This window comes from Molothrus ater, chromosome 14 (assembly GCF_012460135.2).
Source record: "Molothrus ater isolate BHLD 08-10-18 breed brown headed cowbird chromosome 14, BPBGC_Mater_1.1, whole genome shotgun sequence".
NCBI lineage: Eukaryota > Metazoa > Chordata > Aves > Passeriformes > Icteridae > Molothrus > Molothrus ater.
The window spans coordinates 4833405-5410120 of record NC_050491.2 but is presented as its reverse complement, the minus strand read 5'-3'; the positions used below and the strand labels follow the sequence as shown (position 1 = coordinate 5410120).

Sequence of the window (576716 nt, the reverse complement as noted above, 5' to 3'; positions counted from 1 at the left end):
CAGTACCTGCCCAGTGCCAACTGCCAGGATTGTTGTGCTCCAAACAAACAGGAGCAGTACCTGCCCAGTGCCAACTGCCAGGATTGTTGTGCCCCAAACAAACAGGAGCAGTACCTGCCCAGTGCCAACTGCCAGGATTGTTGTGCCCCAAACAGGAGCAGTACCTGCCCAGTGCCAACTGCCAGGATTGTTGTGCTCCAAACTGCCTGGGCTCACACACAAGCTGAGATCATGAAGTTTGAGGTAATTAAAAGACAAATATTTGCAAAAAGTTTAAAAGAATATTTTCAGGCAATTTTGTTTGTTTGTTTTTCTGCAACAGATTTTTAGCATGGCAGTGCTGTCCTTCACCTCAGCCTCCTTTCCTGCACCATTCCCTGGAACCTTTACTACTCCCTCAGGATGGCATGGCAGGTCCTCAAATCCCACAAATGTTGTTTGTGACTGCCAAATGGGACTTGCTCTGTCACAAACTAAGTCTCTGAGGCTCCTTTTGAAGTCTGCAATTCTTTGAGTTCATTTTTAAATGCAGCCATCCCAGAGGAAAATCTTCAAATTGTTGTCAGGACAGTGATGGTCCTTTGTGATGCTACAAAGCCCAAAACTCTGCCTAGCAGGGATAAGATGCTTCATATGTGTATGTACTGTATCTGCCATCCCAGTCTCATTCTGCATCAATGGAGAGTGAATACACAGCTAACAGTAAGAAAATATTATTTTTTCTTCTCCTTCTTTCATCATTTTTCAAGCAAAAGTTAAGCCCAGTGCTTCTTTTCTAAGTAAGGGTGGTTTTAAAAGTTAATAACAATAAATTACTGAAGGAAATGCATAACATGCCCAAGGAAAAAAGCAAGTTACCACTGATACATATGCCTAATTCAGTAACAACACAGGTTTTACAAAATGCTTCAGGAAACAACAAGAGCCTTTCACCTTCCTTGTAGCCTGAAACAGTTTACTGCAGATATAGTGTAGGAATATGCTAAATATAGGAAGAGAAGATATCATCATATGGTTGTCTTAATTAGGACCTTGAAAGCCCAAGCAGTGGAATTTTAAGACTATATACTGACATTTTAAGCCTATGCATAATGAATATTTAAACAATCCTGTGAATTACCTGCCTAGAATTAGAATTACAGCCTTTATTATGACCAGTGATGCTCCTATTAGCATGGGTTTAGACAGTGCAATTTTCATCAGCTTTGTGCTATAAAAGGCTGCTCTGTCAGGTGTAAGTGAGCCTCAATTTCACATGAAGAATCACAGACATTTAAGAAATTATCTCATAGCAGTTATCACCTCATGTGAGAGTGCAACAACACATTTCCTCTGCACTCCTAAAGACACCAGAGCGGCAAAATTTGCTTGAAAATCACACCTTAAGGATAGATAGATGCAGAGAGAAAATACACACACTAAAAGGGGATTACTGTACATACAATATTCAAATGGCCCCTTGACAACAGCCAGGGCAAATAAATACCTGTAATGAATCATGCACAGCCCACATCCCTCTCCCTGTGTGAGGCCAGGGCAAGTGAGGCCCTGAAGAAGGAAAGTAAACAGGGTGCTCTTACTGCACTAATTAATATTTAGTCAGCTATATTCTGCTATCCATCTTTCAGCCTGTGAAGTTCCTGTCCTTGTTCCCCAGGACATCCTGGACTACAGGGATGGATTAATACCCTGGGAAATGTTTGCTAGTGTTAATTGTAGTATTCAGTAACAATTTGGAGCCCAGCCCTGATTGCTGGTAGTGTTTCTGCTGGGTACAGAGGTTCAAATTCTCTGGAAAGTTGGTTTATAGCCTCTAAAGTCCACTAAAAAGATAGAATTCAGAAGAAGTTCCAAGACAAGAGATAGTAGTTGTTATGCAGATTTACACTGTAAGAGAAATTAATGTTGCAGATAAATATATCAGTAAAAGAAGAATAATTTTTACTCCCAGCATTCTCTAGGAATACTGCTGTCTTTTCCTTTCTCCTCTTTAATGAATCTATTGAAGCTGAGATTTACTGCTTTAGACCCAGAAAATGCAAAGGCAGAAGAATTCTTTTTACTTCTGTGTCTTAAATTCAAGTTTAATGTATAATTCTGGGCAGCAACTCTTGAGCTTTAGCCTTAAGATTTTGGCAGTTCTTTTATTAGTAAAATTGCTGCTTCCTCTTCTGAATATAGACTTCTGCTAGTGTAGTTTCTTACTAGTAAAGCAGTAACTTTTCTCTAAGTACATATTTACCAAGCTGTGGCTAAGTTTGTCCAAGTCTATCCATCTACACCACAGTGTCCACAGCACAGTCGCTCACCTCAGTCTTAGGGATTTTAAAATATGTTTAATATCACTTTTTATCACCTCATTCTGCAAGCTTTAACACAATGACTGAGGAAGGGCAATTCTCAGAACAAAATGAACCTGAATCATCCATTTATGAAAAGGAAAATGATGCCAGCCATACTTCATCACTGGCAATTAAGCATAATTTCTGGTGCCAGAAATAGGAGCAAAGAGATTTAAAGACAGACAAAAGAACTGGCTTCATCTCCCAGGCACTTTGAAAAATTTACTTTTAAAATTACAAGCTCTTGCCTGGATAGTTACCTGAGTCCAGAAACACAAAGCCAGTCAGGCTTTCAAAATACTGTCCTTAAGCTCTCCTTTCCTGTAAAGGTTGTGGCTTCTATCCAACACACGTAAAATCGAGTAGGTATCTTGTGGAGGGAAAAAAGTTACTTTTTCCCCTAATTTACTCTAAAATCCTTTTTCCTGTTACTGAATCTTGCTTGTCATCTATTCTTATCCATTAAACACACTCCAACACTGCTGCAGGAAGGCACACTCCTCTCTGTGGACTGCCTAAGAGCAGTAGCTCAGACTGCTCTGAAACACCCCAGTCCTAATGGCTAAGCACCTTTTAGCACCAAAACTAAAACAAAATAAAATAAATGCAGGCTTAGCATATTTCCTATCTCTTGCAATCAAGCAGCTCAAGTAATGTTCTCTGTGCTGGAGAGCACAGAGAGTTTAAATGAAATCTTCCTTAGCAGATACTCTCATCTCCATCAGCGCCCAAGCAGCACTGGGGGCACTCTGAGGGAGCTCCTAATGCTAAAACCCTGAGGCATGAAATGGAAGTCACAGGCTGTGGCTGTCCTGTAAGTGTGTTTCACATGCCCACTGGAATCTGATCCTTTGGCAAAGTGGCAGCAACTTTGGGAGCTGCTGAAGCAGAGAATCTCAAAGGCTGCAACCTCGTTCCAGCTGAAAAATCTGTTAATTCCAGCTGCACTCTAAGGGCAGAGTGGGAGTTACCACATGAAATCCATTACTTATCTTAACACCTTCTCAATATGCCCCTAAATTCAACATATTTATGCTTTAAAGTCTTTGATGGGCATTGATAAGCATAAAGCTAATGAAGCTAAAGGTGCCAAAGAGAAAGGAACAAATGGCAGGAAGAAGGAAGAGAATATTCCTATTCCTACTCATTGCATTTCAGTGATGCCAGTCACTCAGAAGTTTGGAAATGGCATCTAAGAAATAATCACATTCTTGGCCATGCTGTGCCACCAACAATACATTTTGAAAGATTAGGGAAGGTCAATTTGCAATAAATTCCAGGGTATGTAATTATGTGCCAAGAAGAGTTGCTAGTTTTAACCTTCATACTTGTAGCTTTAACCCTCTGGTAAAGCCAGAGATGGTAGAAGGATGGGAAATATCACTCCAAAATCACATGAGCTCTACTTGGCCTTGAGAAATTACAATAATTAGTGTTCATACACATACACATATGTCAGCGTAAGCTTTGCATGTCTAACTGTTTGAAATATAAATAGCAATAGTGAAAAATTAACATACCAGTCTCAGGAGCCCGTGTGTGCCTTCTGCTTAACTGTGACAACATGGAACATAAAGATCCACAAATTTAGAGCACCATCTGGAAAAGTCCCATTAAAAATATTCTTAGATGTTAAGTCCCTAGCAAGCAATGAAAGTACTAATAAAAAGTACCAAATTATTATTGTGTATAAGAAAACAGAGCATATTCAGAAAGACTTGTGAAAGGACCTTGACAGGGACAGAATAATTAATATGAATTACTAGTTTGTAATCTATTAGTGTCATAGTCATGGTTCCAACTTACAGCATTTCTGCTTCTTTAGGCAGCCCATAACTTATGATCTGATTTATTCCCAATTCTTTGTCTCTTGCTCTTTTCCTGACATCTTCTGGACTTCGGGTATTTATTAATTAATTGAGTTCTTTCATTTAATAATATCTTTACAGTTGTCCATATCCTGTTCCAGGACTGAAATACATTCCTCATGGATAAGAAGCCTGCAAAACAAAAGAACATACTGTGGCTATGTATCTTTTTGAAATCTGTGGTGAAATAACACCTTTATGGTTGGCTATCAGGGACACATACAACCACTTCTAAAAGAAATAAAGATAGATTTTTTTTTCCTGAAAATGGAATTTCATTGTCAAGGGCATACAATGACTCCTGACTCCATAGGAAATATTAATACATTTGATACATCCAGGGCTTGTTTTCAAGGACACTTGTTTTGGGTTCCTGAGGATTTCTTATTTGAATTTTTAATATGGTTGGGGTTTGGTGGTTTGGTTTTTTTTTATGATATGCTTTTACATTTGATGCTTAATATTCTCCATTTGGTGAATGATTTTTAAAAGGCTTTCTGTTAAAAACAGGGTCATCCAAGGTAAAGGACTGGTAAGGTTGTTTTGTAACTTAGATGACAATCATAAACCTTTAACAGAATATATTAAAAAACAAAGTAGGTGAAATGAAAGGTGTTTAACCAGCCCAAGCAGTGAGATTTCTTTAAAATACTTGGCATAAATCTATAAAAAATGAGTACAGCACCAGAAATTAATATCAACTAAAAACAGACAAACGGGATCCATTCATCAACTAATCCAGCCTCCAAGATTAATCTAGCTACCTCTCATCTCCTCTGACTTCAATTAAATCCTGCTGTCTAGTTTCTTGAGTTGGTAAATCTTTTAAAATTAATTCCACACTCCTGTTTGCAAGACTGTTTTACTTCTAAGCCTGGCTAGAATGGCTGAGAGCCTGCACCTAGTATATCTCCTCATTTGCTTCCATATTTAAACAGGCTGTTAAAAATGTTCTCCATGGCCAAGAACAGAGTTTAAATATATTTCTCAATCCAGTAATAGAGGACTGCAGTCAGGCCAGTCACTCTGAAAAGACCATGTCCTGTAAGCTGTTTAATTATCCTATAAGAACACAAATTATTTATAACGTTCCCACCCCAAAACAATCCCGTAAATCATTTCACAGTGCTTTAGCACATTTAAGTACTCTCCAATTTCCCTCCAAGCATGTAAACCTTTTCCATCCATTATTCTTCTGCTTTATGGGACTCTGTAATTTCTTTTAAAGTTGGTTGAATTTCAAATTGGAGCCAACATAAATCTATCAGGTGTTTATATTAGTGAGGAAAGCATAGGAAATTCCCAATGCAGTGGTTCTCCTCTGGCCATAGCAAATGTCAGCTCTGCCTCTACACTTTGGTTTATTCCTCCTTTCCTGTGTTTCCTTCTGTAAACACAAGAGGGAAGCTCTTATAAGCTAGGCTGCCCTTGGCACTTTTTTCCTGACATGGAGCAGAGCTGCTTATCACCAGCTGGGGGCTGTGTACAAACCCCAGTGGGATGGGACTGCTGGGAACGTGCCTTGAGCTGGTTTATTTTCCAGCATCATCCTCATTCCATGGTTATGACAATGGGAAGATGCCAGCAGTTCACATTCCAGGCACCAGACAAAGAACTTAAAGTTCCAACTTACTTAAAAAGTTTATTGACCAATCACACAAAGCAAAAGCACATTGACAGTGGTTCTATCCAATCACTATAAGCACACATACCTTTGGTTAAAGCAATGCTTGCTTATTTCAAATACAATACCTGCTTGTAAGCCTTAAAACACAATGCACAGAGCTCCATTATTAAGTTTAAAACTTCCTAATATCTCACTAGATATACTTTCCTGTAGCTTAGGGAGTTATTCTAGACCAGCATTAATACACAGACCATTGTTCTATTTGTCCTTACTTTTCTACTTCTTACATACTTTCTCTGCTGACCAATCTCATGGCTACTGCTTAGCTCTAATCACAGTTCTGCTGTCTCTGAGGCCTGCCTTTTGCAGCTTTCCCAAAACCCTCTGATTTTATGAATTCCCACACTGCTGACCTCATGTCAAAATCACCAGGTGCAGACAGGTATGGCTGAATGTGTCTCCACAGGCCTGACCATCACACCTGCACAAGCAGTGGGAACAACCAGCAGCTTTGCAGGCAGCAGCAGCCCCACTGCAGCTGCACTGCACCCCCACTGCCAGGTGCAGGCAATGCCAACCTGCCTCTGCCACCAGAGCCTGCAGACACTCCACAGACATCTGAAGTGCTGTGATCAACCTCCCAGCAGCTCCTTCTAGCACTGAGCAGAAGGCAGAAGTGCAAACATGGTTAGGAGATTGCCCTGCTTGCACAACAGAATCACCTCTCACTGTGTGCCCTGCTCCTGCTCAGCCTGAGAACAGAATCACCTCTCACTGAGTGCCCTGCTCACCCTACAGAACAGAATCACCTCTCACTGTGAGTGCCCTGCTCCTGCTCACCCTGCACAACAGAATCACCTCTCACTGTGAGTGCCCTGCTCCTGCTCACCCTACAGAACAGAATCACCTCTCACTGAGTGCCCTGCTCCTGCTCACCCATCAGAACAGAATCACCTCTCACTGAGTGCCCTGCTCCTGCTCACCCTGAGAACAGAATCACCTCTCACTGTGAGTGTCCTGCTCCTGCTCACCCATCAGAACAGAATCACCTCTCACTGTGAGTGTCCTGCTCCTGTTCACCCTACAGAACAGAATCACCTCTCACTGAGTGCCCTGCTCACCCATCAGAGCAGAATCACCTCTCACTGAGTGCCCTGCTCCTGCTCACCCTGAGAACAGAATCACCTCTCACTGAGTTCCCTGCTCCTGCTCACCCTCCTCTGCCTCCCTCGATGTGTCAGGAGCAGGCACGGACTGTGAGCTCTCCAAGGCTATTGATTCTGACATGCCTGCCATTTCCTTAGCAAAATAACTCCCCTCTCTGCTACATAGAACCCTGGCAAGGCAACATTTACCATCTGGCTCTTAAACAAGGGGCAAGGAGCAGTGCCAAGACATATTGTTCTGCTCAGATATGTCAGTGATCCTTTTATCTGCGGATGGCATTTGGGAAGTTGCCTTGACTGGCAGAACAGCATCTCTGCTGTTTTGCTCTCTGCCTTTAAAACAGCAAAACTGAAAGCCCTGTGTCCTATATTGCACCCTCTTAAGTCAGTCAAGGTAAATAAATATCCTGCCATCTGCACCTTCAACAGCAAAATAAAAAATTAAAAAAAAAAATAAGCTAACACAGCCTGGCATATTTCCAGGCAGATAAAACATTGACGGCCTTGGTGAAAGGGGAGAGGATACAGATTTAGTGGGCAAGGTTGCAAGATTAACCAACAGTGAATGAGCAGTTTTTGAGTATCTTCTGTCAAGTTCAAGGAAAAGCATCATGCTCCAGCTCTGGACAGGGTGGCATCCTTGGTGGCATGGAATGAGTTTGCATTGCTTTCTGCTAAGGAGCTAATGGTCCAAAGCAATTCTCCCTTGAGGGAAGAGTCGAACAGGAGCCACCCCTGGGGTGTCTCAGGAGCTGCAGGACAGCCCCACACCCTGCTCAAAGCATGCTGCCCCTCACATCCACTTCTGTGGAAATGGAAACCTCCCAAATGTTCCAGTTCTGTCCCACCTGTGGCACTGTCCCACAGAAATGTAGGATCTCCACAAACAGCAGGTGGTGCTTGCCACAAGCACTCACACATTTACCTGGCACAGCCATGCTGGCACACGTCAGTTCCTGGGTTAATCACCCAGAAATGGCAGCTTCTGATGGAACCAAAAATGGATCAACAAAAAGGAGGGGGGGGACTATCCAAAGCCCTTCCCATGGAGACAAAAATCAGCCTGACCACACCTGCTCCACCTGCTGATGATCACAGCTGAATTCACATCTCACCAGCAGCTATGTTGTGTCAGTGTCATGTTGATGTCAGAAAAGAACCCATTAGTAAAAGAGGAGGTGTTGGAATTACTTAAAAGGGTTGGCATATGGCTTAACATGGTAGAAATTAAAAGGTCAAATGAGGTGATGCTTGAAAAGGGACATGAGAAATTGTGTGGTTATGATAATTAAAGCTAAGTTAATTATTGAGATACACTAAATATTTGTTTATTAATTTACTTTTAAGATGGATGCCTCAGGCAAAGAAGAGTGTGTATCTTCTGAAAGAATCCCTGCTGAATACATTGCAAGATGTGAAGTGAGGATGCTCTTTCATACTACTTCTTCAAAATTATAGGAACTATCCCCTGCTATGAAGAACAAATTATATGAGCTGAATTAAAACCAGCAAAATCACTTCCTCACAGGTTGTACAATAAAGAGTTCCACAGGGAAAACATCTTAAATGAAAGGCTACCAGAAATGTCAGTTTCTTGCAGAACTGTATTAATAGAAGAATAAAGTTTAAATTATTTAAGCAGTAACTCCTCATTTTCTACACTTCCATCAAACTTTAAAATTCTGAAGGAAGATTTGCTCAGTTTGACTTTCCAGTTGGCTGGAGGACAGTAGAGGCACTTCTATCAGGAAACAACACGTTTACACATTGAGACTGAAAAGAGTCATTCAGCAAATCTAAGTTAGAAATATCAGAGCCAGAAGTACCTGAAGGTCTAAATAAGACACAAATACTCAGTACTGAGACTTTGGTACCATTTAGCTTCACCAGGACAGGTAAGTGTACACACACACTTTTGTTTTCCAAATTTTCAGTGATGTATCGAAGTGGGGGAAGATGAAAGGCTTAGGACTCAACTGATACCATGAAAAAAAAACCCAAACTTTAAATTGTGCCTCAGACTGAGAATGGTGTGCTAGTTCTGAAGATGGGAAATGTGGAAACCATTTGAGTGAGAGCATACTCTTAAAATGCAATTCTCTCTGTTTTGTTAGGGAGCTGGAGGAACCAAGTGGAACAAGTCTGATCACATCCTCTAAGCCAGGAAATGGTTAGAATAGAGAAATCATTTTATCTCAGGTACAGGATTGGGACATGCTCCTCTACTTGGAGCCCATCCTGAAAAAAGGCCAATTTGGAGTATTCCTCAGTCAGAATTTGACTCCCATTTGTTTCCTGCACACATCCTTTGAGACCACCTGGTACCACAGGGAACACTGTGTGCATTTGTTCCAAGAGGTGAACAAACTCAGCATTGACCCATCAGCTCTGCAGCACAACAGGAATTTCTAAAAGAGGAGGAAGTGTTCAAGTCTCATGCTGAGAATAAAACAACCACATCTTTTTCCCAAGGAGAGGAATCAGCTCTAATGGCAGAGAACTTAGTTAAAGCAAGAAGGAAAAAAGATTTTAAAAAAAGGAACACAGACGTTCCATCTGGTTTCCCAGCTGCTTCTGTAAAGAAAAATCTCTCCCTGCTGAAAATTCCAAAATTGTTGTTATAGTGCAGCTCTTTCAGAAAAAAAAGCACAAGAATTCTTGACTGACAAGGCCTTTCAATAATAGCAGAAGTCAAGTTTTGTCTTGCACTTGTTACCTTATTTGCATATGAGAGATTTTCCTAAATTACACATGAGAGATTAAATAAAACTGAAGGAATTGTAGGAATATGCTATAAGCAAAATCATAACCTAAAGTCAAGTAAAAGAATAAAGGAAACACAGGCAAAAGAGCTGTTTATCTAAAGAAAATAATTCTTTTATTTCCTTGAGTTTAAAATCTATGAAGAAATTTCAGCTTCCCACAAGCCTGAAGCAGAGAAAGATCAGGGCACATAACAATTTCGACTGGTCAAAAACCAAATTTTTTGGAAGATCTTGTCTTAATAAAGATATTGAATATTGTGGGTTTATTCAGCAGTCAGAGGAAAGCTGAGGAAAGTCTCTTTCCTCCGTACTCCTCCTCACTGAGAGGGGACAAAGCAGAGTGTGAGGGTGCTTCCCACAGGCTGCTCCTTCCAAACCTTCCAAGCCCTGCCTGGGTCACTCTAGGACAAGAAATAAAATGACATGGACAGTGGAATTTCCAAGGTAAAAAGAAGGGTTGTTTAATTTTTGACTTCAACATTTCTAGATTTTCAAAACTGACAGTGGATTGGAGGATGACAGTGTCAGCTCTTCAATGATACTGGACAAACCAACAATCTATCAAATTTCTCCTCTTCTAGAAAAGAATGTAAAACAATATTTACATAAAACTGTGTGAGAAAGTTCATTACAAGAATGTAGACATCAGAGGGCTTAGAAGAGCTTAGAAGAACAGGGGGGACACAGCTGCCCTGGACCCTCGTGTCCCAGGCTCCCGACCCCAGGAGTTTGCAGAGGTTCTCTTTGCTCGCTGCGCGCCCGTCCCAGCACAGGCAGAGCCTGCCTTGCCTGGGAAGCTGAGCACACCCCACAGTTCACCCCAGCCCCACAGATCCCTCCTGTCCAGGCTCCCTTAGTGCCAAAGTGCCTCTGGAAATGCCCTGTGACAGGCTGCTCCTACCTTTGCAGACAGGGCTCTCTGTCCTGACTGGCGAATGCTGGGATTAGTTAATCTGTGCATTCCACAGTACATCCCTTATTTCCAAAGCTCATTCCTATCTAAGTGGAAGCTGCTTTGACTATTTTTTTGTTTCCCTTTTCTCCTCTCAGGCCTTTGGGAGCTGCTTGTTGCACCACAGCTCTGGGGAGGTGGCTCCTGAGGGCAAAGTTCAATTGTTTGAAGCTGGGCAAAAGAAATACCAATAGAACCCCAGACATCCATAAAACCAAAGGATAGAAACTCTCCACAGGGTATTCTGAGTATTTGCACTTCTCAAATTCTTTGCTGTGACAATAGTCTCAAGGCTGATGACTTTTCACAAAGAACTGAAATTAATGAAGTACTGCTAATAGTCCCTCAACTTCATAAGAAATGTAAAGTAGTTCCTCCTAATTCTACTCAGTCAACTCCTTGAATTTCAAATGTAATTTGGAATTGTTTTGATTAAAGAAGCAAGCTCTGTCAGAGCAAATCAAACTAAGTCAGTCCTGAAGATGAAACCTCGCTAAAACAGTATCTTCTACCTGATATTTTACTGCCTTGGATATTTTTTACAATGTAATAAAAATTTTTTGCAATATTATGTCTTGTTAATAAAATATTTTTATGTTAACGAGTAGGAGAAGTGGAGAAAAACAGTCAAGGAATCATAAAATAGAAACACAAAATACAAAATATACAAAAAGAGAAGACAGAAAAATGGAAATTATAGCAAAAAATAAAATTGATATGTTTGCTTTTATGCTTTGTGAAAATGTGTGAGACTAATGCTGACTAGCAAAATGCCACTGAGCAACACTGGCATCAAAGGTTCTACAAAGAATTTATGTTAACTAACCCCATGTAAATGCATTTTAAACACATTGTAACAGCTCTTGATGTGCCAGAAATGACAGGTAAAATGAAATTTCTCTTTTCTCTGTAGAAGTCTGATTGCAAATGCTGCTCTTCTGTAGAGCATAAGAATACTTTAACTTTTTGGTTTGGCAATTTCAGAAAGCACATGAAAAACAGGTTCCTGAATTAATAAACTCTCATTTTATGTATTGAAAAAGATAAATAAATAAACAAGGGCCACTAAAATCCCCCAGACTAAACCCTGCAAACTTTGAAAGAGATGAAACTTGCTAGAGTCTATAGGAAGCTTCATATAAGATTCTCTAAAGGGAGCAATATGTCCTTCCTATAGGTCTTTAGGATCATTATGTTAGACTCTAAGTGCAGGACTGTAATTTTCTATTAACTTTTATGGGATGTTGAAAAAAAATCCAGGGAAAATTAATTTCTTATTAAGTTCCATGATTATTTCTTGAGGCATATTGTAGTAGTATTATAAATAATGTATCATTTGTATAGCACATTTACCCTTCAAAGAACTTTACAACTATTGGGGAATATTTAATCTTCTCTGACTGAGTAGAAACATCAGTGCTTTCCAGAGAAACAATATGAGCTCTATCATCACCTCAGAAGTGCATTTAGGATAATGTCTGGCCTTTCTGAATTTCAGCATTTCAGTTTCCTGGGGCTAAAAAGATGTCAGGAATCTAAACTTTGTCCAACATTCAGAACTTTCAGACATGGACCATTAAAGGCATCCAACTACATATGAGCTACTGAGCATAGATGATGGAGAGAGGCAGAAAAGGTACAGGGCTTGCTCAAAGCCCTTGATCCAAGTGCTGGAAGCTCAGAGTTGTTAGCATGAAGCAAGGAAACGTGAAAAAATGTTGACTAAAGTTGTCCATGTCCCATAGAGTTCTCATTTAAATCAAAGGCAAAACTGATGTCAAAGGAAGGGGGAGCACACAAACAGTGTAGGTGGAAAACAAGAAACATTTCTCTCATGAAGACTGCTGATGCTTTATAACTGTGACTGTTGTGCCTGAAGCTTATTTCTCCCTGCAGAAATAATGTATTCCCCAATATTTACATCCATTTATGTTTACAAGGATTAAGAACAGTGGAGCTGCCTCAACCAGCTGGTGAAATCTCCCATGCAAAAGCTGTAATCCTGAACATTACTGAATTGCAGACCTCAACCCCCAAAATGTGCAGAGAGCAGCTCTCCCAAAGGCACCCCCACACAGCCAGCCTGGAGCAAGTCAGCTCCAAAGGGAAACCACTTCCAAATAAAAATACAAAACATGATGGTCCAAATTGTAGTAGTATTATAAATAATGTATCATTTGTATAGCACATTTACCCTTCAAAGAACTTTACAAATATCAGGGAATATTTTTCAAGGCAATATTTTTCCAAAGGGAAACCACTTCCAAATAAAAATACAAAACATGATGGTCCAAATCAGTGACTGGCTTACTGCCACCAATGTACCTCAGGGATAAATTATTCCATTTTGTCTAAATTAATTTGCTCTTATGTCTTGAGGTTACATGTTTTTATGTATGCTTTTATGGAACTCCACATATAACCTTCACTAATCAAAAAACCTTAAAATACAGCATACTGAGAGGAGTCCAAGTTCAAAATTCTTTCTGGTTTTTAAATAACCTCAAATCATAAGCGAAGTATCTAAATAACAAGACTTAGAGCATATTTTACATTTACTTCTATATAGATCAACACCTGTTTTGCTAATAGTTTACTGCTCAGTTATACTAATTCCTGGAAGATAATGTCATGAAAAATTGTCAGGCTACATAACAGACATGAGTTAAAACCAACTGTGACATGAGCACACGGAAAATGAAGTTCCATTAATCTTAATGAAATTTGATTAGAAATTTTGAGATAAAAATACCAGACTCTCATTTTTAGCATTATTATATAATGTCATGGGTTTGGTATTTGTGCTTACACATTTGTAAATGTGTTAGTAAGTTCAGGGTACTGCCATAGCTGGTTGATCTGAGCCTAGGTAGAGGATTTTCCTTTTGAAATCAGTAGGAGTTTTGCTATAGACTTCTTTGGAAACAGGTATCCTTCCTATATTATTCATAACAATTGATAGACTAATGCCCAGAAAAAGCAAGAGGGATCTGACATGATGTGCAAGTATTACCTTTGTACTCCAGAAGGTGATACAAGGCTTTGAAAGGAAAATATATCTTTGTTGCTTCAAAACCTATTTGAAGCCTTTTTAGTGTTCAACCATAAATCTGAGCAAAATTTCTCTGTGTCAGTTGCAGAACAATTTGGCACCACTAAATCTGCTGAACTGTCAGAGTGGTCAATTGGGCCCCTACTTTCAGCATAATGTTGTGAGGAAAGGAAATTTTTGTGATTCTATTGTGTTCATTTGTCAGACAGTGAGTGCTTAAGAGCCCATTACTAAGATGTTAGAAAATCCAAGCAAGCACTATATCAGATAGGAAAGCAGGTTCCAGTTTTCTGCTGTTTTGAAACTACCTGGTTCTGCTGGACAAGGCTCTACCACTGCTGGGTGACAGGGCAGAATTGTCAGGAACTGGCCATTCATGGCTGGTTACCTTTTAAGCACTACAGCCTGCTGATGGCAGGAGAAAACTGGGTCAATCTGTTACTGTTCTCAGCTTGATGAATACCAGGTTCTTACTTGTAGCCACAATTCAAAGGAAAAGCAGAAGAAAATAAAATTTCTGGTACCAAGATGTTTTCAAAGAAATTTTCTAAGTGACCTTCGTCATCAAAAACACTCTTGAGAAATGCCATGGGGGTGCCACTCAAAGGCCTCTTCACCTTTCCAGGAGAGCCTTGGTGAAAGCAGTCCCAGCAAGGCAGCATTTCAGAGCACTCCCGTACACTGAGAAGCAGAGCTTTTGTGAAAACCCTTTTCACAGGAAAGGAAATATTTCACAGAACAGGAGAGAGATTGGCGATGTTTACCTTCCTTCAGGGGGGCAATTAAATCACCAGAATGTCTCTGCTCTGCATTCACACCAGTTAATTATTTCTCTTGAATTACCACCACGTGCACATGATGCCGGGCAATCCTGTATTTCCAGTGTGTGCATTTCCCATGGCTGCTCACCAGAGCTGCCCAATGACATGTTGGAAATATGCAAGAGACAAATGGGCTCTGGTGCTGGCCTTTTTCCTGGGGTGAGCTTCCCTCTGCAGGCAGTGGGGTCAGCAAAGACGTCAGGATGAGCTCTGTGATTGAGCTGAGCTAAAACACAGGCTCCCCAGGCAGTGCCACAGCACCAAGCCTGGCACAGCTCAAGCAGCATTTGGACAATACCCTGAGGCACAGGGTGTGAGTCTTGGGGCTGTCCTGTGCAGGGCCAGGGGCTGGATTCAATGATCCTTGTGGGTCCCTTCCAACTCAGCTGATTCTGTGGTTCTGTGACCTATCTCTGCCACATTACCTGCATTGTAATGCTGCAAATTAAAGCAGTGCACAGGATTGCAGTAGAGCTATGACCGTGGTAAAGCATGGACATGAAGAATCAGGGGATCAAAGAGCAGAAAAATCTGTGTTCTCTTCTCTTTGTGGCAAGTGAATGCAGCCTACGCAAAGCGCTGCTGAAGGCTCCAAGTGTTCTGGAACTGTGTCTGCTGACAAGAGTCAGAAAGTGTTTAATGCAGACATCCTTCTCTAGTGAAAGATAAAGGCCAAGTTAGGAGTTCATGTTCATAAAGGACATTAATATCACAGGCCTTTATTGCATTATGAACTAATTCAGTTTCACACTGAGGCTATTTGAGTAAATCTGGCTTTCTATTTTCATCAACTGCTGTTTAATAAGAGTTTGAAGCAGAAAATGATGGCAAATCATTTTCTAATTTTTTAATTTAACTCTAAGATTGTTCTGATAAGCATATTGGCTTGGACACAAGCAACAATAAATGCAGATTGGCATTCATAAAAAGGATAGACAGTTCTCTAACCACTGTAATTAATATTGCTAGGCTGCATTCTTTAAGGTTCCTGTGTTTTTCAGAGTTGTGGTGTGCTAGCTAAAATCTGTTCAGTCAGGCTGATTTTGGCTTTCATCCATATATATTAATTTTGCCCAGAAGCTTTCCAGAAACTTAATTAAGCTGGCAGGTTGCATTCTCTTATGGTCCATCTTGAGCACAGTCTCATTTTTAAGACTTGAATTAGAGAACATATTCATTTGGGCTGCCTACTTAAAACTCTTAAAGAAAAAAAAATGGGGAAAAAATTAAAGAAGCCATCTTCCCTTAAAGCATGATTATTTAATTTTCCATGAAAAAGCTGGGCTGTTTGTACTGGAGTGTTTTAAATGCACTCTTTTTTCTGGAAGTGAAGGTGCAGGCTTTGCAGTAAATAACTGGGCAGCTCCTCAGAGAGCACACGCACTCTGCTGCTGGTTCCATCCTTCAGAAATACAGTTAATTTTCTGACATTTGGTGATATACTCAGACCTTGGCTGTTTAAATACAGGCTCAGGCCTCCTAACTGTTCCAATAAGTCATGAAAACTTTTTTTATTTGCTTCTAAGCGCAGTGAGAGGATGGACCTGAACCAAGATTTCAGGTTCAGACACTGCACAGTGAGGACTCCAAGCTGACTTGTAATGCCATGCAGGAAAAGAAGGAAATTCTAAAACATCAGAACATCTGTTTAATTCCATCTCCAAACCTGTGTCCATGCTTTAATTCAGTGACTAGGGACTTTCAATTATGTAAGTTCCTAAGCTTCTACTCTGGGTTTCCTGAATAAAGTTCTCTTTTACCCTAAAAGATGGTAAATACAGAGCTGGTTAATTTTCATAACCATTTAAGACAATCACACAACCAGTGCAAAGATCCAGGGGTCTGTGTGACCTGCTGGGCTGTGGGCTGTGGCAAAACGGGTCCTCTAAGGAACTGTAATGAAACTTCTGCAAAAGAAAATTGATGTCCTGAGAAGGCCTACTAGCCAACAGGAAAAAGTCAGACCTAAGCAAGGTAGAAATAATTTACTTTTTACCCAGGAAAATCAACAAAAATATTGGGAATCTTTGAATTTGTTTAGTCTCACCTTGAATTCTCCCAAAAAGAGGGTGAACAAGGGCTAGAAATGGCCAAAGCACAAAGGCTACATAAATAACCAAGTGGCCACTGAGTTCCACGTCAGTTTGCCTCAGTAAGAGTCAATTGATCAGCCTCTGCAAATACTTAGCTCATGCTTGAATGCCCATATGTGCAGAATTGTCTGCAGGAGCATGTCCTTGCATGACTGTGGTAAATGGAAACTCCTGTTGTGAAACTGAGCACAAACATTGTTTCACCTACAAGTCTACTGTTAACAGCTGCAGAATAAATTACTGGAAAAGATTTCAAACAAGCTAATTCAGTGAGTAGTTGATGGCAATTATGCAGCTTCCCCATGCTGAACACAAGCCATCAAACAGAGAATAGATCAAAACAGGGAAGTTCTTTGGTTTTCTTTCCCATGAAGTCCCAAGCCACCTATGTGCAAATGACATATTCTCTATTCTGCCTACAGAGGGCTTAACTGAAAGAAACTTATTCCCTACCCCAAGATCAAATTAAGTCTATTCAGGAAACAAAGTTAGAAACTGAATTTCAAATCATTTAATTACACTATGTAATTACTTTACAGAATCCATAAAGTATTCATTAAACAATAGTAATTCCTACCTGATTCCCGCCATGACACACATCATGCCTCTGAAACATAAAAATCCTTAAATTCTTTCTTTTACTGAGCTAATGAAAATGTTAAATTACACTAGCAAGAGCCAACTGAGCAATTGAAACAACCATATCAAACAGATGATTTGGGATGATACAGTAAGTTTCAAGGTGGGAAAACATTATTAAATAAATTCCTAGGGCATGAATGCAACACCCAGTGGTTAAACTCAGTGGGTCATAAAGGATTCTAACCACGATTTCAGTGTTATTAATGTGTTCATCTAGCTCTCCAAAACAATCAGTGAAATCATGAGTGAATTTCTGTAGATAACTGTTCTGCAACAGAAGGAATTCTCATGTTGTCATTCAGTTATCACATGGCCTTAGAGAATTGCAGCTCCTATCTGTCATTAAGATAGCTAAACAAAAAAAAAAAAAGAAAAGAGAATAAATCTGCATCATCTTCAGCTGCTATTTTGTTGTTCCAGTTCACTGGGCATTTAATTAATAATTGGAAACCCAGGCTGCATTCTGCCATCCCACAAGACACACAGCTTGGACATCAAGGGCTGTCCCTTTAGGCCACCAAAGGGGGGCTGATGGCCACGGGGATCTGCGGCAGGGATGGTGCAGATGGATTTCTTCACTGAGAGGGCTTAAATATTGAACTCCATGGACTTTCAGAACACTTCTCACCTCCTATTGGGCAGGATAATATTCAAAATCAGGCCCTTGTGAAATCCTAAAGCATTTCACATTTATGCTGCTTGAACTTCACCCTCAGGTGACAATGTCATCCCCTCCTGGGGTTCCAAGTCCCCCTTCTCTTGTGATTGATATTGAAAATGGGCTTGATGGGTAAGAAAGATGGGTAACCCCAGCTGGCTTTGGAGAACCCTTCCCTCTGCTGTGCATGCAAGAGAAGGTGCCATTTTTAACTAGCTTAATTGAAATGTAAATGTATCTCCACCATGCCCGAGCACTGCGTGGCACAGTGTGCCCTGTCAGATTGTGACACTCTGGGCACTGCTGCAGACCAAATTGGAAAAGCTATTATCAGTACAACAGACAAGCTCTCCAGTAAAAACCCCTGGTAGCCACAGGAGCTGCACACAGCCCCAGGGAGCCCCCAAGCCAAATGGATGCCATGCATGAGAGCTCACCAGTGCATCTCCTCTGGTGTCTTTGGGACAACAGCACAGACTTAAAGCAGGTGGCAAAATTCCTCCTGTGGCCTGAGAAATTCATGCCAGAAGGGTTAGTACCCAGAGTGTGGCTGTTTCAGAGACTCCACAGCATTTTCCCAAGCATTTTAGGCATCCTCTCAGACAGGACACTGTGACTGAGAAAGGATAGAGGGAAAAGACCTCTTCTGAGAGCCACATGAGAGATGAATCACAGAATCACAGAATGAGCTAGGTTGGAAAAGACCTCTAATATTATCTAGTCCAACCTATGACCTAACACCTCCTTATCAACTAAACCATGACACTGAGTGCCACATCCAGTCTTTTTTAAACATCCAGGGACAGTGATTCCACCACCTCTCTGAGCAGACCATTCCAGTGCCCAATCACGCTTTCTGTGAAGAATTTCTTCTGACATCTCACCTAAACTTCCCTGTGTGCAGCTTAAGGCTGTGTCCTCTGGTTGTGTCAGTGCTGCTGGAGAAAGAGCCCAGCCCCACCTGAGCACAGGCACCTTTCAGGGAGTTGTAGAGAGTGACAAGGTCACCCCCGAGTCTCCTTTTCTCCAGGCTGAGCACCCCCAGCTCCCTCAGTGGTTCCTCACAGGCTTTGTGATGCCAGCCCCTCTCCAGCCTCGTTGTCCTCCTTGGGACATGCTCAAGAGTCCCAGTGTCCTTCCCAAGCTGAGGGGCCAGAGCTGGACGCAGCACTCCAGGTGTGCCCTCACCAGTGCAGGGATCAGGGGCAGAATGACCTCCCTGTGCCTGCTGGCCACACCATTCCTGGCACAGGCAGAATGACACTGGCCTCCTTGGCCACCAGGACACTCTGCTGGCTCATGTCCAGCCTGCTGTCCAGCAGTGCCCCAGGTCCCTTTCTGCCTGGGCACTGCCCAGCCACACCACCCCAGCCTGCAGCACTGCAGGGGCTGCTGTGGCCAAAGTGCAGGACTGGGCACTTGGACTTATTAAACTTCATCTTCAACTGCTCTTTGTACATAGCCTGGACAGCAGGAATGACTGACTCAAGGACACGCATATAAATCTGTGGAGTCCAAGCCCAGAAAAAACAACAAAAAATAATTGAACAAACATTCAAACTCAACCAAACCAGACATGTCTCACTGTGGGGTAAACCAAGACTGCTACTGATTATCAAGGATGTTGAGCCAGCCCAAGGACAAGGTTTTGGAGGCAGCCTGCCTCAACAGAGGCTAGTCTGCATCTTTCCTGCAAGCTGCAAACCATATGGTTTGTTTTCCAAAGAAAGGGGGCAGGTGATAAGCAAAAATAAATGATTGCAAAATCTCATTTGTCACAAAACACCTGAATTTTCATAAAATTCTATTTGGATTCTACATTTTTGTTAGAGGGTAAACTTGAAACGTTCCCTGCATCTGTATCAGAGGGCAGGCAATAGAGGTTACTGCAATATAAATGATAAATAACAGTAACAGGAAAGATGTCAGGGCTGCAGCCTATTCTTAAATATTTCTGTATACTGCAGGACAGGAATACACAAACATTTAGCAAATCCCAGAAGAAAAAACATTCTAGTACATAAGAAATCAGTATAATATGTTCACCATGTAATTTGCCTCAGTAAATTAGCCAAACTATGGGAAAAAATTATTATCTAAATCAAGACTATTGCTTTTCCATTTGTGTCTCTTCACCTGATTTATTTTGGTTATTTCATATCTTTGCAAATCTCTTCCTAATTATGCAGACTCACAATCTGATGAAAATCACAAAACACAGAAAGTGTCTATTACTAATGATGTGAAAGATTGAATTCTGTCTATATTTGTTGTCCAATTCCCTATGCAAATTCCCTTCAGCATGCTTGGGAAGATGCATTTGTCCAAGTGGTTGTGCCATTACTTGTTTTGCAGACAGATTTGTATTGCAGCAGCAAAGTGCTGCAATCTACAGACATGATCTGTTCTGTTTTGCAGGATCAGTTTGGAAAATACAGTTTATGGACTGCTTAACTCTAAGATCTTTTGAATTAAATAATTCACCAGGAATTCAATTACAAGCAGAGCACAACCTTCTCTTGGCATAAAACTTTCATAGGGACTTCAGAAAAGGGGAAAACACAACAATTTCCAAATTAATGAAGCCAGCATTGATTTCTTACATATGAGACCAGGAGGTCAGCAGCAACACTTTATGGGTGTGAAGCTGAAATATATTTTACTTTCTGGTTTGTGTCAGGACTAACAATGAACTTCTCACAAGTAAGTGGGCACTTGCTACTGATCACAGAATGAATTTACTGAGGCCAGCATTGCTGGGACAGAGTGATCTGTGGCCCAACAGCCCAGAGCCCATGCAAGGGAAGGAGATGTGGCTGAATCTTCCTAGAGAAAGGTGAGGCAAAAGCACAGTTACTGCAATTCCTGCAGACTGATAGCAAGCTCAAGGTTAATTAAGGTGGCTGACATTGCAGGTTTTTTAATCAGTATATCTTGTTGCATGTAAAAGCCTAAGGAAAATTTTCACCCTGTGCTGCCCCATGTCAGCGACAACAAAAACTTATTGGATTGTTTCAAAACTCCCAGAAGGACAAGAAAACTATCAAGAGTTTGGCCCTGAAATTCAGCAGTTGTTGCATTTTGCTGCCATCTACCATTACAATACAAATGGAACAGTTTATCTGTACAAACTGCTAAAATGTGCTTTTACACACTGTATCAAAAACCTCAGCTTTCCACAGCACTGCCTCGGCCAAAAACTTCTGCAGCCTCCTTCACTTCCCTCACCACTCTCCCAAATGCCTCCTCAGTAACTCAAGACACCAGGCACAAAAGGATTTCTGCAGGCCTCCATTTCCCTTTTTTGAGTGGGGGAGAACAACTTCCAGCAGCACCTCAAAAGCTGCTGCAGAGCAGCAGGCAAAGCTGACGTGGCCGATCCCGCGCTCCCTGATGTGCAGGGATTCAAGCAGCTCGTTGGGCAGCAGATCCCACAGAGAGGGAATAGAACCATCCATCACCATTGGCTGATTCCTACAGACATGACTGAGATCTCCAGCAGGCGTGCAATCATGAGCTGATTGCCTGTTCCAGGATTTATTTTAGCTGCTGTGCCTCTGGATCAAAAATCCATGGTCTGAGTAAAGGAATATTCAGCTGTAGCTCTCAGGCTTTAACTCCTGCCACCAGCTGAGGTTCAGAAGCTTTCAGTCTCCCTGCCCCAGCCGTGTTCAGGCCGTCTCTGTTTATTGAGGGTTCTTAGTTCAGAGACTTCCTCCTGCCACCAGCAGCCAATAATCTGCCTGCCAGAGTTTTAGTCATGCTCTGCTTCCTCTGGACCGTGTTCCCAGGCTGCAAGCTCTGCTGTGACAAGTAATCCTTAATTCGAGCATTGGATGGCTAAACACAGCTACAAAACACTAATGAATGCAGAGAAGTTTGTGACTTCAGTTTGGGTGAAAAACTCTCGAGGTTAGATGTTTATTTAAACTTTAGAAACCTCCCCTAGCATTGTGTTGTTTCACAAAGGTATCTGCTGTCCCTGAGACCTCTTTCAAAAAATCTCAAGGCCATCTTCTACCCAGCTGGAAATCTTTAAACATTCACATCAACTGCATGCCATCTTCTAAATTAAAGAGCGTGAACAAATTGAGCAATTCAAAATTATTAATGATGGGTTTGCTCCCCATCATTCAGTAGAGGAACCTGGTCAAGGTGCCTGACTTACAGACAGCAATTTGCATGTGCATCCTCCTCAGACTGACTGATTTTCTCTGTTGCTCTCCCCTATTTGAACATACTCATGGTCATAACACCTCTACAAGGCTGGGAGCAGAACTATTTCTAGGATAGCCTTCTGTTACTCTGATTTACTGAACAACAAAATCATTAAAAAAAAAAAAGAGAAAAAAATTAAAAAGAGAGAAAAAAAAATTAAAAAAAATGTTTCCAAGAATCTGCATCTTGCATGCATAAACTCCAGTGTTAGCAAAAAATGGACTCACATATATTTAATGGTCTGACCCAAAGGCATTTTGAAAGGAGCCCAGAGCTGACCAGAAAAACTCAGCTTTCCTAATCCTAATGCAGTGCACTAACCACAAGATTTTATCTTTTGAATTCACCTTGCACAGTCAAGGATTTGATTTTCAGAAGGGAGCCTTTCCTAGCTGTACTTTTCCACTGGAAATTTGGTTCCACCTGGTTAGATCAGTGACTTAGAGGTTTAACAGAGCAAGAAAGACAATATCTCAGGGAAAACTTAAAGGGATCTGCCTGACAAGAGCAAGGAGAATAAACCCTTTCCCCATCCCATTACACAGAGCCTGGCAAGGAGATGTTGAGATAGCAATACAGGGGAAAGAGCAACGAAGTCTGATTCCTCCCTAAACCTTTTGTGATTTCCTTCTGCAGAAATCATTGATCAAGGTCCCTGAGATAAGCAAGAGGAGCATTCACAGGAATGGGGCTGTCTGTCCACATCAGGGCAGATGACCCTCAAGAAATGAATTTAAATGGGAGTAACTGTGAGATTGCACTGTCACATTTTACTAATACCTATAAACTTCAATCATCCAGAAAAAACACAAGTTTACAGAAACCACTGTAGAAGTAGCACTTCTCTGAAGCATTTTAAACATCAGGATTTAGGCAGGTTTGCTTATGGAGACCTTAAATTAGGGGGTTTACTGACCCTGAAACTGCACATGAAAGATCAATACTGATCACACAGGGCAGAATTCAAAGTGATAAGGGGCTGACATGCCCTCCATTCAACAGTAAGGATGTCCAAGAAGCCTAACTCCTCAAAAATGCAGACAAACAGATATCTTTTACAGCAGCATTTATATTGATATATGTGTGTGTAATAGTTATATTATATATCTTATGCTCCTAAATTAGAATAATAATGCCAAAAGAAAACAGAAAAATCCTACCCAAATAAACAAAAGGGAGCTTTTCACAATAAATTGAATTCTTCCAGCGCTTGACCTTGAGGTAGAGTGGTTGCTTAACAGTGAAATCTTCAAGTATAATAGATTTTAAATTAATGTTTTTCTGTGGTAACAATACTGTGCAGCAAATGGCACAGGTACATTACATAGGTTTACTCATTTTCACCACTGCTGTTTGCAGGAGATTTAGATCCAGCAGCTGTGGGATATACTGGGTATTAGAATGACTGCCAGCCTATATAAATTACCTCAGGAAGTAGATGGCACCTCTAATTAACAAGTGAGCTGTGTGAAACTGTTGCTCAGACTTCAGGGAGAGAGGTGGAAAATTCTCAGGGTCTAAAATTTGGCTATTACAGAACAAATAAATCACTCTGCATACAAACTTCCAATGCTGCTAATTATACACTGAGAAATTTAATGTGTACATACAATATGTGCAATATGTGCATAAATACCTAATTGAATATACAAAAACATATGTTCTAAGTAACACACACATATACATGTGTTTATGTATGTGTGTGTATATATATAAATAAAAAATGTAATGAACATTCTGAGAAAATTAGGGACACTGGTAGGTTAAAGCAAAAGTTCAGTAAAGGTGAACACTTTGATGATCAACTTAAAATGGGCATTCTGGATTTTTTTACTACGATATGCCAACCATCAAATATTTCCTTTCTTTCACAACCAACACATGAACCTGCTGAAGATCACGATTCATAAATTCTGCTTCAAATGACCCTGCATTCCAGGAAATATTTTCCTTTACACTTTTCCTGTACTTGGCACAATGTGTTTTTAAACACAAGATTCAGGGATGATTGCTTCCAAATTCAGAAACTCAAGGAGCTCATTATGCAAATGAAGAATCATCTGATAACTAATCCTGCTGTACCTTATTATAAAATACAATCAAAATAGAGTATAATATTAAATAGAAATCACTGTTAGAATAGTATGAATGCTAAGAAATAACTTCCATATAGATTTAAAGTTGTATAATAGTAGAGGAGCCGTTATCAAGCTTCACAAATACTCAATTATAGATATTTTGCAGAATTTTCATTATATTATCAGCACATTATAACGTGGCAATGGGGATCCAACATTTACAGGTGTATTATAAAAGGGGTTCCTCCTACCTGGTAGTGGAAAGAAGAACTGAGTAAGAACACCGTGGCAAAGTTTAATTGAAATCTTGTTAAAACTTAAATGCATCATGGTTTGATTCATTCAATTTTAAGTAGATAAAATTTAAGACATTATAATTTTTAAATTAACAATATAATCTTCAATCTCCACTGCAAGCTGCCTCTTTATCTGCCACTTTTCATTTTATAAAGCTGTAGTCTCCATGGGTATGGAGATGCTGTAGAAAAGTTAACAATCAGGACTCATCTCTCTCTAGAGATACTTATCTGGTCTGTCTTGTGGAGTTTTTTACAATTTTTTAGCTATGTATAGATAAAGTTGGCTCACAGCAAAATCATCATAATCACAGCACCCTTTTGAAAAGTTCTCTGACTTGTTTATTGACAAGGAGCTGGTTGGCCTAATTATAAATGATTATCCCCAGGGTGGGAGGTTAGCAGCAGGCATATGTACAAATGGCCACTTTCCTGCTGCATCAATTAACACAAAAAACCCAGAATTTCATTATCTCTGAGGGCCAGCCTTCCTGCAGCTTTTCATATCATGTTCACATCCGGATTTAAAAGGTTTTGCCTTTGGGAGACATAGTTGTTGAAATATATATATATATATATATATATATATATATATATATGATTCCTTTTAATTCTATAAAGAAAGAGCTAAAACTCTGTGTAGGGCTGGACTTTGACTATTGCCTGGTCTGAGGTGTCAGAGGAGCTCCACAGAGGGTGGGGGCAGACTGGGCTCTGAGCTGGGCCAGCCCAGGGAGGGAGGTGCAGCACAGGAGCCCATTGGGTCCATGCTGGCTCAGCTGCTGGCACAGGTCTGGGTCCATGGTCTGTGCTCCAACCCAAAACTCAGGGCAGCAGAAACATGTGGCATTCACATTCTCTGAAAAAAATCCCTTCGCCCAGGATTTTTCTCCTGGGAAGCTGAGGAGCCTCAGAGAAAAGGAAAACAATCTTATCTCATTTGCTTCTCCTGTGTTTTGCTCATGTGGAATGTGTTTGGAGATTGTTTACCCACGGGTGATTGTTCCATTGGATTCTGCTGTGAGTTGTTTTCACTCTTTGGCCAATCAGGGCCAAGCTGTGTCAGGGCTCTGGAAAAGAGTCACAAGTTCTCATTATCTTTTTAGCCTTCTGTAAGTATCCTTTCTGTATTCTTTAGTATAGTTTAGTATAGCATCCTTTAATATATTGTAGTATCTTAATAAATTAGCCTTCTGAGAACATGGAGTCAGATTCATCATCCCTGCCTTTGTCTGGGGGCAATGCAAATACAATAGAAACACACCCTGGAATAGTGGAGAGAGCTCTCTGCCCCAGCAGCTCCTCTCAGGGATCTCAAGAACTTTGCCAGCATGATCCTAATAGACAGTGATGAAAGCCAGAGGATAACAAGTGACTGAAGGAGGTTAAAGGCAAATCCAAATTAACATCTGCCCCTCTCTATGCCAGCAGTTTTACATGTATTTTCAACACTCAGTCAGAATCACAGTGCAGCAGAGAATTCCTCATCCCACTTAAACTTACAACCTTTCTACCCTACCAGCCTGTAACCCGAAGCCATCAGTAATTCTGAAGCTGAAATTTGAAAATCTGACTTTTGAAAGATTTGATATCTTCCTGGCTTTCAAATGAAATTCTTTGGATGACTTTTATACTGCAGTAAAGAGCAGCCACCCCAGCAGGAAAGCAGAAAGAACTGGAAAGCTTTCTAGTGGTAACTCTCTGTACTCTTTCAAATGGGAGTGAAGCGTCAACAAGGAAAGACAAAGCCAGAGCAGTAGGAATTGTATATCACAGTGGGACACACATTGCTCCCTGATCCTGCACAGTTCAAGGTCATCATTTAAACCATCTCACCCAGCAGTGTTAATTAAACAACCAGACTCTGAAGTGTGAACAGGACCCATCCAACCATTCCATGGTTGTACACCAGTTCTGCAGAGACAGGAGCTGCTGACAGAAGGGTGGAGGATGTAAAATCTGCTTCAGCCATTGGCAATGAGCAAGAGGAATGTCTGGCCCCCAAATGTCTACTGAAAATTCAACCTAGCTTCAAAAGTTTAAAAAAATAAATAAAGCACTTTGGAAAATTTCACGTGAAGCTTGGGCAGCAGTGAAAACCCCTAAATATAACAGCTTTAACTATCAAATATACATGAAACTGAAGAACCTTGAAAAATGAGTTCATTCCACTTTTTTTTACTCTGAATCTGTCATGTCAGGGCCTAAAAAGGTTTTATTAGGGTATCCTTCACCTGGTAACTCATCATGGGAGCCTCAGCCCACTGAGGATCCACTAGACTGTGGTCCAGAGTGTCAATGCCCATGGAGAGAATGGATTTCACAGCCCATTGAGTCAATGGATGGAGCAGTTTCAGTCTGCTGGGTTAATGTGGGTCCTGCTGACACACAGTGAGTGCTTTTACAGCATTAAAGAGCCTTACAAAACTTTTTGTGAAAAAAGCCCTTTATATTCAGGATAATATGCTTTCCAATTATGACAATTAAGTTTTGTTTTTCAGAAAAGGAAAAGCAATTCATTCATATTGTAAATAATTTGCTAGATTTACCACCTAAATTAAAAGGGAAAACATTTATTTTCTTCAGTTATGATAGCCAAGAGAACCTGTTTTAAAGGTCAGTCTTGCATATTTCTACTCATATGAGCTATAATTACACACACAAACAGCCTTACTTTGACACTGTGTCAGTAAAGTTTTGCAAGGCCAAGTTTTTGGTTGAGACTGACTAAATATCAAAAGAAGCAAGCAGATTCTGCAACCAAAAGGGAAGTCAGAGCTATCCCTGTGCAACAGCAGTCACATCATTAAATGAGATTTGGGAATGAGACTGGCACACTCACTTCCAGTGCTGGTGGCACAAATGTGCAGCTCTAATGTCAGCCCTCCTTCGAGCCCTGGAAACTCAATGTTCACCCACTGACTTCAGGGGCAGCTGAAAGCCAAGGAGGGCTGGCAGCCCCCCAGGAGACCCTTCATTAACATCTGTTATCTGCTCTTTCACTGACTCTCCCTTCAGAAAGCTTCAGAGCAATGCACTGGCAGAAGTTTCACTGACTTTCCCTGTGGCAGATGGAAAGCCAAGGAGCAGCTCTCTAGGACTGCATCAAGAAAAGGAATATGCCCTTATGAAGGAATATTTACACTTTGCATGAGGTTAAGGAACAAACTAGGAGAAATATCTACTTGTGAAAGCCTCACATGGTGGTTATTGATAATTTAAGCATAATAAATTGGAAATACACTTAAACTTTGTCCAATGATGGCATTATTTCTGTGTGCCATTGCTCAAAGCAAGACTCAATCATCTGGGAATAAAAAGGAAAATCTTCACATTTAGGGTAACTTTCATTTCAATAATCAATCTTTTCATTCTCACACTTAGGGAAAGGTTTACAATAAAATAAATCTTTCTAAGAAACATATTAAAAATCCTGTAGTATTTCTACTGTTTATTAATATTTTTGATCCAAGTACACACCTAATGGTTAATTAAGAATGCAAAACATATCTCTTGCTGCATAATCAAGGTTAATATCCCAAAAGAGTCAAAGCTTGCTTTGCAAAAGAGCAAAAAGAAATGCAGATAAGAAAGATGAACAAGGGTAATGAAATAAGCCCCCTTTAATTTCACAATCCTATTAAAAGTTGAAAAGGAGAGTTGACCTGTTTCCTGATGAGGCACTGCTCTTCCCCAAGATTAAAATATTTTTCTTGAATATTGATTTTCTTTAATGTACTCCTGGTTTCAAAAATACTTAGAAAATAGCATGGCCATATTTTATTTTCCATTTTCAAGTTGCAACAAGATATTTTACTGTTTACAAATTTATAAATCTGTTATGATTAGTATTATAGAAATACCTGGGGCACAAGAACATGGAACTGAACCTTAACTGTGCCTCAAACACAGAGCTTAAGCTTTTCACCCTCTCAGCCTCTGCTACACAATTCTTTCCGAAATTATGAGTTTTAAGCATTGAATCAAAAATACATAAACACTATTTGAAACAAAAATACTTAGGTCAGTTGTGGTTGTAGCCCACCACCTGTTGTGACTCAGAAATTTTATGATTCGGCATTTATAGAAAGAAGCATAAGTTATGAATTTTGTGCTTGCAACAGGAACAATGGCAATGGATACACCCCATTTCTGTATATTAATTGATTTATTCCATCCCTTAGCAGTACTTCAGAACGATTTTATTTGTGCTACTGTCTTTTTGCTATTGGCGGATGAGAAGGGAGACCAATAGTCAAGTGGAAGTTAGAATGTAAAAGCAATTCAGGACCTAAAATAAGAAAACAACTGCAGAAGCCTTGGCTGTCCCATTTCAGAACATGAAAATGTCCTAATGTGAAATTTAAAGCCAATCTTCAGGCTAAAAATATTCAGAACAAAATGTAGCTGTGTTCAAAATGTGCAAATTTCTTTTTATTCACTTAAACTGGTTTAATTCTATAATAATGCAGTGACTAATTGTGCCCTGAGTAGGCACAAGTGTGCCTGACTGAAAAGATTGAAAATGGCAGTTAAATAATTAATGTAAAAATGTGTTGATGAGCCTAACTAAGAAAATGTGAGATCTTGGAAATTAAATAGCTGGCATTAGGTAATCTACTTACTGCATAAAAGGCATTAGAAATATCCATTAACTGCATGTGCCATAAATAAACAAACCTAGGAAGGAGACCAAAAGATAATATTTTTCCACTTTTGCTTAAGAGGAATATATTCAATTAATTTTTCAACAATTAAATAAAGAACCCCATACTAAATTAATCTAGAAACCTCACAGTTTACTTGGGAGTAAAATTAAAATATAATGTACTAATTTGGTTTTGGGGACATGGGAACGAGGGTGCTGAAGAACCACATTATACACTCTAATTTGATAGAAATTATTGGTATTAATTATATATGTGCATATTAAGTTAAATTAGGAGTTATATTCAAAGAGGAAGTCAAAACAGGAAGAGTAAATTCCAGCCTGGAGCTGCAAGGTTGCTGTAGGTGTCTTGTGAAGGTCTTTGAGATCAGGATAAACAAGCACCTGCCTGATGCAGAGAAAAATGACTGCCCTGAAGCACAGGGTGGGGGGAGAGTAAAATAAAAATAAAATAAAAAATTAAAAAAAAAATTAAATTAAAATAAAATAAAATATTTGAAGTCTTTTCAAGGCTGATCTTCATAGCAGTGTGGAGCTGTGGTTCCTCAGGGGTAGAGCAGCAGCATTGCTCAGAACAGTCAGAGGACCAGAGCTAAGAGACACCTGAGCCAAACAACACAACTGGGCAACTTCACCAGAGTCAGCAATGAGCCTGAGAAACAGCCTGTGCAGCTGGGAGAGCCCTGCCTTGCAGAGCTAATGAGGCATTGAAGTAAGTAACACTTTCCCAATCACTAAAAAAAGAAATCATTCAGCTTCCTCTGCCTGAATATTCTCCACTCTCTATTTCTTTTTTAGCAAATAGAGTAGAGCTGAGGCTTTTATTATTGTTGCTCCTGAATTTTATTGTTGATTCCAGCAATATATTTATAATTTTGGATATATTCCTGAAAGCCAGCCTCCTTTTGCAGTGCAACTTAGGCCAGCAAAACTTCTGCTCATGCTTCAATGTGAACTCTTGGGCTGAGCTTGCAGCAGCCTGTCAGAGTGGTGAGAGCTCTAAATGATGCCATTCATCTCCTGGCCATGCACTTTGCAGATGAAAAGAAGGATAAATGATTTTAGCCTAATGCAGTACCTGCCTAGTTAGGCTTTAACATTACTCTTATCACCATGGTAACCCTGAAGGAGAAACACACAACTAACAAAGTGTTAGGAATAAGGAAAAGTGTTTTCGTCTTTTCCTTGTTCTCCTCACCCCCTAAAAGGTAAATAATGCAAAAGGTTCAACAACAAATACTCCTAATTTACTGTCCAGACTCTGAGAAGTGAATCTGTGCACTCCTCTTGCTTTTTTAAATTTACAGCAGAGCAATTGTCTTGACTAAATTACAAATCAGAATAACTAGAAATGTTGCCTGATGTAAAACTCACATAAGTAGCTGTATAATCCAGTTTGTGTGACTTTGGCACCATCTTGGTGAATAATACAGTTTTTTACTGTGTGCAGTTTAGCACTCAGAATGAAAACTATGCTAAGGACCCTAATTAGAAAATTATGTGCATACAGCCAAATATAAAATGAAAAAACCCTGGCCATCCTAAAATAAACCCTATAAGACTAAAATAAGAAAATACCTGTCTTGAAAAACCATCTCATTCCAGCTGATGGAAACATCAGCTTTGACACAGATTATGTGAAAACCCTCAGGTCAGGGGCCTTCAGAGAAAGCTTTTTACTCAACTCTTGCTGTCAGAAGAAAGGAACTGTGCTTTCCCCAGAAGTGAGCAGAATTCCACATCCACAGTGGGACAGCTGCCAGGAAACTGCCAGCCCTCAGTCCCAGTCAGCACAGCCCATCCAGGCTGGGAATGCTGGGCAGCACCCAAGCCCTTCCTCAGCCTGCTGGGGGTGTCCAGGGCTGCAGAGTCCCTGTGCAAGGCAGCTGAGACACCTGTGACACTCAGCAGGGGCTCCAAGGAGGCTCTGCCAGGAATTCCAGCCCACACAAGCTCTGACCTTGCAGGAGGGTGCCCTGAGCACACTGCATGGCTGTACAGACTCTGTTCTGATTTGGTTTTCAGCTGTACAGATGTTTTCTGCCCATGAACTGGAGCAGCCCACAGAGCTCACAGGACTCCACAGCTCCAGGCAGAGCTGCCCTCCTGTTTGTTCATCCTCTGACAAACTCTGAGCCCAGGCACAGTCACAGCCTTTGTGAAAAGTGGCTTGCAACACCACCAGAGAGCCTATGATCATAATTCCCTTCTCTGTAGCATCTAATGTTTCTAACAGCAAATCAAACAACAGATGTATGGCATCTAGACTCAAACAACGTGTTGTGTTCCAAACAGATTTGCTCTGCAAATATTGGAAGATGTCCTCAATAGCTAATATTATCAGTTCTCCATTTTTCTTATGAAGCAACAAGGAAATACAGGAAAATCACTATATATTTTATAAAAATAGATATCTGTTTAGAAAAAAAACCCAAAAACAATGTATGCCACAGAGTCATGCATCTCTTCTGCTCTGTTTTATATCTGAACAATCAAGATTGCTTCTTCTGCATTTATTTGCAAATGCAGGCATTTTTTCTAACACATATTCATTTAGGAGGAGAGATTTTACTCACATTTACATAGACTTAAGGTGATGGCAATACATGCTGACAGTGTCTAAAATTATTATTTTCCCTTGTGAATTTCCTTTTATGTTAAATTTTCAATTTTCTAATTTCAGGTTTGTCTACTAGTCCTACAGGAATACTTTAATGCTTTTAAATTCTTTTATGCTGTAGAATTGGTTAAAAGAAGTGCTAGAATAGAAACTACCTATTAAGCTTACTCACCACAATTTGAAAAGAAAAAATCCCATTTAAATTATTGGCTCTCCTAATATGTAACACAAAAGAGAAAAATCTAGAGAAAGTAAGGACCAGAAGTCTGATTTTATTACCAAAGTACCACCACTCACAAATGAAGGTATTGTCACACTCAGTCACTCGACTTCACAATAAATGATTTATGCCAGGCAAATACTTCACATTTTGAAAAACAGAACAGATATCAGTCAAATTTTAGCCCAAACCAGTTGTGGCATGTGGATTGTTCCTGGTGGTTGATAAATGTTTAACAAACACTCATTAAATGGTTTAACACAGAAGTTTCAAATGCACTTTAAAACTTGTACTCTGCTAGGTCAAGGGTTTAACAAAAGCACAAACATAACCTCTCCTTCCAGCCTGCTGTTTGGTGGTTTCATTAGGAAATGCAATTTAGCTAATGATTCAGTTAATCTTTTTATAACCACTCACATAAATCTTGAATAAATGTTATGCAAGCTCCAACACTAATTTAAATTACTCCTATTAAGAGTCATGTCCAAATAAAAACATGACTGTTGGCAATAAGAGCCTTACAAGGGTATATCCATATGGTACAAGACTCAAAAATGCAGAATTCCTCACATCCCTATCCTTCCTCTGCTGTCATTTTAAAGCTGTTGCATTTCTTATTTCCCTTTCCCCTTACTTTTCTACCTTTTCTTCTGCAGAAGTGATCTCCAAAAGATAAAAATTAGCAGTAAACCTTCAGATGTTTTGTAGTTAAACTCCATCTATTTGTGTTTTATGGTAAGCAATGCAAATTTTGGCTTGTAGAAATAACCTTATTAGGTATGCAGGCATTTCTCTGGAAACACTATCATAAAAACCACAGCTAAGTCATTAATCTTTTCAAAAAGCTTGTTGAGATCCCCATAGGCATTTAAATGGATCATAACAGCCTCACATATGAAATATAGAGCTGCAGCCAAGAGTCTGACAGAAGTGCAAATTTGGACAAATAAGACCATCAAAGCTTCAGCTGAAGAGATTTCTCTTCTCTCCACAGGACAGGGGGTTGATAAGACCAATCATGGAGGATGAAACTATAAATGAAATAGAAATGCCAAACTCATGCCAGCCACCCGTGGACTGCTAAAAGCCTACCTGCCTGAAGAGAGCAGGTATGAAATGATTATATCACTGCAGAGACTGGCACCATGGGATACATGATGGAGCATTTGCCCAGAGGTGAACATCCCTGTTTGTCCTGCTGGATTGTTATATCACACTCAGGGCAGTGAGCTGAACACTTGGTGTATCAAATCAATAAAATTATTACCTCCTCTTGCACAAAGAGAGGAGGAAAAACCCACCAAACCACCCATTTTCTGGGGTAAACCCCACGAATTGGTGGCTATCATAGCCATGGACATTCAAAACTCCACCAATGATCTTACAAACAGAGCAGTCCTCAGAAAGAACAGACCCAGATTTCACTGTTTGCCTCTGGACTAACTCCCAGCTGCTTTCCAAGTTGGGTGTGTTTGCTGCAGGTTATTTTACAGTACCAGGATAAAGTACGGCACCCAAATCTACTCTAAAACGGAAATGATCCAACTCCCTTAGAAAATTTATTCAGAGAGGACTATGGGCTCAATCAGAGATGCTGAGACCTCCATTACAGAAGCTTTTAAGGAGACAAAAAGTTTTGCCAGATCATGGGGAAAATATGGATTTGGCCAGAAACAAACACTTTGAAGTTGTTTTTTGGGGTGAAGTGGGGTAATGGGGTTTTTTATGGGAAGTACAGAGTAAAACTAATTGTTGTCTGTGTCAAAGGGACAGCAGGTATGAGAAAAGTTAAAATAAAGTTTGCAAAATGAACCTACAACAAAAGCAGTGACTGAAATTTCATCATCTCCAGGAAGGACTTTAAAAACACCCACACTATCACTATTTGTTTCCATAAACCATTTCAAATTTGTCATCTTGGTATCAGCCAGGTAAATATTCAGGACTTTTAAAATTTAGTGCTAAATTAATCTACAAAGTAGCACTTTTTTTCCTGCTTTCCCAGCTCTAATGGAAATACTTAATGCTATGTTGGAAAAGAAACAAGACATTATCTGGCATTTTAAAACTTATACAGTAATGACACAGAACAACATGAATGTATGTTTGTATTCAAGGAGAAGAAATATGCAGCCTTTGTGATAAGTTACACTTTCTCACACAGGCATCTTTTCTGAGATTTCTGCAATTTCAGTAGTCAATAATCTTCTTTGTCTTTTTTTGAACGGGCTGTAAAACAACTTGGGATTGTTGAGCCAGCCACATGGAGAATTATTTCCATTTTCAGTTAGCTTAGCATGTAAATGAGGCACCGTGGTATAAAAGGTCTGAGACCTCATCTGCTTTAAGCACATGCAGTATTTTGGAGAAATACTTTAGGATATGCACAGAAGTTTAAGTAAGCTTATAAGTACCCAGGATTAATAGACAAAAACCAGCAGTAGAACAACAGTTCTGCTGCAGATCAGCTAAGAAATCTCATGACAGTGAAATGGCCCAGGCTCCTCATTCCCACAGCAAGTTCAGCTCTGCCTTGATGTCTCCTCCCTGCCAGTTTGGTACTACAGAGGTTGGACTTGAAAGTGCTGCCTCCATCCCCACTGCTGTGTCTGGCCAGGCAAGAGGGAAAGGAGAGCCTGCCCCAGCCCCTTCCAACCTCAAACACTCCAGCAAGGCTGCAGATCTGTGCTTGGGATCCCAAAACACTCTCTAAGAACTTCAAATGGACAATTGGTTCAAAGTTGCAGAGATGAAGCCTGGACTATTCCCACAGCTGAATTAATCAGCAAATAAGGAGCTCTCACTCTCCTGAAATAAGCTGAAAATTATTAGAAAGTTTTAAGTTTCTGGGAAACTTTGGAAAGTTTTAAGTTTCTTGTCCCCCTCACCCCCCTCATCTAAGAGGGGAGAGAAAACATTAAATATTAAAAATATTTCACAGCTGAAATTAGGAAAATAAAAATCTGTGATAACTCATGTGGATGGTTTGGTTTCAATACTTTGTGGTCATTTAATTATATCCCTTTATAATTTTTAAGTAAGAATTACCTTGCCTTCCTAGGTGAAAACCAATTTCAAGCAAAACCTCTTCAATTTTCAAGATATCAACCGAAGAGAGCAACAGCTCTAAAATGACTTGCAAATCGGAAAATTAATCAGACTTACTTTACCCCACAATAAATGGGTGTTTTTCAAGGAGTAAATGGCAGAATATCCCCAAAGATCCCTCTATGGCAGCTGAGTCAGGATGCTCTGGGAGCTCTCAGCACCCTCCTGCTCAGAAATGGAGCCTGGGCTGGGATCTCTGGATTTCCCTCTCTAGACAAAACCTCCTGCTCCCTGCAAAGCCTGGCACTGCAGAACAGCTGGCCTTTTTTGGAACACAACTAGAAAATAATAAAGCAAAAATCCAAGAAAAAGGCATCAAAACAGATTAGTTTGATTAATTTGTTTTAAAGCAAATACTTCCTGCTGCCTTTTTTCTAGAAGTCTGTTTTACCCTTTCTTCAAGCTGCCAGCTACCAAAAGCAGACAACAGAATTTGCTTAAAGACCAAACAAGGGCTACAAATTATTCCTCCAATATTGGTCCTCAGCTGCCTCCCTTCTCAGTGGGTTTTCATGTATTTTGCTGCTCCTCAAACTGCCTCTCCTTGACTTTGTAAATTTACATCAGGACTGCAGAACCCTGAAAACAAAGTTAGAGATACTTTGCAGTTGATCAGAAGTGAACTACAAATACTCTTTTACTCTTGTTTTATTAGTTCCTGGGTTTGTTTTTTTTTTTTTTTTGAGACTTCATGTAGGTTTTAATTTATATTTAGGTGATCAGGCAGCTTTTTAATTCAACAGAAACCTTCCTACTTGGAACACATTTTCTAGGCAAGAAAATGTGGGTTTATTCACACCAAACTGCTTGGCTGTGGCTGCCTGCCTCAACTCTAATTAATATTTAATTATTTATTTGAATTAGAGCAGCTTCTGTGAGTGTGTGCCTGACCAGAATAGCCAAGGAGCTGCAGAACAAAATCAGCATTTGCAGGAGCCCAAAGTTCAAATCCCTATCCTGATTAATTTTTGGCTTTGGGAGGCAGGATAGCAGCTGCCTCCCCTTTGGTGGGAAGCATCACTCAGGATCTGCCTTCAATTCCTGCTGAGCAGCTCAGAGTCATGATCTGAGCAGGGTCTGTTGCCTCTGCTGTAAATTGGGATCGGTGCTAAACTGCTTCCCAGAGATGTGCTGAATAATTAGCAGTTGCAGAGGGCTTTGAGAGGGAATATTCCTTAACTGCAAGGGGGAATGAAACAATACTCTTGTGCTCAGAACTCTGTAACCACTGTTCCTAAGAGCTACTCATGGCAAATCTTAAATCAGAATTTGGATGAGGAAGAAGCAGAGTAGGTTTCCAGTTTTATAAAGCTGCAACTAATGAAAAACATCACACTGCCACATTATTGATCAATGTGATGGGTGACACCCAAGTCTGATTTTAACAAATGCACATGAAGCTACAGAGAAATGATCCATTTGTACCTGTCTCCACTTATTTATGTTTTTCTATTGTTCTTATATTCAGGATTTGCTCTCCTTTACATGCAATTAAATCAATGTTCAGTAAAACTGTCTTTTGAACAAGGGTAGGAATTACAAATACAAAATTTCACGGTTTTTTTCATATAAATACTTTATATAATGTCCACTTTATGTACTGTCCATAGAAATCTATATTCGTGAATTTATTTATTCTAGACAACCCCAGAACAAAATCTTCCTTGGCTGCCTCTAGAATTACCACACCACTCACCCAAGTAATGTCCTAAACAACAAAACTTTGTTAGCTGCTCTATGATTACTAAGGCAGGCTGAAAAGAAAAAAGGCACATCAAGTGCCACATCTGTAGGAGAACCAGGAGATGACATGACCTTTTTTCCCCAGAAGTCATTTCCTAATCAAAGCCCAGAAGCTGCTGAGCTCAGGAAATGTCACCTGCAATCAGCTGGAGATGCTTTTAATTGCCTGTGTGCCACTGTGCATGCTGCAGGGTTTGCTCAACTGCTGCAGGAAATCTGATTTTGCTCCCAAGTTCAGGACCATGGATAACCTGGGATAACCAGGGATAACCTAAGGAAGGATGAGAGGAGCAGGAGCTCTAAAGTTGTGGGGAGCTGCCCCTGCCCAGCCCCTGCAGCACACCCGGGCTCCAGCACAACAAATAAAAGCTGCTTAAATGGCTCTCCTGTGCCAAAGGAGTTAATTAATTGCTAATTATTCACTTGGAGGTGTAACACCATTGACAGAAATGGGCCTGATGCACCAAGTGAGTTAGGGAGGGACCCATCCTAGGACTGAACAGGGATTCCTCTCTCTTGCACTCAGGGAAATGCATTTTTGGCAATATTAACATCTTTCAGGCATTCCAGTCAAATTCACAAAGTTTAGAAACAAAAGGAACATTTTCCCATACTTCAAAAATAAAATATTTGTTTAATGAATGAAGCAAGACTTTCATATCTGAATTTCCTTCAAGTGTTCTTGTAGAATAAATAAACCTTAAAATACTCAGAATAGAAAGGAAATATTTCTATTTTACTCAACAGAGCAAAGCCAGATATTTACTTCTTTTAAATACTCAAATTATTGCAACTACTTTTTAAGAATACAAAATAACCAAAAAAAAAAAGCTGTTGTTGGAGTAGTCGTATGTTAGATGGACATGGTTCACTCTTATGCAGCTTTTCAGGATTTGAAGGTACCACTTGCATTTTGATGAGTACTCTCAAGCCCAGTTCATATCCCCATGCTTGAATTTATTGAAGCACCAACTAATAGAAAATACTTAGCTTGCCCAATTAATTCCAATTCACTATGAGCTGAGCATCTCTTTCATATTTTATTTATTTACATGCCTTTCCCAAACCAAATTATAAAGCTTATTAGGGATTTATGAGAGTGATCAGAGTAGTTCAGTATTTATTCCACTGAAAAAATGATATTTCAGGAAAAAGGTGTGTCAGCCCCATTCCAACAGGGTTGGAAGTAGATGATAATTTATGGTCCTTTATTATCATAGAATGGTTTGGGTTGAAAGGTTTATTTACCCAGCAATTGAAATGTCTGTCTCAAGGTGACAATAAGACTTGAAACTCCATTTCCTAAATCCTATGCTGCTGACCTAGGAATGTAAGAAAAAATTTTAACTGCATTTTTAAAAATTAGTACTAAATATTTACTAGTATTATAGAGAAAGGAATTTGCAGATGAATAGCATGACATTTATCAATACAAGTTGCTCACAAGATGATCCTACAAGTAACTCCCTTTCATTTTGTCAATAATAAATGAAACAGAAGGTGTGAATTTTGCTCTTATGAAGGTTAAAAAAAATAGAAATGACCCAATGAGCTACAACTCTGTTGAAGATCACAAAAGGTTTAACCCAACATTAGCACTAATGGATTATCAGGGCACCTCACAAGCCCTTCAGAAGGGCTGGATGCAGAAATAATTATTTATTAGGACAATACCTGACAAGATTGTTGTTTTGATGAATTGGCACATATGGAACTCAGAGCTGATGAATTGCACCGATGTCAATGCTATTAAAAGTTGTTCAACATGCACATGATTTGATTTATGATTTTTTCAAAATAGAAGAGCACTCTCATCTCATATGAATTAAAACACATTGCTAAAACATAGGAGGAACACAGGTAATGGGTATTGAATAAATTCTTCCACCCTAGCTCTTTCCCTTCTCGGCAGGTTTAATTGTGGAATATGACAATCAATGCATGAATCTACATTCTTGGAAAGTCACATCTGACTTTATCATTGGAGGGAGAATGGTGAAAACCCCTGGTAGTTCTACACAGTCATCAATACCTGGCTTAATTTTGTATCTGCTAAGTAGAAATGTCCATGAGGGGTTTCTATTTTCATACATGGTGACACACCACTTTTAGGTACTTTAAGGACCACTTCTGTGGTTCTCTCACCTGTAATATTCCTAACAAAACTAAGCACAATGGAATAGAATAATGCATAAAAACTAAAATGCTGCAGGTTTATACATATTTTATTTCCATCCCTCTTCAGTGCCTTGTACTAGCACAGTAGACATACCAGATCACATAAATGTCTCTTCCTACAAATCTAGCTCTAAAGACTTATACAATAACAGTTTTACTACTGAAAAATGAAGAGGGAAAAAAAATACTCCTCATAAAGAGAAAAATATGGGGTTTCCCCTTTTTCAAGGATAGCCCTGGCCATGAATGTGTGGCTAACACCAGAACAAGTTGAAAATCACCTGGGGAAACAAAGAACTCCCAAAGATGTGCTAAATATCACAGATGTCAGACTATTTGCTCTTGAGGACTCATCAGGAACTAGAGCAAAATGCTTTAAAATGCAGACAAAGTACACAGCAGAAGTAGTTTTGTTCCAGCCAAAACCACTAACAAACCAGAGCTCAAGCAGAAAACACTCTGCTGAGTGTGTGTATGCACTAATTCTCCCTGCCCTGTGCAGGTTCAGAAGACCAAATATTTATCTTCTAAGAATGTTGAGAATCCCATGGAATTGACCGAAATCCAGACAAGCTTTGAGTAAATTTGTGGCACTATAAAAACTGGCCTATATTTAGGCAACATTTTGGAGCATGTTCTTTTGACTCCTTTATTCTCCTTTATAACTGTGAAGGGGATAGGGGACAACAGGGGAGAGAGCACACTAGAAACCAACTCCTGACTAGAGAAATTTCCCATAAAAAGCTGGTGGGCAGGGTACATCAAGCCTTCCTGCCAGTTGTCCAGAGCCACATCTCTCCATAAGAACAGCTCAGGAGGTTTCCCTTGCCAGCAGTGAGGATTCAGCAGAACCTCAAACACAGCCCAAAGTGACATTACCAGAGGTCACTGGTGTGCTCAAGCAAAAGGATGGCTCAATCTCAAGTTCAGAGAAAAGTAACATAAACAATTCTTAGAAGATTATTTTTATTTACTTTCAAAGGTCAAGAAGGATTTATGTAGTGGAAAAAGAGCTGCCTGGCCTGTTTGTCCATGTGTAGGTGTTTAAATGTTCTTCAGTTTCTATCCAAACTCCAAAAATTATGCAGAAAATTCACTATTCTTTTCCTCCCTAACAATCCATCAACCTTAATTATAATGGTGCTGGAAAAACATAGCACTCTTTATGGAACCTTTTAAAGCCTGAGTTGTTCTGCTGCCATTATAAAAAAGCTAAATCACTGAGCAATTTAATTTAATTTCTCCAATACTGCCTCATGTTTTCTAAACAAGAACCATCACTCCCCTAAGTTTGAAACATCTGAAATATTGATTACAGTACACTTTCTTTTGAGAGTAAAACATATTAAATGAGTTATCTTTGCATTCAACAAAACACATAATAAAGTAGAAGTGCTTAGAATGTGCTGTCTATATATTTTTTCTGTTATATTAAAACTGAAGTAAAACAGATTTTGGGCTAAGTGTGGGGTTATATGTTACTACTGGCAAAAAGAAACTTTTTTTCCCCTCAGAAAAGCTGTGCTTGTGGCTGCACACTCCCTCAATACTGTGACTGGTAGGAGGGGTTTGATGAAGAGGAGATGGTTCTGTGAGCTGCAGTGGAGTTCTCAGTTTCAAGGTGGCTTTTCTAGATGCCTGAGGATTTTTCTTTGTCTTTTTGTCTGATCAAAGCCTTTTTTTTTTTTTTTGCATATAGTCAATGGGATTTTTTTTTTCTCCCATGTAGACTAAAAGGGAGTTTTCAGCCCTTTCCACACTGGAATATTCAATTATCTCTTTTTTCCTTATCTCAGCACAGGAAAATTAGAGAAAAAAGGAGATAGCCAAACAGGCAGCAAGAGTAAAAGCTCTGTCTTGGTTTCATTCTGTTAGGGCAGTACATTAGAAGCAGTTAAGAGAGAAAGGAATTCCATCATGGCCCTGTCTGTCAGCAGTCTGCAGCTCCTGCGCCCTTTGGGGACTGGAGTGGGGCTGGATTTCAGCTCCAGTGTCAGAGGGATTGGCCTGGAGCAGACCAGACAAGGGTGGCACATCTTTGGGGCATTGGGGCCCCTTCACCTCCCAGCTCTATCCCCTCTGCCCAGGTCAGCTTCTATCCAGCTTTATGGGCACACCATCAAACATCTCAGCCAGAAAAGAAGAAACGCTGAGCATGAAAGAGCAGCTCATGCAGTAAATTATAGCAAACTTGCTCAGAAGGTTGCACTTCCAGAGAGCAATCAAAGGGAGGCAACCACGAGGGTCAAGACTCTCAAACCAGGAGAACAAGAACAGAAAAAAGGGGAGATGCTTGATTAAAAGTCTTCTGATGAGGATGAGCAGACACACAAAGAAAGGAGCAGCTGGCCACACACAGTCCTGAGAAGCCCCTTCATCTTGAATAAAGCAGTAAAACTGCTGAGGGTGTTTTCCTCAAAGAATTTTCTTGTCAACAGACAACTTTGGCAATCATTGGACCAAGAAGATAAGACAATGTGTCCTTATTGTTCCCTCTATGGCTCTCAAGGGGATCATAACAAACCTTAAGAGCACTGTGAGGTCAAAAGACATCACTGGGTCTGTGTAACTTGGTCATTCATGCCATCAGTCCTGCCTGTATCAATCTCTTTTCTTGTTTACTGACATTTATCTGTATTTGCCAACTAGAAAAATGTCTGCATTTCATGGTATGAACAACTTTTGCACCTTAAGCATTCTTATTTTGGCATTTGTCAATATGAAGGATTATTTTCACTAATAAAATAGCTCATTTTAATTAATAGTAAAAACTGCAATGGATTTTAGCATGCAACTGAAACTTTGGGGCTTTGTATTTGTTCTTTCAAAATTTTACAAGTAGACAAACTACTCTTTCAATTAACATTCTGAAGAGCATGTTCATTTATATTAACATATAAATGAATATATAGCCCCATTTTTTGTCATTTTTTCCAATATTAATTGTATTCCACTGGAGAAGCCTACTTAGAAATATAGAAATCTATCATATTTACCTATGAAATGTACAAATAATGATAAAATCCCCTGCAATGCACCAACATGTCTGAAGAATTACAGAAACAGCTACAATAAATGACAGATCAAAGACACTTTCTCATATGATCTGAGCAGAAATCAAGCAAACAAGTGAGTTTGAAATATCAGTGATTTAATAAACAAACTAAAACAATCAGAAAGAACCCACCATCCAACTTTTTTGAAATATTAATGACAAAGAATTTTCACCTTGGTCATTCTGCAGGGGAACACCACGTGAAAAGCCCTGGACAGGGCTACCCTTGTTAACAGTGCCAGTCCTCATGATCTCAATTTTCTCAAGGCTTCTTCATTTTCAGGTCTGAATTAATTCTGGATGTGGTTGGGCAACAGATGGGATGTTACTGAAATGCTCCAACATATCTCATAATTAACTGCCCAAATTTCATCAACTACTTTATTGTTCTTTCCCATCTCCTCCAGAGATAAGTGCATGTATAAACTTGATACAATTTATGCCATCAGATTTTACAGACAGGAAAGGTCTGACAGCCTAGAGAAGGCTGACAAGGCATATTTTCTTCCTCTTAAGAAAAAGATCTATATTTATATATGCACACACATAGAGAGAGACTTCTCAATTGTTGCAGCAAATTATAAATGATGCATGAAATGAAAAATTCCTGTTGGGTGCCCTAAGAAGTGTACAGACAGTGCCACCATGGAATCAGCATTTGCCATGTCATTCACTTACTGAGAGACACTGACTCAAAAGCTGACAGAAAAAACATCAGCAGTTACACATTTCAACCTGCACAGTATTTGTACATTTCCCATTTGTTTTCCAAGTCTATTCAAAATTATCCTATTGCTAACATTCAACCACATCAGGCCAGGTTTCTGTGTTAGAAATAGGCAGAGATGGTCAGTAAATCCAGATTTTTATAAAGGAACCTCAAGGATCAGTGGATTGCTAAATTGAGGTTTTCTTCTGCAATTAAAAAAAAAAAATCTAACTAACTCTGAGTTATTATTTGCAATCTAGTTAGCCATATTGGCTTGATTTTTGTCATCATATTTATTCAAGACAAACTTTGAAGGAATCTATAATTGTATAAGGATTTAATTTGTGACCATCAAAGCCACTCAGGCAGTCAAGAATTTTCATTCTAGTGTCCATGGAAGAATTGTTTCTCACTTTACTGCTCACATCACAGCTTGAGCATACTCTGTGTAAAAGACTTGGGAAGGTCCTGCAATGTAACATAACATGAAAATAATATACCACGATTTAAAATAAAGGTAAAACAGTGACAGAAAAGCTAAAGGACAGACCCATAATATTAATGAAAAAGGAGAGCTTTTGGACCATGAGACCACACAGGAGCATTCATGGGCTGACCTGATCTTGTGTAAATCATCTGGAGTCTGTGCTTGTGCAGGCTGAACATGTGCAAAGGGGGACATAGCAGCAGCTGGAGACAAGGCACTGCTGCATATCCTGCTCTACACAAAAAAGAAGTGTAAGTGTTGCTCAAATTTTCTAAAGGACAAGTATCCATTCAGGATCTTAATCCGGTTTGAAGAACACAAAGCTCATAAATGTAAAATATTTTGCTTTGAGAACTGGGAAGAGCAATCCAAACATCCTCCAGATATCATCGCTATCTATGCCTCAGAGCTCAAATGCTGTAATTTCACCAGTTTTTGAAATTTTGCCTCCTCTTCTGCAGGCAAACACGTATCTGCATCTGTAATTCACACACAGGTGCAGTTCCAGACACTCATGCCTCTAATTAAACAGCATTGAGCTGCAGGTGTAAATCAGTCACAAGTTGAGTCACATTTTAGTTGGGCTTCATTACTGGGTGCAATTTTAATCTTGGTAAAATGTCAGTCTTAAATTTGTTCTCTTGCTGCAAAAGTCCAGAAACCAAAGCCTCCATTCCATTATTTGCAATAAAAGAACAATCCTGAGAGACTAAGTAGAAAAACAAGAGATAAATTACTGTTGAAAGATGTAACAATGCTATGAAGAGCGATCAAGGAAATGATAAAACAATCATCTGACCACAATCAGCTCCTTTCAGCATTTCACTTGATTTGCTTTTAAGGGAATGTTTCAATAACTATGGTGGAAAATGATGTTGAAGACTTTGCATGAGAGATCAGAGAGGGAGCTGTGTGCCACAATACACATTCAGAATGCATCTCAGGATATCTCATGTTTTTGCCTCCTCAAGCACGTGGTATTTACTCAGACCTTTTGTCTTTGTAAATAATAGAGAATCTAAAACCCCTCAACACTCAAAGTCAAGCTGGATCTTGAGCCAGTGGGTTTCCAGTCACAACACACTATTTGCAAAATCCCTGAAGCATATTTAATCACCCTATCCAGGTGGAAAACAATTTCCAAAAGGAAAAGAGTCTGGAGAAGCCCCATTTTAAGTTCTCTTCCATATTGCTTACCCATTTTCAGGATGACTCAAAAAGAGGGAGAGGCCTACTCTCTATTCACAGTGGTGTTACAATCCTAACTGTTGATTTTCATACTTAAAATATTTAGAGGCAGAGGATAAATTCAATTTGATAATATCCCTCTAAAAAGGAGACTTTCCTTTTCTCACTGGGAAAAATTAATCTCATAGGCACTATTTATACTACTTAGCAAATATTATTCCCAGGGAAAAAAAATAAGTAGAAGCCAAATTTATTTTGACTACTTAAGAAAAAAACAAAAGTGGGAGTTCAGATGCTCTTGATAGCTGGAAGATTCACATAGCTTTTATTAAGTAATTTGAAATACGATATGACTTCTGCCTTTGTTCCTTAGTTTGCATTGATTAAAGCACAGCAAAACCAACTCAGGTAGCAAAAGTGAAACCCCTCTTAGAGGCAGCATCATTACAAATCACACTGGTAAAGGAAACAAGTGAAATCCTCTTCAATAATTCATACACACAGCTCATTCACATCAAAAGCCTCCTCTCAAACAGCTCCACAGCAAAGTATAACTGCTTGATTAATCTAGAAAAACACTAATTATACACTGAGAAAACAGTTCTAGGGAAGAGAAGGCAGCAGAGGAGACAAAATAATGGCTAATATTATAGGAAGTGCAGTTTAGTTTAGTCAACTTGATTGGTAACAGGAGAACAGGCACCCTGCTTCACAGGAAGGAAAAATACACTTACAAAGGACAACAGACAAACAGAAATGGATGTGCCATGGAAATAAAAGACTGGCACATTCTGTAAGTGCTTGTTATCAAATATACCAACATGCACAGCAAGGGTTTGCATCAATCTTTGTGCTGTAGATTGAGGTCTGAACAGGACACGAGGCTGATCAGGAGGGTTTCTGGTTTCTGGCTGGTTTCCCTTGTCAGGCAGAACCTGCAGTTCTTACACAGCTCAGCAGGACTTTAACCCATGCAGTTTTGCTTTCTCAGCCAGCTAAAATAGTGAGACCTCTGAAATTTTGTGTTTCTTGTCAGATGTCTGTGAAGTTAAACCAATCTCCCTGTTAGGCTTCCCTAACAGTTTCACAAAGGGTGTAATTCACTGGGCCCTTACTCTTCATATTACACATATTAACCTTTCTACAGGCTGGGAGGAGCAGGCACTGACATGCAAAGGTGTCCTGGAGCTGTTGAACAGTTACTGCTGTGTAGACATGTCCCTGCTGAGCCTTGACCAAGTACTGCACAGAGCTCTACTACTGGATTCTACCAAAGAATTGCAAGGTACACATCAGAACACTGATAACAGCATAAGAAAACCAGATCTGGCTCATGATAAGAGGAACAGAACATCCAGAATCATCCAGCCCTTCTAATCTAGTTTTAAAATTCTGCTTCTTGAAATATCCTTATATTAGTTTTACTTTGAATAATACCCTACTACAAAAGATCACACACTAGGTGGTAAAAATAACCACTGAATTAATCCATTTTCCTTCACAAAGTTCAAAAGCTTATCAGATATGGCAATGATATGGAAACAAAAACACCAACAGCTCTCCCTCTCTTCTCATTTTCTGTGTTTAGGACATCAGTTCAAATCCACACATAGGGACCACTGCACCAAAACACATATTAGATAAAAGTAATCTCCACCAATTGTCACAAAATTAATCTCATAAGATGAATTACCAATTTTACAGCATCTTTACAACCACTGTTGGAAGAGCCTATAGTAATCTAAGATATCACTGTTTACCAAATACAAAAATGAGCCACGACCACACACTGATCATCCCATCTTGTTTAATGAAACTCAGAGTGAGCTGTGACCTGTACTGTGACAGGGATGCAGGAATTCCTACAAATTCTGTGGAATCTTGTGTCCAATGTGCAATTTTTCAAGGAGGAGCCAAAAGGAAATATTATGGTAGAATCACATGGTCATATATAGACCTTAGAGCAAATATATGTAAAAACTCATCTTTAAGCCCAAGTAAAATTCATATTTGAGACTATGAGAAGATTATGAAACAAAGCTGATTTGAGGGAATTCAAGAGTGGAATGATCTTCCACAAAATTTGTCCCTGCACCCAACATCCATCTTTTTGAAGGCTGTAGAATTATACTGAGTAAAAAATAGATTTATGAAAGCTGAGTAGCTTTGGAGGTCACTTACTGCCAGTGCAGATTTTGTTTGGAATATATGGGAATACCATGCTGACAGGATGAAGCCTAAAACTTTAATGCAGACAAGAGGAGGTTTGATTCAAATCCACTGCTCACTGTAAAGGTGTTTCTAGGGACCTCAATGGGATTTGGACCAAGTCCTTTACTTAATCCTTATCTTATTTTTTTTTTTCAAAGCAGATAAAACTGAAAGTTCATGAGTTTTTACAGGCTTGGAACACTGATGTTTTCTCTCTTTTTGCCAAGGGCTTCTTGTTTAAAATATTGTTAAGGAGAAGAAAGGATAAAAGAAAACTTTAATTGTTAATTATCTGAATATGTATTTCAGAAATTTTCACTTACAACTATGAATGCAAAAGGATTTATTTATGAAGCAAAACAACATGCAATATGCAGTAGTAGTTCATCAAAGCTGGCTAACGTTTCACTTTCATTAAAGTTGAATAATTTCTTACTAAGTAGTCACTGTATATCTCATTTTCCTGTGACTGTGGTGAATTCTCAGTATAAAAAATAAGTAGATCATGCAATCAGATAACTACTAAGATCAAAGTAACTCCTAGTAGCTATTACACTGTTAAAAAGAGGTAACATTGTGAATAAATAAACAAATAAGCTCATAATTTATTTAAAAAAGCAGAAGAGTTGGTTTTCCAAGACAAGCTTTCAGTCAGTCTCTAAGATCTGAGCAATTCTAGTACTTCCTGGCATTAGGCTGGCTGGACCTTACATAGCCACAGAATGAATGTCAAGCAAGAAAAGTGCTGCTTTTCTGAGTCTTTCCAAAGCTAAAGTACCTTGCACCATCTTCTATATCCAAGGAAACGTTTTGAGGAGCAAGGGACTGTGGTGCCTCCCAAACTGGCTGATTTTGTACCTTTACAATAATGAAAAGAGGGGCATAACTTTCTTCATGTGAAAGAGAAGCAACCTCTTCGTTATAAATTGCTTCTAAGGCACCTTTTTCAAGGCCTCCTTCCTATCCCAAAATGATATTTTTACATATTTAAATGCACACAGTTGCATTCTCAAAATATGGGATATTTCCAAATTCCACTCAGGTCTCAGGGATGAAACATTTCATGACACCAGAACAACTGAATTTTCTCCATTAATTCTCCAATATTAATTTACTTCACAACTTCAGGCACACAGTGTTTAACTTACTGATCCAGCAGGATTTGTGCCAGCTCAGCAATTTGCAATCTGCAGCATTTTTTGTTTATTTAGTGTGAAACGTTCCTGAGTTTATTTATTCCCTAGGAGAAGGAAGGATCCACAAGGATTATATTATAATCCCCCTGGATCTGGTAAATTTGCATGTATTAGTGGCTAAATACAAGAGACAGCTTTGGGATCCACAGCACCAGTAAAACCAAGGACCAGTTTCCCATTTACAGCATAAAACAAGCCTGGAGACAAAAATATCCAAAAATGCATATTAATATTACAACCTGTCTGATTAGAGCCCTGCAGGGGTAGCTGTGCTGAGAGCAAACAGAAAGAGGCTGATTGTTACATCTGCTCTCCAAAAATATTTGACCAGGGAAACAAAAAACTCCAGCTGCAACAGCAACAATCCCAGAGCTGTCAAATTGTTTGCACAAGAGGCTGCTCTGTTCAACATCAGGCATCACAGCGAGGAAAGAAAGGCAGCACTGCCTTCAGATGAGAAAAAGCAATAAGAGATGATTTTAGAAAATCTGAAAGAATACTGTGCATTAACATAAAATGAACTCAACGAGGCACCAAACTCATGTTCAAATGATCACCATGCAGCAAGTTTCCTAAATATAAGAGTTGGATGTGAAATATCAGTGCTTTGAACAGAATGCTATTGCCCATCTAAACCAACTTCATTACCTTTATTAGGTGTGAGCTGATGGAAAGGCACTTAAAGAGAATGAATAAATACACCAAAAAAATTTAATATTCATTTTTCTGACTTTATGCTTACACAAGCCAAGGTGCACTTAGTGGAAAGCAAAGCACTCAATAGAAACCAAATGGAAACAAAATTAAGCAACTTCCATCACAGGATTACATAACTGACACTGCAGTCAAGGTAGTAAGGACACCTTCCCATAGCAACCACCCTGCAAAATTCCTTGTAAGGCTAATGTAAAGGTAAATGTTTGGTTGTTAGCAATAAATGTTCATGTAAAAGCGAATCAGAAAAACACATACATCCTCAGGTCACAATTCTCAGAACCTTTGCAATTTTATTTCAGTTGTCTAATTTGCTGCTGGTGTTTTGAATATCCAATCCCATTTCTTAGCATACAAAATGGAATTAACCTATTAAATCATGAGTAAATACAGCTTGGACACTTTTATACTTTGCCCACATATTAGAGGGCATTTGGAACTGCCTTTCACTAAAACTTTTTGTGTTACTATTTTCTCCAGTGTCTCATGCATTTGCCCACAACTCCTCTCAGTTATGTTCTGTGCTATAACACATTGCTGAAGGAACAATGCCCAGGGATTACAGACATTATTGCTTAGTTACCATATTATAAAAACAGTTAAAACCCAAAGGAGAAATCTTCAGATATGTTAGAATGCTTTGCTAGAGCCATTACCACACAAACATCAGATGTGCAGTGCTGCAAGTTTCAGGAGCCTAAAATAGACTTTATGGACCTTTTACCAACCACTCAGTGCTAAAAATATCAGAGATGGCTGGGAAACCATAAGGAAATGGGTTTTGTTAATGAAAGCCTTTGTAGATGCAACACATATGAAAGAAAATTGCCTATTGAGAGAACTGTTCTTAGTGTCTCCTCCCTGGGCTGTTGCAGCCCATGGCTTGTTCTTTAGCAAATGTGGGATCTGATTTCCCAGTGTTGTGATGTGCAAGCAATAAGCTGAATTTAATGACAGAACAGAAAAACTGCAGGGGCAGCATGTTTCCTTTCAGCAATTTTGTGCAATTTTGAGAAGGAATATTTCACTTTTCCCCAGCTATTCCCTTCTCTTTTTAAGGAATCTCACAAAACAACGTTGGAATTTGGCACAGCAGCATCTGTAGTGCCCATGGCACTGCTTGAGCCCACCTGGGGCCAGATTCAGGCATCATTCTGCTCTTTCCCTGGTGCCACAGGTCCAGGAGCAGATCCAGGGCAGCTGAAACACCCTGGCAAGGTTTTGGAGGTAATGATTCCTATTCTACACCTATGTGCCTCCTCAGCTGTGTGCACAGGCAGCACACAGGGCTCTGAGAGCCTCTCGGCCACCTGCAGGGACCCCTTTGCTCTCCTTGCAATGTCTGAGGTGGCATTCTGCACTGCTGCAGCCTCAGCAGGTCTCACAAGCACCACCAGCTCTGCTACAGCCTCCAGAAAAAGCCAAATGGTTCAAACTCTGCATTTCTGCCTCCTGAGCAGCAGGGATGGGGCACAAGGAGCAGCCAGCGCACTCCCAGCCCCAGAGCTCTGTTTGGCATTAATAAACACACATCTCCTCCTTACAGCACAGAGAGCAGAGTCCTTTAATCTTTTCTAAGACTCTGAAGCAGAATCTCTTGAAACCACATTTCTCTTGAACGTTCTTTTACTGCACTTCATTTTTTATAAAACAATTTACTCTTGACTGGGAACTTGAAGCACAATGGTTTATTACACTAACCCAGCTCCTCCACATCCTCAGTCCTCTGGCCAAAAAATATGCAAGTGGTTCTGAAGTGTTGAGGATGTCTGTACAGCTAAAATTCTTTTGCTGAAGCCATGAAAACAGTGCAGTCATTTTGGTCTTGCCTTTAATTCATCTGAAACATCACATCTGGTGTCAAGAACAAGCAGCCACCAGGCTTTCAGTTTTGAAAATTGCTCACTATAACATCATAAAATGTGTTTGAGCAAGAAGGGAATGAGCAGTTCATGCATTGTCAGAAACACAAATACTACCTGAGGACCAATGTTTCCAAATTGTTTTCCATTTTAAAAAATGTTGAAAACATCACACTTCTAATAGAAATACCAAGGGATGCAGCTTGAAATATCTGTTAGGTTTTGATGGAGTTTTTAAGCAAATCTTGCTCTTACATTCCTTAGATGTAGAAATATAGTCCTCTTTAGAAAAAGAGTAAGAATTTACTTTTAGAAACCATTATTTTAAGCAGTGTGATGTAAAACAAGTAAGTAAAGCATTTGAACGCATGCCAAGTTGGGGAAATTATTTTTAAAGTACATTCTACAGTGAAGCTACATTCAGAGAAATGTGTAGCTCACTTTTACAATTCTAATCTCCCTGAAATGGATCCTGAGGTGCAAAGAAAGACTCTGTTGAAAATATACTGAGGCGGCACCGCCCTGCAAAACACAGGGATGATTTACTGATTAAAGATAATAATCTGTTAAATAACTGGGGCTTTTAACACATGTACATCTAGACACATACATATAGATACAAAATTGTCTTCAATGACATAAAGAACATGGTTAATTCGAGATTTCTGTGGTACTTAGGAGCAAAACAGGATGTGGGGAAAAACATTTGTGGCGATCAAAACCAGTGAAAACTGTCACTTTCCTATTGTATAAATTATTTGCAAAGCACCCATTCCATCTTTAGCTGATATATTTTTTCTTACTCTGCATTGGCTTTGTAATAACAATAACTGTCACCATAAATTACTAAGAACATTATTCACTTTCAAGCAGCCCCATTTGTTTTCATGTTTCCAGCAAAACTATGACAATAGAAATAGATTATTGTAATTGCTTCTTCAAGCAAGGACTACAGGTGGTTTTATTTTTCCATGACTAATAACTCCCATTTTCCTATTCATTCAGCCACTGAGATGTTCAGACCGTGGGCAGGAGGAAGTGAAATGGACCTTATTGTGGCAAGAAAAAAATAGAAAAAATGATAGAGCCTTAAAAAGATCATTACATTATACACTGTGGTGATGGTGATGAGAGACAGAGATCACTAAAGCTACTGCAATTTACATCAAGAGCACCTTCCATAAATAAAATTTAAAAAAATATATGCACAGCTTTTTTTCCCTTTCCTTATTTCAAAACAAGGCAGAGTGAAAAATCTTATCACCAATCTACACTGACATTATTACAAACAAGAATATACACCCAGCTGTGCTCTGATTTTGTGTCTTTTTCAACTTTATTCACAAAGTTGTTATTCTAAACTGACCAATGCAATTGTCCCACAGAAAGCCTGTACAGGCTCTGCCTGTTTTGCTGGTCCCACTTTGCTCCATATTTTCCCTAGCCCAAAGTTACACACTTTAGAGCCAACTTTAATACTTGAGAGCCATATCAGCTACAAACACAAGATGTCTGCACACAAACACTTAGCTGAACTAAAGCCACTTGGTAGCTGAAAGATGGCCTGCAAAGGGAGTTCCAATATTTTAGGAGAGGTTGGTGAATTCTGGTGGGATTTATCCAAAACTCACATGGAAATGCCAAGTCAGGGGGTAAAGAAATCATCAGAACAAATTAACAAGACAGAAACCAGGGCCAGTGCTGGAATTCCCCAATCACACGTTAAAGAACAGCAAACTCTGTTGCTGTGCCCAGAACCCCCTTCTGCCCTTGAATCCTTCCCCATAATAAAACCAGATAATTTCCGCCTGTTGCATTTCTGAACTTTTACTACATACAGGTGAAATAAATTAGTGTTTAGCAAAGGCACTAGCAAAGGAAGGTCAGCCACCAGGACACAAAGTACAATTGCCATGCTCTTGAATTTTTCATAAGGTGCCCAAATTTGACGTGATCAGAATTTTTAACAACTACAGGACTAGCTAATTTTAAATTATTAAAACATTTCTGGGTTTTGCAAGAGACTTCATTTGAACAAGAGCCCAAACACATATTGTACCAGAGGTTTAAAACAAGGATTATAAGTGACTGCAAATTCACATCTTTAATAGAATACAGTATGAACTTAGAGGACAAAGCTAAGGAATAGATTGACCTCATGGTAAACCATAAATAGGAAGAAGTAAAATTATTAATCACTCTCCTAGCAAAATCAAATTCACTCTACTAAGGCTAGCAACATAAGCCAGTTTATGATGAATTATGGCTTCAGAAACTTATATTAAAAGCAGACAGGTTACTGCAGAAAATTAGAAAGAATGAGTAATATGTTTTCCTTTAAGTTCTGTAAGCATTTTCCCTCACTTAGTTCATTTTCACCTTAAAGGAAATTTCTCTTCATCAACTATCAGGAGAGATTCTCCTCCAGGGGAAGAAAACTTGCACAATTCGCCCATTTCTTACAATTTTGAGAAAATCTTCCATAACCAAGGTGCTGGTTTGGGTTAGACCACCCTGTAGAAGCCTCTGTTTCTTAAGTTACTAGAGAAGAAACTGCAGTTAAGCACAATGTCAGGAGGGTGACCAAACTACTGCTTGGGTGCCCACATTTCTTCAGGGCTTTAGGGGTGAAGTTGCTGACAGGCCATCCATGGAGCAGCCTTTAGGGCACAAATCCATTCCTGGCCCAGGAAGAGAGGAATGCAAAGGTGTTTAAAGCTGTTCCATAGACAGAGGGCATGTGAACACCCTCAGCAGGAGCTGGGAATGACACATGCAGTGCTTGGCACAGGAGCTGCTTCTAATGCAGCCTCCCCCCAACAGAGTTCCTCACACTGAGGAATGATTACCTGGGAGCTCCTCCTTTCATAGAAAGGGTCACAGGCGCCCTGCATCTCCCTAAGAGGCAGAAAGTTAAATCTCCAGCTCTCTGCACGAGTATTTTTTTTTTTTGAAGTCTGATCCCAGCCCTGCTGATTGAAAGAGATGCTGCAGTGCAGGCAGCACAGCCAATGCATTGCAGTGCATTTGAAATCCTCTGCAGCAGCAGGGCTCCTCATCTGTGCATCCTGTCCTGCAAATCTGCTGCCTTCCCCGGGCTAATCAGAATAAATGAATGCACTGGAGAATGACTGAAGGCATCATACATTGGCATCTCTTTCTTGTCTCTGCAGTAAAAGTTATTCATGTACCAAACAGTTTCACAACTTATGCCTTTATTTCAAGCCCAAGGCTTGTAGCATTCTAGAGACTTCTTAGGGTCCCTTATATTCCTAATGTAATATTTACAGCACCCTATACCAGACTAAAGGCTATATTTTCTGAGGAAGCCTCAAGTTTCTTTTTCTCTTCTGTCTCCTCCCAGCAAGAGGCACTCAGGGAGAAGCCAAATGGCATGCTAATAATATTTTTTGTTAAGCTTTTAAATTCACAAGCATTTGGTATGTCAGTTTACCTAGAGTGGCTATAATTTGGAATAAAAATCAAGTTTTGATTCCATTTTAATAAGAAATTCTGTGTGGTTTCACAAAAAGGCTGGAACAAATTAGAGGCCTCGTCGATGCCAGTTCAGAAGTTTTATATATATAAAAGTAAAATCTATAAAAATTTTAAGTGGATATTCCATTTCCTGGGATTTCTGAAATTCATTTCATCTCAGAACTCTATTGAAAGAGAAGGCACATCTCTCCAGCCTGTTTGCTATGATCACCACAGAAATTCTTGCTTCTGAGAAATTACAATTTGTTTAGCAACATCTGTGCAGGAGTCAGATAAAAAGTTACCAAAATGCTGCAATTTCCAAGATCAGGACCATACCCTCTGTAGGAGGGGATTTCCATCACAGAGGGTGTCTGATCTAAAGTAGTCCCTGTGGCCTTCATTAGGATTAATATCTCCATACAATGAGCCATCAGGGAACCACAGATCTGAGAGGGAATGTCATCCTTTGTGCATGTTCCCACAAAACTAATTTACATCTAGAACACTCTGGGTGTAATTTGTATTTAATGAAAAACACTTCTTTTAAATAGAAGGCAAAATATTATCTACACTTATTTTCAGATACATATAATTATACCAAGCATGACACTGAAATCATGGCTGATGTAATAGTTGGCCCTTTGATAAAAAGGATTCCTTCACATCAGCAACACTGACTACTGACCTTGAAGCCACAGCTCTTCACGCCTGCTGGACAAGTAACAGAAACCAGAAATAATATAAACAGTGCTATTTTTAGCTTAGACTCCCTTAATGATTGATTGGGTGAAATGTGTATATATTGCAAAGTGTACATTAAGCAAATAGTGTCTTTTCCAACCTGGATCCAATGAACCTAGAGTTAAGGATGCTCAGGCCAGCACTGCAGCACGGTACTAAAAGTCTCAGAAATAACTGAGATCAGTGTGGATGCTCTCAGTTTTCCTTACCTGCTCAACCTCAGACTTTCCACAGCTGAGAGCCAGACCTTGGCATCCTTAAAGCAATTTACTCACAGAGCAGTAATGCAAAACCATCTCAAGCTGGTGCCTCCAGGAAGGGTCACTGGATCCTTGGGTTCTTACACCCCCAGAATCCATTTCCCAGAGAGTCTGGGCTCTTCTGCTGAGCCCTCTGCTCCTGCCCTGTTAATGCAGCTCACCTGGCCAGCACCACAGGTGTCCCTTGCTATGCAAAGTGTCAGCAGTTCCCAGTCCCCACCTGGGGCTCCTTTCCCCCACCCCAGAGCTCAATCAGGAGCTCTCCCTGCAGCTCTCACCTGCGCCAGGTGTGTTCCTCAATAGAGCTACCAAGAGAGAGATTCTCTTTTTTCCATTTCCACTGTGACTATCAGTTGAGTTACCAGCTTTAAGCAACTGCAAAATGTGGGGGTTTTACTTTGATTTACAGCAAATCTTTCATCTGATATATTTGTGGCTGTTGGGTCAACTGCCTGTGAGATTTACTGTCAGTCCTCAAACAGACACAGTGATCTGTAAATCTACCACATTTATCCATAGGTGTGTAGGATTTTATCATGGCAGCTCAGCCCCACACAGCCATTCTCTAACACCCTCAGCAGCAAGATGGGGGAGAGACCTGAAAGGGTAAAAGTAGGAAAACTTGAGATAAAGACACTTTAATAGGTAAAACAAGCAATTAATTCATTACTTCCCATGGGCAGGCAGGGGTTCAGCAGGGCTCCTGAGTCCACCTCTAAGAGCGACTCAGGAAGGCAAATGCCATCACTCCAATCCTCCCCCAGCCCACCTTCCTGCTATTTCTCCCACCTTTATATGCTGAGCATGAGGCCATGTGGTCAGGGGTGTCCCTCTGGTCAGCTGTTCTGGCTATTTTCATCTCTGAACCTTTTGTGTCCCCAGCCTCTTCCTTGGAAGTGCACTGTGAGAGGCAGGGAGGCTTTTTCTCTGCTCAGCAGTGAATAAATCATCCCTCTATCATAAACACAAACCCAAAACAGCCCCATACCAAAAGTTAACTCCACGCCAGCCAAAACCAGCACAGCCTTTTGTACTTCTGTCTACCCCCAGCAACATCTAATTAATGTACGTAATCAATGCCATTGGAAAAATGGGCTTGCATGTATTTGCAGGTTTTGGGCTGGATTATTACATCATTATTACATCATGTACCAAGTGATAAAACCCCACAGAAGCTCCAGCTGGAGAATGCTCAGCAGCCCCTGTGCTTTGCAACACACATCTGTGGTTCTGTGCTCTTCTGGCTTTTGCAGCAGGTCCCATGGAAACAGGTTTTTCTCAGGACCTAGCCCTGGAACTTATAAAACCCTTTTCCAGGGGCAAACACATGCCCTGCCACAAATGACTTCCAGCAGCTCCACTTGAGCAGAGCCAGACTCATCCAAACCAGGCTCAACACGGGCACCTGGGCTCTGACCTTAATCTCAGGAAAATAAACACACTCAAAAAGAGCATCCAAAACAGGAGTGATGGTAATAAAGAGGGACCACTATGTGGGAAAGGTAGGCACTTCTCAAATCTCTGCAGATTTACTATAGGATATTGCATAATTAATTTAGCTTCAGCAATGGAGAGAAGCCCTAAAGAGAAGCAAGAGAGCCCTACAACAGGTCAATAAGGAAAAAATAAGCTAAGTAACATTATTTAGGTCTCTCTGACTCAACAAGTTTCTGCAGTAATTGAAGATCAAGGCCATCAGCATTTATTTTCAGAGACAGGGTAGAATTTACACATTAATTACCATGAGATATACTTCATAAAGCATTCAAGCATCCTTGGACAAAGGCAATTCTGGTCCTACAGAAACACTAGTGAAGATCACATTGTGTTTTCTGGGAAATGAGAGGAGGCTATTTATGTAGCCTTTTCAGATCTACTTGAAAAACTCAGTGTCTACTTGCAACCTTTGCTTCCCAAAAGCCTTTGAAAAACAACTCTCATGCCTAGATCTCCTCCCCTTTCATCATGCAGACAGTCCTTACACACAGGTGGTGAAATCATGGGTTTTTATACTCCTGTCAAGACCCTGCATGAGTTATGTGCCACAGGTGAGCACAGATGAATGCAATACTCATTTTGGAGCTGGTTTATGCCAGTCTGATGTATACACCTTCTGCTGTTGCAATGTACCACAAGGATAATCTATTACAAATAAAAGCTAATGAAGATTATATATTCAGCCTGAATCTGTTGTCCACACATTTTGTCTCTGGACAAAAATGACTCACATAAAACGTGGTGCTGCCCACTCACTGCCATAACTCCACAGCAGCATATTCTTTTTATAATGCAGTACAGAAAACAAACACTTGCACAGTAAAACTCCAGCTGGGAGGAATAATGAAGCATTTAGCAAACCAGACAAAGACCACACGGCTGCATCTCCCTCAACACAGCAGAGCCTGTTACTGGATATCATAATTAATAAGCTAATGATGGACTCTTAACCATCCAACAAGTTTTTAGGAAAGATATAAATTGCTTTTAATTTTCTTTTCAGGGATTAAATCAGTCAAATATCTAAGAACTGTAAATACTTTTGGTGTATGCCAAATTCACTGCAGCCCTGAAGCAGCAGAACTTGTGCACAGCCCCAGTACTGCTTGTACAGGTACTTGGAGGAACATGAGAGCTTACCTAACTTCAGACACCTCACTGATGCTGACTAAAACAGGACACTGGAACTCCTACACGTGGTCATCAGACAGGAATACAAGGTAACTGAAAAAGAAAAAAGAATTAAACCAGGATTTCCTTTCTCTTATAGCAGCACCCCAGTTTCTCCCACCACAGTGCCTGAGGCATGACAAAGATAGGAGAAAACAAAATAGATTAACTGTGGGCAGACCTTCAGGATTTTCTACAGGACTTCTGGAATCCCTTCTCCTTCCCAAGTCCTGTCCTTCACATGCCTGCACTGCTATTTGTGGGCCAGAGGATGAGTTCCTGCAAAGGAATTTGGTGGCAAGCACTGCAAGAACTTGGGTTTTCAGTCCTGTGTGAAGGGGCCCACAGGTTGCAAACACAAAGCCAAGCCATCTTTATAAACTAATGGTGGTTTCTTAATGCTGAGAAGGGACTTTCAGCATTAAAAGGAAAAAAAACCAAGTTCAGCCATTAGCCCACTAGTTAATTTTTCCCTTAGATCTCCTCTCTGACCGCTGCAAAATGCTGGCAGGAAAGAAAGCCACAAGTGTTTGGGAGCTTGGTACTGAAGGAATTAAATAATCCTTCATGGACTGAAAGTAAAAATATACACTCTGTAAAAAGCCATGACAAGCAACTTGCTGGTTTGTGATGAACCTTGAGAGAAGCTGTGATCACCCACTGAAGTGTGAGTGGCAGGAAAGGGAGTCAGGAGAAAAAGGTCTGTTCAAGCTTAAGGGCAATCTTTGCACCAGAACAAAAGGCAAATGAACTCACCACAAGTAACTGTGTGCTGGAAAGCAGTTTCTAACAGAAATGAGGTCTGAAAGTGTCTTCAGACATGACAGTGGAGAAAAACTAAACTGCTTTTAAATTCTGAAAGGACTTACATAAAGTAGATGTCTGTGAGACCAGACCTTTGGATTTTGCTTCCATTTTTCTACAACTCTCCGAGGCAGAGCTACACAAATAAATGGTTATTTTAAAAGAAAGTCTTAAAATACAAACCAGAGCATGAGGCAGAATGTGCAGATACATAATTGCAAGAAAAGACAGGCTTCTTCTCCCCACTCTGCCATTGGGCCACCTTCAAAATTCTCTTGAGTAGTTTTCCATCTGTGAAGAAAACAACATTGTGAAGGATCCAATTCAGAGTGGGATTGTGTATCATTAATGTGCTCTGAGAGTGCAAAGCACATAGTCCTATCAGTCTACTCCTAAGTTTTAGTAGATAATGCTCAGTGATAAAGAACACATGAAAAATTACTCTGTTTTCCACTGAGAGACAGTACATAGCAGCTCAGATTTTTACACTTCATTACATTATTATCTATTAATAACCTATGAATACCCTAAAGCATGACAACAAGTCACTGCAAAAACACCAGATGAAATAAAAAATAATCTCAAATGTCTTGGGCATCCAAAGCCAAATTCTGTAACAGATTTTGATACATTTTCCCAGCCAACTGGTACTCTCCTACTGTAACTTGTCAGGTCTCCCAACTTTGTCTTACTCTGGCCCAGTTATTCCAATAACAATGTTCTTTGCCACACCTTATTTAAATGCTGTAAATGCTTTCCTTGACCTCACCTTCCTGTGAACACACAGGAAATATTAACTGGGACTCTCCTGCTTGCACAGACAGGGAACACTTCTGGCTGGGCACGTTTTTCTTATCCTCACACTGTGGGGAGTTGACCCTGGCTGGACTGCAGGTGCCCACCAAGCCATTCTATCACTCCTCTTCTGGACAGGCAAGAGAAAATTGTGAGGAAAGGCTCAAGGGTTGAGATAAGGTCAGGGAGAGCAATCACCATAATACTGTCATGAGAATAAACTTGGGGGAAAATTAATTTAATTTATTACCAATGTAATCACAGAAGCATAATAAGAAACAAAAACAAATCTTAATTCACCTCCCCCTCACCCCTCCCTTCTTCCTAGGTTCCCAGTTTTCCCTCACTCCTTTCCCTCAGTGGGACAGGGAATGGGGATGTGATCAGCTTGTCACACATTGCGTGACATCGGCTGCTCCTTCCTCTGCGCTGGGGACTCCTCACACTCCTCCTGTGGCCCAGCATGGAGTCACTCTGATGGGAGACAGCCTTCCATGAGCTTCTCCAGAGCCCTTCCCACAGGCTAAAGCTCTTCACAAGACTTCATTCACCAAGGGTTGCAAACTTTTGGGCACAGGTCACAAGTCCTGCCAGCAAAGCTGCTCCAGACTGGGGTCCTCTCTGCACAGCCCTGCCAGGACCCTCCCTGCTCCAGACTGGGCTCCTCTCTGTTGTCATCTTATTGTAAAAGTTCCATACCTTCTTGGTGATTTCTCATGGGCATCTCCTCACAGCACAGCCAACAAACTCCAACTCTCTCCTCGCCCAGCCACCCCCACTCTTTTATAGCACTCATCCTCATTGGACACAGCTGTGCCCTGTTAAGGGCAGGCCTGTTCCTAACCTTTGGGGATTAGCCCAGCTGCAGCTCCTCAGGGTCAGATTGCCTTCTGCACTGTTCTCTTACATTCTATCCCCCCACACCTCTCTGCAAGGCCCTGCCAGGACCCTGCTCCAGAGTGGGCTCCCATGGGCTCAGAGCCCCCCTGGACACATCCCTGCCCCTCCCTAGGCTGGATCCCTGCTGCCAGGACCCCCCTGTGCTGCAGGGCACAGCTGCCTCTCCATGGCAGCACCAGGGGCTGCAGGGGAACCTCAGCTCCGGCACCCTGAGCACCTCCTGCCCCTCCTTCTGCACTGCCCTGCCTGTCTGCCCGGCTGCTCCTCTCACACATTCTCACTCCCCTTGTGCTGCAGTTGTTTTTGTGCAGTGGCTGCTCCTCCTCCCTAATCACTGTCTCTCAGTGCTGCCAGCACTGCCTGGCTCAGCCTTGGCCAGGGCAGGTCCATCCTGGAGCTCTGTTGGATATCTGGGATCATCTCTGGCACCTTCTCACAGAAACCACCCCAAGGAGCTTCCCTAGGTAACCAAAATCTGACCCCACAAACCCAATAAAACACACATCAAGTTTCAGTGCTGTGATGTATTAAATTATCACAATTACTGCTACACTGATGCAGCAATTGCAATAATTGCTGCAGTGGTTCTCCAGGTCAGCAGAAATTGAGTCTGGCTTTTGACGTATGAAGTGTTTGATACTGCAACATCTGCCTGATCAGCATACATTGTTTTTCAACAGGGAGCCCTCACAGAAGAGTTTGTAAACAACATTTATAAAATACAGATGCTCTTGGTTGCAGATGCATTGAAGGAAGCTTAATAGCAGTTTGGATAAGTAGTTGTGAACATCCAAGATGATTTATCACCAGTAAAAAACAACCCATTTTGTAAAACTTATATCCTATTAAAGAAGCATTAAATGAAAAGCAGAGCTGGAGAAATTGTCTTCTCTAGAGTTCTGTGGGGATTCTTTCTTTCTTTCTTTGTCATTATCAGCAACACAAACTTGGACAACAAAATAGCTTTTTTCGATGATGAATTTCGTGTTTATTTTGAAAAGCAGCATGGATGGGTAAATAAATTCTTCAAAAAAAACTCAAGACTGGAATTCATAGCTATGCAGAGTTAAAAAAAAATGAAGCAGAAGAATATTCTTTTAAGTCAGGATGAATGCATACATTTGTATTCCCTTCTGCACAATTGACTGAACTTCACTTTTAAAATGTCAAGGATAAATATCCTTGAAATGGTTCTATTAAAACTGTGATAACCATAGTAACTGTATGCCGTTTGCTTATACTTTTTTTTCTTCTTTTTTTCCCCTTTTTGGTGCTTATTCTTTGCAACAATGCTGCTAAGAGAGGTAAAGAAAAGTAAGCCCTACCTAATTAATGATTTGAATGTGGGTGTTGATAGCCTTCCTATGTTGTGAAATGTTGTTTGGTAATTTAAAGATCTGGTTTTGGATATGAAACCTGAACAGGCCATTATGAAAATACAGTACCACCTGCTGCACTCATCAGTTTAGAGAGGCTGTTATCTACTGTTTATTACTTCTTTTCCCCAAGTAATTATTTGCATCAGAAGAGGGGAGAGTAAGGTCCCCTCCAGCTCTGGATATTCTATGATTCTATGCTTAAATTAAGTCAAAGATAATTAAGAGATCCGGCTACACAGCCTCCAATTACTATCAATACTAATGGATTTTATACAGCTAAATCCCACAGACATTTGGCAAAAGAAAGAAAAATCTCAGTGCTTAAACACAAAGTGTTGTGGTAATATTGTTAAGTGCTAAGCAGGGAACATAGATTTAGGTCTTTTTCAATATCAAGTACAATCCAAGGGAAAAGTCAGCTTTTCTAGGGAGTGCTGAGGCCAGGACAGAACCATGCTGTCATCATCCCATTGGCAAAATTCAGGGCCTGGACACAACCTCACCCCTAAAAGGGCTCTGACTTTAACACAGTCTGATAATCCCACCTCTGTATGTCTTTAGTTACAATTATACCTATTCTGATACTTCATTCAGCTCCAAGTTAACTATAAATTCCTAATTGGGATAATCTGGTAAAGCATAACCCCATTTCCCACCTCTCTTCTCATAAGAGAGAGCTCGTGGTGCTCAGTGAACAGGCCAGCTGCAGAAGAAAGTTCAGTGGCCTTCACTTGGTGAAAGTTAAAAAGTTCTTACTGAAAGTTAAAAAGCTCATGATGAATTTGAGATCAAGTTCTAAAGTTGTTCTTAGAGAGATATTTCAATACAATGTAATTCACACCTTTCAACTCCTTCACTCTGTGTGGGTAGAAATGAGGCAATAGTTCAGTGGTACTTTTGGATTTGGCACGGGTTTCAGTCCAAGATGTCTCTGCCCTTCAGTGCCTGAAGTTCTAGAAACAGAACTTTCCATGTGTGCAACCATGAGAAAATCATTTGGATTAAATAGAATAAAAAGCACCTTACATAAACAATAGGGGGGTTTGCCCTATATTTGGGGCTAAATTTACTCACATCCTATGCCTTCTGTAAACCTATTTATTGTGAATGCAAATGGGCAATATGGAATCTTTGGCAATGCATTCCTGCTTCATTCACTTGCAGCATTTCCATCCACAGGAAAAACAAATGAATTTTAAAAAAAACTCTCAGTGAAGAAAATCAGCCTGGATCCAAATGATCTTCCTGAGCCTGTGTCAAGATGGTGAGCTTATATATTTTTCTACATGTTCTATTTTAAGGCACCATATAGGATGTTATAGAGAGTTAATGATTTCAAGGAAGGATTAAGGGAATGGTCAGGGAAATTCATAAGCAGCTTTGGTACTGTCAAAAGGAAAAATGGCAATATTATCTGCTCAAGGGCTTTCCTGATTCATGTGACAGATTATCCTTAAAGGCTGAACAATGCTTTGCTGACTACCTTCTGGAGTTTGGAATGTAAAATCTCCCAATTTGCAAGCTTTGGGAAACATAGTCACTTAAATCAACTAAATGCTTTTTTACATATAAATATAAAATCCTTCCATTCTACTGCAGAGCACTTGTAAATGGTGCACCATCCTTCCCACACTTATCTTTTAGTACCACATTCTCCATCCTATCAAAAATAAAGATGTTATGGATATTTTAATCCTTTAAACATTATTCCTGTGGCTAATAATGCACTTCTCTCATTTACTTGTCCTCAGAAAATAAAGAAGAAAGAATGATTCAACATCTCCACTTTTTGACAGTGTTATGTGAACAAATTTTCATTGATTTCTGAGAAAGGACAATATTTTGCAGTAAACTCTCATGAAATCTTATCCGCTTAGAAGACAGATTTGGGGTTATGTTATCTGTCATTAAAAAAAAAAAACTGCTTTTATTTTCAGTATTGAAGTGGAAAGGTTCTCCCATAAAAATATTTTTTGGTAAATATTTACACATTGGTCTCACCATGTTTCTGATTTTTTTCAGCACATAAATTTTAGATTGTAATGAATCTGAATTTATAGGGAGTTTATTCACATCTTAAAGGCTCTAAATTAAAGAGATTTTATTATGTCACTGGATTAAATATTCCAGTGACTATGAACAATTTCTATTCACTTAAATAAGTGATTTGTTGGCTGTGGGGGTTTTTTTACTGATTTTAATTTCTCTGAGTGTCCCTTGATGTCAGGTGTTCTTTGTTGCACTTCTGGTTTCAAAGGGTAAGTTTCACTATCAAGTTGGTGTTTTTTCAGTTTTGCCATCTTCACTCTTCACATGCAGGTCAGAAAACCTGACTATAATAAATTTCTCAAGCATTTGAATTGAACTCTTCTTTCAATAAAGTTTGTTTAGTGAGGGTTTGTTTTTTTATGCTTCCTTCCCCTCTGATTTTATTTTACATAATGTATAAAGGCCAATCAATGCTCTGTGAACTTTTCAAGGAATCTTCTACCACTCATGCTCTAATAGCATATTTGCAGGCATAAAAATTAATCAAATTTCCCTGTAATTAATTCAAGCAAAAAAACCTTCATTTTTTCCTATTACCAAACTCTCTACCTAAATAAAGGTTCCAGGGTAGACTGGCTCTTAAACACTCACCACCTTTAAATAAGTACCTGGCCATTTTTTCCTGAGCTTAACTGCAAGAGAGGCAGGAGGGCCTCCATGTCAGGTGCAAAACAGTAATTTAATTCCATGTGCTTTTTTGAAGAGTTTAAGGGGATGAGCTCCTTATCTGAAGAAAAAAAATGAGACTTGTTTAGTGGTTGCTGCACTCTGTGTGCCTTTCAGCAGATTCCTGCAGAGGCTGCACAGCAAGAGGCCCTGGATCCTTATTTCATGATGGTTAGCACACAGTGTTGAGAATTTTTATTTAGTTTAATGCTTTACCTAATTTTAAGTTCCTGAATGATCCCAAGAGTCTCTCTTTATGCATACAGATCCTCTGTAGGCAAATCAGCTTTATTCCACCTTCTATTTGTGACTTGGACTGACAATTCTGAGCCTAATCCTCAAAGAAAACTGTCAGAGGCATTACAAATTAACAAGTACATAGTCCTTCCACTTCCAAGCACATCATCCTAAAGGAAGGCTCTTGAATTTTCAAATCAATATGCACCTTTAGTTACCAAAAAGCTCCATTTTCCTAACAATTCTGTAAATATATCAGGCCTTGGTGAGTGCAATTACAAAAATTTTTGTTGTGTACACACATCCATTCAGAGGTGGGAGTTGAAGCCTGGCTCTCTGACAAGGGGAAAGGTTGTGCTAAGGATACATGAAATATCCTCTGTTTAATTGAAAATAGAGAGAATGAAGACCTGGGAAAGCAGAGTTTCCTCCTTATTAAATACAAAGCTCTGTTACCACAGCAATGTTAATTAGTGGAAATAAGAGAGATCCTTTGATGTGAGCTTTTTAGCTCAAATTACTTCAGTACGTTCCAAAATCAGCTTTAAGAGATGTTGGGAAAATATAAAGGCAAGTGGGTAAAACAAACTGTGGCTGCAATTTGGTACTTAGTATTTTGATGTATCTGCATCTGGGTAGCTTTTGGCAGCCTATTTTATTTTGCAGACTTTCTGAGTCCATCTTTGTAGGAGTGGGTTCTAATGAGTCAAGCCATTAGCAGCAAATCTCAGGCAGCCACAACAAGGCAGCAGCAGCATTTGTACTCATTGCTCAAACCCTTCTGTACTCATTGCTCAAACCCTTCTGGGTGTTACACTGAGAAGGAACAAAGACAGACAAGGTCAGATCTAAACATAAACCCCTTTGTGAAACGTTATTTGTGCACAGTACGTTCCTCATTAATCTATTTCAAATGCCTACCATATTCACATATTAATGCATCATCTCATGTATGTTGTCCAACCATTTTCTCTTTTTTTTGCTGCTACAAAGCTAAAAAAGTAACAGCAGTGAGAAAAAGGTCAGATTCGTACATAAATTTTATCCCCCCAAAGGAAATCAAAATGTATTTTGTTGATACACTATTTATTAATATATCAGTAAACTTTACCAATATTTCATTAACTATTCAGTAGTGACTGAGAAGAGCAGCACAAGGTCTTCCTTTCCCCTCCTGTTCTTCATTTAATCTCACACAGAATGTTTTTGCAGCATAAATCTCACACTTTGGTTGAGCCTTTGTTGCCTTGTTTACATTTTCTAAAAACCTATCTTGAATTCTCCAAAACTGAAAGAATACTTTGATACAGGAATATTAATTTATTCCATTTCCATGAAAATCCAAAAACTTACCACAGGAAGGGATGAGTAGAAGATTACAGCTGTAAATTCCACATGATTCCACCCACAGATACTCTAAAGGAAAAAGCTTCTCCTGGGTAACACCACCTGTCAAACACCAAGATGTGAACTGCAGGCAACTTTTCCCCTATTACCAAAAGAGTTATTTTCAATTGCTGGTTTCTCCATTTAAATTCTCTACATGTTTTCACCGGCAATTCTTTAATATTTTACACCCCTTTCAAATTCACATCTATAGAGCTCAATGAAAAAAAAATCCAAACCACATAAAAAAACCCCATATATCCAAATCAAGACTTTGCCTTTGGTTTTCTGTTATAAATTATTTGGTTTCATCCTGCAATATGCTTCAGGATATCAGTAAATATCTGGACATCCATGTTTTGAAAGTATTTTCTCTTCTGGTCTTTTCAATTAATAGGAAAAGTTATGTAGTTACTAACATTTTCTATATTAGGAATGGGAAGTTGCAGACAAGACATTACCAACCAAGGTCTCTGGGTATCCTCCAACGCTCATTTCCACAAATCTCTCGGATGTCCAGGATTCTCCCCCACTTCCAAGATCTTTCCCCCAGTCCAGACCTTCACCTTCCTTCCCCAGCTCCCAGCCCCTGAATGTCCCAACCAGTCCCAAAGAAGAACACAAGTGATCAGCTTCTCACTGCCAGTTTTGTGGTTCACTTTTTGCTTACCTGGAGCTCTCAGGACATGGCATTTTGTTTAGCCCAGGTGTCATCCAGACCTACACGTGGCTTTCACCAACTACATCTTGCAAGTAGCACCTGTTTGAAATGTCAAAAGCTCAGTTTCAGACATTCACCCACATAACACAATTATGTGCCACACAGTTTAAGTTATTTCCACCTACACCAGCCCTGAGGGGAGGTTTCTACCTTGGCTCCTTCTATTCAGACTTTCAGCAGAATGAACTTCAATTAGTCAAAAAAGTGCATTTCAAGTTGTTTGGATTTGTGAGAACTTTGCTTCTAGTTCACAAACTTCAGGCAATATTTCAGAATTTATCCACTTCAGCCATGGTATTTTTGTATTCCTATTCCAGTGCTTGCTCTGGCACAGCCCATTTGGAAGACTCTTTCTAGCCTTGACAATCCCTTTATGGGTAGGTGTTTAAATCAGTGTTTAGAAGAGTAAAGCAAACCAATATAATTTATGTCTGCTTTATCTTCACCAGTTGTTTCACTGCTTATTTCTCAAAGAATAGGAAGTGTCCATCCTTCCTTAAGAGCCACACTCTCTTCTAAGAAATCTCAGTGTAAAGGCTCAGCTTACCCTGACTGCACTCACTGAGGATATTAGCTGTTATATCCATTAAATTTCTATTTATTGTATTAAACTTTAGACCCAAGCCATCCCTTCTCTATATAAGTCTGTGGGAAGCATCAGCACTGCCACCCATTCCTAACAAGCCTCTTGGCAAATTCCTCTCAGTCTCTGCTCCTCCAAGGACATTGCAATGACTGCTCAACTTCACATTCTGTAGAGCTGATGAGAAGTCTAATAAATTCTCATTTTCTCCTGAAGACTGTTTAGGAAAGCTGAACATTTAGCTAGTGTCTTTTTAATCTCATTTCATGAGTTGGACTCCTAAGTTAAAAAATCATATCCGATTTTATTTTTTTTTCATCCATTCCAAGTATTGTTTTAACTGAACTTCCACCTTGGAGTACCCAGGATATTGAAACATCAAGCTTCGTCCACTTCAAAATTAAATAATAAAAAAACTGTCCTTCCTGATATTCTGGAACAGGGAGCAGATTGAGCCTGCAAGTCATTCCTCTTTTGATGTCAGCTCAAGCTTCACCTTGAGTTTCCCAGGACCTCTCTCCTGCTGGCTATGTCACCTCCCCACTTTGCTGACAGATTAACACATGCTGCAAAAATCATGCTCCAGGTTTTAACAGTTTCTGCAATTAATCTTGAATGAATTCTCATGGGCTTCCCTTCTTCCTCTTTGCCAGTCTCAGTCACATTTGGGTTTGCTTCTTTTTTTTTATTTTCTCACTTTTCTTTCTCTTCTTTCACCGCATTTCATCTGAGCTGTTTTTCATCCTCCTTCATTTACATTTCTCAGTCTCATTCAGATCTCAAAAACTCTTCACATGGAGTTCTCACAGATGTCACTTTTATCGAGCTGAAAAGCAGTGAAGGTAGGTGAATTTCCACTTATATTCTCTCTGCAGTGAGGAATTTTGTTTTGAGTAAGTAAAAAATAAGCTGCTGCTATAAATCACTAAACCTAAGTGAATATTGTGACTTTATTGCTATAATGCAAACACCATACACATTAAGCATTTGCCAGAAGAAAAGTTAAGCTGAGAGGAAATTTACTTGGCTTAGCTTCCAGTCTAATAGTCCATTATGGGTAAGCAGTAGGAACTGCCAAAACTCAGAGCCTGCCCATGTATTTTGGAAATATTATGGTTTGGGAGGTGACCAGACAGTAACAGAATATTTATTTTAGCTACAAGAAATCACTCTTGTTAATAAACAGCTACTTTCAGCCTCATAAGAAAGAACCAAAAAGAACTTCCATGTTAAGGCAACATCTCTATCCAAAACCAGACAAGTTTTGCCTACTTGTGTCAACTTAATTCGTAAAAAATTAAATTTCCCTAAGAAAAAAAAGTAATTTATGCACAAAGGGAATTTAATTTTTTTTTAATTTCATGGGGAAATGGTAAAATAGATGCATAGAGAGAAGGTCTGAAAGGTACGGGCAAGACTTTGAGGCATTGGTAGAAAGGCAGAACAAGAGGTGGAAGGACTGGATTTTAGACAACCTGTGTAATTAGCTGTCTAGAAGGACAGCCTTATCTATAACACTGCATTTTTATTTCTCTGTTATTTATGATAAAACACATTTTTTAACAAGCTTAGGAATAGAACCTTAATATCAGCAAGAATGGGCATAATCAATGGAAGAGTTTCCACAGAGAAGAAGAAAAAGATAAAGGAATTGAGGGTCACCACAACTGCAGATAATGTAAATGAGCAGAAAGGAATCAATAACTACTCCTAATAGGGTAACTTGTAATATTGGACATGTGGTGAGAAAAGAGAAGGGGGCAATACTTCTGTATAAAATGTGGTGTACCCACATCTGCAAAGTTAGACTTGTCATGGCAGAAAGAAACCTGTTAAAAATGTGAGAGAGGAAGTCAGCAATAAGAATATGAGTGAAAAACAATATATTACAGAGAGAGCAATTAGTGTCTCAGTAAGCAAGCACCTGAGCTGTGGCCAAAGGCAGAGCTGCTGGGGAGCTCAAGGCAGATCAAACCTGGGACGTGGCAGAGATAGCAAAGTCTGCTGGAGAGGGAGAAAGGGTACAGAATGTTCTATGTTTTGTTTTTTATTATTTAACACCCAAACAGGGAGAAATTTCTGAGAGAAAGCTTTGCAACTTTGATTAATACTGTTGTTTAAAGTGAAGCTGTCGGTTGTTTCACAAACCATCTGCAAAACAGTGGAAACATGAACAGAATCCTTAAAGCAGATCTTCCAATATTAGTCACTTTATCTGCCATCTGTTGGGAACTGCAACTGCCAGTTCATTTAGTTTTTTTAAAAGCTGACCCTAAAATAACTCACTGTAAAATTGTAATATTTTTCTCACTTCCTGTAAGGAAAAGGAATCCTAACTTCTTTGAACTAAGATATGAAATGGCTTGTAAAACATCAAGATGGCCTTAATAAGTATGTACTAGCTCATCCAACTGATGTGCCATGAAGCTGGAGGAACCTTTAATATTCCATTAATTTCACTGCAAAAAGCAGTTCCATGAACAGAAATAATTTCCCAGACAATGAAGGAATCTCCATGCTCATTATTTTTTTTATTGAAGTAGTCAGAGGCTTGACAAAGAGCTGCACTACTTGCAGCTAGGAGGATAAATTCACTGGACATCCAATATAGCATCACACCAGGTACAAATGTATCTAGTAGCTGAGCTTTCAGTGGATTATATTACAGCAATAACCACATGTCAGAATAAATTAACATGCAACATCAGGATATTCATGTTGCTTGGACAAAAGTAAAAGGACAAAAGGAGTTACTAGGTACATTTTAAATGAAGAAAAGGACAATGGAAAAATAAATAAAATATCAAATTCCATAGGTATGCTTTGTATCTACAAAAGAGTGAAAAATCCTACTATCTTTTGTGTCTGCTGGAGAAGACATGCAAGGCTGTACTCATGTGCTCAAGCAATATGAATGAAAAAGAAAACAGAATGGTGAGGGAAGAGCTCAACAAGGGGTTTCCACTTCTATTTGCAGTGTACATAACTATTATTTGAGAAAAGTCCAGCCAACAGAAGCACATTTAGAGATTAGAGAAATGAGTGGCATCAGCAGAGTGCCCTGGTGCTGCAGAGGGGCACAGCTGGTAGAGGAATGAGGGCCCTGCTCCATAATAAAACTTTCATTTTATCCTAGAAGTAGGAATTTAAAAGGAATTACACATATTTAAGAAAAAGTTGAGCTTTATGAAAAGGCATTAAAAAATATCTCCATAAACAAGGTGAAGTATTAAATACATATACAGTAAATAAAGTAACTTGCCAATAAAAGCATGACTGGGAATCACCGGGAAGCCAAAGAGAAATGCACTTGAATTAAGATAATGTCTCTGGCTGCTAACAGCAAATATTTCAGTTCTGTCTGTGTCAGTATCCAGGGCAGCTCAGATACATTGCCACAACCATCAATTGTCCTTCAGGAACTGCAATAGTCCAGAAAACAGAAAATCCTTCTGTCTGTATAGACCCAGGCTGTCTGGACAGGTATAATTGTGCACAATTGTGCATTTTAGTTATGCACCTTTAGTGACCTGGAGACAAACCAAAAGTTTGGAAAATATGGCAGGCTGTCCATTTTGTGACACTGGTTTTGCAATAAGATGTTTGAGGCAGTTACATGGTACAAAGCTAGTGAGCTCAAGTCTGTGGCCCAGTACTTAAAAGCAAGAATAAGTTAATTTTTCACAGACTTAGACTTCCTTTCCATAAAATGATTTCAGTTTTAGAATCACAGAACAATTCTGGCTGGGAGACATCTCAGGAAATCAAGGAGGTCATTCTCCCACTAAAAAAAGCCAAGTGGGTTGGCCAAGACTGGATGCCAAGGCTGAGCCTCTCCTTCTCTCCTCAGGACAAACACAATTAAAGGTTTGTAGGTTGAGATAATGACAGGGAAAGATCCCTCAGCAATCACCACCATGGTAAAACTGGTTTCTTTGGGGAAAATTAGTTTATCACCAATCAAATCAGAGCAGGATAATAAATAAAACCAAATGTTAAAACACCTTCTCTCCATCTCTTCTTTCTTCCCAGGCTAAGAAAGTCAAAGAAAACTTAGAAGCAGCAAGCATTAATGGACGTCCTGGAAACAGCAGCACATTTTCCCTGTGTCTGTGAGCGTGTGGCCCTTGAGGGGTCTCTGCAATAGTCACCACTGCTCCCCTGCATCTGGAGGCTCTCAACAAAGTGCTCCTGCAGCAGCAGTAACACAAGCCCTTCTGCAGCCTGCTCTCCTCCTCCCACTTGGCACACTGATATAATTTTCTTTTCACATTCAAAAGGAAGAAAGCAACTTTGAACACTGTCTCTCTCTCTCTCTCTCTCTCTCTCCAGCTGTGACGTGGGGATAGAGCTCTTCCCAGCCACCAGAAACTCAAACATAAAGACAGCAGATGTGAAGGAAAATGCAGTTCTTAAAAACAGAGGCCACAGCCCCAGCTGAAACAGAAAGCAAGTCCCCAGCTCCCCAGTGACGTAAGGTGATCTCCCCTGTGTACAAAGATTTTGGGCAAAAATTCAAACAAACAAAAGTATAAATATTTGCCATTTGCTTCCACATTATGGTAACAACAAAGACATTACCCATAATAATACAGAATATCCAGTTTTGCATTTATTAGAGTGTCTGTTTTGTTCCTAGGCTGGATTCTCTACCACTGGGTTATTGCTCTGGTGCCTTGCAGCACAAAAGTTGAAATTGTCCCAGGATGAAAATCTGTCATAATGCTTCTATTTTTATTATCCTAGACAAATTTGCTTCTCTGTAAACCTATCCAGTCTTGTCAGTACCTATAAGAAGTATGTCAGTATTATTTATAAAACTGATTTAAGTCAAGGATGATTTTGTGATGCCCTCAGGCTGATTACTTTCCACCATGACAATACTCTCTTCCTATAGAGTTGCTTTAACTTTCAGAATTTGCATTTTGCCATTATTCCCTTCCTGGTTTATTATTTGTGATTGTGACAAGACAAATCCTACGCTTCTCCACTCAGTGTCTTCTCCCACTTGAGTTTTATTGTCAAGAATTTCCTTTGTTCCTGTTTCATGCATTATGTTGGTTACCTTTGTGTTTGTTTACCTGCACTAGCTTTGAAAAGAAAAATTACAGTGAAAATCCCTGCACCACTTCTTGTTTTTCTGGTTTTCTTTTCTTTATCTTAGCCTGGCTTATAGTATTCATTTTTGTCTTTTAGGGAGTGTTTGGATTATGTTTCAGTGGAAATGCTTTTCATGGGAAGTGTCTCCCTTTGAAAATGAATCAGCATGTACAAATTCATATGTTTTTACTCTTTAGGAACAGATGTTAAGGGAATGTAGGTTAAGCTTCAGATCCAAACTAGTCTCTGCAGGACTATAATTTGCTGAGATAAACAGAAAGAAGGAAAGGCAAACCAACAGGGGCATCCCAGATTTAACATCCCTTCTGTTCTGGCTGAGATACATTTGACTCTGTCACTTGCAGATACGCTTTGCTGCCACAGTAATCAAAACCAACACAGAAATCTCTCTTAATCACTACAACATTGTCAGTCTTTTCTAAAGCTATAAGCATGCAGTTCACCAGAGACTGAAATTTGTAAATATTCCAGACGAATGTGCATTGTCCAATATTGTAATCTGTCTTCTATGAAATATGTTTATGAAAGTACATGTTTATAAGAACATTTGAGGAACTCATAAATGTCACACAAAGACAAAAATGATGAAAATCTTGTATAAATGTTTCATGAAGACTAACAAAACCTTTAGTTACAAAGAGAATGCTAACAATTTTTTCATTGTCTTTGAAAATGGCCCCAAAAATAATGAATTTGTTCTTACCTGCAGTCACTACTCAGGTGAGTACTGCTTGGTACCTCCAGCAGATTTCTGGAGTATTTTGGACTGAGGCCACCAGCCAGCCTTGAAAAGCTCTCTCATTCACTTGCATTTGTTTTTAGACCAATAAGTTATGATTAGCTTTTCATCATCATAATTAATGTAGTATGGATTAATTAGTTGATTTAGGCACCTGAGAGGCAATGTTTCATTTGACTGTGGCAGGATATGCACAGAAAATCTCACCTCCAGGGACTTTTTGTATTTAATACTCATCTTGGTTTCTGTAAATTTTTTCAACATCTCTTTCAAGCAAATCTTACAGGAAAAAGTCATTTCAGTAGAGAGAAGAAAGAGCATGAGCCTCCTTCATTGCAAAAGCAACCTGAAGAGAAATATGCAGAAAAGGAGGGCACCATCCTGTGCATTCTGCACCAGCTTCCAGCAAGATTTGGCAACCCCAAAGCACAGTTTGGTATGAGGACAGAAACTGCAGCCTCTCCTGCCAACTCATTCCCGTGCTCGACTTCCCTCACAATAAAAGAATTCTTTTCTCAGATTCACAAAGAATTTAATGTGTTTCAGTCTGTGCCCATTGCCCCTTGTCCTGTCAGGGGGCACCTCTGAGAGGCACCTGAGCCCTTCTTCCCTACAGCCCCCATGAAATAAATATCAACATTGATAAGATCCACACTGAGACTTCTCCAGGCCAAACAACCCCAGGTCTCAGCCCTATGCTGAGATGCTCTATGGCCAAAACTATCTACAATTAATAAAATTAAAATGAATTATCAGTCTAATCGAGCCTACTTTTAAGTACATGTGAAATAAGGCAGCAGGACTCCCTAAATACAAACTGCTTTCAGAGAGCAGGGTGTTCCCAAAGAGAAAGCAAACTACCCAAAAAATGCCATTATCCCAAAGAAAATACAAATCACAATGATAAATAACCAAATCTATTTCAAAGAAATTCTGCTTCTAAGATTACTTTGTGATTGTTTCCCTCAGATTCAAAAGAAATATGTTTTCCTTTGGAATGCCCTCCAGAAAGGAATGAGATTTTAGGAAGCACCAGCATACAGTCTCACTCCAAACCTCACATCCAGAGAGGACAGGAGGTTCCACAGCAGAACTGGGAAAATTTGCTTCACAGGTGTACCCTGGATCCAAACTAAGTTAATGCAGATGAAGCCAGTGTTTATGAGGATTTTTTCTAACATGCAAAGTGGCACCGTGTGGTACAGACCTTCCTACTCTTTGCTTACTGTATTATCCTTGCTCAAAAGAAGAAATTTCAAAGCAAAGGAGTGCATCCTTGTGTATCTCCAGAATTAGGTGTAAAAAGGGGTTTCTCTAGCACTGACAGAAGAGCTTTATACATAAAAGAACATGGTAGCTTGCTTAAATAATTTATCACCCATTACCAAATACAAATGTTTCCATTTAACATGACTGCTTTTTTGGGTTTTTTTAAGAAATAATACAAAAGTAATGCCATTCTGAAAATACAATTGCATCGTGACAGAAATTTGTATAGTACTGTATTCAATCTCAGGCATATGCTACCTAGTAATTCCTTTGTAAATTTATGGCAATTGTTCCTTTGCAACTTCTTTAACATTTAGAGTTTTTCCTTGACACATGCAAAATAAATGCACTTTCTAAAAATGTACTTTCTGCACAGCATAAGCAGCCATGGAATTACTTTGCAAAAAGACTGCAATTATCATTTAATCATGCTTAATTATATGGGTAACGTACCTCGAGCAAGTGTTAGAGAAACTGAGAAGCAGATACTTGGTTACAGTTACAAGAGTGGGATTTAATCTAAGAGGATATTGTCTGTCAGGTAGCCCTGCACTGCCATCACACCCAGAGGCATCTGACTGATTTTACTAATCCTGCCTTTTTCCTCCTGACACTTCTAGCTGGGACAAGGCCTGTGGTTTACAGATCTACAAGAAAACAAAACTATGGAAGCTGTGTCATAAAAATGCAATTTGTATCTTCTGTTTCAAGAGTTCCAGTGTTGCTTATCTACATACAGGCTTTCTTTTTTTGGTTGGCTTTTTCTTTTTTGGTTGTTTATTTTTTTTAATTATGCACTAAATGAAAGAAAATCTTCATAAAAGCATGCCCATGACTCCCTTAGGACCTAACACCACCTTTTTATGATATCATCAGCTCCAAGCCTGCTGTATAACACACAGAGGGCTGATGATAGATCTGTTCTCTCCTGTGAGGGTTTTACAAACCAGATCTGTGCTGGTTTTTTGGAATATCTTCTCCACACTCAGCTTTCTTCCCTAGGGACAGGGATCTGGCAATCTGAGAACCAAGACCTGCATTTCACAGCAGTCAGGGTATGAACAGAGTTGATTTATGTCAGGCCAGGGCTCTGGGCAGGCCTGGCTGTGTTAAACAGGAGAGCAGATTCATTTTCAGAAGCTTGCTGAAAACAGTCTGCAGTGATTTATAGGGGCCTTACCAATCACTAAATCACTTCTTTGATTTTGTAGAATAAACATTAGTACATTTTCCTTTTATTTGCTTTTTTTCTTCTCATCTATAACATGCTAGCTAAGCCCTAGGGCTAAAACACTATCAATATTTGTAAAACATTTGCTACAGAAAAAGCAATTCCTGCACTTGTTACCTAAGAAATCATCTGAATGTCTTGATGATATAAATGAGCTGCATCCTGTAGGTAATATGAGGTGGACAGTCTTCTGTTTTAATGTGGGCAAACAATGACTTATGTAAAGATCTTGGGCCTACTTATTACTGCCCATTTCAGATGTAAGCTGAAGAACAAATGCAAAAAAATTACTCTAAATACTTCTATTTTTAAAAAAAATCACCACATATTGCTGAAAAGATCAAAAGCTCTTAAGCTGTTATTTATTCAGCTGTACACTAATAAGAGCCACTTTAAGTTTGCTCCTCATGAAGCCTGAGGAAAGGTGACCAGTGGCCAAGGTTTCCTTTAATTTTTTTGCACAGTCCTCTGGACTAGATCTGTCCACCCAAAGGCAGCCCTGCCTACAAAAGGGGTCAAGGATTCCCTCAGCAGGGCATTGGGCACAGCTCCAGTCCCTGTGTTTGCCAGCTACAACATTAAGTGAAAGAGAGAAAGTGAGATAAAACAGCAGGTGTCAAGGAAAAATTGCTTTCTAGGTCTAAGAATAGACAAGTTGATGGTTCCACTGAAGTAAATCAAAGTTTTTCACTAGCCTCAGCACAAGTTCTGTTATTTAAATCTTGTTCAGCCCAGGACACCAGCTCCTTTGGCCTCAATATCACCAAAATAAGTGGCAGAGTAATGCAAAACTAATCACATGAGAAGATCAAGAACACATTTTTAATTAAATGCTGTTTAGTGTCCTATGGTTCAAGAAATAGGTTTTTCTTTTAATGATTTATTTAAAGTCTGTTTGATACTGTGCTTCATCTGCTTTTGTTTCCTTTTTTTGATCTTAGGCTATTATTTACCTTACAAACATTTCATGCCTGTCTAGCATTCTCCAGAGCTGTGAATCACACTGCTTTATCTTCCTCAGAGGCACTCGTTCCTTCTTTTTTATTGATGTTCTACCTCCTCAGGGCACCTGATCTTTGTCCCTTTACTGATGCCTCATTGCGTGCCTTTTCCTCCATAGCCAAACAGGTTTCTTGAAGATGGTGCAACACAAAGTCAAAGCAAAACATCTGAAGAACATGGGGACAGACACAGGGCAAAGCTAAAAGGATGCTGGCCCTGCTGAGACTGAGTGGCCTGGCAGCCTGATTAGTGTGTCAAGGGGAAACAATGAAAAGTAAAGAAGAATCATGTGTTAGGATTGAGTAAAAATGTATAGGAAGAAGAAAGTAAACCCCTGGAATAGTGAAAGCTGAAGCAGAACCAAATATATTTAAAGGAGTATAGTAGAGGAAATGTATTGTACTTGAATATCTGTATAGAGGCTTTGCCCCAGAGGTCCAGGTTGCCCTTGATGGGCTGCAGCTGCCATGTCCTTAACTGGGCTGCAGCTGTGACCAATGGAGATAACTGGGATAAAAGGGGCTGGGTTAGCCAGTCAGGGAGAGCCCTGACCTGGGAGAGAACAGCATGCAGAAGAAGGAGTCAGTGAGGATCTGCAGCTATGAGAACACACAGAGAGGTATGGGACTTTAGAAATCTGATAACAACAGTATGGGACTCCAGAAATAGAACAACAACAAAGGAGATATTACTAAATGTCTGATACTTACATGCCAAAAAACATTGTTTAACATTTCTAATGGACCAAATTCTGTTTAGCTGAGGCTACTGAGTTATTTAATTTATAGCAATGCATTAAAATCCAACTACTTGAGTGAAGAGACACCAGTCCTTTGGCAGGAGAAGACCTTTTCATTGACAGCAGTTATTGTTCCACACTTTGGGGCATCACCATACCCCAGCCTGCTGCCACCTCTCTCCTGCGTGACTTTGTTAAGTCTGAGCTTTAATTGTCAAGGAGTCTCTTGTGGGAGTGTGGCAGCCAGGCCAAGCTGAGGGCACTGTGGTGCACTGTGAGCCACCAGGAGGGTGGCAGCAGCCTGCACTTGTCCCCTGGCCAGAGGGACTCTGGGAGGTGACCTTTGAGGGAAGCAGCCCCATGGCAAAACTTCACATTTCCACTGCAGAGCTGGAAGACTGGCTATTCTACTCTAGAGAGACAAATTCTGTCTGTAACAAATCATTATGGAACCAGAATCAGACCAAATTTATTGTTGAAAAGAAATGATACTCAGGAGAAACTATTTTCTCTGTAACTTTTTTTGGGAAGTGGTTGTATTTGGTTTTGTGTTTGGTTTTGTTGGAGTTTTTTGGGGGGTTTTTGGGTTTTTTTACCATTAAATATCCAGATTTTATGAACACTGAGAGAAATATTTCATAAATATTGTCTGCTTGTCCCATGCAAACAGCTATCACCACAAAAATAATAAATTTAAACATATTTTGTCATGTTTTAAAAGGCGTGAAAACATTTGCCTAGATTCTCAGTTTAACTAATCTTGGCAATTCTCCTAATAAAATGGCATTTTGGTTGTCTATAAATTTAGTATGTATCATATGAAATGCTATTTTTTTTTAAATCGCATGCATTAATAAATAGCATGGAGTAAATACAAATGACTGTAACACTATGTACTCAAAAATTGAACATGTTCTTTTCACAAACTTAAGAATATAAAGGACTTTGAAATGGCAGGTCAGTTTGCAGATCTCATTAGCAGCTCTGAATTTTAACTTCTGTTTTATAACAGCTGCTGTACATTGTGGCTGACGGTTCTTTCACAAAAATAACCTATCATTTTTACTTAATGTAGTATAATTAGGGATCAAAATCAGACCTATCACAGTTCCCTGAGATGATAACTGACAGATTAACCCTGCATAAATTAGTTCAGTGTCATTTCATGTCACCCATTGCAAGGTATACACAGAGACTTGAACTGGCAGATTGTTGAAAACAGACCTTTTTTCCCTGAATCAAATTTTACTTACAAATGTAAATGTAAAAAACTGTTATATGGTCACAGTCCTGGGGAAAAAAATTCCTGTAATTGGTAAATAGGCATGCTTGGAAAAAGTCATGGGGTATTACATTTCTCACACAAGGGACTAGAAGTAGATTAAGGATTATATTATTAGTGTTTTACTGATAGTGGGAAACCAGTTAACATAATTAGTTATATTTGAATATTGAATATTCACCAACTGGTCTTATTTTTCCACAACTGACTGAAAACTGGCAAAAAAACCCTAAATGACTTTTTAAATTCTAGATAATGCATGAATACATTTGACTGTCTTCATCTGGAATAACATTTAATGAAGGCAAGACAACAGAAATTGCATTACTGACATGCCCACCTTGAACTTCAGGTAGCCAGTCCAATGCTGGCCACACCAGGAGACCCCTGGGTCTCCCCTCTAAAACCTGTGGGCAGATTGGAGACTGGACTGAGGTCTAAGTGTGTCAGAAGAGCAGCAGTGAGATGAACAGACAGCATTCACCAACTCTAGAGACATGGAGAAGTTAAAAATTACCAGCTCAGGCTCATTCTGTAATACTTTGTTACACACAGTATGAATTCAGTGTTACATCTCCTTCCCACCCTCTCCACCTGACCTCTGTCCATGCATCTTGGTTTCAGCCCACTTGAGTCCTGATCACCTATTCTGGAAAATGCTCCTGAAATTAGGGGATTTCTGAAAGGATACACTGATTTTGTTGGAATAAATGATCTTAGGATGGTTAGAAGGCCTTAAGACAAAGAATGAGATTCATCTGACCCCACTGACAGCTCTAGAAGCTGTGTGCTCTGGCTCCCTGTCAGACCAGGTTTGTTTTTGGTTGGATTTGAAAATGTACAAGCTTTGGAAGCAGTGGCTGGATGAAGAGCCCCAGAATATGGAGCTGATCACATCACGTTTCTGTATGGATGTAAGAAATCCCAAACCAAGACTCCCAGAAGTTTCCAGATCTTCAGCAGAATCTAAATCATTGTGATCCCTGAATTATAGCCAGGTTCTGAGAGTTTTCAAGGTAAACAGCTGTAAAGCCAGGGTTTGTTAGAGAGCCCTCCTGTCCTTAGCTGGGAGGCATCATGCCCAGCAGGACTGAGTAAGTCCATCAGCTGCAGAAGTCAGGACTCTCAGTTGTGAGACAGAAAACAACCTGGCAAGCTTTTTAATCTTCATTTAACTTTGGGTTTGGAAGTTCACCAGAATAAAAGCACTTGGAGGAGGAAAAAGGAAAAAAAAGATCAATCAATTCTGGCACTTCTCTGCAGCAATTTCCACAGGTGACACCTGCAGATCAGCCTATTTCCACGTGCAAGGTCACAGCTTCCAGACATGAGGCAGAAGAGAAACAAGGACCCCAGGCAGTGAGTCAGAGCTCTTAAATCATGTCACTAACATCTCACTAAGTCTTTTCACTTTCTTTTCCCACCCTCCCCACCTCTGCCAAGGTTTTGAAAGGCACTTCTTCAGGGAGTACCAATGTGATGAGATCCCATTCAAATGGACATTGCAGGTTTTCAGAGAGATATTAAACATTCTCATAATGCTAATAATAACAAATAACAGGCCAATAATGATGGTTTTTTGACCTTTGATGTAATAGAAGTCAAAACCTGTTAGGGCACAATGTACATTTATTAGTAAATGAAACTGGATGACTTTAAAAGGGAAGCATCAATAAAACTGAGGGAAAAATGTCATGGCATAAGCCTCATGACAGTGCCATGGTAACACTTCTTGCTGCTCTGCAGCTGAGTGCTAAGATTAATTTGCAAGGGAAATAGCTTTCATATCCAGACCATTCAATCAAATATTAAGTTATATGGTCATTATAGGCAACAGGGGAATATAAATAATGGGAAATGCTTATTGTGCCTCTTCTGGTATCCTCAGTTATTAAGCTACTGCTTCAGCAGCAGCAATAAGCAATATGTATGTTTTGATTCCTGGGTAACTTGTTGGAAATTAGGTTTCACAGTAGTGTTTGTGTATTATTCTGATCAAATGCTGCATTATCTTCCACGCTTCTTGGTGGTATTTATGTGTTAAGCTTCTTTTTATTAAGTTTCTTGCTGAAGTATGATGTATTAAGTAAAGGCTCCCCATAGTAAATTATGTCAGATTCTTGGTATTATCACTGCATTACCCTGCTCTGAATGATCTTATGTGCCTCATTAGCATAACATGAATTGCAATAGTGAGTTTAATCTCCAGTCCTACACTTCTTTATGCACATCTTTTTCTCCCTATAACTTTTCATTACCACAGGCTGGGAGTTTAGGCTGATAACCAAACAGGAATGGGGAAAAATTCGTGTTCCGGGATGAATGAATGCAGCAGCCTAAGGGAACAGGGAGCAGCATCTGAGTGTTCTCTCAATGATGTCAGCAAACAGGGGAATGGAATGAAATTTCAAGGCATACATGTATCATATTTACTGACCCTGCATACCTAATGACAGGAGAAATGAGCCAACATTTTGCCACAGCGCCCTAAAAGAAAGGAGTGCAAAAACCCAAATTCTCCCTATGGGTTTTGTGCACCTCAGTAAGTCCTTGGAGTCAGGAAGATCCTTCTTCTGTGCCTCATGTGAGGGAAACAGGCATTTAGGGGAAGATATTCTAGATCCCATGCACAAATCATTGGAAGAGAGCCTTTCTCCCTGTGTTGCCCTCTACTAACACTTTTTAAAGATATTTTTTCCTATTCATTTCTTGATATGGTTATATTATCAAATTAATTGAGGCCCTGGGCACCTATGCACAAAGGTTTTCAAAAACTAAAAATTCTAATTTTCTTTTCCTAGGGACAGAAAAAAGTACATTGAAAGAGAATTTGTATAAATATATTCAGTTTTATATTGCTCTGCTTCAAGGAAAAATTTATTTTATGTTTCAGAGTCTCAAATGAATGGCTCAGCCCAAATTTGGAGGACTGAGCAGATAGGTTAAATAAATAATGACTTAATTATGGACAGCTTTCATCTCCAACCCTAAGCCCTAAGATCTCACAGACTTTTACACCCACACTTCATGAAGAGCAGCTCTAGAAAGTACTTTGGGAGATCACACATCTACCTGAACAAGAGGAGACAGGCTGCCATGTGCAACAAAAAAAAAGGCAAAAGCAAAAAAAACTAGACTGTTTTTATTCTAAGCATGAATATATTCTAAACATGAATATATGAACATGTTTAATATTAGTTACTTCATATAGCCATGTTTTGAAAATAAATTAGACTGAATTTATGCCATTTTGTTAGACACTTGAGTGATTAGAACTGAAGATTTCTCCATGGCTGAGCCTGAAGCACAGAGCACAGGAGAATATTGACAGTTCATCTGCTAGCTCTGTAACAGCACTGTGTTCTTGAATGCACATATTTCAGAAATGTTTGAATGTTAAATACAAAGATATTAGTATTTTGTTTCTAATCTTGTGAAGGGTTAATCTAAATAAGTGAAAAAATTCTGAGTGTTGATTTAAGGTATGATTTCCTTGAAATTCATATGTCAATCTTTAAATCAGAGTCTTCTGCATAAAGTGACTACAACTGGTATTTCACCAGAAAAGTGCAACTTCTGGCACTTTTTTATCATGTTATTGTGATTGCTGTAGTCACAGCATTTGACTGTTGGTCTCTTTAGGGTGATAATGTTTGTGGCTATAAATGTTTTTATTTATCTAAACACTAGGACTGGAAAGGGAGCTGAGCCAGCACAGAATCTTCTCTTACAGCCCCTCTGGGCACCAGCCTCTGCCTTCTGGCTGTCAGGCAACCTCTCTGAAAAAACTCCATAGATTTGTGTATTTAAATGCTAGGCTTTCTGGAGGAGCATATTCCAGAGAGTTTCAGATTCAACAGAATAAAATTTAAACAGGGACCTGTCCTCTCTTACCCTTTCTAACAAAAACAGGTTATTATTTGAGTTATACCACAAACCTGAAAGGTATAACCTGCTTCTACTGCAGATTTATTCATGTTTATCTATAGGTGTTTGCAGTTACCTACAATTACATTTCAGCAAGACCTCATATTCCACTTCAAAATTTACAGCTTTCTTGTCCTTTTCAAACAATCTCAAACATTGCTTTGGAAAATTGGAGTTTGCTCTTCTTCGCAGTCTACAGAGGTTCTGTTATTGTTTTATTAACACTTAGTGTCTCATCCATCTTCCAATCACATGACAAGAAATCAGCATTTTGGATGCAGCCCTGTCACAGCCGGAGGGATCTGTTCAGACCTGCTTCTGTCTTGTGTTTGCACCATCAGTGCCATTCATGTTTGGATTGGTATCACACCAAATTCAGGCTTCTGTCAGGAGCACGAGAAAAACCCCCAAAATTTAAATGTATTTTGTTAGAACAACAACCATTTTCAACAGAGCTGTGTTTAATTCAACACCTCAGAATCCATGGGTTAATTCTGATTTATGTAAAAAAAAAAAAAAAAAACCCTGATATTAAATCATTTGCTCATCAGCTGTACATTACAGAAAGTCAGAATGGAGAAAAATCACTGGAAAGGAGAAGAAAGTTTTCAGGGAAGTGGCAGAAACATTTATCAAGTCAGTGACACACAAACCCCTTGTTGGGTGACTTTGCAGCAGCAGTTGGACACTGTGCTAAGCAGACATTGCCTGGAATTCACCCACTGTGGGAACTTGCAAAGCATGATTGAAAAAGATCACTTGGAATGTCTGAATGGATTTGGAAAAACCTAAGCAGTATATCAGCTCAGTCTGAAGCAGAAATACAGAAGCAAAAACCCATGAAAATATCATAGGAGATGGAAGGGAAGAGAAGCAGAAATGTGTGTGCAATTTCACTGATTGCTTCCCCTGGGAATAAAGAGGTTCAGATAAGAGTCTACATGAGCCAAGGCAGATAAGCTGTTTGTCAGGACAGTGGGAGGCAGATACTGATGCAGGAAAGAGGAAAATCTATCATCATTCAGGAGCACTCAGCACCTCTTCATTTCTACATGTTAATACTTCTGCCACTGGCTTTTGTTCCTGTGAATTATTATTATTCATGACCCAAGACATCTCTCATATTTCATTTAAAACAAAAAAGATGGCATCTTCATATATACAAGTACTTTTGTGCAGGACTTGTCTTAGTCCTGGATAAAGTCTTTGATGCATCTGTTGGCTTTCTTTCAATAATATTAGCAATTAAAGTCAAGAAAAATACATCTTTTTGCCACTTATACTTAGCATTACACTGTACATCCTGCAATATTAAAAAACATTCTCTTCTCTGAGGAATTAATTCAAAATTCTATTATTAAGCTGCCTCATTCCCAACAAACTTTACACTCTTTTCTTAAACAGCTGTAGCAGTGCTATTAAGATGTCTAGCCAGAAAAAAGTCATAAACAAAAACATTTATGCTACAAACAATTCATGAGCAACACTAATGCACTGCTACAAGAAAATCTACAGCAGTGTCACTCCAGGGAACAGTAGATCTCCAGTGGAACCACAGAGGTAGAGAGGTTACAAACAAGACACAGGAAAGAAACTGGAACACCTGAAACTTCATGTCAGTCAGCCATAACTTAAGTCAGGCTTAAATAAATGACCACAGTTAAGGCTTGACAGCTGTTGTGCAGCATCCAGGAGAGAGATGTGCTCATCTCCTGTTTGCTCCTCAGCTCAGACATGCAGCCAGGTCCATTCCTACTTGGATCAGCCCCAGCTGGGTTTTGCCATGTGTCTGAAACAATACAAATTCCTGCTGTGGTATCATCCATGTCTTACTCTTGCTCTGATCAGCCATAACCAAAAGAAATCAACCCAACCTATGGTTTTTTGTTGACAGCAGGTTAAAAGCAGATGCAAATACTTCACTCTTCTGGTCTCAAAAAGTTACTCCACTGTCTGAGAAAATGCTAAATAGAATGATAAACCCATCATTAAAGGAAAGAGAAAGTTATAGGCTAATAAATTTAATTCTTTTTCATTTAAATGGAAAAATTGGCAGATTGAAAAATGCTTCTGCCAATTTGGGTCAACAGAACATTTGCTTTACAAATTATCCTTTTGATAGCAAACATAAACGAGATGAGAGACTATAAATTGAGAGGATCAAATGTCATTAAGTTGTGCACTCAACACAACAGCATCAGGAAAAGCAGCATGTATAGGTGCCATCATTCCAACACATAAATCACTCAAATTAAACAATGATGTGGTAACAGTTTCCCCCTTTTGGCACCTGCTCATTGTATGTACATTTATCTCGAAGCATGAACTGCTCTGCACCATTAGTTACCTCCTTTATGCATCCAAAATCCCCAAGTCTGGTAAAACCAAACCCATTACATTAAAGAAAAAGCATCTTAAAGATCAAAAGCAGTGTTTGGGGCAGGGATGTGGAGGACATTAGGATACACAACAAGGGTGATTATCTTCAGCCTTCATTAAATGTGCTGAATAGCCTCCAAATATTAATTGGCATATTGTGATAAATGCTTCCATTGTTTGTTACTGCAGCAATTATTTCAAATGTCAGTTCCTCCTGTGCTACTGCAAACAGGCTGAAATAATAAAGGAACAGGTCTTAAAAATGTAAATTTTCTTGAAAATTGTTACAGGCAAGAGCATTCATTCATTGCCAGAATGCTTTGACTGCATTATTATTATTATTATTATTATTATTATTATTATTATTATTATTATTATTATTATTATTATTATTATTATTATTATTACATCTTGCTGCTATTACACCTGTAATCCCATGTGCTACTGATGACAGTGTCTGACAAGTTTATTGCTTATTTTAATCTTAATATGACTGATATCAAGTTTATGTATATTAAAAGTTCTTCTGTATTTATTAACTTCTCCATTTGGTCAAGCTCAGTCAGTACCTCATTTTATCTAAAAATAGAATAAATAGAATACATCAAATAATTTATTTTTCTCAAAGCTACATCAGAGCAGTAAAGTCTACTGGTAATTCTGCAGGTCAAAAAAGGTACTTTAGCCTTTCATAGGAATTTTTTGTTCACTTTACAGCCCTGAGCAAGTTGCTTAATGTCTCTGTCCATCTCTGCACTCATCTTGTATAGGGGCATGATAACAACTTTACACTGAGTTACACTCAGCACTCTAAGAGGGCACAGATGGAAATCATCATTTAATGCAAATCCTCGTTGTTGTTTTTCCATAAAATCTACAAAACAAAGTGTGTTATGATATTAGGAATGCTCTAGAGAACTGAAACTGCCAGTCAAACCACCTCTGAAAGCTGAGTTCCTTCATGCAGTCCACAGCCCCACCCCAATCCTATTTTTGGGAAGTTCCCTGATCACTTTAACCCACTGTGCAAAATAGTTAACTCCAGCACAATGGCCACAGGGTATTTTTTAATAAAAGGTAAGACACCTGTAGGTTCTCAAAGGGCAGATCAGCCACTTGTGATCTGAGCCATTGTTTGAGGTGGGGTTGATGGATTTGAATGGACCATGCAACATGAATTACTAATAGGTGTTAATTTATAGTGCACAAACTGCTCAGGTACCACAGCCATTCAACTCCTAATTCTGTTCCAGCACAAATATTAATCAAGACATCTCAAGTGGAACTTGATGTAAAAAACGAAATGGTCTCATGTGTCTTTTCAACTATGAAGTCAGTATTAACAACCACTTCTGTGATTATATCATTGATTGGAGTTTAAAGCCTTTTATTCTTTTATTTACAATTTTGTCTCACATGTGAAGCCTTTGCAAATACAATCAACAAAGCAACCAAAACTGGATTCTCAGTGTTGTTATCCTAAATATCCTTGGTGGTTCAGTATGGCCCACAATAAAAACAAAAGAAACCAGCTATAAGCCTGCCCTGGCATAGTGATTCAGAGCAGGCTCATCTCCAGCAACTGCAGAGCCAAAAAAGGAACCAAATTTTAAGTATTTAACAACTCATTATTTTTGTCTTAAATCAGTAGAATTCAGTGTAGTACCACAGACTCAAGATATGTACATTTCTCTTTTTACACAAAAGGCACAGAATAATCTCAAAGTACACATTTGAGGAATATGTAAAATCAAGGCAACCTGTAAAAATGCACACAACCTGTCTCATCATGCCTTACTGATGAGAAACAGGACAGGAGGCACAGACCTCTCAAACTGACATGAAATTTGCACAAACTCTAAACAGCAGGGCCAAGTTAAATCAATGAATTCTAAAATTCTTCCTGTTGCAACACATCTTTGTCTTATACCACAGATGAGTATGTTCAGAGACACAGGAGCATAATAAAGGTAAACTACAAAATCTTAATACTCCACCACTGCATTAAGAATTCCTGCTAGAAATGTACAGGATCCGATTCTGAATTACCATCAATAATTCAGTGGAGCAGATGTGCCATTCTCCAGAGGCCACTGCACCAATCTTATCTTGCAGTGATTTTTACAGACACCAGCTCACTTCAGGCAGTGCAATCTCCTCTCTGCCAGCTGTGACAGCAGCAAGGCCTCAAGTTTATGGTTCCATGGCATGCAAGAAGGAATTTGAGATTTGTGCAGTTTCCGTGTGAATGGAAAGTGTGGGTTAAGTCAGTCCAATAAAATGAGAATCATCCTGTCTGAGCAAAAAAAAATTTAGAAACCCTGCCTTTTAAACCTCCATTTTATTAACCTTTATCAGCTGCTGTGAAACCAGCACATGACGAGATTTTTGAACTTTGCTGTCAGTAGCTAAAGGGTAATGCTTATAGTGATTGCTGTTTTGCAAAATTATAATTCTCATATCCCAAAGGTCTCCTAATGGATTTATTCTCCCACGATTACCAAGTGGCACTGGAGACAATGAGCATCATTTGGTGGCTGCATCTCAGGACAGTGTGGAGAGTCTGGCTGCAATTCCTGACTTCCAGCCCTGCCTTCAGCCCCTAAACCAGGGCAGCACAGAGCTGCAGGTGAGAGGGTTCCATTCTGAGCTGTGCCCCAGAGCACAGCTGGGACTGTGTGGTGACAACAGTCCTCTGAACAGGGAATAATTAGCATTGACTCCATGATTGCAGAAAGCTGATCCATTGCTTTATTATTACTACACTATACTATGCTATTAAAAAACCCATTGCCCTTGCCAGACAGTCTGATACAGCTTTGACCTAATTGGTCAATCAATCAAAACACCATCACCAGTGGCCAATTAAGAAACCACCCTTTGGTAAACAATCTCCAGAACATATTCCACATGTGCACAACAGGTGTAACAAATGGAGATAAGAATTGTTTCTCATTCCCTTCTCTGAGCTTTCTCACAGCTTCTCACAACTTCCCAGGAAAATCCTGGGAGAACTATGAGAGAGAGCTATGTCTCTCTCTGCTCAGAGGATATGTGATTAGCACAGGACTGTGCTCCTAGCCAAGGGAGCAGCCCAGCAAAGAGCTGAGTCCAAACAAAGCCTCTGTGAAATAATTAAATTTGCACTTACACAGAGAGAGCTGATCAGCACTGGGCTGAGCCAGACAAGGACCGACCTGCAGCTTAACCCTTCCATGTTCCTGCAAAGCTTTGTAAAATCTCTCCTTTGGGGTATAACATACTCCAGTAGTCCCAGAGAAGAATACTTCATCACAGTGTCCTTTCAGAGTGATGAGTTAGGAAACCTCAAACATTTCAGCAAGTGTAGACTGCAGGATGGGACAGACAAAATCCCTACCCCATAGACAGAATGATTAAGGCAAAATGAACTACCCATAACCTGTAACTCCAAGGGATTTGCCTGTATTGAGGCATTCCTCTAAAGACTTGAGATAAGAGAAGCTCCAAGGAAGGCATCCAAAAGAGAAAGTTATCCCAACTAGCTCTTCCCAGGAATCCTCAAAACAAGACTCACAAGATCCAAGGCTCTCTGAGGGAGCTGGGCTGATGTCTGGCAAATAAAGGCAAGAAGCAGAAAGGTCAGACAAAGTCAGGCTCACTGGTTGTTAATAAAAGATTAAAAAGGGAGAAACTGCCTGAACAGCTCCTTATGGCTGAGATCAGGCAACTAAATGCTATCACAGAGCAAAAAGGCCCCAGATGCAGGGTCAGAGATCCTTAAATAAACCTTGACCTTCAGCAAGAAAGAAGAACTGAGAGACAGCAGCTGAAAGAGAATTTTCACTGGCAGCTCACCACTGAGAGTTCCCTCCACTGCACTGAGCTGTTTGAGAGAGACAGGTGGAACAAAAGTCATTTCACAGAGCAGACTGGAAGTTTTCTAGCAGGCACAAAGCCCAGGACATTTCTTTTCATTTTTCCCCTAGGTAAAGTTTTCAATATACTCTTCTTCCTCAGAGAAATTCTTTCTGTGGTTCTCTGATGGGAGCAGCCCAGCAAAGGTGTGCTCACCCATCTGCATCATCTGCTGGTACCTGCAAGGACTTAAAATCAATTACCTTCCACAAAGCAATAACTGCTAACAAAATACTCCAAAGTAGAAGGTAAGCAACCAACTGGGTAAGTGTGAAAGCAGGAAGCAGACTGTGGCAGAGCAAAGACTCAACAAAAGGATTAGAGCAGCCATAACATAGTCCTGAATATTTTCAGTCTCCCCTCTTGTGAGCCTCAGCTCTACAAAGCAGAGATGGTGCCACATCCCAGGCTAAGTGTGACACAAAGAAGCAATAGCAATAATAGAACAAGCAGGAGAAGTGACAGCCTTTGCCATCTTCCAGCACAGCAATCCATAGAGAGAAGTCATTCATTAATATGGATTCTAGAAAACATTTAATCAGTCTCACAGGCACAGCATTAAAGGATGCTTTTTCCTGGATGTTTTACAAAGTGGAGATGTTTCCTTGCACTGTATATGTATATATGGCAAATATGTAAAACAGGCATTCTCTCTAAGAGGTGCTGAGAGTGGATGAGCTGCAACTCAGCCCATTACACCTATTCACAAGTTCCAAATGTGTGGATCTCCTATTTTCCCCCCAACAAACCAGCTTTCATAGTCAGACCTACATGTAGACACTTACATTGTCTATAGTCTACTTGATAGGAGAACACTGGAATTAAATTATGACTGTACAATGGCATCTACTGCAAAACAAAATCAAATACAGGTCCAGCATAGGACCTGTAAAATCAAATACAGGTCCACTCCATGTTGAAGCACACCTGGAGAGGAAAGTGGGATCTAAGAAACCTTGGACTTTGTTTCTTGGTTGATCCCTTAAACAAAAGTTTCAGGCCTAATAATTTTCTTCTTTTGGTTATTATAACTTAGCTTCCCACAAAAGGACAGTATCAAATATCAGAAGTCTGTACTTTTGTTAAAATTTTAAAAAGGAAGTAAAAAAACTTTGAGAGCCATTTTAAAGGCAGTTCTTTTACAGACGGGGTGTGAGAGGGCTGTGTTATAGTTAATATTGTAGTTAAATTACAGTGAACTGAAGCTTGCATCAATATTCTGGAGCTCAATATTATCTTTCCAGTCAGTAGAAATGGACACAGATGACTTCATCAGAGTTATAAAAATTTATATCATCCAGGCTCTTGAATGTTAACTCTTTTGGTTCTTTGAAATAGCAGATTCCTGTTGGCTCTTAGGCCATTCCTACAGTCTCTCCAATGCCTTGTTTTCTTATTAACAGAAAAGAAGTGATCATTTTAAAACACCCTCACGAAACGTTCTCAAATCTATGCCAGTGAAAATTATCTTTATTCAATTGCAATTCTTGTTCCCTTTAAAAAGGTAAATACCTGTGTAAAACTGCTCATGGCAAAATTTTCCACCACAGTACATAAAAAACAGAAATGTAATTCCTATAGAAGTTCCTGGATGACATTTGTGCACCTGTCTGGGAATTTTTCAGCACACAAACTGAATATAAAAAAGCACACTGCAGCAGCAAATAGTCATCACAAGCAAATGAAGCAGCATTGTGGATCAGTAACAGAGATCTAAGCAGAAAGGGGGAGAATGTTTGGCTACCTGCACGTGTGTAAGAGAAACTCAGTGTAGTCAAAGAGCAGCTCACTGTGTGCCCTCATCTCACAGCACAGTTCCAGGCAGGAAGGCAGCCCCAGCTGCTCCCCCAAAAGCACCAGCACAAGGCAAGGTTAGGGGGACAAGACATCTGTTTGGTAAATCTGAACAAGTTTAACAGCTGACCTCTTTGGTTTTCTGTCATAGGATTTTGTAGGCTCTTGTCTCTACTTGAGCTTCTATGACTCATTCACAGACCCCCATGCAGGGAGCAAATGCAGCCTGTCAATACCAAGTAAATGTGCTGGGTACAGAGGGGATCTCCCACCCCACTACCCTCAGTTTCTGTATAAAACAGGGCTCAACATGGTAGTCATTCACCTTCTCCAACCTAAATCATCACTGACACACAGTTGAATCAGTTGCCCCCTTAATTTCCTTTTCAGGAACACCATATCTAAAAATCACATATCTTGAAGGGTTTGAGGATTATTAGGAATAGTTCCCACACCAAATCATTCAACTCTCAGTTCCAAAAGCATGTTCCTGCATAAAATTCATTCACATCATTGATTTGCCTTTGGAAGTTTACCACTTTGTTCTTTCCCAGCCTACAGCAACACCTTCTTCTGTAGGTGTTGAGAGTCATGGGTCCATAAGAGAGTCATGGGTCCATCCAAAATAGCTAGAAGACTTAACAGAAGAAAAAAATATATATATTTTAAATCCTATACAATAGCAAGTGTTCTCAAATTTTTTCTTCAGTAAAAGCTCCTGAGACTTAAGAGAAGTCAAGGGAAAAAGCTGAATTCATTAAAATGGGCTTTGGATTTGATCCAGAGAGCCTTCCTTGGTATGCTACTTTATTACAGGTGACACAGCTGGTGGGGGCTTTGGTTTTGTTGTTGGGTCTTTCTCATATAATGAAATCTTGTGGGAAGCTCTTTAAATTATTTTTGTCAAAGTCACCAGAAAGAAAATGTATGTGTGTGAAACAGCAGTTGATCTCTTTAGAGATGAAAAGCAGCCACTCTGTTCAATTAGCACCCACTCTAACCACTTCCATTCCTCTGCCAAGACCTAACCAATATGAGATTCATTATCCAGGTTCTGAAAAGCCACCTCTCATTCTCCTCTCTGTCCAACACCACCCTGGGATTTAGCAGATCAGAGTTTTGCCAAAATGTGAGTTTTGCCATTTGTTACAGTGGGAGGATTCTGCTTTAGACAAGTAAAGCAGAGAGCAGATTCATTCCCAGTGATGTTCTGTCAAACTTGAATCTGCCTGCAGGGGCAAGTTACTATGATTTAAATAAAGGGAGAGAAAGGGGAACAACCACAGCACCATTTTTTACAGAGGAGTTGAGAGAAAGTTACTACCTATTGTAACTTGAACCTCTGTACCTGGTTGGAAATGGCATAAAGAGTCATCTCTTAAAAGCAACATTTTTTATCAAGTTCCCTTACTATTACAAAAAAAAAAAAAAAAAAAAAGATTTAATTTCCCTCCAGGAAAAGTCATCTGGGGACCTGAAACCATCTGTGGAGCAGAAGTGCAGTACCAGTGTCTACACAGTCAGACTTCAGATTGATAGGTGATCACTCATCTTCTCAAAAATACCTCTCTATTCCATGCAACCCTTGCTCATCAATGCTTTCCCATAGAAGAGGAATATCATGGATAGAATTTAAAATTTGCAGGACTAATGTACAATTGCTCTTTATGACCATCATACCACTGCATTCTGGGGGGTAGTGGCTGTTTGGACCTGCTGAAGATGGCTCAGATTACTTATCCTTGCTCTAAAGTAGACTTGGACCTCAGAATTTCAACCACTAAAGGTGAAAAAATGTTCCAAAAAATACATGCCAAAAAATACCTGCCAAAATAAACAACTGAAGTACAAGCAAGGCCCATGCTCTCAAACCCCAAATCTCTTTAGCAGTAGAATCAAGTAACAAAAATACTGGTTAACTGCAGTGCCATTTTCTAACTTGAAAATATAATGCATTCTCCTTCAAAATGCGTCATAAGAACTTGTTGATTTTTATGACAGCTTCTGTGGGAAAAGTCTACATGAAATCTTGGCCCTTGTTACATTTTGGAAATGTCAAAATGCATTGTTTCAAAAAGGTTAAAGCAATTTTTCAGTTCAGTTTTTTCAGGGTGATTCATCTCATTTAGGCATTTGTACTATGTTCTAGTACACTGGAAATATTGCATGAACACTAGGGTTGCACTTAGCTATAAATTACTTGGGTTTTCTAACTAGATATTTTACCATACTTGGATATTTTGACACTGTATGTAATTTTTGAACATAAAGAACATTTAACACTTGAAAAAAATTAAATTCAGATAAATTTACTGAATTTCTGTTTGAACTTTACACTCTCCACTTCAAAACAGTATTTTAATTGAATAACATTAAAAGAGAGCAAAACAACCCCAAGATGCACCCTCTGCATATAGAACAAGGAGCTTCAGAGTGAGCTTACTTTATCATCTTTCTTATTTCAACAAAAGAATGAAAAGCAGAAACAAGAATAAAATATATTTGCAGCATTTTCCTCAAATCTACTATTTAATTTCATTTTCACTGATTTCTTGTTCCATATTTTTATCCCCCATCTCTCATTGGAGTTAAGCAACCTCTGACCAGATCATTTACCTGAATTGTTTTCATTCCTTGTGAAGAGCATTGACAAGCAACATGCACAGAGGATGCAGGCAATGTCTGAATAATAAAACAATTGTTCATGTTTCCTCAGTGCTCCACACAATCTGCTCAGGTTTAGCCAGCTAATTACTTGGAGGCAGGGCAGAAGAAGCCACTGCTGAAAGATAAGTGGAAGCTGTGCTGAAACCTGAGGGGTCATGCATGAATTACCAAAGCAAATGGGAAAATTGTTGTAAGAAAAATGAGAAATTAAAAATTTTGTGTGGTGTGAGGGAATAGAAGGTATCAGTCAAAGTGGAAGAATCATAACTGCTTCTTAACAATCTGTCCCTGTTTATACTTGGTATTTGTGACACACATCTGCTTTTCCCGCATTTCTTTCTCACTTTTTCTGTCTGCCAGACTCTCTGGAATGACTGTGAGAAGCTGGATAAATCATATTCCCTGGGTGTTAGTTTATTTGGTTTGTGGGCTTTTCTTAGGAGATGTGCCCCAAACCACTCCCATTCCTATTTCAGGGTCAAATACCTGGTGGGACTCATCAGATCCTTTCTCTGCACCAGTTTTCAGCCTGGGCACTGCTTTTAATCCTTCCACACTGCCAGAGCCTGCACTGTCCCTGCACTGGCCATGGAAACTCTTCCCTGTGCCATGTGGAGAACAGAAGACTGATGCAGGTGCATTATGTGGCCATCATGTGCTCTGCCAGAGCTGCAAGGGCTCATTTCCTTGGGAATTGTGCTCTGTCACCTGGGGCTGATGAGCACTCGAGCCCCTGACATCAGCCAGGCTGCTCAGGTGAAGAAGGACTTAGCCCAGGAGAGAGGGTTTATAGGATGTGGGTTAATACTCTGAGCCTTCCTCTCTGTTTGAACTCAAACACTCAAAGTGCAATTTGATTAAATTTCAATCCAAAACAAAGTTCTTTAAAAATGAAGGATTTACAGCACTCTATTTTTGCATGTTGTAATTAGATCCTTCTTATATGTGCTTTCATTTCAATATTCTCTCAGGATGAAAATCATGGCTTTTAAGATGTGCTTTTATTTTAAGGCACAATAAAATAGTGGCTGAAAATGTAAAAAATATAAAAGGTTAAAAAGAACTAAACTATTAAGTAATATATCAGAGAATGTTTCCTGAAAACTCAGCTATTGTGAGAACTTCAGTAGTGGAATTAAGATGAATACAGTTAAGAAAGATTTAGTTTCATATTTGTAAGAGAAAAAAAAATTACCCAGAGTATCACAGCATAATAATGAAATATAAATTGAACTTCTGTCTGTTAAGTTGTGAATTTAACAGCAATTATAAAACTGGCAAGTTTGCTTGAAATGCTGTGTCTGTGTTTCCAGTTGAAGCACTTAGCGAGACAAGGTAATTTCCAGCTCCATATGGTATCCACTCCCAAAGGTGACATCCAGGGACAGACTCACGGACACCTGGGCAATGAGAGGCTGCAGAGCAGCTGCAGAAAGGGGCCTGGGGCTCCTGGTCAGTGCAGAGCTGGACACAAGTCACAGCAGAGCCCTGGCAGCCAGGAGGGACATCCCTGTCCTGGGGACACTGGGGACAGCACGGCCAAGGGAGGATTGTCTGGCTCTGCTCCCACTGGGGCAGCCTCACCTCGAGTCCTGGCGCCACAATGAAAGGATTTAAAGCTGTTAGAGAGCATCCAAAGGAGGCTGCAAAGGTTGTGAAGGGTCTAGAGGAGGCCATATGAGGAAAGGGTGAGGTGACCTGGCTCATTCAGCCTGGAGGAGACTGAGGACAGAGCTCACCAGTCTGCAGCTTCCCCGTGAGGGGGATCAGAGGAGCAGACACTGAACTCTCCCCTGTGGTGACAAGGACAGGACCCAAGGGAATGGCAGAAGTTGTGTCAAGGGAGGTTTACTTTGGACATTAAGAGGTTCTTCACACAGAAGGTGATTGGGCACTGAACAAGCACCTCAGGGAAGAGGTCAGAGCACACAGCCACTTCTACATAATTGTTTTATTTTTTTAAGTGGTAAATACCAAGAGCATTATGGTGCCAATAAGGTTTTATGTGAGTTTCAGGTAAATTGATCAGTTCATGAAAGTCAGTGAAACTTGCAGCCTTAATAAGAAGTCCTAGAAAATCTAACAGTTCCCATCAGCAGTTTGGAGAGGGGCAAAAAAATCAAACCTGCAACAGAGTCTGCCATGCCACTATATTAAAAACCCAGATCCCAAATACTCATAACAGCACACTCAAAGACCATACTTAAATTCAGTTCCTTAATCAAATTATTCATGGTCTTTCTGTACCTTCTGACATCACCCATCTTCCTTATGCAGGGAGTGGAAGGAAGCAGCAGAAATGCCTTTACTGATCCCCAGAACACTGCAGAAATACAGGATCAATGTTATTTTGGAACTCCTTATCCCAGTTAAAAGACTAAGCATGAATATATATATACACACATTAGGAGAGATAGAAGAATGGAATGTAGGAGGTGCTGATGTAAGTCTTGTTAGGCCATCATAATGTGCAAAGAAGTAATGGTAAGGTAGTCTGAAAATGAGATTCAGGGTAGCCTATTTTTATACTTAAACTTCACATTCTGCCCTGTATTAATTAAAAAAAAAAACCCACTTGGACTCCTCAAGATCATGCTCAGTCTATTAGAAAGTGTCTATTTTTTTGATTATCCTAGAAAAATCTTGTTACATTTCCTAAAAAGGAGAAGGGGACCTAGTACAGAAGCTTTTTTTTTCTCTTGAGGATCAAGCAAACTCTACAAAGCAACTGGGTGTAGAAATATTTTTGGCTGCTTTTATCTTATGTGCAGTGGGAACACATTAAAAGGTAAGAAAAAGAAACTTCAAAGTCCTTTCCTTTTTTTCTGCAATTTTACATTTTCCTATTTATTACATTATAATGATCAACGATCCAAGAGATGTGAAGTGAAATATACCAAAGTTGGCAGAATGTGAGAATACACAAAAAACGTCATGAGAAAAAGGGGAAAGAAAGGGAAAGGGAGGAGAGGGAGAGAAGGAAAGGAAAGGGAAAGGAAAAGGGAAGGGAAAGGAAAAGGAAAAGGAAAAGGAAAGGGAAGGGAAGGGAAGGGAAGGGAAGGGAAGGGAAGGGAAGGGAAGGGAAGGGAAGGGAAGGGAAGGGAAGGGAAGGGAAGGGAAAAGGGAAGGGAAAAGGGAAGGGAAAAGGGAAGGGAAAAGGGAAGGGAAAAGGGAAGGGAAAAGGGAAGGGAAAGGGAAGGGAAAAGGGAAGGGAAAAGGGAAGGGAAGGGAAGGGAAAGGGAAGGGAAAGGGAAGGGAAGGGAAAAGGGAAGGGAAGGGAAAAGGGAAGGGAAAGGGAAGGGAAGAGGAAAGGGAAAAGGAAAGGAGCTCAGGGGGTGCATTCACTGCTCTGTGTTTCACACCTGTTTGCACTGGTGCTCACCAGCACTGGCACTGCAATGGCTCTGAAATGCTTTTGCTGTTATTTACCAGCAAAGTGGGTATTTGGCTGTAATTGCCAAGTGGGAATTACAGCTTTTGCTCTCTGTTCCACAGATATTTGCTTTTGTAAACTGATATTTGTTTTTCTATAAAGTGCAGCAGCATAAGATGTGTAGGCACTGCCTCTATTTTGCTAACATTACATAATGCTCAGCACAGTGACAGGCTGGTTCTGCATAACAAAGTTACAGACAGACTTGGCTCTTTTTGCATCTCTGTTGAAACACTCAAAGCAAATTGTTTCAAAGCAAAGGATTTATAGTGCTGCTGGTTTTACTGACATAATTACATCCTGCTCAGAGAGGTAGAAGGTTCACAGGTAGAAAAAATTCCAAGTGATGATTAATAGCTTCTCTTAAATAGTTCTAGAGGCTCAAGTGTGTGTTAAGGCTGAGTATCATGTTTAGGGATGCAGTAGAGACAAAGTGTGTCCAGGTAGGAAGAGCACTAAACCATTCCACAGATAGGATAAGGTGTAATCAGAACAATAACCCAGAGCTTTGTCACCTATAATGCAAGGACTTCAGAGAAATTCTTCACATCAACTATATTCTTTACAGCAGCTGCTGAAACTAGATTGCTGCAGGCTTTATTTTTTTCCTAAGAGGAAAAGTCGTACTGCTTAAAAAATAAAAGGTCATGTTAAGGGAAAAAAAATCATCAAACTGCCTTCAAAAATGTTAAACCCACTGGTTATGCAGTGATTTTGATTAAAATCAGATCTTAGATTAGGCTTTCATTCTTCTATTTCCCTCCAAGACAAGTGTAATGGAACTCTTTAGGTCTGCATTGAACTTCTGACATAGTTTAGAGTAAGGTTTACATAATTTTGCTGTTTAACTTAGTGCCCAAACTCATAATCCATATATAGATTATGTTGCCTTATGAGCACTCAAACCTTTTTGTCCATCTCTGGAGTAAGAGATTTTTGACTCCAGATTGTTTTGTTCATACCATAGTTTCTTTTTTTCTGCTTATGGGTGTGCAAGCTCCCAAGAGACCTAAGGGTGTTGGCCTCCGGAGGAAATACCCTCATACATTTCTTACTTTTGCTGTGTTAAAAGTAATGTTCTTGCATTAAGCAATTCTGTAGTTTCCTTCTCTTCATTTCTTATTTCCTATCTGTTACTTCCAGCTCAAAGCAGAGGTGGGACAGCAGAGTTGCCTGACAAAGCATTACACATTTCTGCTTGGAGGTACTTGAAACCCATAGACTGAGGTTTAGCTCTTAGTGACACCAAACTGAAATAAATGTAATCAAACTCCCTGGAAAAAATTGCAGAAGACACTCTAAAAACTACCAGGTAACATCATGTCCAAACTTGTGGTACTTATTTTTGTTTTCCTACATTCAGAGTCTTTACATTTGTAGGCACAAGTAATTTTCTCACTGCTGCTGACAAGGATAGATGATAATGTAATGAGCATGATCATTTTTCTACCCATGTGTCTAGCAGCCATATTATTCTGTCCTTTCTCATCTTTTCTAGTTACTCACCACGTCAGATTCTCTCCCACACAGCCCTTCCTGCACACTAATAACAGCATTCTTACACTTTTAAAGACTCCTAATACTGCAATACAAGCAAATCTACATGATATATACATGATTTATTCATTTCTGATTACACCAGTCACCTGGGGATAAAATGCCCTGCAAGTAAGCTGTTATTTCAAAGGGATGCTTTGCTTTATTTGAGGTCAGCAAATAAGTGCTTACACAGGAAAAGCTCTAATGGGAAACAGCCTCAAAGACCAAATCTTCTGTTGATTAGTTCTGCACTCTGCATCAAGCCACCTGCTTGCACAAGGTCCAACTTCCAACAGACAAACACTTTTCTAACAAGTTTTGCTGTGTTACAACTCAATAGCCAGTTTGTTTGATTTTGGAGCTGCTGCTCCTGGATCCCTGTAAGTTGGAGTGAATTTCAACAAGTGATTCTTACCAACAGGTATCATCTGTAATGGGTTCTCTTTCAAACCCATACACAACTACTGCCCTAAGGCAGCATCAGACAGCACTGACAATTGTTTCTTTTTATTGTTGCTATTATTTGAAACATTAAAAATCATCTGAAATAAGGGTCTCATGAACAGAGACTTCCTAATATTCTGAGAGATCAGAGGAAATTCTTAAAGACAGTTTCATTCCCATTCTACTGACTCAGAATCACAGAATCATTGGCACATGAGACATTTGAGTCTATGCAGAGTCAAAATCTGCAGCTCTGCTGTCTCTATCAGATCCACAAGGAGCTACAGCCCTACAAATCTTGTTTGGACCAGTGTTTTGGGGACAGCCAGCATCCTGAAACACACACATCCTATGCAAAAATCAAAGCCTTTATCTACATGTGCTCAATTTAAAAATTCCCTTAGTTCATCCTTGTGCTTAGAACTGCAGAACTTTGTTTACTGAGTATCATCTGGCAATCCATTTTTCTCCCTTGCCACACTACATTGTCAAACAAAACTCCTTATAAAACATCATGCATACATTAGTAGCTCCTTCAATTAGTCTTCTTCTACAGGACAAAAACCATACATTTGTAATTAGCATGTATGCATGTCAGAGAAGAGAAAAATGTAGTGTTCTTAAATTATCATTATTGATTTCCTCTTGTGTAGGCTGTACCTTTAATATTATTGAGGTTATACTTTAAAGAACTGATGCATGTATAGATCTAACTTCTTTGAACTTTTAATCAGAAAGGAAAATCATTTGTACTTTTGATATTTGGAGTTTGAATCTGTCCAGAAAAATCCCCCCAAATCAACAAAAATAAAAGTCTAAATTAATCAAGAATCAGGTTCTCCTATAGAAATTCAAAAAAGAAATTACAATTTTTGTTAAGTTTGTTAAGTCATTCTATGTGCTTGTTCTGCAATCAGAGGCCAATTCCATGCAGCACCATTGTCAGTAGGGAGCAGAACTCCTTACAAGACCTGTTTTACTGCAGATCTGCCTATTGGTAAGAGGGAGAATGAAAATCTTTAGTCCCTGTGCCATTCTGGTGCACAAACCACCCTTTTTGGCTGTGGGAAGGTTCCCCCCTCTTGGACAGCCTGGGGAAATTTTTGGGTGCTGCAAGGTGCAACACCTAAAACAAGGAGAGTTTCAGTGCTTGTCTTGGCTTCTCATTGCCTTCTCTGATTAACTTTTTAATCAGAAGAACCTCAAGAAAACTTTGATAACCAGGATGCACACAACTTTGCCTCCCACAGGTCCAAAAGGATTTTGGCTCTTTCCATAGCTGGAATTAAATACAAAATACAGCACTGTCCAACACAAGTGAGAGGTTCAGTTTGTGCCCCTGTGTTGGATGCTCCAAGCCCACACAGCTGTGACCCCATCACTGCCCCTCTCCAAGGAGCTGGGATGCATTGCTGCTCCTGAACAGCCAATATCTCCCTCCCCAGAGCAGATCTCACAGGTGTGCAGGTCTATTGTACTTGTGGGGTCCCTCAGACGAAGGCAGGAATGATGAATTTGACTCCATGTTCTCAGAAGGCAAATTTATTATTTTATGATACTATATTATATTAAAGAGTACTAAACTAAACTATACTAAAGAATACAGAAAGGATACTTACAGAAGGCTAAAAAGATAATACTGAAAACTTGTGACTCTCTCCAGAGCCCCAACACAGCTTGGCACTGATTGGCCACTGAGTCAAAACAACTCACAGCAGAATCCAGTGGAACAACCACCTGTGGGTAAACCATCTCCAAACACATTCCAAAGGAGCAAAACATAGGAGAAGCAAATCAGATAATTATTTTTTTCCTTTTTCTCTGAGGCTTCTCAGCTTCCCAGGAGAAAAATCCCAGGCAAAGAGATTTTTCCAGAAAATATGAATGCCACACAAGTCCCCTTCCCTGCCTGACTTGGAGGAATCTTTGCAGTTTGTGGTGTTTATTTGGAGACCCAGACTGCAGTGGCTCTGCTCCATCTCTCTAAGGGCTCTTTATTCCTTCTCTTCCCCAGTTTGAAGTGGTTTGGCAGATTCCTCATGCAACAGTGACTCATCAAAAGCTCTCTGTTGGCACATCATTCATTCTCATTTTCATTAGACTCCCCTGATCGATTCTCACCCAAACTAAGAGGAGATTTCTTGTTGTTTCTACTGGCCCTGTTGGTACTTGGAGAGCACAGAGCCACTGCTGTGAAGAATATTTTACAGAAGCAGACAGGATTTCTGCCATAAGGAATTTCCAGTTGTACATTCCCTTATGTTAAATGTGCACAAAGCTTTCCAGTTTGTCTGCTGTTAGACAAGGTGAAGAACTGGAAGGAGATTCAAGCTGAAGCCTCTCCCAACATTGTACTGCACTTCCTCTTAGGAGTCATTATTTCTTTTCCATAAAGTAAATCAGCCAAACTTGTCTGGCCTCTCCAAAACTAAAAATCAAATTAAATATGCCATGAGAATAATTGTATTTGTAATTGTACACTGTTTAAAACACACATTTTGGCTCAGCTTTCACAAGGATTTCTTAGTCTTCCTTATGGATTTCTGCACATTCAGAAATCTTATTTTCAAACTATTTCTTGCAATCAAGGTGACATTGTTCCAGAAGCTACACTCTACTGAACAACACACATCATAGAGTAGATGATGTGCTTAATGCCCTTTAATTCCAGAATAGATCTCAAAACTACATAATTGCTACTAGTAATCAGGAAAAAGTGCATCCCTGCCAAGAAAAGTCTATCTTAAAGTTCAAGTTAAGCTAATCTTTGGGAGAGGGAAAAAAAAAAACCCATTCAACTAAAAAATCTCACAATGAGATGGTATTTTAAAAGGAAATCTTGCATATTCAAAGCCCCTTGAACATGATACTAATTTACCTATCAAAATCTATTGAAAAGATTTTTTCCTGAGTCAGAAAATATTTGGTTCCAGAAACAGAGGCTTACATTTGAGTATTTCAGTGTATGTGGGTATTTTATACACAATAAGTACAGTGATAGCAATGAAGTTCCCTTTCTGTTGTCTTTAGGGGAATAATAAGAAGCAACAGATTATGTTCTAAGAGAACTTAAGGGGTAAATAACCATATTTGATACTAACTTGTATTGAAAAAGTTTACCTAGATGAAAGCACACAGAAATTATTCACTCTTCCAAATAGTTTAAAGATATTACCTTTGTCACCTACAACAAAGATCAGAACAGCAGGGTGTCCCCAGCAACATTAAATTAACTCAGCATTAGCAGAGCTGAGACAGCTCAAGGGAATAAATGTGATGTTATTTAAACCAGTCTAAGGCTGACCATGTCCTTTTCTCCACTTACATCCACCAGTGCTCCCAGCAGCAGGGAAAGGCTGGGAGATAACACAAATAATCCAGACTCTGCTAGCATGAGCTCTGATTTGTTTGACCATTATTTATTCTGACTCTCCTGTAAGCTGTGGCAATTATTTCCCCACCTGTGTACAGCTACAGCACATGGTAGAAGGTCACCTGCCCAGCCCATGGGTTTCATTTCTCTGTTTAATTCTCTTTTCTTTCCTTTTCACATCTTTAACCCAATTTTGTTGGAGCTTCATCTCTCCACTCCTAGTGTTATTTGCTTTACTAATTATCAGCTAAAGCTGATTGTTTCTCAGAGCCCCAAAGCCAACAGACTGATCTCTGTGCAGTGATCACATCTGCACAGAGAAATGCATTACTTGTACCCCAAAAATTTGCAGTTTAAAGTCAAGTGAAAGCAGCAAGCAGAGAGAAACAGAAAGGAAAATATGTTTAAAGAAAAAGTGTAGCAGCCATTCTGGAAAACATTAAAGTATCTACAAGCCACAATATATCCACAGCTTGAATCCTCTTCAACAAGGTTTCAGATGAAAACATGAGATAACCATTACTCTTTCTTAGTTACATGAAAGAAATTGAAAATACTGCAACCCAAACACAAGATTCAGGGTTTAAGTGCAGGCATATAGGGTGAACACAGGGTTCACAAAGAAATCTCCCACCACCTTTCATCCCACCTCAACTCTTCCACCCAGACAAAGACAGAAGGAAAATCCTTTATCTCATTACTTCCACAATATACTGCAGTAGGAAAAAAAATCTAGTAGTATATTATATATCCCTTTCTACTCTTCCTTTAGCTATGCATATAGAGTTATTAAGTAAAAAGATTCTATGAACAAATGATGGGCACCAAACTCAAATATAACTTCAGAGAGAAGCCTACATCTGCTTTCCTGTTTGCTGTGTTGTCAGTGTGCTATGCAGAGACAGGTTTTCCTGGGAACAAAAGCAGAAATGCTGTTCTAATAAACAGCTCAGACTGATCATGGCAACTGGCTGTTAAATCTTGGTAGGCAGAGAAAGGCTGCAATCTTTGCTAAGAAAAGGGACTGAGCCGTGTAAGAGCCTTGTTAAAATTTGATTTAAGCCTACAGCATGATCCAGTTATTGGCCACAGCCTCATGTGACATTTGACAGTCATCTGTCATGAAAGCTGGAAACCAACACAACAACAGAAATCTAAAATTTCTGAAGTTATCTTTAAAATACAGTAGGGCTTCCTTTGGAAGGAGAAGGAAAACCATGTCATACTTTTATTTCCATCACTGTGCTACATCCCAGTTGCTAGCTCTATAAAGATTTGCTTTCTTGTGTGGGTTTTGCTGCTTTCAGTTAAAAAGGTCATGGTCTCACTTTACAAATTCATAACATAGAACAGATTTGAGCCTCGTGAATTTCTAACGCAGGAAGTTAAGAGAGGGATGTTAACACTGACGTGGCAGGATGTCTCTGGGAAGTTGATCTTCACAGAGCTGCTTCTGTTGCATCTCCTGTGTTGACTTATGAATCTCATTTGCATTTCACCAGGGAGGTTTCTGAGGCATTTCCCAATAAGTGCAGTGAATCTGGGCAAGTTTCTTTATGTTGTTCTCCCTGATGTAATTCTAAAAGGGGCTGAAACCCTTTCAAGCACTTCTGATTTGCATATGTATTGCATTTGAGAACCTACCAGATCATAGTATCCCAGTATAAAATACAGGTCTCCCTCCTGGTTTCCCTCCCCTACTTCAGTAAAACTGCTTGTAACTCCAAAGGAACAAAAAGCAAGCACCATGAAACACAACAGCTGACTTATCTACTTCCTAGGCCACCCAATTAATGGATTTGAAAGAAGAGGTAACAATATTTTGAGGGTAATTTGAGTTTGTGGTGCTTTATTTGCCTTTTTTACCCTCTAACAACATCCACCTAATGTTCAATGAATTAATATTGCACAATCTCACTAAAGTAAACATGCAATCTTTAAAATCTCATTTTCAGACTAGACATCTGACCTAGATACTAAAAAAAAAATTATGCCTCTGGTCAAATAGTTAACATATATTATTTTATGTTAAGAAAAAAGTGTCCATTTCTTTACTTTTGCTTAGGCATGCACTTCTCACCCCATCTTCTCAGTCTCATATGGGGTCAGACACTCTTTAAGCAGAGATCACCGCAGAGGTGCTGTAACCAGGCCCTAGGAGCTTCCCAGAAGGACCATATTGAAATTATACAGAATGATCTCCAAGGTAAAAACAGCATTCTCTAACTCACTTTCTTAATGTGTTCAGACCTGTAAGAACTCCTTCAGAGACTTTCAGTACATTTTGTGCACATCTCCATCAGGGAGGAATTAGGTTTTATTTGCAGTCTCACTGGCACACGAATAAATGAAGACACAGTTGTCCTATTCTACCATACTGCAATAAATGCTTGTTTATAATTAATTTCGCACCAGCATAAGCAGAAGTGACACACCAGTGAATATGGTCCAGAAGCTCCAAAGTGGGCTTATTTTAAAGGCAGGAGTTTGATATTCTGCTGTCACAGCAGTTTGATGCAGCACAGTTTTAGTCAGCGATTTAAGTCAACCAATACCAGATATAATTATTTTATTACTGTGGCCTCAGTTTGAAATACTTCTTACTTTAGCCAGTTCTCATACTTTCACAGCCCAGCCTGAGGCTTGCCTGCATAGAAGGTTACTTTAAAGAGAAAAATATATCTAAGGGTTGGGTTGCAGTGGCTCCCACATGGCCGCAGTTTAACAGCTGAGCCTGTCCAGCACAGGCAAGTGAAAAAACACAGGCAGTGCATGAACAAAGAGATTTCAGAAAGCACATTCAGTTGCCTCATGTACTTAATTAACAATAAAAACCTAATTTGCAGCAGATATTAAAAAATGTTGGCAGAGAAGAACACAATCATTAGTCACTGGTGAAGTCTTTCCAGACCTGTTAGGTTCATATTCCATGCCCAAGGCTGACAGACTGTGCTGAAGGTTTTCAGCTTTCTCTTTTCTCCCTTTCCAGTCTCATCTCCACAGCACTTTGCCTAAGGCTACCATCATTCTCTTTGCTGATTCTTCATCTTAAATCTGGGGAGAAGAAGCAGTGGGGCAAAATAAGGAAGAAAGCTTCAACTTTTATGAATTTATTTATATATATTTCTATTCATTTTTGATGAATAATTCCACAAAAGACAGCAGTGAAGCCTGATCAGATTCAGACCCAGACCTTACAGAGGGTCTGGAGACCTTAATGTTTCCCCACTTTTAATTTGGAAATCACACATGGGCACACTCATGCTCCCAGCACAACTCTTGGAAATGCTGAGGAGGAGGAAATACAAAGGAAGAGAGAGGGAACTGTGACAAGAGGGCTTCAGCTGTGGCAGGAGCAGCAAGGGATCAGGAGAACAATTGTGCTTGATGCTGTCTGAAGTCAGCCAGGAGCAGACCAGCTCCCCTTTCCCAGGCAGAGCCTCTCTCCCTCACAAGAGACAGAGGATGCTCCACAGAGTGGAGTTCTGTCCTCCCAGCACCTCAGCTCCTGCAGCCTGCCCAGCCCTGCCACAGGCCACTGCTAAATTTGGCCATTTTAAAGAAAAATACATTTTCTTGGAGCAGAAATTTTTAGGTTTTGTGGCCAGCTGTTTTAAAAGCAAGGAGCAAAATATGCCTGCAGTTCTTCCTCCATCGTGCCAAAGGCTCCTGCAGGTAAAACTGCCCATTTCCTACTACAAGAACAGAATTTCCAGTGAGAGCTGAGGACAAGCTCTGCTTCCTCAAGAGGAAGGTGTATATATAGCACAGGGCAGGATTTTGATTCCTCCTCTTTTAGCTATAATCCCAGAGCTGCATGTTTGTTTACCCAGTCAGTGTCAGAGAAAAGAGAGAATTTGTCCCTCCTGACAGCCCAAAGAACTGCTGGAGAGAGCAGACATCTCTGGGACAGCCTGCTCACACCTGGCACAGCAGCCTGCTCACACCCAGCACACCTGGCACAGGAGCTGCCGTGCTGCCTTTGGCACCCCAACCATCACTGAAGCAGCAGCCTGGACTTCCCCAATGGGCCTCTGTACTGAAGGAATCTTCAGAAAGCTAAGCAGGCATATGTTTGATCCATAGTTTTCATAAAGTCGGCAAAAAATTGCATTTTGATGTTGTGGAAGTTCTCTTCCTCTCTAATGAGCAATCCAGGATGCCAGTCAGCCCCAGGAGAGCTCCCTGTCCTGCAGGCTGTAGCAACACTAAACCAGAGATTTCACACAGGCTTCTTGCAAACGTTTTGCATCTGTTTCTAAGAATACCAAGGACCTATCTCTAAATGTACAGCTCAACCAGAACACACCCAAATATGGCTGAAGAAGAAAGCACACCATTTATTATTCAGCAATAAGTGATTTGGTTACTTGGTCTCCTTACTCTATAGATGAGGATATCCTCTTCTTTAAGTAGATCAGTAAGCTTCCTTGAAGGAGAAGGGATAGCAGAATAAAATACTTTATCTCTAATTCAGATTTTGATACAGTCAGCCTAAATTCTCCTTTATCTCTGCACCTCCTTTGTGAGAGGTGAAACAAGTCACTCAGGGAATAGCATTTGAGGAAAAGCTCATTTATTTGTTTGTTTTTCATTTTGTCAAGTCCCGTGAGTCATAACAAAATCCTGAATGAAACTACTGGGGGGATTTAGTTAGCTCAGCTCTTTAGCTCAGCAGAGTTTGATCTACGGGGAAAGCTCAGAGAAGAAAGCAGGCAGGCAAACCCAGGGAAGTAAAATTTGGCTAATTGAGTTAGGCTGGGTTCAGAGCCAAGACAAAGTAACCAGTCAATAGCAGTGTAATCCTGACAGGAGGATCACTGATCAAACAGGGGAGATAAACACTCAGCTCTGCTTTCAAAGGGTGACAAACTCCCCAGTTGTTCCCCTGCTCCAAAGGAACTCTCAGCCTTCAGCAGCTTTGAAGACTGGCTCACTTCCCTGCACTGTCTAGGAAGATAGCTGGGGGCAAAGTACAAATAAAATTCCCCCGAGAAATGCACTTAAAGCTAATTGGCATCATCTAGCCCAGTGGGAAGGGCCTAAAAAAACCCAAAAAACAACTCGGAACTGGGGGAGGGAAAGAACTTGAAGTGAAGGGGGATTGGGAGAGGGGATCAGTGAGTGCAATTCTTGCTAAATCTGTGTGTTAGAGAGGCACGAAACTCCCCTTCAAAACAAACATGTACCAGCTGCAGATTACTCTGCTGTTTGGGCAGTTAAAACACTGCAACTCTCTTGAAGCCTATGGGTGCCGCTGGGAGCTCAAGAGGAATTACATCAAAATCTTTTATCCTCTGTGTGCTGCAGGTTTTTCTCTGTTGTCCTAAAGCCTTCAAACTTCTCCTCCCAAGCCATGCACAGGTGCTGCAGCTTTTGGGAATGCAGAGAATTCAGACTGTCTGTTCTGGAATCAATTTGAGAGCTCAAAGGACAGTCTCAAAGTTCAGAATCATTTTTCAGACACCTTGAAACATTAAAAAAAAATCAGCAGAACTGAGCGAATAAACCATTCATTATATCAAGAAGATAGAAGAAAAAGAGCCAAGTATGTATGAATAAACACATCAACAGTATGAATAACGTTCAGTAGTAAGAATAAACACATCAACTGCAATATAAGTTCTGGTCTCTTCACAACTTTAATTTCAGTGAAAAAGAACAATGTGATATATGCAAATTAAGAAGTTTCAAGAAGAAAATGAATCATCAAGTGCCTCACTGAAATGCTAATGTGTTATTCTGTCACTTAACTACCAAAGAAAACTCATTTGAAGGCCCCTGGGCTGGGCATACCTGGGTTGTTTTTGCAGAAGCAGAACAAGCAGAGCAGAGAGCCATCACATTTTAGCCACAGCCTTGCTGTACCCATTTGGGAGAGCACCTCAAGCATGCCAGCTGCTGTCTGATGCAAGGGATAAAATGGCAAAAGCTTTTGAACCTTATAGAGGGTGAAGTGAAATGGATGGACCACTAGAAAACCAAGGGAAAAACTTGACATTTACATTAAAAAGGAAAAGGAAAGACTAGAGATCATTGTTCTCTCCTTCGTGAAATGGGTGCAACAGCACCAGCAGACATCAGCATCCTCTACACATGACATTGGCTAAAGCAAATATTTCACAGAAGGAAATGCATTAGCAGGAGATGTGTGGGTGGTCAATTTTTCAATAAAATGAAGTCTGAAAACATAAAATTTAAAAGTATTCTTTTAGAAAAAAGTTAGAACACATGTAAAGGCATTTTTCCCCACACTATCATAAATATTACAGTGCCTCTCGTGCCACACCTGTAACTGTGGGCTGTTATATGAATCACACTTCAATTGCACACAATGAGAGGAATTAGGAATAAACATAAATAGGTATTTTTTCCAAGATATAGTTCACATTCAAGTGCTGTTCTGTTTATCTGTTATGTGCAGATAGACTTGAAACCAGAAAGACAAAATGGAGAAAATAAGATGAACAAATTCTTTAAAAAATTACTAATGCATTAATTCTCTCTTATCTTTTGTGAATATGAGGTCATGGCCAAAATTAGCTCATTCTTCTTTGTAGCTCTAACTAATAATTTATTTCTGCCTTTTTACAGATAGGGAAGCATTAAAAGTGACTAGGACTGAATATTAGCATGCTGTTCACAGAGATTACCCACACTTAAAAAGACTTAATACCAAATTGTCAGTTCAACCTGTCTGGATGGAGTTTAAGGTACAATCCAAGTAGATACACTGTCAGAAAAATTTACTTTAGACAAGATTGAACCTAGGCTGGATTTTGCTGTTAGCTATCATCTTATTAGGAAGCAGCAAATCATTGAAATAATGGCTTAAGTCTAACTTGGGGACTACATCCATCCTTAGTGGGTGAAATACATATAATCCTCATAAAGCCATTTTCTCTCCTCTTGATTTCACTGAATCACTTGAACTTCATTAACAATTTGCCACTAAACCAACACATTCAAGTGGGGGAAAGCAGAAGCAGTTTAGCAGAGAAATAACTCAGATATATAGCAGAGAAATCAGATTGGAAAGAGATTTTTTAAAATGCCAACAGATACTTCTGTCACTATATTTCCAACAGTGCTAATATTCAGAGAAGCACTAGTAAAAAAAGCATACATGGAAACAGTCAGAAGAGCCAGATTCAATCTGGCTGTGAGAAAAAAGGATGGAGTACTCACCCCTGGGCAGTTTTTCTAATCTTAGCCTTTGAAAATGTATTTAAAACTGTGACTGGATGCTCGCATAGAACCATTGTTCTATGGCTAAAGATATGGAGGTACAACTGAAAACCTGCTTTTGCCATAACCCCCAGATCAGCTGAGCACCCTTTCTAAAATCTAGGCATTATTGAGTCCTTTGAGCAGTATCAATTCCATTTGACACCATGGATCTGTATTCTCATGGTGGTGGAGCTTTAATTGGTTTGACTGGCTGATTAAATAACTCTCATTTGAATATAGTATTTGTCTCAGTTTCATAATATTCTGCAAAAAGCAGATAACTAAAGCCACTACTAACTCTAGTTTTCTTTGTATCTCAGGCTTCTATTTCAGCTATTTCCTTCTCCCTTGAGCCCTGGATTGATTTTTCTGTATATTTTTATGTGAGCCAACATAAACCAGCAATTATTAGCTCATGGCTAAGTTTCTAAGTCAGAATGAAAAAGAACTTCAGAAGCATATAAAGTTTGATTTCATTCTCAAGAGTCACATTCATATGCTATTTGTTGGGCCTGTGAAATATGGAATTAGGTTTTTTGCATGTATGGCACCATGAATAACTACCTTATTTCAGATATCAGTATTGAAACAGTGCTTGCTACCAGGAAAAGCAGAACCCTCTTTCTACAATTATTGCAGAAGTGGGGACTCAGAAAACTCTAAACAGAAGAAAAAGCTCCTATTTTCTCACTTCTTATAAGCTTTAGCTTTCACAAGCCAAGGAACCTTAAGGTGAACAGGAAAAAAATTCCGTTTGAAAGGACCAAACAAATAAAGAAAAACTTTTTTAAAAATCACAGCACTGTTTTTACTAAGTTTTTTTATCTTTTCAGTATCAATAAGGAAGTTTGGCACAGTTTTGTTAGAGAAAATGACAAGTATGGAGACTACTCTACATTTGCCTGAAGAATGGGATCCAGAAAAGTCAAAATTTTTGTTAACTTGGTAAGTCAACTCAGTTTTAAGCAACTGATTGGCCTCCAGACATCCACCTGTAACAAATAATTCCTCAATTCTCTGACCAGAAAATGATGATAGCAAAACACAGGAATCAGATCAAATGCAGGCATCTAGCTACTCAAAGTAGGAAAAAGTATGGCCAAAACTCAAGATTGACCTAAAAATTCAATGTATTTTGAGTGCTTTGTGTCTTTTTAGCATGCTTTTATTCTCTAATATTTATTTGCTTCTTGATCTAATCCTTAAGCAGCCCCAGACAGACCAAATTTAATGGAGTGACAAAAAAAAAAAATCATCCTAAAATTGAAGATGTTTAAACGACCAGCTCATCACTGTCTGCTGCAGCACTGTAGGGACAGGGGTGCAGCTGTTTTCCCTGGATATCCTCACTCTTTGGCCAGCCTAAGGCATCCCACAACAGGAAAGATCTGCTTGAATTCCCCTTCTCACTAAAGGCAGGGAAAGAATCACATTCCATGGGCTTCTCCTTAACAGGGGTTATGGTGAACACTCACCCACAATCACCCAGCAACTCCTAAAATAAAGGCTATGACAATTCTATTACCTAGGACCTGTCACTGCTTGGTGAAGTGTGAACTATCAAAATGCAGAATTAAGGTGTGATGTACATGACTCATCTCCACTCTGCCTGTCTTCCCCATGGAAGAGCAAAATTCCTTGATAGTTTTCTAATTTGATATATCCTCTCTTGATGTGATAAATCACACCAGATCAAAGGCATGATGAGCATCACCTTGCTGCTGACTGAAGAACCTCTTTTATGCTACTTCACATTTGGTTATTTTTTGGGAGACAGCTGAATTTAAGAAACTATTTCTTTCTCAACCTGCAATACTTAGAGGCAGTTGAGCAAGACACTTGAATTGAAAGTCTCTGATGGCATCAAAAACTCAGAATATTTTCTGTTTAAGAGGCAAACCTGGCTAATCTGACAGGCACACAAATTTAATATACTCCCCTCCTACCCTGCTTTTTGAAAAGACACCCAGAGATATTGCACAGGGCATGTCCTGCTGTAGGCTGGTTTGAAAATAAAACCAGCTAGCCTTGCCACAGAAAGCCCATAGAAGAATGAATGTTTCTAGCTCCAGGTGAGAAATCCAGAAGTGCCACTGTCATACCTTCTGGAAAAATCCCTTCACCAGAATTTCTTCTCCTGGGAAGCTGAGAAGCCTTAGAGAAAAATGAAAATATTATCTCATTTGCCTCTCCTGTGTTTTGCTGCTTTGCAATGTGGTTTGGAGATTGTTTATCCAATATGTGAATTATTTTGACTTAATGACCAATCAGAGTCAGGCTGTGTTGGACTCTGAGGAGAGAGTCAGGAGTTTTTAATCAGTATTTTGTTAAGCCTTTTGTAAGTATCCTTTCTCTATTCTTTAGTATAGTTCTAGTATAGCATAATATAGCATAATATAATATAGCATGATATGATATAGCACAATATAGGATATAATATGATATAACATGATATATGATATGATATGGCATGATATAGGATTGATAGGATGTGATATGATTGATTATGAGAGATGAGATGATGTGAGATGAGATGATATATGAAATGATATATTATATATGATATATTATATGTATCATATCATATAATATAATAATAAATTAGCCTTCTAAGAACATGGAGTCAGATTCAATCATTTCCTTCCTTCCACAAAGGACCCCAAAAATGCTACACTGAAATCCCTCAGAAAACTTGGGGCTGAAAAAAATAATCCCAGAAAATGAACAAAAAAAATCACAGAAAATAAACATTAGGTATTCTCTACCTCAATCATTAATTATCCACCTGAAGTAGTGTGGGAACTCAGCACATCCCTCTGGATGTCCAGAGTTGCCGAAAACCCTCTCAGGGGGCTCGGAGACCCTGGCATGTTGCCTGGAACACCTGGTGGCTTGACTTTGATCCCTCCAGCGAATTGCCACCTGTGTATGAGGACATGAGAGCCACACAGGGCTTGAATGGTGCAAGAATGGTGTATTTACAGGGTGGAAATAGAGATTTTGGGGTTTTTTGGTATAGGGCTTACGGAGACAAGATGGAGGAATCAGGGCGTGTCTCGTCCTTCTTCTTTCTCCTTCTTGTTCTCCATTTTCTGCTGTGATGTTGGCACTTGGGGATTGGTTTAGAGTAGAAGTGCACTGTTTAACATAGGTGATGAGTATTGGGAATTAAAAGGAAATATGATATACGTAGTTTGTAGTATATAAAGATGACACCGCCCTGGGGGTGGTCAGAGTACCTGTGGCTGCCTTGCTGTGCAGACCTCGGCTGGGCAGAAAGAAAATTTTGTAGATAAGAAATAATAAACAACCTGAAGACCGAAAAGTGAAGAGTCCAGACTCACTCTTCGGAGCGCGGGCTGCCTCAGAACCATCCCACGCGTCTCGGGGCAGAGACAGACAGCCAACCCCAGAAAGTAGATAAAAGGGATTTATTTGAGTTTTCACATGAGGAGGACCCAGTGCAGCTTGTGCTGGTGGGTTGCACTCTCATCAAACCCTTCAGCAGAGTTTCCTGGCCAGGGCTGGGTGTGGGATGTATTCATGCAAACTCTGCTGCCCCCAGGGCCCCTGCCCTGCCAGCCAGGGCTGCAGCCTCAGGTCACCCATGGCACAGACACCTGCTCTGCAGGGTCACTCCAGAGGCATGGAGAGCTCATCACCAGCAAGCTGGGGGTGTAAAAAGCCTACTAACACCAGCAGGTACAGAAATGGGAAATAAATGGTGCAAATCAGCTGGTTCCACTAAACACACATGTGCAAACATCTGTGTCATGCAAATGTACATCACTGTAAATGTGCTCTCAGAAGAGAGCAGACTGTACTCTTATAGAGCTTTTGCAAGTGAAGCCCCTTGAAAAATTAGGTATTCCAAATTTAGAATTTGCTTAGAAGTCTGACTTAGAGGGGTTTTTTAATAAAAACAACCTTGTTGCATATTACTTGCCAGGTTTCTCAGCTTCAAAGAGACAGGTATGTGCCTACCTGTAACTTTCACAAGTATGGTCATGAGCACTTATTTTGTTTTTCTTCTTCAAACCCATTTTCAAACTTTACTAAATACACGTCCTATGGCATTAAAACATGCAAAAATTAAAATTAATTGGCACTTTTTTCCTTTTATAATCTGTGCAGAAAATGCTTGGCAATAACCTGGTGGCCAGTATAGAAGGCAGAACTCTGCATGCATGGTTTTTGTTTCTTCTTCTCCAATTTACTGTTGAAAGGTAATCATAGTAAAGGCAGTAAATCCTGACACTAAAAGTGTGCTATTCACTTATCTGTGCTTACTTTATTTTCCAGCAACTTAGAAACTTAATAATTATAACTTCAATGTTTCTTTACATTGAAACACATCCTCTGCTTCAAGTTCTTTAATGGTCCTCTTTTATTGTCCTTAGAAGGACAAATCAAGCCAGTTTGTCAAAATTAGAATTAAGAGCTGGTTGCACACAAAAATTTTGTCATGGAATACAAAGGCAGTTTCTCCAAACACATTTTTATGCTGAGACCTCAGTGGATTCCTTTCAAATTGTATGTATAGCCAGATTCCACAAAGCCACAAACAACTATAAATTCAAATTACTGTGCCTGAGACTAGTTAGATCTGAACCTTTCACTTTTAGGTGCTGAACAAAGACACCATGAAAGGCAGGCAGCACTGCTCTTATCTTCATAAAAGCTTTTAATTGATTGATTTGTCCTTGCACTTCAAAAGCTGCTCTTCAAATTTTTCCTACTGTAGAACACTTCTGCAGCACATATAAAAGTGAAAAGATGACAATTGCAGAGTGCCTGAAAAATGAGCTCTCCCTAGGAGTTCTCTTTCAGGCTGAGGACTTGCTGAGCTGGTTGAGAAGGAAAACAAGCACGTCCTGTTGGGAATATCTCTGTCTCTGTTAGCCCAGCATGGGTAACCTCAAGTTCATTCAGCCAGCAGCTGTTTTGTTCTGCCTGCATTGCATTTGGCATGTGAAAAGGCAAGGGTTTTTCAGGGGGCTGACCAATGCCAGTCCAGTGTGGCATTCCTTGTTTTCTGCCATTTTTAACAGAAAATTACTTATATTTTAAAATTTAGTAGGGAACAAATTTCCTGAGCACTGGAACTAAAGAAGCCTCATTTCCAGTAGATTCAAGTCTCTTGATTAATTGCCTTTCTAAACTGAATTATACTATTTTTTTTCTGACACTTTCTATAGCACTTTCATGGAGACATACAAGCTGCCAACCTCAGCTATATAAATAAGGTGACAGCATCAAAAATTATTAGGGGAAAAGCCTGAAAACATTCCTAGTGTGCCTCTCTGTCAAGGATGTTTGAAATAGATCATGGAATCAAGCAGTCCAGATAGCTGCTTCCATCCTGGAAGCAGCTGAATTTTTAAAGCATGCCTTTCATGACAGCAGTATAAGGAATATTCACATATTTTTTGCCAAGATACAGTACCCAGCTGCCAGCCAATCACCTCAGAGTAGTTCTGAGTCCTTGGAGAGGCTGAGGAAAGCAGCTACACCCTGGGGGGAGTGTTACCTTTCCTGTCTGCAGGAAAGCTCTTCCCTGCAGCCCTGGGGACATCATCAGCCTGCCTGCAATTCCAGAGGGATTCCTGCAAGTTTTGCAGCTTCTCTGAGGTGCAGAATGAGCTCTCAGCTGAGCTCCCCTGTGAGCCCTGCTCAGCAGCCTGAGCTGCCTCAGATTTCCCTTCAGGTGCTCTCTACCTGTGCAGGTTTGGCCAGCTCTGCTGGGGGGATCCACCACAGCTCCACATGAGCTGATTTCAGGGCAGGAGTCCCTGAGATTTCAGGAAGATTGTGTTCTCCTCCTCTCTCTGGTCCCTTGTACACTGTTCTATTTTTACTCTCCTTCCTCACATTCACTTTGTCAAACAACACTGCTTTAATAAACACCAAGATCAAATCACAGAAATGAAACCTTTTCTTCTGCCCTGCTGCACCAGGCACATTACACTCCATATTATCAGTTATCCACAAGGCCATGTCTCCTCCCAGCACTGAACTCTAATCTGCTTTTCCTGTCACTCATTTGTCAATTTTACTATATGCTCTTAATTCCTTTAACTTGCCTTAGATGTATCTAGTCTGGTTTCCAGCTTCAGTCCATCCATCCTCTCACTGCTCTTTGTGTTTTCCACCAACAGTTCTTTCCTACTGTATTTCTCTCTACTTCAGAGCACTTACCACAGGGGATTCATCAAAATAAAATTACAGGTGTCATCTCAAAACACTTCATATTGCTCTTCAAAAACATCTAGGGACAGGAGTATTCAAAAACAGTTTCTTTTTCATATTGATTCATAAAGTTTCAGTATAAAGCCTCATTTGCCTTTGAAAATTTCCTTAATCCTGTAAAAATTTCAAAGTACTCTCCAAATTCTCACAGCTAGTTCAGTCTCTGGCCCTTGCTCCTCCTGGTGGGTACAGAAATGTGTGAGATCCTTTAGGCACAGACACCTCAACTGCCCAGTAACCAAAAAGCATCCAAATCCTGCAACAAATAACTTTATGTACCCTTGTGGGTACATTTCGTGCTCTACTATATGGCTTCTGTCCCAGCCTGTCCATGGATAGCTGGTACTGGAAGGCGAATAGGTGGAACAAATTGAAAATATAATGAATTGTTTGTTTTGACATGGTTTTCTTTCTATGTAGAAGTTATTCTGGACTAAGCTTGGAAATATCCAGGTGAAAGGGTATCTTCCAGGTGTACAGAAAGTTCAACAACCATTTTAAAGAATTCTTAACATTCTTTAAGAATACCCCTTTTCTGGCTCACATTGCTTTTTCAGCGATTTGAAGTGAAAAGAGATATGAAATCTTATTTTCTCTGATGCTACACTGAGAGCAATCTTTGCCAACAGAGATTCATTTCCAGGCTGATCCACAAGCAGAGGGCTGCCTTTCCCCCACACGAGCTATGAACAAAAATCTCATTCACCTTTCCCTTTCCTACCCCCAGCAGCTGCACAATAACCTGCCCTGCATCTTGTGTCTTCAGGACACCCAGTTTTGAAAACCAAAAAGCAAATACACTTGTTTTGAAGCATTTTCTGGCAGTCTGGTTACTCTACTCACCTGTCAACTTCTCTGTTCCTCTAGAGCTATTTTAGCAATGTTTTGTCAAGCTTTTATTTCTTCCATATTGCCTCAAGCTGCTTAGCTTCTTGAATAAACCCAGAAAGAGACACACACTACCAATCCCACCCCCAGGATTTCTATTTCCCCACACACAATACCCTGTCTCTGCTCCTTCTGGAGACCCTGATTTCTCCTTTATTTTTAAGGCCAAAAAAAGTGCATCTGACATAAACCCATATGTCACATCTGACACCACCCTCACTGATTTACAACAGGAGAGAGCACTGCTTCCCGTGAACACCCTGCATGACCTTTTTGTATTTCATTTCTACCTGATGGATAAGACCTGCCATAGTGACCGTTTGCTTCATATTTGCTGTGCAGTTAATACATCCTACAGGAAAAAAGCACCATTTTATTAATGACTGATATCTGATTGTACTTAGGTTCAAATTCTTACTGGTAAGTTCATCTTCTCAAGTACACATTCCCTTTAAGAAACTGAGTCCTCTTTCTAAAATCAAGCAGCAAAAGTTCAAGACAAAAATCAATGGTTTAAAAAAATAAGTCAAGCATGTCTTATTTTCTAAACCAAACATTATCATGCTTCTCCAATATAAACACCTGTATTTCAATGCTATAAGCAAAGAAACTACTAAAAGCACCTCAATGCATTTAGAAGCAATTGTTCATGGAGCAGATTAAGTTGATCTTGTGCAGTGGCAAGAATTGGTGTGGGAGGAAAAAGGGCTCTTCTGTAGATATTCTGACAAATCTCCTTACAAAACAGAAAACTACAAGTGTAGATAAGATGAAATGATATTTTGGAAATTATAATAAGTGTTAGGGTACAAGTTCAGACCTCAATAAATAAGTACCTGCCAGGTGGTTAATTCCTGAGGCTAACAGAGAAAATAGACAAACCGCATTACAGACAAGTCTTAAATTTTCTTTAATGTTAACTTGTAATTTATTTACTTTGCTGTATGCTTCAACAGAATGACAGTACAACCTTAACCACATATTTGACATGCATACAATATTATTTTATTGAGTGTGCGATCCATTACCTATAGGAGGCAGATCAAAGAAAAAGCAAAATTCTCTTCTTTGGCTTTAACATGAAGGAGCTCCCTAGAAAAACATTAATTTTTACTTAATTTTAGCCATGCCCACTCAAGCATCCTAGAATGCCAGAGATGCTCTGCTGCTCTGACAGGCTCTGCTGGTGCTTAGCAAATGCAGCAGAGTAGATCCCTTTGAGCTACTGCTCTGAACAAAACAGGAAATCCTGAAATCCACATTCAGGAAAGAGAAATAAGGCACTCATTTCATGCCTAATCCCTACAATAAGGCAGAGCCATGGCCAATCATATGCAGAGAGAATGCTAAAACAACCCTGTAGCCCTGATTCTAAAACTTATCATGTAATACAGGAATTGCAAAAGATTGGAATCACAGGAAAAATGGAATTATAGTGACTTAGTTTTCCACCTTGCTCCTCAGGAGAGGAATTTTGGAAGAAAAATATAGGATTTCTCTGAATCTTTTCTATAATTTACCAAATTTTGGGCCCCTGCATTCTCACCAAGTTGTGTTTCAATAAGGAGAAGGAAACTGAGTAAAAAACATTTGTGCTTCTGAAGTTAACTATGGCTCTGAGATGCTGGTTAAAAAAATAGGGCAGATGGAGGAATGGATTTTATCACCTCCAACTATGAGTTCAGGAAAAATGACATTCTAGAGGTCTGGACTTTACTTCTTTCTCATTTCACCAGTAGGTGCCTCATTAAATGCTTCCAGAAATTGAAATGAATACATCAGCAGTTTCCCAGTGTGTGCTTTAGCTCCTCGTGGACACCACCACTCCACAGCTTGTGACTCTAAGGTATTCAAGCTGGAACAGGACTGGTTTACTTAATATCTTAGAAAAGTTTCCTCCAAAATATCACAGCACCTTGCAAGGAATTAAGCTTCAGATAGTTTTTAATAAGAAAGTGCTGTTATCCTATTTTCTGGGCAGGCAAAGTAAATCACCAGATTTAAGTACCTTTTTTCCCCAAGGCCAAGCAATAAAGAAAAACCAAGTTATTCTCATTTCCAGTTATACATCTCATCTACTGGCATCTCCCTGCTTTGTTGGAGGGTTTTACTGGTGCAGGAGAAGCAGATTAAAAAAGCATCACTCTCACAAGAGCGCAAAAACCACTTCTCATGTCACCCCTTCCACACTCCAACACAAACCAGACAAGGCACTGCCCTTCCTCCTGTGAGCCAGTTCTGAGCCAGAACTGATCTCCTGTGCAGGAGAGCAATGCCCTGCCTGCCCTGCCCTCGCTCCAGGCTGGCATCCCTCAGCATCCTCACTTCTTCTGGTCATTCAACCCCCATATAATATTTTTTTAATTAATTCTAGTGTGCCAGCCAAATCCCATTTGAGCTGATTACATTCAGTCTGCCTAACACTCCCCCTTGGTTTTCAGGTTGTTCTTCACTTTTCTGCCCAAATATTTATGCAGCTGCCTTGTCCAAAACAGTATTTAAGGTTTTTAAAAGTGGAAGTCATTGCAGGTCAGACACAGACTTACTTAGAAATTAAGACCCTACTGACATCATTATACTTTCTGTTTGCATCCTAAGCTTTTAACACTGTGCATCTTTCAAAAAGTCAGCATGGTAAGTGATGCAATCTCCTGATAAAGTAATGAAGAATCAGTACCAACACAAGACCTGAAAGGGACATAATTTTCTGCTGGAGCCTTCAGCTGCAACACCTCAGCAAAACCTCTGATCAGGAAGAAAAGTTTAACTGAATTTTGTTCATACACTGCTAATAGATTAGTATTGACCAAGATGTGGTCCTCCACTCAAAAAAGTGTCCTGAGGATGAACTGTGAGATATTTTACTAGAGCAGGCCCAGGCCAGAGCTATTACTAATTGAAACCTGAAAAATTGTACATAATTAAAATGTTTTCAAGGTTCATGTCCACTACTCAGTGGTGACATGGCTGCATCCCCTGCTGTCACACAGCCACAACAGCTGAGACCACAGGTTCTTAGTGACCAGCTGCTTGTGTACAACTTGGTCACTCATCTGAGAAGGAAATTGTTCAGTCCTTGCCACAAATTCCAACACTTCAGGAAGCTGCACACCTGGCTTTGCTCCTGCAACCTGTCTGCTTCTGCTGAAATCAGATAAAATTGGTAATGAACTTCTTCATCCCCCAGCTCTGCATCGGAGGGGATTTTGCTGCTACAGGCTGCCTCCAACCCCTTGGGTGCCTCTCTCTGTGCTCTCTCAGGCTTGGCTAGCTTAGTCCAGCACTGCTTTCTACTGCTGTCTGCACCCTGTGCACCATGTTTGCCTCCTTTGGATCAGCAGGCTGATCACAGATCAGGGCTTTGCCTAAGGTCATTGCTCAGTAAAACACTTCATGCTGCATCACATTCCCATCAAAATCAGAGATAAACACATACAAATGTGCTTGGGATAACACATAAAATGTGATAAAGAAAAAAATCACATTACATTTGAAACTATTTTCTTAAACTGAAGAGGACTATATGGAAAAGGGGGCAAGTATCTAACTCTGCACGAGGAATCTTTACACCTTTGGAAGACTCTCATGTCTGTCATCAGATTGGATACTTTCTTTTTCTTGTACCCACTGTTTAACAGAGATCTGTCTCTCTAGATTACCAAATGAGGGGTCTCTCCTCCTAAAGTACTGGAGTGTAAATGTGTGATTTGCTGCCTCATTCTTTTTCAGGAGAATTCAGGAATTTGGGGGCTGTTATGCTGATCACTGTAAAGTGCTGTATCCTCTTAGGATCAATAGGTTTCACTGCTGCAAAGGTGTGACACCTGAGCCCTGCCCTCACAGCAATCATCAGTCTAAGGATTCACTCTTATATCCTCTTTTTGCACATATTTTCCTCAACTCTTGGTACAAAACAATGCATAGAAAAATGCAGTGTTCCCAGGTAAGTTTATTACTTACTGGTAGTGACATGTTAACAGAAGTTAAATAAATTTATCTTCTAGTGGTCCTGTAATCAGCTTGTGAACTACACTGAGACATGTGTTCTGGCCATGACAAAAAATATCTCCATGTGCCTCTGTTCAGCATCCTCAGCACCACCTTCCTTGCAGTTTCTGCAGCCTTGCTCCTCTTCAGCCAGAGCAGACCTCAGAAACTCCTACTAAAATTCAATGTTGTGCTTGCAAGAATCTAGCTCAGCACCACAAAGCCAAATAGCCACAGCAGAAAACGAGCCCAGAGCACCAAGGTCACTTTGTCACACCAAGGAAGACTTTTTAAAAATCCGTGGTATCCTGACAGTCTGATTTGCAATATTCTGAGCAGTGGTAAGAAGGCAGACTCCTTACTAACACAGGCTGCCCTGTGGAACTGCACTCAAATCTGGAATGTGCAGGACAAGATTTGTTTCCTGCTGCTACCCCTAGGGAGGGCAAACAGGTTCTTTTGCAGATGCCTGTGAACAAAACTGCAGGATGAAGCACAGAGCTGTGAATCAGAGGGATGTGTTTCCAGTGAGCTGCTCAGCTTCTCACAGACAATGCTGGCTGGCACAGAAATTAGGCATGACAGGAGCATACTCTTAAACACAGCATGGATGTTTTTTTCTTTTTTCATTAGGCTTAAACAACCCATGACTGTTTAATCTATGGCTTAACTGCACTAAAACCACACTTCTGTCATATGAAGTGTTGCCTCATTTAAAAGCCAACAACTTTTTTTTATGTGATAAACACAAGTCATGAGGTTATTATATCAACACTCAGTTTACTTCATTTTCTTTGACTGCTTTTTAACTCTACTGCCAACTGGTCAACTACAGCATTGTTTGTTCCTTGACAAGTTGTGAGGTCCTTTCAAAGCTACACTTCACAAAAATCATTCCCAGCACAATTGCTTTCATGTCAATTACTCAACATTTATTTCCCTTCATGAGTATCCAAAGAAATGCCCTGGGTTTGGGCAAAAGATGCTGCATGTCAAGATCGATTTGCCATCTACAATGCTTCCATGTCTATTCTCCTGTGACTCTGCTTTAGTTTAAACACTGAATTTCTCTTGACTGCCTTAACCAATCCCCCAGGATGCTCATTTGCACAGGGGACTGCAAACTTTGCAGTCTTTTATTTAACACTCCTTACACTGCTATAGAAAACAGATGTAGCCCACTTCAGTCATGAGTAATTAAAAATCTTCATCTGGGCGTAATGTGTCTTTTTATTTCCCTCATGAAAACATTGAGTAAGAAGTTCTGCAGCTGCCCCATCATCTCTGGGGCACCTTCACAAGGATGTTTGTAGCTTGGCTTATTTTCAGAGGACTACTGCATTTAATAACAAGGTGTCAGCACACATGAACGTGGCTGCTCTGATCACTCTGCTCATAATCTGCTAGAGCTTTCTATGATAAACCCACTGAAGTGACTTTTTCTCATGCCAGTCAGCCTTTCACATCTGGTAATGGTCTTTTGCATGACCACAGAGCTGATTGCTTTGCTGCTGTGCAGAACATTTTTTCAAAGGAGTGTCTCTATTCCCCACCCCAGCAGACAAGTGGTCTGTGAACCAGGTTTGCAATCAAAGCACTTGAAGAAGCAAATGGAGGGAGCTCCCCTCCTTGATGTTCCTTGGAATTCCAATTAGGAGCTATTTCCCTCCTCTCCATGGGCAGTTCTATCCAGAAACTGCTCTCAGAGCTGTGGTGAGAAACCAGATATCATTTTTTACAGTAGTGGTTAGCAGGTACCATGCTGGGGTATTTTACTCAGGAAAATGCATCCTGATAATCTGTCTAGAATTACTTTTAGGAGCTGGACACACAATCGTAATTCTCCTGGATATACAAATATCCATTACTGGGGTACCCAACTGCCATGGTTTATGCTTCTTGTTATCCTCCCATCTGTTCCTCAAAGCAGAACAGCAAAGCAGTGCCAGCACCGTTGAGTCAGTGACTCTTCTGCAACCCTATTGTCACTTAACACCTCCTAGAGCAGGTCTATAATAAATATTACCTATAATAAATATCACCTGCTTAGAAAAATAAGAACCCACAAGCAGAATAATAATAATAATAATAATAATAATAATAATAATAATAATAATAATAATAATAATAATAATAATAATAATAATAATAATTCCAATTATTTCCAAAATCCATTCTTTCAATAATAAGAATAAACAATACCTCTTGATTTTTATTTTGAAATTTGAATGGTAGTCTTCAAATGGGCAGCTGGATAAAACAATACTAAAGAATATTTCTTCCTCTGGGGAAGTCCTAGCAATGTGCTAGATTCAGGAGTGACCCTGAGGGAAGCAAATAGGAGTGTGGTTAGGACATAAACCTGTTATCAGTCATGGGGAATCCCTGATGACTGTGTTTTTGTCTTTAGCCATAGTAGATAAATATGAGGTATAACTGAAAATTACAATACTCCACCTACAAGCACCTAGGGAATCCAAGATACCTACAGGACTAAACAAAATTTTAAAAATTAATTTAAAAAAGAAAATAAAAATAAAACAAGAACAATTACAGGGTGAAGGGGCAGCTTCCTCCAGTCCTTCAAAATAGAGAAAAGAGTGAGCTTAAATAAGGACCCTGGGAAAAAAGTGAGGGCAGGGTTAGAAGGGCTGGAGGGTCCTCAGGCTCCAGGTGTAGCTCATTAGACCCTCAGTAGATTGTTAGTGCAATCAGGGGTTGGAAATTAACATAAAATCTCTGCAAAATTGTAAGGTTGGTTCATTTATGGAAGTCTCCATTTGTGACACTTCCATAAATCTGGTTTGCTGCTGCCTGAGAGAATATTAGCTGGTTTTAAAGAGATTATATACTGGCAATAACTTCATTTTGTGCTAAATCTGGCCATTCATACCTTCCTGGTTTATAAGAACTGTATTCAGAGCAAACTGCACTGTTCAGTGCTTCAGTTTACTGCTACAGCATTTCAATGGTTCCTCAAAGCACTCACAGAATTCAAGCTGAGTTCCTCCAGATTGCCTGGGGGAAGTCTCAGGGGTGCCCTGCATTGACAGGAATTCTGCTACAAACTCTTGGTGCTGTGAAGTTTTGGTTACTGCAAGGAGCCTTGAGGTTGTTACTGATATCTCCTATTCACACTCACTACTTGTAAAGTCAAATGAAAAGCAGGAGCTACAGAACATTCAGTGGTTACCACTGAATGTGTTTGCCAAAAATTGCTGTTCCATCAGTCAGATTATGCCCCTCCACATAACAGTCCTGCCTCCCTCAGTGGATTTTCAAGTTCTTTTTGGAAGGCTTCCCTTTCTCAGCACTGAGTATTTCTAGATTAGTTTAAGGTCTTGGAAGAAAATGAAATTTAATCTGCTTAAAAGCTTCACACTTACATAGTTCCTCAAGAAAGTAAACTCAAATTTGTAAGCTCTTTAATGTGATTACTGCTTAGAACCTTTCCTTTATTTTTAAGTGTTGACATGATTCCCAAATAGTTCTAGGGAAAATTTTGTTAAAAAACTCTATTGTGTTGTATTTAAAATTCCTACCAAAATATTCCAAATTTCTGAGTTCAATTTTTCCTTATGTTTCAGTAGCTCATCAAGAAGCAATAAAAAATTTTACAGAAAAGTGAGCTGTGTTTTCATGTTTTGAAATATCTGTGGATATTTTCCAGCTAGCTGCTGCTGACAGCATCAGAGCTTCCTCTGTTCTCACTGTGTGTCAGAGCTCTCTGCTCTGGTTGAGAAATAAAGCAGTCAAAGCAGCTGAGGAAAACTTCAGTACAACCTGAGATGGCTTTGCAAATTTTAATAGGCTGCTAAAGGACTGTTATCCAGTGTGTGTCATACTGCAGAATATCTGATCCTGTCAATCACACTATATGAAAACAGGAGTACACATTACCTCTCTGAGCAGAGCTTCCAAATTCTTATAATTGAAATTTTCCAGCTGCTGATGGAGTATGCTTAGACTCTGTTATTTGAGGCAGCCTCCATACACACAGATTTTGATAGAGATTTCTGTGTTACAGAATTTAGTTCGATTTTTTTCCATGGCCTTTTACTCTTCATTGCCAATAACATTTTAGACAACTGCAGTATGAAATTTAATCATGTATCTATCCACCTTTGGTTTAACACATTGAGTGCTTAATAAGCTCATTGCTGTCAGGCTCTTATCACTCATGATGCATTCCAGCTGTCTGAACACACAAATTTCATATACAATAACTAGAGAAAATTCAGACCTTGATGAAACTATATTCTTTGCAGTTATAGTAACTTTAATAGCCAAAGACAACTGGTGATGCAGCTGAATGCATCATAAACCAAATAGCTCCTTTTTACAGTTAACCAAACAGCTCCTTCCTCCCCCTCCAGTAACTGAAGAACAAATTATCAATAATAGGCAGATGGCCATTAGCATAATCCATAAAGCCAGAAGACATTACAGTACTTTGTATCTATCAACACTGATTAGCAGCATAACGTTTAATTAGCCCCTCTGAAGAGAACAGTGAGTAACAGGGTAGGGGTATGACAAAGGAAATGGTTTTAATAATATACTGGATGTTTTTCAAAGTGAAATTATTTCCAGCTCATGGGTCCTTCAGCAAAGGGCACTTCAGCAAGGATGGGTTCAGAATGTGCACATTGATCAAAACATGGAAAATTACAAGTTTTCACAGACATAAATTTATCTAAAGTATTACAATCTGAGCAGAAATAATCTTGTATGAGCTGATCCTACTCTAGGTTGCTAATAAAGAAGAAAATAGATGAAGAGAGGGAAATTTTGTGACTGCAGGAAGAACAGGTTGTATATTAAAGCCTGGTAGCATTGAAAATGTTTCCTTGGATTATGTCCAACAAGCCTTTGACAAATCCACTTTCACTTCATTAGACCAAACATAAATCTATAACTATATAAATACCAACTCAAAATCTAAAGATGACAAAGAATAACAGCTTAAGACTCAAATGTTTATTAAGTAAAACACAAAAAACCCCAGCAGTTCAGCCTTAGCAGTGTCCTGTTTCAAGTCTCTTTTAGTGACAAAAAATAACAATAAATAAATAATATAGGTAAGTTGCTTTTCAGGTGAATGAATTGAATGACTATGTAAACTTTGAAGGATAGGTGTTAGACTGCAAAATACTTTCAAAATATCTTGTATGAGGGGAAATCTGAGCCCTTTAGCACAAAGCACACAAAGAAGACAATGACTATCATTACAGCTCCAAATTCAACAGGGAGGGTCTGTGAATGAGAGAAGATAGAAGAGCATCCTTTTCTTTTATATATACATATATATACAGACATTTGAGTATCTTATTTAATATTTCAGTGTATTACCACTCTTTCCATCACAACCTCTTCCCCTCTCAGGTTATCTGAATGAGCAAACAAGCACCAGCAAGGCTGCTGAGAGCAGAGGTGAAACTGTACCACAGACCCTGGGACGGGCTGGGGACAGGGAGTGGCACCAAGGACAAACTGCAAATTCCTGCAGTGCAGAGCAGTGCAGTGGTGTCAGCCTGCTGCCACTGGCTGTCCTGAGGACACAGCTGCAGAAAAACCTGCAGTAATGCCAATGGCTGGAGATCTGAGGAGTTTCTTTGCTCCTCTGTTGAAGATTGCAGTTAGCTGAGTGGAGAATGGGAGCAGCTGGAAGAGCTGGGGCAGAAATGTCACTCAGATTTGTGGGCAGAATAAGAGACTGGAGGAAGTTCCTAGAGCTGGCAGTAACACTGACAGGTATCTGAAAAGGAAAACCAGAGTGGAGTATTCCACCCTTTGATTCAGAACAGACAGCTCCTGGTGTAGGCAGCAGATCATGGGGGAACAAGAAAGTTTCCATGTGGAAATATCACCTCAAGGATCTGTTTTCTATTAAACATGCAAGTGAAGGAGAGAAGCATCTGTACAGAAAAGCAAAGACACAAACACAGACACATCAGGGGACTGGAGCAAGGCAGATCAAAGCAGAAGGGAGAGACATTGTGGGGGCAGTCTCTGTACCAGCAGATGCCTCCATGAATGCCATCACCTTCATCTGCTTAAACAGATCCTGTTACTGGAGCAAACAGCACCAAGGTGCATCAAATGGTGCAATCTGCTCCAACTAAAACATTTGGGAGGGAAATATTCCTGAAGCAGTTCAAAGAACAAATTGGATTTCATATCCCTACCTCTTTTTCACAACAAGGAGAGTCTTTGGACAAGTAGGTAATTTCAGTGTTCCAGATGAGAAGTGCAGGAGGACTTCCTTTTCTCCCTACTTAAAAAGAGCTTAGGAAAATTGCAAGTCATAGTGTTTTTCAGCTTCATAAAGCTGTTTCATTAACTGTGCCCATCTCAGATAAGTCTCAGCTAAGCCTAAATTAGCAGCCTTACCAGATTAAAAAATGTGCTTCACAAATGCACCTCCTACCTTTCTCCCCCTTGAGGCCTCAGTGCAAAAGGAAAGGAAATGTTGCCTAGACACAGTAAGAAGGTCTTCTCTACCTCTCAGGTTTTTTTATTAAAGCACTGTGGTTGTAGTGTCCCACTGCCTACCTATGTTGTACAGAAATCTAGGGATGGATGCCATTCAAACCCACCTTGTGGTGTAAAGATAACGGCCTTGAGGGGCTGGCTGCAAGGGTACTTCTTTATTGTTCATTTCTTTAGTGCTGAATTATTTGAATACAGAAATTGATAAGTTTTACAGATTTGCCTATTTTTGGCCATGTCTTTCCCTGTCTCAGTTCATCCTTTCATCTTGCATGCTGATAAATGTGGGATCTTTCATGCCTAATTCAACAACTTTCCTCAGTTTGATAGAACAAAGTATACAAAGTAATGCAGAGTTCAAGTATGCTACCTTATACATCCATCTTATACATGATTCCTGTGCTTGGCAAAACCACAGCTTGCACTTTCATTTTGCATATTAATATGCAAATATGTTTTCCAATTAGTCACAGCAAATTAACTGCCCTTGTCCTAGGCAAGGACAATTCCATTTGCCTTGCTGTAGCATTCCATCTTGTGAATCCTTAGCTGAGAGTTAAGGTCTAATTAAGAGAACCCCCTCCTGCAGGATGGAAAGGTGCTCACCTGCAGGGTGCTTAGAGAACTCCTACTTCAAAATATTCACTTCAGGGAAAGCACAAGTAAATATGGACATAAACTTCATCTACAAATCAAATCCTGCTTTAATCCAGATATCCCAGAACATTTTGCTGTTGCTGCACACAAGGCATTGATTTCATACAACATTCAATCCTGACTCCAAGATCAATATACAGCACAATAACTGCCATTCAAAGCTCAGCATGATTGCAGAGACTCTAGTGCTCTGATGGGTTTAGAAACATCACAAAATTTTACAATTACTCTGATCAGGAAGACAGCTCATTTATTGTCATTGGAAATCACTGAACCTCTTGGAATGGAACAGGCATTGTATTGTCAAGTGGTTTTAGTTACCAAAAAGCCTGGAATGAGAATGACTTTCAACCTTTTATATGGTCACCAAGACCTCCTGATGATCAAGTGAAGGAACTGTGCAGAACTGCTTGTCCTCTCAACCATCTATTCAATGGTCTGTGAAATTTGACTGTATGAATATGTCTTAGTCAAATTAAGTATTCGTACCAAACTCAACATGTTGTCATATGAATCAAATCACATCTTTTCCTTAAACCTGAGTTAAATTAATTCTGTTATTTCTTTTGCTTTAAATGTGCAATTAGCAGAGACATTTTTCTGTTGCTTAAATGACAACTTCAATCCTCACATTTGACACAAAAGTTGACATATTTTTATACAATAGAATTCACTAGAACATTTCAAGTGTTTTTGAGTGTGGTTATTGCAGATCTGATGGTGGTGCAAAATCAAATACAGGAATAGTAAATGTTGTACCTAAATAATCTGAGGGAAACAATGTCTCATGTCTTTCTGCCTATGTCAGTTTTGAACTAGTGCATGTCAGTACAACACCTGCCTTATTAAAATCTGTGCTTGGATACAGAGCCAGGCTGAGCTTTAAGTTTCCTGTGGAAATTATGCATGTGTATAAACACAACACAAGAGTTTCAATGCCCTAGAATGCCCTCTGCTCTTGGCATCTCAAGCAGTTATTTTTCTCAGGTAGATTACTTTAGATTTGCCTTACCAAGGCCAAAAGAGATAAAAGAACTGTAAGGAGTTGGAAAGCAACCTTAGCATATTTTGTATTCTCTGTGTCACCCCAAGCCTGTGTGGGTTTTTAAGCAGTGTGTAGCTCAGAGCAGATGAATCAGCCTGAAGATGGCAAGAGTTGTCTGAGAGCACAGCAAGAGCTGCCTGATGTGGCCTCTTTACCTCACCATAATGACTTTGTGGAGCTGCATCTTCAGGGGAGAGGGAGGAATAACTTGACAGTGACCATAATACAAATGTCAAAATCCTTCTACTACACACTCAGAATTATTTCAGGACTGCAGAAGAGGCAGGGAAAGAGCAAGAAGTAGTGCTTATCAGCATTCTTATCAGCTTATTGACATGTTCTCAGTTTACTGCCATTTGCTGTCCTTCAGCCATGCCAAGAACCACAGTGCTCTGACAGGTAAAATCCCATTTTGGGGGATGTGTTGATGCCTCTCTATTAACAACATCTAAACCAATATATATATATCTTTTTATATGAGCTATTTTTAACAAATGAGGCTGCCAATATTCTTGTGCTGCAAGTCCTTAAGTTACAGTTGTGTCAATCCCAGGAAGAGCTGAGAGTTTCCAGCTTTGCTAAAATACACAAACAAATGCACTCTCATCTCTCTTAACCCAGCTGTGAGAAAATTAAAGGGGAAAATGAAACCCTTTTCTCTGAGTAAAGATAAAAGACTTTACTGTTAACAAGAAGAGAATTAGAGCTGCTTCTCTCTTGATCTTGAGATGTCTCAGATACTGAAACAATTAATTGGGCAAAGAGTTCAGTAAAACTGAAGACTTGTCAAGGAACAACTTTCTGATACCCATGTTCAGTTTCTTTTGACAATTTTGTTTCATTTTTCACATTTGAATCTTAGCTGGCCAGCAAAGAAAAAATAAACTATGGATGAGGAACCTTTGGAAGAAAAAAACTATAAAGCTATTTACTGAAAAGTTATGCTAAACTGCAGTTACTTAAAAAAAATCAGATTAAAACCTAGGAACAATGAGATTAGAGGTTTAATATGGACTAGAAACATATATTTAAATTCATTGGAAGCAGTCAAAATGCACTGTTGTTACAAGTTCAGTAAGGCAATAATGTCTAAGCTTCATTCCAGGAATAATTAATTTCAGAGGAAGACAAGAACTGTATTACTTGATAACAAAGATCTTTAGCAGTGTGCATTTACTCTACAAAGACCAATTTACACAAAAATTTACAAGTGGCAAGCTGTTCAGTAGTGACTGAATAATTGGTTTGATTCAAACTTAGGATAGCACAAATATATCCTCTTAAATTCCATAACCTGTTTTAAGTGTACTCTTCCTGACCCAACAGAGGCTCTGAAAGAATATTCAGCATTAAAAGTGAATTTTAAAAAGCCCTATGTTTACAAAATAAAATTAGCATTTCAATGGAAGCAATGTGCACCCCTCAATTGCTGATGAAATGCTTGTTTACTCATTTGTGGTTGCTAACAAGCAGTGTAGCTTAACCAGCAGGATACATAGCTCAATCTGAAAAGTATTGCAGTGGACCAAAAAGGTATTTTTTCACAAATAAAATATGCAAAGCATAGAAAATTTTCTCTCTTGAGTGTAAAACTATGCATTCCATCAGCACAGAAGTGTGACAGAAAAAATTTGCAATAAAATCAAGGGCACATACAGCTTTATCAGCATATTATACATGATGATTGTGCAACAATATCATCACCCGATGATTGTACAATTAGCTACTGGCTGCCCTGGGCACAGCAAGACTGCAGTAAGTGTACAGGATGTTCATGCATGCACAGCAAAGGGCTGGGATCACTGCTTCCCTCTGTTCTCACCATGCTTCTGGTTTTGTTCACAACATCTGCAGGTGGACAGAGACCCCAGTCCATCAGAAACACCACTCTTGGTTAGACCAGTCTGGTCACTGTTTTCTCACAGCCCACATAGAAAACACTCTAATGGCTGGTTTGCAGACCTGTCAATGCACATCTTAATACACACACACACCAAAAAAAGCCACAGCTTTATGTGTTGTTGTGAGGTCCCCAGGATGAGGTAAGAGATGAGAATTTTACTCCAAGTTCACAGAAGGCTGATATAATAATATAATATAATTAATAATATAATATCATTAATATGATATAATATAAATTAATATAAATATATAATATATATTAATATATAATATATTATAATATAGTGTTATATTATATTATAATACAATATTATATTGTATTCTATTATATTGTATGAAATGATAAACTATACTATAGAAAGAGAAAGGATACCGACAGAAGGCTAAACAGGAATGATAATGAAAGCTCTTGACTGATCAGAGTCCCGACACAGCTGGACTGGGATTGGTCATTAAGATAAAACAATTCACATGCTGGGTAAGCAATTCTCCAACCACATTCCAAAGCAGCAAAACAGGGAGAAACCGAAGCTTCCCAGGAGAAGAAATCCTGGCAAACAGGTTTTTCATAAAATATCACAGTGACAGCTTTACTTAATATGTCCCCTGTATATAAATTATAGTAAGTTTTTTGTAAGCCAAGTGGGCTTTTCTTATTTCAAAGCACTAGGCAAACCTTCAAGTATTATTTATTTTTCAGATAATGATATTCCACACAAGTTTCTGCTCTTGGCACTGTATTCAGGTTTGATTTTTCAACACACCAAACAGTTGGAGATTGCTCTTTTGGCAGAATTCAGGAATAAAGTCTTAAAGATTTTCTTTTCCAACTTAACAGGAAAAAACATAGCAATGTGGTATTGTAGGCCACAAGGAAGAGTGATCCATGAGTCATCCACAGATTTTAATCCTGCATATTACTAGGTAAACTGTGGATTTCCTTGACAGGAACTGAGCCTTCCATTTTATACTAAGAGAAGAAACCTAACAGAAAAAAAAACCATACAAATAGACAATCCTGAAATATTCTAAAAATATCTCTATAATCTAAAAATGTAATTCTAAAGGTTTTTAATGAAATCATTGCTAAATATTTCTGTCATGGCTATACTATATCTTCTTCTAGTGTGGTTGAAGAAACCATTTTTCTGTGTTTTCTTCCATGTTCTAAAATAAACATGTTTGCACTGTGACGTGTCTTATTATGATAACTGGCCATAAGTGAGGATTTTGCAAGAACAAAAGAACAAAAACTGAATAAAACTTGATTGGCATTTTGTCTGAGTTTAACTTAAATAAGGGGTTCTCCATATAGTTCTGTTTAGCATAATTTAGCATCACAAGCAAAATTTGCTCTGCAGGGTAAACAAAGTTTATATTTAACATGGTGTTGCATGGCTCAATGAAAAGTACAATTCCAGTCAAAAAATTGTTTCACTAAGAGTTCATTTTATTCTCTACCACTACTTAGAGGCCACAGTTCTGAATGCTCAGTAAAGGTCTTCAGCTCAGAAGGTGCCTGAAATTAACTACCACTTCAAGTAGTACCTAATATCAAGAAAGTCTATTTTTCCAAAGGGGCAATTGCTAAAACACAGTCACCAAACCTGGCAGGTTGTCAAGTAGGAAGTGCAACCAGCAATGAAATGGGAAACCTTTCCACCTGACTTCCAAAACAGAGCTGATTAGGCACCAAGTAGGTAAAATTCCCACCAGCAAGGTGTGCATGTTTGTGGCCTATTAATAGTGAGCACCTGCAGGTATTATCATTGCCACAGGACACAGTTAATGAGACAAAGAAAGAAAACTAAATTTTCAACAATCCAACCTTTAGCACGATGGCAGACATGCTTTGTGGTACTGAAAAAAATGCCTCTGAAAAAGGTGGTGCCAAGAAAGAGGATAAGAGACAACAGGAAGAAAATGATGCACAGGAAATTGCACCTAAACATGAGAAAGAGTTGATTTACTGTGCAGTGAACTAGCACTGGAACAGATTGCCCAGAGAGGATGTGGAGAATCCTTCACTGGAGATATTCAAGAACTGTCTGGACACAATCCTGAGCCCTGTGCTCTGAGATGACCCTGCTAGAGCAGGGAGGTGGCACCAGGTGACACACAGTGGTCCCACTCACCCAGCCTGTCATTCCTCAGCACTTATAAATAGCCTGTGCAGGAGTAGATGGACATCCCAAATATATGCTTTCTCTTGCAAGAATTCAGACAGCTGATGTCTCTCCCATGGAGCCTGGCAAGGGACGAGAAAAATTTCCAATTGCATTTTGGCAGCTTGGCCCTTTGGTAACCTGAATGTCACTGTCACTGGCCCCCAGCCAGAGCTCATTGGAGTCAGTGGGAATCTTTCCATTTGCTTCACTGGCCTTTGGATCAGCTCCATATTAGCTTTCAGATTTGTTCATATGTTTCAGATATATCTGGCATTTCTTTTCAAGGGCATAGTGTGTGAACAATAGCCTGTTTGCTGACTGCAATTTCATATAATTTACTTTACCATGATAATAATTACAAAAATCTTTCCCTTCATGGTATATTGCTTATACTTGTATTAATCAAACAGTAAACTAATTTGGGTTACCCATGTAATAAATTACTTGCCAAAGAAAAAGTAGCTGAATTCTTCATACATTCCTTTACCAGAACATTTACCTGGGAATTGTTTGTTTTTTTAGACATGAAGATGTGAGCTGAAAAACTGGTTTTACACAACTGTAACATCCATTTACCCATGCAGAGACTATATTAAATTGCTGTAAAGAACACCTAATATTTACTGTAATAATTTATTGCAACTGACTGCAATACTTCAGGAATTATCTGTCTTCCCAATGTAGAGGGCAAGTGAATTTTTTTTCCTAGAACAGTGCTAATTTCTTAAAATATGCTGTCACTATTTCATCATTTTACCCATAAAATTCACCCATGAATTTGTTTGGTGCTATTACCATGTGTAAGCATTTCTTTAAATAACTGACTTGGTAACAACTGACAATATTGGATAGAAGAACATAAGCTGATTTCGCCATGTCAAATATTCCAGTGACCAAGAAATTAATGTACTAAAAGAAATTATTAATAAGTAAAACCAAAGCCACATTTAGTGAAAAGATACATCTGTGCAGGAGGAGAGGAAAGGCAGGAGGAGCCAATTCTGAGCACTCAGCCCCAGTCCCTACGTGGGCAGAGGATCCCAGAGCCTCTCTGAGCCCTGCCAGGAATTCTGGAGTCCTCACCAGGGAAGGGCAGATGGCAGATTCGTTCACTTGGACTGTGCCCCAGCCCTCCAGCTGAGCAGGCTCATTCTGCTTCATTTGGAAAAGGAAGGACTCCTAAAACAAGCTGTGAGGAGCTGAAAACCTTTAGCTGGAGAAGGGTGATAAGCCACAGAGAAGAGCTACTATGAATCAAAGAAAAATTATTTTAAAAAGGAGAAAAAAAAGCCTGACAAAAGAAAAAAAGCACACAACCCTAAACAAACCCAGAAGGGTCAAGCCTTTCCCACTTTAAATGCTTGATCCAGCTCTTAAACCACTCCTACCTGTAACATGGTGGAGATATTTATTTTAACTCAAATCAGCTCATTAGCCCTTTTTCAGGCAGACCATGCCCTACTTGATCATGTATGTCAAAAAACATTCCAGATTTAAGAGCATAATAAGATACAGCTGTTGTGCCAAGAGAGACAAAGGCTGAAGATCAGTGAAGAGGTAAAATTGCTTGTCCATAGTAACTGAGTGGCAGAGCTGACATAGGAAATGCTGTTTTTCTAAGTCCAGCTCTAGTGCCCTTCACAGACTGAATTCAGCAGCAACACTATTACTGCAGGCAGCTCAGGATACAATTTGGCTTGTAGAAAGCCAAGAATAATAAGAATGTATTACATTATAAGCCACAGTAGACAGGAGAGATACATTTATTTACCAGCTGTTTAATTATTTATACAAAGCATAAGAAGTGGGTCACAAAAAGCCTGATAGTTGCCAAATTGCAGTCCCTCTCCCTACTTGTAAGTGGGAGCAATGTTGGCACACTTTCATGTTAATCAAAGCATCTCTACTTCAGAAAAAACTGTATGGTAAAAAAAAAAAATATTCCAGAGGATACCAAAAATCTACTAGACACCTCTGCCTCTCTGATTCACTTTTAACCCAACTGCCGCTTCTCTCAGCACTATTAAATCATTATCAAGTTAATAAACTTTTGGAGATGTTTCTTAAACAGTTGTATGCAGTCATCACAAGAAATATGTCATGGACTGCATGCTGATACATCCAACCATTGTGAAGTACTGAGTTCCATGACTCCAACATAATCTGCTACATCTGAAAACATTTTCTATTTTGAAAGGAAATATGATGGCATTAATTTCCATTCAAGTCCAATTCAAGCTAAAATACTGCGAAGTAGGTTGTGCAGAACAAAAGAGCCATTTAGAAAACAGGTTTTGGATCCTTTCCCAATGAAAACAAATAACCTTTAGCACTAGGAACATAAACTTCCTAAGCAATAACTTGTGGTTTGAAGAAACCATTGAAATAACAATATTAAAATGGCATTGGCACATTTAGAAGCTACTATTCTCCTTCCTGCTCACATTTCACTGGAGACTTCACTTGACTAAAAATCTCCTTTGCTTTTTTTGATAGATACACCCAAGTTCTCTGCCTGCTATTGACATGTTTCTGAAAGCTCAATTTGGTGAAGCCAAACACTAAGGAAAGAACTTAGTAACATATACAAAGAAAGAATAACCCAAGAAGTACATCCTGACAACCATAAAACACCTCACAATACATGAAAAGAAAGGAGAAGTCCATTTTCTTTCACTGAAAGTTCTGTGATTCCATCTTTTACATCGATTTGTACCCAGTTGCACATCTGAGATATGAAATTAATTTCTGCCTTTCAGAAATTTAGCTGTTTCTCAAAAATTAATTAATTCAGTTGGAACAAAATAGAAATTTTTCAATAAAATTTAAAAATCACAAAATATGTAATATGGTAATAAGAGTTCTTCTTATGTAGGTCTCACTATTCCCAGTTCTTTCTGATAAAATTCTAACAACACAAAACTCAAAATTTGAGGCTGTTTAATAATCAGCTCTCAAAGATCTAAAGAATGTCATCCACATTATTGAAATGTCTCCCTGGGTATTTTCCTAAAGTTCACACTTCTGATGACTTTACACATAATCATATCCCTGTGGTAAAACAGAGACTCACAAAGACCTATCATTTCTTCAGTTAATAATGATTTCCAACCTTTATTTAAAATGAAAGGTCCTGTTTCATCAAGGCATGTTGCACACCCACGAGGCCCCTGCTCCTGCTCAGCCATCTGACATTGGAGAACAGCAAAGTCAAGAACTGTGACTGATCTTCATCAAGGAGTGCCCAGAACTGGCAGCAGTTCAGCACTCAGACCACAGTTCAATTTACAGTTCTGGCAACTATTTCCAGGACATTCTCCAAATTTTTGCTACTGTCTTTGAGACAAAGTGCCTCTTAGCAAAGAGTCAGTGAACCTGGACACTGAATTCCTTACTCCCTGAAGAAAAACAAATCACAAACCACTTTCAGTGCTCCACTAATGGTCACTGGAAAACAGTTTCTTCAAGGTAATGTTTTCACAAACTTCATTGACTGCACTAAAGGTGTCACTGCCTTGCATAATCCTTTTTGATGAACAGCACAGGGAACCATTGCTGTCAGTTAGCAGCCACTTTAATGCTCAGTATGGAACACAGCAACCTTACAGAAACTTGTAGCCACTTACTTGCTGACACCTTCAGAAATATGTGGGATACTGTCCTTGACATTAAATCATCTAAGGCTTTTTTTTTTCCTATGGTGTACAATTTTCTGGCTGTCAGGGATGTCTTTAAAAAAGTTGCTAAAAGTATTCAGCAATAACCTTGTTGATAAACTCACCACTCAAAAGAGAGTTACACAGTTTTATAGTGCAGCATGGAAACTGGAATTTTCTTCTGTCTCTTGGCTTCAGTCTGTGGACAACTTGCAGCCCAATAAAATAACAAAATGCACAAGTGTCTTTAGGAGGCTTCCTTTTGAGTATCAAGCATAATCTAATCTAATTTTCCAAATGGGAGAATTCCAGCAGCAAAATTCTTTAAATGACAAGTCTATGGTCACACATACTGCTCTGGAGTATAGAATTCCAAGCCCAGCCCATTCTTCAGTTATCTATAAAAATTTCCTCCATGAGGGGTCAATAATCCCCGAGTCTGCATAGCCAAGAGTGATCCCTCAAGCTATTCTTCCAAATATACCTGAATTACTAACAGAGCAACCAAACAATTTAAAGTGTTTAAGGTAATCTGGGTTATTTTCATAGAATCAGATTCAACTCTCAGTTATAAATTCACTTCTGCCTTCAGAGCTGAAGATGGGAGGCACAATAGCAAGCACTCCTCAGCATTGTTCCATGCTTTATCCAAGGCAGTATTTGGAACAGTCTCAGGCAACAGGGATGTAATTTTAGTTGCAAGTGCAAATTTTGCTGGACAGGAGCCTCAGATATCCACATAATAAGTAAATAACAGTGAGCAGCACAGGGAAAACATTAGAAGTTTCTGGGCAGCTCTAGTCCCTGTGAAGGCAAGGCAGTCAGGATTGAAAATCAATTTGACCTTCTTGTTTTCAGGTATTAGCAGGCATTTGAAAACTGCACATTTGAGAGTTCAAATGCATGTATATAAACTACTAAGGAAAACATTGAGGGGAAAAAATATGACACCATTAATCACAATGGTACATGAAATATTTCCAAATTAATAGAAACCCCATGAAAATCTGAAGAATTCTCCACATAAGAAAAAATTCTAGCAAGTTATATGTGATATCACAATAAAACAAATCGGCAATCTGGAGAAGGCATGAAAACTAAACATGAAACTTCTTTTAAGTACATTATTAGGTAACCTATGAGCAGCTATGCAGAAGGATCTGATGATCACAATATGAGACAAAAGTTCATGGAAGACACAGCCACGTTCACCATGGAGATCTGGGAGCTACTCATGCTGAGAAGGCTGTTTCCACACAACCCACTGAAGGATTTACCTCAAATAGAAATATTAATGTGAAGAGTTTTCAGAACAAGTGAACAGTAACAAATTGCCACAACCAGATGGTATTTACCCAGCAATCCAAACTAACTTAACAGAAAATAAATATTCTGTAACTACAGGGTGGAGTTACCACTTAACTCTGCCTCTGTAGCAGAGGGCTTGAGGATGGATAATGTGATGCAGCATCAAAAAGCAACTATATTAAAAAATTCTTCCAATCAAATACATTTAAGCCTGGAAATGCACAATGCTGAGGAAGCTAAATGTTCACTTGACTCCAAGAACCAACTGAGAAAATTCATAGAAGAAAAATCCACAGTTTCTAACCATACTGTTTCTGGGTCAGGCAGACCTGAGGCAAACACAGCAGCTGGAAAAGCAGTGTGGGAGAGCATCAGTCCATACTTGCACTTGTGCTTTTCCTGTGTATCACAGCCCTGACAGTGCCCAGGGTAATCCTGGGTTATTTGAACACTCGGCAGGATCTGTGAAATTCATCCTTATTTACTTACAGTCTCTATTTTTCTCTAAACAGACACCAATATGGCATTAAAAAATCCATAGGAATCTTTTTAAACAAAGCATTTTTCCCAAATTTCCTAATGAGGCTCCAAGCCACTTCACACATGCACAGAAAACATCCAGATACATCCAGAAGACTCCAAATTTATGGAAATTCACACTATGTGTCACAGACAAAGAATTTAACACTGTGAGCCCAAGATTGTTGTATCTTCACCTGCCTTCCAACCCTTTCCCTGGACCTGGAAAAAAGGGATTAAGGTGCTATTCCATCAGATACTTCATCCCCAGGGTCTCAGCTCATGCTCTTGTGTGGTGATTTAACCCATAACCTGTGACCAAAGAGCCCAGAGCTCTGCAGGGAGAGCAGCAGCCCCTCAGTGGGGCAGAGACAGTAATGAAAGTATTTTAAACCTCATCTAGGGATTCACCAGAAGCTGTCTGGCAGATGATTTCACTGTTATTGTTGATTGGCAACTTTCTCTATATTCTCTATATTTCAATTATACTGTGATAACTTCAATTATTCTGTAATATTTCTCTATACTTAATTTTCCTTTCACAGAAGTTTCCAACAAGTAAATATTTTCCTGTTGAATCACTTTTGTTCTTTGACAAAGCATATTAATAACATACTTTGACATCATAGGGAACTCTTTCAAATTTCTTTGTAGCGAGGGGAATTAAAAAAATTGAAGTGCTACCCAAAATTCGCATTTTGAATTCTTTGGTAGGTTTGCAGCTGTCATTCCTAGATAAGCCTTCAGCTAATCTGTTCCCTTAGATTCTTATATTTTTCTTTTTTTCATAACCATACACGACAAGGGAAAAAAAACAGCTTCTGCCCTGCTTTTCTTCCAACTGGGGGAAAAGGGATAAGAATTTCTAAAACTATTTTTGCAGTCTAAATCAATGTGGACACCTACTGAACCATAGTTATGGGGGATAAAAAGTGCTCTGGTAATGGGGATCCAAATTGTCCTCCTTTGACTCATTTGGAATGTGAAAAATAAACAACAGGCATGTTTGAGCAGAAAAACTCAGGATTTCTTAGAACTTCAGCTGCACAGTTTCTGTTGATTTTACCAAACTCATGAAAACTCTCTTGGCAGCACAGCAAGTTTTGTATCTGCAATGCTAATGGAATGGAGATGATGGGAATTGTATCATCCTGCATGTGGAATGAAAGGGTGTTTGCTGTATTTGCATACACCCATATGCTATTATTTATCATTACAGTTGGCAATTTTGCCTAACTACAAATTGCTAAGGATTTCTATATTAAGAACAAAAATGTGGAGTTTCAAAATGAGCCAGTATTCCAAACGTGGTGCAGAGCAGTGAGCAAACTCTGTATTTTTCTGCATGTTCTTAACCACTGCCACAGATCCTGCACTACATTTTTTAAACCTTTAGACCACCTGAAGTATCACTTTGAGGAACAGCAAATAACTTTTGAATAATTCCACTATCTGGCCTAAAACAAAACCAGTGGTTTGTTTTTTTACTATGTCCCTACGACTATTGGAAAAACAAAGAAGAAAGAGAGCAAGGATAGAGAGGCTTGTACTGGTGTACCACCATCCTTATATTTCATTGGTCTCATTAACTTGTGCTTTATTAATTTTCAGAAATACCTAGCAGGAGAGAAAAGTAAAAATATCACAGTCATACAAGGTTTCCAATTAAATACAACACAAAGATGCCACTGCATTGTTAAAATGACCCATTTCTGTTTTCTTTAAATTAAATTACCTTCATATTCTGGTGTCTAATGTGTATATAGCCCCAGGGAAGTTCCCTAGGTGCCAGGTACAGGTGTTATTGATCTATTGTTGAGGGTGAGTTAAAGCCAAGTTAATTACAAGTAGATTCTTGAAAAGGAGTTGAGCCTTTGTTTTAGTTCATAACCTCTGGGAAGAAAAAAAACAGTCATAGCCCACAGGATGATAAAAATGAGTAAAGTGAACAGCTTAAGGAGGAAAAGACATATGTACAGCTGAAAAACTCAAGAACACCTTCAATTAAATCAATAAGTCTCCCAACAGCATGGGAGAGAACAAAAGTGCTTTAGCGGTCAGGAGTTAATCTAGAAAATCTACCACCTAATCAATGTGAAGCTGCAGTCTGAGAAGCAAATGCTGGTTTAAGCTGCTAAAAAAAATCATTATGTGTTCTTTGCCATTTCCCAAACCTTCAAAAAGATCACGTTTTCACCAGAAGGTGCTGGGGAATGGGCAAGAATTAAAGCCCTCATTTTCATACCAAAGCTTCTGAGAAAACAAGGCATCATCCAGACAACTGATACTGCAGAGGGAAAAATAGACTCATGATTGGATGGGGAAAGCTGAGTAACACATAGTTTAGAATTTCAGAGAACCACAGTGATTTGATGGTATCTGCAAGGAGAGGAATGGATGCAGATAGAAGACATTTCAGGAGCAGACAATTCACATTTTTCACATGCAAGCAGCAAAATGAGTTTGCTTACATAGATGGATGCCAGCAGATGTCAAACTAGGCTGTCACTGGGCAGTTGCACAACCATATTAATATTAACAGTTTGGACAAAATGAGAAGCCTTGCTGGGAGCTTCAGAGCACAAGAACCAAAATAATGAATGGGGGAAATTTCCATTAAGAAATAAAGGGAAACTAGGCATTAGGACATACAAAGCACTTCAGTAAGGTCAACAGCTAATCCTCTATTACACTGTGCACTCTTCTAAGGTAGTCTGTGTGTTCTGCTCTGCTGTGTAAACATTATAATTTACCTTCTGGATGTAATTCTGGCAAAAAATGACACAATTGGTCGAGTACAAAACAATAATAATAGTGTTTGCTATGTGATCCTTCTTTTTCTCTTTTGACAGGAATTCTGGAGTTGGGAATATGTTCACCTGGGTTAGCAGATGTGTGCCATACTAAAAACTTTCTGTTGTTCAGATCATTTTTCTTTCTACCACCAACTTTACATTCCCACAGGCTCCTTTCTACAATATAAATTCCCTGCCTGATACTTTCAGATGTAGCCAGAAATGTCAAATCAAACTTTCCTCTTGTGGGCTTTCACTTCCAGCTGCAGAGCACATCCTGATCAGAGCCTGTCCCTGCAAGGGTTGCAAACTCACCTGGGTGGCTCAGACCTGCTGTGACAAACATGGCAAGCAGCTACCACAGCTCAGCTTGGCTGTCCCCTACACCTTCTTTCCAACAGATACAGAACAAAGGAGTAAAGCTGCAAATCTCATTGCAGATGCTTCTCAAGTTCTGGTAGAATTCCCACATATTGCAGTGGGGAAAAGGAAGTGCATTCCTTAAATTAGCAACATTTCTTAAAAATGTTCTAAAATCAAAATTATTGCCATTGAAACAGCTGACTGACTTTATTGGAGACTATTTTAATTTACTCTCACCTCAGATCCATTCAACAAACAAAATATTTTGGTGAAGGGAAAAGGCAACTTTTACTTTTACTACAAATTTTTTTTGTATGTATTTGTTAAAATTATAACAGTCAAGAGCACTGTCCCCTCAGGCATCATGTGACACTGTTACTGTTATTAGGAAAGGCTCCATTTTGTCTTTATGAAAGGATGAGATTTATCAATTATGGGGTGAATAACACAGAGGTTATCCTTGATAAGTGGACTTGTAATTGAAAGCAACGATGGGCAATCATCACAAAAATATCAAACATAACTTGAGAACATATAAGAAATATGGTTTGTAACATTTACATTTCAAAAAGGATTGTGAAATATACATGCTGTGCTATTTCAATTTTATCTGATAGCTTTGTCCTTTGTAATTTAGAGAAACACTGGATCAAACAAGAGCCAATTACAGCCATGCATTGTTAGTGAGCAAAAACAAGTCTTAATAAGGTTTGTACCCCATTTAATCACTGTATCATAGTAATAGAGAAACTATTTATTAATATTAAAAATGCTACCTTATTTTAATTACAACTAGATACAGCATTACTTCTCTAAGCCAATTATGCCACATAAGACTAAAAATAAATAATTCAGACAGTTTTACTTCAAAGAAATCCAATAGGGTCTTGTTTGGGAGTACTTTGATCCTGTCTGTTCTATATTTAACAAAATTTAGCTGTGGAGAAATATTCTCTCCCAGCTGCAGTAAATAAATGTGACCAGCTGCACACCCACCATCCTCACCCATAATTTTAATTTAAGCTCTGTCAGACTTGGTGCCTGGGCAGAGGGAACCATGAAGGAAGACTGAATGCAAGAGCCACTCAGATGCTACCTTTAGAAGAACTGAACCCTGAACAATTTCTTTCTTATTACTACTAAAATAATGTGAAAGAAGGAGGACCAAAAAAGTTGAACTAATAAAAAAAAGTGAAAAATATGTGTAGTGTAATTTGCCTCACACATGAAAGGACATGAGTAATAACAGTAATTTCTCATGCTGAATTACAGGAGGCACAAGATTGAAATCAATACCCAAGTAAAGCATGATTACATTGTTGGCTGCTCAGGAATGTGCATTTTGTCAGAACCTCATCAAATCCACTGGTCTTTGCATTCTAAACAAAGGCCACACGAACAGGAGCTCACTAATGCTAAGCACACTCTGGGAAGTGGAATTAGTTCAGCTGCAGAGAAGGGGATTCAGGACAGGAATCTGCTGCTGAACTTGCAGAGGAGTGCAGTGGAAATCCAGGGGGTGCTTCACTATCTCCTGTTCCACACACATGGATTACCAGACCTTTTTTGGAGTATCTCTGTTCAACAGCCCACCCCAGAATCATTTCTCCTAACCATCTGGTAAATGGGATTATTTTCTCATGTTATTGGCTCCTGCTCACACTTTTTTTTTTTTTATTTCTTGATTGCACTAAGCCTCTGTTTGAGATTTCAAAGCTATTTGAAATTTCTCTGGCAGCTCTTACAAATGTCTCATTAATTCTTTCTCTCCAGCTCTCTACCATGCACAATAACATTCTCATTTTGGTTTTATTCTATTTAAATCCATAATGAAAGTTAAGAAGAAAAAAATACTGAAATCTTTATCAACATACACCTCTATTTATGTATAGCAAGTGAACCCCTCCTAAAATTGCATCAAGACATTAAATTTCCCCATGCAAATAAAGAGGAAATCAGGAAGAGTCTCATGATAGAGCAGCTGCTGGCAGGATTTGCTAGAGAAAGCTGCAGTCATGTTCTTTTTGCAGATAATAAAAAGAGTCCATGCAACTGGAGAGGCAGGGCATGGATTAATAACACCTTCTGCAACAGTAATCATGTGTCTGTATTACTTGTTTTTCAGAAGAGCAATTTTCTTCACACTAATAAATCTAACTGCAGAAATATGGCTTATGTCACAAAAGTGCATTGCAGCAGTGTAGTCTTTATCACTGAGGTGAGAAATACCTTTTATGTTTATTAATACACTGTTTTTAAAACATATCTTCAAGATGTTAGCAGTGCCATTACACATATTCAATGAAGCCCAGATGCATTATTCATGATAGCTGTGATAAGCCACTTCTCCTTTAATGCTTTATCCACGCTCTGGCTCCTCAGGGTTGACTTTTAAAGGTGGGGAGAGAAGCACAGAGGCATTAACAGCTGTCATTTCCTACAAGTGGGATCCTTCAGAGCAGGATCTGCCCTGAAAATCCCCCCCTGCGACAGCCAGGAGTCTTTCCTGGGAGGGGCAATTGCTCCTCTGCATAGGGAAGGGGCCTTGAGTGCCAAAAAACAAAAATCACCCAGGCATCACACACTGCCCTTTCAAGGTTTTGGGTAGTGGGTACCAAATCTCCTACAGGTATTTCATGTATTTGAGAATGATGCCTGTATTTTGGAGTGGTAGGACTCGTAGAGAAGGCAAAAGAGCATGGCTTTTAGGATAATTTGTGCTGGGAAGCTTCCAACCACATTTCCCACTCAGAGGTGGAACCTGACAGGTTGGTGTGCTCTTGTTTCTGGTCCAGCAATGAACATAAATGAAAAGCCTCTGAGTAAGATCATTTGATCTCATAAGAATTAAATTATTACATAGGGCCTGTGGTGCATATCAGACACTCCACTGTGGCTACACATTTATTCCATGGAAATTATTTCTGAGGGCAGTGACAAGCAGCACTTAGCACCTACTGAGTTCAAAATTGAGGCACTCATTTGAGGGCACTTTGACCCAATTCATGCCTGTAAATGGAAATTTTATTAATTCCATTGAAATATCCTTTAATAGAACAGGAGAGATCCAAAATTACTCTTTCCCAATGGGCAGGGACATGAGAACTCTCTAATTGATTCTGGTCAAATTTCTATGAAGTCAAATTTATTTCATCCAAACAACTGCCATTATATTTTATTAGCTATGTGAAATGATCTTCTAAGTTGCCCCTTTTTTTTTTTTTAGTACTTTAGGTAAAGGGGAAAATATAAAATGTTTAGAAAGGCTATGGATTTTTGGTTTGTTTGGGGTGTTTGTTGTTGTTTGGTTGGGTTTTTTAAAGAAACTCATTCATAAAGGACTGTCAGTGAAGTTTCTTTGATTTTTCTCAACAATACATCTTAATCTAACTTTACCAATAGAAAAGATGTTGCCAGCACATATTTTATTTTTAGCTCAGATAATCTAGAGAACACTTTGCTCTTAGTTACTTCACCATCAAATTCAGCCAAAGGGTAAACTCCACAGAAAAGTGCAGATGCTATCAGAAAAATAGAGGGAACAAGATAAAAAGGAGAGAAATTTTAAAAGAAAGCAAAAATGCTGAAAGGTATAAAAATAAAAAAAAAAATATGGAAAACCATCCACATTCACAACTTAGCTAACTCACCATGAAAATATTTATCCAGATTCTGAATATCCAACTCCAGCAGTATCATGGTATCCGATCCTTTGTTCTCCACAAGAATCTGCCTTGATGTTCAAGAATCCTCCCTCACCAGCAAGTGCAGCACCACTGCCAGTCTTGGAAAGAGGAGCTGCTGTCCTGGGCCAGAGAAAAAGCCCAGGGATGCACAGACACCTTTAGAGAGCTGCAGATGCCATTTAGTTTCAGCCTCCATTCAGAAGTGGGCTGAGAAGGGCTCTCAAAAGGGAACCACAGAGACTCTATCCTGTTATTGCTGAAACAAAACATTTCCCCCCTGTTTTTCTCACTAAAACCTTCTGTATCAGCATATGCAAAAGCAAAAAACTTGCACTTTATCATTTTTCTCCAGCAAGGCAGGAAATGAGCAGTGCAACTTGATCATCCAGTGGTTGCATAGGCCTGGATGGATGAGCAGTAAAGTAGAAATTCTGCTGTTCCTTATTCAACCTAGAGACACAGGAACTGTGCTGCCATCACATCTGAAAGAGCTGGTCCCCAAAGGTGCACTCTGGCAAGATCACAAACTACTCATCCAGAGGAAAGCATTTCTTAGCCTGGAAGTATCTTTACAGATAAACTGTTCCTCAACTCAAGGGTAAGCAGGTATTCTGAGAGTAATGCGGATTTACCACCTGGCTTGTGCATGCAAAATTTGGACCATATTGGGTTTGCTTCCTCTGTTTCTCATCGAATGAAAAATAATTACATAAAAGAATATTTCTCTCTGAGCAGCTCCATAAATTAACAGGAAAAATTCTTGAAGTAATTGAGGTTGGAAGCCATAATTGAATTGAAAACATTTCTACCAATCTGTGATTCTTTATGAGACAAGTGATATTATCTCTTCAATGCTTACTGGATTCAGCACTCTGCCTCTCTAGTGCATTACTACATTCAGAAAAGCAGCTGGTGATAAACATGCAGCACTTCTTCAGTTTAATAATAAGTGTATAGAACCTAATGATTTTGGCAAGCTTTTAACGTTTTATTACTGGCAATGTGTTTGCAGTGCTCGTGTAACACAGCTATAACAAAGCAAACAAAACTGTCTGTTGCTCCAAATGTTTACAGAGTGCAGATGCACGAGCTCTTTGCATATCTGATAGAGGTAGGGCATAAATCAACCTCTTCCACTTACACTGCACAAGGTTTATCTTAAAAGCACAACTTCCTCCACTTACATTCCGTGAGTTTTATCTTAAAAGCAAGTAATTAACTGAATATACTGTGGGAAAGATCTTTTCCACCAGAAAAAAAAAAAAAAGTTTTACTGTCACACCAGACTCTTTTTCAAAGATGAGTTCTGCAAGCTGATGGCAAATAATCAGAGATCCTGGGAAAATGATGCCAACTGTGCTTTGAAGATTTACTGGTTTCTCACAGAAAACTTTGAAGCCTCACTCCAGCTGAAAGACTGGTGCTGTTCTGTACATGCACTCTGAGACTCAGATCTCAATGCCTCAACATCCTTCTCAGAACTGCACTTCATCTCCTTTCCTTATGATTTTTATGGTGATTTCTGCCTGAGTTCAGATGCTGAAGGCAGCACAGTGACAGGAGGGACAGCTGCTCAAAAGATCAGACTTGCAGTTATTCCTAAAGGTTCACTCTTTTTCTACTACACCATCAATGTGCAATAAAAATATTCACCAGGAACACAAAGCCACTGCTGGACATTAATAGCCTCACCACAAAAAGGTGTAAAGTTAGCAGAAATTACCAGAGTATTTAAAAGTTTCCTAACATGGATTTAAACTCTTTGAGGTGCGATATGTCCCTGTATTGTCAAGAGAGAGGTTTCTAATCATCAGTAAGTTCTCTGAAACATTCTAATGGATAGATTAGAACGTTAACCAGATCCAGATAGATTCTGGATGTTAACCAGAACTTCAGTCCATCTGACTGACCCCTGCCCTCCAAGAGGCAGGCCCAGAGGGATTCTGAACTCAAATCAGAGGCACTGGAGGAGCCAAAGGGCACAGGGTGTGTAACAGGCACATGTAGGTCCTGGGGTTCATATCTTTGTGATCAACTAAGTATTTAGTTCTCTTATCTACATTTTCTACACTTTTCTACAATCTTAGATCAGCAAGGACAGACACTAAAAAATCCACATTAAATTCAAACAAAATTTCTGTTAAATATCCTGGTAATAACTCTTTTCAGAAGAAGTAACTGCGTAGAAGTTCTCTGTAACTGTGGAGAGAATGGCAGTTGTATGAAATAATTCGAAAAGAGGATATTAAAGAACCATTCAAACATTTAATATTGTATTCATGGCAAAAGAATAGGGAAACAAACTAGTGGTTCAGTTCTATAGAACTTCTCACATTTAAAAAGTATATCATTCTGCTAAAGATAAGAAAAACAAAATATTCTATCAATATCTTTTTCTCCTAAGAAATTCACTTCAATCATTCACAGTTCTGTCATTTTTTGAATTTTTTTTCACTTTTACTGCATCCTTTCAAAACAGAAATAGAATGAGTATGAAACTTTTCTAGGTCATGATCATGCAGAAAGCATAAAGGAACTGGGATGTGGCTACAGAAACCTTGCAGAACCATGAAAATGTTGAGAGTTTCTATTTATTAATTTAAAAACTATACCAAAAAGAATTGTCTTCTGTTATAATATTATGATTCTGTTGCTCCTAGTAGTGTCTTTTCTTTCTCCTGGGTAAGTCACTCTGCTGTTACTGCTGGTGAGACACACAGAGAACGATGATAAAAGGAATAAAAGCATCTCCTTGCTTAAAGGGACACAGATGGCATCAGAAATGGGAGATTTCTGACATCCACACCCTACCTGATCTTAAGGAGTTTTTTACCACAGGTGGTGGTGTGGGATTTTTTTCAATATAAACCTCAACTTTCCTAAGCAGGCACTGGTTCCATAATTAGATAAACATGAGGAATTTCTCTTGGCAAACAAACTTAAGTGCTAAAATATGTGGTCTTAAGATCCTTTTTTCCTGAGCTCATTTAGTCTGGCAAAGGCCCAGTCAGTGCAAGAGAACTCAGGAAGTGACACAAAGACACCTGAAATAGGCACATTTAACATGCTCATGAATATTTATGGGAGTGTTTTGCACTATTGACTCTGCTCTTGTTACTAAACATAATCAATTTATGTTAATTAGTAATAGTATACTTTTGGGCTGTGGAAGGTCAAAATATTGTTTTCCTATTATTGCTAATTAATAGCTCTCTGTGGCTGTAAAGAGTAGCTAATTTGATTCTATTTTAAATATAAATTCTGACAAAACACAGGGAGAAAACTTTCCCATTCTTAAGTCAAATTAGGAAAATAAGATTATGGAAAAGTTACGTTGTTGAAAAGCATCCCATATATTTATACCATATTATGGTGTATATATATGAGATATACATTATGGTGTATGTATATATTTATACCATATTTATACCATTTATGGCATGCTTTTTCCCCTCAATTAACATGTAGGGATAAGAACAAAGAAGCAGGAAAGAAAAAAGTGCCATTTATTAAACCCAGAGTTTTCCAGTATATTTACATAAGGCATAAATATTTTTTATCCTCAGAATTTGAATTCTGTAACATCAGGGAATACAGATACTTCCTGTTTAAAAGAAAACAAAACCTCAAAGGGAATACAGACTGATTTTTGCCTTCAGTTAGAACATTCCTGCTGAACACTGGGCCAGGCCATTTTAAAATCCAACTCTTTCATTTTTTATTTGATATATGCACTAAGAAAACTGTACTTTAAATAGAGAATTATTTTAACTTCAGTTCAAATTTCATTGCCCATCCTAATATCCCTATAGTCAAATTTTCTCTAGGACATTTCAGATAGTGAGTGAATATGTAGTGAAAGCTCAGGATTAAAAATTGTTCCTTCACTTATGGTATAAAATGTCTAATAAAATATTATTGCAGACTGAGACCAAAATTGCAGAGGTTCATAACCATGTCTAGCCAACCCATATGTCAATAATGGACAACAAAGGATTCTTCCCAGTGTTTGCCAATCAATGCCCAGCAAAATGATTCAACAGCCATTTAAACATAAAAGCTTTTGTTAAAGCCCATGGAAAAGCAGCTTGTTTTGTTCCATTTTTCATCATGCCCCAAAATTACCCAGCTTTACTCATTATTTCTCTTTCAAATACAAGGAGGGAGGGTCTGAAGAAGCAAACAATGTTGGAAAGAGTAGTTAGAATGCCAGAGAGCTGCAAACTTCACTGCAGAACCTTGCCCCTTGCTTTGCCACTCCAAAAAAAATTATAATAAAACACTTCTGAGAGATTTTTCAGGTAAATAATTGCCCTGATATCAGTGAATGCTCCTTAATTGAAGTGCTCATGTGCTCCAGCACTTTACTGAAAGAAGCTTTGAATTACCATATGCAAAAATGTATAGATCAAACTCCTTAAACATGAATTGTAAGAAAACGCACATTTGTGAAAAGCAATTGACATTTTACACCATTAGCAACTTCAAATTAATTTTTAGAAATCTTTCAAGCATTAAATTATATGTTATCTAATTATTGTCCTTTATTATTTGCATAAATGAATTTTCATTTTCTTAAATACAATTGCTAAGATACTCAAGGTCAGTGATGTGTTTTGTGTTCCCTGATAGAATACTAAATAATTACTGCACAGCCTACAGTGTCTTGGTCTTCAGCAAAAATCTAATGTTCAGAAACACACACAAAATTATAATTGCTGTTAACCAGAAAGTCCCCAGCTTCTTCCCCTTTTCTTTTGTGTTCATAACTGCACACTGTGAAAGTGGAAATGTGTTTAGGAGATGATTGCACCAACTGCTTGCAACTCTCTTGTCCCTAAGGAGGGCAAAAACAATCACCTGCAATATTTAAGTGCAGGTATTGTTTCAACACATTTCTTGTAAACAAAAAGGTTTGTGGGAGTTCAAGATCTGGCTGAGAAACAGGAAGAAAATAGGACATAGAGGGGAAAAACCAAACCAAACCACACACTGGAGCTCAACAGACACGTTCCTGCAGCTCTGGGGGCAGCGGATGCTCCAGGGTGATTATTGGACACCATTTCACTGCCAGAAAATGTCAATAATTTTGGCAACTTTAGGCTGAGGATACATGATGGAGAAGCATTGACTTCTTGTTTTGCCTTTAACACCTACAAATCTGAAATTGTTTCAGTTAACGTCTCTAAAAGGTAGCAAATTCCCCTGAAAAGTGCTGTGAGGTTTGTATAAGTGTCTCTTGCAGGATTAGGCTTTAAATCTATGAGGAGAAATTGCAGAATAGTTTCCATTTCAGATTACATGGTCCTGCAAACACTGGACACCCTGCTTAGCTCCCCTTCCCTGCAGCATCCACCACGTGGAACACTCCTGTTATCCAAGTACTTAGAAGACACAGAACCTTAGCCTGCAAAGCAATTTAAAACTAAAGTAACGACATTTTCATTTTCTATTCATTTACCACTGTTCTTTGGTCCTTACAAAATTCTTCTGCTTCACCTTTGATAGTCATGGTCTTTTCTTCATGTAACCCTGCTGTTATACCTATTTAAATTCACTGAATTTCATGCTAAATGACTACTCTGCTTTCTTAACAGACATATATTTTACAGAATAAGTTAAACATTAATCATGGCCTAATCTTTTAATTAACTTCAAATTTAGTCTCCAAAATACAGTCATTTTATAGAACACCTACAAGTTCTGCATATCAACCACCAACATAAAGTGGGAATTTTTTGAATATATGCATTTTCCCTAGTGTAATTTTCAAATTACATTAGCACATTTTTTCTACTACCCAAGAAGAAATAGCAGTATTATACATATACATTCAGAAAAGAGGAAATGTAATCTAATGACTGTATTACTTCAGACCTCATTCATCAGCATTTCTGGCTATCAGCATTGAGATTATTACCTTGGCATTTTTTTGGCCAAGGACAAGAGTGCCAATTTTAAGTCCTTTGACAGGCAGTGTCTGAAAAATAGAAAGCAATAATATCTCCTGGTAGATTTGCTGATAAAATATCTGACATAATTACATTTTTAACTGGGGGGAATCAAAATGTCTGGCATTCTAGGTCAGGATGATAGAATTTCACAAATAAGAGGAGAAGAAATTTCCATCTTAAATCTGCCATAGATGATTACATTCCATGTAAATCTCACAAAGACATGAGAGCTGGGACTTTTTCCACCAAGGTGACCAAATCCTGAGCAGCTGCATCCCACAGCAAAGCAGGGGATTGCAGCACCAGGGGGGTTTCCTGAGCTGGGGAAAAACAGAGGAGCACTGGGGATCCACTCAGAGCCAGCCATAGCCAGGAGCATACACAGAAGGGAGGGGGCCATGCTGGGAGAAATGGGCTGAAAGCAGGAGGATTTTAAAGTGCTCAGGTGATTTGAAGCTAGGGATAACCCTTAATAAATATTTGAACAGTGATTCATGAGCATGGACCAGTCTCAATGGTGGCTTTGTCTCCACTCTGCTCCTCAGCCCAGGCATTCCTTCAGGAATCTACTGGTTAGTGAGGTAAAGGAAATAAATTACCAACATTCCAAGGATGTCTTATCTCTAACCTTCACAACAAAATACCATTCTACATCTATTTCTACTTAGAAATATGTGGGTAGAGAACAGAAATTTTTGGTAAACAAAGGTAGCTATGGGAAATATGACTGTGCCTTGTCACTGCCTGTGGCTTCCAGCTTTTGTGGATCGTGAGCTGCAATCACTGAAAGATTGCTGAGCTCTCCATACCAGAAGGATGCTGTTAGCTCCTGCTTCAGACATCTAACCTCTGGCTGCAGCAGCTTTGAGCCAGGACTTGGACATCAATGACACTGAGAAGGTCTGGGCTTTCTCTTTTTATGTCCATGTACATTAAAATGTCAATAGTGGAAACAAACTGCTCATTAAAAACCCAGACACACCCACCACAGTAAGGTCATTACAAAGGAGCAGTCAAATATATTGACCTCATATCTGAGCTCTCCAATATCCAACTTACAAAGTATGAACTTGGGAACAGAAATATGAATAGGACCACAGGACAGTTTGATCTGCATGGGTCAGGAGGAGGCTGTTCAGGGTTTGCATACTCATGAGCCTTCCTCCTCTGTGCACATGGAATATTTGACTTTGAGTTTGCCTACAGAGATACATCTGCAAGATTACAGCCTGAAATAACTTCTGGCAATGCTGTTCTTGCTCCAAGACCCAGAGCTGGAGCAGGAGCTCAGCAGACAGAGGTGTTTAGCAGCAGGGGCTGTGCAAAGGTGCTGTGAGCAATCCATAAACATGCTCTGCTGTCAGCCTCTCCTGTAAACACAAATGCCTTCTCATCCCTGTAAGATTTAACATTTCACAGCTTATTGGTCATAAAACTTTCTTTGGGTAGGTAATTTGTGCCCTACCAATACAGAAAAAGAATAGGACAACTTTTATAAATAAGCAGATGTTGTACATTTTTTATTTCTCTCCTGCCAAGAACTGATTTACTGTAAATTCCCTCCATCTGGCAGGAAGCTAATCTGAATATGAATCAATCTATTCAAAAATAACTTCAAAAATTTCATGCATTCATAACAGGGCTTTTCCTGCACAATACCCTTTTCCAGTCATTCTACTCAGACAAGCAAGACTTTCAAAGCAAATCAAGACAAAATACTTTCAGAGAATTTTTCATCTTGAATTTTTTATTAATTCTATTGCTATGTTATGAACCTATTTTGATTTTTCTGCTGTCCATAAACAAATATTTTCAAGGAAGTAGAGTATTCAAAAAAAATTGGGGCAGAAGGGAAGTAATAACTGTCTATATTCAGTGCATATAAAAATAATGTGCAATAAGATTGTCTTAAAATCTAATTTTAAACATTAATTTTACAGTTCTGGCCCTTATTTTTCAAATGCTCTCTTACATCACTGAAAGAGGTGAGTAAAAATATATATGTATATATACACACACCATTTCTTTACCAAGAGCAGTTCAGGAATAGCAGCCAACAACAAAATAATGCTATAGCTAAGGTTTAGCTGCCAGCTCTGTATAAGTTACACTTGTACAAAGTCAGCAGAAAAAACTTGTCTACAGAACCCAAGAATGATGAATAGATGCCTGTCTAATGAGAAAATAGAGTAGGAGCAAGCAAAACACCCTCCCCTCATTATCTGTAAAAGTACTATATCTTCTTTCCAGCCAGTAACTGCAGTTAATTAGAGAAACAAGAATGTTTCTTGTTGGGAAGAACTTCAAATCAGGGTAAAATGCCTATACACAGGAAAGCACTTAAATACATATACATTATAGGTATGTGCTCAATATTCACTTAAGATTTAATTCAACTTATATTCATATTGAGGCTTTTAGCCTCCCATTCTAAAGGGAGGCTAAAGGCACCATCCATTCTGAATTGGGAAAAGTATGTGTTAAAATTTTAATAGTTTTACTTCTTACACTTAAATCAGAGCAGCTGCTTAAGCACAATGAAGTACTAAGGTTAAAGCAATCAGCATCAAATTCTGAGCTTGGGGGGAATAATGGAGAATAGAGAAGAAATGTATTCCTCAGGACTGAGAAGTGCATCCCATTCTAAATAGAAAGAGCAACATAAAAGAGAACTGAAAAAAAAAAAAGGGATTTAGAGGCAAGAAGAGTTGCAGAACCCAAATGGGCAACAAAAAGGAAATGCTGATGAAATGAGCAGCACTCAGAGATAGCTTTGGTATTGTGTGGGAGGAATCTCCTCCCAGCAGGAATGAAGAGACAGCAGAATGAGAGTGGATTCACTGCAGGATGGGAGCATGGGAGGTGATTGCCCTTCCATCATCCCCAGCCTGTGACAGGAGCTCCCATCACAGGGCTGAGCAGAAAGCAGCACTGCTGCACCTCCCAGTGTGGGGAGCAGAGGGACCAGGAACAAGGTGACCACAGAACTGCAAAGCATCACACAGTGTTTTCACAGATTTAAAGTTTGGAAATAAATTATTCAGAGGCCTCAGAAAGGACAGGGGTTAAAAGAATTAGATATAGAAAATAACCTCCCTGTTATGCACACCAGAGCTGCAGCAGTGGGAACTGGGATGGTTTTGTACCTGCTTCTGTCCAGCAGAAGAAATCCTACAAGCAGCTGAGAGATTCTCCAGGTATTTAGGATGCCCCTGCTTTGAAAGGCACTTGAATTTTTTCTGCTCTAAGGACAGCAGTGGAGTAAAATATTTTGCTCAGCTGGTTTTTGGCTCCAAGTCAAAAAAAAGCCATTTTTACTGAGTTCAGAGAATATTTACTTAGTGCAACAAAAAAAAGCAAAAGAAAAAAGACTAGAGTGCTCAGAAGACATAAACCATTGAGTTTATAAAATGCATCCTGTGACAATCCCTCCATGGCTTTTGTTTCTCATACGCATTTTGTGACATGTCTCAAAGGCCTCCACATTCATTTCTCCCAGACCACACTCTCACTTGATGAGATAGTTTATCATCCTCAGCCTGAAGAGAGGCATTTCCACCCTCTAACAATCTCCCACTGTCCAAGAGATGCAGCAGGGCAGGGAGGTGAAGCCACACAGCTCAACTCTAGCAGCTCTCAGCATAACCAGCCCTGAATGTGGCTTTAAAGGTTTATGCTGAAATTTCCAGGCTAATGATTGGATTAAATATAGGAATATTTGCATTTTCCTTTTGTACAGGACAGTTGGCACCCTGAGCTCCTCCTGATTTCCATGAGAAACAGTTTGCACTTTCTCACTCCACAGTTTCATCAGCTGTTTGCCCCATCCCTGATTCACCTGTAGTTCTCAAATATTTTGTTCATTAAAGTCTAAGAAAAGCATGAAAAAAAAATCCACCCATAAAAAGTGGCAAAATGGAATGGCCTCTCCCATTAGTAACTGTATGCAGCAAAAATAAGTACACTACAAAATCTCTGATGAAATACATAATGGAGATATTTTCATTTAATTATTTCATTAGTGTAATAGAGGGTTTATTACAAGTACTTTACAAATTACTGCATTTCACCTAGAGGTTTTATGTGTGCAAAATGGAATAATTACTTATTGGCTTTTTGTGTAATTGAAGACATTATATAACTTTAGAGGAAAATTCAGGGATAAACTAATCTAAATTGCAAACCATATCATTAAAAAAGCTCCTTAAAATACAGCATAAATTCTGATTGTTCAAATGAAAGCACTGCATAAAAGTCATGACCTTTACAGCCAGATAGGCTGTTCCTTTCATCATTTCATTTGCCTTACATGATACCCTGAAAAAAATTTAAATCTCCTTGGATTATAATGAGAGTAGTCTAGATCAGGCAGCATTTTTCACTAAAAAAACAAAAATAAGTGTGAACAGAAACAGAAAATGCAACTAATGTAGCAGTGTCTAGTTACGCTAAGTTTCCAGAAGGAAAATACAAACTATATTTTAATATAAACTTTGTAGCAAAAGGATATTGTTATGTTTTATAAATCATAATAGTAATTTGGTAAAGTAATCCTAATACATATCCCTAAAATTTGAAGCTGAAGAACAATTTTCCTTTTAAAACAGCACAAGTACATTCAATCTGCTCATATACTTACCCAATTTAAAGATTGCTCTAGTCAGTTAAAAATAATATCAGAATTCTAAACATCTAGATGCAGCTGTGGCCACACTGAACTACAAACATCATGAAGCAGATGTGGGTTATTTATTCTGGAATGCAATTCAGCACAGTTATAGTTATGTGGTGTAGCCCCCATATGGCACCATTGTTTTCCCTGTACATTTCCTCTGCATTTTCAAGCAGACAGCCAAGCTCTCTTATCCTTGCTCTTGTCTTAGTCCTTGAACACCTTCAGTTTCCCCAGTTGCCCTGCAAGACCTCTGAATCCCTGCCAACAACTTATGGACCAGTGAAATGCTAAACCCTTGCTGATTTTCATTAAGTTCCTCACTAGCAAGAGCAGCACAGACATGGATTAAACACACTCAAATGTGCCATGTTTGAAAAACACTCATCGCTCCAGGGCAACACCCCTTCCCAAAACAACTGGAAAAGAGTTTGGCTGTGATAGTCAACACCTTCAAAAAGCAAAAACAGGATTTGGGAGAGGCAGCTTTGCTTCTATTCCAGTGGCTGCTGTGTAACCTGAATTTACACTTCCCACTCCAGCCAAGATCCCTCATCCCCTTCAGCTGGCAGAGCTGTTGATATTATCAGAGGCTCTCAAATTGTAACTCTTCTACAAGATACAAGCTACAATGTCAAGATAAGCATTTTTGGTTTTTAGTACATTCACACAAATTAAAAATAAAACCATAGAAAATATTGTAAAATAGGGAGCTTTAATTAGCACTCCAAAATTTTCCTTCCAGGCAGCAAATTATCCCAGCTCTTGCAGCAGCTCACATATCAATTGCCCCATTGCTTTGCTGAACAGGAAAACTTGCACAACTTACATCTTCAGTCATATCAGACGGTAACACTTTGAATCCAAAGAAATTTTATGGTGTTTAACACTCACAGGTCATTCCTTCCTATTTAAATCAAATATCTCCTGGTCATTCCTCCCTCATCATTTCACAGAGGGCACACACAGCCCTTACACATTTTACATTTACTGAATGGTGCTGAAAAATCCAAGCTCTGTTTCACTACCAGCCCTCAGGAGTTTGGGAGTTAATTTAAGGTGAGATATGCAAGGGGTAGAGTGATGAACAGAGGATTGAGAGGCAAAGCACATTACAGGAGCAGGTTGTTACACAGACCAGCTGTGCATACAATTGAATATCAGCATTTTTAAAGACAAATTTAAACTAGGAGCTTGTTGAAGTAATAAAATAAAAGCCTTAAGATCTGGTACTGTATAATCAATTTCAAAATGTTTAATCCCCTCCATTATTAATGTTAATTGCACAGTTCTGTGTGCTCTGGAAGAATCACTGTCCTTCAGACAATGCAATTGATTCTCCTTCCCCAGGAAATCATTTCTGTATTCCTCACAATGCACTATAGGAGCACCATATTTTTTTTCTGCCTCTCAGTCTCCATAACTAACTCTTCACCCAGCCCACTAAAATACAGGGCAGGAATTTGGGTCCCATCAATACCTAAATAATAGATAAAGCTGATTTTGAGTAATACTGTTCTGAGTATCTCAACAATCAGGATCACAAGTTTGCATCAGGAAGAGATTCACAAGTCCAGAAGCCTTTTCTGAAGTACTCCCTTATAAATTCTTCTGTGAACAAGAACATGTCTAAAGCTCTGGAGAAAAGTCTTTCTCCAAGGCAGGACTGAAGTGGCACAGGAAGGAGATCACACAGAATGGGGGTGTGACAGAAGGAAAACAGGATGCCACAACATTTTCTTCCTTAGTAAGATAGAGCTAGGGGAAACACAAAGGTGTTTTACTCTAAGAACACAGCATAAATTCTGATTGTTCAAATGAGAGCACTGCATAAAAGTCATGACCTTAACAGCCAAATAGGGTCTTCCTTTCATCACTTCATTTGCCTTACATGATACTCTGAAAAAAAAAATTAAAATCTACTTGGATTATATGGAGAGTAGTCTAGATTAGGCAGCATTTTTCACTAAAAAAATAAAAATAAGAAAAGTGTGAACAGAAACCAACTATTGTAGTGTTGTCTAGTTACACTGAGTTTCCAGAAGGAAAATACAAACTATATTTTAATAGAAACTTTATAGCAAAATGATATTGTTTTATAAATTATAATAGTCACTTGATAAAGTAATCCTAATGTATATTCCTAAAATTTAGGGATATTTCAACTATCCTCCAATAGCTGGAACTATGGTTTGTACATGTAGCAGCATGACTTGCAAGAGCTACTGTGATAAATCTATCAAATTTCTCATAGTTTTGCAAACAGACCTGTCATGCAAACATAACAGGTTTGCTTCAGCTTATTATAAATTTATCTTTTAATAAGACTGGAATTCTAGCGAAGTAGGCAGATGTATCTAGATTAGGAAAGTTAAAGATCAGTTCTTTAAATACTTGTAATCTTAATTTTGAATTTCATTAGCTAAGCAGGTCTTTTTATGAAAACATTAAAAACAATGCTGCACCACCAAAGAATGCAGCATATTGGCCTTTTACTTGGACAAATGGACAATTTCATGGTTAGGGAGATTTTAAACATTGTTTTATCCTCTTGCAGAACTGCCATTGAAAGGCCTAAAGGAACATTTTACATAACTGAGGGAAAAAAAAAGGCAAAGTGAAAATTGGATGCACATGGAAAAGTGAAAGAACCAAAATAAAAAGCACTTCTTATAGATCAAGACAAGCAAAGAAAAACTTTCCATTTCAGTAATCTTCTGTGTTATTTTCAATAACGTTTGGTAAGCATATATCAGACCCAAGCCTAATGTTCCTATTATCAGTATCATAAGTGACAAAATTTAGGAGGAAATGCTCTCTTACATTGTCCAGACACTACAAGTGGTGTGATTTCTCTCTAGCTGTTTGGTACCTGTTCTGGCTGGCTTTACAGAGGAAAGCTCAATGCATGTATAATGACACATTACCCATCACAGCATCTCACAGCCACACTTCACCATAGCTGTAGTGCCAGCACTGCAATTAAAAATAAGTGGAATATCTTACAATTAGACTGTGTTTTCTTTGCAATCACGCCAAACATGCTTTGCAATGCATTTAAACAGGCTGCATTGCAGGTGCTCTTGAAAATACTAATGCTTCCAAATACAAGCTGTTACTGAAAAACATGCAAATAGGGAAAAACATCATAGAAATAAAGACAGGGTTCAAAACCTAACAAAAAACCTAAGAATTTCTCTTGCAAATGCATGAAGAGGCAGGAAGTACAAGTATTTTTACACACAAGCAGGATAACTTTACCTTGTACTGACCTTAAAGGATACAAGCAGACCAGTGAAAGTATAAGGGGAAAAACATGCCTTAATTAAACTCAGCCTTCATGAAGGGTGACTGAATTTAGCCAAAGTCATGGAGAGCACTCCACACGAGCATTCTTTATCCAAAATTATCTTTTCTTTCCTCATATCCATCCATAACATAGATTAAATCCTCATAGGATAAAATACCCCTCAGGCCTAAAGAACCAAATGTTATCTCAAGTAATTTCCTTAACATGGGACAGTTTCAGATACTTCTCCTTAGACAGAACTCTGGCTGTGTTTCTCAAGTGCCACCCTTTCCTCAGAGAGGCCTACAGGGGTTCATTAACACTTTCAGACAGTGTGAACCATTCATATTCAGAAAACTCAAAATGTATTTTCTGTGTATCTACCTGTCATTTCTTCTATGCATTTGATGTGTGCATTCATTCCTATTATGATGTTAATCCACCAGCATACAGCCCAAGTGAAATCTTGAACAGAATTCCAACAAAAAAGTTAGCATTATTTCCCAAATAATACAGAATGTTACAGTTTCATAGCTCCAGGATTGCTCATACTTGTAAGAGTACATCTGTTTTGGGGGGGGGGGGGGGGGTGGAAATAAACAGAAAATGAATACTGAAATCTACAATTATTCACTATACACACGTATTTTAATTGGAAATATGTTTCTCTCATGAATAACAAGTGGTTTTCTTCCCCATCATAGTTTCTCCAAGCCTAGCACAGGAAGAGGGTTCACTTATAAGATCCTTAAATCTTCCAAATGAAGTAGTGTCCAAGAGCATGTTTCAGTATGTCTGAAACATGGGTTAGAATAAAGAAATGCATAATTTCCAGAGCTGCATTAAAACAGAATATCTAATGCTGAGTTTAGAGAGAAACTGCAGGCAGAAACCTCAGAGGAGAATGAAGAAAATGACTGGACTGTGGAAGAGCAAAACTAATAATATTGAGCAACTTTACATATGTCTAGAGTTAGCTGAAGAACTATTTTAAATTGTGTGGTGCCTTATTTCTCATGTGAGGCAGAATTATGAGCACTTTATTGTTTTGCTACATAAACCATCTCTGCAACTTGATATTCAATGCTGAAATGCAGCATCAGTGAAGTGGTCCCTGGAGATAAAGAAACATATATCTGCCCCTTTCCCACCAGAGAAAGGGCAGAACACACAGATAAATTGAATCACTGACAGGAACAGAGAAGGCTGTGAATCCTCACCCAGGTAAAGGCTTTCAGGAGAAAGACACAAGCTCAGAGATTATGGGTGAGCCAGGAAGGACCAGTCTCTCAACACTCTGTACACCAGTAGCCCTGGAACCAGTGCACGTGGGCATCAAGTGCCCAAGAGATGCTTTAAGCTGTTAAAACCCATGAAATTACATCTGCTAAAGAATGGATGAGCCTCTTTCTTCCATGCAGGTCCCACAGTGTGGGTACATGGCCCAGGTGTGTTCAGAGCAGCAGGCAAACCTGTTCCACACAGGGAGGAAAATCTGCTCTGATCTCCCTGTGCCAGGCACACTGGGTTTACTGCCAGACTCTGCTGGCAGGAGAGGAGCAGATATTCTGGTAGCATGGCAGGAACACAGAGCTCTGCCCATAGCACAGAAAATTGAGTAGCTTTGTAGGAAAGACACTGTTACATAGCAAATACCAGAAATGTGCTCCATGCAGACAGCTGGCATTGTTAATTTATACCCTTTTATGAGCTCTAGAAACACAGGATACCAGGGTGAATTCAGCAGTGAAATGGCTGCCATCCAGGTAATTTTCATGCCCACAATTCCATACAAACTCTTGTGCTTTGGCCACCTCTTTCTTTTTTAATCATTTTGATGTCATCTCTTCTAGAGCACCATGTTCCACACCAGCTCAGGTTTGTTCCCTTGCCTGATCAGGGTAGTCAAGATGCAGGGATCTCTCTGCACAGACCATGTTATGGATATTTCTGACTGTGTGAGGGTGCACCACGCTGGGACAGCTCAGCTAACTCCACCATAAGCCTCATTCCAGAGCTGGAGGCACAACTACCCTGGGGTAGCACACACTGGGTGTGCTGGATACACTGCACTGCTGCCAGGACCTGAGCCAGCACCTCTGCATGAACCTGGACATGACTCCCTGGACCTGGCAACTATCCCAGGGCTATTTTAGGGATGATTCTGAGCAGGCACACAACATAGAAATCCCCAAACTGATGGTGTGTCTGTCACCATCAAAAAGCTATGCTAAATCTTGGTGCTCTCTCCTACCAGCATTACCACAGGTGAATTCTGGGGCTGAAAAAACTCCACAAAGTCAGATAAACTCTCAGATAAAGTGGCAAATTCTGGCTAGCTGTTGTCATCTTATTGCAAAATTTCCATACCTTCCTGGTGATTTCTCATGGGCATCTCCTCAGAGCACTGACTCCTTCACAGCACAGCCAACAAACTCCAACTCTCTCCTCACCCAGCTACCCCACTCTTTTATAGCACTCATCCTCATTGGACACAGCTGTGGCCTGTTAAGGGCAGGCCTGTTGCTAATCTTTGGTAATTAGCCCAGCTGCAACTCCTCAGGGTCAGATTGCCTCCTGCACTATTCTCTTACATTCTATCCCCCCACAGCTAGCCAGGTGTGGTCAGTATACAATGTGTAATAAATGTATAAAGCTTCACGAACCTGGAAGTCACCCTGATTTCAGACCTGTTTTACTGAAATAAATTCTAGTTGTTGCAACACTTCTACACACAGAATAAGAGAACAGTGTTTTTCCTTAAAGACAGCACATGAAAGACTTGCAGATAAAAATCAAGGTTGTTTTTTTTTTTTCTGCATAGATCCTTGCTCATTTTAAAAGTGACTATCTTGTATCAAAAGATATTGCATGAATTAAGACTTTCCACTTCTTCACCATTCCTTTGCAAACTTTACAAAAAGTATTTTGCTGCAGCCCACCCTTTGGTGCTTTGTGTACTTGCTTCATGACCTTGGGCTGCACAGTTGTTATACATGAACACCACTTTAACATTTTTCTCAGCTAGTGCTGTTCCTTGTATTATTGCTGTGGGCTGCTTTTATGGATGGGGTTGGGGACAAATACAGTGATAGGTGAAGTGATTTTCCACATTGACTTTACCATGGAAAGGATTATCTGTAGCAATTAATGTTTTCTTCCAATAACGCATGGATGTCCCAATGAGACAGGAAAAGTAGGTCGACTCATTATCCCAGCTGCACTGACTCAGCAGCACTCCAACCATTTTCCTAGAACTAAACCAGGCAGTGCACAGAGAAACACATACAAATTAGGGTAGAAATATCAACATTGCATAGGTCAGCAAAACCATATGGTGTTTAGATTAAAGACATGCATATTCAGAAATACTGGGATCTGCGAGCTGCATGTAAAAACTCAGAGCACAGCATAGCTTTGAAGTCCTTGCTTCCCTTTCTATATCCTGATCTCAGAGTCCATGAGCAGTTCTGTACTGACAGCTCTGGGAACCAAAGGATTCCAGCTGCAGGCAGTGGCAGCTAGAGCTTCCCTGTGCTGTTCCTGCCAGCCCTGGCTGGTTTGGGAATACCACCTGTCTGCATCAGAAGGTATTTCAGTCTCCCTCATTAACCCACCAGTTCCTCAGCTGAAGCTGACAACAGAATGCTGCAGGGGAGGCCTTTGAGGTAACAGACAGTGGCAAATGTAATCATTCAAATTGCCTTCAGCTGGATTTCACACCAGATGTGAAAAATGGCCCAATGGAAAGCACTAAAGAGCAATGAAATTTGAAACCCCTAGAAACCCTTCTCTTATTTTCTTGATGATTTTCTAAATTATTTTCTATGAAGTGCTATATTGCCTCTTAAAGTCCTCAATTTAAAACAAATTTTATCATGGGGCTATCACTACTCACAACCTGAAAGGAAAGCTGGTACAAAGCCACAGAATTCTTAGGGTTGGAAAAGACCTCTCTGACTACCCAGTCCAACCATTAGCCCAGCAGCACCATGGTCACCATTAAACCACATCCCCCACTGCCACATCCATACAGATTTTGAGCACTTCCAGCCACAGTGAGTCCACCACTGCCCTGGGCAGCTTGCTCCACCACTGACCATCTTTTCAGAGAAGAAATATTTCTTAACTTCCAATCTAAACCTTCCCTGTAAGCGTATCCAGGAGTCATACCAGCACTTGCTGAGCTGTGACTGAGGCCACCCCAGGTTTCCTTACCAGCTCAAGTTCTGGGTTCCCACGGCAGAGTCTCAGCCATCCAGATCCTTAAAATTATTTACTCTTGGTAAAATAATAAAGTAACAGCTGAAGCTGGTGCTTCTAAGGAGGGATCCTGAATGAAACAGCCCCTAGGCTTTTATCTCCTCCCAGTCCTGCACGGGAGCCCAGCTCACACGAGCCACAGGTGTCCCTTGTTGGCCACAGGAGGCAATTCCCAGCCTCTCCCCGGGGCTCCACCCACAGTCACCTGCCCTGGGTGCATCCCTCAGCCCCTGGTGCACACTGAGCCAGGTGCCCCAGGAGAAGAGCTCAACTCCAACCTGCCTACAGCCTCCTCTGGGCATTGTACAAGTGAGAAGGTCCCCCCAACACTCCTTTTCAACCACCCCAGCTCCCTCAGCTGCTCCAGACCTTCCCCAGCTCTGTTCCCTTCCAAGGACAAGCTCCAGCCCCCTCAAGGTTTTCCCTGAAGTGAGGGGGCCAGAACTAAAGCCAGGAGAAAGTGCAGCCTTCCAGATGAGTTCCTGGTCAGTCAGAGGCAGGTTAGTTCTTATTACTCTGCAAATCTGAAATCCTCTTTACTGTTTTGTAGCACTCTAAGTTGTAGAAACATAAGAAAATTCCGAGTATTCCCTCAGGTTCCTTCATTTTTCCTGTTTTCTATCAAATAGAAAACAAGATCTTCTTCAGCCTTCCTAAAAGGTAAAAATGTAGTTCTGGAAGGAATTCAGCTTTTGAATTTGAACCACTGTGGCATGGGTACAAAGCTCTAGCATCATGTGTGTTGGAGCACTGGGATAGATTTTGGAAAATATATGACCCAGTTCTTAATGTTGAGCTCTAAGTTACCTAAGCTTTCCAAAGGAGCTCAGAGCATCAGTACCTAAATTCTTAAATTCCTCTGGAAGTTACACCTGAATTCCCAAAGAAATCTAATAATATGTTGTATAGACTACCAAATAACAGGAAAAGTAGCTACTGAGATGGAAGGTTTAATATGGTGTCTCTGAATTGTGGAGGGGCTCCACTCTTTGCTCCAAAATTCCAGATGCAATTTCACTGTCTCAAATAAAAAAGAATGAGAAGCTGTAACTTTTCATTACTACATAAGCACATCATCCCTCAGAGCTATTAAAAAGACATTCTACCACTTTTAATTTCCATTTGTTACTGTTTTACTTCTCCATCTCAGTATCTTTTAAGTACAGTGACTCACTTTGAGTTTTCAGTGTTGATGAGCACAGTACTGTAAAACTGTTTTGAAGACCAAGGAGCAGTTTTTCTTGTACAAATATCATTAACCACTGAATGCAAGAGATAAAGCTGTTATTAAAAGAGCCAAAGTGTAACTATATATATATATATATATATATATAACTATATATATATATAGTTATATATATATATATATATATATAACTATATATATATATATATATATATATACTATATATATATTATATATCCAGTAACTATATTTCTCACCTGAATTGTGCATGATGACTTTTCAATCACACAGTTCTGATTTTCTTTGTCACCTCTTTTTCAAGAGAAAATATTAGAGTGGGTAAACTGAGGAAAGCACTGATACCAGGAACTCCAGTATGGTTTATTCTTCCCTTTGATGTACATTGCCTGGCCCACAGCTGCTGATGATGTGTAGTCACACACAGCAATGTGGGTGACATCTGCTGAGCACACAGCATCACACTGGGCATGCAGGGCAGCTGCTCCCACTCTGTGGCTCCCAAGGAAAAGGAGCAGAGGCAAGGAAGCAGCTTAGAGGGTTTTCAGTAGGTAAGAACTGACTCACCCTAAGTAGCATAAAACCTCATAATCATCCCTGCATCTTTGAATCAGGCTGCCAGGGGAAAGAGAAGCATCCTGGCATCAGCAGAAGCAAGAAGAAATTGAACAAAGCAACTCAGGATTTTCTGAGTTTCTGCAGAGGAACGGCAACTCACAAAGGTTTGAACTATGAGCATTCATGGCAACTGAGAAAAAGAGCAGGGTCACAGCAGCTGGGATCTACAGCAATACACTGGACCTGTATTTCCCTGTGGGCTGAAGTCTGTCAGACCCTGAGATGTGGCTTACAGGAACAAACTGTGAGGAGTGCTTGATCAGCTGGTGACCTTGAGCAGCTGCAGCTACAGGCTGACAGGAATCTCATGCTGAAACAAAGACAAATGCAGTGTCCTATGCTGAGGATGGAAAATCCATCAGTACAGGCTGGGGGGCAAACAGCTGCTGAGCAATTATGCAAAATCACAGAAGGTTTGGGGTTGGAAGGAACAGCCTCCACATGTGGTTTAACCCCCCACCATGGGCAAGGACACTTTCCACTAGAGCAGGCTGTTCAAAGCCCCATTCAGCCTGGTCTTGAACACAGGAATGGGGACTCCACAACCCTTCTGGGTAACATCTTCCAGTGCCTCACCACCCTTAGAGAAAAAAATTTTGTCCTAATACTTAACCTAAATCCTCTCTCCTTCAGCTAAAGGCCACCCCCCCTTGTCCTTGTCAAAAGTCCAGCTCTGCTGTGGCCCCTTTAGGTACTGGAAGGTGCTCTAAGGTGTCCCCAGAGCCTTCTCCTCTCCTCCCTGACTCTCAGCCTGTCTTCACCACAGAGGTGCTTCAGCCCATCAGAGTGGCTCTTCTGGACTCAGGCTCATTTCCTGTATTGGATGCCCCAGACCTGGATATTTATCAACTTAAAGGGCTCTAAAAGTGATGCATGATCGCTAAGAGCTGAACATCCATAACATTCCACAAATAAACATATTTTAAGTGAAGCAAAACTGAACTTCTGAAGGGTCAAATCGTGGTACACTCATTGGTTTTAGCTACAGAAAATGGCTTGGCTTCAAACTTTTTGCTTCGAAAGCTGCTTCTGTAAAAATGGCAGAGGAAAAACCAATCAGTTCATACATTATAGATGGCCTGTCTGAGCAGTGGATGCACTACAAAGTAGGTTTGTTGCTTAAGAAAATTCTAATCCCACAAAGTATTTAGGAAAATGAAAGACTCTCTCTCTCTTTTTATGCTAGGGAAAATTAGGGCCAGCATCACAAAGTGCAGTGACTTTATCAGGTGCTTATTAGTGAAAATTCCCCACATCAAAAGAGAATTCCATGCTAAGTTTCAAGCAAATTTCAGGCATGCTTTAGCTAAGCACTCAGCCCACACAATCTCACCTTCTTACAGGTTTTTATAAAAGCTCATGGGAATTTCAGGAATAATCTTTAGCGGGTTTTTTATCATTTTTCCTCTAGAGATATGTCAGGATTAAAGCATGTTCAAAGTTGGGGTTTATATGCCACTATACAAGGCATCTGCAATTTTGAACTTTGGCAAAATCATCCTTAAAAACAACCACACAGAAACAAATACTTGATTTTCTTTATCAGTATCATACTTGAGTCGTTTGTGATACAGAGCTATTCAGCTGCCATCAGTGCTTGCTGTTACATAGGGAAAAAAAAAACAGTTGTGTTTCCTAGTCTACTTTTACAGGAAATTTAGTAAATAAAATTAATTTCCACTGGACTTTTTTTTTTTGTAAGATGATTAACCATGTATTAAGACCAACACAAAATTTCCAAGTTATTTATAGATTGACTCTACTCCCAGTAAAAAAGGGGATGCAAGAAGTGCAGTATTAGATTGGCACATTTGGCAGGCCCCCATTCCTGCTAAGAGCCAGGTGTTTGAAAGGAAAGTGCAAGAGGTGCTGCTGTGGCAGACAGAGGGCAAAGCTGCAAGTCAGGGCTGAGATGAGTGTGAGCAATGCTGGGGTGTAAAATCAACCAGCTTCTGTCCCAGTGAGCATTCCCCCAGCTTGCCTGTACTGTCTATGCACTGGGATTGTAGATGTTGACCTGAATCACAGCAAAAACACTTTAAAAAATCATTTTCCTGTATTCTATATGTATTTATGACATCTGAGTGTGTAGTTGTGATGAGGGGTTGAAAATTTACATTAAAAACCCTTTTCAGAGTCAAATGAAGTAGAAGAGAAAGTGATAATAAAATGAAAGTATGAAAAGAACACTCTTGTAGTTTGGAGGAGGGTTGATGTTTTGCTTTCCTTTTCTTTGTGTTCTAATTACATCCTTCTCTGCTCTTAACATTGGTTAGCTCTACAGGTTTTTTGAGAATTTAACTATTTGTAGAGGCCTAAAAAATGTACATCAAAATATCTTCTTCCTGAATTTAGTATTTTCCTAGAAATAAAAGCTAACATTTTGATATTGAGAGATTCCTAACATTTTCAAAAATAAGGCTACCACACTGGCCAATTCCCAAAAGCCACAAAGATGCCAAGTTTATGACTAAACTTTAAAAAATGGAAATATTTTCCAAAGAGCAGAACCTATCAGCTGAAGCAGCTATTTCAAATGCCAGTGGTGTACAAAGATTTATAATAAATATTAAATCCCTGAAACAGAAATTTATGGTGGTGGAGATGAAGAAACTCAGATCATTTTGTGACTGGTAAGAAAAATAAGAGTGAGAATAAATGTTCAGAAGTCTTAAAGCAGTTGCAGTGTGTGGTAATTTTGGGGTTCCCTGTCATGGGAAGGAAAGATGAATCTGATTCCATGTTCTCAGAAGGCTAATTTATTATTTTATGATATTATATTAAAGAATGCTATACTAAGCTATACTAAAGAATAGAGAAAGGATACAGACAGAAGGCTACAAAGAATGATCATGAAAACTCCTGGCTTTCTCCAGAGTCCCAACACAGCTGGACCATGACTGGTCATGAAGTAAAAACAATTCACATGTTGGATAAACAATCTCCAACAACATTCCAAAGCAGCAAATCACAGGAGAAGCAAATGAGATAATATTGTTTTCCTTTTTCTGTGAGGCTTCTCAGCTTCCCAGGAGAGAAATCCTGGGCAAAGAGGATTTTTCAGCAGCAGTGCCTTGTGTGAGCCAAGAACCCCAAAGAGAGCAGCACAACCCCAGCAGCAAAGGCAGCAAAAGGACCCAGCAGAGTGATTCTTCTCCTTGGCCCCAGCACACTGAACATGTGAGTAAATTAGTTAATTAGTGATGCAATCAGCTCCTAGAAAAACAAAAAGCCCAGCTCTGTGCAGTGTCTGTAGTGACCCTGTCCTTGGTACTTGCTAGGAGAGGAATTTCCCCTCTGTGAATTTTAAAGGATCAGCTCCACCTCTCTGAAGCTGTGCAGCACTGTAAAATTGCAAAAGAATTCATGGCTAGTCCCTCCCATTGATATGCCAGTCCTGCTGTGCCTTTCAGAAGTTTTATGTATCCTATTAACCAAGTCTTAGATGTTATTTATAAGGGATATGTGAGTATGAAATATTCATTTCTAACCTGAAAACATTTAAAATATGCAAGCATATATTCAATTTAGAATTTCAATTTTATGCTGATTTGCATAATTCATTGAAAGGGAAAGCTTAGTTTATTACAAAGCTTCAGGATAAATTTCTTGCCTTAGGGTTCCTGAGTATATCCAGAGCAGGTACATGACCATTCAGAGCAGGAAGTGAATGCTTGAGGTTATTTAATTTAAAATAAAGGACTAAATGCTATCTTCTGGCATCCTTCAATATTTAGACATGTGTCTTACCTGGCATTGCAATGCACCCATGTAAATTTATTTACCTCTTTTCATTTTAAAAACTGCTCGTATAAATTTCAAATCACAGCAATCCTAAATACCATTTTTCCCAACAAAACCTCTGCCTGCAAACCGTTCTCAGGCCAGGCCAGACATCAAGCCCATTTTCCCATGGCTGGGCTCTTTCTGAGCTCTCCCTTTGGGCATTGCTCAGGTTTGTGGAGAGTTCCACACAGCCACACTGCCAGGCAGCTGCAGCCCTGCCATCCCAGTGTCACAAGAACATTAATGGGCTTTAATGTGAACCATGACCCAAGGCACAGATGCTGAGTGCCAAACTCACAATCACACATAACATTTGCCCATTTGCAGATGATAATGCCTTCATTACTACAAGCATATCAGATCAGGAACAAAACTGCATTTCTGTGCAGGCAGTACATCACAAATACATTTGTAAAACTATTCCCAGCAGAACCTTATGTTTACCCACTTGCACACTTATATTGTCTAAATTTGAACTAATGCTTCAACAATTCATTTGTACCAAATCATATTGGCAAATAAATCCTCCAAGGTTATGTATCCATGTGCTCACTTTAGATTTCCCACACTTTTCACAGACATGGTGCAGCACTTCTGGAAGAAAGTAAAGACCAAAGAAAAAGATACAACATCTAAAAATCAAATAAATTATTTTCCCAGGAAGCATCCAGTCTTGTCTTCCAATAGTCAATATCCACATAGAAAAAACATTTTAGCTTTATTCCAGTGAATCAGAATAAAAACAAGTGGTAGTTTTTAAGCTTCATAAAGCTATAACTGAGAAAAAAAATTGTCACCAAAAAAAAGCCTGCCTTTGTATATGTACCAAGCAACAAAACACATTCTTACCTGGAAGTGCATGATTTTATCTCTTTGCAATTTGAAACTATTATGCTGACAAATACAACCCAGTAGGGATCAGGCACCACTTGGAGATTAACATTTTTGAAACATATATCCATCATAAAAAAATCCACACTACCAAATACAGTGGAACAGATGGATCCTGATCAGGGACCAGGAGAGGCTGAATGCAGCAAGTGCTGAAGATTGATACCTACTTACAAAGAAGCAATCTGGGCACAGTGAACAGCAGGTTGCTACAGACATTTGGCATATTTATTGAAGCATTAAGGGAGTTCCACAATTCCATTTACATATATACAGGACTATGTAAAAAACATAGTGTATTAGGCTTCCCACACACATAGAAATCTTGAATTATAATGACTAGGCTACACATAAAACTTAGTGAAACCTGCTTAATGTGGGATAATCCATTGTCAGCACTGCAATTTAACAGTACTTCCATTTTCAAAATGCCAATGATATTTACAGCTCAAAATGCCTGGCCCAGTTTTGTTCCCAATAGCAAAATCAATTACAATCTCCCATAAAGTTGGAGAGAAGCAAAATCAGGCACTGCTGTATCTATTAAAGCAAAGGTACAAAACTTCCCCATAAATATTCCCAGTTTAATTGCCCTTCTGCAACACCAATAGCTGAGAGGCAAAACATCTCTGCTGCTTCTTTAGAAACCCCAATGTGTGGCATGAAAACACATAACTGAAGAAAGTCTTGAGGTAAATTTGAAAAGTCAAGTAATAGTTGTGAGAAGCTTGTATTCATCATCAAGTGCATTGAAAAAACAGATTACATCCCTGCAGCCCACACCCGAGGTCATACATTTGTCCTTCTAATGCCAGTGGAGTTTAAAGAATTTATCTCACCAAACTGAGAAGCTGCTGTATCACTTTACTCATTGACTTTTAGCTCTGAACTAATGTTTTTGGTCACAACCTGACCTCAACTTGCCCTTTCTTCTTTATTCTAAGGATAATCTACTGCTCTAACTTAAAGCAGAAGAGAAGTTTGCTCAAGTCTCACTTCCTTTACTCTGTTTTAGTCTAATTTGCTGTTGTACACACTAGGCTAAAATACCTGTCATGAGTCTTGTTGTTTTCTTTCTGTGGGAGGAGAACATTATACAAATTTAAGGTTTGAGCTGTAAAGAAAACTAAAACAAATCTTGGAACAGTTATGAAAGTTTTGAGAATCATTTGGATTTACTGACGATTTCCTATGCTATAGCACTGCACTCTGTAACCAACCATTTCATCAGCAATGAAACACAAAAACTGATCCATTCAGCTGAAGTTCTAGCAGCTGAACGTGTGTCATCACCTAGGAAGCACGCAGAATCCACAGTCAATAAACCAGCTATCTCTAATCTGTGTTAGTCCTTCTGTGGCATCTTTGAGGTTGACTTTCTTCTTAAAAATGCAGATCACATTCCCCTGAGATACTCATCTTTTCCCGTGATGCAGCTGAGTGACAGAACAACAAGCTCAGTGCAAAGAAATGCCAGTGGGGTTGACAAGCACATTCCATCAGTATGCAGTGTTTGCACAGTACAGTTTAGTACCAGCAGTTCACACAGTCCTTTGCTTTGGAACAGAATTATAATTAAGCCTTAAATCTTCAGCTTTCTGATTAATTCTTATCACACAGGTCTTATACGTTTTCCTGTGTAAGTCTGAAAATATGCTTGTCACTAAAGAAAACGGCCTCTAATGGTTAACCAGCTTTGAGATGTCTGTAAGATGCCCAGGTACAATGTACCTAGGACATAAATATCTAGTAATTTCCTCATTAATTGTAAAGTTTAAAAGCCTTGTCAGAACATTAATGTTTTTCTGAAGTAACATTTCCCTCCTCTGACATGTGAAAACAATGTAAGTGTGGTAAGTAAAAGCTGTAAGAACTTGGGATATGTCAGATCGGTTTAGAAACATCCTCTGTGTTTTATGAAAAATTATTTTCTAAATATTTGCAAGTTCACAGCAAACATAATCCAAACCCAAGAGCTGTATAGACCTACAAGCTTCTGAGGAATGCCTCAGAAAAGAAAACAGAGAGGGAAAATGCCAGCAAGACCCCTTTGAGGCTGCCACATTCAAGAAGGACTGTGCCATTCTCACACAGGTCTAAAAGCCCATTGTAGCACCTTATCTAGCTCAGAACAACACCATGGTTTTGTCCTTTTCCCCTCTGTGGAGCCAAGCCAGAGAATCACTTGGAAGAATTTCTCCCAAGCAGTCCCAGGCAAGGGCAGATGTATGGGCTTAACATGGAGAAGGATTCGAATCTTTCTCCTCAGAATTCTTCCCTGTCTGTGGGGGAAACAACCTCCTGTCTCTCCTTCACATCAGCAAAATAATTAACATTGTTTAAAGACTGCACAGCAGGTTGGGGGGAAAAATCACCATATAAATCAGAACCCTTTACTGAACTCACTCTTTCTCCTACTCAAAACCATAAGCTCAGAAAAACAGTCTCATGTTACTTTACAACCCAAGATAGATTATAGCACTGCTCTCATCTGCAGCAATTACTTTCAGGGTTTTTTTCAGTGACATATGCAGATCTTCCAAATGCGTGTGCATATTTTCCATAAAACATGAATTACACTTACTGCATAGCAAGTAAATATATAAGACTTGATATTTGAAAAGAAATAAACATTTTGGTAACCCTCTCACTGATCTAACGCAGATTAATTTCTCATGGATGCTCCTCTCAACTGTTATATTAAGATGATATATTAACAATATCATATGATAGTTTGGGTTGGAAGGAATTTTTAAAGACCATAGTCCAAAACCTCTTCAGTCCAACCTCTCTGCCACAGACAGGAGCATCTTTCACCACCTCAGGTTGCTCAAAGCCCCTCTAACCTGGTCTTGAACACTTCCAATGATGGGGCTGTCACAGCTTCTCTGAGCCCATGTCTTCCCATCCTCATCATATGAAAATTCCATCCCTATATCCAAGTCAATCTACCCTCTTTCACCCCATTTTCCTGTCAGACCCTGGTAAAATGCCTTTCTTTGTTATAAGGCCGTTTTCTATGCTAAAAGGCCACAGTAAGGTCTCCCCAAAGCCTTCTCCTCTTCAGACTGAACAGAAAAAGCTGTGTGGCAAAGGGGGCTATGTTTACTCTGAGATCCAGTTTATTTATGACTAGGACCAGTTAATAATTACCAAGTAGGGAATAAAATAGGGAAAGGTCCCAGATACAACCAGTGGTGAGGGTATACAGCAGGTCCTACAATCAGAAAACCTGATTTAGCAGGGTCTGTAGGGGTAGCTCTTGGACAAGCAATTCAGCACTACTAATCTGCAGATTGTTGAATCCCACAGGTTCCTGGGGTTTTTGCTACAGATGGTGGTGAAAAGGGAAATCCTCTGGATGTCACACAAAGTGCAAGGAAAAGGCTAAGGGTGTCAAAGGGGATGGTAACCTGGATGGCAGGTACAAACTAATAATAAAACACTACTAAAACACTGTCAAAAAACAATACTGAAATAAAAACAATTTTCCTTTTGGGAAGACAGTTCTCAGTAAGTGAGAAACAAGCTGTCCCAGGATGCTGGCAGCTATTGAAAGAAACATTTTTAAAGGCCAAGTACAAAGAATTCAATCACAGAGTAAGAGATCATCTTGGCTATGTTGTAAGCTCTTCTCTGATCCTGATACAAGGAAGCATGCTGGAGATGAAAATAAGATCAGATTACTACAGAATTCAATGCTATTTTCTAGTTTCCCCATATGAACTTGTAGGGAGAAATCCAATCAGTAAAACAAAATAAAATTACAAGAACAAGTAATTCAAACACATTGTGCCCTATAAAAATGTAATGGTAACTTATTCAGTCCTGCACTCAAGAAGTGACCAAAGGGGATACAGGTCTGAATACTTTACTCATCAGCTTCTTAATGAAAACTGAGTCAAAATATTATTTTTGTCATTGTATTTTGAGCAGCATTTTTAAAAAGCAGTATTAAAAGAAAAAAAAAAGAGAGAGAGAAAAAGAAAACATAATAATGGTGAAATATAAGGTATTTCCCCTAATCATCAGTAGAGAAGGCATTACTACAGAGCAAATTCAGACAAGCCCAGCTCTCCCCTACAAGCTCAGACAAGCTCCAGACCCTCCCCACGTGCCCTCCCCCAGCCGAGGATGTGCTGGGACCTCTCTCAGGCCGTGTCACCGCTCAGTGCCAGCCCCCCTGGCTGTGCCAGCCGTGGCACAGCGCTGCTGTCCCCAGGGAGGGCACAGGGAGTTTCTCAGCTCCGTTCTGCACTGAGGATGCTCGGCAGTGCCAGCTCAGCCTCAGCCGAGCCATCAGTGCCACCGTGTGGTGCAGCTCCCTGCTCACCCTGCCCTGCCAGCCCTTGGCTTCAGAGCAGATTGACAACGAGGAAAAATATGTTCAAACCACTGTTTTCTTTTTAAATCGACTGGCTACAGCGCTGGCATTTCAAACTCAGCATTGCTCTGGGGCAGTGAGAATGAACTGACAGTGCAGTGATGCCTGAAAAAAGCAGGGGAAGGGTTAAAAACATCACTTCTCTCACTCCCTGAATCTACAGCTACAGCCCTGGGGCTTTCCATGATTATTTTTTTAGACAACCACTAAGGATAAAGTTCTCTTGGAGTTTTTCCTCTGTGGCATTCACATTCTGCGAACATGATCCCTTCACCCAGGGTTTTTCTCCTGGGAAGCTGAAAGGCAGCAAGAGGCCTCAGAGAAAAGAAAAAACAATTCTTATCTCATTTGCTTCTCCTGTGTTGTGCTCATCTGGAATGTGTTTGGAGATTGTTTACCCACAGGTGATTGTTTGATTGAACTCCAGTGTGAGTTGCTTTCACTTTGGCCAATCAGTGCCAAGCTGTGTCAGGACTCTGGAAAAAGTCACAAGTTTTCTTTAGCACCTTTTTAGCATTCTGTTAGTATCCTTTCTGTATTCTTTAGTATAGCATAGTAGTCTCTAATATAATATAGTCTAATAAAGTAATAAATTAGCCTTCTGATAAGATGGAGTCCTCCTCATTGTTCCTTCCTTCATCAGTGGCCCTGCAGTTACAATATTCCTCTTAAAGCAACTAAAATAAAAATGCCTTGTGACCATGAGTGCAGCCTGCCTGAGGCACAAGGAAGGTGTTTGCTGGCTGATCTCCTGTGCCACCTCACCTCTTGCAGCCCCAGGTACCCTGATGAATCAGTTTTAGCTTCCATGCAAACCCAGGGCACTGGGAATATTTCTCTGTCTGCTCTGGGGTGTCCTGACCCCCAGGGCAGCACTGACTTTGACCCTCATTCATGGAGAAAGTTTCCTAAACTTCAAGATAGACTGGAATCCACAAAAGTGTGAAATAGATTATAGAGAGTAGTGTAGGCGCATCACTTGGTGAAAAATTTAGGTTTTGGGATTTTTAGTATGTTGTGGATGGAAGCAAGATGGAGGGCACAGGGTGTCATCCTGGGTTTCTTCCTCATGCTTCTTCCTTCTTCTTCATGGGTTTGGGTGGCATTTTGTAATTGGGCAGAAAAGACCCCATTTTGCAGCTCTGTGGGATCAGTTATTGGGTTAAAAGGGAAAATAATCCAGGTGTCAGTTCTTAATTGGATGGTTTAGTCTTAAAAGACCTTGGAACAAGAGATTGTTGGCCATTTTGTGCCTTCTAATGAGAAGCTGTCGAACTCACAGTAGTGAGACTGTTTTACTGATAAGAAATAATTAACACCTGGGTGCAGCTTCCCCCAGATCTTTGCTTCCCCCTGATGCTGCAGGGGATTTCTGGCACCTTCCGTGCCTCTCTGGGAACTCCTGTAAATGGTTTTAACTCACTCTCACAGGCTCAGTGCAAGTTTTAGATGTTCTCCACTTTTTTTAAAGCATGGGAAATTAAGCTGTTACACAGTGGATTATTCAACCAACCCAAATCTAAATATGGCACTTTTGAAATTGTCCCTCTTTACTCTCTGCACAGCTCTTTACTCCTAGCTCTGAGTTTGGAGGTTTGATTTATATTTCAGCCATGTGTCACCATTGAGTGACCAGGTCACTGACAAGTTAAACAGCCTGGTTTGGCCCAGGCTGAACAGTTAGACAGGACAGCTCACATCTATATCCTCATTATGCAAATGACATACACAGATAATTACATGTTTCATCTTATTGTTTTGATGTCTTGGAGCAGATGGCAGAAAATGAACCACACTGGAAGCAACCAAGTGAAATTTCTGCAAACTATTGCTTTCAGTGACTTCTGCCATTGCTCACATGATGGTGCTGACATTCAGCCTGTCCTCCCTCTATCAGATGGAGCCTGCGCTGCCAGGCTCCTCTTATCACCAGCCAGCAGAAACTCCACTCTGGCCTCAATAACCTGCCAGTTCTATTTGCAGCCAGATTTTTAAAGAAGCAACTCAAAGCCCCATAATTCATGGGAACAGATGAGTTTCTGCTCCTAAATCAAGATGCACAAAACTGCTGTTCCTGTAGAATGCATTAAACTCACATCTCTTTGTTTGGCAGTGCTGTAATAAGCTCTGTCTGTAAAATTTACAACAGACAAATAATGATAGTAATCTTTAAATAAAGTACATGTGCAATAACATTTCTGTTGGTTCTTTCATTTTGAGGGATTTTCTGCTTAATCTGGTTTGCTATTATGATTGTTACTATTCAGTCAAATACTACATGCTGTATTTGTATATGACACAAACGTTTTCATGAGAATATCAAGTTTTCAACTTAAAGATTCTACCCAGCTTTCAGACCTACATTGTATCCTAAAGAGGAGTGCTTTGGTTTGGGGATGTGGTTTCTAAAACTGCTTTTAAAGAATATCCAACAAATCTGACCAGTTCACATACAGAGCTTTGTTTGCTTTCTTCCACAAGAAAATTTAATTGGAGAATAATTTGCACCATCCATAATCCACCAACACTTAGTAGGCCAATTCCCTTTTAACAGTCCCAGCTATGAACCAGCCACCTGAATATCAAGTGGCTCTCCAAAGGATGTTATTTTACATGCAGAAAACCAAAGTAATAACACCACCTTAGTATTGTTTGTGGACTTTGTGAAGTTGATACACTGCTAACAGGTTTCATTTGAATTTTCATTTATCTCCTTGACACCTAATGTCTTAGAATATGAAATATTTCCTTTGCTGTCTCTAGTTTCAATGCTTGGTTATCTCACCACTAGCAAAACCAGGCAACATTTCAGCTTAGATATCTGGAATAGGTTTCATTACTTTTTGTTCACCCAAGGGGTATATTTGTCAACTTCTTAAAAACACACAAATAAAATTTTACAATCACTATGTGGGTAAACCTGGAAACAAAGATTACTTTTCTCTTTCTTGAATGTTAATTTTCCTGCCTGTACCTTCACAAAGGCACATATACTCTTAAAGGTCATTACCTTAAAAGGCGTATTTGTAAACATAAAATATAAATCTTAAATTTTAAAAAAACTGTGCCCCAGCTGAAGGGTAGATCACAGTCCACTTTACCTCACTGGGGTCCAGGTGAAAACAAGGTTTAGGAGGTGCTGCACACTCTTTCTGTGGCCAGAGTTACTAATCAGGGAGCATGCAATGGCAATGAGTTGCTCTAAACTTAATATAATTTATTTCTTGAAAGCAAAAAAAGTATGAGATTAATTGCACAGGAATAGGATTCAGAGAATGCATCATAAATGACACCCTACAGAATCACAAAATTCAACTATTTTAAAAGCAGTTCTGGCTGCATCAGGTAAAACAGGTACTTATAAAACTCTCTGTAAGGTGCTCAGCATGTCACTGCATAAAGAAGAAGAAAAATGTACACAGTAAAATACTTCTAGGAAGATACAGACTTCTTCCTGAGCATGTCATGTGTTTGTAATAAAATGCCAAGTTTAATGCTAATGGCTGTTAATCAGAGCCTTCTTCAACATAATTTAAATATATTTCATTTCCTAATTTAAAGTTTGGTACTACACAATCTCTTAGACTCAGAACCCGTGTTCATCTTGGTATGAAATATTCATTTTGTTAACAGCAAATTTCGAGGCTCCCTTGAAATATTACTAAGCTTGGGAAAGAGGCAATTTCCCCTTGTAGCCTGAGAAGGTGAGTAAAAAACTACACTTAATAGTCTTGACAAAAACAGAAATCAAGAGACAGCACAGCTAAGATTCCCTAAAGTCTGGTTTAGGATCTCAAAAATGCATATGGAACAACAAGGAGGTGACAGGGAAGCCTCAGGGAACAAAAATTTTTCCAGACGGATAAAAAACCCCTGCCTTGCAATCAACTGAGTCAGAAATACTTGCTGAAATATCTGCCTAGATATATATATTAGCAAATTTCATCAAAAGACATCAAACCCATCCATAAAACCCAAAACCCCCATTCTGGAGTTCTCACAAGAACTTCAGCCCACTCCCTGCACATTACGGAGGAGCAAAACAAAAAGCAACAATGCTGCTGGAAAAAAACAGAGAGGGGATTTGTTGTTGTTTTGGTTTTTCTCACAATACCAATGCCAGACAAGCTCCCCTCCTAACCTGACACAGTAGGAGTAATTGAAGAAGATTATGGGATTCAAAAGGTGATGCTCAAGTCAGGTATCAGTCAAGTCTATTTCCTTTAGCAGTGCAAGAGGGTTACTTGAAATAACAGAGACACGGTATTGTCCAAAAAAAATCCTGAAACACTGAAATAAGCTGAAGAAGAGTCATGGCTCAAAATCCAAGTACCTGGTACCTGACCTGCTATCTTTTGAATTTTTCTATATTCTCACAGCTCATGAAACAGTTCTGTGGTTTGGTTTTTTTAATCATTGGATCCAACTTTTTAGCTTTCCAGTGAAATACCAACCTGTAGAGCTTTTAGTCAAATAAAAAAAAGTAGTGTATGACAAATGACAAGCAGGGGAAGTGTTTTGTGTGATGCATTTACAAATGTAGAGGGGTACCTGAGTACACAGGCAGGTGCTTCCTTTCCTAGAGGAATCCTTCAGTGGGTAAATGCATGCTGTTGTTCACACACACATAGTTTTTAAATCTGAAATTTGGTGCATTTAATATTTAAATTCATTTTTCAGCAAGTCCTATCCAAAAAAGCATGTTACCATTCCAAACACAACCCTGCAGTCTGAATACCATCTTCAGCCCTACCAACAAAGGACTCCTACCACGACCTGCAGGTGCACACACAAAGAGCACCACAGAGAGCACCTGAAAACATATTTACCTAAAATCTCAGGTTCTCCTTGTAGCACAGCTTTCATGTATGATGCCTGGCTGCTTCAATTAAAAGTTTTGTTTCTAATAGATATGTATTTAGGTTGTTTTTTTTTTTTTAATTTTCTCAGTCACAGGCAAAGAAGTTCCACAATTAAAGAAATGCACAATTTCTGCAGACTTAAACAGGACAACATGCCAAGTACCAGTACAAGTTCACTCTTAGAAAGTTCCTTCCTGACTTGTTAAAAAACCCAAACAAAACAGAACAAACAGCAAAATAAACAAGCCATGAGGAAGAAAATGCTCTTTTCTGTAATTAAAAGGCAGAAAACAAGGAGAATTCTGCAGGGAAAAGGTTTTCAATGCCATTTGATGTAGACATAGCACTTCCACCCCCAGCCTGTGACTCAGAAGTCCCACAGTGCATCAGCAGAATCAGTCTGGCTGCAAGGAAGCCCTGCCTCATAACCTGTTCTGTCAAAAATGTATGGAAAAGAATTTCTCCATTGTGCGTCCTTTCACAGATGTGATTACAAAATAATTAGCAGCAACAATTCTTAGACTAACAATATTTAGATGATGCTAAAACAAATACAGACATGCCTAATACTGTTGTTGGATTTATTTATCCACATAATTTCACTGGTAAATAAGATTAATTGGTTTCCATCACTTATACACTCCTATGAGACAGTTCTGGAAACAACTCAGAACAGCAGCAAATCCCAGGGTCTCCATCTCCTCAGAACCAGCCATCAGCCACATCAAAGGGCTTCAGCAGCCAGGCTTCTTCCCCAGCACTGTATCAGATAATTAATCATTTTACCAAGAGCCTCACCACCACTCTCACCCCCAGCTGCTCCCAGGCAGCTCTCAGCTCATTTTCTGGGACTGATCCTTCCCAGGCCTGGTCCCCTCCAGCCAGGGCAGCTGGGGGTTCCCTCTGCTCCCCACAGCTCCAGCTGCCTCCTCTCCTCCTCAGCTGCCCAGGCTCCTCACCTCTGACCCTCTGACTCCATCCCAGGAGCACAAAACTGACAGTAAAATACAATACAATAAAATGTATGGTATAATAATTATAGGAACAGTAAATAGCAAAGGAGTGTTATTATGGGACATGTGCCTTGGTTGGGGAGTGAGGAATAGGAGTATTCTAAGGTTTAATTGTGTTCTACTCAGGATTTTCTGAAATGCTAAATAAGATTAAGAAGCTGTTTCAGGACCAGTTCTGGTAGCACTGCTATTACCCCTGCATAACCTGTTGCATTCATTCACTTTTAACCGAGTATGAAATCTTCAAGTGAGGCCAAAATCAGATCATTAACTAATCTTCTGAAGGCCTTTAAATACTGAATTTTTGTATTTTGGAATATGTGTGCCTCTACATTTTCTGGAATCAGCGTATGCTCTTGAAACAGACAAGTTTAATATTGCAATAAATAGCATTCCTTAGGCTATTTCTTTTGTCATTCCTACTTAGACCTTAGAAAATACTGCACAAAATAATTTTATCTATAAAATGTACAGACACATATTGGTTGTGCTCAATTTCTATTTGCTTGCATTTGGTTGCTACTTGAAGTATTGAGCTTTATTAGTACAAATGCTTTGGAAAGTGAATTTTCAGCTTATAAAAGCAACCATTTGCAAAAGCAAAACTTAAATTTACAAATATAAACACTTGTCCGGGAAGCATTTCTCTGTATAATTGGCTGAAACCAACAATGTACATTGTCTGACTCATAAAAATGAGGCAAGAAACACACATTTTCAAAAGGTCCTTGGCAACAGATGGAGCTTCAAAATGATGTTTGTACAGGAAATGCAACTATTACAGACAGAAATAAACCTGCTTCTGCATTTGTGACAATTAAGATAGAAGCTACATTTCAAGTTATTCCTGGTGTGTGATTCACTCACATTCCTCTGTTATCTTAACCTTGAGGGGCTTTTATTGTGTTCTAGAGAAATTATTCCTGTGCTCTCTACAAACACATTAGGCCTTGGAAATGTTGCTACTCCTGCTTCCTCTCTGAACTCTTCACAAACATTTCCATTTAAAGAGAATCTGTAGCAGATATTCAGGAGCACATTTACACTTATTTTACACAAAGCCAAAATTGCACAGCATCCACATTAGTATGAGAACCACAGCCTTTGTACTTGCTGTGATCTTCTCTTTTTGAAGCCAGTAAAAATTGAAATTTAGAAAGCAGTCTCATGCACTGTGCCTTGAATAAAGTTAAACTGTATTTTTACACTGATTCATTAAAGTGTCTCTATTTTATGTTCTATTCACTTTGACCCTCCACCCACATTTTAATTCTAAGACAAGCCCTGCATGCATTGCATAATACATCACATAGGCAAGAGGTCTTCCATCTTAAACAGCTTCATGCAGTTATTGCTTTCACTTTTCAAACCAGGGCAAATATTCAGAAAAACGTTAAATTGCTCTTTTAATTCCTACTCAGCTAATATCAACTTTAGTTAAGGGGCAGCATTTTCTCATATGGATTAGATCCCCTTGTCAAGTCCCACTGCAGTCACTGCAGGAACCAGGGTAAATTTCAGTTTGGCAGGCTGCTAGCACATTCACTGCAATTTTTTTTTTTTTTTTTTGGTCAAAAAATGTTTCCAGTAACAGAACAGATACCACCTCTGAAATATTTTGGCATCAGATGAACCACATATTCCAACAGCCTTTCCCTTTTTTTTTTTTCATGTGTCCCAATCAGTTCTAGTCCGAAGCATTTATGAAATAATTGGTTTATTTAATTGTGCAACTAATTTAATGGATTACTTTAAATATGTTTAGTAAAAAACCTTTTCAGCACCATGCAGGAAAAACACAAGACAGGTTTATCTGGACAGATTCTGTTCTTGTCTTCTTCAGTAATTCCCACAGCTGTTACTGAGAACAAAATGTCCCCATCAGCTGGAAGTCTCATAACATCATTGATGCATAGGAATAATTCTGAAATGTATCTTCTTTGCATCAAACAGAAACAGAGTGTAGTGTTCTGCTATTATGATATTAGTAATTTACATTTTAAAAGTTATAATATAGGATGTGAGTGGTGAGTCTTAATTTATTCCTACCCAGCCTACAGCTGGAATGAACTCTGTGAAATATCCTGTATTAATTTATTGCTACTGTTTAAGCAGCAGGTGAGTTACAGCTGAACATTACGAGAAAATTACTGATCTAATCTGAGATACTGTGTAAATTCCAATCACTCATGCTGAGTAATGATGAATAAAGGATGAAACAGAGTTCGTGAGATTTTCAGGAGTAAGAAAACTGTCCTGATTTAAAAAGGAGAAAAAAAGAAGTTGGTTTGTTTTGGCAAAAGACATAGTCATTCCTTAAGGGTAGAGGGGAATTTAGAGAATTTAGAGAAAAATGTTGGCCCAAAATTTGACAAGTGTGACCTGGCTAGAAATTAGAAGCCTGCACATCAGAACTGAGATTCACTGCAGGGCAGTGTTCTACCTGGTCTAAAGAAGGCTTGCTGAAAGTGTTGCTGCCTGTGACTGGCTATGATACAGCAAAATATCATTTAACTCTAATACAGAACCACATTTGAAATCCTTAGCAATGTTTTGTAGCGAGTGTTAACACAATATTTATGAGTAGAGCATTTGGAGCAGACCGAGGCCAGTTCTGGCTCCTCAGCATGAATGCTGAGTTTCATTTTGTAGAGCTTAACACTACTTGACCCTCTTGTACCCCTGTTAACATACTGCTTGTTTCTTAAAGCATAGGGAAATGTTGGAAAAGCTGAAACTGGTACAACAAACTAATTAAAAGTAACAGCAGATGAGCTGAAATCTGTCCTGTTCCTGGACCATAATGTCACAGGTGGCTCGGTGCTGACAGTAACTGCAGCAGAAATGGTGTTTTTCCTCTCTGGGAAAAGGGCAGCATGACTGGGAGGAGTGTAACTCCAGTGGCTCAGGGTTACATTGTTAATTTAACCCCTGGATCCCTTTGCCTGTGATAACACAGCCCCTTTATGGAACCTGGCAGCTCCCTTGGAACTCAAAGGGTGTCAGTTCCCCACATTTCTAATTCAGCCACCTTATGATGAGCTTTGTGTTCTTCTAAGAGCAGTAACGTGATGTGCCTAAAGCTGCACTGTTTTATCTAATTTGATATTATGAGGTTTTAATAAAAAAAACTGGAGGCACTTTTTTCTAAATAGCTCTGCATTTGAAGGGAAACCCCTCCCTGACAGCCTAGTGCAGAGCAGCAGCAAGGTCACTTAGAACAACAAGTCCAGGTGGCCTTTTCTCTCTCACTGTTAAATCCTGGGTGAAATATATGCTGTCAGCCCCTGAGATTAATAGTTCTATTTGCTGTTCAGTATATTTGAAGAACCTCCTGTTATTAATGTAATTTGGGAAGGACTTAAAGTTCTCAAGGCGTTTCTGAGAGTCTGTACACATGCTGGTAAGGTTGTTTCTAACATCTTATAAAAGGCAACATAACATGGCAAATTTATCCCTGTATAATTGTGCTCAGAAATATATGACTGGCATATTTCTCATTCAATAATTATCCCTTATAGTTCTATTTGCTCCCACTTTACTTGCTTTAATTAAAAATAATTTTCTGAAGACCAGAGATGCATTAAGTCCTGCTTTGAAATTTGTAATATATTCCCATTATTCTGGATGAGTCATATATTATTTTGTTCATTAAGCAGAAACATGATCTTGTGTCACCAGTAGTTTTAAAGCAGTTTTTGCCTTACCTTTGGGTGCTCTGGTAGAGATTGTACAACTACAAGATACCAGCAAAGTTTCTCATGTCTTCATCTAATAGGACAATGTTTAGATCAGTTAGTGCAATTTTTTACTTCAAGCAGTAGGCATGGATACTGAAATTGAAACTGTTTACATCCTTTTGTTGTGCTGATGTAACAGGCAATTGCATTATATTCCAAAAACTGTACCTTGACTCCTGGTCACTGAACACGAGACAATATTTTAGCTGTCATTATAGTGAATTCCTTTTAGTTTGTAATACATGCATTATTACAAGGTAGGCTGCAACATTAAAATCCCATTAACAACTACATTTCCTTATACCCTTATGTTTTTCAGTACCCTGTATACAGCAGGTAACAAGGGCAGCTTGGATTTTCTTTATGTGTAAGCTGAATATATTCCTGCCTTCACCTTAACTCTGAGGCTTGGCAAGTTCTCTCATCAGCTGCCTCACCACTGTGGGGTGGATCCCATCAGAGCCCACAGAGCCATGAGCGTCCAACCGTGTCACCATCGTATTGCAAAAGCCCCCATACCTTCTTGGTGATTTCTCATGGGCAGCTCCTCACAGCACAGCCAACAAACTCCAACTCTCTCCCCACCCACCTACCCCACTCATTTATAGCACTCATCCTCATTGGACACAGCTGTGCCCTGTTAAGGGCAGGCCTGTTCCTAATCTTTGGGGATCAGCTGCAACTCCTCAGGGGTGAGATTGCCTTCTGCACTGTTCTCTTACATTCTATCCCTCCACACAACTGGCAGAGCACATCAACAACCACCCCTTGGTTACACGGGCTCCACTCAACTCCCCATCCCCACATTCCAGCTCTGGGGGCTGGGTATCCTGGCCCTGACATTAAAGACAGAAAGGAATGCATTAAGCACCTCTGGATTTTGTTCCACATCCCCTGTCACTACATCACTCTGCTTTCAACAAATGAAGGCCTTGCCTTTCTCAGCAAGCCCTTCCCTTTCCTAACCCTCCCTTGAACTGCCTTCCCTTGCCCAACCCTTCCTTGCATTTCCCAGCCTCCCTGTCCCTTCCTTGCCTTCCCCTCTCCTTCCTTTCCTGCACCTCCTGGCCTTGCCAAGCCCAACCTTCCCATGCCCTGCCTCACCAACACTTCCCCTGCCTTGTTTCCCCTTCCCTGCATACCTATCCCAGCTCCAGTCTTTATCCCAGCCCCACAGTGATTTCAGCTCCAGCCCCACAAGCTTTATTTCCCTGTAAGCTCCAGCTCTGCATTTTCCAACGCTGGCAGGTGAAGCTACTCCAGGTTCTCAGGGTAGGATCTTCAGTTTGGCTCCAGCAGCTCCACATTTCCATCCCATTGCTGCAGTTGCAATTTCAGCTCCATAGTCACTGTCCCAGTCCCACAGTGATTTCAGCTCCAGCCCCACAAGCTTTATTTCACTGCCAGTTCTGATGTTTCAGCTCCAGCTCTGGATGTTCCCATCACTGCCTGGCAAAGCTGTGCCTGGCTCTCAGGGCAGAATCTTCATTATGGCTCCAGCCCTACAGCTGCTCTCCCAACTCTACAGAAATTTCAGCTCCAGCCCCACAGGCCCTATCCCAGCCCTTCAGTGATTTCACAACCAGCACAAGTCCTTATCCCAGCCCTCCAGTGATTTCACAACCAGCACGAGTCCTTATCCCACCAGCCCTCCAGTGATTTCAGCTCCAGTCCCACAAGCTTTATTTCACTGCCAGTTCTGATGTTTCAGCTTCACATCTTCCCAGCACTGCCAGGTGAAAAGGTGCCTGGTTGTCAGTGAAGGCTCTTCTTTATGGCTCCAGCTCAACAACATTTCAGCTCCCATCCTACCATCTTTGTCCCAGCCCTACACTCTCTACCCCAGTCCTAAAACAGTTTTGACCCCAGCCCTACCGTCTTTGTGTCTGTCTGCCAGCTCTGCTACCTGAGCTCCAGCTCCTCATCTTCCCACTGCCTCCAGCCAAAAGCTGCTCCTGGCTCTCACTGCACCTCGGGGCTGTTGACAAGGCCATAAATCAGTCACTGTCATCACTTACACATCTCTATAAGCTGTTACACCCATCCCCAAGTTTGGCAGGAGCAGCCTGGCTCTCCTGGGGCTGGTTCTGAGCAGCCCTGTGAGCTGCACTTGTGCTTGGTATCACTCTGGGGTCTGGAGGCCCCAAAGCACCTCCTGCAGCCCCTTCCCCACGGGATTTATTTCAGCCCCATCACTTTGGGGCTGGCTCCTGCCCCAGAGGCTGCATGTTGGTGAACACACTTGGTTTTTCAGCCTTACATCTTTATTTAACAGGCATGATGGATCAAGTAACAGAAAAAAAAGTACTAAAAATACAGTATAATACATTAATAGAATAATAACTAGAACACTAAAAATAACATAAGGTGGTAGAAGGAGAAAATAAAAGTAGAACAAAGTAATAATAAAGTGAAACGGTTTATTGTCCCTATTTTTCATACTACTTTAACCTTCGTAACCCCGCGGGGCTACCTCCCAGCCCTCGCCCTCAGGGAGCCTCCTCCCCAGGGCAGCGGCCGCTTCCCCCGCCGCCCCTGAAGGCCCCGCACCAGCCGCCGCCGCTGCTGCTCTACTGCCCCGCAAGGCAGAGCGGGCGGGTCACGGCCGCTCCCCCGCTGGACACTTCGGAGACCGGGCCGAGTCAGCACCACGGCCCCGGGACAGCGCCGGTCCGAGCCCGCAGTCCCGGCTCACCAGCCCTCCCGGGTGCCAGAGCAGCAGCGGAGCGCTCCGCCACGGCCCCACAGCCGCACTGACAGCACCGCCCATCGGGGCACACTTATAGCCCACGGCACAGTCAGCCCCGCCCCGCCGGCCCAGCCAATCCCAGCCCGAGGCAGAGCCCGGCCCCCGGCCCCGCCAATCGCGGCCCGCCCACTCCCGTCTCTCCGAGTCCCGCTGTCCCCTCAGGCCTCGCTCCCGCCGCCGCCGCTCCGGGGAACTACCCCGCCCACTCCTCGCCGCTCGCTCCTACCCCCGGGAGAACTGTCGGCAGGGGCGTGAACGGGAGCCTCCGCCTGCCCTGCCCGGGCCCCAACAGCACCTGCCGGGGCCGCGCGGCCGCGCCTGCTCTAGAATCCGCGGCGGCAGGAGCGGGAGCTGCGCCTCAGGAGAGCCGGCTGAGGGGCGGGGCTGAGCGGGCAGGGCTTGGCGGGCCGGTTGAAAGGGCGGCTGTGATTGGGCGGGGCGGAGAAAGGCGGGCCGGGATTGGCGGAGCCGCGGGGCGGGGCGGGGCTTGGGGAATAGGCGCGGTGAGGGACAGAGGCTGTGCTGAGGGGGATGAGGAGCGGGCTCCGCACTGCTCTGCATTCCTGCAGGGAAAAACGGTTCCCATTTCTGTTCCCAAAGCTGTTATACCGCAACTTCTATTCCTCCCTTTTTACACACGACCCAACTCGCCCAGACAAAATTCCACACAAAAAGCAGAACATATTCTATGCGCACAAATTTGTAAATATATTATCTGCAGTTAGTTTTCTATATGATGGGTTGTGTAACTCCTGGACTTATTTTGCACCTTTGACACGACTTACTGAATAAACTGGTTTGGGGTTTGGGTTTTTTTTCAGAATGTATGGAAGAAATTATTCACGTGGTAGCAATTAAAATGCAATCTTTTACATAAGGAGCAAACAAAACGTGGCAGTCTTTCCTGAGAGAAGACTAGAGGTGTTGCCATGAAATTATTCCAATTTATGATCCACTACAAGAACAAATATTTAATTTGTCTTTTTTTTATTCTACCTCTAGATCTCACTGAAATCTTGCAAATATAGTCAGGAGTACTGCCTTATGATTTCATAGACTTAATAGATGTACTATTTTTATCACAGTTTTTAAAAATAGAATAGCTAAATTTAAATTTGAGCAGCTCTGAACTTTGAGGCAGTTCATGTCACATGCTGAACTTTTAGTTAAAATCCTTGTTTTATTAAAAGAGGGGATTGTGCAGTGGTGGAAAAAGCAATATAATTCCAGAAACGTGTAGCTAATTTTCTGCTTTGTTGCCCTACCATTTCATGCAATAGAAGAAATTTTGAGACGTATATTGACATTAAATAGCCAATCTTTGAACCTATGCTTAAAAGATTTGCCTATGCTTGAGACCTCAGATTGTAGCCTCAAGCCACATTTCCTGTGCAGCCTTTGCACGACCTTCCATAATTCTGCTTACAAAAAATTTACTCAAAAATGAAGTTTCATGGCAGCAGCAATATTGTAGATTATTTCCAATGAATTAATTGCAAATTTCTTTTGTTTATTCACTATACTGTGATAGCAATTATCATTCCCACTTCTGCAACTCAGGGCTTTCAAAAATGCCCATTTTTGAATGCCTGCTTTTCACATTCCAGTTGTGTTTTCTGCAGTAAGGTCAATTGAGAAGAAGAATTTTAGTTGACAGTTTGGGGTGGGGTTTTTTTTTAGTAAAATCTAAACTTCCATTACTGGTTAAATAGAAAGTTAATATTTCCAATAGAGAAGAAGAAATATTAGCAAGAAGGCATTCTGAGCATAGATTTTAATATAGATCAATTTCCCCCTCTGTTTGAGGCAATGAGAAGAATTGATTTTAAATAAGGATATTTAAGATGGGAAATTTTTCACCAGAAAACACAACATGTAGTTGGGACAATAATTGCAATATTTGCCTTAAAGTCCAATTATAAAGCTAATCCAAACATCAGCATTTCACTTTGTTATTTTCATTAGAAACTTACTTCATTTTACCAAAATATTTATTTTTTAAAAATCTATTATGAGTTGTTCATTTCCACATTGAGTTTTTATATTTATTTGCATAATATTACCTATAGCAGCAATATAGATAATACTCCAGTGTTATAAAATTGGATATTAAGGAAAAGTATGGGTATACAGCACTTTTATACAGCATTAATTCAGCTTTGCTGTGGGTGGACCTCATTAAAGTCTGTGATAGTGGCTTGCTAATGTTTGCAAAATAGCATAGATCAGCTGTAGGAATCTCTGGACCCTTGTTAATGTAAATAGTACTACTTTCCCCAAAAAACCTCTTTGAATTCGGTGAATTTTTTATTCTAATAAGTATTTCTGCATCAGATAAGTCATGTACAATGCTAGTAGTTTATTTATCTGTTCATTCTTTTCTTATATATATGCAGTCTAAAAAGACTCAAATCCCTGGATTATTTTTTTCGGTTCTATTGATGGTTTACATTTTGAAAACCAAAAATTGCATAGTAGTACATTTTTTAAAATCTACATTTTTAAAAAGACTTTTCTTTTGAATACAGTCTGCTGAAGTGCAATTTTTAAAACCTGTGCAGTTGGAATCTGCAATTTCAACAATAGCTGTTTAATTTTAATTGTAATTTGCAGACTGAGGTAAAAAAAGAGCTCTCACTCTTTAAAAGTCTAAGAGACTTCAAGAGGAAGAAAGCAGCTCAACTGCCAGAATATCATTGTAAAAATGAAGCTGGGGACACAAGAGTCTCCCCTCTGCAGCCCAGAGCCAAGGAGCATCCCACAGGTCTGGGCCAAGCAGTGCCAGTGGCTCTGCTGAGTGCCAGGGCTGCGTGCAGCACCAAAAAGCTGCAAGGGGAAGGCCAAGGGGTGCCCTTCAGAGTGATGCTGGGAGCAGAGGGCAGAGCTAAAACCACTCCAGGTATGGACTGTCTGGAATTAAAACCAGCACTATGAAGATTTTGGTTTCTAGTCCTAATTAGGAGTCCACCGCTCCTAATTTAAAAAACAACAACCAAAAAACCCCAACCAACTAAACAAAAAAATCCATGTAATTTCTTACCTTTTCTTTGTTGTTCAACTTTTGTCGTGAACTGGCTTTCTCAAATAGTTCGCTGGAGTTCTGGCACTTGGATATACCTGGGTACATCCCCTGGATAAGTGATGTACAGAAACAGAGTAAGCAACAGAATTAGCTGGGGAGCAGAACGGCCCAAATATTCTGCAATGCTGCAAATATTCAAAGTAAGATTATCATTTTTTTTCAATATATTAGTCAGACTAAAGACTAGTTTTCTTCATCCCATGCTAGGTGAGCTGCTTAAAAGTTCTTTAGCTGTGGAAGAGGTTTTGGGGAATTAGGAATGTGGCCATATCCAACTATGCCAGAAATAGAGTTCCACCCTTTGAGTTAGTAAAGTCTTGGAATATCCACTCCAAAAATCAAGAACCCATATTGCTTCACAGCAGACTTTGAGTTGGCTTTTATCATTGTTGAGTCAGATCAGAAGGCAAAGTAGCATAAGCCCTGTTTAGTCCATCCTCTCTTCTTTTATAGCATAGTTCGCTACAGCTGGATCTGATTGGTCATTTAATCAATATCATTTAATCACCTGACTGGCTAATTAACAAGACACCCATTTATCAACAATCTTATGAGAAGAACAGGAAAACAGATCTCAGAAAAACACTACCTGCAGGTTGTTTTTAATAATTGGCTCTCGTTGTTTATCTCCATCTCTCTAAATTTCCCAAGTCAGTTCTGGGAAAACTTATCTAGCTTTCTTTCTCTCTGACCAGGCTGTCACATCCACAGGCTTTGAGTCAGTAACTGGAATAATTTTGACTATTCTGGCCCTGGACATTCTCCTCTGCCCATGTGCTTTGATTGCTCAGTCCTAGTCAAGGCTTTGGGTATTTTAATGCTCTTGGTTTGCTCAGTACTCAGTGCTGAGCCAGTGAGGCCTCATGAGGCCTTCAAGTTACACTGTAAATGAAGAGTAAGAACAACAGGCACTCAGCTAAAAGTTTGTTTGGCTTCCTTCCCTCTCAGCTGGACAGGACAGAAAAGTTTACCAACCACTCAGGTTTTGATGTATTTACTGGCTTACACAAGATGGCCATTAGTGTTGATCAGAGGCACTTCTTTTTCTGGTTTTGTTCGATTTCTTTTTAAAATGTTGTCATTTACAAAGAGGTAAACGGTCTGTAAATGTAAATTCATACGCTTATTTACAGTTCTGACAACAACTATAAACAACTAAGGCTTCTCAAATCACTCATTAAAATTTAATGCTGTGTAAAGTTCAGTGATCAGTGCATCCATTTAGGAAACATACCTTTTTGTACAAGCTTTTAACCCTCATCTCATACTAGCATTCAGGTGGAATCATTACTGAAGTATTCTAAATAAATATTTTAAATGAAGCTTTTAAAAGCTTCTTCTGGCTTTTAAGTTTGTACCCTTCAAATTAATAAAAGGTCTTCCATTATGTGATGTCATGTTTTGCAATTATTGTTTTTAAAATGTTTTTCTTTCCTTGTATTTTTATCTTTTAATGCAGTTAAAAATAAGACTTGTAAAAGCTGCTTCCCAAATGGAAAGCTTTCTTTTGTTTGGCCACAATGTAAAGAGGACACTTAAGAAGAACAACTCAAATCCTTTTATTGCTTACATATTCTTAAAATTTCAGTCTAATAAAGCTGATTTTTTGCACAGCAGTATTTCCATTAGTTCTGTGTCTTGCTCCAGCAAGACCAATCTACCTTTATACCCTGCTGTGATACGCATGGCCTTGTTAAGCCTTGCTACATATACAGTCTTCAGCTTTCCTCATAAAGGGATTATCAGGGTTATTCCAGCCTGATGGATAGGTAGCCTGAGATAGGTAGATATTTTCTTCAACAGAGAATTGTAGCATGATATTGGAGGTGGAAATAATATGTAACTGTCCATTTAAGTGTATCTTATCTTTTTTTTTTTTTTAATTTAAACTGAAATAATATTTTTGCTCTAGGGTCAGCTTTTAAAAGGTATTTTATGAGCAGGTCATTCCACTTTGCTGGATTCTGCAGAGCTGAGGTATCTCTTCAGTGCAGATTTGTTACTAAGAATGCACTTGTTCCAGAATTTGCTTACCCATAGTTTTGTGACTACTAAAGCAAATGCTGTTCCAAGATCCTCCTGTCAAGTTAAAACAAGTATCCATTACCTAGACAATCTATGATTTCTTTTTCACCCTTGTCTGTGTATCTAAAAAATTAGTTTTACATGCAATGCTTGCAGCTCTCCCTTTATCGTAACCTGTCTTGATCTGGATGGTGATCTTGATTTGAACCTTAATAGGGAAGATTAAATAGAAGAAATGAAGCTCAAAAACAGCCTTGGCAGACACACAGCTGAACGTGCAAACAGAGAGATAATTGCTCTCATCTCTTCACCTCCTCATCTCTTCAGCATCCACTGATGTTCAGCTCAGGTCAGCTGATGTTCACAGCCCAGGGCTGCCTCTGAGAAGGGTGGGATTGGACTGAGAGCTGAGCCCAGAGCTCTGGTGTTTCATACAACATCTCTGAGTGACTTTGTGTGTCTGAATACCTTACATGTGGGCAGAGAGACACACATATGCAAATGTAAATACACATTTTCAGATTTTCTTTTCCAAAATTTATTAAATTTTATGTGTATTGACTGCACAAGAATGTATTTAGACATAATAAACATTCAGGGTTAAGTGCATCAGCTTCTCATCATGCCTCCAATTCTGACCATAAGAAATGGGTAGGATTTGGCAATTTGGGTTCACTGTATAATCACTCAACCATATTCACTATAATTGATAATGAATGTTGAACTGAAGGTGAAAATTAGGAGCAAATGTTCAACATTTGGTCTTGAATTACCGTGGTTTATCTCCTATTTTAAATTGATTTTTTTCCTTTTTAATTAAAAAATCAAACTAGCTGTCACCATTTGAGAAAGCCAGTAGGAATGTGGGGTTTAGCACTGAGATGAAATGATCCTTTTTCCTTCACTCAGCTGTGTTCCTCTGTCTGCAATGAGTAACAAACCTTTTTTTAGCCTGTCTCACAAACATACACTTGTAGATGCACTTGCAGTTCTAATCCCTTATGAGGAATAAGCTCCTCAATTCCATCTGAGTTCCAATAATAGATGTTTTCAGACAGCAGGCTTGGGAAGTCAATTTGGCTAATCATGGCTATCTAGCCTGTCTGCCAGGGAGGTTAATCAGTACTTCTTGCTACACCTGAATGCTGCATGGTCAAGATTGTTTCTCAGCCAAAAGAACATAAACAAACAGGGGTTTTGTCATCCTCTACATGAACTATGTACTGATGTCATGGAAAACAGCTTTACAGGTAACGAACTTGAACAAACTTGAATTTACAGCTAAATTCTGTGGCCAAAACTGACAAAAAAGATGCATCCATGGTGGTGCTCCAGTGAACTCCCAGGTTCCCAGTTGGCTGTGCCCAGGATCCAGTTTCTGCACAGGCAGGAACATGGCCCAAAGCTCCTCCCTCACACACACATGGACACCTCTCACTCAAGAGCAGCCAAAGAACCTCTCAGGGGGATCCAGCAGAAAAACAAAAATTCACCAGAGAGTGAGGAGTGAGGGCCTTCACTTCCAGGCAGTCCCTGTGGGCGCTGTCCCCTTCCCCAGGGGACCCTTCCCTTCACAGCCCTGTGCTCCAGGGATAGCTGCACTGCTGGTGCCCTGTAGGAATGTGCCCCCTGTTCACAGAGTGACAAAATTATCCTTTGTCTCCTAAAAAAGGAAAAAAGCCCTGAAGTTTCTCTCCTCAATTAGGTAAAAAAACACCTCATAGGACCTTGGGGACTTCACCTCAAACTTAAGGATAGCCAGTTGGACAGCAGCAAAAAAGTCCTGTAAGCAATTTACTAGAAAAAGAAAAGAACAAAAGGAAATAATCACTTTTTGTAAGGTGTTTTACCAGGAGCAAGAGCTTCTTGCACTGGCTCAGTTTTTCTCTGTAAGGAGCTTTGTTATTTTGCCTTTATTAAAACTTTTCTGTTTCAAACACTGCCACAGAAGCCATCCTGCTGATTTTATGCCATCTGAGGTGGCTGAGCTATCTCGAGTGTGATACAAATCTCCAAGAGCTTATAGGACCTGGCTGGAGAAGACCCTTGTATCAGTGCTCCTACACAGCTGCTCTGGGCAGTGTTCCCTTCCCCTGGGCAGGAGAGCCACCTCCTGCCTGGCTTCCAGCAGATCCTCTGCTTTGAAGGTTGAGCTCTGCCCAAGGTTAATGCATCTCAGCCCTGGTGATTGGATCAGGCTGTTATAAGCTCCACGATTCATCCCATCTTATGTTACTGCCATGCTCTGTGGAGAAAATGTGCCAAGAATTTGTGTGCTTTGCTGTTCATGCCCCGTGCACCGTGAGCTTTAGGGGTCCCTCTGCCATCTTGCTCCCTATGGGACCACGCACATGGACCATGTCCATGTAGGTCCTACAGGACCTACTCAGCAGTTGGGAATGAGCCTCCTCTGTGGAGAATGTCCTGCTAACAGCAGTCACTGCAGAATGATCTGTCATGTTGGGAACACTTCCTTTAGTTTGTGCCCAGACTGCTGCAGGCACTTGTTTATTTTTTCTTCTTCTCCCTCTGATTTTTGTTTTAGAGTTTGCTTCTACTGAGATCTCCTATTCTCTCAGCTGGGTTTTGTTTAGCAGCTCAAAATAGCAGGGCCAGCAATGCCTGGAGTTACCTGAGAGCAAGATTTCTCCTTCTAAGCTTTAGAAATAAGGAACACCTGCATTCTGTCCATTCACTTTCTTACATTGTTTTCTCGATCAAAATCTGTGAGTCTAAAGGTCAATGAAGTACTTGATATGTGAATGTGCAGTTGTTTCCTCTCTGCTGCTGTTCTTGCTAAATAGAGAACTCTTTCCTTGCTTGAATTTGGGAATCCACATTACAGCTTTTCAACACGACCAGAATTGGATTCCCTCAGATGCAGTTTCACAGGGATGGGGCTAGAATCCCCCAATTCACCCAGGGTATTCTGTCAGTGGGTGTGCCTGAGCAATCCCATTGCCCTGTCTGGTTTTGTTATTATTACCTGTCTCCCTGGGTCTTGCATCACATCCTTGCACTTGCAGAAAAAGCAGAATTTATCTTTTTCTAGAGTACCTGATGTACAGGCCCACACCTCACAGAGCCAGCTTTGTACAAGGGCTGAGAACTTCATTCTGAGGTGTTTCATGCCTGAGGCTGCTTTGTGCTTCTGTGTAAGTGCCTGAAGAGCTGATAAGCTGCACTTCTGGGGGAAGCAACAAGGAGAGGGAGAACTCAAGGGAGCTGTGAGATCTTGTCAATATTCTATTTTTACACATCATTCTCTGATCAGAACATTGTTGCACCATCAGAGCACACCTTCGTGTTCCAGTCAATACTGGTATGTGATAGGTGTCAACACCCTGAGACATATTTGTGAGTTTTCAGAAACCAATACTTTTTCTATTATTTTGTAAAATAACTCTGGATTTTGTTGGATATGCTATTGCTCTTGAAGTAGCCAAAGAGATTTTGTGGTAGAAATGTTTTCTTCCAAATCCTGTGTTGCTTTTAGGGCTGGTATGAAGATTGCCATTCATGATCTGTACAGTAACATTTACCATTAGCTTCAGATAAGTTTTGGCTTATTTTCTGGTTCATCTATCAAGAAAATATTAGTGTCATCAGTGTAGAGGGCTTAATATAGTAGATATTTTCCAAGATGGATATAAGGCTCTCTATAAAGTAAAAAATGTAAGCACAAATGAATAGAGGTGTCCAAAACTTGATGAATTTTACCAGTTCTGTTATATTCAGTATCCAGCTCTGCAGAAACTGTCCTGAAAATTGCAATTAGACACTGGGCCACGAGCTGTTTATACCAGGGTGGTTTTCAGCATTTTTCCTCAAAGTTTTTAATAGCATTTTACAGACTCAGGAACCTGTTAGTAGTTAGTTTGATTTGGGCTTACCTCTGTTTTCATTGAATTAATACCTAAAAAAGGTGAAGTTTCTATACACACTTCAAACAGCAACCCATAAAGGAAATGGAAGGAAAATTCAGTTTTATGCAGCTTATTATATCTGATAGTCCTTGGGAGAGGACTGAATAAATAATAGTAGAGTGAATCAGTTTGTAAACTACATTCAAGAAACTTTAAAATGATGAAATAAATCTCATTCTCTCTGAGTTGATGGTTTGTTTTCCCTTCTTGCCCTTGCAGAGGATGCAAGTCATTTGCTAAGTACAGCAATAGAGTTTTTCTGCAGATTACTTTACCCAAAACAAACAGGCTTTGTTCTTACCTTTCAAGTCTGCAGTCTGGTAGGGTAGGTGTGCATGACAGATTCTTGATAAATAAATGCATAATAAAATGTGGCTAGAGTTTCTTTTCCCCCAATGTATTGTAATATCAAAAAGAGCTTGGCAGATACTTTACCTTTCCTGTGGCAGGTATGCACATAATTATTCCTCATCCTTGCAAATATAAAAGCAAAAACAAAACCACTTTGTTTCTGGCTGGGATTAAAATTGAAGCTTGCCTTTTGGTGGTGACATGAAGAAAGGAATTAACTTTGGTGATATTGCAATTCCATTGCCTAGCCATTCTACAAATTTCAGTCACTCAAATTCTGTAACTATTTTGAAAATAAAATGCAGGGAGGCAGGATTTTTTTTTGAATCTTCCATAGCTCTAATTACTTTCTAGTGACCTTTTGCTCAAGAACTGTCTCCCACTCTTTTTCTTACTTCTGTAATGGGGACTGTCACACACACAGAAATAACCACATTTCTGTTTTCTTTACAATTGTGCATAACTAAAATTTAAAAACTTATTTCAAGGACTGAACAGATTGTTAAAAACAGGAGAGGGATAGATGGGAATTGCAAAGCCAATTCTGGAATTATCCAGAAGAGAGGCAAGAGGACAGAAAGGAGAAATGATGGTCAGGGAATGGAGGGGAAAAATCAGAGCAGAGCCTCTACTGACACAAGGGCTGCATGAATGGGGAAATCCTTAGTGAGCAGCAGCCTTCACCAGGGTTTAGAATCAGGTTTAAACTAGCAGGAAAATTTTTTGTGATCTGTATGACTTACTGCACTATTAGTTCAATTCAGGTTACTTTACTCTTCTTTGTCCTTCATTTTAATTCCCTATTTTACTCCCAGTTGCTCTCTAACCAGATGCTTTTGTTTCTGATCTTGCTTTATCCCAACACTTTCACTGACTCAGCTAGAATCCCCTTGTCTGTACTGTTTTGGTTTGGTTTTTAATTCTAAAAAAAGCCTGGTGCCATTTTCTTCATGATTTCACTTTGTAATTTTGGGGGCCTTTTCTTTCTTTCTACTACAGAAATAATTAGTTTTTATCCAGTAGTAATGAGAACAATTTGACTTTGTATATATCAAAGTAGGCTTGTGATATAATAGAGGAATACAGAAAATACTGTTAGTTAATATGAAAATTCAGAGTTTAAACTCTAAGTAGTTTTTTATTGTCAATAGTGAAACCCTTAACTTTTCATTAAATTAAAGCTATCCTCTCTAATACAAGTGTCCTTTTCATAAGCAAATTAGTACTGATTTGCAGTTAATCTATTAAATGGTTTGCTTTAGTTCAGAGACTTCATATTTTATGGCAAATTATTTTTCTAAGAGACCAAAGCTACTTCATTGCTTCCCAAAATATGAGGCAATTATTAATTAGATACATCTTTTTTCCATACCAAAAAATAATCTAATGCACGTTTGGTTGCAGCAAAGTCTCAGCTATGCAGTAAAATCTTCTAGCATTGATTTCAGAAATTAGTTTTCTGTACAGAAAAGCATTTCTGGGAACTGCTGAGCAATTGTGGCCTCTGCTGGAAGCCTTAAAATGGCTTCTGATAGATAGCAACCACTGGAAATCATCATTGCTGTTACTTTAGGCACTAATCTGCAGCATGCTGGGCACTGTACAGATGGATTAAGAGACTGCACCTAGTCTGAGGAGTTTACAGGAGAAATAGTAAAGGAACAACATAAACATAAATAGAAAATATAAATTAAATCAAAGAGGTCATCAGTGGCAGTGACTCTCAAACTGCATGTGCTACATTTGAAATAGTGTAAGATACTGATGAGTATTCACACTGCTTATGGACATGGTTATAAGTATCCTGATAAGCCAAATACTCCAAATTCTTAGTTTGAAACAATATTCCTTATTATTATTTCTAAATACAACAGTGAAACTGGGCTAAATTTTTTTTAGGAAGAAATTCAATATTGAGTTTCTGCTGGAAAAAAAAATATGACATCCCCACATGTATGACAGAGGGAGGCTTTATTGGAAGTACAAAGCACTGTATATTCATTGCAAAGAACTATATGTTCATTGATCTGGGATTTCCTCAAGCCACCATTCATGATTCCAGCCCAGAGTAAACCCCAAAGTGCTCACAACCCCAGTGCTTTAAGTGATACAAGGCTGTGCATCAGCATGAAGTGTACAATAAAACACAGATTTCACTCGTATTCTTGGAAAGAGATTTTACATTTGACAATTTATAGTGAAGAATGAACTGATTGTGGAGTTTTGAAAAATGCAAATGAATTTATGGCTTTTCTTAGAGTGGAGCATTTGCCATCCTGAACATATGGTTCATAAAGGCTTCAGCAACTGTTTGCTGTGGTTAAAAACAGGCTTTTGGGAATTCTAAAAAGCAATGCAGTAAAATCAGAGCTCTTTGATGTCAGAAGGCCCTGGAGCCAAGGCTGCCTTGCTCTCCCCATGCATCCCTGCCTTCTGTGATGATCTGTACAATATGACTGCTCTTTAAAAATATCTTTATATTGTGACTGTGTCAAAATACAGGCATGTCCATAGGAACCTCTTAGCTCCAAGTGTCATGTAATGAAAAATAGACCTGCATAAACTTGTTGGGAAATAGGATTAGTTTAGTGCAAAGAGTAGCCCATTTACTGGATGGTCAAACCTGATTGTCACACTTGAAGGAACCAGTTTGCCATCCCAGTTAAACCTTCAGGCATTCTTTGAATAAATGGGAGAACTTCCATTGCTTTTGGTCAAGTGACAAGTTTAGCCATAAACAGCTTAGGGTGTATAAATAGCTCTTGAAGAGAAGGGGAGGAGATGCAGGGCAGAGCTGAGATGGGATTTCTGCCTAGAGCAGGGAAAGAGCATTATGAGCCCTCTGCCTATTCCTTATCCTTCCAGCAAAGCAACTGGGGAGGGTGTTGTCATTTCTTGAAATTCCTGCAGAGGAAGAATATTCAGAGAAGACTTAAAAAACTATTTACTGAGGAGAGAAACAAACTTGGGATGTTTCTCTTTTCCTCAAGAGAATAAGTCTTCAGGCAGTCCTTTTGAGGAACTTAAATATAACTGAAACATAAATAAAATACCAAAATAACAACATTCTTTATTTCCTATGGATTTTAACTTCTTATACATCCCTATTTATTTCAATATGTCTGTTTAATCCTTCCTGGCTTTTGCAGGGACCTTCAAGGTGCTTTTTTGTCATAGCTTAGTTATCAGGCTTCAACAATATGCTTTGAATTATTCCAGATCCTTTTGGTGCAGGTGGAGAGCTAATATAAATCAGGAGATGAAACTATGAAGAGGAATGTTAGATGGTATTCTTGGCTTTTTCTTTGCAGACTCTAGAATATTATTTTGTTTTTAAAAGACTGTTAGATATTCCTGGAGGGGGGAAGTAATATCCTTGAAGTCCTGTTGGAACAGCTGCAGCAGAATTCAGAGGAAAATAAGATACTTTTTCTTTGCTTTTAAACCAAGGAAAGTGTTTCATGAGTTAGTGTCTTACAGGGATGAAGACAAGGAATTTTATACCTTTTGAGATTGCAATGAAGAACTAGCAAGTAATAAAAAACAGCATAGCAAAAAGAACAATGTCATTTCAAAGCACATGTTAAGGTAAAATACTGATCCTTTTGAAATTACATCAGCATTCTGCTAGGGAATGAATAGAGAGGATATCAGTCCTCATTTCCTCATTGCCAAACAGACAAGTGGAACAAGATTGGCCCAGTATGATGAGATACCTAAAATGGAAAACTAATCATGTCATTGGAATTAGTAGGGAGGAAAAAAAATTCTAACTCAGTGTGTGGAGGAGCTCCTCTGTCAGTGAGCCTGATGTGACTCCATGCCCACCCAGAGACCATTTAACAGATGTGCCTGAGTTAGAGGGAATTTGACTCAAAGATCACAGACAGAGGATATTCCTGGAGATTTCAAGGCAGGACAGTGCCTATATTTTATCTGGACTGTGAATAACTAAAATGCTTGAAAATATTCTGATAACTATAGGGTGCAGAGTCCAGAAGGGGTCATAGGTTAGGTTTTGCCACAAACTGTAAAAATAAGCTTGCAGATGAGCAACTGAAAATGTGATTATTCTCTAAAGATGCACTCTCAAATTGTGAACAGCTGTACTCATTTCAATGTGAGAAACTGCAAAGTCTGTATAAAGTCTTTGTGAAGACCTAAATATTCAAAGTATATATTACCTAAATATTCAAAGTATATATTGTGCACTATGGTAAGATTTTGAAATGGTGGGAGTGAAAAGTTCATAATTGAGAAAGTTTTGCCTAATATGAGAACGAGACAAATTATGACTGTCAATAACACAAGTGGTATTTAAATCCTAAGCAGGTGAGAATGCAAGGTAGAAGGAAATGCATTTCTCAGCTTGTGGGTTCCTTGCTTGAGTGTTGCAAGTAGCAAGTACAGACTTACCTAAGCAATATTTTATACATGATACTGCTGTCCCCAGTTCCTGTAGCCTCTTGATTACATTAGTATTCCAAGTCCTCTGCATTTCCCTTGTGGGGAAGTGCTAACTTTGGCAACTGCAGCTTCCCAGCTCTAACGCTAATGAAAAGGGAGTGCAAGTGAAAAAACCTCTCGTTTGTTGTGTTTCTGCTGCTGAAGAGCCAGCAGAGGGAGCTTAAGTAACAAACTCTCTTCCCAGGGCTTATTAATAATGCAAAGATACAAAAACAAATAAACAAAAGTCTGCCATGATAGCCTATTCCCTGTAGGAAATGGGAGGAAAAAGAAAATCTGTAGCTCTTGAATGGAAAATGGTAAACTCAGTAGGGAAAGGAAACTTTCCTAGTAAACAAGAATGCACTAAAATTAACATTTAAAAAATTAGTGGTTTAAAATCTGTAAATCTCTGTCAGATTTACAGAAAATATGTGGCATTGCTATGTTCTTAAACTTTTATCCATAATCAAGAAATTTATTGTTAGTCTTGTTTACTTTTACTTTTGTATAAATGTTAGAGTTTTAAAAAGCAATGTCTTGACTTTTTCCTTTACACATCACTTACAGTGGCTGTGACTTTAGGAATAATAGTTGGGATAGATTTGTAGTGCACTTTCTAACACAGAAGAATAATGTCCAAGAAATTCCTAAGTCCTTTTAGCTCTTTACCTGTCTCAGCAGGACAATCAGGTTGGTAGAAAGTAAGCAAAAAACAAACAGGAAAATAATGTTCATCTCCTCTTCAAGGAGGTACATGACCTCAGCTGGGTTCTTCAGCTTAGACAAGCTCCAGGATCACCTGACAGAGCAGTGACAGGGGAACTGCAGTTCCTGCTCAGCTGAGGAGCCTGGGGCACTTTGTTAGAATGTCATCAGCACCTTATTTCAAGTGTATAAATTTGGCCTATGCTGGCATCTTGGAGGAACATAATTTTGGGAAACTATATAGAGGTCTGGAAAAGACATGAAGAAGAATCACAAGTGTGTTTTCAGGTGGTTTTTCTTTCCTCGTTTTGAAATATGTATGTATTTGTGCTCAATATTTATATTGAGCTTAATATTTATATTATAACTATTAGTTATAGAAGGTTTGGGGTTTTAAGGAAATTATATCAAAGATTTCCTAAGAACTGGTGGCTAGAAAGATTGGTTAGTATTGAATAAGAGTTTTCTAATACCAACTTTGCTGTTAGAGCCCAATATTGATTGTGTAGCTTGTGGCAGAGCTGTCCACAGGGCACGTTGTACAGTGATATCCTCTCACTTAGTTTCTTTCACTTGAGCCATATTAGAGAACAGCTGCTGAAACAAGTGTCAGTGATCTATAGACTTCTGAATGTACAGTTGATTTCCAGCCACACACACATTTATTTCACGTTGCCACTTCGAAGTGCCAGGTTTGGGGGTGCTGTCCTTGAAAATGCTAGACTTTCAAGTTATGCACACTGTTCTGATTTGCTTTGCATGTCCATAAATAAAACTGGTTTATGGCTTTGACAACAGGAAAGCAGAGCCCTCAATAAAAAATTTCTGAGTTCCTTTCTTCTTCTTGTGGGTCAATACAGCACTTGGCTGCCTGCCTCTTTGCAGCCAAGCAATCAATCCCCTTCAGAAAAGACCTAGACCAATTTCACACTTGCTGTGTGCTTCATAATTGGCCCAGTTCATTCCAGTGTCAAAATTATTTATTTTGTCATGATGATAATCTCTTTCCAATAGTCCTAAAGTGTCACCTTGTGGCTTGTGCTGGTTATGATTTTATATCTTCAAGAGAAAACATCCCTAAGCATCGAATACAGAAAATCTGTAAGTTCCTCTCCGGGTATGCATAAAATTAATTTGGGGAGTCAAGATTATTTTATTTTAACTGAGATTGCATTATTGGGAGTTACTTTTGAAATAACTGGTGATAGGTAAGAGCAAAAACCTACTAAGTAGTTCATAATCTATTTGGAAGCTACTGATAGATTTTTCTGTGGTTAAATGCAGTCAAATGACTTTAGGATGTGTGAAAAAGCAAAATGTAACAAATCATGAGATCTTTAAAATGCTGACTGCTGAGTAATAAACCTAATTTTCACACTACAATGAAACAAACAAAAATGTTTATTTTAGGTGGAAAATGTATGTGTTCTCTGACTGTTTTGCTGGTGAGTAGGGTCAGAGACACAGACCCCAACTTAAGGAACAGTGGCATTTACTATGATGGAAAACTGCAAAGAATCACAAAAGGATAAGCTAAGCAAGGCACCTAACCATGAGCAAAGAGTTGCAAAGGGACAAGCTGAGCAATGCTAATCATTGCTAGGAAAGAATGCCTACAGTGATTATGGAAGAGCCATCACACATCATCCAAGCCCAAGAGACATCAGCTCTGGGGGGAAGCTGTCACAGCCAAGGGCTGGAGAACCACGCCAGGAGCTGGGAACTCCTGCAGTGCCTCCTCCTCTGCAGGCCACGAGGCTCCCCCACTTTGCTGTGACAGTGGTCCGGGGTTTACACGGCTAAACAAACCAGCTGACATCATTTCTAATTTCATTTTCCTGTCAGCTTCCTCCCAGAGCCTGGCCAGGGCTCAAGGAGGATCCAAGGGAGTTGTCTTTGATCCTATACCCCCTAGTTAGGCCAGATGTGGCCTTATGCTGTTTCTAGATACAGAAAGGTGAACATGTTTTGCCAATTAATGAACACATATAACAATACTTTGTTAATGAGCAACTATATTTAACATTTAGTTGGAAAGTTCATCTAGAGGTCAGCTTTGGCTTGGGCCTGTTGTTCAGGCCTTGGTACTTCACTGACCCAGAGCACACAGGATCTAAATTCATTTGTGCAAAGGGCAGTGGAATTAATGCATAGACAAGATGAGAGTTGCTAATGAAACATACTCCTGTTGTTTTGAGCTAATTTGTGTGTAATATTTTATACTGCATAACATGTCTTTAAAATAGATTTTTGAGTTATAAGTTGTGAATGAGCTAGCACAGATACCCAATTTAGTGATAACTTCCAATGCTTCTGAAGTACTTCTAAGGTAAATTAGATATTGATTTCTGAAAAAAATGGAAGATTTGTCTCATTGCTGAATTCTGAACCCTACATATTAAATAAGAATTTGATAGCTGATGCTAAAACTTACTGTTCTGTTTGATATATCCAGAGTCCTAAACTGAAAGATGCCACTGCACAAATGCTCAGTTTAAAAACAAACAAACAAAAACAACAGTAGCAAATTGTTTTCCCAGTCAGCTCTGCTCTGCTGGAGCCATGAGTGATGACTCTGAAGTGTTTCCTTTTTGCCAAATCATTTTCTTGGTGTGTCAGGTTATTTCTGCCACCAGCAGTAAATTGATGACAGCTGTGAGTGGCACTGTCTGTGTTCACACACACACAGGTGACTCCTCACTGGCTGAAATATGTAGCAAAAAAAATATTTTTTTCTTCATCCATTAGTATTTATTTAACTTCTCTTTAACATCAAAGTTATAAACCCTGTGTCAGAATATGTGATGAGATTCTGCTGAAAGTCATTAGCAATGGTAGAACAATACTAAAATTATTTATGTCGAGCAACATAAAGCTAAATGAGCTAGACCTTGGGTTCAAAGAGAAGATGAGTTTTTATGTAAATTAAACCAGATTTTTACTGGCCACTAATCAAGTGTTTACCTGTTTCCATTAACACTACATTGAGTTTAATCAGCATGCCTTTTAATGCATGCATTTCTCCCCAAACAAGGAGCATATTTGTCATGAATATTTAAATTGGATTTTAAGTCCATGAAATTTTAATATAAATAAAAAGTCAGGTGGTTTTCTCAGGGTTGAAAGTTAGCATCCTCAGATCCTATTCAAAAGTTGTAAACAAATTTTCGAATTAATGGTCTCCAAAGACATCTTAGCATTTGGGATTAAATGTCTTTAATTGCAAAAAGATTAAATGTAACTACAGTTAATGGAATGCTATCTGTACATGAATATAAAGATTGTGTTTCTTGTAACTAAAGAGAACTATTACTGAATAATTCAGAAATGGGCTGAATAGAGTATTTTAAATATAAAACATTTAGATATAACTGGACCTTATTCAAATCTCTGTGGAAAAAAGGCTGTGGATGTTGATTTCTATGAATATATATTGTATGTACACAAACTGAAGTGAAGCATTTCATGCTGTAAAGAGAAACCAAAATACAAGGAAGCAGGGAGTTGACAAGTGATGAACAAGTAAATAATTTTATTTTCTCTAGCAATTTAGAGCACAGCCTCCCAATTTGTCCTGTCTTTTCATAGGAAGTGAGACAGACCACCAACAACTCAGCTTCCTGTGAGGAGCTGATGCTTGATGATGTTTGAACTCAAGCCCTTAATAAAACCCTGGTTCTGTTGAAGTTGATTCGACACTCATCGTGGACTGGAATAAAGGCAGCCAGACACCCCTGCTATTCCAAAAACAGAGCTATGTTTTCTTTGACCTTCAGGGTTTATCTCAGCTCAGGCAGCAGCAGTGGAGCTGTGCTGGAGGTGCAGCATTGCCCATGATGCTCTTTAAACAGTGCATGTGAGACAGGCTGTCAGCAGGCTGGGTATCACTGCCCGTCACTGTCACAGGGGTTTGGCAGGGCTCTGCTCACTGAGCCACCTAAGTGTTGCTGGAAGATGAAGGGCTGGGTATAAATGATGTAAATGTTCATGAATGGATGCACTGCACTGTGATACTGGCTGTCACTCAGACTCAGAGAGTGTAGAGAATGTTATTCCTTGCTGGAGGAGCTGGGTCTCAGCAGTTTGAGGGGATTTCTGTTGTACAGAATGAATCCTAACAGACAAGACGAACTGCAAAGACGTTTCCTGAGGAGAAAGTAGCAAACATGGGCAGGGATAAATCTTGACAGGGGTCGTTCACACTACATGCAAGTGAAAGCCATGGAAATTGAAGGCAGAATTCCCTGAGGCTTTATTGTAACCAGAGTTTCTCTCTTGATTCCTAACCTGGACACTTGCTACTTCCAAGTTCTTACAGCTGCTCTCCCCTGCCTTGCCTTTCAGCAGTTTTGGTTTGATAAACAGCCTTGACATTGTTTGTTAAACTGGCTTCAAGTGTTTTGATCGAGACTTGGCTTAACAAGGTGTAGAATGTAGCCCCTTTTCTGTTGAAATGTTAGCTCTTTGTGTAATAATTGCCTTTATTCAATAATTATATTACCTCACATTTTGATAGGTAATTTCTCTCGAAAAGAATTTTACCTGTGAGTCATCATTGGCCAAAACTGGATTTCCTCCACAGGCAAGAATGATGTGTAAGAATCAGACAGGAATGGCAACAGAGAGGTAGGAATGTTCTTGTATTCCTACTCTTGAATACAATCACTGGTCTCCAGCTTTTTACTCGTGTATCTCCCACAAGAAGAAACAATAAACATAGGTTCATTACTTCTAACAAGTAGTTCCTCAAAATACCTAGCACATATTTAAGAAACAGAATCTCAGTTTTTGTCTCAGTTTTTATTTTTGCTTTTTAAAACAAACCAACGAGAAACTACTGTGAAAAATAACCCTCGTGTGTCAGAGAGCCCTAGCAAGTTAAAAAGCAGAAAATAGATTCAAAACTATTTTTAATCTTGAGAAAAGGAACATTGGATTAGTTTTGCGAACGTTCCTTCCCCATGCCAGTGATCGTAGTTTGGTTTTTCCCGGTGACTCCCTCGCTGGAGTTGTGAGTTTGAGGTGCCCAATGCAGTCACAACTTGCCATCTCGTGGCATGTTTGTGCACTACCACGGTTAACATTGTTAACATTCTTACAATCAGGTGAGGATTTTTAAATCCAAGGAAGTGTAGACCAGCGAGTGTAGGCCCCCATAAAGCATCTCGCCTCTCATGAGATAGTTAAAAACCCAAGGGGGGCGGGTATCAATCGTCGATTATCAATCACGGCGTCTTTAATTAGCCTCGAATGAAGCACGGACGAGCCTGGAGGGTCCCCCCCAGCTCAGCGGCCCCGCGTGGCCTGCGCGGGCCCCGGGGCTCGGCCGGTGGGGAACGGGCACACGGAGCAGCGGGCACACGGACACAGGGAGCAACGGGCACACGGACCAACGGACACACGGACTAACGGAGACTCGGACCAATGGACACACGGAGCAGCGGGCACACGGAGCAACGGGCACAGGGAGCAACGGGAACACGGACTAACGGAGACTCGGACCAATGGACACACGGAGCAGCGGGCACACGGAGCAACGGACACAGGGAGCAGCGGACACAGGGAGCAACGGGCACACGGACTAACGGAGACTCGGACCAATGGACACACGGAGCAGCGGGCACAGGGAGCAACGGACACACGGACCAACGGACACACGGACCAACGGACACACGGACCAACGGACACACGGACTAACGGACACACGGACTAACGGAGACTCGGACCAACGGACACACGGACTGACAAACGGCCAGCGGACACACGGACCAACGGACTAACGGGCACACAGTCCCGGCGCTCCGGCAGGGGCGGCTCTCCTGCCCCGCTCCCGCTGTTTCCTCGCCTCCCTCCTCCCGTCGCTCTGCCAGGGTCCCTGTCCCTCCCGCCGCTCCCTCCCGGCCCCGGTGCCGCCTCCGCCCGGCTCCGGCCGTTCCGGTGCGGCGCTGCCGGGCGGGCACCGGTGGAGCTGATGCCGTCCGGAGCTGTCCCACGTCTGGGCTCCGCCTGGCTCGCCGTGGCTCCAGGGGGACACACGCTCTGCGGGCCCTGGAGCTGGGCCGAGCGCTGCCAGAGGCGCCTGGCCCGCGGGGAAGGCGAAGGAGGCCCTGCAGGAGCAGTACGGGGTGCGTTCCCTACTGGGGAGCGGCGGCTTCTGCAGCACCTGCTCCGGCATCCCCGGTGAGCGCAGGACCGGCGGGAGGAGGAGGGCAGAGGAGGACGGGACGGACGGCGAGCTCAGCCCGATGCTTCTCTTGGCTCGCAGGTGCCACCAGATGTGTATCCCGGGATCGCATCGCCTGCAGCACCCAGCCTGTGCCGGGATGGGCCCGGGCTGCTGGCAGCCAGCACGACAGGAACACCCGTGCGGCCAGGAAAGCCCGGGGGGCTCAGAACCGCACAAAGGACGCTTTGGATTGCAGGGACGGAGCGGCCGGAGCTCCTCCCATGCCCTTTTTTCACTCGCCCTATGATTCAAGTTTTTGGCCGAAGTGGGAGGGGATAAAGGCACGGGTTGTGTCGGCCACTGGCCGCACTTTTCCCTTGCATGGAACAGTTGGGGCTGCCCCAAGTCCCTTCTGCCTTCCTCCAGCACCAGGGGCATTTTTCACCACCCAGAGTTTGTAAACAAGAAACAGATGCACTCGAGAAGGCGTCAAGGGCCTCCTTCCAGCCTGGCTCTGCAGATGCTGAGGCTGCTCTGGGCTCTGCCAGTGCTCAGCTCTGGGCATGGCTGAGCTCACTCTCCCCTCACATTGCTCAGCTCAGCTGAATTGCAGGGTGATAAGGAAGGGATACTTCAAGGGACTTAAGGTTTAACAGAGTTTTTATTCAAAAAACACGAGGGTAAAAATTCAACCTGAATATACAACAGAAGAAAGGACAGTTTAACCAAGTTGCCACCAGCAACTTTGCTTTGACCAGCAAGGAGTGCAGTGCAGACAAACTCCAGACAAAGCGTCCAAGGCAAAGTTGAGAACAGCAATCAAAATCAAAAGAGTATGAAAGAGTACTAGAAGAGAAAGAGCAGACAGGCAGTTCATTTAAGAGGCTGTCTCTTCTCCAAGGCATAAAAACAACACATCTAAGCACAAAGCCATTCCTGTTCTCACCATCTCTCTCGAAGGACCATCATGTCCAAGCCATGGGCAGCACAAGCAGAAGCCCTCACCTCACAGCTGACAGCTGCCATCCCTCCTTCAGCCAGACATGTCTGTCTAACAACATCCTGTGAAGTTCTCCATCCATGGACTCCATCACCAACCAGAGATCTTCATCAACAGGTAGCTGAAAGAAGAAGCCAATGGCATGGAGAAAAATGTGCACAGCTAAATTACCTTATGGAAAAGACTGCAGGGGAGTTTTGCTTCCAGGTCACTTGTAAATGAACACAGAGTAAAATGGAGAGACATTCCTGTAGCTACACTGTCCTTGGAATCTGCACAGTCTAAAGGAGAAGAAGATGTGAAAAAGGAGATGCCTTTCATGGCAAGCACATGAAAAATGTGGTTTAGGAGCAGCCAAGATCAGTCTGGAACCACAACACTTGCCACCAGCTGGTTCACCACCTTAACTCAGCAATTCCACCAGTAACTCAAGTTATCCATGGGAGGAGGCTGTGCAGCACTTAGCACAAAAGTGGTCAACTGTCAGGAAAACCTTGCTAAAAGAGCCTTCAGAAACAGGCAAGGCAGTTGAAAAATGGGCAAAATAGGTGTTTCTGGGAACAAGAATCTCATCTTCCTAGCATCCACAACAAAGGAAAAGAGGAGAAGAGGAGGGGGAGAAGGTAGGCTGGGGCCAGGGCTGAGGAGGGAGCAAGGGAACAGTGGCAGGCCCCAGCAGCAGCAGCCCAGCCATGATGCAGTTAGGTTTTATAGTTAGTTTTTATACACCCCTGGCTCCTCCCAAAGTCTGCCCATGGACAGGAGACCATTGGTCTGATCCAAACTTTTGTGGCCACCCATTGTGGAGACCATCACCATGCATTTCGCTGCTGCATTAACATTTTTAGAGATTAAGACCACACCAGCATATCCTGCTCTGAAAGGTATCACTGCCAAGAAGTCACTGACTTGAACTTACCCTTGGCCAATTGGCTCAACTTCAGTGTGTTTCTTGGCAGGCTCCCCCAGGCTCACAGTGTTTCCTGAAAAAAACAACAGGAAAGGTGGTCACTCCAAGATAGAGACCCCACCTTGCAGGAGAGCCAAAATGCAGCTCCATGCTCTGGGTGGGCAAGAGCAATAAAGGACTCTGTGACATTCAGCTGCAGAGGAACACTGAGCACAGCTGATGCTCAGACACACACACACCTCACACCCTGCTCTGGCAGACATGACAGAGAGCAGATGTGCTCAGCTGCACCAGGCACCTCTCTCCTCTCCCCTCTGGCTATGGGGCTGTGCTGCTGTCAGAACGCTCAGCCCATGATGCTCAACAGAGGGAGGGTCACTGTCCTCTTCCCAAAAAGGTGGTGCTTCACCATCCTCTTCACCATCCTCAAACAGTTCATGGTGCTCTTCCCACACAGGGAGATGCTGTCCCTCCCCTTCCCCCATGGTGTGATGTTCACTGTGCTCTTCCCACGCCACTGGATGTTTCCCATCCTGATCCCACGCCGCTGGCTGTCTGCCCTCCTCTTCCCACACTGTGAGATCTTTGTTCTCCTTCTTCCTGCAATAAGGATGTTCCCACTCCTCATCCCACTCTGCAAGACATTCCCTGTCCTCGATCCACACTGCTGGAGCTTTGCTGTCATCTTCCAGAATGGTGGGAAATTCACCAACATCTTCAAGAACCGTGGAAAGTTCACCATCATCTCTGAGAACAGAATGAAGTTCACTTTGTTCTTCCTCTCCAGACTTCTTGTCTTTCTGCTCTTTAACCTCCTCTTTGGAGACAGACAGAGCTAGAGGAGCCCCTGATGCAGCTTCTGTGCTTTGTGGACAGACAGTAGCGTGAGGGACAGGAAGTTGTATCACATTTATGGCCTTATTAATCCGCAGCTACACATCCAGCTGCACTAAGGAGAAATGGCATTCTGGGGTGTTCAAAATAACAGTGGGCTAAAGTAGACATTGCCACTTATGCTTGTGAATTAGATACTCCACCATGGCTAAAAGCAGCATGCAACTTTCTGTCTGCAAATTCCTTCCCGTAGCTGTTTAAAAGCTCTTCAACAAAAAAAGAAGAAAACAGCCGGGGATCCCTCAGCTTCAGCTGCTGCAAAGGCACTGACAGGAACTTTCGATCAGCCCACCAGACTAGCACTCGGCTGCAACACACCAAAGGTTCCTTTCCACTCACCAAAGGAGGAGCTTCTCCGTAGCCACGCCTGAGGTGCCCTGCAATGCGAGAGGGAAAATAAACCAGATGCTATCAGGAAAATAAAACTGTCAGTGCTGGAAAATCCCACGCAACAAGGCAGCCCCGAGAGAGCGTTCTGCTTTCACAATATCACTCCAGGAGTCCTTTCTGTGAAACCCCGGTGCCTGCACGGAGAGCCCCCCAAACACGGAGCCTCTCCGCTGTCCCCCACTGCCCTTAGCCAGCGGGATCCCCGCTCCTCACCCACAGCGGCCGCTCCCGTGTCACCCCCTCGGCTGCGTCCCCAGCCCTGCCCCGCCACCGCGGGGATCCCCCCGCTGCATCCCCGCACCCGGGCCCCGCACCCGCCACCGCCCGGCCCCAGCGGCCGCCACGGCGGCTCCGCGCCCCCCGCCCTCCGCGCCGGGCCCGCGCCGGCCCCGCTGGGCGCCCGCAGCCCCGGCCCGCCGCTGCCGGGGCCCCCTCACCTGCTTGCGTGGTGTCGCTCAGGTCGCAGCCGCTGCCGGGGAAGTCGCGCAGCTTCCTCCCGCTCAGGCACAGGATGCCCGAGCTGCCCGCCTCCTCCAGGGCCCGCTCCAGGCTGCGCACCGTGTGCGACTGCGGCAGAGCTGCCGCGCCCCAGTGCGGCCCGGACGAGAAGGAGAGAGTCAGGTGCGCGGGGATGCCGAGCCCCGCCGCTCCGCTCCCGGCCGCCGTCCCGCTGCCGCTGCCGCTGCCGTTGTTGCCGCCGCCGCCCCCCTGCCCGGCCGCCATCTTGACCGGCCCCTCCACAACAACGGCCGCGGCCGCTGCGCAGGCGCCGCGGGGCCCGCAGGGGGCGCCGCGGGACGGGGCGGGGCCTCGCGGCGGCCCTCGGCCGCGCCAACCAATCCGCGGCGGCGGCGGCATCGAGGGGCGGGGCTTCGTGAGGGGGCGGGCGGCTGTGAGCCCGAGGGCTCGTGTGCCGCTAGGGGGCGCTGCCGGGGCTGAGGGAGAGGGGTCGGAGCGGGATCGGGAGCGGGAGCGGGATCTTCCTGGCAACGGAGGCATCCCGGGAGCAGGACGAGATCAGGAGCCCGGTCCTTCCAAAAATGGCTCTGGAGCTGTGCTTACGAAATGCTAATGAAAGCTTCGTAGACCCACATTGTAAAGCAATTGTCATATGTTTGATGAGCAAAATCTGCTTTTAAGCCTTGAACCTCAGGAAGATCCTTGAATTCTTGAATTGGTTTGGGTTGTTTTTTTGTTTATTTTTGCATGCATATGTCATGCCTAATTGGGGGATCTAAGGGAAATTCCCTCTCCAGGGGGTATGGAAGAGACTGGCCTTCAGCCAGCAACGTCACTGACAGACAGCTGAGCCACTATTGATCACTAAGGGCCAGAGCTGAAATCCCATGTGGCTGATGTCTGGGTGACATTCAGCAGAACCCCTGAGCCAGGATCCCTGAGCAGGTCCTGAGCAGTGCAGGGTTCAGTGCAGAGCTCTGTGGCTTTGGGGATCTCCCTGTCCTGGCACACAGATTGCCCTTCCAGCCAGGAGCTCTGTGTGCAAAAGGCAGCTGTGGGGGGAAAGGGTCCCATTGTCACCTGCAAACAGTGTGGCTGTCTGCCTCCTCTGCCCTCAGCTCTGGGTGCTCATGGGGGCTGTGGCATTCAAGCTTTCAGATGAATATCTGCCAATCAGTCTGGCTGGGCCACAGCTTCTGCTCCTGCCCTGAAAAAAACAATCATTCCCTGGATTCCCTACAAGAAAATCAGGCCAACCTGTATAAACACTGCTGAGTGCTGCCCTTGGTTGAGGTTCCAGCCAGAGGGGGTGGAGGGTGAATAAACCCAGACTTGTTTGGGCCAAGTGTGTAGGATGATTTTGTCTGCAGACATGGAGCAGGAGGCACAGTGGCTCTGCAGCTGGCAAGAGTAAAATAGTGTATGGGCCCCTTGGAATAACAGATAAATAGAAAGCAAAAAACAATACTGGATGAATCCTCCACCAAGTTCTCTGAAACACAATGATACAAGTGGCTAAAGACACGGGTCAGTGGTGCTGCGGGTTCAGTGCAGTGACCAAGCAGGGCCACAGGCCTGTGCTGGTGTCCTCCCTGCCCTGGGATGCACGGTGGGGGCTCCCTTCTAACCCTGTGCAGGTGCTTCTTTTAAAGTTCTCAGTCACCACCGGAGATGTTTCTCTGGAGGTGGTGTTGCCTGGCTGACAGAGAGCAGAAGATTTCCAGGTAACAGAGCTGCCCTGGTCACAGAGCGGCCCTGGCCTGTGCACCTATCCTGGCTGGGAGCTCAGCCAAAAGCAGCTGCTGCCAGTCCCAGGTGGGGAACTGCTGGGCCACAGCACAGGACAGTGCACAGGAACTGAAATGTCAGATGAGCACAGGCCATGTGTGCCCCAGCCAGGGCTCAGGAAGCAGCTGAACTGTGTCACACAAATACTCCTGGGCACCAGCTCACCCTGTGCACAACAGCAGGGATAACTCTGTTAGGGACAGTCATTCTGTGGGTTTAGCACTGTGGCACAATGGGGTATTCTATGCCTGTTGGGCTGAGCTCACACTGTGCCCTCTCCCAGTATGTTTTTTGTGTGATGCTTATGCATTTTGGCTGCTTGTGAATGCAGTGCAAAGCCTGTTTTATCTCCTGCTACATAAAAAATCACACAGCACTGCAAGGGAATCAAGCTAGGAAAGCAGGTTTTATCACCTAAGCCCTCAATATAAATTTAAAGAGTGGTTAAAAGATTATAAGGTACAGATTGCTAAAAAACATTTCTTTGGAGAATAGAATCAGGGTGCAATCTGAACACCAAAACAGTTTCCCACTCAGCTTTGTTTTTTCAGGACTGAAAGGCTCCATCCCTTTCCAACCTGGCTGAAGTAGTGCTCAGGTTTTCCCACTGAATCTGCCACCTTCTGTCCATATTTATAGCCAGGAGGCAACTGGAATCAGAGATCCTGCCACTTGTGACTGTGTTTCTTGTTCAACTTTTTAATTTCCATGACATACAGATTATTTGCAGGAAGGGGTGATGTCTCCTCCAGAGTTCATTAACCTGGGTGTTGGGGTCCATTTGTTTAATTTTGAACACACAATTTTGAGTAGCCAGGACTGCTCGGATAATTTTGCCAGTAACATTCAAGGCATAAGAGACCACAGCAAAGATTTTACAAAATTACCTATTGAAAACCTCACACTGCTTTGGAGCCAGCTTTTAAAGCAGTAAAGTGCCTGCAGGTGGGCAGCAATGGGGACCAGTTTCCCCCAAAGCACCAGTGTCACACAGAAGCTGAACTTGCACCAAAGAGCTGGTGAAGGAAAGGAAATAACCAGAGGTGACATTGATAAGTTAAGTTTTTTATTCAGTGCACTGGACTCATACATCACTGCTTCATCAACTAAAACATTTCACACATTCCTATAAAACCAATGCCAAGTCCAGTCTCTTAAAGATGCTTGGTGTAAAACATAAAGCAGTCTATCAAATATTTCCTGTTATAAGTATAGCTCAGAGCCCAGTAACAGGCTGTGTCCAGCATGTTCAGTGCTGGGTTCCACAGTGGATGGAGGATGGAGGAGTTACTCAGGGTTGATGCAGGGCTTCATTGAGAAATGTCTAAACCCAGCTCATTAACATCTCACCCAATGTTTATCAGAGTGCTGCTGCTGGTTTGATTATGCTGCTGCTTTGAGTATGGGTGGAGCTGCAACTACAAAAACCCTAATGCAGAACTACTCAGCACTGGAAAAAAAACGTGATCTGGGCTGGGGCAGCCTGTCTTGCTCCGTGCTGAGGACAGTGACTCCAGCAGCACGGCATGGCACGTCTCACCCCGTCCCTGCAGCAGCAGTCAGAACAGCACAGCAACCCACAGAGAAATGCAAGGTGCTCAGGCCTGACTGGCAGGGCAAAGCAACAGGTTTTCAGGGTGGAGGGGTCTTACACTGCAAACCTCTGGGCAGGGATGCCTGCAAGCACAAGTTGGGCAGCTGGGTGGATGCTGGTGATTGTGGGCAGCTGCAGCATCCCCACTTTGCTCTGTCTCCCATGTGGGCAGGCACATGATGCTCAAAGCCTCCCACCCCCAGACAATGTAGGGAAGGCTCTGTGGTCTACCCTGGTCAGCACAGGGTGCCCTGGCAGGGGGACAGGGCTGGTGCCAGCCCTACAGCTTCCCAGCAGAGCTCTCCCAGCAAATCCATCTCCGCTCATCCCCCTCCCTGCCCATGTCCCACCTGCCCTGTGCTCTGACCCAAACGCTCATCCTGCCTGATCCCTGCCCTCAATCACTCATTCACTCTGTGTGGAAGGAAGGAGACAGCACATTGCCAAACCAGCTATCTCAAAGGGAATCTAAGGACTTTTATTGAGGAGGGAGCCTGGAGTGTCCCAGGCAGCCCCTGTGCCGAGCACGTGTCCTAAGGCATGGTGACCGTCCGCCGGGCGCTCCTGGCCGCTGTAAAGCGCCTCTTATTCCTCAGACCAGAGAACCTCTCATCCAGCGTCAGGCTGGTCTGCAGGGGAAAGCGAGAGCGAGTCAGTCCCCTGTCCTGTGGCAAAGCACAGCCAAACTCGTAGCAGGGGTATTGATTAGAGCCCATCAGTCAGGCTGGTGATTCACAGCTGGTTAGTCAATTAAACCACTCAGCACACAGAGACAGGGAGCTCGACAGACTGTGTGCGGCTGGAAAACCTCCAAGCAGCTCCCAGCCCCAGGACACAGGGCATCCTCGGCAAGAACAGGAGCAAGCAGATGGCATTTGAGCACACGGCATCGGGTAAAACCAAACCGTCCACACAAGAAACGCCGGCAATGAAGAAGGTGGAGCAGGATTTCTCAGCTGCCCCAGGGCTCTTGGACCATACTTCAGTGTAAAATGTGACACCAAGAAGGGCACCAAAGCAAAGAGCGAGCAAAGCCCAGAAGTGCCATGTGTCTCTGAGGAATGGGAAGCACTGACAGTGAAACAGTCCCCTCTGGCCAGGACTACTCATCAGCAGGACCTCCCTGCTCCAAGCAAGCACATGGACAGGCCAAGACAGGCCATCAGAGTGGGGAAAACTGGGCTGAGTCTGTAGTTGCTGAACAGTCTTCTCAAGTGCCTTCAGTTTTGTGAGCAACCTGGCCAACACAGCTACGGGACTTTCCTCCCAGGTTGTGTTAGATAAACCCAGCTGGCAGCCCCAGAAACCTGAGTGTGACGTTAAGAGCTCAGTGGCAGGGCTGCTGCAGGGAGCCAGGTGCCTCCTGTGCCGTCGACAATCCTCTACCTGGTTGGCCATGGCGCGGAAGTTGAACCTCAGCAGCACCCCCCTGGGCTGGGGCTTGGCCACCCGTGCTGGGGCCCTCTGGCTTCGCAGGAATGGGCGCTTGGATCCAGGCCTGGGGAAAGCACAGAGCTGCAGTCACTCAGGATGCTGAGGCAGCACTTCCCATCCTCTCAAACCAGCACGGAGTAAAGGACACACCCACACACTGCACCCGTCCCATGGCGTGTGTGGCCCCTGGCAGAGCCAGGAGAGCAGCCGTGCAGGCAGAGTTCAGCACTGGGGACTGTCACATCCAGGCCATTGAGGGGTGCTCTCTGCACCCAGGACATGCACAGTGCCCTCACCCACCCTTCTCTCTGCCCCCAGCTGGGTGCCAGGTCCTGCAGCTGCCCCTTTCCAGCCTCTGAGCTCCTCTTACACAGCGAGCACAGGGTGTCCCTTTGGGGCACACAGCGCCAATACCCCACAGCCTCCCAATACCCTACAGCCAGCACAACCAGCCTGCCACCTCTTCCCACAAGGGTGCTTCCATTTCTCCTCATTCTGCATAACAAATGAGGGCTCGGTAATTACAGATTACCATGTAATTACAGGTAAATACACGAGATTTCGATCTCCTTCTGATATGCTGGGAAAGGACTCAGACATTTGCTAACCATTTTGGGTCTGAACCATTCACTGCACACTCATTACAGAAGTGAAGCTGCAATAATGCTAAAGGGATTTGCAATGGCTTTTGTAGGGCTCCCACCCTAACAAATCACCTCATTTACTTACAGGCTGGGCTGGCCCGCCTGGGGATTAAGCACAGAAACCGTCAGAATTGCTCCCGGGCTGGGTTTCACTTGCCACCTGCCGAGACAGGGAGATTTATCCAGCTTCAAGCCTGAAAGAGCACTGTCTATTTGCATTGAGCCTTTGTTCACCAATTACCTTCTCATCCTTGGCGGTTTCCCCTCTCCTTGAGAATCCATCTGCTGTAAAATATATTTTAAAACAATTACTTCAAAGAATTAGCTCTCAGAAACAGTGACTCCTTTTCCAGGATTTTGTTTGGTGTATCTGAAGAGCTCCTTCCTTGTGAGTTGTCAAGAAACGTGCTAATCTGGGGTTTCCCACTGGCACAGTGATGTGTATGGGGTGGCTTTACCTTGCCCTGCTTCTGCTGCTCTATAAACTGCAAGGTTTATTTTTATCACCCTCCCAGGATTTATTTCCCAGCTGCCAGAATACCAAGCTGCATTAAAAACTGCCTGCAAATACCTTCCTACCAATGCATGCAGTGTTCAGGTTTTCCCCCTCTCTCCCCCCCATTACTTTAGGAAGCACAGCTACAACTGGGCTGGTAAAATGGGAAGGTTTGTCACTAGCAGGCTGCAGAGGAAATGTCTCAAGCACTGACCCATCTCTGGAAGCGAGCTTTGGAGAACCACTGCTGCATCCGCTTCTGCTGGAACGCTGCTCCTCTGTTCAGCAGGAAAGGCCTGCTAAAGGACAGAGACAAGAGGTGAGGATCATCCCAGGTACCTCTAACACTTAATGCCAAAATACCTAACCCAAGCTGGTCTAAAAAAGCAGTGTAAGAAGCAAATGAGGCTGTGTGTTACCAAGCCCAACAGGTTTTTCTGCCAGCAAAGGATTTCAGAGGAACTTGATTTTCTGCTCAAATGAGGCAACAGTTTGTGTGTTCTGAGCTTTGCTCATTAAAAGCAAAAAACATGGGAAGAAAATCATAGAAAAAATCAGGTCAGAAAGGACCTCTCAATGTTATTCAGTCCCTGTTCTGCTCAGAGCAGATGAAGGATTGCAAGGAGCTTCCTTTTGAGCTCAGAGAACATAATGATCTCGATGAGACAGTGCCCAGCACCTGGCACACTGCCTTCCTCACAGCTCCTGGGGCACAGTCTGCTCCTGCAGCCCCTCACTGGGACACACTCCCTGTCTGCCCATCCCTTATGGCTGGAATCTGTATTTCCTGCCTGTACGAAAATAAATGCTATTTCACCCTTCAAAAGTTTCCCAAAGCGATGAAGTTTATTAAAAATACAAAGGTCACATTTTCTGTGCTTCCTGAAATAAAATCACAGATTAATATAGGCATTATTAACTATGAGCACGAGGTTGTTTTCTTTCCAGGTGCCTTCCTAAGATACCCAGGGGTATTTTTCTGGTGCTGCACATGCACATGGCTGTAGCCACACCCAGCTGGCACATACAGAGAGAGAAATCCCATGCACAGGTAAAAAAAATCCCATGATTTGTAAAAAAAAAAAAAAAATCCCACAAGTTGCACAGGTAAAAACCACTGAAAACCAAAATAACCCAGAGTTCCCAAAGATTTTACCTCCTCCCTGGGGCACGGATGCTGGCAGCATCTGCTCTGAATCTCTTGGGGCTTGGAGATGGCTGTGGCTGTTCCTCCTGCTGCCCACCACTGCTTTTGGCAAAAGCATTGCTCTTCTTGGTGCCCTGAAAGAGCAGGGAGACCTCAGCAGTTGTCACCTGCAGCACAATCTTGGTACAAGAACAGGGGGTGAGGGCAGGGACAGCACACAAGGGGCTGCTCTCTGCTGATAACAATCAGTGAGGGGGGTGCCTCGCTTCCTGCACATGGAACTACAGGTGCCAGGGAGAATGTTTCATTCTAATTGTAATTCTAATTCATTTCATTCTAATGCTGCAGAAACCAAAGAAGAAAACAAAGATCAGTCCATGCAGAGCAAGTCTCACAGAAGCTGTGCATTACAGCCCTGCTCACGTTTCCTTTTGGTCATCAGCTCTTTCTTGTCTGGAAGGTGCATTGCCTGGACCATGCCCTGATGCATGGAGCACACCAGAAGAGCCTCAGCAGGGTCTGTCCTGCAGTTCCAACACACACTGCCCCAGGCTCCAGCCTGGTGACTTCTGTGGGACAACCACCATCATGTTAGTACCAACTAACTGAGGTCTATTTCCATAGTCTTCCCCCTTGATTTATTCCTGCAAAGTGGAAACTACTGTAGAATTCTGCCTCCTAGCAACTGCTTATTACTCTCTGTAAATACCAGCCACACTCAATATCTGAGTCATCCTGGTCTTTCTTTTCAGGAATAACCTCACTCCTTGCACATGCATGCTCAGTTTAGGGCTTTCTTATTTATACCCTACAACACATTCAGTAAATGTGCCATCCTGTTCAGCACTTGGATTTTTTTAAAAAGCTCACTGAACATCTATGACCTCCTAACTGAGTGGATTTTCATCAGTGCAGGAAAACCCAGCTGCCTCTCACACTATCTGTCACAGTACTGGGAATCAGCATCTCTGGTGGAAAGTGGATCTCTGAACCAGTCACCTGACAAGTCACCAAGTCCTTTGACTTCACAGGAACTTGGAAAATGCTCTGGGTGGAGAACAAATAACAAAGAATCTCAACACACCTCCTCTAAATGATAATAGTAAGATGAGATGCCATGGAATTAATTTTAATGGAAATATTTTTAAACCTTTTCATATCAATTTTAAAAAATCTTTTTTAGCAAAACCCATGGGAACTGATCAGTAAAATTATGCTAAGTCAGAAGCTTTATAAAACTAACTGTAAAATTGCTATTCCATATTCATGTATGTCTGTACTCACCTATGCATACAAATGCTGTGCACAGGCATTAAAAGATGGTGGTTTTTATGCAGATTGTTCTTTGGGGTGTTCCAGGATCACAAAATTGAGCAGATTTCTACATGACATTGGGGAAAAGCCAGACCTTCCTCATTGCCCTACCTCCTGAGCTGAGTCCTGGCGGTTCAGAGGGCTCACTCCTTGGAATGCAGCAGCTGCTCTTCTCTTGCCCCCAGGCACAGCATTCCTGAACTGTCTCCGACTGAACTGCTGCTGTCCAAAGCCTCTTCTGAAACGCTGAGGTCCTAAAAACAAAGCCCTCTTACTTTAGCATCATTCAAAATTCAGTTTATGACTACAGTTTTGTGAATAGATTACAAGGTTAACTTAATGTGAAACAGGAATATCTACACAAATAGTGGTGCAAAAGCCACGCTGATTCATATTAAATAATTAATTTTTCCAATGTCTCTCTAGCACTCTTTTTGTATATAGGACTGCCATACACATTACTTGATGTGAAAGAACACAGAAGAGAAAAGCCTTTCACAATTCTGATTCCTCATAAAGACAGGAACACCCACATCAGGAGACCTGTCAATCTGTTGTCAGAGCTCACACTGCTATGAATTAACTATGAAACAGAAAAAGCATTTAGATACAGATATACACAACTTGAGCATCCCAAAGCCAACCCCACAGCAGCTCTGAGGGCCCACATCATAGTATAATTTTTATTGTTGTGTGTGTGTATACATATATATATATATATGTTTGTTTGTTTGTTTTCTTTTAGCTTGACACACCATAGTTTCTCCTATTGAAGTGGAAGTGTCCTGCTGCTCTTCCATGATCCACACACACCCACTGTACGTTCTGCATTTAACTTCTCCCCTAAGCCTGCTGATGATTTTGAAGAGTGCTGAAGTGCTGAGCGACAGGAAAGCCCTGTCAGACTGAGGCACAGTGCTTCCAAACCTAATTACTCCACATAATAAAATTCTGTAGTCATAATGAGACAGCAAGTCTCTGAGTCACTGTGTGAGCTGCCACAGGCACAACAACAACAATCACAAAGCCTCAGCTGGAATGCCAGGATGGAATTTATTTCTGTTACCTCACAAACCAGCAGATCCCTGAAGCAACACCTAAGCAGAGCCACTTGGGCACAGGCAGCAGCACCATTCAGCCTGGCCCAGTGCTGGACACTCACCAGGCTGCCCTTCACACCAGTTTATCAAGGGTTTGCCTGCACAGGGTCACCACCATGCTGTGCTCTGATCTCTGTATCAAGGCAGGGAGCTCAAGCATGTCCAGAAAGGTGCCCCAAGTCTACCAAACACCTCCATTACCTATAACCAGATGTTCTACTTCTCAGTGCACACAGAGGGTAAACAGCAGATGTGTGTTTTCCTTCACTGCTGCTTCACACTTTGCTATCCCCAGCTGCAAGGTCACTGAAGCTCCTCTGTCTTCAGCCCATTCCCCCCAACAGCTGCTGTACCAGTGAGGTGTGCCCACACCTTGGGGTGAATAAATCAGGCACAAAGTTGTGTGGAGTGCACTCCAACCCTGGATCTCACTGACACAAACCACAGAGCAGTGAGGTGCACATATTGATCTTACATCAACTGCTACAGTGACAGCAATTTATACTGCCTTGGAGCAACTGCAAATGAAGTGTTCTGAGGCAGCAGTGGCATGGCTGTGAGGGGCCACCAGTGCCACCATGAATGAGGGCTGCAGCCTCAGGGTGTAACACCAGCCAGCACCAGCCTGAGCTGCTTACACTGGAACGTGCTTCAAGATGATTTGAGCTGCTCTGGCTCTAAACAGAAGGGCACCAGGACAGGCCCTTGGGAAGCAGACCCCAAACACCATGCTGGGGTGCTTTGTGCCCCACGGCCAAGGTGCTGGCTGGGAACATGCACAAAAGCACAACACAGTTCACGAGCTCTGGGGCCAGCTGTTATTTCCTTTGCAGACAATGCCCTCTCATTGCAGGAGTGCAGGTGTGTAAATGTTCCTCTCGTGACAAACATTCAATTTTGGCCAACTGTTTCTTTTTGACCACGTGCAGATTTGATGTAGTCAATGTCCCTTTGATTTTTTCTCCTTCTTCTATTCTCCCAGTCTGTTTTTGCCCTGCCTTGTTTCTCTTCAGTCCCCACCCTGGGCCTGTCCCTGTCTCTTGCCTGTTGGCTGGGCTGCTCTCCACCCAGCCTCGCTGCACAGCTCTCCTACACCCTGGAGAGGACAAGAGGCTGAGCTCAGCTGCCTTTCCTGGATCCTCATCAGGGCAATGGCAGGGACTGCTGCAGAAGGCAGCCCTGACTAGAAAATCGTGTCCCTGTCAGTCTGCTCCTATTAGAGAGCCTGTGCTCAGCAGTGCACTCAGTAACACATGACAGAGCCATCAGCCTCCAAGGGGGACCCCATCACACCAGCTGGGGACCAAGGCCTCGCTCTGTCATCTGTGTCCTGAAGTGTGACACATGGGAGGCTTCATGTCTGCAAAAGGTCTGGCAGATATTTAATAATGTAAGAACATTTCAATAAAACCCCACAGTGTCAGCAGCTGGGGAACAACCCCCCACACACACCTCCCATGTTTGGGTGTGTGCTCAGAGCCTAGCTCTGAGCACACCTGGGATGGCCAAAAGGCACCTCTGCTCAGCCAGTCCAGTCTGGGCACAAGTTCCCATGTCTGACAGACTCTTTTTTCCAAGGAGATTTGAAATTCAAATTTCTTGTCATTAAAAATCATCTTTCTCCCACTAGGGAGAAGGTTTAAGCCATATTCCAAGAGGGATTAACAGCACTTTGCTTGCTGGTTTAATCAGCATAATACCCTTCCCCCTCCTCTGTCATTACAGTGCTGGGCTCCTCAGATCATCATTTTGATAATGGTTATCACATCTCAGCCCAGAAAGGACTGCATTTCAGCAGGGACCAAAGTGAATCGAGCCCCTGATGAATTATGGGCTAAATTCCCAGTCATGCTGAGCTTCCCCAAATTGCTACTGACAATCAGCACCACACAGCATGGCAGGTCTCTGCACTTGGCAGGGCTGAATTCAGACTCCCTGAAAACCTATGAAATACTAAAACTAGCATAAATAATTATATAAATTAACAGAAAAGCTCTCCCTTCTAAGAAATAGGGAAAAAATATTTTATTGGATTTGCCTCTGGGTGCAGTAATTGCTGGAGTGCGGGAGAATATCAAAGCCTGTGGGTTCTGATAGAAAAATCAATTTGCTAAGGGCATTTATCACCATTATGATTTGAACTAGAACAATCCTCAGTAAGGCACTGTGTGGTGGTCACCAAGAACACAAAGGTGGGAGGCAGAGCAGAGACAAGTAGGACTGCCCCCAGTGATCCCACTGTCCTGATGTGTGATTGGCACTCCAATATCAGACTGAAAAGGTATTTCTGAAAAATATCACTAAAATCTTCAGAGAGTGACTTAGCACTAATTAAAAAAAAAAAGTTCGTAGAGATGTCATTTCATGAAGCAGACAACTTTGGTTTATAGGTAAAAGCCAGTGGAACAAAACAAAGGCATGATCACTCAGTATTATAAAAAAAACCTCACCATAAAAATAGCATGCTTGGCAAAAGTGACAATTTAGCCTCAATAACTGAGCTATCAAATACAGTTACTGAGGGGGTAATTTTGATAATTTAAGTCTGCTCTGGGAAAATGAGGATTAGGAAGAGGCATAATTAAAATATGCAAAGCCAAGGGGAATAGAGAATAGATATTAAGTCACTTTAAATTAGTAATTCATGAGAGTAGAAGGGAGAGAAATGGATGAATTATGCTCTGAAAGGGCCCTGATATTCCATTGTTATGGGGAGAAAAGCTAATCAGGGCCTGAGCACATCTTATGCGCACACAGAAATTGGATAGGAGAAGGATTTAAGAGCTGGATTTTGCTAAAAATGCCTTTCCCAGCCTGGCCAGCCTCTGCTGCCTCAAGTGCCCATCTACCTTGCAAATTCCTCTGCTTCCAGGCTCGGTATCGGGGCCGCCCATAGCCGGAGGCTGAGCTCCTGTTCTTGACCTGCTGCCTTCTGCTGTCGCCCACGGCGCTGGCATCTGGCTGCTCTTTCCTGTGCCGCTTTATGATGTCATCTGGAATGAAATGAGGAGAAATCCATGGAAACTGCACTTTCCACCAACAGCCATTCCCTCTTTGGGTGCTCGGAATTGTCCGCGGTAAACACGGAGCTCGCTGCTCTGTGAGCTCCGCTGGGCAGACAATGAAAGATTAAGCTTAGCTTAGAAAGTATAGGATCAATTTACTGGGCTCCTGCAGGCTGGAGATTAGAGTGCAGCAAATGATTTACAAATGTGCCACCATCCAGCACGTCCCCACCATGGCAGGACAGAGATTTCAGACCCCATCCACCGAGGGATCTGATCCTGCAGGCTTCCCAAAAGCCTAAAGGAAGAGGTTTCTGCAGGGGCACCAGGAGCTCAGTGCTGGGCAGAGAACTTTTCTGAGAAGGTTTGACTTGAATTGCTGTAGGAAAGGTGGCCAAAGGGGGGAGGATGTGACAGATGTTGAGCTACTTGGATCATGCACAAAGTAGTGCCAGGTGCAGAGCTCTATCAAGAAACACCTCAGGCCCCTCCATTCTCAATCAGCTGGTCTGCAATCAACGGGATCTTCTTAACTCAAGCTCTTCTGATGAAGAGGAATGGCAAGGCAAAGGGATGCCTCTTCAATAATTCATATTTTCCAACATTTTTTTCTTTTAACCTCAAATCTTCCAGAAAATACTTTGCAAATAATAAAGGCACATCTGTGAAGCTGCAGGCAGAATGTTTTAACTTGAATGAATTAGCAAGAAATGAAGTGTCCAAAACACGCCCTTTCCCAGGCAGTGGCTACTCCAGCTCCTTAATGTATCACTGGAGTCAAAGGACAGAAGTACCATCAGCTTTTAGTGGGTGCTTACCATGAATTATCAGACCTCCAGCACTGCTCCTTTGTCATCTCCTATCAAGAAACTCCTGTGTCCAAACGAATACAAAGCCCAAGGAAAAGAAACTAGAGCAGATTTAAGAATAGGCTGCTTTTGTGATTTCTCTTTCAAGTCTGCCAGGAAAAGAATAGGCTGGGGAGATGCTGGGCCATGTTCTTGGGATGAATTTGCTAATGGTCTCAGCTAAATGTGCCTTTGGGGCACGTGCGATTTGGAGCACAGGATGCTTTGAAGCGTTTTGAAAGCATCCCTGCACACTCTGCAGGGAGGTGACCACACTCATCCAAGGGTGGGCTGTCCACAGTATGAGGAAATGAGAGGGGCTGAATGCTCAGGTGCCTGATCTGTCACCTTTCAGTGTCTTTTCTGTTTGGGTATGAGTTGTTACCCTGCCTTTTGTGCCCAAAAACATGATGGGGTTAACAGAGCGAGGTAATGGACTACTACACAAGGCTGCAAGGGGATCCTGAGAGCTCATTTCTGGTACATCTATGCCCTCGAGGCAGAATTAGATCTATCAGGACAGCTTTAAAGCAACTCCTGCAGTTTTTTTTTGACTGCTAACTCATGTAAGGCACAAATGGATCTGAAAGCATAGAAAAACCACCTGATGGAAAAAGTTCTTCACCAGGGGCCTCTTGTTTTCCAATTTTCTCTTCTACCCTGAGTAAGTATTCTGGATGGAATATGGAGTTGGACCACAGGAGGTCTGACTCAGAAAAGCACTAAGGGAGAGCAAAAGCAAAGGGAGCATCACACATCAGCAAAGAGAAAGAGTGTGCAACACTATGTGAGAAAAATAAATCAAAAATGAGGGATCCACTGTGGCTATAGCTCCTCATAGAAACATTGAAATAAGGGTGCATAAGCCAAGGGATCAGTTTGAGTTTGCAGTGGAAAATGTTCGTCGTTCCTAACAAATGACTCTTCGCTGGGAAGAAATGACACAAGGTTTCAATTAGGAAGCTGACCCAGTAACAAAAGGTGCTGGTGGACTTTCCTTTCCCAGCAGAAACACCAACACGATAATCCACCAAGATCTCTCATCCATGCGTCAGAATCCAGGCCTGGGGAGTTCATGGCAGGGCGGCTGTCGGTTGTTTATGCTCAGTCCACATTCCCCGTGCCAGAGGAATGGCGAGCATGGCAGCAAGCTGCTATAAATAGCACAGCAAGGCCATGGCCCCCCTTCCCTGTCAGCGGAGCTGCTCTGCCCGAGCCCCCCGTGCCGCTGTCCCGTGAGCCCCGGGCTGCTGCCAGCCCAGCCCAGCTCCGAGCCCGGGCCCGCACACGGCCCCTCCGCCCGAGCCGCCACCGGGACAGGGACACCCGCACGGCGGGGCCACCTGCGGCCCGAGCCCGGCCCGAGCCCCCGCACACAGCCACCCCGGCTCCCCGCCCGCACGGAGGGCCCCGCACCTACCCAGGGACATGTCGATCTCCTCGGCGCCCGGCTGCGGCCCCGCCGCGGGGCCCGGTGCGGGCTGCGGCCCCGCCGCCTCCATGGGCCCGGAGCGCTGTGCGCTCACTGCGCCTGCCCGGAATGTGCCGGCCCCGGCCCGCCCCGGGCCTTGCCCCGGCCCCGCCGGCCCCCGCTCGGCTGTCCCTGCCCTCGCCCCACTGCCCTGTCCCCGCCCGGCTGTCCCGGCCCCCGTGCCCCGCTGCCCTGTCCCCGCTCGGCTGTCCCTGCCCTCGCCCCACTGCCCTGTCCCCGCCCGGCTGTCCCGGCCCCCGTGCCCCGCTGCCCTGTCCCCGCCCGGCTGTCCCGGCCCCCGCCCGGCTGTCCCGGCCCCCGTGCCCCACTGCCCCGTCCCCGCCCGGCTGTCCCGGCCCCCGTGCGCCGCCTGCGGCCAGCGCTGCTCCCCGCCCGCGCTCAGCCCTGCCCTGGCTGCCTGCCCTCCGCACCCTCCCCGGCGATCCCTTCCATCAGCACCTCCCCTCCATCTCTCTGCCTCAAGCACCGTGCCCCAGCCGCTGGGCTGACACTTCTCCGCTTTTCCCCACGAATCCTCCTCCCCCGGGGTTTATGCCGGCAGCAGATGCATCTTAACAACCCGGCAGTCAGTTCTGAGCCATGTGAACTATGGAATGACCTTGCTTCCTTCTGAAGACCAGAAAAACAAGCAATTCTACGAACAGAGATACTCATATTCGTACATGAAGTCTGTTCTCATTTGTGAGTGCCCGGAGGAGGAAGCACCCATTTGGGACTGGTCTCGGGGCAGCATCTCCATCAAACACAGAACTCAGATTCTTCAGGGATCTTTCAGTCTCTGTAACATTGGTTATGGCACCAAAGCTATTCTACAGTTTGCATACAAAATGCGAGCTAAACAATCTTCCTCTACTTTAAAAGACAGGTGAAGAAATAAAAAAGAGATAGGAGAACAATATCTCCCAAACGACTGCCATGCATCAAGTGAGGAGCATGCTTTTCCCTGAAGTTTCCATGAGATAAATGCTGTGAAATAAACTCTCTCACCATGTACATAATAGGGGCCACATAAACAGTGAATAGCATCTGCATGTTCTGTGTTTTCAATACAGTGGTTTTTTCCACCTTGCACTTCAAATGGAAGAGAAATTTCTAGAAGCAGATCAATCAGGGCAAGAATTGCCTCCTGGTATGTGTACAGCTCTTGGAAAGATCAAGTGCTTCTAAAAGTATTGGTTTAGGGAGTTCTTTCATGAAAGAAAACAATGGAACAGTGCTGAGGGAGCAGCAAACAACCTTTGCTTTATTTTGCAGTGACGCTGCAGAACGACCATGGAAGCAGACTGGTGTGAGATGTGAGGAACTGGGGTTGATACCATGTTTGCAATGTTCTGTGGTACACAAGGTGTGCTGGGGGTTCTGCTGTTCTCTGGGGAACCTGGCTCTAATGCTGCTCTAGTCCAAGAGAATTCCTCCAAAGAGAACCCTTGAGATTTCCAGCAATTTAGCCAGAGTATCCAGAGAAGCTGTGGCTGCTGGGAAAGGACTGGAAGTATCCATATAAGCCCCAGCTTTTAGTGATGTACTGGGAGAGGAGGTTTACAGCTCTATCATTTCCTAGCACCCAAGGAGGGTGCAGGACAGGGCTCTGGGCAGTGTCCTGCAAAGCAGCAGCTGTCCAGAGACACGAGGGAAGGGCTGCAGCAGGGCTCTGCAGTCTCCTCAGGTACAGGCTGAATGACTCAGGTTTTCACACAGGGCAGCAGCTGGAGTTGGTCATTCTGTGATGTCAGTGTCATGAAAGCTTTCCTGGCTTTCTTGGACACTTGTATCTTCAGAAACTCTGGAAGCAACAGCTGAGAGATTTCCAGCAGCGTTTCTATTTGATCACATTTAGTGAAACAAACATTTGGGACCAAAGAAGACAAAGGCAGAGTTTAGAAATGGCAATTCTAAAATATTCAAAGGACATTTTTTCATGAAACTACAACACAGCTTTTGCAGCAAATTCCACTTCACCAGCTGAGAGGTTTAATTAACTGCTTTCCTTCAAGTGCGTAGCATTAAAGGCAGAGATAAAACCTTTCCAAGCCATATTTCTTCATCTGGGAAGTATGAGCTGATATGTACTCTTATCTCTCAACTGCCAGTCTGTGACCTCTTAACATCTTGGCAAGTGTCCCATTTGCTTAGTATGTCTGAGCACTGCCATCACCTCAGTCCTGAGCAATTTCTCACGTCAACAGTGGAGGTGACCCGTGCTGGAGCTGGTGAAAAGGCCTCAAGAGCCAGAGCCTCCTCTGAAGCACAATCCCCCTGCCCTGGAGAGGACTGCAGGTGTCTGGCAGACAGACTTCACTCTGCATCCTCAAAAAGGAATGTCAGGAATGTGACTTTCACAACTAAAAAGGGAGATAAATAAATGAACAATGAAAAAAGAAACTAAGGGGGGGGGGAGTATTTATGTCATGCTTTCTTCTAGAAGTGTTTTGTGTGTGTTGACTCACTGATACTGGGTCACCAAACCATCAAGCTGAGCCCTCAAAGAGCACTGGGGCACCTCTGCCAAGGGCACCAGGTATTCCTTCCCCGTGACAGGCACAGGCAGGACTAACTTGTTCCAAAAGAGCAAGTGTTACTTTGGGGCACTGGGCCTTTCAATTTATCAGATGCTCTGCTTGTCATACAATGAAACCCCAAGGAGCCCTAGAAGGCTTTTAGTTAAAACTAAACAAAAAAAAAACTCAGTGGGAGAAAGGAACACATGCCAGGAGTCAAACACTTGTATTATCTGAAATGTGTTCTTGGTCTCTAAGTAGATTTAGGAATCTTCTGCATGTTAAATTACTTATCATGATTTATTGTTGTAACAAATCTTACACTGTGATCTCAAAATTAACACTGGCCACTTTGTCTTTTACTCCCAGGGGCACCTCATATCACAGTTATTTAATACAAAATTGCAAAATATGTGACTGTTCACTTTCATTAAATGGACCTAAAACTACATGACTCAATTGTTGATAAATGTTTAAGTTTTTTTCTTGGGAACTAAGCCCAGCTGGCTGTAGGAATACATGTCAAGGTAAGGCTTGGAATCTGCATGCACACATTTTTTATCTGAGGGTGTGGAAACTTTCCAGCCTCTCCCAGAATTTCTCAAAGCATAAACAATCACTTAATTCAATGGACCAAAACTCTGATCACTTTTGTGACACTGTATTTTGCCCACAAGGGGGATGTTTAGGCCTTTTAATTTATGAGAACCCCAGGACCATCATTCTCAGCTCTTCACGAGGAACACTGGTAGGAGTAGAGCTACAATAGCTTGCTCCAAAACTGGTGAACCACCATTAGAAAGAGCTTATGTTCTATTGTTAGATGCTGAACATGGCCTTTCAACCATATGTTACCACTTGAAAATCATCTTCTTGAGAAGATGGAAGAAAACAAAACACTTCTTCAGACTCTTGGAAGAAAATTCTAGTTATACCACTATTTCTTTATTTTGGCCATACCCAGAAAGAACTACATTGATGATGATAATTCAGTTTTTATGCAGAATGTATGCACTGTAAGACACAAAGTGGCTGAGGTACACACATCACTGAGCTATGCTCAGGGAAAACAAGATCAATCACATATAATGACAAAATCCTTGCTTTGCTTCTTACAAATTTAGCAGATGCAGCCTGCATAGAGCAAAACTGAGTTTTTTAGAGAGGGGTTGTTGGCTTTTTCTCCCCCTCTCTCTCTGTATATGTATTGAAATTGTCATCTCAGTCTGGCACATGCAAAACCACTGCTACAACACCCATAAGCTGTACCTCTGGACTATGCAGAGGTATATCACCCCACAGTGATCCCATAAAAAAGCTCATGAACAGGATGACAGGGAGCTGGAAGCTTCAGTGCAATCTGTGACCAGCCAGCAACATTCCAGTAAATGGAGATCCACAGCTACACCACCCTTGGCTGTGCTGCTTGTTGTCATGTAGGAGAAGTTTCAGTTTATGCTGCTTTTAAGGATCTCTCAATGTTAAAGTAAACCTTCACTGAGAGGGCTACGTTTCTAATCTCTCCAAGAAACAAGCAAGACAAGTGTGCTACTGCAGAGCAAACAAGTTATTCAAAATAGAATAAAAGGACAAATCCTGCTTGAAATCACACCAAAATGCTCAGTGAAGGACAAAGGCCTCCGCAGCACTACAAAAAGATATTTGCAGTGCATGTAGCTGGAATAGGTGAGGATTGAAATGATGCCTTTAAGGAGAGATGCTGCCCTCCCCACTGCCTTCAGAACTGTTTCCTCGTGCTCAATGAAGCATTGCTAGCTGTGCAATGAATCAGATGCTCCCAATGGGAAAGGTATCAGGAATATTCTCATTAATGGATCTGCTCTCTCATTGTGGTCTGTACAAAAAGACTTAAGGAACAGATATTGCTTGCCAAGGCAGCTAGACAGAATCCTGCCTGCTTCTTTTCTATTCAAGCATCAGATGCTGGAGTATTGTGAGCTATTTCTAGCTCTTTAAAATGGTGTTTCAGATAAATGACTGCCCTTTAGCAGAGATAGAGTGGCATTTGCCTTTTGATCTAAGAAGGAATATATGTACAATTTGCTTGCTTCACTTTCAAAATGGGCCAGATGGTGCCATTTTAGTGTGAATCTTGAATCCAGGTATTTGGAGATTATTTTAACTGCCTGTGGGAAGCTGTGCACACCTGCAGGTCTTGAAGTAGAAAAGCAATATCCATGACACATAGAGCATGTGCTGATAAGATAAGTAAACACAAAGGATTTGAAGAGACATCAAGGAGATGTCACCAGGATCATGGAGTGTTGAAGGAACAGTGACTGTTACCTCAGTGTCTCACCCATGGAAGAGTACTGAGTGTACTTATAAAGAAGCACAGCAAAAACAGTAGGAAAGCTCTTGTTTAATTACTTAAAGCAAAAGGAAGTCACTAAAGGATGCAAAAAAGGTCTGTGCTGACATTTCAGGAGGATTTAATTTCTCTAAGCAAATGGCAATCCAGACTGACAAAGCCCTGCTCTTTGTCCACCTCAAGGACTTAACTCAGGAGCGCTGCAAGCTTCAGGGGTGTCCCTGCTGTTGACAATCCCTGTTCTTGGCCAGAGGTGGCAGAGCTTGTGTGGCCTGGCAGAGGCCTGCCAGCCCTGTGGAGGTGTGGAGGGAGCATCACTCTGCACAATGCCCTGGGCAGCACCTCGGCCTGTCACTGTGCTTTGATGTCCTCCCCACAGGCCTGGCCTGCCCCGGGACGAGCCTGCAGCACACGCTGCAGGGTGACAAAGGTGAGCCAGGACTCCACTCCTGCTGTCCCTGCTGTCACAATCAATTTCACACCAATGCTACAGATAATCCTGTCTGGCTCTCTGCAGAAGGCAGTGCCCTGGGGAGCTCTGGGTCTGTGAGCCATGATGCTGAGCAGGACTGAGAGGAGGAGCAGCAGCAGGCAGAGCAGCAGGACGGGCACACAGCTCTCACTCCCTGGTTCTGAGCTGTGCCAAGGGCTGCCTCACTGCAAGAGTTGTGAGGAACCACATCTTGCATTCCATGTTGAAAGTTAGGTAGATCAAAGCCTGATCTAGATCTCATTCCTTGAGGCATTAACATTACATTTGTTGAAGTCATATCTTAATGAGTTTTCATCTCATCTGGAGCAGATGTGGGTAACCACAAAGACTTTCAGAGTGGAAGCTCTTCATGGCAGTGTGGGATTTTCAGAAATTTTCAAACTCCTGAAACTTCGATTCTGTCTGGCATGGCTGCAAGAAAATATGTTTGTCTTGTGAAGTCTCATGGCAACATCTGAGCATTTCTACTTCTTCCTCTACTCAGCTTCCATAATAAATAAGAAAATACAACAATCTCTGTTCTACAAGAGAAACTGAGGGATGGCACAGCTATGACTTACTGCTCGTTGTGCCAGGAAGGTTGCTTTGGGAAGCCTTCTGCCACTAGACTACTAACTCTGGTTTTGCTTGTGAAATGACAAAAAAAAGGAGGGCATAGGAAAAAAAGAACTGTTGAAAGGCTGTGAAATTATAAATAAAAGTAATTAGACATTAGCATTCCAGACATATGTTTTGGTTCTGCAGCTACTGGAGGTGATAAATGACCCCCACAGGTAAATCTGCTCTACCACAGGAATGTGCTGTCAGCTTTCAAGCTTTTGCCTGAGTCAGCAGCAATTTGCTCAAGACAGTTTGCAGATTGGGAATTTTTGGTGAACAGTTAGGAAAAGCCTCAGACATTGCTTCCAGCCTACAGCATAGGAAACTTCAGTTCCTTTGAAGATGTGAGATGTGAGACTGAGCAAGCTTGGCTTGCTTTTTGTATGAGCACCTGCAGGTACAGTGAGTATTCGGTTAAAGATAAAAAGGCCCCTAATATGTGAGAACTCTGGTGACAAAAAATTGCTTTAACTCTTTGGTAATTTGTCAGACCTATTTCATACAAAGAGAGCTTAGCCTCTTTCTTTATCTAAGCTGGGCTCTAAAGAGGAAGAGGCTGAATGATGTGGCTGAGAGAGAGGACAACCAAACTGCACCTCTGAGCTGGCCCTGTGCCGTGCCACACGCTTTGGAAACTCAGAGCAACTATCTCTAACGTTTAGTAGAATTTATGTGCTGGAGCTGGTCCTGGCTCCTGCTCTGATTCACTCTAGCCAGCTGCAGAGCCACTGTGCCTCCTGCTCCATGTCTGCAGACAAAATCATCCTACACACTTGGCCCAACACCAGTCTGGGTTTATTCACCCTCCACCCCCTCTGGCTGGAACCTCAACCAAGGGCAGCACTCAGCAGTGTTTATACAGGTTGGCCTGATTTTCATGTAGGGAATCCAGGGAATGATTGTTTTTTTCAGGGCAAGAGCAGAAGCTGTGGCCCAGCCAGACTGACTGGCAGATATTCATCTGAAAGCTTGAATGCCACAGCCCCCATGAGCACCCAGAGCTGAGGGCAGAGGAGGCAGACAGCCACACTGTTTGCAGGTGACAATGGGACCCTTTCCCCCCACAGCTGCCTTTTGCACACAGAGCTCCTGGCTGGAAGGGCAATCTGTGTGCCAGGACAGGGAGATCCCCAAAGCCACAGAGCTCTGCACTGAACCCTGCACTGCTCAGGACCTGCTCAGGGATCCTGGCTCAGGGGTTCTGCTGAATGTCACCCAGACATCAGCCACATGGGATTTCAGCTCTGGCCCTTAGTGATCAATAGTGGCTCAGCTGTCTGTCAGTGACATTGCTGGCTGAAGGCCAGTCTCTTCCATACCCCCTGGAGAGGGAATTTCCCTTAGATCCCCCAATTAGGCATGACATATGCATGCAAAAATAAACAAAAACCAACCCAAACCAACTCAACCCAAACCTTCTTGAGGTTCAAGGCTTAAAAGCAGATTTTGCTCATCAAACATATGACAATTGCTTTACAATGTGGGTCTATGAGGCTTTCATTAGCATTTCCTCATCACAGATCCAGAGCCATTTTTGGAAGTCAAATATGCAGCACCTAGCAAGGACTGATTACATGGTAGGAGAGGTAATTATCCATGCATCCAGTATGCCAGCAGCTCTGTAGCACTTTATTCAGGTAACTGGGCCCTGGACCTTGCAAGGGGCTTCTGATTTATGTCTCCCCACTGCCCTTTCACATTCTGAGCTCGGTGCATTCGTGTCTGTGGGGCTTTTGTGAGCGTTCCTTCACCCATTTCAGGTGACGCTCGCTCGTTTTGCCTTTGTTCTGCCACAGACAATTCGTGGGTGATTTCTGCAGTCCGCGCCCGGCTCTGCCGGTGCCCGGCTTTGCGAGGCAGAGCCCACAGAGGCTCCGATGCTCCCGGCACAGGAGAGCTGCGGGCCTGAAGAGCGGCCGATGCTGTGCGGGGCCGGGGCAGCGGGACGGCCCCGGCGAGCGGTGCCGGAGGGCAGTGGACAGAGCCGAGCGGGGCGTGAGGGCATCGGCAGAGCCGAGGCTAGCGAGCCGATGTTCCCCGTGTTCCTTCGGCTCCGAAGCTTCCCGCATCCGCGCCCTCTGGAACGGCGCCCACTGCGCCGGCTCCCGTCCCGGTTGCGGGATCCTCCCTGCCCATCTCGCCCTGCTCCCGGCATGCTTCAGTTGCCAAGAGGATCCCGGTCCCGCTCCCGGTCCCGCTCCCGGTCCCGCTCCCGGTCCGCTCCCGGTCCCGCTCCCGCTCCGACCCCTCTCCCTCAGCCCCGGCAGCGCCCCCTAGCGGCACACGAGCCCTCGGGCTCACAGCCGCCCGCCCCCTCACGAAGCCCCGCCCCTCGGTGCCGCCGCCGCCGCGGATTGGTTGGCGCGGTCGAGGGCCGCCGCGAGGCCCCGCCCCGTCCCGCGGCGCCCCCTGCGGGCCCCGCGGCGCCTGCGCAGCGGCCGCGGCCGTTGTTGTGGAGGGGCCGGTCAAGATGGCGGCCGGGCAGGGGGGCGGCGGCGGCGGCAACAACGGCAGCGGCAGCGGCAGCGGGACGGCGGCCGGGAGCGGAGCGGCGGGGCTCGGCATCCCCGCGCACCTGACTCTCTCCTTCTCGTCCGGGCCGCACTGGGGCGCGGCAGCTCTGCCGCAGTCGCACACGGTGCGCAGCCTGGAGCGGGCCCTGGAGGAGGCGGGCAGCTCGGGCATCCTGTGCCTGAGCGGGAGGAAGCTGCGCGACTTCCCCGGCAGCGGCTGCGACCTGAGCGACACCACGCAAGCAGGTGAGGGAGCCCCGGCAGCGGCGGGCCGGGGCTGCGGGCGCCCAGCGGGGCCGGCGCGGGCCCGGCGCGGAGGGCGGGGGGCGCGGAGCCGCCGTGGCGGCCGCTGGGGCCGGGCGGTGGCGGGTGCGGGGCCCGGGTGCGGGGATGCAGCGGGGGGATCCCCGCGGTGGCGGGGCAGGGCTGGGGACGCAGCCGAGGGGGTGACACGGGAGCGGCCGCTGTGGGTGAGGAGCGGGCATCCCGCTGGCTAAGGGCAGTGGGGGACAGCGGAGAGGCTCCGTGTTTGGGGGGCTCTCCGTGCAGGCACCGGCCGGGTTGTGGATGATGTGGGGCTGCAGTGTCCGGGCCCCACTGGGCGCACTGGGGCCGGGTTTGCTGCGTGAGTGTGGGGCGAGCGTCCGTGCAGGTGTGGGCTGTGAGCGGGGCACGCTGAGCCCGCGGTGTGCGAGCGGAGCGGGGCACCCGGCGGTGCCTGGGGAGGCGGGGGGAGAACGGCTCTGTGTGAGCGTGTGCGAGAGCCCAGGGGCGTGTGTGAGTGTGGAAGGGCACAGCGCTCTGTGCGTGTGTTGTGTGTGCGGGGGCAAAGGGGCTCCCGGCACAGCCCGGCCTGCGTGTCCGAGCTCACGGTGCTCGGTGTTCGGGGGTGGAAGTCGCTGTCCCCTGGGTGCTGGGAGCGGAGCCGGCGCTGTCGCTGTGCCCGGGCTCCGGGGCTGTGCGGGGCAGGGGGAAGGTGCTGCGGTCTGTGTGCCTGCAGGGAAGAGGGGCGGTCTGAGGGAATCGGGCATTTGTTCCCTGTTCGGTCCATACGTGCCTTAAGGTGGGGAATTGCAGTTGGTGTGTCCGGAGCAGGGTGTGCAGGGTGAGGGGAGCGCTTGAGTTCGCGCTCGGGTGAATGGGAGCTCCGTGTTGTGGTTGGGCTGTACCTTCAAGGGTGTCTGATTCCTTGCAGTAAAAGCTGTATAAAACCTGGGGTATCGCCCTCCCTGCTCAGCAGAAAGGTGGTTCCAAGTGCTGGTGCGAGGGATGTGTGAGCATCCAGCAGTGAGTGTGGACAGCTTGGTGCGTTCACTGTGTTGGATATCGTGAGTGTGGGCCTGGATTTACCCAGGCTTTTAGGTGAAGTAAATATGGAGGCATTTTTCTGTACGGTTCCTGGAAAACAAAGCTACCTTTTCCACGGAGGTTCTCTCATATTGTGGCTCATCTCCATTTGCTTGTGGGGTTTTTTGCTGCTGAGGTAGTTGCTGAAAATAGATAATTTTAAACAATGTGCTAGACGAAAATATTACTAAGAGGCCCGGGATCTTTTGTTCACACATAGTAGTGGCTTTTGAAAATGTTGTTTGAGTGAATTGATGCTGTGGGAGGGTTTGTTCTGGGGCTTTTCTTTGCCCGTGGGTTATGAATAGCTGGCATATTGTTTGGAATAGGAAACTGTCCATGGTGGCACCTGCAAATAAAGAGGTTCTATGAAATAATGGGAGCTGGAGTTTTCCTTGTAGTAGCATAAAAATGTATTTAGCAATATTGTTGGTCACTGCTTTGTGTAGATATTGAATAACCAAAGCATTAGGCATGTAGGCAATCTGTTATTAAAAACACTTTCTGTATCCTGAAGCTGGAGCATCAAGGGTCTGTACTTTTTGTTTGCTTCTAATTATTGCTGTGTGCATTTTGGTTGGGGTTTTTTGTCCATTTCTTTTGAATCTCAATGTTTGAGTCAGAGCTGTCTACAGTGATCTTGTCCCTGTATTCTAGGATGTAGTAGAGCTCAGTCATTCTCATCAGGATTAAATTGTTATTGTGAATGGTGGTGTGAAAATGTTTTAAGGGCTGTCTCTGGTAGAAATAGCTTTATTGCTTGCTGCTCTAAAATCCTGTACTGAAATAGTTAAACTGCATCTATGTATGTACCATCTTAGGAGAGTCCTGATTTAGTGTAGTTCTGGTTTATGAATGAATCCTGGGAGAATACGAATTTTAGATGTCTTGCAAAAGATGCTTGTAAAAAAGACATGTAGTCTGTAGTTTGACTTGATCTGTAGAAATTTTTGTCAAGTGGGTAAACGGTGTTCTGCTGGTGAATCATGGACATCCTTGAGAGTGTCAGTGTGGCCTGGAGCTCCATGGGGAATTAGCAGCTGCCTCAGAGGCAGCAGTCAGGCAGTAACTGGTATTTCTGTAGCAGTTCTCCCTGCTTCGCATGCAAATATCCCCACGAACAAGGTTCTGGACTGAGGAGATGGGCCTTGGGTCACAAATCTTTCCAGGGTTTCACTTTCTGTTTTATGTCAGTGACTCTGAAATTCAATTCTGTGGTACTTGAAACAAATATTTTTAAAAAACAGTCTCTGGCCAGTGTGGATGTAAACAATTTCTTTTCCATATCACCAGCCCTTAGGCTGTAGGATCTGCAGTGTTACTGTAAACCCAGAATATTCTATCTTTATATCAGTAAAGTCAGCAAGAGCTATGTTGAAGCACAACTTCTGTTGATTTATCAAAAATAGCTTGGGATTTTATTTTGCATCTAACTTACATAATGGCTTGCCAATACTTAATTTGCAAATACTGAGGCATAGTTTTTGTATTTTAAATTATGTGTCTAAAACATAGTGACCATATCTGGCTGTTTAGCTCTTTTTGCTTGTTTGTTTTTTCTAACTGTGAATTGTCCTTGCCACACTTTGGCCAGGAAATCCTTATTTTATTATTTATCTGAATTTTTCTTCTGGCTGCCCAAACAGATCTTGTGTTGCTTTTAATGAACTTCTGAAAAGAAAAGAAAACCATAGTTCTTGAGATATCAGGAGATATCTTGAATATTCCAGTAATTTTATGTGTATCTTTGCTTCTGTCTGCATGAACAGCATTAGGCCCCCTGGCAGTTAAGTAATTGAGTCTATCACATCAGTGTAATCACAGTCTGCTTAGCTGAAGAGTTCTGTTTGCTGTTTTGATTTTTTAAGGATTGTTCAGTCTGACAGTATGGCACAGGAACCTAAATCAACCTGTGCCTTTAGTGATTTCCCCCCTTTTTAGTGAGCACCTTTAAGAAATGAATTTAGTAAATAGGAAAAGTGTGTGATTGACAGCTCCAGAAAATGCAGTGGTGCCATCAGGCTTATTTGTTTATGGCTTTGTCACAACAGCTTCAATTCCCACCTCTTAATTCTGAGGGAACTCCCAGGCAATTATAAGTAGGTGAATGTAAATAGACAAATGTTGACATTTCTCCTTTCTCACTTGTGCTTTGTCCTCATCGCACGGAGGAGTAGCACCAGTGGATTCCATGTAGTCTGACTGGGGAATGAGCCCTCCTGTCCTGGCCAGTGCCAGGCCTGTCATGGCATTGTTACAGAGACCATTGTCACCGTTACTTGCATGTCTTTGACTTTTTTTACATCCTATTTCTGGCCCTTCTAAGGTATATTGTCATTCATGTGATTACAGATGAAACCCCCAAGGCTTAATATTGAGTGTGAAATGCATAAGAATGTTAATTTATAATGCAGTTCTGCCTCTACAGTATGCACTTCTAACCAATTATATTTTCCTTTCTGAATAAAATTATTTCTGTTGGTGGAGCCAATGTTGATTAAATTGAGGACAGTGGTAACTGAACAGCAACAAAAAATTCAATATTCAGCTAAAAAAAAAAAAGCATTCATATAGGATGTATATCCTAAATCTCGATTGCATTCTGGAAGTCAAAAACATTGCAAAATGTGGTTCTTCAGCAGCTTTTCCTTCAGATTTGAACAAAAACAGGAACTCTCATTCCATGCCTTTTGGGGGAGAGGACTCAGTGTTTATGCTCTGAAATGCATCGGATGCAAAATCTGGAAGTGACGCAGTTTATAAACAATTCTGGAAGTTTTCCACAGTGTTCTCCCAGCCTGTCCTGTGTTTGGGCATGGCAGGAATGAGCTCTGTGTGCTTGAGGCTTTCTTGCTGAGGGCCACTCTTAAGGATCCTGGTTAAAGACACTTGGTGTGATGGGCAAGTTCACATCAGTGACTTGAAGTTAAAGGAGCTGATTATTACTATTTGCCTCCTTTTAGGCTTATATCTTATATCTTATAAGATATAACCTAAAAGCCACTTATATCTTAATGTTAAAAAAACCCAATAAATTTAGTGTTACAGCCTTATCTGAAATACTGACCTACAAAAAACATGCAATGTGTAATTTTTTGAGTTTTTACCATCTCCATCCGTCAAAATTAAATTTGCCATTGCGTTGACTATTTTTGTGTTTTGTAATGTCCAATATCTAAGGTCTGTAATATTTCTGTGTTGCATCAACTAAGGAACTTCTTTGGATACATGTTTCTACTTGTTACTGATTATTTGCAGAAGTGGTAAATAATTTAGATTGTGAATTGTATTGCAAAACCTTTTGTGATAACGAATAATGGAGTAGCCTTTGCTTTTTAAGATATTCTTTCTGGTGGAGTGTGTTTTCCCATTTAAGTTGTGCTACTTGGTTGGAGCTGGTTCAAAAGTACAGACTCATATTCCCAGCAAGGCTGGCATTTACTGCTGAAATCTGTCCTTAGCAAAAAGGTAACTAATTCAGGGCTGAAGGCTGGAGTTCCACAGAAAATGTGAAGTTATTTGATACTTTTTGTGTGTGTGATAAAATAGTGGAATGGCTGTGGGAAGAGAGTTCTGAGTTCTGTGCTTTTCTGTGGCTGCCCAACAGTCCGATGTTCATCGTTCTTCCAGCCTGGGATTGTTTGCCCCTTGCTCACAGGTCTAGAGGAGGTTGCACACTTCAGATGAAAATAAAAAATAAAGTCTTTACTCTGGTATAGAACCAAAATAGTTTAGTGCTTGGGAGACGTGATTATCACAAATGTGTTTCCAAGTGTCAGTGAATGCCTTCTGAAAAAGGGTGTGTGTAGTTCAAAGGCTGAAGGAGCCCTGAGCTCAGTGGCAGCTAGCAGCAGGTGTAACTGCACAGGAGCAAATCCCCGACCATCTGGGTGTTAAACCAAGCACTCCTGCCTTTGTCACCTCAGCACCGTTGCCAGAAGTGGAAGCAGGATGTAGTGACCAGAACTTCTTCTGTTGTAGACTGACCTAGAACTGAAAGGTTTCTGAGAGTGTTTACTCCAGGTTGTTGCATGCACTAATGAGAGGTGCTGTAGAATGATTTCTGAGCTAATAGAAGAGGCTGTGGCCATTCTCCAATGCTGCCATGAGGTCTGGCATGAGCAGGACAGAGCCAGTGGGAGGCATCAGCCAGTCAGAGCAGATGCTGAAGTTGCTGCAGCAGGGTCTCAGGTCTCAGGAGAACATGCTGGAATGGTTACTAGACCCTGTTCTCTCAGTGCTCAGGGACTGCTGGTTTACCCAGCTTCTTCAGGTTTCCTTCTGCTCTCATCTCAGTGCAGCTGCCTTGTTCTCCAATGTTCTTTGTCTTCCAGCAGTTTAGCTTACTTCAAAAATGTTTCTGCTCAGTTTATCCAGCCACAAGGCATTTTATCTGCACAAAAGATAAGTCATGTAGCAAACACTGATTACTGCAGGTTGGCTGTAGCTTGTCTCATGTCTATTTAGATTGTAAGCTTGTCAGGACAAAGGGTTGGATGTGTGTTACTGAACATAGAGAGGCTGGTGTAAGTCTTGGGAATTTTGTGTATATTTGAGATATTCCTTAATATACCCAGGCTTTGCTTCATTGCCAGATGAGGATTACTTTCCCTTATATTACTTGTCTGTGAGACAGAAATTTGGAATTAAAAAAAAATCGAAGCCAGAAAAGAAATTGTCAGCATTAAACTGACAAATGATGGTGAGTTTAAGTGGGAGGAAGATGCCCTGTGCTGTAGTATGGCAGCTTAAGAAGTCTTGCTGACTTGTCAAGAAAATACCCTTTCCGGTAGTAAAGCATTTTAGCAGCTATACTCTAGACTAAATACTCAAGTGCCAAAACAAAAAAGCTTCCAGTGGGATTTTCTGCTTACCAGTTCAAACTCCGAAAGATGTTTGGAGCCAAGACACCTTCAGTAATGGAGAGGAAGATAATCCTTGATATGAAGTAATGGATTATGTCCTTTTGACATGGTGTGTGAATTTACACCTTCACATGCCAGACTGAGAAGTGATCCTGGTTATGTGTTCTTTATTTTCCATTTAAATCATGCTGTGCCAAAATAGCTGAACACACTCCAGAGTTGGAGCACTGTGTTATCTTGTTTTGGAAATGTCCAGACCTTTCTAATGTTGCAGTGTGGTGAAGAATTCATCTGTTCATCTGTTGAGTTCATCCTTATGTTGCAAAATGTGGAATATATATAATTTTCTTGAGAAAGGATGGTCCTTGATCTTTGTGTACTTTGAAGCCTGCTCAGCAAGGAGGGAAATTTAATCTGTGAAGCAAATAGTGACTAACAGGTAAGAACTAAGTGATGTCCAGGTTTTAAAAAACCAATTAGTGGTTTATGAATTGCTTTGTTAAGATTTAGGGCTTGACAGGCTTCAGTGATCTCAGATGTGGGGGCAACTAACAAGGCTTGGGAAGAAGAATGTGACACTGATAGTGGGCACAGGGAGTGCAGAGCTTGCAGGCCATGAGGACAGTTGGCAGAACCCCCAAGAAAAGGATGAAGCCTATAAAGCCAACTCAGCATCTCTGCTGAATTAGTTCTGAGTGGATCAAAGGTAATTCTGGCAGGGGGAGATCACAGCAGTGACTGATGGACCACGAAGCCAAGAAACCCACTGAGCCAGAGGAAGAGAGGCTGGACATATGGAGTAATTAGCATGAGAAACAAGGGAGGTCCTTAGCCCTTGGAAGATAGATAGAATACTGATTGTAAAGAGAACTATGTAACTTGTACCAGTGGACACTAATTCCTTTCTTTGCTAAAATGTATAAAGTGTAAGAAGTTCTGATAGTTTGAATGCTTGACTTGTGAAATACCCCTGAGCACCCAGGCTTGCACAACTCTGAAATTAATAATCAGTGCCTCTCTCAAGGGTGCTTGTTGCACCTCAAGTAACAAATCTGATTTGTGTGGGCAGTGCTGTGCAGCAGATCAGCACCAGCATGACCCCCCCTTGTTCCAGCCTTTAGATCAGAGCTTCTGGTTTAGTTTTCTACTGGTAGAGATTTCAGGAAAAACCTCACATACCTGAACCAACATGTGAGCAGAGGCAGCTTACATGAAAAACAAGAATTGCTTGTACCAAACTGCCAATTTAGACATGTTCAATGTGGGTGCACCCAGTGTAGACTGGGCTTAGTGAGGGTGGGCTGGAATAGTGGGTTCCTTAAGGCTGCTTTGATTGCAGAGCCAGTGTGCTGGATGGATCTCAGATCTTCCTCCCTGGGAGCAGAAGTGTGAGACACAGCCATTGATTGGTCTGGCCAGTTACAGAAACAATTCTGTCTGTGGAACAACTGCTCAGTCTGACAGGCTGTTTTATTCTTTATTGATGTCTCAAAAGTAGTAAAAGTGTATTTTTAAAAAGCATTTTGTTTTTTGTTCAGAAGTGCTGATTGGCATGAAAAGCCAAGAACTCAGGTACTGTCAAAAGGAATTTCTGGTTGCCTGTACAACCCTTCCTCTGTACTTGATGAGAAAACTCAATTATGTGGTTGTGTACGGTTTCTTTGTCATTTTAATTGCACAGATCAAGTCTGTAACTAAACTTAGAGGTGGGGATAACCATAAAGCAGGTATTTCCTAGCTCTTCAGTTGTTGGATTTAGAATCCAAATACCATTATGATATCTATTTTATCTTTTCACAAAACCAGAAGCTATTCCATGCTGTCAAACACCTGGTTGAAAAAAAGTAAAAGCTGCTTGTAGCCACCTCTAGTCCTGGGAGTGTTTTTTCTTTCTTTTAAACAGAAGACAGACTGCTTCTACTTGACTTGAGTATACACACCAGATAAAAATCAAGTTAAATATTGCTACATAAGCTCTTAAGAGTAGACTTCAAACGTACATAGCTTTCCTTGACAATTTGTGGTCACTTTAGTTTCCTGAGCTAAGGGTTTTGGCAGGTATCCTCAGCTTCCTTACTGTGCATGAGCTGATGGGTGCTCAGATTGTTCTGTGTTGTCCTTCACCATTGCTCTTGATGTTGGAGAGCAAATGTTGATTTCTATGTGAAATTCACAGTTATGTACATTGTAGGTGCTGTAATTCTTGAACTTTCTTTGCCAGTAAGTTCAGAATTTTTGCTCTCCTTTGCAACTGAAATGTTTGCTGTTTATGCCAGTATGGAAAATCATTCTACATCTGGATGTATTTTAATTGTTCAGTACTTCATTTTGCAATATAAGTAAGTCTGAAGAATTCTGTTTTATATTACTTAATTATCCGGGTTTGTTTTTTCTTCGAAGGGAAATTTTTGAAACATTTCTGTCACTCGTCATGCATTAAGACTGGAACTGTGAAATTCCAAGTAGATGTGTAGAGTTTGAGGGAAGTGCTAGAGGGACATCGGATTTGAGGTGAGCTTGGGAAGCTGAAAGGTTCCTTTCTCCTGAGGCTCCTTCTCCAGTTTGCTGAGAAATTACCAAGGCAGGAAGAGATCTGTGCTGTGCCTAACCGCAGAAATGGCACTTAGCATGAGCAAACCCATTTCATTGTTCATGTAACAAAGCTTTCTTCAGTCAGTGGTTTGTGGACATGGACAGCTGGTGCCTCCTGCAGAGACCACATGCAGGTGTTTCTGTAGTGTTTGAGGCTACGTTTTCCTTCTCCAGAACATCTTGCATCTGACAGACAAATGAGCTTTACCCATGTTCTGTGTGGCAATCTCAGATTCATGGTTAGATTGACTAAAAGAGTATCTTTGGGATCAGCTCTGAACACTTGTTTTTAAGCATCTGTTGTCTTCTGTAGGATTCATTTTACAGTTACACCTGTTCTTAGATTTTGGTTGGCTTCAGCTAAAGCATTGCTAGAAAAGCTGCCTAGGAAAATCTGTCTGTGATAAATTAGATGAGCAGTTCTGGGTTTTGTGGGGTGAGGAGTGTGGGGGTTTATGATCTTGTTTCTTAATCCAGTTTTGGAGCAAAAGCCTAACACCAATATCCTGGATCAGCAAGGTATTTTTATGAAAAATATTATGAAATATCAAGATGAGGTTCAGTGTAGATTTCCTAGCTGAACCTGTTGTTTCAAATTCAACATGTAGTGTATGTAATATGTGAATATAAAAGGAACTTTTCTGGTTTAAATAAAAGGCCAGTCTGTCATATCAGCATGTTCCTGATGGGAAGCAGTACTGCATCCTTAGGGAAAAGTGCAAAACCAAGGCAAATGTGATGGTAATACTACTTAAATACCTGGCTGCACACTGCTGTAACTTGACAGCTTGAGCTTTTTGTTTTCCCTCTTGCTCATGGCTCAAATTGATAGAAGGTAACTTCTCACCTCTTATAGCTTCCCTTCCAGACTGATTTCCTAGAATTCTTTCCTTTTGATCTTTCTATATATTGTTTTTTAATCACCATCTTATAGTAACTAAAGGCTTTACTTTTTCTGTCAAAAGAAAACTAAAGGGCAACCAACTTCTTCATATTTTTCTAGTTCCTCTTTCAAATGTAACCTTAGCAATGGTGCACTTCTCACTTTCATTGTTCCTGCAGGGATAATGTATTGAAATACCCTGTGATTCATGAGCAGGCATGGGTAGTGTCTTCTGGTCAGTCCTCACATAACACTCCCATTGGGAGTTTTCCAGTCTAAACTGGTTAAGCAAAGGATTCCTATAATCTCACTTCTAGAGGAGTTGCCAACCTAAATCATCTGTGGTTCTGCATTTAGCAGCTTCCCTTACTCCTCCAGTCTATTAACCCTTACAAAGCCATTCTCAATGCTAGCAGCCTGCTTTCAGGTGAGATGGAAGCTGTCTTGTTTATAGAGGAGCACTCTATTCCTAAATTGCTTCCTTTTTTCAGACTGGATTTTCTTGGTCATCTGTTGTATTATTAGTCTTCAAAAAGTACCTAAATTGCATACGTTTCACATCCACATTTTATTGACCATAATAGGCAATACTGTCTCATAAACTTCTTGCTTGTTATGAAAACGTTTTTGGAGTAGAAATCATCCTTTAGTTTGGATAAAAATAGCTTTACTTGATTTTAAAAAGCTGCAAGTGCATTCAATATGAGAATATTGTGGAAAACTGTAGATAGTCAAATCTTTCTCTTCATAAAAATCTGGACCAACCCCTGGGGCTATTCTAATGCTGTTTTGTAATGATGGAATGCAAAATTGCTTGGAATAAAAGTCATGCTATCTCCCAGCTCTTTATTTATCTTTTTTATTTTATTGTTGAGAGATAGTGGGTGTCATTTCCTATTCTAATAGGATTTCTGGGTTTCATAATAAGAAAGTGCAATCCTTGCCCCACAGTCTCTTCAAAGGCATTGTTTCCAGAGAAGCACTTTCTACAGTAATACACAAATACAGTGCCCTTGGTATGTATTTTGATGTGCAGCTGTGTAAGTTCTGTGCACACTGAGGGGCTCCAGTGCTGCTGTGATTTCTGTCAGCCAGGCTGGAAACCACAGCTGGTTTGTGTCTCCTGTGGGGTGTGACACCCCTGCTCCACTCATCCAGAGCAGAGACTTGGTGCATCCTCTGCTTCTTGTCTGCCCTTGCTTCTAGATTTTATTTCTGCAGAAGAAAGAGCAAAGCTGTTTTGACCTGGGACTTTCCAAGATGTGTGGTTGAGGTGTGGCTGGAAGCAAATACAGCAGCAAAATTTTTGTGGTGCCCTTGAGCCTTCTTGTTCAGGCCTACAGCGCTGCTCCTGGGACAGTGGCAGTAGGGTGGGATTCTGTCTCTTGTTTTGTGGACTGATCTTTGTACCAGCCTTCAGTCACCTTTCCAGCTGCTGATAAAGCCAGATCAGGAAGAGGCTTAAAGCTGGTTTTTGGGGTTTTTTTTTTCACAATGGGGTTATATTAAAGACTTCAGCATGTGCTGGAGGTTGTAGAACTGGGCCAGCAATAAATCTGTGGGCATCCCTTGTGCATTCAGGTGTTGCACTCTGCTGAATATTAGAACAGGAGAGCATTTGTTTAAGCATGGTTTTGCAGAAAACTTTTGTGTGAAAGCTGTCATTTTTCTGTAACATTTTGAAAACTGATGTAGTGGAAAAGAGAAAATGAACTTCACTGGTTGTGAAAACTTTCTCAAGCATGCTAATTTTTTTAATAAGCTTTTTAGGTTTTGTTGAGATGTTCAGTTGTAGTTAACTTCATTCCATTTTTCTCACAGTTCAGTAGGATTGCCACTCCTTCAACCTAGGAACATATTTTTCTGCCTCTTGCAGATAGAGTTGGCAGAATTCTGCATCAGCAGTGGATACTATAATTTTTAGGAAGACTTTGTGATGCTTAAGACTGTTTTTTAGAAATAATGGAATGACAGCCAGTTAGCACACAAAATTTCACATATTCTAGACTTAAGGGGTAAAGTTAAAGCTACTGCCAAAAATCACTCCCCAGGAGGATGGTGTTTCATGGTACCTGTCCATTTTCTTTGCTGGTCACCTGCAGCACACTGTGGGGGCCATTCCCTCTGCACACCCTGGTGTCCTGCATTCTGTCCACAGCCTCTGTTTGCCAGGCTGCTGAGGAAGAAGCTAGGCAATACTGATTCCAGTGCTGGCCCTGAGAAATGCTGCTCATAGCTGGTTTGCCAGTTAAACTTCAGGTTGTTGGGCTCTCTTTGACCCTGACAATGACTTGGAGCCAATTTTCCAACCCTTTTCTAGCCTTTTTGCAGAACTGTTCGTTCCAGTGATAATGTGATGGGAGCTAAGCAGAAACAGTTATTCCATGTGAGTGTTCAAAACTGAGAACTAAAGCCTGAAATAGCAAGGGATGTGTATTACTTCTCTGTTAAAAGAGTTTGTTCAGCATTTCTGAGAAACCACATCCTTTTGAAATGTCTTGGGTTGGCAGCCAGAGTTCCTTTCAGAAGACCAGGCAGTTGTTCTCAAGTCAATATCTCTTTCTTCCAAGGTAGTTTGGTGGAGTTTTGATTGCACAGGTTTTGTAGCTTAGCTGATAATTTCCAGGATTCTTGGGTCACATTTCATTTGTATTTTCTGGTTCTTTCCAAGGTTTCAAATAGTCAGAGGTGCTGTGCATTTTGGTAATGCTCTGTTTTGTCATAACTCCTGCATGCAGATTTGCATAATGCTGTCATGCATTGTCAGAATAACTATAGCTCAAGAATTGTGTTTCCATGATCAAAGATCTCTCCTCTTTCTGCTTTTAGGCCAGGTTAAATTGCATCTTGACTTTTATATATTAATACCTGTGGCACTGGTTTATGCAACTTTATCCTCTTTTCAGTGAAGTTACAAATGTGTAGCTGGAGAATGTCAGTTACTGTGTAAGGATGCTTGGGGAACTTGGTGTTAGCATTGCAGATACATTGTACAGTGACATTGGATTCTAATGTAGCTGTCAAACAGGAGAAATAACTTTGAATTTTTGCCTTGATTTACTGTTGTGCCTAGAGTTGGAGGGGAAGAAACCCAAGAATTGCACAGAACAAAGACTTGATAGAAGAGGGACAATCATAATTGATATTCAGTGGCATTGTAACTGTAAATGTGTAGTAGGAAATGTATTTTTGAATTCCTGTCACTCTTCTACTTTCTGTTGTAATTGCATATTGAGCAATAATCTTTCAGTATTTTAAGGCTCTTTTGTGTATTAATTATATGCGGTAGCATCTGGTAAAACTGAATTATTTTACACTTCTTGCAACACCTTAATTTTTAGGAGCATGACAAGAATAACAGTGGGTACTTTTATCTCCTCTTAGTGCAGGGAAAGTCTTGACTAAAAAAGGAATTTTTTTTTCTGTTTGCTTCTAGATCTTTCAAAGAACAGATTTACTGAAATTCCTCCTGATGTCTGGCTGTTTGCACCACTGGAAACTTTAAATTTGTATCACAACTGCATCAAATCCATTCCAGAATCTATTAAAAACCTGCAAATGCTTACCTACCTTAACATTAGGTGAGTAATGGTGGTTGGTTTTGGTCTTTATTTAACATATCTCCTCAGAGACTTGGCATTTTGCTTCATCAGGTCATTGTTTTTGCAGAGTTTTCTTTGTTTCTGATGCTATGTAGACAGACAGTGTTCAGGAATCACAGCTGTAGAAATTTGCTGCTATCAAGAGGCTAAATTGCTCTGGCCAGAAAGTCCTGCTCATTTTGCACATTATTTACATCCACTGCTGTACTGCTCTTTTTAAACTTGGAAAACATATGGTTGGATTTTCTCACTAGAACAGAAGATGGATATGAGCTCTGGAAGGTGAGGGAATCTAGAAAACTCTCCTGACCCTGTTTTCCACTATACTCCTTGTTTCTGATATTAGCTGCATCAAATCCAAACCAGTTTTCTCAGTTAAGAGCTATTTAAATCCCCAGAACCTACTGTGTCTCAAAATCTGCAAATATCAGTTCTTACAGTATGAATTCATAAGAAAGTCACAACTTTCAAGAGGATTAATATGATACAAAACCACACTATGTTCTGAAAGAAATAGGCCTAACTTTCTTCAGCAGCAAGCCATTTCTCTTTTGATGGTGTTGGAGGTTCTGAATACACTTCTTTACACAGAAATGCTGTGTATTCTAACTCTTCTTTCAAGAGTCAGCTCTCCTGATGATCCTTTGCCAAACTGTGCTTTGTTCTCATCTCTGTGCTCCTGTCCAAGGGCTGATTTGCAGTGCAGGAACCTGTGGGATGTAGTATTGGAGAACAGGCTAAAATCCTGCCTTCCTAGCTCAGGGGCTTTGTTACAGCAGAAAACCACATTCTAATTGTGGAAGCCCATTCTAATTTGGGCTTCAGATGGTGGAAGAAATGTATTGTGCATTTCATAGTAAAGCAGGCAGCTCCTAAAAACCCAAAAACCTGAAAAAACCAGAGGAAATCTGTGTAAGTGACATGAATGATTGCTTCATTGCCACATCTTTATAGTCAGTTCAAAAAAAGTTTACTTGCATATTTTTGCTTCTCATGCCTTCAACCAAAAAAGCCTGGTATATCTGCCCAAAATGCAACATAAAAAGAGACTTAATGCATATCTACATAAATAACTTCTCTGTATTGTTCACTTATAATTCAGCCTTTCTTGTCCCTTTTTCTTGCTTTCAAGTCGAAATCTTTTGTCAACATTGCCAAAATACCTGTTTGATCTTCCACTGAAAGTTCTGGTTGTCAGTAATAACAAGCTGGTCTCCATTCCAGAAGAAATTGGAAAGTTGAGAGATCTAATGGAGTTGGTAAGTACAACTGTGAATCTTTGTAGTCAGTACACTTAAAAGCACTATATATATATATTTATATATTCAGTGCAATAAATTATTAATATATTTTAAATACAGAATTGCAACATTTCATTTACTGTGTTTTATTGATATTTTTGGTTTATTTTTCAAGGCTGTGAAATCCAGAATGCATGCTTGATGGTGATTAAGGACATAGTAGAGAGTTTCATTCCAGGACCTGTGATATACCTATTTAGAGCATAAGAAGGCTGGAAAGACTCTGTGATTGTTCAATCACTCTGGTCTACATAAATTAATACTAAATTAGTGTCAGAAATAGCTGTAGTCTATGTTCACTTGATGCAGCTTTGTCACCCTCTAGTGCTTGTATCCAAAAAGCTGGTGAGCCTGCTATTGCTATTGCCTGCTCTTTTTAGTTTCATGGGTTGGTTCAAGATTTATTAAGGAAAAAGAATTTTTAGAGGAGGAGCAGAATGCCAGTCAATTGCCAGCAATAGCACAAGTTTTTGACAGATCTGGGAACTGCACCAGGAACTCCTAATTCCTAGGCTACAGTATTCATTTCAAAGCCAGTATTTCATCATTCATTGATTTAACTTCTTGAATTGAATTTCTGGAATCACTCAGCATTTTAAAATCCAGCAAGATCTGTTTGGTACGTCTTCTCCATCAAAAATCCAAGATAGCTTGTTGGATTTCTTTTCTTTTAATAGTATGCTTGCTAATACTTTTGATCACAGTATTCCTCTGTGTAATTTCATTTAAGATGTTCAGTTGATTTATTAATTATATCTTTCTTAGGATATTAGCTGTAATGAACTTCAAGTTCTTCCCCAGCAAATAGGAAAATTGCAGTCACTTAGAGAATTGAACATAAGAAGAAATAATCTCCATATGTTGCCAGATGGTGAGCTACTCATCTTCTTTCCATTGATGTAGGCAAATTAGGCAAAGTGTTAAGAAGATAACTGATTCTTTTTTTTGTTTGCTTTTTTTCCCTGAATGCAGAATTAGGAGACCTTCCCTTGGTAAAGCTGGATTTTTCTTGTAATAAAATTACAGAAATTCCCATTTGTTACAGAAAGTTACGTCACTTACAAGTGATAGTTTTGGATAACAATCCAATGCAGATACCACCAGCACAGGTTAGTATTAAAGCACACAAGTACAGAAATTTTCATTAGGATTTTAGAGGAAGCTGTTCTAAGTTATACCAATCAACTTTTCTCTTTTTTAGCTGTATTTCTTGTGTTTCTCCTTTTGGGGTGTTGTGGCTGTAAATGCAGTGCTGCAGATACTTTTTGGGGTGTATTCTCAGCACACATGCTGTGTAATTAAGACTTCTTTTTGTTCCTGTGTTTCCCACCAGATATGTTTAAAGGGCAAAGTGCATATATTTAAATTCCTCAGTATCCAGGCGTGCCTCAGAATAGATAAAAAACCAGATTCCTTGGATCTTCCATCATTAGGCAAACGAATCCCCTCCCAGCCACTCACAGACAGGTGAGTAATGGGGTTTTTGAGTATAGAGAACATATTTTGAAGATGTTTATTTTCTTATGGAAAGTAAAACTACTGTTTCTTTCATTCTTGTGTGGGTATTTTGTGTGTTATTTTTCTTAATGTAGCATGGAAGACTTTTATCCCAATAAAAACCATGGACCAGACTCTGGCATTGGAAGTGATAATGGGGATAAAAGATTGTCCACTACAGAAGTGAGTATTTTTCACTGTTGAATTTGTAATTTCTGATTTTTCTAGAACTTTTCCTTTGTATTTTATATCATTTGAGAAGTACCTCAGTAAGTTGCATTTAATATTCTTCAGTATGTGTACAGTTGAGTTTAAACCCTTAGACTGCCATATCAGACACAAATTATTTGTATATTTCTTTAACTTTTCTGGTTGAGGTTGATTCTAATTAATATGATATGATGGGAATGTAGGAAATCATATAATAATACCATTTCCATGTCAGTTCTGCACTAAATATGAGTGTCCTTGCAGCCATCTGATGATGATACAATCAGCCTTCACTCCCAGGTGTCAGAATCAACAAGGGAACAGACATTAAGGAATGACAATCATGTAATGGGAAATAAACTGGATCCACAGAAAGGTAATACCACTTGTGCATTTGTTGTTTTGGGTAGCAGAGATACTTTGCTTAGGTAATCTAATGTAAGAAATTGTCACAAAATGACAGGATCATGTGTTGATATTGTATTTTCAGTGGTTCAGAAAACAGTGATAAATAATCACAAGCAGAAAAGGCTTTAGAGAAAGGAAAAAATATTTCTAGCTTAGGAAGGCACAAATTCTATGTTTTATCTTTATCTGACATTTTTCATAAGTACTTATTTCTCTCAGGAATAACATTTGATCAAGAGAACTGTTTTGATGTCTTTCCTATTCTTCATAAATCCTCCCTAGACCAAGAGGCGTTTGACTACATTGATCCCAACGCAGAGGAGGGAGCTCTTCCTGAGCAGGGAGATGCACAGATTGGCACCCTGCTCTCCTATGTCAAGGTACCAGAGTCTGACAAAAGAAAAGCTGTTCAGTAGCCTTGATTTTTTTTCTTTTTTTTCTGCCATAATTCAGTTCTGACGTTTTTTTCAATTTTGTTGAAGGAACGGGGAAAACATCCTGAGAAATCCCAGAAAATAGAACAAAATGAGGACTGGGGAGATGAAAAAAGGTAAATCTTCATCTTTTTTCAGTTGGTTTTACTAGTAGTGGCAAGGGTGATCGTGGGGTTTTTTAAGCTCCTTGCATATGGAGGACAGAATTCTCATACTGAACAGAGTGTTCCTCTTGGACACAGAGTAAGCTTACAGGAAGCACTGCTTAGTTACTGCCATAATGAGCCATTTCTGTGTCTTGCTTTCCTGAAGCCAGGCAAGTCACTGATGTTTAATTTTTCAGACTTCAGAAAGAACAGCTGCTGGCTGAAGATGATGATGAACTCAAAGAAGTGACTGACCTGAGAAAAATTGCAGCTCAGTTGTTGCAGCAAGAACAAAAACACAGGTATAACCATATCAGTTAAAATAACTTCTGTTACAATTAATTTATTCTTTAACCTCTCTTATACCCAAACACTTTTGACACCTTATTTTGAGAACAATTTTGTCCAGCTGCTAAAGAGTGAAGTGACAGAGTCTGTCAAGATACCTGTCCTGTGTTTCTTGTCTGAATTACACAACCTCCCTACAGTTTGTTTGTGACTGGTTATTTTTATTCAGATACAAGCTAATTTAGGTTGCACTTCCTTCAGTCAATATCCTGTGGACTGAAGGGGAAATTTGTTTTAATATTATTCTGTCAAATGACAATATCTATATATAAAAATAAATCATTTCAACTGCCTGCCTTTCTCTACTTCCTTATGGGCATCTCAGCAGAACAATTCTTGAAAAGGAGCCATGGAACAAGTAGCAAATTAAAGGAATATAATAGAACAAGTTAGCAACTATGTAAAATGAAGAAGAGGAAGGAATAGCTGGAGTCACATAGAAATGGCCAGGCTGGTGTAGGAACAGTTTCTGTTCTGTTCCTTTAACAAGCAGGCAAATGCTCTAAGGTACTTCTAGAGTAAACTCCTCTGAGAGGTGAAAGTTGTATTTAATAGTAGTTCATTAACTAAAACAGTTCATAACACTCACTCAGTATCCCACAGTAATAGATGCAAGTTCATACCTACTTAAATACTATGTTCCTTTCTTTCAAATTGCTGTGTAATTATGAGACTCTGCTGCTTTGCTTTTAAGATGGTTGAAATACACGTGAAGCCCTCAGAGAAACTGAGATCCTATGATCTCAGTTATATATATCTCAGAATACTATGAATTGCAGGGTCTTAAAAATTCACCAGCATTTTATATTAGGTAAATATAGTAACAGTAGTGTGCATGTGTGAAAGATAAAATGGGTTTTACTTACAACTCCAAGCCCTGCATTCAAGAATTGTTTGTTGTTCACAGGGAGGGGAAAAATAGGAATGAAATCTTAATGCCAGTGTATTCTCAGTACCTGAAGTATTGCAAATAAGGCCAAGAATGCATCATTTTCTCCTATGAAGGAAGAGAGAATGAGTGTGTTTGATGGTTTTTATGTTGCATGAGGCTCTTGTTTGATTACATGTTTCCTGGTTATCTAATCATTTGAAATGCCAAGCCACTCCTCTTCTGAAGTAACTGCAGCTTGAATTTTATTCATCATATGTTGTTGTGTCTTAATGCAGTGGTCTTGCTAATTGTTCTGCTTTGTCTTGAATGATGCAGATGTGCAATCTTAGTAGTTCTTAAGTTTTATTTCTTAGTTTAGCATTTATATTTTAAAGTTGGCTAATGTATCTTTAGGTACATGAGCTCAAAATCTCCTCTAATAGAAAATTTAGCCTTGATTTTGAATCCATGAAGTTTTTTAACTGGAAATAAGAATATTTTTTAGCATTTAGTGAAGATACTTCTATGCCTATTTGTGGAAAATATGGTCAGTCAGTGAACAGAATCCTCAGGGAAGTTAAGCATCACAAAATAACTCCTTACTAATCACGTTTCTGTTTGTTCAGTGTATGTTTTTGTAATATTATGCAGTCTCCTCTCCTTTTGCTTGCTATGCTAATGACTTCCCTGTGCTCTCCCATCAACCTATCCTGCTTCCTCCTTCCGTCTTTGGCTTTGGTGTGCATGAAATGTGAATTCAGACGAAGGCCACTGAGCTATAGAACTTCATTCAGTGAAAAGCTCTTCCAGAGGACCAGGGCGGCAGGACGTGCATCAAGGTATAAAGAGTTAAAGTGTGGCCAAAAGAAATGCTCTTGGCCATTTCCTGAACAAACACAGACTTAAAGGGATTGGCTGAGTTAGCCTAAGAGGTTTTGTTATCAAAACCAGTTTGCAATACGTTCTTTGTTCTGTAGGATGAAATATTAATTAAGAAAAATATTTAATTAGGCAATTCTCCAAAGAGAACTTTGAGTCCAAACCTAAAAGCTTTTCTTTAAGTATACAACCTCAGATACAGTACCTCATGCAATGTGGTGCTTTCAGTTCTTTGGGGTTTTGTTTAGTTGGTGTTTTTGTATTGTTTGTTTGATACTTTGGTTTCAAAGTCATGATTTTCAGAGATAATTTGTTTTGCATTTGACCCATGGTGGAAGTATTTGCAATATACAAACCTCACCAGTAACATAAAATTGACTATACTCAAACACGTAGGTGTTGGGTGAAGTGATTTCAGACTTGATTGCCTTATAAATTGAAGCTCTGTAACTTAGTCTGGATGCTCCTTGTCTTTTTCAAAGACAGTAGGGTAATTTAGATTAAATAATTTTCATTGGTTCTGAATGAGCCTGTTTGAATTTGCATCACAATAAAGTCTGGGTTCTTACCTGGCAGCAGTGATTTCCTAAAACTGTCTAAATCCAGAAGAGCACAGCTTCAGTCACAAAGCAGAGCCAGATGTGAAGTCAGTGGACTGCTCTGGAATGAGTTGAAAATAAATCATCTTTGTCTCACTGCACAGGATTTCCTGTGTCTTTTTACACTTTAGAGATTCAAGGTAGTACTTGCTTGTCTGCACTTGAAGATAGCTAACCTTAAAATAACACTTCCATTTTCACTTCATTTGTGTCTGTTAATCATTGTTATGTTTGCACAAAATCTGACAGTATAAGTGGCTGAGAAGAGATTCCACTCTTTAAATCCTGAAACTTGATAAAATATTTTCCAATATCTTTGTTGGTCTTGCCATTGCCTTTCTCTCTTATCTGGTCAAGCACTTTGGAGTAGATGCTGTCCTTGCATACTACAGAAGTAGAATATATAAATGTGTGATGCTGAGTAATTTAGATTTAAAAATTGTGTGAGTTTTAGAACCTTTTCAGAGGATTAGTTTGAGTGCTACCTCTGTAACAACAGAATTGGTTGATTTGTAGGATGATAAGTAGGAAATTAATTGCAGTTCTAGCTCAGTTATCCAAAGCAAGTTCTTAGTTCATGAATCAGTCAGGACATCAGTATTTGGCCTGATAATTGACCTGTACAATAAAGATTTGGGTTTAATGAGTGATGGCATGAGTGACAACAGTTGCTGAAATTTTGGACCATCAACACCACACTTGAGTGTAACTTCTGAACTCAAACTACTTCTACTTTCATGTTACATACTCTGCTTTGCATTGTATTTCCTGGAAGACAGTAATGAATGTGCCTGCAGTGATTCCCCCTGACCCCCTTTCAGCTCAACAAATTATTTTACCAATTGTCTGCAATTTGGCAAATTCAGATTAATTTTCTTCACTATTTTCTTTTGTTAAAAGCTTTCAAGTTCATTATTCCACAGGAAATTGAGATTTCTATAGCTGGGCTTGCAACACGTCAGATACTGAACTTGCTGTTACTTCCCATCTATATTACTCAGTTTTTCAACAGGAGCTTTCAAAAAATTACTGGCTTTGTTTTAGAAAGTATAGGAATATACTTTGTTTAAATAATTATAGTTCATGATGAACTCAATCATTAATTTTATACATGTTGCACAGAAGTGGTGAAAAGTAGCTGAAAAGTATATGTATATATATGTTAGAATTAGCTTGAATAGTTGTGTTTAGTATAATAAGTATAAAAAAGAAATAGCCTGTATTATATACAATCATTGCATTTACATTAGAATGTCAGTTTTGGTGCAAGTGTTGCATCAAACTGAGTCTATTTTTTTCTTTACTTGTAATTGTTGTTTGCTGCAAAGTCTCACTGAATTTCTTATTGCTTTCAGTTGGAAGACAAAGTTTTAGTTTCTATGGGGGTTCTCTGTAAAAACAATGACTTTTAAAAAGCATGTTTATATTCTGGATTGATAACCCATGCTCTGAATATTTTTTGGTTACAATTTTTTTCAGGCTGTAGTATAAATTAATCCTGGAATGCCCTCTCAAAACTTCTTTCTGAACACAAAATAGAGGAGGCAGATGCTACAGACTGAGTGCAGCAGACATTTACAGGCTTAAATTTTACAGGCTTTAACTTTTACAGACATTTACAGGTTTACAGGCTTAACTTCTCATAATCCCATTAAAGTGAGGGTCACACAATGAGAGGTTTATACTGCAAATGCGATTACTGAGCTCAAAGTTATCACAGTAATCAGGGAAGTTTGATTGAAAAATCATCAGTCATTTAAAGCAAATAGCTGTGCTGCTCTATGCAATGGTAAAGGAATATAAAAAGGGGCCTACTGTTTGACTTTCTTCCATGGAATAGATGGTTGTGATCTGATTCTTAATACATTCTAGTTCTCAATATAATTCTGTATAAATACACTTCCATCACACTTCTGCACATGAAGTCAGTGTCAAAGTGTAATATTGCTACCTGCAAGAGTTCAGAATTTTTCACTTAAGTTCAAGGTAATGCTTACTTGAAAACATTTAAAGTGTTACTGATAATTTTATTTTTAACACTTAAAGCATCCATAATAGCTCATATCATTTTTCTGTGCACACACAAACGTGTGGTATGTGTTTGCTCCAGATGAAAACACCTTTCTGAATCTCTGGAAGTTCAGGCTTTTTTGGCTGTTTACCATGTAGAAGAATGGAATTTCCATTAAATTCTGCATTAAAATTTTCATTTAGTTCTTAGCCTGTGTTTCTCAATTTTCCACCTCACCTTTTAACCTTCATTTCCTTTGCACTTGTGATGTTTCTTTCTCAGCCACCTTCTCATCTGCCCCTCCTGACTGACTTTCTGTGCTCAGTCTGTCTCTATCCTTGCTGGTCTGCTTTAGGTTGACTATCTGTCTTCTAATTTTAGGGAACAGTGGGGTCTTTTGTGTTTAGAGCAGCATCACTTTACACAGGTGTGAGATCAGTTGTAATAGTATCTATTTAGGGAGAAAAATAAGAGGAGACTTCATTTTGGTTTGAGTTATCACCAAGTTTTGCTTCCTTAAAATACAGAACTTGAAATACTTCAAGAGCTGGAAATTATACTCTTAATTCAAATGGAAGCAGGAATGGGCTTGGATTTCATATGTATACACACACATTTTAGTTTTATGGAAGGTGCCACTTAATGTTCAAAACTTTTTATTTACAGGAAATGTGATGCAGTGAAAGTAACATATTCTAAGAAAATTGTTTCAAATACCTTTTTTTTTTTCCCTAGGCTTCTTAATCATTCAGTTTCAGTAAACACAAGGAACAGGCCAAAGCAGGCAATGGAATCTGAAAAATGGTATTGATATACTTAAATATATCACAGCTTTCAATCTTTTATTGCTTTCATTTTTGTTCATTGTGTTACTACTGCCATCTTCTGTCATAATGCCTTTAAAAGCTCATGATGAAATTGAAGCTACAAGAGTAAGATATTCTTGAGCTTCTTTCTTTCAGATCAAAAAAAAAAAAAAATCTGTTCTTCTGAGCATTTAGGAAAGTAGATCTCATAGAGGAACAAATTTGTAGTCTGATTATGGCAGCAATTCATTTATGTTTCAGAGCTCCAGTTCCAGTGTGAAGGTTGTAGCTCCTCCTGCAGGTGATGGTGCTGTGCAGATGTCTTGTCCTGTGTTACACAGGGTGGCAATGGAGCTGTGCTTGGGCATCTGCATTTTCCAGTTTTCCTCCTTGGCAATCCTTTTGTGCTCTTAAGAGCTGTTGGAATAGCATTGCTGGGAGCTCAGCCCACAGCACCTTTATTGTTTGTGGAGGGTGTGTTACTGAGGAATGCACTGTCTGCAGGAGCTGTGCTTAGGCTTTCTCTTTGAATCTAAATAAAGAAAAAAGGCACAGCACCCACACACAAAACAAGCAAAAAATAACCAAAAAACAAACCAAACAACAACAAACCCAGAAATCATCAGTAATCAGAAATACCCAAAGCCTTGTTTTCAGGGAATTGGGAAATGTCCAGACCCATGTGGGGAGGAAGAAGCTGGTGGTGCTGGGTGGCAGTGGGGTGGGAATGGCTCTGTGCAGTTCAGCTGCACCTCAGGGGAGCATCTTGACCCAGTGCAGCTCCTTCAGTGTGACACATCCTACTTTGCTGTCTCCCCTCTCAGTGGCACCTGTGCTTTGCAGAGCTGCCTGCATCATGTCCTGTGCTTGTGTGACTCCTCCTGCAGCTGTTACCTGGAACCTTCCAGGCCTTGCTTACTTACCACAGCTTCTCTGTGAGCTGCTGTCACCTCTTCAAGTGTACGCCTCTGTTAGGCTTCTTTATTAGAGAGTAATCTAGGAAGAATTAAATTTGCCTTTTCCTTTTTTGCTAATGAAACAGGCAGTTCTGAGACTTAAAACCAAAACAAACTAAAAAATTCAAAAGAAGTTTTATCTGAATAAAGTACTGTAGTGTGGAAGACCCATTGTCAAATTATCTCAAAGGAGAGTGAAATATGATTTCAGATTTTAGTTAAGTGGTCATACTTTGAAGCCACATTGTGACATCTTATACAGATGGCAAAAAAATACTGTAGTGCTGTGGAGAAGCCACTTTTTAAGGGTTCACTTTTTGTTATTTTCAAGTAACTTGTTTTAAAGTACACAAAAAAGTAGCGTGCTTCATAATGCCTTTCATCTTACCTTTTAGTGTTTCAACAAATGAAGTGAATTCCTCAGTGTCCCCATACAGCTGGCAGGTAAATATTCAAATGTAAATGTGGGGGCTTTATATCTGAGTGATTTTGTTGTTGTTGTTTCCTTGATTTTTGTCTCTGTGGCAGAAAACTTTGTGCATTTGTATGGTTGCTTATACAGATAATTCTTGAAGGTGTCTTAATTGTGGTGGAAAATGTAAACCCTTTGGAGATCTTATGCCTCAATTTGACTTGTTTGTAACAGAGGCCTTTTGTTTTAAAAGCATGTGGTACCAGCTTTAAGGTCTTGAAACTAATGAGGCATAAATTTTACTTTCTTGGGTTTAGTATGTCTTTCCATATAAAGGTATTGCCTCACCACAATGTTCAGTTTGGTTTTTAGATGCAGCTTCTAGATGGGTTGAAGTATGAGTATTTCATTTCCCATACCTCAGTGAGAAGCTTGCATGATATCGCAAAATTCCAGTTAAACTGTGGAGAGTACCTTATTCTTTTAATCTGTTAGTTATCTACAATTGCTTTAAATGCCCTCATATTGTTGTAAGAAGAAACAGAAATGTTGTGGTACCCTTTAGAAACAGTCCATCCAGATTGTCTACTTTCAATTCTCATGAAGTAAGCAGTCATGTATATTTATTGCTTAAGAATCAATCTACTTTAGCTGTCTCCTCAGTATGTATTGCATAATACAAGGCTTTGCAAGAGGGATTTCCAGCTTGTTGGGGTGTATAATCTTTTAGATAGAAACAGCCAACAAATACTCCAACTGTCTTGTTGTAGCCATCCTTTCTCTGTGTGATGAGAATTCACAGTGAGAAATTAGATGTGCTAGTGGCTAACCACACTTGAAACTGGTGTATTTCTGGCAGCCTTTGGTGGTTTCCCAACCTACCTACAAAATTAGTCTCAATGTTGAAAAGTGTTACTTTGTGAAGAATTATTTCATAGGTTCTTTTTCTTCTGTGAAATATATTTTAGAATTTGGAAAAAATAAGTGGTTTCTACCAGAATCACCATTAAGACTGTTAAACTTTCAAGTCATAAAGCTAGATTGAGGCAGGCAAGCAATTAGCAATTGCAGTTCATAATAATTTGTGCTAATACACAAGAGGGATGTTTGCATTTTACATAAAAGTATTTCTGACTATTACAGCCACTGGAAAACCAGAAGGATTCAGTGGATGAGCAGCACTGGCCAGAAACACAGCCAGTAATCTGGCAGAATGAAGAAAGAAGGAGAAGTAAACAAATTAGAAAAGAGTATTTCAAGGTAATGGGGGGAGTGAGGGTGGGTGACAGGTTTTTTTTAATAAGGGTAGAAGAAACTATAAAGCTAAGTAAAGGTAGATCCTCAAAGGTTGTGATGCTTTTAAATTTGCATGTAACATGCAACTTTTTATTTCACTCTTTTGATAAATATATATATGTATGTATTTAGGATAATTTGAGAGTGCAGGAAAATCAAGAGGAAAAAAATTGATCAAAGATTTTGTTTATCCTTCAAATAAAAGAAAGTAATTAATTGTTTTCTGGCAAAACCAAAAACTAATCTTGTCATATGTCCTTTACCATCTTTTCTTTACCAAAGAAAAGATACATTGCCTTTTTTTGCAGCATGATTCTAGGAATGATTTATGCCTTTTGGGTCTCATGGCATTAGTTTTCATTTCAGAAGGAATATTTTCAGTGTTCCCTTGCTGCTGTAGTGTGCACCCTCAGTCAGTAGGTGCCAGTGTCTGCTTTCTGCAGAGCAGAGGGGAAGTTCCAGCAGCATTGGGAAACGTTTGTTTTGGGCTAAGTAGAGAAATAGGAGAGCTCTGAGCAGTGCTAGGTTGAATTAGAATTAACTTTGTCACTTATGAAATTAGTTTCTTGGGCCTTCGCCATCAAACATCTTTGTGAAATGCCAGGGAACTTCAAAGAAATTAAATTCTTTATGAGAACAGAGCATGCCATCCATCTCAGATATATTGTTGTGATTACAGAAGCTTTTTTTTTTTCCTGAAGAGATTATGGAGTTGTATCCTCTTTCCAGGGTTTTCATCCTGAAATTAATTTTTTATGTGGCATTGGAGGAAAAAGAGAGAGAATCTTCTCAGTAAAACAGAATTCAGTTGTTTGCCTGGTTAAAGAGCTGTGCTACCACTACAGAAGTGGTTGCTCATAACTCAGCAGTCAGTTGTGAGCTCTGTGATGGGAGCAGATGCCTGAAATCACATTACACACAACTCTAGATGGAATTAAACAGCCTGTAGCAGTAACAAACAACACTGTTTCATTTGCAAAACCAAGGCAATAAGCCTCTGAAACAGAGCCTGTCTGCCATGGCAAACTGGGAAAAAAATAGACCCCAGTGCTGTTGTGAGAACCCCATGACAATGCAGTTGTCTCTTGCTTAGCCTGCATTTGTGTCACATCATGAGGAGGAGTAGCCTGGCCACGTACACCCCACAGACTTGGACTTTTGTGGTGATGGTCTCTTTAATTCAATCTGCATGGGGCTTCTCTACTTTTACTACATTTGAGCTGTAAACAATGAAATACATTTATTTTTTTAAATACCACTTTTGTAAATTTTTTCCTTTGATTCCTCCTTCATTTTCTCCACTTTCTGCATAATCAGGGAAGTGGGGCAGTGCTGAAGGCAACACACAACAAATCAGACAGACCTGTGGGTAAAGCATTGTCTTAAATGCATAAAAGGATGTGATCAGGCTTTGAAGTTTTAAAGGCAACCTTAATCTTTTTTAATTTAATTTTTTGCAATGTCAAGTTAATCTCCTGAAGTGTAAGCAATCTTAGTCACATAAAACATATTACAAAAGCAGCTTTCACAGGTTGCATAATTTTTTCTAAGAAATAATGCTGCATGTTAGCAGTTGTTAAGATCTTTTCACTTGGATCAGCTGTCACATGCAGAGTTCACATTATGAAAGTGTTTAGTTTTAAAATGCACTTATCTCTTCAACTAATGAAGATCTTGTCTCGCCTAGGAATGTCATGTTCCTTTCTGGTTTGTGTCGTTTTGTTCCTTTGTTTCTGTAACATGGCCTTTTTTCTCAGCAGCTTCATTAGTAATAAGTAACATCTGAGTGAAAGCAAACCTTTTAGTTCAAATGAAAACCATGCTTTCATTTTGAAGTAATTATTGTGTGTGTTTTGCAGTATAAGTCTTCCAGAAAGAGTTCAAGTGGAAATGAAAATGATGAGGTGAGATGTAGTAATTGTTGGAAATATTAAGTAATACATTTATTCTCTTGTCTTTTTTGAACAAATAAACTTTGCATTCCAAAGCCATTGCAGAAATAACTATGATACTCCTTTATTTGAAAAAATGATCATGATGCCCTGCTGGGGAACAGTAGAATGTTTGCTTGCTTTGGTAATAGCAAAATTAATTCATCTATCAAGCAGAGGTGATGTAAAACTAGTACTTGATATAAACAGCCAGCAGTGGTTCCTTGCCTTACATATTTTAAATTTAGTTGCTGCCAATTTGTAGCATACTTGATAAATGTTACATGTCTCATGGATTTCATAATTTCATGTTTCTTGTTAAATCATCATTTTCATTTTTATAATTTCATCTTTTTGATTTCTTTTTAGCAAGACAGTGATAATACTAATGTGTCCCCACAGTCTCCTGTGTCGTCTGAGGTACAAGTTTGTGGGTTTGTTTTTCATTCAACAAACATTTCTTTGTGTTCATTGCTGTCACCAGGTTTTCATGCAGATACAAAGCTGTTAGTTTCCTTTGAAATTACAATTAGAAGTATTTCATCATAATAAAAATTGAAAAAGAGACAGAAACTTGAGACAGATATTACAACTTGTTTTACCTTTGCAACTCTGGTCTCCGCTAGAGTTCTTCTTTTTGACTGGTGTGAGGAAATGTGCATTGCTTTGTCTCCATTATCTTTCCTGATGAAAATACTAATAAAACAAAAACCAAATTTGCCATATTTGATACGCCTTCCTAGGGAATACTGCTCCTCAGGGCACATAGTCACTGAGAGGATTTGAAGTTTATGGTTTAGTACTTTATACATCACCAGGAACCCAAGGGTGGTGACGCTTCTTGAGGAGTTTGATCCTTCTCAGTCCTGGGTGTCACCTTTGTGGTGCAACAAAGGGGTGGCTGTGCATGGAGTCTCACTGGGAGAGCACTGCACTGCTTAGCTCAGAGTAAAGCAAATATTATTAACATTTCTACCTCATGTCACTGAGGAGCCTGAAAGAGCAGAATTAAAACCTCTCCCAGAATACACTGGAATGAAACAAGGGTATCTCTTGTACATAGCAAGATACTGAGTGCATTCCCTTTTCAGATGGTGAAATGGTAAAATCCTGGTCTTCAGAGTTGGAAGTAGATATTTCTTAAGAAATGTTTTTATACTAAATATGGGAGAATATTTGCATCTGCTTACAGCTGGCTTAAACTCTGTTCACAGAATGATTTGCAGTAGTTTGAAATATTTTGAAATATGTTTTAGATAATCTAGTGCTGTTTTCCTTTCTCATTATGCCAGTTTTATCTATGTGTGGTAAGGTTACATTCATTCAATTTATTTTATCTTGTCCTCTTCAAAAGACTTACAGTTAAGCAGAAGGACTGTCCTTAGGCAAGAATAATTTAAACAGTATCTTGATGGGAACAAAAGTTCTTTCTTTTAATGAGTGGAAGAAAACTGACTTCATCTCTTTTAACAGGATTATGAAAGGACAGATAGTAACACTCATGGTCCATTTGGTCTCAAACCAAGGTCAGGTAAGCTGCTGTTCTCTAGCACAGTGTATTTATTTCCCAGGCTGCAAGAGGCAGTAAGCATAGCAGATGTCACAGTACAGCAGTTCACTCAATTTACTTATCACTGCAGAGTACTGGGCAAGCACAGACAGCTGCTTTGGCAAACAAATAATTGGAAGCTCCTCAAGCTGCACAGTGATTTGTTTGGGATTTTTGGGGGGATTGTTTTTTTTTAAAGTTTTTTTTCCCCACTTCTTTATTTTTTGCATACTTAGTCACTGTCAAAGAACAGGGAAACAATACACAATTGTTCTTGAGGTTTGATGGCTTAAAGGCTTTATACTTGATTAAAAGTAAAACACAATGCAAATACTTCCAAAGCTAGATTGAGATTCTTAAAGAAGTGCAGATGGAGTTGTATGTCCCATACTGATACTTCAATATTGAAGTCACTTCAGTCTCTATATTTTCTAATTATCCACTTACACTTAAGTCAGATGATCTCTGCATTTTATTTGAAAGCTGTTTCATAGGCAGCATCTTTTCTAGCAGGATGCTTAAATATATTTGTTCTTTAAAGTTCTGCATTTTTTTCCCAGTTTTTATCCTCGGTTATAGATCTTTAGTGTTTGAATGTTTTCAATCTGAATTCTGACTGACTCCCCTCCTGTTTGACAGCTTTCAGCCGTGCCTCACGCCAGGACTACGGTGCAGTGGACCCTGGCTTTACCATGAGGAGGAAAATGGAACATTTAAGGGAAGAGAGGGAACAAATCAGGCAGCTTCGCAGTGTAGGTACCATCATTCACTCTGTGGGTGCAGTGCATTTGGTTTGCTCTGGTCCACAATTTAAATCCTCATTTTAAAGGCCCCCAAGTTGTTGCAGTTGTAAAAGGGCATCCCTCTAGTGGTATTTCTTCCTAAGGAATTTCATGTAACAGGCTACACTGGTACTTGTTTGGGTGCAACCAAAATACCAACTGGGAATTAATTGGGGTTGTTTTCTTTCTAAAAAACAAAGTGAAATGAATTTTTTTCTGAGGTTTTAAATTTTCTAGGGACACAATAAATCTGCTTGTGTTTGCTGTTGTTCGACCTGAGATCTGAAGAAAAATTATTATTGTTTTCTAAATGGCCAAATGCTTTTTGAGGGTAAAAAGTTGTTGCAAATTTCATAATCCTGAATGGGATCTACATTTCAGATTTCTAGTAAATTGTTTTTTTGTGTAGTTCTTTTCTCAAGTCATTTAGCAATTGGAGTTAACTAAATCATAGCTGCTTTGCTTTTCAGGGCAGTGCTGAATTGTGGTATGACTTCTGTGAAGGATGTTTGTTGTCTGGTTCACTTCCTGAGCAGTGAAATCTTGTTATTGGGCTGGAAAAAAACATTGTTTACCTTCTCTGTTTTGCAACACAGCTTTTCCCACAGTTGTGTTCCCTTCTTTTTTTATTTTCCTCCTTCTCATAAAATCCTGTATGGTTTCAACTCACAGAGATTCTGCCCACTAAGTACTGATCACATATTCAGCATAACATTTCTGTCCTTAAGTTCTGTGCTTTCCTGTTATGAACAGTGAGTTTGTTGTATGGGCTTGAGAGCTGTGTATTCTGGTCATTGTTGGCAGAATATCTTTCTCAGTGTATGTTGTTGTGTCATTTAAAAAACCCCCACAAAATAACATAAAACACAAGAAAAACCCAACAAAACAAACAAAGGAACAGGCCCAGAAACACAGGGCCTGTAAGGAGAAAGGGATGTTTATACTGAGTAAAGCATAAATTTATTCTCTTTATTTCACTTTAGTATTAAATTGTTCCTTTTAAACATCTACATGCTTTAAAATACCCTGCTTTTAAACTGAAAAACTAGCTCATGTTGAGAGTAACTTACTTCTGGCCTTTTTCCATTCAAGAATCTTGAGTCCAGGTTGAAGGTGATTTTGCCAGATGACATTGGAGCAGCGTTGATGGATGGGGTGGTTCTTTGCCATTTAGCCAATCACATAAGGCCACGTTCTGTTGCCAGCATTCACGTCCCATCGCCAGCAGTGGTAAGGCATCAATGATTTATCTCATTTTTGGTACATCTTACATGAAAAGAAGCTTTTGAATTTCAATATTAAACGTTGTGACTCATGTTTACCGCATTGATTTGCTACATTACTCACTTTGGTTTTTCTTGGAAGAAGCATTAAGCGGGCCTCAGAAGTTTAGTTTAAGAGCTATTTTCCTCATACTGAGTCTTCATAGAATGTGTCTTGTATTTTAGTAACTGTAAGTGAATTTACACCAGAAATATGCACTCCTTCATGAATGTCTGATGAAGATTTAATATCCTGTCTTCACAGCCTAAACTCAGCATGGCAAAGTGCCGAAGAAACGTTGAAAACTTTCTTGATGCTTGTAAAAAATTGGGCGTTCCACAGGTACACTAATTGCTTTATTGATTTATTAATAACCACAGAAAATGTCAGCAAATACTGAGTTGGGGGGGTTAGGGGAGCTTTGTTTAGGGAGCAGTAGTGACCAGAGAACTTGAAGATCTGAACAGAAATTCCATTCCAGAGTTATGGGATGAACTTGAGGAAGCTACTTTATGGGTTCCTAGTCAGTTCTTAATAGTAAAAATAACACTGACCTCCTTATAAAATACATTGTCATCTAAACAAAGAAATGGACTTGAGACTTGTTTTGTTACTTGAAAGTCTTGAGTTTAGCAACTCATTTTGGCATGAATTCATTCTGCCTAGGAAATATCCTACACTTACAGAAGTCTGTAGCCTGAATGATTGACTCTCATTTTTAGCATGGCTGTAGTTGCAGCCCATTACTTGTGCTTCTGTTGCCCAAGTGTATTCTCTTACTTCCTTTTATGAGGAAAAAAAGACCTCAAAAATAAATAATTTCCTGCTTATTATGAGACAAAAAATTTCCCTTGATGTTCTTTAGTGCAAGAAGAAAATTAGTTGATAGATTTAGAAGCTGGTTTACTGCTCTGCCATAGCTTCTGTCTCATGTGGACCCACAGGTCATTCAGAAGCTAGAGGTGCTGAGATTTACCTCGTGAATTACTTGTGCCACCAGCTGGCAATTGGGAAGATTGTCCAGCTTGTGCTGAATTTTGAGACTGAATGATGATCTTTTTGGAGAATGGTGCATTATTGAGTCTATCAGCACTTCTAAGTTATCCCAAGAGAAAGATTGGTAACAATTTTGCAAAACCGGGGAAGGGAGAGAAGGCCACTGAGCCAACAGCACCCACCAGCTTGTTTTTCTCTGCTTATGAAAAAAAAGTCCTTTACTTGAAGAATTTAGCAGTCTTTTATGTATCTTCTGACACTTTGTTTAACACTTCAAACAGATCCTAACTACGAAAAGTTTCTGCCCATTCTGTTGCTGGTGAGAACCACAGGGACATTTAAGGCCAAAGGTGTTTTCTCTGCAAGTGTCTTCCTGACGTGTGTGTGGCTTCAGAGAATGTGTTTGTTACCTGCCCTGGGGACAAAGGCATGGAACTGGTTAAATGTCCTGTGTTCTTTTGCAGGAGAGACTTTGCTTGCCTCATCACATTCTGGAGGAAAGGGGTCTGGTGAAGGTTGGCCTCACAGTTCAAGCTCTGCTTGAGTTGCCTGCATTGAAAGTATCTCAGCTTTCTTCCATGTGACACAACTTGCTGGCAGCTAGACAGCTTCCCATTTAAAGCTCTGTTATGGATTGCTGTGAGTCACTGCAGCCTCCTACACAGGAACACCCAAGCCATCAAAAACTAAAACCTGTCCAGATGCTGTAGAGAGCCTTACTTTGGAGCTGTGTGTGAAAACCTTGGAGTCAGTTCACAGTTAAAGGAACATAACTGTTCTTTTTTTTGTTTTTTCTTTTGTAATTGGATGTACTAAGAGAATGTGGTAGCATCAGGTTCTCTTTCTAGTTAAGTTAAAAGCTGCCATTTAACATCTCAGTGTTAGAGTTAAATGCTGGATTTCTTTTTTTACATTGAAAATGTTGTTTGAATTACTTTTGAAAGTACAAAGCACACCCCCTGTCACTTTAATTTTTTGAGTCAATCATTTGATTTAAAGATAAGTCAAAAATGTAGCGATGGTATGATGGTAAAATGTGAGCAACTGATCACTTGTAATCCCCTTTCACTCTCTGAAAGCTTAATATTTGCGTTCTAATATTTGTTTTTTTGCACTCCTGATTGTAACTTCGCACTTCTAACATTGCCAGTATTGAGTCTGAGTGTCTGGTGATTACACAGAACAGGATACAGTGAGAAGAGGACACAGTTTATTGAGTTTTTCCAGTCTTCTAGGTTGGTGCCAAATATTTTTTTTCAGTTGTACTGTAGATTGTTTACCTGTGAAGTGCCTGTGTAATTGATAACTCTTAATAGTCTTAAACATTTTTGAAGTTTCTTTGTTTAAAATAGATAAAATGGAAAATTTTTAATATTTTAATAGTTTTTTTGTAAAATCAGTATGTGAAGATTTAAGTAATACTTCACATTTTTGATGTTGGGTGTTTTAAGTTTGTTGCACAATTTAATTGTTGTCTAATAATTAGAAAATACTGTAAATACTTTTTATTTATGCTATTTAATTTGATAATACCTAATTACTTTTGGTTTATTGTATTGTTGGACAAAAACAAAGTTGTCTACTTTTCTTTCTTTGGGACAAACAAATACACATGATGAATAAGACATGAGGACTAGTGATTCATACAGAGTAATTTAGGACATTTTGATAAAACTGCCAAAATCTCAGGTTTACGCTGTGACGTTCAGGATTTTGTGTAATATTGCTCCTGATCTCACATGACATTTTTACAACAGGTATATCCATAATTTAGCTGGGAAGTATCAGTGTTTATCTTTTTAGCAGGGTTTATTGTATAATTTCCATGAGTGTGGCATTAGCACACAGGTCAGTTTGTACAAATGTCACTGTGCTGAGACATTGGATCCATGGATAAATGTGAAAACAAAACATTTCCACTGTGGTGTTGTTTTGAGACTTCTGAGTTCATGTATTTGTTTGCTTCTGAACAAATTCTTGCTGTGTTGAACCATACACAGTTGAGTTCTCCAAACAAGTTGCAAATAATTTCATCATTTTGCCAAGTAGCTCTGTTTGTATTAGTTTGTTCTCCATGAATAGGTAGCTCAATTCAAAAAGTGTTTTGACTGCCACAGATTCTCTATTTCAGGCTAAGTTATTTTCAATTGAGGGATATGTTTGCCAGGCATGTGACAAGATTTGATTCTGTTCTTTCCAATTGACCAAGACCCTGTGTAAGATAATTCATTAAAAAATGAGGGAGGAGTATTGACTATTGTACTGTAGTCTTATAGGCAGTAGCTGACAGGAAAAATAACCTTTTTCTGATAAGTTTAAAAATACCACTTATTTTTAAATCCATTGAAACAAGTTAGTGTACATGTACTAGCTAAAATCCACTATTGTTCATATAGTGTTGTCCTAAAACACAGCTGATGGAGAGGCTGGTGTATAAATTACTTTGCAAAGTCCTAGATATAAATCTTAGGTTAGATAAATATGTGTTTAAAGAAAGTGGATTGCTTTGACGTTTGAAATATTGTATTTCAAATCTATCTTTAATTGGTTCTTGCATCTCTTCTAATGGTTATTTTAACAACTTCAGTCTCTGTTTTCATTAATGTCACTATCTGAAAAGTCATGCAAAAACTGAAGAAAAAGTTATAATTCACTAAGCAAAATGCTTGCCTGCTACATTTAAAAAACCCAGCCACTCAAAAAGAATTAATCCTTGTCTTTCATTACACTGTTGCTGCTACCAGAGCAAAGTTATAGTTCAGGGTTAGCCATGGAAGTGCTAACTATAAATTGTCACTTTGTTATCTAAAACTGATCACTTCTGCTATTTCATTGTCACATTTAAAAACATTTTCTGATCTTAAGGTAACATTTTTCCTTCTTAAACTAATTTTATTAAGTTACATCACAGTGTAAACATTAAGAATTCCCTTGATGTAGCATGGCAGCTGCTTACTTCTTGGGGTTTTTCAAAGTCCTTAGTAAGTTGAAAATGGGATATGAAACTTATGTACTCATTTTAAACTGAAATTTTCTAAAACAATTTTTATTTTTTTTTCTTAGTACTCTGCAGTTCTTCCCCACAGACTTGCTACCAACAGTCTTGCTTTGCCATTCCTTGAAAATTATTATGGCTGCCTTCTTGCTTATGGGGAAGGATAATCCTGATTCTTCCAAGGCTTCTCTTTTAGCATGGCAAAGATTAAAGCCTTCAAGTACCCTTAGGAGCAGTCTGAGAAAAGACCCACTGTGCTTGGATGAATGTTTTTCTCATCTCTAACTGCTTTTACTACTAATAATAATCTAGAGCCTTGCTAGGCTTGTACCATTGTGATTTCTTTGACAGCAATTTCAAAAGTGATGCTAAAAAGATTTGAATTTGAAGTTTTCATTTCCAGGAAGCCTGTGGAGATAGTTGTGTCTTTTCTGTACAAGAATTTGCATATACTCCTTTCTCCCTTTCCTTTTGATTCCCAGCATCTTACTTACTTTTGTTCATTCTCAGATCCAGTGCATTCAGGCTGTTGGTTACTCTGGGACACTTCCCTTCTTCCTCTTGAATTTTTTTAAGAATTTGTAACAGTGATTCCAGAATCCATGTTCCAAGCATTTCCTGTGTTTGAGATACCCATTTTCAGTTTTATTTAGGATATGATGCCATTACTTAGTACTTGATACAGCTGATAGGGTGGGTAAAAACAGAGCCTGCTCAGTTCCTGTTGCACTCTTTCTGTTTTCACTTAGAACGTGAAGAAAAGTCAACATTAAAAGCTTTAGGAAGGTGCATTAAGTTTTCCTAATAAACTTGGCAATAATGTGGCATGAACTGTAAATTACAGAGTGGAGAAGCATAGTGACAGGGCTTCTGGCCTTGTGTATTTTTCTGTGTTTTATGTCACTGCATGCAGTATGTCACATGTGACTGATCTTTCACTTGAGCAATAATGTCCCACATATGGTGAGGTCTTACAGCGGTGACAGTGAAATAATTGTTGTGAGGTGTGGTGTCCTCCCAGAGAGTATCTCAGAAATGCTTTTCATCTGTTCTCCAGCACTGCTAATCCACCCTGCTCACTGGGGCACTGCTGGGGATGCAGAAACCATCCAGACCCCTGATCTGGAGTCCTTCCAAAACCTAACCAAGAACTATGAGCATAAAATAGGGAGGGATGCATTTGAAACAATAAACAACTAACATTAATCAATTTTTAATTTTTTTTTTTTTAATCCTAGGCTTTACTGAAGTCAAGGCAGGTTATACCCTTGACTTCAGTAGATTCTCACCTTTTTGATTTGTGGAACACCTGAGCTGGAGACCATAGCAAACATGGCTTAAACTTGTTTGACACTAGAAAACTTCAGTGTCAGATTCTTGACTAAAATAGTGACCCCTGGTAAGTCAAATGAAGTTGTAAAATGTTATGTGGATTCATTTAATAAAAAATTTCTGATAAGCCAAACAGTATTTAGATGGTAGGAAAAAATTACATTGAAGTGAGGTGGGAAGGTGTTGTTACCTCAATAAAATTGTAGATGAGGCAACTATTAGGTTTTTACTGCACTAAAAACTTCATTTCAAATACCATATCATTTAGTGGCAGTCTCATCAGCTTTTGACATAAATCTGTAGCTAAAGCCAAACAAAAGTGAAGACATTTATTTTCACTAAAATGGAATTTTATCTGTCGTGTTGGTACTGAAGAGAAGGACAAAAAAGGTCTGGCTCTTCTTCCCTTTGCTGATTCCTTAAATGTTTATTTGAAAGGCTGATTCCACTGATTTCAACTGAAAACAGCCTGTGGTAGGTTTTAGACCTTCTGCACATAGGAGGTGTGGTTTGGTATTGGCAAATCAAATGTCACTTTTCCTTCACCAAATCAAGCTAATGTCTGTGTTTCTGTTAGAGGATCTCTAATTGAAAAGCAAAGTAAATAAACACACCCCAACACACACAATTTGGAATTAAGAGAATGTCATTAAGACCAGCAATGGGAAAGGCAAAGTAGAGTTGTCCAAGCAGAGAGTGCTCTGAATTGATTTCACAGTGAATCACTCCAGGAAAAGCCTTCAGTCTCAGTAAAGAGGGATGTGTTCTGTAGCTGAGGATCCTGGAGTGTGTGGCGCTTTCAGCAGGGTGTAGAACAAGGGATTTGCCAGCTTTGTGTTCCCAGAGCCCCTTTGGTGTGGCCAGCTGTGCCCCAGTGCTGCAGGAAGCGTGGCTGGTGCTGCAGGGGGCGCTGCCTGTGCCCAGCCCTGGGCTGCTGCCACTTGTGCTCCCCTGCCTGTGTGCCGGTGAGGCTGTGCAGGACAACTGCTGACAAAACACCTCCTTGCTCCTAAAGAGGTGCTGCAACCTGAGCAAAACCACCAGGGGATAGTTTGAGAGTAATCACTAATAGTCAGCAATATTTAACTTGCCCCAGCAGTGGGTGATGCAGTGAGGCAGGGGATGCTTTTGCTCTGGGAGCTGCAGACCTTTTCTGACCACAGGTGGCACCGTGGCTCTGAAGGGGTTAATGTGTGCACTTCCAGGAGGAAATGCAAACAGAACTGCTGGGTTTGTTCCATATGCCACACACTGGGTCATCTGTCATTCATTTACAGACAGAGGGACAGGTGAACTGTCTGTTCTTAATGAGCAATGTTATGGTACAAGTTTGTTTTGGAAAATATGAAGATAAATTTCTCTTTTCCTGTGAAGAAAAATTCTCCTGATCTTCACTGCTTAAATAGAGAATATATGTGATTAATTGAATTTTAGTTTAAACTTGCCACTGCACAGAAGCAGTTCTGGCTCCTGTGTTTGTTACATAATAAAATGCCCTTGGCTTTATTTCTCTTTAAGTGTTTCACATAGTACAATTTTGCTAATATACTATCTTAAAATTGTGGTTATAATGAAGTGTTTGTTCCCTCATTTGGTTTGACCATTATTTTTTCAGCATGAGAGGCAAAGGGCAGCAAAATTTCTGCAAGCTGCTTGGGAAGGCACACCAGTTATCATAAAATGACATCTAATCTATCATTTTTAGTTCAAATTATATATAGCCAATTGCATTTTCAAAAAAGAATTTTCAGAGTGTTTTTTACATTTTAGAATCCTAATCTTAAAACAAGCAAAAACCAAAAATTTTTTCCATGGCTGCTCTAGTATCTTAGGAAATTCTAAAGGAAAAGAACAGCTTGGACTGATAGCAATTAAATTGTTTTGGAAAAGTTTTGATTTTGGCAGTGTTGAATTTGCAGTTGAACTTGATCCATTTAAAGTCTCTTTCAACCTAAATAACTCTATGATTGTAAGGCTTCAGTGAGACCAGAATTTCCCTCCAGAGTTGTGTAACTCAGTTACTGCACAAAGTCAGTAATTTAAATTAAATTCTTGGCACTAAGGAGGGTTTTCCTCATTCATTCAAAGTGAAATAGGGCAAACATAACTTTTTCCATCATAGTTTTATAAAGGCAAATTGTAAAATAGAGAATATTTGGAAATGCCACAAGGATACCTTTTCACTTTGTTTCATTTTAAAATGAGTGAACCAGTGAAATATTTCCAAAATGACTATATTTGTGTAGGGTTTGGTTGTGCCATACCTGGCACAGGAACTTGCAGTAGCTATTCAGTATTAATTTGTACTCTGAAGCTGTGCAGGACTGTGCTCTTCACATGGAGCTGCTGATGCAGCTGTGTTTGCTGAAGGGATGTGATACCTGAAGCAAATCCTGAGAGTTCCTGGCAAGGCTGACATTCCCAGGAGGAATACACACAGGTGTAGTGAGAAAAAGGGTGGGTTGGTGAAATACATTGGGAGTAATGTGAATACTTTTTACTATTGTGGAATGTCTAGAACAATGAACATGTGATTGCTTTACAATTATCATTCAGTTGGTATTCAGTTCTTTTATTTTGTAACTTGTGGTTATGAAACTCAGAAGATGCAATGTAACCAAATGGTCAACATGTAAATGTGTGCAGGATGTGGCAAAAGTAGTTCTGAGGGCACAGCAGGAGAGTGATCCTTAAAAATAGATGCTCAAATTTTGTATATACTTGCAAAGTTTTTGATAGTGCATTTCAATTGATTTTGCATTTCATGTTCTTGTAAAGTGCATCTTTCATACTTTTGAAGATTGTCTACTTGTACTATACTGTATTAAGCCTTTTTTCAGGATTTCCATTATTGCTGGAGCTTCCAACATACATGTTTCTTTTGAAAAATGTTCTTACTTTTATTTGTTTTTGTAAATAGTGTTTTGTATTAAATTTGCATGGATAAAGCCCACATTTCCAAAACCAGTGTACATACGCTGTGTATAAAATACAAACTGTTTCATAATTTTCATGTAGTCAAGTTATTCAATTTGGTTTCATTTCAGTTTATATATTTGTAGTAAATAATGAGAATTTGTTGTATGTTCTCTCAAATGTCTGTGTTTTCATTCTGATAGATAAGTGACCTGCTTCATTATGTCAGGAAATACATCCTCTGACAAACAGAAGGAAAGCTAACTCCTGGTTCAGGGAAGTAGGACACACCCACATATGAAGTGTGTTGGGATTTTGGTTTTGACCACCAGTGGTCAAAACCAGAGACTATACAAGGATCAAGTTGCCCTTACTTGTAGCAATCCTTATACATTTACACACTTTGCTGTGAGAACCACCCAATGTCTTCTCACATTTATATTTGGAGCAACATAGATTTTTGAGTCTTGCTAATGATAACCTTAAAGCAGCACAGAAATTCCTCCTGACAGAGGTGATCTGCTTCCCTTCTGTTCCCTGGGCTGGCTCTAGCACAGATAATAGCACAGATAATCTGTGTGGTTTGCAGTCATCAATTGCTTGATCCAGCCTTAGGGGAAAACTGCCAGGTTTTGGAGCTGTAGTTAAGTTGGGTTATTCAAATGTAGGTTAACAGAGTGTTTTATAGGACCAAATTTATTTTACCTTAATTTCTTTTAGATTATTTAAAGATGTAGTCAATTTTATTATTAGACCTGAATATTGAAAATAAATACTCTGTTTTGAGAGCTGGTTTTCCCTGTGAGACCTTATTCTGCACTTGCACACTCCCAGCTGCCCTTTGTTTTCTGATGAGTGGACTGTACTTCCATTGGGTACAGTAAAGCAGAAATTGAGGAGCAGCATTCCAAGGAAAGTGAGCACCATTCCTTTACAAAAGCATCTCAGCAGCTGGAACTTTTGTTTGCAGTTACCAGTGATGGGTTTATAGTTGAAATATTCTGAGTCTGTTGTTTAGTTCTCAGCTCTGAAGAAAAGTTTCCTCTTATAAAAAGGATGTTCAAGGGCAATGATGCCAGGTTCAAAAGCCCCTGTTCCAAGCTGAACTCCACAGAGTTGAGGTCTGAGGAGGAGCAGCTGGAGGGGCTCAGCCTGGAGGAGAGGAGGCTCAAGGGGGACCTCATCACCCTCTATAGCTCCTTAAGGGAGGTGGAGCCAGCTGGGGTTGGTGTCTTCCCCCAGGTAACAAGTGACAGGATGAGAGGAAATGGCCTCAAGTTGTGTCAGGGGAGGGTTTGATTGAATATTGGGAAAAATTTCTTCTCTGAAAGGGTGGTCAGGCATTGGAACAGGCTGCCCAGTGGAATCACCATACCTGGAAGTGGGCAAGAGCTGTGTGGATGTGGCACTGGGAAAAGGGTTTGATGGTGAGCTCAGTGGTGCTGGGCTAATGGTTGAACTCAGGGGTCTCAGGAGTCTTTTCCAACCTTAGTGGTTGTGCCATTCTAACATCAAAGTTAACTCTGTCCCTGTTGAAACCAAGACAATGACATACAAAGACATTTTTATCTTTCATGAAACTGTCAGAGCTAAACTTCCTACTCTTCAGCAGCCCAATGATGTTTGTTACTTTCTTTCCTAATGCAATTCCTGATATTTTTCTTCTCCACAGGTAGTGGAGGCTGAAATCCTTTTGCAGCTTGAGTGAGAAATACTGATATCTTCAGTGTAAATGTTAATTTGTGTTAATAAGAATATGACATTCCAGACAGACAGGTATAAATTCATGAGCTGAGGCTGTGTTGTTCATTTCATCCTCTCCCTTTGATCTCCAAAATCTCCAGCTCTCAGAAAGAGAAGGCAAAGCAACGGCCAACAGTCTTTCCTAGCAGAAGGTTCCAAGTGCATGAACTTCTGAAGAATACTTAATTAGACAAATCATCCCACACTCCCTGTATTCTCCAGGCCCTAAGAAACAGAACAAAAAGAAAGAAGGATTATCTCTGAAAACTCTCAGGGGTATAATTTAGAAATAGATAAGTAGTACTGGATTCAGTTCAAAGTAATGTTTATGTGAGGACTCCTCCACAAACCACTGGGTGATGTGTCTAGCTTGCACTTTTCACTGTGTACTGAAATAGTAAGTGCATTCTGTTCTTTCTCCAGTAAGGACAGTGATCATCTTGTAATTTTTGGCTCAAGCAACATAAACTTCTATTTCCCAGGAATATTAGTTTAAATTATGGCTATACTTTTTTTTTTCTTTCTGATGAAATCATAGGGGAATTCCCAAAGTTTTCTTCCTCCTGTATATGCACCAGGATTACAAAAGAGAGGTATCAGATAGACCACCCAGTGAATGAGCCATGATTTCTTATTCAGTGTTACTGCCCTTCTCTGAGCAGTGCTGCTCTGATTATCAGTTTTGTGTATTGCCTGTATATGCCATCATTGAGCCTTATTTGTGTATTTGGGGACTTTGAAACTCCCATTCCCAGTTTTTACTTTTGCTACTGGCTTAGAAACAGCTTTTATCACACAGGCTGCTTCTGATGTGTGCTCTTTTTGATAACTTACATTAACGTTTTATTCAAAGAGCTTTCATTGCAAATTCAGGAGTTGTGTTTGATGCATAAATTGAAATGACAAATACTTTATTTAGGAAAAATACTTGATTCTTTCAGGACTTATGTGTCCCCAGATGGGTACATTCCTTTTTTTTTTTTGGTGAAATTATTTGCCCTTTCAGATATCAACAAATTGCAAGGAGTTTTGTTTTGAATAAAAGCAAACTCAGAATTGTTATAATATGCTTTGAGGACATCTATAAAACAGAGCAGATCTTATCACTTCTGTTCCCACAGGTACAGATGGGGAAAGAAACCTCTCCACCATCTGTCTTTTCTCACTTGGACTTTCCCATAAATCAAGAAAGCCTTATGCACAGAAGGGTAAATTTAGTTTCTGTAAATACAAATTTTAAAAACTAAATTTATTATTGTCTTTAAAAAAAACACAACAAATTCATGTCTAAATTGACAGTTTACTCAACAATGGTAAAAACATGAGGTATTTTTCACTTTCTGACAGATTGCATCTGCTTAACAACATTGCAACTTGAATGAATCCCGTGTTTCCTTGTGAGTGAAGGTTGTTCTCTGCCTGCAGACAGTGCAGCCCCTTCTCTTTGCCCTGATCTCCAGAACCAGAGCATTCTGCTGTTTGCCACTTCTGCAGCCTGTTTATACAAATAAACACTTGCTGCCACTGAAGCTGTTACCCTTCCAAGCTCGTAAACATGAACAATCCAGGCCAAGGATGTGGCAGTCAAACACACACCTGGGTGGTGCTCAGGGCTGCCCAAAGGAGTTTCAGCTCTCCATTGCCTTCCAGCAGTGTCTCTGAGCCTTGGCATCCCTCCACCCCCACCAGGGCAGGTGAGCTCCCCCCTGCCTGCCCTGCAGGGCTGAAACACGTTCTGCTCAGATTTTACCCATTTCTGCTGTGTTTGAGGCACCTCTGCCAGGACTGGGGTGGGATGGACAGGCTCCTGCAGTGCCCTCCAGCCTGGGCTCTCAGCTGCAGTGTCCTGCTGGCTCTGGGCCCCCAGGATGCTGCCTCACCCTGTCCCTGTTGGCCAGCAGGCTCTAAACAGCTCTAAATGCTGGTTTGTGACAAATTCCACGTTTTTTTGGAAAATGGCTGGGGAGCACAGGGGTACTCCTGTCAGCTGGCAGAACAGAGGGTGGGATGTTCCTTCACAAGCAAGAGCATCCTGTGCTCTGGTGTGCTCCAAATGAACAGCTGGATTGACATGAAATGTGTCCCAATTGCTGGGTAATTTGCCAGGCATGCTGTGATTCTGGTGGACCAAAGGAGGAATCCAAAGGTGTTTTTACCCTGCCCCACGTTACACTCTTTAGTTGGGCTCGGTTTTGAGTGGACAGTTCATGCACTGTGGTGCCATGAAAGTGCTGCTGCAGACCAGAGCTTTTTAGACAGTGTAACCCCAAACTGGAAGTCAAAATAAGGCATTTAAAATCAGGCTGTCAGAAATGATTAAGGCTGGGGAGTTTACTTACTTGTTTCCCACCCAGCAAGAAGAAGACAGTGGTTAACTTGTGCTCTGTTGGCCAGTCCTTCTCACAGGGGATGAATTTCTGACCTCTGATGAATTTTTTCTGTGCCAGACATTCACAGAAATAAAGCCTACAAGTACAGGAATATTTGTTTTATGCCTGATTCTCCTAAATTGGGAAATAAGAAACCAATGAGGGACAGATGCTGTGGGTTGAAGATGAGCCAGGCTGTGGCTCCAGCTGCAGCAGGGTCCCTTTTGTTCTGTGCCCAGGCTGAGCTGGCAGCTCCTGCCCCAGCACAGACAGCAGGTCCAGCTCTCTTCTGCTCCCTGCAATCCCAGCCTTGGATTAACGGTGATGCCCTGGAGCATCCACTGGAGCAGACCCACTTCAATGGCTCAATATGGAGACTTTCCCTGTTTATCCTTTTCCTGACATTATATGGGTTTATTTAAATATATTTTGGTGTGTAATGAGCCATATAAATTGTTTTGGGCTGAGCCAATGCATGGAGCAAGGGAGTTCAGGCCTCCAGGGGCTGAGTGTGCTGTAGGACTTCCCAAAGAAAGCATCACAGGGTTCCTCTGTCCCCATGGCATCTTCCCAGGGGCTTCCTGCAGGGGACTGGTGGTGTAGGACTGGGAGATGCTTCAGAAGAAGGCAACTCTTCAAGTTTCAAGGCTCATACTGGGATTAAAAAAGTCACTGCTCAGTCACCTTGTGGGGAATTAAGGTAATTAACTCAATTAAGGAATTACTCAATTTTAGAAGAGTGCAGATCGCTGCACCCACAGGGTAAAGGAATGTTTTTCACAAAGCAGGCAAACTACTGAGATCCTTTCATTAAAATAAATATTTTTATTTTCTCTGTTAAGACAAATCTTCCCCCACCAGCTAAAATCCATCTTTTAAGGGCCAGTTGATTAATACATTGATGAAGGATTTATTGGTATATTTCTTAAAACTTGTTGAAATATTTGTTTTTGCTGTTGTAAATCTTTTGAGTAGTATTACTCAAATCCATGAAGTCATCTCTAATGCAGGGCAAGCCCCAAGAACAGAGCATAACACCAGGGAAAGTCAGAAAAGGGAACAACTAGGAAATAACAGGATGATCTTTGGGCTTAATCCTGCACACTCACAAGAGCCTGTACCCGATAGGACCTCTAATTTCTGAAGAATTTGATGTCAGAATTAGGTGTTAGCCAATATTTTTGTTTGCAAAAGCAGTTTTTAAGCTGTCTGAGCCCTGCCTTCAAGGTGAAACTGGAGCATTCATTCTTTCTTACCAGCAACAGATCTGCAATGAAACCATCCCAGCATGGGTTTGTTTTGTAAGTGTTTGTTCACAGCAGAGATGTAAATCCTTAGATCCCTTTAACCCATAAAGTGCAGTGGTTGGTGCAAATGCTGCTTGGTGAACCCCTCTGAAAGGAAAACCCAGCACGGCCTCTACTGAAAAGGATCCTCAGGACACTGATATGGGAATGGCCCTCTCAGGGCTCTGGCTTTGAAATTTGCTGTGATTTTTTAGAGGTTTGAACAGTGTTAACTTCAGGTCTGGTCACACTGACCCAAGCCTTTATCAGTGCTATAAATTGTTGGAAAATCATCTGGCAAACGCATCCCAGGGACAGCTGTGGCCAGAGCGGGTCTCTCCCAGCGCCCAGCGCAGGCGCAGCCGTCCTGCCCAAGCCCAGCTGAGTGGGATTAGCCTGGCACCCCCTCAGGAGGGCCAGGGTGTCCCCCCCTCTCTCCCTGCTGAGCACAGCCCTGCAGCAGCCGCTGGATGAAGGATCCTGCCAGCAGCACCTTCCAGAGGGCACAGCAGCTCCTCCACCCTCTCTGCTTCCCTCCCGCTGCTCCCTGATGTGCGAGTGCTCCTGGGCTGCACAGGGATTCCAGGAGAGGCTGGGTATAGGAATGTGCCCCCCTTTCACAGAGTCACAAAATTATCCTTTGTCCCCCTAAAAAGGAAATAAGCCCAGAAGTTTTTCTCCTCGATTAAGTGAAAAGGCATCTCATAGGCCTGGGGGACTTCACCTCAAACTTAAGGATGGCCAATTGGACAGGAGCCAAAAAGTCCTGCCTGGGCAATTTACTAGAAAAAGAAGAGAACAAAGAAACTGATGGCTTTTGTGAGGTGTTTTACCAGGGGCAGGAGGGCCTCTTGCACCTGAATCAGTTTTTCTCTGTAAAGGGTTTGTTATTTTGCCTTTTATTAAAACCTTTTTGTTTCCAACACTACCACAGAAGCCATCCTGCTGATTTTATGCCTTCTAAGGTAGCTGAGCTATCTTGGGTGTGAAACAGATCTCCAAGAGTTTATGAGACCTGGCTCAAGGAGACCCTTATTTCAGCTGCTCTACCCTTTTTCCCTAATCATATTTCCCAATCATATTTCCTGCTGCAGAGCAAGCCTATGTAAGAGCATCCACAAACCTGGGGAGATCAAACCTGTGCCTGATTTCACTGGCAGCCAGTGCTGGGAAGAGCAGCCAGCTGTGCCTTGGGGAGCAACCCTGTGAGCACATCCTTCAGCACAAGGATTTGTGGCTGCAGAGCTGCTGAGTTGCTGTCTGAAAGCTGCAGTCATCTGGGCAGGACCTTGTTCATAGCATATCTCACAGGAAATAACAATGGAGCAAGGTTTTTCTCTGATGAAGGAGCCCCACCCAATTTGAAAGGACCCAGTGGAAGCCGAGAACAAAATTTCTCACTGGATAAAAAGTGTTTTACTTTCTGACACTTGTGTTTGTTTTTTGGGGGTTTTCCCCATGCATGAAGAAGTCCAGCAGTCTGTGGACACCTGTGCCCAGCTGAGATGCTGATGTTAGTCCAGGCTGTGCAGAGCTGCAGCAGTCACAGGTGATGGGGCTGGGAGACCTGAGACCAGCCAGGATTGCCAAGGATTTCTTTCCCATCTGCTGGGCTCTGCCTGTGGCACTGTCCCCATGGTGTCCCACAGCCAGGCAGGGCTCTTCAGGTCACACTAATCAAGGTTCCCCAACCATTCTGCATCCGGTAGTTAGGAAAATTAATTCACAAACATCAGAGGTTTATGTCCAAAAAGGAGACAGAGGAGTCCTTTTACTTTATTCCAATAAAGAGAGAGGCCATGGGGCTTTGCCCTGGGGTCTCTCAGATTTTTGGAGGACACAGCCTCCTTTTTATCCCAAATTCCTGGGTACATTTCCCTTCTCTCTTTCTCCATTTCTGAGGTACTTGAGAGGTTCAGACTTCCCGATACTCCCGATACCAAAGATTTCCCTCTAATGTATAACTCTCCCTTTTAATTTTTAATTGATATGGAATTTAGGGGTTTTTCTTCCCCATTGTTTCTTTCATCTCCCAATGTCTAATTTCGTTTATCAGCAAACCTAAAGCTTATTTGTAAAAGCAAAGATCTTTTTCCATTCATCAATCAGTGGAATCCTGTGACCGTGTTCACAGGGGTCTGAGGATGAGGGAGGAGATGAGGATCTGGCTCCATGTTTCCAAAGGCTTGATTTATTATTTTATGATATATATTATATTAAAACTATACTAAAAGAATAGAAGAAAGGATTTCATCAGAAGGCTAGCTAAGAATAGAAAAGAAGGAATAATAACAAAGGCTTGTGGCTTGGACTCTCTGTCCGAGCCAACTGGGCTGTGATTGGCCATTAATGAGAAACAACCACATGAGACCAATCCCAGATGCACCTGTTGCATTCCACAGCAGCAGATAACCATTGGTTACATTTTGTTCCTGAGGCTTCTAAGCTTCTCAGGAGGAAAAATCCTAAGGAAAGGATTTTTCATAAAAGATGTCTGGGACTGAATCCTTCCCATTGTTTCTTTTATCTCCCAGTGCTGATTTTATCTACCAGCAGACCCACAGCTCGTTTGGAAAGACAAATCCAGTGTTCCTCTCACTGTGGGAGGCTGTGGGGCCACCAGCCCCACGTGCAGGAGCTGTGAGCTGGGAGGGGATGCTGAGCCTGACGTCTGCCAGCTCTCCCTGCCTGCCCTATTTCCTCATGTGCATCCTACACACAGAGCACTCCCAGGCTGCCCTGTCAGATGCAGCTGATCAAAGCTCACTCTCTAGAAACAGGAACATACACAGCACTTTTTGTTTCCATTTCACTCTTCCAGCTTTCTTTTTTTTTAAGAGCTAATAAGTATTTTGTCTAACACGTTACCTGGCTTAAAGGAAAATCCAAAAGTGTGATGGTAAGTTGTAGTTACTTTATATTATGATTTTATTTTGTGTGTCTGTGTGTGTGTTTGAAACTCTCCAAAGCTGTTCAGTTGTAGTGCAGAATCTGGATTTATGCATACCATAATTTCTATATAAATTTGAAAGAATTTCTAAATAAATTTGAAAGAATTTCTATATAAATTTTAAAACATTTTCTGTACAAATTTGAAAGAGTTTTCCAGCACCTCTTTATTTTTAAGTGACACTGATGTTTGTATTCTTGAAATTACTTTGGTTGTATCTGCTCAGAGTGCAGGGTGATGTTTAAATTGCAGAATTTCAGACAGTTGTGTTTATGTGTATGTGTGTTTACACCATTGTTGCACCAGTCCCTTTCAAGCCACATTCTGGCTGTTCTGAAATCCTTCCAGTGATCATTCCTTAAGTATCTTCCTATATTTTTTCTTTTATGGGAAGATTTAACAGCTTTTCCTGTCATTGACAGCCTTTAGGCATGTCCTAATCCAGCCTTGGCTTGCTGATAAGAGCTGATATCATGCAAGGGCTGTCTGGCCAAGCAGACCAGTGTTCTGGGCTAACACTCCTCTCCTGGGGGAGGTGTCAAAGATCTGCCTCTGAAAAGGGGAAATCCATTCAGCATTTTTGGACTGTCTTTTTTTTTTTTAAGAATTTCTCCTCAGTTTGTTCACTCTCAGGTCAATTTGTATTTCCCACATTTCACAAAGCAGCTTTCAGCACCAGAAGCTGTTGATGTGAGCAATAAAGGCTCGGGCTGCTGTTTGCATTGCTGGTCCCTGGTCACCCCAGGGAAGGCACAGGAGGGCAGCCCAGCACTGCTGCCCCCTCAGGCTCCAGGAAAACCACCTGCCCACAGGGAAAATGTGGTTTTATATGCCCAGGGCTGAGCTCAGGGCTCAAGGACCAGTCTTGTGGCTGACCTGGAGCTTGCCCTTTCTCCTGTGTGCGCCAGCTGCCCTGCTCAGGCACCGGCCCTGTGCCCGTCCCTCTGGAGGATGCCAGACCCTGCCCTCAGCAGCAAAGGCAGGATTGGATGGTGGCTGCAAGGAGCCTCCAGGGCTGAGCATTCTCCCAGCCAGCCCGGCTGTCCTGGTGGCCCTGCAGTGACTGTGGGGGCGGTGGCTGCTCCACCCCTGGCAGATCCTGCCCTGCCCATGGCACCACTGGAGACAAAGGCAGGAAGCAAAAATGAAGAGATTGGGAATTGCCAGCTCCCAGGTCAGGGTGTTCAGCTGTATGAATAACAACTGCATGAATAAAACCCAGAATATCTTGTTTTTTCATGTGTTGGTCCCATTACACAGTGGTTGCACCAGAACACCTCTGCCAACACCTCTGTTATAAACGATTAAATCGGAAGCCAAAATTATAAGAAAATTTAGCAAAGATTTATTAGATCGTCAACAAAATAGAATTTCAAAAAACAACCAGCACAGCCAAGGCAGCGTCAGCCCCGGGATCGGCACTGGGTGAGCCTGGATCCGATGGACAAAGTGCCAGGGTCTCCCCAGCGCTTCACCCCGTGAGTTTATATTCAGTTTATTCTGCCTGGGGCAGAGATGACCGAGTGTTCCCTTGTGTCCCTGCACATGCAGAACGGGGGCCATACATGTGCAGGGACTGACAGAAGTGAGTCCCGGTGTCTGGATGGCTGTCTGAGCACTCTGGAAGAGCATTCACAGGCAGCAGAGTGGCTCAGGTGCTGAGTGTGGCAGATGCAGTCTCCCAGGTGCAGCTCACTCTCAGTGCCCCGGACATTCCAGGGAAGTCAGCGACCATGGCCCGGGAAGGTTCCATTCATACATTAACAGACTCGGTATTATCTTAACGTTGTCCGGGAACTAATTGAATAAAAATATGACTCTGCTCCCAGCTGGGGTGGTCAAAGACATAGCTTGGATTTTACAATATTTTATACATAAATTGTATGAATTATCTCTACCATACACTACAATTCCATAAACTCTCTGGTGCAAAGCTTAGATGGAGTTTAAAGGAGAAGGAAAGGGAAATTCATTTTCCTTATTCCAAGGGCTTACAGGCTTGTGCAGGACAAATCAGTTTTAAAAGACGAGGCAGAGAAGAAGAAACCAGGAGGTTTTTCTCACTTTAGGATGGCCTGAATGGAGCATTGGCTCCCTTTGCTGCCTGTGCCAGAGCCATCAGAGGCAGCTGATCCCTGCCTGCCTGGATCCCTGCTTTGCCTCCCCCATGGTCACCCAGAACCTGCAGAGTCCTGCCCTGCTGCCAGCCCTGCTCTCACACTTACTGGGACAGCACCTCACGTGAAATATTTCTGCCTTAACGACACTCAACCTGGTTTTTGGTATGTCTGTCTAATTCTGGAGCAACCTGAAAACGAGACTGGAAGTGCTTACCACTGGGGATAATTTCTTTAATTACTTTTACCACAAAGGTCATTACTTTTGGGGGCAAATGCTGCTGGGGTAGAATTGGTGCAAGGGAGGGCGGGTGGCCAGTGGAGATGGTGATTGCCTGGCAGCAGGATGTGCTGGAAGGAGGCTGGGCTGGCACCTGAGCACTCCTCACAGCAAAAAGGCTGAGCAGGAGGGTCCCAGTGAGGTGTGTCAGCCCCTCCCAGGATTTAGCACTGAGGAAGGGATTGAACCCCTGGCTGCCATCACCCACATCACTCTGGAGGCAAAACTGCTCTCATGGAAAGGCAGCAGGCTCTGGGCTGCACTCAGGTGTTCAGCAGCAGGATGGCAGAAAACCACCCAGCCAGCCTGGGAGCTTGTTCTGCCCACTCCAGTAACTCCAGACAGGGTTCAGGATTGCAGAAAGATTTAGGACATTTGCCTTTCCAGGTAAACTCTGCCTTCAAGCCAGGCTCACAGCCATGTGGTGGGAAGATTTTGGTCTTTCCTAAGGCAGCCTCTGGGCCAGGTAGGGAACAGTTGTGCTCACCTGCCCCCTCAGCAGGCTGGGGGATTTGGAGGGAGGAAGAAAGAGGAGAGTGTTTTCTAAGTCTCAATGAACACCTGCACAGTCAGAGCCTGGGGCCCAGGAGGCTCCTGCCTACCCTGCAGGACAGCCAGGGGAGATGGTGGGGGTGGCACCATTTGTCTTTGGATGTCTCCATTTTCTCTGCTCCAGCAGGGCTCAGTCTGTTGGATACAAGGTGTTCTTTCTGCCTGCTCTCACCTGAAAGCAGAGAGTGGTCCTGCAGCAGCCCTGGGATTCTGCATGGGGTCAGCAGCTGCCCCTGACTCTGGGCAGCTGAGATCCGAGTCTGCAGGCAGGGGGAGCAGGAGCAACAGGGGAAATCCCTTTCTCAGAACAGGGATGCACAGATCTTCCCTGTGAGCCCCATATCCCTGACAGAGCCAGGCGGGACCCGTAGCACTCAGTGCTGGTGGCACTGGGAGCAGCCAAGAGCAGCCACATGGCAGAGTGCTGCCTGCACAAATAGGTACAGTGGCTCTTTGTCCCCCCAATCCTTCTGTGGCAGAGCCTTTCTGTTCTGAGGAGAATTTGTACCTTCTTCACATCTCCCTCTGGATGTACTCACAGCCTGTTGCAGTTGTTGCTCTGCCAGCTCGGCGTCTTCAGTTGTTTCTGTGATGCCCTGGTGCATTTAGTGGCAGAATTTGGTCCCTGGCATTCCAGGCTGTGCTCCTCTTCCCCTTCCAGCATCTCCCCAGCCTGCCCTGCACACCCCCAGCCCCTGGAGCCCTGGTTTTCCTGCAGGCTGATTCCCAGGCACTGCTGTTGGGTCAGCACTAATTCCTCAGCTGCTTTGTAGCTCTTTCCTCCAGAAGCTTTATGTGCACTGCTGCTCCAGGGTAGAGGCACCGAGTTCCTGATCCGGCCTGGCCCTGTGCCATGAGAGGAACTCGATTATGGCAGAACCTAAGCTAAACCTAAGGCCAGCTGCAGCAGAGGCAGAGCAAGTCCTTGTGTGGGCAAAGGGTACGTGCAGGCTCGGGAAGGAATTGCTCCAGGAGCAGGAGCTGACTCAGTGAAGACAGGAGCCAGCAGGTTGGGGATGCTTCAGTCAGGGTGTGCTCCCCAGGCAGCAGACACAGCACACAGAAACCATTTCATCAGGAATTGCAGGAAACTGCTGATTTGGATTTGTGCAAGGGCTGCCTCACAGGCAGTGGAGAGGCTGCCACAGACTCATCTGAAAGGCAGAGGGAGTGTGTGATGTTTGACTTTGGGCTGGATGGGTCTTTTTGGGAGCAGCACTGGCTACAGAAAGCAGAGATTTCAGTGAAGCCAGCTCCAGTCTTGTTGGCTCACAGGACACAGGCACATTCCAACAGCTGCTGTCCTTCCTAGGCTGCCATCCGAGCCAGGATAGCAGCCATCAGCAAAGAAATATGGAAAACTGAGGTCTTCACTCACCAGAAAAATAAATATTGACACTGGACATTGCTAGAGAGCCTGGATTCCTTCCATCATTTCCTGAAATCCTCTCACAGCCATAAGTGTTTAAGTGATGAATGTAAAGAAGGGATTTTTTTCCTTGCAACACTCAGTCTGCAGCCACTGCCCCGTGCTCCTTTTCCCAGCCCTTGTCCTTGTGGTGACATCCCCTCTGCAGTGCAGTCCATAACCCTGTGCTGGAGGCCACAGGTCTGCTTGGAATTGCTTTCATCCTGGCACCTTGGAAGGAGCTTGTTTAATGCAAGTTCTGTAAAAGAGACTGATTTCCCTGAAACATGAGGCAGTGACGAGGCTTTTATAAATCATCCATTTTCCATGCCCCTGGCAATTTCAAAACTATCCTTCTGGATCAAATGAAACATGCTCTTTTATACCAAATGGTCTGCTCATAGCTGGAGCCTTTCTGCTTTTTATTTTGGTGATTAGGAAGCTGCTTCTAAACATGGAAGTTGCAAAGTTGAAAGCTTTATTTTGAGCTATGGCATCCCAATATTTTAACCTAAGTTTACAATGGATTGCTTGACAGAACCAATTTAGCACAAATGGGACGAATATATCAAATAAATTTCAACCAAAAAGGATTTGGCCCATTTTTTATATTTAGCTCTATTAATGGCCTCTGCCAACTGCTTTGCCATTTGCAGTGAAGTATTTCAGCAATGATGCTGCTGTTCCTTTATTTCCTCAAACAGAAGCAGATTTTTACAGAAGGGCTTTTTAATTTCTTCATGCAGCTGCATATCTGTCATAGTCCAAGAACCCAGCTCAGAGCATTCTTGGCTCTTTGAAATCTCTTTTTCAGCCTGGTGGCATCTTTATAAGCCTTCATTCCCTCAGCTTTAGTGTTTTTATTACTCCTGCCCCCAGAGAGCAGCTGTGGGGCTCTGGGAGCTGGCCAGGCTGGGGGAGAGGAGGAAGCTGAGGTGTTCCTGAGCTCACAGTGACTCCAGGAGTCAGTCACCCCGCTGACAAATCCCAAAAACTCTCGTTTGTGAGCAAACCAAACGAGTCAACTTCCACACCCTTGCAGCTGGGGAGGCAGACAAGCAAAGGGGACTCAGCCCCTGGGGCTTTGCTGGTGACACCAGGAGCCTCCCAGGAAAGGCAGCACAGGGGACACAGGGAGGGCTGAGCCCAGCCAGCAGTGATGCCTCAGGCTCAGCTCATTGCACAGAGCTTTGGCAGGGCTTGCTGGTGAGCCAGAGCTGCTCTGGTTTCATTTACGTCTTTTTCCATGATCTTGTCATCACCTTATGATGGATTTTTTAAATTTTCTTTTTTTTTTTGTAGCTTTATCCCTTTTACACAACAGTTAATAGGACTCAAATCCTCTGCCTGTCCCTGCCCTGATCTCAGGGCCCTGAGGCTCTGGTCCAGCCCAGGCAGGGATTGTCCCTGCCTGTCCCTCAGTGCTGGGACGCTGCTCACAGCCTCAGTCAATGGGGCTGGAGCCAGCCAGGGGCTGAGCAGAGCTGTGCCCACTGATGGCTCTCCCAGCCACGGCAGAGCCTCCCCAGCTCTGCTGGAATGGCCATGGATCCTCTCCATGAGCCTCAGCTGAGCCCCTGCAGGACCAGCCTGGCTGCACCAGCCCTGCCAGGGCAGGGACAGAGCAGGGGGAGCAGGGACAGAGCAGTGGCACAGGGAGAGGAAGGGAAAGGAGAATGGCACAGGGAGAGGAAGGGAAAGGAGAATGGCACAGGGAGAGGAAGGGAAAAGAGAATGGCACAGGGAGAGGAAGGGAAAAGCACCTGCAGCTCACCCAGGGGGCTGTTTTGGGCAGGATGTGACCAGAGCAGCTGGCCCAGCAGGCTCTGCTCAGCACAGACCTGCACCCTCTGCTCCTTCCCAGGTGTTCCAGTGCTGCTGGATGGGTGGTGGAGCTCTATTGTTGCAAATCCCAATGATGCTTTTTTTCCAACCCAATTTTCTCAGAAATTGACCCAGTTCTAGCATTTGGGAACTGGCATTCACTCTACTGGCAAATGTTTCTTATTTGTTTCAAACAATGTGTCCACTGTGACCTTTTCTTTTTAAATAGCTTACACAACAGGAATACATGAATGCAATATTCTAATCTTGCATAACTCTGAAAGCAGGGCCATACGTTTACCAGCAGTAAGGGACGTTTTCCCCATCTTTTGCAGGAAGTAAGAAGGAAAATCCAGCAGTGTGCAATTTCACTGAAGGGACAACTTACCCATAATCTTCTTACCCCCAGAATTCACAGGGCTCTCAAGGTGACTGTGTTGACTCTACACATTTCTGCATGTCTATGCACACAGAGAAATGGAGAAGACACGTGGCAACTGGAAAGGAGCCTGATCCTGCCCCTGCTGCTCCAAAACATTCCCAGTGACAGCAACTGGGAAGTGACAACACATCCATTCAGCCTCTCATCAAACAGCAATACCCTAAGTCCTGCACAGGTGCTTGGAGGACACTTTTCCTCCTTACAAGAAGCATTCCTTCAGCTCCTGATGCCACTTCTCATGCTCTTTGTATGCCTGAACTCTTTCCCAATATGCCTAAATTTGGCCATGGGAAGAGTCAGCCTGAGCCACAGCCCGTTCTTGTCAGGGCACGCAGAGCAGAGTTCTGCTGTTCCCAAAACATCCCCATTGTCCCTCCTGGAGGACACTCACTGCACTCACATTCCTGCAGCTCACAGGAGGACTCATGCATGACTGGCCATGACCTTGGATGCTCCTTGGCAGATCAGCAGAACCATCAGATGCTTTTCCAGCAAGGTGTGTTTGGCAATAGATGTCTCACCTGGCCAAGCCAGGCGTGGTGGCAGCACCTGCTCCCTGCAGAGCTCTGCAGCCGGGGCAGGGAGGGATGCAGGGCATGGAGACGGGCAAGGCTGGACAGTCAGGGCTGAATGCTGGCCACAGCAGAGGGGCCAGGAGAGGATCATCCACTGTATTCCCTGCAGAGCCCCAGGAGCCAGGAGAGGCCGGCTCGGCTCCAGAGCCGGGGAGATGATGGGAATGCTCTGTGGTGGGTCACTCTGGGGGGGTCCTGGGGACCCGTGGTGGAGCCACAGGGGTCAGGGCAATGCAGTGAGCCAGGGGCTGTGGCTGCCACCTGCTGGGGACAGCTGCGTGTCACCGGCTCCGGCAGACTGCCTGCACTGATCCTGACATTTGGTTTTCATCTTCGTGATCACTTCAATATTTCAAACATACCTTTGACCCACTTGAGCACATAAGAACAACAATTAGCACCAGCACCTCATAAAAGCCAGCAATGCTCCCTCTGATGCTTAGTAAAGCCTCTGACTGTGTGGCCAAAGCCATCACATTGCAATGCAACATCTGATCCCTGGGGAGCTCAGAGAGGAGTCTTTAAAAACCACAGGACTTCTGTGAAATGCAAAGCTTTGAGCCATGAAGCTGCTGAGGAGCCCCACACTCCAGAGATAGATGGGTTCCCATGCAATTAGAGGTCAAGGTAAGAGCACTCTGATGGTTTTAAACTTCCCTCTGAAAGCATTTGTTTATTTTTATTTGCCTTCTGAAATCATATGAATATATTCAAATACTGGAAATGAAGAGAAGCTTTCTGTGCTAGCATGCACACACCATCCTTGGATGCTGCTGCTGCTGCTTCTCCCAGCTCTGCAGGGCAGCTCTCCTTTGCCACTGCACCCCAGCCCTCTCTGAAACACAGACCCACTGCCTACAGGTTTGTACTGACACTGGTTATCCTGTATTTCATAGGTTAAAGAAGTAATTCCTCTGATTTCTTCTGCCTACACATTGTCGCTTCACAGTGAAACAGAAAAATTACTGCTATTGCTGTAATAATAATAGTTATGTAATAACTATATTTATGTGATGGATTTATGTGATATAATAGTTACAATTATGTGATGGACTGGGGGGATTTGCTATTAATTTAAATTGAACATTTGCTTTTAAAATTGTTGTGTATTTTTAGGTGCTGCTATGTTTTGCCAGCGCGAATTTCTGGTTAATTTTAAACACGTACAGATACCCTGGCCAGCACAACCTGTCTCCTCCTCTGGCTCTCCTGAGCCACTTCTCCCAATGATGGGGGGTTTGTGTTGGCTCCAGTGCTCAGATTTCCAAAGATCCCTCTGACCTGAAGTTCTGTTGTTCAGCAGAGCCCAAGTGTCCCATTGCTGCATGGTAGCTGTGGCTGCTGAGGAGGAAGCAGCTGTGCCAGAGCCTGACCTGGGATTTCACCTGCTTGTGTGGGCAATATAAAGTGAGTTTGTTTTCTCAAGCCAGGCTTGTGTGGGCAATATAAAGTGAGTTTGTTTTCTCAATACATCTCTGTGATGAGTTGCATGCTCACACTGAGGCTGCCAAGTTCTTACTTAAGTGGAGCTCAAGCAGTGGCATCAAGGTTCCAGGAAGATTAATTCTATATCTAAACCTATTTATATACCTAGATCTGTATCTATATCTAATCTATATCTCTCTCTCATCCTCCATCTCTATCTAATCTATACCTACACCTGTATCTATATGAAAAAAATTAAAACCCTGTCAGAACCCATGTGCTTTCTGGCACAGGGAAGCATGCTGAGCTGGGTGTCTGTAGGCAGTAATTTCTACCCACCTTTAGCATGAAATCTGAAGGAAAGAATAGCCCCCTCCCTGGAAACTCTGCTCCTTTCCCTCTCAGTCCCCATCTTCCCTCCAGCAGACTTGCACAAGAATAGAAATTTATCCCCTTCAAATATTGCCATGACAACTAAGAAGAATTCTCCCAAGCATTCCTACCATTCCTACCAAGTCCTGAAACAGCAAAGGCAAAAGGTGGGGATGATTGCATAACATGTGTCTAAATAAGGCAAGGCTCAGGCATTCTATTTTCATTTTTGTTAAATGAGAGTATCACCGGTCCAAGGCCCTTCCCGAGGCAGGGAGCTGAATCACTTTCCACAGAAGGTATGAGACAGAGGGCTGGGGATTGAAGTACTGACAGACTTCTGCAGAGTGTGCTTAGCTGGCCAGAAACTATTTCAAATGAAGCCACGTTTGGCCATCACCAAAAGTTGCAAAGAGAATTCCTCTGGGAAATAATTAATCAGCCTTGGTAAACAAGTAAAGCCACTCTTCTTGTCAGCCCTGCAGAGGGAATACAGGGTAATGCTGAAGCCTTTGACCTCTGCTGTGTCTCCACAGACCCTGAGAGCCTTTCAGGACTGCTCCTGTGCCCAGCCTGGGACCCTGATGGCTCCCTGGAGGCTGCCCCTGCTCGCCGTGTCTCTGCTGTGGGGCTGGCTGCTGGCCTCCTCCTCCTCCTCACCCAGCACAGGTAAAGGCCAGCAGGCTCTTGTGTCTCTGCTTGGGTTCACTGGGTCCTTTGGGGCTTTGTCCTTCAGCCAGAGCTGCTCTTCTCTGTGTGTGCTTTGCTGTGTGAGTGCTGGTTCATAAACATGTAATCCATGGTGTAAATATGATGTGTGTTTAGTGGCTATTTTTCTGAGTGGATTTGAAAGGAGAAGAGACTGCCTTTGGTGTTTGATAGAGAGTTATCAAATATAAACACTGCTATAAATGCTCCTCAGCATGCTCCCAGACAGACAGACTGTGCTGGGTGTAAGAAACACAAGGCTTATTTGTACTTGGACAGTAATGCCTCGAAGAGAACACTGCTCTGCAAGCTGCCATTCATGGCCATGGCACTTCAAGCACCCTTTCTTTGCTGCACTGCCCCTGCTGGCTCTTTTGGCATCTGGCATCTGCACCCAGAGAGATGCTGAGCAGGTCTGGCCCTCCCTGATGGAAGCAGTGCATGGTGCAGAGCTGAGAGGCTGCTGTCCTGTCCTGCCAGCCAGCACACACAGAAAGCTGCCACAAGCCCTGCTGGAATAAATCAGGCTAGGCTCCATTTTCTTCATGTGGGAAAAGCCAAATCTTTATTCACATAACTTATTTTATACAGTTTTTACAGACCTTATGCGCAACATCCATTGGCTGGTACTTTCCTTACTACTCCATTTATTGGTCAGAAGGTGATTTGTGTGCACATGCTAAGGTTCAGGTGTTTACATTTTTCTTTTGTGGGTTCTCATGGAACAGATCTAATGTTTATGCAGATGGACTTATTTTTCACCCAAGAATAGGTTAATAGGTTGTTAACAAACTATTCATACCAGGATTGTTTTCACACAGGAAGTTGCAAAGTACTAGCTGCACTTGGAAGAAATGACAGGCCAGCTATCAATCCTGATTTTACGAGGCTTTTCTGTTATGGTTCTTTTACCTGTCTAGGAGAACCCCCCTGGTGCCACTCTGAGCAAAGCCTGCTGCCTTTGACATGGGCTCCAGAAAACATGAGTGTCACCTCCACCTCTCTGAGCAGCACAGGGAAGGGCAGACATAGAGGGAGGACATTTGGGGACCCCTGGCAGGCTGCTGCTTTTCCACTGGCAAAATAGGTGGGAAATTGTAAATTCCACCTGCATCTCAGAGGGCGTGGGGTGGACAGAGGTGGTGAGGGGCAGCTGGGGCCAGGCAGGCGTTTGTCACCTGTGCAAACCCCCTCTAGGATCCCCTGATGGGGAGACCCCTAAAAAGTTCTGTGCCAGGATTGACAAACAAATGGGACTTTTGGTTTTTTCAGTCTTCAGGTTTTTATTTTTTCTCTTGTCAACAGTTCTGCATGCCATTCCAGACAGCACACAAAGAGAAAGGCACCAAAAAAGTCCCAAGACACACAGGTTCAAGGTCTTTTAAAACTATTTAGTCCAATTAACTCTTGGAATGTATTTTATTTCTACCTTTCTACCAATAATTATTTGTCTGTTCACACAACATCTGCATTGGGGCTCTTTCTAACCAATCCCCCTGTGCCACCAACACTGCAGAAAATGGAGCAGATGAAGAGCAAGAAGGAGATCAGACAATGCCCCAAATCCTCCATCTTGTCTCCCATCTACCTCCATACTAAAACCCCAAAATGCAAAGTTTTTCACCCTGTGATAAACGACACCACTATCTATTTCACACACTTGTAGATTCCAGTTCATCCCAAAGCCTTGGCAGCTTTCTCCATGTGTGAAGGTTAAAAGCAGTGTTCTCCTGGGGGTCAGGACTTCTCAGGACAGGCAGAGGAACATTCCCTGTGCCCTGGGTTCCAGCAGTCACCAGAGCAGGGCTGCGGGTGGCAGTGAGGGCTGTGGCTGTCCCGGAGCCAGCTCAGCATTGCCTGACTCAGCAGCACAAACATTCTCAGGGGCAGAAGCTCTTAGTTTGGTTTTCTCCAAGAAACATCCAGGAGCAGCTCTCCTTCAAGACTGTGTGGTGAAATAGAGCATTTCCAGTCCTATGCTCTGTGTGAGTGATGGGGATGTGAGTGAGACTGGTCATGTGTTATTGTGAAAATGAGAAACTGCAGGAGGCAGTGCTGACATTTAAAAACAATAAAATCCCAGAGTGCAAGCACCATCCCAAAGGGAAGCTTTTCTGTTCCCTCTGAAATCCAGTCAATTTTTTTGCAAGAATTGCTGTTTACAATTACAATTGTTTTGAAAAAATACTTATGTTTTGCTCAAGATATAAATAAATTTCAGAGCATTCTCCTACCCAGACAAAAATTCCAGTTCTGACCAATCTAATCCTGTCTTGACAGCTTGTCATGACAAAGGCTAGCAGCTTTTTGCTTCTTTGTTTTTTTCCTTGTGAGGTTCAGCATTTATACACTCAGGAGGAGCCTCCCAAGCCCTTGGTCCAGTATCATCCTAAATGCATCTCCTACTTCACCATCTAATGTAATAACAAATCTCCATGGAGCTTCACATTCTGGGAACAGGGATTATCAAACTGCTGCCTGGAGTGTGTTTTATTCGGGAAAATTTCTGTAGAAGAAACAAATCCTCCAGCAATATACCCTGCAAACTTTCCAGGGAGCACATTAAACCTGGATTTATGTCACCATCTTCCACTGAACAATATCCTTATGGTCTGCTTTCACAATGGATTTATTAAAAGAATAAAAGAAAAAAAAATGGTGCAAATCCTGATGAAGACATTAAAAAGGTGTTAGAGAAGTGATCTGGAGGCCAGACTCAAAGGGAGAATGGTGGTAATTCTGGACTGGCTCTGCCAGGACACGGGCTCCAAATTCCTGTGAAATAAAGTATCATGCAATGAGTATGTAGAAACCAAATGGATAATCTCACCTCTAGATAGTGGAGACAAATTACCTTTGATGTTGACAAAAACTGGCTTTGTTTCAGCTAATAAAACTGAGCAGCCAAACAGTTTTTGTCATGTTAAAGACAACTGCATATAGAGCTGGACCTTTAGGACACGTCTTAGGATGGAATTCATCCACACTTCCTTATTTATTGACACATACCAGCACCTTGAAATACCTTTATAAAAGCCAGATCAGCTGTAAAGGCACATTTTTGTATAGCTGACAGATGTCCAAAATAAGAATTATTCTAATTCTCTGTTTTTTACCTTTTTTCCCTGTTTCATTTCCCCAATAATCTTTAATATACTTGAAAGGAATATGTAAAGCAATATGGGTGATTTGTGTCTATTAAGGCAAAGGAATATAAATCCCCCTGACAGCACACTTTGATCTGCCATCCTGTGTGGGTGGATGTGCTGAACACAATGTTTGCAGAGATAAGTGTCCTGAAGGTTGGTAAATACCAGGGGTTGCAGGTAAGCAAATACAGCACATGAAAGGTCATCCCAGGACAGCAGTTTTGCTTAAAACATCTTGAAAAAGGGTGTGAAAAAGTGGCCTTCTGTGTGCCTTTTCAATGATCCTTGAGTGTTTTCTCTGAGCACCAGCAAAAACTGGTTTTTGGTGGGCAGGGCAGAGCTCGTGTGTGTTTGTTGAACAGCCAGGGCTGCAGCCCTTCCCTCCACATCCAGCAGCTGCATTTCAACAATCCATAGCAAAGTATCACACTGACTGTTTCATGGCTGCTTTGGGTTTGTTTTCTCAACTTTGTCTCTCTGTTTCACCCTCTGCTTTGTTTTTAATTGCAGTTTAATTTTTTAAACTTTTTGTTTAATTTGCAGTTGCTCCCCCCCAAGACCTGCGGATCACTGACCCCGGGCTCCTGGGCTCCCTGGATGTGGAGTGGAAGCCTCCTCCCCACGCCCAGACCTTCCAGGAGTGCACAGTAAAATACAAGCTTGAATATCACAGCACTGGGGATAGAGACTGGAAGGTAAGGCACAGCATGAATCAATCCTCCCAAACCAGGGCTGTTGTTCTGCCTTTACTTCTTGCACAGATTTATGTCTGCATTTCGAGCAGGAGTGGAAGCAAAGCTGTTCCAGTTTTCCATGAGAAACCAGACTGGTTCAGTGGTTTGAATGGGAATGTGCTTTGAAGCAGCAGCCAGGGAAGAGGTTCTTTCTGTCACAGGGCTGGGTGTTTGCTGCCCAGAATAATAACATTCCTCAAAGATCCTCTAAAGCATCTTTATGGGGCTTGAACTGAAACAAATGATCCTTAGGGATGTAGAGCGGTGAACAAATAAAAGTTAAATTTCTTTAATTATCCTAAAGCTCTAAAATTCCCTATATCCAGAACTGTGTTTCTAATTGCCATTTACTTGTCTCTTTTAGATGTGGTTGACTCTAACTCAGCTCTTTGATAAAATTGTCAATCATCTCTCATTGATGTGTAGCAGGGCAGCAGCAGGCACAGCACAGGAAGGGTTGTTGGAATATATTTTGTGAGTGCTTAGAAGATGAAAGCTGCTGCAGGGTTGGGAAGGTAAATGGAATGAGGAGAGGAGAAACCCAGCAGTGGGGGCTGTTTGGTTAGCACAAGGTACTGAGGAACACATGAAAAATATGCTGAGGATCTCCCTCAACAACCCAAAACACAGACTGAAATCCTGAGAGAAAAAGGGATTTTTTTGCACAATCCTAAAGCAGGAGAGCTGGAGGGCTTGCCAGCTCAAGAGACCAGGGAGAGAGAAGGAGCACTCAGTCAGGCTGGCAGTGCTGGAACAGGACACTGCTTCCCCTGCCTGGGCCAGCAAAGCCAGGGCTGCCAGGCTGTGCTCAGCCCCACAGAAATGGGGTTAGGCTCATCCCAGAGGAGTCTGCAGAGGGGAAAAACCTGTTTCAGCTACGGATTGCAATTGCAAGGGCATGGAAAGGGGCTCCTGGACCTGATGCCGGTCACAATGCACCTCATGCTCCCAGCTGTGCAGCAGTGCAGAGCCCTCCAGGATGATTTTAACTGCAATTTAAAAGAAAACCATATGCAGTTTCAAAAAAAACAATAAAAATCAGAATTCCTGAAGCCATGAGTAATAAAAGTTTCTTATATGAGGCAGATGTACAGACTAGAGCAAAATCACCTCTGACACCTTGCCAGAATGTTGACCTCAGATAAGGTCACAAAGAACAGTCACAAAGAACAGTCACAAAGAACAGTCACAAAGATAAGGTCACAAAGAACAGTCAGGCTGAAGAGAAACCATTGGACATCAGCAGAAGCAAACAGGACTGATCCCTCTTAGAAATACCTGGCTCACCAGAGCTCTCACACCTTGGGAGTGCTGAGGACACTGTGGGCTGTGCCACTGCTGTTTCCACTGCAGCACACAGATGCATTTTATGGCACAGATGCATTTTGGGCACGTTACCTCTGTCCTACATGAGCTAACACAACACTTCATCTCATCATTTGTTGTAAACCTTGTCAACTTTGTTGTCCTTGCATAAAGTGAAGGGGAGTAAGTCTGAGGGGGAAAAAAATGATAGAAAAACCTTCCAAGGGGGTGCTCAGAAAGTCCCACAAAGGCCAAGCCAGGTGGTGCACAGTGGTGGGTGAGGCTGTGCTGCACTGCCTGGCTGCTGGTTCACCCTTTCAGGGGCTGCTTGCACTTCTCACAGGAACCAGCCTTACCAGACTCGTTGTTCTTTCTGTTTCTCATTATTTCACACCATAAAAAAATGCCTTTTATGTGGATTTGTGGTGGTATCCTCCTCAGGCTGTGCTCCTTGCTGCTGGGGTCCCATTAATCAGCCTGCTCTGCCTTGTCCTGGCTGGGTCCTGTGGGGTGAGGGGACTCACAGCCAGCAAGGCTGGGCACAGCCTTGAGTTAATGCTGGAGGAGCCCTGGGCAAGGGAGGCAGGACAGAAATATTGAGATAATAAAGCACACAAATTTTCAGCTGGAGCAAGAGCAAGGGTACCTAATTCTGCAGCCCACTTAGTGACAGAAGAGGTGCTTAAAAAGTCTGTCTTTCAACCAGGTTATTTTTACTAGGAAGCTAAAACTCAGAGTTGGATTTGACCTCAGCAGGACTGCTGAAGTGAGGCTGCAGACACTGCTCAAAGGAAGGTGTACAGGTGACGTGGAGGTGCAGAGTGACTGGATTTATGCGACCTTTCAGATCCCACCACAAGGTCAGGAGCAGCCTGTGGTATCTGCTGCAGTTTGGTGCTTTGCATGAGCCTGTTGCATGAGCCAGTGCTGGCTGGAGGGTTCCTGGATGGATAAGTTATTGCAGGGCTTCCTGCTGTTTAAGACACGAGAGCAGCTCTGCAGCCAAAGGCTGTGCTTGTGGTTACTGGGTACCTGGAGCTTGTTTCCCTCTGCCCATGCCCCAGCTCTGCTCAGCTGCCCTGCAAGAGCTCCACTGCTGAGTGAAAAGGTCAGTTTAGCATCTTTCTGCTCTAAGGTGGACTGGCTTTTATGAGAAACAGAGCACTTGGCAGTGAAACTAATAATTCTGACTGGCTGCTTTTCTTTTTTCCTTTCTTTTCATTTTTTATCTTTCAACTGCAGCACACAGTTGTTCAAAGGCATAAAACTGTGGTTTTGCTGCATCTGACTGGTACACTGCTAAATTGTGGTTATTTCCTTCTCATTTGACAGGAAAACTTGAATCAGAGGTCCAGAAATTCAAGTGCATCTATCATGACTGGGAATACCTGAAGTGCACCTGGCAGCCAGGTCTCCTCACACCTCATGGTGTACATTATGGGCTGTATTATTGGTATGTAACAGCAAAATAGGAAAACAGCCAGGCAGCAATCAAGTGAACCACTCAAAGTACAAAAATGCCACAGGAAATATGTTTTTATAGCTGGCAGTGCTATTGCCCAGTTCACCCAGAATGAGCCAAAATAATGTCTCAAGCAACACACAGCTTCTGGCAAGAAAACACCAAATCCTTTCTTACTTTCTTAAAATCAGGCCCATGCTGATCTTTGCCAGGAAATGCCTTCTCACTTCCTCCTTTCCTTTTATTCATCCCCAGGAGGTGTTTTCTGCATGTTGTTCACATAAAGACTTGTGTTTCCTCTTTGCTAAACACACCTGGGTAGTTCTGGCTGCACATTTCCCATGATCACAGTGCATATATCTCAATTGGACAGGATTTAGCACAAGGCTACCAAGTTCAGTGAACCCTAGACACAGAGTGGAGCTTCTCAGCAACTCAGAGTTTTAGTGTTCAAATATATTTTCATAGCCTCAGCACATCCCATACAAGCAAACATGCTGCCACAAGGCAATAATAATACATAATTCTCAACTGTTTCTTTTAAACTGGTGCCTAAATTCTGTTTTGTAGGAAAAACATAGCTAGAATGAGTGGCTTGGGACAAAGTAAATACTGTATTTGTGTTTCAGCTCCTATGATATTATGGAAAGGATGACTTAGGCTGGGTTTCGTGCCACTGGGCTATGTCGACAAAATGCATTTTAAAGAGGTTCCATGAGTTCTTGGAAATATTCTTCAAAGGAGAAGCACCAATTCAAAACCATTTTGCTAACTGCAAAGATCTGCTTGAAGGAAACCATGGAAGTGCATGATTCATGCCTTAAAGGAAAACAAACACTAAAAAAACCCAACCTTGAGTCAATTGCCTTCAATAAAACCAGGCATTTGGATCTGGGTCCCATTTTATCACAAGATTGGGTGGACACCACGGCATCCTTTGATCCCTGTGAGCAAATTTTTATTGTACTAGAACATGAAGTTTTTCCCCCAAACATAATGTGCTGTGCAAGGAGACTTTCATTAGGTCTGGAGTACAGGGGCCAAATTCAGCCCTGTTGTGAGGGCACAAAGCAGCAGGAATCTTGAAAGGCAGTATGAGACACCAGTCAGTATTTCCAGGATGCAGCCAGCAGCTCAGCTTTGGGGAGTGGCTCCCAAAGGCAGAAGGGAGCTGTTGTGGCTGCACATCAAGTAACAAACAGCAAACCCTGAGTTCCCATGTGCCCATGGAGAGTCATGGGGACCACCTGCAGTCAGCCAGACCAGTTCAGCAGCACTCAGTACATCCATGGCACACAGCTCCTGCCTAAAACCACTTCAGTTTGGTTTGGGAGGAGACCTTTCTGCAACTCCAGGGTCTGTGGCTGATGGTGCAGGAAGGGCCCTAGAGGAGCAGGACTGTCTCCATGAGTAGAGGCCAGATCCTTCCCCAGCTCCAGTCACACAGTGGCACCTCTTGTGCTCCAGGAATGGGCGTGGGGAGAACCTGGTACAGCCTAAAAACCAACCTGAGAAGCTGTCTGTGCATGTTAATTTGGGTTTTTTCTCTTCTCCACACTTTTGCCATAGCAGGAGTGCAGGTGACTGACTCACAGCACTGTGCTTAGGACAAAGGCTGGGATATGGGCAGGACTTGAGGCTTAGGTCCAATCTTGTAAAAACAATCTTACTAAGCAGTAATTTGCTTTGGTTCTTCTTTCTGTTTCTCTGCCAGGTACGAGGGGCTGGAGCAGGCGGTGCAGTGTGCTCAGTACATCCAGGAGCACGGGCTGAACCTGGGCTGTGTGCTGCACAACCTCAGCCAGGCAGAGTACCGGGATCTCCACATCTGCGTCAATGGCTCGGCAGCAGGCACTCAGCTCCGGCCGCTGTACAGCACCCTGCGCCTGCACAACCTTGGTAAGGGTGCCAGGGGAGCAGCAGGGGACCCTGCTGGCCACCGCACAGCCCAGGCCACTGCCTGCATTCAAGGTGTGCTTTTGGAGCTGCGTGCTTGGAACGTGTGCATTTCCCCAAGGGAAGGGGCTGTGGCATGTGCCCAGCAGGATTTCAGTTTCCAGGAGTGTTTGCAGGGAAGCAACACCCCCCAGCACAGCCCTGGAGGACAGTGGGTGCCTCCAAGTGCTGCATGTGGACGGCTCAGGACACAAATGGCCTGCTGGGCATGTGGCAGAGCAGCTATGGGGTGTTTGCCTCTAACAGCACAGTCACAGAGACATCTTCATTTACTCCTGCTGGGATTGAAACCACTGCTGCACTCCTTGCAAGCACAGCAGAGCTCTTTGGGCTCTGCTGTTCAAACCAAGCTAAGGTCTGGGGTGAGCTGAGTGCCAGATGTAATGGAGTCTGTCAGAGATGGATTTCAAACCCGTGACAGGCACGGAAAGGGAGCAGAGCACAGCATGATGCACAAACATTACATGTACTCCGTGTTTATTACGGTGTATATTTATTAAACCATGCTGGTGCATTTGCCTACATGCCAGAAGGACAAATAGCCAATCATCCAGCTGAGCCGCTGGGCTAAGGAGCAGGATTTCTGAATTCAATTAGTGCTGCCATGTGCTTCGCGTGTGGCTCTGGGTATGGGACTGGAATCAGAGCCTTTTCTGGCATGCAGAGCGGGCAGGGAATGTGCCGGGCAGGGAATGTGCCGGGCACGGCGCTTACACCCCGCGCTTCCAAACCCCTGCCCCGCAGCCCAGAGCAGGGACCCCGGCCAGGCTGTGTGGCAAGTTAAAATAATCAACACACCCTCAGACTCGGTGACACCCTGCTCCTCCAGCGTGGTGGCTGAGAGCCAGGAGCGCCCAGAAATCCATCAGCGGGGACAGGGACAGAGGCAGGCGGGGATCAACTGCAGCCTTTCGGCCAGGAGCTGTCCCAGCACCTCTGGCCCTCTCTCTCTCCCCCCAGCACAGCCTGGAGCAGCTGGAGCTGTCCCAGCACCTCTGGCCCTCTCTCTGTCTCTCCCCCCAGCACAGCGTGGAGCAGCTGGAGCTGTCCCAGCCCCCCTGACCCTCTCTCTGTCTCTCCCCCCAGCACAGCCCTCGGCCCCGGAGCAGCTGCAGCTGTCGGTGTCCGCAGCCCAGGAGCTGAGGGCCGCCTGGAGCCCGCCGGGAGGGCGGGTGCCGCCGCAGTGCCTGGAGTACGAGGTGCAGGTGGCCGAAGATGCGGCAGCCTGGGCGGTAGGGACAGCAGCGGGGTGTCCCAGGGACGGGAGGGGCTCGGGGAGCCCGGCCGAGCCGGCAGTGGGGGCACAGGCTGCGGCAGGGTGTGGGTTCCCCCGGCGGGGATCGCTGCTGCACCGCACACGCTCCTCCTTAACCCCCTGACCTGCAGCTGCAGCTCTGCTGGAGCAGGAACGGAGCCCAGCAGGAGGCTCCAAGAGAGCGTTTCCTCCTGCCTGCTATCTCAGAAATTGCCATCGAGGAAATTTAGAGGTCGCTGTGGTTTGTTTCCCCAAATAGGGTGACATAACCTGGACCTGTGAAACTATAATTCTAATCTCTCAAAAGGAGTGGCCTAGGACAGAATATATATTTTATGCATGGTGCTTTTTCCTTGTATGCTATCTAGGTTCAGTTTGGAGGCAAAACCAAAAAGGGCTAATTAATCATAGGGAACATCTCTTTTTTAATTGCTGTATTCCACTCATGAGTCTACTTGGGTAAGAAAGAAAGATTCCAAATTTCCAAAAGAAAGATTCCATAAATTAACAGGCATAAATGACAACATACATGATGACACCTCCAGAAAGTATTTTCAGTGGATTTGTCTTCATAATAATGTTATTTGCATTAGCTTGTGCAAAACTATTGTGAAATCATTTAAAACTGCCAAAAGACAATCCAAAGCTTTACAGAGCCTGGACAATGTGCAGGAACATCAGGCCACACACCAGACAGATCCTGCTGGTGGCATGTAATTCCTTGATTTTTTTTCTGTTTTGTTTCTCAGTTTGTTTCAACCCAAATGGAAACTGCTGTAACAATTTCCAGAGCAAACCAAAGCCATGTTTCATGTGTTCGTGTCAGGGGGAGAACAAACATTTTCTGTGCAGACCAAGGCTTCTGGAGTGAATGGACACAGGATTGTTTCTCTGGTATGGAACTCCAAATAAATTGTGTTTCTTTTATATGGTTTATAAAACCTGCTTGGGTGCAGGTGCTGCCCTGGGGATCTGCTGGTGTCCAGCCCTGCAGGTGGGCTGCTGGCTTAGTTCCACCTTCAGCCTGCTCCAGCACAGCCATTCCTGCAGCTTTGCCTCTCCAGTGCACTTAGCAGGGGAGCTCCAATATTAAATAAATATTAATGCTTCTGCAGCAGCACCTTTCCCTGCTGCATGGGGACAGCTGGCATGGAGGAGTGGCTGCTGAGCAAGAGAGGGCACAGGGTACTTGCAGTCCCTGCACAGGGCATCCTCCTGGCCATCCTGCACCACAAATCAGCTCCTGTAAACCCTGCAGGCTCTTTTGGGCTGTCCTGGTGTGCACTGGCTCTGCTGCAAGCTGCAGAAGGCAGGGGAGAGGCACTTAGCAGTGACTGCATCAATGTGCCAGAGATACAACACCCTGAAGGAGGATGTGAGCCCAGCCAGTAACACACCTGTAACAAACAAACAAACAAATAAATAAAAACATGTAGGGTAACACGGACAAGGTGAGTTTGTGTCTGAGCCCAAGCTTTGTAGGAGGTAATGTAATCCATTCTAACATCTTCTTATTTCCTGCCATTTATCTTTGCAGTGCCCAGAAAAGAGGACAAGCAGCTATTTATTCTCATTCCAGTAATCCTGAGTTTGTCAATTAGCCTTATAATATTTATGTTGATTGGCCAGTGCAAGAAAAGGTAAGCACCAAGGATGCCTGCCCAAGCAGGCATGTGCTTTTTTGTCGGTGTCTGTAACAATTTGGAAGTACAGCTGTAACTGAAATATCACATTAAATGTCTAAGGGCCAAACATTAATAGATGCTCTAAGACTGGACAGCAAACAAGAGTTCATTTTCAGTAAACAACCCTCCTGAGTATGTCTGTTTCTGATATGAAATGCCCCTACAGCAACCCATAAACTCACTGCAGAGACTCAAATACTGCTCATAAGAGCTCAGACTGCTTCTGTTAAATGCAGCGGTTGCTTGCATGCACAGCAGCATAAATAAAGCTATTATCATTCCCCAAACCACTCAAGAGCAGAGATTTGTCCTAGCTGTGTTATAGCAGTGCCATTTTAATGGGCTAAATCCTCATTCTTTTGGCACTCTCATCCCAGCTGTTTACATTCATGTCAGTGATGGCATGAGGGGAAAGCAGATGAGTGGATGAATTCGTCTGGTTTTACTCATGATAATTTCTTCAGGTCTGAGAGAACTAATGCCCCAGTACTGATAACTGTTTTCTTTTCCTGATGGCTATGTAGCATAAGCAAGCAGGAAGCTTTTCTAATAAGCCTTTTAAGGCATTACTCATGAGGGAGAACTGGCTCTAGAAAGACCCTTCTGTGGTCCCCAGAGATGAACTGACACCTGTTTACAGTCCCAAACTCACCCCCCCTCATCTTTGCTGTGCATCTGCCTTCCAAAGGTTTTGGTTTGTGAAATTTGAACAAGCTGTAGATGCTAGTGAGAAATCTGTGGAAAGCAAATGCTTGCTGCATTGCCACTGGGATGTGGCAATGTCTGACAGGGATGCTAGAGCATGTCCTCAGCTCTCTCAGTGTTGGGAATAACAGCCTGTGTCCCTTTCAGATCCCCAGCAGGAAAGCCATTGCACACATCTCTGGGATTCTAACTGCCTGTGCCTGCTGCACTGCTCGTGTTTGGTGGGCTGCTCATGGAACCATCCTAAAGACAGCCCAGGAGCCCTGAGCTTTCTGCAGCCCACGTGGGTCTTCCCTGCCTGCTGCCACTTGTGGAGGCAGCTGTTGCAATCCCAGTCCTTAACAGGCCCAGGAAAACTGGAGGGGCTTGAACTGACTGCAGGAAAACTGGAAGAGATCCAACCTGCCTCTGAAGCAAGGTGTTTCTGATAACAGGACAAGGGAGAAAAAGAGGCAGTGGAAACTGCCATGAATAAAGATAACATGTTCTTCTGTGGGCTTGTTTGGGTTTTTTCTTTTGTGAGGACTCCAGCAATCTGTCAGCAGGACACACACACTGAAGGGCAGCTCCTCACACACAATGCTACACAATGCTACACCTGCATCCAGCCCCTATGCCCACCTTGCTCTCACCTGATCTTCCCTTTCCCCACTCAGCCTGCTGAGAGCACCTAAATGCTGAACAGGAACTACCTGAGATATCCATTCCATCAGCTGATACACCTCATCTGCTGAAAAGCTCAGGTGCAGAGGCCTTGAGAGAAACTTTTCCTCTAGAGAGGAATGACCACAGCTACTGCAAAGGACAGATGATTCAGAGGAGAAGTGAGGGTCACTCCAGCAAATGTGGCATGGGCATTTCTCTAGGAACTGGACACTGGCACCAGAATTCAATGAAGCATACCCGATGTTTCTCATGTAGTCAGGTGATGAAATTGCTGACTGATTTTTTAGGAATCATTCTCTATGATGATGATGATGATAGAAAAAAAAAAAAAAGATTTAAAAAGCATCACTGGATGAGATACCCTTTTCCAAGCCCATTCTGGGTTTTTTTTCTTGAAGAAATAACCAAGGCAAACACAGGGGTTTAGTATGGTTTCATTTCATGAGAACAACCCTGAAAATGTATTTTCTTGAAGGAGCATTTATTCAAACTGGGAATGTCTAATGATCAGTGGAAGCCCAGAGAGAAAATCAAGTTTGTGTCAATGAGTTATGTAAAGAGCCATATCAACCCAATCAGAAACAAAACAACACAGCAAGTGTTGTTGGATGCAAGCAGTTGCATGTCTTACACATCCAACAGCAAAATTATTCAATCACTATCAGCTGCTTCCACTGCTAAATGGGAAACAGCCCAGTGTAATTTGGGGAGCAACCTAAGGAGGAAAGAACCAGGAAAAAAAAAGGTCAATGCAGGGACTGAAGCAGAAATGAAGTTTCATGGCTGTTGTAATTCTGCTGAGACACAACCTGTCTCTACTGTCTCCTGGACAGCCACCACAGGATGCCTTTACTTTGAAAAACACCTGTGAGCATGCATTGGGTGTGGATTTTCAGAACTGCCATCAGGCCTCTGATGTTCTGCCAGACTCTTAAACTGTTAAAATATCTACTAAAAACACATGAGTGTGTTGTGAATGTCCCCAAGGGATGAAGTAGGGCAGGCAGCCAAGCCCAGCCTGCTGTCCTGGGTACATCTGGTGCAATCTCACCTACTTTACCATGCTGGGCAAGGCATTTGCACTGGGGCAAATACTGCAGCAGCCCCAACCTGCTGCTTGGGTTTAAACTGGGCTAAAGCCTCTAGTCCAGTTTTACCCAAAACAAAGTAAGAAGGGAAGAAGAATTAGAGTGCATGGGTGCAAGTAGGAGAGAGCAAAGGAAAGGCTGTTGTACCTCCACAGCTAGAACTCACCCCAAAAAACATCAGAGCTATTTCAGTAACCACAGAATATAAAAGTTAGGCTGAAGCCTGCCTAGAAACCTGCCTAGTAACAGAGTGATAAATTAAGTACATCTACTTATGGTATCTGTATGCTGCAGCTTCACAGGAGCATTTAGGTGAGGAAAGCTGGGCTTGGCCCCAGTGCAGGGCTCCCTGCTCCCCAGACTCATCCCTGCAGAGGGTCCTCACTGCAGCAGCAGCAAACACCTCCCTCCTGCTTTCTCACAGAGTCACATCTGCAGCATTTGCAAAATCCAGCTCTAATAGATGGCACTCGCCTTCCTAACATCCTGAACCTCGCTAGAATTTCAGCAGTGGTTTTTTATCCTGTGTTTATAGAATTCCACCAAAGTATTTCTTTCACACAGTTGTCTCATGAGAGTGTTTTAATTCATTTGCTGTAGTTCATAATTAATATTTTTAGTACTTTTAAAATCCTTCCTTTGGCATGCTCTGCTCTTATTGTTCCCAGCTCATCTGGGTTCCACATATTTTTACCAACTAAGCTCCACATGTTTGGTGAGACATGTCTTTGTCTTTGCATACCCATGAGTTTAGAGTCTTTCTGTCTTTGACTGATAAAGTCTTAGAGCCATTTGTTGAAGAATAAACCCAACTTTTCCTACCCAGCTTTTTTCTCCCTAGAGAATGTCAATACTTGTCACACATACAAAAGCACGATCCTGTGCATGCTGCAGGGAAATGCAAAATCCTTTTAGTCTGTCATATTCTAGCTGCTTTTGGGAAGTAGCAAAACAGGGAAGAGGAACACCAAGGTCTTTGAACTCAAAACTCACCCTTCTCTCACTGAGGTATATTTTCAAGCTGCCAGCAAGAGAATAATTTGAAAATCAGCTTACATTCTGTATCCTCATATCCATCCTCATATTTTTTAATTTTTCTGAGTGGCCTCTCAGTACAAGTGTTTCAACCACTCTAACTTGACACAAAGCAAGGCTGACATAGGAACATAGGAATTGACACCTGAACATGAGGAACTTTACTGTGAAGGAGACAGAGCACTGGAACAGGCTGCCCAGAGAGGTTGTGGAGCCCCCTCTGGAGATACTCAAAAGCTGTCTGGACACAATCCTGACTAAAGAGCACTTGGGGACCCTGCATGAGAGGGGTTTGAACAAGGTGAGCTCCAGTGTTTCCTTCCAGACTGGCCCATTCTGTGATCTCTCAGGAACTCTTTACTTCTCTTGCACTCGAGGAATGAAAAGGTGGATGCTGGATCTCACCGGCTGAGGCATCTCTGCTGAAATTTTCCATCTTTTACAGGTGCTAGAAATCCCATGGCCACTGGGTGTCAGCCTCTGTGCTTGGATGCAGAGGACATGGAAAGCAGGTGCAGCATCATGCCGCCAGAATTTGGTATTTAGTGCATGAAAATGAAACAGAAGGGATAATGTCTCTGTCACCATAAGGAAGAGGAGTCTTGTTCTTTCTGTCCTGAGAAGCAGAGAAGTGTCACAGCTTTGCTCCATCATTCAGCTCTAGTGTGACTGAGGGGTAACATCACCTTGTGCCTCGTGCCCATGGCCCAGTGCTGCTCCTCTGACCAGATCTGGGTCCCCCAGGGCATGTGCCAGCCAAAAGCAGCCCCTGCCACTGCCCTCCCCCATGCTCATGCCACTGAGCACCCACAGAAAGGTCCCATCAGCCCAAACTGGTCTGACTGTGCCCTGCTGTGTGTCCCTGCCTCACTGGCAGCAGCTCCTGCACCCCTGAGCCCCCATGGATCTCAGCAGCCATCCCTGAGCCACTGCAGACGCCTTGGAAGGACAGCACAGCCCTTCTGGCTGCAGCTTCTCCTTGCCAAGGCTTTGGGACTGCAGCAGCTAATGATTTCATCTGAAATCTAAAGAGCTTCACAGGCCATGGCAGGTTTGCAGCTCACTGCCTCGTGTGGCATTTGTACATTTGAGAGCATTGTCACCCTCTTTATTTCTATGTAGAAGCTAAATTTTCTCAGGATGGTCTCTGGTTTTCACAGCTTTAAAGCAAGCAAATACAGCTGATGCATGTGCTTGACAGAACAATTTGAGGCAACATATTGTGGCTGAGCTGTCTGAACAGCTGAAATGGCTCTGCAAACTGTCTGTGTCAAGATACCCTTCCCAGAGCACAGAGAGATAAAACAACTAGCTGAAAAATGACACAGCACAAGGCTTAGCCCCAAATTGAGGATTCACGTCCCTGCTGCCATCCTGGGCTGCTTGCCTCCTGTGTGGATCTGCATCCAGACACAACACGGGACTGCTACATCCAGGAAATAAAATGCCATTTCAGCAAGTCTCACACCATCAGACAAATCACAAAAAAAAAAAAAAACAAAAAAAAAAACCAAAAAACAAACAAACAAAAAAAACACCTAAACGTGGCTTTGATATTCCTTTTTTGATGGGTCTGCCCAGGAAATAATCTCACTGTTTAGGTGGGTCTCAGCCCAGGGAGGGCTGAGTGTGGGTGCTTCTTTAGGCTGGGCGGAGGGATGAGCACGGTGGCAGTGCTGCTGTGGCCCCCAGTGGTGCCTGCACTCACCTGGGACAGCAAGGACAGCCTGCACTGCACCTCTGACTTCTCTGAGATGCTACAGGAGGTTGCACTGCCTTGCCTTTGATGGAAGGTGTGAAAGGCTCCTGCAGCTGCAGTGAGGGGGTTTGAGCCACGGCCACCAGCGATCGTCCACAAAGGATGGGTTTTGTTTCCTTGCCTGCGAAGCTGTGAATGCAGGTGACAAAGGCATGTCACACCTTTGGTGTGCTTGGAGGTCACACCTCATCAAAGCACCAGTGAGTGCCGGAGTTATTTTCATTTGGGAAAAAAAAAAGTACTTAATATTAGGGGTTTCTTTTACGAACCAGAGAACACCTTCCTTTAACGTTATCTAGATATCATTGTGATTTAAAAACAAACAAAGAGTGGCAGAACACTCTTCTCTGGAATTGATGCAGTAATGGTGAAAACATGCATAACAAACAGACATGCAGAGCCTGATATCCCTAGGGGTTAGAGCCTCCTTCCAAGGCTGCTCTTGGCCATGTCACCCACCCCAAGCACCCTCCCTGCCTGGCCATGGCACACAGGTGACAGCAAGCAGATGCCAACAGCATGTTAAACACTCAGAGCAACAGCTGTCCTGCAGGAGACACAAACTGCAGCAGCACACACAGATGTGAAGCTGCTCTGAACATTCACAAATGCAACCAGGCAGTGGTCTAACACGTAGGTGACCGTAACATGACATGGTTACAGAAAATTTACACAAGAGAAGGAAACAGAGAGCAGACACAGGATCCCATCCTGTCTCTAGGTACCCAAACATCCTTTGTACCCCCACAGGGTCTGACTGCAGAGCCAGGGCTGCCCAGGGAGCCTGGGAGAGTCATGGTGACATCAAGAGGTCCCCACCTGATGCATGAAGCCCAGAAGAGAATAGTCCTTGCCTTTTATCTGATGATGTTCCAGCTCTTACCAGTTGAAATGGAAATATGTCCCAACCTTTGGGACTCTCAAATTGATCTTGGCTGGTAGCTGCCCAGAACTCTGTACCCATGATGCCAATTTGTTTAGAAACACTCATGCTGAGAAAACAATTGTTGCCTGCCAGGTTCAGCAAAGTTCACTTTTAACAACAGAGAGCTTAAAAGGCCAACAGCACAATTTACTTCACTGAAGAAAAACCATGGAGTTCCTGGCTACAGCAACAAAGAGAGTTTTTAAAAAGCCAGGCAGTGCAGGCATAAAGCAGGCTCAGGCCTGAGAGTTTCTCAGCAGTGTTTGCTCAAGCACAGCAGCTGAAGGCAGCCCAAAAGGACATTACCTCAATGCTGCTGCTCTCCTGAGCAGACTCCAGCAACACCGAATGTCCACGGAAATGCTGTTGTATAAAACAAACCACACTTCTGTGACTGCATGCAGCCAGGCTTGGTCTAGCCAGGCTGGTTGATTCTGGATGCTTCTGAGAATGCAAATGAAATATTGCTCCTTAGAACTTGGGGCTGGCCCAGGGCTGGGAACATTCAGCCTTTGCCATGCCTTGACTTCATGCTGTCCTGCGTGTGGGCGTTGCACTGACTTGGAACGGCCTCTCCTGCCTTCCTCCAAAATTGGAGCATTTTTCGTGTCTTTGCTAGGACTTGAAAGGGCCATAGCCCAAAAACAGTGTTCTCTCTTTGGGATGTTTGTTCCTCCCACACTCTGGGAGGTGTCTCTGGGGCGGTGCTGCTGTGCAGATGGCTGGCTTGGTGCCTGAGCTCTGCCAAACCACAGGATGAGGACAAATGGGCTGACCTGGGCCCTCCTGCTGTGCCTGTGGGATAAATCCCTGTGTGAATGCAAGAACTGAGCCCTTCATAAGCATTTCAGTTCCTGTTACTGTGCCTCACCAGGAAATGCAGCCCCAGTGGGAACATGACACTTGTTGGAAGCCTGCTTCTAATTCCTACTTTATTTCCGTCTTTCCTCTAGCCTAAATAGCTCCTCTCTTTCCCCTTATCTCCTGATGGAGAGCTTTTTCCACCCATCTTTGGCTGCTAGGAGGAAAAAGCCAAGGTTTCTGCTCTCCTCTCATAAGAGGCCACACTGGGCCTACCCCCAGGGCTGCTGCTCAGGCCCAACACAGAGTCCCACCTATTCTCTAAACAAACATAACAACTGCCTACAGACCAACAGGGAACCATGTTCATTAACCCCCAAGGTTAAAGGAAATCCACAAGTCCTGCCCCTGGTGTGCTGCACAGTCAGAGCTCATCCCTGCACTTTGCTAAAGGCCAGCATGGCACAGCCTGGGCAGATGAGGGCAGCTTTCTCCTCAGAACACCCAGAGAAGGTACGAGAGAGAGCAAACACTCACTTGAGGGTTGTCCCACCCATGCTCCAGCCTTGTGGCTCCAGCCTTGCTCCACCCTTGATGCCTCAGGGTTTAGCTTTTATATTTTTCAGATTCTGTACTGTTTTAGTGTGTGGGTCTGAGCTCATATTAGGGGATGGTGAGCTCTCTTCACAGAGCAGGGAGACAAAACAATTCCTGCTCCAGCTGGGGACCAAGGACAAATGATCCAAATCTCAGGCCCAAGAGCACAAACAACGTGGACTGAAGAGAGAAAACTAAGAAGGTCTTCTTGGTTCATAACCTAAAGCTGTAATTGGACAATTAACTCCAATATGCAAATGGACCAAAACTTAGAAAAGTGAGAGACTCCGTGAGCGGTTGTGCATTTTGTGACCATTTTGGTTCATCTTGGGTGTAGCCCTGGCTGGGCTCTTGCACTGCCCAAGGTGGATCCATTGAGGCCTTTTAATAAATCCCTACTTTATTCTTCAGTTCTGCCTAGTCTCTGTTCTAGGTCAGCTTTCACAAGGCATCAGCTGTGCTGCAAAAAGAAAAGGTGGGGAGCACTTAGCTGAGGGCGCCAGACCTTGCCATGGCTTCACAGGAGAGTCACCGTGACCCGTGGTGACACTGAGGGATATGAAACCACAGGTGCCTGCAGGGCAGGAACCCCCAACACCCCTGAGATCTCTGCTGGGCAATTGCTCTTACCTGTTGCTTTGGGCAGTGTCATGATGTTTGGGAAAGGTCCACAGGAGAGGCACTGAAATCCTCCTCCCAAGTGTCACAGAAGGGCTGTTCTAGCTGTCAGTCAGGGAAAAGGACCCTGATTAAAATCTTCAGTGTCTTTGATGAGCATCCATCACTGGCTCCCACCTGTCCTTCTGCAGGAGGAGACACCAACATCAGCAGCACACACAGATGTAAAGCTGCTCTAAATTTTGAAAAATAAAACCAGGCAGCGATCTTACAGGCACTAGTTCTCAGATTTTTTTTTTTGTGTATCCAAAATGTGATTTAAATCACTCAAAATGCCATAATTAGATCCTATAAAAATATATGTTAAATAATATGGCCATATTTTAATTAAACATTAATTTATCCAATTTATACAATTCAAGCACAGGAAAATTCAGAACAGTGGATTCAACATGCCCCTGTGTGGTGCTGCATGATTCATTTTTCAAGTCACCTAAGTGTTGGTACCAACTAGAGTCACAAAGCAGCTACCATTGTCCCAGGAAACTGCTGGGGAAATTGCATTTATCTGCTAGGAGATCTTTGGGTTTTGGGGAAGCAGAACATAAGACAACATTAATGAGATGCAATACAGAGGAAGGATTGCTCCAGAGTGTTGATTTTCCACAATAATTTGCCACCCACTGCCTGCTGTGAGCAGTCTGTACAATTCTCTTGTTGTCACCACTCTAGAGCCACCAGAGTTATTTGGCCCTTGTCACCAGTAGACACTTCCCACTTGCCAGGCCCCTGCACAGACCCTGGGAGCTGTGGCCCCCATGGGCTCATGCAACCTTTTGTGTGGTTGGGAAGGGTGGAGTGAATCCTGGGGGGCCTGGGACACACTGTGCTGCTCCTGAGACAAGAAGCCTCCTGGAGGGACCATGTGGGAGATCTGCCCAGAGCAGAAACCCTGCTGCTGCCACACTCCCTGCACTGTACCCACACACCCTCCTGCTGTCAGCACAACCTGGCATTTAGGACAGTCTTAAGCAAATTTTTTCAGTGTGTAGCTCATGCACTTGATTTCATTAAAGATGTTCTGGTGTGGTTCTTTAATCAGGAGTGTGTGCCTTGTTGCATTGATTGTCTGTAGTGTACAGATCTAAAATCCCTCACCTGAAGCCTCTCCATCTCCATGCTGTTGTGGGGTGGCAGCATCCCTGCAGAGCTGAGAGGGAATGGCACAGCCCATGGATGTTTTCTGACAGCTTCAGAGCACAGGTTTCAGTGTGTGCAAAAGCAAACAAGCAGAAGACCTGAGACTAACATAAAAACAGGGGAAGAGACAAAACAGATGATAACTTCATAGTTAAAAATGAAAAAAACAAAAGCATTTTTTTGGATACATGTACCCCCACAACCTGCATTATCACTGGAACAGCCCCCATGTGACAATCACACCAGCAGGTATATTTGATCTCCCCATTATAGGCTTCCTCCCCAGCTTTTCAGATACTCCCATTTTTTCGAGGGAAGAATAAAGTGTGATGACATCTGTGGCTCTCTGGGGTCTCTGGGATGTGTACACACATCTGTCTAGCTCTGTCCTTCTGCTTCACCTGCACAAGGCTTGGTGCTCTTTTGTGTGCCTTTTCCTAGGAAAAAGCCTCTGATGCCTTCTCCGCCCCTGAAATGGAGACAAAGCCAAGTGCAGTTGCTGGCATGTAGCTGTCCTAATGATGCTGTGACACAGGGAGGAAACCCATCCAAGAGACATCTGCTCCTTTATCACATGATGGGCTCTGCTTTTGGAATGCACAATTTGTCTGCCACAGTATCACACACCCTTCAGCAGCTCAAAGTGAAATGGTGTTTCTGAAGGGCTGATTGTGGTTTGCTTTTCTTCCTTGAAAGATGTTTCTCCTTTGGAATTTGTGTCTCTCCAGGGCCCCCATGGCTCCAACACCTTGGATGGTGACTGGGAAGAGCACCAGGCACCCTCCACACCAGTGATGAAACTCTTCACAGGGCTGTCCAGAAGAAGGGCTCAAAACATTGACATGAGTGTCTCTGCAGAGAAAACAGCAAGAACCACACTGTTCACAGTGCTTACTCACACATCACCTCACATTTACATCTCTGAATTATCACTCAGATGAAAACTATTGAAGACTCACAGTTCTTCAGACAATAAAGAGCTGTGCAGGTGGGATGCCTTAGGACTCCTCAGCACTGGCTCTGAACCTTGTCACCTCCCAAATGTCACAGCCTCTGGGTAGCTGCTCTTTTCTTCAGCAAGCACAGGATGGGAGGAGCTGTTCTTCTCCTCAAAGCACTGTGAGGCACAGACAGGTCCCCAAAGCCACCACAGCTGATCCCACAGAGGCTGCACCCCAGACCTGGCTGTGTGGGACAGCATGGAACAGGTGAGCAGCTCAGGTCTGGAAACCAGGCTGCCCAGCCACAGGCTTTGTGCCTGAACACCACAGCCAGCCTTGCTTCTGACCCTGGGCAGGGAAAACAGCAAGCCCCTAGAGCTCAGGAAGATGCCAGCTCTGGCCAGGGCTGTCCCCAGAGCAGTTTGCCCAGTTCCAAGGGGGTGGGTGTGTTGGCTGGGGCACAGCCCCTGCGTGTGTGCTGTCCCATGGGCAGCCTGCCTGCACAGCTCCATCTGGTTTGGGAAACAAAGCAGCCAGCACATCTCAGCCTCCAACCATTTCCAAGGAACTATCTTCACTTCTTCAGTCCAAATCAAAGCAAAACACTGCCACAGACACTATTTGTAAGACAAAACCATACCTGAGCAGGGATTTGAGGACTCACACAAAACTTCCAGCAGGTGTTTCCACAAGACAGCCCCAGGCAGGGCTTCTGGAGGCACCACCACAGTTAATGGTTACATCTCAGGAGAAGTAAAGGAGCTGTGGGAACAACCTGACTTTGGTTAAGTTTCAGAAAATTTAATCAGTTCTTCAAATTCACATAGTTAAAAAAATTGTAAATTTTAACAGTTGTTCCTGAAAGGGAGCAATTTGAAGAGGGAGAATAGTCTATCACTGCTTTCACATTTAACAAGTTTTGGGGTTGGGAGTGTTGGGACATCTGCTGACACTAATTCCTGTGATTAAGCAGCTGTGGGCCATTCTTCAAGTACAAGTCCTTATCCTCCTTTTTTGTTGTTGGTTTGGTTTTATGATCAGGACATATTTTAACTGGGGACAGATGAAAGAAAGAGAGGGCATGTTCACTTATTTATTTTCTGATAGATCATGAAAAAAATAAATAATGAAGAATGATTAAACCAACAAACTTTCTTTAATAAATTAATAGCAGCATCACAAAACCCTGATGTGAATGACCCAAAGAAAGTTGGGTAGGTGACAGTTTTTAACCATTCAGAGAAATGTTCTCCCCTGCTGGCTGGGAGGAACGCAGGCGCTGTAAGGCAGTCAGTCCCCTTGGCTCTTCATCCAGACAAGAGATGGACATCAGAACAGGTCCAGCTGAGGTTAGCATATTTACAGTTCTGGCGCTGAATTTTTTTTAAAAACACTTATAAAAATTCTGAAAATTTGTTCAATTCTCATTATTTACATCCAAATATAGCAGGTTCCCTTTTTGCCCATACAACAGAACTGGTAAGGGTGAGACATGAAGGCTCCCATGCGAAGACAATGCCTGTGTGAACACTTACACTGAGCTCCAGCTGGAAAATGAGCTATTCACACAACTTACACATGTGCTAGAAGCTACTGTAATTCAACTTATTGCTAAATGCTTTCAAAGTCTGCGGTTGGTTCTGAAAGATATATATATATATATATATATGTGTATATATATATAAGTACAAACTCACACGTGTGTATATATATATATACACACACATATACATGTTTGGAAGAGATGTGCTATACATTCACCCAAAGGGGAAAAAAAATTAAAATGCACTGTGATTTTTCTGATTTTTCTGTACTTTTTGAGATAATAAAGTCTGACTCAGGGTAAAGGGCAGTTGCTGAAGGTGCAACTGTGTCTCTGGCCAGTGGTTTTCCTGCTGATTACTTGACCTTTTTGGAGAGGCAAGTGGATTCCCAAGCATTCAAGCCCATGGTGGTATCTTCAGGCTGGCACATGGAGCAGCTCTGCTGCCTTCTGCAAGCAGTGAGCTGCACTCTGCACTGGGATACCTCATCTGCCTGCAGGGAAGTACTATGGATTTATCCCAGGAGGGGATGAGGGAGAGAGGATGATCAGCTTCAGTGCATCATTCTGGGATCAACCCAGCAGCAGATACAACCCAAATGTTGTGTTTTAGTAGTGGCCTCAGCAAGGTTGTAGCTGCACCCAGCCATGCAACAGCACCTCAAGCACTGGCAGAATTTTCCAGTTTTTCTACAAGTTAGTTTTAATGGAAAGAACACAGGAAGCTGAGAGTACAAGCAACTCATGTAAATAAAATGTGATTTATCCATGCCTAGTGCAAGCTTCTGTGTTCTGACAATTATCTTAGCCAGAGGCTGTCAGTGATGCTAAATGAATCCATGTTAGATGGGCACTGCAGCATCTGTGTAGTAGTTAATGAAGATATAAAAACCTTATGGGTGATATCTGGCATTAGACAATACTCCACATGAGGAAATCTGCATGAGAGGCATCACCCCAGAGGCACAGTGCCAGAAAGACACAGTACCTTGGAGGGTTTGTCTACATAGGAATGCAGAGGAAAATTAATTCAAATTATACATGGTGTGTATTAAAAGCAGATTACTTAAAATACATTCAATCCCAATGTGGATGCTTTCATTAAAGATGTAAGTGGTGTTAATATGATATACTCTAATTTACTTTGGGAGTAAAATGGAATAAATCAAATTTTAAAGTTACTCCAGATTCATACTCCATGCAGACCAGCTCCAGGTCTGCTTCCCTGCTGTCCCTGGTCACCATTTGCTTTAGAACAGTGTCACCAGCAAATGATTCCAGTCACATGCTCTGTTCAGCTCTGCCCAGCCCCTCCTGAGACAAGAGCAGGGACCCTCTCTTACTCCTCTCTCCAGCTCTCCCCAGGCAGGCACATCCTGCTGCTCACAGCCTGACCCTGACAGCACCACACACAGAGAACCTTCTGCTCTGTGCCCAAAGCACTGTTCTGTCACCAGCACTGGGATGCAAAATAAAAGCAAATGCCAAACCAGCTAAAGAATATCTAGATGTGAGGAGTGAGAAGAGCAGAGATTTGGGCTCTTCCAAAGCCAGAGTGCTCTTCTTCAGACAGGCCAAAGCCCCTGGTCCTCCAGCAATCTGTGAAGGCAGAGCTGGCCACACAGCCTGCTCCACCCCAGAGCTGATGGTTATCTGCAAGACCAGAGGAGGGCTTTTAATGAATCCTAGGCCTTCCATTTACTGGATGTTTGAACTAGATAACTGCGGATCACTCTGCTTCTCACACTTCTTCTCCAGCCCAAGTGATCCCAGCCAGGACTGCAAAACCACATTCCCTGCCTTTCTTAGGGGAGCCAGAGCCTCCTGAGGGACAGAAAGAAAACAGCAGGATTGGAGAGGGAGCCAGAATCTAACAAAGGTCCCTTGAAGTGCAAGATTGACCCAGTATGGCAGAAGCCACTACACATAACAGGACATATCTGGCCAGGTGCCTGCACGACCACGACGCTGTTGAGATGTCTCTCTGCCAGATTTCTGTAAAGTCTTTACACGGCACAAATAGGGGTGAGGATTTAAAGTATATATTTACTGTCAACTTGAAAAAGAAAGTTATACTGACCAAGTCTAATAGCATGTATTTGATATATAACTATTAACGTGCCATTCTGGACTCCAGCAAATTCCACCTGAGATAAATATTCAGCATTTTTGTTCATGCACTGGAAGAAGAATTCAAACATTTTGTCCATGACATATGCAAAGTAACTAATAGTTCTGATCTAGTATTAACAGTAAATATAGAACCTTAAACTTCACTGCAGTATATTAATATATATTATTTTAAGTACTGGACTGGAAAGACAATTTTTTTTTCTCTTTAAAAAAAACGAAAGCTTTGTTCAGAATGCAATATTTACATAGTCCTTTGACCAACACTTACATTTTTACACAATATATTTTGGCTACAGATACCCTGTAGCAAAGGTCTGTGAGAGTCACTTTTACACACAGCTCACTCGTTCACTTACAACATTACAGCTGTTTATGGAGAGCTCTGAAGTCCCTGGTTGCATCTCAAGGCCCTCCTCAGCTTCATCCAGTTCCATGCTATTGAACTCGTTGCCATTTCTATAACTGGTTAAAGTCAGGTCTTTCCCATACAAAGCTGTTGAGGCCACGTTCAGACACTGGTTCTGCCTCAGGGCTGACTTTTTGCCAGGCCTGTACTGGCAGCGGATGTAGTTGGAGAAAGCCCTGCGGTAGGTTTTGTTGAAGAGGGTGTACACCAGGGGATTGACCCCGGAGCACACGTACCCCACCCAAACAAACACATCCAGGAGCTCACTCAACAGGTCTTTGTCGCAGGCTTCCTTGCAAAGGACAGACATGACATTAGTGATGAAAAACGGGCACCACATGATGAGGAACAGAAAGAAGACGATGCCCAGGACCTTGGAGGCTCTTCGCTCGTTGTTGATGGACTGCATCGTTCCTTTCCGAAACAGCACCGCCTCCTTATTGACAGGGGAGTTCAAGTGGGAGGCCCCCTCGTGATTGTGAAGCATTGAAATGTTCTCTGTGTTGTTTTCCTTCTTGAGGCAGTTCACACTGCTCCTCCTCTGCTTGGGCACCTCTCCACACATGAACACCGTGGCCTGTCTCTGCAGCACCTGGACAGTCAGGCAATACGTGATCACCATGATGATGAGGGGGATGAAGAAAGCCATGAAGGATCCAATGAGGACGAAGTTCTCGTCGTTCAGGACGCAGGTCCCATTTACAAACACCCGGGAGTCATCCTGCAAACCAATGACTGGAATAGGCATGGATATCCCTAGGAAAATGAAACCAAAAAGGAGACTGTTACCTTTGGAGACAGGGCTCCAAAGAGGCAGCAGAGACAATGCAGGTCCTGCACACATTCCAGCTCACTGCCTAAAGCTGCTCGGAAGAGAAGTTACTGTGTCACAGACATCTTTTATGAAAAATCCTTTCCTTAGGATTTTTCCTCCTGAGAAGCTGAGAGGCCTCAGGAACAAAATGTAACCAATGGTTATCTGCTGCTGTGGATGCAACAGGTGCATCTGGGATTGGGCTCATGTGGTTGTTTCTAATTAATGGCCAATCACAGTCGGCTGGCTCAGACACAAGCCTTTGTTATCATTCCTTCTTTTCTATTCTTAGCTAGCCTTCTGATGAAATCCTTTCTTCTATTCTTTTAGAATAGTTTTAATATAATATAGATCATAAAATAATAAATCAAGCCTTCTGAAACATGGAGTCAGAACCTCGTCTCTTCCCTCATCCTCTGACCCCTGTGAACACAGTCACAGTTACTGATTCCAGGTGAAAGGGAAAACATCCAACAACACTCCTGGGAGCACAGCTCCAGGGCAGGACACCCTCCTCCAGGAACAGCAGCAGCTTTGCTGGGCTCCACAGCTGACTCAGTGAATGCAGCCTAACTCCTACTTTTCTAGCATTAATTGGAATTTGTGGGTGTAGAAAAGGCAGTCACCACTCTGCTGTGTTCCAGCTGACCACTCCATACCCACCAGTTTGAGGGGGATAGACTGAAATCACTGTCATAGGGTAGAAAGGAGCAAAAAAAAAAAAAATTCAAAATACGAAAGCACTACAGCTATGAAGATTCAAGAGCAAGATTCTCACAGTAATTAAAATAACCCTGACAGAAAAATAGCCACTTTTGCCATGGCATCACAGACACACGGAAGCAAAGTTCTGGATCTCAGGAGAGTTGTGCACAATCTCAGTGCAAACAGAAAGTGGTCTCTGCAAGATGTCACTCAAATATTTTTCATGTGTACTGAGATCCAAACTTCATCCCTTGATCTGTGAAGCTCAGTCCCACATCAGGACAGACCCAAAACCTTCCAGAAGCAACAATATATTTTGGAATGCCACAACCCATGTGCACAGGAAAACATGTGGTGGGCCAGACCTAGTTAAAGCATCATGGGTACATCTAGTCCTGTCTCGTGTCTTTGGCGAGTACCAGAATTTTAGAGCCATGGTACAAAATAGGTACAAAATGGGGCAGCTGTAAGCATTATACCTTAGAAAATTCCAAAGCAAGAATTTGCATCCAGATCTCATTTTTAAAATAACCTTTGAGAGATTTATCTTCATGATAAATCTTATGAATCCTTCATTTCTAACTCCACAATACTCAGTGGCATTCAGTTCCACAATCTCTCTGTTTTTCATCTGAACCAAGTGTTTCTTGCTCATTTAAATTTGCTTTCTGATAATTTCCTTTGACTCCCCTCAGGATGTGTATTGTGAGAAACAGTGAATAATCACTATCTGGTCACCTTTTCCACCTTCTTAATGATTTTATAGACCTGTTATCATCTCTCCTGTCTGACATCTCTTTTGGAGCTGAAGAATACTATTCTGTTCACTCTCTCTCCTCATGCCAAACTCATTCTATGCTTTTGATTATCTCTCTTTATTTCTCATTAAGTTCTTTCTTGCCCTTTTAAAGAAACAAAAAAGCCGATGCACATCCGAGCAGCTAGAGAGCAACAGAGTGAATTCTGTGCTCCCCTCTGGGCACTGGCTGCCATGGAGCACCACTCCTCAGTGGTCTGTGTGGCTGTGGCCATGCCCTCCTTGAGCTCCTCTACCCAAGAAATAACAACACTGAGACCACTGTTGTGTCTGAATTGATTTTTTGGAGTTGCTGTGAACATCACAGGTTCAAAAAGCTAATCCTGTGGGACTCTAAATTTCTTAACACGAAGAATTACATGCTTAAGAGATTAACCAGGGCATTTTTACTACTCCAGCTAAGTGTTTTTCAGGATTCTGGGGAATTCATCTGCAATTTGTCATTACCAGAAAATTACCATTTGGCAGTAATCAAGTGATGGAATTTCTTTTGAAAATTAAGGATGATAGATGCCTTCTGTGACTGGAGCATGTGTTTTCTTAGCTCAGTACTAGTTCCAGGTTTTGCTCTTCCTTCCCTCTACATGCCAGTGCTCATGAGTTCACCTTTGGCAAGGCAGCTGCCTCCTTTCTGATATGTTATCTGTTATCTTCCTTGTGCCAATTCCCTGCCACTGCAATAACCTTCACCTCATAAACCCATCGTTAAAGACATCATCCTAATGCCTTGGCTCCATCAAACCACACACATGTGGGCAATGGTGGAAGTTAGACTGAGCACTCTTTACACAAAGAAGAAATCTAAATTAGGTCCATGGCATTACACTGGGGTTATATTTGCGTGTATAATTTTATGCTTTAGTGCCCTCTGTAACACCTAACCTTTGAAATGAAACTCCAAAATGAATGAAAGTTCATTCATGAAGTAGTCATCATTTAAGCTGGTGTTATTGCTTTAGCCAAGGGAAATGAGATGAGGTTTTGGGATATCTTCACACATAAACTGACATTTATGTGACACACATAAGGTACATTTGGGAAGAATAACCTAGTTCTGGGATATGATGGATAAACAAATCAAGAGCACTGATGGCAGCCTAAAACCCTGCATGAGCATGAGATAGCTCAGCCTTAATGACAGGGAATGAGGGGGCAGCTGCTGAAAAAGTGGAAAAATGGAAAAGTGTCTCTTACCTCTCACATAAGAAAGTGAGATTTCAAACTGAGAATGCACAGAAGAAAGAGAGCACTAAGTCTTTATTTGCCCTTTCTTCCAGCCTGGTAAAAACCCATCATTAAGAGCAGTAGGAAGAAAGATGCCCTCAGATGAGCTGGCCACATGCTTTGATTCAGCTGTGAGCTGGATTCAGCACTGCTCAGGGGGCAGCACTACCCTCATCTCTAATGCCTTCCTTCACCTCACACCTCTCCTTTGAAACTTGTCTTTAATACATGATTTATCACCAATCCACTGCACAATTGAGTCTGAAAGGGAACCAATTCTGTACACACCTTGGGACTGACTCACAGGGAGAAGTGTGAAAGGTCTCAGACACCTCAGAGGGGCTCCCTTCATGGGGGATTACTGCAAAATCACTGCTGCCACCATCCCAAATGCACTAAAACCTGCTTGCAGACACAGTCACAGCCTGGCCCTGGTTTCAGCAGGGGTGCCTTGATCAACCCTGAGCATTCCAAGGCTCCTGGACATGGATGAACACAGATGCCTGCCTGACTTGAGTTCTGCTCTTTGAGCAAGTGCAGAGAAGGCATCCAGCTCCACTTGACTCAAGCAGTCCACAGCACTAACAGTGCAGATTATTTACCTGTCCATAATTTAAGAACTGAGGTGGTCAGAGAATACCAAACTGCCCACAGCAGTGCAGGAGGGTGAGTGTCAAATCAGGCAAGAGGCTCTGAAGCTGCCTGCTGTCCACAGCCTTTTGTCAGTGCAGCCCTCTGAGCCCCAGTGCAGAGCATTCCTGACACACTCTTCATCAACAAACATCAGGCTGACGTGGTGAGCTGAAGCCTCCAGCCTCAGAGGCATTTTCCAGTTGTGTCAAATAACCCTTTCTAACTAAGGTGCAGCAAATTCCCCAAAAGAGGCAGTGCTGCTCCAAAAACTTGCAAGGTTAAAGCGCTGCATATCACAGAGCTCCTCAGAGCAAGCTTGGTCCTGTTGTTTGAAGTCTGAGCAGTGCCTGGCACAGCTGATTTGCCCCAGCAAGAAGATACAACCAGCCAGTCAGGCAAGAGCCAGGTCCCTGCTCTGGGCACCCTTCTGCCAGGCAGCAGCTTGAGCAGGACATCCCTTTACACCACAGCAGAGAAAGTGAATGTGATTTTTTTCCTCCTTTAACTTGTTTGTCAGAGCAGCAGGAAGCCACAGAAAGAAGGATCCTCTGGATTACAAATCCAATTACAAGCGTTGTCCTAACTGCTGCCTGTCAGCTTTAAAGATGTCCTCAAGCCAGTAGAAATGTTCACCAAATGGAGCTGACATGATACTGTGGGCACAGAGTAACAGATGCTCTCACAGATTTTAAATTAATAAAACAAAACCCAAATGACTACAAATACAGATTTATAAAATATTTACTAGAGAAAAAGTTGGCTAAAAAGTCCAAATTTATATTCACAGATACTTTGACTTAAATGAAAAACAATATATTTTTTGTGTTTAATACCTTGTTTTCTTCAGTGAAAGCCCAGGAGCCTGACAGAGATTACAGAGATTACTGAATAGCTGTGTCTTTGATGGTTATTTCTACTAAAAAAGGCAAGAATTTCCACTCTTCTACGAGAGCACATTTTCTCCAAGGACAACTACCTAACTAAAGAAAACAGAGGCATATGGGTTTACTCTGACTTTCCATGTGTGGAATTCTCAGGGCTGAATACAAGAGTGGTCACATTTTGCTGTAGCTCCAGGAGCTTGGGAAGGCCAGGGACCACCTCTCCTGGGGTCAGCACTGAATTCAAAGTCTGCTGTGTCCATGGGAAGAGCTCTGCTGCTGCAGGTGGCTCTGGACCTCACTGCCACTCTCCAGACATTTACAGACAATTGAAAAGGAGAAAGCAGAGAGAAAGCTGTGTGCCAAACAAGTCTGTGTAAAAACAAGGACACTGCTGAACATTACATGTTCAAATCCACATCTTTAACCTCATATTTAAACAAACATAAGTGAAAATAAACCTCATATTTAAAATAAAACAAATCTGTTTGGTTTCTTAACTGTCTCACAAAGTTCCTGCATATTTTCTCTCATTCAAACAGTGAAAAGCAAACCCCACCAGCCAGCAGCCTCCTGCAGTATGCAAGAAAATACACTGGGTTTAGAAACCAAAGCTCTTCAGAGGAAAATTGAAGAATTTTGACCTCTGAAGTGTTCAAAATGACTAAAATTCCATATTGTTCCCATATTTCAGCAGACTAACTGCAGTGCCTTTCATGTACTAATATTGCAACAATGCCCCTTCAGGGCTGGATTAGCTCTAGTTTTATCTGACCATTCCAATAAAACAATTGTGCCAGCCTTGTATTGGTTGAAAGCCAAAGACAGAAGGGGGATGAACTTTGAAGGATCTCCCTGCCCACAGCAAGCACAACTGCAAACAGATGAAAGCCATTAGTGACTGTGCCTGGATGAGCTGCTGACCTTTACTCAAACCTTGGGAGAGCACTGAGCAACCTGAGCCAGATGGAAAACCAGCAAACAACAGTAAAAGACAGAAGAAATAGATTACTTTCCCACTTGCCCTTCTATTTTGCTCAATTACTTCTGTTGGTTTGCACAGTTTCTGACTGTGCATTTGAAGGAGGGTGATGGGGATCCTGCTCACACCAGAGCCCTGCCAGGGCTGGGCTGCCCCAGGTAATCCTGGACTGATGCTCAGGAGCAGAACCTCAGACACAAACATCAGCATCCCCCTTGCTCATGGGAACAGACCTGGTGGGATGGTCAGTCTAATTTCTGTCCACATTCTTCACACACTGTCACCATCTGCTGCTGTCCCAGGCAAAACCTTTCACTGACATCCAGTGACAAGATCAAACCAATCCAAGCACCCTGAAATCACCTGGAATCCCAAGCTACTTTCCTTGCTATGAATTCAGCCTGTTATCAGCCAATATGTTCTTCTTCACCTTGATAATTCTTGTGTGCTGGGGAGATCAATGACCCTCTTGGGAATCATGGAACAAGCGCTCAATCAAAAAAATGTCTGTAGATAAAATAACTTTGTAGACAACTCAAACAAGTGGGAAACAGGCAGATGACACCTTAGTGTTTTGCTCTAGGTCATAAAGCAAATACTTCTGTCTCACCCAGGACCAGAAGGCAGGTCTGAAAAGTTTTAGGAGCAGAAGCCACCTCTACTGCTCTACAAGAGGCAACCTGCAGCCCAGCTTGCAATGCTAGTGCCACCTCTGCACTCTGGTGAGGCAAACCAAAGTTATCAGATCAGCACCACCACAGCACCTCTGCCTACAGACCAACCAACTACAATCCCCATGCTCCCAAGAGAAGAATTTTAGTCAAACATACCCTGTCAGACATTCAGTGTCAAATAGAAAAAGGCAAAAAAAATTAAAATACATTAATACAGTATATTTTAAAAAAAATCTCCCAAATCTGGAGAGGTATTAAGCTTCCTTAAGCTTTACTAGTATGCAACCATTTTCCCAGCAATATATGTGGTTGCTGTCCTACTGTTAAGGCAGGGCTCATAGTCAGGAATGTGTATGTTTTTCCAGGAGATGGAGGGTGATTGTCTAACCCCTGCTTTGCCAGTAACAGTGGTTTCAGCACTGCTTCCTTGTGTCCAAGTGATGAGCCACAGAGCCTGCCTGCTTAGTGGGAAAGGTTTGAGCAAAATCCCAAATGAACACATTTTGACCTTCCATGTGCTGGAAGTCTTCTTCATCAGCAGTGGTTTTGCCCTTTTCCCATGAAATCTGTCCAGACATTTGTGCTAACCTGAAGCCTGCAAAGAAATTCCTGGGGTTTTGGTCTTGTCCCAAAGCATGACCTCCCAGGAGCAGCTCCAGCCCAGCACAGAGCAAAGGGTGCCAGGAGCAAACACATCCCACCAGCAGAGGAGCCATGGAAATGCCCTTGCTGGGCTGCCCCTGACCCCAGAGACACTGATGGGCTGAAATGCAAACCAGAGCAAACCCTGCATGTGCTCTGGAGCTGTGACCTCAGGGAGCTCTGAGAGCTGTTCCAGGCCCCCTTTGTCTCCATGCAGCACCTGCCCTCAGCACATCCCCCTGCCCTAGGAGAGCACAATTCCTTTTGGATCAGTGGTGCCCTCCAGGATTGTCTCCAGTGAGAGAGGGGCAAGGCTTAGCTGGTGCCTGGAGGCTCTTGAAATGCATCATTAGAGCAGCTTGCTGGCATGAGGCTGCTCAGCCCCTGAGAGAGACAAACACTCAGGGCAGAAACAAAAAGGTGTTAGATGTAAGTTCACTTAGTCTGAGATGAGTTTTCACTGATCCTCACAGCACACATTTATACTTTTCATATTCTTCCATATTTCTATAAATAGTTCTCCTCGGTAAAACAATGAAGCACTATGAAAGTTAAATGGGGATTTAAATTTCATTTTTAAATCTGAATGGTTTCTCGTATACACAAACCTCAGGTACCTCCCTGAAATCAAAATTATAATCTCATTAATGAGTCAGAGAAAGAATGAAAATGTTTTCAAACATGCACACACAGACACACAGACACACACACACAGTTTGTGGCATCTTCTTATGGCAGACCCTATCTTGGTCACTTATGAACTAAATTGAATTTACACTGCTTGTGAGGATGTGAAACTGTGAGCTGGGAAATTGGTAGCATGTGTAATTTCAGCTCTCTAGAGCAAATGGCCAAACCTTGAACACCCCAGGAAGCAGAGGAAAAGCCTTTCAATATATATTTGGGTCACAAGGAACTGCAGAATTAAAACATTTCAGTTATTTTCATATGAGAGGCAATGTGTGTGTACCTCCACATCAATTAAGTGCTTTCATTCAGATTTTCAAAGGGATAATTTGTTTATTTTAATGTTTCCCAGTTAACACTTTCTCCTGTGTGACCCAGAGTGCTCCCAGGGTTTGGCTGTTCCTCACCACTGCTGAGCCCTGCATGGGGACCTCCACCCACCATCCTCACAGCAGGGCAGAGGAGGCTGGTGAAATGGCCAAGTCCTCAAGTTACTGGTGAAAACTTTGAAACTACACAAAGTCTGAAATCTTGAAGCAATACCAAGATTCTGCCAGCAGGCTCACACCTAAAATTGATTTTCATTTTCAATTGTGAGCATATTTCTGTTGCCTGTGTTTTAATTTCCAGCCTCAGCACAGTGCTATCTACCACAAAACTAATTTTTACAAGCCCAGCCCTTCACAGCAGCCACTTTAACTGAAGACAAAAATCTTGCTCAAGTTATGTTTGCTAAAGCACAAGACAACTGTCTGTGATGTACTTTTATCTGGAACAAAGAGAACTTTGCAAAAGACCTATTCACAAAGAAATTGTCAAGAGACAGGAGGACTCTGTTATGTTCCCCTACTTTAAAACCTAATCATAAGTTTAGGCTTGTGCACCTTGACAAATTTGTAGCTCAATGAGCAAAAGAACCTCTTTTACATTTTGCTGTCAGCACTAACACTTCAGAAAAATGGAATGCAAAAGCTACTGAATTAAGATAAATTACATGCTTTTTACTTCATATTTTGAATTCTGATTCAGAAACTGAATTCAGGATTCTTTGCATGGAATGCATTTAAAAGTTTCCTCATCTGAAGCAGGATTTAGGAATTGCAAACTGACCAGTCTGCACTTAAGTTCTGCTTTGAATTTGATGCTTAATCACAAACAGAAATGCACAAATTCTTTTGTGGCACTTAACACCAAAATGAGGATGAATTCATTTAACCTATTTCATCCTCCTGAAATTAGCACAGGATTTCACCAGGCCTTTCCAAGTGACAGGTAAGGGAGTTAAGAACCAGAAACCAGCAGCAATACACTTTGAGTGAGTTCTCTTTCATTCTATGCTCAGTTTTTTTCCATGTCTGCCACATTTCTAAATTCATTTATGAAGTACAAATAGTTATGCTAAAATGAGCTAGATACATACCAAGAGTACTTCTTCTCTATTTAATGCAACCTACTGCAGAAAGCCCAAGTAAAAGGGTAAGCCCTATCATATGCACTGAGGAGGAAATCTAACAGCATTTCAGTGCCCTCAACAGACTGTCTGGGGAGAATGGATTCTGCCTGTATCTTCAAAAAAATGGATGCAAGAAAAGGCTCTCCTGGGCCAGCAGTAGCTGCGTCAAAGAGAACAAACTGAACATAAAGCCCAGATGTGCTGCAGGCGCTCCCAGCTGTGATCCTGGCACAGGAGGGCACACAGGCACAGCTGCACCCTGTGTCCCTTCCAGCCTGAGGAGGGAAAGGCTGCCCAGAGCAGCCCCCCAAAGCTCTGTGCACCACAAAAATCCCACAGAGCAACTGCTCATAGATTCTTCCTAAAGACTTTGGGGTGCTGGGGAACAGCTGCAACAGCCATTGCCTTATGGCTGACAAACCACATGCCTTGCAGGAAAGCACCATTCCATCTCCTTTCCAAGCTCTGTCTGGTAAACTTCATCCTTTCACCTGTTTGAGATCCTACCCAATGCAGAGGGGTTAAACATCTCCTGAGGAAGCTGGTAGGGGTGAAGTGTTTGCACTGTACAGCAGCACAGAGTCACCTCACCTCTTCTGGCTCAGGTACCTTTTTCCTTGGGGTGCAGCAGAGGTCACAGTGTGCCTATTTTCCATCATTGTGAGCCCAGTCCTCACCAAACAGCTCCATGAAGAGACTGGCCTGTGTCTTTACTGCTTGGTCAGGCACCAGATTTCCTTACCAGTCTGCTGAATCAGTGAACCATGCATGAAGTAGCTACTTTATCCCTTGGACCCAAGTCCAAACCACAACTTGCTCCTCAAGGCACTGGTGCAGGCAGCCACTTCAGCACTAGCCAAAATTTCTAAGGATAAGTCAGCAACATCTAAGGCAGCACAGGCAGAAATCTGCAAGTTAGCTCCAAAAATGCAAGCAGAACAGTTTTATTGCCCAGATTTTGCAATGTGATTTATACATCTCAGCCTGGGGGGGGTCTATCAGCTCTCCCTCTGAATTCCAGTGCAACGTGGAGCACAAATTCTGTGTCGAATCTGAGCCTGTGCAAACCAAGCCCACATGAACTTGTCCTCATGTGACTGCTTATGTATTGAATCCAGCAGCTTTCTTTCCCATGTCAAATAGAGAGCACAGAGAGTTTAAAATAATAGTAATTTCAAAAAAATCCTAAGTTAATTGATTAAACCAAATCCAATTTCAATGTGGATTATATTACCTAGGGGAAATGTAGCAGGCCTGTGACACATGAAAATTTGTTTCTAATAGATATTCTTGTTATATTCATGAGGAGAGAAAGTATATTTTCCCTATTTTATCATTTTTTGGTTTTTGTCATAGCCTTTTCCCAAGGCAAGCTTCTTCAAAATCAGTCCCTGTAGCACCCAGACAACCAGAATCATATTCCACTTCTAAAGCAGGCAAAAACTCAGGAGAAATTCAAATACCTGGAACATGCTTTTCCTTGCAGTACAGCACTGAAAGCAAAAACCACTTCATAAAATAGAAATGAAATGTTAAATCTCTGTAAGACTGCGTTCTAAACAAGCACAAAAGGCAACACAGCAAATGGAAGTGGTCATACAATTCTGCCCCTGCCTCGAATGTCTCTTTTTTAAAGCACATTTAAAGAGTTCTACAAAAAAAATTTTTCTTCACATAATTCTCAGTATTACAGAGTCATTTTGCCAAAATTTTGTGTTTTCTTCCCTATTTTACTGCTGCTTTACTTATTGTGCTTTATCAAAGCAATACAAACGTGTCTTCTGTTATGCCTACTCCTCATTTACCAAGACTTCAAACTTGCCAGCTCAGTACCAGCAGCAGCCCAGCTGTGGCAGAGAGCAGCCCAGCCTATAAAGGCTGGGCAGGATCAGTAAATACCTGGCTGAGAGCCTGCCTCCAACCCTGTGCAGCTCCACTTAGACCATTAGAGGCCTTGAGAGAGTTCCACTGCAGCGACCTGCAGCGCAGCCGTGCGCTCTGAGCTGGCCGGGCTCCCCGTGCCGGGCTGTGCTAATGCTGCTGTCTGCTCTGTTTACACAGCAGTTTTACAGCACCACTTGTCCTGGTATTGCTGTTATCAGCACTTTGACAGGGACACAGCAGCAGTGGAGAGGGGTGATGCTCTGAAAAATGACTGCTCCCACCAGCTGCAAGGAAAGGCTTCCATTTCCAGTTATTCCGCTCAGGCATGCAGGCCAGGTAAATTAATTTGAGTATCCTCTTTAAAAAAAAAATAAATTCTAAATGAAAATTGGAGTAACACTATTATTCATTCAGACACAGTCAAGAGCCATGTTGCTTACCTATGGATATGGTCCAAACTGCAGCAATTTTCATAATGGCCTTGGTGCGGGAATTGAAGCGGCTGTGCTCAATGGGATTGCGAATTGCTACGTACCGATCAAGAGAGATGGCACAGAGATGCATAATAGATGCAGTTGAAAAGAGCACATCTAGGGAAATCCATATAGGGCACAACTGTTTAGGCAAAGGCCAAGCATAATCTGAAACATAGAGAGAAAAGAAATGAAAGGAAAAAAAGGAAAGGAAGTAATTTGGGAAGCTAGGCCATCATTTCTGAGGAACCGTTGGGATAGTTTAGGTCTGTGACACCAGTAAGGGGCACGTGCATGAGGGGTGGACAGGAAACCTCTCATGGGACTTCTCTATGGGAAATTCCTGGCTCTGGACACTCCATAAGCCCATAGCCAGTTTCCAAACATCTGGTTTCTGTGACCAGTAACTAAAGGGCAGTGCCTGCAAGTGACCATTTTAGCACTCTTCCCCACTCTTAACATTTCTTCCATATCATCACAAAATCAAATATTACATTCCTTTATAACTCACTCATCACATGGTTTTCATGGATTGCAAAGCATTTTGTGGCATTAACTTGACTCAGATCCTTTCTAAAACTTCCTTGATGTATGAGTCTCAGTTTCTGTCTGCTGAGGAGAAAGGTAGCAGACAGTTTTTGTGCAGTCTATCACATAGCTAAGTGACACTACTTCACCTTTTCTCCCCAGGTAGTGTGCCTTGATATCAAAGGAATACTTGCCTCCTTGCAGAGATGCTGGGACTGAGTGGCTGAAGTTCAAAAACTGTTTTGAAGGTAGATGGGGTGTTATTCTTTACAGAAACTATGTTAGCAAACAGAACAGACTCAATGGCCACATCTGACAGCAGCTGGCACACAGCTCATTTGGGTGCCTGCACTTATTAAACAGTTCACTCAGTGCTGAAGTACAACTTGAGAATAAAAGTGATCCAGAAAGATCCTCAAAGGCCACTGATACTTAAATCAAAGCTCAGAGAAAATTGATTTGTGAATGATACCCCCATGTCAGTGTCCAGAATGGATTGTGTGAGATCAATAACATGTCCTGCCAAGCTCTGGGCTACTTACCAAAACAAATCTAGAGTATCTATAGCAGCTGAAAACATGAGAGACTTCATAATAGTTGAATAATGAGATATTCTTGTGTCTTCATTCAGAACATGAATGTCTAAAGCAATTTTGAAGTTTACCCCAAGGATCAGAATCATCACTCTGTAGAATCAATGTTATATTAAGAATGGCGCAGCTCCATCCTACTGATCTCAAATGGAAAGGATGAAACTATTAGTCTCAGAAATCATGGTTTGAAACAAATTACCCAGCCAAGAGAGACCCAGAATACCTTCATGCTGAAACCTGAGATTAACTGAACCAGAGTAAATTATTATGAAATGTCCCAGAGAAGCCGAGGAACCTTTCACAAAGAGCACAGCACAGAGAGATGGACACATTAGCTCATTTTACCAGTGGGAAACAAGCAGATGAAATGCTAAGTACTCACCAAACCCACACAGCCAGACCTCAGCTCTGGGGAGATAAGCCACTCATTTCAGGGAGTGTGCACCATGTCTATTAAATGGCCTGTGAGTGGACTGAAATCCACAGCAGCAAGCATTTGAGAGGTCCCTGTCAAAGGGAACTAAGTACAGCACTTTGTGGCTGGAGCATCTTTACTTTAAAAGGCACCTCTGCTGTACAAATGAATAGAGCTTGATTAAATATGACTCAGCCCCTTTATAACACTAGGATCAAATTCTCTGCCTCTTGCTCACTTCACACTTTGTTATAGCTGAGGACATCGTTGCCATCAGCCTGCAATTGAGCTCAGAGCTGCAGCCAAGCACACCTTGGATTTGCTGGGCGATGCCTCAGTGAATGCTCTGGGGAAGAACAAGTCAGAAATCCTACAAGTGGGAGCTGTGCTCTCTGTACAGCCTCAGGCTCTCACTGCCAACCCACACCAAAGCAGATCCAGCACACTTTACCCCTCAGCACTCCATCTTTGTGCTCAGGCTGAGCTGAACCGGGAGCACAAAGCCCTGAGTGTGCCCCGATGGAGGGAGCAGTCCCTGGGAGCTTGGGCAGCGCGATCATGAGTGCGCAGCAGCCGCTGCAGAGGGGAGCAGTGGCATTGGTGGCTACTCCCCACATCAGGCAGATGGCCAGGAAACCCCAGTGTCTCCAGGAAAAGGCAGCCAACCTCCAGGCTTCCTGTGCTGGGAGCCTCTCCGGGCTGAGCCGCGCTGCTGCAGTGGGCACAGCCTGATTCCTGACATTTGCCAGACCTGGAAGAGGTTTCTACAGCAACCACCTTTCCAGCATTATTGAATGATGAGCAGCCTCTCTTACCTCTTCCTTCAAGCCTTCCAAACACTTCCAGTGACTGATTCCCCCGAGAACAACCTCTGCTGCTGAAGTGAACTCATCCCAACCCAGCAGCCACCAGCGTGGGGACAGGAGACATCCCCTGCTGCCAGCCCTGGCCCTGCAGGAGCCACAGACACCAACACACCCCAGCCATGCTGCCCTCAGTACTGCCCAGGCAAACTGGCAGGATGCTTTTGAGGATAAAGGTGAGATGAGAGCTCTCCTAATGCCAAATCCTGTTAGCACTTCCTCTCCCACAGCACTCCATTACTTTTCCAGCTGAACAGCCACGAGTAGGCATTTTACTTTCTCAGGAAGTTTCCTAAAATGATCTGCAATAACAAAATGTCACTCTGGAAATTTGCAGAATGGCAGCTTGTAACACATCACTGTTGCTCGATAGGAAGGGCATAATATATATTCTAGCTCGAAATGTAATTATTTTTAAGTAAGCATGGTGCATGCCTTTGAAAAACACCTACACAGCCTACAAAGCCAGTAATTTGTAAAAAAAGAAAAACAGCTTTATTCTAATTCTGTTTTGAGTAAATGTACAAAGCATGGGAAATGTGCCCTGTGACTGTGCCAAGATGCAAACAAGGATTTAAAAAAATCTGTTAACAATGTTATACCTTTAAAACAATTTTATCCTCAGAAACACTCTAATTACAGAGGGTAACATTTCTCTAATTTGTGTTCTTTTTTCTCTTATTTCATTTACAAAGAATAGCAATTACCCTATATTTAGAAGAGCAGATGACTGAGTGAAATGAATTCTTGGACCCCAGCACCTCTAAGATATAGTAATTGCATTTCCAGTGAAAAACATTCATCTCAGTCCAAATTTGGCTCCAAGAAAGAAACAGTTCTAAACACCTGCATAAGCAAAAAACCAAAATCCTTTGTAAGAAACACTGATTTTTGTACCTTGAATTAATCTGAAAATCATATATTTAATGCACTGGCAGGTAGAGCAGTGTAGATAGGTAGATAGGAGAGTGCTGGAGGGAATTAGATGACCACAGCAGATCAAAACACAAGTTGGTATTTCTTTACACAGCATGTAATCAAACCACAGATTTTTTTGCCTCCAGATGTTTTGTGGGGGGTAGAAATTTACACTGGCCAAATTAACAGAGAAAAGTGTACAGAAAACTATTGCAATGATATTCCTTTGAGGTCAGTGCTATCTTCTGGTTCTGATCAGAATAAAACAAGCATGCAAAAATCCTTGCAGGAAGGAAACTTCTGCAGAATATTACTTCACCCTCTAGGACTGAATAGCATCCCATGGCATCTGTGGTTGATGTGGTTCCTCCCAGGACACATGGGACAAACACTCATATTTAACCAGGAGTCATGGTCCCCAGGTGGGATTTCATCTCCTGCCCCAGGATGAAGAAGCAAACCACAGCTTCTTTGTGTCACTGAAGAGCAGAGATGAGCACAAACTGCTGGCAGAAAAACAAAGACACTCAAAGGCATTTTGGCATAGTCACAGACCATCTCTCTGTGGAGTTAATTTGCTGTCAGATAAGAGTTCCTTACATTTCTTGTGTTTTTCATCAAGGAAGATGGCAGCTATGCAACTGAGTCACTTTTGTCAGAGCTTTATGCATATGGGTAAAAAGAGTTGCTTAGCACTGTTATTGGCATTGTACTGTTCAGTGCATGAGAGTCAGAATTACCAGCTACTCTAGAAGGAGGTGACTGAACAAAACACAGCAAATGGAAGCAAAATTAATTAAGTCAAATGGTAAAACAGAATTATTCCAGATTGTAGGAGAATGGTTGTACAGAAAAAGAAAAAAAAAGTCTGCTTCTTGTACATGTTCAGTACTTCTACAATGCAATCTGCTCCAGGATATGTCCTGGGAAAATCTAGTATAACACCTAGGACAAATCTGGAATAACCTGCTTACACAACAATAAAGTGAAGAATTATGTAAAATTTATCTCTGTATCTTCAAGAATTTTTCATGAGAAACTCACAGCAATCTACATCAGTCATTCCTTTTCCAGCCATGAACAGGAATTTGGAAAAGGTTTCAGCACACATTTGCTGTGTTTAACCAGTGCCTTGTATGTATTGGGATGGACAAAAGGATAAAAAACATCCTTCAAAATGACACAGGAAGAAAAACTATATATTTTGTCTCATTATGACATTTGACATATATGCACACTGTATATACTATTTATGTAAAAGAAAGAGAGCTAACACGTGCAAAATAAGTACTAAAGATGCTTATGTGTTCAAAAGCCTTTTTAAAAATGTTCATTGGGTTGGCTAAAAACTAAAATATGTGCAGTATTTCTCATTTTAGGCTTCTGATATTTACTGCATTTACAATTCACTTTTAACTACCTTAAAGAATTGACTGAAAAAAGGCAGCAGTTTGAGTAAATAAATCCCAGTACAAAGCAGAACCTCCCAGCAGTTAAAATGGCAACACTGTGTGTGCTTGAAGCACTTTTTATCATCCTGCAGCTGCCACAGGTCCGGTTCAGGCCATTCACTGCCCCACTGCTCTGCAGAGTGCTCTGACCCTTGGAAAGGTCAGCAGAAGATCCAGGAGATGCCTCAGATAATTCCCTGGGAATTCCAAAACCAGCAGAGTGCCCCAAGCAATGACAGCTCTCACTTGGGTTTCCTTGCAGCATCAGACAATGCAAACAGCAACCCAGGACAGACCCCAAACCTGTCACTTTCTGAGGGGTTTTGCTGCTTTTGAAGGTTCTTTCACACATGCCAGGGAAAGCCACTGTTGTGGTTTGTAGAATAAAGCCTACACTTTCCCACTGCTTTTTACCCCCACTGCACCATTGATGCAACTGAAGAAATTTGTACAAACCAGACTTTCCAGTGCTCACTTTAAAGGTTCATAGCTGCCACAGGCTTTACAAAAATAGAAAGCAATTATATACAGTTTTAACATTATAGCATTGCATTATTCCCAAGGGAATGAAAGAGTTTAAATTATTCTCTTCTCTCTCTCTTATCTAGGAAGTAAAGCATTTCTAAGTCTGAAATACCACACCAGGAAGTGTAAAGCTACGTTATCTCTTTTCTGCTAGTTTGTTTTCCTCAAATTTACATAGACAAATGACTCAGAGACATCCATATCCCTCTGAGAGTCACACACCCAAGGGTGCTGAAAATCTCCATCATGCCCAAGAACTACAGAACATTTTGCTTGGTGCCCCACAGCCATCAGTGTTTACCACTGTCCAGAGAGGGGCTCAGGGACATGCAGCCTCCTGGCTAAAGCAGCAGCTCATCTCAAGGGCAGCACTGCCAATCCTTTTGATTTCATCATCAAGAGAGTGGAATTTAAAGTTTTTCCAATATACTGAACTCCTGGGCATCAAGTTACATGAGAAATTTTGTTTACCTTTAAGTTTCTAGTCTGCATTTTTCTAGAGCAAAAGAAGGCTGTCCTAAGGCTCTCCGGATCCCTTAAACATCACATGTTCCAGCAGAGCCATGCACAGGGACATAACCTACACACAAAGAATGATGGTGACTTTTAGGAGAAGGACTCTGTTATTCAGTGCTGCAAGTTCAAAAAGGCCTGAGTGTCCCAAGGGGTTCTGAGCAGAGGATGGGCTCTCAGGTGATGGGATGGCCAAAGGAATGGAAGAGACCACCAAGCAGAAAAGCAGGTGATGGGATCAGTGTCCAGGGGGACACTGCTGGCACCCCACACTTGGCTTGAACATCTGGGAGTTGAAGATGCTGCTTTGCCATAGTGCAACACCACACTAAGGATTTATTTGGATCTGTGCCACTGCTCACACCCAGCTGGGCTGTGACACTCTGCCTGAGCTTGGTTTTCCCCTGAGCTGTTTGTTGTTACAGCTCCTGGAGCTGTCAGCACGGCAGGGAGCAGCAGGAAATGGGCATGGAGCAGTGTGGTCTCCTTTGGAAACCCCTCACCATTAAAGGGAAATTCCAGAGGAGCTGAATGTGCCTCCAAAGATATTTTGGTTCTTGTCTCACAAGTTGCAGTGATTAATTTATGTGACTGTATTTTATTGCAAATTGCACTCACATGGTGTTATAAGAATTTTAGCTGTTAGATTTTCCTTTCTATCCAGTATAGCAATGACTTGCAGTCTTGACAGGATGTGTAAGAAAGAAGGAAAATTAAAGCTAGAACAGATATAATTATCTGAGCTAGGGAAAGGTTGCTTGAATACCATTTAAGTAATATTTTAAATGCAAGGAGCCAGCTTTCCATATACTATACTTTAAACAGCCCTGTTAATAAAATGGGATGTTTGCTAAGAAGCAATCCTAGTGAATGTTGTTTTCATCCCAATGTCAGCATCTCTTCTCTTATGGAAGTATAAAATTACTCTGGTGCAATTTGTCATTCCATAAATCCATGTGTTATATTAATTTTTTCATTTATTGGCAGAGACTAAAGTTATGTTTGAAGCCAGAGGATAAATTTCTAGGCTCAGTGCTGTTCTCTGCTCACAGTTGAAGCATCTGTAGCTGCATCTGGAATTTTTGCATTGAGTGATATGGACAGTTAACAGAGCAATGGCACAATTAATTGAATTGTTTCAGCAAGTTCATATAAAGGGTTCCTTCCAGCCTTTTAATTCCAAGAGAGCTGTGATCTCTTCACACACTTCTGAGCTACATGTTCTTCACAGTAATTGATCTAAATGAAACCACTGCCTAATAAAATATCCATATCAGTAAACATTTTCTATCCACTGATGTTCTGTATGTCAGCACAGCATCAGGAGAGCATCCTCTCCTTCAATTTCCTTCATGCAGCTCATAGATCAGCCTTCACCTGTTATTTAAACGCGTAATAAAGCAACAGCTGGATGAACACCACACTGGAAAGTAAGCCCACAAGCAAACACAGACCTCACACAAATACCTTCTAAACATGAGAATATAAATATTTCCAAATAATCTGTCTCATTACAAAGTGCACAAACGCGTGTCAGTAACAGGTGGTTTTCCTCGGTTCTGATGAAATTGAGAAAGATCCATTATCATAAGAAATATCTGCCAAAGCTTGCAGATCATCTGAGGAAACTAAAATTCAGAACTGAAAATGATGTGGCATTATTCAATTACAGCTGTCTGCTGAGCAGAAGCCATCTGCTTGAACTCAGAGTTCCTAACACCAAATGAAGTTTTTAAACTCTGCCTCAATCCTAGGACTGGCTCTAGGGCTAGGGAAAGGACACAAAACCATAAAGAGGAAATTTTTTTAGGCATTTGGTTTTATTCCAGCATAACCCAGTGGCAATTCAGATGTCTGTGCTATGCTGACAGCTGCCTGGCAGCCTACATGGGATTAATCCTCCTTCTCAGCTCAGGTTCCCTCCTGACAATGCAGCTGGACAAATTGGCCTCCAGATTATGATAAAATACCTGATATCAGTAAGAGATAAAATATTCCTTGGATATAAAGGGTTCCTTATTCAGAGAACACAGATCTGCCATCTTTCACTAGCCAATATTTTTATTGGCTAGTGAAATCTTCCAGGGAAATGACAAATTTGATAAGAATTTGCATACTCACTGCAAACTTTGTTCTGCAAACCAGCAGTGCTGGCTTTGAGCATAGGATGCAGATGTTTGGTCTGCTACACCTGGCATGTCCACTCAGTATTTCTTCCCTATGTCTTGGGATATAGAGCCTGATGTGAGGTCTGCTGTTTGAAAAGTGTCAGTGATTTTTCCTCCCTCTTGCTGCAGGCTGCTTGATGTGCCCAGGATGTGATCCTTGTTCTGCCCCCATTCAGTGCAGCCCTGCACCTGCTCAGCCCTGTGCCAAAGCAGAGTGTAACCCACACTCAAGAGCTTTGGGGAATTTAGGGATATTGAAGGAGTTCAGTGAATCAGCTTTCCCATTAGGGACAGTGGGTTAATGCTCTGCTGCACTTCATGCCAGTGGGAGGCACAGTTTGCTGCCTGATGAGGTCAAAACCCAGTACAAGCAGTTGGTGAGACTGATGCTGGCAAGAAACCACTTCAGCCAAAGGAAAGAAGCCATATTTTGATCGTGCTTAGAGATAATAATTTTCATTCTTGGTATTTCTCAGGATTTGCAAAACACATGCCACATTTAGCTTCCTCCAAGGAAGCTGATTCCTCCATCTCTAAGTGATTATACAGCTAGGAATGCCAGTGTGAGAGTGTTCCACAGCAGCCACTGCCAAAAGCAATTATTTGGGGGTTGCTAAGAAGCCAAGAAATTCTGGTCCTCATCCTTAGTGCCATCTACTGTCCTGCTGTCACTGCATCCCTTAGGTGCACACCTCTGATGCCTTGTGAAGGCTGACCTGGAACAGAGACTGGATGGAGTTAAAGAATAAAGCAGGGATTTATTAAAAGGCCTCAATGGATCCACCCTGGGCAGCACAAGAGCCCAGCCAGGGCTACACCCAAGATGAACCAAAATGGTCACAAAATGCACAACAAAAGTCATGGGGTCTCTCACTTTTATAAATCCTGGTCCATTTGCATATTGGAGTTAATTGTCCAATTACAGCTTTAGCTCATGAAGTCCCATCCTTCTTGTTTTTCTCTCTCCAGTCCACGTTGTTTGTGCTCTTGGGCCTGAGATTTGGATCATTTGTCCTTGGTCCCCAGCTGGAGAAGGAATTGCTTTGTCTCCCAGCTCTGTGAGGAGAGCTCACCATCCCATAATATGAAGCTCAGAAGTACACACTAGAGCAGCACAGAATCTGAAAAGTATAAAAGCTGAAACCTGAGGCATCACCTCCCACTTGCAAAGCATTTCTGCCCCTGTGCCCAGACCTCTCCTGACCAAGACCAGACTTTTCATTACAGCAGAAACATCAGGCTGGAGCTCAGCACACTGGGAACAGCACCTGCAGGGGCTCTCTCAAGGGAATAATAATAATAATAATAGCTCCTTTGCTAGTGAACACTGTTCCATGTGCAGTAATCTCAAGAAGTGTGTGAGCATGTGAGCAAGTGTCACTTCTCGAGGAGTTTGTTGGTCACCATGCTGCAGCTCAGCAGAGAAATCTGTGCAGGTGCAACATGCCCCAATTAAAAGGCAGCACAAGGAAGATCATGGTCATTCCCTGAAACAGGAGTGGAGGACAATTCATCCTGTGTGTAAACAAGACACAGACATTTAATTAAAGAACTCTAACAGCAATCTAGAAAATGCCTGTATTGCTAATCAGTTCTGTACTCTATAGCAATAACCTGCTGAACCATGCCTGCGTGCAAAATACGCCCAGTTTGCAGCTAGAAATGCACAGTTATCCATGAGGATTCTTGATGTGTGGTGTGACCCAGCCAAAAACTCAGGGAATTTTGCTGATAACTGTCTTTTAACTGAAGAATAAGATGTAGAAATGAGAGGAAGCAAACAAGTGCCACTGTTATTTAACTACTTGATCTCTTTTCAAATCTTGAACAATACCCAAAAAATATTATTTCAGTAGCCCTTATCTTCCAGCACAATGTTTCAAAGTCTGAAGTTAACATCAGTTACCTAGCAGTCCTTCTCCACTTCTTCCCCATTTTCCCATAATTCTTAGATGTTTCCTCATTTTGCCACACCATGGAAACCCTGGAGGCTTCTTTCACAGGCCTAGAAAATAATTTTCCACAAGGAGACTAGGTCTGAAAGCTTTATTGGCTGATGATCCTGCCAGGGAGCTCATTTCTCTCAGCAGCACAGGAGGCTTTCCTAGACAGCCCAGACACCCACAGGACATGGGCAGAGACAGCAGAGAGCTCCTGCTGCAACGCCCCCACCCCATGGTAGCAAAAAGTACCAACATTAAAGGCTCACGATGGGGAGTGTGGGCAGAATCGTGGCTTGGGGATGTCTCTGCATCAAGCCTTGGAGGGAAGAAGGCCTGCAGCCCTCACCTTGGCATGTGGCAGTGCTTCCCTTTGCACCTGCCAAGGCCTGCAGGGTAATTCCATCTTCAGCCCAGGAGCACCAGAGCCACAGATGAGAGGGGGCTCAGCTGCTGGTCCTCTTGCAGGATTCTCCATTCAGACTAGCAGGGAATCAGCCTCCCAAACGATATGATATGATATGATATGATATATATGATATGATTGATATGATATGATGCTCAGATAAGGCTGGCTTGTCCCAAGCCCCTTGCTGTGAACAGAGCAGGTCACCCTGTCACAAGCACCCAAGCATCCAAAGCAGCCCTGGGAATCCAGGGGTCTGGGAAGGCTGTCTGGGGATGAAGAACTGGGCTCCTGCAACCCTGCTCACCCCATGCCCTCCCAGAAGAGCTGTTACACCCCAACCAGCCTGATGAAACATGATTTTAAATCATCCCTTTACTCCAAGCAACAGATTTGTCATTTACTGTCACAATCCAACTGGTAAAACCATGTAACTTGACATTGAGGATTTCCATGATTGTAAGCATTTTGTGCACGCCCTGTTACTAGTTAAAACTGCTCACTTCTCTCAGTCTGTTATGAAAGAAGTTGGATGTGATTTAACCTAAGGTTATGCTGTTTTCCTACTGCAGTGCTTACAGCCCATAATATGCCCACTTGTCAAACTGTTGGATGAGGACACATAAGAGACAACTCAGCACAGCTTTTCTCACAGATGCAAAGGTTTAGAAACACTTCAGACTAAGCTATCACATGTAACTCCATCCTCACATCCTGAAATTCAGGTGGCATTTCTCAGCCAACAAGAAAACAAACAGGCAGCAACACCAGTCCTGCCTGACTTTCTGTCTCTCTCTCACAAATGATGCAAATACCCAGTTTTGAATCCTGAGAAGGATTCAAAAAATCTGCTGAAAAAAAATCTGCAGTTCAGGACAAGTGATCCCATTTCCCATAGCAATGTTTTGGCATGTGGACCCTATTACCCATGGGTAACATCAGAGAAAGTGAAAGTTAACATGTCACCACCCTCTGGGTGCAGTTGTACTCCTCTGGGTTTTGCAGAAATTGTGGGCCTATTGTAAGGTCCATTCACATGAAGTAGAAGTTTAATTTAACATGGATAAATGAAGCGTGGGCGTACTGATATATTAGAAAGAATACTATTACCCAGAAAATTATAGTGGTCTCATGAGGTGGTAAAGGAAATTAAAGAAATTATATTTAGTTAAGTTATACCATTGGGGGTTTTGATAGGCTTGTTTTTGCTTTGTAATCAAGTGCAACATTATTTTATTATCATGGTTATACTATTATTACTGTGTAATCTCGCCCTTGATTACAAATCAAACCCAGTGATAACTACAATAATAAAATAATGTGTTAACATAATAATCTAGCTAAACATAATAAAATAGGTGCTGTTCATCAGGCACAGCCAGCTAAGGGAGGGGACTGTCCCACTCTGCTCTCACTGGGGTGGCCTCACCTTGAGTGCTGGGGACAGCTCTGGGTGCCACAAGGAGAGGAGACTGAGGACAGACCTGACTGGGGTCTGCAGTTCCTCATGAAGGGAGGAGGAGAGGAAGACACTGATCCCTTCTCTGGTGACCAGAGACAGGACCCAAGGAATGGCCTGAAGCCATCAGGGCAGGGTTAGGATGGAAATCAGGAAAAAATTCTTCACCTGGAGGGTGGATGGGCACTGGAAGGCGCTGCCCAGGGAAGTGAACATAGCCCCAAGCCTGAGAGAGCTCAAGGAGCCTTTGGACAATGCTCTCAGGCACATAGTGGGATTTTTGGGGCTTCCCATGCAAGGCCAGGAGGTGGACTCAGTCATCCTTGAGAGTCCTTTCCAACTCATAGGATATTCCATGATTCTAAAATTCTAATTGTTGTCTAAAATTTCACAAACACAAATGAATAATATTAGTGCTGTAGTATAATTAGTTACTCCCAAGCTACAAGAAGCACCTATCCCAATATGGACTAGAAAATCTTGGAAAAATCATTATGAAAAGTAGATAAAGTATGGTGTAAAAGGTATATTTCAAGGACTTCACCCTGAAAGGTTTTTTTTCCTGTATTCATGCTTGTCAACATCAACTTGCTGTGTTCTATGAATCAATTAATCTTGTTCTGCTGCTGTGCATCCTGGATGGACACAGACAGTTGGATTTGAACAAGTGACTCACTGCTCTTGGCTTCTCCTGTGTTAAAATGTAAATCTCCCTTTCTGTTAATTTCAAATTGACTGATCAGAAGAAACCAACAAAAGTCCAACCGGCAAATTCAAAATTTTACCCAACAAATACAAAATTTCAATAGTGGAGTGAGAAGTAATTCCCATTCAGAACAAGTGCACAGGCAGAAGGGCAGAGCTCTGCTGCCTCCCCCAGCCATCAATATTCACAGGTGTCAGATATTGCATTTGCTGGGAATGTCCCCATGAAGGCAGGAATGATGCATCTGACTCCATGTGCTCAGGAGGCTAACTTATGACTTTATAATACTACATTATATTAAAGAATACTATACTAACTATACTAAAGAATACAGAAAAGACACTTACTCAATGCTAAAAAGATAATAATGAAAACTCCTGACTCTTTCCAGAGTCCCAGCACAGCTTGGCCCTGATTGGTCAATGAGTGAAAATAACTCCCAGCAGAATCCAATGCAACAATCACCTGTGGGAAACAATCTCCAAACACATCATGAGCACAACACAGGAGAAGCGAATGAGATAAGAATTGTTCTCTTTTTCTCTGAGGCTTCTCAGCTTTCCAGGAGAAAAATCCTGGACAAAGGGATTTTTTCAGAGAATGTGAATGCCACAGTCAGACACATTTACAGGCTCCTGCCTCCCAAGCAGGTCCAGGGAAAGCCTGTCATGCAGTTTCATATCTCAGCAACACCAAGACCTTTCCATGCAGCTGCTGCCTCTGATTGAGGATGGAAATAGACATTTATAAAAACAAGCAAAACACCGCAATCTTACCAAAAATAAACACGTTGCAAAACAAATTATACATCGGAAGATGGAGAGGTGTTGGTCTGAATAACAACTGGTCTGTCCTGATAACTCCAGCGCTGCAGGAGAACTGAGGCTCCCACCAATGTGTCAACAGGAATGGAAATCAAACCACCCAAAAAAAACAAACATGAGTCAACAGAGCCTTATCAACCACCCTGCCTTGCCCATCAAATCCCACACCTAAGAGCTGATAGAGGAACACTTCATGTTTGTATATTACTGATTGAACTTTCTAGTCCTGAACCTTTTTCATCTAGGAAGCCAGACAGCATCTTGGGTGAGAGATTCACTCAGTGAACCCACTGCTGTCCCCTGTGCTTATCAGACTGTCTGCAGGAAGAGTAAACTTTTCCAACAAGAAAACTTGTTACAAGCAGAAAACACGGAGTGGAAAAATTGAATATATATTTGAAATTAATGCATGAAACCCAAATTTTGATGTAGCATATTTTTAATCACAGCCTAGGCTCCATGACAGGTTCATGCACAAATTCCCCTAATGCATCTTTAATGACAATTTTGGCAGAATATCCAGTAAAGATCCATTTGGTTCCTCTTGTAAATTGTCCATTCAGGAAAAGATTGTATTTTGTCAATGAGGCAGTGTGCAAAATAGTGCAAGGCTGAACAATTGGCATGTGGCCCCTCTCCCATCTATGTAATTTTCATTTAATTTCCATGCAAGCAGATGAATTACAAAGAGCCTGTTTCCCAGCATGTGCTGATAAAACACAAAGTAGGAACTTACTGCTACTTTTACTGCTAGGTGTCAGGGAAGTGAAGTAACTTATGAGGGTATTTTAATGAATAATAGACAACTCTAGAACCAGAATTTCAAGGAATATATTATGTGAATTGGATAGAGACAGTAAAATCATAATTTGCCGAGTAGAATTTAATGATATCAATTCAACTGACGGATGGAAAGGAAGTAGAATGAAAAAGTTGAGTTAATTCTGAGTTAATTACCCAATCCTGGAAAGATGTATAATTTAAACTAATGTTTTACCCTGGAATATTTGTCTTACAACATATTCAGGGGAATGGTAGAGATTTCACCTCAATTCTCTATATTTCTTTGCATGTTGTGTAAAGCAGCTGTCTATAGCTGTACTGGGCCTGCCTAATGGCAGTGATTTTCCCCACATTTTTGAGCACAAAGGCTGAGCTGGCCCATCACATCCATCTCTTCTAAAAGTGCAGCAGACTATTGATCAGGTCTTGGCATTTCACCAGCATTCAGGTTGAGCGCTTAAGGCAAGAAATTATGATATTATTGTATTGATCACATACAGTTACCATGCACTAAAAATAAATCTTACTTATTTTCACACAGTGCTTCCCATAATATAATCCAGCAAAGCACCAAATATGTTAGGATGTACACAAATACACCAAACAGCAAATTGCAGATGAGGCATCCATCTACATCCAATAACAAATTTCCTGAGTGATGAAACAGCCTCAAGTTGTGCCATGGGAGGTTTAGGTTGGATATTACAAAAAAATTCTTCACTGAAAGGGTGGTCAAGCATTCTTTCAATTCCAAAAAAATTCTTCACTGAAAGGCTGCCCAGGGAAGTGATGGAGTCACTGTCCCTGTGAGAGTTCAGAGCTAGGAGGATGTGGTGCTCAGGGACAGGGTTTGCTGGTGCCCCTGGTCCCCCGGTCGTGGCAGGTTTATGCCTTGATTTGATGATCCCAGAGGTCTTTCCCAGCCTGAATGATTCTGTGAACACAGAGCAGACACTGAACAATGCTGAAAGAGCTGTTCAATGTGAATTCCAGACAGAGAACACAAACACAGCTGACCAGCCCTGGGGTTCTGGGTTTTCCCTCCAGGTCTCTGCTATCTGCAGGTGCAGCCAGGGAAATGAAGCCATTTGTTAATCTTTACAGCAGACTGCAATAGGACCATTCCTGGAAAGTGTGGCTGCTCCTTGACAAGTGTGGAGAAACACATCCTACTGACTATTTCCTCAGCCCAATTTCACTGCTGAGAGCAAGTTCTCAGCGTGAGATAATATGTCCCAGATATTTGGTGCATGGAAGTGTTGCTAGATATAGCTGCAGACACCTTCTAGGAAGGAAAACAAGGAGCTTGTGGGTAAGAGAAAGCAGAAACAAAAGCAAAAACTGGTGTGGGGTGTTCAGGATGGGCAGAGTGGCTGAAGCCATTGAGATGCACTCCCCTGTCACAGCTCACTCGTGATCACAGCTGTGTCCTAAAATCTGGGTCACAAATATGATGCTTCTAAGTGGGGAATATTCTGTTTCTCACTTAACTAATGTTAGGGTGAAGATTAGGAGGAGTTGCTGCTCTCTCAGTCAGGTGCAGGCAGCTCCCTGGGCTGCTGGGACACTGCTGGGACATCAGGAGTGAACATTTAACTGGGACTTTCTCCAGATGAGGAACAGACAGGTCAATCTCTGTGTACAATGACACAGGGTAAAATTAACTCAGTCTTGGTAAGATGTTTGCAGTTCTACTAAAATCCTTTCTCTTGATTTAAAAATTTTAAGGATGGGGATGAAACACACCCAAGGAGGACTCTGGGTGTGTCTCACATGGCTCCAGTGCCTGGAGCTGGTGCTGTTCATCCTCTCAGATGAGGCTAAATCTGTCTGTGGGAAACACATTACCTGTCTTCATTTTATTTGGTATCTCCATGATCTGCCTGGTGCCTTTATGAAGCACCAAATTTACTGCTGGAACCATTTATCATCATAGAATCTTTCTTTTTATACATGACAATTCCAGTTTTCTCATTATCTTGTATCAATTTCTGGTTGGCTACAAAGCATAGGAGTTTATATTTCTTTTCAACTAAACCCATAAAAGTTAATTACAATGAGGCAGTGCACTTACAAAACTACTACTGGATCTAACAGGCTATTGTAATAAAAAGTAAATAAAGATTCATGCATTTTAAAGCACATTTAGCTTCACTGATCTAGAAGCAAATTGGGCATGAGAAGATTGCACTGACAGCATTAAAACTGCTGCTGTATTTAAATTGACATCAGTAAAACAGAGATCTATAAAACAGAAATGTAACTATACACATTGCAGATTTTGGGGACTTTACACTCCTGTGAGTTTTAAAACCTGTTGTATCTTCCAAAAATTTTGAGCAAAAGGAGGAAATAAAAACTATAATTGGATCTAAAACTTTATTTGCATTAAATAAAAACATTTAAATGAGTGCAATTCAAAATTATTCTAATGAGTCATTCTTGCACATAAAAGATTTATTTTGGTTGGGCAATTCTCAATTTCACCAAGCAAACAAGACAGACCCATCCAATTTGATGTCTAACATATGAAAAATAGCTCCCTGATTGAATGCAGCACATGAGCTGTGGGTAAACTAGAAAAAGATAAGGCCATACTTCAACAAGTACAATAGGATTTACTCACTGAAGTCATCTGAAGTATTTTAACATTTCCCTTCACCTCTCAGGAGCAGGCAGGGCAAGAGTGGACTCTGCCGGTTTCTCCTCCACATTTGTAGAGGCAGCATCCAAGGAAACACCCTGAGATGCCTGGGTGATGGTTTATGTGGCTTGTGCTTACCTAGAACAGCTTCCATGCTGTGTTTTGGGGTGACACCACAGCCTCCAGGTGAGCTGTGGAGCTGCGAGGGCTGGAAAAATCTTGTCCCCACTCACCAAGAGCACATGGAGGCTTCAGCTGCCCTGCTCTGCTGCTCTCCCTGCCGCTGAGCCTCTGGCTGGGCTGCACCCCCAGCCTCACAGCCTGCAGACATGACTGACCCATGGTGAGTTCTGAGCCCTGCAGAGCTGGGAGAGAGGAAATTCTGGAGCAGCTTTCACTGGATAAATCTGAAAAGGGAAAGCAGCCCAGCTTAGCAGCTTTGGAAGGAAAGTTTCAAAGCTCATTTGCCTCTCAGGAAGTACCAAGGTGAATGGAGGCTCTGTTTTTTCACACTGCAGTGTTGGGATTTTCTATTTAAAAACTGCTTCTTGCAAGAAAGTTAAGGGTTTTGATTTCATAATAAGTTGCTCAGAGATTTGTCCTGGCTTTCTGTTGCTGCACTCTAAAACACACATATTTTGTCCTCAGCTTCCCAAAAAAAGGCAGCTGGAAGGAAAGAGGCTCTGGAAAATGGAAGACATGACTGCAGCAGCTCAGTGTCTTAATGATGCTTGCTAGCAAACAAGGACACAGAAGTCAGAAAGTTCTTTTCAATCCTGCATTCCTGTGGGATCAGGAAACTCCCCTTGTGATCTTTGTGATTGCTCTTTCTTGTTTGAATTATGTAGCTCAGCACAATATTTTTTCTAAGGTGAGTTTGCTTCCTTTATCTTTTAAACATTTTTGTCTTCCAATCAAAACCAATAAAATTAACAAAAAACCCTCAACAGTCTCAGCCAACCCAGAAGAGAGGAGTTCACTCCTTTCCCAGCAGGAAAAGCAAAACACAAGTGTCTCAGGGAGAGCCAGCCTCACCAAGACAACATAAAGAAACGTTTCATGCCAAACCACATTAAGCAAATGGATGCCCACAAAAACACACTTTAGAATCAGGCCCTGCACAGACCAGGAGCACATTTCAGCCCTGAGCTGAGTGTTGCACACTGTGCAGCTCTGGGTGACCTCAGCTGGATCAATGCCAGCTCATTCCTCTCACCTGTATGTTCCACAGAGCTCCAACAGGAGAGTGCCTCGTGCTCTGGATGATGGTGCTGAACCCAAGGAACAGCAATGCCATGAAAGGAGCAGTGACAGGAGAGATTCCTCAGACTCAGAGGAGAGCAGCAAAACATCTCAGACCCTTCTGGCTGAGGGATGCTGCTGCAGTCATGGCCAGGCAGGAAGAGGGTAAAGAGGTTGGAGGAGGCAGAAAACTGCCCTGGCAGAAGTCCTAGGCTCTCTGCATGTCCTGTCAATGTTCCCACCTGGCTTTAGCACAGTCAGAATCTCCCCTCATGGATTTTTTTAGGAAACCATTCCCCAGGTCCCTTATGCCTACAGTTATTTACCTGTAGCCTGATGCCACTGAGCAAAACAGAGGAGCAATCCATCTAGAAAATAAAATCTAAGGTGTTCTGTAGCATTCCTGGTTTTCATACTTAGAGAGGAAAAAAGAAACACATCCTTTTAAATCTCAGAAATCAGGTCTGATGCTCCCATGCAGGTCAGAATAACTGGTTTTGTTCAGGCCTTTCTGCAAGAAATTCTGTGAGAAAACCTGTCAGAGCCATGGAGCAAACAATGAGTCTCTGCAGAATCCCTTGGCAAGCTGTGACAATCTGGGCTACAGATTTTCCTGGGAAAGGCCAGGCTGAGCTCCCAGCCTGGCAGTGCTGCCAGTGCCAAGGCTGTGGCTCACACACACCTGACCTGCCCAGTGCCAGGCTGGGATGCTGGCACAGCGCCTCAGTGCCTGATGTGGAATGAGATGGAGGGCACAGCCAGGGCCTTTGGGATCTCTGCCCCTCTCTGGAGGGCTTATTTATCCAAATCTAACACAATCTGACTCAAAGGGTGTGCAATCTAAACAATCTTAGCCAACAGAGAGCAGCCATACAATCTTCTCCATGACAATCTACTCCAACCTCCTCTCATGATGGAACCTACCAGAAACAGAGGCTGCTGGAAGTGTTTTTGCTCTGCTCATCTGTGCTGGACTGAGCAGCCTGAGCTCCATGGGCAGCAGCCTCATCCTTGGCAGATCACAGGCTAAAAGTCCCATTAACTCACAGCAGGCAAAGGAGCTGGTTACTTGACAGCAAGGGGTTTGGAGGAGCAAAAAAGCATGTTAACAAATGTGGAATGTTTATTGTTCTCTGATGTCTTCTCCTAATGCTGGCAGATTGACAAGATCCTCTTGTCAACAGGAACAAACACAGAGGGGACAGTAAAGAAAATCTCTGCCTGTTCCAAGAAGCCAGCCAAAGTCAGAGCTGGATGATATACAGGTGGCATAGGGTGAAGAAATAACAAGAAAGAGGAAGGTGGTAAAAAAATTAAATAGCAACTGCTCTGCCTTTCTATCTGACAGCAGAATTTGGTCTTCAGAGTCCTATAAACTAATGCTCCAAAATGTGGATAATGGCTGAGCTCAAATGAGTCACAAGGACCTGGCACAGAACTGCCAGGCCCTACCCACAGCAGTAAGCAAGGTGCCATTGAAACTCTCTCTGAAGCTGGCATTGATTTATTCCAAAAATTATCTTTGCACCACAAACCCTCTGCTGCATCATCCAGAGCTCAGCAGCAGAGGAAGCAAGATCAGAGACCTAAGGCAAGGGGGCTGCTGCTTTCCTCCTGGAAATAAGAAAAGGTTTGTCACGTGCAAATGGCCCTGAGCAATGGGCAAGAAGGTGTAGGGAGCAGCTCCTGTGTGAGATGGGGCACTGTTGTAAATTCAGGCAACCCCAACGAGGGGAGAGAATGATGAGGAGGACTCCATCTTATCAGAAGGCTAATTTATTACTTTATGATACTATATTGTATTAAAGAATACTATACTATACTAAAGAATACAGAAAGGATACTTACAGAAGACTAAAAAGGTAATAATGAAAACTCATGACTCTCTCCAGAGTCCTGACACAGCTTGGCCCTGATTGGCCAAAGAGTGAAAACAACTCCCAGCAGAATCCAATGAACAATCACCTGTGGGTGAACAATCTCCAAACACATTCCACATGTGAGCACAACACAGGAGAAGCAAATGAGATAAGAATTGTTTTCCTTTTCTCTGAAGCCTCTCGCTGCCTTTCAGCTTCCCAGGAAAAAAGCCCTGGGTGAAGTTCAGAGAATGTGCACACAGGACACCCTGGGAGCTCAGGCAGAGCTGCTGGCACCACTGCCAGCTGGACACACTGAGCCTTTCCTTGGAGGAAGGTGCTTGCTGGCCACAGAGAGCAGCTCCTGCTCCCCACAGGCTCCAGAGAGCTGCCCAGCTCATGGCTCACGCCAGCAAACTGCAGCTCCATGGCCCTGGAGTGGCTCCTGCTGCTCGGACATGCTGGGTAGAATCTGAGCTTCCCAGAAGGGGTACAGGGTTGGAAATTCATTTTCAGCATTAGAATAAATGTGAAAGTAATCAGATTTTCGCAAGAAGGGAGTTATATTAAAAAATACATATTTTCAAGACAGAAATTCTAGTTTATGACTTAAATAATAGTCTGATACACCCTGGTGATTATGGTGCTACTGGCTAAAGTTTTCATTTTTTGCAACAGATCACCATAAAGCTGGCAGAATGGGCACTTGGGCTCCACATGCTGCAAAGCACTTCACCAGCAACGAGAATAACCCATCCCTCTTCCAGCTTCCCAGTAGAAAGGCTGCAGACAGGGATACACTTCCACAGCCTCAACCAGACAATTGAGGCTGCAATGAGACAAAAGCACTCCCAACAGCTTTGTTTGCCATGACATGCTCCTCAGGATGCCCCCAGAGCAGCAGCCACAGAGAGCCCCATATTTCCCATTTTCCCATAAGGCACCACATGGCAAAACAGAGCCCAGGCTCCCAGGAGCTGCAGGGGAGAGGGGCTGCCCTGGGGAGAGCAGCGGCTTCCAGAGCATCCAAGGAAGAATAACAGCATCCATTTCCAGAAGGAAGGTGCAGAGCTGAACAACATTGAGGAATGTGACCTTCCTGCCCAGAGCTGGGCCGGACAGGACACAACAAAGCTTTGCTGAGAGGCCAGGAGGGACATGAGAACTTTTTATTAATTTTATTATTATTATTATTATTGGTTATTAACCCCAGGTCACTCACAGTGCCTCAGCTAACACACAGCAGGAAGGATTCCAAAATATCCCAGAGGCCAGGGGATAACTGCAGTTGGCTTTACCCAGGAGCTGTAGCCCCAAACACTTGCTCTGACTTTGGCCCCTGCACACAGCAAAGAGCCTGGGCCAGGGTTTGGGGCGGCTGCACTCTCACAGGAGGTGGGGGAAAGACTCAAACCATGCTGTCAGACAAACCTGGGGAATTGCTGACACCTGGGGCACTGCCTGCTCCTCTCAGATGTGGTCACATCCTGCTCACCATAACGCTGCAAATGTACCAGCAGCACAGAGGCCTGCTAAGGGAAGGACAGATTGTCCTGAGGGAGAGAAAAGAGCATCCATACCATCCATACAGAAGACTTATGCCAGGTCTCCATGGAATTTTTTGGGAGGAATTTGCAATTCAAACCAAGGTTTTTACTAAAATCTGAATTTTTATGGGGCTCGTTCTTATTACATTAAAAGTGACAAGCTTTCTAAATCTGTCTGTACAGGTGCAGCATAAGGAGAAAAAACAGCTCAGTTACCAATAAGTACATAACCATCTGCCCAAAGAAGTGATGGCAGGTCAAGTGCTGAACACTGCTATAATTTAATCTACCAGCAGACAGACAGATCTAACACCTGCAGGTGTTAGAAATGAAGAAAAACTGCTTTCCACAAGATCCAAGTACACTCTGTAGCTCTTCTTGCTCTACCCAAATGTAGAGACACTGCTCAAAAGACAATCACAAATCCATCTAATACTTTAACATAAGTAAAATAAACCTCCAAATTGACAACAGCCTGTTTGCAGACAGCAGAGACTTCCCTGACTTGCTTTCCTGACTTTATACCATTTATTTATGGACTGCTGCATTGCTTGCAAGTCTTGTAACCAAAATCCATTCCCAAAAGGAGGAATTCAGCAGAAAGCAAGCCAAGAGATAAGCCTGACCAGGGAAATTTTCCCTGTGCCCTTCCCAGAGCAGAACCTCCCCATCAGTGCTGTGTTTGTTTCACCCAGCACAGCTGCAGCTCCCCATGGAGGAGGTGGAGGTGACCCTTCTCCAGTTTTATGGGCTGCTCTCTTTTGCATCTTTCTCAGCCTGGTGAGGACCAAAGCTTCAGCAGGGTTTAGAAAGGTGTGTATGAGGAAGCCACTTCAGCTAAATCAACATTCCCAGACAAGAGGAACAATCAGTACAAGTGTTACTGGTGACATTTTACTTCATTGAAAATAAACACAAATAAATATAAATAAAATAAAAACTGCTTTAAGCACCATGTCTGCATCATGGGGCACCTGTGCCCACATAAACAGCTTAACTGCACCCATGGTTTTGTACCATTTCTGCCTCCATTCCTGCTCAGCCCTCAACACACCATCGGTGCTAACAAGCTGGTTTTGAGGTTTTTAGCAGAACTACTATAAAACTGTAACATGCCTGTAAAAGAATGTCTAGCAATTTTTTCTATGAAATTAATTGAGACAAAAGGAAAGAAATGGAAAGGAGTAGAAAAAAATTCATGTTAACTTGCTAATTTAGTATAAAGTATTTATCTCAATGGAGAATATTGCACTAGAGCCATAGACAGCCTGGCTGTCAAAAAAGTCCTGGGGATGGGGGTGCTCCATAGATGAATAAGTGAAATTTTATCAGTTAGGACAAAAAAATATATATATCTCAAGTCCAAATGACTGCATCCATCTCATATTGGTGTCATTCTGCAAATATCAAATTTTGCTTCTCATCTTTCATAACAGAAGCATATAAAAATCTTGAGGAGATTTTCAGACAAGACATCACTAAAACACACACATCAAAATAATGAGAAAGAATAACATAAGGCTACAATAAGTTAAATTGCTCTGACAATTTTTGAAAGTAATTCTGCTTTAATAAGACTAGTGAGAAGATGACTTTCAAGTACCATAGAGCACTGTGGCCTTTCCTTCAAAGGGCTTTGCTCTCCTCAGATAATGACACTTTCCTCACTCATCTGGCTTCCAGTCTTTATTGTCCAACATTAAAAGTATAACAAAACAAAAAAAAATTAAATAAACTAGATAAAAAGCCAGACATAAAGTATAGATAATCTCAGATAAAACCAAAAATTACATTAAGAGGAGATTTATGTGTGTGGAGAAAATCCAGCTTTGAATATGACAATTAAAAGCTCTGAGTCAAATGTTTTTGAAGAGGGTGATGCAAATATAGGTTTAATAGATGTAATCACTGCTGAGAAAGGGTGTGGAGCAGCACTCCCTCCTCTTGACAGGTATCATCACCCTCTCCAGTGCTGAGCTCTTGTGCTGATTTCAGCCCTTCAGCCTTTGACTCTCACTTGACCAGAAACCATCAGCTTTCCCCCAGTGCAAGCCAAAGCTGTGCAGGTTCCTAATGCTGTTTCCATCAGGGAATCATCAGAGGGTGCCACATTTTCAGAGGCTCTGAAAAACCCTGCAAGTTAACGTTTAGCTGCCTCCAGATATTTTACCACCAGGGACCCATATTCAATGAGGTACAGAGAGTTTCCATTTAGTATTCCCCCTCCTCTCACTCTAAGCACAATTTAAACCTTGGGTAGCAGAAAAGAAGCTGTTCTATGGATTCAGGGCACATCATACAGAGCTTTCTTTCCCAACAGCAACACAGATACACCACAACTTAATCCCATTTGTCACATCAGGTAAACAGGCAGTTGTTCATGTGGAGAAAATTCAGTAGCAGGACACTCAATATCTCAACTAAAGTTTCCTATGAATCTAATAATCTGGAAAGAAGGTAAATAATGATGGAGTAGGACTTTCAGATTTCAATTATTTAGGTTAGCTGAGGGACTTGGAAAGAGAATAAATGCTGCTGGGTGAGCACAGAGTGCAGCAGCCTAAGGATCCTACAGATAGCAAAAGATAAACTCACCCTTCCTGTTGGACATAAATTTCAATGCACACACCCCAGGTACAAGGTGTCACTGGAGAGAAAAAAATGATCCCCTCTCTGAATTTATCACACAGATAGTGCAAGCAGTGTAGGAGTTCCCATTCACTCCCACCCTAGCAGAAGAATAAAATGTAGTGGTTACTTAGCACAAACAGAAACATTACACATTTAAAGCTAAGAGGAATAAATAATAATTTCTGAAGCAATGCAACTGTCAGCTGGAACTTGGTGTAGTCAAGATGCATTTAAGCCCATGACTTGACCTGGTCTTTAAAATGCCTGATCAATTCCAGATACCTGAGTGCCACATCAAAGAGCTGAGCTGCACTGCTCCCCCTCTGCAGGAAAACCAGCACCAAAGTGTGCCCAAGTGCTCAGCACAGCTCTGTCACACACCACAATGATGGTAATTATCAATAATAACAACACTGTGGGTGTAAATCTGCTCTGGCAGCTGGGGCTGGTGAATTCTGACTCCAACAGCAGCCCCAGGAAGCTGCCTCAGCCCCTGGCACCACCAAGGGGAGGGAGAGCAGAGCCCACCCTGGCAGTGCAGAGGGATCTTGGCCACTCCTTGGCCACTTGTGGGCACTTGTGAACCCTCTGCAAGAAGCCAGAGAGCTCAATCTCCTCTGCAACCCAGATCAGCTGAGGGGATTCTCTTGCATTCCTCCACCAGCCCTCTCTTTCCTGCTCATAAACCCATGCCATGATGTAAACCCACTGCTGCTTGTCCCTAGGTGCTCAGGGGTGAGGAGAAAGCCTCCACCTGTCCCCTGAAACTCCATCATGTGTAAGACACCTGATGCCTATCAATATTTTAATAAAAATACCAGTATTTTTAATTAATCGGGCATTTCTTCACTGAGATACACTGAGAAACACTGTACATTTCTCATTTACTCTCCTCAATACATGCTTATTAATTAGCAGACTAATTTGCTTACTTCTTTAGGAACTGCATGCCAGGGAAAATGTTCTCAGTTGTCAAATGCAACTCATCGATTACTGTAAGACACTTAAGACTAATTGATAAATATATCCAAGCCCTGATTAATTGCTGAAAAATCCATCATGCTGCATCCTGCTGTCCTTTCCTTTATAATAAGACTCTTGAATTAATTTGAAACTTGATTTTGCCTTCTTTTAATTAAGAAAACCACCAAAAACCAGAAGTATTTGTGGAGGGTGTCTATTCAATTTTCTGGTTATGCTTGAAGTGAAATCTACTTCATTTACCTTATTAGCCAAAAGTAAGGAAATGAGCCTACTCTGAAATTAGTTACTCTGTCAACTAGAATTTATCTTTGGGGCTGAGAGAGCTGATGTGGAAACTTGAAAGTAATTTCTTCACTCTTCTATTTGTTATATGTATTTTTTAAGGTTCCTTTCTGATTACATAAATTAAAAGTGACTTCTACAAATCTGGAAGAGATGTGCTACGTACACTTGTCAGTACAGCACATGAAACAGCCCAGTGTACAATTATGTAGATTGTATGGAATGTAAAAGGTAAAATTTACAGAGTAAAAGTGACTGAACATTCCCAGTGATGTTTCCAAGCACTAACACTCTCCCTGCTCAGTCCATGGCCATGCACCCCTGTTATTCTCACAAGAATTCTGCTGGTGTAAGAACATTTTCCCCCTCCTTACTTCCACAATCTGCAGCTTAAATAGTATTTTAAAAATTATTTCACTGGGTTCCTACTGAGATCAATCCACAAGTTCCTCTGAGGCTCATTTTTCCCCAAATTGAACTTTTCTTCCTCCTCCCCTCACAAAGCCTGGAGGCAACAAGCTTTGGTCCAGCACCCAGCACTGCCCCAGCAGCCTCCTCATTCCTCAAAGCATTTCCACAAATCTTCCATGAAATTACGATTTTTGCCAAAAAAACTCTACATAGTACTGTTTGTCTGTGGAGAAATGTTTGGGCTATCAACAGCCAGTGCTGGCTCTCTGGCAAAAGAGGAGGATAATTACAATGCCTCTTGAAATCAGTGATATTTCCTTGCTGCTAAAAGGGTGGCATGCTTTACACCTTTAAACTACCTTAAGTAATCATTTTCTAGGCAGAACAGAAAATCCATTTCTATTAGTTTCCAAAGACCTTGAAAGTATGGATGTAGGAAGACCACTTCCATAAATTCACCTTTTTAGAGTCACTGGCTAACACAGAATTTATGCAAGTGCAGGTCTGTCACATAATTCAGTATTTATATTCTCCCTTTCAAGCTCCAGGGAGCTGGAGTAAAACGCTAAAAATAAAATACACATGTTATAATACACACAAGATTTAGAGGTGGAACTATTCTGACAGTTCAACATAAAAGATCTTTGTGCATAAGATCTCCATAGCTAGGCCTGTACCTAAATCACATATTGATTTAACTCACTGTAGACAAGTTATATAAGCGTTGGAATGATGTATGCTTGATCAATGTGTTTTAGAAATTAATCTCTGCCAGACTTACTCATTTAGGCAAGTGAAGAAGTCAGATAAATATCTCTACATTTTACTTTATAGGACAGTAAACCAATTTCTAATCAAATTTGTAAGTAAACAGCATTATTTGTTTCCAGGAAATACCAATATTAAAATACCTTTCTAAGAAAATCTGAAAACAAGACTTCAAAAATTTAAAGTTTTATCTACAAAATTCACAGATTATAAAATTGATACAAGAGTATACAAACATGATGATCAGACATACAGAGGAGAACAAAATGCTCCTTTGAAATACCCAGGGATGGAGACTCCTAGCACCACCCTGAACAAAGGGGTCTGGAGTCTCAGCCAGATGAAAGTCAGGTGTATTTGATATTTTACTTCTTTGAAGTGCTAACAGTGATTCCACACCTGAATGCAGGAGTGATGCCCCACTCCATTGCAAGCACTCTGACCCTGATATGGGGAGAAATAAATGTTTACACCTCTACAGGCAGGCCTGTGCTTCAGAACAGAGCATACTCTCAGGTTAGAGACAGGGAAACTGAGGCACGGAGAGGCACAGTGACCCCCTGAAAGGCACAAGGCAAGCTGAGGTACAAATGCCAGGAGTGAAGGCTTTTATCTGAATGCCAAATCCACTCATGCAAACCTCCTTTCTGACCCACATTTTTACTCAAATCCCGCTGATCCTAGCAGCGACAGCTCAAGGACAGATCCTGACCCGGCTTAGAGCTGGGTGGCTCATGAACAATGAACTCTCTCCTCACTTTTCTGTGAGCTTTTGTGTCCTAGCTCAGTTTGGGGACGACCCAGCCCAAGGTGAAAAGCTGGCTCTATGTCTCAGACTCCCCTGTGGTGGCCCCAGCATAAGAACCCCGCAGTGTGACATTATTCACAGGTCACTCCTGGCACTGTGAACACCAGCTCAGAGCCACGACCAAGGACACACTGACACTCCCCAGGCCACCAGCACAGGGACAATCAGGCTGCTGCAGCCTCGGGGGACTCCCTGCAATGGCAAAAATTCAAACGAGGAGGGAAGGCACTTACCGTACAGGACTGCAATGAGCGACACGGGCATGACCAGGATACCCACCAGCATGTCTGCTACTGCCAGAGACATCAGGAAGAAGTTTGTGGCATTCTGCAACTTCTTCTCCAAGGACACAGCCATAATTACCAATATGTTCCCCCCAATGGTCAGCAGGATGACAACCAAGATCAGGAGGGCCGGCCAATTCTTCTCCCTCACGGACATCCGAGAGACTTCCCCCTTCTCAGAGGTGTTGAGAGGATCAGATGTAGGCAAACTCTGGTTCAGAGTCAAATTGCTGCTCAAGGACCAAGCCATCAGACCACCATGCAAACTAAAATCCAGTGTAACAGACACTGTTGTTAAGCTGAGCAATATTCCAGTGCTACTTAAAGTGCTCATTGTCTGGGCTGGTTGCTCTGTCTCTTAACTGTGCCTCAGAGACGATCCCTTTTCCAAACTCCAGGTCCAAGGCAGATCACAAAACCTGAGCCAGAAAACCATTTGATCTTCCATAGTGAAGCAGGGCTTACAGAAGTTAGCGTGGAGCTCCTCTGCTTTCCTTGGGTGTGGTAGATGACGACCATTGACCACCAACCTCAAGGGAAAGGAGACTTTGCAATCTCCAGCTGGTTTCCAAGTTCACCATTCTGAAAAGTAAAGGAAAAGGATAGTCTTCACTGAAACCACAGTAAACACAACACCTTCTTTATTCCCCATGCAACTGACACCCTTATTCTTCCCCTTCCTGCTGGCTAGGACATTCTCCAGACTGCCAGCAATTTATCTGAAGGGTACAGACTATGCCTCCAATCATGGGGGAGAGAGGCAGGGAATCACATCAGTGTGCTCTGGCTGGTTAAAAGCTGATTATCACTAATTAAATGTTTTGTGAAACCTGCAAAAGCAAGTCTGAAGAGCAAAATATGTTTCAATTGATATCTACTTCACAGATACTCTGCTGCTGTGGAAAATAGTAATTGCACAAAATTCCAGCCAATCCAGATAGTGCAGCCAAGCACAGGGTAATCCATCACCTTAAATGGAAGAGTTTGGATAAATTTTACATATTCTGAGGTAAAATGAAGGTGCTGTAAAAACCCTCAGATCTTAATGATTAACTCTCCTGTAACAACAAATACTGCAGTTCAGTTTCTATTGGGAAATGAATGGTGGATAAGATGCAATATTATCAGACAACATTGTATGATCCTTCTGGAACAAACAGACAACAAAGAGTTAAGAGAAAAGAAAGGCCAAACTTTCATAAAAGCTGAGCACTTATTTCTGCTTTTCAGCTATTTTTGTGCCACTGTTTCCTGCTGATCATGAGCACACAGCCAGGCCAGCAAGACTAAACCCAGCATCCTGCTGCTCAGGACCACTGCCCCAGCAGCCCCATCCCACACCCAGTGGGGTCAGATTTCCTCACAGCATCTCACATGATTTGTGCTGCCTCAAAAAGGAGCTGACAGTGAGGGCAAGGCTGATTACTACCCATGTAACACAGGCCAGAGAACATCATGCTGCTGCTTCTGAGGTCCTTCAGCCTCATGCTTTGGGCTAATTGGGTAAATTGAATGTACTCCTGACTGCAGGCACGTGCTGCAGCCACTGAAGCTGAGGGCATGTATTCCCAGCCTGGTGAAATGAACTCAGTAATTCTGCCTGCCAGGCTTGTCCAGCTGATGAGAAACAGCAGCTTTGCTTTAGCACTTCCACTGCACTGGGGGAAGCTCCTGACAGCCACAAGCAGCACAGGAGGAAAACACCTGGTCAAGCAGGAGGATGGAAGTGGACCAGGAAGAGAATAAAATCAATAGCAGGCAGCTTCATTTGAGTACATCCTCAGCTTTTGTGCAGCTCACAGGAAAAGACTGTTCTATCACTGTTAAATAAATAACAAAATAAAAGCCAGATTTTTTTAGTTGAATGCACTGTGGCACACATCTGACACAGCAATCCAGGTATCAAAAGCTAGATGTAGTTCATGAGATTACATTAGATTTCATCTAAATAGGAAGTGCTCAGAATCCTAGAATAAAATATTTAACATTCATGAAGGTTTTGGAACCTTGTTAATGGGCTTTGTGCACAAAAATATTTCTTAAATGAGCAGTTCATACAATGAACCCAGATTTGCTTCTGCATTGTAGTTAATTACTCCCACAGGGTCTCTAAACCTCATATTTAGGAAGGAGTTTTGCACAGCACAGAAAATAATTTTGCAGCTGCACATGCAGATGAATGAACAAGTGGTCACTGGACCATTTATTTTTTCCAACTTAGCTGGTCTCAAAAACAACAAAAAAAGGTCTCTAGAAAGTTTCTAAATAACTTCCAATTTTTTTTTTCCAAAACACAGCTTTTAATTCAAAGCTGTGATGACAATTTTTCCAAATCACCTTTCCACATTGAAGGAGACACTGGGCAGCCAAAGGATCACAGACAGGACATAACTCTAGATCATGAAAACAAACCAACAACCCCCAAACAAAACCACAGCACCAAAACCAACTCCAAGATAAAGCTTCTGAATTAAAAGTGTCTATTTTTATCACTGCTCGGGTCTGTATACTGAAATGGTGAGTAGAGTCATTCTCTCTTGCATTTTACATATTCAGATTGAAAAATCATGTGGGAATTTGATTACAGGAGTGCTCAAGCCTGGGCTCCACCTTCAGAATTAACTGTTCTACTGCTTTGCTAATACTCTTGTTATTATTTTACACAGATCCTGGCTTGAAGTCATCAGTTTTCCTTTTCCCTGCATCCTTCAGTCTCCTCAAGGTAAAACTTTGTGACTAATTCCTTCAGCTACAGTCTTCTAAGCACACCACTGTACCAGAAAAATAATTCACAATTTATTCATGGATTCTGCATTTATTTAAGAACCATCTCCATAATTTTAAATTGAAACAGGGGCCCATCACAGATTTTTTTTCCAATAGCTAACATCAAAGTACACATACTGAATTTTGTGGTCAATCATCAATTCCAGTTCAATCTACTACTGACAGTCCTGAGAATTATAATTTAAACATTCAGCAAAGCCAAATTCTTTTCTATGCCACTCTTTTTGATAAAGTAAAATAATGATTTCTTTTGGCACATTCTTTCCTTTCACTCTTTAAGTCCAGTTTAAAATAAACTGAAGGTAGAAAAACACTTTTGTCTATCAAGAAACACATGAATTATTTAAAGCAGAGGTTGATATGCTGGAGTTTTTGGATATTCCAGAAGGTTAAGTTGGAGTGAAGCAGAAGCTACAATGGTTAGTAAGCTTGTACTGGTGGGGCTCACATGCCTTTGGGGGTATTTACCACCATTACACTCACTAAAAGGAAAAAGAACCAAACCTTTCTTGGAATAAACACAATTCTCTTTTCCTTTGAATTAAATGCATACATCTTTAGTTGTTTTACCCCTCAAAGCTCAGAGCCCTTTTTCCTGGAGAGAGGCAGCTGCCTGCTGAGACTGGAGATGTTCCCCAGCCCAGGCAGGATCCTGCTCCCCTGGACCCTCTGAGCCCTCCTGAGTCACTGAGGGAACCTCTGGATGTTACCAACATGCATCTAAAACTGGGGGAGAAATCAAGGATTGTCAGCTTGGCCCAAAAAAACAACCTGAGTTTCAGGCAGACTGAGGTAATACATTAATTCATGATGAGTCTTGCTGTAAAAAAAAAACCCCAGAAGTACTTAATGATCAAAAGTGATGGCTTTCAGCAATTCCCACCCCACCAAGAACCCAAAAACATCCAATGGCATCACGGGTACAAAGGCCATATGCAAGAAAGATTTTCTCCTCCCAAAATATTGGCAGTCTCCAGTTCTCCAAGTCACATTCACATCTCCCCAATTACCTGACGAAAGCCAACAAGCTGATAAAAAACAAACATTTTTAAATAAAAAGTTTTGCCTTCAGCCTTGACTTTGATGGCAGACCTACATCAGGGAAAAAAATAAATCTGAAGTCAACTAAACTGAACTGTAAGTACTGCAATTTTTGACAGGAAAACAGTTGCAGATAGTTCACAACTATCTGAGCCAGATAGTCAGATGACATAAATTTTTATAGCTCCATGAAGCCCTTTTCAAAATGGCAAATAATTTAAAATTATATAATAGAATACACAATTTATGTTCAAGGAAGGCAGATTTAAGGCTTCATTCTTCACTCTAAACCCTGCATTTCTTGCTATTTGCATCTTTATTATTTTTTTTAATCCATTGCCAATTTAATTTTCTCTTTTTTTGGAACAGAAGGTTGCTTTAAAATACAGATTTTCATAGCAAACTTGCAAAGGGCCGCTTTCCTTTTAGTGATTCAATAAAGTCATGTTTTCATATGAAGAGAATTCTATATTTTGGGCAGTTGGAACTCATCTTTCTCCCTTTTGTAGCAGCACTAGGAAACATCCCTATTTCTGTGCAGTTCTATTTTTAAATAGTGTGTGAGAATGCTGCAAGTCCAATGGAGATGACCAGGGTGATGTGGGAGGAAGCACAATAAATACTGGGTTTGGTTCAGCCCAGAGGAAAAGCTCTGAACAGGGATGTCTTTGCTGCCTACATCTACCTGCTGGTACTTCCAGAGGAAACAGGAGAATTCCAAAAGCTGGGCAGCAAAACAGGAAGCAATTGTGACAGTGACAGATGTAAGGAAATCGTGTATGAAGCAGGAAAAAAAGAGAAGAATCTCAGTGCAGGTGGTCGGACAGAGGCTGTGGGATCTCCATCCTTGCAGAAGCTCAGAAGACAGCTGGGATCTACCCCCAAACACCCATCTAACCTGGGAGTCAGCTCTTCCTTGAGCACCTGGAGGACTAGAGCCCTTCAAAAAGTCCCTTTCAGGTTAAATTATCCTATAATTGGATCAGAATTGTGCTTCTGAGCAAAGCTGTCCAGCATGGGGATGTTTTGAACTCCTACCCTTGCTGCAACTCCTGCGCTTGTCCCTGCTCACATCCTCTCCCCTTCAGCTTCCCCAGGGCCAGAAATAAAAGTGTGTGGCCAAGTGGGCAAACAGAGCTGTGAAACAAAGGGAAAACAAACCCAGTGTGCCTGGGGTGGGATCCAGGGCCCCAGAGCTGCCCCAGCTCACACCAGAGCCAGCTCCTCACCTTCCCCACCTGCTGAGGCCATGTCTGTCTGAGGATCCCACAGCTCAACATCCTCTGGAAGTGGCAGTTTTGGAAAGCCCCAGCTCATTCTAGTCACTTGGCAGCATCAGGAAATCTCCTTTCTGTTGGAAGCAATGCCCCCAGTGCCATCACAGAGGCAGCATTTCCACAGGCACTGCAGCAGGGAAGGAAAAGTCAAACGCCAATGATTATTCTGTAGATACCCACTGCAAATTAACTGAAGTTGCAATCCAGAGAAGTGGTTATGCCTAATTTGACTATTTTCCTGAGCTACTCCTGAACTTGGGAATATATTAGCACTTTGTTTAGAGATTTTCTTTCCAAGGAAGAATTTGATACGTCCTCTTCTGTTTTGCAAGAAATTCTGGAATTTTTCCCAATAGGAATTGGAGGTAAATCAGCGTAAAAACCACTTAATAAAACCTTAGGGAAACCTCCCCAAATACAGCTTTCTACCAGTCTTTTTTAATTCTGACACAGAAAATAACTATTTAATTACTTTTAATTACTTGTAAATTAAAAAAAGAGCATTTGATTTTTTCAGAGCAAGGGGAAAATGGATTTTCTCAGATATGAGTTCAAGTAGTGATATTTTGTAGGGTCATAATAATGAATCACTACCATTCTGTCCAAAAGCAAATAGCATCAATTTCCTTCTCTGTATCTTCCCTCATACTGAGTCAGAAAGGCATTAATTTCTTTTCCAGACATTTCAAGGCGATACAAACACACAGAGAGATCTTAATCCACCTTCTGGCTGTAAGACCAGCATCCTTTTTTATTTTCCCTTTGTGGAAGAGCACCTGGGAACCTCACAAGAAGATGTAGATACTCTGCCACTCCCTGCAATGATGAACTTTCTCTCTTGGCTCAGACACGCAGAAACACCACAACAGAATAAATCTGAATCTCATCACACACTGTTCCAACTTCTTGGAATGATTATACCCTAGTTGTTCATATTTTCTAAGGGTAGATATAATTCCAACCTGCCTCTCTGGTTTTTTGTTTCTTTTTTTTTTTTTTAATACACATGTCCCCAGTGGCTGAAATTCGAAGCACATATTAACTCTCTGCAGTTAGTGCATTTATCATGGCAGTCCTGACCCTGCCTTCCTGTTGCTTCAATAAATCACATTATTCATGAACCTGGATCATGCAAAGTCCTATTGAATGCAATCAAACCCACATTCCTGCACTATTTGTACAGCTGTGCTCCTGAAAGTTCTTACTGAGCTTGACCAGCCCCACAGTCTGAATTGGCCATAACCTGAATTTGAGCCCTGCCTCGAATTTCTGAGAACCACCTGGAACACAAGGGACATTTATCTCCTGCCAAACTTTTATACCCTTAATGCAACAGTATTGTGGGTATTTGCTCCCTGGCACATGGAGCTTTGAGAGTCCCCAGCATTCCCAAGGCAGCTCCTGTGGTTATAAGGACCTGGTTTCTGCCTCCACTGCAGTGACTTTCCCTCTGTCCCTTTTAATTCAGCTGCACAATGTGGCAAACATCAAGTGTGACATTGGTGGGAAAATCCTGTGTGACAGCTTTTTTACACTCAGCTTTTCAGGGTTCTTGCAGTAAACCTCTGTTAAACGTTTTCTTACTCTTTCTAAACTTTCTTTAAGTTTAGAATTTTTAAACCAATTTTTCTTCTTCTCTCAAATGTTTTGCATGGCAGCTCTTTGTTTACATCATTAAAGTCTGGAAGTGAGCACTTATCCAAAATGAAACATAATAGACCAAAGCAACAAAAACACTTGCTTAGCTTTCTTTAGCTAACTTTTTTTTGCAAGTTTTAAAACCAGGCTTATTTAGAAGCCAGAAGACTCCACAGTTTTCAGCAGTTTCTGATGTACAGCGCTCTATCCCACGTGGGGTTGAGTAACTTCACAGCTCTAAGTGCAACCACAGCAAGACACACCTAAATACGTACATGCCTCTAAATAAAAAACACTCATCAAGTGATTTACATTCAATTCATGTTTTAGGGGAAATATCCCACCCAGTATCACTGGGATTCTTTGATGACTGTGCACGGTTTGCAGCAGTGACAGAGAGCAGCAGCAGCAGCGTGGCCAGGAGCAGGTGAGCATGGAGCAGCTCTGAGTCACAGCCTGGCACACTCTGAGCACGCCCACCCTGCTTGGGGACTGCTGCTGACTCACTCTTTACTTACTAAGTCACATTTCTTAATCAAGCAAGAAATCCCTTGATGTTTCCCTCCCTTGAGCTTTCTCTTCATTCCAGCTCTCTGCGCCCTCTGAAATCACACCTCAGGACCTCTCATTTTCCAGTGAACACAAATTTCTGATGCTGTGACATGGTGCTCACCCTGCACCTCATCCCACAGGAGATCCAGGGGAAAATCTCCCCTCTTCCTTTGCATGGCCCTGAGCTGGGGCACTCTGAGCCCTGGTACATCACCAGCACAGGGCTGCTCACGTGGGGGTCCCACAGCCAAAACAGCTTCTCCCCCAAATCTGTTTTCCCAGTGTGTAGCCATGATATTTTATGAAAAATCCTTTCTTTAGGAATTTTTTTCTCTTGAGAAGCTGAGAGGCCTCAGGAACAAAATGTAACCAATGGTTATCTACTGCTGTGGAATGCAACAGGTGCATCTGGGATTGGGCTCATGTGGCTGTTTCTAATTAATGGCCAATCACAGCCAGCTGGCTCAGACTCTCTGTCTGAGACAGAAGCCTTTGTTATTCATTCTTTCTTTTTCTATTCTTAGCCAGCCTTCTGATGAAATCCTTTCTTCTATTCTTTTAGTATAGTTTTAATAGAATATATATCATAAAATAATAAATCAGCCTTCTGAACCTTGGAGTCAGATCCTCATCTCTTCCCTCATCCTGGGACCCCTGTGAACACTGTCACACCAGTGAGCACCTCAGCCTGCAGAACTCTCCAATTCAAGGCTCAGGCACTGATTTTTTAATAGAGGTCTCTTCCCTGCTGTGGTGGTGCACTCTTAATATAGGTTACAGAGTGCCTCTCCTGTTGTCATTGCTGTCCAAATGTCTTTATAAAGAATAAATTACAGCATCTAATAAGCCAAGGAAGAGGAAAACAAAGCTCAAAGCGTAATAAAAAGTGTGCCTAATGAACTGACAAATGGCTCAGGGCTTTTACTGTAATAGCTTAATTAAATATGTGTTTTCACATACCTGTGCAGTGTCAGAGAAAGGATTATTGAAACATTCATAAGTTAATTGACTTATCTTTATCTCATGCATAGCAACAGTTGATACAATAATTACATAGAAAATGTAGCTACTCATAGGGGGTTTTCCCTTTTAATTTCCTTTTCTCTTGGGAAACTGACCCATAAAAACCCAAAATGGAGTGGCTGACAGAATAAATTCAAAAAGCCAACACTTTTCTGCTCTAAGTATATTATATATATAACTGAATATCCCGATAAATCTGTAGAAAGGGAAACTAATAAAATAGATAGAATATAAAACTCTTAAAAACTCGTCTTAAAAAAACAGGAAAAGGACAAAGACAATAAGATGGAACAGTTACAGCAACTGGTCTTCATTTCAAGATAGAAAATTATCCACACAATTATAGAATTCTTAGTTTGACCTTAACCAGGCAAAAATTCAGAACAGATTTAAAAGGAAAATTTGAGACACAAAAATGTGTGGAAAGTGCTGTGAAAGGCAACATGAGTTTCCCAGATGTGCATTGTAAGTCTTGGCTTGGTGTCTTGGGATTTTGTTCATCTGTTCTGTAACACTCCATTCTTTAGGAAAATAAAATAAAAAAATAATAATAATAAAAAAGGCAGTGTCTCTAACTCACACTTCATTAAACCATTTGATATGGCATCACCAGGGAAGTTGTTATGAAAACTCCAGAGAACAAGATGAACTGAGCAATTGTGAAGCTGCCACGGTATTGGCTGCAAAGCAGATGAAAATGGATTAGACTGGAAACACAAACCCTGGTCTGGAAGGAAGGTGTCTGTTGAGGTTGGTAAGGTTTGACCTTGATAGTAAATTGGGGTTGCTTTTTTTGTTTGTTTGTTTTTAATGTTGCCTAACCAAAACATTTACTTTGAGAACCAAATACATTGATAATTCAAAACCAAGATTCAGCACCCACATCAGTAAAGGTTGGAATGTAACAGGAAAATCAGAATGACTGAGGGCTGAACAAATCAAATAAGAATGAAATATGATAACACAATGAATAACTAAAAGAATTTGGCTGTAAACTATGAGTTTATCAGTCAGAAACAAAGATAATTACTTCAGCATCTGAGCCATATGCAGGCACAAGTGGGACATGAAAGAGACAAATATAATCCAAGCTATAGATATAGCAAGCAAGGGATTTCTGTATGCTCCATCACTCCAAAAGCAAACAAATACCTGCCTCCACCCCCATCACACATTGACTGTTTGATGCCATAAGAGGCCACTTTATTCTGGATGCCTATTCCAGATAAATTCTGCATTGTGATGCTGCTCACAGACCAAGCTAGGGGACACCTCTGAGCTCTTACACTATAGTAAATCACAAGTATTTTCAATTAAATGACAATGCCCAGGGGGCCAGACAGAGCTCAGCATAGTCACTCTTGATTTGCACTAGAAAACAGGCCAATTGTGTTGAAACATCCTCAATGTGATTAGAAGCAGACTCTTTATTTAGGGAAATAATTAAATTTTCAAAGCATTTGACAATTTTAATAGACATCATCTATGAATAAGTCAGGGTGTGTAATATGCCTGGAGCAGGAAGGAAAAGGCTCATTAGCTCTGAGAGAATAGACAGATGGGCAGTGCTGGGGCAGGGCTCTGACAGCTCCCACGTTATGTAAGCACAGGAGCCAGGAGCCGGGCGCGCGCGTGTGCAGGAGGCATTTCCATGGGAGCAAATTGCACTGACACAAACTGGCATCTCTGACATCAACACATGAGTCAGGGAAAATGAAGTGAAGGAGACAAAACATAATTGAAAATACTTCATTTTCCAGCACGACATGAAAGGCAAAGGAGGGCTGTAAAAGCCAGTGTAATTTGGATTAACCTGCTTCTCCGTGTGAGCTAACACGTGGAAGAAGGATTTAGTACATTTCAGATTCTGTCCCAGCTGAGGTGTGCTGAAGCTGCAGCAGAGGCAGCAGTCCTGAGTGCTGGAAAGAGCAGGCTGGTGCTTGGCTGCATTTAACAAGATGGTTAAGATCAGTGAGAAGAACATGGAAATAGGAGAGAAGCTGCAGACAAACTCAGTGTTGCCATGATATTTTCTGAAAAGTCCCTGTGCCAGGACTTTTCTCCTGAGAAGCCAAGAAACCTCAGAGGAAAAGAAAAACAATGGTTATCTGCTGCTGTGGAATGCAACAGGTGCATCTTTGATTGGTCCATGTTGGTTGTTTCTAATTAATGGCCAATCACAGTCAGCTGGCCTGGACACTCTGAGAGTCATGAGCTTTTGTTATCATTCCATTCTATTCCTTTCAAGCCTTCTGATTAAATCCTTTCTTCTATTCTTTAGTGTAGTTTTAATATATAATTTTCTTTTAATATCATATATATCATAAAATAATAAATCAGCCTTCTGAAACATGGAGTCAAGATTCTCATCTCTTCCCTTGTCCTGGGACCCCTGTGAACAGCACCACAATTCAGCAACAGAGCAACAGGGAAAATATGAAGGTTAAAGGCTAACAAAGAAATGTAAAAGACAACCTCTAGTCTCAGTGGCAGTCTAAGAAGGAAAACTTGCATTTAGAAATTCAAACAGGATCCAAAGCAGCCACTTCCTTTTTAAAAGGAGTATTCTTCCTACATTTACCTAAAATGTGGGGGGTATCTCTGAGGTGCATCAGCAGTGCTTCCCAGACGGGCTGTGGGTGCTGCTGTGTGGGGTCAGAGACCAAGGGGAGCTGTCCCCATGTGAGCAATGGTGCCAGGGGACCAGGCTCTCCTTCAAAGGGAGGGCACCAAGTACACTTTTATTCAACCCCACAGAGGAAAGACAATGAAACTATCACAGCAATTTATAGATGAATCAGGTAGTGTCTGTGTTTTAATGGCTGAAACAAAGACAGCTGAACTCTAATGGTGTCGATTTTCTCTTGTAAGTGATTACTAAATTGCTTCCACTTTGTCAGCAACGTAATATCTCTGTGAACAGCTCAGAGTTAAGGAAGTGACAAACCACCAGTTGTCAAGTGGAGAAAAACACACATCCACATACACTGAAAGTAGGTTTGAAACAGAAACACTTCTGTTCCTCTGGAAACAGCAAGGCTTTCAAACAAGGGAAATACTCCATCAGAAACAACAGGGCAGGTCCATCATTCCTGGCTTCTGACCTCCCACAAATTCAGTATCACCGCAAACCAAAATAATTTGGGTGCTGGCACTATTGATTATAGGTGAATGAGAGTTTTGCTGTGCCCAGTGAGTGCAGCAAAAGCGTGTTTGGAGGCAACATCTGAAGTCTCTGAGCAAGGAGTGTGTCCCTTTCTTGCCAAAGTTCAAATGCTGGAACAGTTTGAGACAGAAATTGCTTTAGTTCAGCAGTACAACTACAGCACACAGCAAGCACTGCACAGAGAGACATTAAATGAGGTTGGGGAGCCAGGGAATCAGCAGCAGAGAAATCTCTCTGGGCACTGAGACCTTTAGTTCCCTGTCTGGTCAGTGTGGGGGTGAGGATCCCACCATGCCAGCCAGGCTGTGCCTGGGACTCAGCTCTGCCAGGGCTGAGCTGCAGCCAGGGGAGTTTGGGATTCCCCTGCACACAGGGGATGATGAACAGATACAACTGCTCTGCAGGCTGGGTTAATTAATCACACTGACCTGCTGATCTAAAAAAGCCAAGAAGCAGAAGCCCAAAGCCCTGATTCCTGTATTGCTACTATTTTTTTGCCCATTTCCTGCATATTACAGAGGAAGGAAGGTCTTGACCCCTGTGTCAGCCAGCTTGGAACAGTTGCAGAAATAGGGCCTGGGTATATTTGTGCAACAACACAAACACCTCTTGAGTTCTGTGTCAGTAAATTGTATCCTACATTTTCATTTTCCAAAACCACTAAAGAAAATGGTCATTGAAATATCTAAAGTAACAATATTCTAAGCAGCTTTACACCAGGCAGTGTAACCTTTACAAACACACTTTGATAAATAGTAGTAGTCTAAAATGGAAACAATTATGTTACTTCCATTAATTAACAGGCAATAAAGTACTTCCCTGTGCAGGTGACCTAACAAATTACACTGGCAATGTTTTTATCCCACACACATCTGATCCTCAAAGAAGATTTGGGTATAAAGGACAAAAAAACAGCCAACACTTTTTTCAGATCCCAGTTTTATCAACCTAAAGCAGCCCAAATAGAAATTAGAAATAGTAACTCAGTGAGGCTGAAATCAGCTTCACCCACATGGGTCAACAGGAGCATGTCCCAGCATGTTGGTGCTGGAAATCAGTTTGTGGGGCTGAAATTGTGCCCTTCAGTCCAGGGGACATGGCACAACACCCTGCTGCCACCACTCCTTGCTGTCTCCTTAACAACTGAGAGGAAGAATCTCTGGACCATCCCGTGGCTAATGCATGGTTTGAACTCGTAGCTTGCAGAGCCTTTAGTGAACTGTCTCAGGAAATCCCAGAAGTAAAAACAGATTCCCTCCTTTGATATGTGCCCCTTCCTCAAGGCTGGAGAAAGTGGGATGCAGAAGCCCACACAGGGCTACAGGAACATGTGAACTTCATTGCAGGAAAATTGTGTGCCACAAACCAGGATTCCAGTTACAGAGTTAAAGCTTCCATGAGACTGCCCCAGGCAGAATTCTCTGCTCCAAATTATAACAGACCTCTCAATGTCCTTAAAAATAGTATCTTACTCAAGCACTTTGTTCTGCAAGCCTGAGCTGTTAGAAAGCCAAGGAGCTCAGTACAGACACTGACACAGAACAGGAGGATGTTCTGTGATGGAAAACCCCTCTGGGCAGGAACATCATCCATGGTGGATAGCAAAAACTGCTGGTGGTGATGTGCTACTGCACAACACTTCACAAGAGCTTCAAAGAAAGCATGATCTGGCAAAACAGACACGGGAACATTATTCCAGAGCACTACCAAAACCTGGGAACACCCATCATTGCACCAGAATGGAGGACTGGGTGAAGGCACACGTTCACCAAAGTGGGGAGCACCATATAAGCTGTTAAAAACCTCAGGGATCGATCAGGCAAGTAGTTGATGCCTCAGGCTTTAGCTTTTCTATTTTTCAGATTCTGTACTGCTTTAGTGTGTACTTCATAATGAGGGGATGGTGAGCTCTCTCACAGCGCTGGGAGACAAAACAACTCCTGCTCCAGCTGGGGACCAAGGAAAAATGATCCAAATCTCAGGCCCAAGAGTACAAACAACATGGACTGAAGAGAGAAAAACAAGAAGGATGGGACTTCATAAGCTAAGGCTCCAATTGGACAATTAGTTCCAATATGCACATGGAGCAGAACTGATAAAAGTGAGAGACCCCGTGCCCGGCCGTGCATTTTGGGACCATTTTGGTTCATCTTGGGTGCAGCCCTGGCTGGGCTCTTGTGCTGCCCAAGGTGGATCCATTGAGGCCTTTTAATAAATCCCTACTTTATTCTTTAACTCTGTCCAGCCTCTGTTCTAGGCCAGCCTTCACAAGGCATCACAGTCATTGAACACAGTGGGGAGCAATATCAGTTACAGCTTGTGAGCAAAACTGAGCATTTCAAACCTAGCTGCAGTCTCAGTGTTTATCTGTGGCTGTGAGAGCTGTTGAGATGGAAGATGTTAGAAACCAAACATCTCTGAAACACTGGAGAAAGTCACCTATACACAGCTGAAGCAAACCAAGAAATCTTCTTGCAGCAGTTTGTATCAACCAAAAATAAGCATGGGACATTAGAGGATCCTGTTGGAGCTGATGGTAAGCACAAATTAAGACATGTTACCTTAAATCTCTTTCATTCTTGCCAAATTGTGAGACTTTACATTGGCTGAAGACCAAGGGATGATGCAGGTATTATTACCAGTGTATACACTGACCCAAGGCACAGAAACTTCACCAAATGCAGGGACCTGAGCCCCACAAAACCCACAGACAACTCTGGCCTGGGCAGAGAAGAGCTCTGAAAGTAAAGAGACATTAACTTAATCCTGCCTTCCCTTCCCAGCAAAGCTGTGTGGGAGGACATTGTTCAAGCACAGAACCAAGGATGAAAGCCAAAAAAACCCACTACCAAAACCTAGAGCTTGTAACTTCATTGAGGATTCATAAGGCATAACAATAGCAAACAAAAGTTTTTCCTCTTTGATGCTTCTCTAGCATTAAACTCATTTAGAAAACTGAAGTAGATTATACTTTGTGCTTTGCAGATAAAAGCACTATTGTAGTCATTTGGATGCAGAAGGGCTTTGCTCTGCCAACAACACCATCCTCGTGGTGCAGAGCAGAGCCCTGAAACACCAGCCCCAGCTCTGAATGGGAGCCCAGAGCTCATTCAGGACCCAGGGGCTGCACTCCCCACCCCGAGCCAGCAGAAATCTGCTGCTGAGCAGGGTGAGACCAAAGCACCTCCCTGAGAGCTCAGGGACACGGTCCATCCTCACCCTGCTCCACGAGGGCTGGAGGCTGCACAGCAGCAGCCACGAGCGCAGCAGGGAGGGCAGGCTGGGAAAAGCTGGGAAAGCAAGGTTATTGCTTGAGCAGTAGAGCTATTTTGGCGGCCTGCTTGTTAAAATAATACACTTTAAAAACATAAGAATAAAGACCAAGGAAAAGCAAGAGCTTACATCAATGCCAAACGCTCCATTCTGCCTTTCCCCAGGAGGGAAACAGAGACAGCCCCTCACACATCTGCCTTAAGACATTAGAGGAAAAACACAGAATAAGCTGTTTTTACTGAAATGATTGAAATACAGGACAAGGCTGAACTTCAATCATAAAATTTATTTTTAAAAGATTATAAGGAATTCTTGTAAACAAAATACTTCTTGCTCCTACTTGCTACTATTTAATACCAAATGAATTTTTTTTACTTCCTTTCTTTTAAGCTGCAAAAGCTCAGACCAGCTATGAGAAGTAATGGCAGTGTGAGTTATTCCATCCCTGCTTTCATGTTACTTTGGGATGTAAAAATGAAACTGGTCCAGTACTGCAAACTGCCATAGGTTTTTCTTGCAAGTCTTTTAGTGTCTTGTGTCTTGGGTTTTTAAATTTCAGTCCTTTGAGACAGAAGGTCTCAGGGCTGCAGACAAAACAAGAAAAATACACCTCCTAAAGGCTTCAGAAACAGAAAGCAAAAATATATATAAAAGCAGGGTGTGTTTTTTTCTGGATTTTCTGATCTTGGGCACTTGACCTGTTTCTTAAAGTTATCTTAAGGCCAGTGACTTTGCACTCAACAACTTCAATGAGAGATAGTTTTAAAGCTCTACATCCAGAACACTTTTTTTTCTTTTTTTTTTAATATTTGAAAAGCATAACAGAAACCTTATACGAGCCAAAGTCCACAGAGCCCGAGTAAAACCACAGGCTATAGCTCCTGGAAGAGGAATGTGTTTGATCTTTCACCAGCCTTTTGCCTACAGATGTTGTGTCAGCAGTCAGCTAAACATTTCCTTGCTAGTGAGATCACCTCAGATTAGAACCATTTTAGAGAATAAATTCATCTCTGCTGTCAGCATCACAACAGAAATTAAAGAAGCCAAAATAAAAATTAGAGACCCATAGAAAAAAGGCAACCCACCAATCCTAACCTGTACTTTAGGACCACCAAATCTGCACTGACAAATACCAGCTCTGCTCTATTTCAGCCCTACAGAAAACTCCCTGATCACCCTTCACCAGAGGTGAACTCCTGATTGCATGATTATTTTTCTGACGTTCTTTGTGAAGTCAGAAAATATTATTTAGAAAATCTCTTTATCAATACAGGTAAAAAGAAGCACATTTGCTGTGGTATACCTCACACAGAGCCATCAAAAGCAAAGCCATACCCACCCCTCTGTGCCTGGTGTGCTGAATTTTGAGCTCTAGCCTGAGTTTTGAGTAACAACCTCTGTGCACTTCACCATCTTCCTCTCTTCCTGCCACGCTTCAATGTGCCCCACTTGCAGAGCTGATCCAGTGATAGCAACAAACCACCAGGGAGTTCCTGAATTCTTCCATTCCTCCTGCCAGGATATCCATTATTTTATGAGTTTGTTTGTTGGGTTTTTTGGTTTTTTTTCCCCTTTGGTGCTTTTGAGGTTTTTCACAGAATACCAAGCACTGCACATTTCACAGAGTACCAAGCTCTGCACTGTGTTTTGTGATCTAAGAACAGAGCCTGCTTGCCCTACCAGAACACTTTGCCATGTCAAACTAAGATTTCTTCCCAATTTATCAACATCCAGGCTCAGGCTGGAAGGTAATAAGTTTTCTGTACATGTATGTAAATATATTTGCACCAATATATATATAATCCATGCATTATTTTGATCTAAATCCACTTGTCATTAATAAATAACTCAGTAATAATTTATTATTCTAAAAAATTTAAGGGCAAAAGAAAAAAAAAAGGAATGAGAATAACAGCAGGCTTCTGGGTTTGGGTCATTTTTCTTATCACAATCTCTGCTTCAAATCCCTGTTATTTGTGTAAGAACCTTTCCACCTGGAAAAGGTTTGGGAAGAATTCAATGCTGAGCACCATTTTCCTACGTGACTTTTAAAAAGTAACTTCCACCCTTCCTTTTCCCAGTGACAGCTGTATCCTGAGGTAACACTAGGTTCTTTCCAAAACAAATGTGGCACAGCTGCTGTAATTTATCTTCACAGCTCATAGCTTAGAGTTACAGACAGAAAATACACTTAACAAGGGAATATTTCCACTGTGTGTTCCCACATGCTGCAAAAGTTTCCTCAGTGGCAGGGAGGATGCTGCAAATTGCCTGAAAGGGTTGGAGCAGCCCTACCAAGTGATTAAACCCACATTATGTTTCTCTACAAAATTTGGAGGGCTGTACCTAGTTCTGGTGAGTTCTCCAGCCTCTGCAGCAGGAAGAGTTTCTTTTAGCCCTAGGCAGAGGAAAAGGCTTCTGCAAGTGTGAATAAACCAACAGAGAGTTGCAGGAAGGTTTGGCTGGGCTTTCTAAGAAATTACCTCATAAAATCTCTGCAGCAAATGTCCCAGGTTCAGAAGATTTCATAAAACAAGAGTCAGAAAAGGAGCAGCTCTTGCACATCACTTTCCTCTGGGCCCTGGCACAGGCTGTGATTTAGGGGTGCCAGCACCCTCCAGCATCTCACCCAGATTTGCTCACCACATTTGCTTGCGAATGCTAAGATGCAAGGAAGGAAATAATTATTACTGTAGCTGCTTGGGAATAGTTCCACAAACTTCTTTCTAGTTTACATAAGCCTTCAAACATTTTTACACATTCTGAGATTTCACTCAGAAAAAAAAAGATGGACTCCTGAAAAAACAGCTGTGGGCTAGAAGAGCTGTTTCCATCTAGCACTGGTTGAGTTATTAGGCTAGCAGTGAAAGAGAGAGACACCATGTTACTCTCAGGATCCAACAGCTTCTTCTATCACACTAAGATAAAAATGTGTGAACATCAACCACATGGAACACAAGTTCTTTGTTTTTCTTTCCCTAATGAACTCTGCAAAGAATGCAACATAATTATGCCTCCAAAAGAAACTACTATGCTATCAGAGATACTAAAAAAGCTCTGTTCTTTGGCTGGAACCCATCTCTGCAAATGCTGTCACAACAGACTCCAAACTGTCACTTCAGCAACTGCCCCTCACGGGAAAAACATATTTCTTCTAATTAGGCAAAATTCTAACTCTGCATCTGAAGAGTATAATTTGATCTTTTCTCTAGAAACTCATTAAACACTTGAGCTCAATTATTAACATTTGCATTAATAACTCACTGAATTAACTACCCATTGTGTGAGTGCAGCTCCTGCCTTGGCAGGATGATGCTCTGAGGAGCATCCATTGCACTGGGGAGGTGGCGTGGGCCATGTCCACCTAAGGGACTCCTCTGAATGTTGCAGAGATGTAGTTCCTGCCTCTGGGGCTGCCACCAGCTCACCAGATGCCTTTGGGCAGCTTTTCCTCTCTTCCTTTCCTTTCTACATCTGTTTAAGACAGTCAAGCTATGAGCAGGGACTTCTCATTCTCCTCCTTCCCTCCCTCCAGGATTAATAAAGTGCACAATACAAGGACACCAAGGTAAAAATTGCAATAATAACTCCTGGCAAGGGTAGAAGGTATTAGTACCCAGCTCCTGATGCTGGGTCTGGTAACATGGAGCTCCCAATATGAGAAAAAATAAATAAAAAACTTCATGCCTAGGTAGTGTTTAATGCCACAATTACTCATGCTGGGGCTCCTGCAGGGCCCAGAGCAGCAAGAAACCTGCTGCAAGCCCTAGGGGTTCTGAGATAAACCCAAACTACACTGATTCCTTGATGGAAACCTTTCATAGCAATAGGAACCCATGATTTATTCAGTAAGAAACAGGTTTTCAAGCAGTGTTGTAAACACTGAACACACAGACATGCTTGCACCTGGCCTTGGTTATGAAATGAGGTGAGATCCAAATCCAGGGCACACTGGGGTGATGCACAGTACAGCCTTTCAAATGCAGAAATGTATCTTCAGAAAGATATTTCCTCCCAAAAACTCCAGAAGGGAAGGGAAGGGAAGGGAAGGGAAGGGAAGGGAAGGGAAGGGAAGGGAAGGGAAGGGAAGGGAAGGGAAGGGAAGGGAAGGAAGGGAAGGGAAGGGAAGGGAAGGGAAGGGAAGGGAAGGGAAGGGAAGGGAAGGGAAGGGAAGGGAAGGGAAGGGAAACACAATATGCACACACACACAACTAACTTCCACTTTCGGTTTAAATCAGGTGGGTATGTACATTCCACACTTTTCTCAAAAGTAAATGTTCTACAGGTCTTTGTCAGGTAATTTCCCACAACATTTATGGGTGAGAACCTCCATGTTAAGGATTTCCAGAATCCTTTTAAATTCTCCAGCTGGTATTTGCTACAGTGTTTTGGATATGCAGTAATGTGTGAACCTCAAGAAGCTGAAAGGCTCCAGCAACAGCTCTCTGCTATTTGGATACTAACTCAGACATTTTTGCTTCACAGCAAAGGAATGTAGCAAAAGTCAATTTTTGTTATGAGATTTGACACACTTAAGCAACCTTAAAAAAAAAATAAAAATCAGTGCTATAAAGGAGCTAGCAGAAAAAAGAAACCTTTCCAAATTGCCAGTGCCATAAGATATTTTCAGATGAATAAAGGCACAAACTTACGCAAGAGCTTCTACACAAACTGTAATATGGGCTTGCGTGAGACTCGGCTGCTTTTGTTATTCCTGCAGTTGGTAAATTCAGGCTTAACAATTTCTGAAGTCCTTTGGCTTTTACAAACAGGTGTGATTGACAGCCTCTAAATGCTCTGCTTTTCATAACAACCATGATTGACAGCCCTTTGGTGCATAGCCCAATCAGCCTAACAATGTTATTGTTCTCTAATAATTACCTGATAATTTTTTTTCCATGTGTTGCCGTTAGTTATGGTTCAACTGAGAGTCCTCTGAACTTCCCAAAAGTTGATTTAACTTGCACAGATTTGGGGCTGCCTTTCTGGGAGCCTCCTGCTGTGGTGGCACTGGGATTACACACACTGGTTCCCAAGGTGCACAGGCTGTCACTCCGCCTGTAAGCGACGCTTTCCCTGGCAAACAGAACACATCAGAGCCCCAAAAATGTGACAATCCATGTGTCATTCTGGCATCTATCACCCACAAAGTTTTCGTACAAAGAGAAATGTTTCTTAACTGAGTATTCCCTGGAGCATGGAGAGCACAGCTCACAGTTTGTGTGCACCCAGGGCCAGAGCCTCGCGTGGGTTGCTCAGCTCCACTCACCACAGTTTACTGCCTCCAAGCTGCTCGAGATGGCAACTTGTTTAACCTCTGCTGAAAGCAATAATTGAGGTTCTTCTGCTACAGAGAGATCATCCTCGAGAACACTCAGCCAGGGAAACTGACTTGTGTGAATCATATGAAGAAAATCATGACCTGGCAGAGTCCCTTTTCTGGTAGCTACAAAATAAATGTCTGAAATTGGAAAGTGTGGGTTTTTTTCATCTCTTGATTTTCAGATAGATAGGATGGGAGCAGGAAGGAAGCAGCAAAATAAAAACCCACATTGCTTCAGATTTCTGAAACTTTGTGAATATATTTTTCTTGAGTGTGTTGAAAAGCATGATAAAGGCCACCTACATTGCAAGAAGGGCAAAAGAAAGATTTCTGTCAGAGGGCTATTGAAAGTATATTATGATGCATTTAGTTACTCTTAAAAGGGCCAATTAAAAAAAGAGAACCCTTAAAGAAGGAAGCATGCCCAGTCTGAGTTTTTCCAAACATTCCCAGTTTTTCAACAAGGGTACTGAAAAAGTAAATAGAGAAGGAGAGAGCTGGGACTTTGCTCTTCAAAACCACAACTGCAGAACTTGAGCACAGCTTTGCAGTTCCCTTGTTGGGTCACCTTTTCAAGAGCTAGTCTGAAGTTTGGCCTCTGCACCAGACTACACTGTGCATCACCAAACAGCCTGCAGGGCATGGATTTATTTGTGTGTATAATGCTGTAATACAGAGGGTTTGTGCAAATTTACTGCAAATGGAAGCAAGTACACAGTGCATAGACTGTATAGCCAAATGGGCTAATTCTGCTCATAAACATTTCCTCACAGAGATTCAGGGGCTACACTGGGGCAAATTGAATGGTTAAACCATTACTATTTGTTAATTTGCCTTTCAGTACTTCTGAATTTTAGCCATATATTTACAGAACTGGCCATTTCCATAATGTATTAGCCATGAGCACAATCTCTAATTATCTACTGAGCTCATTTCCTGATTGAGTATTTTTCCCATCCTGTAAAGCTATTGGGCATTTTCTTAAAGTTGGGTTTGGGTTGACAAATGGTGTAGAGAACAATGGTGAGGTGATGAATCATTGCAATGACAGCACTGTCTCACTACAGGCTGAGCAGAGTATTCATTGCATACTAGATACAAAGCAGAGGACAAAAAACTCAGCCATCTGTAGCTTATGCCAACATCATGAGCAAGAGCTAAAAACAGCTTCCCACAGATCTTAAGTCAATGGTGTCTCTGACACTTTTTCCAAGGATTTCAGGATGCATTACTGAGTTCTCAGCTCAGCACCCTGCAATCCCTCACCTCCAGCTTGGGCTCAGAGACTCAGTGCACTCATCTCAGCTTGCCCAAAGTCTGGTTTGGCACCTAAAGCTCAGTTCTTCCACATGCACACAACCTCTGCTTGCTCGCCAAAAGACAGCTCAGAGAACAGAACAATCACTGTGGGGATAAAACCTTTTAGGGGTGCAAGAGGGTGGAAAGGACCATGTGAAATGGGGACCCACCCCACTGCCACCAATGAGAATAAAGTTTCCAAACAGATGAGAGCAACATCCTTCTCCTGCTCTCTAGGGCACAGCAATGTGTGAGAAAGAGGCACTGTGAAAACTGCAGAGGTCCTGGTTTGCAGGGAGTCTCTTGCAGATCCAACACTTTTAAAAAATTATTATAGCAATGGGATATCTCCTGGTGTTTCATATCAGATTCCCAGACATTTTTTTAGCACAAACTGACCCCTACCAGGCACACAATGCCATGGATCCTATCATTCCTGCCCTTCACAGATCAAGCTACAGTGGGCTGGCCCTGGCTGGATGCCAGACATCCTCCAGAGCTTCTCCATCCCTCCCTCTGCAGCTGGACAAGAGAGAGAAAAGACAACAAAGAGTTCAGGAGCCAAGGACAGAGAGAGCTCTTAGCCTTGAGGTAACTCTGCCATAAAGAAGAGGGAGATGAAGGAAGCACTTCATGCATTTTCAGGATTAAAAGTGAGCATCAGAAGCCACATTACCAGCTGTGGCTCTGAAAAAATTCCTTCACCCAGAGGAATTGTGTATATGCTGGGAAGCTGAGGAGCCTCAGAGAAAAGGAAAACAATTCTTATCTCATTTGCTTCTCCTGTGTTGTGCTCACATGTGGAATGTGTTTGGAGATTGTTCACCCACAGGTGATTGTTCCATTGGATTCTGCTGTGAGTTGTTTTCACTCTTTGGCCAATCAGGGCCAAGCTGTGTCAGGACTCTGGAGAGAGTCACCAGTTTTTATTATTATCTTTTTAGCATTCAGTAATTGTCCTTTCTGTATTCTTTAGTATAGTATAGTATTCTTTAATATAATATAGTATCATAAAGTAATAAGTTAGCCTTCTGAGCACATGGAGTCAGATTCATCATTCCTGCCTTCATGGGGACGTTCCCAGCAAATACAATAACCAGCTGCCCACAAACACCATGAAGAAAACCCTGCATGTGGAAGAAGAGTGGCAACACCTAACAGCTCACACCAAGCAGCTGCACAACCACAGTGTGTGCTGTATTTGAGATACCAAAGTAAGAGAAATTAATGCTCGTATGAAGTTTCTTCCCTGCAGTGGGTGGGACAAGCTTTTCCTTCAGTTTTTGCTGTGTTTCAATACATTTATCTCATCTTGCTCTCACCATTTCTACAATGCAATCCCCAAAATCCCAGATGAAAATCCAGAGAATAATCAATACATTTATTTTTCTTATTTAACACAAATTACCCTATTATCTAAGTTTATTCAATAAATTCATGGTCCTCAAATCAGTTTTGAAAACCCCCACTTTCATTTTATAACAATGGAAATCTTTCCCTAGCACTGTTTCACAGTAGGAAAAAATTGAATATGTCAGCTAAGGCCATCTTAAATCTTGAATAAATTGCTTTTACCCTCTCTAATTATTACTTACCAACAGATACACTTCCAGCATCCTCTTCCCATTCATATTTTCTTACATTCACAATCTAAAACCAGATGCTAATAAATCCACATCTATCTGATTTACAATTTCACTAATTATTTATGAGATCAGCTAAATCAGTTTCATTTAGAATTATAGCCTTAGTTACTCGAGGCAGCATTTTCTCACAATTAACATTTTTAAGCTGCCTTAAAGTAAATAATACAATAACATTTAATCTCTTTCAAGGTCCAAATATATTATTAATAAGTGATTTAAACTGGCAAGCACATACTTAATTCTAGAGGTATCCTTTTAATCCAAAATGAATTAAACAAGAATGGAAAAATAAAAACGTGCTATTGAGTATAAAAGACCCTGAAAAATTCATTTTTACATTCCAGTGATAACACTGAAACCAGCCTAGTTTAGTATCTTCAAAAATGCTATGAAACACGAACATATTAATCCTGTCAATAAATTAGACAAAATTTAAGGTGCTGAAAGAGGCACAGACCTTCAGCTGCCAGAGGTTAACTCCAGAGGGGAATGTCACAGCTTTGGCATCACAGCCCAGCAGGTGACACTGCTCCACGTGTCACAGCAGCTCCAGGACGGGCTCTGCCCCACTGCTGACTGCACAAACTTCCTTAATCAGATTCTGAGAACTTGTTAAAACTTTTTTAAAGTGTGTTTGTATCATTAAAATAAATTATCTTCCGCTCTGTTGAATAATCACCTCAGCTGCCCACAGGTGCGGTCCCAACCCTCAGCCACTGGGGAGAGTTTCCCCAAACTCCTGCTGCATTCCTCCCCTGCCCTGACCCTTTCCTCTCTTTCACACACTAAATTCTCACAGACTAAATAACCTGAAACCATATCTTTGAAGCAACACCTTCCCTGAAGCCCAGGTTTCCCAGGTCAGGAGGTTCTGGGGGAGTGCTGGGGAGCGAAGCTGCTGGGTGGGAGCTGTTCTAGAGCCCCAGCCCTGCTCTGCTGCACTCACAGCCCACCACCATTTCCTCCCGAGGCAAAAATCACACCACTTGCTCTTCACAGATTAGCACTTGACTGTTCAATCCATATTCCTCTGCTTCAGCTCTCCAAAGAAAGCCAAGTACTTAGGGTTTTTTCAGTCACCCTGAATCCTGTCATTTTTGACAACAAAACCACATTGCTGAGCGTTTTTGGTTTTTTTTTTTTTTTTTTTTTTTGGTTTTGTGGACTGTTTTTCTAGCCTGAGGATTTTGGCCAGAAAAATTTTCAGCAAAGTGAAAGAGAATGGAGCAATGATATTACTTTTGTCCCATTTCCAGGCAGAGTGGCAGAGAGCCAGTTCTCAGAATTTTTCTCAGAAGCCAATTGATTCATGTTTGTCTCAAGTCCCAGTATCCTTGTGAGAAGCTGTCAGAGGGCAGCCAAAATTGCTTCACCTACAGATGAAAGGCCACTCTCTTTCAATCATATGCAAAACCAGGGAAGTGCCACAGAGCAAACAGCTTTGCCCAAAATTCAGATTGCACCCAGAAGTTCACCAACCATTAGTCATTGCTGTAAATCAGCATGACTAATCAGCTCAGCTCCACATCCCAATGACACTGATGGATGTTCAGCAGCCCCAGGACCCATCCAACAGGGCCAGGGCAGCTCTGGTGAGCTGCACAGCAAGTGCAGGGTCATGGTGGAGAAGCCTCCCCACAAAATCCTCAGCAAGTCTTGCTTTAAGCCAGGCTTGAAGGTGTCCTGTGACCAACACAGCCAACTTTCCACTTTCATACCTGGCCAGTGGCAGGAGCCATGCAAGCTGTCAAATTGGATGGGAATGAAAGAGCAAAATGGAGAACACCACAACCTGGCTTTGCATCTTAGAAATCAGCTTGTGTTGGATACAGAGAGAAATGGGACTACATTTTAGACATGTTCTTTCTTCAGGTGAACTAATTCACCAGACTATATCTCAAAGTATCTTCATAACACCAATATATGGGTATATTCAAAGGAAAACTCTTACAGAAAGCCTAACAGCTAATTTTGCATGATTCCTTCATTACAAGTTCTTACACAGCTTCTCTATTATCTCAGGCTCTCAAGCAGCTTTTCAGACACACAATATCTGTACAAAATGTAAACTTACTTATGTTCACTTTACAAGCAGATAAATCAAGACCTGATATCTTGGAAATAAAATCTGGGAGAAGCAACAGAGCAGACACAATACCCCAGGCTGGGTTCATCCTGGATTCTCTCTCCAGAAAGCCTGGACTGAATACACTCAAGGTTTTCACTCTTTTAGCTCAGCCACGAGAGCAAAGCACACCCTTCCATCAATCTGGAACTCTTGGGTAACCACTCTGCTTGTCAGACTAGAAGCAGTAACAGAAAGACAGAGGGAGATGGTAAAATTAAGACAGTCATGACTATTTCACAGAACTTCCATGCTTCGGTGCTGTTCCATCAGACACCCAAGGGAAAACATGATTTTGGGCATGTTTTGGACTGGAAATTCATCATGCCTGAAATTCAGCACTTTGGAATGAGTTGTATCAGCTCACTAGCCCAAGGGTCTTTTTCCCTTTTTTCTGTCTTTATTTTATTGTTTTTTTCTCAGCTGGGAAATATCCCAGCTAATTAAGGAGTTGAAATAGTCACTAATGGATTCAGTGAAGGCAAAAATTAATGCAAGAGAAGTGCTGGGATCATAGAGCCATGAGTGAAGGTAGGGTGGGGAAACCTGAAGAGGACCCTTCCTTTAGAAGCAGCTAAATACTCAGCAGTTAATTGAGCAGAGGAGCTCAACACACCTTATTCAATACAGTGCAACCTGAATATCACTGCTGTCTGTGCAACACTCTGCAGCTGCCTGGCACAGTCTAAGCTAGATGCCTGAATTGCAGCATTCAGTGTGAATGTCTGAAAACAGTCTGATGGCTCATGGACCATTTCTGTTGTGAATTTAAAGCAATTGTAATGTCTGAGGCAGTTTCTTCAATGTCCATAACTGAATTCAAATTAAAAGCAACAACCAAGAGACATGAGCCTAACTATCTCTGCCTGAGGCAGAAGAATTGATATATTAACTGAAGGATAAGGTGGAACACATTGTACCTCAGGAAATGCATTTGCTCCAAAACACATTAAGACTGTCAACAATTTGGCTTGAATGTTCACAGCATGGTACACCAAAAAAAAAATGATTACTCTGCCACAGTATGCAATAAAACCAGGCTTCAACACAGACAGTAATGCTCCAGAGAGAAAAAATACATGGACAGCAAATCAAAGAAAAAGATTGGAGTCATAAGGGATTAAATTTTGTGGTTGATTTGGTGTGACCAGTTCCAATTAGATGCCAAGGTTTCTTCTGGCATGTGAAAGCAGAGTTTAATCCTGCTGCCCATAATCCCCATGTCTGCATCTCCTCTGCACTCACCCAGCACGTGAGCACCAGGGCTGCCTCCTGCACACCCTGCCCATCTCAGGGAGCCCTTCCAGCAGCCCAGGCATTGCTGCTGCAGAGCCACAACAGAACATTGTGGACAGGAGTTCTGCTGGAAAGGCAGTGCTGGGCTTTGGCAATCAAAATAAACCCAGCACTGCAAACTGGGACTTGGCTGCATCTTTTCACTAACCAAAACACCTACAGTAAATAATTATTTAGTGTTCCACGACTTGCTTGTTTTACTTATACCAACATTAAAGAAAGAAAAATCAAGGCCTGGACAAAAATGCAGCGCATTTTCTATGCAGGAGAATAAAATTTGCTGCTTGGTCACAAAAGGACAGACTGGCTGGTGTTGGAAGGGACCTCTGGAGCTTATCTGGTCCAGCCCCCCTGCTCAGGCTGGTTCACATAGAGCAGGTGTCACAGGAATGCATCCTGGCAGGTTTGGGTCTCTCAGAAGGAGACTGAGACTCTGCCATCTCTCTGGGCAGCCTGCTCCAGGCTCTGTCACCCTCACAGAACTTTCCCTGCTGTTCTGATGGATCTCCCTGTGCTTCAGTTTGAGCCCATTGCCCTTGTCCTGGCCCTGGGCACCACTGGAAGGTGCCTGATTGGGTTCTTGTAGGCAGAACCTAAAGAAGTCAAGGGAAAATGGATTGCTGCTACTGAGGGGTGGAGTTCACCACAAGTGAGAACAGAAACAACTTTGGATATTTAAATGACACCATTTTGCTGCTGTATCCAACCTATTATGTTAAAAAAAAAAATCACCAAAAATGGTTGATGGGGTTTTTTACCTGCAGCAGATGATATTTTTTGGGGTAAGTGGAGTGTTTTCTGTAGAGGTTTTGAAGAAACTAAAAAAATCATTGAAGCCAAACCAAAGCAGAGCCATCAACTATAAAAATGGTTTCCTCCCCTCTGTCAAGCCAAATAGTTTGTTTAAAAGTCCAAATTCTCAGTCTAAAAGTATCAAATAGTGCTTGGAACCAGAAGCTGAAGTTCATGCTGCACTGGAAATTTGCTGTGCCCTGTGCAAGCACTGGGTCTGTTCCCTGCATGGTTTGACTGCCTCACTGTCAGCTGGAAGCAGAACAATCTGGTGGGTGTGATGTTTTTCACTTCTCTACAGTTCCACTCCTTGGAAGCTTATCTTGCCTTATCTTCCTTCTACTTACTCCTTTAGTGACCTTGGAAAATAGAGACAGAGATCACAGAAGCAGAATCCTGAAAGGATTATTGCTTTTATTATCCTACCATTGGGGAGCTGATTAAAAGCACATATCCTTTCACAGACTACCCTGCCATTAGCACTTTCAGCTCTCTTAAAAAGGTCACTGAGCAGGATATTAAACACAGTCTTAAGTACTGAGCACTCTTTATTCCAGTACAGGTGTTGCCATAGCAAATGTTGTAGGAAGTTGTCTGTCCCCAGTTCAGGAGCCCTATCTCAATTCCTACACAACACAACAATGGCAACAAGGATTTTGATAAGAAAACCTCACTGGCCTGACAGCAAGGCAAAGAATTGTGGTGGGTGATGGATAGTTACATAAATACTGCTATTTTATCTGCACAATTCCAGCCAAATCTTTGCTCTGTGATGGCCCCTGAGCCACTGCCCAGGCTACAGTGACAATATGCTTAACCTGGTCTGGGACCATCAGCAATCCAAAGCCAAAATCCCTGTGTGAAATCCCTGCAGATATCACCTCACACCTTCACAATGCCAACCCAAGGCCATTGTACAAAGTTTGAAGATAGGGCCTTTCCTGCCTTCCCATTATAACAGCAAGCTGCTTTCTAATGGCATTTCTCTTGAAGCTATCAGCTGCTTTGGCATCAGGCAGGACCTCCTGATGTCTCCTGCTACCATGCAGAATGGCAGGGCATGAACTCAGAGAGTCTCTTAAACCCAGCAAGAGGTTAGACAGGGAGAATAATGCTCTCCATGCTGTTCAAAGTACCAGTTATAAAATCAGTGTATTTAAGAATAGATTGCAAGCAGCCATCTCCATAAGCACCTAAGTCCTTTTGTGTGGTCACACATCTTCTTTAATCCAGTAGCTTTTATTCCATGCCTGGTCTAAACAGCAACAGATCTGCTGGAGCAGCAGGGCTCTGTGGTGTTTAACTGAGGAAGAGAGCACATTGCCAGATGGACAGAAATAACTCACAGGAGCAGAAGCTTTTTCTTTTTTGGCTGACGTTAATCCATTGCTGCTCTTAGGGAAGAATCCCCCACAAGTTTTCAGAGAATTGAGTCATTCATGCCTGCAATGGATGTGGTGAGGGTTGGCTGCTCTGCTGCAGGGTGGGCACAGGGAGGGGAGGGGAGGGAGCCCTGCTTGCTGACAGCTCTTATGCAATGCAGATCACCCATCTCCCTGCAGCCATTTGTGGGTGTCAGGAGAAGCCAAGAATAAAATAAACCAGGAAAAGCCTCCGGAAAGGTCTGCTAAGCAGAGAGCTGAAAGAAACATCTCTCAAGGTACAGCAAGCACACCCTGGCTTCAGCTCAAAACACAGCCTGAGGTGACCTGTGCTATGTGATCACAGGTGATAATCACACACTGCACTCAAAAGTACTGATTGACCTGCCCAGGAAGTGCAAAAATCGGCCCAGAAAAGTGGACATTAGAAAAAAATCCTTACATTCCTGTCCATATGGGATAGATTCGAGTTCCTAAGCTTAAGAAAATAGGTAGGTGCCCCCTCCTGCTCGTTACAGGGAGTTGTGAAGCAAATTGCAGCATTTAAGATCCTGCTTACCCACAAGCCAGGTAAATTAGAATTTCTTTCTTTTTCTTCTTTTTAACAGTTTGTCTCAAGATACAACAACGTGCATCTCCAGCAGAGAAAGCAGGTCAGCACTGACTGCCATCCAGAAGGAGAGATGGTCAATTTAAAGAAAGAAGCCAATTAAGAGGCAACTGAGCACTCCTAGTTAGGAAGACATTAAGGAGAAAAGAAAGGAGATAAGGAACATGATTCTCTGGGAACACCCAGTCTCCCCAGCAGAGGCTGGAGCAAACCTGGGCATGTGGATGAAATTCTTTCGTGTCCTTGCCTGCAAACTGAGGAAGCATGCTATGATCAGACACTAGAAATTCAAAATAAAATCAAAATCCAAGCAACAGCACTGTGGTTTTGTCAGCTTTAAGCTTCTGGTTTTTCTTGTTAACAAGATCAAGAAATTTCTTTGCCAGAGAAAGCTCTAATTCTGTAAACTTACAAAAGTTTGTAAAAGACAGGATTACTGATTAACTCCTGATTAATGCTGGAGCTTTAGGGCAGTATAGCAGCTAAATTAATACTTAAACTGTACATGGAGGATTGGAAACCAACTGTGAACACTCTTGAGTCTCCTGCAAAGCAAGCTTGCTCTCAAGGTCTTCAGAATAAGCATAATAGTCCTGGGTTTGGTCCCATGCACTCTAAGCACAGTGAAATTGTGGCCATAAAAAACCACTAAGAACAAGGTTAGAAGGAAGCCCAAGCAATAAAAGGTCAGGTCACATGAAAAGCTGGCCTTCACTTTGTTGCAACTGAATTTTTGCAAAAAGAAAAAGTTGCAATCCCTTTCGAAAGAAAATGTAAGATGTAACCTAACCCACATCCACTGCCAAATCAAAGCTCAATAATGTTCAATATACCTTTTTATATTGCCAAAAAACCTGAATATACTGGATCTGTTGAAATGTCCAATACCAGCTAGAATCAAGAACAGCAGAAGATAAATTTGGTCTCTTCTGGAATGTACCAGATAAGGCTTCTTCAATATCATAAAAATATATGGAGAAGAAGCTTTTAATTCAATCAGCATTAAAGAGTTTCACTTAATTCCAGAGGGGGAAAAAAAACCAAGCCCATCTCTGCTCAGCATAAAAAGCAACAGTCTTTGTAATGGAGCAGAAGGACTCACCGTTTTCTCTCATTTTCAGAAATAAAGCCCTGTAAACACTGGGCCTACTCTCAGTCTGTACCTTCCCGATGCTCTGAATGCCTTGGTGCAGTAACAGCAAAGCCAATGCCCTGCCCTGCTCAGATGAGGCACACAACCTGCTGGGACCTGGCCTCAGAGCAAATCAGGAACAGGACATGGCCTCTCTCACCGTGGGCCTGTTTGGAATTTGAAGAAATTACCTTTTTATTTTAAATGACAAAAACTATCATCCTAAATCTGTATTGAAACCCACAAATGGTTCCTAATAGAATAACATGCTGATTAAGTCATCAAACAAAACCCTCTGGTGCTGGTAGCAGCAAGACACCAGCTGTTTCTGAGAGCAACTGTGTGTGTCAAGGGCAAAAAGTGACAAGGTTTCAGTTCACATCCAGCTACCTGACCGTGCTGTGCTTTTCTGCACAAGAGGACAGAGGCACAGCTCACTTGGTCAGAACCTGGGTTTGATCCCTGTGGGCCCATTCACTGAAGGGCTGCACCCAGCGATCCTTGGAGTCCCTTCCAACTCAGAATATTCTGTATTTCAAACGTGGAATCAGCAGGAATGTTCCTACCCAAAGTGCACAGAAGGAAAGGAACCTCTGCCTTTCAATTAATTATTTAAATCACTTGATGCAACCCTTATGTTCACAATCTGCAGCTACACTGAGAAACATAAGCAGTCCAAAACCTCTAAGGACCTTAATCATTACAGAATATGCAGAGGGAACTTGTTGACAACTGCAGCAGTCATTTAAATCTGCTGGCACTTTTGGAAACAAATAGCTCTGTATAAAATCCAGCTGGAGCTGGCTTCTCCTCCCTGGTCTCTGAAGTGACAGCAGGACATCCCCACCTCCACCCACCAGGTGCTCAGCAGGGCAGGCAGTGAATCCTGGACACCAGCACACGGAGCACACGGGGGTTTCTCTCCTGAGAAAAGCACAAAGCAATTCTTCTGCAGCTGTCACTGAGAAATGCTTCCCCCAGAAACAGCTTGTGTTGTTCTTCACAGTGTTTTTACTGCTGGACAGCAACCATGGGTTTTTCGTGGAAATCGTTTCCCTCTCCAGGAGTACAATTCTTCACTGTTAAAATCCACAAGTTTGGTGATGTTAAAGCTTTCTGTCTCCCCACCAGGAAGTTATTTTATTGTTAATTTTTAGTCAAAGCCTAACCAATCATTTCCACCCATTAGAGGAGGATGTGCTGCAGCAGTCTGAGACTTCACAAATCTCCAATCACCAGTGAGACATGCCTGGAGTCTTGACCTTGTGTGCAGACCTTGTCTTTCTGCTCGAGTGCTGCTCAAAACATCCTTCAAATAACTACTGATTTTAGAGTATGTAAACTTCAAAACACTTCTCTGAATTTTAAGGGAGAAGGATAGAACAACAAAAATCAAGAGGATGAAAGACAAGACCATGCAAAGGAGATAAACAATTTTGCTATATTTTTTTTAGGTTAAGTGTACGGAGCTTTTATGAAGCTAGTGAAATCTTCTAGATGAGCCTTTAGGGCACATCAATTTAGAATTATTTTCTTTCTGCTCTCTCCTCACTAACATTGCTCAAAAACAGTGCTGAAAATAGTTGCCAGCAATGTAATTGAGCCTGTGAGAGGCACCATAAAGGCTTCTGTGCCTCAAGGCACATCACTTCTGCTCCTCCTTTTATTTTTCCATGTATTTAATTGAACTTGGCAGTAACCTTTACCACATGAAACCAAGATGGCAAAACAGTGGATTTGATCTGTGTGCTGAGTCTGGACTGCCTTGCTGTGAGCTGCTGGGGGAAGTGGTGCCTGGAGATTCCTGGGTTTGAAATGGAGACATTACCTGTGTCTCCTGTTACCTGTCCCCCTGTCCCCACTTGGTGGGAAATTTAGCCCCACATCTTGTCCATGTAGCAGCCAACAGCAAAAAAAGCCAGGATAGCAAACCTCTGCAGGAATGACAGACATGTCATTGCCTAAATGACATGTAACTGTTGACAGGAGTGGTGAATATCTCACTAGCACAGGGAGAGGAACCTGATCCTTTACCCTAATCCTTAAATTTTCAAATTATTACAAACCATGGGCAATCCAAATAAAAGCAAAACTATAAACTATACATCCAAAATCTTGCATGAACTTTCTATCTACAGACCAGTCTCCCCTTCACTTTATTTTATGCTGTGTTTCACCCCAAACTTTATGTTTGCCAGAAAGATTTTTCAAAATGGAATCAGAATTTTTTTGTGTTTGTCTGAACTCCAGCACCGCAGGACATCCTTCCTGGCTGGAAGGTACAGAAACAACTCTGCTAAATGTGCTCAGGACCACAAATATCTTCCCATTTGCACAGAGAATAAGGAAAACCTCTAAGATAAGGGCCTGAAATCAGAGATTAGATAAAAGTTCTAAGACTCACCACATATATTTAATTAGCAGAACATGGTGTACAACCTAAGAGAGTGCTAACCTTCTGTGTTTGGGTGAGAATGCCCTGAACTGGCACAGCTGGAGGGCAGGGGAGGACACCGAGTGCCATCCCATCCCAGAGACCCCTGGAGCCTGGGGTGTGCATTGTGTGGCAAACACCCCAAACTGCCCCTTCCTCCCCTTTGTACAGGAGAGCAGAGATCAGGGAGGATGGGCAGGGCTGGGAGGGCAGCAGTGTCTTCCTCAATTCCCAATGGCTTCACTGCATTGGTCAGCAGCTCAATGTCCAGCTCTGCAGCACCAATCTTAAATCAAAAACCATTTCTAATGCACAGGATCATAGAAGTTGGTCCTGTGCATTAGAAATTTCAGGACCAAAACCAACTTGGTCCTGAAGTTGCAGAGAAGAAAAAATTCTGGCATTAATGGAAGGACATAATCAGTATTATTGTCATAAAATGTCTCTAGTTACTGCACTGGCAATTTTTCCAAATGGGTTAGCTTAGAGACTGGCCTCTTGCACTGATTACTAAATTATTTTCTTTACAAAGGTCTAAGTGGCTCTGTTTTCCAGATGAATAGCCTGAAGCCACTTGGTTCAGAGCTTCAGTCCCCTGAGATTCATCTTGGACAGTAAAGAAATGAGACAGATGAGCACTAAACTACTCTGTGTCCAAATCCAGCAGTAGCTTGGCTGATGAGAACACTTTGTGTAAAGTACCACTGAATTTAAAATAAAGACAGAGGTGAACTGAGCCGAGTTAAAAGTTAGAATTAGTCAGAAGCAGTATCTGATAACAAAGCATTTTCAACCAAACAAAGCTTCCTGAAGAGAATTTTGGCTTCACCACATCTCACTTCATCTGGGAGAGCTGCCTTGCCAGGCAAATGAGGAGCAGTGTGCTGGAGCTGGCACTTTCCCAGCCCAGCCCCTGTCAGAACTCTGGAGTGCCCTGTTCCCCTTGCCTGCCCCAAGGAGCAGCAGTTTCTTCACCTGAACACACAGTTTATCATTGGCCCAGCTCAGCTGAGCAGCACTTACTTTGTTCTGGAAGGAGAGCACCTGTGCTCAGGGAGGGGAGCTCTCTGCAGCCACCTGCACATCTGGTGGGTGGGGGAGCAGCTGGCAGGGACAGGAGCAGGAGAGGCCGAGGATCGCACAGAGCCACGGAGACACAGCTCCCCTCCACGTGGAGCAGGACGTGGCAGCACAGCAGGAACAGGGAATTCAGCCCCTCTGAGCTGCTCCAGAGCAGGTTTGGTGATGAGCTGGGCAGGTGTGTGGCTCAGGGCTGTCCTAGCAGGAATTCAGTGGGCTCTTCCCAAAGCACTCAGAGCCTGGAGTGGCACGGGGCTGAGCTGCTCACCAGGGAGGAGACTCACACATGCCAGGGAGACCTCTGGGGAAGAGAGATGGAGAGAGAGATGAATGAAAAACAATGTTTATCCTTGAGATTTAAATGTCTGTGGCTTTTCTAGAGTATGTTTGAAACGTCCCAATTAAATTAGTCCATTAGACAAAATCCCATTAATTGGACAGCTTGGTCAGCTGTGGCTTACTCAGAATTTGTTCTGGTTTTAGTATTTTATCATTAAACATAGTTCTGATTAATTTAAACCTCACAACACCAAGGAAAAATTGCCCATAATTAACATATCCAAGGGTAAGCAGCTTTCATCACACAAACACCAACAAGAGCTCACACCACTCTCCCCCACTCTACTTCACTTGTTTATTTAATCTGGTTTATCACTGAATTTCCTCTCTGGGTTCCACTGGTGCAAACTTGCACTGGTTTGAAGGGTTCCTCTGCAAACACAACAAACCAGCTCCATACAGGAAGGTTTAATCTGTCACCGGAGCTTTTCAGCAATCAGATCCCTAAGCATTTAGCTTTGTTAATTAAAGTAGCACACCTGAAGAATTAGCAGAAGGGAATACACTGGCATATTCCTGTGCAATAGGGAGAATTTATACCTTCAGCAGTCACCAGTGGACTGAAAAAAGCCAGTAGAGCATGGCACATAATGTTGCAGCACCTCTGAGCTAGAAAGACAAGTAATATGAGTCATTTAAAAACCAGAAACATTCAAAAGATCATTAAAAAGCTAGTAAACCTCACAAAATCAAATAAATACATTAATCAATTAAAACCTCTATGAAGCATCCTAATTGAATTTTGCTGTAGTACTGTCACATGGCTTTGGAAGCTGCCCTTCAGTAATCCAATCAAAAACTGGCATGTTCCCATTCCTACTTACTCTCCCTGATTGGTGAAATATCAGAAGGAAATGAAAAACAAGGTGGAGGGATTCAGGAAAAATAAATACTAGCATTTTCAATTTTGTCATGTTTTTCTTATTTATGAATCTTAAACTCATTTATCCAAGACGGTGGATGGCATCCTTTTGCAAGAATGAGTTGTGGCCAGGAGCCCCTACAGGTATCATGGAACACAGCATCACAGGCAAGGGGGATCACCCAGCACAGGAGCCCAGGCCAGGGACAAGCCTGACGCTCTGGGGAACTGCACAGCTCGTGCTCCAAAACGTCTCTACTGCACAGCCCAAGGAAACAAAATGGTAAAAACTCCCCTGTGCACCCCACAGCTCCCACAGAGCCCAGAGCTGGGGCAGCCCCAGGGAAGGCTCCATGCAGAGGCTGGGCAGGAACCCAAGGAAGCCAAAATCTCTTCCCAGGAGTCTCCTGTGGTATCTAGCACAGCACAGAAGGGATAAAGGAGAGGGGGAAGGAGCAGCAAAAGCAGCAGCAGCAGCACAGGGAAGGCCAGGAGCAGATGTGCATTGGCTGCAGCAGTGCCTGCCCCAAACCAGCCCCAAAGCAGGGTCAGCAGAGGAGCAAGAGCTTAGGGGAGGCACTGACATCTGTAAGCAAAGAAAATGGGAAAATTACTGATGTAACTGATGCCAGCTAACCCACAGACCCACTGTCTTATCAATATACCAAATATCAGCCCATCAGTGCTCTCCAAAGGGAGAGGAACACAAGCAGGAGGCACAGAAGATGTGCATCATGTGTTTGTGTACAAGGGGGTCCTGTGATGGACCCCCCCTGCAGGTTCCTCACTCTGCATCACTGTCTGCTTTCAAGCACCACAAAATTTCTGTCTTTAAAAAGTCCCTTTTGCAACAGAAGTGACTCTGAACTGGTAACTCTGCTTTAGCAGGCCACCCAATATGATGTAATTTATCCTGCACACAGATGACAAACCTCAGTGAAGACTTTGCTGTGCTACAGTCTGAGGCCCAAGGCCCTCATGCTGGTGACCCTCCAGCAGTGACAGCTGCTGAGATGAGCCCATGAGCAGAGGACAGAGAGCAGCAGCTGCTCTGAGCCCTGCAGGAGTGAGAAACCCCCAGCCCCACCACTGCACAGTGCCTCCTCCTTTATCTTTTGTAAAATAACCTCTCAGGAAAGCAATTTCCAAAGTGACTGCTGCTGCTGGTGACACACAGCTAGGTGAAAGAGAGAATTTACAGTGATTAGAATAGATCAGATTTATGGACTAACAGGACAGGCCATGCGTGAAGCAGGGAATGAATGTAATGAGGCCAAGAAAAAATTAAACACATGCTCTATTCCAACCTAAACAGCAGTGTACAATTAGACAGGAAACACAATCTAAAACAATCCACATCATGCTTCATAGCAGTATAAAGAGAAAGCAGAAAAGGTCTTGCAGCTCTTCAGACTTCACAATACAGAGAACAAACCAAGGGAAGACTGCTGAAACATCTGTATGGAATGCACAAAGAGACTGTCAATCTCAGGAGCACTTTTTGCCACACTGGAAAATGTGAGACACTGCCAAACAGGCTTCCAGAAGGTTCAAACTCAGTCCTGAAAGATTTCATAGATACTGTGTTATTTAGGCAACATGAGCTTTTTTGCAAAACTAAACCTACAAGTTACATTAAATCACCCTGAAGCTTGCAGGACCTGAAGGCCTTTAGGCATGTGACAGATAAATGCAATAGAAAAGCTGTTTCTCAAAATGAAAGGGAATAAAACAGGCCTAGAGGAGAACAGGAGTGAGAAGCCAAGAGTTTGAACTGGTCCTTGAAAAAGCTTTGGTGGTCTGATAGTGGGGCCATAGTGCAGAAAATGCTGTGCCAGAGAATGTTCTGGTTACCAAATACTGCTAGGGGGAACATCTGAATGCAAATAACCCATTTACATATAGAGATACCCTTAACACTGTGAACATGTTCTTTGTGCAAGGTTTATCTCTACTCTGAAAACATTTACATACATGCTTAACTTTATATGTGTTGACTGGTGAAACCAACTGGGATAACCATGGGCTTCAATTTAACCTGTTTAGCATCATAAAATGCAAGGGGATTAGCAGGTTGGTGTGGTTTTATCTTTTTATTGGTTCACTGAATATTTTTTGCAGTTGTACTTGGTGCAACAGGAAGAACTGCAACTCCCAGAAAGATTAGAGAAAATGCAAGATTTTAAAATACTATCAGATGCAACAAAACTTTTCTTTACTGGAGAGCACTCATTTTTAAAGGCCCTCTGTAGATACTTTATTAAAGTATTTCCTTAATCACAGCAACTTCTAAGCTGGATTCCTGACCAGCTTCTTTATTTGCCTCAGAAGTAAAATTATCATTCAGATATTAACAGTTTTGCTGTTCAAAGTCTAATCTATTTTGAACACTTAAGCAAAGTCAATAAATATTTAAATTAAATATAATATGCACTTGCTTAGTGATTTTAATTAAGAATTAAGCTGCTGTTCCCTTGAAAAGTGTGTTTAAAGCCAGTGCAATAGGAGAATAATGTTAGAGCATTTGACTCTGTACCATTATAAATATATTTTTCAGTATATTGCAAGCTGAGTTTGGCACTGTATTCGATACTGCTACAAATTACTCAGATTTATCTTTCAAAAAAAATTACAAAAAAGTTGAATACTTGACTAAATTTTGAACTTCTTAGACTGAGGCACAGAAGAGTGTTTTATTCAATTTTTCTCCCCATTTTTATTTCTATTTTGAGTTCAGTTCCTTCAGGATTCCCTCCCTGAGCCCTCTGGGTGACACAAAGGAGTCTCATGGAGATTTATATGGCTTTAGGAAGAAAAGTCACCTGTGCTGGCTTCACACAACTCTTTTCAAACAAGGTGTTACAATCCTATTTAAGACAAAAACTTATTCCTTGCATGAGGGTTAGTCAGCTGCAAGTTTTTTCTCTTGTAGTCCACAAACAAGTAAAAATATTTCTTCTATTTGTTCCAGTCTCTGAAAGTATGCCTGCATAGACTGTAGTTGCATTTTTATCCCAACATGGACACTGTATTGAATGATTTTTTTTCTTTGTTTTAAGGGACAGAGTTTGATGTGGGGGGAGAGGCTGTGTCTGCCCTTTACTCCAGAACTGAGAACCAACAAATAGAACCCAAAGAACAAACAACAAAAAAACCCAAACAAAACCACAAAACAAAACAAAAAAAAAAACAAACAAACAAAGCCCAACAAAACAAAACAAAAAAAAAGAAATAAGAAAATAAATGTTTAAACCCAGTTTCAGTAATTCTGAATGTTACTAACTGAAGCAGCAAAAGAAAATTGGTATTTTGCAGAGTACAGCTTTCAGTTTTCCTTTGAGCAGCTTTGTGGCATGTAAAAGATAATAAGAGATAGCTCTGTACCTCTGGAGGCCTGGTTTTAAAAATCTGTAATTCACAACCAAGCAGCCACTCTCTGATGTAGAAATAAACTGCCCAGCAAAAAACCCCAACTCAGCACCCCACAGCAGAGCACCACACTCACACAATCACAAGAGGGCAGAGGATTAACTCTCTTTTTGATCTTTTGATGAGAAAGAGCAGTTTTGACACAAAACTGCGTTTTCTCCAGTGGACACCAAACAACTCAGCACAGTCCAAGAGAGGATTTTCAAAACTGCCATCCATCTGACTTTAATCTGCTCTACCAATTCAGCTGGTGACATCCAAAGCCCCAAGCATGAGCACATTGCTCCTTCACTGCTAAAGAGCCAGCACAGACAATATAGGATATTTAAGTATTTTAGAACACTCTTAGGAAAGAAAATTAAGCAGAGCCAGAAAAAGCCAGCAATAATATTTTCCACCACAGCAGAATTTTCATTTCATGGAAGTTTGGCACTGGGTGCATAGGAGCAGGGTCTCTGCCAGCAGGCTGGGGTACAGCAAACACATCAAACCCACAGCAATTCCTCATGGCTGCAGCTCTGCCCTCTGCCATTCTCCTTTTTCCTGCAGCCCTTTGCACAGAGAATGAGACAAATGCCAGCACCACCTTTCACTCTGTCCCTCAGACACCTCTCTTCTGGCTTCATTCCCAATTAGCATTCCTGTTTTATACCCAGTATATCACTCAGAATAATTTTAGTGCAGTCAAACCGTTCCTCCCCAAATGAGAGGAAGGTTAATGACACTTCCTGTGACTGTCACTGTATGCTTTGCATAAGAGAGGGAGAGGATTTTAAATAACAGGAGGCAGCCTCTCCTGGAATGTCCCTTCTTCATCACTGACCTTCAGGTGCACTGCCCACGTTTGACAAACCTGGAGGTGCTTTCTGCCCTCTTGTACCCTGAGCAAACAGAGAAGGAGCCCAAATAGCCTAAGGTGCGATCCTTGTCTGTAACAGAGCAAAAACTGTGCCTTGAAAATGGAGCCCAAGCAGCCTGGGAGTGTCTCTTCCCTGGGGAGGGACCCTGCTGCTCTGTGGCCAGGAAAGCTGACAGCAGTGTCAGGTCCCTGCTTCACCTCCCAAACAACGCACGGGGAGCCCAACTTATGGATTCAAAGGCAGAAACCATTGGAGGGACACAGTGCAAACAGGAGGGATGATCTGAATAGGAGCTTGACCTAGGAGCCACTGACTGAAGCCAAAATATCTCCATTTAAGTAATTGTTGTTAATCCTATTGTATAATTCCTGTTACCTGTTAATCTTTCCCCAAAGAAAAAAGCTTATTCTGATTGCCTGGTAAAAGTTGCTACTGGTTGTGGCATTACAGTAACTTCAAATATTTTATGCTAATAGCACATCGTGTTAGCAACTATACTTTTTTCCTATTTTTCTACATTTCTTGTTGCTTAGATAATTAATTTTTTACCTCCAACTTATGTCAAACTGCTTTTGAATCAAAGTTAGAATTCAATTCACAATGCAGAAAAAAGTATTTTAATAGGTGCAGTGGCTACAAAAGAAACAACTGAGTTTACATTTAAAAAGAGTCAGCAGTGAAGAAAATTATCTACATAGTTAGTGACTTGAGGCAATTGTGGCTAATCATATTATGATCAAAAGATTAGAAAAGGCCTCACCTCATCTTTATCTAAGAAAGGATTGATGATAGCTGCTGTTTTTTATGAACTACAGTGGTTTGCAATTAAGCACATAATTTGTGTGTTTAGCCAAAGAATTCCCTGGGCTGTAGCTTTCTTTACATGTTAATAGGAAACATCTTAGGCTTAAATATTTGGTTTATCTGAACTTGAGATATTGTAATGGGTTTAAATCTTAATATAGAAATTATGCAATGCCACTTTAATTCTGAAGGGGTATATTTCAAACATTTTTATACAAGGTTTAAGTTAAAAAGACAAAACCAACCAAAACAAAACCACCAACAAGCCTCCCCCCCTCCCCCAAGACTTCACATTCCCAGAGATGGAACTGATTTGAAGGATGCCATCAACAAGAAAGGTCAGCTTCAAAACTTAATTCTCATCAGAAGCAAAGCAGATGGGGCAGGAAATGTAGTCCAGCACCCCCACATAAGCAGTTCACAGGAGCAAAGGGGTCTTATCCAAAATAGGAGGCAGTGCCTGGGCTGAGCAGGATGTCAGGTACATCATCTCACTCATCACAAGGCTCAAACACCCACCCCTTCAGTCTCTGCTTCTCACTGGATCCCACTGGCCCCACGGGGTGGGAAATCTCTCTGTGTGCTGTTTGTGATGGAGAATTTGTCTTGTCACTTTTACATCACAAACAGAAGCCCTGCTGGTCCCAAGAGAGCCCAGATGCTCAGCAGGATCCATCCCCACACCAGGTTGTCCTTCCCCCCAGCACAGCACAGCCCCTGCTCAGGGCTGAGCTGCCCAAACACCCCCTGGCACAGGGCTGAGCTGCCCAAACACCCCCTGGCACAGGGCTGAGATGCCCAAACACTCAAACACCCCCTGGCACAGGGCTGAGCTGCCCAAACATCCCCTGGCACAGGGCTGAGCTGCCCAAACATCCCCTGGCACAGGGCTGAGCTGCCCAAACACCCAAACACCCCCTGGCACAGGGCTGAGCTGCCCAAACATCCCCTGGCACAGGGCTGAGCTGCCCAAATACCCCACTGGGACAGGGCTGAGCTGCCCAAACACCCAAACTCCCCCTGGCACAGGGCTGAGCTGCCCAAACTCCCCACTGGGCTCCCCCTGTGCCCAGCCCAGCCCCAAATCTGGGCTGGGACCTCATTCCCAGTGCCATGGCCATGGGGCAGGCAGCTGCAGTTCTGCAAAGCCTGGCTCAAGCTCTGGCTTTACTTCAAACAGGAATCAATTCAGGGAAGCCCTCAAAGATCCCTTTTGCCTTTAGCAACACTTGGAGCACAAATCTCTGCATTTTGTCTTGGTGCCAGTCTTTGTACTCACTTTGTGTCACCATGAAGGGCTGCCAAAAGGGAAGGAGGAGGAACTGGGGTCCATTAGCCAGACTTTACTTCTTCATGATCTTCCCAGAAGTGGCTGCCTGTGCTGCTCTGATGCATCTGTGCAGTTCTCACCCAAGGCACTGAAAGTTCAGCTGCAGCTCTGCAGTATCTGCAGCTTTTCATCCTGGGTGACAGCAGCACAGGCAGCAAAAAGAGAGCTGGTCCTCCAGAAAGGATGAGCTCAGTGTCACCTCACTGTCCCCATGGGATGGCACACCCTGGCCCAGCTGCAGACATCCCATGAGCTGCTGGTTCTGAATGTATGGCAAATGGAGGAAGTGGCATTTCTATCAGCAGGAAACATTTGGGTCCAAGTTAAGACAACCATTCAGGAATGACCAAGTGTGCTTACCCAAGGGGTCATAGCAAGTGAATTTTGTCACCTAATTTTTTTTTTTGGCACATAAAATTCAATAAGCCATTCCTAGCAAAAGATGTCTGCTTTATTCTGCCCCTTCAGGGGGGACTCACCAAAATAATCTGCTTAGTGCTCACAAGGAGGTGAAGAAACACACACCAGGGCCAATGTTACAGCCACTGCCTTCACAAAATGCCTATTTAATGTTTAATGGCTGGGAGGTTACACTTTGCACTGTCAGCTTTGAGACCACCCTACCAAGGATGGGAAAAGTGCAGCTTATTTACATTAGTTATTTATCTTTCAAAAAAGACTCAGGGAAGGAGAACACTGAGCAATACCAATTAATAATATCTGAGTCACTGGGCTGGCTTGATTTTAGACATTAAGGGGTTCTCTGTGGATTTTCCCATTTATTAGTATTTTAAATTTTTTTAGATTAGAACATTATTTTTATAACTACAGTTGGGAAATAAATATCTTAAGAGGGTTCTTTTTCCTTTTAATGCAGGGTTACAAAGTGATTTACAGTGAAAATTATGAAGACTTAATATTTGAGTTTCTTCTGGAACATACTGTTCCTGCAAGGTCAGTACCATTGAACAGTATTTAAAACTCAGGGAAATACATGTCTTGTGGGGCAGCCAAAATGCTGCAGTCCCTAATGACCTGTGCCACAGGAATAAGAATCAAGCAGCTGCAGCTTCCAGCAAAGTGTTGGTCACCAATTTGGGAACTAAAAACCCTCCTAAACTGATTATAGCCAAGATTTGCAGGGACAGCACAAAGGGCACCTCTTCCCCTGACAGGAGTCATTAATTTCTATATGATTTGCTTTCTATGTTTTAAGATCACCCAAACACTTTTCCATTAATTTCATTAACACAAGTAAGGGATAAATGCAATTTAAAAAAAATCACAGGACTAATTTACATTTCCCAATCACCTTCTAATGAATAATTTTACATGCAGACAGTGCCCACTCTGTGGAATAGGCCCCTCAAAGGCAGGGTTTGAACAGCCACAACCCAGCACTTTAGAAAGTGATCACACCAGTCCCTATGCCTGCATTCAGCCAAAAATACCACATTTATTTAAAGGTTTGCATCGTTTCAGAAGGCTGCACAACGTCTCACAGATAAGCAGTACTGCAGAGGAAACAAAGGCAGGGAAAGGGCAGGCACTGGGGACAAGGACTGGCTGCACAAGACATCCATCACGGCATAACAAGCTCTGCATTCTTGGCAGCTTTATCGCTGCAAAAAAAGGAATTAAGAGCAGCCTGAAGAGCCACAGCACATGGGAGCTGCCTAAAGCTCCAACTTCACACCTGGATTTACTGAGGTTGTAAATGTCCACGTCACGAGTCTCACAAAACTCACACCCTGTCATCAAACAGCCAAGTGAAAATTTAAATTTTTGTAATATTGGGGGCAGGAGGAGGGGATTATTCCCCAATAACTGAAAATATTGTGATGTTAAATAAATAAAACTTACTGAAGTAGTTAAAAGAATCACGAAATCACTCAATGTAAAGGCGCTGAGTCAAGTTTTTTTGAGTGTGTGCCAAGACTGCATTGCTCAGAAAACAGATGAACTCTTTAGAAAAGATCTATCATAACTCTTCTGAAAATAATTTTTATTTCAATTTACTTGACAAACTTCCCAGTAGGGACAGTTGGGAATAGCACATCCAATGCCATGCTGTGGAGCTGTATACCTAATGCCTGATCCAAATCCCTAATGGACATCAGTTATTATATAAGATGAATTAAACATGACGATTATTTATTTCCATAGCACATTTTAAGTATGTACTTGTATGTGATGAAAATTTTATTGTTTGTGCTTGGGAAATAAAAGGGGCAGGATGCCTAGCATTAAAACGAATTTTCTAATTGAACTTTAATGAGCCTTGTCAAATCTCTTGATGCAGCTTTCTCACTTCTAAGGATCACTTGGTCCTTATCTAAAGAGTGAGCCTGCATTAGCTTTTAAAGGCAGCAGGGCTGTGCATGTTGAGCCTTAGCTTTAACCTCAGGCAAAATATTTTTCTTTTAAAAATTAGCCAAATGGAATTAGCTAGTGGAATTATTTTAGATAATTTATGTAATTTATTTACATGATTTGATTTATGAGGGAAAACACTAAGGAAAAAGAATGAATTTAAAAACAAACAAACAAAAAAAACCCAAAACCAACCAGCCAAAACTCTGCTAGTTGTTGGCAGATTAAAAGCAACAGCAAATTCTATATTTCAGAAGTTTTCCCCAAATTTCCCCTTGAAAACAAGAAAATTTTTCTGTCTTTTCAAAAAGAGATCCCATTTTGACCACTTTGCTATGACCAAGATCACTGCAAATGCCTCAGAACCAACAGCACATTTATGCTTTCACACTGCCAGGAAACTTACCCAAGTTTGTAAATTTTTTTTCATGCAAACATTCAAAAAGCAAAGAAACATTTTATGTGATTCAAGTAGAAAACAGTTCCAGGGAAAGTGAAGTCCCAGAGGACAGAGTGGCTCTGTTCCTTTGCATCTCTCTGGGCTGCAGCAGGGCCCAAAAATAGACCCAATTTTTAACAATAAAACACACATGACTTCCTAGCCTCACACACCCCTTGGAAACATTTTCTTTCTCTTCATGTCAACCTTTTCCTCTTATACACAGCTCTTCAAGGAGGTTTTTATAGCCACTGCAGCTGGTATTGGAGATCTGCAATGCCAGCTCCAGCTACAGCAGGGCAATGAATTATTCCTGTCAGTCCACATCACAGACTCAGGAACTCAGATTGCTGTCACTGTCAGTAGTGCTAAAATTCATGAACATAGTTTATGAGTAACCCTTAGTTCAATTTAATTACCTTACACCAAACCAACTAGCAAAACCCATGGCTTCAATCCAGAAAACAGAGTATTATCCATCAAAGTGTAACAGCACTCCTAATCTGAGGTGGGGCAACCACTTACTCTCATGCCTTTGTGCTATCAAAGGCTTCTGTCATTCAAAAGACATTTTCAATTATGATGCATTCCTATTCTTTTAAAAAAAGGCACCCCAAAGAAATAGAAAATCCTCATTTAATTACATCCCTACCCTTACGAGCCCACTGCTGCTTTGTAAGACTAAAAATTTCCTAGATGTTAAATAGGAATATCATTCCAAAGGAAAAATAATGTCAAGGATAAAACTTTGTTCCTGAAGAAAGCTAGAACTTCACTTGGTATTTTAAAGACTTCATTAACAAAACCCTCTGTGGGTATCTACAAATGTTAAATTAAGATCAAGACCTTAAACAGTTTGTCAAACAGATGAGCACATCAAAGCATTTCAAAAAGGAAGAACCTGAGACTTGAAAAGCTGTCAAGAGAGCGGAAGTGAGAAGAAATAAAGGCTAATGAAGTAACTGCAATGCCTGAAGAAATGTCTGGAATAGGTTTTCCTCTACATTATCATTTTAGAGCACTAAAAATGAGGCTGAATTCATTTTATGAGCCTGAATTCACTTCATCACATTCAATATTTTATTACATAGAGATGCATCTTTCTATAAAGACCCATTCCCCCCTTTCTTAATCTCTTTATAACTGAAAGATCTCTTTTGCTGTTATTTCGAAGTTATTTGTCACGTTGGGAAATAGAGGAGAAAATATTGCATCCATTCCTGCACAGCTGCTGGAAGGTGCCACAGTCCTGGTGAAATCCTTGGGCCAGAGATGGGAGGAAATTAGTCCATTGACTGTGGGTAATTAAATTTAATTTGTGCAAATAAATCTCTACAAAGATCCAGAACAAATAAATCAAACTTTTCTTCATCAATAACCTCAGGCCCAAGGAAACCCACAGCACCCTCATGGTGCAACATCTTCAGGCTTGAGGCTTTAATTTGGGGAAAAAAGCACCTGCTCAGGCATTCAGCATGGTACAGCTCTGTATGTGCACCTCTCATCCCCAGCAAAGGCAGGTGTACGAAAAAGGCCATTTATTGGCTGTCTGCTGTTGATGGTAAAGAATTTTTTGTTACAAGGAAGCCAAGTTAACCACTGATGCCAACTCTAAAGATGCTGAGCTGTGTAGTCATCGTTGTATCTCCTCTATGAGCTCATAAATAAATGGGTATAAGCTGTAAAACTACTTGTATTAAGTTTTCAAATAATATTTTTTTGTACACATCATGATTTTTAAAGAAAGTCCATTTTTATCTTGTGTAATACACACTAGGCCTGCATTCTGCCTGCTAATTATTTCAGAGTCACAAGGTTTGTATCCCACATGGAAAGAGCTAAATCTTCTGTGAGAGTTGGAATTAATCGTTCTGACTTGGAAAAATCTATTCTCAATCCTGCCTCCTTGTATTCATTGCAGTGTTGTCCCCCAACACAATCTGAATTTTAAGTGTACTTGGTGTGACACTCCTGGAAGATGATGTTTGCCTATTTTATTGAGTGTAACACTTCCCAAAATATGATGGGGTTCGATGGATGATTATTTGAAAGCCCTACTTGTAGGATAAAAGCTAAGCCAACAAAGCAATGCATTTCATTGAGCACACTCATTCATATTTTCTGGAAAAATCCCTTCGCCCAGGATTTTGCTCCTGGGAAGCTGAGAAGCCTCAGAGAAAAAGAAAAACAATAATTATCTGATTTGCTTCTCCTGTGTTTTGCTGCTTTGGAATGTGTTTGGAGATTGTTTACCCACAGCTGGTTTTTTCATTGCTTTCAAGTGGATTGTTTTGACTCATTGGCCAACCAGTGCCAAGCTGTGTTGGGACTCTGGAAGGAGTCACAAGTTTTCATTATTATCTTTTTAGCATTCTATAAGTATCCTCTCTGTATTCTTTAGCATAGTTTAGTATTCTTTAATATAATATAGTATCAAAAATAATAAATTAGCCTTCTGAGAACATGGAGTCAGGTTCATCATTCCTCCCTGCCACAGGGAACCCCACAAATACAATGCACACTCCAGCTGGGAACAGCTGGAGATGCACCTGGAAGTGCTCATTGGTACAGCAGGGGATGGCCATGGGCAGACCATGAAAGGACCATGGGCAGACCATGGGCAGACCATGAAAGGACCATGGCTCCTGTCAGCAAAGGAGGCTGCAAACCCCCAGAGCCAGGCAGGAAACCTCCTGGAGCCCAGGGAGCCTTGGCCACGTTTCCTGCTCTTCAGGCTCAGGGTCACCATCACAGTTTTCCTGGATTTACCAGCCTGTGGCCCCAGGAAGGAAAGTCCCTGCACCCCAGAAGACAAATTTTCATGGGCCAAATCCACTTCTTCAGGTTCTGAAGCCTCACCCTCGTGAGGATCAGAGAATGCGGCGCTCACTTTTTATAAATAAATATTGTCCAGGATGAAGACAATTCCTTTGCCACCAATGGGAATTCATCATCACAGAGTCCTGCACAGTCACCTCCCCAGTGCCTACAAGGTTTCACAAAGACACCCACACCTGTTTTCAGGGGCAAACTGATAGATAAAATACCCTTGACATCATCTTCCCTGCAGAGGAGCACAGGCAGGGATCCCAATTAGCACAGAGTGTATTTTTTATCTTAATGCTTAGCAAAGCATAAAGCAAACACACACTATCAGAAGCAAAATGCAACCACAGACCAGTGTTGATGCCTCTTGGAAATTATGTGATAAGCTGCCTGCAAGCTCATTATAACCCACCTTCCAAAATATATTAGAAATTTTCAAAGCCAGAAAAGATGAATAATCAAGGAAATTTTAAAATGTCATTTACTGAGGGAATAGCATTATGAAACAATCTTTGCTGCTGCTACAAACTGACTTCAGACACAGAATTTATTAACCACTGATAAATGTCAATCACAGTTTTCCTCCTCAAACAAAGAAAATACTTTGTGTTCACCCTATGCCCCTTAGATGGCTCACTAATGTTCTACTTAAAGCTAGGAATAAAAAGAATAATGGGATTCAACATACAGTATTGTTTCTAAAGCTTAATAAAAGGAAAGTCACCAAGTGCAAGCATGAGTAATTACTTGTACTCAGAAGAAAATTACTCAGGCAGTTCCCCAGTTTAAAGCACTCAGAGAAAAAAAAAAAGTTATGCTAGGGCCTGTTTATATAATTGAGCTGGTTTTGAGTGCATGACTAAATAAATAACTTCTTCAAACAAGAAAACAGGACCTATGCTGTATGCATGCAGCTACCACTCATTGCTTTCACCTGTATTTTACTGCATTTTTACAGTAATAGTTACTGTAATATATTTCAATTTTTATTTAAAAATTATATCTTTCCCTAGATGTACCAGAAAGGTTTTCAGTTACCAGTTTGCAGAGTTTCATTGAGGTTAACAATATCAAAGAAATCTCTCTTACAGTACCCTGAGGAAAAAACTTCTTAGTAAGAAGCCCCAGATAGCAGTAAAACAATTATTTGTTTAAAATTATACCATATTGCCATAGGTGAGAAATAGCAGGTGAGTGAACCTTCTTGAGAAAAGACACAGGAATGTCACCAGTTGTCTTTCACTGAAGTGGGAATTCTGCCAACAGCCATATTGAACATTGCCTTTGGGGACAAGGCTGTGTGACAGGGTGATGGCTGTGATCACTTCCCACAGGAGCTCAGTGTGTGCTGGTCTCATTGTCCCCACCTCAGGGAGGGACGAGGCCAACACAGCACACATTTGAGATGGGATCCTGCTTGGTGATGGACCCAAATCATCCAGATTTGGATGCTATCCTGGCTCTGGTCACAGTGTCAGTGACATTTAACCAGCTCCCAGGTATTCCTCCATGACTGACTCACCCAGAGGATCAGACAGGTTCATTTGCAAATAACCAGCTGAACATGGGGGCATTCTGGAGCCAGCATCATCTGCAGGGGCTCAGCATTTCTTTACACACACAACTTCTGATGATGACATTTCTCCCTGCTGCCAGGCACTGCAAGAACCACAGCTGGGAGTATTTGGTATTTCTTCACTAGTATGGGTCATCTCCTGCTGCACAGTTCTGGAGCCTGGTCTCATGGGAGAAAATTCTCTCATTTTCCCCTTTAATCCTTTGGTTATTTTTCTCTTTTCCCAGCCTCACCCAGCAAGATGAATCAGACACCCTCCCAGATGCATCTTACAATGCCACAAAGGCATCCCAAAATGTTTGAGCTCAGTGTTTGCCTGTCTCAGGAAAACCTCAGCTATCACAGAGCCATAAACCAGCTCTGACCCTAAAAACCTCTTGGGTGCTACCACAGGGCTCATGATCAATGCCCTGTGACCTCTGAGGGAATCCCATCCAGCCTCCTTGGTTTGAGGGTTGGTTCAAACTGCAGCCATGCCAGAATCACCAAAGAGCCCCAAAACTGTTTATAGCACAAACAGCCACTGCAGAGAAGCTGAGTGATAGCACCCACATAGTTATAGTTGAAGGAAGAAATAGATCTTCCCTGCAAACCCGAGCCAGGAGGGCTCTGCAGAACATGTCAAGCTCCACTGATGGAGATGGGTCAGGCACAGATGAAGTAACTGATAAAGCAAATAGCTGCAAAATGGATGTGAAGGTCCCATACACCCACACATGAAATACCACCCTGCAAATGAAGCTGTTTATTATCTCCCAGAATGCTCAAGGAAGTCAAAATGCTGGGAAATGTGATTTATTTTAAACCACAACAACCAAAAGAGCTCTCACAGAAGGGAAAATATTCATGGTTTTAAGCATATCTACTCCAATATTTCTGCTATTTTCAGGACCCCCTGTGTGCACGGTGAAAAAATAAATAATTTCCAAAGTCACTTTGCATGGCACTACATGTAAACCAGGGCAGTTCAGATGCCTTAGTAAATCTGCTCTTTATGCTGGGCATTACGTTTGTCTCTGCTGTGAATTTGGTAGGCTGGCACATGAATTCCCTCCCTTGATCTCAGATATTGTTGTGTTCCTACCTCCTTATTGCTATTTGTCCCACTACTACCGTTTAATTCACCAGTACGCTGCCAACTGCACACCGACACTCAACAACTCCCAAAACAAAGGAATTTTGAGTTACAGGTGAGCAGGGAAAATGTCCTTTTGCAATCAGTCTCTCTCTCTGAAGTCCCTGCAAGTTATTCTGTTGATTTATGTGGCACCAAAGCAAACAGCCACATCAGATACTGAGATGATCTTACTGTTCTTGGAGAGATGACAGCAGTCATTTCTGTTATCTATTTATTCATACTCTTCAAAATGAAGGGCTGTGTTTTAACACAGGTACATTCTCACTAGGAAGTCTGTGTTATGAATGAATTAATATTTACATTTTCTCAGGCCTGGTATGTAGAAATCAGTCATTAGCTATTCCTCCTCAGTGCATTTATCATATTCTGAATTCACACTGGTTGATAGTACCTAACTTCTACACAAACAGGCAGGTTTTCAATTTCTACTGGTGCAACATAAGGCATGTTTAATTTCTATTGGTGTAATATCAAAATGTTTTGCTCCACCTATTTCAGGGCAGGGTTCCAGTGCACTGGTGTGGTGAGACCAAGAGCATTTCATGTGAGCAGTGCTGTGCTCCCAGAGCATCCTGCTCATCCTGCTCTCCCTGGAGAGCACAGGCTCCTACAGCTCCTGCACTGAGGTCTGAAGCTGTTTTTAACATCAGTAGTGCTGCTTTAAGAGCCTCAAACAAACACATAACAGCACATCCTAGACTCAAACCCAGTGATTTTTCAGCTGACCACCCATCCTATCCAATCGTGTTCAATGCATCTGAGGCTCAGGAAGGAGGGCAGCAGCTGTGGATTCACATGAGAAAACAGGAAGAGTGTTTCATCCCCTCATCAGCACTACCCAGGGAGAAGATCAGCTTCCATTTCCTACTGTAGAGGCTCTTCCTCCTCATTCACAAGACCTTTTGGACCCAAAACAGACCCAAAACAGACCTACAAGCTTCAGTCTTGTAAAACTTCTGTATAATCCTTCCAAGGGTTCTCCTGCAAAGGCATCTGAACCAGCCCACATTAACATATCTGAATTCTCAAAATCCTCTGCAAGCAATGGAAATTTACTTCAGAGTCACAAGGAAGGAAACAACAGCACAGAAAAAAATTGAATATCCAGCTCAGTGTTGCACTATGCCAGCCTCAGAGACAGAGAGACAAACCAGAGCACAGGGACAAACTGCCAAGGAGATGCAGCTTCAGCTGAACCATGGTGCCATACAAAATACCAAATACAAGGCCTGTAGATAATGAAATTGCCACAGTGATCCACATAACTGAAAATCTTCCACTAGTCCAACTTTAGAGGTTCACCAACCCCCATCAATGGGTGCCACATTACCAGGTGACTCTTGATTGTCAGGTCTACAAGAATTTATGTTGTAGGGTATTGCAAGAAAGATTAGAAGGTCAGATCTGCAATGCTTCCATAAAGCAAAAAGTTCACAGAAATGTTCTTTAATAGTACTTGCTAGGACACACAGTTCCAGAAACTTATAACTCTTTGGACAAAATGCAGAGCAAGTTACAAAAGGAACATTCTCCAAGCCCTTCAAAACCTATACACACTATTTTATGATGCAACCTTATGAAGGTAATAGTGAAGATGCTTTTCTGTTAGGAAAATGACCCAAATTCTTGTTTAAAAATGTATGTTTATAAAAATACATGTCTACTCTAAAGAAGTATTAAAAATAAATTTTGTTTTGATGATTAGAAAAAGAGGACAAAAGAAGGCCCAGGTTTCCCTCTTACTTGAGGTTGTGAATGGCCTTTTTGGTGTCCAAGTGTGTCATCTAAAACCTGTTCTTCTCCTTCTCATCTACCCAGTCCCTGAGTGCCAACTTCACTCTTCAGGTGAAAAATCTTGATTAAAGAATTATCTTCTGCCTAGAAGGAAAATAAAAAAGGCCAGTGCAGGACTAGAAAGGGGGAAATAGAAGTCTTTCTCTCTGGGCTATAAGTCTATAAGCTATTACTAGTCTTGGTTTTGTCCCCATGGCAGGGGGAGCCCTCAGTGTATCATCTTCCAGCCAGGCAATCCAAGGAACACTTGGTGCCCTACACAGCCTTGGCCAGGTCAGCAGCTCAGTTCACCAGGTGCACAACCCTGAGGCAGTAAAATGATTCTTACTGGACAGATTCCCATATTAATATGCTACTTAATAATCAAATCCCACCCACATTATTTTGATGTTTGTGTAAAGTGATTTTCTGTTAGTTCCACAATTAGGGAAGATTCTTTAATTAGACAATATAAAAATGAAAACATGAAGGATGAGATCCTCTAGGCTTGGTCACAATCTAAAATCCCCACTGATGGGGCCTTGAGAGAGCTCAGCTGGTCATGCCCTGCTTGCAGCAGAGATCCCCAGAGGTCCTCTCTGGTCTAAGCTGCTCCTTGAGTGTTTATGGCTCCATGAGCTTGGAATTGACTGATTCTGGGTTTAAATCCAACTATGCTCTAAACTTGCTTGGGACAGGGTTTCCCACTGCAGGTAGCAAAGCAGAGCTTTCCTACCAATAATCCATGCAGAGATCCTTCCTGCCCTCGCTGCAAAGCCAGCTCATGTGCCAGCCCATCCCGTCTGACTGCACTACCTGCTTCCTCACAAGCTGCAAAGTTAAGATGACCACCTATCCCAAATTTATGAGTCATCAGAGCCTTGAGTGAGAAATGCCTGGCAGCTGCAATTTCCCACCAACTCCCTCAGCAGACCAAAACAAAAAAAATAAAATTACATCACTTCAATTTTTTCTTTTTCCAAAGTTGTAAAGGAAGGAAATGACAAAACATCATTGACACAGAACAACAACAAAAAATTCCTCCTCCAGAGCTAAAGCATCTAGCTCATAGCCCTCTCCCTCTGTGGGTAAGAGAAAACTGCTGCTGCTGAGGTAAAACAGGATTTCTTTGTGCAGGGCCAGTGCTCTCAGCTCAAGGGTGGAACAGGCTGGCTTAGCAGGGCTTCCTCCTCCCCTGGGGCTGGCACTGCAGGGCCTGCCCTGGTCCAGCACACAACAAGCCTGCCTGCCCTCCTGCACATGTATTTACATACTGCTGGCTGATTACCACAATCCATCCTTCAAATCACCTGTTCCTGCTGCAGCCTCCCAAAGACAACAGGTAAAACTTATGTATCATGTACAAAATATTAAATGTTTGATCATCTCATTAGATTCTTCATTAATAATTTGCCAGGAGTGTGACACAAAACTAGATGACGATCTGGGGAAGCTGACAATGAAGACTCTGTGTGGCAGCACCTCCCTTTCCCAGCCTTGGCTCACAGATTGCTCCTGGGAACCCTTCCCAAGTGCACTGAAACCACAGCAGCCCAACATCCTGCAGCCCCCCAGGGCTCAGCATTGGCAGCTGTGTCAATGCCTGAGTTTGGTCTGCAGGGAAGTGAAAAATAGTTAAAGCTACATTTGAAAAACAGCAACCAGAGGCTAAGGGCTCATATACCATTACCACAGCTCAGGTGATCTGTAAAACTAATCATGAACCTGAAATCTTATCTATTTACATTGCAGTGATGATACCCATCTGTCCAAAATCCCCTGGAATCAATGCAAACTCTCTCTGCATTCAGTGCCTCATGTTTCCTGCTACAGCCACATTATTTACTTTGATTAATGATCACTTTGTGTACTATTAGCTGAGCAAGCAAAGAGTGATGCTGAGCATTTGAAATAAGACCAGGGAGATATTAAAGCCCTATAGCACAATCAAATGGCCTTGCAGCTCCCTGCCCTCTCCTTTCCAGATCCTTTTTAACCAGCTATGAACTACAGGATTTATTTCCTAAGAACTATCCAAAAAGGCCCCATCTTACTACTGAAATAAAAATATTTAGAGCTCTACTGGGTTGTTATGAATAGACTTCTCCAGCTTTTCAGACTAGAAAGCTAGCAGCACTGGAGCAGTTAGCCAAAATGAACATTTTGTTTACTAAACAGAGTATTATAGATAAATTGTCATCCATTGTTTGGAGAGCCTCACAATAAAATGGGGGACTAAATGTTCCCATGGTATCAAGAAGAAAAAAACAAGGTAGGAAATTCTAGCACTACCTACCTATATTTAGTTTACTTCACAGGTTTGGTCTGATGATTCATGAAACCTTCATGGTCAGAGTCATGCAGAAACCTTGCAATGACATGGTCAGAGTCTTAAACTCCCAGTGAAAAATTTAAATGATCTTGTTGTCCCCTTTCAGTTTATTTAAATATCATATACAGTGGTTATTCCCTTCTTCTTCCCCAATACAAAAACTACTAGGTAGCATGTGTCTGTAGAAGAGTTTTTGTCATAAAGTTTGTTAGCAAAAAGAAAAAAGTGTTTAAGAATATGTGTCCCCAAAATCAGCAGATCAGATAAATGCCATAGATATTTATGAAACCTGTCAGAGAGATCAGCAATCAGGCTTTTCTTTCTGGAGGAAAAAATAACCATGCAATGAAAGCTTTGTCTTTAGTCAGAACCAGGAGTGGACTTGCAGCTGTCCCTGGTCACAGTCTGGGCTTTTTCCATCCCTGTTCACACTGGATGACTTTGCCCAAGGAAGCTTTCTGATGGCTTGGAGCTTTAGGCAAATTCCCCAATGACTTCTTACTAAAGCATTTACAGATTAAAGAGGTTAGCTGCCCTTTTGCTACCAAGGGAAGGAGAGGCCTAGTAGGGTTCAAGCTTTTTCAACTTCTATCAAGAGAAGCTGCCAAAATCATGCTGGAGATCACAGCAGCTTCCTGGCTCCTGCTACTGGCAGCATAGGAAGTGCTGAGAAAAAAAAAACAACAAAACAAACAAAACAAAACAAAGCAAACAACCCAAACATGTGAACAAAACCATTTTAAGAAGTTTCAGCAGTTCTCTGAAACACAGAGGCTTGGCTGTGTGTGCTTCAAGATCTGATCTGGCCCCTCTCACTCAGCACAGGGAGGGTTGCACAGAGCAGATCTCCAGCAGCTCTGCTGCCACTCTCTGCTCCCTTTGCCTGAGCACTCAGAGCTCTGCAGACACGGGGACACAACAGAGAGAGCCAAGAACTGTGCAGAGCCCAGTGCAGACCCCACCTGCATTGCATGCATCACTGGCCTGCTGCCACCATGCAGAGACAAGGTGCTCACAGCCATTTCCCACTCTCAAGAATTTGCTGCAGTTTCAGGAGCCTGAAAGGTCGGGGTCACAAGCAAGTGCTTTCTACAGCCACCTTTGAGAGGAAAACACAGAGCTGCAGCTTTGATTTACAGCTACTTTGAATCAATTCTAAAAGTCTCTCTATAAAAAAACCCAACAATTTTGTATTTCAGGATGGATCTCAGCTTTTAAGGTACCAGGAAGATGTGAAGGACTACCAAAATGCAGAGCCCACAGACACGTACTTTGTTCAGGACTGCTAAACCTGGCTCACAGTTTGGACAAAAATAACCCTATTTTAAAACTGCCAGAATATATGGATCAGAAATCTTTCTGTTTTTAGAAACCTAGCATTTTGTTAAGGTGAAGAACTCTAAATGTTCTATTTTAAGATTCAAGAAAAGCAAGCTCTGGAATTCTTCATAAATATCATCCTTTGATTCACAAGGAAAGTATTCTTCTTTTATCCCCTTGTAATTCAGAAAGAGGAAGGCATTTAGAATATTTTCCTCCAAAATAGCATTCCCCTGGTTATCTAGATCAGAGGTCTGCCTACAAAAGTGATAATGAAACTGCAGAACTATTTCAGTAGAAGCTCAGCTCCAATAAATTACGTGACTACTTTAAATAGATGTTATGCATCAAACTAAAGTTCTCAATCTTATTTTAGCTTAACACCATATTCCTAGAATATTTTATCTCCTAGTTATATATTAAATTTGCAGTTTAAATCAATATATAAAGGAAAATTATTGCAGGACTGAAGTTCCTAGAAAGCAAAATGCTGATACGAAAGATAAGAACAGGGGACATGTTGCTAATTTGTTTTGAAACTGTGTTTGATCTTTTTTGCTTTTACATCCTTTGAGTCCCCTAACATGTAGAGTGTTCTAGGTGCTCTTCCCATCTTGAGGCAAAAGATTGGCCCTTGGGAAGGGGATGGCTGCTGGTTCCTCCAGTTCTACACCCAGCAAACATGAGCAGCTTTCACAGGGAGGTATTGCTGATTATCCTTCTTTTCCAGGAACACATTACAAGAAATTTTAGATACAAGGAGCAAATCCTCATGCAGAAATCAAATCTGAACAATTGCCTTTAAACCCCACTTTGAAAACTGTCTGCAAGGTTAGAGTGGCAGGGCAGTTCAAGCCATGAAAGTCTGTGAGCAAACCATGAGTCAGGCATGAACAGGGCAGAGCTGAACAATTTCCAAATGCAAAACCAGAAAACACAAAGTCAAAAAACACTCAATGAAAGGAGCAAGAGAGTGTTTCTCAGTGAGCTTCACAAATCAGCATGCTCCAGGGAGGTGATATTCACATCCAGAGCATGTGGGGGTGGCAGGGGGGTGGCTTTGTTTGGAGAATTGTCATCTTTCTTCTGGCAGCGGTCACACCACACAGGGCTCAGAGCTTTGATGCTTCTATTTCCCATACAGGCTTCAGCACTGCCTGCTGCCTTCCTTCCCCACAGAACAGCCCTATGAAACCTGCTGGCACCTTTCCTCCACCCCTTTTACACCACTTAATTCATGGTCTGTGCAGGCTTCTCAAAACTTCATGGAAATGTGCTAAAAACAGCAACTTAAGGCATGCATTGAGGGCTTTAGCTTTAAATAAATTATTTTTTAAACACCAGAGAAAATCTAAGGTCACAAAGGTTTAAGTAGCAATTAGCAATGAATATTTTGTTACTGAATTTAGTTTTTTTTTTTCCTGCTTGCAAAATATGTAGGAGTAGAGTAAAAAGGTGTCATAGTCAGCATTACTTACTAATTTCTATGCAAAATATTTGATACAATGGTATTTTCAAACCTCAGGTGAAAATATGCAGCATACAAACTTTCAGGCATGCATTCCTGTCATGATTTTGTTACCAATGAAATGCAATCAGCACAACACAGGACTCCTTCCCAACTATAATTAAATATATATGTTGAATTCACATTCACAAAATATGAATATTGGAAATTAAGTTGATTTTACATAAATGTGCCTGCTACAAAAAATACATATCTCTAGGCAGTGAATTTTAAAATAGTTTTCCCTTTAATATTCCAAAAGAAATGGCAGTATTTTAGACATGTATTGTCATTATTCATAGCAAAAGCCTGTGCTTGCTGAGTGCTTGAGAGTAACAGTTTTCAAAACAGACAGATTATAATTACCAGACTGCTGATTTGCTTCATCTAGCCAAAGTCAGTGGGAAAAGACACTGTTCTGCATCCAGGGTTTCCCCCTGGGGAACATGGACATTCAGTTTTGTTCAGCTTCTGGAGGCTCTGGCCTTGCCTTCAGAGGGGGAAACACAGACACCCTTTCCCATGGCTCCTGGACAGGCACAGCCAAGGAAGAGCTTCTGGAAAGCCCAGAATTGACCCAGGCCAGGGTGTCTGTGGTGGGATTCAAACAATCACTACCCTTAAAAATGACCATGGAAAAGAGGTGGACAAGAGCTCCTCATGGCCTCAGTCAGCTTGGGCTCAACGCATCCCATCTTCCCTCTGCTGACATCCTCTAAAATAACAAAGCCATGGATAAAACCTATTCAAGGGCTGTGAACTGGGGTTCCTAAAACAAGTTTTCTAAGCAATTCCAAATCATAGAAGTTTTTAAAAAAATAGAATTCAATCTGATTCAGACCAAAACCCAAGAAAAATAATGAAATCAGACAGGGGAACAAGTGAAACCTCTCAAAACCAAAACCCAAATAAAAAAACCACAACCCACAATCCTACTATTTGGTCTTCTTCATGCTTGTGCTTAAATTTAGTGTCTAAGAAATTCATACTCGACCCACATTTAAACGACACCAGTATTTTGAAGAGATCTTCATTGCACAGGCAGCAATGTTCAGTTGTTTGAACGGCTCTTGGAGCTCAAAATGCATTTGCTGGGTTCTGTTCATAGTAAGTTTATTTAGCATGGTGCACTGGGCCTCTCCCCAAATGTCAGAGCATGTGAACAGGCAGAACACTGTTCCTGTTCTCTGTCAGCACCCTGAGAGCTCCCACTGCAGCAGCACACGTCCCCTTGACAAGATTTGTCATTCTGAGCTGACCTGGAAATGACCCTCATGCTGCTTTATGGCTACATGCAAACAAACATTCTGAACACATAAACCCACAATTCTCTCCAAGTGAGCACTCAAAGCAGAACTGCATGGATTCTGGCTCAGAGCTCTGCTCCAGGATGCTGACCTCTGTTGTGGTGTTGTGAGGGTTCCCAGGACAAGGTGAGAGATGACAATCTGACTCCAAGTTCTCAGAAGACTGATTTATTATATTATGATATTGTATTAAAAGAAAATTATATATTTAAACTGTACTAAAGTAAGAGAAAGGATACATCAGAAGGCTAGAAAAGAATGAATAATAAAAACCCGTGACTGACCAGAGTCCTGACACAGCTGGACTGGGATTGGTCATTAATTGAAAACAATTCACATGGAACCAATCAAAGATGCACCTGTTGGTAAGCAACCTCCAGACCACACTCCAAGCAATCAGATAATTATTGTTTACATTTCTTTTCTGAGGCTTCTCAGCTTCTCAGGAGAAAGATCCTGGCAAAGGGGTTTTTCAGAAAAAATCATGGAGACAGACCTCCACTTACACAGGCCAAACTAAAACCATGAAATCACTTTGTATGTTATGTACATGTGTAAAGTTCACTTATTTTCAAGATTCTAAATAGCCCTATAACTATCATACTTTAGATAAGGTTTCAGAAAAAGTCATCAGAGCCTTTTTGTCCTCTGACACCACAGAATGCAGTTTCTCCTCCTAAAACATCAATCTGCTTTTGCTTTATCCCTTGTCACAGTTCTGGTCATAAAGAAACTCCTGAGCATCAGCTCAGAGAAACTCTCTAGAATACGTTTATTTTGTCACCAAAGGAGGGAGGGAGGGAGGGAGGGAGGGAAGGGAGGGAGGGAGGGAGGGAAGGAAGGAAGGAAGGAAGGAAGGAAGGAAGGAAGGAAGGAAGGAAGGAAGGAAGGAAGGAAGGAAGGAAGGAAGGAAGGAAGGAAGGAAGGAAGGAAGGAAGGAAGGAAGGAAGGAAGGAAGGAAGGAAGGAAGGAAGGAAGGAAGGAAGGAAGGAAGGAAGGAAGGAAGGAAGGAAGGAAGGAAGGAAGGAAGGAAGGAAGGAAGGAAGGAAGGAAGGAAGGAAGGAAGGAAGGAAGGAAGGAAGGAAGGAAGGAAGGAAGGAAGGAAGGAAGGAAGGAAGGAAGGAAGGAAGGAAGGAAAAGAAAGAAAGAAAAGAAAGAAAAGAAAAGAAAGAAAAGAAAAGAAAAGAAAAGAAAAGAAAAGAAAAGAAAAGAAAAGAAAAGAAAAGAAAAGAAAAGAAAAGAAAAGAAAAGAAAAGAAAAGAAAAGAAAAGAAAAGAAAACAAATAAGCTTCTCGTCCTTTTTCCAAGCAGTAACTGAATCAGAACTTCTGACCTTCAAAGTATTCTAATTTGCCCAGGGCATTTCTGACTCCGCCTGCACCAGGCTGTGACATGGATGGCACATGTGGAACTGATCATGGAAGGCATCCTGCTGCAGACTGCCCATACTGAAGAATATAACACTTCAACTTTCTCCATCCAGACCTCTAGAAACTTCTTCACTATTCTAGCCAGCTTCCCCATCACACCTTGGCTGTTGTAAACACTTTAATTTGATGTGATCTGACATTACTTTGTGCTTTGTTCTGCTCTGACTTGCTACAAAGGATTTAGAAAGGTGTCTGATAAAGCATTAATACATTTATCTGTTTTTATGCAAAGAGAAATAGCAAACTTCCTTTTTCATGCACAGGAATTAAAGTCAACGTGATCATAAGAATATGTTAACATAGTAAAATCTCTGATGAATAATTCAGGCTCTTAGGAGTGAAACACTGAAGGAGACAGTTTCAGATGACTGTGTTGACAGGCTCTGATGTCCAATATGTTCAGTGCAATAGAGAATGAGTTGGAAAGCCCATGAATGTAATTTTTCTAGTTCATTTACTTCTCAGTAATAATAAAGGGCATCATGTTTTCATTTAAATTCTGTATTGGAGAGACTGGAACACTCATGCTAGAAATGAAAAGTGCATCACAATGACGTCAATACCCAGATGCAGGAATGAGTCAGTCGTGTGCTTCTAACTGAGACAGCATTGAGAGGAGTCAAGAAAAAATATCCCAGTATGACCACAATATTTACAATGAGAAGTCACATGTGAGTTAATACCAATGTGAGTTTTCCCCTCTGCTGGCAAGCTCAGGTTGGTATGAGATGCTTTCTCTAACGCCTTTAAGGTACGTGCTGGGCTCTGGCCAGGCTGCCCATCCATCTGTAAACTCCAGTAAATAACTCCTGAATTTGTTTACATGCAGCTTTTTATCCCTCCCAGGCGAAGATTTCAGAAAGTCAAAACAGCTTGCCTGCATCTCAAAGATTTGAAGGGTTGGCCCACTGACTGATTTTTCAAACAGAGACCAAGGCAAAGGCATTACAAACATGAACAGCAAAGCATTCAAGTTAAGCTTTTTTGTGCCAAACAAACCATTAAAAGTTTTCCTCCCTCCTACAAGATGCTCAGTAGTCAAGCTCATAGAATCACAAGCATCACTTTAAATAATTTATAATTTATATAATCAGGCACAGGTCTATTGAGCACAATTAACCTCCACTGCTAAATCTCTCAGAAAAAAACAAAAAAAAAACAAAACAACAACAACAAAAACCCACCAAACCTTTCACTATTGCACTTCCAATTAGTAAACAGCAGATTTCTCTAATTGCTAGAGAAACAAAGCTCACCTGTCACAGCAACAGCCCTGCAGGTCGGCAGCACAAGGGAAAACAGGCAGCACAAGAGCACTCACAGACCTGAAGGTGCAGCTCTCACAAAGTGGACACATCACACATCCCTGTATCACCTCCCCAGAGCTGCTCCTCAGCTGGGGACATCTCACAAGCTGCTGAGAGCTCAGACCTCCCATTCCCTCATTTTCCTTCCTGGCTTTTCCCTGCCACAGCAAAGCAGAGCTATAAAACAAGGGGTGTTGCCCAGCTGCCTCCAGTGCCCATCAGTGGCTGCTCAGGCAGAATAAAAACCTGAATAAAAACCTCTTCCCTCTGCAGATCCACTCAGAGATGGCCACTGGGATGCCCAGGACTCAAGGGCCATCAGGCACTTTATTGGGATGATGTTACCCATTAGAGCAAATAACCATTTTTAAGGAGAAAATCAAGCTCCTTGCCCCCTTCCCAACACCGTGAACCTCTCCCAGTCAACACAGACTCATTCTGGTAACCTCTGACACACAGGAGCCTCTTTCTGTGTCCAAACTCCCAGGCTGGTGACATGAAAGCTGGTTTCCAAAGTTCCAGCTCTCCTTTGGCTCCAAGTCTAATGCAAGCAGAAAATGTGACACAAATCCTAAAGCTGGAGCACAGACCAGTGGTTTATAGATTGGTGCAAGATGGAAGTCCCTACAGACTGGATTTTTAAAGGCATTTGCCAATCAATGCAGTATTAAGAGGTAGATATTTGCAGCTGAAAGCCCTGCAAGGATCTGAAGGCCTGACTTGGCAACTGTCCACATCAGTGCCCCATGAGAAATATTTTTAACTTAGCCTCTCATGCATAGAGCTGTCTTTCCAACACTGCAAAATTAAACTGCATCAGCGCTGTAGGATAAAACTAATTAATGTTTTGACCATAAAGCCATAACTCTGACAAAGATATAAGATTTAAAATTACCTTTTGTATGATTTCAACAGGAGCTTATTATCAAAATGTCAGGTGCAATCAATAACATTACTTTTTGGTATAACCCCGTGTACATGATTTATTTGCACTGATGTTCCATAATTACAACTAATACAAAACGACTCATCAAATTCACATTCTGACACTAGTTCATCACAGATAACAAATCTATACACAACTTCCACCCTGTTGGCTATTTAACATACTTTTAAAAGGAGTTGCATGATCTTTAAACAAGCCAGTGAATCGTGGTTTTTCATGTAGATTCTTATTTGTTTTGTGTCCGTGTGTGTGTGTATGTATACATAGGCATGGGGAGCTGACCAGTGCTTTCTGTCTGCCCATCAAAACATTTTACAAACTTGAAAACTTCACATCAGGTGAAATGCTTGACTATTTGACAAGCGACAGAAAATAAGCCAGCTTCTACTTCCTTTCAGCTGGTGTGGTTTATTGGATTACAGTTATTAGGAGCTGGGGGAGGGAGGTGGGCAGCAGCAGGGGATTGGGTTTCGTTGTTCAGCTGACAATAACTTACTCATTTTGGCACAGACTGCAAAGCCTATTTTTACTCAGCCCATGGCTCCACTCTCCCCAAGATGTGCCTGCACCCACACACCACTTGTGCACTGTACAAGTCACACTCCTTATGCAATGGTTCTGGGTTGGGTGCCCAGGCTGGTGCCAGAGCGTGTGGAACTGGAGCAGGCTGGCAGAAAGGAGCCAGCTGGAGCCTGGGACAGCTCCTGGGGCAGGGTGGGAGGCTCCCAGCTGGGGGCTGCTGGAGAGCCTCAACAGAACAAGGATGAAAAGAGCGAGCATGGCCAATGCAACCTTGAGAGCACAGATCAAAACCAGCCAGCCTGGTAGGCAAGGATTTACAGCATGAAAGTCTCCTTCACTTCATTTGAAATGGCCAGTGGAATTTTTCAATCTTTTTTTTTTTTCCTCATTTTTTTAAATACCATGGTATTAGTAATATGTTGCTATACTTCCGTGCTTTGGAACCACCAACTTTTGCTCCCTACACATAAAAACAAAGTTTAAAATTAAAGGGAATCTCTCCTTTTTGCTATCATTTAAAAGCTATAATTATAAAGCAGATATTTTCAACTTCAGTCAGTCACATGTCTTGCTCCCTCACATTATCTAAAAAAGGATTCATTTAGAAGAGAAATGCAAAGTGAAGTTAAACCAGTCAAATGAGGGGTTTTGGCAAAACTATATGCTGCTATTTCCTCATGTGAAATTCTTAATAGGAAGTTAAAACTAGCTTAACAAACCATTTTACATTATGAAACTGTTCTTGAGTACATGTTGAATTCATATAACCACTTAAAATTTCTTTTTCCTTTCTGGTACACTGATTAACAAACACAATTACATCTCTTTTTAGAAATTCTCATCAATTGCATTCTGGAGCTCTTAAACAGTTCATACACAAACTACAAAATATTAAAATTACCTGTATTTGTCCTGATGCATTACTGATATAAGAAAAAGGGTGGGGGACGTGTATACCAGTACAGAAAAATACAGAAATATTTTAACTGTCAGAACCCAGGAAATCCCTCTGGCTGCTCTGGGGGGCTCGAGCCCCTGCCCAGGGGGCTCAGAGACCTTGGCACAGAGCTCAAGACCTCCCTGTGCCTTTGATTTAGCCCTTGGAAAAAAACAATTACCAACCTTATATGAAGAATTACAAGCCACGAAAGTTTAAGTAGAGTAATAGTGAAGTTATCACAGGGTGGAAAAGTAGATTTTTTTGGGGTTTTTAGAATAGGAATTCAGGGGGAAAATATGGAGGAATCTGGGCATGTCCAGCCTTTCTTCTTATTCTTCTTGGCCTCCATCTCCTGCTGTGATATTGGCATTTTTAGATTGGTTTAGACTAGAAGCTCACTGTCTGACATAGGTGATGGGTATTGGGAAGTTATGGTAAATATTGTACATGTAGTTTTTAGTATAAAAAGATAACACTGCCCCGGGGGCAGGCAGAGTGCCTCTGTCTGACCTGCTGAACAGACCTTGACAGGCCAGAGACAGAATTTGATAGATAAGAAACAATAAACAACCTTGAGAATGAGAGCTGAAGAGCTCTGACTCCTTCTTCAACCACCGGGCTGGGAAAAGAGAATTCCTGACGCATCTCAGGGTCACTGTGACCAGCAGAGATTCCGAGAGTTAACCACCAAACTTGGATATCTTAAAAAAGGACAGAGAACAGTGGAACTGGAAAAACTCAGGACCTCGAAGGCTGTAGGATGACTCTCATCCCTGTTCCCTTGCTCTGCTGGCTGCTCAGCAGATCAGCACCAACCTCACTGCACAGCTCCATTACAGGACTGCTGAAGGATTTATACAGAAGAGATGAGATGCATGGTTGTGTTGTCCACAATTACTTTGCAAATTACTGCCAACCAGATTCAGCACCAAATACATCTCAGAGGAAGGTCAGTTAAACATGCTAAAATATTACTATTAAATGATATAATAATTGAGATGACAAGCACAACAGACAAGCTTTCAAGACTCCCCACAAGGAAACCAGCAGGCTTTGCTGTGCTATCTAGGGAGAAACATACATAAAAATAGCTAATAATAGTATAGCAGAGTCATTGACTAATTCAAAAGATATAGTGGTTTTCCTTCCTACAGAGATTAAAATTCTACAACAAAAATAAGATACTAACAGGCTAATTCCATCATCATCATTATTATTAGCCTGTACAGTTTATGCAAATGTTAACAAGGGTTGTCAAGACAGTTCAGTGATAAAGCATATGCAGCAGACAGATTGGTTCAGTTTAGCATCTCAATTTACATTTTAGCTAAACAGAACAGTTTAAATATGAATTTAATTTGAATTAAAATATACAAAAGGATTTTCATAAACTGACCTTGTTCCCCATAGATCTACACTGTCATTTTAGCAGATTTCTTCCTAAAAAGACATGAGATGGGTGATAGCAAAGTGAATGAGCCTGGCAAAGTAAATCTTCATGCTCTGCTTTTCCCAGGGCCATGGGCAGACTGTGGACATGGCAGGACTCTAGAAACAACCCACAGCCCAGTGGGGGCCTGTAGACGACAAAAATATATTATTTTTGTAGTTCTTTACTTAACAACTAAAAATTGAAACAATGCCTGGGTTTTTGAAGCCCTGTGGAGCTGTGCCAATATCCTCCAGGTCTTTTTTCTATTTCTGAAGAAATCACAATATCTTCTGTAAAGTCTAGACACAATTTTGTCAACGAAAGCTCTAATTAGACACCAATATTGTTGTTTCCAGAACAGACATCTGTTGTCAACAAAACAACACTGTGCATCTGGAACAATTTAATATATTATTTAAATAGGATTTTCATTCTAGATAAATAAAAACTTAAGTTCAATTCTACAGATACAAACTTAAGTCCAGTGCTAAGGATATAGAAAATCTGTCTGCCTCAGGCAAACAGAAATGCTGAAATGTTTTGTCATTTCATTATTCCCTTGGAATAATATTGCTTTTCCCTCCATACATAAAGCATACTGCAGAATAAGATTGCAAGGTAGCCTGTGAAAACAACAAAATATGACCTCAAAAGGAAATCAATGACTGTTGATTATGATGACATGGAAAGACATCATTCAGTCAGCCAGAAGCAAAGATTGACTGGAAGGGAAATAACCAACTAACTGTGGCAAGACTCAAAATGGAAACACACCAAAAAATGCAACATATTTTTATGGCACCTTAGTAAATCAACAGAGATCTGCTCAAGTTGTGCCTCAGGGCCTGTGACATCCATTGGCACATGCCCAAGGGCTCCTCTGCAGCAGCACAATTCCACAGTCATGTGCAAGTGCTGCTGCAATGAAGTTTATTTTTTCCATTAAGGGGACTACAGCTGTTTTCCTACCATTCATTGCAAGGCTTCACAGTGTGAATGACATCACAGTACTAAATCTTTTTTCTTACTCTAACTGCATAAAGGAATAAAATTGGGATTATGCATGCTTGCACACACACACTCTGCATCTAGAGGTCATAAAAGCAACAAATCCAGTAAATTGCCATCACCATTTTGCCAAGGAAAAATGAAACACATCATCACCTCCATAAAAAACCAGCCTACTAAGTCTTGAAAGTCAGTGCTGTATTTATACAAAAAGTGATCTAAGTATTAATCTTCACAGACAGCATGAACTTGAGAAAAAGGATTATGAATTTCAATGTTTATGCTACTGATACTTAGCAGTAGTTTAAAAGTATTCTGTATGTTTGCTGAATATTTTTACACCATTGCAAAAGAAATGTTGTGTTACAGCTCATTGCTGTACCCTGAGCTCAAACTGTACCTTTCTCACAGTTGTTCCACTGTAAATATTAATTTGTTTGGCTGGCTTTTCAGCAACAACCAGAGTGAGGAAAAAAGTGCAAATAAACAAGAAATGTCCTACTGTGCATTTCAGAGAGAAAAGTGATCTTAAACAAGAATTGTGACCTGTTGGAAAGCAAAGATTATTCATACATGGATGTGCAGTGGGGAGCTGGGACCATATTGTGGGCATGGAGATCCAGGCAAGCAGTGAGAATTGAATTGAACTGAAAATAGCAGCAGAGAAATCAAAATCAATGGTGGGGGGAAAATACCAAACAAGAACGCAATCCACAGAGAGCACACAGGGTAAGAGGAAAGACTGGGAAAACACGATTTAGGAGGGCACCAGAAGCACAGAGAAACCCTTCTTGGGGTAAGGAAGGCCATGCAAAGACTCCCCTGGCACTGAAGTTTGGTTATGGTTTTGTGGAGACACCCACAGAGATTTTATAATGTATAATTCAGATGGGAAAGAAGAACACAGTTGAAAAAAAAAAAAACAAAAACAAAACAAATCACCAAACTCAAGGTGTTGATTTGGAAAAAGCATATCCTAAGTGTTCTGCTCTCACCAGTGAGCCAGGACAGCTCAGTTTGGTGACTACAAATGCAGACATTGTAAGACAAGGGGAGAGATTCTGAATTTGAGCTTTGCTTTCCTCCTGAATGCAAAGTTTTCCTAGGACAACAGATGCTTGCTAAGATTATTGTTTTTGTAGCTGCACTAATTTTCTCTCAGATTTGCATTCACATTATTATTTGTGGAAGAAAGAAGAATGACATCTTTAAGAAGAGAAAAACAAAACAAATTCAGGGAATTTATTATCATGGTCTATTAACATATCTCAAGAGCAAAGCAAGAAGAAGGCCTAAGGGAGGCACTTCACCATTTGAATTTTCAGGCTCAGTTTCCATTTGCAGGAGCTTGTTTGGAAAAGCTTTTTGGAAAAAAAATTAGAAAGAGACAGAAAGGAAGATTTGCTCATTAGCAATTCCTGCTGAAGCTGCATAAACCATAGATTTATAATGGCAATGTTTTCTGCTTCCACAGATATGACAAATGTATAGCTTGTAATTACAAAAATGAGATATAACTAATGACACAGTTGAGTTTTAGATAATGAGATGGTATCTTGGAAAGCATAATTACAGGATCAAGGGTGAATTTAAGGCCATTTCAGTGCCACTGCTTTTCTAATAGCTCCCAGATTTCCATTCATTGATATAATAAAAACATTTGAGTTAAGACCCAGTAAAAATTCAAGTTGAGCTTTCTTCAAATTTCTGAAAATCCTTCTCCATAGGCCTGAACAAGGGTGCAGTGCCAGTAAAAGTGGAATGTAGCAGAAAGTGCCAAGGTGCAGAAATTACAGAGCAAAACTGAGGGAAAACAAGGGGGTGAGATCTGCAACACAACTACCAAAATCTACCAAATAATTTACCAAAATCATTTTCCAGCCCCAGTGAGGTGTACTGGCACAGGAGCCCAAAGATGTTGAGATGAGGGCAGGGTTGAAAATTCAACAGTTAAAATAACCTTAATGATGCCAATCCAAAATGCCCCTTAATAGTTGAAAAGAAGGGCAGTGAAGGCCAACCCTTTCTGAAAACTTCTGGCAGTCTGAATTCAGACTGAGTTGTACAGTGAAGAGAAACAACTGCAAACCAGAAACTGAGATCACACAGCATCTTCCTGGCTGCCTTTATAAACTCACAACTCTCAGTGATGTTTTGGTTTGGGGGAAGTCCACCAGGAGCACTTTGCACTCTGCACTGCACCATTCCTACAAAGGCAGGTCTATTATTTTTCATAAGTAAAATTTATTTTTCCTCTTGGCTGATGGGATGACTGCATATGGCAATTTATCTTCATCTGCAGAAACACCTCCTGACACTGCTTCATGATGTGTCCTTTAAATGCTGGTACTTTCCACTCCTCCATTATCTCTCTCAGTGCACATCCGTGCTGCTCCACAGGGCTCTCCTCCTGCTGTTCTTACCCAGGCAGGACTCCAGCAATGCCTCTAGGATTCCCATATGAGCTCACTCACTGCCACAAGAGACATTTTATTCCTTTATTATTGAAAACTAAGAGGGGAACAGTCTTCCCTTTCCCACTTTTGTGCACTGCATTCAAAAGCCACATATATAATTAAGTGTTGGCTTCAAAGCCTTTCCTCTTCGTTCCAATCTCTTTCCCACTGTTCCTCTGGCATGGTGGAGGATTATTTTATACATTTTTTATATCAGGGATGTTTTTTACTACAGGAACAGGACGAAATCATCACTTAAGTGAACCAGAGAGTCTGCTCACAAACCTGAACTGTCCAGGGCAAGAGTTCTCTGTGCCTGATGGCAAAGTACTGAGCAAGTGTCAGAACTCAGGACATCCCTCTGGCTGTCCTGCATGGCCAAGACCCCATCCAGAGGGCTCAGAGACCCTGGCACAGAGCCCAAAACACCTGTGGGTTTGATTATGACCCATGGAGCAAGTTACCAACCATAGATGAAGACCTGCAAGCCCCAAAAGTTTAGGTAGAATGACAGTGAATTTATCACAGGGTGAAAAAGTAGATTTTGGGGTTTTCAGAATGGGGGTTCAGGAGGCAAGATGGAGGGATCTGGGTGTGTCCAGCCTTTCTCCTTCTTCTTCTTGGCCTCCATCTCCTGCTGTGATGTTGGCATTTTTAGATTGGTTTACAGTAGAAGCTCACTGTCTAACATAGGTGATGGGTATTGGGAAGTTATTGTAAATATTGTACAGGTAGTTGTTTTTAGTATAAACACATAACACCACCCCAGGGGCAGGCAGAGTACCTGGAACTGCCCTGCTGGACAGGAGAAAGAATTTTGTAGATAAGATACAATAAACAGCCTTGAGACTGAGAAATGAAGAGCCCTGACTCCTTCTTCGAGTGCCGAGCTGGGAAAAGAGACTTTTTAAAATTTCTTGGGGTCGCTGTGACCAGCTAGAGACCCCAAGAAGCAAGGGTGCCCCATTGGTTGGGAAAGGGGTCTGACAGCAAACCTGGCCTTCAGACAGAGGAACCACCTCCCCAGGACACGAGGCAGAACAAGCCAGCACTGCTGTAAAGGGCAGCCAGTGGTTCCAGGTGTGTCAATACCAGTATATGAAGCTTCTCCTGATACCCAATTAGCTGTTCCCTCCTGGAGCACTCAGCCTGCTTCACTGCCAGGTTATTCCTTTTTGTCATGCTGCATTCTGCTTTCTCTCTCTCCTTCTTACACAGATCCACTTCAACCCATAAGCTGGCTAAAGACAAGTGGGACAAGTTTCAGGAACTACAGCTTTAATGCTTGAGCCAAACTCTTCTCCCCAGGTTCCTCTTTATAGTTTGAATAAATAGTTTCCAAATAGTCAAATGGTTTTGGTTTTGTAAACATTTAATAAAAGTTTAATTAACTGATGAAAAGGGACAGGAGTGGGAGAATTATGAAATGGAAATATTTTCTGTGAAGTACAGCTTCTGTTTGAAGACCCTTAAAAAAACAGTCCCTTCCTAGGACCAAGATTTCTGCAGAACAGCTCCTTTGTGACCCATTGAGAAAGGACAAATCTAGAAAATTCATTATAGTTGTCTTGCATGTGGTTCATTTCCCTGAATTTTCAAGCATAAATGAATCCATACGGGGCAAAAAGTAACCAACCTCACTAAAAAAATCTAGAACTACTTTGGACAGATTATTTTCTATATTACTGACATTTGCATAAATTTTTGGAAGAGCACAGAATGTATGCTGGAGGGAAATGAAGGAATAAGCTGCCTGTATTTTCCCTGCAGTTTGTCAATTTTATCACTTTGACCACACCATATTCTAAACCAGTATCAGCATCATCAGCAACTTCTGCAGTACATCTGATTTTTTGTGCAGGTCTTTTGAACTCATGGAAAAGTATCCACTGGTAACTGTACAGTCCCAGCTATGACTCACTACCACTTCTAGAGATGCACTTTTAGACATCAACGACAGTGATGTTGTACCTATAAAACAGATTAATGGCTGGATCTGCCGATTAGCATCCCACTGTGAGTCCTTACACAAAAATAAGTAGTCCAGAGGAGCTGGAACATCTACAAAACCAGAGCCAACACTGTTTTGCTTATTCATAGTCACACATTCAACCCATTCTAGGTGTCCCCTTACACCATGTATTCATTTATTAGTCTAACAATCCTTCTTCTACTGCACAATACTTTTTGCCTGTATTTAGCCAATGCAGCTGTTATTATCACTTTGCCCTCTTGCCCTACCTACATGTTCTTTAACTCTTGTTTTCCATGGTGTCTGTTGAGGAACCATCTCACAGAACAGAGTCACTTAATTCCAGTGTTCAGGCTTTCCTCTGGCCTCACCATCCACTCAGTTGATGTGTGATTTAATTTCTTGTCTCACTCTTTATTTCCTAACAATCTCAAGCACCTCCCAACCAGTTCCCTATTCTCTAAAGATCATTATTTTGACTATTCTAGGAGCAGATCCCATACGCTAACCTTGGGTATTCATGATATAAATATGTATACAATAAACATGTTCATATAAAATATATCTATTATATGTTCATATTTACTAATATACACATATAATACATATATATATATATATATTAACCTGCTTATTTCCACAAATATGCCTACAGTTCTCCAACAACTGTCCCCAGAAATTTTGAAGTACCAACATTGGAAGAGGTCTCTGAGACATCAGTCTCAGAAACGTGACAGCACACAACTTGAAGGATCACTTAAGGAGAAAATTATTAATTTTTTCTGAAATTATGGACTTTGGCTCTTCATCAAGAAAAAAAAACCCCAACACTGCAGAACAATGAGTAGTCACATCAATCAGGAAAGTCAGTTTCCCTGGAAAGACCTCCATATTTAAATAACAGAAACTTTTCAATATCAGACACGTGCAAACAGGAACTGAAAGAACACTGAAAGCTGTTAAGAATTCTCCACAGCTGAATGACACCAGCCACAAGTGCCACAGGAGAGAAGGATGAATAAGAAGGGACACTTCTGTACTTTAAAGTGAAGTCAGCTGGCACACAGCACAGCACAAGATCAGTGTGTTTGGAAATGTGGAAGGGCAGCCCTGGAAATTGCAAAGAGCACTGCAGGACAGACATGCTGGGAGTCAGGGCAAAGGGGAGCAGCTGCCTGTGTGCACTTGAGGAACTCCATAGTGAGGGATGCCTGTCCTAGGGGGCCAGGAATGAAGGTCTCTCCCTAAGAGATGCCACAGCGCAGGCAGAGCACAAGGGATGTAGCCATGATATTTTATGGAAAATCCTTTCCTTAGGATTTTTCCTCCTGAGAAGCTGAGAGGCCTCAGAACAAAATGTAACCAATGGTTATCTGCTGCTGTGGAATGCAACAGGTGCATCTGGGATTGGTCTCATGTGGTTGTTTCTAATTAATGACCAATCATAGCCCAGCTGGCTCGGACTTGAACCACTCAGCAGCACCAAAGGGTAAACACACCCCTCATTTGAGGAACCAACACACCATGGCTCTAGGGGGGAGCTTATCCAAGGATTTATGTGAGGTCTGACCTGACTGGAAGATCTTTTGTTATTTGTATTCAAATACTTTCAATTTTAATTCAAATATTATTTTATTTATTTTTAATACAATTTTTTATTTTTTTTAAATATAGGCTTGAAAACCCAATAAGCCCATGCTACAAAATCCATTTTCAGCTGTGCTGCACTGCTAGAATTGCCAAGGTCCCTTCTTCTGTCACATACTGAGACTATTCATTCCCCACACAATCATTCAATTTCCACTTTGATTTTATTATACTCAGATATGATGCAACCAGTATTTAACAATGCATTACCATTTTCAAGGGCAAATATTTTTCTGTAATCCCAGCTATGTCATTATTCTCTTTCTATTACACATACTTTAAATGTCAAAATCCATCTCCTAGAACTAATCAAATATAAAACAAACCTAGCAGGAAAAAAGTGAGATTGAAAGGGGTATTCCAGATGAAATAAAACCTTACATGTCCTTTTTTAAAAAGAGACCTTGCCTATTATTTAATTCATTTTTTCAGGTTTGGAAAAGATGTCCCAGGGACAACATTTGGAAGACCAGGTTTATGCCTGTCAGAGCTCTGTTGAAATTACCCCAAATTTGGGGCAGTACATGCTACATGACTCAACATTGAGGAAGATTTTGAAGAACATTTTATAACCTGTGTGTTATAAAAGAGAAACACACTGTCACCATCTCTGATATTAGCTTTTCTCTCCAAACAGGCACCAGGAAAAGTACAAAGAAAATAAGCTCTTAGTTATTCATTGCTGCAATGAATAACTATTTTATGAAAATGGAAGTGTCAATATCAGACCTTTAAGCTGCAGAGTTACATTTCCATAAATTCCTATCCCTCTGCAGTTTGCCACAAGTACTTTACTCTCCCATCAGTGTTTTACTGCTGGGATAGTTGGAGGTCTGTCACTAGGGTTGTATTAATCTTACATAATGCACAAATAACTGAGTATTTTTAATGCAGCTATTGAATTTTATCTGGTGCTGCAATACACAGCTAATTTTACATTTGTAGAACAAAAATCTTTTTGGGGGTTGGTTTTGGTTTGTTTTCCTAACAAGAACTCCTAAAGTAAAGCCTCTCTTCATGTTGATATAATTATCTTTAAAGTGCTGAGTGATTTAAATGGCTTTTTCTGTTTGGAAGTTTTAAAACTGTAAACAAGTTCAATACATAACTTTTATTTTTCAGGACTTCTAATCAGTTCAGAAAACATTTCCCATTGGGGCACAGCTCAGTTCCTGAAAAGATGGACCAACACCGCAGTTCCTTCCCTGGCTTAGCACAGACATTATCTGGACTGGATAAAATGAGTAAATTCCTCTGGGATTCCAAAATTTCCATGCAATTTAACACAGTGAAATGTTCATCTCTTTTTAGGATCTATCTTCTTCAGCAAGTATGGAAACACATCAAGTCTCAGGATATCTGGAGTTTACTTCTAGGCTACAGCTGGAATCTTTCTTCCACTCCCACCCTGATCTGCCCATTTACATTTCCAGTGAGACCCTGTGCACTGCTCTCCAAATGCTAAATAGCACCAGAGTATGTTTCTGCCCAATTTACCTCTTCCTTGATTCAGATGAGAAATCTGATATATACTTGTAAAAGGTTCTTCGTACTTGAAACCTATTCTGAACATTCATTGACAAAAAGTAGATTTATTTTTGTAGGACATCACTGATGAGACTAGAGCTGTCCTGTGGGCAGAATGGCATTTAGTCCTGTGTTCACTACCAAGTTTAACACTGACTTGCTTTTCTGGAGCAGTAGTGGTGTCATATTTGGGTGCTCTCACACAGATGGGCAAGAAAATGATACCCTCTGTAGTGTTAATTAAGCCTACAGCAGCTCTGTAAATATCTGTTCCTCATCTTAACATGCAGATGGAGATGAGTTAAAAGAGCTGACAGTGACTTCAAGTGGCTGTTTCCCTTTCCCCTGTTCTGAGGCAGGATAAAAAGCATATATTATCTGCCTTTACTATAAATAATCCAACTGGGCTTTAACCCACAGTGAATTAATCAGTGAAGCACATTTCATGACTTCCACAAGCAACCAGCTCTAATGTTTCACAGTCTCTGTAGCCTGAGAGTATTTCCTAAGTCAAAATTCATTATTCACTTCTCTTATTTTCTGGCAACAGCCAGATAATAATTCATGAAAATTTTCTTCACAACAAACCTTTTTATATTGCACAGTCACAGGAGCCCTTTTTAGTCTAAAAAAACCCACAGCTCCCTCAGCCTGTTCTCAGCAGTTACATATTCTGTCTCTCTTTCTTTCCACCCTTTGAACATTTCCATTTGTCTGCAGATTCCCAAAAGATGAAGCATGTAATGTATCTCTTTAGCATAACACCCAAACCTTTGCCATCACCACTCCAAGCTTTTTTGGCAGCACACGAGGCAGTTTATTTATATCTGCATACCATTTACAATGTCAAAGGACCTAAAAAAGAAGGGTTTTCACTCTAATCAGTAAAGCCTCTGCTTAGGGCAGCCCCATGCTGGGCAGTCAATGCTTTTGCCTTTGGCAGATTCCCCACTGTGAGTTCCTGCTGCATTTACAGCTCCTTTTAATGCACACAAAATTTTCATGGCACTCCAAGCCTCGTGTGCTACAATAGAGATCTTTATAGATGTCCCCCCAAGGTGCAGTGAATCCAATTACATCACTGCACCTTCTTCCTCAATCAATTTTAAGATACAGACTTGTAAGAGCATCTGCAGTACCACAAAAGAAATTCATATTTATATATATATATATATATATTCCAGACCTCTGTTAAAAGCAATCTTCCTCTTTAACCTGCACACACTAGCCCCAGGTGCCCATTTGCCACAGCTGTTTCCAAAGACAGACACACATTCCTCAACTGAATGAAGTCAAGGAATTTTAGGCAAAAATAAAAAGGTGTTCCAAATTTTACATTTCTTAAATAGAGCTTCAGTAGATGAAGACAAACAGCTTTATTTGCTTCCCAGAAAAAGGTGTTTTCATGGTATAAAATCTTAGCACCAAATACACAGAGATCTATGTGAAAAAACTGTTCCCTTTTCACATGATATCAAGTTTCATAATATTTCACATAATATTAAGCTTCATTTGCTGGTTTACACACAAAATTACACACACAGTTGCCATAGTATCCAAAGGAATGGGAAGCACTGGTAAAAAGCAGACATTTCTAGGATGGAGAAAGATGATCCTGTGTCACTTCAAAACCAGTTGGAGTTATTATTCAGCTACAAAACCAGGCAACTTCAGGGGGAAAAAAATTGAAAATTGACATGCTAAACAATTTAATGGCAGCAGTTTGCACACTTGGGAAGATCTCTTTTTATCTGAGGTTTCAACAAGTGAGTTTTGAGAAGCTCTTATTTATGGAAAGATAATATTTTTTTTAAACACAAAAATTAGGCAGGGCGACCTGGCTTTCACACCAGGAATTCCACAATCTGGAATTGAACAACACACTTGAGCATTTCTCAGGTTATATTTGGCAGTTAAAAAATATACACAGATCACACCACCCATACATGGACAGCAAAATCACACCTGAAAACATGCCAGGGACAAAGCAGGAGCAAAGGACAAGGTAAAGGAGGGAGGCAGCCAGCAAGGACTGGAAAAATAAGCAAGCTGAACATACTGGTGATCAGGGCTACCTGTCCTTAGTCGACACTAAGGTAATTTCTATTTCTAATCATCTTCTCCCTCTTAAACCTATACTTAAAACATGATACATATTTTGACACCTTCAGAAAAAACACTGAAATTTCAGTGGAAATTGGGCTGTTCTCCAAGTCAGCTCAGTTTTCAGCCAGCTCTCCTCCAAGCACACCCCCTGGGTTTAGAAAGGCCAAATTTCTGCAGAGCAGTTTTGGAGCTTCTCAGGGACCCAGCACTGCTCACGCTGCAGAGATTTAGGTCCCCTCATTGCTCACCAAGGGTGCAATGCATGCTCAGAATTATCAGTGCAAGAGAGAAAATTATAGAGAAACTGATGAGAGACTTGTTGATGAACATATATTAAAGAAAAGGCCCTTAATCTGCCAACTCTGTCTCTTAGAACAAGGCAAAGTAAAAGGTGGCACAGCGAAAAATATAATTACTTACCTTCCAGCTGAAATAAATTATAAGCTCTTAAGCTTAGCTGACAGTTCTGAGGCCTGTGGAGCAGGAAGTAAATGAAAGGTAGCTGCTCTGCTAGCTAGCTAGTTCTTAAATCTCACCTTGTTCTTTTCTACCCTTCTTAAAGTTCCAAAAGGGACTAGAGGGTCTTCTCGAAAATCGTAACAACATGAAGTACAGGGAGCCCAGCAAGAGGAGTGTTCTGACACAAGTTCTGCATCTCTGTTGGACCTATTTTTCCTCCAACTGAAGCATGTGATTAATAATTTTGGGGGATGACTGGATGGAAGTGGTCTTCCTTCACTGCAGCACTGAGTCAGCAGTGACATGACAGTAAACTCATTTATCCACTGACCAAGGGCAGCTCATCTCCCTCAACCTCATTGACTTCAGCTGGAAATGGAGTGTGTGTTCCATTTCCATCTGTCAGGGCTGGGGCAGCTCTCTGCTGTCCTTGGGGCAGTTTTTTCTTTATCTCTCCCTCAGCCACTCCTCCCTGCAGGAGATCTCTGCTGTCCATGGCCACTGAGTGTCCCTGCAGGGCTGATCCAATCCCAGCATCCCATGGGGAGATGCTGCGCCCAGGGGAGGAGCCAAGCATTCCTACCTGGATCCAATCTGAGCTTTGGGACAGCACAGCAGCCTTTGCCCAGTGCATTGCCAGAGGAGCAGCTTCTGCTGCCCTGCATGGCCAGAGGGAGCCCAGGCCCATCGCCAGCAGCCCTGGAGCTGCAGAGGAAAACTCCCCCCTTGTGCAGGATCCCTGCTCCAGCAGAGCCACAGCTGGCACTGCAGGAGGGCTGAGCCCCCATGGGATGGGGCTGTGCCACCCCCCTGACACACAGGGGGCAGGGCTATTCTGACTCCATATAGGTTTCTTTGTACTATTGCATCTGTATTTTTAAATTTTCCTAGTAAATAACTGTTATTGCTATTCCCATATCTTTGCCAGAGAGCCCCTTAATTTAAGAATTATAGTAATTTGGAAGGAGGGGTTTTACATTTTCCATTTCAGGGGAGGCTCCTGCCTTCCTTAGCAGACACCTGGCTTTTCAAACCAAGATACCCATCCACAGGTTGTGGGCAGGGAGGGATAAGTCACCTTTCATCCACAGCTGTAAAGAAAACTGTCTCAGGGAGCCTAAAAGGAGCTTCACCTTCCAAACTGAGCAAATAAGCAAAGGATTATTACTGTACCTGGGCCTCAGCACATGCAAGAAAAAACAGCCTAGTGGCGCTCATGGATTTATGGTGGCTGAGGAACCATGGTCATTGTGTATTTCCTGGCAATGAAAATATCAATTTCTTGTTTCACTGTCGTGCTTTGAATTACCATTTGCACCTTAATTTCTGCAGAATTCCTTGATGTGTCAGCTATTTCCCAATGGGACTGAGAAGCAGAAAAGAGGAAATCAAATGGTGCTGAGATGCAAAAATGAAATGGTTGAAGAACTGACATAAACCTGGCAAAATTAATTACAAAAGTGTCATCAAAAATGTCATGGAGAATAGAGTCACGCGTTCTTTTGTTAAAGAAGGGCAAATACTGAATCAAGAGAAGAAGGGGAAAGAAACTTTCAACATTTCACATGAGGTGGGAGCTAATCAAAATGCAGCCATCAAGATGGCATTTCTTTCAAATGAGTTTCCCTTCAGCTTGTCAAAATGGTGATAATTTTAAGCAGATTGTACTTTGCAGTTTGTGTACTACTGGGTTTTGTTTTGTTCTTTGGTGCTCTTTATTTAAGAGTAGGTAGTAGATTAGGCATCATAACCATCCTTCTCCTCTTAAGACTTATTTTTACAAGACATTAGAAATATTAACAAAAACTTTTGAAAAGCCTAAAATTAGTGTGCATAGCAAGACTTCTTAATAGATTATGAGTGAATATTTCAACATTTATTACATATAAACATCAATTAGATTCATCATTCCAATAGATGTCTGGGCTTGGAACCACAAGGTCACAGACCTCTTTTTCTTCCACATGCTCTGAGTTAAAGGCATCAGTGTTCATTCAATGTTGAGTAAAAGTTCAAGGAGCTGTTTAGGAAAAAAGCAATCCAGGCTTTCCTTCCCAAAGGAAAAACTGGGGGTCTGAGCTCCATCTCACACCAGAGCACCACAGACAGAAGCCCAGCATCTATCAGAACTCCTGAAGGGGAGCCCTAGGAGACTCAGAAGAAAATAGAAAATAAAGAAAAAGTCAGGGAATATGCACTGTTTGTGTAACCTGAGAAGAGTGGGAGTATAAAAGCCATGTTCTGAGAAACAAAACTTTGTCTCATAGTAAATTCAGTAATTTTTTTTAATTTTCTTCATTGGAACAAGAGTTAGTGTACTATAACAGATTATCACTTCTCCAGGAACCAGGTAAGTGAAATAAAGGACAGGGAAAGGAAAGTTCTGCACCTGCCCTGTGCTCAGCCAGCTCAGAATGAAGCTCCAGGTTGTGCTCATGAGCACCCACATCCTGCTGCTGAAAGAGGACCCGAGGGAATGGCTGAAGTTGTGTTGGGGGAGGTTTAGTTGTGTATTAGGGACAGGTTCTTCCCCCAGAGGGTGCTGGGGCGCTGGAACAGCTCCCAGAGCAGCGCTCACAGCAGCTCTGACGGAGCTGAAGAATTTGGACAATGCTCTGGGACACATGGTGGCATCCCTGGGACTGTGCTGTGCAGGGCCAGCAGCTGGATTTTGATGATCCCTATGGATTCCTTCCAGCTCAGGATACGATATTCTATTCTGCTCTGCTCTATTCTCTTCTAACAGCAGAGTTTTCAAAGCACGCACCTTGAAAAGGAGGATAATGATACAGGATCACCACTCATTAGCAGCTGTCTCTGAGGACATAAAAGGGATAAAAAGCAATGACCTATGGAGAGGAGAGACAGTCATTGTCACAAATGGTCTGACTGACAGCAAGGTGACTTCCAGTGCAAGTTCAGGTCCACCTTTAGGACCAAGAGAGATTACAGCTGAGTCTGAGCACCCATAAAAATGGCTCGTTGCTATGGCTATGAAAAGGGAAGAGCTCGCTTTCCTCAAAAGCATACTCGAACAAGGGGACAAGCTACCATGATTACAAGCAATACAGAAATACAAAGGTTTAGATTTTAAAAATGGTTTTCAGTGTCTAAATCAGACACCTTTCTCCAGCTCACCCTGCTCCAGGAAAATCAGCAATTTTGGGCTCCTATGAAGAGGAGTAACAGCAGAGCTACAACATGCATTTTTTGACAGAACTCATCATCTCTTGTCTACTGTTCTTCATTAGCTAATTTCAAAGCTATTTACAAAAAAAAATTCCACATCAACAGGATACTGATGGCTCAGAGAAAGGAGGGACTTGTCTGTCACGAGGATGTGAAACATGGGGAATTTCAAGAGTACAGGGCTGCCTACTTTAGTAATTTTTTACTTGTGTGTGCCTGGCAAATCTGATTTTTAGTTTTAGTGCACAAATGCCCTCTGTCTCTTCTGGGACTTTGCTTTCAGCTGCAATCCTTAATTTCATGAGATAATTGTAGAGGTATACATGGATAAGAAGTTTTCACAGTAATTTCCAAATATTCCAAGCTGTTTGCATGAGGAGAAAATCAAGCCACAGCAGCTTTTCACACAGAGCAAAGCCACAGCAGTTTAGTGCTTATGTACAGTCCCAGGTATCTATGGTAACAGCAAATTCTATCCCATTGCCACAGCACTCATCACACTTGTTCCTTCCTTGCCTTTTATGTGATACATTGGCTGGGACTGAAGAGTCCCATGAGAGCATCCAGTCAATACCTCTCCCACATGACAATCAAAATGCAGCATCCTGTCATCAGCATGTTTTCCAGAGCTCAGTACTGAGGCAGGGAACACCTGCCCTTACACCTTTCTGAAAGGATTTCCAAATGTTAGAGTGCCTTCTGGTAAGTAACTCATTTTTTATTGACTGTTTTTCCACATATAGTTTTTACCTCCTCTAACCTGAGCTCTCCTCTCTGTTGAAGGTATTTCCCTTGGCTCTGCCTTTATCTGTGCACACACCCACACCTACCAACAGCAGAAATGCCTCTGTCCCAGAGTAATCACAGCTGCTCTTAACCCCCATATCTCCCCTAGTGCTTTTCTAATGTTGAATGAAATTGCTATTCCAGATCCTTGCTATCACAGCCAGCAGTGGTTTCTGCTTCATTCTTCCAGGACTCAGCACTGACACATTATTATAGTTGTCATTTCTGCTGCTTCATCATGTCATACAGTCATGCCTATTTGTCAGTCCTTTATTACCCTTACATCTCCCAGAGCTTTACTAGCCTTCCCCCTCTCAGCTCTGATTTATTTATCTTGGATTACAAGCCCTAAATTCATTAGCTTGTCCTTTCATGGATTCAATCTCAAAGGAGTTTTTTTGGCTGCACTTGGAAGGTCTCTAGATACCTTTGATTTTTTTTTTCCCTTGGCATTTAGAGAGTCATCTAATTTACTATAATCTGTCACTTTTGATACAGCACTGTTTGTTCACTCTTTTAGATCAAGGGACATAGCAGCATCAGGGGAAAAAAAAAAAAAAAAAGATGTTATTGGAACTCCCTTCAAATCACCTTACAAGTGAACAGAACATCCTCTTTTCCACACAGCTCAAGTTGCTGAAGCATTTTATGGATATTAATCCAGAGGAGGCCAGTGCTAGCTACAGGTATGCTCACAGACTCCACAGCAGTTGTCCAGAAATCCTCCCAGAGAATTCAGACATATGATTTTGCATTTCATTGCCCTGATCCAGAAGATGAGTAACAGAAAAAAAGATTAAATAAAAGTGTAAGCTTGGGATTGAAAACAAGAACTCTGTATTGAATAAATTTCAATTTCAGTTGTCAAAGCAAGGTCCTGTATGTCACAAGATGGTATTTTCTTAAATATTCAGAAGCAGAAATAAGTCATTAACTCTGTACATATCAATGATGTTTAGAACTCCTTAGGAATAATTGAGGAATTCTCCAGGGCTTGCCATTTAACCAGTTATGAGTGATTGCAGTGAGAAACACACCCTACAAGACAGTGTTCAACGTGCAGGAGTTCTTACGTGCTGTGCATTTTGCAATGACTCTCCAGGAGATGGGAAAAACCACGTGTTTTCAGAGATAACTGAAAAAATTCCAAGATGAAAATATCTTGCAACTCTAAACAATATATGAATTAAAACCAGAGCCAAGAAACCATCCAAGATAACTGACAGAACAGAACGCTTCTTTCTGAATATTAGAATGACAAGATAATAAATTATTTTCAGTGATAGACCAAGGCAAGAGCAAACACACAAAAATCTTAAACTAATCTAGGATAATTGACAGTCACTCAAAAATACTTGAAAAATGTTCATTGTTCACCTGGTCAGGATGGTGATTAACAGATTACAAAACTGCATCCAAATGTTGCCAAGCTGCAAGTTCAGATCCCCCAAACTACTCCAGAAAGCACCAGGTTTGTGCAAACTAAATGTGAAAGAATTTATATGTTCTCTCCTCAAAACTGGAGAAGAGACTAAAACCAAAATCTCATAACTGGTGACAAGCCAGGCAAGAGCTAAACACCTCTGTCAGCAGACAAGGTATCAGGAATAGCAGAGCATGGTTCACCTTCCAGCTTTTACACAACTGCCAAAAAGCCATTTTCCCCAGATTTTCTACAAAACATTTTGGATTTCAGTTCTATTGAATAGTAAACTGCTCTTTTAATCATAATCCCAAATGACAGGCACTACATAGTGCTGATGTTTACTTCATTTCTCCTCATTACTAGCCATCTTAAAATCATTACCCTTTCCTCAGTATTATTTATGCAGCCCATTATCTTCCCACCAATCAGAGCAGAGTCACAATTCTTCAAAAGCTGGTTTAACTAATAGGTGAAATTGTTATTTACTGACTCCTTGTACCCAGCTTGGCAGTCTGTGAACCAGAGCAGACACAGTTCTCAGCCCACTTTGCCTAAGCCTGCTTGACACTAAGGAGCAAAATAGCATTTCAGTAAAAATAGATATGAAAATGCAACTGCCATGGCTTTCATGAGTTTGGAGAGTCCGAGCTGTCAAGTGCCAGTAGGGTGTAAGGCAATAAACATCTAGAAAAAAATCAAGTTTCTGCCTACCCAGTTCATTTGCTGCTCAAGTACTTCCCCTGCAGCACACTGTGTAAGTGGGACATTAAGTCAGGGGAAAAAAAAGGAGAGACATGACAAAGAGCAGGCAGAAGAACAGCAAAGAGAACAAGTTGTTGCTTCACTACAGATTTTTTTTTATTCAGCTTTTCTTCCAAGGAAATCTAAAAGTAACATTTATCTCCGTTAAGTCACATTGCTGTTCTGTGAAGATATTCCTAAAACCCAGCAGCAGTGTCCCAGAATTTGGCAAAAACAACACACAAAAAAAAAAAAAAAAATCCTCACCAACAGTTTGGAAATATGGCCCTGCTCTCGTTGTGCATTCAACAATGTTCTCTCACCCACACATTCAACCTAATGATCTATGTCTTAACCTAACCATATGATCTATGTCTTCAAAAAATTCATAAAATTCAGAATTAGATGGTTTAATAATAAATCATGGGTACCAGCCATTTTCAGAGATCACAGCCTGATCCATCTTTTCTGGAATGGCATATACCACCTCCATGAACAGCTCTTTTATATATATAGATAAATGATATAATAAATATATATATATATAAATACATATAGCACCTAGAATAAGACTTCCTTACATCCTGAAGGAAAAACAATGGCAGTGTTTCCTCATTCAGTTTTAGCAAAAAAGGGCTTTGTTTTGAAGTCCTTGGCTGGGACTTTAACTAAATGTACCCTTTGAGAAGTGTAGTGCAGAGAGGCAGGGGTGGAGCTGCACGGGAACACCCAGGCACAGCCTTTGGCTGCTGAGGAATTGAGCACCTGCCCAGTGATGGCAAATTGGTGGAAGCAGCTTGGAGAGCTGCAAGGGTTTCAGTCCTGGAGTTGAAAATCAGACACTAAGTGTATGTAAAGCCACAAGATTGCATATTCTGCATTTCAGATCAGCCAGAAAAGCAAATAGAAGCTTCTTCTGAGCTCTCAACACCTCATTTATTCAACATCTTGAACTCTGCACTCAACCCCAAACAGTGCACAGGCATTAAACACTAAAGGGAACACACAGCACACTCTGGAAAATCTCTGGTCTTCTAAATTAACATATGCCATGGAAAGCCATTTATTGAACCTTTTGAAAATTTGGTTCAAAGCACACAGACATGGTGGAAAATTCCTACACAGCTTGCCATCCAAAAGCATGCTCCCTTCTGTGATTTCTGATAACCTAATGTGCCTGGCAGCAGATCATTCCCAGGCAGAACACTCAGACACCATATTAATTGTGCCCAGAAACACAAGAAGTCGTTCTCAGTCGTGAGGAGCATTGAATTCCAAGTCAAGAAGAAATTTCTGGAGAATGACCAACCTGGCTAAGGAGACAGGATTGAAAAATAACATTTTCTCTCTATCTAAGGAAGACACAAATGAGAACAGAAATTTTCCAATGTTGCAAGATGATCTAGTTCTTAGATGTCAAAACTAATTAGTCAAATTAAAAGCCTGTTGGTCCTGCTAAGGGCTAACCTGTGAATGGAAGCATTTGGCTGAAGGTAAGAGTACCTACATTAAAGTGAGTGGAGTCCTGAATACCCAGGAGATCAGGTCTGTCCTTGAGGAATTCTCCAGGGATAGATATAAAGGGAACACTGCATTCATACTGGCACAATAAATAGATACTTATATATATCTCACATATTTAAATAAAAATATATACACATATTGATGGATGGATGTGTATTTTAAGAATCCACAAATGTTTTTACTTGGATATTTTAGTTCCATATCAATTTCAATATCATCCCTTTCCTACAGTGGAACCAAAACACAAAACATTTAAACCAAGTGGTGTTTAACTATTCAGCTCTTTTATTCCCCCAGTGGCAGCAGCATATAACAGATTTTTGTGATTACAGACTTAATAAATCATATTCTATATCAGTGCTACATTGCAAACCCTCATTGGATTTATTGATTTGTTCTTTTTTTTTCCTTGGGTCAAGCTAAAACTTTCTTGGGCAGACAAATATAGATTCAGAGCTAAAAAATGACCTGAAGCACATTCAATTTGAGGTTTCTTTCTCCATACTGTGTTGTAGGTTATGCTACCTCATGGCCAAAATTGAGAAGCCAAAATCCATCTTCAGAGATAATTAAAAAAATTCAACTGTGAAATGAAACTATCAGCATGCCACCTTTTAACTAACAAGATTAGAGCTACAAAAGCTGTGAGCTTATACAGGTCTTACCAGTGTAAGTCCCTGTGGAACTGAAAGCTTTATAAAGGATTTCAATGCAAACCCACAATATTTGAACATGCCTGAAATACACAGAAGCAAGCTATTTTATTTTATTGAGGCATCATAGCAGGAGACACCACCAGACAGTCTAACATGAGGAAAAACAAAGACTTGTGAGAACAAGGAATTTAAAGGCTGTCATTGCCTCTGCAGCACACTCCTGAAACCTCATTTTGTGCCCTCACTCCTGCTCTTCGTGGGCTCAGTGATACAGTGAAATGAAATGCACAAAACAGGGCTTTTCCATACCCCACTTGGGCCAAACAGAACCTACTCAGATCTTTGTACACAAAAAGCATTGTGGAAATAAATGCTAAAGCACTGCTGAATCACTTTATCAATTACCACTGGTGCCCTAGCCAGGCTTCTCATCTTACTCACGAGAATCCAAACACTTCTGCACAAGGGCTCAGTGCATCCATCTCAAAATTCTGAAAATTGAATTTTCATCTTTGATTTATAGAAGTAAAATCTAATTCTTCAAGTCTGTGGATACATTAGAAGGAAGATTTCTATTTCTAACAATCTTTAGCTTGCAAAGCACCTTTTTAATGATGCAGATTCTGGAGCTCCTGGAGAGTCTGAACTGAGTTGTGAAGGGTGCTACTCTGAGCGTAACAAGAGGCTCTGGGCCCTTGGTTTGCTTGGTCCAGAAGGAAGAAAGAATCCTAAAGAGATATGAACTTACTGCACTTGCAACACTGCCAGCTAGAGGGGATGCTCTGCCAAAAAGTTGTAATTTGGGCATAGTTCAACACATGCAGCCCTCAGCACTCACTCCTGTAGTGGGCTGGGATAAACAGTCCCAGTGTAATCCTAAAGGGCCAGAATTTCCTCTCTGGAATTCCACTGCACTGCTGCAGCTCTGGAAATCACCTCTGGTGCTCTGAGGTTTAGTGCACAGACGTGAGGAGCCCACTCATACAAACCCTTGAGGCAGAGCAGTGGAGCTAAACAACAAAGGTCAACAGCTAGAAATGACTACTGAAGGAAAACCAAAACTGGGATCACACAGAAAACCTTCACCATCTCACAGCAAATCCCTCTTACAAAGGGCTTGTAGCTCTCCAGCTGCTCCTTCCAGCCCTCCCTGTAGGTGGGCATCAGAGCTGCTCCCTTCCAGCCAAGGGGCGCCTCCCCAGCTGGCAGCACTCCTGGCAGGGCTGGCAGTGGCTCAGGGAGCTCCCCCAGGGCTCTGGGATCCCACCCAGCCCAGGACACTTGTGCACGTCTGAGTGGTGCAGTCACTGACCCTCAGACCACGGGGGATCATTCTGCTCCCCTCTCTCTTCCCACCCACAGAACCATTAAAGACTGAGGCAAAGAGGCCATGAAGCACCTCAGCCTTTTCCTCATCCTTTGCCACTTTTCCTCTTGCATCAGTAAAAGTGGAGATTGTCCATAGCCCTCCTTTCGTCACTGATGTAATTACAGAAATATTTTTAAAGTGTTTTTACAACAATAGCACCAGATTCATTTCTAGTTGGGTTTTGGCCCTTCCAATTTTCTCCCTGCATGAACTCATGACATCCTTGCAGTCCCCTGATTTGCACACCTCTTCCTCCAGGAGTCATAAATTCTCTTTTTATCCAGAGTTCCACAGTTCTGCTGCTCCACAGTGGCTCCCTCACCCTCCTGCTTGTTGCCCTTGCTGTGTGCACTGGTGCAGGAGCTCTCCAGTTGGGCTCCAGATCCCGCCACCTTACTGGGGGGAGAAGACAGAATTCCTTTGTGACCATTCTCAGGTGGATCTGTGGGTTTTAAGACAACAATAACTTTGCACTTTTGCTGCCACGTGGGTCTGCAGCCCCTACCTGCAGAGAGAGCAGACCCAAGGACCTTGCCAGCACGTTATTCCTCAGTGGTGCTGTGCCCAGCACCATCTCCACCCACTCTCTGGCAAGCCTGGAACATCATGGCAGGAAGCAAAAAACCTCACTGAATCAGGAGGAAAGCAGGGCCTCCCCCATGCAGTCACACTCATTACAAATCCCCATAAAAAATATGATTCTCCAAGCTATCAACATCTCTTCTCCAGAAGAATTTGAAACACAATGTCTCTTACAACTCAGGGAAACAATTACCATGGTTAATTAAACAATCCATAATAAAAAAAATTACGTGTTCTGACATGCACAAGGAAAGTGTGAGTGCTCAATACCACATCTGGTCATAAAGAATAAACGGTTTGCACGTTCTGTGGTTTTAATCTTGGAATTCAGAGCAGTCAATGAACACACTTTGGGGCAAAGGTAAGTGGTTATCTCACAGGAAAAACAGAAAAGAAAACTGCTGAAAAGGCTGCTAGCCAGGCAAGCACCCACCAGCAAAAATAACACGCTCAAGTGGGAGCAACAGGCTGCCCTGAAAATTGGAAGTTTAGTTTTGCTGAAGAAAAAAAAAAAATCCTCAATAATTTAGATGCCATTTGATACCCATGAACTTTAATTCTAGGTTGCTAAGTCAGAGCTATTAAAAACCAGGGTTTCTTGAAGCTATTTAGCGACTTACATGGTTCTAATTTCAGCCCAAGTTGGCAAGGTGAACTGGGGGGAAAAAGCAAAGAAAATATCTGTGCATCCATGTGATCTTATTTTTGCTAAATAAAAATTAGTTCCCACACATCAAGTCAGATTCTGAAGTGCCACACTCATTTTTTGCTCCTAGCAACTGTTACATAGATCTGGTCCAGACACTGAGCAGTATTTTTGAAAGCGTTTCTACAAAAATACTCTTTTGTCTGTTCCACTGCAGAATTGCATTAATATGAAAAAAATAAGATTTCTCAGAGACATTCACCTATGAAAATGTGAAATTTCATTGAAAACATGCCTGTGATGGCTCAGCTTCACTCAGCTCCAATAATTTGATACTAAAAAGAATATTTGCTTTGCTTTCTTAAGGTACCAAGAAGATTTCATGTCTTCAAAAGTGGCTGAAGACCCAAGACCTTGAGCACAACCCTTTACAGGCTCTCTCCTGTACAAGCAGCTCAGTGGGATATACTTTTTGCACCCTTTACATTTGTATCCCCCAGCCTTTACTTTTATCACATATAATATTCTGAAATCACACTTCTAATCAGACATTTCCCAATTCCCCTCGTGCTCCAGCCCGCCCCCTCAAACAATCCAAAATAGAAAGATTGGGAGAGGAGGAAATGAAGCCAAAAGCAAACCTTCTCATGCACAAATTCTGGCTTTAGTTCTTACCATTCTCAAGGGCCACAGCCACCCAAGGGTGACACAGCAGCTCTGGGCCTTCTTCTCTGTGCACATCCATCAACCCTCAGCAGCATTAGGAACCTTTGGCCAGCAGGTCAAAGAACAGCCAGGAAAAAAGCCTAAATCATGTGTCTAGAGCAGAAGCTCATTCTCAGACATGAGGTGATGATATGAAGCACCCAGCTTCACCTTAACAGTATGAATCACACGTTTGGCCCTCAGACAAAGTTCTTGTCTCTCTTTGCTGTTCAATGTGAAACCACTTTGACTGAGAAATCTGCCCACAGCAAGGTCTTGCTTCTCTGAAACCTTCCACACATTCCAAGTAAACAGGCACTCCACTGAGCTAACACAGCCTTTGTGAGGGAAATAATGCAGCACAGATGAGATACTTGGAAATACTTGATGTTTCCCCCCAGAGGAAGCAGTAAGAAGATTTCTTGGACTAACTCAGTATCACAACAGAGTCACACAAACCAGCTCTGGAACTTTAAACTGCCCTAAAAGCAAATGGTATTCAAAGAAAGCTAGAAATGTCATGATCTGTGAACTTACATAATAAATGGGTTAAAAGAACACATGGCCAAGTCTTTCCACAATCAGTGATGGTGGGAGAATAAATTAGCAATGACATTTCAAAGGCCACGCTTAAACGACTCGAGAGCCTTCACTCCATTTACAAAAAAGACAATTAGCAAAGAGACACAGGAACCAGAACCACCTGCAGCAAGAGAATCATGAGTGTGACAGCTTTTGGCAGTCCCAGATGAGCTTTGAGAGGGCAAATGTCAGGTAAGAGCAGCATGGCAGTGACAGAGTGCAATGGGAGCTTCTTGATCCCCTGGGTTGGTGCTATTGCCTGAGCACGTGGTTTGGTTACCTTCACATGGTGAAATGTGACTCTGCTACCCTGTTCAGGACATGAACAAGTCTAATGTAGGCTTTATTTGCCATAGACATACTTCTGTCTCTATCCTGTGAAAATGTTCTCTCATGCTGTCAGTGCTAGGACCTGGCAACACAATTTCTTCACATGAACAAGGCAGGCTGTGATGAGCTAAATAAATTCCAACTAAAATGCAGGATACATGCCTCTGTGAAAGCCTTTGCTCAAAAGTTCCCAAGAATGGGTACCTGGAATGGAAAGCATGTCAGGAACACAGGAAGGGAGAGAAAAGAAAGCGAAATAGGGAACGATAGCATTTCACTGTTGGAAATGCAGTAGAGATGGGACTGAATGAGCCTACACCACATGCTGAACGTGCTACAGCTCCACAGAAAATACCAAAATATGTGACAGACACGAAGGATACAGCACACTCCCCTCAACTGCATGGCATTTTGGTGGCAATCAAAAAAAAGAATAAAAATGAGAATCTCACTTCATCCATGGGCTAGACTTGTAATGAAAGCCAGGTCCTTAGGTTTGTCAGAGCTAAAAGTGTTGGCACTCCTGAGCCACAGCAGTGCTCTCCAGAGAAGCAGGGAGCACGTTTCCAGCCTGGCATCACCATGCTGTTCTCCCATGGCAGCTCGCAGCCCTGGGCACAGCTGCACCCTGAGCTGGCAGTGCTTGGTATGAATGTGAGGAGGGATGCCTGGTCAGGAACTGCTTGCAGCCACACAGCTGGACAAGCTGCCCTCAGGACAGACCCTATGCACAGCCAACAAACCAGCCCTGCAACAGAGCCTTCAGGGCAGGAACAGCCCCTCCTATTCCCACAAAAACAGCTCTTTCCTCTAAAAGATGTTTAGAGGTGACAAACTCACCACTCCTGCAAGGGCTGGCATTCCCTTAGATTAGGGTTTACTGCTGGTTTCTAATTCCTGGCCACCCTGTTGGTTTCACTTGGAGAACCAGGCTGATTTCCAGCTTAGCAAAAGGAGACAGAGGTGGGGCTGGAACTTCTGGCTGTCCCCATACCCAAGGAGGTCTCCAGGGGCTTTTCCTACACTATCCCTGGGGAAATCCACATGGACAGGGCTGCTGGATGGACTCACCCTGAACTGCTATTACTTTGTTCCACTCTCCCAAAATACCTGCTGGAGCCTAAGCACGATTCTCTTGGCTCTTTGTAATCCTAATTTGTATCTACAGATGTCAATATATTCCTTCCTACCCTCTTCTCCACAGAATGATGCATATGCACAAGCCCTTACTTTTTTTCCCTCCCTCAAATTTCCACCTCTTTCCTTCTATCAAAGTACTTCTGGTCCTCTCACCACCTCCAGCACAGAGCAGCACTACATTTTTAGCAGGCAGTATTTAACGTCACTATTTATGCCTGTTTTTGTTTGGTCTATTACATCTATGGAGAAAACATTTCCATTAATGGACATGGTGTCAATTCAGAGACAAGAAAATGTTAGATTTTGCAGCTGCCTCAGTTGGAGCCTCCTGACCAGAATCTCACAGCCAGCTTCTCTCAAGAGCAGCCTGAGCCCTGCTTTGGCTCAGGACAGGCTGTGACTGTGGCTGGCCAGGCCAGAAATGCCAGGCACTCCCAGAGCTCTGCCAGGGGAGGAACAAGCAGTAACAGAAGAGAGGCTGCCAGGATTTCATCCTCCCCAAGCTGCAGGAGGCTGCTAGCACAGACAGATGACATCCTTCTCCTTTAACACCTCCTCACTCCCAGCTCCAGAGCTTTATGATGGGCACAGGGCATTACCCTGGTCATGAGCAGCCCTACAAAGACAGTATTCCTATACCTTGTGGGGATCCTTCCCTGGCAGGGGCTGGCAGTTCCTGTCAGCAGGAGACAGGACAGCATTCCCAGGAGCACAGGAGGGAGGGAAAGGTGAGGAGTGCTGAGCTTGACCTGTCCCCTCCTCACTCTGCCCATGCACACGCCCACAACAGGCAGGGGAGGGATAATGGCAGAGCACATCCACACTCCAGTCACTGTTGGGATGCTCAACAGCAAAGGAAACAAGAATAATCTATATTCAAGACACATGTTTCCTCGTATCTATAAATTCTGTAGCAAATCTGACATAGAAAAACCAAACCAATTGAGTAGTTCTGCAAATACTGTGCAGGTGTCTCAACCCCCCCAACAATTTATACTACAGTGAATTCTGCTTTACTCCTGTGGTTTTTTACACATTTTTTCACACAGACCTTGAGTGCTGTTTCCAGTAATATACTTTGATTTCAGTATCTTCTGCATGTACAAAGTACCAAGATAATGGGCACCTTTGAAATATGTCAAAGGAACAAGGCCAGATGCTGACTGGTCAGTGCAACCCTTGAAAATTCAAGTATTCCTTTAAAGCCATACATGAAATTACTAGATAAAACAACTATTGCATTAAGATAAAAAACATTAAAGATTATTTAAGAGAGAAGCTTCAAGAGCACCAGAGTTGGACAAAGCATCAATTACAGGTGGTTACGGTCCTTGCAGGGCATTTTGTCTCCTCCCCTTTTTCTGCTGGGGTCTATAAACTGTTCAAACTTTGCTTCAGAATGTATTTCCTGAGCATTCCACCCACAGAAACAATGGTCCCATCACCCTGGCAGTGCCCAGACAAGCAGGTGGGCTGCTGGGGGATGCACAGGCCAGGTGAAGTGCCCGCTCTTGCTGCTCATGTCTTGTGTTAACAGCAATGGTCTCACTCTCCTGATGAAGACAGGACAGAAAATTACAGTGTCATCTTCAACATTTGAAAAGTGCCTGAATAAAATTCAGTTATGATAAACTCTGTTCTAATCCTGTTAAAGTTTTGATATGAACTTTAAAGGAGAAGAAGTAAAATTCTTACTCACTGCACCACTGAATATCTGGTTAAAGGCAGCTCTTCATTCAGTTATTTTAATTTTTATTTTGCCCATAAAAATCATTCTCCATGCATATTCTATCACACTACCTCTGAATTCCCTGGATAGGGTGTGGACAGCAGCAGCAAGGGAAATTTAAACAAGAAAATAATTTTCACAGGGGCTGTGAGAAGTCAGAATAGCTGTACTGGAATGAAAACATGTTGGAATGAATTCATTGCCATCTGTCTTTATTTTGCTAACCAGCTCAATCAGACACCACAAATTTACTCAAACATGAGAAAAATATTTAAATTATTTGTGTTCTGTCCTTTTTCAACACATAAATCTCAGTGTCAGTGTTTTTGTCAGTTTGAATGCTCATCAATAGCAGTGAATTCATTTGTGCACAGCCTTTGGGGCTACACCTATGCAACTTCAAATCCACGTTATCAGCAAAATGCAAAAAAGCCCACAGTGAAAGTCAGACTATTACAATTTTAAAGTTGTTCAAGGAAGCATGACAAAAAAATACAAAAGAAACTTTGTTCCTCATTGACAGAGTAATTAAAAAAGCCCTACAGCTTTTCTAATTGATGGATAGGAAAAAGCTCAAAACAAAAATATCTTGTAGTTCTACCACAACATTTCTCATGCAAAGCATAATCCAATAAGAGTGAAAAGGAAATGATGGAGAAAGGGGGAAAAAGATAGGAAAGAAAATTAACTGTAAGAAAAATATAGAAAAAAATGACAAACTATCAGAAAACAATTAATCACAAGAATGAAACGAATGCAGAGCTGCTGAATGTGCCCTGCAAGCCACCTTCTCCCTGGGCCCTGTCTCTCAGCCTTCACAAGCAGCCCCAGTCTCTCCTAATCCCAAATCTCCTTTTCCTAAAGGAAAGGGGCCAGCAAAGACTGCTTTGAGGAGAGGCCACATTGCCCAGAGACACTCCTGGGGAGATGAGACTTTCCAGACCAGGTCAGCCTCAGCAGCTGCCCAGGGACTGCTCACTTCTTTCCACCCTTCAGGCTGCAGGGCAGCTCCAACCCTCCCAGCCTGCAGTGCCAGGAGGTAGAACTAAAGCCAGGAGCATTCCCCTGGGCACAGCCTGGACCTGCAGATGTTCCTTTTGCTGCTGAGCCCTGTCTGCAGCAGAGTGTGGCTTTGCAGTGCCTGAGGTAGGAGTTACTGCTCAGGAAGTGCTGCAGAATGAAGGTTTAGTGGACTCGATGATCTTAAGGCAGTTTTCCACCCTAAATGCTTCTATAATTCTATATCTACTCCAGAGCTTGGCTTTGCCAAAAAAGAGGTCCAGCATTATGAAGGTGAAATGCATCCCCTCCTCCCAGCACACCACCACACCACTCCACTGCTGTTTTCTCAAGCACCAGCAGGGCAGGAACCAGTACCCCACACACATCAAACTCTTCTTACACACACCCACCTTCCTCTGCTCAGTGCTCCCCATCCAGCTGCTCTCCAGCAAGAGAAAACAATCAGAAAGGTGCAGAACGAAGGACTCCCAAGAGCAGGGCACACCCACAAACCACTGAGCATGCCAAACCTGGGCAGTTTAAGCGGCCCCCTCTCTGCAGGGGCAGCAGCAGAGCAGCCAGGGCACAGCAGAAAGTGAGACCCTGCTGCTGCACCTGGGCTGTGCCTGCCCCAGCAGCTGCAGGGCACAGGCAGCACCTCTCACTCCCTGGCAGAAGGGATTTATGCAGATAAAGTGCTTGGCAGTTCAGATTTCTGCTCCACATTCAGCTTTAGGGAAGGGGACCAGAACACGTGGAAGGTAGAGGTTTGCAGTGCTGTTCTTTAGTGGTTATTTAGGGCAACAAGCAAAGTTTCAAGTTCTCTCTGTATTACAGGCTTCAGTCCCCATCACTCATTCCCCTCCACCAGCCCTGCACATGTGAAAGGCTCCTGCTCCCAAAAACAAGAGTTGAGCAAGGCTGTTGACAGCAAGAAACAAATTTCATACTGCACCCGGCAGAGCTGCAAGCGTGTTAGCAGTGGAAAAATCAGCACTTCACTGAGGTTCAAGACTTCTACAGTGGAAACACATGAAGGAACACTCTGCTGAATCTTTGCATTTCTCTTTTTTTAGCCCTTTTTTCCCCGAGTTTGTATTTTTCCACCACATGCAGACAATACTAAATTTGGAATTCCTCAGCTGTGCACAGCAGTAAAAACATGTAGTTCTTTAATGCTGCCTCTTATGAAATCTCTTTTTCTGGCACAGCATCTTTCTTGCTAGAACAGACTAGAGATACAGAGAATTCCTCAGCACAACCTAGAGACTAAATTTATTTTATGTAAATAAACATTTTGAAATAACTTGGACTAGCAGCTGGTGCTGCCATCAGGCACCCCAGAATATAACATCACTGCCAGGCTGAACACGAGCAGCCGAACCCCAGCACAGAGCAAGAGAAAAAGGAGCCAAGGGAAACACAAATCAGCACCTCAGCACCTGCCTGGGACACCAGAAACACTGGATGAAGAACACAAAGCTGCCCTAAATCATAAATTCAGCATTGCTTCTGACAGCCCAGAAAAGAGAAGCCTAAGTTACATGGGGCCACTCGGAGGAGAACAAAGATCACAAATATGCCATTACTGAAAGATCAAAATATCTCCATGAAAAGGAACTGGGAAAGCAAATCAAGGAAGGAGAAAAAAGAAAAACCATCAAAAAACATACCTAAACCAGAAAGGAACATCAGAAAGAGCTTTCTTCATTGAAAACTTGCTGTAGTAAATGGACATTTGGGAGGTAATTTGTTTTCATCCCTTTTGCAGTTTAGCACTGATGCTCTAAATTATTTCATTCACTGCTTCAGATGCAAAGATCATTTACCATCAGAGGACCAAATGCCACAGACTGTCAGGTGAAGGATGCTTGAGTCTGCAAAGTTGAGCACAGTCTAGGTGGAGGAGATTCTGAATAATGCAGTTTGAGAGTCATGCAGGTCCATAATTTTTCATCTAAATCGTCCATCAGGGAATAAGTCTTTCAGCATCCTTTCCTTCACAGAAAACTCATTTCATTCAAAACACCAGAGACAAAATGAAACACCTCCCATTTGCAGAAACCAAAGGTCAAAGAAAGTTTCAATCTTTGGAGTAAAAACAATAATAGGTGACTCTGACTCTATCCCCTCAATTGATTTAATTATAAAGAGGTAATTAAAAAGTGCTCTACTCAAAGAGTGACAAAGCAGGCTTGCCAGCTGAATACACAGACAATTGCATGCCTCTAAGCAGGGTACATGGCATGAAAAATGGGATGGCTGAGAGCTGTTCCAGTTTGCCATTTTTCTTTATCCACATAGGGGTTTGATGGAAACTACAAATGCAGAGAGGATATTTGATAAGGGAGTATTCATTATGAAAAGATGGCTTAAGATGCAGATGTTGAAGACTGGAATATGCCTCAATCCTCTTACAGAGGTGATTCCTACAGCCCTTGTGCCCTGAACAGTCTGTCACAAAACTCTTCTTGCTTTTACAGTATTGCTAGATTAGCTCTTAAAAAACAAAGAGTTTTCCTGAAATGTGAAAAAACCTGGATGCCCACAAAGCATGTGAGAGGCAGGCTGCTGTGGACAGCTTCTGGTGTGCACATAGATGAGAGGCAAACACAAGCAGAAGTTATCTGCAATAAAATATTCAGTAACTGGCCATTATCAGGCACTTTCATCATGATAACAGCCTCCCAGCTGAGATTGGGAGATTGGGGTATTAATATTGGTAGGTTGATACCTTCCTCTAATAACTTTGGCCTAAAAACATAAGCGGCTTTTACATTTTTAATTACGGCCGGATTTTATTCTGAGGCTATAATCCTTTTCCAGCAATTGGATTAATGAAAATAGTGATTTATAGGGAGGAATAAAAAATAATCCAGTGAGAGCAAAACTACCCTGGCAGGCCTCAAGGAGCCCTTCAGTACAGTGGGACACAGAGCAAGGTCAGAGGAGCTCCATCAGCTCCCCCAGCCACAGCCAACACCTGCAGGACTGAGCTTGGAGGGGTCACATCCCAGCTCCTCTGGGGAAAACACCCGGAAGCAAAGCACTGCTGTTGTGGTACTGCCTGCACTGGGTACACTTTAAACATCAGAAGCTAATTTTCATCATCTCATGGCAGGTCTTTATTTGTATTCATGTAGGCTCAGGACAGGCAATGAGATGAGGGTGCTGAGATGATACTCCCACAGCGCAGCTCCCCCAAGAGAGTTGTTTGTTGGCACAGCCTCTCTGACTCTGAAAATGTGTCCCATGCCACCACACATCCCTCCTTTTTAAATTTCAGCACAGAATAAAGAGCAGAATTCCTGTTCTTGAGCAGGGTTTCAGCTTCTGAAAGCAGATTCTGGCCCACTACAGATTCAGGCTACATCCAGCTGAGACTGGACTTTGATTTTTGCAGCCTCCACATGTGCAACCTCAGGTGCAATATTTTGGCCCTGCAATAATTTTCACTTTTAAATATCTAATTCCTTCTATTTTAGCACTTACAAGGGGTAACTGCTATTCACACAAGTGTTCAGTTTGTCAAAATCACCTAGTGAAAAAAGCCATCATTTAAAAGTGTTAATTCACGGCAGAGAAAACATGGAACATGGTTCTGTGATTTGCTACTTTAGATGAGTGAGTTGAACTGCCTGAAAAAAAGAACATTTAAAAACTTCAGACGGAATAACATTGTAAAAAGCTAGGATACAAATGATAGGGTTTGGGGTTTTGTTTAAAACAAACCAAAAGATTTAGTTTTGCTTTGCTCTTTTGGTTTTTAAAATAAACCAACCAAACAAAACTAAAAACAGAACAAGAAACAACAACAATAAACCCCAAACTCAAATGTTGATACAAGATTTACACAACATTTTCTTGTTACATGAGAAAACCAGGATTTTTCCCCAAACTTTCAATGATAGTACAAAGCACAGAATGTGCAAAAAAATTAAACACCACAAAATAACACTAATAGAATACACGCACCCAAAGTGAATCGCCTTGCTGATAGGAGCCAAAATTGGATTCCTGCTATCATTTAAGTCCTGCAAAAATATTCTTTTGTGGAGACCTGAAAAACTGCAATGATCCTTTCATGTCTAATGCCTTATTTTCCTGTATCTGCAACACAATTTTTGGACAACGGCATATATGCACACCAAGGAAGCTTTAAAATACTACGACAACAACAACAACAAAAATATCCAAACCATAAGCAGGCCCACAAGATCTCTTGCAGGTATTTTTTCTGTTCTCAGGTGGCCTTTGGGCTCCATTATGTCCACATTGCATGCGCTGTGTATGTGCCAGATACACACAGCATGTACAATGAGGACACCATAGAGCCACCGTGGAGGGGTCACAGAGATGCTCTGTGGTGCTGCTCACAGGGGTCCCAGGACGAGGGAAGAGATGAGAATCTTGACTCCATGGTTCAGAAGGCTGATTTATTATCTTATGATATATATTATATTAAAACGACACACCAAAACTATACCAAAAGAGTAAAAGAAAAGATTTCATCAGAAGGCTAGCAAGGAAAAAGAATGGAATAATTATAAAATCTTGTGACTGCTCACTGCCTCGACACAGGTGGCTGTCATAGGTCATCAAGTAAAAACAATTCACATGCTGGGTAAGCAGTTCTCCAAATCACATTCCAAAGCAGAAAAACATGGAGAAGCTGAAACTTCCCAGCTTCTCAGGAGAAAAGATCCTAATGAAAGGATTTTTCATAAAATATGGCTGTGACAATGCTCTAGAGGGGAGAATCAGCCTCTGCTGGCCCAAGCCCTGCAGCAGCACTGGGAAAAGTTCTCTGCTGGAAAAAGAGGTGATTCAGCCAACTGGAATGCCCACGAGTCAACTGGAGAAAGGAAGAAACTGCTTCAGAGCCAGTGAGTTAAAGAAAAGGGAGCACATCAAAAGAACAAAGCGTACGGGAAATAATCTAAGTTTAATTGCAATTACCAATACTTCAGTCTAATGGCCCTGCAGTGTTACTGGAAGCCAACAGATTTATCAGTGCTTTAGCAGAACTTTCAGAAACAGCTGCACTTGCACTTTTTTTTTCAGCTCTTGTACTATTACCTGGTTTTAAAATAAAACATTATTGACAACTGCTAGCAGCACTGCAAAATAGGAAAATAATTTCCTCATCCCCTCAACCATAAGTATTTTGAAAGCTTTTGAAAAGCAGCACTAAAAGTATACTCTCAGAACTCTGCGCTTCTGGCAAATAAGTTCATAACAAATAAAACTTTATTAAAGCCCACAGATGTTTTTTATGGATATTGCAACAAGGTATTTATAAAATCACAGCAGAAAAGATAGTCTGGAGACATATTAACAATCTCTGACAAAAGATCAAACTACAATAGACACATTAATAAAGTTTAAAATAAGAAAGATCAGCAAAAATAAGATTAAAATAAAGCAATATCACAACACATTTCCTTCTTCCACATGATCTTGTATTGTCACTGACAACACAAGAAAAATGAGGTTTTTCCACATGCCCTGAGAGCTCACAGAATTATTCTTCCTGGCATTGGGGTAATGGAAGGGTGTTTTTTCATTAGGTTTTCCAAATGAAATTGTCCCAGTAAATATTTTTCAGAATTTCTTCCCATTTACACACCATAGGATGTGTTCTTGTTTTTTATCCTAGAGGAGAGCTATTCCATACAGAAAGAAATACAGAATTCTTGACCTCACAATATTTTCAAAATCAGCCTCAGTACTTTCCTCAAATATCAGTTGGAAACCAAATAATTCATTAGAGTCTTTGCTAGTATTACACTCTTGCTATTTTCTCACCTTTCAGAAAACTCCTTTTTCACAGTATTTTTTGTTTCACCTTCCATTATGCAGAAATAAACAAACAAAAGCATCTTTATTTCACAAAAAGGGAATGTAAGGTAGAGAATTTAGTTTTTCTTGCCATTCTTCACAACCTTTTAAAATATTCTTCAAGACAGCTTTGAGCACAGTCAGCAGCCTAAATATATGTTCACAAATCTGACTTGCCATACAGTACCACAGCACAGCACAGCTATTCTCATACTCTTCAGCATAAAATAAACTGTTTCTCTCAGGCAAGTCTCATTCTCAAGAATCAAGGATTTGATTCTCTTTTTTTTGATTCCCTTTACCTGAAACAAGGTCAAAACTTCGTGAGAGAAGGCAGAACCTTGGATGTTATGCAAACACCATTTGTTCAATATTTGGCTTAATTCAGGTTTTCTAATAACTGGGAGATTTCTAACTCATTGCACTCCTATGTTGCTATGGCAGCATAAGATATATTATAGCAGTTCCTATGAATGCAGACAGTTTCCAAAATGCAATTCTTCTTTCCAGGTATTAATTCATAGAATGATAAATAAAGTCTGATTAAAATTCTTCCCTTCACACCAAGCACAGTTTCCTATCCTTGACCTAAAGGAACTGCTTGGCCATTGTCAAAATAAAGTTCACTGGAGCTTCAGCCAATCTCAGCCACACTGTGAGCTCAGCAAAACTGCTCCCCTCCCTGGTATCCCTCACCAGCTCAGTGAACCATGCTCCTTCCTGGCTCAGAGCCTGGGGCAGCAGAAAACACAAAACACAAACAGAGGGGTTTTTTCAGCACCTCCTGATCCTCCTGCCGGATCAGCACTGAGAGAGCACCAGCTCTCTGCAGAGACACACTCAGCTCTGCACAGCCTTTACACCAGGGAGCAGCTGTCCCTCAGAGTGCCCAAATCCCACACAGGTGTGCCAGCCTGTAGGAAATAGGATCCCATTTTTTATATTGGATCAGTTAAGCAGGTGAAATATATACTCTTTACATTTAAAAGAACAGTAAAGAACACGTTACTATCAATATCTTCCATTTCTGTGTCCACTTCAGAAAAACACTCAGATGCTGCTGATGCACAGGGGTTGCAATCTCTGCAAGCCAGTAAAAATCAGAAGATGATTCAAAGAGCACAGAAATGATTGCTAGAAGTAGAGAACTGACACCCTGCTTTGTGCACCAGGGAGGTGGATCCTTCTTTCGCCCACAAACCTCTCTTTCACGAATTCAAAAATTCTGAACTGAATCTTCATAAAATGTGTTGCTTTTTACCAGACCACTTGGCAGAAAATGATTTAAATTTATATCAAGTGTAGGCATATGTAATTACCCAAGTATATTTTCTGTATCAAGCTGATAATAGGTGCTATTGAATATCCATTACATTTGAATGAACAAATACAACCACTGAATGCCAGAAGTACATTCAGAATATTTAAGATTTCATATAGTGAAGCCACTGACAATTTTTGAAATATTGAATTATGAATCCTTAAACACTGCTGGCTCAGGGAAAAGAAAATGACGATCAACTACGTAGGTCACAAGCTAATTACAAAGGTTGCTTGAAAACTTTTCCTATGTGTCCATAAACTACCCAGAAGGACAGAAAGGAGAACAATCAAAGCCTTCAATAGATATTAAACCACCATGTTCCCATATACAGTATTCACTGCTCAGTTATATAATGCCTGTGCACATTCATGTTCTAATTTTATAAAAGAGGCAGGTCTTATTATATCTGAAAGCATATCTATCTACAGGGCAGATTAACCATTTGGTTACTCTCAGACCTGTTCATCAATGACACAGCATCAGACTGACAGCAGCATTTGGCACAATTTCTTTCTCTGGACAGCTTCAGCAATGGTCCAGGGACACTGACAAGTTTTCCAATAGAATAAGGGAAATCCTGGAAGCTTTCCAGCCCTCTGCCTGTCAACACATGCCCATATGTACCTGTTATGTGCCCAGAGACTTCTCAGCCCAAAACTGGAGGTGGGCGCCTTGCCAGGGTGCTGTGTTCAAACTCCAAATGGCAGAGAGTGGTTGTACCAGGGAGCTGGAGAGGGGTCCTCAGCTGCAGACAGGTCCAAAGTGCTACCTCAGATCACACCTCAACATTGAGCTGAGAGTCAAAGCCCCAGCAGCCCTAAAAAGGGGCTAGTGTGAGGGTTCAGAAAGCCAGGAAAAGGCTGAGCTCCCACTGTGGTGAAAGAGGAGATGTGGGGAGAAAGATGATGAAGGGAGCTGCCATCACAGCTGGTGATGGCCACTGTGAGGCAGATGCTGGGGCAGAGTGTTTAGAAATGCATCAAGGGCTGGTCACTCTGATCCTCTGCCCAGTGCAGCCAGGACAGTGACAGGGGCTCCCCAGGGCTCTCCAAACCTGCTGGGCATGCCAGAGCCAGCACCTCCACCAGAGCAGGGCATGTGTCCCCAAAAGACTCCTGGCTTGCAGCACTGGCCTCCAGAGTGCTCCATCTGCCCAGAGCTGTTCACAGCTCCTCAGCTGAGGCATTATTTTAGGAGAAGGAGAATTATTAATGAAAACTGGAAAACTAACACAGAACTGGTTCTTCTTCAAGGGCATGAATACAAACTCTGATAGTTAATGTTTCCAAGCACCACTTGAAGTCAGCTCAAATTTTACTAATTAATGAGCAGCAATGCTCCTTACCCTTTAAAGCATGCTGGCAACAGAAATCCCCAAATCCAAAGCTTTGAGGAGGAGGTCATGCCCAGCCTGTCACTCACTCCAATGAACATACTTCATCTCCAAGGCTTGGGGGAGCATCTTTTTCCTCTTTGAAACAGTGCAAGACTTACTTGGAGGGCAGCTTTGATACAGAGTGCAAGCCAGCTGTGCTCCTAAAAGAGGGGTTTAGCATCTCTGAAGCTGCACTGTGGCCCTCCACCCCACAGTGCTGCATCCCTCACCTGGGATGGGCATGAGGACACACCTGCACTCTCTTACCGGCCCATACTCCTGCCAGGCTTCCCTGTTCTCCAGGAGATGGAGAAGCTCAGAGTAGTCCAACATTTACTTTTATGAAAGCATGTCATTTCACACAGAAAATAATGTCATATTAAAAGAAAGAAAACTGATTATTTTGAGATCAATCTAATTTTATTTCTGCAAACAAACATTAAAAAAACAAGGACTGGGAATGCTAAAATAATTCTCATTTCTGCAATGGAATTTGAACAGACTACTATGAGTAAACAGGATTTCAGATAACTTTTTTTTTCCCCCTAAACTCCTGTGTTATCAAGCCTTGTTAGACATTTTACAGAAGCTAAATCCCTAATAGTTTTTGGCTTCTTACTGGGATTTCATCAGACCAAATTTATTTATTTGGGTAAATAATTTATCATACTACCAAACATTTATTTGAGCCCACTTTTAAAAATAAATAAGTATTTAAAACACTCAAATACCAGGCCTATCTAGCCCCCAACATTTCTATTACCTTTATAAAGCCTCACAAAATCATCAAGCAAATAGAAGCTGCCACTCCTTCCAACAGCAGCATGTTCTTCACACCCTGATTTCATTTTCTTCAACCGCATTTCTGATTCTAAAATAAAACCAAGAACTTCTTGCAAAGCGTGCCTACAAACAGGCCAACAATAAAACATTTCTCCCATCTTCACAACCATGCACAAGGACAGAACCAGAGCATGCCCAGCCCCTCTCTGAATTTGTCTTGTGACTCTGTCAGACGTTACTCCTCTCAGAAAATATAAATGTGACAGTTTCAACCCAGCTTGTGCACCACAGGTGCTCATGAGGCAAACAAAAAGGTCCAGCATATACAACACTCTCCATTTTTAGCACGGGAGACAAAGCTTTAACAGATCAGAAGCAGAAAAAGTCTCTCTCTTTAAGCAGAACACTTATGTTCCATCAGGTGGAGAACAGTCAACTATTAAATAGGCAAAGCAAAACAGCAGAAAACCTAAAAGAAAGCTTCATATGCACAATTACCATTCTTTAGAAAACACCTCACAGAACTTAAATGTTCTGACAACCAGCTACTACCAAGGCGTGCTGCATTTTAAAAGTTACTATCTGAGAATCTGGGGGCAAGATGTCTGCTGGGTGGGAGACCACAGCTGTGAGATTTAGCTGGAGAGATACTGAAAGCATTGGAGAAGTGCACAATCTTTAAAAGAATTTATTCCTGCACAGCAGGAAAGCTCAAGAATGTGTTTTCACCGAACAATACAGAATGACAGTAAGCAACGCACAGAATTCCATCAAAAATGAACTTTGCACAAGCACAAAGCATCACCCAGAGACGAAGACTCGAATACTCAGTGCCCTTCCCCAGACATCACAAGGTCTGGGGTGAGAGTCAAAAAACCCCCTGCAACTCTGGGTAAGTTTGGGCTTCTCATTCTGCCTCCTCACTGCCTCCTCACTGCCAGCAGAGCAATGTGGAACTGGGACAATCAGCTGGAGGAGGAAGAGGTGGAAGGGAACAAGGGATGGGCAGGGCCTTTGGCTGAAGTGAATGGAGTCCTACATGATGCAGCCACACTCTGCCTGCAGCACAGGCGCTCCTTGAGAGCCTGACATTTGATGGGCAGCAGCTCCAGTGCAACATGGCAATCTGTATTGCTGAAACACAGCTCAGCACCTCACATTTGTGCTGGCAAGGAAGCAAAGCTCCCAAAGGAAGATCGTCATTTTGATGGCTGGAGCAGATATTGATTAAACACTGAAACCATCTCAGAGGTGGTCATAAATACAACAGCTGCTTCACAAATACACCTTTGGCAAAATGCTGGCCAGGCTCAGACCTAACAGTTCAGTATTTATAGCCACCCCACACTATGCACTCTCTAGCAACGATAAAGCACCTGAAATGCTCAATGCTTGATTTAATGCTTCCTGAAGGAGAAAACTGCTTTGCATAATCTTCTGTAAACTACATTTTATAAAATCTCCTTATAAGCCCATATTTTCTCAGATTACACCATGTTTGCTACTCTGTATCTTTCAATGCTTTTTAATTCCATTAAATTGCAAACAACAGTGAGATAATGGGAAAGCCAAGGAAATTCAGCAGTGATGTACTACTTCAATTAATTAGAAATATCTCCAAGTCATCATTGTGGAATAAACCATTTTTAATATGCAAGGTTTGCAGGTTTCAGCCATTTGTGTAAAACTATCAAAGACTTTCTTGCTATAAAGCTTTAATTCCCATCTCAGAAAACTTGGAAGCTAACCTACTTTTTTCATTATTAGGTCAGGAAACACACCGTACAAATTATCCTGGATGAATGTGCCAGTATTTCCATATTAATAGGCTGCATCCACAATGTATAACATCATCTATTGGATAATAAGAAGCTTTGTTATTATTTTTCAATGCACTGGGTGAATACATATACCTAGTAGCCCTATTGAAATGGTAATTAATTATACTTTAATAGAATAAACTGAGATGTTGCCTCTGAGCTACAATACATATTTGAGTTAGGTTACATGGTATTACAGTACTTGGAAGAGATCCTCTCCTCACAATTCAACTACTCACCACCATCTGGACATCACGTGGTGCTCCTGGAGATCAGGGTGAGGACTGGGGAGTAGGGAAGCAAAGGATGAGCACATTTTATTTTGAACACTTTCTGTTCTGCCTCAGTTGCACAGTAGAATCTGAATCAGTGTCCCCACACTGGCAAGTTAAAGCAGCCTGGAGTCCAGCTCAGCAGGGGCAGCATCCAGGAGGGATTTCACACAAGAGGGAAGATGTGTCCCTTGAGACAAGAAATGAAGAGGGACCTGGGATTATAAGGCTAGGACCATCAGGAGCCCTGCCCCACGAGCAGATGCCCCAGTGAGCCCAGCAGCTCTTGGCTGAACACTGAGAGCCTCCCTGTGCCAGCAGGAGACACTGCTGGTGACTGCAGGGTCCCCTGCTCCTGCTGAGCTCTCCTGCTCAGGGAGGCTCCAGCCCAAAAGCCCTGGCTCCCACAGAGCCAGCAGCTTTGGCCACCTTGTGTCACACTTGGAGGGACTCAGCAGGACCAGTCAATCCCAGACTCTCACCAGAGCTCCCAGTCCAGGCTCTCCTTGCTCTGAGGTGCCAGGACAGCTCACTGCACAACTGTCCCCTGTCCCCATTCACAGCTGCCACCTCTGTGCGGGCACTGAGAGGCAGCTGTCACCACTAAAGTCACCAGAACCCACCCACATCACCCACTGGATCTCTCCAGGGACACTGTGGGTATCACCCACATTAGGGAGGAATTACTTGGCTCACTGGCTTAGACAGCCACGGGAAAAAGAAACATGGAGTTGTTCAAAACAACAAGAGAACTGTGAGCTACTAATTGCATTCTTCATGGGTGCTGCTAAAACCATCTTTACTGAGCCACCATCACAAAGAATCAGAATGATACTTTTATAATTCCAGAGAAAAGGTGAAATACTGTATCCCACTCAGTGCTGATCAAATGATGTCTTCAAAACCAGTCAAATGTAAGAACATAGAATTACTCTCCATTATAGTATTCGTGTACCTCTTTGCCTTTCACTCTACTACAGCATTATAATTTTCTCAAAAATTATTTCTAAGTCACAGCTTCCAATTCAAACATTCTCCAAATTTATGTTACCATGTAAGTTAACTGGAAAAATGCACTTTTAGAAATAACTTCATTCCTGTGTGGTTCTGTGGTTTCCCCAGTGGTTGCACAATATGCAAACACGTATTTTAGGACAAAACAAAACGCACTCAAGCAGAGTAGGCCTAAAAGAGCCACCAAGAACAATTACATCACATACATTACCCAGTAAATTCAGAGTACTTTGCAGATGGGATATTCCTACTAAACAGGGATGGTCATTCCATCCACAGACATGGAGCACATTATCTCAAAAATGCTCTTTTTGGAAATAGAAGCATTTATTCAGCAGATTACGAAGGACAGAAAGGAAAGGGACATTTCCAGATTACCAAGGAATTGCTGCTGGGCTTGCTATGTACCAGAACTCACAATGCAGATTTCAAATCAAAGAGGTTATCTGAGGCATAAGAGGCTTTCAGATATTCACAGGAGAGCAATTCATCCCAACATCTTTGAAGTAAATCACCATTCAGTTTGGAAAATTAGGAGTACATCAACATGATACGAGAGCTGGAAGCGGCAGATGAACTCATAATAGGTTAATAGAGAATGAATGAAAATCAATAACTTAGAGTCACACTGGAAATGGTTAGTTGGGAATAGGGGCTCTTGCAGCTATTGCAATGTCCCTTTTGATATAAATAGTGTCAACTGTACGCAGATGGTGCCACACTGGGTACATTTTCACACAACAAATTATGCAGCTTGTACATCATTGTTTGGAATGTTAACTAACAAGGTAGAACAAAGGACTATAATTTAAATGATGTTTTAATTTCACAATTTTTTTCTTTTCTGATCTTACCCACCAGAGAATTATCAAGCAATCTGCAGACTGTTACATGTCTACACTACTGGAAACACAAAACAGTTTCAGTCAACTCAGTCTGTGGAGAAAAACATTCCCATTGTAAGCAAAAGAAACTTATCAAAGACTTACTTGTTTACTGATCACAAATAAAACCCAGAATTACATGGAGATGGTCTTGAAAGTCACCACACTAAAAAGCTGTACAAAATAAAGAGTATTTTTGAAACTGCAGTGGCAAGCATTTTTTACAGAAGATGATGTCAGGTGAAAGCACCATGGGCTAATAATGCATCCCTGATATTGGAGTATGCCTTATTTACCTTACAAAGTATCCTCAACATGCCTTATTTACCTTACAAAGTACCCTCAAGTGCTCGAAATACCATACAAAAGCTAATCCTGCACTTTACAGGGAGATGGCTGATAAATCAGATTAGCAAGCCAAAGAGGAGAGGAGATGGAAGCACAGAGTGAGGCAGAGATGAAGCTGAGCAAAGAACATTTCTGAACCTGTTCCCAGAGCTCATCGGCCAGGAGGAGCGGGGAAAGAGCCACGGGAGCAGCACACACCTCACACCAGAACAATGCAGCCAGGGCTTCATCCACCTCACACCAGAACAATGCAGCCAGGGCTTCATCCACCTCACACCAGAACATCCAGGGTTTCATCCAGGTCATGAAAACAGCCAGGTTCTCATCCACCTCACACCAAAACACACAGCCAGGTCTTCATCCATCTCACACCAAAACACACAGCCAGGTCTTCATCCATCTCACACCAAAACACACAGCCAGGTCTTCATCCACCTCACACCAAAACACACAGCCAGGTCTTCATCCACCTCACACCAAAACACACAGCCAGGTCTTCATCCACCTCACACCCAGCCATGTTCTCCTCCACCTCACACCCCACACACAGCCAGGTTCTCATCCACCTCACACCAAAACATCCAGCCAGGTTTTCATCCCCGCTGATGCTCACAGCCCCTCTGGAGCCCACCCGTGCCCATGGCCGGGCAGGTGGGGACAGTGTGCCAGTGTCACCTGCCCAGCACCCACCAGGCTGGAGGCACTGAAATGTCAAGGTGAGGATCTCACTTGGAAACAGCAGCACACGATTATGTTAAACTGCAGCCTTGTGTGTACCTGCAGTACCAAAAATACAATCCTCTACCGTGCCAATCAAAGCAGTATTTATAGTGGCTGTGAGAAAGCAGCACGGCTGAGGTGGATTGAGGTGATAACCCCTGCTCCCCTTCTTCTCAGAGATGGGATGCTTAATACAGGGCCTGGTGATGTGGGCATGCTCCATGCCAGCCTGACAGACTGCCCTTTCCACTCAGAAAACAGGCCAGGAGAATTAAAAATAGACAGATAAAAAATTATCACGCACCAGCCCAACAATCCTAGTATTAAAATATTATACAGGGGGGAAAAAGTAAGGTAAATCAGTGTACACCTACTGCTCATGGTTGTTCTGATGGCAAGTGGACAGCTCTGCCCCAAGAAAAAAAAAAAACAACTGTAAATAACAAATCTTGCTATCATTTCCAGCCTGCCAAAGGGAAGCATGATATGTCATAATCTGAAAGCTAGATGACTCTGCAGCCTTTATGGTCCATCTAATGAGGGTATATGGGATGGCAACACCAGCTTTATAGTCATAGAGGGAGCACTTTGGATCTGCTAAAAGCATGAAGCTCAACTTCATTTATATTTATTAAGTTTGTTTCTTAGCAATAAACCAAAAACGGATGCCTGAAAATACCTGGTGTGTTTTAGAACTGCAGAAATACCCCACTTTAGTTTTAAAGAGATCTTTCTGTAACATAGAAGACTGCACAAGGAGCTGAACTATCCCTGTTTTAACTCTCCATGTCAGGGGTATGAAAGCACTGACCAGCTACACTGCATTAATATTAACTGCACAATAAAGCTGGGAAAGCCAGCACGTGGCTATTATTTATTACTAATAAGAAAATTCAATTAACAAAACATCATAAATAACAGGAAAACCAGATTGCAAGTGCGGGCAGACCAAGTGAGACCATTCATTAACAGCCTGTGCCCAAAAGGGATTATTCACACCCTGGGGTACCTGGGAAAGCTCTCCACAGCAGAGTCTTCCCCTGCCCCTCAGACTCCTCTATTGGCCCTGTGAAGATGTGCATAAGAGACTCAGTGGCAGATCATTGTGTGCTGTTTTGAAGATATTTCTTTTATATATATAAAACATATATTAAATAATATATATTATATGATATACATCAGTATATTCTTCTTCTCTTGCCATTTGTTTTTTTTTTTAAATATTGCTCAACATTATCCAAACAGACCCAGAGGCTGTTGCCACTCAAGAACTCCCAGGATCACTGCAGCCTCAGACCATCAGCAGAGTTTGTAGCTGCACTGAAACAAATGCTGGTGCAACAAGGCAAACGGGAAAGGACGAGGAAAATTGTGACATAGAAAACCATGCATTGCAGCAAGTGCCTCTGATCACAAGCAGCCCCTTATGAGAACAGAGATGCTTAAAACCAGAGGGATGTGGCTCTCCAGTGGTCACCACAATCACTGGGGTTGTCCAGAAAAACCCTGAAGCACTCTGACACTCAGCAATCAATTGCTGACATTATAAAAATATTTACTGAGCAAAAGGTGCATTTATTCATTTTAATTTTAGGTGTAGAAATGAAAGCGATGTGGAGAGGCTTCATTATAATCAGTATATAAAAGTGCCACTGCATACTGATAATAACATCCTTCACTCTAAAGTTTTCTCTCACAGTGGAACTTAAAAGCTGATGCATGATAAGGAAAGCAATGATAAAAAAACAAAGTTTAAATCTGTGAAGATTCTTTGAAATATTTATGAAACAGGGCGTTTTAAATCTAGCTATTCAGGCTCATTGTTCTATTATAAAATATTGCCCACAATGTTTTTGTTCTGCCTCCCTTTTGAATAGTATAAAGAGTGATATCCTTAAAGAGAGGTGCTAGGAACTATTTTAACACCAACCTCTAGTGCTTGCTTTTTCTGCTACTTGCAGAAAAAAAAGAGTGATCATAAGGCAGTGCTCTCCCAGTTACTGAAACCAGTTGCATTTGAATTTTGTAAATAAATAAATTTAAAAAAAAAAAGTACAGACCTTGAAATATGTGAGAGCACCATCCACATAAAATGAGATGTTCTTTTCCCAGATCACAATCCACCCTGGGTAGAATTTCCCCAGCATTTTACATTGGCCAAAGTAAGTTTTTGCAGTCACAGAGTAATGTTTTGAACATTTCAAATCTGAAGCTGAATATATTACTGCTTTGAGAAATTTCATTTAATCCCTTCATTACTTAAGAATAATGCTTCCTTTTCACTCTCTGGAGAAGTTTGGCTGTCAGAAAGAATAATGATTTCCAGTCTTTTCACTAGAAAAGACCAATATTGCTGCAAAATCTGTCTGTATGGATTTTGAGTGGTTACACTTGTACTACACTACAAAAACAGAGGATGGGTAAAAAGTACAACAGAAGTCAAAGAAAACCAAAATTGGCTCAGAATGTGCAGGAACAGCCCCTTGTCCCTGACACAGCTTGGACAAGAGCACTTGGGGCACAGCCCTGACCCCTCCAGAGTCTGCAAAGCCAACAGGAGGTTTGGGATCTCCAGAGCCTTGGAAGGGAGCCAGGACATCTCCTGGGTTAGGGATCTTCCAAGCTTTGACCTGGGCTTGGGATCTCCAGAGCTTTGGGAAGGAAGCCAGGGCATCGACCTGGGTTTGGGATCTCCAGAGCTTTGGAAGGAAGCCAGGGCATGACCTGGGCTTGGGATCTCCAGAGCTTTGGGAAGGAAGCCAGGGCATCTCTCCTGGGTTTGGGATCTCCAGAGCTTTGGGAAAGAAGTCATCTCCTCCTTGTTCCTTCAGCTGAACCCCCCAGGCAGCTCCCATCCCCCACTCCCCTTTGCTCTTCTCTGCCTTTCTCGTTCCTCCCCAGGCAACAGCTCTGTTCAGCTGGGTTTGAAAAAGTGTTTAGTAACATTTTCCCAAAGACACAAACTGATGGAACACACTGATCTCCTGCCTCCTGCAACAGCTTTCATCCTACTACAATCTGTCCTGGTTTGGTGGCCAGAGCTTTTATCATCCCCCCTTTGCAGATGGGAAATGAGCTACCAGGTGACTCAGCTTCTTGTTCAAGGTCATGCACAAAGGTTTTCACAAAAAAAGAGAGGCTGCCCAGGCATCCAAACCTCTCTGCATCTGGTCCCTCCAAGGGAAGGGATAATTCCCAGATTACTGGACATGCTCTGACACACTGGGACTGGAGGCTTTGCAGATGTGTCCTGTGCTGTTTGTGAATTAAGCAAGTTAAGTGGGACCAAATGTAGAAAATCCTGTGTTAAAAACTCTGCCATTCTGCTGCCTTTTTTTATGTATAAAATTTTAGAATATCTGAGTGTTATTGAAACTTAAGCGATCAAACAATTTTTTCTGTTAAAGCCTCAATGGGATTTCATGCCATATTCAAAGATTTGCAGTTACTCTGGAATTCACTGTGACTTGTAGAAAGTATAGAAGTAATTGTACCAAAGGCAAAAGCAGCAGACCCTTTCTGTCTTAACCTGTATAACAGTGTATTTAAAAATAAATCATAGCTGTGATTCACACTTAAGAAGGATTTTGTGGGGCAGTGAACACTTCCTTTCTGCCTGCAGGCACTCAAAAAAAAAAAAAAAATAAAGAAAATGTTGAAACCAGAAAATCCTAGCTATTCACATTCATAAGCCTGGAAATTTAACCTGGAAAATTGAGATTCAACGGCTATCCCTTTCCAGTGCTTTCTCACATGTACTTAGTTCAACTAAAGCCCAGAACAAGAGGTGAAAATATAAATATTATCACAAGTGTCTGTGGTTGGTGCATCACACTGGCACCAACAGCAGTGCCAGGACAATTTCTGAGACCAGGAAAGAATTGTGGCAGTGCTGTTCTCCACCCATCTGCTGGAACACTGAGAAGCAACAAATCCCCTTCCACTGTTTTATCTGATTTTTTTTTAATAAGCCCTAATATAGCAGCATTGTCTATAAGAATGTATTCAATATCTGCACAACTGGGGAAAGCACCTTGCTAAAGAAGGACAGCAGGTCTGCCAGGGGCCCTGGTGCTTCACTGGCAGCTGAGGAAGCCCAGAGCCATCCCTGGGAGCAGGATAAAGGCAGAGCCTCTCCAGGGGGACAGGGCTGCATCCCTCATTTGCTTGCAAATTATTCTGGAAAGTTTCCCAGACCACAGTTCTGCTCCTCTAGTTTGCAGGCCCATGTATAAGAATGGAAAGGAAATCTGAATTGCTGTCACTGAGGTTTGCAGCAGCCCTCTTTGTTATTGTGTTGTTTTAAGTCCCAGTTGGATATTTTTCCTTCCAGTTGTCTCATACTGTGTAATGTACAACAGAATCTACAAAACTCCCATGTCCTGCTGCAAGATTATGAGCTCAAAGCAGTGGAGTTTCTTCCTGAAAAGCTAATTCTTTTACCACCAGTTTGTTTAGCACCATCATTTTTCTCTTGCTAAAAATAAATAAATAATGATGGAACAAGCAAATGAAAAAAAAAAAATAAAATCCATCAACCAAAAAGAAACATTTAAGAGGTTGCATTTATCTTTCCAGCTGGCAATAAAGACAAGCACTTCTGACAGTCACTTTTTTAAAGCTCTGAGTGGATAATTGCAACATAAAGCTCACCACAACTGCTGTGTTTTAACATTTCCTGAAGCACTTGTGTTGCTCCAGGGTTCAGTGAAAGGAGCTGCCCCACATCCGAGACATTCAAAAACTGCAAGGGAGAGCAAATACATCGCTTCACACTTCTCAGAAAAAGCTACATTAAATGTTTGTTTATGTGGCTCAAATCCTGGGGAAAAAAAAATTCATTTTTGTTAATCCCTTTTGCTCTGAGAGAGATTGTGGTCAACCAAAACTGATCCTTGAGCACAGCCAGGACAGTACTTGGCATCACACACTCCAGCTTCCTCCAGGAGGCATCTTTCCTCCTGCTGAACCTCAGATCAGTTGGAAAATTAAAACATTTCAGCAGCAGATAAAACCACTACCAGCAAGAGCAGGGAAAGTGCAGGCAGCGAACAGGAAATCCCAGGGGTGTGTGCTGTCTGCTCAGGTCAGCTCCTCACAGGGAGGCAGGACAGGGACGGCAGCAGCTCAGCTCAACCCAGAAATGCCACTGATGCTCTAATGGATCCAGGCAGGCAACCCCAGGAAGGAAAAGTGCAAAGGCAAGACTTGGAAAAGTACTTTAAAAATTAAACAAATGAAAAAAGAAGTGTTTTATAAAAAATGTAAAGCAAGAAAAAGAAGAAAAATAGCCCAGTAGCAATTCAAAGCTCTTTGTAATTAAATAAAAGGAGGTTGTTGGTTTTGGGGGTTTTTTTTGGTTTTTTTTTTTTTTTTTTTGCTTTTAACATTTATGCAGCCCATGTAAGCTCATGATGGGTGTTTAATTTTCTTTTTTTACCTACTTATTTCAAGCACTAGACCTCAAGTCTGGAAACCATCAGCTACAGGCTGGTGGCTCTTTGAAAATTCAGCTGGCCAAGAGCAAGGCACTGAAATTTTTCAGCTGGCATATGGTGGGTTACAGGTTGATTTGAGAAGTTCTCTCAGCACATGAACCTCCTCTGACAGCAGAGCTCCCTTTGAAAGGTCACACCAAGTGTCAGGCACTTCCATTCCTGACACCTTCATCATCTGCAACGATGAAGAAGGACCAGAAGCACCTGGAGATGCTTCTCAGAGGGTGAGCAGGGTGCCTGCCCCAGCTCCAGGTCTAAATGCAGCTCTGCCAGGGAGGAAAAGAGAAATGCAGCCATAGTTTGGCAAAAAATTAGAGGTGTTACAGTGAAAAATGGTTTGCAGTGCTCTTGTTTCTTTCAACAGAACAAACTGGAATACATTTAAAACCCCCAAACACATTTCATTTAAACACTGTGCAATAGCTCAGAAGGCTGAAGTTCCACAGAGGAGGGCCAATTTATACAAGTATCTAAATCACCAGGACTTCCCCAGACATTCACATTAAGCTAAAATCTAATGTTAAACACAATTAAAAAATAAAGAAAAAAAACCCATCAAACACAAAAACCCCAATCAGAAATCTGGTAAGCGGGTGAGGGGATAATTCATAAAGACAACCACTAATTTCTGCTATGATTCATTCAGTGAGTAACCCCCACAGCTGCTGTTCTCCAAGCAGCAAGGAAAAGTTGATCAGGGTACAAAATAGCTGCATGATTAAAGTCTTTTAACACTGTGGGATCTACAAGCACAGAAGTCTGGGGCAGGGAAGGGGCATCACTAAACCCTCATGGCAGGTCAGGGGATGCCCCATTTCTGCTCCCTCTTGTGCCTACAGGAGCAGCATCTCACACCACCAAAACTTCTTAGCCAGGGCTTCCTGCAAAGATGCCAAATTTACTTTTGTGTATTTTGCTGTTCCCCTGCTGTGCTGCCACCTTAATATTCATGTAAATTCCTCACCTGAGAAGGGGCTGAAATTTTTAACTACTATTCATGTCAAGCCTCTCCAATAAAATGCTTTTCTAATCTTAGCACTATTCCAACTCATTAAGCCCTTTCTGAATTCACTGTGGGACAGAGTTAGCTCATTTAGGGTGCATAGTCTCAAAAAGTAATGGTCACACAGACTAAAAAAAAAACCAAAAACCAAACAAACAAAAGATAGTTTTGCAGCAGAAAACCATTTACAAAAGTGCAGAGCTGGACTTTCCCAGAATAGAGATATTCCAGAGCTGTCCATAAGGTGTGTCCCCAATGCCAGAGCAGCAGCAGAAATTGCAGTTAACACTACTAACCCACCTGAAACACCCGAAACCTCTCCTTCCCCCAGTCCTCAACATTAAACTCTAGGAGATATTTAAGATGCACACACACAATAAAATAAAATGCTCAACTCAAAATGCCATTTTAGTGCGGCATTATCTTGGCTGCTGGGTATGCCACTGCAAGTCTCTCCTTCCTGAATTTCCTGCTGTTAACAATTCCTTATGCCCAAAGCACTCTGGACCAGAGGGTGCCCTTGTCAGCTTTTCAGCCTTAGGCTCCAACTCCTCTCTCACACACTGGTGCCATTGCCAACACAACTGCAGCTGTTTTGAGTGGACCAAAACTCACAGCCAGGTCAAATTACCTGCCCAAAATCACCTCCCAGGGCATTTCCACCTGAGCACCCTTGGTAACAAGCTGCAAACTGACCTGCCAAGAGGACAGGCTGCTGCTGGGATGGGAGAGCAGCCAGACACCAGCTGCACTCTAGGCAGAAGATGCAGTCTGATGAAAGCAGGAAGGAAATAATTGTTGGGGTTTTTTTTTTAAGCTGAAACAATAGTCTCTTAGCATTCTTCCTGCAGAGAGCCTCCTGTGTGCCTGCGTGATGAGGGAGGCAGACAAGTGAGAGGCACAAAGCTGTTCAGACATATACAGAGCAAAGCTGCAGTACAGAAGTCAGCCCTTACCATGATTGGGAATCAGGACATGAAAGGGGGGACCAGAGATCCTGCTCTGCCTTGGCCTGCAGGCAAGGGGAGGGTGGTGGATGCAGTAGTGTGAGAAGGAATGGTGAAAAAGCTGAGCCTGTGACACAGCACAGATCAAGAACTGGTGCCTGAGATTCTATTAAATATATATAAGCACAGCCTGTGCCACAGGTATGGCCCCTGCACCGCTCTGAGTGGCACACAGGGAGAGCAGCTCCTGGGAGAAAGCAGCAGCCGCTCCCCCGGCAGAGATCACAGTGTCACAACAACACTTCATTCCTCCACCCTCTGGAGAGCTGCCACTGTCACATCCAGGCTCATTCTGTGGCAAGGCTTTAGAGTCTAAAAATGACTCAAAGTTTTCCTGTGTCTTTTTTAAAGGATGTGGTAAGGTCATTCCATCTTCTAAGCCGCAGATCAAAGCAGATGGAAGGACTCCATCCCAGCCTGGTGGGCTGCTGGGGAGACATCTCCAACAGCTGAGAGGGATAGGAGAGAAAGGGACACAGCTACCAAAATTCAAGGGGGGAAGAGCTACCTGGGTGAGGATGGATCTTCCCAGGAGCCTGGGAGAGCCATGCAAGAGGTGACTGTGACTCATCCCAGCCAGAAGAGGAGAAAACAGAAACTACCAAGAGCTGTAAACCACCTACCCTGTGCTGAGTGGGCACAGTGGGAATGCCATGGTGGTTCCCCTTCCTGCTTCTCCTCAGCTCCCTGCATGCCTCTAAGGCAATAGCTATTTAGCTCACAACTGCAGAAATAAGCAGGGAGAGGTAGAAACATCCTTTTTATCACCTTCTGTCTGTGCTGTGACAGAACATTAGTGCTTGTACTGAACAGTTTACCAGTATCAGTTGTGGAAGGGAAGAACCAAGTCTGAGTGGAAGGAAGAACTGGAAATAGAGCCAGCTGGAAAAAAGATTTCCATAAATCTAATTTTTAGCCAAAGCCCTCTTCTCCTCCTCCATGTACATCTCTGTAGGAGATTTCTAATCATAATTACTCTAGTGAATTAGTCCATGGGAGAAAAGGCAAACATACACTTCAATACTTGGCCAGTTCTAGCTGATACACTCTCCAGAAGAACAATATTTAGCATTTCATACACATGGCTTGCATCCAGTGACTAATTAATCCTCTTTACACAAAGGCATGTGATTCTTTTTTCCTTAATGTTAAAAAACCCCAAAAAGTGCACCATCTCATGCTGATCTGCAATTACAGAACATTCACTTCCTTACCAGTGACCAGGAGTGCTACTTCAGAACCTAATGCTGCTGCAGGTCTGCTCCAGCTCCACACTTCCTATGAAAACAGTATTCCCTGAAAACCAGGGCACCATGGCTAACCACTGCCAGCTCCCCAAAGGGACAGACATTCCACAAGGAATTACCTCCCTTAAAACCATCCAGAGGAACCGGTTTCCTAGCCTGGTATCTCATTAGGGGTGATGATGCTTATTTCCCCCCAAGGCCTAGATTAAATTCAAGCACATTTGGATATACAGCAGCATCTATCACAGTGATTTTCCAGCCAAGAACTGATGTGTTTTATAGTCACACTGCCATTAAATATTGGTGCTTGCCTATCAGGAGGAGACAGCTCCATCCCTGAGACAGAATGTTGTCATCTTATTGCAAAAGTTCCACACCTTCCTGGTGATTTCTCATGGGCAGCTCCTCACAGCACAGCCAACAAACTCCAGCTCCCTTCTCACCCAGCTACCCCACTCTTTTATAGCACTCATCCTCACTGGACACAGCTGTGCCCTGTTAAGGGCAGGCCTGCTCCTAATCTTTGGGGATTAGCCCAGCTGCAGCTCCTCAGGGTCAGATTGCCTTCTGCACTGTTCTCTTACATTCTATCCCCCCACAACAGAAGATTCTCTGAGGGCTCATACAGCTGTGTCCCCAAAAAGCTCTGTCCACACACTCCTCCAAACAGCCAGGAGAGCTTTGGGAGGCTCTTGCCCTTGGCCTGGCCATGCTAAAATTGATCTTCAGAGCAAAACTGGGTGGAGCAAGCAGAAAGAACAGATTCAGGTGCTGTTCCCAGGGCAATCACCAGCTCCAGCACCACAGAGTGGTCATCCCAGGACTTGGCCCATCATGAAATATCACACACACCCCACTTTGGGCTCCCACACCAACCAAGCTGACCCACTCTGCTCCTTACACCCAGACCAGTGTTCAAGGAGGGTTATCAGAGGTGGGTTCCAGAACCATGAAAGGACAGCAGACATGGCTCTGTGTTGGTGTGCTCCTGAACAGAGATGTCAGGAAGCCTGCAGGGGATCACACACAACTCTTATATGGCCACCATGGCAGGTAAATGACTTTTCTTCCAATGGTCTGAGAACATGTTTTGGGGTTTTACATTTCTGATGCAGTAATTGTTCAAATACAAAAGCACAGACCATATGGGACTTCCTAGAACACAATTCACTTTCTGTGCAAAGCTGCTATGAATTTAGGCAAATTTTCATGAATATGTAAAAAGGTAATTTTCAAAGATTCACAGACTCATTTCATGGAAAATATTCTTCTTGGCCACACCAGGCATTGACCATTGGGCAATGATTCACATCCTGCACACTCAGGTTGACATGAATTGCTTTCAGCTCTCCCATATGCAAAGTGAATCAGCATAAAACTTGTCAAATTGCACAAAACTCTAATGCAAGTCACACTCAGAGTTACAACCTCAGACAGTGAATATTAGATCTGTTCCTTCCTTGGTAAAATATTGTTATCATCATAAGTTTATTATGCAAACAGCTAAAATCTTCAGAAAATTTCCCTGAGGTCGAAATCTAAACAGGTACAACACATTTCAAGTGTTAATGTGTTTAATATCTCAAAATCTTCATTATAAAACCATAAGGGTGCACATAATGCACTGTAAACCATCAATCCAACGGAGACACAGCACCCCTCCAGGGAAAGTGTGAGTGCAAAGGCACAAGGAGAGATATCACAGGACAGCACCTCAGCTCTGTCTGAGCAAGCCCATCTTTGGGGGAGGGAATAAGTGCAACAGATATACTGGGATCCAGGCAAGGAGGCTGAGAGAGGATTGGGATAACTCTGACACACCTCTGAGCCTGGGCCAGATGTGGACAGAGGAGCAGAAATGCTGAAGGTGAAGAGTAAAAGAGGGTGAGGAGTGAAAATTTGGTCACAAATAAATGAAAATCACAGCACTCATATTTGAGGAGCCCAGCTCACTGTCATCCTTGAGCAAGATTCATTAGAGATGGAGGAACCCAGCATGAGAGGTGAGCACAGAGGCAGAAAAGGCATCAATGACAGAGATAGGAGAGAGGAAGAGCAGGGCAGCTGTCAGTAAATCAGGTTACAGGAGCACCACAGGACAAGCAGAAGCCTGGGTTTGTCTGAAGAAGCAGGAGGATCCAAGGAATTCCTCTTTTCTGAGGACTGGCTCAGACCTGCTGGAGGCAGAGGTGTGGGCAGGAAGCAGGACAGGGGATGGCAGCTGGGCTCAGAGGGCACTTGGACAGGAGACACAGAACAGAAATAGAAGCTGCAGATAGCAATAAAGCTCTCTAGGAATAAAAGTGGATGTGGACCACCAAAATGGACAGCCTCTCAAAAAAACCAAACAAACAAGGAAAATAATAAGACAAAGGAAAAAAATGAAACAAAAAACCCAAACAAATAAAACCCAACCAAATGAAAAGGCTGAAAGTTAGTTTATAAAACTGTAGAGCCACTGCCAAAACTCACTGGAGATCATTGCACTCAAAATTCTGAGACTGTTGAAGCTACATTATTTAAAGTTGGTTTGCAAATTTTATATTTGCAATATTACAAGAAGTTGTACACAGCTACTGACTGAGGACAACTTATATTTTCAACTGACTGTTTGAGCACACAATTACTTCAATGACTTCACTTTGCAGTTTTCCAAAAGCTACAAACCTTTTAGTCCCAAACTGTGGAATTAAGCCAATGAACACTGATACCCTCAGAAGTAAAGGTCCATGTATACAGAGGAGAGGGACAGTTTAAGAAGTGCAGTTCAGAAAAGTATCTGCAATGATGGTGAGGATTATTCTGGGGCCTCCTGAAAGTGAGAGAAATCAGAACCTTGGCTCCAGATGGAAGAGGAAGGCACAGCTCTGATGTTGGAGGGAGGAAAGCACAGCATACCCAAGCCTGTACCACTGAGACAGTCAATAGGAGCTGGAGTGATCCAACAGCCTGACCAAGAGCTTCACCCTTTCTTTGCTCATGAACTGGAAAGATTTTCTCTCACGCACAAAAGAGTTTTGCCTTTTTTTTAGGAGAAGTAGAGAGTCCTGCTCCAGTTGATCTGTCTTGCTGCCTGTTCTGCTAAAGAAATGCAACATCTTTTGCCAGCAGATAAAGAGGTCACCATCTGAACTTGACCTGCATTCTCAGACTGCTTTAATTCAAACAAGACCAATGTGTTTTGTATTTTTTGAGCATCTTACTGAAGCCAGTATCAAAGAGGAAACTACAGACAGGCACATATTTGGCTTTGCTCACAGCTTTCCATCAGCAGGTTTCAGTGCTGATCAAGATGATTTCATTCAAAGCAGTCCCTCAGCTGGCCCAGACTGATAAACTGCCCCCATGTACTGGATTCCTAAATCACAGGAACATCTGACAGGGCTTCAAAGTTACTTCTTATGCTGTTCTAGAAAGTTTGAATTAATTTCTTCCTCTATTGCATAAGGAGAAGTACTAATTCTTATAACAGATCCAAAGAACTATCACAGGATGAATCACCTAATGAATTACTCAAGTATGTGATTCTCTCACTTTCTGCTGCAGCTCCCTACATGCTGTTCTATTTCTTTCCCCTTGTGCTTTATGCAGTACTATAAGGCAAAGCATGAGTCTTTCTATTCCAGAACAACATCAGAGATCTCAGACATCCACTGCACTTCACCCTGGAGATGGCTCCCACAGCAAGCTGTGCCCTGCAGTAGCCCCTAGGACACTGCTGAAACACTCCTACATAAAGTTAAGCCAATCCCAACCAGGCAAAGTCCAGCCAACCATACAGAGCTGCACTGTGAAGTTTTGTGATCACTGCCCACACAGTTCAAACATGACACACTTGCAGGCAGCCATGCAAATCCAGCTGAAATCCAAGAAGGACACCTGTTTCAGTGGCAGCTCTGGAAAGAGTGGCCACTGCCTGCCCCAGGTTTACACCTGCAGGTTTAACTAAAATTGTTTTACTCTGTCTCTCAGGGCTTCTGCTGGTCACAGCGACCCCGAGATGCGTCAGGAATTCTCTTTTCCCAGCCCAGTGGTCAAAGAAGGAGTCAGAGCTCTTCAGCTCTCATTCTCAAGGTTGTTTATTGTTTCTTGTCTATAAAATTCTTTCTCTGGCCTGCCAAGGTCTGTTCAGCAGGTCAGACAGAGGCACAGTGCCCACCCTCAGGGTGGTGTTATCTTTTTATACTAAAAACTACGTGTACAATATTTACCATAACTTCCCAATACCCATCACCTATGTTAGACAGTGAGCTTCTACTCTAAACCAATCCAAAAGTGCCAACATCACAGCAGGAGATGGAGGCCAAGAAGAAGAAGAAAGACTGGACACGCCCAGATTCCTCCATCTTGCCCCCTGAACCCCCATTCTAAAACCCCCAAAAATCTATTTTTCACACCACGACAAATTATTATTCTACTTAGACTTTTGTGGCTTGCAGATCCTCATATAAGGTTGGTAATTTTTTCCATGGCTCATAATCAACTCACAGGGATCTTGGGTTCTGTGCCCCCTAGCAGGGGCTCAAACCATCCAGGAGAGCCAGAGGGATGTCCTGAATTGTGACATCTATCCACCCTCAGCCATGTATGTTCAGCAGAGTCTTCTCATTCAACACAGAAATAAAATTGGGTTCCCTTGTACAAAAGGAAGAACCATCACCCAGCAGCACCAGCAGACTCTCAGCTCCTTCTGCAAGCCAGAATAAAATCAGTGAAATAACTTCAATGGGCTTCAAGAAATATTTACTCTGAGTCCCCATGGAGTTGTATTCCCCCAGAGGTACTACAGCTCAATTTTTCCTGCAACCACATAGACTGATGTAGATATTTATACTCCAACTACAACATATCATGCAAAATTAAAGTCACTAGTCTCAAGGAGCATTAACAAAGCAATGAAGTTAATGTCATGAGGGTATATGGCTTACAAGGGGCTTCTGCTTCAAAGTGCAATACAAGAAAAATACTCAAATCCTGTTGGAGCCCCAGAGTTGCATCCAGGGCTGACTGCCCCCACTGTGGTAAACAGGAATCTCAACAGCAGCAGGACTGCTGTTAGCAGGGTGGACACAGGAAGGGCAGCCAATATTCCAGTTCTCTGGTGGTGCAGAGCTCTTCTCTCCCACCTGAAGCTGTGGCCCAGCCCTGCCTCAACAGCCTGTCCCCACCAGGGATTATATTCCTCCCCATGCATTTGAGGTGTTTATATGAATAGACCTTAAACTGTCCCAGCAAAAATGAGCCTGCTCAGCTCTGATAACTTCCTTTTCATTAACTGAGCTCACTCAGTGCATCTTTCCCCATTCCAACAGAAGCTGCTCAGACAGGAGATCAGAGCAGGCAGCCCTGTCACCTGTCAAAGCTGTCAGTGTGAGGCTGCACCCCTGGTGCAGCACTGGCACATCCCATAACACGTAACTTTGCAATTAACAAAATTTCAGGCATTTTTTTAATAAAGCAAGGCTTATTATTATGAAAATCAATTAGTCTATTTTTATATCTCTGTTATGCTAAGCATGTTGCATATTCCAGACCTCTGCAAGCACTTGCAGGCCTCTGCAAACCATGAGAAGCAGCACTGCTATCTGTAGTCCTTGTCTAGATGTTCTGCTGTTAATCAAGCCCTTCCTGTCACAAAAGGGTTTGTTAACAACAGCACACACTTATTTTGTTGTTTCTGTAGGGCTGCATCCAGACACCTTGGACAGTTTTCTAGTTTTGCTTCAGCTTTTCTTCTGACAGATACTTTACCTCAAAGCTGACAGCCTTTCCCCAAGGTGCAGCACACAGCCATGCCTTTGCACCTCTAAGTGGATTTCTCTCCACCCTGATTTTACAGATGCAGCCCCACAGCTCTTTGCCACAGCATCACCTTCCTTTAGCCCACACCTCAGTGGCAAACAGGGAGCAGGGTGCATGCAGGTGCCACCCATGCAAGGAACCAGTCCATGAGAAACTTTCCATGCATCTTTCCACTCTTCCCCACCCCTCCCACCTCCACATTTACTCCCCTTGATAGATCCTCAGGAAACTTTTCACCTTGCATGACTTAATCTTGTTTGGGCTTTGCTCTAAAGCCCAGTAACCTCCCACTGTCTCCAGAACTAAACAGGAAATTAACCTCTCCCCATCACATGAAAACCAGCCAAAATTGATATAGCTATCAATAATAAGTGGGCACAGTGCTAATATGTTTGCCTATAAGTGTGTTTTACATTCAGAACTATAAAAGAGATATTATTATTATTATTATTTCAAAGAACTATAATTATATTCTCCTGTTTCACCAGGCAACAGTACCAGTGCCTGGCAAAAGGCCACTGGCATACATATTATAAAATGTGGAAGGAATAATGTTGAGTGTACAGCAAGGAGAGGACAGGACAGGCTGTGGGAATCATCAGCATTTCAGCACAGGGAAATGTTGGAAAGTACAGAGTCAAATTAATAACTTCAAGGGCATCAGCTGAGCACAATAACCATAAGAAAATAACCATAAGAAATGCACTGAATGAAATGGTACAGAACAACTGATAAAAGTTTATGAAGTGAAAATAGACTTCAGTAAACAATGACTGACCCTAAAGAGATCAAAAAGCTCAACCCACAGTAAGGAAATCATCTTTTGAAGGAGAGGTGTTAGCCCTCAAGCAGTTACATTAAGAGCACAGTCTTTCACAGGGAATTCACTATTCTAATTCATCTAAGGAAGCAGAACTGATGCTGCTGCACACCCTGCTGCAATGTGCCACCCCATAAGCCCAGTGACACTCAGGGTCCTCACAGCACTATAAGGCTGTAAAACCAGAGCCTGCAGGAGCAGGGGATGAAGACAGAGAAAGTGAATTTCTGCATGGAGCAGAATTCAGGATGGTGTAATTCCTACACACATCTCTTCAGCCTGGGTAATAATCCCTGTGCTGGGTCACACACCAACATGGAAGAGCCCAAAACCAGAGCAACAGACACAAAAGCAGTGACAGAGAAGAAATCACTAACAGAGATGCATCAGTTTAGTCTTCTTTTCTTCATTCCTAATCCAAACCTTGTAACACCAAAGTCCCAGATGAGTCAGGAGGCCAAAAAGCAATTATTCCCCAGGCACAGGCAGAGAGCTAAGGCAGCCTGATTTACACCCTGAGCAGGTGATTGCTACACTCTGCACTACACTAACCTGGGCTTTGCCTCCTCTTTCAGCCAACTCCCACCTCAAAACATCTTCCCAAGCTCCTTGGGCAGAGGGAATACCTCATCCCCTGCCTGGGGACGTGCTGGGAGCAGGGACAGACACAGAGGAGCTTTCTGAGCACAGGAACCAGCCCATTCATTCCTTGTGCTCACAAATTCTCCTCTTATCTGGCCTCACTCACAGATAAAACTGAGCCACTACACAGAGACAAATCCTAAATATTGACAGCTCGTAAAAGGCTTAGTACTGAGGCCTGCTATGAAGTATTATTTCATGGAATAATTTGCTTTCCAGAGCAAGCTGTGTTTCACTACTGGAGGAGAAGCTATCAGAGATTCAGAGAAAGCTCCTGAATCACAGCTGGGGAGGGCACTGGGTACAAACACTGCTGCCAGGTGCCAAACACCTGAGAGCAAGGATGTACACCTGTACAAGAAAGCATGAAGCCAACAGCATCCTCAAAACACTCAGCATTGTGCACCAAGTGTGTGAGGTTCATGCTGAGCCTTAGGAGTAAGCTAAAACCAACCAAGCCCCCATGGGAAAAAAAGTTTCTTTTGGTTTTAAAGAGCTTGTCAATTCAGCTTGCTGCTTGTGTGAGCACACAGGATGGAGTAGAGCATGGACAAAAGTGAAAACTTCAGAATACCAAGAATTTATTTCAGTATCAGAGCAGACTTAAAACCTGTAGCTGACTTTACAGACACTCCTTGCTTTATTTTCATAATTAAATGTATTAATTTAATTCACAGCAGTGTTTTATGATTTAGCCTTTTTTTACCAAATGCTAACACCCAATTTCCAGAAACAGATCCTTTGCAAAATGGATTTTACTAAGCTGATTATTTAATATGTCAACTTTGTTCTCTTAATGATACTAAATATTTGCACCCTTCACATTTCATGGAAGGCCCAGACCATTCATGCCTGCCTCACTGATGGACATTCCCTTCCCAGCAGCTCCTCTCATCCTCAGGCACATCTGAATAGCCTTCTCTGTCCAGAGGGAGGGGATATTTAGCAGCAACAGATACCTCTAGAACCATGTGTTTCAGAAACTTCCCACCAATTTGACAAATAAATTATAAAGTACCTCCCTAGTTTCAGCAAAGTACTTCTGATTTGCATTTCTGCAGATAAAAATAGGATTCAAGGGAAAAGTCCAAGACAGGCCCAGCTTGATTCAATTCCCTGTTTATTCCCAGTGTTAAATGAGTCACTAATAAAAGGCTTATGGGACAGCCAGCATCACTGGCCTTTTCTTTAAAATCCTTCTGGAAACAGAGGTGATACCACAAGCATTTGAATCCTGATCTTCCCTGCTCATGTCAATTCTAGACAGAAAATTTTGCAAACACCAGAGGTTGGCCAGGCTCACACCAGTGCAGTGGTCTGGGAAGGTTTCCTGGGGCAGCTCTGGGGCTGGGTTTCCATTCTGCTGCTCAGCCCAGTTCCATGCTCAGCCTGTTCCCATCTGCACAGGCTGCTCATCTCGCTTTTGACACTTTTATGTCACAAATTATGGCAATAAAAACACAAAGGCAGCAAGGAACCTACAGACACTAAGCTATAAATGTCTAGGCTTGTCCTTCTTGTTGTGCTGTGAAATGAGAGAACAGACTCAGGGATGAAAAGCCAGCAATTTAAAACATAAAATATCAGCTAATCCCCTGGAACTTTGTGGCAAACACAAGAGGTTAAGGCTGAAGCAGGAGTTAAAAGAGGATGGAGCACTGATATCACCTGACAAGAACATTTAGGGTTCTGTACCATGAACAAGACTCTCCAGTGACTGCAAGCCCCTGATTTCCCTGCAGGGAACCATTATCTCAGCTCAGGCCTGTTTCATCCTCCCCTGCAGGAAGGTTCTTGCTGCTCCCCTTGAAGCAAAGGTCCCTGAGACCAAGCAGCAGCAGGCTCAGCCTGAGCAGAGATGTGAACAGCTCCCGTGCCCCAGGAGTGGCAGCCCTCTGTCCCAGAGCACTCATGCCAACCCTTGGTCCCAAACTAGGGTTACACATCACCCTCTGACTCAGAAAACTCCTTCACTGCTGCTGTTCCTGCATTCTGGGAGTGCCTCCTGCAGGCTTCCCCTCTGTGGGCTCTGTGGGATGTTCCCAGGCTGTCCCCAGGGCACTCCTGCTCACAGAGCCACTGCTCTGCACCCACCCATCACCCTCTGCACGCTCCAGCTGGAAACAGGAGGGAAACAAAGTGGGGAAAAGGACTGAAACAATCACCTCAGACAAGAGACCCTCCATTTCTCTGACTCCCATCTCTGTGAAGTAACTGCATGCAGTGGCAAGACCTGGCTTCCCAAACCAAGCCAAACCATAGCAGCAAAAGCTGCACGTGTTCAGGAACTTTTTACTTGGTCATTTTGTCCAGCGGCACCCCAGGGAATTTTGACTTCTCCCGGCTCCTGCAGAGGCTGTCCTGCATCTCATCTCCCAGTCTGTGCCCAATCTACCTGCCAGTCCCTTGGCCACAGTGTGCCAGTCCCTCCTCCTGCCACTGCTCACCTTTACCTGGCTTGTTCCCAAAAGACTCCAGCTGACATTTCTTGGCCCACTGCAGTGGCACAACCCCCAGCATCACTACCCACTGTGGCTGTACAATGCACAAACAGCTATTTAAAAAATATCTGGTCCATTCAAGCCAATGCTTTTCCACATGCAGATCCCTTCTGAAGCTCAGATTTATTACCACCTTTCCTCCTGATGCATGGCATAGCCTTGCTGTAGCTATTCTTTCACTGCCTTTTAAAATTGAAACCAGTAAAATTAATCTCATTAGATTTTCAAAGTATGTAAGGGAAACTTTATTATCTTAATCTTCAATTTTCTGATTGTTTCCTCATCAAAAGAACACCATTACTACAGTGCATGTTCATTTAGAATGGATTTGTCTTTATGAAAAAAAAAAAGCCAAAAATCAGCTGAGACTGCAACAAAATGTAGTGGATTCTGGCTCACCTTTTGAAAGGATTGAAGCATTTTTGTCAGCTGCCTGAGTTCATGAAAAAAGCTCAAAGGTGGCTGCAGGAGGTTGTAAACGGAAAGCTCTTCCTCTCCCCAGGGCTCACTGAATAGTTTAAATACTCAGCTTAAAACAGTAGAGGAATGCTTTTCTATACTTTAAAAAAGTATTATCCTCCTCACTACCCCCTTTTTCACGAGAAAAAAAGAGTCAAGAAACAGCTCTGAAGTGCTTGCTTGCTATCTGTTCTGTTGTGCTTGTTCTGTTCTGTAACAGGACTGATGGCCCATGCAGGGCAGTTGGACAGGATGATCTTTAAAGGTGCCTTTCAACCTAAACTATTGTATGATTCCAAATTCTGCATTGCTGTTAAAGCAATGTGTCCCTCTTTCTGGAGATAAAAATGTACTTCAGAAAAAGAATGCAGAGAAAATGAAGTCAAGTCACCTGTATTTTTGGCTTCATTGTCCAAAACCAAACTGTTCCACTTACATCCAAATCAGACAAGAGAAAATTTGAAACTAACCCAGAATTAGATCCTTGGCATTCAGACTGTGAACAGAGGCAGAGCTGGACTGTTTGCAAAGACAAACCTTGAGGATAACAATGCCAGACCACCATCATGAGCTCGCTTGGATACACAGTGCACATCAGGGCAGCCTCTTTGGGCCTTCCCGAATTCTGGTCACCCATGTCTAGCTAAAACTGTAGCATGAAGTCATTCAACCCTAAGGAAAGCCAGACAGATTTCAGCCCTTAAGTGACATTTTGTTTCATGGCTCATAGCTTACCAGGGACTAAGCAAGAACTGCAAGCAGTTACACAACTCAGAGGAGTTGCTCTAGCAAGGTGAGACCCTTTAGAAAGATGACATGAGCATCACCAAGGTCTAAAGGCAATGAGATGCTACAAAGCCCTTCACAGGTTTTACATTTCTGCACATAGGGAACCCAACAGAAATTGAGCCCTGACCCCTTCCTCCCACCAGCTGAGCCAGATCACAAGGCAGCACTTCCATAGGAAAGGAAATGTAATAACAATTAGCTATTAAGTTCACATCAGGAACTCCTGGCTTTTAACAGCTCTGTTTCTGGAGGATTCCCACTTGCTCTTTGTAGGTGGTGCACAGATAACTGTGATTTCCCTGAGCTGCACACACAGCCAGGTCAAAGCTCTGTGCAGCACATTCCTCTGAGCCAGAGCTCAGCAGCATGAGAACACTGGCCTTGCACTCTGCTGTGGGTTTAGAGTACCCCAGCAGGGAATCTCTGAACCAGTGAGCCCTGGCTGCTCAAGTCTGGTGATGCCTCAGCTTTTGGCTTTTATACTTCTCAGATTCTGTGCTGCTTTAGTGTGTGGGTCTGAGCTTCATATTAGGGGATGGTGAGCTCTGTGCACAGAGCAGGGAGACAAAACAATTCCTGCTCCAGCTGGAGACCAAGGACAAGTGATCCAAATCTCAGGCCCAATAGCATAAACAATGTGGAATGAAGAGAGAACAATAAGGATGGAACTTCATAACCTAAAGCTGTAATTAGACAATGAACTCCAATATGCAAATGGAGCAGAACTGATAAAAGTGAGAGACCCCATGACTGGTTGTTCATTTTGTGACCATTTTGGTTCATCTTGGGTGCAGCCCTGGCTGGGCTCTTGTGCTGCCCAAGGTGGATCCATTGAGGCCTTTTAATAAATCCCTACTTTATTCTTCAGGTCTGTCTAGTCTCTGTTCTAGGTCAGCCTTCACAAGGCATCACTGAAGCACTCAAGATTAGAAATCCAGCCAAAATAAGCTGAGTTTCCCTGTAGGGAAGGAGCATACCCAGTCTTGAGACAGCCCCCAAGCCCTCCAAATATCTCAGTTGTTTAGCATTTTTGTCATTCTCCTTGTTAAATTTCTGCTTTAAAAATATCTGGCATGTCTGGAAGCTAGGAGCATAATCTTAATCCTTCCCTCCATCATTAATTCATTCAATTATGTCTTCCCCTGGTTCCCAATAAACGTTTTGCCCTGGCACCTCAATGTCAATTGTGCTATTAGCACAGCAGCTGGGAACCAGGGCCTCCCTGTAGCATTAACTCTATGTCTGAGTGCAGGGAAAGGAAAAAAGGCAGGCCCTGCTGCAGGGTTAAAAGCAGAGCCAACAGCAGGTGGGAAGACAGAGGAAAGAGATAATAAAAATAAAGACATGCATAATTCTTCTCCAATCAGAAACAGCAATCACAGCTCACCACCTGCTCTTAATGCTCTTTTTCAGTGGACCAAGTCAGCAGAGCAGTTTGCAGATAAACACAATTAGTTGTTTAGCTTAGGCATCCATAGAGATTACAGGGCTGTGGAGATTACTGTGCAAAGAGAGCAGAACACATGTGTGGACACAGCAGTCGTGCAGGGGATGCTAAATGTTTTAAGGGGATTGCAGAAAGGAATTAGAATATATAAGAGATGGAAAAAATGGAGAAAATTAATCAAAGAAGAATAGAGGGATGAATGTCAGGCAAGCTACAGGGGTTTATCTCTTCCCATTCCTGGAAAAGCCACTCAATGGAAATGATTAAATCATCTCCCTAATCAGAAAAGGAAAAAACCCACTGACATACAGATTTGCCTTTTATGCAGCAGGAGAAAGACCAAAAGGTCTTTTCTCATCTCCAGTTCTAATGACAAATACAAATTACATAAATTATTTAGCACCTGAGCACTTGTGCTATAAGAAGCATGAGCACAATCCCAATAGATAAATTGAAATCCTGTGAGAGAAACAAGTGGAACTGGCCAGGTGTCCCTCCACACAAAGCCATGGCCCTCCCTCTTATACCCTCTGCTCAAGAGCAAACCTGCCTCCTCCTTTTAAGCCACCACATTTTTATTTTAATATTTAGGAAGAGGGAACCATGTTGCTAAGGTAGCTTGCTTTAAAGATTAAAACATAGAAGGATGCTTTTTTTGAACTCAATAGGTTTTCCAGAAATATTCCTTTTACTTTCACTGGAAAAGTACCATCACATCAACCTTGATTTGTTCATTCACAAACATATTGCTAAGCTATTATTCATATGCTGGGAAGTATTTTGCTAGATGGCAAGTCTATCAAACAACAGTAATAATTCTTCTTTGCAACAGCTAGGACACATGAAGCATATTCCCAAATAAAAACTGTTTGTAGGGTTTTCTGTCCTGCACTTGTCAATCACAACATACCAGACTGGTTAGAGCTTTGACTTGTTTTTGTTTTCCTTTGAGTGTTTTCACTCTTTTAAGCCTGTTTTCACAGACATAGCTGACATTGTTTTGAGTTCACCTCTTTATATTTTCCTTATGGTTTTGCAGAAATGTCTCAAGCATAACTGCAGGTTGCTTCTGGCATTCAAACCCCTCCTCTGGTTTGCAAGAGATACAGTGCATAATACTGCCTTGGCCATAATCTAACTTCTTTATGGCAATTTTTCTTCAAATAACTGTGGGATGTTTTTATCTCTTCCCTCTTCAAATCTATCAGCTCTGAGGGAATGGGGATGAGCTCAGGCCAGGGTGGGACATCAGCCCATGGGTGGTTGGGAGATACAAAGTGAAGGTCAGGACCAGGATTTGTCTTGCCCTTTTCCACTCCTGAGAAGGCATCCCAGGGACTTCTGCCCCACCACAGAAGTTGTGCCACAGCCTCTCCCTCTACCTCATCATCCAGCACTGTCTCCCAGCATTGAACACAGTCCTACAGGGCACAGAAATGCTCCCACCAGGAAGGGAAACATTTCCTCCCCTTGCTGCACACAGATCTGGCACACACATGGTCCCCAGCCATGCATGTGCTGCTGAGTGAGCTCAAAGATGTGGCATTATTAAAGGGTGAGCAGCTTTTGTTTGAGCTCATCTAGAATTAATCAAGATGTAGGCACCACTTGTATACAAACCCCCTTTTCCTGAAGCCATCTGCACAATGACATTAAGAATGGCAAGTGAGCTACTGACAAACCATCTGATTTGCATTTGTGGTTACAGCAGACAAGAATCTGTTGGGCTACAAGCGAGATCCAGAACTGCTTTTTCTCTCTAGTGTCAGCTCAAGAGAAAAACCCACCAACAACATTCAGTGAGGAAGTACTGGAGATCTGTGCAGGATAAAAGAAACTAGACCTGAATGCTGAAGTAATTCAGATACACAAACACTTTACAGAGCACACTCCAGTCATTCATAACTGCTTAAATTGTGCATTAGGGCAGACTTTAAAAGGGGAAGGAGAAGGGGGAAGAGCAAATACTAATTGATTCATTTGTGATGATAGACACCAACAAAACCATGGGGTATCACCAGTGCAGCCCTGATTTGTGCCAGCCAGCACTCCCAGGATTTTCTGCCCCAGCAGGCTGCTGGCCCTTCCCTCTCCCACCCAGGTCTCTGGAAAGGTGATGTGGAGCAGAGTGCAGTGGCTTCACCTGAAGGGCAGCAAAGTGGCTGCTGGTATTTCATTCTAAGTGGCTCATCTAAATTCTATAAAATCCTGATTCCAGAATTACCATATATAGCTGCCTTCATTGCAGATTTCAGCTTTCCCTGCTAGGGCAATATCAAACTGGGCTGCCATTAAGAAAAAGGCAAACCCACTGAGATTGTGACCCAAAGAAACCTTTCTCTCAGTAACATTTAATGTTCTGTTTGTACATGATATCATGCACTCCTTTTCATGATTTATTAAGTATCTATCATACACTTATTTGAAAGACTGTTTAATCCATATGGTAACTATGCACAAAAATTCAAATTGTAAGCAGTGCTATGAGTTTGGTTCATGCTATGTATCTTTTAACATTATATTTATCTCCCTGTCTGCACATCCTCCTCCATATAATATCACTGGTGCCTGGTGAAGACTGCAATCCCTTCATAGACTTGCAGATACTCCACTCAGAGATATTTGATATTATAACATACCTGCCATGGCCTGTAACCACACAGCTACAAATTTGGATTTATGGTTTTTTTAAGCCTTTGCAGCTGTGCTTTATCTCCCATTACAGTAGTAGGTGACACAGCCTACAAGAGACAGTCATTCAATTAATTAAAGATCACTCCCTGCCACTTCAGGGACACACAACTTGTCTGTTTTCATGCACTCACTTGAACACTCAGAGCCCAACCCTGCTCTGATTGGAATATTTGAATTTACAGCAACAGTAACTCTGTACCTGCCAGTGGAATCACATCATCATCATCATCACCACCATGTGAGCAGAATCTGCCTCTGATCACATACACAGAAACACAACTGCAATAATTTTCTTTTAAAATACAGATGGTTTAAACTTTAAATCTAACTACAGCTGTCACCAAGCCAGATTTGAGCTTCATTTCAGCACTGCAGCACCCATATTTGGCACAGAAAGGACTTTTCAGATGTAAAAGAAACCAAACACACAGCAATCTCATACATGTTCAGGGTCACATTTCTAGGGCACTGTAATGTTTTGCTGCTTTATGGTCACAATAACTTCAGTTAGTCCAACCTCAGGAAAAATGCTAACATTGGATGAATCAGCCCCTTGGGAATTTTTATCTGTCTGCCCAAAATATGCTGCAGATCGTGTGAGCCTGCAAGGCTCCTCTTGCCTCCAAGAGGAAATATTTCCTGGGAATTTCTCAGGAGTGGAGCTGACAGCTTGCTGCCATTGCAGACAGGCTGTGAAGGGTGAGCAATGGGTGCTCTGTGCTGGATTAAAACCCACCACTGTCAGCCCCACTCCACTGACTGGTTGCTGCTTTTGCTGGGGGTTTCCCTTGAAGGTGTTCAGGCTTCAAAGTGGGATTATGGGCTCTGGTGGTGCTGAGAGCTTGCTCTAATGAGTGCCCCAGGCTCCCTGCCTCAGCAGCACCCACAGCTGCAGGAGCAGGGGCCATCCAGGCAGAGATGCTGCCACCACGTTTCAGAAATCACATTCCACGATGCCTGGGGTGATCCATGGGGATGCCCAGATCTGCACAGCTCCACCCAAAACGTTGTGGCAGCCCAGTGAGTGAGGAGGCAGCACAAAACCTGTGCGGCTGCACATGGAGGGGCCCTTTGGAGAGCACAGGGAGAGGCAGAGCAGGGTGTGGACACTCAGAACTGGCCACAGGATGAGCTGGAGGATGCACATGGGCATTTCCTGGGATGCAACATGCTCCATTTCCTGGGCATATCCAGGAAACTTTTTCTGAGCAGCATATGATGCACAGCTCCCATGCCTCTGTCTGGGAAGATGCACAGGACCAACCTGTGGCATTCACATTCTCTAGAAGAATCCCTTCACCCAGGATTTTTCTCCTGGGAAGCTGAGAAACCTCAGAAAAAAAGAAAACAACTTATCTAATTTGCTTCTCCTGTGTTGTGCTCACATGTGGAATGTGTTTGGAGATTGTTTACCCACAGGTGATTGTTGCATTGGATTCTGCTGTGAGTTGTTTTCACTCTTTGGCCAATCAGGGCCAAGCTGTGTCAGGCCTCTGGAGAGAGTCACAAGTTTTCATTATTATCTTTTTAGCCTTCTGTAAAGTGTCCTTTCTGTATTCTTTAATATAATATAGTATCTTAAAATAATAAATTAGCTTTCTGAGAACATGGAGTCAGATTCATCATTCCTCCCTTCATCAGGGCATCCCACAAATCCAATACTAACCTCTCCTGCCCAATAAAATGAAACAAGCAGTGTAGGATTGGATAAACCCATACTGTTGGGATAAACCCAGCTGTTCAGATAATTACAGTGGTAGGGGAGAACACAAACAGCAAAAGAAATGGGTCAGAGAGTCTGATTCAGGGTCTGAGAACAGTTTTGATTTCTTCTGTTCTGATGGAAAAAACCACATCATTACACTTGTGAGTTGGTTGGTTTTTTGGTTTGTGGCCTTTGCTAAGATACCTTTCAAGCTGAAGAATTTACAGTTCTGATGCTTCCTGTGGGCACTGAAATAACTCCACAATATGGTGAAACAATGAGGCTCCCAGCACGGGGAGAACAGGCAGATCTCAAGGCCAGGAAGAAGTTGTTCCTTGGTATCCTTAGGAGCACAAGAAGGTCATCCCAATGCCATGGATTAGTCAGATGCATTTTTGCCATTTCAGACACTAAGGGAGATCAGACTCAGATATACAAATCATCCATTGTCAGAAAACTGCCAAAAAACCCCCCCTTGGCAAATGCCAAACTCTCTGTGCTATGTGCAAACTGGCAGACACTCCAGGTTTCTGCCAACTCATATAATTACTCTTTTAAAAATAAAAAAACAGAAAATAATTTTTTGGCCTAATTTTTCCTTTTTTTAAGACAAGAAATCTACATGATTCTACCTTTCTCTCAGAGAGCTTGGTGGCATAGGGCAGACAGAGATAACCTGAAGTAGATGCATTTTTTTTTTGCTGTTTTTCTCCCTCAAGAACCTACTCCTTGTTCATATTCCCAAGGTACAGGCTGCTCCAGAGGGTGGAGATTTGGGGCATAAGATCAGCCATGAGCTGAGATGTGCATCTCCTCCAGCAGCTGAAGGTCTACACGATGAATGATTCACAGCTGTCCTCACCATCGCCTACTCTCTGTCTTCAGAGAAATGAAATCTTGCCTTGGCAAAAAAGAAAAGCAACTGCATTTCTACCTCCTCTTTCAATATTTTTAAACTTTTCTTTCATTCCTGTTGGAAATTAGATGTTTTAAGAATAGGCTTAAAAACAAGGTTAAAAAAAGAGCATGCAAATACATTTGCACATCATGAGCAATTGCTGAGGTACTTCCATGGCTTCTTTTTTCTGTTGTTTATTCCCATACAGGAAACATACTGAAAAAATGTTTTTAAAATGAAAAGCACTGAAGTCTCACTGAGGTATTTCATGTTTTTCCATTAAGGGATAAAAGCAAAAATGAAAGAATTTTGTCAGTATTCAGAAAAAATGCAGTATCTCTCTGGAAACTTTGGACACAGTAGCAGCTGTAACCATGGGAGGTTCCATGAGAGGAGCTCAGCAGAGCCCCTCAGTCACTCAAAGAAGACTGACTGTTGCCCCCATGCCATCAGCCTGTTTAAATGAAAGGAGACAACCAGGAAAGAAAGGCTTAGGAAAGGAACAAGAGGAAAAAAAATCTATATACTCCACCATTTTCTGAATTCTGCAACAGTCCTGACTGATGCTCAATCAGAATAGAATAGGCTTCTAATTGAAGATAATCTTTCTGTTCCCCAAAAGACAATAAACACCTGAATTGTGTTAGTCTGAAAAACAGAAACACCAAGGATTACAACACCAGCAACAGCTTCACTCAGAAGGGGAAAAGTTGCTCCCACTCCACTGGAATGGTGTATGGCCCAGGTGTCCTGCAGGTGAGAGATCACAGCCCTGCATATTGTCACTCCACAAGGTGGAGTGGCAAAGCCTCCTCACACATTTCAGCATCTTTAAGCTTAGGGCACTTATTTTGCTGCACAGTTGAATCAGTAAATGGGCTAAATGGGTAAAAGTCCCTAGAGTGATGATGGTTTCTTTCCCTCTTGTAAATTATGCTTTAAATATCGCTACTTATTCAAGGACTCCCTTTAACCAAGGAGAAACTAAAATACATAACCAAACACTCATCCAAGAACATTTAAAGTGTCATAGGAAATGCTGTTATATTGCCATAATTAGTCATAATCATGAACTCCCACATTCATCATGTTTCTCAGTGTGTTTCTGTACTACCACAGCACCCCCGAGTCACCAGCACGCACCAGGGCTGCAGCTCTGAGCACTTCATAAACACAAACCACAGTGACTCTCCTTGTTCCCAGTTTATAATTCACTAATCACAAGCTCCTGCAAGCTTTACCCCCCCTGGCACAGCTCCTCAAGCCAGGCATTTCTGACCCCAGAGAAAGGTGCCATGACTTATTCAGATTCTCATCCTCACCATCCAGCTCATCTTGGAGTAAGAGGGAATTCTGCAACCTGTGCAGGAGGTTACTTGGAAATTCACTGGGCAAGTAGCTCACCATTTGCACTGCAAAAGGATTGCTCTGCAGTTGTGACTGTGCTTGAGGGCACTGCCAGCACAGCCTTCCTTCACAGAGCTGCTTGTCATAATTTCTGCATTTATTTCTATGGGAGATACATTTCAAGAAGGCCCCCCCCCCCCTTTTTAATACAAGTATTTAAACAAACAAAAATTATCTAGAGGCAAGTTTTACATGCAGGAAATTAAATATTTTAACAGCACTGAAAACAGGACTTGGAATAGAAATATTCTGCAATTTGTATCTTTTTCCTGTTACTGGAACCAGTAAAGCCTCAGAACCTCAGATGAAACCCACAATTGAATTTCTGGCTTCTTCTTGGATTTTTCTGTACCCAGGAACCAGAGTTATGTTATCAGAAGATGCTAAATTACTCAAGCCCTAAAAAGCAAGTTTGTAAAGCCATTCATGGCTGACCACTCTCTAAATAATTTCTCAGGTGCCTGTTTCTTATTTAGATTGTGTATGGTGCACATTTTAGCATTTAGCTGCATTATGCACATGAGGAGTAAAAGGAAATATGTGCTGGTAGACAGAAGAAATCAAGCTCAGCTGAATTTGATGATTTCATCTGCCATTCATTTACAGCAAAAGTAGCTGTTGCTATCTGTATTAGTCTCACTCAGTAAAGTATTTACACTTTTTTCTTAGTTTATCTAATTAGAATGCTGAAAAATATGGGCCCCATATGGCAAATGACTTCAATAAAAGCCTTTGATGCTACAGCATAGCATAGTAGGGCAAGATTTGCAGTGGCATTTATGATGGCCTAAGACATAACTCCTCCTTCCAAAAAGTTCTCCACTGTAACAGAGGAGACAGCAAATCCAGAGCACACCTTGTCTCAGCTCTGCTGAGATGTTTTCCTGAGCCTCCTTCTTGCCATTATCCTTTCTGCACACCCACACCTGTGGGAAGCTGTTCTATGATTTGGGGGCAGGCTCTGGCTCATAAGAAGCTATTCACATAATTACTAAGGTCAGATTAATTTACAATATCACAGAAGCTCTGTGCTGCAAAGTCTCTTAACACCCCAGGAGTGCCCAGAGCTGCCCTGCACAGGGGACAGACCTCACCTCAGGTTACAGCCTCACTCTCCAGTCACCTCAGCCACCCTGCATCTCTGGGAAAGGCCACTCAGCTTTTCTCTTGGCTGCCTGCTCCCTAACAGCACAGCCACAGTAGTTGTGTTATTACCACAGGTGTTGGCTCAGTATTTCTGCTGCCATGATTCACAGACAGGCACACATACAGCAGTCCTTTCAGAAGGGTAATTTTTTTGGTGGGGCACTCCCACAGATCTGAGCTCCTCAGATCTCACCCACAGGCAATGAGCAGCTTCCCCCTCCCCATGATATCTTATTGCTGGTGCAGGGAGCTGTTGGCAGTCCAGCTGGTTCATTTTTCCTTCAGGCATAGTTGTATTGAAATTAAACTAAAGCAAGGAAAAAAGACCAGCAAAAAGACAAAAATCCAAAAACAAAAACAGCACCAAAGAATTCCAAAATACTGAACGCGCACCAAAATTAAATATGATCACTTGTTTTAATTAGATTTTTTAATTATTTTTCATTTGTGCCAGTATTTGGAGTGACCACTTCTATTCAAATAAGAGATGAAGAGCAACCACCTGGTACATTCACTTGTCAAGGTATCTGCGCTGAGACAGAAGCATCTGCTATGTTTTCTATGGCATTCTGATGCACCAGAGTAAGACAGGAGACATGAGAGGTGTAGCTGGAATTTAAAGGCAATGCAGAGGAGAATTTCAACTGACCACATTACCCACTTAGCCAGACTAACAGGAACATTTCTAGAACATCCCCCAGAAAACAGTGGGATCACAACAGTCACCCCCAGCCACACAGATTTGGTTTGGAGCAGTTTTCAGCAGAATTATGATATTATATTTCAACAGAGTATTATATGCAGCATAATGGATGCAGAGAAGTTTTGTCCCTTCAAATGAGCTCTCATTTTCCTTCCCAGCCCTTCACACTGCCAAACTCAGTTTTTGTGCAGTGCACTGTTCAGTGGTGTGGACCATCAAGACAAATCTCTTGCTAATGTATAAGTTTGACATTTTCAGATGTATTCAGACATATTACCCATAAAATGGCTCTAACACAATAAAGGACATAATCAGAATTGTCTGTTCTCAGGATATTTGGCACTTCAAAACTCAGATGCATTCAACTCTTCAATAACTCTTGTACATTTGGATAATTTGCTGTGGTAATGCATAATCTTGCCTAGAGGATTCATACCTAAGAAATTTAATAAATTCAATAGAAACCTGCATAGCCCAGAGTTACTAGTCATCATTCCATTTAAAAAGCCCAGCCCAGAGTGTCAGCACTGCCTGATCTCATTGTCTTCCTGCAAGGCAGTGATGATCAGACAGCATTTTACTCCAGGTTTCACCAACCAGAGGTGGAAGTGGTGGCTCATCCTATTCCATTGTTTCCAGAGAGAGCAGAGGTCACTTTAGGCTCACAGATCAAGGGAAAAGGCACATTCCAACCCTCCCCACACCAGCCAGAGAAGGAGGCCAGAGGCAGACAGAGAAAGAAATTAAATACCTGCTCACCTCTACACATGAGTCAGGGTCAAAACAAGGAACCAAACAGGAAGGAAAGTACCTGTGAGTGCTACATCCTCTGTGAATACAAGACTTCCATTTTCAAGGCAATCTCCTCAGCACTACTCCCAAGGGGTGCAATCACCATCTCTGGAATGTTCCATAATACATGGACATGGTTTAGTGGTGGACATGGACGTGCTACACCAACAGTGGGACTTGATGACCTTAGAGGTCTTTTCCAGCCTTAAGGATTCTAGGAGTCTGTGAATTCCTGAGGCAGCAGCAGATCAGTGCAGCCTCGGCCTGTGCAGACCGATTTCACCTCACCAGGCAATGAGCATGGGACACACCAGCTTCTTAACAGTGCCTCATATCCACTCCTTTAAACAACAAATCCTGCTCCCTGCAGAGACATCATGGACCCTTTGAGCTGAGGGATGTGCTACATGAAAAATTCAGTGGGTCCAGAACCCACAAAGGCCCAAAGTGCAAATGCCTTCCCATGCCTCTCAAAATCCAGCTCGTTACTTCATAATTCAAGTTCCTGCCTGCTGTTAAAATAAATAAATACCTAAAAGTAGAAACCCTCAGAACCACAGAGTCACAGCATAGTTTGGGTTGGCAGGGAACTTAAAAATTTTGTTCCCACCTCCCTGCTGTGGGCAGGGACGCCTTCTAGTAGACCAGATTGCTCCAAGCCCATCCAACCTAGCCTTGAACAATTCCATAGGTGGGGCATCCACATTTTCTTTTGTCAGGCTGTTCCTGTGCTCACCACCCTCACAGTGAGGAATTTTTTCATAATACCTGATCTAAACCTGCTCTCTTTCAGCTTAAATCCATTCCCCCTTGTCCTGTCACTGGATACCCTTCCAAAAGTCCCTCTCCAGTTCTCTCAGAACCCCACCAGGCACTGGAAGGGGCTCTGAGGTCTCCCTGGATCCTTCCCTTCTCCAGGCTGAACAGCCCCACCTCCCTCAGCCTGTCCTCACAGGAGAGGGGCTCCAGCCCTCCTGAGCAGCTTTCTGGGCTGCTCTGGACGCTCTCTCAGCACATCTGCTCACAGCTGCTTCCAGCCAGAGCTGCAGCTGCCCAGCTCCTTCTGCCCTTGGAAGGATCACTGTGTCCCTGACATCTTGCACAGGAATGCTAAACTCCTCCTGAATTTCAGACAATCAGTCTCAAAGTTTCAATCTAAGAAGGACATGATCCTGCAAAGAGAGCCAAAAATTCAGGTCTCATCAGAGCTTTAATTACACTGGGTTATTTGCCTTGTTTGCAGCTTTACCAGTATGAGATAATTACACTTACAGGAAAGCAACACTTACAGTTGGAAACACTAACAGGAATCCCTAATATCAAAATCCACCTAGAGAATGCTATTTTATTTCATTTCTCCTCTATTAAACACTTCTGCAAGAAAACTGCAGCGCAGCCAGCATGGGACCTTCCTCTCTGAGGCTTTCCCAGCAGAGTGGTGACCCAAACTGTTCCCATCATCTCTGGGCACAGAATTCCTCCCATCAGTGCCAGCCTGGGGGGCAACCTAAGGCCATCAGGGCTGGCCAAGGCTCCAAGCAGAGCCCTTGGCACCTGCCCCACCTCTCACAGGAAGAAAACTGCAGCAGGGGCTTGCTGCTGTGAGGACCTAAAGGCTGGTGTGGAGAACTGGTGAAAAAACAAAACATTGCAGAACCATACAAATATTATAAACCCCACACACTCCTGGCAAAGCCAGTGGGAATAGCACCTGCATTTCTAAAAACAGGGCTAAAACAGTTCCTTATGACTGAGCCCTCTGTCACACAATTCACACCTTTTCAAAAAACACAGGTCTAGACAAGCTAGTCTATTTTAGACTTATTTGTTTCATGAAGCACTTGTTCATTTATTATGAAGTAGATATAAAAGAGTCTTCCTTAGAAAATAATTTTATTTATGATGTTTTTGATAAATTATTAACCTTCTGAAGAGCTCTGGCAGCATTCATTGATCACTAAGCTCTTTTTTAGTATTTCCTCAAGTATTCATCTCTTTTCCTACTGCAATTTTTATTTTGAGGATGTAAGTGATGCTGCTTTTAGGGTCAGCACACCAATAACTCATTTATAAGTATACTTCTCTCATTCTTCTGCACCTTAGCACAGAAAGCAGAGGACTTTTGTTTTCTTTAGGTATTAAAGATTATATATGTGAACAGCAACAAAGCTAGGAGTAGAAGTCACTGAGCATGGTGTAATTATAGATGTAAACAGCATCAAAGCTAACAGTAGAAATCACTGAGCACGAGGCCATCTGCTGCAATGAATTTTCAGAGCATCAGAGGAGGTAAAATGTGGCTTTGTCATAAATTTCCATGAATTTTCTTACAGCAAAACCTTATGTTTCTGTCCAGCATCTCCTTACAGGAGAAGAATCCCTATTTATCTCACATGCCATTCAAGTGATATTTCTCAAGAGAGGTTGAATACTCAGAGTCTGCTACAAGATCTCATGCAATGCAACAAAATAGGGTAAGAAATTCAGAATAAAACTACATCATTGGGAAGGTAGCTAAGAAGAATATAACTAAGCAGGCTAGAATTTAGCAAGAGTACTCATATTAGCACGTTACTATCAGGGTTTACATCATAGCTTGATTAACACCTCAGAGAACATCACAAAAGCTGTGATACCTCCCCAGCGCTGGGCTCTCAGGTTTTGGTGCCTTCCAGAGGAACCAGCCCTGCCCCCAGTGTGACACCACAGTGCCAGGGGGGCTTTGCTGCTGCTGCCACCAAATCTGGGGGTCAGTGGAGGCCCCAGCTCCTGCAGGCTGAGCCCCAAGCTCCATCCCCCCCAGCCTTCCCCAAAGCTTTGATTTTCACTCCAAGCCTGCAGGCAGGATGTGCCAGGTCTCTGCAAGACTCATTTTCCTGCTGGGTGTCACACAGCACACTGAAACAACTGTGTCATTCAGGGAGAGGTAATGGGCATCAATTACTGTGACAGACAACAAGAGATGGACCTAATATATGTATTAATACAGCACCTCTTCATTTCTAAAAGAGGTAGTTTAGATTCATTGCTCCTGCAGCATATTCCCATCTCAAATATAATTCATTCCACAGTTTTAAGTGCAACAGCTAAAGACATTCAAAAATCAAATGTGAAAAACTTATTTTTGATTCTATAGCAACAAGCTGTTCTCTTCATAGTAAACATCTTACAGGAAAATTACTTATCTCTTTTTTTCTTGAGACTTCAATGCAGAGAATTGCTTTCTGACTTGAATTTTGCATGACAAGTTTCAGATGTATTTGAATTTATAAGGCCAAACAAACAACTCCTGAAAACAGTGATTTAAAGTTTAAACACCAGCCTTATGAAATAGATGATGTGGTTAGATTAGTTCTCCAGAAGTTATAACACTTAATGCATTCAGTTTAAAATGTCTTAAAGTGTGACATGTGGACAAATATCTGCATTTCTGGAAGGTGATACAGTTGGCTTATTCTCACTGGCTCAAACACACTAAGACTTTAGTTTTTTATTACTCAAAATTGTACTTTTTAATTCACAGCAAAAAATAATTGCAACTAATTAGCAACAATGAAAGCCTCAGCAGGCGCAAGCCTTGCTCAGTGCTCACCTCCAACCTCCCACCACGTCCTTCTCCCTGCACAGCAGCCCCCAGAGGGGCTCCCACAGAGCCCTGGGCAGTCACTGCATGCTGGGTGGAGCAGCACCTGCTCCACACATCCAAATTACATTTCCAAAATTGCCCACCAAAATCACAACCCAGGTAACTCTGTTATGAACACCCAACATTCAATAACACACTTAGGCTTGATACCCTCTGAGTTTCCTATTCAGGCTCTGGAGACATGACCAGCAGTCCTGTGAGATGCTGTGGAGCAGCACTCAAGCTCCTTCCCCTCACAACTACTCTGTATTTCCCAATTCAAGAGGCTTTTCCTTACTATTTACAGCAAAACACATGCCACATGCAAAATGCTGTGAGTTTATTTGCTACTATGAAGTACAGATTTAAACTCCCTTTTCTTCTATGTGAAGCAGGAAGAACAGAGCACTGCTTGACTGGGCTAAAAGGAATTTCCTGGGAAGGAGGAATTTCCCTTGAGCTTCCAGTGCTGTACCCCAGAGGAGGAAATGTAACAAGCCCCCTTAAATTACAGAATCAGACCTCCAGTGCCACAGGGCACAGCTGCCCCTGTGGTGGGTTGGAAATTCACCACTCTTCCCCCCTAAAAAGTGAAGTGTCCTTAACACAAAACATGTGGGGATTGTATGATTCAGGGAAGGTTTGATTCTGACATTCGTTTATTAGAGCCAACTAATTAAAATAAAAAAGATGTCACAGAACTTTGAGAAGACATCCAGAAATCTGATTTACAAATCCTGGTTGTCAAACTGGGAAACATCCTGCCCAATAACACACAATGAGCAAGAGACCAGCAGTGGGGAGGACACAACATTTAGAGCTTGCCTGGCAGACTGGGTCAATACAATCTGCATTTCTTCTGTGCCCAGAGCATAAATCAGCAAGTACATGGTAAATCTGTGCAACATAAAGCAACTGAAGATTTACACACATCAGCTGCTCCTTGCAGAGCTGTGCTGTGTGGTGCTGTTCACAGGGGTCCCATGATGAGGGAAGAGATGAGAATCTTGACTCTATGTTTAGAAGGCTGATTTATTATTTTATTATCTATATTATATTAAAAGAAAATGATATATTAAAACTATACTAAAAGAATAGAAGAAAGGATTTCATCAGAAGGCTAGCAAGTAATAGAAAAGAATGGAATGGAATGATAATAAAATCTTGTGGCTGACCAGAGAGTCTGAGACAGCTGGACTGTGATTGGCCATTAATTAAAAACAACCACATGAGACCAATCCCAGATGCACCTGTTGCATTCCACAGCAGCAGATAACCATTGGTTACATTTCGTTTCTGAGGCCTCTCAGCTTCTCAGAAGAAAAAGTCCTAAGGAAAGGATTTTTCATAAAATATGTCCGTGACAGTGCTGAGCCCTGAGAGTCAGAATTCCAGGAGCTACCAGGGGCAGCAGCCATCCTGCACATCCATGCACATCCTGCACATCCATGCACTCTGCTGGCAGAGCCCACCACGGTGGCTGCAGCAATCCCAGCAGGAGCAGGGATCCTCTGGGCTTCCACAGGCTGCTCCCATCACTCAGGCTTTTGGCAAACCAAGCAAGTCTGAGAATCCATGTAAAAATCTCAGCTGAGCTCAGTGATCAATAAAGTGTAAATCTCAGCCTTTTGCTCCTAGGATGATGTTCACTTGACTTTTTAAAATATTCTTGTTAATAGGTGTGTTTAATTGTTATACAAGCATTGCAGCTATTGCATTTTACAAGGTTTATCCATTGGTTTTGTGGACTTGCATTCATGTTTATCTGGGTAAATAAAACTGAAGTTTAGTCAGGATCACAAGACAGGTTCTGATGAACAATCATCATTCTTATCAAATGAAAATTGCACAGAGAGTGGTTGACTCAAGAAAGGCATTGTAACTAATTACTATGATCATTGTTATTTCAAAATTAATTTTGACAAGATCCATTATTGGTAAGCACCATTAATTGGTTCTATTCTCTTGACTGTTTTTTATGGGACATTGAAATTACATATGTCATAAAAAGCTGTTCATTTTAAAGTATTATTAAAACTTAATACAATGACAGTAAAATTATCCATACTATAGAATGTGTTCATTGTTATGAAAAACTGGTAAATAGCTAATAAATAACAGGTTCAGTGAAAAGGAAAGCAAATCTGTACTGCACAGGAACTGATCTACTCTACATGTTACTTCCCCTAGAAAACAGAAACAAGGGGTACAATATATTAAAGTTACATATTTTTGCAACCACACAGAAGCTCATATTGGAAATTTCTATTTTGTGTTAATATTTTCTCCAGAAGTTCCATAAACAGACAATGATCTTGTGATGAGGCAGTAACAACATACCTGGGGGGATATCTGGACTATTTTCATGTATCTTCCTTAGAACAAACCAAACTGGGAATTCTCCTAATTGCAGATGATGAATCAGAGCTGGATTATTTGCCTCCCCTGGGAATGCTGGCTGTGCATTCTCATTTCTACATGCACAGAGTGCAAAGGAACACATTTGCACCACTCCTTTGTTCCAATAGAACCCTCAGGATCAGGCACAGCTCAGTCCTAAACTCAGGGAAGGCAATTGCCTGTTGACAAAGCACTCAGAGGTGAGCAATTCTACCAAAGACAAGCAATGCCAGGGGAATGCTTCTCCCAGCATTGGGAGACATACAAGGCATGACTGTATTCAAGAACTACCATAGAACTTAGACCAGGTGTCTGTAGGGGATATTATTTAAAGAAATAAGAATTAAAAAATAAGAATTTAAAGGGTCTTGTGTCAGAAAAATGCGCATTATTCACATAAACTAACACTAAACTAGGGGGTGGGATGTATTGGGTTTGTGTGGTCAGGTTATGGGAGCAGGAGGAGAGCAGAGATTTGGCTTCTCTGAAAAGCTGCCAGAAGTTTCCCCCATGTCCAACAGAGCCAGCACCAGCCTGCTCCAAGAGACCAAGGCTGAGCCCACCAGCAGCACCAGAGAGGGGGAGGCAGAGAAAATGGGAATGAAGCTGGGTCCATGAGGAAAGAGGGGTTTTGGATCAGTTGTTGTAACATTTGGTTTTATTTCTCCCTACCCTGCTCTGATTTGATTGGTCATAAAGTAAACTAATGTCTCCAAGTTGAGTGTTTGGGGAAATCAAAATCATTTAGCAAGTGCTAAGTGATTTCCCTGTCCTTACCCACAAGCCTTTTGCTATCTTTCCTCTCCCCTGTGCATCTGAGAAGTGACAGAGCAGCTTTGGTGGGCCCCAGCCAGAGCCAAATCACCCTGGTCCCAATACAAAAACCATGATGGTATCAGATCTTTGCTGGTAAGAAAGGAGGAAAGCAGATTTTATGGAAATATATCAACTACATGTCAATGTAATATATATCAACACAAAGTAGTACATGGCCAAGCTCGTAACATCAGCCTCTCAATACTTGTTTATTCTTTTGGAAATTGTCCATTTTATTTGCATTTAACCAGGTCTTCCACAAGGCTGCCACATCAATACAGGATCTAGGTCCCTCTAAAGAATTTCTTTGCCTTCACAAACAAGATGCTGCATTAATAGATTTTCCCACCTTTCATTTTATTTTTAATAACCTGTGGAGAGGAGCCTTCGGCATACTCCAGGAAGCACTGGGGCTATTTATTACACTGGATAAACTGATTCCTAATGATCCAGCTTCAAATAAGCTACAGGAACACTCCCACTTCTCCAGACACTGACACATTACCTTGTTTCTTTCTCCACAGAGCTGTAAGGCTGCTCTAGAGCTACTGTGACTGTGAAGATGAGTAAATGGATTTTACATGGGGATGCTACAGGCAGACTGGGTTGCTACAACCTGTTAAGATGAAGTTACTGATGCTACCACATCTATGCATAGCATCTATTGCAGTAAATAATCTCAAATTGTAGTGAGGAAATCCAGAATTACTGTGTCCCACATTGCTCCTTGCAGAGTGGAGATCCCACATCCACTGACAGCACCTCAGGCTGCTCTTACCTGGGGTCTGAAGTTTAATTTTGCACAGTCAGCACCTAAACACATCAGAAATATCAAAAGAAAACTTAGCAGCAAATAAAGGAATGAGAGATATTGAGGAAATCCAATGAGCCCTAACCTCAGAGCTTTGAGGTCTAGATGGAAGTGGAAATGCCAGAAAGTTTAAGGAAAAACAAAAAATACAAACTCCTTCTGTGCTAACATTACCCCTCAAAAATGAAGTAAAGAGGACAAACTGAAAGTGAGCACTTTCTAGCTTCCTCTGAGGAAGTCCTAAGTGATTTTATAAAACTTGTTTTCAGCCAAAATAAAGACTTTTTCAGCTCTCAAAGAATATCTGATTAGCACATTTCAGCTGTTCTATTTTCCAGTTGAACACAATAAGCAAAGACAAGAAAAAATCAGTTTAATTAAATATGAAACAGTTATTGCTGAGCAATGTGTAATGAAAATAATTTGTCTAGTAAACAAGATGCACAACAACGAAACAAAATGCTAATAAGTTATAGGTCAGGTCAATATATCCCTCATTAGCAATCAAAAAAACCCCTCAAACTTAATAGTTATTTAAGAGTTATTGCACCACTTCAAAGATATCATCAGCTCCTCAGCTAACATTTCTTGCTGTGCATAGCCATACACCTCAGCATCACTTTAACTTGACAGAATTTCCCCAAAATGTAGATTTCTTACAGGCAAAGCCGAGCACTTTTGTAGCAGACTAGAAAGAAAGACATAAGCAACTCAAAATCAGTATTTGATAAACTGTTAGCTTTATTCCCCAAGCTCTTTTTGCAGAATGAGATGGAGATTCCTCAGCATCTCCAGCATCTCACAGAAAGTGACGCATTTTAAACAGAGAAAAGATAAAGCATGTCAAGAATTTATGACCTCACAGAAGGTTGCTTACTGTTTTATTTTTCACCTAAAAATAGCATTCCTGTGATCAGTATGTATTCAGTGCAGTGCTGGATGCAGTTTTCTATATTCATTGGATTTTTCGATGTATTACAATGTTGGGAGAGAAAGAGAACCTTGGGAAAGAAAGGAGGAATAAAATACAATTTAAAATAGATAGTAGAAATTCCAAGCTGGGTTTTTTTTTTCCTTTTACTGGTGTGCTAATTTATATTAATATCAAGAAGAGGAAACTCCTCACCAAGAAATTTAATAAGAAAGCAATGAACTGAGAAATAATAGAGTGAAATACATACAGATTCTGTACTGCACTTTCTGATGGTTGGGGTGCCTACCAGTCATGGAGCAAAAACCATTGAAAACACTGCAATCCCAGATTATCAGGGATTTTCATTATTTCAGTCAGATCCATCACAGGTGAGCCATGACTGCCAGAACAGCCACATGAAGCAGGAGGAGTCAGCAGTGTGGCACAGTGCAGCCACTAAAGAAAAAGCAAAATGTGTCCCCAGTGTGATGAAGACAGGACCCTGCCTGTGGCTGCAGGAAAGCTGAAGCTACTGCTCATACTCTAAACCACACTGGCAGCTCCTTTTACTGTGAGTGGGGAACAAGTATTTCCCAAAGACTGGCAGGCCACTTACACAGGATCTGAACAAAGAAAAGGGAAATGTGGAAAGGGGATACCAATAAAATTCAGGTCCCATAGCCATTGGAAAGAATTTCTCTTATACATCCAGCATATTGGAATCTGTTTTTTTTCAATTTTCCACACACAGATTTTAATTATGGAGCAAAAGTGCAAGGACTATCTGAACAAAACAAATCCTGGTAGAAGAGTACACAAAGAATGGCACACAGTTATTCCACTGACATTTAAGGAAGGAAAACATTTTACATGATATGCTGGGAATGAAACCTTTGAGTTACATGAAAGAACTGGAATCAGCAGTCTCTTACTCCTCAGTCCTGAACTGACCATGTTTGGATGATGTTCAGTCTGAAACTGCTGGTTGGAGGCGGGGCTGTGCTCCTTTCCCTGACTCCTGAGTGCTCCCAGGCTCATCTTTCTCACGCCCAGCTGGTCCAGCAGCTCTGCACATTTGTTGGCTATCCAACGCTGGAAATGTAGATTTGACACAGACCTGGTGTCCCACACATGCTGTAGAAGGAAGAACCCTGCTCAGTTCTTCCATGTGCCTGTGTTCATTCCATCATATCCATTTTTTGGCCAAACCCATCTCATCTCACCGTTGTTGGGCAGTCTGAGCCTGGCTCAGCACTCAAACATTGACAAGCACGTGAATTTAAACATCACCTCCAGCCTGGTGCAATTCCCTCCCACACAAAGCTGATCACCAGTCACTGAAACCAACTCCCAAACAGGCTCCAAATTCTCCTAATGCTGACATTTTCAAATAGAGCCCTCAAAGACAGAACACCTCCAATACTCTAAGAAATTACACAGAGTGTGGACCCTTTTTATCCTATAGGCTGGTTGCTAAATGTTCATTTTACCCTGGTAGTATTAATCCTATGGGTCTGCAAGCTTTTGTAATGCTGCTGCTACCAATTCAGAGCAACTTTCATGGGAAATGAATATATTTTGCACAATAACTTGAACAAATTTGAGCTATCACTTGAAGTGGACATTATGATTGCATCAGTTCTACTCAGGTTCAAGGCTTATCCTTTTATAGTTTAACCTTAGATAAGAGAATGAACTTCATACAAGAATATGCCAGTATTTATTACACACTAATTTTTAAAAGGCTTAAATAATTTATCAAGGCATCCTTCCTAAAGAGATGTGTAATTTCATTTTTAAACTGGTCATCACAAAGAATCCAAACACACATTTTCACAGAGATTATCAAAGCATTCTGCAACATGGAAATATCTTGCAGGGGGATCTATAAATGTTTATCTTCTGTAAGCATGGGAAAATAAAGGATTGTGGTGCCGGAGGCATGGACATATTCTTAGGCATATAAACATTTTTGTGCTGAAAAGATTAGGGCTTAAATGGAAACAGCAACAGATGAACTGCCCTGATACATATTGGATGTCATTATTTCCCTTCTTAAAAACATAACTCCAACTAAAAATCAGTTCCAATGTAGATTAATTATAATCTGATTTTTAATGGATAAGTGAATACCAGAGTGGATAAAACTTCATACTTAGAGCTCAACTCCTCCATACCCAGCCCTGGCAGCACACAGTGCCCAGCACTGGCGCACCAGATAAATTTAGTCATCAGTGGGAGAAGTCCTAGCAAGTTTTACCACTCTGTCATGAAGATTACTTCTATTATGGGGTTTAGCTGTGTTTTTTATTGCTCCAGCAGTTATAAAAGACTGGCTTATACAGGTCTACATCCAGCATACAGAGATTATTTTGGAGCCCTGGTGTTACCAAATTAGTCTGGGGACTGAGGGGTGAAGCATATTGCAAAAAATCAGTATAACTTTTTTGTGGCAGCTGTATTACCCCTATTTAGGGCACAACTTTACATGACAAAGTTACCAAAAGTGAGAGCACAAAAAGAACAGTTATCGTGGAGATGACAATAGATTTAAAACAGTTACAAATACAATGTATTTCATTGATAATAAATACCATGGACCTCAAAAATGAGAGGTTAGCTTATATTGTTCTCAGGGAATATTTAAGCCACGCACATGAGAACCATACAGCCCAAAAAGTTTCAAAATGAGCAGGGAAGGTCCAGGATCAAATGTTTGCACACCAACAACAGGACCCCACCAACAGCTACAAATATTTACTCTGTGCTTCTTCCTTTGAAGCAAACAAAGCTTTAGTGTGTTGAGGAGCAGCTGTCTCTCTGACACACACAGAGCACAGAAGAATTTCACTTCAAGATGAACAAAGGATTACAGGATTTGGCTTTTCTTTTTTTTTTTTTAAGTTGCTTTTATTACAGAACAAAAAAAATCTATAGGTTGGTCTGCAGCTGATGCTGGATGTACAGATGTGTACCAGAATTATTACTACTGGGATTCAGTGTTCTGCAGCAGATTGCATTTCCTTATCTAAATGAAATTAAGAAGTAGTGGATAATACACACAAAGAAGGATTGCATCTTAATTCCCATACTAAGATTCTTTTGGGGTTTTATGCCATTTACAACAAACCTTGGAGATGCAAAACTTGTATGCAGTCTTTTACATTGAAAATGTCCTGGTTTCCACAAGTAACCAAACAGATTGAGGAACCAATTGCTTTGAAACCAGCAAATCATGATTTTATTAAAAATATTTAAGGAGAACTTCAAATATATCTCTACAGACATTTCATCCACCTCCGCCATGAATGAAAAATATGATAATGCCTGTATAATTCAGCATCAGCTGCTTGCTTTGCTTCTTCCCACTGACAGCCAAAAACCACAGATCTCTGAGTAACAGCAAGGCTGGGGAAGGGACAAACCTGTATTTGAACCTCTCAGTTGTGTATTTCAATATCACCCGCTCCCAGTCAAGCCCAGGAGAATTCAAGATGTTCATCAAGCCTACTCTCCAGGAATTCATTTCCATCTATCTCCTTCTGGAACCAGCTAATGACAAGCTAGCAGCAGTCTTTTCAGTGATCCTCCACCACCTTCCCACTTCATCCTACTCTGCTCACAGACTGGAGGACAAGAGAAGCCACCTTAGCAATGCTGGCACCAAAATTTAACTTCCCTTGGCTTTCACCACACCCTGACAATATGTTCAGGGTCACAGATTTTAAAATTATGACACTTCTACTAAGAGTGTGATCCCTGGTGGGTTTTGGTGATCCAGGGCCATATCTACAGCCCCAGCTGAGCTGTACCTCAGCCCACACCGAGCCACCAGCTCCTGGGGAGAAGAGGGGATGTTTGGGCACCTTTGTCACCTCCCAGCCTGCTCAATCCTCGTGACAAATATTGATGAAGCACTCTTTCCACCAAAAGGAGGGGCTTGCTGCCAGGAGATGGAGAATAGAAAACAGAAACCCAGACTACCACTAATACAGGCTGCAATGACTGCATTGAAAAACCCAAAGATAAAGGCAAATAAATCAGGCTTGTGAATAGGACCTGAGAGACAAGCAAGCAGGACAGGCATCTGCAAAGGAAGGATAAAAGTCAGCCTCAGGGAGAGCATGGGAAAGCCTCCAAACAGCTTCCTGGCAGGTCCTGCCTCTCCTGGGAGGAATGCTAGCCAGAAACCTGGGAGGGAAGAGGAGAGGAAAATTGTGTGGGCTGTGAGATTTTGCTTTTTTCCAAGAAACTGGACCCAGATGCTTCAACTTAGTAACTTCTGAAACAGAAGCTGAGGAAGTCACATTCTAAAGGGGCAGCTTTCAGTGCCTGGTTAAAAGGGAAACGATCTTACAGAGGGACCATTAACTCCTAAACGTTTTTTATCTGCTGTAGAGATGTTCCCTTAGGATACAAAAAGAAATGCAAAAGCAGTTGGGCTCAGAAACAAATGCCTGCCTGTAATCTACTGTCTGTCAGGATTATCAGCTACCCTTTTATTCTTTTGTCAATAAAAGCTCAGAGTGAGGCCACATCCACAGAACATTCATATGTACCTGGTTTTCACTGTCTTTTTCACACTTATTCTTACCTACCATTGAGCAAGACAAATGACAACTTTCATAAGACTTCTAAGTACATAGCAAGTCCAAAAAGTCTAATAATTAAAAAGTCAATTAAGCGCAAGCATGTCATATGTTTGGCAACATTATGGTGACAAACTGACAGCCTTACCCCTCAGAAGAGCACTTGGCAGCAGCTTTGCCCTCCTGCTGCAATGTGGGGTGAGAACATCTCTAGGGAATCCAGCTCAGAGCCACGGGCCAGGCCATAAATGCAGTGCTTCAATGTCTGCCTCACAATTTGCCATGCACCATTCTCCCAGCTCCCCAGACATGTGTATTTCATAAAAAGTAAACTACAATTTTGATAAAAACTCAACATCAAGACTACTTTGAGCAGAAAATTCACCCATTTTTAGAGTTGCTAGCTTAAAATTAACACCTTCCCAAAGAAACCAGCTAATTCCAAGGAAAGCAGCAAACACAAAAGTCAGCAGCAAATTCAAAACTCAGTTTTGTCACATTTCCCATGCAGAAATAGCTATTTTGTCAATGTCATGAGAATTTGACATTGATGAGTGAGAGTTTGACAGGACACATTTCATGCAATTTTTGCCTTAAAAAGCACTTTTTTTTTTCCTAGTTATAAATAGACTCAAAACCTCAGAAATTGTTTCTGTTATTCCACATCCTTGGCAAGTTTTTGCCAGAGCCTCGGCCCAGTGAGTGCAGCCCAGGGCCAGTGCCAGGTCCAGGGGGCCACAACACCCCCTGTGCCCCAGCCATGCTGGCAGGGACAGCCAGAAATTCAGCTGCTCCCCAGGATTTGGGGTTTATGTTGTTTAAAGACAAAAACAAAAAACAAGCAGCAGTATTACACATTGATTATCCAGCAATTAAGTCCCACAACAGCAGGTGATTTGCTCAAATCAATATAAGGAATCATTTGAGAGATTATCAGTTAAAGAACATCTCAATAAGAATAAAACAGAGTGCCAGCAAGACAATAATGGTTTGGGAAATCACATTTTTCTTCACTTTGCAAGGACTTGAGGTTAAGGCCCAGACTGTACTGCCTAGGCCAGCTCTCTTCAGATGTATTTTATTTGTATTTATAGGAAATGGCCATTTGAACATTGACTCTCATACCCTTCCAAAAAATTAGAAACCCATAAGTCAACGGTAGTGCATCCAGTGTGATGATAATAATGCCACATACAATAGATTTTTCACCTGAAAAACTTCTGTTTCTAAGGAAAAGGCTTTCAGAATAGTGGTGTTCTGTATCTTTAATTATTAACATTCATAATCAAGAAACTTTTCCTTTCTCATTTGTAAAACACACTGCCTGAAGTCAAAGCACGCTAGCACAGCAAATTTCACCCCAAAGTGACAATTCCAACTGCTGTAGTCTTTACTTCCTGGAACAAGGCAAACTAAATCAGTGACTGAGGGCAGGAAGACCTTATTTTTTAACAGTAGAAATTCACTTTGTCTTCCAGTCCCTTGGACAAAAACAGTAGGCAAAGAACAGCAGCTGCACAAAGTCTGCAGGCTAAGAAATGCCCCATGCTCTGGTAAAAACAAAACATGAAGGACAAGTAAAAGCTGTGGACTCAGTAAGAACAGAACATACAGTGGAAGGAGATATTGCACAAACCCTCACACTGCTCTCTCCTGCAGCAAATACTTCACACAGATGCTTTGTGCACAACAATTTCAGCAAAAGAACAATATACACATTAGCAATAAAATACATAAATGTTTGCTTAGTGTCTGCAGTACAGATAACCCCAGAGATTAGCACCACACACAGTCCTACAGAGGCAGCCCAAATCAAAGGGACTTCTGTTTGAAGTGGAGCTGAAATTTGCTAGGAATCACATATTATCAATTGTAGGCACACAACCATTACATTCCCAGAAGGCTGTGCCAGCTTTGCAAAGTAGAAAAAGATAGAATTTTGTGAAGGAAAAAGCCACCAAAATTCTGTATTTTAGATGCTTCAAATGTTAGGTTATTAAAATCTCAAAAAAGCCAGATTTCAAACACAATCTGATAAATGGCAGCTGATATTTGCAGAAGCTACCATTACCTCCCAAAATCTCAGGAAAAAAAACAGCTCCCAAGATTTTAGCACATAAAGTGCAGGCAAGCTTTAGAAGGAGCTCTTCAGCATCAAAAGAATTCCCAAACAACACAACCCCTGAAGTGCACCTGCAACAAATACTTGGAAAAGAACAGCATGAGCGATAACCACAATGAAACAAAAACAAATCTTGGTCAAGGAAAGACCAGGTTTTATCCAAACACTGCAAAAAGTTTAGGGATGGAATCTGGAAAGGGAAATAGCCAAACACCCTTACCAGAAGTGCAGAAAGTTCTGCTCACTGGTTCATTCCCAGTTTGGGTGCTCTCAGGGACCACTCTGCTGCTCAGGACATCGCACAGAACCCACGGCTCCGTTTCAGATTTACACTGGATGGAGTGCACCTTCATCAGCACCATCACCTGCTAACATTCAATTCTGCTTGTCACATTCTTTTAAATACTCAGACTCCTTTATTCCCACTTACTTTTATTTCTTGTATCTGCTTCATTCCCTGGAAGCATCTCTGGGGCGGTTTCTCTGCAAGGACCAGTGTGGCTGATTGCACATTGTGCTTTTGTTATCTGATGAGCTGCTTTGCTTCTTCATTCCTTCTCATTTCTGGCTTGTTAGGTTCTTTTTCCCCAGCAGGAGGGGGCACATTAAGCCAGTTTAGTTATATTTATATTATTTTTATTCCTATGATACCCATGTGCTGCACTTCAAGAGCCATTACTGTTGTTAAAAGCACTGGTCTTCAATATTAATAGCATCAGCCACACCAGGTCCATCCCAAGGCTTTGTTAAAGCAAATGAAACATTTTAAAGCAGATCAAGCAGGGTAGAATACTGTTATTATTATTTTCCTGAAGTACAATTCTGTTTGGCATTAAAATGTTATCAGTTTGTATTTTGTGACACTGCTGAACTGACCCACACCCTTCACTTCTGCTGAAGCTTAAGGTTTTTTTGTGAATTTAAAAATCTCCAAGGCAAGAATTCAGCCTACCTCTTCTCAAAGCAAGTCTGCCTTGTGAGTATTGTATTTCAAAAATCAAAATCACTTTCTGCTTTCCAAAGCATATAATTTACAAGCAATTAAGGAAGATGCAGGACACAAACTGTTGCCACGTGGTCATGGGTAGAAATCTGTCTGTGAGGAGCTGGGATGAAGCTCTTACAGGGCTGATGCTTTCAGCTGAGCATGGTATTGACAGAACTCAGACATGGAGAGTGCTTCTCAAAGGGCATTGATGCACAGGACATTTATTCAGTTTTACCTTAATAAATGGTGTATTTTAAAAAAAAAGTATCTCTAATCTCAAAACTGTGATCCTAATATAAAATCCTGCTTGCAACACACACAGTGACCTGTGAATCTGATGACAGTTGTTTAAAGGAAAGTAAAATCTGAGAAAAGGAAACCCTCTTTGTTATTTTATACCTATTAAATCTGTGAGCAACATCTAAGATCCCGACAGCTGAGAGTTGTGAATGAAAAAAAATATTCATTGATTCTTCCTTTCTTCACTTACTTAATATGTACATTTCAAAGGGTTTCTTTAAAGACAGTTTCATTATTTGCCCAGAATATTTAGCTACAGATTTTGCACTTGGGATAAAACATTCATAAGCATCAGTGAGATAATTTTATATATAGTTAAAAACATTACATCTAAAAATTCTCCAGCAAAGATATATGCTAAGAAATATCAGTTTAAAGCTATTAACAAAAAACAATAAATGAGATTAGCAAAGAAAAATAATTATTTTTTTAAATCATTGGATTCTGGAGCAATCCTGGCTGGTAGAGTCTGGATCCTTATGGAAATTATCACCTAACAGTGTGATGAGCCCTCTGCAACCATCAAGTCCAACATAAATCCAGTCCTGCCAAGCCCACCACAGAACCACCCACCCAGGTGTCATATCTAAGAATTCTAGGGACACTCTACCACTTCCCCAGACAGCCTTTTCAAGTGCTTGACAGCTCTTTCTGTGAAGAGATCTTTTTCCTAATATTCAATCTAAAACTTTGGAAGGATTTTCTCCAAAGCTCCCTCACATCAGTGACTGCCAAGTGCTTCAATTTTAAGGCCAAGAGTAGGGAGTCTAAATATTTAATGAGGTCTTACACATAGTATAACCCAGAAATCTTTAATCAGAGTCTCCTGCAGCTACCCTGGAAGTCAGTAATGTGCTGACCTTCAAAACAGATATATTCCTAAGGACTTCTAGTGATAAAGACCCACTCTGTCCTTATGTAGGATTTTTTTCAGGGTTACACTTCTTCCAACATGTACTGGCTTAATTTTAGTTTCCAACCACTGATTTATATAGTTCCACTTTTGCCTATTAGTTTAAAAAGCCTCCTGCAGCCATAAATCTCCTGCTGCAGTGTTTATACAGTTCCAATAAGTATCCTCTTAACCTTATTTTAACTAGACTGAGCCTCTCGTTAAAAATGAATGTTTTACAGACACCCAGTCATTTTTGCAGAACTTTCCTAAGCCCTCTACGAATTTCTATAATCCTTTTCTAAAATGTGTTGACATCAGAGAGGGCTGAATGTCTAAGCAGTTGCCATCAGCAGGGAGCACGTGAGCCACAATCCCTCCCCCACAGGTACAGCCAAGGGCCACATTCAGCCTCACAAAGCTGGAGCTCACACGTGGCTGGGTTTCAGCCTGACATCCCAGACCCTTTCAAACATCATGGCACTCTAAGATTGAATCCTCCCACCCTGCAGATGCAAGCAATTTTCTTCATTCCTAAATGCATGACCATTGATTTGGCTGCATTAGAATGCATAGGATACTACACCAATTACAATGGGCTTTGAATCAGACTTCAAAAGAAAATGTGCTGTGAAAAATGGGCCTTTTCTAGGAGCAGAAGACAGGCATGTTAAGAGCTTATTCCAGCAGCATCCTGCAGCAGGAGGTGCTTATGGAGGTCAAAATGCTGGTGTGCACCAGGAGCCAGCAGGAGCACTCACAGCCCAGCCACGAGAGAAGCAGTCAGGAACGGTGAGCTGCCACCTTTGTGCTGACAAGAAGTATCTGCACTGTTAGTACAGCCCTGTGGAGGGCTGCCAGTTTCTGGCAGTGTTCATGCACAAAGTACATCCTATCTCATCTATTTTAATCATTGCAATAAGATAACGAGAAACAAAAAGCCAGCAGAGCTGAATGGAGAGATTCCATCCTGCTGTGGAAGGACAGTGCACAGATACAGTTTTACAGAATAGAAAATGGAAACCAGTTTTAATTGGGATGTGAAACCCATTCTAAGATACAGAGTTGTGGGCATTTTCAACAGTTCCAGAAAAGGTTACTGTTCTTGCATCACATAAGCAGAAAATCCATAAGTCCACGGTCTGATCACCCCACTCCACACTGCAGAAACTCCTGCTGCTCCCACCTTCCAGGCTGTAGGCCTCGGAGGCCCAATTCTGCTATTTGAACATGATACAAGTTACAATGAATGATGAGTCCCTTTCCATGAGTTCAGGGGGCTCTGTGGCAGTCCTCAGGCTATGGCTGTGTGATTGACAACATAAAAAGGAGTTTCTGAGACCAAAATGTTGTGTTCCTAAAGCAGAGTAGCTGCAGATTTATGTGAAAGAACTTCCTGACACTGATCTCTTTCCAAACTGATGATTTTCTTTTAGGGTTTTTCAAATGTAAAGTAACAGCCATTAAAAAAAAAAAATGCTCTGCATCTCTGCTCTCCTCCCTCTTCCAGCTCCTCATTTTCACTGATGGAGAAATTCTCTCCCCTTTGCTAAAACAAGGTTTGCCCCTTCCTCTGAACATCTTAGCACCCATCAGAGACACCAAACAAGATGACCCCACAGCCTTCTCCACCTTGACAGTTCTTGAATTCCTGTACTGTTTGCCAGCAAACAAGTAAACTTCAGCTTTTTAAATAGCAATAAATTCTTCACTTCTCCCTGTCCTCTAAAATACCATGTACATTCACATCTCTCTCAAAGCAGTAATTGTGCAAGCTAGTAATTCTTAATAATTACAATGAAGATGCCTAGACTATTCCTGGCTACCAAAATTGAAGTTCTTATAGAGATGCAAATATATTATTTTTAGAGATGCAGAGCCACATTTTATCTCACAGTCTAATGGCTCTTCCTTAAAGGATTGCAAATTTTCTTGTGCACTGTGTTTTGTCCTGCTAATGTGGCACTTGGAAAATGGGGTTCCCAATATAACAGCATCTGTAAAATTTCCCAGGGGAAAGGGAAAACTGTTATTTAGGTACTTTTGCCTCCACAAAAGTAAGCTTTTTTCCTTATACTGATGTTCTTCAAAGAAAACAGTAGGATTGGGGCTGAAAGAAAGAAGATATTGCCATGAGCAGATTCCAGGGTGCAAACAGAAGGAGTAATATTGATCTAATCAGCCACTCTTCTTCATCACAGCAAACAAAAATTGCTTCACACACTTCTATCACATGCTTAGTGATAGAAGTCAGCCCTTCACTCCAAGGTACAGTTTGTAGTTAACCTGATTTTCCTGGAAACAACATCTTTTCTGTTTAACTTCTTTTGCTGCTGTTGTGAATCTATTCTTTTCAATATGAATTTTGCAGACAGGCTTTTACACACAGCCCAAATCTAGTTCTTTTGAAAATTGCAAAATATCCCTCCTTTCCTATGAATAGAATTGCTGTAGGCACAACAGCTTTAAGGAACACCGGCCAAAGGAAACTCCTCTCCAGGGGTGCAACAGCTGGCTTCAGCAGCTCTTCCAAAGCCTTCAGGCTCCCATCAAGTTTTGGTGACCATGTGGCCTCTCCTGACACCATATTGAGTGTCTGGCAGGACACATGATGAGCAAACATCCAGAGCTGAGAATGCTCTTTAATGACAGCATTGTTCATGCACCTGACAGTATTATAACTTGAGTTAGGCTGGGGAGTTTCCATGGAAACAAAACATGATACTAAGAAATAAAGCAGAAAACAGATTTGGAAAGAGGGTCCCAGGCTGTAGCCCACTGACAGTCTGGAGGAACTCCAGCACTTGTCACAGCAATGAGAGAGGAAAATAGGAATAAAAGAATTCCTTATGAAATGATTTCATCCTGTCACATTTCAGAGCTGTTTTATTGGTGATGAGCAGTTTGGGCAGAAGCAGGACAACCTGTACCATGCATAAGCAGCAGCTCCAGGCAGGCAATGGGCAACGGAGGCAGCAGTGCTCAGAGCTCAGCCTGAGCGAGACTCAGCCCTCCCAGGTCAGAATCAAACACCTTAAAACATGTTCAAATGTTCAAACAGTTCCAACTTCCCCTCTCCAGTGTGGTTCAGGAGCTGTGATCTCAGATGCCCTGCTGGAAGCCTGTTGAGAAAATGGGTTTGCTCAGGCTGTGTGTCCCAGATGAACAAGCACAGTAACCCTTGTGTGGAACCACCAGCCATCACTTCAAGGCATAGGTGCAAGATGACTGATAATCACTGCCATCATCTGCTAGTTTACTACAGAGCCAGAATTTTCATTTGACCCAAACACTTCACCCGACAGAGGAAAATGTTCACTGAAAGGCAGCAGTTAAGAGAGAAATGTTGAGATCTAAATGCTTCCATTATGGCCAAAAGCAAGTGAAGAAGCATTATCTTTCTTTTCAACCACCTCCACCACCTAAAAACTATTTCCAGGAGGAGCTGCAGTTGTTAGGATTAACCTCATTGCAGTCTGGATAGAAAAATGGGAGCTCTAGCCCATTTTTGCTAGAAACCCTATGTATAAGGCATCAGGCACACTGAGCCAGCATGCAGTGGAATTGCATTTCCCCCAGCCTTAAGCAGTGTCAGGCTGGGACAGAGCTGAGCAGCCTCCTCCTGCTCCCCACAGACATCACACTGACAGAGCACAACCCTGTGCTGCATCACCAGCCCCTAAGACAGCTGCAAAAAAGCTATTTTCAAGCCAGCACAGCTCATGTTTGCCTGGGTTTTGTAGCTTCACTCCTGAAAGCTGCATGGCCATGGAGTTCTTCACAGTCTTCTACATCTGAGCAAAGAAGGGCACACTTTGACCCTTATCCAGATAGCAATACAGAACTCAACAAGTCAGCATGAGATTGTTCTTAGAAGCCTGATAAAGGACAAAAAGCTCAAAAAGGGAAGAAGAAGAAGGTCTTGGCTTTAGACTCATTCCACCTACAGTAAAACTTTCACTTGAATGGTTCTATGTACTGTTTTCTTGTACTTGTCTGACAAGTTACTCCTCCTTGTGCAACAAATTCTTATTCGAAAATAACACTGCCAACAGTTTCTAAGAAATATCTGCACAAGACAATACACCCTTAATTTCTGAGCCCTTTGTAACTTCTTACTCAGCTCCTGTTGAGACATGAACATGGCTCAAGTGTGACAGGTCTGAAGAAGGAAGGTTCTTGCAGAAAAAGCCTGGATTGCTATGCAGAGAACTCTGTGATTTCTCAGCTCTGCCTAGGTGCTCATCCCAGGTACGTGGTGTGTGTCAGCGCTGTGCATGCCTCAGTTCTGCAGTGGCAAAAGGAGATCAAAGACAGCCAATGTTACCAGCAGACCTCCCTGAGGCATGGCAAGATGACAGGCCCCTGGGATAGCCTTGCTTGTGCTCACCCTTGGCCTTTCTCATTCTCTTTGATTGTAAAAGCTTTTCTCTGGGTATGGTATTTAGCACAACAAGGGATGTCACAGTGTGTGTGACATATAAGAAAAAAAACAATGAAGTCAAAGACATACTTAAAAAAAAAAAACATATCCCATTAGATTTCTTCATAAATACCAACTAACACATCCTACAATAATCACTGGATTTTCAGTTCTGTTTTGAACCAGAACAATCCTTTCCAGTTTAACTTTCACTTTTGCTAATGTCACCTGAACCTTCATGGACCCCAGCCTAGGCTTCCTCCCACCCCTCCACCTGGACCACATTTCCCTCTCTTTGGTCCAGCCAGCACTGAGAGTCATATTCAGAGGATTATTTACATCATCCAAACTGCACTGAAAGACATTAACCACATCCTAGGCAAACAGCTGCCTCCCTTTCAGGAAAAGCAACAGTTATGGGGATGGCAAAGAGGAGAGCTCCCTGTTTGGGAGCACCACAAAGGGAGTTTAAATCCACAGGATCCAAAGAACTTTGCACACCTGTAAGGCCTAGGCCCAGCACTGATCAGGCCCCTGACCATCCTATAGCAGCTCACAATTTAATACACTCAGATTATAGTTGAACAACAAGTACCACGTCCCTGTTTAAGAGATGCATGAATTATTGATGATGTTCAGGAGGCCTATTAAACTGTCTAGTGGGCCAGCAAGAACATTCAGTAGTTCAGACGCATCAAAATGAATAATAAAGCTTTCTATTTTGAAGTTTGGCCGTTAGAGAAAAGAACCCTGGCAAATATATAATTTTGTGTAATTTCACTTGGATGCTCACTGTAATAGCCAGAGTATTTATGACACCATGAGTCATAACCATACACTCTTTGGATAGCAAAGACACCATTATCCACACTATTTAAAATCAGAAATGCAGGAAAATATTCTACTAAAGGCAAGGCCTGCTTATTTGCCTTAAACTATAGGCTTAGCCTATAAATATGTACTATTTCTCTACGTACATCTGTGTTAGCCATAAATACGCATTATTAAAGGAGAGTTGTAAACATTATGAGAAACACCTTCCAGTAATTCTTTAGATCCTGCCTGTAAAATAGAAAATCCAATTAAATTGCCTTCTTCTTCTTCAAACAAACCCTTGTCATACAATAATTAAATCATAAAATAAAGCCTCTCAGGAAAAAAAAGACTATTGCACATTCAGAACATAATACCCACTCGCATTCTGGCAGCATTTGTGTGTTTCACTGAGTGCAACAAGAAGACAGAAAACAAAGTTATCATCTTTCTTTTGAATGAGGGGCAGTGTGGGCTAAAGCTGTTTTGAGGGACATTTTCAGTAAATTTGAGACAAAGGAGATTTTCCTCCATTCAGTTCTGGCAGATTTTCAGCTGCAAGCTGGAGAAGTTCCTGCACTGAGGGTCAGCATCTCTCTTTCCTTCCTCCTGTTCACATAAAGCATGGGAGACTGTGGCTCCTGAGGATGCAACCCCTTGCTGATTGCCAGCAGAGTTTTCACAGCTGCCAGGGACCTTTCCTGGGTATGATACTGCACACAGCCTCTGGGATTTCACACATTTATTCAGTGCTGTTGATAATCACTCAGGGTAAACCTGAGCAGTAAAATATTTATTCTGAAAGACCCAGTGTCTTGATTTAAGGAACTTTCCAGCAGTTTGAGACTCAGAGTCCACCTCAACCACCGCAGTTACAGTGATACAGTAATTGGTATTTGGAGAGATGTTGTTACATGATATTCAAAGGCATTTAACAGGATGTAGCTATGTAAATATTACATCGTTTTTATTCGCAATATGCTTATAAAACTTCTCTTTTTAATATCCTTCCCTGTTTGCTTGCAATCATCTTCCACATAAAAGTCACTAACTTGGGAAAACGTTTAATCTAGAGTTGTTATATTCTATGTCAGGCCTCAGAGATTACACAGAAATGAACCAGACCATCCCAAATTCAACCCTTTATCTCTGCAGAACTCTACCCTGAGCAGTAACTGCCCCAAACTCCAGAAAACAGATTACTGAATCTGTAAACACAGGGTACTCTCAAAAGCTTTCCTGATAGTGAAGCAATTGTTAACAGGCAATTTTGCCTTAGAAGACACTAAAAGCTGAATGCATTTCCAGAATTACACGTGCCCCAACACTGCCATTGCAAAGCATTTTTATATAGCAGTGCAGCACAGCTATTATAAAAGATGACACCGACTGCTCCAGGCAATATTTTGTCCTTGGATTTTCATCTTTTCCAGAGTCAGCATCCACATTTGAGCAAAACAAGAAAAGGATAACAGGGTCTGTTGTACAAAAAGAGCTACCTGTTCCTATCATCTTTACAAAATAAAGCCCTCATTTCTTATATTTCATCTCCGATCAAAAATCTGTCATCCTGACAAAACTGAACTATCTTAGAAAATTATATCAAGATTTTCAAGCTTGACCTCTTACCTACCAATCACCCAAGAAACTACTGCCATTATGACATATATCCAAGCCCCTTAGGATGCTTTTCATACTATTAGGAAGTCTAGTGCTCAATTTCAGCATTTTCTCATTTTTCCTCAATCAGCCAGAAGCAAAAAAAGTCCCTGAGCGACACAGAGCAAAAGAGAAAATTCTATCTCAGTATCCACTTTTCTCACAGAGATCTCAAAAAGAAATCAGAGGTGAATATAGCTCTATAATTATTATTCACAAAGTGTTTCCAGTGAGCTTTTTCCTCATCTCTGGGAGATGCAGTGTTCTGCATCAATGTCAGACGACATGGCAAACTCACTTACAAACTCTATAAAGGGTTGTGAATTCATCATTGCTTGGGGCAGTGATGTGGCTGGTAGTCATTTCCTGATCAAAATTATCTTCTGGAATAGCCCAGGACATAGAATACACAATAAAATACTGATGCAGCTGTAGAGCAACACTTCTTAGAGACTAAGAAGAGATTGGGGGTTGTTTCTTTGCTCATTTATGACAGATATATTGAGAGTCTTGCATTTAGGATCTGGAGTTAGTTCTTCCTTCAACCATAGCTGATAGTCAGATGACAGAGCATTAAAGCTACAAGCTTGTAAAGTTTTAAAAAGAGATCCATTGGAAAGCATTCCACAAAAATTTAAGTATTTGTTTATCTTACAGGCAGGTGATGTCATTTCTTTTGGCTTCATCCTTGTCAGGGGGAGCTCAGGAAAGTGAAACCCAGAAACATGAAACAGGTCCAGTTTTTCATCATGCCAGTTTATGTGTGCCCATGCTACAGCCAAGGGATGCTTGTGATGGACCTCACTGGTTTCACTGGTCAAGAAATTTCATTCAGAAAAACATGTGCCCAAGTACCATCCAACAGGCAGCAGATCTGAAGGAAATGCAGAGATTCCCCAAGACCTGCCACCAGAATAATGAGCTTGGCTGCATAGCATGAGACACAGGTCTCTTTTTCCCTATAAAATGTCAGTACTGTGGAAGCAGTAAACACCCTGTGAGATTAATGCAGTCATTTTACATTGCTCTGCAAGCCACTACACGAGTTAGATGTCAATGCTGAAATTTGTATTGATTAGTGAAATATGAGCTTCCCTAATATTTTGTAAAAATAGTGATATTTTAAAAATGTAGAGAAAATACCTGTAGAGATTTGTATTTGGAAATTTATTAAAACCTAGGGAGTTAAACACCTTGTACCCTCAGGAAGAGTGGCAATGTTAAGCAGCCCACTGTGGAAACAACCCCTAAAGTTTAGATAGGTTTAAAAATATCTGGTTAGAAAACAAATCCAAAATGTATGATTCCACTTATTAAAAAAACAGGAATTCCCTCAGTCTGCTTATCTGTGTCCTGGCACCTTTTCATTGCCTGGGACAAGAGAAAAATTGCCTCTCCCCCTGCTGCACACACCCATCCTTCAGCTGGGTCACTCATGGCCTTCCCCGGGCCCAGCACTGGGGACAACTCCATGGGGGACCTGAACGAGGCCATCGAGGGCACCCTCAGCCAGGTGACACCAGTTTGGGTGGCAGTGCTGTGCTGCAGGGCAGGAAGGCTCTGCAGAGGGATCTGGCCGGGCTGGCTCCATGGGCTGAGGGCCAGCCAGGTCCTGCCCTTCGGTCACAACAACGCCCTGCAGCTCCAGGCTGGGGCAGAGGGGCTGGAAAGGGCCTGGTGGGAAAGGCCCTGGGGGAGCTGCTCAGCAGCAGCTCAACAGGAGCCAGGTGTGCCAGAGGCCAATGGCACCTGGCCTGTCCCAGCCACGGTGGGGCCAGCAGGACCAGGACAGTGACTGTCCCCTGCCTGGGCACTGCTGAGGCCACTCCTCAAACCCTGTGTCCAGCACTGGGCCCGTCACAACAAGACAGACACTGAGGGGCTGGAGTGTGTCCAGAGAAGGGAAGAGAGCTGGGGAAGGGTCTGGAGCACAGGTCTGAGGAGGAGCAGCTGAGGGAGCTGGGTTGGCCTGGACAAAAGGAGACTCAGGGTGACCTTCTCACTCTCTACCACTCCCTGGAAGTTGCAGCCAGTGAAGGCTGGCCTCTTCTCCAGGCAATCAGCAACAGGACAAGAGGAAGCGGCCTCAAGCTGCATCAGGGGATGTTCAGGTTGAACATCAGGAAGAATTTCGTCACAGAAGGGGTTGCTGGAAGGGGCTGCCCAGGGAGGAGGTGGAGTCACCATCCCTGAAGGTGTTCAGGAAATGACTGGACTTGGCACTTTGTTCCATGATCTAGTTGACAAGGTGGTGATCATTCAAAGATTGGACTTGATGATCTCCGAGGTCTTCTCTGACCTAGAGAATTCTGTGGTTCTATAGGCATATGCATTTACTGAGGAGTTTACATGGCAAAACAATAAAACAATCACTGTAAGTCATCTTCTCCTACAAAGATAAGCATTTTTAAAAACTGTGAATTTTAAAACCATGATTTCTGAGCTGTGAGGACAGATAGAGACATGTGAGCCCAGTCAGTTCAAACCACAACAGAAGAGACCCCTGTAAGCACACAGTGCTTGCTGCTTCAGCAGGAGGGACACAAGTGCCCTCCTGGCTATCCTCCCAAATTAGCATCATTAACACACTATTCACACCTTCTGTTTCCCAGCCCACAGGAGATGTCACTCAAGTGCTGCAGGCAGACATAATATTTGCCCTGACACCAATGAAAGAGCCAGGGGGAAGCCCTACCTTATCCATTGCAGCTCTTCAGAAAATTAAAGTCCAAGTCTCTCCAGCCTACTTTGACAGACTAAAGCAACACAAACCATACAACACAAATTGAAGAAATAAAAAGACAACTATCATAAAATCTGCAGCCAGCAGCAGACAGGGACAAAGTTTAAATCTCCAGTTAATAGCACCTATTACTTTCAGGGCTCACCACAGACTAAAGAATTTCATCTCACTTTGAAAAAAAAAATACTGTTCCCTAGGCTGAGGACTTCACCAAGCACTCCCACAGCCTGATGAAATCAGGGTCTGTCTGACCCTTCAGATGCCACTGCTGGGGTCACAGTGGCACCAACCCAGTCTGTCCCTGCTGGCACCAAAGTCCCTCAGCAGTGGCAGCTCCAGTCACCCACCAGGTCCCTGCTTCTCTCCCTGCACACCCCACACACACAGACAGGTTTCCCTCACTGGCTCGACCCCAGGTGTCCCATAAAAGAGCCCCAAATACCTGGGATCATTTAAATCATTTAATCGTGGTGCAGGATATGGTAACAGCTGGAACTAGTGCCTCCTGGGAGGGACCCCAGCAAAGGAATCCCTGGGTTTTTCTGCCCTCACACTGAGCACCCATCCCAAGGTGACACTCAGTCTAGGGTCTTGCTACTGCTTACCAGCTCCTGCAGGGTCTCAGAGTGCCTGGCCACCCCCAGCCAGCAGCAGAGGTGTCCTTTGTCAGGTGAAGGGTCAGTGCTGGTTCCAGCCCCTTGTCTGGGGCTCTGGCCATCTCCCCACCCAGGGCACAACCTGCAGCTCTCACTGCAGCTGCACTGGGAGCTTCCTGCACCTGGAGTGTTCCTCTACTGTCAGCAGAACATCCTCTTATCATAGCCACGCTCCAACCCAAATTCCAAGAATCTCACATTAAAAAATGCACACCTATCTTTTAATATTTATAAATGAGTACTTCAAGACAGTAAGACTTGTTTGTACTAATTTTTACACCACAGCTAGAAAGCATCTGCACTGTGAGATAGCAGCAATAACTCTGATGTAACCAAATTTTGTTTGCAAGTAGCACAAGGTTATCAATTTAGCACAGGATTTTACAGCATGCCCCCACAGTGAATAATCTCCAGAGAAATAAAGAGTGGGGGCAATAAACACCTCCTAGGTAAAATGTCTATTACCTTTAGCATATTTATAATTTGGCTTAATGTAGAATTTGGAGATTTATTTTGGCAACATTTCTTTTAATTCAGCTTCTACAAAGATTCACATTGTTTTTCTCTGCACCCTATCTGCATTAACAATCATTAAAGTAATATCAGCCTAACTTGAAGCATGGTCTGACTTGGCAGTGTGATGAGCAGTGATTCTCTGTGCTTTCCATCGTGTTTAGGGGTATAGGCTGCTGGGCTGCATTTGCATACATTAGATGAGCACAGGTGCCTCTACTGCTAAGATACCAATAAAATATTCTTTTAAGAACAAAATGAATCCACTCAACCTAAAAAGGAGTCTAAAACATTCTTAAATAATCATGGCATCTTCATTTTGGGAAAAAAAATAAAACTACAAACCAACTTTTGAGCATCCATGGCTTAAATATTATTAGGATTTCTGGAAGAGATGTTCTTCAGTCCCAACACAGCCCATGTTTTATTTAAATTAGCATTACACCTAAGAGCTTTAGCACATATTTTCTGCTCAGGCAGTCCTTATTACTTTGTGACTGTTTCGTATCACTCCTAAATAACAGTGTCACCAGCTAAATTAAGAGAGTGAGCCACACTTACAGATGATTTACACAGAACTAAAACATGTATCAGGAGGCACATTTCCACCCTGAGTCTCTGGATACAGCTCCCTGTGGCAGCAAAGGAGCTCTGTGCCTTTCTGCCCTGAATTCCTAAGGAGATAATTTGCATACATGCACACTCCTGAGCGCTGGCACGCACAACTTTGCACAAAGTTGGAAAGCTCCATCTGGGAAAGGCACACTGTGTGCCTCACCCTGTTCTGAACATCCTCTGCAGCCACTGCAGGCATCACTTGGCACACTAGAGGCACTCCTCTGCTTCTGCAAGGAGAGGGGATAACTCAGACAGGAAGAACAGTGCCCAGTCTTATTCAACAATCACACACCGAGCACTGGAGCACTTAGAGCTGTGGGGACTTGTGGCCTCACCTCCATGGACAGAAGAACCCTTTTCCTTACTGGTGAGGTCAAACAGCAAAGGGGTGGGTGCTGATAATCAGTCATGTCAGCTTCCCTTTGGTCCTTCACATGTTATCCTACAGAAGTCCCAAGGACTCCAAAAATGTTGTGGATAATGTACAAAATAATAACCAGAAAACATGTGAAGAAAATAAGACTCTGAAAATAATTCTATCAGGTGAGGATAAATCAAACTATGGTGCTGGATGCTGCAGTGTTGGAACCCTGGTTGCTGAGAATTTTAGACTTTCTGTGCTGACAGACACTGACCCCCAAGAGAACACTGCATTTGACCTGAAGCCATGGAGAAAGCTTCCAAAATTGAATGATAGAACTAAGATTATGGGTGTGTAATTTGATTAAAAGTGTATAATATCACATGGTAAAAAACTTGGAGTTTAAGGTTTTAGATTATAGTAATACATATAAAGCAAGAAAAGTTTTAAAGCAGAGGCTGGTCCTTCTTTTTTACAAGTTTAAGTGGTCTTGTGGATGTGATGTTAACAGAGGCAGTGATGGCAACAAAGGAAGCATCAGATGAAGGACTAGGAGCTAAAGGTCCTGCAGCATCCCTCATCTATTTAGCTGCTCAGTACCCTGGATAATATATTCTACATACTAACAGAGGTATTTTTAAATACAACTTCAAATCTAGCATTTGTAAAATTGAAGTGCATTTTTCTACCTCCTTCACACAGTTCAGACCTTGTTTCAGATTTGAAGGAATACAACCTGTAAATAAAGAATTAATCCCTAAGCAACCATGAAGATACAGAGAGAAAAGCCCCCCAAACATTCCACATAACTTCTCCTACTCCTTTATGTCCCTCCCTTCCCTGTGTGGCCATGATTTTCACACATTTTCAGCATCACACTTATCAGATTTTATTGCAGTCAGCTTGAACACCACAGGAATCTGTCAAGCAGCACAATCATACAAGGGCTCATAACCAAACACAAGGACTTTTCCCTTCATCTTGCCACACTGCAACCATCTCAAGGAGGCAGAAGGGAGAGAACACAAGCTCCTACTCCATCAGGTACAAAGGGTTCTGTGAATAAACCTCAGCACTGGCTCAGAAACAAGAGTGTGGCTGTTTGTGCTAAGCTAAGCAAAGCAGTGGCACAAGGAAAGGCCAGCACTTTCAGAAAGAGGCAGTTACACAAAAAAATTTGCCATCTTGTAAAATTGTCCTTTCCTCACCCACATGGTGTTAGGCACAGCCCCCACTGGGCTGTGCTTAAACACATTCACAACAGTCAGGCAGACGTGACGTTGATCACTGCTGCCAGGATATATTAGGATTATTATATTCTCACCCTGCTTTTTACATTTTTCTCTAAGCATCTGCTATTTGCCACTGTTGGAGACAGGATACCAGGCTGTCAGTAATTGTTAGTGTCAAGGAAACAAATGGACTGCTCAAGAAAAAACTGTGAAAAAAATGAAGGTGGCAAAAAGAGAGAGGAAGAAGTAATCAAAGTGGAATCATAGAGTCTCAGAGATGAAGTCAAGGGGTGCTAAATAAATAATAAATACCAGGGTGAGCACTGAGGGGATAGGAAATAGAAAACAACAGCCCAGTGATTGGAAGAGGAAAAACTTTACTCTGTATTCCTGCTAGAAGGGAAGCACCTCAAGGGCAGAACAAGGGAAAAAGATGATCAAGCTAAGGAAAAGACACAGATGAGGCAAGGAGCTGGACAGGAGCATTTTGGGTGGGCCACAAATATTAGTCCAGCAATTGTAAGTGGTCACCTGGACATGAGACCCAAAGCAGCATCACAGAGCAATTGCTAGAGGACTGAACTCTAAGGAACAAACAAAACCAAAATGCATTTAAATACCAGCAGAAGCCTCAGAACCAATGAAAAGTATGGCAAAACAAGAGTGCTCAAAAACCAATTTTGTAATTTGCTTTATCTCTGTCATGGATTTTATGAATACCTCAACAGCAACCTGCTCAGTCTCTCCTGGAAACCATCACCCAGGAAGCTGGACCTGAAAGCAGCAGAAATCATTGTGACTGCAGGGCCTCCTGAGCCTGCATGTGATGAGAACCTCTAGCAGCCAAATCCTGACATTTTTTAATCTATTTAATAAAGGGGGGGATGGGGGGAGGGACTAGCAGCTGTGCCAGCACTGCAAACTTGTTTTTTGCAAACAGCTCAATGACACATCACACACTGACTGTAAGAATATCATTACCTGAAATTACTACAGCACATTTTAAAGATCACTGATAATTGACAAGATGTAATTTTAATGAGGAACCATCAGTGAATGGAAGTGCTTTTAACTGGGCCTACAGAGACAACTCTTACAGCCCAATGCAACTCAGAACTGGCTTAAGTGATAAATATTGCCAAGCTTAGACAAGCAGAGTCAAACAACTCAGTCCTCTCCTTGTGCCCAGCCCTATCAGAGATCAGACACTGTAACAGAGAAAAACACAAATCTACTTGTCTAGGATCAAAGAATGCAGTGGGGAAGAATCTACCCCACTTACAGAAGGGGGAACTGTTACGTTGAAAGTCGGAGAATTGAAAATATATATGGGAGTCAGAGCAGAAAAATGGAACACAAGGTCCCAGGGCCATGTTGGAGCTACAAGATCTAATGACACTTTTAGATGTTTGAAGAGAGGCAAGGTTAGAAAAGTCATCATCTCTGTGTATGGTGCTAGTGAGAATCCCAGTAAAATCTGGGATTCTGCCATCCCAGAGAAGCCACCTCTAATGTCCACAGCTCAAAAAGATGCTGAAAAACACAGAAATGCACAGAATTTAAGTGCCTGAAAACAGATTGCATGGGAAGGGTTCTAATTATATGATCTCTTCAGCAAAAAGAAGGCTGAAGAATGATTTGTCCACATCATGGGAAATGATTTGCATTACCAGCAGGCTCCTTAATTAAGCAAACAAAGGACAAAGATGATTCAACTTATGGAACAAGAAAAGAATCAGATTGGATTTATTATTTTATAAATCTCCAGAAATAATTACTCACCAAAACAACCACCCTGAGGATACCTTTGAGAACCAGTTATCTGTACTCTTTAAATAGGCCTGAATATTCTTCTGACAGGCAGGGAGAAGTTGCTGGGTAAAATTTCCTGTAGCCCGTGTCACCAGGATGATCCCAAGGATCATGCAACAATTGCAGAACTGAGGACTGCTAAAGAATATTTGCCATATTCACACTACAGTGCTCAGACCTACTTACTTACATGAGGTTTTATATTTGCACACAGGTTTAGAAAATAGAGAATAAGATGATTAACATTTAAAAGCAGTTAAGTTATCAAGACAAGAGAGCTGTTTGGTACATTTATTCCAGCATTCAGCTATTTTATTGTTGTAAGCCAAGTACATAGAACTGGGTACCATAAAATATTAAAAAATCAGGCTTTTTCAAAGGGAGCATATATTAAATTTAATCCATAACTATAAGAGTTTCAGTAGATGCACGATAGCCCCCATTAGGAACATTAATATTACAGTCTTCCAGATAACAATGTCCACTATAACTGTGTGCAAACCACCGTATATATATTAAAGTCCAGATAATTAATAGGCTTCTGCATTTTATTATTTTTTCCCTTTGCAAGCAATAGCTGTTCTAAAATCATATGTCTGCCTAGAGCTTTCTGAATGTCACATATGCTGAAAAAGAAAAATTGTGGTCAAATGCTGCAACTCTTGGCATGAAAGCACACTCAAAATTCCACATTTTGGCTGAAACAAGCCTGCTGGGTAAATCTCTAACATAAAATTCTTTATGGCACAAATCCCACTCTGCTGGTCTTCTCTCTGCAGCAGTAACTGCCTGAATACAGTCAAGGTGTTGGGAAGTGGGCAGGAGCAGAAGATCCACAACTCCCACTGACACAAACATGTATTATCAGTCTGTAACTGACACAGATTTTGCCACTTTGGTTTCACCATAAAGCCTGGAACATACAAGTCTGGTAGCTAAAACTGCTGTTGAACAGTTAGCATGACCAGCAGTGCCAATCAAATAGATGGTTTGTGGAATCAAGTAGCAATATCAGGTCCCAGGGAGCAGAAACAGAGCAGCACCTGCTCTCGGGATGCTCAGGAGCAAACAGCAGCACACACTCCACAGCCCCACTCCATGGCAGGGACTGACAAAGGCACTCAATTCAGCAAGGCAGAGCTCAACCTGCAGGGCCAGATCCTCCATCAAAGGAGCCCAGAGCAGCCCAGGTGGGGCTGGTGGTTTGCTGGACGTGGGACCAGGTGCTGTTGTGGGGGGCTCATCTCACCCAGCACTGCTGCACCACCCCCACACCCAGCCCTGAGCCGGTCACTCAGGCTCCACCCATGGGGACTGGGGAGGACTGGGCATTTCCAGCCTGCAATTCATCTCATCTTGCTGTAGACAGGGTAGTGGTTCCCTCAGAGGGCTTTTTTTCTCTGCTGCAAAGAAAATCTAAACGTGAAGTTCCAACACCAATGCTTGCAGTGTCAGATTAATGCTCTTGTCTCTGTCAGAGCCAGGTAATTATATCTGTAATGACCAGTGAGATCTTCCACACTGTCACACCTAACAAAGCTGGGACAGAGTAGGGAGAACAACTTTGCCACTGCTTGAGTTGGAAATCAGAATTTGTTACTTGTTATTTAATATCTGTGGAGGAAAAAAAAATCAAAATACAGAAATTGGTAATAAAGGAAACAATTGGTCATAAAGGAACCAGAACATGTCCTGCTGTCCAGAAGACCAAAGTGATGATCAGAATGTGTCCTGGCTGTAGAGCAAATTAGCTGAAGTAGTTACTGGGCAACTTGAATTCATGGACCATGGCCCAAGGATGGAAAAACCTTGGCTGGCAGTGGGGCTGCTCTGTATCATGTCCTGGCTCACCACTAAAGTGCAGCTTTGCCGTGCAACCACCTCCCACCTCTATTTTCCCCTTTATCGATTGTGCAGAATTCATACAATATTTATAGCACAGGAGGAGCATCACAGTGATGGGGGGGTGATGCCATTTCTCTAATGTTTGTTGACTTATGGCTAGAACGTGCAATTCACCAGCTGAGGAATGTATCATTCCTATTCATGCTGCACTGCTCAGAAGTGCTCACATTTCAGCCCATGTCAGCTGAACAAAGGTAGCCAGATCCTTGGACACTTGCCACTGCAGCTATGTAGTAGAGTTATGGTGCCTTGAACATTTTATGATCTCTGATGATAGCAGCATTTACACTGGGCTGATGGTTCAAATTAATCTGATTTTCAGAAGTTACAGCATTTAATTAGGACTGGTAATAAAAATTACAGCATTGAAGGAGCATTATGACAGCATCTGTCCTGATCCGGAGGTGGGGGGAACCAGTCAGAATTTTTTTAAAAGCAATAAATTATTAAATTTGGTTAGTCACAACCAAAGAAAATGACCTTCTGGAACAATAAACAATAGATAGCAGCTGCCTCATCTTTGGGGTGGAAAGACACTTGATTTTGCACCTCAAAACATTTCTTTGATGTGTTGTAAAACCCACTCAACAATACAGATCCCTTTCTGTACATTTTCTAAGCAACTACATCCTAGCACTCCATTTTTACTTTTATTGCCTTTCAGACTGGTGAGAGCAATATAATGATTCATCATTAAAGTACTCCTTAAGCAGCTTTGTTCCTATTTGTTGCTATATATATTAAATAGAAATTGCTCTTTGAATTCAACTCTAAAGGCAGACTCAGTTTTTTATCTAACAAGAATGATCTCCAGTCATCATCTGAATCTAGCAAAGTGAGAAAACCTTTTGCATAATATAAATATCTGCATTCACTAAGAGGAGACTGATGCCACCACCTACCGTGAATGCATTTTATAAGTGGTACAAAGCCAGAGAGATTTCAAATGCAGTCTCTTAAAGACACTCCAGGCACTCTCAGAAAGGAACAGTTTTATGTCCAACTCAACAGTTTCTAGACAACAGGCTTTACTCACCTGTAGCTGGTTTACAAGCAGCATACAAACCATAAAAAATGCAATGGTTGCTGAAAGAGTGCAGGTACCTAAAGAAGGCCCTTGTTTAAATCCCTACAGAAACCAGGGGAATCACTCCCTGGCACATAGTTATTTCTTTGGCCTGTCTGTTACCCATCTCCTGACCACCTGTGACTGATGAGCAGCTCATGACTCACCAGCTATTCCAGCATGGCTGCGCAGGCCCAGCACCTAATGGATAAGGGCAGGCATTGTCTCCCAAGGGCAAACCTGCAGAGATCCCAGCATCTCTGCTGCCAGGTCAGCACCAGGCCCATAAGAACATCAAATTCAGCCCCTTGTTGCAGAGGGGCACAGGGGAAGTCCCTGCCCTCCAGGGTGGGCAGAATGTCACTGCCAGGGAGAGGAAGTGACCAGTTCAGCATGTGTGACACAAAAGGCTGGCCAGTTCCAATTCAATAAATTATAATTTTTAAACTACCATTATTAACCCTAACAAATAGCTCTCAACTTCCACATAGTTAGAGTTTAATGCAGAACTTTAGTGCTGACCAGAAAGGCTGCTCAGAAATAATCAGTGGTTCAAACACCACTGGTTTGATTTCCTAAGCAGATTACAAGTAAGGTAGTAAGGAAGATATTCCCATCCACTTGTTCAGAACAAAACACATAGAAATAAACCCCAACACTTTGCTGTCCTTGTAGAAGGACCTTTTACAAAAGACACTTGCTGGAATAGAGGCACAAAGATGACCAAAATAATTGCTGGCCAGCAAGTGCCCAATCCAATTCTGAATTTTCAAATCTTGTTTAAGAACCGTTTTGCTTTGATTCAGCCAGTTCTAATCACCATTCTGTCTGTGTGCAAACAGCAGTAAATGGGATGACTAATACATATTCTTTTCTAATGTTTCCTGCACAGACAATGGTGTTACTTAATGTCCACCACCTTTTATAAGCACTGTTTTAGACAGAAGCCATTCAGATGACCTTGTACCAGTTCCACACTGGTGAGACTCCACTGAATGTTCATACATTTGTGTTTTCACCACTCCAAGTGAAGCCAGGAGATTTTTCTCCTCTCTGTGGGAGAAATAAGAGTTGCTATGGAGCACTGGGTATCACCTAGTGCGTGGGTAAGGAGGGATCCTCTTTCTCAGGATAGAGAGAGCAGCTGCTTCCCAGGTACCATCACAGCCCCCATCCCTGGCAGGGATTGTGGCTTCTTGATTCACGCACAACAACAAATCCACCAGACCCACTTCTGCTTCTGCACCTCCAACACAGAGGCCTTGCAGAGCAGAGAGATCTTCTCTACAGGATCCCAGAAGGGGACACAGAAAAGTGCCCTATTCTAGCAAAAAGAGAAGGAAACATGCTCTTGACTGCATTTTGGCCCAAATTACAGAAAAAAAAAAATGGTAGATGGATTCTACTCCAAACTCCCCTATGAGAGATGTCAGTGCTGAGTCAAACACAGCACAGCCCTGGGGAAATTGAGGAGGCAATTACAAACACTCTGACATAAAAGCTCAGGTAGCCACACATTCCAGTTAAGAGTGTGCTGCTACCTGAGCAAAGAAAACAAAAGTGACTAAAGAGATTTACAGTGCAGATGACAGTGCTGCTCTTTCTCCTGAAGAGTGCAGTCATGAATGACACATTTGTTCTGCCAGGGTGCCACAGAAACACTTCTCAAACTGTTACACAGCACTGGCACTGTTGGCTGTGCTGTATCAATAGCTCTACAAGGCCAGGAGCAAACACAAACCACTCTCCATGTGATGCAGGTGTGTAATCCAGGCAGCACCTTCCTCTTCTGCACAGCCAGGCTTCCTTGGCAGGGTCTGCACTCAGGAGCCAACAGGCAAACCTACATACGTGGGTCAACCAGGCCAACAAAATCAGAGGTATCCAATGCCCAAAACTCTGCTTTTCCAAAAAAACTGGAAACGTTCCTTTCAGCTGAATCTTTACAGAATAAAACTCCCACTGGAGGTCTCAAGACAAACCAGAAAGAGCATGCTCTGATAGTGAGAAGGTAACAGTATTAGCTGCTGTTGATTTTGTTAGGGATTTCTCAAGAAGGCAACTTTCAAAACAAGCCTAAGTAAATTTGATGGCACTGACAGATCTTTTTTTTCCTCCCAGGTATTGGTGCAAAAAATCCTCAAGCAAAGATTCTGGGTGGTAAAGTAGTTAGAGTTGAACAAAACTCCTCTCCACAGGGCTGGGAAAGCAAACAAATCCCAGACTCATACACTGCTGCTTCTAAAACAAATTTCCTTCTCTACTTCTGAACATCAAGATCAGCCCTGAAGGACCTCAAAATTCCCTCTTCCTCAGTGAAGATCATCACCTTTTTTCTTCCTTTTAGTGTAATTTCACTCCTCAAAAAACCACCAGCACCCTGTCAGCAGCATTTTCCCTCTCTGTGAGGGTGTCCTCTGTCCTCCCCACGTCCACAGGAGCAGAATGAAGGGACCTGTAGAGTGCACTGTGTCCCAGTTTCTGAACCAAAGCATAACCCAGCATACTGCAGCCAACCTCATGGAAAGGTCATACAGCAGGAAGAAGTAAAAGCTCCCAGGTGTATTTCACTGAGACAGAGGGTAGTTTGTTCCAATTAAGTGCAACAACTTTATTGCCAATCAGAAAAGGTACCACTCAGGTATCCTTTGCCCTTCTCCTCCCTGCTGCACACAAAGAAATCACACACGTATTTTCTGTCTGGCATTATAGATTACAAATTAATCCCTGTTCCCATGGAAAATTTTTTAAAATTGTATACCCCAGACCGAGGAGAGGACTGTATCCCCAGAACAGATCACGGCATATTGCACCCGGAGCAGCACCTACCTCCGGGAGCCGACAGAGCCAGCAAGTCAACATAATTCCTCTTGGCTGGAGACATTTACCCCAGCTCAGACAGCCGGGGCTCTGCTGCCATGCCTGGAGCTTCGGACACACCAAGAAAGCATCTTCTGTGAGCAGCACGGCTCCTCTCACAGCCCCAACTGCAGCGGCGGCAGCCTGGCAGAGCAGCAGCAGTTGAATTGCTGCACATGTATCTCTGCAGATTATTTCCTGCTCAAACACTTGGCGTAAAAGCAGATGCTCTTAACCCTCTGGAGGCCTCTGCCTTTGTCCCCCCTCGGCAGAAGAAAGCTAGCAACTCCAAATATTCTGCGCTGAGGCCGGAGAGGAATGACCGGAGACACGCAGGGCATCTTCCCAGAAGTAGTCCCAAGCTCGTGTTAGTTGCAGTCACTTTGTGCTCGGGGAGCCAGGCATTCCCAGAGCAGCCCCCAGCATCCCCAGGCAGGCACCACACTGCATCACCCACTGCAGATCCCCAGGCTCCAGCCGAGCACCGCTCGGAGCTCCCGCAGGAGCCCCGGCAGGGTGGGGTGGCCGGAGGTCTGACCCTGCGGCTGGAGGCCACGGCCGGGCAGATGAGGGACACGGGAGGAGCAGGAGTGATGTGCGAGCCCAGCAGAGTCAGGCACGCCGGGCTGCTGCTGCTCGTGGCTCAGGGCTCTGCGGCCCCGGGCGCTGCCCCATCAGCCGCCCGGCACAGGGCACGGCGCTGCCCGCTGGCACCCGGCTGGCGAGCGGCAGCGCTGCTCCCGCTCACAGCCTGCGAATGTGACTGGAAAGCATGGCTGAAAACATGCTACAATTAACAGAGGGAGGGAGATACTATTGCTCTCCTGCTAGTCTTAAAGGCACATTGCTCACATGTGCCTGTTGAGGATGCGAGCGCCCGCAGCTTCAGTCCCGGCTCTCACCTTTCTGCGGGCAGCCAAGAAGCCCAGGCAGGAGCCCTTGTCCGGGGGTGGGGAGGGAGAACACCCCAGGAGTCAGGAACTGAAGGGGCAGCTAGCAGGAGTGCCTCCATCAGGGGCTGGGGGTGAGGCCTGACACACCTTCACTGCTGTGCTGGGAGTCCAAGCAAGCCCCTGCCACCCAGCCCGACTGCTCACCCTGCCACTCGCACCCCCATCGGGATCCAGCCCGACTGCTCACCCTGTCACTGGCACCTCCACCGGGATCCAGCCCGACTGCTCACCCTGTCACTGGCACCTCCATCGGGATCCCAGCCAGACATGGAGCACACTGGCCACTGCCCCACCCATCCCACATGGCACCAGCCACTGTCCCCAGCAGGCAAGGAGGGTCTGGTATCCTCCAGGAGCATGGTGTCCCTCTTTGGTCTGGGCAGGACAGTCAGCTTAGTGGCACTGCTCCCACTGGCCCCAGCAGCAGCTGCAGTTTTGCACCTTGGTGCAAAGGATATTCCTGCTGTACAGCCAGAAGCTGAGGCACTGAAACCCAATGTGTCACACATCCTAAAGCTGTGATGAGTTCAGCAGGTCTTAGACTGCCTGTAGCATCTGGGGCCACAGCCCCAGGGCTGGGGCCAGCAGGCTGTGCACCAGCTGAATGCCACATACTGTCTCTTTGCTTCTCCTCATCCCCTCTTCTGAGTGCCTTGGGATACTCTAGTTTGTCCTTCACCATGTCACAGCACATATACAACAATAACAATGCCAGTAAGTCCAGCTCACATCAAGTTTTCCCTCCCATGCCCCCCTTAACAGCTGACATCTGAAACTCAGAAATCTGCAAAACAGGTGATTTACCCTATTAAAAATCTCCACTTTTTTCTCAGTAGCAGTTGTTGCCATAGATAAGATGCTTTTCTGAGCAGGACAAACTGGTGTGAAGCCCTGAACCTTGTTAAGCCTCTGCGTCACACAGCAACCCGTTAGCACCTTTGATTCTCCAAGGCCATGGAGACACCAAAATTAACCTGATCAATACCTGCCTCCATCACTGTTAGCAGTGGGGATATTTCAGCCTGAACACACAAAGCCAAAACAAATTACTATGGTGAAAAGTAAGTTAAGGATCCTGTAACTTCGCTCCTGAAAAATAGTCTGAAAGGGAACCCTTAACACAAAACCAGCAATACTCACCACTGATGCAGGAATGCATCACAGCAAAGCAAATACTTTCTTTCTTGTAGTGCTGGTACAGAGGGGCTATTAAAACATGATCCCCTGATGAAACAAGTGCAATGCATGTTTCACTGCTTCCAGGCCATGCAGCTTCGTGCAAAAATACCACAGTGAGTTAATTCAAAATTCTCTTTATTAAGCATTGCATATCTTAAAGAAAGGCTTTTTAACACCAGACTTACAAAATACGTATAAGTAGCAATCAAAATGCTAGGCAGAGACACTTAAGGCTTCATGCTCCTGAAGTTTCTCCCCTGAGTATCAAAGATCAAATTTGTTCTCCAGAAGATAGCTGAGGATTTCTTGAGTTTAATGCTTCCTGAGCTCATTGATTAGTATGCAAACACAGCACAGTGACTTCCAGCACATCACTACAACTATCTGTCCTGAAAGAAAGCAGTCCCCTGCAGCACACTCAATAGAAATATTCTGTGTACAGGCACTATTACTTCTTTAAACTACAAGACCTGATGGACCAACCAACTTTAAATTCAGGGGAAATGACTGCCTATTAAATTCATAAGAGCAAATGCTCATTTGAGTTATTCCATCTTGTACAACAGAGTGTTTTGGCAGGAGAAGCTCAGGTCAGCAGGGTCATATCTTTCTGTCAGATACCAGGTCTGCCACTAAAAATTATGCACATGCTTGCAAGGGTAGATTTTTTTGGATTTATTGTAATATGAGACTTCATTCTAAAAAGTATTTGCATGTAAGGAAGCCATCATATTGGGAAGAGTCACACTACAGAAAGTTGAATCATTAAAGATGTCTGCAAACAACTGCAAAATCCAGAACTCACACCACAATTGTACTAAATTGCATATTCCACCAAATATATGTATTCTAATTAGACTGCACTGCAAATCAACCCTTCTCAAAGACTTGAAATGCATAACAAATTAATGTATTCTGTAAGAAACACAGACATCATTAGAGTGGGGGTTTACAAAAAGAAAAAACAAATAAACTTTGGAAGTCAGAAACCTGACTATAACTATTCCAAACTACCAGAAACATATCTTCAAGTGTATTGCTACGTGATACCTGAGGAATAACAATTCTAAAACCTTTTGAAACTCAGAACTCCCAGGCGGTGGACATGTCCATGCACACAAAACAAGCAACTACCTTAGAGACAGCAGGCACAGTCAAGACCATCCAGCACACTGACCCTACTGAGACTTATAAAAATAACAGCACTAGTTTAAATGGCTACTTTGGAAAAGAAAATAAAACCAAGCAGGAGCAAGAGAGATGGAGGCCTGGCAGGATGAAACTGTACCCACTTGCAGGGGTCCTGTAAACATTGTGGCTATCTCTGCTCAGAAATCCCAGAATACTGACCTCAGCCTTCATGTTACAAAATTCTCATGCTCTACTCCTGACATTCAACATCTGACCTCTCTTTATAATTATTCTTTTACTGAACTCATACAGTACACGAAGACTAATTCATCTTGCAAGAAATGTTTCGTGCCCTGCTGTTACCAAGTTGCAAAAGATCACAGTTGGTTTGTGGCAGGTAAGTAAACAATTCATACATCATGTAAACAATTCATATGTCTATTGTCAGCTCATCCTTCAGGTCACATGTAAAAACCCTTACAAGTGGGAGGAAAGGGCTCTGTACAGTGTGAAAAGCAATGTCAACACAATCATTTCAGCCTTCTGGAGAGTGTTAGGGGTGGCTGGAGTCTCACTTGTGCACTTCATGCACTGAAGCTCTGCACTGGCCAACCCCAAGGCAAGCACCTGAACTCCTACAGGAAACAATGGCAAGAACAGCACTGGAAGAAGCCAGGACAACCTGGTAAACAAAGGCAGGGAGAGTGTCCCTCCTGAGCCTTGCAGCCACTTTTCTTACACACAATAGGAACTATACTCAGTACAGTGAACAGCTCCTCTACAGACCATGAACGGAAAATTTTGACTAAGTAAAACATTTGGAAAACAGTGAAAGCTTCTCTCAGAAGGACATTTCACACACATGTCCAAAATCTGTAAAGGGTAAGCGCCACAGCACATACCACAGTTGAGATGACCACAATACAGAGTATCAACATGCAACTTCAGAAAGCTTTAAATATCCCCACACAAAATAACACCTTACCACATCAGAAGGCTTCAGGCATCCACCCACACAGAGCAGCATAATCTCCCCTCAGAAGGCTGCAAGCAACTGCCCCTCTTGTTCTTTAGCCCAACCTTTTATACCCTCATGTAGATGCATTGCACCTGTGTGCCCTCTGCTCCCTTTGGTGATTGGTCAGCACTCCATAGCTCATTGTGCAAATGCTGCTCACCTGCTTTTCACAGCTGTAGCGCATTGGGGATGAGGTTCAGCCACAGCCCCATCCCAATCACCCCAAACTATGTGCATACAGGAAATGCCTGATTCTGTACTCCCTACAAACTCTTGGCTACAAATAAATTGGTTGCAGTCTCTGGCATGCACCAAGCCTTCCACATCAGGGTTCCCTGAGCTTGTTCTCCAGGCTGCCTAACAGAGCAGCTCCCAATGTTTTGTATCACCAATCACTCTGCAGTTTTTCTTATCAGCCCCTACCAATAACAAGCTACTGAGCACCTACCATGACCCCATGGATATCTGGAGCTCAGAACCACTGGGTTGAGAGTGAGGGTGTTCCAGCCAGAAGAGAGGTGCAATAGCAGATATCAGAGCATGGAGTCTGGAAAGCAACAGCACTGAGCTTTAATACTCAGCTTGCTCAGAAACTACCTCCCAGCCAAACTAAAAAAAGGAGCAAGCAAAGCATTTACAGTTTTGTACATTAGCCTGGTGAGCCATCAGTCCCAAGGTTTATTTATATTGGAAAAACTTCAGAAGTTCAAAAAAGGCATCAGCATCCAAGCAAGCCACACTGCCAGGCTGCAGCACCTCACTGGGACACACCACAGGACCAGTGTGCAGGGTTTACCAAGGAGGTGCACGGTGACTGGAATGGGAGTTCACTTCAGGGAACAGCTAAGGACATCAGAGACCAAATATCCTTTCAAACATCCTATTTGCAAGACAAAAAACCACTCTTTTGACTTGGCCTATTTAGAAGCAGATATTACTGATTAGAATCTTTAAGATATCAGCATCATATTGTGGTTTTTTGCAAGGTTTGTTTTGTTTTAAATCAGTATTTATGTTGTGCTTGAAAATATTCTGTTGTATTTAGATATTAGAATCCCACAGCCCTCCTTGTATCTGTGATTTAGAAATGGAAGTATTTGCACTGTGAGTAAGGTTTGCAGAATTCAATGAATGTGTTGGCAAAGAGTCAAAAGAGCATGTTTGGACAGCCTGGGGATTATAAGGTCCCCCCAGCTGCCTTTTACAAGCTAGCTGGTTTACCTTTATCAAGGCTTCCTACTTGAACTACTTTTGAGAAGTCAGCCTTGATTTCTCTGAAATTTTCAAATGTATTTGAGAAATTAAACATTAAAATAGGACCACATGAATAGTTCATCAGTAATCTTAGATCTACTGAATGTCCTTTGTAGTCAGAGACACCTGGGCCAAACCCTATAGCCAAAATCAGCTCTGGTATCTACAAGTACAAATCAATGTGTTCAGAATGAAGCTCTCAAAGAAGACAAATCATCATTCAGAAATGGGGGGCCATGGCTCTAGCTGGTGGTGCTTCTTTCTGATTCAGTAATGAAAGAAAGGTAGCAGCTATGAATAAAAACCCCAAAAGGTACCGAAGAGAAAACAGGCTGTGGCAAAGTGACCACCTGGGTATTGAAAGACAAACTCTCCTGAAATTCAAATGCAGCAAGAATGATTAAACACAGATACAGAGCCCAAACTACAGGAAGTAGATCCTCTGTTTCTTGATGCAGGCAAAGTGAAGCTTAGAAGTATTTTAGGAAGGTGAGCACTGGTAATAGCTTTACTGTAGGACAACTAGGTTAAATTGAGCTGGGATAAAAAGGAGTGAGACTGAATTATTTAAGCTTCCTTTCTGCCCATATGTGCTGTGAACAGCTGATAAGTCGTAGGAAGAACATACTACTTTTAGATCTCTTGACTTTCCTGTGCCAGGGTCCTTGTCTCTCTGCTGAGCAAACAGGGAACCAATGCTACTGCAACTGGGAAGATGGGAAACATGGGTTCTCCCTCTGCTTCCGGTGCTGGCTGATGAGTTACTTTGGACTAACCAACTTCATAACCCATTCTTTAAAATGACCCCAAGATTCCATTCATATTGGGGAGGTGCTTTGAAAAATGCCAGTGCAGCTTAGTCCCCATCAGCTCCTGCCTGCACCAACAAAGACTCCAAAACCAGGAAGATCTGTCCAGGCACCTGTGATGAGCAAGCTCTGTGTTCAACTGGGATACACAAATACCAGGGAAATATTGTGAGGAGAGGTCTTGGAGAAGCACTGTACTAGTTAATGCCAAATGAGGAGCTCATGTGCCATCAGCTTCAGAGCAGAGCTGCACAGGCTTGGGCCCCAGAGAGCCAGGGGAGCATCCCAGCACCCAGTGGCACAGGGGGACACAGCAAAGGCATTGGACACCTTCTGGCACCCTCCCCACCTCATCTTCCTTCTGGGGAATTTCTTTGTAAAGAAATTTTTCCTTTCATCAAAAATTTCACACGATTTTATGGCCAAGTTCAATTTTCTATTTATATCTGTCTTTTATACAGATATTTATACAAACTTTTATAGAGTTTTGGAAGAATTCTAAAAGGCTGTTACCCCATACCTTTGCCAGAATTTGACAAATATTGTTTCTGTTCGAAAGTCCACAGGAAGCAACACAGAACAAGCCTGTCAAGCCCATGCTGGGACCAGCAGATTCACACTTCCAACTTCCTGTTCCACTTCTGGAGACCACATCTCTGATATGCAGCCAGAGGAAAATCCCCACCTTTCCTTTGCCTTGCTGTTCCTTTGCCTTGCTGTACCAAATACCAGTTCAAAGGCATCTCCATGTGCAGGGTGTAACATGTTAGCTCTGACAACCTCATGAAAAGGGCACCAATTTCAGCACCAAAAAGCAGTTAGCAGACTGTGGAAGCAGTGAGCTCTCTCTTCACACAGCACTGCATTGGGAACCTGCCTGCTGGGGGTGTCCCTCTGTCTCTCAGCAGCAGCATGAGCTTGTCCATGCTTTGGGCAGCACCTGATGGAGTCAGAGCACTAAAGAGTCAGTTATTTAAACCTGCAAGGTCCAAAAACCCCAGCTGAGAAAGTGAGAGAGGAGTGAGATATCACAACTGACACCACGGCAGAGAAGGGAGACCTGCTCATGCTGGGCTGAACAGGGGGTTTCTCATAGAGCAGCTGTCAAAAACTTGTTCTGAAATGGCTCAGCAAGCTCCACCTCAGCCTTGTCCTAGCCTGGACAGCTGGGGACAGCTCTGCACACTCTTCAGTTTCCCCAGCAATTCCAAGAGCTCCTGTGCCCCCAAGGATCCTGCTGGAGCACAGGGAGATGACACCATCCCCTTCTGCACCCATGACACCTTGTGAGGCCCTTGTGCTCCCTTTTTTGGGGTTTTTAATTGTTGCTGAAATGGCTTTCGAGGTATTAAAAAGGTTTTTTTCTAGTCCCGCACTTGAGGAAGAAGTTGAGATTTTTTAGCTTTGGTTTTTAAGGTTGTTTATTTTCTCTTATTTAATACTTTTTTTTGGACTTGCAGAGGGCAGGTCGGGTTGAGGCACACTGACAGTGTCATTTTTTTATACTAAAAACTACATGTATTTTATTTACAATAATTTTTTAATACTTCTCACTTATGTTAGACAGTTGGTTTCTACTTTAATCTAGAAGTGCTACTATTACAGCAGAAGATGGAGGACAAGAAGAAGGATAAAGACAGGATACGTTTAGATTTTTCTATTTTGTTTTTTGAACTCATTTTAAAAACTCTAAAATTTTACTTTTTTACTTTGTGATAAATTCACTACTGTTTTATTTAAACTTTTGGGGCTTGTATTTCTTCACACAAAGTTGGTAATTGTTTTCACGGGTTAAAATTGAAGGCACAGGTGGTTTTGACTCTGTGCCAAGGTCTTTGAGCTCCCTGTATTAGAACCCCTTGGCAGGACACTCGCTGGGGAGTTGTGATTGCTCAGCCTGAGCACATTAACCCAGGAGCACTGCAAAGGTTTATCTGAACCGGGGCTAAAAAGAAAATTACAAAGAAGCTTTGGCAAAGGGTGAAACCCATCATTAATTTTAGTAGTGAATGATCTAAAATATATAAACACATTGTCCTTTTATAGCAGGACGGGGTTTCTCTATTGCTGCCTTAAAAATGTCATGCTAGCTCCACCTAGCACACGGAATGCTTGTACCAGCACTGGGGAATTATTCAGGATTAAGTATGGTCACTTTTGTTCAGTTTGATCAACTGGTTATTTTTTACAATTCAGACTAATGCTTCCATTTAATTCCTTTCACCATCTCCCACAGGAAAAATATGGGCTTCAGCTAACCTCTCAAGGGTACATTTACTAAGAATGCAAAAGATTTTACAAATAAATGAGGGGGAAGGCAACACTTTGCTGTGCATCACATATATTTTAAAAGTCCATTAGAGTCCTCTACATTTATCATGCTACCAGAGCTCAGATGGGTATTTAATACAAGAAAAATGTTGTAGGTCAATGCAGAAACCTAAATGACTGATGCAAAATTGCCTGGACAATAAAAGTGTTCAGAACAGCCCTTGCAAATACTGCCTGACAACTCACACCCTCCAAGCCCTGCTGGTCCCAACTGGAGCAGTGTTATCTCATTAAAAGTTTCTGCTCAGTCACTAAGCAGTCCAACCACTAAAACAGGATTTCTGGAATATTAATTCCAAAGGAAGATGATCAAACATAATGATATTACTACATCCCTCCTAATTTTTTTTGTGATTGGCTCTCCACTAAATTTAACAGAAGAAATCAGCAATCAACAAACAATATTTTGACAATAGACAAAAACAGAAAAGTTTTGGAGAAGGGGCAATCCTTGAAGGAAGACGTGCACTTCCCTACAGAAATCCAGGAGGGATTACTGTCCCATCTAATGGGACAACTTCCTTTCTGAACAATGTCAGCAACCAAAAAATAAATCATCCAGGGGATACTTTCCAGTGTTCTGTTCACAAGTTTAATGAGAAGCTTTACTGCCATTCAAATGGCTGGTCCCACAGGCCAGACTGTGCTGTCTGGGGCAAATTCTTTTTTAGCTTCTCCCTGAAGCCAGAAAAGGCTGGGAACATTTAAGGGGGTCACATGAAGTTTAAGGTTTGCACACCCCTCCAATAGACTCAGGACCCTTTCATTCGAGTAATTTGTAGTTCAAGTCCTTGGGCTTTCCCATCAGGAGGATCATTACAGTTTTTCTGCACAGAATGACAAACGCACCCACAGCTGTGGCACTTCAGATGGGGCTGGAATGGCCCTTTACAGGAGACAGGGCATTCCCAGAACACCCTGAGCCTCTGCAAACCCACACTGCCAGCCTGGCCAGCTCTGAGTGCAAACACTCCTGGTTAGGGGCCATGCCAAGGTTCTAGGAACACAGAATTTGCTGAGAAAGCTGCAGACAAAGAGAGAATGATGGGCACGAGTTACTTGGATTTGTGAAAAAGAGGACCTAAAGCAGATTCCTTTTACAATTACACAGCCACAGGGAGACAGCACAGCAACAAAGACATGGCAGAAACACAACAAAAGCCATCACACATCCTCAGTATAGTGCATTACCCACAGGAAGCAGGCTCCTCTGTACATACACTAGCAATCAGACTTTGAATACTTTCATTTTCAAAGAAAACTAACAACATAGAGAAAACATTTTGAAGATTAGGCCTTCTGCAGAGATAAGAAAAAGAGCTGATATAGACCTTAGTCACAGCACTGAATAACAGCAAAAAGAGTCAGGGAAACACAGATCAGAGCACACTCCACCCACGGGGATTCAAAAGGTGAGTCCGTGCCTGGGAGCTGCACTCTCTCTCCTCTGTGGGAACCCTGCTCCTGTTTTACAAATGCACATCCCTGCTGCACACACGTGGAGCAGCCTGAGCCCATCTGCCTGCGTGGCTTTGGGCCCACACCAAGACAGGTGACAGTGCCACCAGGGCAGGAGAGGGGGAGTGGCTCTGCCTGCAGATGGGGAGGGTGTGTGGTGCTGTTCACAGGGGTCCCAGGACGAGGGAGGAGATGAGAATATTGACTCCATGTTTCAAAAGGCTGATTTATTATTTTATTATATATATTATATTAAAAGAGAATGATATATTAAAACTATACTAAAATAATAGAAGAAAGGATTTCATCAGAAGGCTAGCAAGGAATAGAAAGGAATGGAATGATAATAAAATCTTGTGACTGACCAGAGAGTCTTGAGACAGCCAGACTGTGATTGGCCATTAACTAAAAACAACCACATGAGACCAATCCCAGATGCACCTGTTGCATTCCACAGCAGCAGATAATAATTGTTTACATTTCGTTTCTGAGGCCTCTCAGCTTCCCAGGAGAAAAATCGTTGCAAAATGATTTTTCAGAAAATATCATGGTGACAGGGTGTGTCATGAAATGAGTGCCAGCTCCTTGGCAGGAGCTGCTGGGGTGATGCCACGTTGATAGCAGATGCTGCTAACACCTGTTGATGGGTACAGCACTCTCTTTTTAAAAGCAGTCAGCCATGGGAGGCAGGGAAGCATGGCCCTTCTAGGCACAGATAATTGCTTGCCAGGTGCCAGGAAACAAAGGAAAACCTGTGCTGCAAGGTTACAGAGTCAGGCAGGACACAAAGGAATTTGCATCCAACAACAGCACCAGTCCTCAAGGAAAAGAAGCACCAGGCTGAAGCTGTAGGAACCCAGAGCAATGGACTTCATTGCTTCCTGTAGAGCAGCAGCAGAGCAGAAAACATAAACCCAGTAAAGTTTCACTGGGAGCTGGGTCTAGCACAGAGGCCAGATTTCATTCAAAGATTCAGTCAAAGAATTTTAGCTCTTCCTTTTCCACATCACATTCTTGAATATTCGCTCTGCTCAGTCTGCTTTAGAAACTCATTCTTTACTAAATGAATATTATTTGTCCTAGACTGGTTCATTGAAGTGGGATACTGAACATAGTATCGAGGTAGAAAGGGAACTGTGGCTTCCAGTGAATAAGCTTTCCTCTCCAGGGGCATTGTCAAAAATAATCTATAGACCTGGGCTATGGCTGCAAAGAACCCTTGCACCAAACAAGAGCTGTAGCTGGTCAGTCTACTTTGTATGTTAGGGCAGTCAGGATTCAGTTTGCAGCGGAAAAAATATAGCTTGAAACAAATTTGTGTTAGGGTTCCCTCACTGTGCACCTCATTTCCTTGCTTCATGCTGCATTCATATTAATGTACTCTTCCTCCACTGCCAGTTTCTTTTTAAATACCCACTTGGAGCTGCTGTGATAAGGGGTGTTTTCATTACAGATTCTCAATTATTCTTAAATTACTAAAACATCCAGATTTCAAATAAGCACGTTTTTCTTTTCCTTCAAGATTCTATCATATAGTGCCTCAGTTAATTATTGTCTTCTGACTGAGTTTCAAAACTCAGCTTGTTTGATGCCACAAAAGCATAAATCCCAAGAAAAGAAAAAATCCCTGGAAATGCAGTCCTTTGCTTCTTTTATTTCAAATTGGTTTTGTGCCATCAATGAAATCATCCTGTGGAAAAAAAAATTACATTCCAGCCTTTGGGGAGAGACTGAACAGGAAAACTTTTAATATGCAAAGTTCAAAAAGCAACAAGAGAAAAGAGGTTTTTGGAAGGAGCACCTCTGGCTGGCCCTAACAATAGCTTTTGTCATTCCCCAGGCTCCAGCAGCACAGTCGGCCAGCTGGCTGCATAATTTAACATATAATATCTTATGCATCTTGATCTTATCAGAACACTTTACAGAGGCTAATGGAAATGGTAGAATAGGCTTTGGAGACCTTCTACAGCACTTGCTTTAAACTGCTGGGTTTACACAGCATCCAGTCAATTACCTAATCCCATCTACAGACATCTACTGTCAAATGAAGCAGAAAGTAAAAGGCATTTCATAAAAGCATGGATGGAACAGACATCAGCTGACCATGAACAGCACATGACTGTTCAGTCATTCATACAGTGATTTATTTAATACCCTCAGAGTTCATATTTCAGAAGTTCTTTTTTCCCTAGGCTTGCTCCTTCTTCTAAGGCTTGCTATTGTAAAGATGACAGCACATTTTGCTAGCAAATAACTGTGAAATACATCCTACTTCAAAAGTTTACTACAGAAAAAGTTCTTGTATTTTGCCATAACTAACAAAGAACAGAAAAGTGCCATTTGTTTGTCTTTGGCTTTTATCTGTTAAAGCCAGACAGAAAGAATTGAAGGCACTGAAAATAAAGCATTCATACTGCATACAAGCAGTGCTGGAATTACATCTTTTCATGGCTGCTTTTTTGACTCAAGCAGCAGTCTGGCAGGGCAGACATCATGCTCAGAAAGTTGTTTTTCCCAGGGTGAGAACAAACCCTTACACTCTAGCTGTTCTGACCTTGCAGCTTTCCCACACACACGGAAGTTTGACTGCATGATTTGTAGAACATCTCAAGTTGGATTTTTTTCCCCACCCAAAGTTAATCCCTGTGCCAGAAATAGATCAATGTGAATCAGCTGAATCTAGGAAAACAGAGAAAACAGGTCTGTTGCTAAGCACAATAACTTCAAGAAAACTGCACGCATTGTAACACCATAATTATCACCCCAGCTGTGCAGAAGATAATTATTTCTGCTAAGATGTGGCAACCTTTTGCAAAGATGACACAGATACTTCCACTTTCAATCACCCAATGCAATACCTGCATTTATATCAAGATATTAGGGGACAGGTAAAAGTAACTTGATTAACTTTGTGCATTCTTTTTATATGACTTATGTCCTTTACTGCATCTTGGCTTCCATATATGCCATAAATCAGCAAAAGGAGAGAGCAATAAAAATAGAGGGACACAGAAAAGATGAAGAACTAATATTCAAATCCTCCCACAGAAGGCAGACAAACCTCCAAGGAAATGTGGGCAGATTCTTGTTGGTAGGAGGAGAATGAGAACATGAAAAATATCAGCCAACCAAAATAATGGAAAAAACCAAAAACATCCATACATATGGATGGCCCTGGGAAACTGGCAGGGACCTCTCTGCAGGAGTTGTGTCTGGGGAATAAGATGTCTCAGGGCTTTTAAGTAAGACCATCCAGCCTTGAGGTACCACAGCCTGTCAGCATCCAAAGCTTGCACAATGATCATAAAAGGGAAACAGGAACTAGGACACACTGATAAAAGCACTAAAATCGCCTTGAAAACACAAGAGCTAGGAGATTAGCAAGCTAAACAATACTTTTTCCTCCACGCTGTCATGGTTGATTGTTTAAAGCCTGTCAAAAGCTCCTCTGGGAAACCCTTCATAGATATACTGAGAGCAGTGGGAGAGTGGGGAATCAGTCAATATTTAATAACTTTATTACTCAGACAGTACCACATGCAATTAATTGAAAATTACAATGGCTTTTGGGGAAAAAGTGCTTTTCTTTTGCAATAACAACCAAGCAGCTTGTAGTATTTTGAAACTATTCTTTTCCTTTTTAATATTTGAAAGAGGCACACACCTTTCCTAAAGCCATAGCAGAATCTTGAGGGCACCTCAACTACCAGAGAATTTCCAGCAATAACTTCTGTCACCAATGCTGGAAGTTTTCTTTTTGCCATCTTACTTTCTTTCCAAATCATGAGCAAATATGAGACTGCACTGAAATCATTAGCACCGCCCACCAGGCAGATCTGCTGTCACTGCACATTGCCTCTCTCCAAGACAGACAGCTGGAGGCTGGATCTGGACACCAGGGAAGAGCCTGGCAGAGCACTTACAGCTCCAAATTCATGGGCTGCCTCAAGTTCCTTTCTCAAGGAAAAAAGGCAACTTCTAAAGGAAGCCCATGAGCACATTCAGCTCCTACATCACACTAGTGGAACTTCTTTTGGAATGCTGAGCACGTATCAGAAGTTCACAATTCTAAAAGAAGATAGAACAGGAAAAAAAAAAAAACAACATGGAAGCAGCCAAAAAGCATTTGGGAGGTAGACACTGCTGCACAGCAAGACATCCAAAGAAAAACTTACAGAAAAATGAATACCAAGCAGTGACATGTAGAAGAGCATGAAAAAGTGTCTTGGAAAATATGCATGTGCCTAACTAGTGACACAGACAGCTTCTGGAACTCAGTAGAGAAAGAAAAGGGGGGGGAAAAAAAACAGCACCATATAGTAAAATTACTGAATCTGGTATTAAAGTCTACCAATCAATGTATTCACAGTACTCTCAAATGCCACGTCTCCTGAAAGTCTGGGAGCACATCTTTCATTGCTCTTCTATATCTGTCTTCCTCCAGCCAAGAACTGAAGAAAGTAATTTTATACCTTCTCTTCCTAGGCACCAAACTCTGAATTACAATAGAATTTAGGTCTCACCTGCCTCTGCTTGTCCCCATCATTTTCCAAGGAGAAAAGCAGAGCTGTATCACTCTCACAAGTTCATTTGATTGGCAAGTACCTGAGGTTTTCTACTGATCTTTAAATGCACTATGAATCTAATAAAACCCTCAATATCAGTACTGGGATATTTCATACACTGCAGTTTTATTTAATTTCTTGTTTATTTGACTACTGCCAAACAAGAGGATATTCCATGAAAGCTAATACAGCTAAATGAGACATGAACCATTCTCAGAATACCCTGCGTGTATTTTCTTGCACACATGAATCCACAAATCCTACTGCTAGTTCTCAATGAAGATGTTTCGTTTGTTTTAAATAATCTGACTGGAGACATTCTGCTTCAGAAATACCTCTATAAATACACCCAGGAGGAAATTTGACATATACAGTATAATTGCTTTGCTATCTAGACTTAATCCTGCATAGAAACCATCTGCTGCATTAAAAAAAAAAAAAAGGTAAAAACCCCACAAACACAAAAGCTGGAGCAGACTCTTTTTGTACACTGCTTCCTATTTCTGCAATTTGTATTTTACACAGTGTGTGTGTAGACCACAAGATCACCATGTACAAGATCATCACAAAGTGGTGTTACAACACTGCTCAAAAAAACCCAGACAGGATTGTGAAGGTGTACAGAGAAACCAGGTGCGTAGAGAAATCCTTTCATTCTGCTCTGCTCAGGAAAGAACCAGAACCAAGAAAATAATTCAGAGGAAACAGCCAGAAACATAAAATATTTACCTTACTAGGAAGAATGAAAGCAGTGGGCTGCTGCACTGGGAGAGAAGACAACTGGGAAGAAGGGGTGCTAAAATGGCCTTGCTTGATGCAGAAAGCACAAACTATTCTGGCTGGAAGGCACTGCTCAGAGGGTCAAGGGCTGCTCCCTTCCCCAGTAATCCTTTGCCTTTCCAGAGGTGTTTAACTTGATCTTCACCAGTGAAGGCTCTAAATTTCCCTGGGCAGTAAATTCTGATGCTTTACTACTTTTCTTTAGCTTCACCCAGCATCTAAACTCTGTCTTCCTCGTCACAAGGAATATTTAAGTACTATCAGCCACCTGTGGAAACTCCCCTCAGGAGGTTTTTAGGCTAGCAAAACTTCTGTTTGAAAGAAAGTAATTACATGTGGCCCTGCTCAGGTGCTGACTTGCTAAGAGCCTTTTGGACTTACCTGGAGGGATGTGAAAACCAGGAGTATTTCTCCATTCTCACATTCCTCTCCCACCTGCTGGTGACAGGGTGCTGTACCCAAGTGTGACAACAAACACTCCAAGCACCAACAGAGCTTCAGGGAGCTTGGGGATGAGCAGGAGTCGTGGCTTTCTGCCCTAAAGGACCCCCAGCTTCCTCTGAAAGGGGAGTCAGTTCCCAAGAGGCTGGACAGTGGGTAGTGAGGAGCTGGGTGCTGTTCCCAGGGAGCACTGAACCATCTCTGCAGATGCAGAGCCCTTGTGCTTCCGCATCATTTGAGGACTTGCTCCCCACTCCTTACCCTGCTCTTGTTCCTCCAGGTCTCAGCCAGAATTTAGCTTCTCTTCCTAGAAACCCCTCATTCCTACAGATTGATGGTTTTTGTCTTGATCCCTAATCTTCCAAACAAAGGCTCCATGCTTCACTCCCAATGCAAGGCTCCATATATTAACAACTTACAAAAGCCATACAAAAACCTTTACCCTGCTGGAAGCAATAAGCTATTGATTTAACATTTTGCTCACTGCTTCCAACTAATAACAGGATGAAAGCAAGGCACTATATCACACATTGTCACCAGCAGCTCAGAACAAATTGGGTCCTTTTTGGATCAACAAAAGCATGAAGCAAAGGCTCAAATCACATCCCCTCATCAGCTCTGAGCCCCATCCCACTGCCATCACCTGTATGTGACCAAGAGCACTCAGAGCAGGACTAATGGCAGATGGCATAATTAAAAGGCTTTGAGTCACACATCCATGAGTGTCTGAGTGCTAGGCTGTAGCAATTAGCATACTTACAAACAGAAGGTTTTGAAAGACAATCTAAATTACAGCACATGATCTCCAAATTCAGCTCTGAAGTTTCAAAATAACCTTCCTGTCATCCCCAGATACCAAACAGCCATGCCCAAAGCTGGATGTATGTTCCCTCTTTCATCAACATATCTCTGCTCCTGCCTTGTCCTAATGGATGCCTTACCTTGAGTTGTCACAGCTGATTACCCACAGGATGTGACACGGGAGGACATGAATAATGTGCCCCCCTTTGATCTGAACAAATCCATTTGGCTTTGGAGAAGAACAGGAAAACACAAATGTACTGAGCAGAAGTCTACTTGAATCATTGTAGCATAATTATTATTATTATTACTGCTACTACTATTATGATGATGTTTATGTTTACTTCCCCTCTCACTGAAGTGTAGCAAAAAAAACCCAAGTTAAAAAGAAAATTATTTCCTCACAAAAAGCATTTGGGAAAGCTTCCATAGGTCTTTATTTCCAAATCCTACAAAAAATAAATGGGTCAATTCAGCATGGGTTGGCATTGAACTGTCAGCTACCACATGCTTTTCGTATTTCTTTTCAGAAATGAAGGGCATGAGGAAGATCATCTTTGCTGCTTGGTTTTTGACTAAGCAGAGTTTCCCCCCTTGTTGTTCTACAAACTGCATATACACAGATACCAGAATATTTTTAAATCAAAGAGCCAAAAAAGGTAATTAAATCCCTTGTTAATTAAAATCTGAGCTAGTGAGCTTCCTGCTTACTCATGAGGAGGAGTAAGAACAGCACTTGGAGCATCACAGCTTCCTGAGGATTGTTCATCATGGCCAGCAATCTCCCAGGGCCAGCAGATGTAAGAGTGGGGTGCATTCATCTCTCTTTCTGGGCACATGCACATTCCTTCCCTCTTCCAGCAGTAAAAGTTACACAAATTCTCCTGTAGATCTCTGGGTTGTGCTTCACACTCATTTCCATTTTCTGCATTCCCACCAGGGTTCGTGGCACCACACACAGCTCAGCCAAGGAAGGAATCCAGCCCTCTGCTTTTATTTTTACCCGTTGTGCTTTCATCAGAGCTGGGTGAGTGAGGAACCATCTGCTTCCTTGGGATGAAAAGGCAAGAGAGGGAGCTACAGTTTCCAGAGGAGTGCATCTCTCAAGATACAGCATCTGTCCTTTCTGTTCCTCCTGATTTATAGGGATTTTGGTTTGGGCCAAATTCACAGCTACATTAGGAATGAGAAGAGCCTAATGTGCCACTGTACCCAGAATTAATTTGGCTCAGTGACTTCAGCTCATTCATTCTCAGGGATGATATTTCTGAGCACTTGATCCATGATGAATAGTAGGCAAATTTACACTGGTGCAGTAGGCGACTTTCTAATTTCATTTATGCTCAGACCATCCTGTTGCCTGGTATTAAAGAACAGGTTTTAGCTGAAGCTATTTAGTTTGAAGGATTAGATAACAAGTGTAACTTTCCTAATCACAATTATGGTATGTTAAGATTTTGTACATGAACTTCTGTAGTGCAGCACAGAATCAGTGGACATCCAATCTGATAATCCTTCACATTTGAAGGCAACAGGAGCTACAGCACCTAATGTAGAGACAAATATTGACAGAAAGAATGATGTGAGGAAGCAGTCAGAACTAAAAATCTAATCTTTCTGACACATATGAATTTCAAGGATTTTTCATCTTGAACATTGATAGTGGGATTCCAGACACATGTATAAGACTGAAAGATTTTCCATATCACAAATATAGTCACTGTAAATGCAGTTCAAATAACAACCCTGATCTTCCAACTTTCTAGATAGTTGCTAAAATTTGAAATCATCTTCCTAAAGCTTCTTGGAGATCTTCCTCAACTTTCTTACTGAAAATGATCTGATAAAGCCTGATGAACAAATGAACCAACTTGCTATTTTCTTTTCAGTTATTTCTGTGGTAATCAATTTCTGTGACCGTGTTCACAGGGATTTTTGGATTGGGGAAGAGACAAGGACCTGACTCCATGTTTCAGAAGGCTTGAATTATTATTTTATGATATATATTACATTAAAACTATACTAAAAGAATAGAAGAAAAGGTTTCATCAGAAGGCTGGCTAAGGATAGAATCAGAAAGAATGAATAACAAAAGCTTGTGTCTCGGACAGAGAGTCCAAGCAGGCTGACTGTGATTGGCCATTAATTAGAAACAACCACATGAGCCCAATCCCAGATGCACCTGTTGCATTCCACAGCAGCAGATAACCATTGGTTGCATTTTGTCCCTGAGGCCTCTCAGCTTCTCAGGAGGAAAAATCCTAAGGAAAGGATTTTCCATAAAAGATGTCTGCAACAAATATCCAGATTTATTTATAATTGTGTTTCACATAAATTTTTGCCTTTGCAGAGGAATGTGTATTATCTTCAACACTGATCTGCCCAAATTTTCAATTCCTACATTCTTCCTGAGTTGATGCCAGGAATGCTGTGAACAGTGAACTTGTTTGGGGTGATGGAGGAGACAGTCAAAGTTGTCCACTTGCTGCTGGGCAGGTGGCCCTGAAATCCCCTGACCCTGCTCCTCTTGCAGCCAGGTGCTCTGCAAGATTCTGGACAGCAAAGTGCTAGTCCTGCCTTAGCTAATATAAAAAAGATATTTCTACTTAATGACTACTTATTCAGTTCTAAAATACCCACACTTAGAACAAAAAAGGCAGCAGAAATAAATCTTAAGAGACACAGTGCAGTGAAAGAAGAACTGGAGATGAGCAGAAGGGAGATTTTTTGTGACAGAGGCAGAATGTGTGCAGCTTGGGAGCAGATTTCAGACCCTGGCAGTATCATCTAGACACAGGATTGAACCCAAGGGTATTAGTAACAATCTTAATCCAGGCCCTTTCAGCAGGTGACAATGTTGATACCAGCTAAGCTGTGCCACTAAGAGCTTCCAAAGCTGAGGCAGAGAGCCCAGCAGCCCCAGCAACACGATCCACAGGCTTGGGTCAAACTGTGGGCAAAATACAAACATCAGCTCTTGTCCAGCACTGGAGAACACTTCCTACAGTATTCAAGATCTCTGCATAGAGCCTGCAGGAAACAAGACCTCCCAAAAACCTGCAGCCACCCCAAGCAGCAGCTGGGAGCCAGGACCTGTGCCAGGAATGAAAGCCACAGGAGTTCTGAGCTGCACATCTGGGTCATCTTCCTTCAAGCTACAGGAACTTTCAGAAAAGTGTTTTGCCAACAAAACTTTCTGTACATATTTTAAAAACTGCTTAGCAGGTGTTATGTGCAGTCCTGTCTCAAAGCATTAGTGTCCACAATTAACCCTCCTGGCCCGGCCGTGCCTCTGGAGTCAAGTCCCTGCCACACTTTTATCACCTCATTACTTAAATCCCCTTACTGCCAAGGGGATAAGTACTGCCTTTGCCTTTGTGAGGAGTGATGGAGGAAGCACAGCCCTGCAGCTGCCAAGAGAGCTTGCTGAGGTACTTTTATTGGCAGGAGATCCAGGCATAAGTCTTACATGAGTACTGCAGGGAGGGCTGTATAGAGCACTCCTTACAACTTTAGGACACAGCAACCTGGAAACTACAAATCTGTACAAAACTGGGCTCCAGCACAATCATATTCATGATGCAGCAGTGGTTGAACTTTGCAAAATTCATTTTAAAAACCCTAGAACAATTCCAGTAAGTATATTTATTCCTATCATTCATTAATATACCTGCTGGCTAAAACTGCCAAAGGACTTCCAGCATGGCAAATATGTTCTTAGGAATGGAAGAATCAAGACTTGCTGTATTCACTTTTGAAAGGTCTTGTCTATCATGGTTGGAGCACAGCCGTCTGTGTTCCTTACTCTCTGGTAATTAATGCCACTGAGAAGTGACATCAATCCCACACACTGACAGAAAGCAAAGGAGCAAGACTGGCATTGGTGCCCTTCTCTGCTTCAAGGGGGACAGCTTTGAGTCTAACTTGATTCAAGAGGGCTGAGATAATAACAGGACTTGGGAAGGTGATTCTGTCTTGGGAAGGTGTCTGAGCTGAGAAATTAAAAACAAATTTCCAAAGAAAATTTGGAAGACCCAGCAGACCTAGAGCAAAAACATTAAATCTGTCCATTCTCAGTGATGGTAAGAATGGCAGTCTGGCACCTAAATTTACCTGTGCACTGTTTTTGGTTCTGAGATACTCTCCTCCTAAACAGGTGGGTCTGAAATGAAGTGCTTTCCCTGGACAGGTTTTTCCCCACCTCAGGAGGAGCACAGCCACCCTCCCAGAGAGAGCTGCAATGAACACCACAAGCCTGCAGCTGAGGGCACGGGGTGGAAAGTGCTGCTGGAGAGTCCACCCAGTGAGAAGTGGCACTGGGAGGTCTGAGAGCTGGGCTCGGGGAGAGGCTGTGAGAAGGTCAAAGCACCAGAGAACCAGAGAACTGCAGCATCCTCAGCCAGAAACACAGAACCACCAGACCCTCCCACACCTGGAGGCATGCAAGAAATTGAGAGTGCTTTCAGTCTTCCTGTAAGCCAATGGTCTTCTGAGCAGGTGAAAACACAGCTTACTAGTGATTAATAATTAGTTTGTTTTAGAAACACTAAGCAATTAGAATGATTTTGCACTAAAGCCATTCCAAATCTCATCTCCCAGTGACCCCCGGTTCCTTGGATTCCCACAAAGCACATTGTGGCTACAAAGCAACACTGTTTGTCATGCACAGTAAGTCACATCACATTTTCAGCCCTCCCTGCAAGCATCAGCTTGAAAATAACTGTGGGCAAACCCTCTGCAGTTCTGATTTTGGAAGTTTTAACTCCACAAAAGTAAACACCCCCCCATTTAGGTGTGGACCCACTTGCCAAGCATGAGCTCAGCTGGTGTCAGACCCACTTGCTGTCTCTGTGGCAGACCAAGAGCCAAGGAGCTGCTGTGTGATGTCATTCCATGTTTGTCTGCAGTTAAGGCACTCACCCTGCTCCTGTCAGCAACATTTACTCAGCAGGTCAGCATGAAGGAAAGCCAGAAGGTGAATTTGCCAATCTAAACATAATGATGGTTCTTGAGACTTTGCAACAACAGGCTTGCAAAAAAAAAAAAAAAAAAAAAAATAAAGGTTGGTTTTAGCCCTAATGAATGCTCAAGGTGTCCTGTGCTCCCTCGGTGTCACCAAGGGTGTGCTCAGAGAGCAGTTTCACACCAAGTGGGTTCCCATGCACCGTTCAAAGTGGAGACTCAGTGAGTTGACTCTCCATGCCTGAAAATGAACTGTCAGGCAGCTGCAGAACAACTTTCCATCTCTGCCTCTCAGTGCCTTATGTCAGGTGGTCCACAAATTCTTACCTCTTCATACACCAGCTAGGAAATGAGCTTTTCCATCCTATTGATTTCTAAACTGAATTAAAAAGAACAGGTTTGAAAATCTTCCATGTCCAGTAGTCATCACAAAAGCCAAGCACTGCCCTACAGCTGTCCTTCAATTCTGAACTGGCCCTCCAGACACACACCTGTGTGGTTTTGCATTTACAGGAAACAATAATCTATCCAGCTAAAAGATAAAGCTAAGAGAAAGATTTGACCTCACTGCTTATAGACAGTCAGGATGCAAATCACCATGGAAATCTCAGCAGCTCATTATGAAGGGTGCTAGCTGAGGGGAAGCAGAACAGCCAAGAGTGATAAATAGATTCCACTGCAGCTCATGTGATTTGTACATTATGAGTTTTTGTTGATACAGCTGTAGATGATATTGTAAGAGCTTTTTAAAACCCCATTCCCTGTAGTCATCTCTGGTTTTCACTATGAAAGGGAGTAAGAAATTCTGGAGAATCTCATGTTCAGAAACTATCCAGGTCCCAGGAAAGCAGAGTGGTGTTCAAGACAAACATCCAGCTGCCTTTAAAGGATGTGTCACTGGCCAGAGGATTTGCCATATAATTATTTTGGATTCAATAAGGAGAAGAGCAATTTATGTGAACCTTTTACTCCAGTTCAGTTTAGGCACTGAGGCTCCTCTCCAGGATCAGCAGTGAGGTCACATCCAGTTGAATGTATTTGCTGTGTGAATACAGCACTACCTAAAGTGCATAAAATCAGAATTTCTCTAGCTCTAGCAGTGTACACCTAAATATAAATGACCAAGACTCAAGGTCTAGAGGAATTCTTGGGCTGTTCCCAGAGTAAAAGGAACTCAAGGTGCAGAAAAAGAACTGCCTATCTCCACCAGTCAGTGCTCTTTAATTCTGGCTTTCAGGAGTGATATCAAACACCTCAGTGAAAAGGCTACAAGGAGAAATTGCTACTTTATGCAGTGAACTGCTGTCATGCTTGAAAAAAAAGCCCAGCTTCATCAGCAGAGACACAATCTGGAAGTGCAGTTCAGCCCTTAAGGAATTTTTTTATTATATACACAGGATGCTTCACAGTCTGAGAAATAAAATATTTTTAAAGGATTCTCTTCTCTCTACAGCTAAGATTGGCAGGTGGGAAGGGCACCAGAGGACAGGTTTTAAGAACACATTTTTCAAGGTTTTGTTCAAATTCTAAGCTATTCCTACCTCCCAAAGCAGGTACATCATATTGAATCTTTTTTTTTTCATAAAATGCAGATGTAATTCTGGAAAATGAAGAGTACAACAAACCTTCATTCTCAATGATAATCTGCTGTGAACAGGAATATTTTAACATACCTCGAACTGATTTAAGTGTTCTTAGATCTCTTCTTAAAAAATGCCTCTGACAAATTTTCTGTTTGCCAACTCTTAATATTAATAAGTTGAAACTATCTTAAAACTAAGAAAAAAAAACAAAAAAAAAACCAAAAAACCCACAAAAACAAAAACTTGATTTTTTTCCCTATATTTATTAGGTTATTAACATTTGAAAGGCTCGTTCATCGTTTACCAGTTGACAGTGATGGACTCAAAACAATTATTAATGTTTTTCTAACTAAACATGGGTCAAATCCAACCATGGGATCACTGTGAAGTGAACAGAACTACATCAAACTTCTATTCCAGCTTGGTCTGCAGCTGGGAGGTTGAGAAAGCAATGGATGTAATTCATAACTGGAGCAAAACAATTTCATGTCTCCTGGACTCCTTTCAAAGTTATTCTAATTAAATTGACACCTCTTTCAGAGAGGCAACAAGTGCTGAGAAAAACACCTGTGATGCCTACAATTCACTGTCTCTCTCCAGATCTCTCATTATATGGAAGACAACCACGAGCAAATATTTCCTTTTCTTCCTTTCTCAAAGGTCAATGGTTCCAAGCTAACTGGCTTTATTTCACAATATATAAAATATCCTCCTTTTTTTTATTTCAGAGACTCTCCAGTGCTAGATTAAAGAAAAAAGGCAGGGGTTTTTTAAGAATACAGTGCAGTTTGGGGAACATTTCTTCCATAAATTCCAGAAGAGGTATGAAACTGGCTCAACAATAAAAACACCTAATCCATTTCTTTTAGCTTTTGACCATATTTAAGAGAAAAAAAAAAAAAAAAACTATTATAAAAAACCACTGACAGTTTTGTTTCACTTAAATAGACAACTAAAACTTCTGACCCTCTCTGGTGCTGTTTACATAAGAGACATATTTCAGTGTAAAATGGCATTTCTATCAGAAATTACTTCCAGGACCAGGAACTCTTGGCAACAAAACCTTCTCTTCTAGAAGACCTCATTTTAGAGTGCCCTTTAACAGCATCACATATAAACCCACCACTCACAGCAACCAATTGAGAAGCACTTCAGGGAATGGAAAATATATTATTATTATTATTATTAGCTAATCTACATTAATTTCATACCAATACTGGGACACTTATTAGCAACTGCTAGAAAGATCCTACTTGCAACTTCCCAAGGCATGCATTCCTTCACAAGTAGATCATTGTACATAATGAAGAGCACTTAATTTGCATGCCTTAATATCTCAGTAATTAGGTAATAGCAAGCACACATGACCAGACAGAAAGTTGCATCCTTCTGTTTCAGATTTTGTGGTATATTTCCTTTTCCCTTTCAAGTAAAGAGTCTGATACTGTTATTTTGCCCAGTTAATAAAGTTTGTTTCCACTCTGAAATGTGGGAGCCCTAAGTCTAAGATTCACCCTATTAAGAGCAAAAAGGCTTAAATCAGATACAGACATGGGATTCACCTCGGAATTGCAGAGACACTCCTGGAAAAGAAGCCTTTCTATCAGAAAGCCAAAAAGGCAGCAAGCCCCAGCCTGTGTGCACCATCCTCCACTCAGCACGTGCACTTCCATGACAAGTGCTGCATGGAGGAGCCTGCCCTCCTTTTACCCTTTGAAAAGAACTCTCCCATTAATCTATTTTTACTGATCATCATCAAAAGCAAATCATCTTTCCTGAAACATTTAGCTGGGTAGCAGCAGCAGCCCAAGGTAACAGGATATGGATTGTTCATACAAAATACTCTTGTAATTATTGCCTCTGATAGTCAGCAGTGAATACAAGAGCTATTCTCATTTTAAACTAATTAACCGTGAAAAAATGTCAGGCTTTTATTATCAATCTCCATCACTCAGCAGGAGCAATCCTTACAGATAAGGTCAGAATTTACTTCCATTGTCAAAAGACAATGTCAAAGACATAGCATGCTATGGCATGGACCAGAGGAGACATGTCTGCAGAGCTGATTCCCAAATTCAGCTTCCTTGGGTGCCCTTGCTGGCATAAAAAGCACTGGCAGCTGCAGCCACCCTGGCTCTATGAAGTTTCATGTGCTGGCAAAATAATGCAACTTTCTGGGATATTCATGTAGATTTTCAAATAACCTACAGCTCCTGACAAGTTTGAAAACCCCTATCTGAAGGAAAACTAGGATGCACCTCCCTTTGAAACCAGCAAGTGGTGAAATCACATCCTTTCACTTCTGACACAGGCAGGGAAGTTCTATCTGTTCTGCAGCACCCCCAAATATCTGTATTTGTCTTTCTGGTGCAGGGAAAGAGCCATGGATTAGCTTTAAGCACAGGCATGAGATGTCTGAGCATATTTGTGGGCTGTGGCCAGTCTGAATTCTGAGCACCTCAGAGTCATAGATTACTTAGAGCCCAAATCACCCAAAATCCAACACGTGGAAGTCTGAGAAAAGACAAAACTGAGACTCAGAGGTCACAGGCACCAAAGAGAGCAGTCACAATGCCAACAGCTTTTGATGGCACATTATAAAAGCAAACCAGCGTGGCAGTGGGCTGAAAAACTAAAGGTTGGATTCCCATGCAGTGGTATAACTCTGAGCACTGCCAGGTCCTTTGAGACAGTTTCTGCCTCTGGTTTTCCTGGATGTGGGACTTTGCTGCCTACAAACTTTTCAAAAAGTAGTGCAGGGTTATCTGCACACAGAATAAAACATTTCTGTGCCGCTCAAAATGATTTTCACTGCTGTCCCCAAGCACAACTGGTAGTCAGTCTGCTGGTTTCAATAGAAGTGTAAAGAATATTAACCAGTTGTAATATTTGCTCTGGTTTATAAGTTAAATAAAATATCACATCCAGTAGGTATGTACCTAAAACCCAAGAGAGTCTCAACAAATTTGTAATTTCCGTCTACGCTGATTTTTTTTAAAACTTCTTCAGTTATTAAAAATTAAATATCTCTGCCATTCGATAGCCAGAAATAAATTATCATTGAACACTTATTTTGTGTCACAAGGAAATGTCAGAGAAAGCAGATTAAGTTTACTTACTTATTACCATGATTTAGATGGTTATTGAAACAAAATGCTCTGTGGAGAACTCTTTAATGGAAAAGGCCAAGTACACTGAACACAGTTTTATTAGATGTCCTGCAGATCACAGCCTGGATCCCCTGCTACAAATAGTTTAAAAGGACTAAGTTTTTTTATTACAATGGCCTGGTGCTAAAGTGACCTACAAGTCACTGCATTTCAAGGACTAATTTGCTATGCAATGCCCTCCCTCTCTTGCAGTCTTGTTCTCAGGGTAGAGCAGAAACTGGAACCCACCCAAAGCAAACACTATAGATCTTTTTTGGCAGTTTTTATAGCACAAGTTTTATATGGAGACTACATGCTAGATGCTGATGCAAGCATTCTGCAGTACATGCAGTCTCCAAGACCTTCAGTTCTTGCAGACACTTATGCACACACATAAATGAAAGTAATTTCATTAAAAGCGGATGTACTGTTCTGATGAAAAACACTCTGACTGTCCCTAAACACTGCAAGATTTGCAAGCCTACCATTCTGTGAAAATCTGGGTCAGACCTCAGGAACCAAACGACCTTCATGTACTTCAGGAAAAGAAACTGTGCTCTCTAGGGGAGCCCCCCTTAAGCTCCAACTTCCACTATTAATGAGGGAGAAATTCTCACAGCCCATAGAAAACCTCAGAGCTGTTCAATGGCCATGCTGGCCAGACCTGCCTGGGCTAATAGCACCATCAATGGTCACTGATGATAACTTGCTCTCCTCAGCTGCTGAAGATGCTGGAGCACCCAGTAAGGCCAAGCTCAGCAGCATGGGCTGATTATCAGGAAGGCTGGAGCAGGGACAGAGCCTCTACTGACAGGGGGCTGGAGGCTGGATGCTCCCACACTTGTGGAAGTCAGCTGTCAGAGAGCCACCTCAGCATGCCCTGTGACAGACAGGGACAGACAGACACTCCTGTAGGGAGTGCAGGAGCTGTACTATCTGCCACTGAAAACAGACAAGGAAAGAGAAAAGTCCCATCAAGGGCCCTTGGTTGAGACATCCCTTGCATCTGCCAGCATGGATTGTCACTCAGTGAGACACTGGACTGTGCCAGAAAAGGGGTTTTGTCAAGGGTCAGGCTTTGGGGAGAGCTGTGGCAGCATCCTCCTGCAGCCACACCCATTTAGTCACTCCCTGCTAGGATATTTCTCAGGAAATGAAATCCCCACACAAAAGGAAGCTAAATATTAATAACAGTCAGGCAGCAGGCAGGTATCACCACATTATTACTCACATTTCAATGCTGAGAATGCAGGTGGCTGCCTCTGAATCCCCCAAAACATACGTTATGTCTGAAAGAGTGAATCTCTGCTAGCACTTACCCAGTGAATGAGAAGCAGACTGTCCCTGCTGCCAGCAATGCCAGGTTGGACACTCTGCTAAAGCACAGGAGAAAGTTTTGGTGCCTCATGGCTTAGAAATGGTTTCTCCATTAATCTCCAGGGCACCAGGGCTAAATACAATAAATCAGACAAGCTGCTTCTGGTCTCCACACCAGCTGCTTTCCACAAGGACAAGCTGGTGCTCACCTGAAACATCCACTGATTTCCACAGGTCCCACCTGAGGATTTTGGTACCTCTTGCAAGCAGGCTCACAGGAGCTGGCTATCAGAGCTCAGCTGTGATACAAACACCACTGTGAACTCCTAATGTTACTGCCATGATTGCAGCATTGGAAGCTGCCAGAACAACCAAAGTGAGAATCTGTTCCAAAGAGAGTCCACAGAAAGGCAGAAAAGTTTGTAAAATGAACATGCTAGTAGTTACAACAAGATTACTTCATTCCTGTCCTTCAAGGCTGTGGTGAGAAGTTAACTATGAAAATTCACTCTTAAAAGCTGGAAATGAAGCTACTGAATTCCTTATTTGATTTTAGTCTCACAAATTTCAGTAGACTTTGGTAAATAGCATATCTCTACCGGGGAAGAAAATGTGATAATTTATAGCCCTGCACTACTCAGTGAACATTAAATAAGCACAGTATCTGCAAACTCAAAAGGTCAAACAATCAGAGAATTCACCTGCAATTAAATTATTTCAACTCTGTATAATATATTTTTCTTTAGTAGCAACAAGCTTTTACTCACAATGAAGAATTAATCATAGAATCATTTAGGTTGGGAAAAACCTTAAGGCCACGGAGTCCAACTGCAAACCTAACACTGCCAGGGATATTATTAAAGTTAAGAAGTGGGCAAGTGTTGAATGCAAATCAACTGAAGACTTATAATTTTAGCACTGGAAACCACATATATTGGAACCAGAATACTGGAAGTGACAAAATGAGTGACAGAAGACACAACACATTAAAAAACACAGAAAACAATGTGATTCTAAATAAAGTTATAGACATGAGAATAAAACAAGAGAGAGACAACATCTAAAATTTAGGAAAACAGTTTAAGAAATTCACTGAACTTGAGTCACAAAAATATTTATTTTCAGCATCTTAGTTAAAGGTGCCAGTAGACCATGATTAAAAAGAAACTGTAAAGTCTGTGCTTCTAGCTGTGAGTTACTGAGTTCTAGAAGAGTAATTCCCAGGCAGTGACATTCACTCATTTCTGCTGTTTTCATACCAAATTACATCATGAACCGTTGAGATATTATTTTATATATTTGAAAGATTTCATTCAAAGAGAACAGGAATCTAATTTTGTAATGCTTAGGAAAAGAATTTTCTGGTAAATTTGCATTATTTCTACTGACCTCTTAAAAACTGTGGAGTCTCTTGTTCTCAGTCAAGGTGAGTTAAGAAATCTCAGTGCTGATGGTTATTATTAATGAGTTTTCAGCCTAGAGGACAAAAAAAAAAAAAAAAAAGGAAAATTCTATTTATTTGAAAAATAGGGTAGAGTCCTTGTAATGTTTCAGTTTTGTTGAAGTAGGAAATATATGTTAAGCAGCCCAAAGCCTGTATGGGCATCCATTTATTTTACTGGAAATATGTACACATTTGAGACTACCAAAGGTCAGAACAAAGTAATCAGGTTTCTTACTGCCGCTGGACTGAACTCCATTGGGAATAATTTACATAACATTTACATCTTTTCCCCAGGATATCAATAATCCAGTGCTAGAGACAGAATAGCTGCTGGTGGGTCTCACCTGCCCTCCTCAAGGATGTGAGCATCACCAGAAGTCCACTTTTGAACAAATGGAAACACAAACATCAGCTCCATTCACTGCAGCAGAAACTTAATTCTTTCATAAACACTCCTTAACATAGATGTCCAGGGGTACAAAGACTTCTTTTTGTGCTGAAGTTCCTCTATCTAATTACAAGATCTGACAGCAACATCTTGTCTTATATTGGCCTCAGAAATGCAGTTTCCCATCAAGGCTCTTTTTTCCTAAATTATGCAATTCTTTAGCTCTGAACAGACTCAATACCCCACAAAACAATTTAAAAAATTCACTGGAGGGGATAGGAATAGATAAATCCATTGCAAAATACCCCTGATCATCTTGCCATGCAAATTCCAGTGTCACCACGCATTAGAGAAGCTACATGAAATTCTACTTTTCCCCTTAATGGGCTAGATATAAAGCTAAAATTCATGTTTAAGTTATGAGATACATCACTAGAAATGACAGCAGAGCCCACATGTGTTCTGGTATGGGATCAGTAATGTGTTTTTCTGGATTTATGCACTCCATGAAATGAGGGGTTTGGTACACACAAGGGATAGGGGCAGCTCCAAGGGATGTATTTCAGTTTGCCCTGTATTTTTGAAAATCCAGTATTTCAGCTTAACTCTTGCCCTTCCCAAGTGCCCTTTGTGGAAAGATCAGAGTGACAAAACAGAGCAGCTTTTACAAAGCAGCTAAGAAAGTACATCTTTTCTTAATGTCACATTGCAAACAAAGTCATTAGAAAAGACTCTGTAAGTGGAAATGAAAAAAAAAAAAGATTGATTTATTCTGTAAAGTTTTAATGCAGTGAATCCAATCCCCAGAAAAACAAAATCAATACAAACACAATCATGTTTGGAACTTTCTACTTATGTAATGAGATTAAGTACTCTGGAATTGAAATTGTATTCATTTTGAATGTGGTGACAGTTTCAGATAAAAGAAAAGTGTTTCAGGGGTACATGAAATATGTTTTTAAAATGAAATATCTTTAACACTTGGATGCATACTCTGAATTAAAGCTTTGCTGCAAAATGTACATCTATATTTCAGAAAATATTTTTCTATTAACAGCTCTGAGTTTCAAATTTTGTGCAACGGGTGTGTAGAAATTTCACCCCTGAGAAACAAATATCTCCAATTGTCCTTTAAGCATTTAGAAGTACAAACAGTTCACATCATAGTACTAGAAATTATAACCAAATAATGTAAATGTGTTTTTCCCTGGAAACAGCTGTGACAGGAAAGACATTTCTCTAGCTAGATAACAATAACAAAAAGAAAATAATCTTCTAATTCCCTACACCAACACAATACATTTAGGTTTTCTCCTGTCACAGAAGATTTACAAGCAGAAATAGATAATAAAGAGCAGAGCCATGATTTCAACAATTCTTCCAGGCAAAGGAGAGAGCAGGTGACTATATAAACTAACAGCTGTGTCATCTCAGCATGCTGCTGCAAGTAGGGGGATTTTCCTCTGAGCAATAGGTCTGCATTAAAGTTTCATAAGCTTATTTTATGCTAGTCAGAATGACAATGCACATTTCTACATGGCTACATGGCTTCTGGACATGAATGCAGCCAGTTATTATTGAGTGGGATTTTTGAATTGCTATACAGATTTCATTGAATCACTGGTCATCAGCAATTGGTGATGATGGCAGGCTAAGCAAGAGAAATGAGTAAAAATCTGTGTACATACCTGACCAGACCATGAGAAACAGCTTTTATGAGGACTGGGGAAGAAATACCACAAAATGCTTTTCTGGTTTATTTAGGGCATTTCCCAGCATTATGGCACATGTGCATGAACACTGAAAAGGTGTAGTTAAATAGCACAAGCATGGGGTATTGGGTGGAACTGCAGCTCAGATTAAAGGCATTCAAGGTTCTCCCTTTTCCTCTGTAATTCCACAGTCACTGATGCCTTCAACACCAGAGGCAGGATCAGCAGCCACAGGTGCAGCCAAACCCCAGCTCAGCCCCAGATGAAATCCCTCATTGCTGAGCGAGGAGGGAGGCGCTGCCAGAGCTGTATCCTAATGCACATGCACAAGGGGGAGGCATTGACCAGATTTATGTGCTGCAATTGGGAACCTTGCGGCCTCGTCCTTCCCCGCCGTGCTCTGGGGGCAGCACATCGGGGTTTCACAGGCTCAGGAGCTGTGAAATCACCTCCGGGGCCTGAGCCCAAAGCCCTGGGGGGCTGGCATGGCAGAATGCGCTGTGGCACTGAACTGAGCCCAGCCTGATGGCAGCACCCCCTGCCCAGGGCACACCCAACACAAGCCACCAGCAGCTCCTGGTCCCTGCGATGAAAGAGGAGCACAATCTCTTCTGAACAAAGTCCCTCAAGAACCAGACTTTGTTTCAGAAAAGTACTTTTAAACATACACACCAGAGAATCCATCATAGACCCCCATAACAAAAATTCATTTTCTCTCTTATTCTGTACTGCTCTTAACTACATTATAGAGTTTTGGGGGTTTGCAGAAAAGCTGCTTTTAGGGTCCCCTCAATGACTGCAGACTGTGACAGCTTAGAACTGTGTTTCTAAAGCTGTGTGAACTCTTGTGCCCAGGCAGGTGTCAGCTCTCTGTACCTTCAGGCAGCCACACAGCAGAGCAGTGACAATAACCTGGTTTCTGGCTAGGTGTGCGCTCGAATTACATAAATTTCAGAAACAAAATGCATAGATTGAGGTAACAGAATTGTTAATTAGGTGGGAAGAAATGGCCTGTCAAGCTTTCTGAAGGAAGTTTCAGAGCTGATGAGGCTCATGTTGCAGATATCACAAAAAAAATTTGAAATTTTTTTTAAAAAGTAAGCACTTTATGCAGGCAGCTTAGGAGCAAAATACATGACTATGGGGAATTCTTCTTCTTCATGGGAAATTCTCTTTCCCCACCTGCTTGGTTCCCATTTTGCCACCATGGCTTGTGTTAAAATAATCACCCTGAGAGAAGGAATCTCAGCATCATAACAGTTTGCTATTTGTTCATGAGACTGTGTTCACTTCAAACTACAAAAATAACTTGGGTTAAGTTTAATCCATTCTTCTATGCTACCATACTTCAGAAGAGAAGGGAATGACAACTCCTCATAGGCAGTGTAAAATCTAGAAAAGGATCAAACTCAAGGGTGCTAACAGCTATTTGACATTACAAAAAAAAAAAAAAAAAAAAAAAAAAAACCACAAAAATCACCAAACAAAATCCCCAAAACTAATTGCCATAAATATCTCCCCATGTTTATGGCACGTTAAACAAAGATCAAGAGAGAAAGAAATTTATATCTATGCTTATTCTTTGTTCCTTCACAATTGTTACCTAGATATAAAAGAGAAAGAACTAGAAGCAGAGGTCAGGAGACCTATGATTAACATAATTACTTAATAAAACCCCCAAAAAGGAGAGTTTTGGGTTAGGGTTTGAGATACTTTCATACACTAAAGGATTTTGCCTTCAAAACTGTGCAAAGAGTGCAAATTAAGGGATTATAAATTGAAAAAGAACAGCTTCCACTTTCATACTTTTTTTTTTGCCTTTGGCACAGGGACATGAAAACAGCAGAAAACTGGCCCTGCTTCATTCAGTAATCAGGCTGGTAAAAGAAAATTTAAAAAAAAAAAAACCAAAGCAGAAGCAGAGTGTTTCAACTTCCCACTCTCTGATTTTCCACAGGAGCTGCAATTCCACTGATGCCAGAGCAGCCAAGATCAATTGATGCCATTGAAGCAGGGGACAGGTACTGGAGGCTGGAAGATGCTTTCATATTCTATCCCAGAGGCACCACTGTATTATCATCAGTCCAAATAATTAGAAGAATTCTGATGCTGGCTAAAGCATTATCTGCATAATTTCAAATAAAGTAAATTTTCCTAAATAGCACTTCAGAAGGTGACTAATTCCTGCACCTGTGGAGATTTGAACTCCTGACTTCTAGATGACCTTAGCAAATTTAAAGTATTTTTGGGCTCCTCTCTTCTGTTCCTCACGTCCCAGGGCTCAAGAAAAATGCGACATTCACTCAAAGTGAATTATTAACTTGATAAACAAAAATCCAACTTTACACATTGCAATTAAATTGTGAAACTCATTATCACAAGTTAGCACTTAGATAAGAAGCTTCAAAATAAATAAAGAAACAGGGCACTGCAAGGATCACCAGAACAGCAAGATTTAAAACAGTGAATGTTGATCAGTTTGGGCAAATATAATCTCCCAGGCTTCAAGCCCTCTTTATATCCACAGTTGCTCTAGAAAGAGACACTCTGGCCAGGTGAATTCCAGGAGATATGGTCTGATACTGGCTAGAATTTACCTTTGGGACTCTGCCTTCACAAAAGAAAAGGCAGTATTCAGATGTAGCTCTCTGCAGCACAGCCAAGACTGCCTTTACCAACAAGAACCACACCAGTAAAATAAAGGCATGCTTGGAACCTCTTTGGAGAGATTTAATCACTAAACAGAATTCTGAAAAAGGCTTCATTTTGTTTCTGTGGCAGTAAAGAGCATCATCTTGATCTTACACCATTATATACTCCACAACTGAAGAAAACTATGGCTTCTGATAAAATTTTATACCTGTGGTCAAGGAAACATGAATCAGATCAGCAAAACTGCAATCCCAGCTCCACAGAGCATCTTCAAAGCTCCCCCTTTTCAGAGTGGTTGGTTTGCCAAAGCAGCCCAGCAGTGAGCTGTGCCCAGAAATGCAGCTTGGCACCTCCCTGGGCTCTGCTCCCCTCCCTGCCACCTGAACAATTTGCAGGTTTTTATCAAGAAACTTGTTGCTAGGACTGGTACATGCTTTTACAATCCTCAGGCACTAGCTGCTGTTCCTCCAGCGAGGTTGAGCATCCTAATTACAGGAAGTAATTTATTTTTGACATCTCCTTGCTGGGACCCAGCTGAAGGCAGCTCAATGGGGACAGGAGCAGCACAGAAATATAACAAGACTCCCTTCCAACAGCAGCACTGAAACCACACACTGCAGGTACAGGTGCTCCTCCTCTCTGCTACCCAGCATTTGCCAGATAAAGTGGATCTTTGCTGCTGTGTCAGAAATGTAATTTTACAGACACTTCAAAGACCTTTAAAATGCAGTGGCCTCACTGCCCAAGTTTCACTGAAGTGTTCTGGAAAAGCACAGGTGCTGGAGGATGCTGGTTTGGGGCAGTGTGGAATGAAAACACAAGCTGATTCATTTCATTGGGATAGAGGGGGAAAAAGAAAAAGAATGAGATATAACAAAAGGTGAGGAATTATAAGGATGAATTTAAATTTTGATTTTTTTTTTTTTTTAAATAATCAAGCTATAAACCGTATCACAAACAGGCTTGGACACAATTGGCCCTCCTGGCTGCCAGGGCACACTGATCCTCATATTTTATTATAATAATACAAAAATAGTGGTGTAAAAGAAGTAGTTGGTCTAGAAATACAAATCTTAGCTTCTAAACTAGATTTGTTTGTTTTCCTTCAAACAGTTAATGGCAACAAGAAAATATGAGTTGCAGAACTAACAGTACTGGTAGGTTTGTGGCTCCATAATGTGTAACACATTGCTGGCACTCATGAAAGCTTTGTTGTATTTGGGATATTTCATATAAATTCCATGAAGAACTCAAGTGCTAAGCACATGATGAAACATTTCCCGTATGGACACTAACTGGGTTGCTTTCCTTTAATTAGCCATCTGCTTCCATGGAATTCCTCCAGATATTGTAAGCTGAATATCCATCTCTCTGTCAGGTTTTACAGTAATCTGACAACAGGTTAAAAAGTTACTGGGTGAATACGGAAGGACAGACTGACAATGTCTCCAAAAAAATTGAATTGCCTCAGGCAACAAGTCTAAAATAGATGCATAATTTATAATTGCTTCTGAAGATGGGGCCACTGTCAAGCTATAATGAAGAGCTCATAAATTAATCGATTATTTAAAAAAATACAAAAATACATCAGCAGAAATGTATCAATGCTTCCAACATTTGTGGATTTTTGAGGTGCAGGCAGAGCAAATACTGCTCCCACAGATGAGAAGGGGTACTGCTGGACGGACAGATGAGTTAGGGGGTGGTAGGTCAGACTTTTTAATTCTTAAAAAAGTTTAGTAGAAGTTTGATGAAATGTTCAAATAAAATACATCCTAAACTCATCTCTACTTCACTTAGCCCACACTGAGATTCTTTGCTAACCCCCAGTAAGCTCAAAACAGCCATTAAAATTTGAGAGCAATCTTGCACAGTGCAGAGGATACTATTATTATCTGTGATAACCCACACTAAGAAATGCTAAAAAAAAACCCTGCAGTTCATAATAGTTTAGACTATGGCACCATTGACGCACATTTTTCATTTTTTTTCCCAGCAAAATTAGAATTCTGATAGGCAACAAGAGACCTCTTGCAGCTGAATGGAGATGCTGGAGAGAAACACAGTGCTTCTACCAGCTGGCAGGTCAGGCAAGTGTTCTGTGATCACCTGACTTTATCTTTCTGCAAAAATGCACTTAAGTATTTCCACGTAGCTGCACTGGAGATTTTAACTCATTGGTCAAACCCAAGAAAGGCACAGGGGCTGTGGGACACAGCAGTGACCCAGCCTACACCACCCTTTGCTTTAAAATATGCCATGTATTTTGACTTTCATAAATCCAAGCTAATCTAGAGGATCATTGCAGCTTTGTCATTTGGTGAAAGGGGGAAAAAATAAAACAAATAACAGGAGAAAGAAGCTACACATTTGTACCCACTGATCACCTCAGAGAACCACTGCACAGTTGTCACTCTGAAAATATTAGTTCCGTCCTGCAAAAGAGGAGAAATGCCAGAGTTTCTCTGCGAGTTCTGGTGGCTCAGCAGTTTGGTGTCAGTGCCTGGCTGGCTGCACTTGCAGCACAAACAGGTTACACAAAGAGCAGTGCCAGTACAGCCAAAAAACCCCTGCACACCCAGAAAAGGGCTGAACACGGAGTCCATCAGCCCAGGGCTCCTCTGGCCCACAGCTCTGCTCTGCCTGCTGAGACTGCTCCAGTGCCTAAACCCCCTCACACCTGATCAACCTGCAGGGACAGAGTCTCTCCCCTGTATTAACCCAGCACAGATGATGACTAAATCCTCATTTGTAAGGCAGACCACATCTCTTCCATAAAGAGATCACTGCCAGACAGCAATACCACATACCCAGTTAATTATGATTTTTATAATTTGGGCTCTTAATGGTTTCTTAGTCAGAAAGCAGTTATGAAAAAGCTTTGGAACATAAATACTGCATAAATTTTCATAACTTAAGACAAAAAGTTGGTCGATGTTCTCTGAAGCTGACAAACTGCACACTACAGTAGTTAGAAAGAGACCAGAGTTTATGTACAACCTGCATGCAAACCCCTATTGCTCCTATCCACTTCTTACAAACTGGCAATCACAGATGGTCTCATAACAGACTTGGAACAGAAAATAGATCTTTGCGTTTGGAATGTGCAAGTTACACTTCTACATTAACAGATTTGTAATTCACAGCATGACATTCAATGAAGGAAGACATGGTAAGGGTGTTGTACATTTTAACATACTTACATAATGAGCAATTATGTTGAATATATTCAAAAATAGAATTTATGTAGGTTGGGAGAAGTCCACAATTAGTAATAGCTTTCCTTTCTAGAAGTTCTGATACCTTGAATGGCTTACATGGATTTTTTTGGTGCATTGATGCAAAACAATTTTCATATAACAAACAGTGAACCCAATCTGAAAAAGTAACTATTTTATTTTGGAAATGGCATCATGAAATATTGTGATTCCACAATATTTGACAGAAGCATTGCTAAGAAGTGCTTTATGATAGCACATTGTTTTATTTTTCCAGTCATCTCAAAACTCCCAATTTTTTTCTTGTTGTCAGGAACAAAAATAAGAACCTGTCACTTTTTCCTTGTTAGAAAGAAAAAAATTAAAAGGACACAAGTTCCACTACTCTTGAAATACTGCTGTGGTAGGGAGGTGAGATGGCCTGAAGAAAAGAGGAGCCGCTCAGACGGACGCAGGAATGGACAACGTGGCGCACCAGTGCCCTGGCCCCCCATCTCCTGTTACATTCTGCAATGCCACTGTCACCTGCCCAACAGCCACAGCAGCAACACCCAGGTTTAGAGTCAATATTTGAGATGTTGCTCAATTTTGAAATTGTTTTCTCCAACTCTGGGCCACCCACATGCACTAGCCAAGCAGAGGAACAAGGGAGGGTGTGATTTTGCTGATGGAAATGAAAAAGCTGCCTTTAACTTTGCTACTCTTTGGTGTCAATCATTCCACCTCCAAAAGTCTCACCACGCTGCATCTCAAGGATGGAGGACTGTATGGAAAATTTGTAATTAATCCAAACCAATGTCACATGGAGACAAAGTGACCTTATTCCAATCAGTGAGAAAGGCAATATAAAACCCACCTGCATCTGCAGTCACTTGCACAAGCTACTTACACCATAAATCATTTAGTCAATAATGATTCATAACAAAGAGAGCTTATTTTAGTTTTGATACTTACAGCTTGAGCTTGAAAAATCAGGCACATGCAGACAACTTCCTTGAAGCAGCTTTGGCTACTGGGATGAGGCATTTTGTAATTTAACCAGATATGACTCAAAAAGAACTCATCATTGTTAGTTAACCATAGTAATTATATGGAAACAGGACATGTTACACCCCTGGAAGGGACCACATCCTGCTGCACATCCCCTCCCCTCAGTGCTGTGCTTCTTGGCTTTGGGTGTACCTGCAGTCCCTTTCAGTCCTCATCTTCCTGCCCTGCCCATCACTGCAGCTGCCAGCCCCTGGTTTGGGGGTTGCTTTAACCACAACAAAGCAGCTTTGCTGCTTCTGTTTCTATGCTTAAGTGATTTTTATGAGCAACCATTTTAAATACTAATACTTTGATAGATTTTGTTTGTTTGATTCTGTTGTTTACTGCACAATTGAGTGCAATGACTGCCAAGGTCCTTACAGGACCTGTGACATTCACTAAAAGCTGAAGTGATGTCAGGGCAGCTTATTTCCATGCCATGGCAGCTGTAAGTCATCCCAGAAAATGGGATTGGTTGCTTAACCAAAACTGAGCCTTTCCTATTTCAGGAGTAGAAGCACTGTGAACCACTGTGGACTGGCAGCAATGATACTTCTTTATGCTGAGGAGCTTATAAGCCACACAGCCACAAGCCATTTGTCATTTTCTCAGGTCAGAAGAGTGCTTTGCAAACAGAATTTAGCCCATGAGTCACTATTTGGCCTTCTGTTCTCTAGAAAAATCAATTATCAGTACAAACTGCCTTTCTTCTGTGACTCCAAAGCCATAAGGGAAGCACCTTGGATGCCCTTTCTTCCAGAGCAGGAAAAGGAGAGAACTACAGCAGCATTATTACCCTCTTCCACCCCTTCCTCTTTATCAAGTTCTGCAGTTCCAAAGTGCAAAGAGCAAGAAGACCTTGGCCTTCTGCAGGAATAGCCAGCATTTATTGCCAGGGCCTCTTCAACACTGATGATTACCTCAGAAGAGATAAAACTGTATATAAACAATTATGTTTGGCTTCTGGGCAAGCAGCAACTTTTGTCTGGGAAGCAAGAATGAGTGATGTACCTCTAAATAATCCCCATGAATTACACTTTGGAAGGCTACTGAAAGCATATTAGGGTTACTCAGCACAGCTGGAAAATTTTTCCTCTCAAAGTTGAGTATATTCCTCAGTCCATTCAAAAGTGTCCCAAAACAATGAAGGGGTTGCACAATCAGGCCTTCATGTCCCCTCCCAGCAGAGTCACATGTAGAAATGTTTTCCAAATTAGCCACCAGTAACATCACAGAGTCCTCTTTAGCCATGTTCTTCATAGCTGTGGTTACATTAGTAAACATAAAATGTACTTTCCTAAGTTAAGCCAACTAATTTAGGACTGACAAATTGAATGACTCTTTTCACAAGTGTTTCACATTCTTTTCTCAGCAAAATTAATCCTGAAGAAGGAAAGCTGCTTCTATAGTAGGTATTAATATATTTAGTATCATACTTCTTTCTCCATGCTTTGCCTCCTCAGTTTTATGTATTTTCCAAACCAAGGAACCACAATAAAATGTTGGTGTCAGTTTAAGCCTCAGTTTGGAGCCCTGGGGAGTTTTCAGCAAAACTCCAGTCTGGTTAGAGATTTCCCCCATATCCCTGGTGTCCTGAACTCACTGCTGACATCCCAGAATACTTTGCTCTCTACAATCTCAAAGACTTGTGGATTTTCACAGGTGGAAATTAGACATTACATGCACTCTTGCCATAGGAAACAGTTGTGGGGGGACCCATCAGCCATCCCTGCTGCCCAGAGGCAGCAGATGAAGTGTCCCCAGGGGACAGGAGACTCAATTAATCACCACAATTATACAGCAGGCAAATACAATTAGAGACAAATACTTCAGCCTGATTTTTCTGCTGAGTGTTTGAGCTCAGGGAAGCTGGGCAGGCAGTAAATACAGAACTCCACATGTTTGATTTTATCAGAGATGGTAGAACATCATCAAACAGCTCACTTCCCAGTGAGTCTGACACATTTGGGCTGCAGGGTGGGTACCAGCCATGCTGCAGGGTTTTATGTGCATTTTGAATTGTCACTGCCAGGAACTTGCAGTCAGGAGTAGCAACAAGGAATTTTTGTGGAGCAGAGTCAGACTTCCATGCCTCAGGCACTGCTTTGTCTCCAGTCCTGCTCCCACATTCCTTGAAAGCTGAGACCATGGCACAACTCAAACATCAGCAGTTTCCCCTTTGTGTGGAGTAAAATTCACATAACCTGGCTCCCTGGAGACCCTGGGCACAAAGAGACTGAGACTTGTTTGCCTCATTCACTTTTAATCAAATTCCACTGTATAATAATAACAATAATAATTATTATTATTATTACTACTACTACTACTATATTTCCATCATTGTAAACTTAATTTCTCAAAAAATATATACATTTTGTATGGGAAACTTCCCAAGATGCAAGACAGGGTCACCCTATCCACCAGAAATCCTTGGTCAGAAGTTAAAAGTGCAGTCACCTTTGAAGCAGTGCTCATGACTTCTGCTGTGTCATGGCAGAGATTTCTGCTCCAGCATAACTCTGGCACTTACTATCTGTGCCATTAATAACAGTAAATTCAAGAATTCCCTGAACTGGACAGAATTATGTTCTTGACTCCCTTTTGCAAACTGTTTTATCAGTGCCTATTTTGGGAATAATTTTGAGTTGGCTGCAAATGTGGATCACAACACTAAGAAGATGGTAAAGGTTCCTTTTAAAATCTAGACGGCTTTAAGAAAAGGGAAATTTGTTTTAAAAACAATACAATAACTTTGAGACAAATTCACTCATCCACAGTCAAATACAATTTCTCTTTGTTTAACATGCTCTCACCTTACCCTCCACAATATCAAAAACCTCAGTTTCAGGTGCATGTCTGCATGTTAGCAAAAAAAACCCCACACTTTCGTACTAAATTTAAAATGCTTTCCATGCACTTGGGAAATAGGAAAACTAAAAATGTACTAAAATACTTTGATGCAAAAGAAAAAACCCACCAGAACCAAACAAAAATTATTTTTAGCAACCTCTTCACTTAAACAGAAACAGTTTTTCTCCTTCTGAGTGTCCTTCTGGACTCAGTACCATGAGATGAAGAAAACAAGTAATTTCAGAAAGATGGGATGATTCCTGCATCCCAAGTGTGTTTCCCTGGCTGGTGTTTGACTGCCAAGGAATTCTCTGCAAACATCCATACAGCTGCAGCTCTCCAATAGGAAACACAGATGGAGCTGGAGCAGACAAGGCAAAAATAAAACCCCTACAAATCTCCCTGCACTCAGTGCTGGGGAATTTGTGCAACACCTCCTGTGGTGCTGCTGTACACTGGCACAGGGGAGCAGAGAGAGGCAAGCACTGAATTAATGAGCACAGGCTGCTTTTCCTGGGAGCCTGGTCTCTGACACAGCTTTACCCCTGCATGTTCAGGCCACTGACCCCAGCATGAGACCTCGTGCCACTGGAGGTACTACAGAAAAAAGCATTAACCAGACCAATCAATCCACCCATACAGACTTGAAAACAGGAGAGGGAAAACTGTCAAGTGATTTCAAAGACTAGAGTGAGTTTTGATTTGGTTTTTGTCAACAATTCAGCTTGGAAACAGTTTCCAAGGAAGGAAATGTTTGTGAGAACAAGGAACTGCATTTTTTGCATTTAGAGCTTTTCCTTTTAAAAAGCAAATCAGTGAAAATTTTCAGAACAGAGCCCCTGTTGTACTTCCATCACCCCTTATAACCTTTCTCAAGGATTTTACATCAAATTGAGCCATTCCTTTATTGCACTGATTCTCCCACAAACCATGCCCTAACCAGCCTACCTCTGCAAGGCCAAAACAGTAGGAAGGTGCTTTTTATGGCAACATAAGTTTGCACAAAGCTGTTATCCTGTGACAAGCACAAAGCCAGCAAAGTGCTGATTGGAAAGAACCACTGCAAAGTTATCCATTTTAAAAGCAATATTTTATATAATAGTAAGATTAAAAATCAAGTCATATATCCAGCTCAAAGCTATGCCAAATGCAGAGAGATAAAGCATACAGACAAATATCACTGGCTTCCAGACAAAGCTGGTAACTTTTTTCTGAGAGCAATTCTGATATTTGAAAATATTTATGAATCAGAATAAAGCCTTAAGGATGCCTTATTTCCTGCAGGAGCAAAATTGTGAGTAACAATCTTCTGGAAACTGTAGGTGCCTTTTTAAATAAATGAAGCACTTTGCTCTCCCAGGAACAGGGGCATCCTTCATGTCCCAGTTCTGCTGTGTCCAGAGCTCTGACTGCATTTCACTGCATCAGGATCTGCACCTTGACCACAGTGGTGTCAGCAGTGACCCACAGCCTCACCAGACAATCTGAAGTGATTCTGCCACGGTTTCATGAGAAGCTTGTGTGAGAAAAATAATTTTTCTGCAAAAGACCTTTAGAGATGAATAAACCTTAAATAAAAATAATAATTTGAAAAAGAAAAGAAGCTTTAAAGCATTTTCTTGAGAAATTCATGAGAATTCAGATTTGAAACTTGCTTTCAAATCTGGTGAATATCAAGTTCTTGGATCTTCTAAAATACTGCAGAACCAAAACTCTTGTAAAGGAAGCCACCAATCAAGCATATATCCCAATTTTTTCTAATACAAACCACTGAAAACCATTTGCTACAGTCCTGACAAGGAATGTCAGAGCCTTTTTGCACAAAAACCTCTAAGGTTTGTCCAGAGACACTTTCATCTATCAGTGTCCATTTGAGAAGATTAGTCAATCAATCCCCTCTATAACAGACTCTAACATTAAATGCTTTTTAATTTTAATGGGTTTCTCCCCCCACTTTCTTCCCCTTCTTGCCCAGAAGAGAAGCACAGCCAGATATTTCTTGTTACTGTTACTAAGCCCATTTCTTTATCCCTGTGGTTTTCTTTTCCTCACTCCCTTTTCCACTTTGTTTCAAAGCTTGAATACCTCTCTATTTACCCTGTGTGTCCACAGTGCTCCTCAGCAGGGCTGTGTTTGTGTCCTTTACCTTGTTACTGCAAGAGTGACACTTCTTGCTTGCACTCACCACAGCAAAATTGCACTTTAATCAATAAGGTTGTTCCTTTTGCAGCCCTGGCACATTATCCAGATGGGCCCCTATAAACAGCAGAAAATATTCCTTATTTGTCCCTGAGATGAAGTGTTCTGAGGGCTCAACTGCCTTATATTGAAAAGCTCTTTTCTCACATCTCAGCTTTCCCTCAGTGTTAACTGAAGAAACTAATAGATAATCTTTCTCAGGTAAGAGACATTTGTTTGGATTTATGAAGATATAAATATCTACATAGGACAGGGCTACCCTCAGTACAAACATTTTGTATGGATTTTTGTCTTTTGCTGTAGCTCATTTCAAGTCCTTCCTCCTCTTCCTTTCTGATTCAATCCAAGATTCAGCTCTAGATGCCTTCCACCAAAACAGTAACTGCTCTTTCCAGATTGGAAAAAATTAAAAGGAATAGTGTGATGAAGTCAAGAAATAATTTTGGCTAAAATCTTTTCCACATAGAGGAATCATGTGCCTCTAACAGGAGAAAGTGAGTGCAGGGATACTGAACAAGTAACTCAGAGTTCAGAGCCCAACCTGAAACTTTATTTTGCAAAGGGGTCTCCAAACAAGACTTTTCAAGCACAGAGAGTAGAAGTACAGCAAAGTTCTAAAAATTTTATAGCAGTCCTGTGGGCAAAACTAGTTCTGCTTGTCCTTCATGTTGCCCATCAGGAAAGTTATCAAATGGTGGGAAAAGGCTTTAATGTTCATGTAATAGCTGAAGGCATCACACAAATCTAGTAAGTCTGACTGCAGAAGTGAGAACAAAGAGCGCTATCACATTCTGCAGTCAGGTCACTCCACTACTCCAGATAATCACACTTCTTTCAGTTCCAGGTTTCTTACAACTGAAATACAGTCAGAGGTGTGATCTGCAGTGACAATTTACTGCCAGACACAAAAGCATCAAGAATGGAACAAAATAAAACAACAGGAAAAAAAAAATCTCATTTTTCTTTTTCTTATTTTGGAGGTAGCCAGGATTATTATTGCTTTATCAATTTATTACTGCTTCTTCCTTTCTTATCACAGCTGCCAATGAATCACAAATTGCAATTTGTTTGCTCTAAGACACATATTCAGCAGAAGAGTTGTCAAACACTGGCACTGGCTGCCCAGAGAAATGGTTGAGTCACCATTCCTGGAGGGCTTTAAAAGAGATGCAGATGTTGTCCTCAGGCTCATGGTTTAGTGGTGGGCTTGGCAGCTCCAGGTTAATGGTTGGACTTGATGAGCTGGGAGGTTTTTTCCACATTAATGACTCTATAATCTTATATCTACAACTTTGAAAATGGCCTGTCCTCAACTCCAGGTTACTAGGAAGGATTTGTGGCTGGATCTACTCTCAAATATGACACAATGTAGGTCTCAAAGGACTGCATCAAAGGCAGGAATAGGGGAGCAGGTGTGGTATTCACATTCTCTGAGATTTGCTTATACAGCAGAGCAG

At 41.9% G+C, this 576716-nt stretch overlaps 5 protein-coding genes and 1 long non-coding RNA gene across 15 annotated transcripts; 2 read left to right on the top strand and 4 right to left on the bottom strand.

The window, feature by feature from the left end:
* Positions 1-207758: 207758 nt before the first annotated feature.
* LOC118698913 (leucine-rich repeat and calponin homology domain-containing protein 2-like) lies at positions 207759-211051 on the bottom strand. Its single transcript, XM_036402472.1, has 4 exons — positions 210748-211051; positions 210260-210297; positions 209036-209099; positions 207759-208237 (listed from the first exon to the last, which is right to left on the bottom strand). The coding sequence occupies exons 1-3, from the start codon at positions 211031-211033 to the stop codon at positions 209088-209090; spliced, it is 336 nt and encodes a 111-aa protein (XP_036258365.1). The 5' UTR covers positions 211034-211051; the 3' UTR covers positions 207759-208237; positions 209036-209087.
* A 2555-nt stretch (positions 211052-213606) lies between these two features.
* On the bottom strand, positions 213607-225682 carry LOC118698782 (UAP56-interacting factor-like). 5 transcript variants are annotated; one of them, XM_036402301.2, is made up of 9 exons: positions 225560-225682; positions 223136-223279; positions 219298-219440; positions 217882-218006; positions 216940-217024; positions 216471-216514; positions 216315-216389; positions 215538-215649; positions 213607-214780 (listed from the first exon to the last, which is right to left on the bottom strand). In XM_036402301.2, the coding sequence occupies exons 1-9, from the start codon at positions 225639-225641 to the stop codon at positions 214685-214687; spliced, it is 906 nt and encodes a 301-aa protein (XP_036258194.1). In that variant the 5' UTR covers positions 225642-225682; the 3' UTR covers positions 213607-214684. The 5 variants fall into 5 exon arrangements, with proteins under 5 accessions (XP_036258194.1, XP_036258195.1, XP_036258191.1 ...); XM_036402302.2 differs by having other exon boundaries at positions 216940-217021; XM_036402298.2 differs by having other exon boundaries at positions 213607-215649.
* An 8342-nt stretch (positions 225683-234024) lies between these two features.
* On the top strand, positions 234025-274082 carry LRCH2 (leucine rich repeats and calponin homology domain containing 2). Of its 2 annotated transcripts, XM_036401993.1 has the most exons (22): positions 234025-234313; positions 247191-247335; positions 248489-248615; positions 249423-249528; positions 249630-249766; positions 249991-250124; positions 250250-250337; positions 250629-250740; positions 251055-251152; positions 251255-251322; positions 251550-251654; positions 253333-253410; positions 256796-256864; positions 258218-258266; positions 259378-259494; positions 261390-261434; positions 261831-261881; positions 262935-262992; positions 263650-263762; positions 264885-265022; positions 265320-265397; positions 266516-274082. In XM_036401993.1, the coding sequence occupies exons 1-22, from the start codon at positions 234025-234027 to the stop codon at positions 266633-266635; spliced, it is 2325 nt and encodes a 774-aa protein (XP_036257886.1). In that variant the 3' UTR covers positions 266636-274082. The 2 variants fall into 2 exon arrangements, with proteins under 2 accessions (XP_036257886.1, XP_036257887.1); XM_036401994.1 differs by lacking the exon at positions 253333-253410.
* A 16825-nt stretch (positions 274083-290907) lies between these two features.
* IL13RA2 (interleukin 13 receptor subunit alpha 2) lies at positions 290908-304087 on the top strand. Of its 3 annotated transcripts, XM_036401897.2 has the most exons (9): positions 290908-291306; positions 295038-295189; positions 297240-297393; positions 297866-297986; positions 299710-299894; positions 301038-301183; positions 301956-302100; positions 302744-302846; positions 303744-304087. In XM_036401897.2, the coding sequence occupies exons 1-9, from the start codon at positions 291138-291140 to the stop codon at positions 303784-303786; spliced, it is 1218 nt and encodes a 405-aa protein (XP_036257790.1). In that variant the 5' UTR covers positions 290908-291137; the 3' UTR covers positions 303787-304087. The 3 variants fall into 3 exon arrangements, with proteins under 3 accessions (XP_036257790.1, XP_054372275.1, XP_054372274.1); XM_054516300.1 differs by lacking the exon at positions 303744-304087 and having other exon boundaries at positions 290908-291084; positions 291174-291306; positions 301956-302835; XM_054516299.1 differs by lacking the exon at positions 303744-304087 and having other exon boundaries at positions 301956-302835.
* Positions 291902-313539, bottom strand: LOC118698547 (uncharacterized). Its single transcript, XR_004981909.1, has 3 exons — positions 312244-313539; positions 311098-311270; positions 291902-294120 (listed from the first exon to the last, which is right to left on the bottom strand). It is a non-coding gene; the product is annotated as an uncharacterized LOC118698547 (long non-coding RNA).
* A 766-nt stretch (positions 313540-314305) lies between these two features.
* Positions 314306-532797, bottom strand: HTR2C (5-hydroxytryptamine receptor 2C). 3 transcript variants are annotated; one of them, XM_036401894.1, is made up of 5 exons: positions 532007-532794; positions 390549-390906; positions 356679-357311; positions 329145-329345; positions 314306-318064 (listed from the first exon to the last, which is right to left on the bottom strand). In XM_036401894.1, the coding sequence occupies exons 3-5, from the start codon at positions 357061-357063 to the stop codon at positions 317232-317234; spliced, it is 1419 nt and encodes a 472-aa protein (XP_036257787.1). In that variant the 5' UTR covers positions 357064-357311; positions 390549-390906; positions 532007-532794; the 3' UTR covers positions 314306-317231. The 3 variants fall into 3 exon arrangements, with proteins under 3 accessions (XP_036257787.1, XP_036257789.1, XP_054372273.1); XM_036401896.2 differs by lacking the exon at positions 329145-329345 and having other exon boundaries at positions 532007-532797; XM_054516298.1 differs by lacking the exon at positions 390549-390906.
* Positions 532798-576716: the final 43919 nt, after the last annotated feature.

Bases quoted from the DNA above. Each gene is read 5' to 3' on its own strand.
- HTR2C (XM_036401894.1), bottom strand. From the start codon at position 357,063: ATGAGCACTTTAAGTAGCACTGGAATATTGCTCAGCTTAACAACAGTG. The intron at 329,346-356,678 runs GTAAGTGCCTTC...TCTATGTTTCAG, and splicing joins GCTCATTGCAGTCCTGTACG to ATTATGCTTGGCCTTTGCCT. The intron at 318,065-329,144 runs GTAAGCAACATG...TCATTTTCCTAG, and splicing joins AGTTTGGACCATATCCATAG to GGATATCCATGCCTATTCCA.
- LOC118698913 (XM_036402472.1), bottom strand. From the start codon at position 211,033: ATGGCGGCCGGGCAGGGGGGCGGCGGCGGCAACAACGGCAGCGGCAGC. The intron at 210,298-210,747 runs GTGAGGGGGCCC...CTCGCATTGCAG, and splicing joins GAGCGACACCACGCAAGCAG to GGCACCTCAGGCGTGGCTAC.
- IL13RA2 (XM_054516299.1), top strand. From the start codon at position 291,138: ATGCTGAAGCCTTTGACCTCTGCTGTGTCTCCACAGACCCTGAGAGCC. The intron at 291,307-295,037 runs GTAAAGGCCAGC...TTTAATTTGCAG, and splicing joins CTCCTCCTCACCCAGCACAG to TTGCTCCCCCCCAAGACCTG. The intron at 295,190-297,239 runs GTAAGGCACAGC...TCTTTCAACCAG, and splicing joins CTGGGGATAGAGACTGGAAG to GTTATTTTTACTAGGAAGCT.
- LRCH2 (XM_036401993.1), top strand. From the start codon at position 234,025: ATGGCGGCCGGGCAGGGGGGCGGCGGCGGCGGCAACAACGGCAGCGGC. The intron at 247,336-248,488 runs GTGAGTAATGGT...CTTGCTTTCAAG, and splicing joins CTTACCTACCTTAACATTAG to TCGAAATCTTTTGTCAACAT. The intron at 250,338-250,628 runs GTGAGTATTTTT...GTGTCCTTGCAG, and splicing joins AAAGATTGTCCACTACAGAA to CCATCTGATGATGATACAAT.
- LOC118698782 (XM_036402298.2), bottom strand. From the start codon at position 225,641: ATGGAGGCGGCGGGGCCGCAGCCCGCACCGGGCCCCGCGGCGGGGCCG. The intron at 223,280-225,559 runs GTAGGTGCGGGG...ATTTCATTCCAG, and splicing joins GGAGATCGACATGTCCCTGG to ATGACATCATAAAGCGGCAC. The intron at 218,007-219,297 runs GTAGGGCAATGA...CTGCTCTTTCAG, and splicing joins GCCAGGACTCAGCTCAGGAG to GGCACCAAGAAGAGCAATGC.